We start from the raw sequence: 470,051 nt of genomic DNA, 5'->3' as shown, positions 1-470,051 counted from the left end.
TATGTATACTTTTCCCATTAATTATGAGACCTCTGAGGGAGGCACTATATATTCTGAGTATCTGTACCTAAAATGTCTACGTTGGTGCCCAGCAAATGGTACGATGCCCAATAAATGCTTAACCAAATTGAATGAAAATGTAGAACTTCCAAATTTGTATCTCAAACCCAGATCTTTATACAGAGCTCTGAACTGCCATCCTCCACATTTTCTCACACTCCACATTCAAAATCGGGTCACTTCCTGACCCCTCCATGCCTAACATTTGGTCCAAACCACCATGGTGTTTCACCTGAATTACTGCTGTAGTCTCTCAAACTCCTACTGGTCCTGTTTTCCTGGGGGATCCAAACTAATACAATATTTACTGGTAAAACTAGTAAGATTCTAGAAATAAAGCACACCTACTTTAAAGGATTTTTGAAACTAACACTGAATTCCCATCCACTAGGTTCTTTCGACAAATGTTGAAGAGCCTGCACCATGACGGATTTGTTCTATGAACGTAAGATACCTCAGGGAACAAAACTTACATGGCACGTTTACAAAGACCTTGCCCTCATGGGGCTTACATTCTATTTGGGAGAGGCAGTGAACAATAATAAACATAATAAATAGGTAAATCACTGAAGTGCTGCTCAGAGGAAACTATAGTAGGATAAGGGTTTCAGGAAAGCCAGGTAACAGGTGGAAGAATGCTGGGAATTCCTTCCTTGCCCAGGACTCAGGGCATATTGTAGAGTTGAGCATGTGATGCGGTGAACACCCTGGAAGAGCACCCTTGACGCTCCCCACCCCTGTCCCCAGCCCTCACCCTCAATTGCCTTGGTTGAGAGGATGGCAGGGGAATCATGAAGGGAAGAAAACAGCTGAGGAATGTATTCATCTTTTCTTTCCTCTATTGAAAGGCAACAGGGGAAAAACTATTTCATGATCTGGAAATTCTTAGCCAAGACTTATGAGGAGGTCCCAGAGCCAGAATTAAAGCTTAAAATCACCATTTATTTTATGAATTTCAGAAAAATTGGTATTTCGATTCAGAGCTCTTAAAAACTAAAAGGAATATGATTGCCTGGACTCTCTCTAGTGGACTCAGAACCACCCCCAGAAAAGCTCAGGACCTGGGCAATGCCATCCATGTGCAGCCAGTGGGTGGAAAGGAGCCAAACAAGATAGGTCTCAACAGAGACTCATGAATGAATGTTCCCCTTTAAATGACTTAAGTGTAAAAAATTAAAAAAAATTTTTTTTAATATTTTGAGATTATTTTCTCTATCCTCCCACCAAATGCAAAAGCTTGTTTGTAAAAAGCATCTGATAGATGGTCCTCCAGCTTCTGTCTGGATAATTATATTGATGAGTAAGCCATTAGCTCCCTCATTGGGAACCGAGTTCCATTTTGTGACTGCACCATTTGTTAAGAGTACTGTAGCCAGAATCTGCTATTCTATTATTTATACCTGATCCTATCTCTAGAGCACATAGGGAAAATTTAGAAATTTAAATTTGCTTTTTTTCATGAGGCACACTTTCCACGTGTCTCACCATAAGTTATCTCTCCTCCAGGCCAAACACATGCAGGTCTTCCCACTACTTCTCATGTGATGAGGTTTCCAGATCCTACACCATGCTGGACCTCCACCTTAGTATACACTCCAATTCATCAAAATCCTTCGTAAATTGCTGTTCCCAGTATCAAATTCAATCCCATTATGGTCACCACAAGATAGAGGAGGGCCATGAGCTTCCAACTAGGTGTTCTGGAGTAATGGAAATGGCAGAAGCCTTGAAGTCCAGTAGATGTGGTGGGAGCCCCCAGCTCTGATCCAACTTCCATCTGTTGTCAGTCAGCCTACACTCCAAGGAAGTGAATTTAGCAACCTTACCATGATCAGGGCATTTCCATCCCTTCTTTTCTTTCACATTCGATCCTTTCCTACTTTTTATCTTCACATATTACATGGTTCTTTCCTTCTATCCTCTTTATTTTTAAAAGAGGTGGGACTATAAAAGCAAAAAAAAGATGTGCATGAGAAAGGGATCTGAGCAGGTATGAAAAAGTTTTTCATAGCAATTTTTATAGAAATTAGGCACACAGAGTATTTCCAACTACTAAATAAACTATCAATCTAGTTTGCTAATCAGACTTCTCCAGGGAATAATGAAAACCCAAGAGGAAGAATACTGAATGCTTTGCATACGAAAGGAACTGACCTGCCTACCACCCATTGTCTACCCAGTGAAACCAGGAAAGGTCAGGTGAGGGGAGGAACTGCTAGAGAACTCCTTGAGGAGAGCGAGGGCTTGCAGTGTAACAGAACTTTACTCAAGGTCCCTGGCCCTCTGCAGCACCTGCTGAACCAGGTGAAGGCTGAGATGTGTTAACCAGAGGAACTCACAATATCTTGGATAAAAGAATTTGAGAGCTAAGTCAATAGGTCTCAACTGTTGTAGGCAAAAAATAATTCAGAATGTCTGTTTAAATTAAATTTGCTTCATAAATTTTTTTCTCCTACATTTTCCTAACACTATAGAGTATTCCGAGCACATTCACAGCAATTATGTCAATTTTTCTTCACAGCAGTCCCATGAAGAAGGTGTGATTATCCTCTATCAGTGAGGAAGCTGGTTAAAGAAGTAAAGCAACTGGACCAAATCATGCAATTAGATAGTTATAGGAGTTGGATGGGAACCCAGAGCCTTTCTGGGTCAAGTCCGTTCTTGGGACTCCTCCACAGCTTCTCCAGTTATCCATGCCAACTATTTTGTCTATCTTCTGTTTTTAAACCAGCAGACCACAGAAAACTTTAAAAATTTCCCCCAACCTCTCTCTATATAATATATATTGTTGATATGAATACTAATTTTTTAAATTATATGGAAAAATTACATTAAATTATTAACTGTGGTTTCCTCTAGGAGTGAAAAATTTTAGAAAGTAGGAGGGAGTAGGGGGAATGAAAGAACAAGGACTTTTACAGTTTTACACTCTAGTTTTTTTTTTTTTTAATTGAGGTATAGTTGATTTACAATATTATGTTTCGTGTGTACAACATAGTGATTCACAACTTTTAAAGATTATACTCCATTTGTAAATAGTTTTCTTTTAAATCAGGGAACATAAAACCTGAGTCTGCATAACAAAAACCTCATCTATATCAGAAGTTGAGTATTCATATGATGCTAACATTCTGTGCTTTATGAAATGCTTGAATGGCATTTCATAATGCCATTCTACTAGCTCCTCTAGTAGATTAAATGTATATTCGCTTTAAAATAATTTGATGCACAAGCAACATTCTAGAAACACGTCCATTGTACAATGTGAGATGAGGTACTACCTCTCATCAATTTATTATATAATTTTTATATATAATAATAGACAGTTTTTATTCTGTCAATATGCCTTATTATCTATTTTATTATTTATTTGCCTTATTTATATCTATCTGTTTAATATTTTCCTAGCCCTCATCTTCTAAAAGAGGATTTGAGGTGCCTTCTGGAGAAATATATAAGCCATAAAGATGAATAAATAAAACATGAAAAAATGGGAATGGAAGAAAAATAGGGTATAAAACTAAGATAACAGGCAAGGATAGTTAGCTCTTGAAGTAAATATTATAACATACTGTTCATTTGCTAGAAGTGGGCCACAGTTTTGGCTCTGAGCTTCTTTGTGACCATAAGAAATAAGAAAACATGATCCATTATAAGATGTATACCTTCCATAGGGTGAAAGCCAAGAATTGCTTAGAAGTGCATCTTCTTCTGAAACCAAAACATACAAGAAATTGTTCCTGAAGGTCATCATACAGGGACTCAACATAGTGGGCTGGATGATGTATTAGTGATGTTGTATAAGACGGGACTGAGGGACATTCTTTCCCTCTGAAAATTCATGTGCAGATACCAAAGTGGGAAAACGCTGCCAGAAATTAGAGGCAATCTCACACTCATCTTTAACTCTTTTTTAACTCAAAGCCATTGGTAAAATTTAATTGTAAGAACATAAAGTATTTATTTCATAGTGACCACAGAAAGTTTTGGTTCAAAGTTATTTTAATTTAGTAATATCTTAGATTTGACAATGCTGGTATTTAAAATTGTAATTGCACTCGTAGTTCATAAAAATCTTAATCTGTGGAACTATGTGTTCCAGGGTTTGAGCAAAATCCATCCAGATAAACAAAAAAACAAAATGAATAAGATATTTGAGATTTATTTACAATTCTCGGCTTTCATGGGATTATTTGAAGTAAAAGATTGACCTAACTACTGCATTATCTGGAGGTTTATTAGGTTTACTGTAAATACATCGACTGTTTCACTTATGTTTGTAACTCACGAAGAAGTTAATAAACATTTTAAACCACATTTGCATGCCTGATGCCTGATGGGTGTTGATTCCAAAATGAAAATCATCAAAACGTAGAGCCTGTTTTTTTCCCCTTTAGAGCACTCTCCAGAAATAAGTTTGCAGAAATAAACAGCATTAGTAACTTTCAGTTATTGAAAGTGGTCATAATAGGACTGGTGGAATCAGCAGCCCAATTTTTGTGGCATGAATCAAGGTCATCAAAGTTTCCTCTAATAAAATTCCCCACTGTTTTCTCACACTGCTGTACCCCAGATTTGTCTTTCTGGGCATGCAATTCCAATGTCAAAATCTCTTCTTTTGGTTAAGGCTTTGTTTGTAGAACGGTCTTGTCAAAATTCAAATATTTATTTAAGATGAGCCACAAATTAATTTATGAGAAACTATTTACACATTCACAGGGATGAATTAAGTGCTTATAATTTTTAAAACAAAGTAGTTGCTTAATTTATGGTTTTCCCCAAGAATTCCATACTTTGAAGGAGATTGTGTACCAAGTATAAGTTCACTTATATTCCCATTTTCATTAATCTCTTTATATAAATACAAAATTGAGCTGCAGATCACTGTGAGATAAAATTGGGTTAACATAGTTTCACTCAGTGGGCAGGAATTTGGTGTTTCATGTTTCCTATCTGGCTTTATTATGGGTAATGTATAGTTTGCATTAGAAGAAAGTGATTATACACAGATATAGATACATCATAATATAATATATGTTTACATATATTCTAGAATTTTAATTTTAAAACATAGCATATTCCCATGGTAAAAAAAATGAACACAAAAGAATATAGAATGAAAATTTATTTGCAACAGATAAGACAGAAGAAAGACTTAATTAACCTATAAAGGGCTCTTAAAAACTGATTTCTAAAAAATAGACAAGTTACCCAATAGAAAAATAGACATTTCAAAGATAATTAAGAAGAGACAATTCACAGAAAAATAGAAAAATTAAAATAATTATAAACATGAAAAGATGCTCAAATTTATTCACTGCTAAAAGTGTAAATCAAAACAATAAAAAACTTTTTTTTTAATCTATCATACTGGAAAAGATAAAACATGTTAATAATATGCACTATTAGTCAGCGTGTGGGGACAAAGACTTTCTTATTCAATGTCGATTGAGAATGTAAATAGGCAAAATCGATTTTCAGGATCATTTGGCATGTTGATAAAGTTTTAAATGCATGTATTCTTTCACCCAGAAATTCCACTTTTAGAGGTATATACTTATAAACTCACAAAATTTTGCTAAATTATATGAATGAAGGCAATTTAAAAATGATTCTATATTGTTTATCTTTTGACTTTGGTATATTGTTTTGGTAAAATGGTATATTGTTTCTATGAAAAGACATTTAATTTTTACATGGTCATATTCATCCATTTGCTCATCACAGCTATTATTTATTACCTTACATAGTTAACTCTGCCTTGAGATCAGCCCAAATACCACCACTTTTCATTTGAGGAAACCCAACCAAGAGAGCATTCATTCACTTACTCAGAATGAGAGTAGAGATTTGATCTCAGTTCTAACTGACTTCAAAGCCTATGATATTTCACCTCATTATACTCAATCTTGAAAAGATGGAAAGACTGAAACCTTGAAAGTAACTTGGGGATTGCCACCACTGTTTTAATTCTTATCAATTTGGGGACCACCAGATGGGAGGAAGGATTCTTAGCTGCTGATGCATAGTTCTCCTTAGTGTAGTCACTTATTCCACCTCTTAGTTTTTGGTATATAAAATATGCATCCAAATCTTTCTCAAACTTAGAATGTTGGAATAAATAAAATCGCATTTCCATATTTGGAAATTTGTCTCTGAAGGTGATAACGTTTTCAGTGATTTCCAAATGGGGAATTAGCACATCAAAAAGATTGATAAAATAGATAATCAATAAGGACCTACTGTATAGCACAGGGAAGTCTACCCAATATTCTATAATAACCTATATGGGAAAAGAATCTGAAAAAGAATGGATATATGTATATGTATAACGTAACCACTTTTCTGTACAACTGAAACTAACAAAACATTGTAAGTCAACTATACCCCAATATAAAATAAAAATTAAATTAAAAAAAGAGATAACATCTAGAATGGCAAGTATATGAGGAAAGGCACACTCCCATATAATGATGGTAATGTATGGTTAGTAACATTTTCAAAAGACAATTTGGCAACATATATAAAAATTTAAATTCTGCATACCCTTTGAACCATCGATTCTACTTCTGGGATTGTCCAACAGTAATGTCTACCTGAGTAAAAAGACATATGGACAACGATATTTATTCCATATTTAATAGCAATACAGACAACTTGATGACAAAATACTCCATAGTATAATCAATTAAATCAAAAGTTTATACAATGGAGTGGGATGCAAATATACAAAGAATGAGATAGACCAGTCTTCACTGATATGGGCTGCTGTTAGTGATCTATTATTAAATAAAAATAGTTGCAGAAAACTAAAGTATGAACCAACTTTTGTGAGAATGCATAGCAAAAGATCTGAGTTACCCCTAGAGAGGAGATATGGGAAAGGGCAAGTGGGGAAAGGTGAATATTCACTCTGTATTTCATATAGTATTGTGTACTGTTTGAATTTTCTAGTGAGTTTAAAACTTTCACAAATTCAGTCTTTATATAGTTTTGATTTTTTAGATTTTTTTTCAGTGAGCAAAGACAACTTCTGTAATTTTTTTAAAAGCAATGATTTTTTATAAAGGTGAAAGTAATACAACTGCTTTGGTTTAAGAAACAGGTAGTATAGCCAAACTAAGTCAACTACTTTGACTCAGACTAAGGTTGAAAACTGTCTTCCATTAACAACATAAAGCAATAGATTAGAGAGTTTTACTTTCAATAAGAATTCTTTACATTAAAATTTGGTGAGAGAGTAGCACTGACATACATACACCACCAAATGTAAAATAGCTAGCTAGTGGGAAGCAGCTGCATAGCACAGGGAGATCAGCTTGGAGCTTTGTGGCCACCTAGAGGGGTGGGATAGGGAGGGTGGGAGGGAGACGCAGGAGGGAGGGGATGTGGGAATATATGTATACATATAGCTGATTCGCTTTGTTATACAGCAGAAACTAACACAACATGGTAAAGCAATTACACTCCAATAAAGATGTTAAAAAAAAAAAGGAAAAAAAATTGGCATCGTTATTAACCCAACTTTCTTGAGAGGTTTTAAACCATTCAAGCAAAAATGACTCACAGAGAATGATGGTTATGATAAAAATCCCCGTAAGGCCTCCCTTCCCGTAGGCTTAATACAGACCCAACTTATTTGTATATTCTGAAGAAAGGAAGAGTTCACAGTGGGCTAAGGCTGGTCACTCATTCCAGCTCCCACTATAATCAGTTTCTTTTATTTCTTCTGAGTGTTGGCACTCCATCTCTGTGCCCAGCAGATTATGGTCTTAGCACAACTCAGGGAGGAGACGTGCATTCTTTCCTGGGGAGGAGTTGTTAGACTTCTTGGCACATCCTAGGTTAAGGTTGGATTATGCTATCATGAAAAGAGTTTAGCTCAGGAGGTAATCTGTACTTTGTTAATTTATCTGGTCGCAGAATTTACTAAGGAAAAACTCTGTAATTCTTGCTCCCTGGTGGATTTCAAAGAAGACATGATAGCTTTTCTGCTTGAATGCTCTGCATATGATGTGCTTTGTGATACATTTCTACCCAAATGAAGGGTTTTAGTTAGAAGCTGGAGATGATTCTTTTAAAAATAGAAATTCTAAATATGCCAGAAAAGAGGCTGGTCTGGTCAGGCCTGGGGATGGTGTTAGTGTAGTTTAGATTTAGAAGTTATGAAATTGGTGGAAACACTTCTGGGTCATTGCAGTGAGAGGTTTAACAGTGTTGTACAGAGCAAAGCCTAACAGGCTATGGTTTGTTTCTTCTCAGATTCAATCCTTACAGCTACTTGTCTTCCAAAAAGCCGGAGACATAAAACCTACCCCACTGTCTTGCTGCCCTATCTTCCCAGTGTAGAACAATAGAGGCAGCTCAGAAACAGTAGCGCTGTGAAGGATCTTTTTTTTAGAATTATATTTTATTTATTTTTTTATACAGCAGGTTCTTATTAGTTACCCATTTTATACATATTAGTGTATATATGTCAATCCCAATCTCCCAATTCATCACACCACCCCCTCCCCACCACTTTCCCCCCTTGGTGGCCATACATTCATTCTCTGCATCTGTGTCTCCATTTCTGCCCTGCAAACAGGTTCATCTGTACCGTTTTTCTAGGTTCCACATATATGCATTATACGTATTTGTTTTCCTCTTTGATTTACTTCAATCTGTATGACAGTCTCTAGATCCATCCACGTCTCTACAAATGACCCAATTTCATTCCTTTTTATGGCTGAGTAATATTCCATTGTACAAATGTATCACATCTTCTTAATCCATTCATCTGACGATGGGCATTTAGGTTGCTTCCATGTCCTGGCTATTGTAAATAGTGCTGCATTGAACATTGGGGTGCATGTGTCTTTTAGAATTATGGTTTTCTCTGGGTATATGCCCAGTAATCAGATTGCTGGGTCATATGGTAATTCTATTTTTAGTTTTTTGAGGAACCTCCATACTGTTCTCCATAGTGGCTGTATCAATTTACATTCCCACCAACAGTGCAAGAGGGTTCCTTTTTCTCCACACCCTCTCCAGCATTTGTTGTTTGTAGATTTTCTGATGATGCCCATTCTAACTGGTGTGAGGTGATACCTCATTGTAGTTTTGACTTGCATTTCCCTAATAATTAGTGATGTTGAGCAGCTTTTCATGTGCTTCTTGGCCATCTGCATGTCTTCTTTGGAGAAATGTCTATTTAGGTCTTCTGCCTATTTTTCGGTTGGGTTGTTTGTTTTTTTAATATTGAGCTGCATTAGCTGTTTATGTATTTTGGAGATTAATCCTTTGTCCGATGATTCATTTGCAAATATTTTCTCCCATTCTGAGGGTTGTCTTTTTGTTTTGTTTGTAGTTTACTTTGCTGTGCAAAAACTTTTAAGTTTCATTAGGTCCCATTTGTTTATTTTTATTTCCATTACTCTAGGAGGTGGATCAAAAAAGATCTTGCTGTGATTTATGTCAAAGAGTGTTCTTCCTATGTTTTCCTCGAAGAGTTTTATAGTGTTCAGTCTTACATTTAGGTCCCTAATCCATTTTGAGTTTATTTTTGTATATGATGTTAGGGAGTGTTCTAATTTCATTCTTTTACACGTAGCTGTCCAGTTCTCCCAGCACGACTTATTGAAGAGACTGTCTTTTGTCCATTATATATCCTTGCCTCCTTTGTCATAGATTAGTTGACCATAGGTGCATGGGTTTATCTCTGGGCTTTCTATCCTGTTCCATTGATCTATATTTGTTTTGTGCCAGTACCATATTGTCTTGATTACCATAGCTTTATAGTATAGTCTGAAGTCCAGGAGCCTGATTCCTCCAGCTCCGTTTTTTCCCCTCAAGACCGCTTTGGCTATTCGGAGTCTTTTGTCTCTCCATATAAATTTGAAGATTTTTTTCTTTCAGTTCGGTAAAAAATGCCATTGGTAATTTGATAGGGATTGCATTGAATCTGTAGATTGCTTTGGGTAGTATAGTCATTTTCACAATATTGATTCTTCCAGTCCAAGAACACGGTATATCTCTCCATCTATTGGTATCATCATTAATTTCTTTCATCAGTGTCTTATAGTTTTCTGCAAACAGGTCTTTTGTCTCCCTAGGTAGGTTTAATCTTAGGTATTTTATTCTTTTTGTTGCAGTGGTAAATGGGAGTGTTTCCTTAATTTCTCTTTCAGATTTTTCACCATTAGTGTATAGGAATGCAAGAGATTTCTCTGCATTAATTTAGTATCCTGCAACTTTACCAGATTCATTAATTAGCTCTAGTAGTTTTCTGGTAGCATCTTTAGTATTCACTATGTATAGTATCATGTCATTTGCAAACAGTGACAGTTCTACTTCTTCTTTTCCAATTTGTATTCCTTTTATTTGTTTTTCTTCTCTGATTGCCGTGGCTAGGACTTCCAAAACTATGTTGAATAAGAGTGGTGAGAGTGGGCATCCTTGTCTTCTTCCTGATCTTAGAGGAAATGCTTTCAGTTTTTCACCATTGAGAATGATGTTTGCTGTGGGTTTGTCGTATATGGCCTTTATTATGTTGAGGTAGGTTCCCTCTATGCCCACTTTCTGGAGAGTTTTTATCATAAATTGGTGTTGAATTTTGTCGAAAGCTTTTTCTGCATCTATTGAGTTGATCATATGGTTTTTATTCCTCAATTTGTTAATATGGTGTATCACATTGATTGATTTGCATATATTGAATGATCCTTTCATCCCTGGGAGAAATCCCACTTGATCATGGTGTATGATCCTTTTAATGTGCTGTTGGATTCTGTTTGCTGGTATTTTGTTGAGGATTTTTGCATCTATATTCATCAGTGATATTGGTCTGTAATTTTCTTTTTTGTAGTATCTTTGTCTGATTTTGGTATCAGGGTGATGGTGGCCTCATAGAATGAGTTTGGGCGTGTTCCTTCCTCTGAAATTTTTTGCAAGAGTTTGAGAAGGATAGGTGTTAGCTCTTCTCTAAATGTGAAGCCATCTGCTGCTAGACTTTTGTTTGTTGGAAGATTTTTAATCACAGTTTCAATTTCATTACTTGTGATTGGTCTGTTCATATTTTCTATTTCTTCCTGGTTCAGTCTTGAAATTTTATACCTTTCTAAGGATTTGTCCATTTCTTCCAGGTTGTCCATTTTATTGGCATAGAGTTGCTTGTAGTAGTCTCTTAGGATGCTTTGTATTTCTGTGGTGTCTGTTGTAACTTCTCGTTTTCCATTTCTAATTTTAATGATTTGAGTCCTCTCCCTCTTTTTCTTGATGAGTCTGGCTAATGGTTTATCAATTTTGTTTATCTACTCAAAGAACCACCTTTTAGTTTTATTGATCTCTGCTATTGTTTTCTTTGTTTCTATTTCATTTTTTTCTGCTCTGATCTTTAGGATTTCTTTCCTTCTACTAATTTTGGGTTTTGTTTGTTCCTCTTCCTCTAGTTCTTTTAGGTGTAAGGGTAGATTGTTTATTTGAGGTGTTTGTTGTTTCTTGAGATAGGATTGTATTGCTATAAACTTCCCTCTTAGAACTACTTTTGCTGCATCCATAGGTTTTGGATTGTCATGTTTTCATTGTCATTTGTCTCTAGGTATTTTTTGATTTCTTCTTTGATTTCTTCAGTGATCTCTTTGTTATTTAGTAACGTATTGTTTAGTCTCCATGTGTTTGTGTTTTTTACGTTTTTTTCCCTGTAATTGATTTCTAATCTCATAGTGTTGTCGTCAGAAAAGATGCTTGGTAGAATTTCAATTTTCTTAAATTTACTGAGGCTTGATTTGTGACCCAAGATGTGATCTATCCCGGAGAATGTGCATACTTGAGAAGAAAGTATAATCTGCCATTTTTGATGGAATGTCCTATAAATATCAATTAAATCTATCTGGTCTATTGTGTCATTTAAAGCTGTGTTTCCTTATTAATATTCTGTTTGGATGATCTGTCCATTGGTGTAAGTGAGGTGTTAAAGTCCCCCATTATTACTGTGTTACTGTCGATTTCCTCTTTTATAGCTGTTAGCAGTTGCCTTATGTATTGAGGTGCTCCTATGTTGGTTGCATGTATATTTATAATTGTTATATTTTCTTCTTGGATTGACCCCCTGATCATTACGTAGTGTCCTTCCTTGTCTCTTGTAACATTCTTTATTTTAAAGTCTATTTTATCTGATATGAGTATTGCTATTCCAGCTTTCCTTTGATTTCCATTTGCATGGAATATCTTTTTCCATCCCTTCACTTTCATTCTGTATGTGTCCCTTGGTCTGAAGTGGGTCTCTTGTAGACAGCATATATATGAGTCTTGTTTTTGTATCCATTCAGCCAGTCTATGTCTTTTGGTTGGAGCATTTAATCCATTCACGTTTAAGGTAATTATCAATATATATGTTCCTATTACCATTTTCTGAATTGTTTTGGGTTTGTTTTTGTAGGTCCTTTTCTTCTCTTGTGTTTCTCACTTAGAGAAGCTCCTTTAGCATTTGTTGTAGAGCTGGTATGGTGGTGCTGAATTCTCTCAGATTTTGCTTGTCTGTAAAGCTTTTGATTTCTCCAACAAATCTGAATGAGATCCTTGTCGGGTAGAGTAATCCAAATACAATTTGGTTGTAGGTTCTTCCCTTTCATCACTTTAAATATATCATGCCACTCCCTTCTGGCTTGTAGACTTTCTGCTGAGAAATCAGCTATTAACCTTATGGGAGTTCCTTTGTATGTTATTTGTTGTTTTTCCCTTGCTGCTTTCAATAATTTTTTTTTGTCTTTAATTTTTGTCAATTTGATTACTATGTTTCTTGGCATGTTTCTCCTTGGGTTTATCCTGTATGGGATTATCTGTGCTTCCTGGACTTGGATGGCTATTTCCTTTCCCATGTTAGGGAAGTTTTTGACTTTAATCGCTTCAAATATCTTCTCGGGTCCTTTCTCTCTCTCTTCCTCTGGGACCCCTATAATGTGAATGTTGTTGCGTTTAATATTGTTCCAGAGGTCTCTTAGGATTTCTTCATTTATTTTCATTCTTTTTTCTTTATTCTGTTCCGCAGCAGTGAATTCCCTCATTCTGTCTTCCAGTTCACTTATCCATTTTTCTGCCTCAGCTACTCTGCTATTGATTCCTTCTAGTGTATTTTTAATTTCAGTTATTGTATTGTTCATCTCTATTTGTTTGTTCTTTAATTTTTCTAGGTTCTTATTAAACGTTTCTTTCATCTTCTCAATGTTTGCCTCCATTCTTTTTCCGAGGTCCAGGATCATCTTCACTATCATTATTCTGAATTCTTTTTCTGGAAGGTTGCCTATCGTCACTTTGTTTAGTTGTTTTTCTGGGGTTTTATCTTTTTTTTTTTTTTTTTTTTTTTTTTTGCAGTACGCAGGCCTCTCACTGTTGTGGCCTCTCCTGTTGCGGAGCACAGGCTCCGGACACGCAGGCTCAGCAGCCATGGCTCACGGGCCCAGCCGCTCCGCAGCATGTGGGATCTGCCCGGACCGGGGCAGGAACCCGTGTTCCCTGCATCAGCAGGCGGACTCTCAACCACTGCGCCACCAGGGAAGCCCCTCTGGGGTTTTATCTTCTTCCTTCATCTGGTACATAGCCCTCTGCCTTTTCATCTTGTCTATGTTTCTGTGAATGTGGGTTTTGTTCCACAGGCTGCAGGATTGTAGTTCTTCTTGCTACTGCTGTCTGCCCTCTGTTGGATTAGGCTATATAAGAGGCTTGTGTAAGTTTCCTGATGGGAGGGACTGGTGGTGGGTAGACCTGAATGTTGCTCTGGTGGGCAGAGCTGAGTAAAACTTTAATCTGCTTGTCTGCTGATGGGTGGGGCTGGGCTCCCTCCCTGTTGGTTGTTTGGCCTGAGGCGACCCAAGACTGAAGCCTACCCAGGATCTTTGTTGGGGCTAATGGCAGACTCTGGGAGGGATCACGCCAAGTAGTACTTCCCAGAACTTCTGCTGCCAGTGTCCTTGTCCTCACGATGAGACACAGCCACCCTCCACCTCTGCAGGAGACCCTCCAATACTAGCAGGTAAGTCTGGTTCGGTCTCCTATGGGGTCACTGCTCCTTCCCCTGGGTCCCGATGCACACACTGCTTTGTGTGTGCCCTCCAAGAGTGGAGTCTCTGTTTCCCTCAGTTCTGTCAAAGTCCTGTAATCAAATCCTGCTAGCCTTCAAAGTCTGATTCTCTAGGAATTCCTCCTCCCATTGCCAGCCCCCCAGGTTGGGAAGCCTGACATGGGGCTCAGAACCTTCACTCCAGTAGATGGACTTCTGTGTATAAGTGTTCTCCAGTTTGTGAGTCACCCACCCAGCAATTATGGGATTTGATTTTATTGTAATTGCACCCCTCCTACCATCTCATTGTGGCTTCTCCTTTGTCTTTGGCTGTGGGGTATCCTTTTTGGTGAGTTCCAGTGTCTTCCTGTTGATGACTGTTCAGCAGTTAGCTGTGATTCCAGTGCTCTTGCAAGAGGGAGTGAGAGCACGTCCTTCTACTCCGCCATCTTGAACCAATCTCCTCTCACTGTGAAGGATCTTATATGTGAAATCATCATTCCCACATAACAATGACTGTCGAAGAAGAAGAACACTTTTTAGGTTTTTTGAAATAAAGAAGAGTCATTAAGCTATTGAAAGTGCACAAAGTCAGAATTAATGAAAGAACAGTTGAGACTGATAATTTTCTAGTATACTGGTAGTATGGTCAATTATTTGATGGAAAAGCCATTTCAACCTAGAATTGCATGAAACTCAGATAAAAGAAACCTGAGCCATAAAATAGCTAAGAAGGAAACCTGAACTTACCACAGAAGCAATTGCTTAAGCCATGCAAGGCCAAAGGTTTTGCCAATGCTTATGTACAGAAACTGGAAGTTAATGGAAGTTAATACCTGAACCACAGCTATTATCAATATTTCATCCTATATAATGTCATATATAGTAAAATGCATATAATTCTTTTTTCAATCATGCTTATCTAACCCTCCTGTCTTTTTAAGGAACCCATTTGGAGAACCCTTGTGGATATTATTTTAGGAAGGCATCTGTGGCATTCATGGAAATGCTCAGATCTCCTTTCCAGAGAACTTTGTGCAAGTACTGGGGTTGGCAGACAACCTCCAGAGGCCCAACCTTTGGATCCGCCATAATGTTCATGCCAAGGCCACACTTTCTTCAGGCTTCACCCAGCCAGTGACTGGCTACTAGGGCTGGGACATTTCTGCCCAACACCAGACTCTTCTAAAGGGCAGTCTCTGCTTTGTGGCTCCCCATCGACCTGATTGATGCAGTGTAGGAGCTGTAGTATAGTCTGAAGCTCTTCCTATTCAATACATCATCATCCTTCCTTCCTTCTCTCTTTACACAGGTGCTAGACCTTCATCACAGCCTGATGCTCTCCTAGCCTATTCTGCTCCCTCTCCCCTACATCTTTCACAGGTGTCTCCTCCAAAAAATACTTCAACTATCTAATTCCATCTTGCCTTCAGCTTCTTAGATAACTTGAGATGATACAGCATTTGAATTAAGTGGATCCCCAATTTGCAATAGAGATAAAAGTTCTTTTAACTTTTAAGTACATTTTTAAAGAACTTTTAGGCACTGCTTAAAATCTTGTTCCAACAAGAGTCATTGCTGTCTGAATGTGTTTTAGATTACTTACTTACAAGGAGGCCTTGAACAGGCCCCTTATCTGAACAGTGGAGCTATTACTGTTTACAATGCTGTGAGAGAATCTTCAGGGACTTGGCTTTCTCTCTGACCCAAGTACAATTTGCTCTTCAGCCAAAAAGAGTTACTTTGATGCCAGTTGGCCATCCCTGTTGATTGGCATCTCACTGGCTATACTTTGCAAAAATATGCTTGATGATCAGGTTCAGAGTTCTTACATGCAGATCAAACCACTGGATCCAACAGATTCTAAAGAATAAGTGTATCATATAGAATTTTTCTCACATTTGTCTCTGCTTAAAATGATAACTTATTCCTTAAGGATGTCAAAATCTGATTTTAATATGATCAGATTCAGATTCGATTAATGAAAAAGGATAAATCAAGAGGACGAGTTTACTTACATTTTTCAGCCATGTATGTATGTATCTGTAATATGTTCATTTTCCCTGCAGATGGGTATGTAATATCATCCACTTTCTCACTTACGCAGACCTCCTTCAAAGTGTCATGGTTTTACACAGGCACTTTGGGTGCATAAGTGCCCTGGGTTCATTAAAATACCCTGGGCAACTAGTGAGATTCATGAATATAATTTAAATAGTATGAAGAATTTCTTGATAAAACTCCAGTCAAATTTAATTTTTAAGCCATTTAGAGCAGATTATTTTCACTATGTATTACAATGCCATCAGGAATTTGAGCATAGTGGATTTATATATTTCCTGTGTTATTATTTTCTATGTGCAATGACTTATTAAATTGATTACCTCACATAATTCACAATCCAACCCTATATGTTATGTTATTTATTATCTCTAATTTAAGATACGGAAGCTGGGTTTTAGAAAGGATGAGTAATTTGCTCAAGGTTACATAGCTAGCTAACAGTTAAGCAGGGATTTTAGTGTGCATTAGTCTGAACCCATGTCTGTACTTTTATGTACACATGGTACATCTTTCCTAAATGTCCTACATAATAGAAGATGGGGGCCATGCTACACATTAATGTAACATTGGGCAAGTCTTTTAACTTCTCCAGGAGAATTTATAAAACAAGCAGGGTGAGTTGGCCTTGAGCCCTAGACCCTCTCTGGGGTTCCTTCCTGCTGTAACATTCTTTTACTCTATAGCTAATCTGGATAAACTCCTACCAAAACATGGTCTGAAAATATTTATATGCAGTGTAGGGTGCAAGCCTCTGCACATGCTGATCGGGTATGCCAAGTCTTCCTTCTGAAACGTTCTGAAATGGCTAGTACTCCCTCTACCTTAAAATAGAGTATGTGTGGCAACAAAAGAAAAATGTCGTTTATAGCTTTGATGAATGGGTGTCCTGTGCTCCTGTTGGGGAGTATATCTAAGTGTAAACCCATGATTAAATCTCAAAACAAAGACATCATAATTTCAAACAAATGGATAGCTGTAAACTATATATAAAAATGAAACTGAATTCACCCAAAGCTTTAAAAAAAAAGCTTATACCCGACAAAATTTAAATTAGTGGTCCTTATTATAAATTCTAATTCAAGTAATAGTATTTGGGTGATAGGTCTCTGATTTCCTCTGCTGCACTCATCCTAAAGTTTCTAGTCTGATAACGCTAGCAATCTATAATAATGATAATATCTGAGATAAAGGCATTTGGATCTAGAAATGGTCATTTCAAAAGTATTCAGAAATCAGTGAATCATCCAAATGGAAAGTCTCCTATGTGCAGTATGATATAAATTATTTGTTCTCTTTGAAGGATTGGCCTCTCATACCTATCCTGAGGTTGAAAATATACAATTTCCATGTAAAGTACACAATTTCATGTTTGCAATAGCAAATTGATGCCACGTGAGCAGAGTGTTGCTGTATAGGCCAGGTGGCACTATGATACAATCATACAATTTCCTCCTCAGAGGTCTCTTCAGTTTTATTCATTTATTCCTATAGCTGTATACCACAGGAAGCCTTGAATGGATTTTCTGGCATTTTGGACTATAATAGAATGTTGTTGAATAACTTGCTCATCCCCCACTTGTTATATCAGACAAAAAATAGGACATTGAAAAGTGCAGTTAATATTTAAATAGTCCAAAGCACTGAGAGTTCCCAAAAACACTGAGCCCAGGATTTAGTTTATAAAATTTCTCTTCTCATGTGTTCTCTTCCCATCTGTTATTCCTGTCTTATCATCCACTTCAAGTTCAAGCCAAAATTTTGCCCAATGGACCTGCCATTGCATGTTTATTATTTCTTTAAAAACCAAATTTAGCATCATATTGAAAACATGTTGAATGATCAAAACGAATTCTGTAAAGCTCAGTCTTTCCTTCTTATTTTTTCCACAGTGGCAGCTGGAATACAGGTGCTTCCATGTTCTTTAAGAACATTGCTCCTTCTCGTATGGATGCACTAAGCCAGACCTGAAAATATCATTTTCTTTTCTTTTACCCATGAGAGGAAATAACCCAGATTTTAATTTGGCAAATGTGCCTATGAAACAAAACTGAGATATCGCAGTTTATGTGGATGGTCTCCTTTTGATACACCATCACCAAAATGAAGCAGAGAAACCTAGGTTTTCATTTTTTTGTTTTTGTTTTCCTGGTTGAAACAAAGAATTAAAAGGAAACAGAAGAAACAAACTCCTATCTTGCCAGAAACGCACATATCCACCCCGTCCCTGGAGGTGCGGCATGACTGATACGGCTCTTGTTAAACAGTAACTAATAGCAAAATGGCAAGCGGCTAAAAGGAAATTGGCTTAACAATTCTCAACCCCAAAGTGAAGTGTTGTAATGAAAGAGAAGCACAGAGAACAGGTGTAACTCAGTGTCTTGATGTTAAGTCATAAAGGAGAACTGTCAGGGTTTGAGTTTTGGGAGCAATGACTTCAGGCATGCCCGTATTTTTCTGGGTGAATATGCTTAAGTTGTAGCTGTTTAATTTTCTGACTAATGCTACTATCCTACCTATCTGAGCCCATTCAGAATGACTTACCAATTATATACCAGGGCATACAATTTCAGATGATTATTTCATATCTCTCATCTCCTCTCAAACCTCCAACTCCTCTTCTCCAACCTCTCTTTTAGCTGTGACCTTGCTTCTTAATTCACCAAGAAAATTGAAGTAATCAGAGGAAAGCTACCACAGACTCACCCTCCACCACCGCTGCCACCACACCTACCCACCTTCCAGCAACTGTCCACGTACACCTGTCATGATCAATCAATTTTCCACTCCTACTAAGGCCAGACTCCCTTCTTGTGCACAAGATTCCATGTCACCTCACTCAGGACATTGCTGTCTCCCTTCTCTCCTGCTATTAATTTTTGCTCTCTCCTGATTTATTCCTGACATATAGTCACAATTATTATATTAAGGAGAAAAACTGTTCTTGAGTCCAATTCCCCTCCCAGTTGTCATCCATTATTTGTAACTGACTCAAACTGGAAACAACCCAAATCCATACCAGCATGTTAATAAATACACAAATTGTGGTATATCTGTACAATGGAATATTAACAAAGAAAGATTGAACTACTGACACATACAACAACATAGATAACTCTCAGAATGGTTACATAAGCAGTGAAAGAAGCCAGGCCAAAAAGTGCATACTTCATGAGTCCATGTTTAGAAAACTTTAGAAAATGAAAACTAACCTGTTGTGGCAGAAAGCGTGTCAGTGGTTTTCTGTGGATGGGGGGGAAGGATGACCAGGGAGGAGAAGGGATAACAAAAGGGCATGAGAAGACTTTAGATAGTATTGGATATTTTCATTCTCTTGATTCTGTTGACGGCTCCACAAGTGTACCCATATTTCAAAACGTATTAAACTGTATACTTTAAATATGTGTAGTTTATTATTTATCGATTATACCTCAACAAAGCTGTTAAAGAAACTGGAAACATCAGAGTGTATCACGTAGTTAAGTTTAAACTTTGTTTCCTGAAAAGTTTGTTTCATTGTGTGTGCGTGTATGCAGCACTTGTATTTTCATATCAATTATCTCTCACTTTAAAAAACGATTTTCTAATTAATTAATTTCTGCCCTTAGGTATGTTTTTTGCACTCCCCTTCTGCTTCTCCTCCTCCTCCTAAATTCTGGAATTAAGTGCATAATTCATTTTTTTCCTCTTGTTTTTAAGAATAAAATAATTTAAGGCTATAAATTTATTGGGGACTTCTCATATATTATTTTAATGTAGTGTTTTCAGAGTCATTAGCTTGTTCTGGGCTTCTTTTTGACCCAAACAAAGATTAATTAAGAGAGCTTTTAAAACTATCTTTTATTGAAGTTTAATTTCTAATTTTATTGCTTTGTGCTCAGAGAATATGCCCTGATCAGCTTCTTCTAATTAGAATGAAATATTCTGGGAAAGAGTATATTAAAGTGGTTAGGAGGAAGCTCTGAGTCACACATGCTGGAGTTAGAATTCTGTTTTTCCCACTACAATAGTGATTTTGGGGACACAGATTAGATAAATTCTTTAAGCTTCAGTTTCTGCCTCTTTAAATAGGTTTAATAATGTCTATCTCATTGTATTATTGTGGGGATTAAATGAGATGATAGATGCCAAAAAAACCTTGGCATGATGGCTGGCCTGAAACGGAACTAAACTCATATTAGCTAACTAGTATTAACATTGTCAATTCTTTTTTTGACTAGGAAATAATGTTTACTCTAACATGTATTCTCAAATTACAGCATTTAATCTAATTTATAGAACATCTTTAGTACTTATATTGTTTAAATCAGCTATGTCATTTTTTCTTTGTATTTCAAAGTGGTCTGCTTAAGTCTCCCACTAAAGTATTTTTTCAAGGACTTCTCTTTTCCAATCACTTCTTTGTATATTTCAATGACCTGATATTTGCTCCACAAAGTTTCATGATTATAATCTCTTCTTTGGGATACCTTGAATCAATATAAAGTGTTGACCTTTCTTCACTTAATCCAGTCCTTTTAGGCTTGAATTCTAGGTTGTTTCTTATAATAAAATGGTCACTGTTCTTTGCTTATTTTTTTACACTTACCTAAAGATATCTTTTTAATTTAAATCTTTATGTTACACTTTTAAGCCTTTCTTTTCAAAGACCATAAGATGGAATCTGACAAATTCATTAGTCTTTGCTTTTCAATAGAGAGTGTCAACCCAGCTTTGCTTAGGATTATGTATGTCTTTCTGCATTAATGCTTCTTAGAGGTTATTTTTTACTCTGGTATTTGATTATGGTTTGTTTTTTCTTTTTATTCAATTGATTTCTAAGATACACTCTTTGGAATTATTTTTATTAGAAAAATTAGATCTATTTTTCTGTGATTATGAATACTAAGAATGCAATGGTTTCCATTGACACATTTGTAAAATAATTTTCCTCTTTTCTTCCTCTCTCAATTTCGCAGTTTTATTGACATCATCTATTATTCAAATTGAGAATCTATTTGATAAGATTCTTATGTTTTACAAGTTTATTTTTCATATTTGCATTGGAATTTTTGAACATTTAAAAATGACTTATTGATACTTTTAAAGTCTCTGGTTTGTGAGTTTTAATGTTTATCCACAGTTCATTTATTTTCCTCATTCTTGAGTTCTTTATTTAGTTTCCTCTCTTGGATAGCTCTAGCATATTTTTAAGTAATGTTTTAAGGGATGGTATCTGGATAGCACATTTTTTAAAGCCCTTGCATTTCTGTTCTTTGATGAGTATTTTGATCCATAGACTCAAATCCTTCTTCAGTTCAGGAAATATTTTATTTTCCTGTTGTTTCTTTGATCACAGACTTTGCACAGTATGCTCTATACATTTCTTCTTGAATTCCCATTAAACTCACTTTGTTCTATTTTCAATCTATGTGCTGGGTAGTCTCCATTTGCCCTTCAGCTCCATTTGTCCCTCAGCCCTTCCCTGTCCTACTATGTGTCTCAGAAAGCCAACCTCTATAGACTGCATTGTCCAGTTTCTCTTGCCCCCTGGTCTGGCTGTCAAAAGGAACCAGTAAAAGATCAGAAGGAATGAGGAGTGGGGTGGTGGTGGTGGTGGTGTATTTACTCACCCTGTTCCCTTTCTACCAGGCCTCAGCTGGGACAGAGGCTGCATTCCTCTACCAAATGTCACAGCTTCTGTTGGGCAGCACCTCTCCATTGGTTAATGGAGGACAAAGATAACAATGTAATATAAAAATGTATAAATTAAATAATTACAATTTGGAATCTTTTCTATGAGTCAATAAATGGGGTGTTATGGTACAGAGTACCCTGAGGAGGCTACTTAGAGTCTGGGCAAGGAAACCTTCCCTCTGGAAATAACACTTAAGCTAAAAGATGAGCAGGTATGAAGAGCTGAAGAGAGAACGGTACACACAGAAGGAACTGTAAAGCAAAAAGCTTTTGGTGTTCTGGGAATAATAAAAAAGTCCAGTGTGACTGGACCATAGTGAGAAAGGACAGCCATGGAATTAGATGAAGATGAAGAAGACACGCCATTAAAGTGTAATGGAAAGCCATTTGAAAGTTTGTTAGCAGGGAGAAATGTACCTTTTTAAAGGATTGTTTTGAAGGCTGTATGAAGGGTGAATTGTTGCAAAAGCGAAAATGGACAGTACAGGTAGTTGGCAGTTGTAGGAGTCCATGTGAGCGATGCTAAGGACGAAGATGGCAGCAGCCGATTATTCCTTTCTCCTTTTAGCATTTTTGCAGCTCTAAGATTTTTCACTCTTGTGTCTTTCATTCCAATCGGGAATTCAAACAGCTGAAAATACATTAAAAAACACTCAAAGAGTGCCTCTCGTTCCAGTGCCACTTTTTCAGCTGTTTGATCTTAGGAAATTTTCGCTTGCCTCAACTTCAGTGCCAGATTTGCTTCTACTTGAAAGTAGAACGTAAGGGCTCTTTTGGTTCATGTGCTGTTTGGTTCATATACCTTCAAAAACTGTCAGCAGTTGAAGGGTCTGTCTGTATTTCTTTTCTTTCTTTGCTTCAGCCATCTTGACTGTCCTAAGCAGCACTGACTTACCTTAATTTCCATGTATATCCCACTTTAAAAATATGCAAAGATTCAGACTCTACTTATAGTTAACCCTGCTGGTCTTTCACAGAGGCTGTGCCTTCTAATCAAGGTTATTCCTTATCACCATATGGTGGCAGACCATGAAGAAAGTAGATGGTGAGTCTCCAAAGTCCTTTGATGGCAGGGTCTTCTCTTACATTTCTTTCATACCCTTCAAAGTGCAGGGCTGAACCCAGAGTTGGTCACGGGCCTGGTGTGAAATCAGTGAGTGAGTGGACCTCTCAGAGTTATGCTTACAAGGTCTCTATGCAGCAAACTGTAGCAATGACGCTTTTTATCTAATGGCAGACTTGATGTTCAATAGCTTCCCCTAAATCATTTAAACCTACTTCGGGTTTAATGGGCAAATAAACCTCCTCCCTCTTCTGTTCCACCCCAAGGCAAGGCATGATTCCTTGGTTTGCTCAGTTCACGGTGAGCCTATTGCCTTCTCTTAGGGGATTTGTTCTTCATTTCATTCAAGCAGGGTCCCAGTTCTACTTGGCAATAATCCCCAAATGCTTTGCATATGTTTTCCCATAAGGACTGGGAGAGACAAACAAATTTAGGGACAGCCACATCTATCCTAAAGTATAATGTGGAAAGTATGCATATTAAACTTCATCATGGTCCTAGCTTATATATTATGACTACAAAAAATTAGTTTTAGTTCATGTATCCAATACCTAAGTGAAGCAAATGGGGTCCAGGAAAAAAATGTAAGCTGCATAAAAATCAGACAGTTGTTCTTAGAACACCTGCCTTCTATTTTCTCTCGGTTTGACCTGAGGAGGAATTGGTATTAAAGGAAAGATAGATAGATAAACTAGCAGAGTTTATCTGCTACAGGAGGACACTTATGGCCTCCTGGGCTTTGTCTGCATGGAACTGCCTGAGTCAGTTTTAGCCGAGTCAAGGCAATTGTCTAGGGAAATGCCTCAGTTGTCAAAAGAGTTGAAATGACTGGATGTCCATGCTACAGTGCAGTCATTTTGATTTTCTATTATCAAGCTGAATAAATTTCTAAAAAAATGATTAACCAATGAAACACAAGCATGACCTAATAATAAAATCTGTGGAGCTATTAGTTCTAAGTGTTTGGATGGAAACTAGAGGAATCCACAAGAAACACTCTGTCCCTGGGCGCTTATTCCCTAGAGGTGGGGACTGTGACTTGCTTCTTTTTTTCTTTTTAATTGATTTATTTATTTGTTTTTATATTTGGCTGTGTTGGGTCTTTATCGCTGTGCGCGGGCTTTCTCTAGTTGAGGTGAGCGGGGGTTACTCTTCGCTGCGGTGCGTGGGCTTCTCATTGTCCTGGCTTCTCTTGTTGTGGAGCAGGGCTCTAGGCACGTGGGCTGCATTAGTTGTGGCTCGTGGGCTCAGTAGTTGTGGCTCACAAGCTCTAGAGCACAGGCTCAGTAGTTGTGGCACCCAGGCTTAGTTGCTCTGCGGCATGAGGAATCTTCCTGGACCAGGGCTTGAACCCATGTCCCCTGCACTGGCAGGCAGATTCCCAACCACTGCACCACCAGGGAAGCCCTGTAACTTGCTTCTAACCAACAAAATACAACAGATAAATCACAAAACCAAAAGAAAGAGATGGAAGGAAAGGAGCTGACCGAAATAATTTTGGGGAACAGTGTTTTGACTGAACACTGTAAGTCTAAAGATAAGTGTATACAAACATTTCACTACAGGTGGAAAATTTATTTCTCACAAGGATATGGATGGGAATTCTGAAACTACTTTTTTTTTATACTACAGTTGATAATTAAGTGTATATGTTATAGATAGTAAGAGCCAGGTTTCTCACTTTCAGAGAAAGAAGTTACAAATGAGGAGAGGAAGAAAGTAGAATAAACCCTATAGAGGTGGATTGGTGTCAGAGGCATCAAAATGGACTCATGTTTGTTTTTAAATATGTATACAGATAGCAAGTAAATAAATAAATGAGTTAATATATTATCTTTATCCACTGAGAGTGGCTAAAATAGTGATATCCCGGTAGCAATGAGCACAGCTAACACCCAGAACTTATTTTCTAAATGTCATTCTCCAGTAAAAGCAACCAGAACTCCTTGGAAAACTGGTTTAGTCCAGGACTGAGTCAGGGAAAACACAAGATTAGCTTGAGCATCTTGTGGTATCTGAAATAAACGAAGTGTGCACACACACACACACATGCAAAAGAATCGCGGCATATCAAAAGGGCAGTTTCAGAATTCTAACAAAGTTCCCAATGCGCAAATTTAGAACAGCTTGAGTAAAAAAAAATTATAACCCAAAGAACAAAATAAATAAAATAAAATATATATCCATGAGTTCATACTAATATATATATATAAATAAATAAATGACCTAGAAGTGACAACTCTTCCTTACATAAGAAGTACAATTAATACATGTAAAAGGAATGAAGGAAATTTTAAAAATCACCATTAGAATATCATACTAAGAATTGCTGTTGGCAAGTCCATTATGTTTGCTTAAGTCTATTGGCTAAAGTTTAATCAAAACAGGATTTTTGTCCAAAATGTCTAATTTACAAATCCCTTAGTCACCAAATGCATTCATCAATTAACACTTCTGATCAAGTATAACACTAATTAAAATAAAATTAAGACAACATACCAAAAAACATAATAGTTGATTAAATTTCTAATTTAATACTCCTATACAATTCCACTGTATTTTAAAAACCATCTGTTTTATTATAATTCCCTTTTTAAACACAAGAATGTTATAGTGATAAATGTTAAAACAAGGATTTTCTAATATGAAATGAATCTAAAATAATCAAACCCTACTTTTAACATTATTTGAGAAGAAAATAAATTCTACCTCTGCATTGTGCTTAGTTGTTATCTCTAATTTTTCTTTCTTAGCCCCATGGAGTTTCTTTCTGAGATCAGCAGTAATATCCAAGTGTGTTTCACTTTTAACCATTTGTTTTATATCAGATGAGGCATTCTTCAACCTATAAAATGGGATAAAAATAAAACTCTTATTAAGTAAAAAAAAAACCTCAGGTTTTTTGCATAATCTCAAAATATCTCTTTCAAAATATTTAGTAATTACAAAGGAAAATTACTATTTTGTAAGTTAACACCTTAGCCAGATGATCAAGGTTAACATCCCCAGTATTAATAGCTACCATGATTCCTGATAAGAAACCCTGAGAAGGGCACATCACCCCTATGGTAGCCTTCCCAATTATACATAGCCTTAAGGTAATTATAAGAAACATTAGACAAACCCAAGTTGAGGAATATTCTTCAAAAGAATTGACCAGTACTCTTCAAAGGTGTCAAGGTCATGCAACATAAGAGAAGACTAAGGAACTGTCATAGATTGGAGGAGACCAGGAGACATTACATCTAAATCAGGGGTGAGCAAATATTTTTGTAAAGAGACAGATAGTAAATATTTTAGGCTTTGTAGGCCATATAGTCTTTGTTACATCTATTCATCACCATCATTTTAGTGTAAAAGTAGACAGCGATAATAAGGAAATAAATGATCATAGCTGTATTCCAATAAAAACTTTATTTACAAAACCAGAAAGTGGGCCAGATTTGGCCTGTGGGACTGGAGTTTTGCTGATTTAAGTATAATTTAGGATCCCACGGTATAGACAAAGGAGAGTCAATGGAAAAAAAAAAACCTGGTAAAATCTGAATTAGCTCTGTTTATTAGTGAATCATACCAAGATTAATTCCTTAGTTTTCATAAATATTCTATGGTTATGTAAAATGTAAACATTAGAGAAAACTGGGGGAATGGTATAGAGAAATTCTGTAAAATTTTGCAATTCTTTTGTAAATCTAAAATTGTTTTTTAAAAAACTCCAAAAAGTCCATTAGACAGATACATACATACATACTTAGATACATATATATATCATTGGAATTGAAGGTGCCTAAGAGAGCAGAGGCATGCTTAGTTACTGCAGGAAGAGTCAGTGCAAACTTGGTCAGAAGCATATTGTAGGCCTGGTGAGCTTTGAAAACTACTACAAATTGAACTCTTATTTAAGTGTTTTTTCAAGTCACTAAAGTTTTCCCTCTAAGCATTTTTATTTTATCCTTGCGACAACAGACATGCTGGGAGCCATTTAGGAGATTCTTAAAATAACTTACATAAAAATTGTTCATTTGTAGAGAAAACTCTCACAACTTTAAAGAACTACTAAAAGTGCATTTATGAGCTGGTCAAAGCAAAGTTTCTTCTTATCATCTTCAAGTGATCCTTTAAATGATTCAGGTTAAACTGTCAATTCATTTAAAGAGTCTGAGGTCTTTTATGTGCTTAGAAACATAAAAAGACCTGCCCAAAGACAAAGGCAGATAAATCTACATATACATATTCACAGATTTCATTCTACATTTCCTTTAAATCCACTTAAAAATGCTTAATTATTTTCCTGAGAAATATAGAAATATGCGGTGGGAATGGGGGTAGGGGTTGTGGCATTTGGACTTAGGCTGGAATTGAAATACCACTTCTTCCCTTGGTAGGAATCATATATATATTTCTGGCTAACTTTTTTTTTTTTGTACTGTTAAACAATACTTATAGGATCTTAGAAGATCACTTACCTTGGAAGTACCTGAAGTCATCAGCCATGAGGCAATCAACAAACCTTTATTAAGTAACTACTGTGTGATAACTCTCTCAGTCCCCATCTTGTTTAACTCAAATCCTGTCAGAGCAAACTCTAAAATCTATCACAAATATAACCATTTCCACCATCTCCTAAGTCGCAAACTAATACAAATCACTATTGTTCCTCACCTGGGCTCCTGTGTCACCTCTTACCTAATCTCCTATGTCCACTCTTCAGTTTGCTCCTCACATAGTAACCAGAACTGGAATTCAGATCACATCACTTCTCTGATTTGTATCCTCCTATATTTTCCCATTTTATTAAAAATAAATCTGAACTTTAAAACTGGAATTCACATCACTTTTCTGATTAATACCCTCATATTTTCCCACTGAATTAAAAATAAATCCAAAATCCTTTTCAAGGACTACACAGTCCTACACAATCTCCCTCCTCCTTACCTCTCTGTTCTAATCTTGTTATTCCCTTTATCTGGAATGTTATTTCTCAGGATTTGTGTGTGTGTGTGTGTGTGTGTGTGTGTGTGTGTGTGTGTGTGTGTGGCTTGCTTGTTCCTACTTAGATCTCAGCTCAGATGTCAGAAAGCCTTCCTGAATTTCATGTATAAAGTTAGCCCCAGCAGTCTCTATCTCAATACATTCTCTATTCTCATTACATTCACAGTACTTGCTACTCTCTGCAATTAGTCTGTTTCCTTTATATGGCTGTTTTCTTGAACTAGTCTCTTGAGGGTAGGGACTGTATCTGTCTTACCCACCACTGTACTTCCAATGCCCAAAATGTGTCTAGCATGAATAGGTGATCAATGAATACTCCTTGTTAAAACTAAGTGAACCTGTGAATGAATTAATGCAAGGCACTGTACTAAGCAAATAACAAGTATTCAAGATTGATTTCCATCCTCAGAGAGTTTATAATCTAGTAATTTGCATGACATACTATGAGAGATCTTAAAAGACAAGGGTAATGCAGGGTCAGGATGGTTTATAGGAAGGACTGATGAATACTGACTGAGGAGATCAAAGTGGTATAATTCAAAGTATGCATTAAAGAGTCAGTAAACTTTTAAAATGCAAAGACCTGTGGCTGCAGAAGGGGTGTGTAGACTGCCCTCTCCATTTAACCCTCCAGGGCAATGGTAAAGCCCATCAGGGAATGTAGCAGTAGACAGCAGACAGTGGGAAACAGGAACAAGAATAAAGGGTTTATGAGGTCAGTTAAGAAGGCTTCTGCTCATTAACTGACAGTTGGAGCTACAGAAGTAGAAGAAATTTTGTGGGAGAAGTGGGGAACTGATGCAGATAGAGGCAGAATAAATAACTACATCTAAGAAATAGGTAAACACAAAGTTACTACCAGGGAGAGAGACAGACGGAAAGAGAGACAGAGAAAGAAACAAAGAGAATGACCAGAGTGGTAGAAAGAGAGCATGTAATAGAAACTCATATTATTTATCAGCCATTTCAAGTCAATTTTGAAACTAACAAACACAAACATTATCTGGTAAGATTTTAACCAGAAGGATTACAGAAACCGAGGGAAAAGAAGTCCAAGAATGAAGAGTTGGCCAACAGGGTCAAACAACAAGTCTAGAGAACTGGGAATTGGGTTTGGCAATCAGGAGGTTGCTTCAGACCTTCTGGGAACAGCTCTAGAGAAGTGCTAGAGGCAGGAGGCAAAGTGCAGTGGGATAAAGATGACTGGCAGGGGGTCAAATGGAGGGAAGGCAATGAGTTTAGTTTTGTTTTTCAAGAAGTTTGGTGGTGAATGGAGTTACAAAAATGTGTACTTTATTTTTGTTTTGTTTTCAGTGTTTTTTGTTGTTGTTGTTTTGTTTTGTTTTTGATGGGAGGACATGCAGCCATTGCAAATCATTTTCTGGAGGGAGCATTGACAGGGGTGCCCACATCACTGAGTGAGGCCTAGTCATGGAAATTACTATTGATGTGCAAATATGGTCGGTGTTGGAAAGATTCCCTCCTCATGAAGTGAAGGAAATTGGGGCCAGTCAATCTAACCTGTTAAATGTACTAAACTGAGTTAAATTTGGCTCATATACATATGTTTCTGTGAAATTCATCTGTTTCTACACTCTTTGTTTTGTTTTGTGTTCTCTTAGTTCTTTCCCATAACGTTTTCTTTTAAAAACTTTCACATTAGTTTGACTTAATTAGAAGAAATTAATTTTTTTCACACTTTAGTCAAGATAGATTAGTATATAGTTGGGCAATTGGGGAAAGTGTGTATGTATGTGTGTGCATTGGGTGATAGTACAAATTAAAATGATTTAAGGTGGATGGGTGAATAGGGATTGGGAACATATTAGGGGAAAAGGTAGGGACAACTGTAGTGGCTTCCTTCCTTCTCTGTTCACCCTCACAGTGTCTAGCATGACATTATGTACTTTGTATGCTCTCCTCTGCTGATGGCCATGACCAAGATTCAGCACAGCTCTAGAATTCCTGTTGCATTTCGGTGCATTCAGATGTGGCCTGAGGCATGTTTCAAGACATGAAAGGCTGAATCAAGCATGACACTAATTCTGTATCTAATATGAATCCTCCTAAATTAATAGCCAGGGTCTGGAAGTTGTTTCTCCTTCCCAAGACCCAAGGCAATAGCTAATTATTTCAGTGTGAAGGCTGCTAATGGAGGTGGAGAAGAAAGCCATTGAAAACTGATTTCTTTAAAGCTAAAGTAACCGAAGAAAACGTCATTCAATCAGTCAAGAAACATGTATATGGCATCTAGAACTTACTATGTTCTGGGCAGTTAGATGTTTGTCATGAAATTTTAAATAAGAAAATAGTTCCTGTTATTAATGGGCTCTACCCTAGTGATCTATGTAAGATGGTGGCTATGAGACAGGAAAAGCTTGTCTCTGAGAGATATAAGTAGAAGTCATGACTTAAGAGAACAGATAAGTTAACCTATAGGCAGATCCAACTCAGCCATGCGTGACCTCTAGAAACCACATAGGAGATATTGACAGTTGTTTGGACATTTACTGTAAAAGTCAAGAGGAGAACAAGGAAGACTTGAATTTAACAGGAGTCTTCTACCAGTTGTTCTGGCCACCAATGCCCTGAATGTGATTCTTTTGTTGCAGGATAATTGTACAAGAGGAACAGATAAGGTGGCATTATAAGATTTGAACAGTGGACAGAATGAAAGCAGAAGAACTTATGAAAAACGTCTCTTGAAGGTGTAGTGATGAAAGCAACAGAGAAGTTGTGAGGTCTCCTAGGAGAGAGGGTACTGGGATCTGCCTGCCATTTCTGTTCCTTCACTCCCCTTTCATGTTGTCTGTCACCTCACCTGTGGACTTGGGATCAGCAAGCTTGTGTGACTTGTTATTTGACTCTTTTTACTGCATTGAAAGCTGATGCTTCTGACTGACTCAACTGTAGATCCTTTCTGTATTGCTAACACTGGACTGTGTCTGAGCTCTGGTAATTAAGGCTATCTTTTTTTTTTTTTTCTGTCTGAAGTGGGTTTTGCAGGATTTTGCCTGGTGAGAGTATTTTATTACTCACCACAGTCTACTGAAAAAAATGAGCTATTAAGTACTAAAAAGACATGGAAAATCTTAAACGCGTATTATTAAGTAAAAGAAGCCAATCTGAAAAGGCTATATACTGTATGATTCCAACCATACGACATCCTAGAAAAGCGAAAACAATGGAGGCAGTAAAAAGATCAGTGGTTATCAGGGGTTGGAGGAGAGGAGGGTGAATAAGTGAAGCACGGAGGATTTTTAGGGCAGGAAAATACTCTGTATGGTACTATAATGATAGATATGTGTCATTATACATTTGTCCAAATCCATAGAATGTGCAACACCAAAAGACAACCCTAAGGTAAACTATGGACTTTGGGGAATTATGATGTGTTGATGTAGGTTCATCTGTTGCAACAAATGTGCTGCTCCAGTGGGGGATGTTGATGGTGGGGAGGCTCTGCAGGTGTGGGGCAAGGACATATGGGAAATCTCTGTACCTTCTCCTCAATTTTGTGTGAACTTAAAACTGTTCTAAGATAATAAAGTCTTTAAAAAATCAAGTCTATTAAAAATAATTTCTAGAACATTACCAAAGTTATCATCATAATCTCCTTTCCATCTTCTGCAAACTACCATCAGGGGTTCCATTTTTTGTCATTAAAATTTTTTCTTTTTATTAAATATGACCAGTTAAACTAAGAAAACTAGAATTTGAGGTAATAAATACATTCATAAAATTAATTTTCATTGCACATTATTAATGTTTAATCTTTTTGTCATACATATTCAAAATGTATGACATTCAGGGGTTAAGAAGCTGCAGTATTCTTTCTGTACAAAAAGAATTTTAGAATTTTTTGTTCTCTGAGAATAGACCTCTCCATCTCTCTTCTAGATTTTCTAAATTTAATCACACTCTCAGGAAAGCTATATGCATAAAACTTGCAAATTGCATCCAAGTGAAATATTTATCTCACAGCCTCACAAAGCTTGCATCCTTATACTCTGTCTGCAGTTCCCATTCTTAGAGTCACACCATTAGGTCAGGCTTTTATTACAATGTGGGCAACAGAAATGAAGACCATTATGTTTCAAAATCAAAATTAAAGGAGGGGGTATTGAACCACTGCATCCATTCTTGAGAAATCTTTCCTAAATTATTTCTCTTAAAGCCTTCCCTGGTGAACTCAGCCCATTTTCTCTCTATAGCAATAATTGACACTTTATTATATTTATTCTGAACTTCAAATTATTAGTATCACATACACATAATCTGATATATTATTATATACACTTTGGTTCATTAAATGGCTCTGTGTTCTGAGCTAGACCTTAAACCCTTGGGCTTTTGTCTCACAGCACCTTGCTCTGTAGTGGGTCTATGGTTTATATTCCATAAAAACTTGACTATCAGTTGACTATCGGAGACGTTACCAGAGAGCAACATACAGCTACTGGAGTTGTGATTACTTTGAATTCGAATTTGCTGCCTTCTGCACTTTGCTTAGCCTCTTTCTGCATTTTCTACCTTGCTACAGCACTGTGAGTTGCTGTCCTCCTACAGGCTGCAAAAATACCATTGTCCTGTGGATTATGAGTCTTTCTGCCTAGCTATTACTGAAAATTGTAAAGATCTCTTTAAGCTTGAGCTCCCTTCATCTGTGCAACGCTCAGGTCTGCTTTTAAAGCCAGTGTATTGTCCAGGTCCTCCTGGAGGAAGCCTCCCATCAGTCATCGTGTTCACTAATAATGTCAAACCTTTCCCACATTAGCCTTTTCATTTACTATTCTTTGGAACCATTTCAAACTTACTGTCAAGTAATAACCCACCATCATTTAACTCTGTACATTATGGCTTTCTTCCTTCCTCCACATTCAACTCTTCCTCCTCAAACACTCAACTCTCCTACCCCATACAACCTCTAAACTAGACATTACTGCAAAAGAGTCATGAGGTTTTCAAGCATTTCTCTGCCCTAACAATTTATTTCCAGAGTCGTAATGCATTTAATCTTTCTAAATTTCTCTGACCTTCTTAAGCTTTCATATAGGAACAGGATGCTCAGTTAAGTAGTGGAGCATGAAATATCCCTTTGCTGTTTGGTACAGGGAAATGGAGCCCTGAAAATCTATTTGAGGCATAATCATCTGATAACTGTTCAAACTCCGGGCGGAGCAAATCAGAATCAGATTTATTACTGCTCCAAAGCAAGCTTTTGATTTTGATAAGAGTTTCTGCACAAGAAAAACAGTCATTTCATGCTGATATTACTTCTTATATTTTTGTTCAAGTTTAACAACCTATGCAAGAGTAATAACATTTCCCTCCAACTTCTGCCTTTCACAAAGAACTGTTATTCAGAGACCATAAGCCCTACAAGTCATTAATGATCATACTGACTGAATTATTTAGGAGAGCTTTCTGTGGACTCCATGATTTTAGCCCACACTGGAGCTGAATTATAGAGGTCCTATTTTCAGCATGAGGCTGTGATTCCCTATGTTAACTTGAACATCTGTTGATTTAGATATCTGCCTGCCCGGAAGTCATGTGGTTATCTTTTGAAATACATTAAATGTTAATGGGATCCTTAGGGGAGTCTTCTTTATGTAAATAGTAGATAATTCATATTCCGTGCTTAATGTTTTTCTTCCTGTTGATTTTGGGGTAGAGCTGATGGAAAGTATAATGCTTCCTTTAACCACAGGGAAGAGGTGAGGCTGGAGGGGTAGAGGGCTTCAACTGTCTGTTCCTCACTGTACATTTATTTCCAAGGCAATGTTTCAGGGTAGTAGAACAACCTCTTTGAGCACAAATGTTGGTAATGCATTTCTCAAGGCAAAATAATAAGCGAGGTCCAAATCCATTTTCTAGAACATTTGGGAGTGTTCTGAAGTAGTCCCGATGTTCCCTGAGGTTATGGAATTCCATGCTCCATTAGGAAAAGGTGGCTACAAATGTGATGGAGAGAGAGGCAGGCGTTCTTGGCACATTTGTGTGTGTTTTCTAACGCGGTTGGTTTGTGTGGTATGAACAAGTAAATGGCAAGGAGGGTGCATAAAGCCCCAAGCCTTCTGGTCTTCTAACAAGTTGACCTGTGTGCCACAGAATGAGAAAGTATGGAAAACTCTTAAAAGGAAGACCAGTTGTTATGTTGGCACATTTGTCAACAAATTGATCCTTAATTGTTCACACTGACTTGTTCAACACAAATGGCAAATGCCTTCATAAGTCTAAATCTGCCATGGATTAAGGTTACAAAGAGTCCTGTTCACTCCAGGGCTTGGTAGTTCCTGTGCTGCTAATGCTCTTGTTTTAAAATTAGGGCTTAACGGTCCTCTTCTAGGTGTCTGAGGCCCTAAAAAGTTGCCCGACACCAAATGAAACAAACCTACGTCTGCTTCATGTGCATCATAAGCTAACCCTTTCCTTAGTGTTTTTGGGTTTCATGGGAGAATTACAACATAGTTTAAAAATGTGTGAGCTGTGAATTTATCTGTGTGATTACCAAACTGCAAACCACTTTATGGCAGTTATACAAGTCCAGTGTGGACAAAGACGGCGAACGCATGTTTATGTCCTCCCTCTTCCTGTTAATTAGATTCAAAATGACTCCCATAACGTCAGAATGACACCTCCCCCACCCCCAAATGAGAAAGTGGTGATTATTCTTGGGAGAGAGAGAGCACACGCACACACGCACTGTGAAATCCCTGATCGAGGTAGAGGAGTGTGCGTGGCTGGAGGTCAGGCCAGCTTAAATCCCTGATGGTCCATCTTTATCTCATCTATATAGTAGGCTCATGTACAAGCTTTTATTTGAATCTAGAGTCCAATGGCAACAAGATAAAAAAAACCTGCTTTTTATCACAAAACAGCTAGCAAAATTAATTTTTGATGCCATGTCTCACTTCCACCCTCTTTCTACATCCTTATCTTCTTGATCTCTATCCCAGTCAATCGGTCAATTAATAAAGTCTCTATGGCCTCTTCGAAAGCTTCATTTGTAGCAGGAGTAGAGGATGGCACGTCCATGCCTCAGAACTTTTTTGCAAGGCCCTTCTCACTACTCCATAATCTTTATCTCTACCGTTCTCACCTTGATGGCTTCTTTGTCTTCTGCTCAATTACCTGAGTCCTCTGCTTTCATCTAAAATTCTTTCTCTCTTTCTGTCTCTCTTCCTCTCCCTCATCTTACAATTCTCATTCCAAGAGGAATCACAAAAGATAGTGAGGCAGAGAGTAAGAGTCAGAGAGAGAAAAATGCATGACTATGGTACAGAGACAGCTATCCTCTCCTTTTCTGTATCCTAATTTATCCAACTTTTACTAGGATCTTTGTTCCTTTTATTAAAAATATGCATACAATTCTTTAGAGCAAAGCAAAGAGCAGCTTTAGCGACAGACAGCCGGTGCCTGGCAAGTGTGTCCTCTAAGGGTCCTCATGCTTCCCCAGCCTGCCCCCCACTCCCTTATGCGCGTCCACTGCCCCAGACATGCCCACCTTCTTGCTGCACATCACTGGACAAAAGCGAATTCTCAGTGGATATGGAACAAGGGTTGACAGAGTTTTCCCAAAAGGGGCCAAATAGTTAATATTTTAAGTTTTGCAGGCCACATGGTTTCTATTGCAACTACTCAACTCTGAAGCTGTTACACGAAAGCAGCCGAAAGCCATACATAAATGAATGGGCATGGGTGTGTTTCCAATAAAATTATATTCATGTACACTTAAATCTGAATCTCAAGTAAGTTTCGTGTGTCACAAAATATTTTTCTTCTTTTGTTTTTCCGCAACCATTTAAAAGTATTAAAAAAAATTCTTAACTGGTAGGCCGAATAACAACAAAAAAACGCACAAGGCCATGGGCCAGATCTGGCTGGAGGGCTGCAGCTTGCAGACCCCTAATATAAAAGATAAACTCTCAGAGGCTAGGAATTTGATGCCAGTGACATGAAGCGTAATCTACTTCTATTTTGGCATGAGTCATGCACACAGGAGAGGCTCTTTCAGTACAATACGTCTCTCAAGGCTCCCTTAAGGCATCTAATTATCCCAAATCATAAGTGAAAAGACAGAACATTCCATCTTGAAAGAACTGAAAGTGACTCAGGAAGTCAGATTTTCAGAGAGCATCATGATCTACACATGCCAGCTTTTAAATTCTCATGGTTACCGGTAGTCTCCTCCTGTGGTAGGTTTTCCATCTGCAATTACCTCCATCTGTAAGGAACCTGGAAAGCACTGCCACACAGATGATGTCACTCTCCTCAAGCACACCTGAAAGAGGGGAAGCAGGATTAGAAGAAAAAAATCATTTAAGGGGAAGAAAAGATATCCCCTCTGACAGAAGTTTCCCATAGCCAAGAAGCAATAACAGCATTGACCCAATTCTAAAATGGGTCTGGGAAGTTCAAAATTCAACTCCAGTGACCTCAAGGGTACAATACCCACCCCCCCCCCGCCCCCACCAACTCTCCGTTCAGTAAAACCTGTCTTACAAGGAGAATAAAATTTCCAGGGCTTGCCCTTTGCTTCACTCACCGCAGTGTTTGCTTTTCACCTGCACTCGCTTTTGATCATTTTGAAACTACAAAGGACCTTGACAAAAGACAAAGAAGAGCTTGGCTTCCTGTGAGATTTTCACCAACTTTGTTGCCTTCAGAGCTGGAGCCTACCATCTATATCCAAGCAACGAAATGACTGCATCATTTGAACAGCAGAAAATTGAGTAGGAACATTGAATTCTGAAGCTGAAGGACAGAGTACAGAATCAAAGGCCCTTGCTTATAAATGAGATCTGTTCAATCTTGCTCTTTCATGTATCTTCTTTTTGTTGTTGTCATATTGTTTTCCCAACTAGATAGTCATACTGGGAAACTCTGCTTGAAGGCCATTTGATATGTAGAGGAAAAAAAAAATCAACATATAACTTGAAGAAGTGGTGCGTTTTCCAGAAATTAAAAGAACGATTTGTTGTGATGACATACCCTGTGGCAAGGGGATATTGTATTAGGACAAACAGTTCCCAACTTATAAGTAGATTGTGAGCCAAAATTTGTAAGTCAGTTGTTTGCAACTTGGAAGGCATTCGCCTATAGGGACAGTGTTGTAGGTGGTGGCTGGACACCAGCATTTAGTTGTGATGGCTTGTGTAATCCAGTCATACTTTTGAAATGGTAAAATGACACTGTTTGAGCTTCTCAGACTGAAGTATGCAGGGATTAACAATGAACATTTCAAGTCAGGGAATAAACATGGTACAACTTCCTGGCATGTTAATTTTGTTATAAAATTTAAGTAAGAATTCTTTCTGAATTAAAAATAAATATGCAGAATTTTGAGTAAAATATAAAATCCCTGAAAACTTTAAAGATTAATCATGAGACTTCAAAACTACCTTGTGCTTATAGCTTGAAATGTTGGTCTAAGTCCCCAGACCTCCTTGATTTCAGAGCTCTCCTATTAGGCAAAGTGGACATGTGTGAGAAGCAAAGCAGTCCAGCATGACAGCTCCATGTTCACCTGCAGCATGGCAGCTTGTTGTATAGACTCCACTGGTCTGTGCCGCGCTAAGAGTTAATGAAAGTTAGCTTTGTAAATTACAATCTTGCTGGGGTCGAAGGAGAGAAAGCACCCAAAGGTATCTGGAGATTGGAGGAGGCCAAGGAGACATAACTACATCCAATGTGGATCCTGGATTGGATTCTGGAATAGGAAAATGACAGTAATGAGATAACTGGTGAAATTCTAATAAGGACTGTAGATTAACCATACTATTGTAACAGCAGTGGTAGGGGGAAGAAGAGTAGGGAGGTCAGAAACGCATGATAAAGATTGAACTTTAAAAAATCTGTAGTCATAGCAATCTCAGTCTTTGTTCTCAAATCTCTTTTTATCAATTAGTAAGATAGGGGGATCTCCTGGTATTGTTTCCACATATGCCATCCCCAGAGACAGCACTAGTGAACAAAGCTGAGAGCACTTGGGGATGAGTATATAGGGCTTTCTTTGGATGATTCACACATCTAGATTGGACAGTCCACAGAGGCAGATCAAATTGTCTCCCAGACTCCACCATGGCTGTGAGGGTTCAGGGTGGCACGGAGCTTTGTTGGGAGACTTCCTCATGAACTTTCTAAGTCAGAGGTCTCATTCCAAGGCAGTCGACCTGAAAGTCCTGCCCCTACCGCAAGATATTGGTGGGACCAGGAGCATTTCCTGCTCATGGGGGTCAGTGTAAGGCTTAGCATCATTTTTGGCCTGAAGTGTAATTTCCCAAGCCCTTAAAATATTCAGGCTGCCCATTAAAGGAAAGGAACATTATATTAGTGTGACAGATATTCTGTCAATATAATTAAGCTATTGGATCTCTTTCTTCTTTAGCAATGGATGTGAAAGCAAAGCAGGGAAGAGCTAGTTGTGTAAAATGGAAATGGCAGATGAGTGGTATGCCATTTAAAGAGAAAAGGGGCAGAAAGGGAGACACTAACAGCAGCAGGTACAAACTTACATGACTGCAGTTTTGCTGCTCCCCTGTGGACGGAGAAGTAGAAGTTTGGATATTGATGGCATTAGAACTGCCTAAACTACAGACACACATGCGTACACTCATGTGTGCGTGTTTTATGAGATTTTTTTCTGACTTGTGCTTGCTTTACTTTTACTTCAGAGGTTAGTGTCTAGGGAGTGAATTAAGAGTAGGATGGAGGGAAGAGCAAGGGATGATCAAGATGCTCAAGGTTAAGACATAACTAATAAGAAGCTGCTGTATAGCACAGAGAACTCTACTCAATACTCTGTAATGGCCTATACGGGGAAGGAATCTTAAAAAGAAGAAAAAGAGTGGACATATGTATATGTATAAATGATTCACTCTGCTGTATACCTGAAACTAACACAACATTGTAAATCAACTGTACTCCAATAAAAATGTTAAAAAAAGAAAAAAGAAAACAAAAGTCAGGGACCAGAAAGAGAAGTCTGCCTATGGCCTAGAAGGCTGCCTCTAGTCCACAGTCACGTCTAAGAATGGCTGCTTATGTCTCCAACTATTTGAGAAAAAACAAAAACTACTCCCAGAGGTGCTCTAAACCCTGTGTGGAGCATAAAAGAAATATTTCCCAACATTTACTATTCTGTTGCTTGTTCTGAGGGCCTCACAGCACTTAGTGAGTTAGAGATCTCCAAGAAAATGCCTTGCTCTGCAGAGCAAATTTCCTCTGTTCTACTCTATGACATAAATCACAGCAAGATATTTTTTGACCCACTTCCTAGAGAAATGGAAATAAAAACAAAAATAAACAAATGGGACCTAATGAAACTTAAAAGGTTTTGCACAGCAAAGGAAACCATAAAGAAGATGAAAAGACAACCCTCAGAATGGGACAAAATATTTGCAGATGAAGCAACTGACAAAGGATTAATCTCCAAAATACACAGCTCATGCAGTTCAATATCAAAAAAACAAACAACCCAATCCCAAAATGGGCAGAAGATCTAAATAGACATTTCTCCAAAGAAGATATACAGACTGCCAACAAACACATGAAAGGATGCTCAACATCACTAATCATTAGAGAAATGCAAATCAAAACTGCAATGAGGTATCACCTCACACCAGCCAGTATGGCCATCATCAAAAAATCTACAAACAATAAATGCTGGAGAGGATGTGGAGAAAAGGGAACCCTCTTGCACTCTTGGTGGGAATGTAAATTGATACAGCCACTATGGAGAACAGTATGGAGGTTCCTCAAAAAACTAAAAATAGAATTACCATATGACCCAGCAATCCCACTACTGGGCATATACCCTGAGAAAACCATAATTCAAAGAGTCATGTACCACAATGTTCATCGCAGCACTATTTACAATAGCCAGGACATGGAAGCAACCTAAGTGTCCATCAACAGATGAAGGGATAAAGAAGATGTGGTACATATATACAATGGAATATTACTCAGCCATAAAAAGAAATGAAATTGAGTTATTTGTAGTGAGGTGGATGGACCTAGAGTCTGTCGTACAGAGTGAGGTAAGAAAGAGCAAAAAAATACCATATGCTAACACATATGTATAGAATCTAAAAAAAAGGTTCTGATTAACCTAGGGGTGGTTCAGGAATAAAGATGCAGATGTAGAGAATGGACTTGAGGACACAGGGAGGGGGAAGGGTAAGCTGGGAAGAAGTGACAGAGTGGCACTGACACATATACACTACGAAATGTAAAATGGATAGCTAGTGGGAAGCAGCTGCATGGCACAGGGAGATCAGCTCGGTGCTCTGTGACCACCTAGAGGGCTGGGATAAGGAGGGTGGGAGGGAGACATAAGCGGGAGGCCATGTGCATATATATGTATACATATAGCTGATTCACTTTGTTATACAGCAGAAACTAACACAACATTGTAAAGCAATTATACTCCAATAAAGATGTTAATTAAAAAAAAAAAAATTTCCTCTGTTCTAATATGGCCCAGCCCAGCCAAGCCATCCAAAGGGTGAGATGTTTGTAAATGGATTCACCCAAGCCAGGATATATGTGTGTACTGTTGGAAGAGTTTTTTTTTTCCCCTTAATATTTAACTTTTTATTTTGAAACAATTTTAGATTTAAAGAAAAGTTGCAAAAATAGCACAAAAACTTCCCATTGAGTTTTTCCCAATGTTAATATCTTACATAACTATGATACAATTATCAAAACCAGAAAACTAATATTGGCACAATTGATGCATTTAATATACAGACCTTATTCGGATTTCCCAGTTTTCTCACTGCTCTCCTTTTGCTATTTCAGGATCCAATCCAGGATTTCATGTTGCATTTAGCTGTCATGTGCCCTTGGTCTCCTCCAATCTGTGATAGTTCCTCAGTATTTCCTTGTCTTTCATAACCTTGACAATTTTGAGATGTATTGGTCAGTATGTTGAAAACTATCTCTCTTTAAAGTTATGTATTTTGAATAAGAATACCGTAGAAATGTTGTTTGTCCTTTCTAGGAACATCATGTTGAGAGTTTATGATGCTAGTATATTTTATTATTGATGATGCTAACCTTGGTTAACCAGAATCCTGCCATGGTTCCCCACTGTAAAGTTACTCTTTTTCCCTTTGTAATTAAGTAATATACAGTGAGATACTTTGAGATTCTGCAAATATTCTATTTTTCATTATATGTCACTCAACAATTTTAACATCTATCAATGGTTTTCTTTGCAAAAAGTATTATTATGGTGATCACCTAAAGGTGATTTTCTATTTATATCATTCCTTTTATGTTTATTTATTGGGATTCTGCTGCAAGGAGGAGCTCTCCCTTCTACCTCATTTATTTACTTACTTGATTATTTATATCAATATGGATTCATGAATTTTTTATCTATAGGTTAAAATCCAATACTATCATTATTTACTGGAATAGGTTTTTTATTTGTTTTTTTAAAATTTTGCTTTCTAACCTCATGCATTCTGACTTCCTAAAAGGTGAAAATTATATAAAGAAAAACATCCTCTCACCTATCTTTAGATATTAAATTTTAGTGCTAGACCTGAACTGAATAAATCTTTCGGAAACACTAAAGAGAGACTGGAAGGCATGGGAAAATGTTTGGTATATTTTGGTAATAAATGATTACAGACAGCCTTGTCTCAAGCAAGCAACTTAAAGATACCCTCAATGGCTAGAGGTAAGATTTTAAACCAGGGGAAAGAGAATATTTTCAACTGGGAAGATGAATATGAAGATAAGCTCCATATTGGAATTATTAGAAATTGGCTTTGAATGCTCAGAATTTGTCTAAATTGTAAATGTACAACTTCCTTGCTGTTAACTCAATCCCTCTCTCTGTTATTTCCTGCTTACTAAGGGAAAGAATACAATATCCACAAGTATTCAATGTAGAAGAGGGACTGCCCCCTGTGTACTATTTCAGAACTACTTTTCCGAGAAAAGCTGAAAACAAACAGTTGTAAGATGTCCTAAACATAATCCTTTGCCCTGGGTAAGTTGTTCTTTAATGCTGGAAACTACCCTCCCCCCTACCCTGAACTCCCACAGCTCATTAGTTCTTTTCTTAAGACCATTACCACATTCAGTCCTAATCATTTCTACTCAGAAATAAGCTGCTGCTTTACTTGATAATATTAATGAGTTATTTTTACCTTTTAGGCTTGATAATGGTATTGTGGATTTATCTTTTTTAAGATTCCTTATTTTTTTGGAGATATATACTAAAATATTTATGGATTTCATGATAGGTCTCAGATTTATTTCAAAATCATCCAGGATGGGGTTGGGGATATTGGGTAGAGGGTGTAGGAAAATATCTCCATGACCTTAAATCAAAAAGAACTTCTTTATCCATTGATCTATCAGTGGACATTTAGGTTGTTTCCATATTTGGCTATTTTAAATAATGTTTCAGTGATCATACATTTAAAGTAATTATTTATAGGTGAGGACTTACTAATACCATCTTATTGTTTTCTGAGTTTTTTGTAGTTCCTTTGTTCTTCTTTTGCTATCTTCTTTTGTGATTTGATGACTTTCTGTAGTGGCATGATTTGACTACTTTCTCAGTATATTTTGTGTATCAAAAATAAACTCAAAATGGCTTAAAGACTTAAATATAAGACATGTTACCATAAAATTCCTAGAAGAGAGCATGGGCAAAACATTTTCTGACATAAATCGTACCAATGTTTTCTTAGGTCCGTCTCCCTAGACAGTAGAAATAAAAGCAAAAACAAACAAATAGGACCTAATCAAACTTACAAGTTTTTGTACAGCAAAAGAAACCAGAAACAAAATAAAAAGACAACCTATGGACTGGGAGAAAATATTTGCAAATGATGCAACCGACAAGGGCTTAATTTCTAAAATATGCAAACAGCTCATATAATTCAACAGAAAACATAACCCAATCAAAAATGGGCAGAAGACCTAAACAGATATTTCTCCAAAGAAGACATACAGATGGTCAACGAGCACATGAAAAGGTGCTCAACATCATTAATTATTAGAGAAATGGAAACCAAAACTACAATGAGGTACCACATCACACTGGTCAGAATGACCATCATTGAAAAGTAGACAAAAAACAAATGCTGGAGAGAGTACGAAGAACAGGGAATCCTCCTACACTGTTTGTGGGAATGTAAATTAGTGCAGCCACTGTGGAAAACAGTATGGAGGTTCCTCAAAAAACTAAAAATATAGTTGCCATACTATTTAGCAATTCCACTCCTGGGCATATATCTGTACAAAACTATAATTCAAAAAGAACATGTGCCCCTATGTTCATAGCAGCACTATTCACAACAGTCAAGACATGAAAAAAATCTAAGTGTCCATCAAGAGATGAATGGATAAAGAAGATGTCATACATATATACAATAGAATACTACTCAGACATAAAATAGAATGAAATAATGCCATTTGTAGCAACATGGATGGGGTTAGAGATTATCATACTAAGTGAAGTAAGTCAGAAGGAGAAAGACAAATACCATATGATATCACTTATATGTGGAATCTAAAGTATGACACAAATGAACTTATCTATGAAACAGACTCACAGACATAGAGAACAGACTTGTAGTTGCCACGGGGGAGAGGGAGGTGGGAGAGGGATGGATCAGGGGTTTGGGATTAGCAGCTGCAAACTATTATACAGAGAATAGATAAACAACAAGGTCCAACTGTATAGCACAGAGAACTATATTCAATATCCTGTCACAAACCATAATGGAAAAGCTCATGAAAAAGAATATATATATATATATATATATATATATATATATATATATATATATATATATATATCTGAATCATTTTCTGTAGAAATTAATATAACATTGTAATCAACTATACTTGAATAAAATAAAATTTAAAATAATAATGTGTCTCAATATAAACCTTTGAAGTTGAACCTGTTTAGGGATTTTTGAGTGTCATGTATCTTCATGTCCAATTCTCTCCCCAGATTTGGGAACTTCTCAGCCATTACTTCTTTAAATAATCTTTCTGCCACTTTTTCTCTCTTTTCTTTATGGGACCCCCATTATTCATACATCAGATCTCTTGATGGTATCCCATAAATTTCATAGTCTCTTTTTCATTACTTTTGATTCTTCTTTTTCTTCTCTGAATGGATTATTTCAAATGACTTGTCTTTAAGTTCAGAGATTCTTTCTTCTGCTTGATCAAGTCTGGTGTTGACACTCACAATTGCCTATATTTAATTTCTTTCACTGTATTCTTCAGGTCCAGAATTTCTGTTTGGTTCTTTTATATGATTTCTCTTTGTTGAAATTCTCATTTTATTCATTATTGTTTACCTGATTTCATTGGACGGTCAGTGTTTTCTTATAGCTGATTGAGCTTCCTTAAACCAGTTGTTTTGAATTCTTGATCAGAAAATTCATAGATCTCCAATTTATTTGTGGATGATTACTAGAAAATTATTCTATTCCTTTGATGGTACCATGTTTTCTTTATTTTTTTGTGTGTGTGTTCCTTGAAGTCTTGCATTGCTGTCTTCGAATTTGAAGAAAGAATCACCTCCTCCAGTTTTTACTCACTGGCTTCAGGAGAGAAATACCTTCACAAGTCAGCCCAACCAGGGATTCTGAGGCTTTTTCAGAACTTTTCTGTGGATGGGATGTACCCACTCCACACCTATTCCTCCCTCTTGCATTATTTTTTATTTATTTACTTATTTTTGTGGTACACGGGCCTGTCACTGCTGTGGCCTCTCCCGTTGCAGAGCACAGCCTCCGGACGCACAGGCCCAGCGGCCATGGCTCATGGGCCCAGCCGCTCCGCGGCATGTGGGATCCTCCTGGACCGGGGCACGAACCCGTGTCCCCTGCATCGGCAGGCGGACTCTCAACCACTGTGCCACCAGGGAAGCCCCCTTGCGTTATTCTTAAGATTGTATGCCTTCTCTTGATCCTGCAAAGCCAGGTTGAATGCTGAGAGCCTCTCTTTTGTTCTCCTCGGAGAAGTGCTGCCAAGTGCTCAAGTTTGCGTGCCTTCTCCCAATGCTGCAGAGCTGTGTTGGCTTTCTGTGTGTGCTTTCCAGCCATCTGCAAAGGCTCATACTCACAGTCCACGCAGGCATATGCAGAGAGCTGGCCATATGAGTGTGGGTGAGGTATGTGGAACACTGGGGATGCCTATGGGCCAGATGGAGGAGTCTGCAGGCAAGCCATCCAAACTGGTTTATGAATGGGCTTCCTGATGGAGTCTGCAATGCAGTGAGTAGAATCTGCAGCCCTATGATGAGTTCCAAGTCCTGCTTGCTGTGCTCCAAGCTTCTCCCAACCCCTCAGTCATGACAATCACTTCAGTGTTCTGGGTTGGGTGAAAAAGAAGTAGGCCTCTTTGGGGAGTGTCCCACAGGGCTGGGGAAGCCAGACAGTCACTCACTATGCTCTCACTTTCCCTGTGGAAGAATTTGACACTGGGCTGTGTTGCCTTGGAGGGGAGGGGTAACATGCATAAAATGAAACTGCTCTTCTTACCCTATTCAATGAAACTATTCTTGGATTTTTTGCTCCAACAGCGTGCTAGAATGTTTCTGCTAGACACCCAGTCTCTGACAAAAGTACACTGATCTGTGGGTCATTGTCAAAGTTGATCTTCTATGAGGGATGAGGATGGAAAACCATTAAACCATGTCATTGACATCACTCTCTCCCTTCTGAATTCATTAATTGGAATTTTGTTGTAAAGAAGAGCTATCCCTTGTCCCCTATTTATGTATGTATTAAAGAAGTGAGAAGGGTGAGAATTAGATGCCTTTATTTTATTTTATTTGTTAATTTATTTATTTTCATAGTGTCAATTCTTTTATTTTTTAAATTTTTTAAACATTTTATTGGAGTATAATTGCTTCACAATGTTGTGTTACTTTCTGCTGCACAACAAGTGAATCAGCCATATGCATACATATAACCCCATATCCCTTCCCTCTTTTGTCTCCCTCCCACCCTCCCTATCCCAACGCTCTAGGTGGTCACAAAGCACCAAGCTGATTTCTTGTGCTATGCAGCTTCTTCCCACTAGCTATCTATTTTATATTTGGTAGTGTGTATAAATTAATGCTATCCTCTCACTTTGTCCCAGCTTGCCCTTCCCCCTCCCCATGTCCTCAAGTCCATTCTCTACAACTGCATCTTTATTCCTGTCCTGCCCCTAGGTTAATCAGAACCTTTTTTTTTTTTTTAGATTCCATATATATGTGTTAGCATATGGTATTTTTTGCTCATTCTGACTTACTTCAATCTGTATGACAGACTCTAGGTCCATCCACCTCACTACAAATAACTCAACTTCATTTCTTTTTATGGCTGAGTAATATTCCATTGTATATATGGGCCACATCATCTTTATGAATTCATCTGTTGATGGACACTTAGGTTGCTTCCATGTCCTGGCTATTGTATATAGAGCTGCAATGAACATTGTGGTACATGACTCTTTTTGAATTATGGTTGTCTCAGGGTATATGCCCAGTAGTGGGGTTGCTGGGTCATATGCTAGTCCTATTTTTAGTTTTTTAAGGAACCTCCACACTGTTCTCCATAGTGGCTTTATCAATTTAATTTCCCACCAAGAGTGCAAGAGGTTTCCCTTTTCTCCACACCCTCTCCAGCATTTAATGTTTGTAGATATCTTGATGATGGCCATTCTGACTGGTTTGAAGTGATACTTCATTGTAGTTTTGATTTCCATTTCTCTAATGATTAGTGATGTTGAGCATTCTTTCATGTGTTTGTTGCCAATCAGTATATCTTCTTTGGAGAAATGTCTATTTAGGTTTCTGCCCAATTTTAGATTGGATTGTTTGTTTTTTTGAAGTTGAGCTGCATGAGCTGCTTGCATATTTTGGAGATTAATCCTTTGTCAGTTGTTTCATCTGCAAATATTTTGTCCCATTCTGAGGGTGTCTTTTCGTCTTGTTTAAGGTTTCCTTTATTGTGCAAAACTTTTAAGTTTCTTAGGTCACATTTGTTTATTTTTATTTCCATTTCTCTAAGAGGTGGGTCAAAAGGATCTTGCTGTGATTTATGTCCTAGACTGTTCTGCCTATGTTTTCCTCTATGAGTTTTACAGTGTCTGGTCTTACATTTAGGTCTTTAATCCATTTTGAGTTTATTTTTGTGTATGGTTTTAGGAAATGTTGTAATTTCATTCTTTTACATGTAGCTGTCCAGTTTTCCCAGCACCACTTATTGAAGAGACTGTCTTTTCTCCATTGTATATTATTGTCTCCTTTATCAAAGATAAGGTGACCATATGTGCATGGGTTTATCACTGGGTTTTCTATCCTGTTCCATTGATCTATATTTCTGTTTTTGTGCCAGTACCATATTGTCCTGATTGCTGTAGCTTTGTAGTACATTCTGAAGTCAGGGAGTCTGATTCCTTTAGCTCCATTTTCTTTCTCAAGATTATTTTGGCTATTCGGTAACTTTTGTGTTTCCATACAAATTGTGGAATTTTTTGTTCTAGTTCTGTGAAAAATGCCATTGGTAGGCCGATAGGGATTTCTCTGAATCTGTAGATTGCTTTGGATAGTATAGTCAGTTTCACAATGTTGATTCTTCCAATCCAAGAACATGGTATATCTCTCCATCTGTTTGTATCATCTTTAATTTCTTTCATCAGTGTCTTATAGTTTTCTGCATACACTTCTTTTGTCTCCTTAGTTAGATCTATTCCTAGGTATTTTATTCTTTTTGTTGCAATGGTAAATGGGAGTGTTTCCTTAAGTCTCTTTCAGATCTTTCATCATTAGTGTATAGCAATGCAAGAGATTTCTTTACATTAATTTTGTGTCTGCTACTTTACCAGATTCATAGATTAGCTCTAGTAGTTTTCTGTTGGCATCTTTAAGACTCTCTATGTATAGTATCATGTCATCTGCAAACAGTGCCAGTTTTACTTCTTCTTTTCCGATTTGGGTTCCTTTTCTTTCTTTTTCTTCTCTGCTTGCTGTGGCTAAAACTTCCAAAACTATGTTGAATAATAGTGGTGACAGTGGGCAACCTAGTCTAATTCCTGACCTTAGAGGAAATGGTTTCAGATTTTCACCACTGAGAACAATGTTGGCTGTGGGTTTGTCATATATGGCCTTTATTATGTTGAGGTAAATTCTCTCTATGCCTACTTTCTGGAGAGTTTTTGACATAAATGGGTGTGGAATTTTGTTGAAAGCTTTTTCTGCATATATTGAGATGATCATATGGTTTTTATCCTTCAGTTTGTTAATATGATGTATCACATTGATTGATTTACGTATATTGAAGGATCCTTGCTTTCCTGGGATAAACCCCAGCTGATCATGGTGTATGATGCTTTTAATGTGCTGTTGGATTCTGTTTCCTAGTATTGTGTTAAGGATTTTTGCATCTCTGTTCATCAGTGATATTGGCCTGTAGTTTTGTTTTTTTGTGACATCTTTGTCTGGTTTTGGTGTCAGGGTGATGGTGGTCTCATAGAATGAGTTGGGAAGTGTTCCTCCCTCTACTCTACTTTGGAAGAATTTGCGAAGTATAGATGTTAGTTCTTCTCTAAATGTTTGATAGGATTCGCCTGTGAAGCCATCTGGTCATGGGCTTTTGTCTGTTGGAAGATCTTTAACCACAGTTTCAATTTCAGTGCTTGGAATTGGTCTGTTTATATTTTCTATTTCTTCCTGGTTCAATCTTGGAAGGTTGTACTTTTCTAAGAATTTGTCCATTTCTTACAGGTTGTCATTTTTATTGACATATAGTTGCTTGTAATAATCTCTCATGATCCTTTGTATTTCTGCAGTGAGTTGTTATTTCCCCTTTTTCATTTCTAATTCTGTTGATTTGAGTCTTCTCCCTTTTTTTCTTGATGAGCCTGGTGAATGGTTTATCCATTTTTTTTATCTTCTCAAAGAAACAGCTTTTACTTTTACTGATCTTTGCAATCACTTCCTTCATTTGTTTTTCATTTATTTCTGATCTGATCTTTATGATTTCTTTCCTTCTGCTAACTTTGGGGTTTTTTTGTTCTTCTTTCTCTAATTGCTTTAGGTGCAAGGTCAGGTTGTTTATTTGAGATTTTTCTTGTTTCTTGATGTAGGATTGTATTGCTATAAACCTCCCTCTTAGAACTGCTTTTGCTGCAACCCATAGGTTTTGGGTCGCGGTGTTTTCATTGTCATTTGTTTCTAGGTATTTTTTGATTTCCTCTTTGACTTCTTCAGTTATCTCCTGGTTATTCAGTAGTGTATTGTTTATCCTCCATGTATTTGTAGTTTTTATAGTTCTTTTTCCTGTAATTGACATCTAGTCTCATAGCGTTGTGGTCGGAAAAGATACCTGATAAGACTTCAATTTTCTTAAATTTACCACGGCTACTTTTGTGACCCAAGATATGATCTATCCTGGAGAGTGTTCCATGAACACTTGAGAAGAAAGTGTATTCTGTTGTTTTTGGATGGAATGTCCTATAAATATCAATTAAGTCCATCATGTTTAATGTGTCACTTAAAGCTTGTGTTTCCTTATTTATTTTCATTTTGGATAATCAGTCCATCTGTGAAACTGGGGTGTTAAATCCCTTACTGTGATTGTGTTACTGTCAATTTCCCCTTTTATGGCTGTTAGCACTTGCCTTATGTATTGAGGTGCTCCTATGTTCAGTGCACAAGTATTTACCAATGTTATATCTTCCTGGGTTGATCCCTTGATCATTATGTAGTGTCCTTCTTTGTCTCTTGTAATGGTCTTTATTTTAAAGTCTATTTTGTCTGATATGAGAATTGCTACTCCAGCTTTCTTTTGATTTCCATTTGCATGGAATATCTTTTTCCATTCTCTCATGTTCAGTCTGTATGTGTCCCTAGACTGAAGCGGGACTCTTGTAGACACGATATATATGGGTCTTATTTTTGCATCCATTCAGCCAGTGTATGTCTTTTGGTTGGAGCATTTAATCCATTTACATTTATGGTAATTATCAATATGTATGTTCCTATTACCATTTTCTTAATTGTTTTGGGTTTATTATTGTAGATCTTTTCCTTCTCTTGTGTTTCCTGCCTAGAGAATTTCCTTTGGCATTTGTTGTAAAACTCGTTTGGTGGTGCTGAATTCTCTTAACTTGCTTGTCTGTAAAGGTTTTAATTTCTCTGTCGAATCTGAATGAGATCCTTGCTGGGTGGAGTAATCTTGGATGTAGATTTTTCCCCTTCCTCACTTTAAATATGTCCTTCCACTCCCTTCTGGCTTGAAGAGTTTCTGCTGAAAGATCAGCTGTTAACATTATGGGGATTCCCTTGTATATTACTTGTTGCTTTTCCCTTGCTGCTTTTAATATTTTTTCTGTGTATTTAATTTTTGATAGTTTGATTAATATGTTTCTCTTTGGGTTTATCCTGTATGGTACTCTCTGTGTTTCCTGGACTTGAGTGACCATTTCTTTTCCCATGTTAGGGAAGTGTTCAACTATAATCTCTTCAAATATTTTTTCAGACCCTTTCTTTTTCTCTTCTTCTGGGACCCCTATAATTAGAATGTTGGTGCATTTAATGTTGTCCCAGAGGTCTCTGAGACTGTCCTTAATTCTTTTCATTCTTTTTTCTTTATTCTGCTCCCTGGCAATTATTTCCACCATTTTATCTTCCAGCTCACTTATCTGTTCTTCTACATCAGTTATTCTGCTATTGCTTCTTTAGAGTATTTTTAATTTCAGTTACTGTGTTGTTCATCACTGTTTGTTTGCCCTTTATCTCTTCTGCATCCTTGTTAAATGTTTCTTGTATTTTCTCCATTCTGTTTCCAAGATTTTGGATCATCTTTACTATCATTAATCTGAATTTTTTCAGGTTGGTTGCCTATTTCATCTTCATTTATTTGATTTTGTAGGTTTTTACCTTGCTCCTTCTTCTGTAACACATTTTTTGGTCATTTCTCTCTTTTTCTTTTACTGGTGGGGCTGTTTTCCTGTCTTACTGGTTGTTTGGTCTGAGGCGTCCAGCACTGGAGTTTGCAGGCAGTTGGATAGAGTCGGGTCTTGGTGCTGAGAATAGGACCTCTGGGAGGCCTCACTCTGATTAATAGTCCCTGGGGTCTGAGGTTCTCTGTTAGTCCAGTGGTTTTGATTTGGAGCTCACACCACAGGAGCTTGGGCCCAACCTCTGGCCTGGGAACCAAGATCCCACAAGCTGGTTACTGGGGGTTCCTCCCATCCCGTTTGGTGTCCATGGTCCCCCACTGATGCCTGGTAGGTGCCCTAGTTGAGCGGAGACATGAATTCTGTGTCCTCCTAGTCCGTCATCTTGACTCCACCCTAGGTGGTTTTATTTTAAACTCACATTTTAAATATTAACATTTTAAATGAAACACAATACAAATAAATGTATAAAACATATATGGACTACCTTATAAATGTTTCTAAAGTGAACAGACACTTCCAGAAATAGATCACTAATGGTTTTCCATAAACCCTTAGTGCATCCTTTCCTAGTGACAATCTACTCCCCTCTTAGAGATAACTGCTGCCATGACTTTTAGGTTTTTGTTTTCTTTTGCGGCATGCGGGCCTCTCACTGTTGTGGCCTCTCCCGTTGCAGAGCACAGGCTCTGGACGCGCAGGCTCAGCGGCCATGGCTCACAGGCCCAGCCGCTCCGCGGCATGTGGGATCTTCCCGGACCGGGGCATGAACCCATGTCCCCCACATCGGCAGGCGGACTCAACCACTGCGCCACCAGGGAAGCCCCTGCCATGCCTCTTATAGTAAACTTTTCTTTCCATTTCTTTATGTATTCCTAAACTTTAGAGTTCACTTTTGCCCGTTTCTGGATTTTATATAAACAGAATTATGCTATATGTATTTTTATGATTTTCTCCAACATATTTTGAGACATCCGTATTTCTGTGGATCTCTGTACCTCATTTATTTTTAGTGTTGTAGTACTCCGTTGTATGAGTTTAGCATAATTTATTCATTCTGTTAATGGGTTTATAATTGTTTTTAGATTTTTGCCATTATGAAAAATGTTACTATGAACATTTTTGTGTACGGTTTTTTGTCTTTTGGGAGATTGATTTATAGCTCTCTATATTTTCCATATATATGTTAGTAGTTTTTTGGTTATATTGCTGCAAACATCTTTCTTTCCCCACTTTATGACTTATCTTTTCACTCTTTTTATGTCATTTGATGAACAGATGTCTTAATTTTAATGTCAAATTTATCATGTTTTCCTTTACAGTTGGTGCTTTTGTATCTTGTTTATGAAATCTGTCTACACCACAAGGTTATAAAGATATCCTCTTATATTCTTCTCTAAACCTTTATAGTTTTGGCTTATACATTTAGATTTTTAATCTATCTGTGATTGAATTTGTATTTGGGGTGAGGTAAAGATTGAATTAAAAAAATTTTTACCTATGTATAGTTAATTGTCCTGAAGCCATTTATTTGAAAGTATGTTTTTCATTAAAAAGACCTGTGGTTAAAATTACACAGTCATAAAAAAGGAAATAATGCCATTTGCAGCAACATGGATAGACCTAGAGATTATCATATGAAGTGCAGTAAGTCAGACTGAGAAAGGCAAATATCATATATTACTTATATATGGAATCTGAAAAAAATGATACAAATGAATTTATTTACAAAACAGAAATGGACTCACAGACATAGAGAACAAACTTACAGTTACTAAAGCGGATGGGGGGAGAAAAATTCGGAGTTTGGGATTAATATATATACACTACTGTATTTAAAATAGATAAGCAACAAGGATCTACTGTATAGCACAGGAAACTATACTCAATATCTTGTAATAACCTATTATGGAAAAGAATCTGAAAAAGAAAAGGATGTATATATATGTTTATATATATAACTGAGTGACTTTGCCATGCATTTGAAACTAACACAAAATTGTAAATTAACTACACTTCAATTAAGAAAAAAGACAAGTGGTTGCCAGGAGTTGGAGTTAGGAGAGAGGGAAGGATGAATAAGCAGAGTACAGGGGATTTTTAAGGCAGTGAAACTATTCTGTATGATACAGAATTGATGGACACATGTCATTATACATTTGTCAAAACACATAAAAAATGTGCAACACAAAGTGTGAGCCCTCGTGTAAAGTATGAAATTTAGTTAATAATATATTAGTATTGTCACATTAATTGCAATAAATGTTACAATTACAAGATGTAAATAACAGGGGAAATTGGAGGGTGAGGTGAGGATATTTGGGAACTCTGTTCTGTACAGTCTGCTCAATTTTCTATAAACCTAAAACTGCTAAAAAAAAAAGTCTATTAATTTTCTTAAAAAATTCTTTTTCTCAGTGCTCTGAGTGTCACATCTATTATAAATTACATTCCCATGGGACTGTTTCCAGTTATCTATTCTGTTCCATTAATCTTTTTATTTATATCTTATCAATAAACACTGTCTTGATTATCAGAGATTTATAAGGAAGCTTCCTGTCAAATTCTCCCACTTTTTAATTTATTTTGAAGAGTGTTTTGGTTAGTTTTGGTCTTTTGCATTTTTGTAAAATTTTGGAAACAACTTGTGAAATCACATACATATACACATGCATGCATGCACACAAGTAGTTAGTATTTGGATTGAGATCGCATTGAATTTATAAATTAATCTGGGAAGAATTTATACTTTTGTAATATTGTCTTCCTTTCTATGAACAAAGTATTTTCTCTATTTATTTAATTCTATTTTAGTACTTTCAGTAAGGTTTTATAATTTCCCCTGTAGAAATCTTGCATGTTTTTGTTAGATTTATTCTCAGTACTTTATATTTGTTGATATGCTTATAAATGGTATCTTTTTAAAGATTTCATTTTCTGTTTGATTCTGTTGTCTGAAAATATGGTTTATTTCATATATTGACTTTTAATTCTGGGACTTTGCTCAGCCCTATTATTAACATTAATAGCTTACCTCATAATTCTTGGAATTTTTATACACATCATTGTATCATTTGTGAATAGCGGTAGTTTTGTTTCTTCCTTTCCAACCTGCATAAGTTTTAAATTTTTTTATTGTTTTGCCTTTTAGTGATCACTAGACCTTCCAGTTCAGGGTCGAACAGAAGTGGTACTCTCATGCATTCTCTTCTCATTCCTTACCCCAAAGAGAAATATTCAAAATTTTTACCTTTAAGTATAATATTTATTGTAGGAATTTTTTTTTACAGATATCATCTGTTATATTAAGGAAGTTCCCTTTTATTTCTAATTTACTAAGTTCTTTATTTTCCCTCACATTACTGAATTTTATCAAAAGATTTCACTGCATTTCAACCCGTAGGTGGAAAAGAGGCTGAAAACTACAATCACTATGCAGTATAGCTATTTGCGCAACTAAAAATTGGGAATATAATACTCCAGAGCAAAGAGAGCCTGGGCTGAAGGGCCACTGACAATCTCTGCTGCAAGCTCCAATAATGTGGTGGGGCCCTTTTACTGTTTAGAGATTTTTTTTATCAGTAGCCCTTGGTATAGGACTACCATACTTTCCAAGGAGGGGAACATATTTCCTGCATATTGTGGGTCCCAGGTCCTAAAATCCCAAGAACAAGGCTTCCTGAAGACTTTATCTGAGATCCAGTGCCCTACATCAGAGCAGGGACTGGCCAGAGCTGCAGAATCCCTTTAATCCTGGGTGTTGGTGTCTTGGGCACAACAGGCAGCTATTCCACTGTTGACACGCCTCTTCCTCTTCTCTGATTTTCATTCATTCAGTCTTCTGTTGTATTTTAAACTGAATTTGAATTTCATTTCTGGAGCTTATTTTCACAGTTCCTGAGTTACTCAGAGAAAAGACATCATCTCAGTACATGACTAACAGAACTGAATTTGAGTAAAGGTGGTTACAGTTTAATTTTTAATAAAATGACTGCATTGGCTCTCTTAAAAGTTAAGTGATCATTCTCATTTGGCCCTTTCCCCTTAAAGTTAGGGAAACAAAATCACTAGGTTTTGAAAAGAACACTGAACATGGTACCAGGTAATGGTGTTGCCTGTGGCAATGACAGAAAAGAGCTCTCTGGCCTCAAAGGGCTCAGATTCCTTACAGTGGGCTCCTTATCCAGGTCTCAGATCAACTGTTGTTTAAATGGGCTAACATGATGATCTATATTTATAGGGAAAGATATTGAAACAGAAAATTTTAAGTATTTCATGGACTTAAAAATGTATGAATGCATCTAGAGTTCCAGAGCCTATGCAACCTAAATTTATTCTTGTTTTTTTCCTAGCTTTATTAAAATATAATTGACACGTAACATTGTATAAGTTTAAGCTGTACAATGTGATGATTTGATACATGTATATATTGCAAACCATCTATCTGATAAGGTGTTAATATCCAAAATATATAAGGAACTCATACAACTCAATAGCTAAAAACCAATCCGATTAAAAACATAGGCAGAGGGGGACTTTCAAGATGGTGGAGGAGTAAGATGTGGAGATCAACTTCCTCCTCACAAATACATCAAAAATACATGTACATGTGGAACAACTCCTACAGAACACCTAATGAATGCTGGCAGAAGACCTCAGACTTCCCAAAAGGCAAGAAACTCCCCACGTACCTGGGTAGGGCAAAAGAAAAAAGGAAAAATAGAGACAAAAGAATAAGGATGGGACCTGCACCAGTGGGAGGGAGCTGTGAAGGAGGAAAAGTTTCGACACACTAGGAAGACTCTTCACTGGTGGAAACGGGGTGTGTGTGTGTGTGTGGGAAGCTTCAGAGCCATGGAGGAGAGTGCAGCAACAGGGGTGCAGAGGGCAAAGCGGAGAGATTCCTGCCCAGAGGATCAGTGCCAACCAGCACTCACGAGCCTGAGAAGCTTGTCTGACTGGGGGTTGGGAGCTGAGGCTCAGGCTTCGCAGTTCAGATCCCAGGGAGAGGACTGCGGTTGGCTGCATGGACACAGCCTGAAGGGGGCTAATGTACCACAGTTAGCCGGGAGGGAGTCTGAAAATAAGTCTGGAACTGTATAAGAGGCAAGAGACCATTGTTTCAGGGTGCGTGAGGACAGGGGATTCAGAGCACCGTCTAAATGAACTCCAGAGACGGGCACGACCCATGGCTATCAGCGTGGACCCAAGAGGCATGAAACGCTATGGCTGCTGCTGCAGTCACCAAGAAGCCTGTGTGCAAGCACAGGTCACCATCCACACCTCCCATTCCGGGAGCCTGTGCAGCCCGCCACTCCCAGGGTCCTGTGATCCAGGGACAACTTCCCCGGGAGAACACAAGGTGAGCCTCAGGCTGTTGCAATGTCACGCTGGCCTCTGTCGCCGCAGGCTTGCCCCATATTCCATACCCCTCCCCCGCACTGCCTGAGTGACACAGAACCCCCTAATCAGCTGCTCCTTTAACCCCGTCCTGTCTGGGCGGGAACAGACACCCTCAGGCGACCTACATGCAGAGGCAGGGCCAAATCCAAAGCTGAACCCCAGGAGCTGTGCGAACAAAGGAGAGAAAGGGAAATCTCTCCCAGCAGCCTCAGGAGCAGCAGATTAAATCTCCACAATCAACCTGATGTACCCTGCATCTCTGGAATACCGGAATAGACAATGAATCATCCCAAAATTGAGGCAGTGGACTTTGGGAGCAACTGTAGACTTGGGGTTTACTTCCTGCATCTAATTTGTTCTGGTTTTATGTTTATCGTAGTTCAGTATTTACAGCTTATTATCATTGGTAGGTTTGTTTATTGATTTGGTTGCTCTCTTCCTTTTTATATATATTTTTTATTTTTCTTTTTTCTTTTTTTCTTTTTGTGAGTGTGTATGTGTATGCTTCTTTGTGTGATTTTGTCTGTACAGCTTTGCTTCTACAATTTGCCCTAGAGTTCTGTCTGTCCTTTATTTTTTCCTTCCTTTTTTTTAGTATACTTTTTAGTGCTACTTATCATTGGTGAATTTGATTTTTGGGTTGGTTGCTCTCTACTTTCCTTCTTTCTTTTATTTATTACTTTTAAAATTTTTAATAATTTTTTTATTTTAATAACTTATTTTCTTTTATTATTTTTCTTTCTTTATTTCATTTTTTTAATCTCTCTTTTCTTCTGAGCCTTGTGGCTGACAGGATCTTGGTGCACAGCTGCGTGTCAGGCCAGAGACTCTGAGGTGAGAGAGCCAAATTCAGGACATAGGTCCACCAGAGACCTCCTGGCCCCATGTAATATCAAACAGCGAAAGCACTCCCTGAGATCTGCATCCCAATGCTAAGACCCAGCTCCACTCAACGACCAGCAAGCTACAGTGCTGGACACCCTATGCCAAACAATGAGCAAGACAGGAACACAACATCACCAATTAGCAGAGAGGCTGTGTAAAATCATAATAAGTACACACACACCCCAAAACACACCACCAGATGCAGTCCTGCTCACCAGAAAGACAAGATCCAGCCTCATCCACCAGAACACAGGCACCAGCCCCCTCCACCAGGAAGCCTACACTACACACCGAAACAACCTTACCAACTGAGGGCAGACACCAAAAACAATGGGAACTATGAACCTGTAGCTTGCAAAAAGGGGACCACAAACACAATAGGTTAAACAAAATGAGAAGACAGAGAAATATGCAGCAGATGAAAAGCAACGTAAAGCTACCAGACCAAACAAATGAAGAAGAAATAGGCACTCAACCTGAAAAATAATTCAGGGTAATGATAGCAAAGATGATCTAAAATTTTGGAAATAGAAAAGAGAAAATACAAGAAACGTTTAACAAGGACCTAGAAGAACTAAAGAGCAAACAAACAATGATGAACAACACAATAAATGAAATTAAAAATTCTCTAGAAAGCATCAATAGCAGAATAACTGAGGCAGAAGAATGGATAAGTCGCCTGGAAGATAAAAGAGTGTAAATAACTACCACAGATCAGAATAAAGAAAAAAGAATAAAAAGAACTGAGGAAAGTCTCTGAGACTTCTGAGACAACATTAAATGCACCAATATTTGAATTATAGGGATCCCAGAAGAAGAAGAGAAAAAGAAAGGGTCTGAAAACATATTTGAAGAGATTGTAGTTAAAAACTTCCCTAATATGGGAAAGGAAATAGTCAATCAAGTCCAGGAAGTGCAGAGAGTCCCATACAGGATAAATCCAAAGAAAAACATGCCAAAACACATATTAAGCACACTATCAAAAATTAAATACAAAGAAAAAATATTAAAAGCAGCAAAGGAAAAACAACAAATAACATAAAAGGGAATCCCCATAAGGTTAACAGCTGATATTTCAGCAGAAACTCTGCAAGACAGAAGGGAGTGGAAGGACATATTTAAAGTGATGAAAGGGAAAACCTGCAACCAAGATTACTCTACCGAGCAAGGATCTCATTCAGATTCGACAGAGAAATTAAAACCTTTCCAGACAAGCAAAAGCTAAGAGAATTCAGCACCAACAAGCCAGCTTTACAACAAATGCTAAAGGAATTTCTCTAGGCATGAAACACAAGAGAAGGAAAAGACCTACAATAACAAACCCAAAAGAATTAAGAAAATGGTAATAAGAACATACATGTTGATAATTACCATAAATGTAAATGGATTAAATACTCCAACCAAAAGACATAGACTGGCTGAATGGATACAAAAAAAAGGCCCATATACCTGCTGTCTACAAGAGACCCACTTCAGACCTAGGGACACATACAGACTGAAAGTGATATTCCATGCAAATGGAAATCAAAAGAAAGCTGGAGTAGCAATTCCTATATCAGACAAGATAGACTTTAAAATAAAGACTATTACAAGAGACAAGGAAAGACACTCCATAATGATCAAGGGATCAATCCAAGAAGAGATTTAAAATTGTAAATATTTATGCACCCAACACAGGAGCACCTCAATACATAAGGCAAATGCTAACAGCCATAAAAGTGGATATTCACAGTAACAAAATAATAGTAGTGGACTTTAACACCCCACTTTCACCAATGGACAGATCATCCAAAATGAAAATAAATAAGGAAACACAAGCTATAAATGATACATTAAACAAGATGGACTTAATTGATATTTATAGGACATTCCATCCAAAAATAACAGAATACACTTTCTTCTCAAGTGCTCATGGAACATTATACAGGATAGATCATATCTTAGGTCACAAATCAAGCTTTGGTAAAATTAAGAAAATTAAAATCGTATCAAGTATCTTTTCTGGCCACAGTGATATGAGACTAGATATCAATTACAGGAAAAAAACTGTAAAAAGTACAAACACATGGAGGCTAAAGAATACACTACTAAATAACCAAGAGATCACTGAAGAAATCAAAGAGGAAATAAAACAATACCTAGAAACAAATAGCAATGAAAACACAATGACCCAAAACCTATGGAATGCAGCAAAAGCAGTTCTAAGAGGGAAGTTTATAGCAATACAACCCTACCTCAAGAAACAAGAAACATCTCAAATAAACAACCTAACCTTACACCTAAAGCAATCAGAGAAAGAAGAAGAAAAAAACCCCAGAGTTAGCAGAAGGAAAGAAATCATAAAAATCAGATCAGAAAGAAATGAAAAAGAAATGAAGGAAATGATTGCAAAGATCAAGAAAATTAAAAGCTGGTTCTTTGAGAAGATAAAAAAACGGATAAACCATTAGCCAGATGCATCAAGAAAAAAAGGGAAAAGACTCCAATCAATAGAATCAGAAATGAAAAAGGAGAAGTAACAACTGACACTGCAGAAATACAAAGGATCATGACAGATTACTACAAGCAACTATATGCCAATAAAATGGACAACCTGGAAGAAATGGACAAATTCTTAGAAAAGTACAACCTTCCGAGACTGAACCAGGAAGAAATAGAAAATATAAACAGACCTATCACAATCACTGAAATTCAAACTGTGATTAAAAATATTCCAACAAAGAAAAGTCCAGGACCAGATAGCTTCACAGGCTAATTCTATCAAACATTTAGAGAACAGAAAACACCTATCCTCCTCAAACTCTTCCAAAATATAGCAGAGGGAGGAACACTCCCAATCTCATTCTACAAGGCCACCATCATCCTGATACCAAAACCAGACAAAGATGTCACAAAAAAAGAAAACTACAGGCCAATATCACTGATGAACATACATGCAAAATTCCACAACATAATACTAGGAAACAGAATCCAACAGCACATTGAAAGGATCATACATCAAGATCAAGTGGGGTTTATTCCAGGAATGCAAGGATTTTTCAATATATGCAAATCAATCAGTGTGATAAACCATATTAACAAATTGAAGGAGAAAACCATATGATCATCTCAATATATGCTTAAAAAGCTTTCAACAAAATTCAACACACATTTATGATAAAAACCCTCCAGAAAGTAGGCATAGAGGAAACTTACCTCAGCATAATAAAGGCCATATAGGACAAACCGACAGCTAACATCGTTCTCAATGGTGAAAAACTGAAAGCATTTCCCCTAAGATCAGGAACAAGACAAGGCTGTGCACTCTCACCACTATTATTCAACACAGTTTTGGAAGTTTTAGCCACAACAAGCAGAGAAGAAAAAGAAATAAAAGGAATCCAACTCAGAAAAGAAGACATAAACCTGTCACTGTTAGCAGATGACATGATTCTATACATAGAGAATTCTAAAGATGCCAGCAGAAAACTACTAGAGCTAATCAATGAATTTGGTAAAGTAGCAGGATACAAAATTAATGCACAGAAATCTCTTGCATTCCTATACACTAATGATGAAAAACTGAAAGAGAAATTAATGAAACACTCCCATTTACCATTTCAACAAAAAGAATAAAATACCTAGGAATAAATCTACCTAAGGAGATGAAAGACTTGTATGCAGAAAACTATAAGACACTGATGAAAGAAATTAAAGATGATACAAACAGATGGAGAGACATACCATGTTCTTGGATTGGCAGAATCAACATTGTGAAAATGACTATACTACCCAAAGCAATCTACAGATTCCATGCAATCCCTATGAAACTACCACTGGTATTTTTCACAGAACTAGAACAATAAAATTCACAATTTGTATGGAAACACAAAAGATCCCGAATAGCCAAAGCAATCTTGAGAAAGAAAAACAGAGTTGGAGGAATCAGGCTCCCTGACTCCAGACTATACTACAAAGCTACAGTAATCAAGACAGTATGGTACTGGCACAAAAACAGAAATATTGATCAATGGAACAGGATAGAAAGCACAGAGATAAACCTATGCACATATGGTCAACTTATCTTTGATAAAAGAGGCAAGAATATACAATGGAGAAAAGACAGCCTCTTCAATAAGTAGTGCTGGGAAAACTGGACAGCTACGTGTAAAAGAATGAAATTAGAACACTCCCTAACACCATACACAAAAATTAACTCAAAATGAATTAAAGACCTAAATATAAGGCCAGACACTATAAAACTCCTAGAGGAAAACATAGGCAGAACACTCTATGACATAAATCACAGCAAGATTCTTTTTGATCCACCTCCTAAAGAAATGGAAATAAAAATAAACAAATGGGACCTAATGAAACTTAAAAGCTTTTGCACAGCAAAGGAAACCATAAAGGAGATGAAAAGACAACCCTCAGAATGGCAAAAAATATTTGCAAATGAAGTAACTGACAAAGGATTAATCTCCAAAATACACAAGAAGCTCATGCAGCTCAATATTGAATAAACAAACAACCCAATCCAAAAATGGGCAGAAGACCTAAATAGACATTTCTCCAAAGAAGACATACAGATTGCCAACAAACACATGAAAGGATGCTCAACATCACTAATCATTAGAGAAATGTAAATCAAAATTACAATGAGTATCACCTCACACCAGTCAGAATGGCCATCATCATAAAACCTATAAACAGTAAATGCTGGAGTGGGTGTGGAGAACAAGGAGCCCTCTTTCACTGTTGGTCGGAATGTAAATTTATAGAGCCACTATGGAGAACAGTATGGAGGTTCCTTAAAAAACAAATAATAGCACTACCATACGAAACAGCAACCCCACTACTGGGCATATACCTGGAGAAAACCATAATTCAAAAATAGTCATGTACCACAATGTGCATTACAGCACTATTTCGAACAGCCAGGCCATGGAGGCAACCTAAGCGTCCACCAACAAATGAATGGATAAAGAAGATGTGGTACATATATACAATGGAATATTACTCAACCATAAAAAGAAAAGAAACAAAATTGAGTTATTTGTAGTGAGATAGATGGACCTAGAGTCTGTCATACAGAGTTAAGTAAGTCAGAAAGAGAAAAACAAGTACCGTATGCTAACATATGGAATCTAAAAAAAACCCAAAAAACAAAAAGCGGTTCTGAAGAACCTAAGGGCAGAATTGGAATCAAGACACAGACGTAATGAATGGATTTGAGGACACGGGGAGGGGGAAGGGTAAGATGGGCCAAAATGAGAGAGTGGCAGTTGCATGGATATATATACACTACCAAATGTAAAATAGATAGCTAGTAGGAAGCAGCTGCATAGCACAGGGAGATCAACTCGGTGCTTAATGTCCACCTAGATTGGTGGATAGGGAGGGCTGGAGGGAGATGCAAGAGGCAGATAATGGGATATATTTATATGTATAGCTGATTCACTTTGTTATACAGCAGAAACTAACACACCATTATACTCCAATAAAGATGTTAAAAAAACAAACAAAAAAAAAAACATGAGCAGAGGACCTGAAGAGATATTTTTCCAAAGAAGAAAGACATACAGATGGCCAACAGACACATGAAAAGATGCTCAACATCACTAATAGGGAAATGCAAATCAAAATTCCAATGAAAAAAAAAAAAGAAAAAACCCACAATGATATATCACCTCACCTCGTTAGAATAGCTAGTATCAAAAAGACAAGAAATAACAAGTGTTGGCAAGGATATGGAGAAAAGGGAACCCTTGTGCACTGTTGGTGGGAATGTAAATTGGTGCCGCCACTATGGAAAAGAGTATGGAGGTTCCTCAAAAAAGTCAAGAATAGAACTACCATATGATCCAGCAATTCCAATCATGGGTATTTACTGGAAAAAAATGAAATCACTATCTGAAGGAGATATCTGCTCCATGTTCATTGCAGTGTTATTCAAAGCAAATTTTAATAAAACTTTGTTCTCTTTTCTGTTTACAGTACTAGCTTTAATGATTTAAAAAGAAAAAAAGAATATATATTTATGAATTCAAGAGGTCTTCATATTTTACCTTTAAACCAATTGCTTCCCTAGTCAAATTATCTTCTTTCTTCATGTTGACACTTGTAGTAACTTTTTTCTGTAGCTGTTTGTGAATGTATTGGCAGATATATTCAAGTGTCTTTTCCCTCTATGATTTTATTTTTATGAAAACTAGCAAGCAGGTACTACACCACTGTGCTGGTTTTCTGTTCATTCCTGAGGACAAGAAAAGAAATATTAATCATTATTTTCTTTGACTTGGAGATTTCACAGCCAGCAAGAACCTTCTTCTTTTAGATTTGTGTACTTTTCTGGGTGGATTCAGAGAGATCGGGCTGGGGAAAAACCCTCTTAAAATAGAGATAGGTAATGTAAGGTGAAGATTTTCATATTCGTTTGACAAAGAGACACACTCATATTCATGTAGTCAGTCAGCAAGGCAGTGCATGTACATACATGCACACAGCAGAGAAGGAGAAATTCTTTAGAGCAGGCAACTTAGCTATGGAGCTATGGAGATTTTACCTCCCTGTGCATTAGCCAGTGATCTCTGGATATAGATGCATATTGGAGTAGGAGTTGGTTTGCATATTGACTTCAAAACATCCTCAGAGTTCAGATTTTTTTTTTCAATATCCCCCTATTCACTTTTTGTCTTTTACATTCCTCTTTCCCCCCAAAAGTACAATTAAGTATATATTCCCATTCTTTGGTTAAGCAAAATTTTAGTATATATAATTTTTACCCTTTAGATTCTTCCATTAAAATAAAGAGCAAAAAACAATAAATAAAACAAAAGATCAAATCAATTCCTTTTCAGAACTATTATCCAAGTTCTTCTGGTTTAACATTTCTTTAGTGTTTTGGTCTGAATTAAGAATTATAGATGGTCAAATTATAGAATTTTGCACTCATTCATTCTTTTAGCCTAAATATGGATGGTCTTCTACGTGCCTGATATGGTGCAGACTCTGCATATATAATGGCCAGAGAAATAAATACATAAAAGGAACAACATGGTCCCTGCCCTCATTGAGCTTACAGAAATTTAGCTACATACATTAGTTATTTGTGCTTTTGAGATTCTTTGCAAAAACAAGAGTTGAATTTGCTACATTTATAGAGGAGGTCATTATATTTGAAATGTACAGTCTGTAGTTTTGAAGGATAAAGATGAATTTTATGCTGGAGTGTTATAAGATGAAAGCAGGTAACCTGTGGTTCCATGATGAAATTCTTATTTCTTTGAGGAGAGGAGAAGGCAGCTCAGGGCCCCTTCTTTAAGGTCTGGCCAAACTCTAGGATGATGTGATATTTGGGAGGAAAGCATTGTACTTTGGAGTATTTCCTTAAATAATAAAGATGTCAAGAAAACAGTGGAACAGAAAGAAGAAATAGAAACGAAGAGAAAAATGTACAAAGAATAAAAGAATGGAGGAAAGGAATGTAAAGAACAAGTTAGAAGAGGTAGGAGGGGAGGAGAAAGAGAAGGAAAGGGGAGGGGAGGTGGGGGAGAGGAAGAGGATGGGGAGAAGGGAAGGGGTTTGGGAAGTAGAGAACTTAGAAATGACTAGTGGTTTCCTGAGACACAAGGAAGGAAAATAACCACTAAAAGAGAATTTTTTCCTTAAAAAAAGAAATAAGCCCACAGAGCCATCCCCTCCTCCATGTTGCCCCCTCCCCTGTGCCCCACTCCTGCCTGCTCTTGTTTGAGGGATTTTCAAAGGAAGCTTAGATCCCCTTGGGCCACTCACCTATCTTTTCTCCAAAGCATCTTACTGGAGGCTGTTACCCTCTCCTTAATGAACTCTAGAAATTCTGGTTTTGTTAAGTCTTTGGAGAGGAATTATTTCTGACCTAATTCTGAAATATATCTAATTAGTTAAAATAAAAGCAGCCTTTTAAAAACATGGCTTCATTAAAATCATCTGATTCCTTATTTAAATAGATTTTCTCTGAATTCCTTCTATGAGGGGAGATGCAACAGAAAAAGATCGGATAGAAAGAATGAACACATTTTAATGAATATCTTTTATTTTGGTAATTAGAATTTATGGAATCACAACATTTAAGTATTGAACGCATGATATTTTTATCTCAAAACCCTGTCTATATATTTTGTTTCTAAATAATTTTTGATGAGAAGCCCATTTGGGAGGAAGAAAAATGCTGTAATGTATGGATGTAAACATTGACCTCTGTGATTTGTACTCAGCGAGGATCCCTACCCAGGTCTGGGTGTGTTGTAGAGTGTCAGGCATGTTACTCAAACTCTAAGGCCAGATGTCTTTCACATGTAAAATGGAAGAATAGCATTTACCTTTTAGGATTATCAGGATTACAGAAAAAATATATGAAGGCATATGGAATGCAAGAAATAAATGGCACCTCTTATTAGGGTGCCTGCCCTGGGTTCTTCCTTTTCTTGACCTTCTAATTCTAACTTTTCTGCTTCTGTTGTCGGTTCTGTGACCTAAGCATTATATCAGCAAGTGTGTTAGACGCAGGTAGAATTAGAGTTAACAGCAGTTGAGAGGCTGTTCTAATGGCAAATTTCATAAGTTTTACTCCTTAGAATCCTTGACCTCTATCTATGCAGCTCAAAACTTCTTTTGCCTTTTTCCTGGTACTCAGAGTACAGCAGTCTGTAAGTGGTCTATGCCTCAGTAAAGTATTGCTATAGTTCCAGTGATCCACTGGGAGGTTCTCAGGCTCAAGTGCAAATAGTTTTGCCTTAGAAACTTGGAATCACCCACACTGGGAAACCACCTATTTTTCCATCTGATTAAAGTAGTATTGCCGAGAGATAATGCAGCTCTCAAGAGTAAGTTACGGTTTTTGAATAAAAGTTTTAGCCTGAATAAAAATTTTAGACCCTCCTATGTCTTCCAAGAGGACATTGCCTCAAGATGTCGATTTTATTTTGTAGGGAGACAGGTGACTTTTAATTTGGGTTCCACCTACCTCTACCCTATTTATTTCAAGCAATGTGGGTAAAGGCAGACAGATATTATATACTCCAAACACTATTATATGTGTATTATTTTATTTAGAGTTTCTTTTTCATATTCTAGCAGAGAAGGTAGTGCAGGATACCAAACACATATATAAAACATGTAAAAGTGTATTTTCTGCTTCTTTCATCTTACTGCGGCTCCCACAAAGCCTCAACATCTTTTAACACCGATGTCCTTCCAGAATTAACCATGTGGTGCATCTCCCCGGCCTGCTCTTCACAATATGACTCTCATTCACTAATTCACAATTTTCCCTGCTCGTCTCTCACATCAAAATTCATTTGTGCTGGGTCCCTTTTATATATTCATATAGTCTTAGCAATGGAAAGACACAACTATCCACCAAAATTAGGAGTTCCTATTATAACAGGGGTGGTCCCTTTTTTTGGTTTCAGTATCCCTTTTATACTCTTAAAAATTATTGAGAACTCCAAAGAGCTTTGGTTTAAGTGGGTTATAGTTATGAAGATTTAACATATTAGAAATTTAAATCTAGACCTATTACATGTTAAGATAAATAACATTTTTATGAGGAATAACTGTGTTTTCTAGAAATTTACAAGAGTGGCACTGTTTAACATATGGATACTCATATCTGCTTCTGTATTCAATCTGTTGTATTATTTCATTCAAATAGCCCCTGGAGAACCCCAGTGTACATGCATGAGAGAATGAGAGTGAAAAAGCCATATGACATCTTATATTTGTATTAGTTTTCTACTACTGCTGTAACAAACTACTACAGAGTTAGTGGCTTAGAAAAATTAAAATGTATAATCTTATAGTTCTGGGGATCAGAAATACAAAATGGGTGTCACTGAGCTAAAATCAAGGTGTTGGCAGGGTTGTGTTGCTTCTGAAGGTTCTCGGGGAGAATCTGGATTCTTTGTCTTTTCCAGCTTTGAGAGGCCACCAACATTCCTTGGCTATGTCCTCTTTCCATCTTCAAGGTCAGCAATGTTGGGCTCAGTCCTTCTCATACTGTCATCTCTCTGGGCCCCTCTTCAGATTCCCTCTTCCACTTTTATGGACACTTGTGATTACATTGGACCCACCCAGATAATCCAGCATAGTCTCTTTATTTTGAGGTCCCATGATTAACACCTTTAATTCGTTACAGTCTTAATTCCTTTTGCCATTAATGTAACATATTCTCAGGTTCCTGAAATTAGAACATGGACTATTATCCAAGTTCTTCTGGTTTAAAATTTCTTTAATTTTAAAGAAATTGGTTTATTGGTGTATTGGTTTCCCAATGGACATCATTGGGAAAGCATTATTCTGCCTACCACAGTATTATTATTAAATTCATTTTGACCTCATAGATCCCCTGAAAATGTCTCAGGGAACTTCAGGGGTTCCCAGATCCTTCTTTGAGAACAATTATTCTGTGATATCCCTAATAGGTAGCATGTGCTTGATAAGGTACTTCATAAGGCAGCCTTTTTTTAAAGAAGTAGGTAAAATTTAAAACTTTTTAAAAATTTATCTTCTGTAACTCCCACCCAGTAATGCTCTTCTATTCCTTGGAGCTACAAAGAGTAAATCTACTCCTTCTACAATGTTAACAGACTTTCAAATATTTAAAAAGTATTATTGATTTGTCATTGAGTCATATGATTTTTCTCTTCATGTTAAACATGGACAGATCCTTCTTAGAAAAGTTGTGAAAACATCAACAATGATAATATTTGTCCAAACTCTACCTATCCTTCAAGGTTCAGTCTAGTGTCAAATTTTCCATAAACTTCCTCAGATGCCTCTGATAAATTATTTTTGGTTTCTCTGCTCTTCTATTGCTCGTTACAAGAAAATTTAATTATATTCGGGGCTTCTCAGTGTGCTAAGATTGTAGATTTCTTGAGGGCAAGGTCTTTCACTCATTTCTTCTTACATTACACACAGTTTAGTATCTACTGGGGAAGGAGCTCAATAAATGGTCTTGAATGAAAGGATAAAAGAATTGGAGCATGGGTCCCAGCTGGAGCTCGTGTTTACCCATGGTCTTAGGAATGCATGGCATGGTTGAGGGTTCCTTGCAAGAGGCCTGAGAGCAGAGGTTCCTGACGGTGGGGCATTCATCCCAAGGGAAAGGAACATAGGGACACACTCTGATGTGAGGAATTTGCCACAGGTCTGAGGGAGGAATGACTGAGCATAACACAGTATCTGCCACTGGGTGTATTGAGTTCTGGAGAGGAAGGACTCAGAATGAAAATGGAAGCACTGTTTCCTGAAAGTCTCTACAAGAATAGGTAATATAGTGCAGCACCATTCCAAGACCCACATTCTAGTATCACACGATCACACAGCACACAGCTTCTCTGAGGCACAGACTTGTATCATCACAGCAGGAACTGCTCAAGACTTCTGCCCAAGCTCTCTGAGCAATGGCATCTTTAGCAGAGACAGATTGTTAAAACTCTTTTCCTTGACCAACACTTCCCTATTTCCCTCACCACTCAGCCCCAGTGACCCCCATTCTGCTCTATGCTTCTGAGAGTTCAACATTTTTAGGTGCCACATGAGTGAGATGATGCAGTATTTATCCTTCTCTGTTTGGCTTATTTCACTTGGCATAATGCCCTTGAAGTCCATCTCTTTTGTTGCAAATGACAGGATTTCCTTCTTTTTTAAGGCTGAATAATATTTGTATATATTTTTATATATATCACATATTCGATGTCCCTTCACCTGTTGACAGACACTTAGGTTGTTTCCATATCTTGGATATTGTGAAAAATGCTGCAATGAACATGAGGGTGCAGATGTCTCTTTGAGATACTGATTTTATTTCATTTGGAGTTTCAGATCTATAGGATGACTAATTTCTAGAGATCTAATGTACAGTAGGGTGGCTACAGTTAACAATACTGTATCGTATACTTGAAATTTGCTAAGAGTAGATCTTGTTCTCCAAAAAAAAAAAAAAAAGTAACTATATGAGATGATAGATGTGTTAGCCAGCTTGATTGTGGTAAAAAAAAATTCATATTGAATACACACATATATCAAAATATCACACTGTATACCCTAAATATGTACAAATTTAACTTGTCAATTATACCTCAATAGAGCTGAGGGAAAAAGCTCTTCACGAATCAACAGAAATATTAATTTTGATAATATAAATGAGAGCAGAGGCAAAATAGAGCAGCAGTAGCTTCCTTACCTCCTGAGGGAAAGCATTTGCTCCTCTTCTGAACTCAGGCAGGGAGGCCGGTCCGGAGGTGGCCATTCACTGTTATCAGAAATAAAAAGCAACAAGACACCTTGGTGCGGGAGGAGGGTGAAGACACCATATGATAGTTCAGGAGCTAGTGCTTATCTTGAAAGACACAATCTCTACTGAAGGAATTGGGCTTCGAGTGGGGCATGGAGGCCCTGGAATTGTGGGTAGGGTAGAGCCAGGGGAAAAGTTCTGTTTCGCCTCATGTTTTTTACCCCCAGAATGGCGTGGCCCACGTTTCATGAACTGCAGCTCCCCATCCTGTCTTGACTTCCTCACAGTTTTACTTCTCAGAGGGAGAACCTTGGTCTCCCAATCTCCCACTCATTTCTGCTGTTATAGAAGTCCCTGAAGTGTTGAAATGATTCCCCAGTTGATGAAATCTAGCACTTTGCCATAGGGCTAACACTTAGCTTCTTCTGCAAACACTTGAGTCTGCTCTTATTAGAATCTTTTTTTTCTTGAAATCAGCTCTGCTTACTGTTAACAACTTACAAAGAATTCAGATATATTAGCTTCAAACTTATTAGAAAGATACATAGTGTGGAAAAGCAAATAAATATTGTAATTCATTCCTTGTTTGTTCATTAAAGAAATCAGATAAACATGCTGATCTTAGTATTCTGATGGTGTAAGTATATATGTGGCACCAATTTTCATAATGACCCCAAAATTAAGTAATCATGTTCTCATCCAACAATTGTATAACACTCATTTTGTTCCAAAGTTAGAGGTATCAATAAAAGCACATGCTGCTCTGCTCCAGATGAGAACATTGGTTTCGTTTTCCTACTCTCCACTTCCAGGCATCTGTATCTGGACTCCATCCTAAATTACTGGGGTCTTTACCACTCACTGAGTGCCTTCCATGGCAAGTACTAAGGTGTTCCTGTCCACACTGGCCTTTGCTGTGGTGTAGGTTGTCTTCCAGACTGAACATTGGGTGATGTTCTCTGATATCAGCTGACATGTGATTAGTCCCACCTGGTTTTCAAACACTGTGACTGAAATGCCACTGTTACTGGCATTGGTGAATAATATCCATGGTCACTGCCGTTGTCTTGGGTCACAATGTCATTTAGTGTCCTACTGACACCAGAATCCTGTGGGTTCCCTAACTCATTTCCAACCAGCTTTTTGGTTTCTCTACCTTACTACACTGAGTCAATCTGCCAAGATCTTTTTTTCTGTTATTGGTATTTGACCACCTGTATTGGTGCTGTATTGGACTTGAAGCTTGACTCCTAGGCTTGCCCTCTCTCAGGATAGAAGTGTGGGTGAAAAATGTTGCCTGCTATATCAGTAAATAAAGGATGTTTTGGCCATCAAGCTGTCATCCACTGCAGCCACCCCCCAACTGTGCATCCTGAGGGGATTCAGAATAGGAAAAAAACCCAGGATACTGGCTCTAGTTAAGGAGCATATCAAAAGAATGATTTCAATGAGCCCAGACTCTTGCATCTTCCCATACACAGAAAAGTGCTAAATTCATTAACTTGAGATACCTGGTTTTTCTTTAACAGTAATCTTCTGATGTTCTGACTACATGTTTTTTGTTGCAAAAACTCCTATTTGTCCTGGCTTCTCCCTTTTACCTCCTCAGAGTAATCCCTCAGAGCCATCTGACAGGCTGTCTCCCAGGCTTAAGTCCTCAGTTTGTCTACCAAATAAAACATAATGCTCAACTGTTAGGTTGTGCATTTATTTCAGTCAACAGAAGCTAGGCACAATTACTCTCTTCTGTAAGATTTACCGTAACACCATGAGGGTTTCTGTGGTGTTCAGGAAAATGTGCTGCTCAGATATTTGACGTTGGAGAGTATATATTCACCCACAACTCTACCTGTTATGCTCAGAAATGCATCACTGTGGTTGAGTGAAGCCACACTTCCCAGGGACTGTTCCCAGTCACTGAGGAGCATGGCCAGGATATGAAGGTCAGGAAACTACCTGGAAGGAACAGCATTCATCTGATGGATGACTTTGGCTCAAGGACTTCCTGTAGGCTTTTCCAAAACCTTCTAAGAAATGTACTGTAGTCTGCATCCTCTCTCCTTCCCTCCTTCATAGAACTCAGACCTTTATCACAGTCTGACATCTCTCCTGGCTTCCTCCCCACTTTCTCTCACAAGTGTTTTACCCAATAAATCTCTTTCATGTCTAATCCCATCTTGACATCTGTTTCTTCAAAGTCTAGAACTACAACAATTTAGAACAACTAAAAATTTCATCCTCCTGCCTTATTTCTCAGGGGTACTATATCTAAGATAGAAATCTTAGCCATATCTCTTCTAATTCCCCTCTTCCTACTTTCTAATTGACCTTTTCTTTTAGATGGGAGAATGGCTAACATTATCATTTTGTAAACACTTCAATTTTATTGCTTATTTTTGAAACTCTAAAATCTAGCTGTTAGCTTTCTTCTTACTTAGAGAAATCAAGTATTTGGAGTTTCAGAAAACAAAATCTCTAGCCAAACATATCAAACAAAAATCTCTTTTCTTCCCACAAAATGTGGCTCTTACTTTTGCTTGCATACCATGTGTTCAACAAAAGTTCATTCAGAAATTCAGTCTGTCCTTTGGTTTTAAGATGTGTTCGCTCTCCTTTTGTAACAGTGCAATGAAAAAAGCTATCATTGATAATTAAGTGGTAGGAAAAAGGAATTGTGGGAAAAGAACATAAAGGAATAGAAAATAACATATCATTTAGAATTAAAAATCACTAAAGTATGATTTAATATCATTTAGCATCAAAAGACTTTTTATTCTCAGCTAGGCTCCTCCCTTTCTCATGATTTAGGACCCATGAGGAGGGACTGAGAGTTCTGGGCTGGAAATAGTTTAGTTATAGGAAGAGATTACATCTATTTTTGCAATATCACATCTATTTATTTTGGGGCATCAGCCCAGAATTTCAAAAATTCTTGTGTACCATGAACTATTACAAACCCTACATGAGAACTGGAGCAAGTCAGCTGGAGGTCAGGACTTTGACACTGGGAGAGACGGTGAATGCTAGATGAGCCAGACTTTGACTTTATAAGAGTGGACTAAATAATATTTAGCTTGAAAATATACTGCAGAATGGTTTAAATCCCCAAGAAATAATCAACAGATATACAAAAAGTGGGGGAAGGGCTCAGTGTCATGAAAAATTAAGGCTTCTGCCTTGGACTGTGAAGTTGGAAAAGATTTGAAGCCTTTCTTTTAAAGGAATGACTGATTCCAATGATATTAAGAAGGTTTCATTTAATGGCTTATTAGTGGGCTGCAGAAAAACAGAGTCCTAGTCCTAAAACAAAATCTGCAGCTAGACCAGCAAGCAGCTTGAGCCCCAGACATACATAAGTGTCCCTGGCAGAAAATAATAAGTTGAAATTCATTTGGAAAAATATTAGCTAATGCAGTTGAAAAAAAAAAAACACACCACAGATATTCTGATGGGAAAATACACCTAGTGAGTAATATTTCCAAAAAAGCCCGTGAGTGTGCACACAGGATGAATTCTGCAGTCTGATGCCACAATAAGAAAGACTAAATAATTTTTAGATGTGGGAGGCCTAGAAAAAGCATTAGCTTCATATGCTCTGACCCTGAGACTCTGGGTAGTAAATACAGCCAGGTGAGGTCACTCCTCGAATTCATTTACTTTGGCTTATTCCAGGTCTGAATAGACGGAAATTAATTGGCAAGCGTTCAAGAGTGAGCCATGACAAAGGTGGGGGAGGAGGTGGATGAAGAAGATAGAATGTGGAGGAGACAGAATATTACCAGGAGCTTCTCCTAAGCACCAAGAGTGAATACTATGCTGCATAAACACTTCGTCAGAGATTGATTTATGGTGGAACCATTTAAAGTGACTCATACTCTAGAATGTGGTGGTCATTAACAATGTGTAACCCGCAGTCGACCCACTCAGAAAGTAGCCTTATCAAGACAGAGCTCTGTAGGAGATACACTTACCTGCTTTTATTCATTTGGGGCACCAGAATTAATCATAATAGGTAAGGTTCTAAACATCCCCAGGCACTGTCTAATTCATTACCAGGAGGAGGTTCTTTAGACTGAGACTTTAAAGACAACACAATGATACCACACTATATATATTTTACTGACCTCAACAAAACACTAAGGATCTATATATTGCACAATATCTGTACACTACATGTATCTATCATCTATCTATGTTTCTATTATCTATCTACCAACCATATATTTTGATATCTATTTACTAAGGAATTAGAAATAACTCATAACTAGCATGATCAAGAGAATAATTTGCATCCTTGCCTGATGTAGATCCTAGTCTCTGCGTCTCATGATGTGTCCCTCCTGAGAAGGATGTGCTGGGCTCTCTGTTTCTTAATGAAAGCCTTTTGGATTAATCCTAGGAAAAGCATACTGAATATAGGCTGTGTTCTTTGGAGGTGAGCTGATAAATTTCCTTATAGAAGAGATTTTAATATGTTTTGGAGATACTGTTTTTTTTTTTATGGGAATACACCTGTTAATTTTCTTTCATAAAATTAAATTAATTACACATAACTTTGTTTTTAAAATTATCCTTTTGGAAACATGTATATTCTATATATTAAAAAAGTCTCTGACATAAACTAAAATAATTAAATTCTACTAACTTTGTCATTTTTACATCCTCAAGAACCTCACAAAAAATTATGTGAATCACCTTGAAATGTCACCTCCATATCAAATAGTCAAATAGGAGTCTAGAAAGATTAAATTACTTCCTGCTTTAATACTTTGGTTTGTCTTGATAAATACCAACCTGTGCAGTTAACTGCGATGGCTCCCTTCTCAGCTGGTTGGGAAAAGAGAGGAGTCCAATAGACCCTCCTTAGAGCTACTCTCCTCTTCAGGTTCTGATTCCTGTCCTCACCCCTCTTCCTCTCCAACTTTCCCTTCAAACCCTCTTGCTCTGATCTGATTTCCCCAGCTTCCGTACTATCACTAATCTAAAAAAACTAACATTCATTTAATGGTTAATATGAATATAGCCTAATTTCTAATCAATCTACATAAAAATATCCTTGGCTCTTCAATAAAAAACTTGCTGTTGGTTCATTGTTTATTGTAACCTATGCCAAAGAGGCCTGAAAGTCAACTACTAAAAGGTACTTTGTTTAATCTGCCAAGTGTTTTAGAAATTGGTTAATTAGGGGACAAAACATATTTAAATGAGAAGGAATGGAGGGATCTACCTACCAGCCAGTGAGCTGAAGCTCGGTAGTCTTTCTGCTGGGCAAGGCTGCATGACTTGTTTAGTATTTGAAGATAGGCTGGCATGCTTAAGGTATCAAGGATACCTCTGATGACAGCACAGGGAAGGTGATCCAAAGAACTGTTAAGGAAGTCAAGAGATCACCCCAGAGGACGAGGGGAAGATGGCGGAAGAGTAAGACCTGGAGATCACCTTCCTCCCTACAGATACACCAGAAATACATCTACACGTGGAACAACTCCTACAGAACACCTACTGAACGCTGGCAGAAGACCTCAGACCTCCCAAAAGGCAAGAAAGTCCCCACGTACCTGGGTAGGGCAAAAGAAAAAGGAATAAACAGAGACAAAAGGATAGGGACGGGACCTGCACCAGTTGGAGGGAGCTGTGAAGGAGGAAAGGTTTCCACACACTAGAAGCCCCTTTGCGGACGGAGGCTGCGGGTGGTGGAGGGGTGAAGCTTCGGAGCCACGGAGGAGAGCGCAGCAACAGGGGTGTGGAGGGCAAAGTGGGGAGATTCCCGCACAGAGGATCGGTGCCGACTGGCACTCACCAGCCCGAGAGGCTTGTCTTCTCAACCGCCGGGGCGGGCGAGGCTGGGAGCTGAGGCTCGGGCTTTGGTCGGAGCGCAGGGAGAGGACTGGGGTTGGTGGCGTGAACACAGCCTGCAGGGGGTTAGTGCACCACGGCTAGCCAGGAGGGAGTCCGGGGAAAAGTCTGGACCTGCCAAACAGGCAAGAGACTTATTCTTCCCTCTTTGTTTCCTGGTTCGCGAGGAGAGGGGATTAAGAGCGCTACTTAAAGGAGCTCCAGAGACGGGCGCGAGCCGCGGCTAAAAGCGCACACCCCAGAGACGGGCATGAGACGCTAAGGCTGCTGCTGCCGCCACCAAGAAGCCTGTGTGCGAGCACAGGTCACTATCCACACCCCCCTTCCGGGGAGCCTGTGCAGCCCACCACTGCCAGGTTTCCGGGATCCAGGGACAACTTTCCTGGGAGAATGCACGGCACACCTCAGGCTGGTGCAACGTCATGCCAGCCTCTGCCACCGCAGGCTCGCCCCGCACTTCGTACCCTCCCTCCCCGCGGCCTGAGTGAGCCAGAGCCCCCGAAGCAGCTGCTACCTTTAACCCCGTCCTGTCTGAGCAAAGAACAGACGCCCTCCGGCGACCTACACGCAGAGGCGGTTCCAAATCCAAAGCTGAGCCCCACAGCGGTAGAAACAAAGAAGAGAAAGGGAAATCTCTCCCAGCAGCCTCAGAAGCAGCGGATTAAAGCTCCACAATCAACTTGATGTCCCCTGAATCTGTGGAATACATGAATAGACAACGAATCATCCCAAATTGAGGAGATGGACTTTGAGAGCAAGATTTATTATTTTTTCCCCTTTTCGTCTTTTTGTGAGTGTGTATGTGTATGCTTCTGTGTGAGATTTTGTCTGTAGAGCTTTGCTTCCACCATTTGTCCTAGGGTTCTTTCGTGCGTTTTTGTTTTTCTCATTAAAACAAATTTTATTCTTAATAATTATTTTTTATTTTAATAACTTTATTTTATTTTATCTTCCTTCTTTCCTTCCTTCCTTCCTCCCTCCCTCCTTTCTTTCTTCCTTCCTTTCTTCCTTTCTTTCTTTCTCTCTCTCTCTCTTTCTTTCTTTCTACTTTTTCTCCCTTTTATTTTGAGCCGTGTGGATGAAAGGCTCTTGGTGCTGCAGCCAGGAGTCAGTGCTGTGCCTCTGAGGTGGGACAGCCAACTTCAGGACATTGGTCCACAAGAGACCTCCCAGCTCCACATAATATCAAACGGCGAAAAACTCCCAGAGATCTCCATCTCAACACCAACACCTAGCTTCACTCAACGACCAGCAAGCTACAGTGCTGGACACCCTATGCCAAACCACTAACAAGAAAGGAACACAATACAACCCATTAACAGAGAGGCTGCCTAAAATCATAATAAGTCCACAGACACCCCAAAACACACCACCAGACGTGGACATTCCCACTAGAAAGACAAAATTCAGCCTCATCCACCAGAACACAGGCACTAGTCCCCTCCACCAGGAAGCCTACACAACCCACTGAACCAACTTTAGCCACTGGGGAAAGACACCAAAAAAAATGGGAACTATGAACCTGCAGCCTGCAAAAAGGAGACACCAAACACAGTAAGTTAAGCAAAATGAGAAGACAGAAAAGCACACAGCAGATGAAGGAGCAAGATAAAAACCCACCAGACCTAACAAATGAAGAGGAAATAGGCAGTCTACCTGAAAAAGAATTCAGAATAATGATAGTAAAGATGATCCAAAATCTTGGAAATAGAATAGACAAAATGCAAGAAACATTTAACAAGTACCTAGAAGAACTAAAGATGAAACAAGCAACGATGAACAACACAATAAATGAAATTAAGAATACTCTAGATGGGATCAAGAGCAGAATAACTGAGGCAGAAGAACGGATAAGTGACCTGGAAGGTAAAATAGTGGAAATAACTACTGCAGAGCAGAATAAAGAAAAAAGAATGAAAAGAACTGAGGACAGTCTCAGAGACCTCTGGGACAACATTAAATGCACCAACATCCGAATTATAGGGGTTCCAGAAGAAGAGAAAAAGAAAGGGACAGAGAAAATATTTGAAGAGATTATAGTTGAAAACTTCCCCAATATGGGAAAGGAAATAGTTAATCAAGTACAGGAAGCACAGAGAGTCCCATACAGGATAAATCCAAGGAGAAACACGCCAAGACACATATTAATCAAACTGTCAAAAATTAAATACAAAGAAAACATATTAAAAGCAGCAAGGGAAAAACAACAAATAACACACAAGGGAATCCCCATAACGTTAACAGCTGATCTTTCAGCAGAAACTCTGCAAGCCAGAAGGAAGTGGCAGGACATATTTAAAGTGATGAAGGAGAATAACCTGCAACCAAGATTACTCTACCCAGGAAGGATCTCATTCAGATTTGACGGAGAAATTAAAACCTTTACAGACAAGCAAAAGCTGACAGCACCACCAAACCAGCTCTACAACAAATGCTAAAGGAACTTCTCTAGGCAAGAAAAACAAGAGAAGGAAAAGACCTACAATAACGAACCCAAAACAATTAAGAAAATGGTAATAGGAACATACATATTCATAATTACCTTAAATGTAAATGGACTAAATGCTCCCACCAAAAGACACAGATTGGCTGAATGGATACAAAAACAAGAACCATACATATGCTGTCTGCAAGAGACCCACTTCAGACCTAGAGACACATACAGACTGAAAGTGAGGGAATGGAAAAAGATATTCCATGCAAATGGAAACCAAAAGAAAGCTGGAGTAGCAATTCTCATATCAGACAAAATACACTTTAAAATAAAGACTATTAGAAGAGACAAAGAAGGACACTACATAATGATCAAGGGATCAATCCAAGAAGAAGATATAAGAATTGTAAATATTTATGCACCCAACATAGAGCACCTCAATAAATAAGGCAAATACTAACAGCGATAAAAGGGGAAATCGACAGTAACACATTCATAGTAGGGGACTTTTAACACACCACTTTCACCAATGGACAGATCATCCAAAATGAAAATAAATAAGGAAACATAAGCTTTAAATGATACATTAAACAAGATGGACTTAATAGATATTTATAGGACATTCCATCCAAAAACAGCAGAATACACATTTTTCTCAAGTGCTCATGGAACATTCTCCATGATAGATCAAATCTTGGGTCACAAATCTAGCCTTCGTAAATTTAAGAAAACTGAAATTGTATCAAGTATCTTTTCTGACCACAACGCTGTGAGACTAGATATCAATTACAGGAAAAGATCTGTAAAAAATACAAACACGTGGAGGCTAAACAATACACTACTTAATAACGAAGTGATCACTGAAGAAATCAAAGAGGAAATCAAAAAATACCTAGAAACAAATGACAATGGAGACACGATGACCCAAAACCTATGGGATGCATCAAAAGCAGTTCTAAGAGGGAAGTTTATACGAATACAATCCTACCTTAAGAAACAGGAAACATCTCGAATAAACAACCTAACCTTGCACCTAAAGCAATTAGAGAAAGAAGAAGAAGAAAACCCCAAAGTTAGCAGAAGGAAAGAAATCATAAAAATCAGATCAGGAATAAATGAAAAAGAAATGAAGGAAACGATAGCAAAGATCAGTAAAACTAAAATCTGGTTCTTTGAGAAGATAAACAAAATGGATAAGCCATTAGCCAGACTCATCAAGAAAAAAAGGGAGAAGACTCAAATCAATAGAATTAGAAATGAAAACGGAGAAGTAACAACTGACACTGCAGAAATACAAAGGATCATGAGAGATTACTACAAGCAACTCTATGCCAATAAAATGGACAACCTGGAAGAAATGGACAAATTCTTAGAAATGCAAAACCCGCCAAGACAGAATCAGGAAGAAATAGAAAATATGAACAGACCAATCACAAGCACTGAAATTGAAACTGTGATTAAAAATCTACCAACAGGGCTTCCCTGGTGGTACAGTGGTTGAGAGTCCGCCTGCTGATGCAGGGGACGAGGGTTCGTGCCCCAGTCAGGAAGATCCCACATGACGTGGAGCGGCTGGGCCCGTGAGCCATGGCCACTGAGCCTGTGTGCCCGGAGCCTGTGCTCCGCAGCGGGAGAGGCCACAAAAGTGAGAGGCCTGTGTACCGCAAAAAAAAAAAAAAAAAAAAAAAAAAAATCTTCCAACGATCAAAAGCCCAGGACCCTAACACCTATCCTTCTCAAACTCTTCCAAAATATAGCAGAGGGAGGAACACTCCCAAACTCATTCTATGAGGCCAATATCACCCTGATACCAAAACCAGACAAGGATGTCACAAAGAAAGAAAACTACAGGCCAATATCACTGATGAACATAGATGCAAAAATCCTCAACAAAATACTAGCAAACAGAATCCAACAGCACATTAAAAGGATCATACACCATGATCAAGTGCGGTTTATTCTGGGAATGCCAGGAATCTTCAATATACGCAAATCAATCAATGTCATATAACATATTAACAAATTGAAGGAGAAAAAGCATATGATCGTCTCAATAGATGCAGAGAAAGCTTCTGACAAAATTCAACACGCATTTATGATAAAAACCCTGCAGAAAGTAGGCATAGAGGGAACTTTCCTCAACATAATAAAGGCCACATATGACAAACCCACAGCCAACATCGTCCTCAATGGTGAAAAACTGAAACCATTTCCACTAAGATCAGGAACGAGACAAGTTTGCCCACTCTCACCACTCTTATTCAACAGAGTTTTGGAAGTTTTAGCCAAAGCAATCAGAGAAGAAAAGGAAATAAAAGGAATCCAAATCATAAAAGAAGAAGTAAAGCTGTCACTGTCTGCAGATGACATGATACTATACATAGAGAATCCTAAAGATGCTACCAGAAAACTACTAAAGCTAATCAATGTATTTGGTATAGTAAAAGGATACAAAATTAATGCACAGAAATCTCTGGCATTCCTAAACACTAATGATGAAAAATCTGAGAGTGAAATCAAGAAAACACTCCCATTTACCACTGCAACAAAAAGAATAAAATATTCTTAATAAAATATTATCTAGGAATAAACCTACCAAAGGAGACAAAAGACCTGTATGCAGAAAATTATAAGACACTAATGAAAGAAATTAAAGATGATACAAATAGATGGAGAGATATAGCATATTCTTAGATTGGAAGAATCAACATTGTGAAAATGACTCTACTACCCAAAGTAATCTATAGATTCAATGCAATCCCTATCAAACTACCACTGGCATTTTTCACAGAAGTAGAACAAAAAATTTCGCAATTTGTATGGAAACACAAAAGACCCCGAATAGCCAAAGCAATCTTTAGAACGAAAAAAGGAGCTGGAGGAATCAGGCTCTCTGACTTCAGACTATACTACAAAGCTACAGTAATCAAGACAGTATGGTACTGGCACAAAAACAGAAATATACATCAATGGAACAGGATAGAAGCCCAGAGATAAACCCACGCACATATGGTCACCTTATCTTTGATAAAGGAGGCAGTAATGTACAGTGGAGAAAGGACAGCCTCTTCAATAAGTGCTGCTGGGAAAACGGGACAGGTACATGTAAAAATATGAGATTAGATCACTCCCTAACACCATACAGAAAAAATAAGCTGAAAATGGATTAAAGACCTAAATGTAAGGCCAGACACTATAAAACTCTTACAGGAAAACATAGGCAGAACACTCTAGGACATAAATCACAGCAAGATCCTTTTTGACCCACCTCCTAGAGAAATGGAAATAAAAACAAAAATAAACAAATGGGACCTAATGAAACTTCAAGGCTTTTGCACAGCAAAGGAAACCATAAACAAGACGAAAAGACAACCCTCAGAATGGGAGAAAATATTTGCAAATGAAGCAACTGACAAAGGATTAATCTCCAAAATGTATAAGCAGCTCATGCAGCTCAATATCAAAAAACAAACAACCCAATCCAAAAATGGGCAGAAGACCTAAATAGACATTTCTCCAAAGAAGATATACAGACTGCCAACAAACACATGAAAGAATGCTCAACATCATTAATCATTAGAGAAATGCAAATCAAAACTACAATGAGACATCATCTCACACCAGTCAGAATGGCCATCATCAAAAAATCCAGAAACAATAAATGCTGGAGAGGGTATGGAGAAAAGGGAACACTCTTGCACTGCTGGTGGGAATGTGAATTGGTACAGCCACTATGGAGAACAGTATGGAGGTTCCTTAAAAAACTACAAATAGAACTATCGACCCAGCAATCCCACTACTGGGCATATACCCTGAGAAAACCATAATTCAAAAAGAGTCATGTACCAAAATGTTCATTGCAGCTCTATTTACAATAGCCCGGAGATGGAAACAACCTAAGTGCCCATCATTGGATGAATGGATAAAGAAGATGTGGCACATATATACAATGGAATATTACTCAGCTATGAAAAGAAACGAAATTGAGCTATTTGTAATGAGGTGGATTAACCCAGCGTCTGTCATACAGAGTGAAGTAAGTCAGAAAGAGAAGGACAAATAACATATGCTAACACATATATATGGAATTTAAGAAAAAAAAATGTCATGAAGAACCTAGGGGTAAGACAGGAATAAAGACACAGACCTACTAGAGAATGGACTTGAGGATATGGGGAGGAAGAAGGGTAAGCTGTGACAAAGTGAGAGAGTGGCATGGACATATATACACTACCAAACGTAAAATAGATAGCTAGTGGGAAGCAGCTGCATAGCATAGGGAGATCAGCTTGGTGCTTTGTGACCACCTAGAGGGGTGGGATAGGGAGGGTGGGAGGGAGGGAGACGCAAGAGGGAAGAGATATGGGAACATATGTATATGTATAACTGATTTACTTTGTTATAAAGCAGAAACTAACACACCATTGTAAAGCAATTATACTCCAATAAAGATGTAAAACAAAACAAAAAAATATCACCCCAGAATGTGGCTGGTAGAAGGTTCTAAAAGAGGCTTCTTTGGTGGAATGGCAATATTGCTTTATCATCAGCTAATTTGCTGATGTTGGTCTTATAGTGCCTTGTTTCTCAAGTGAATTTTTGAAGTTATTTTTCTTACTTCAACCTGTTCCTAAAATGTTGTATTGTTTGGTCCACCAAGCCGTTTCATTCTGGTGTGCCCTCAAAGGTATGATGAGCCCAAGACCCAGAAAATACTGACATTCTACACCTTATGATTCTTTGTATTCAGAGACGGTCATCATACTGTGATTATAAAATGAAGCACGAGTCTGTATTGTTATTTGAAGATGAAAACGTGAGTTCTCCTGATCCTATAAGTGAAAGGAGTTTATCCATGTGATTGTGCACCAGGCCTACTGCCACAGCCCCGTGTTTGTAATGTTAATGAACACTTTGAGCTTCCATAATCCAACCTTAAACATCCAAGTTATGAGAGAACAGACATTTCCATGTAAGGGCTATGTGATTTAAATAATACACTTACTATTTTTATTAGTGATAGCATTTCCTTCTATCTGAAGGGTTAAGGATGAGAGGTTGCTAGCATTTGGTGGTATTGTTGTTCTTTCCCTTTGACACTTGTGAAAAGAGATGGAATACACAATATAAATGGTTGGTGATGAGATTTTTGAATCCTGTATCAATATTGTCATCTCTTCTCCAATAAGATTAAAATTGAAGTAGGTGGTACAGTGTGATGGATGTAGAGTAGTTTAATAAAGTGTAGAATTATCTCTTATTGGGGGTACTTAGGATAATTTCCTTTTCCATCTGAATGCCTGTTTAAATTGCCTTTTATACCTAAAATTTTCTTACTAATCTATAGTCATCTTAGCATTTTCAAACCAACAAACATACTCCTGAACTCTTTAATTCAGTGCTACATCTCAGGTTGGGTTTCTGAATCTGTAGCTATGGAAAGCTATGATACATTAATAAAACTACAGCAGTTTGAAAAGAAAAATACCTTTCCAACTTTTTCCAAGACAAAGCAGTACAATTTCATAACTGCAAGGGACCCTCGAAGTATTGAATCCAACATCTTCATTTTAATAGAAGGAATAAGACCCATGGGAATAGAAACATTTGTTTGTCACACAACTTGCTGGCCCTAAAACCTGTGTTTCTTTGTTCTGGGTGCAAAGTTGGTCTCCCCGTGACGTGGTTCTGGCCTGTGAAAGAATACTCTCATATCACATATCACTGCCAGGTGTACTGATAGCTAAGGAAGGAGCCTCTGCGGAGGCAGAACAGCTTAGTGGGTAAAGTTTGAGTACTAGACTGAGAGGATTCTGGCTTGCAAACCTGGCTCTACTGGCTGTTATTTTAGGCAAGTTACTTAACTTCTCTGACCTCAGTTTCCTTATAAAATGGAGTTTATAATCTTGCTAAATCTACAGGTCATTGTAAAGGTCAAACGAGGCTCTAACACATATTATGAACTCAATATGCTTCGGAATAAATATCCTAACTCTGGTTTTGACAACCATGAGTGGAATTCAGTAATTTTAACATTGAGAGCTTTATCTCTTTATCTTCAGACCACAGAGTTCAATAAGCAGAGGGTAAGAAAGATCCAAATCAATTATGACTAACAGACTGGTCTCAGTATTTTGATTTGCCAAACCCAGCTAGCCTGTATAAATTGGAAACCTGAGTCTTTTCCCAGAGATTCAGATCATTTTCACCACAACAATTCCAGGCAGCAGAGCATCTATCTCAACTTGTGACATATCCAGGGATAGAGACTTGAGAGCCTTCTAGTGAGTCCATTTTGGGGGATTTAACCCCCATCTTCTCAGTTTACCTCCCTAAGAGAACAGCAAGAAGAGAAGAAAGTCATATTTGAACTTACTGAATGTTCGTAGTAATATGTAAATGATATCTTAAGTGTGTGATTTGGGTTTCCCCACATTTGAGTGTGAGTAGTTTATTTAGGAAGTGATCTCAGAGGGCATCAGTAGGGGAGCAGAAAACAGGACAGAAAAGTGAAGAAGAAGCGTTATCACGCAGGCTATTGCTGTGAACAACTGGGGCTCAACCTCTGTGGAATTAGATGTAAAACACACCAAGATTTATTGTACCTGAAATGTGAAGAAGCTAGGATATTTACCCTTCAATTTCAGGCATCCCTGATTGAGAGCTGTTCCTGGGTGATTTAATTCCCTGACACTTCCAGCCTGTGCTATACATGGGCTGAGAGAAAGCCATGTGGCAGGATATTGCAGTAGAATGCTGCGGCATAAACTTGATGAATGAGTGAGTATGAACAGAATCTGGGTGATGTCGCTGTAGTATGTCTTATGATAAAACCAATAACCACTGGGAAGCATCTGGCCACAGAATGTGATTCTTGAAACTGAAGAATCCGATATATTTATCTAATGAAGTGTCTTTGAAGAAATAAAAATAGATCATATTACATCCTTAGAAAAAGCAGGGGAAGGTGGACAAGAGGTGTCCTTTTGCACCTGAGGATGCATATACCTAAGCCCACATCCTTTTGATCCCATCTTCATTCCTCATTTCACTAATACTTTTTGGAAATACGGCTTATTAGAAATCATTCTGCAGTCATGCTCATAGATTATGTATTTTGCACCTCTTTCCTTCCCATATATCATTATAACAAATTTTGTCATGCTATTACAAACCTTTTGTTAATTAGCATTTGGGTGATATTTTTTGGGGGACCCATGTACTATGAAATTGTTATATGGGGAGGGGAGCATGAATTTATAGATTAGGTATCACGCTTAATACTTTGGGATAATTTCCTAAGTAATAATAATAAAGAATAATAATGATTAAAAAAAAGAAAACATTCTAAAACACAACAATGGGCCATTATCTCTGCAGTTCCCATTTTCCACTCGGCACATAGTGACAAGATGTTTCTCAAGTTGGTGGAAACATCAACAGCCCAAGACTTGGCTCTTCATTAAGCATTGTATTCTGCAAAAATTCAGTTGATTACTAATTATAAATAGACAGAAGGATAATATAGATAATACTGAAAGAATAACAATATAAGGAAAGTTAGCATGAGTCTAACTCAAAATTCAGAACAAGTTCAAGCTGTTGCTCTGGCATATGTCTTCATTTGGGACCAGAGTGAAGGGTGGGAAATTTCAAAATTATCCAACATGTTTTCTTTTTGTACTTGGAAAGATGTCTAGGGTTTTTCTATTCTTTTTCAATTTATGAAATGAGCCCAATTACTTGTGTTCCCGGGATGCATTCACACAACTAAGAATCAAAGCACCATCTTGGGTCCTTCTTTTTCTCTACCCAGGCTCACTAACCTGCTATTTAGGAAAGACACTGATAGCATATATTAAATTTACTTGCATGTCATGACTTGCTCTAACAGCAATGCGATGTTATCTTTATCTTTTTCAGTGAAAGTTAAAAAAAAAACCCTGTTAATGAAGTCTTATCAATAATTTTGATGAGACAGAGTACCCATAACCTACTCTGCAGAGGCAGCCTTCGGATAAGAGCTGTACATTAGGACGGCAGCTAAATGATTGTTGTAGGATCCACAGCTATAGAGGTAAGTTAATTTATATTTTGGTATGCCCTGTGATGTAGTAAAAATGGTAAACCCAAACTATTTAAAATTATGTCTAAGAAGGCAGAACATTTGCTCCCATTGGGCATTAGGTGGAAAATCGGGCATCAGGTTGTGTTTGCTCAACACTATGCTTTGGTTGATTGTTTACAGATCAACCACCAGCAAAGCGGAATAGGGACATTGGATTTTGGGGGGTTGCTTTTAATGACTGCAATTAGTTAATGGATTGTTAGTGGACCGGCAATTAAATATCAGATTAATGACTAAACAATCAACTGGGAAATGGTTACATCATTTATTTTAATTTTTTAAAATGGAAGCATTATAAAACAACTTGGCAAACTATGGCCCATGGACCAAATCCAACCCACCATTGTTTTTCTAAGGTAAGTTTTATTGAAACTCTAGCCATTCTCCTTTACATATTGTTTAGGGCTGTTGTTGCACTACTGTAACAGAATTGAGCAGTTGTGACAGAGACCAATGCCCCCCAAAGCCTAAAATACTTACTATTTGAGAAAAAGTTTACTCACCTCTGCTACAGAGATGTGACAATTATTTTGTACAACATATGCTTGTAGACTGCTACCTAAAGAGACCAAGGATGTGGGTTTCATTGCTATGTGCACATGTTAATATTACCTTATCATGCTGACTCTAATTTGCCCTCTCTCTACTCAGCTCATGGCAGAGGGAGGACACTATTTCTCTGAAAACAAACAGACAAACAGTCAAATAGCAAAAGGTCTTCTGATGAATTCCAGTCCCTACTGATGTACGTCAGGGAATATTAACTTTGTTCTGTCATGAACAGTCTTCCATTCTATGTTGAGCAAATTGTTACTCTAATATACTGGTTCTCAAACTCCAGTGTACATCAGAATTATCCAGAGAGCTTTTTAGAATGAAGATTGCTGGGCTTAATCCCTCCTTTCCTCCTAGTTGCTGATGCGGTGGATCTAGGGTGGGTCTTAAGAATCTGCATTTCTAAAAAGTTTCCCAAGTGATGCTGCTGCTGCTGGTCTAGAGATCACTTTAAGATCCACTGCTGGAATACACTGAGGCTGATTAATTTCTGTCCCTCTCCTGTATAGGCACTTTTGCCTTAAAGCTGAAACAACCGTTACCCACTCATGGTTTAGTACAGAATGGTAATCAACAAAGAACAAGCAACAATCTCCTTAAAGGTGACTATTTCACACTACGGCAGTACACCAATTAAAGCAAAAAGAAAGAACAAGAACAGGTGAGACTAACCAGTCTTAGTTACCAAGGTACTATAAGGGAGCAGAGACAGATAATGTAGAAAGTTTCATTCTGTGGGAGTGTAGCAAGTGACAGCAGAAGGTAGGAGTGTTTGTGAGGATAGGAGGGAAGAGATGAGACATTATAAGGTGTTAAGATGTCAAAATGTTCTCAGCATTTTTAAGTACATGATTCATTAGGTAGTGAATCATAGAATTTACATTGTGAGAGATCATCAATACGATCTTTTCCCCCACATACGAATTTAAGATGTATGTGTGTGGATTTGCATAAATATTTATTCCATAAAACTTTAATGTTAAAACTGCTCACTTGGCCTCATATTCATAAATTCACAAGATCCTCTTATGGTCAAAGATTTCTTTTGCAACTGGAAAAACAAGAAACAAATTACATTAAGCACCTAATATTATATAACAAACCACTAATACGACAAAGAAAAATGCTAAGTCCCCTTGATTCTTGGTGAATAAGGCAGACATTAATGGAAATAAGTAAGCAATAGATGTTTATTTTTCTTGGATACTTTGTAATTTAAGTTGCTTTGCTTTGCTTGAGGAAAAAAAAGTAGGGGGAGAAATTTAATCTCAAAAGATTAAATTTGAACGGGGCAGTGGTGAACAAATATAATCCATACCCTACCCTCTCAAGAATCATCAGTAAACACGATTGAAGTGTTCTTCCTATAAGAAAAAGTTCTAAAAAGTTAGAACTGGGAAAATTTAAACCTGATGTTTCTCATTTCCTTCCAACTTCTCCTGTGTCTGTTGCAACACTTGACTTTTCCTCTGTATCTGTGCCGGTGGGTTTCTGGATGGCTGGCACCGTGGTCTCTCTGGCTATTGCTCCTGAGAAGAAGAGGCTCAAGCTGGGCATGTCTGAGCTCCCCCTGCCCTTTCCTCTAGCCCCTTCACGCTCTCTCTCTGCACTTCCTGCTGTCAAAGTTATCATTGTCTCCAGTCGCACAAGCTCAGAAGCTCAGAGAGAACCCTGCCGACTCCTGCTTCCCTCTCAAATCTAGCCTGTTCCCAGTCTTCTCCATTCCTCTTTTATAATGTCTTTCACACCTGTCCCCTTGTCCCCTTGTCTCTCTCCTTCTCTCCCTCACTTCCACTTCCACCTACCCACTCTAGACCCTCCTCAGGGCAGAGTGGTTAAGAGCATGGGTTTCAAGCTAGGGCACCTAGACTTTGCTGCCAGCCCCCATGCCTCGGAGCTGGCGACTTCTGATGTTAAAGTGTCTGAGCCTCAGTGCCATCATTTTATTTTAAAAGTGGGCATAATAATATTTGCTCATTCAGTTGTTATAAGGATAAAATAACATGCAATGCATAGCATGGTGTCTGGCACACAGTAAGTGTCCCCAAATAGAGTGACTATAAAAGTTATCATTCAGGAGGTGAACTTACTGTGTAGCTTCAATTTTCTTTGGCACCTTATATACAAGTACTTACTTTCTTATCTAATCTTGTATTCCAAATTTTCTTTTATTTTCTTATATAAAATTTTTATTGCCTTTTATGTAGGATTCATCTTCCACCCTGGAGGAGAGGACCCTGTAGAGAGAGAAAAACAAGAATTCACTGTGTAGGGATAGTGGTGAAAATGTCTGCCTTTGTGCAAATGTCAGAAAAATCAAAGAAGGCTCTCCCCTCCTTCTCCCAGCAGTATTCATATATTATGTTTAAGTTTTTAGGGTGCTTTCATATTTGCCATTTCTCTTGAACTCTACAGTTATGGATCACATTGTGTCACTCCCAAATTCTTATGTTGAAGTCCTAAACCCCAGTACCCCAGAATGTGATCTTATTTGGAAAAAGTCATTGCAGATATAATTAGATTTTGATGAGGTTATACTGGAGTAGCTCCTATTCCAGTATGACTGGTGTCATCATGAGTGGGGAAATTTTGGTCCCAGATGCACACACAGGGAGAACATCATGTGAAAATGAAGGCAGAAGTCAAGGAACACCAAAGATAGCCAGCAAATCACCAGATGTTAGGAGAGAGGCATGGAGGAGATTCTCCTTTGCACTGTCAGACAGAGCATGGCCCTGTTGACACCTTAATATCAGACTTCTAGCCTGCAGAATTATGAGATGATAAATTCCTATTGTTTAAGCCATGCAGTTTGTGGTAGTTTGTTATGGCAGCTAGCAAACTAATATGCTTACAAAGATGCTATGAGACAGAGAAGGTGGTGACTGTAAAACAGACTAGGGTTCGAAGGAACTACTTGAACAGTGGTAGCTGGGGATGGACCAGGAAGGCAGGGAGTTGCTGCCTGGTAGAAGTCAGGGGACCCAGGCTGGGTCCTCAGGCAATGCCTGTTTCCCTCCCTGCTCAGGCTTGGCAAGGAGAGGAACAGGAAGTTAGATCAGAAGATGAGGCCTGAGCTAGCCTCTGGGAAACCCCAAAGCACAGGTAGCCATTTCCCCATTGCTGAAGCTTCATCTTCCTGAGAGTGGAGTCCTGCAGGACCATTAAAGGGCAGAGGGCATTATGCTCCCAGCCCAACCAACCCTGAATGGTTTTTAGTTTGTAGAATTTTCCATCTAACACAGTTTCCTAGTGCATTGAATTCTCATAGTCAATCAACATCACCCCTGCTCTATCTAACCCACAGGTCAGAACAAATTATAATTACACTTTTAAAGGCAAGAAGGGTAAGCTAACTCACAACCTCATGCCAAGAGGCATAGAACATGTGCCTGTGCCAGCTGTTTTCTACATCTGAGTTTTCCCCCCTTTAATTGTGAATTTATGACTGTTTAATGAATAACTGAATCAGCTGGAAGTCTGATATCAAGATAAGTAGGATTTTATTTTAACCAGAAAATAAATCCCTTTCAAATTTATCAGCTGAAGAGCATCCAGATCTACCCCCTTGGGAGCTAATTTTGGTATTTTCATGGTGATGAGAATGGCAGCCCAGAGTGGCTCAGGAAACAGATCATCCCCTAGGCATCATGAAGCACGCTGGTGGATTCTATCTCAATACCCTTTGTCACATTGAACTACACTCACTGGAAGGGAGCACCTAGCAACATGTCTGCTATGAATAGTGCAGAATTATTTTTTCTTGTTTTCTGTGGGTTTTTTCCTTCTGTGTTTGAATTTTAAAAACTTTTGTAATAAAAAAGTGCTACCATTCCCCCTTTATAGGTTCAGTCAGGCCTAGACAAACATCAGTGCAATCTTAAAACCCATTGAATTGAAATCTAACTGGCCTCTCTGTAATAAACTTGACAGATAAAAAGAGCACATACCTATTTAAATTTGAATTTCAGTTAAACAATGAATAGGTTTTTACTATAAGTGTCTCCCAAATATTGCATGGGATAGACTTATAGTAAAAAATTATCCATTATTTATCTGAAATTCAAATTTAACTGGATGTCCTATATTTCTATTTGCTAAATCTGGCAACCCAACTCTCTGTCAGAGATGGAGGTTTATCTATCCCAGTTTTTATGTTCCCTTAATCAAATAAGAAGATGTTACTGGGTTCTTTTTTTCCTTAGCAAAGAAGAACTTTGAGTGTGCTCCAGAAGAGTTTAAAAAATGTTCTCCCTGATCACTCAATTAAAAGGTTAAAATGCCAACTCATGAGTCTCACTTAAGTTGTGTTTAATAATTGGATTCTCAAGCTCCACAGGAGAGCCTTAAACACGGTAAAGAAATGACCCCTAGGATGTGGAACTCAGTTAAAACCTGATGTGAGTGTCCTTTCTTACTGTAGAATGTATCACTCTGAGGAAGCATTGAGATTTGATAGCACTGGAGACTACTGAATTTTTATTATAGTCTCGGTTATTGAAAATAACACTATTTATTTCTAATGACTTTCTAGAAATTTCCAAAATATATACTTGTATTTAATTAAACTGGTTTAAGAAAACAAAGGTATAGTTTTTATTCATCAAAATAATTTTCCCACACACTTGTTACTGTGCTCATCTCCAGGTCTCCAGGCCCAGGCCTAGGGACGAATACAAACTATCATTCGCAATAGTTTTGTATTTCTAGGTCTTAAAAATATATCACAGGTGGGAACGCTGCTTGGAATAATCCAGAATCCAGAAAGCTTTGTTACAGATTAACAAAATTTATTATATTGACATTAAGTGATATACAATGTAATTTTAAATACCACTCTAGATAGCAAGTTATTTTCTTGTGCAAGATATTGAACTCACTGTTTACTTTCTAATCTAGAAGATAATAATAGTAATAGTGGTACTTCAGGGTTTTGGGGGAATTATCCTAAAGATATGTGTAAAGTAATTAGCACTGCTGCTTGGCATATGTACATAGCACAGTGCTCAATGACTACTAGTTGCTATTATTATTTTATTAATTAATTAATTTATTTATTGCGATATGCGGGCCTCTCACTGTTGTGGTCTCTCCTGTTGCGGAGCACAGGCTCCAGACACGCAGGCCCAGTGGCTATGGCTCACGGGCCCAGCCGCTCCGCAGCATGTGGGATCTTCCCAGACCGGCGCATGAACCCATGTTCCCAGCATCGGCAGGTGGACTCTTAACCACTGCGCCACCAGGGAAGCCCTATTATTATTATTATTAAAAGTATTAGTTCATTTATAAAATCATAAAACTTGCAAAAGACACATAGTTGGAGAAGGCTTTTCCATACCAGTTCTTTCCTAATTTTGCATTCTGGGGCTACGATGGAAGGACACCACTTTAAAACCCAAGCACAGTGCTGTGGATGTGATGAAAAGATGTAGCCTAAATCCTTCTTTCTTTCCCCCTACCATCTACTGTTGGGAATTTTGACTCTTTACTGAAAGTATTACATGATGGCTCCATTGTTTTTTCCATGTCACCAGAGGGGCCCCTTTGATACAAGAAACACAAGAAATGCAACCAGTTAGCAATTTAATTAAAAAAAAATCTATATTCAGACCAGTGTGCTGAAGAACAGTGAATAAGAGAGAGAATAGCAGGATTTGAGACTGACTAAAAAGCTGGAGATTGGTTTGAAATGCTCACATTTTAATTAATTAATTTTATTCTGAATGTGCTGGGGAGCCATTGGAGGGGTGTAAGTAAAGGAAAGACATCATTACCATTGCAACAAAAAGAATAAAATACTTAGGAATAAACCTACCTAAGGAGACAAAAGACCGGTATGCAGAAAACTATAAGACACTGATGAAAGAAATTAAAGATGATACAAATAGATGGAGAGACACACAATGTTCTTGGATTGGAAGAATCAACACTGTGAAAATGACTATACCACCCAAAGCAATCTACAGATTCCATGCAATCCCTATCAAACTACCACTGGCATTTTTCACAGAAGTAGAACAAAAAATTTCACAATTTGTATGGAAACACAAAAGACCCCGAATAGCCAAAGCAATCTTGAGAAAGAAAAAAGGAGCTGGAAGAATCAGGCTCCCTGACTTCAGACTATACTACAAAGCTACACTAATCAAGACAGTATGGTACTGGCACAAAAACAGAAATATTGATCGATGGAACAGGATAGAAAGCCCAGAGGTAAACCCATGCACATATGGCCACCTTATCTTTGATAAAGGAGGCAAGAATATACAGTGGAGAAAAGACAGCCTCTTCAATAAGTGTTGCTGGGAAAACTGGACAGCTACATGTAAAAGAATGAAATTAGAACACTCCGTAACACCATACACAAAAATAAACTCAAAATGAATTAAAGACCTAAATATAAGGCCAGACACTATAAAACTCTTTGAGGAAAACACAGGCAGGACACTCTATGACATAAATCACAGCAAGATCCTTTTTGATCCACCTCCTAGAAAAATGGAAAGAAAAACAAAAATAAACAAATGGGACTTAATGAAACTTAAAAGCTTTTGCACAGCAAAGGAAACCATAAACAAGACGAAAAGACAACCCTCAGAATGGGAGAACATATTTGCAAATGAAGCAACTGACAAAGGATTAATCTCCAAAATGTATAAGCAGTTCATGCAGCTCAATATCAAGAAAACAAACAACCCAATCCAAAAATGGGCAGAAGACCTAAATAGACATTTCTCTAGAGAAGATATACAGATTGCCAACATACACATGAAAGAATGCTCAACATCAGTAATCAGTAGAGAAATGCAAATCAAAACTACAATGAGATATCATCTCACACCAGTCAGAATGGCCATGATCAAAAAATCTAGAAACAATAAATGCTGGAGAGGGTGTGGAGAAAAGGGAACCCTTTTGCACTGTTGGTGGGAATGTAAATTGATAGAGCCACTATGGAGAACAGTATGGAGGTTCCTTAAAAAACTAAAAATAGAACTACCATACTACTCATCAATCCCACTACTGGGCATATACCCTGAGAAAACCATAATTCAAAAATAGTCATGTACCAGGCTTCCCTGGTGGCGCACTGGTTGAGAGTCTGCCTGCTGATGCAGGGGACACGGGTTCATGCCCCGGTCCAGGAAGATCCCACGTGCCGCGGAGCAGCTGGGCCCGTGGGCTATGGCCGCTGAGCCTGCACATCCGGAGCCTGTGTTCCGCAATGGGAGAGGCCACAACAGTGAGAGACCCGCCTAATGCAAAAAAAAAAAAAAAAAAGTCATGTACCAAAATGTTCATTGCAGCTCTATTTACTATAGCCAGGACATGGAAGCAACCTAAGTGTCCACTGACAGATGAATGGATAAAGAAGATGTGGCACATATATACAATGGAATATTACTCAGCCATAAAAAGAAATGAAATTGAGTTATTTGTAGTGAGGTGTATGGACCTAGAGTCTATCAGAGTGAAGTAAGTCAGAAAGAAAAAAAAAATACTGTATGCTAACACATATATATGGAATGTAAAAAAAAGTCATGAAGAACCTAGGGGCAAAGTGGGGATAAAGATACAGACCTACTAGAGAATGGACTTGAGGACAAGGGGAGGGGGAAGGGTAAGCTGGGAAGAAGTGGGAGAGTGGCATGGACATATATACACTACCAAATGTAAAATAGATAGTTAGTGGGAAGCAGCCACATAGCACAGGGAGACCAGCTCCGTGCTTTGTGACCAACTAGAGGGGTGGGATAGGGAGGGTGGGAGGGAGATGCAGAGGGAGGATATATGTATATGTATAGCTGATTTACTTTGTTATAAAGCAGAAACTAACACACCATTGTAAAGCAATTATACTCCAATAAAAATGTTAACCAAAAAAAAAAAAAAAAGGAAACACATGAGCAGATTTGCTTTTTGAAAAGATCATTCTGGCTCCCCTAATTCCCTCAGGCAATAAGTAATCTCTCCTTCTTCTACTTCTACTTTGTCTTTATTGTTTTTGGTTCTTTGTTTTGTTTTCTGTGTATATCTTCCTTGATTAAATGTAAACTTAATGAAGATAGAAATTACCTTATTTTATCTTTATAACCCTTATATTTCAGGGTGCTTTGCAAATAATAGTCAACATCAGTTTTTAAGTGTGAATTAGCGCACAGATAGGAACAAAGAAAGAAACATAGCCAGCCGAATTTTCAAGATAGGCTAAGTGACAAAAACCCAGGTGTTGACACTTCTCCTCCAAGGATGGCGGTTTTCACACCGTGTGTGGCTCACTCTGCACTGCATTAAACTAGAGCAGTTTCACCACAGGGCATTTAGATCAATCCAAAGTAAAAGCATTTATTATCTCAGTCACTGTTTTGTTTGGGGGTCATCAAAAAGAAATGACACAAATTGTGAAGGTGCTATTTCTCGGATACATGCTATATGAAAAGGAGATTCTTTTATCTGTACAGGATGCCCACGCTGTGCTGTTAACCATGGCCAACTGTCACAGGCTGGTGTCCTTACTGCTTTTCTGCATTTAGGTCAGAATCTTGGGAGCAAGATGCAAGAATAACAACACCTTGTATTCTCATACCACCACAATTTTTAAGTGTCCCCAAATGTTCCACAGATGTTCAAATGTATGAGGAATGTGTAGCACTGAGCAGTTAAGGGCTCGAGGTGTCCTGATTCTAAGCTAAGTTTTTATTAAAACAAGAATGCAAAGGATGTTTCCCACCTTTCTGCCTGTACATGTAATGCTTTGGACAAAAAATTTTCACCCAAAGTTCCAGTGGGGTATGGAAGACTGGTAAAGCCCACAGGACTTATAAGAAAGAAATGGAAGGCAAAGATTGGATGAGCTTTCCCAGTCGGCTGTGCATACATCAGGATGGTTGCCTGTCTGGGATTGGACTTCCAGAAGACCATGGAGCAGAAAGGATTTAGCCAAGAAAATGAAGGAGAGGATCAGAATGAGAATACCTCAGATTGGTATGAAGCTAAAAGGGGCCTGAGTGAAAAAAAAAATACTGACTGGGATGTTTATTGAATGCTTTCTCCATGGTGTTTAACATAAAACTACTTCCCCAAATATTTTCCCAAATCTTCAGTAAACTATACATTGCTTAATATTGCCTTTGAAGGGAGTCAATTCTTAGGAATGAATGTGGGGAAGTGCTGAATCCAGCTTCAAGTGTAGGTGTGGTCAAGAGCTGATGCTCTCCTGAAGCCAGGATCTATGGTTACACAGCTCCAAAATCAAATGCCATATTTCGCCTGATCTTGGAAAATTCTTGCCACAACTTTCGGAAATTCTTTCATGAACAACAGCAAAAAAAAAGATGAAGTTTTTATTCTCCAGAGTTTTATCTAAAAAATATATATAGCCTGCAGGATCTAAACTGGTGATAAATTCTTAGTCTGTACTTTCTAAAGATAATTTTTTGCTGAGAAATCATTCAGAGGACCCTGTTCATTAAACTGGCTGGACAGTATCCACATAAGCTCAGTCTTGCTGTCTTGCAAATTGTTATTGGAAACATGATTAGACTCCAAAAATACATCTATTTGACTTGCAACCTTTGGCCAGCTGACTGCTTTTTCCTGTCTCATCCTTTTACAACCAGCTCCATTGACAGCTGCTTCCTTAGGCTCTCATAAAGGAATGTATGCTCTGGGAAATAAGAGAAAAATAAAAAGAGAAAGGAAAGCAGAAAACCTGTTCTGCATCAGTTCCCATGATGAGGTGGGGATTGTAGGGCTTCATTTTATCCAAACCCCCTGAACACTTCTGTTATCCGCCAGACTTCCCTGATGAGTCTGATGTTTCCTGTTTATTTTTTAATAAACTTTAAATTGATGTATACTACGTAATGAACCACACATAAGTCTAAAATTCCATAAATTTTGTGCTCGCTTCGGCAGCACATATACCAAAATTCCATAAATTTTCACAACAGTAACACTCATGTATTCACCACTAAGGTCGAGAAATAGGACACCAGCAGTATGCCAGAAGTCCCCCTCATGCCTTCTCCTACTCATTGCAACCTTTATTCCTTGACAGGAGTAAACTTTACTTCCAGTTTCATGGATTAGGTGTTTCTTTCTTAATACTTTATCTGTAAATGGAATCATATTAGTCTCCTTGAACTGCCATAACAGAGTATCACAGATGGGGTGGCTTTAATAATAGAAATTTATTTTCTCACACTTCTGAGGCTGAAAGCCCAAGATGAAGGTGTCATCAGGGTTGGTTTCTGGTGAGAACACTTCCTGGCATGTATACGGCAACCTTCTCACTGTGTCTTCACATGGCCTTTCTTCTGTGTGGACACTTTCCTGTGTCTCTTCCTCCTCTTATAAAGACACAAGTCCAATAGATTAGGGCTCCACCCTTATGACCTCATTTAATTTTAATTATCTACCTAAAGGCCCTATCTCCACATACAGTCACATTTGGAGTTAGGGCTTCAACATATGAAATTTTAGGGGTGTGTGTGTGTGTGTGTGTGTGTGTGTGTGTGTGTGCACTTTAGTCCATAATATTCAGTATGTACCATTCTATGCCTAAATTTTTGCTTAATATTATGCCTGAGATGTTCATTCATTTGCTTTCATGCAGCTTTCATCCATTTGTTTTCAATGCTGTAGCATTCCTTTGTATGGGTAAAATATATTAGCCATTCTATTGTTGATGGACCTTTTAGTTGACTCCAGTTTGGGGTTATCACACATGAAGTTACTATGAACATTCTTGTGCATGTCTTTAGTAAATATATGCACACACTTCTGTTTGGTATTTCTCCCAGTAGTGGAGTAGTTGGGTCTTAGCATATGTGTATGTTCAGCTTTAGCATATATTGACAAAGAGTTTTCTAAAATATTTGAGCCAATTTACACTCCCATCAGCAGCATATGAGAATTCTGGTTGCTCCATATCCTCACCAACATAATTATTGTTGACCTTTTACATCTTAGCCATTTTGCTTGATGTTTAGTGGTATTACATTGTAGTTTCAATTTACACTGATGACTAATGATTTTGAGTACCTTTTTATATTTATTGACCTTTTGATATACTATTTTGTGATGCACCTATTTTGCCTGTTTCCTTTTGTATTACACGTTTCTTCTATAGACTTGTTAGGGTTCTCAATATACATGTTAATTTTTCTTCAATTCTGTAGTGTCAAAGAACAATTTCTAGATTTTTTTAGTCACCATTGACATAGAAATATTTTACTCACATATACAAGTGAGAGCTGTCATTAGACTGCTGTTAAGAAACAAAGGCAAAGTATAGACTTATAAGAAGAGAGAAAAGGAGAAATCTGTGGACAATCTGAGCAGTCTGAGAACAGTGAGTTTTGTTTTACTCTGTTTTTCGTGGAGGAGTCAATTGATGTTGGTGGGTGGATTCTCCAGAAGTAAACACTGAGATGGAATTTAGGTCACAAATGTCTGTGAAGGGAAGAGGAATAAAGCAGGTCTGGAGAGAGGGAACTGCAATTCAGGACAAACAGAGTCATTGCCAACATTTCAGGGAAGAGTACATTTTGCCTTTACATTTTTGGGGGTAAACTGATAAGCTAGAAAAATAGTCAGTCTAGGCACTTTGCCCTTGTGCAGGCTGGGTAGTTTATCAAAAACAAAAACAAAACAATTTATTATCTTTTAATTCTACAAAAATTTCTAAGAGTTTAGCTGTCCTGTAGCATATCTGGACATTTCTTTCTATTACCAGCCCCACTTTAGGCCAGTTCTTCAGATTCCCCTCATCAAAATTTCTCAGTGGCTTGTCTTCCCCCTCCCTTTCTAGTGTATGCTAACGAAGAGAATTTCTTTGATTTGTACTTAATTTTAGTTCTTTAAAACTTCTAAGATAATGTAGGAAAATATCTTCATGACCATAAAATAACAGAAGTTTTCTTAAACAGAATATGAGAAATACTATTTAAAAAACAATTTATAAATTAGACTGCATTGAAAATAAGAACTCTACTCAGATGTCATTATAAGAGTTAAAAGACTATGAGAGAAAATATTTTCCCATACATTGTATCCAATAAGATTAACTTTTTTTTTTTGGTGTTTGAATATCCAATTGACCCAATGATATTTCTTTGTTTGTAGTCATTTTACTATGATGTTCCTAGGTGGATTTTATTTATATTTTTCTTATTTACTGTTTGTAGCATTTCTTGGATCTGTGGCTTGACATCTTTCACTAATTTTAGAAAATCCTTGGTCATTATCTCTTCTAGTATTGCTTCCACCCATCCTCTCTCTCTTCTTTTACTGGAAATCCAATTACATATGTTAGATCTTCTCACTAGTGTCCATCTGTCTCTTAAATGATTTTCTATATTTTCATCATTTTTCTTTCTGTTCTTTAGCCCGGATATTCTCTTCCCAGTTTTAAAACAGTTAGAAAATGCTCTCTTAACTTTGTCTGATATTCTGTTAAAAACAATTTGTTGAGTTTTTGTGTTTTTCATTTCTAGTATTTCAATTCAAGTCTTTTTTTCTCTAACAGATTCTAGTTCTCTGATAAAATTATCCATCTATGGTAGTTTTTCCATTATCTGTTTCTCTTCTCTTGGTTTTAGATTATTTGTTTTTGTCTTGTTGTACGCCTGGTAATTGAAAGAATGCTAAACATGTATGAAATATTGAGAGCTAATTAGAGATTCTGGATAACATTATCTTTTTCCAAAGAGAATTTACTTTTGCTTCTTGAAGAAAGATTAGGGCAGATTATTTCATCTCTTCTCAAACTGAGCTAACAAGGAGCTGAGTTTCAGCCTTCCTGCAGGCTGGTCAATTTCCTTTATTATTTAGGTTTTGCTCCTCAGGAGTTTCATCTGAAAATATGAAGTATTTTCCAGAGCTTCTCCTCCTTGGCAGACCTTGCTCTTCATTTTTTAAAAAATCCCTTGAGACTGCCAAAAACTCTGACCAGCTTATCAGGTTCTTAGTTCTAGTTATGAATTGTCAAACACATGTCAGAGCATAAAAGGGAACTTATTTCAATGGTTCAGGAGTATCTCACAGAACACACAAGGTAACTTGATCCATGGAGATGGAAAAGATGCTGATGTTCCTTGAAAAGAAAAGCATAACTAGATGTTGCACTCACTTCTCAGAACTTCTTTCTGAAATCATGACCTTTCAAGTCCTTGGTGCTTTGATGTCCCTTTAATGCCTTCAAACAAATTTTCAGAAAACATTTTTTGAGATTTCTAGTTGTTTTCAGTGGGATATGAAATGAGACAGTCCATTGATAGCCAAAAGTGGAAGGTGTTTTCCTGTCCTTTTAATTAGTACCCTTCAGTTCTGCATAAGTCTTTCCTCTCCTTCCCTCCCCCTTCCCAGTTATTGTTTTATCATATCCACAGGAGATGCATACCTAGTTTTAAGGAACCACCTTTGACTTTGACTTTGCCTTACAATATTTAGGACTGCACACTTATGTATTTCAATTCAGATAACACTGACTCCTGAGACTCACCCCTGCCTGGGCCTGGAAAATTTATCCCTACAACTCAGTAATAATTCTGAAGGCATTTGACAGTGTCCTATGGCTAATACAGTAAAAAAAAATATTGAAGTTAACTAATGTTTGATGTTTGCCAGGTACAAATAGTGTGTGTGTGTGTGTGTGTGTGTGTGTGTGTGTGTGTGTGTGTGTGTATTTCTACTAAAGTTATTTAGTGACTTTTAATTCTTATTTCTAAGCCTTATTATGGATTCTATTTTCTCCAATGGTTTCATAAAGAGTGAATTGAGAATTATGAGAGATGGAGATACCTGAAAAACTAAACTAATTTGTTTCCTTAGCTCAGAGTTAGAAAGAAACTTATTATAGGAAAATAGCTAAGATGAGTGAACCTTTGCTCTTGCCATTTACTATAAGACCTGAGGAATGATAAATCCCTTCCTGCTGAAGAAGGTGAGTATCTGAGGCTACATTGGAATAAGATTAAGTGATGAAAAATTAAGGATAATGTCATTGTGATAACTGGTAATAAAAACACACTGAAACCTCATTAAGCATAAAAGGAACTTATTGATTCAGGAGCATCTCATGTTACACACAAGGATTCAGGAGCATCTCATGGAACACACAAGGTAATGGATCAATGGAGATGGAAAAGATGCAGCCACTGCTAGATATCTCATCTGAAGCATAAAGCAAAAGAGAAATAATGTGGTTATTCTCCCTCCTACAACCCTCTGATCTGCCACAGTTTCTGACTGGCCAAACTTAATTGGAAGGCAAGAGAACTTTGGAAATAGAGAATGTATTAGCCCCCATGGGAGCAAAGAGAGTACAGGGAATGGATTTGAAGATAAGATGCAAATGACATATACTGTTATCAAAAGACAAACTATGAGTTTATTGTAGGAGAAATATGTGATAATGGTCCAGGAAATCCTATTTGAGAATACTATTTAAATGACAGTCTTTCTAAGGAAAATTTTAAAGGGGACAGTGATTTTAAAGACAGCGACATACCTATCTGAAAACAGGTATACCAGGAGCAGATTCTGAAACCACAGACATACCTCATTTTATTGTGCTTTGCTTTATTGCACTTTGCAGATATTGTGTTTTTTACAAATTGAAGGTTTGTGAACCCTGCATCGAGCAAGTCTATCAGCAGCATTTTTCCAACAGCATTTGTTCACTTGGTGTCTCTCTGTCACATTTTGGTAATTCACACAATATTTCAAAATTTTCCATTATTATTATATTTGTTATGGTGATCTGTGATCAGTGATCTTTGATGTTACTATTGTAATTATTTTGGGGTGCCATGAACCTTGTCCATATAAGATGGCATTTTAAGTGATTAATGTGTGTTCTGACTGTTCTACCTACCCGCTGTACCCCATCTCTCTCCTTCTCCTTGGGCCTCCCTATCTCCTGACACACAACAATGTTGAAATTAGGCCAACTAATAACCCTACAATGGCCTCTAAGTGTTCAATTGAGAGGAAGAGTCTCATCACGCTTCTCACTTTAAATCAAAAGCTAGAAATGATTAAGCTTAGTGAAGAAGGCATGTCAAAAGCCAAGATAAGTAATAAAGCTAGGCCCCATGTGACAAACAGTCACATTATGAGTACAAAAGAAAAGGTCTTGAAGAAAATTAAAAGTGCTACTTTAGTGCACACAAGAATGATAAGAAAGAAAAACAGCCTTACTGCTGATATGGAGAAAGTTTTAGTGGTCTGGATAGAGGATTAAACAAGCCATAACATCCCTTAAGCCAAAGCTGAATCCAGAGCAAGGCCCTAACTCTCTTCAATTCTATGTAGGCTGAGAGAGGTGAGGAAGCTGCAAAAGAAAAGTCTGAAGCTAGCAGAGGTTGGTTCATGAGGTTGAAGGAAAGAAGCCATCTCCATAACATAAAAGTGCAGAGTGAAGCAGCAAGTGCTGATGTAGAAGCTGCAGCAAGTTATCCAGAAAACCCAACTAAAATAATGAATGAAGGTGGATACACGAAACAACAGAGAGTCAATGTAGATGAAACAGCCTTATACTGCAAGAAGGTGTCATCTAGGACTTTCACAGCTAGGGAGGAAAAGTTAATGCCTTCCTTCAAAGCTTCAAAGGACAGGGTTAGGGGCTGATGCAGTTGGTGACATTAAGTTGAAGCCAATGTTCAATTACCATTCTGAAAGTCCTAAGACCCTTAAGAATTATGCTACATCTACTCTGTCTGTGCTCTGTAAATGGAACAACAAAACCTGGTGACAACACATTTGTTTACAACATGGCTTATCGATATTTTAAGCCCACATTTGAGATCTGCTGCTCAGAAAAAGAAGATTCCTTTCAAAATTTTACTTCTCACTGACAATGCACCTGGTCACCCAAGAGCTCTAATGGAGATGTACAATGAGATTAATGTTGTTTTCTTGCCTGCTAATATGACATCCATTCTACAGCCCATAGATCAAGGAGTAATTTTGACTTTCAAGTCTTGTTATTTAAGAAATACATTTTGTAAGCCTATAGCTGCCATAGATAGTGATTCTTCTGATGGATGTGGGTAAAGTAAATTGAAAGCCTTCTGGAAAGGATTCACCATTCTAGATGTCATTTTAAAATATTTGTGGTTCATGGGAAGAGGTCAAAATATCAACATTAACAGAAGTTTGGGAGATACTGATTCCAATGTTCATGGCTGACTTTGAGGGGTTCAAGGCTTCAGTAGAGGAAGTAACTACAGATGTGGGGGAAATAGTAAGAGAACTAGAATTAGAAGTGGAATCTGAAGATGTGACTTAATTGCTGCAATCTTATGATAAAATTTTAACAGATGAGAAGTTGCTTCTTACAGAAGAACCAAGAAAGTGCTTTCTTAAGATGGAATCTATTCCTGGTGAAGATGCTGTAAAGATTGTTGAAATGACAATAAAGGATTTAGCATATTACATGAACTTGGTTGATAAAGTAAAGCAGGGTTAGAGAGGATTGATTCCAAGTTTGAAAGAAGTTCTGTTGTGATAAAATATTATCAAACAGCATTGCAGGCTATAGAGAAATTGTTTATGAAAGGAAGAGTAAATTGATGAAGCAAACTGTTGTCTTATTTTAAGAAATTTCCGCAGCCATTCTAACCTTCAGCAATCACCACCCTGACCAGTTAGCAGCCATCAACTCCCAGGCAAGACCCTCCATCAGCAAAAAGATTACGACTCACTGAAGGCTCGGATAATGGTTAGCATTTTTAAGGTATTTTTAAAATCACAGTACACACATTTTTAAAGACATGATGCTATTGCACGCTTAAAACATTTGTATACACTGGGAAACCAAAAAATCCATGTGACTTGCTTTATTGCAATATTAACTTTATTGCAGTGGTCCGGAACTGTACCTGCAATATCTCCAAGGTATGCCTGTAGTGGTCTTCTTCGGTAATCATATGTATGTTGGGCATACATTCATATGAATGCATATTAATGCTTATAATATGCATTTTCACACATTTTCATATAATTGTCTTACTTATTCAGATATTTCATGACTTAAAAAAAATATTTCCCCTTGCTTAGCACATCATGTTGAACTGAGTCTTTGCGCATGAATCTGAATGTCTGATTCCTCTTAAGACATTGAATCCACCTGGCTTATATTTACCGTGTGGAGAAAGTTCACCTCCTGTGGCTGAAAAATATTGAATTAGAGCTAGTTTCTATCTACTGAAATGCTTCTCAGCTACGTTTTAAACTGTGAATAAACTGAGGAGTACAAAAGAGGAACCTCTTTTATAGGAGTTAGTGGAAAACAATTCCAGAATGTATTATTCCAGTTTTTATTTTACTCAGAACGGAATTAGATAAAAGCCCAACATATCTCTCTTCAGTTTTAGGATATCAAGAAATGGAAGACATCACCAATGAACCCAATCTACTGTTCTGGTATAGAAACATCATCAGCCTAACAATAAACAAACAATCCAACTCTTATAAGCCATGGAGAAAACAAAATAAATACTTTGAACTTAGAGTTAGGATAGAGAGGTTCCTCATGGGATGTGTGAACTTCCACCCCACTTGAACATTCTCTATGATTCTTTCCATGCAGGGGATGCTACCAAAGAGCAGGACTTGTAGTGGGACTGTCTCTCCCGTCCCTTGTCTGTAGGCTGCCATTTGATTCCTGCAATAATTGTATCAAATGAATTTTTGAGCCAAGATCACATCTACTACTTTGGATAGTCTTCTGGGCCACTGCCATTGAAAAGGAGGTTTGGAATTAAAGGGAGTTTGTTTATTTTAGCTTTACTAAATCTATTCTGGTGGTAGGATATCTGGGGTAAGACAAAGAGACCTCTGTAACAGCACAATCCAATGCTGCTGGATGGAAGTTTCAGCAATGTTCTATAATCTGTGCTGTCCAATATGGTAGCCACTGTCACAGGTTGCTATTAAGGACTTGAAATATAGCTAGAATGAAACATTAAATTTAAATTTTTAAAAATTTAATTCACTTAAATTTAAATAAACACATGAGGCTAGTGGTTACCTGAATTAATTTCCTATTGTTGCTGTAACAAATTACTACAAACTTAGTGGTTTAAAACAGTGGTTCCCAACCTTTTTGGCACCAGGGACCAGTTTTGCAGAAGACAATTTTTCCATGGCCTGGGGAGGAGGGGTGGTTTCGGGATGATTCAAGCGCATTACATTCATTATGCACTTTATTTCTATTATTATTACACTGTAATATATAATGAAATAATTATACAACTCCCCATAATGCAGAATCAGTGGGAGCCCTGAGCTTGTTTTCCTGCAACTAGATGATCCCATCTGGGGGTGATGGGAGACAGTGACACCCGAAGTGTGTCCCGTATGTCCAGTCTACTTCGTAATCTCGTTTTGGTTGTGGTCACTGCAGAAAGGCCTGCTTCACAAAGATAGGATGCTGGAAATGCAAGCAGGCTTTTCAGTGCTTCTGTGGCAATCTCAGGATATTCCGTCTTGTCTTTAATCCAGAACATATGGAGATTTGAAGTTGTCTCAAGCATACTTTTAAGGCCACTGTCATTTGCGATCTCAAGCAGTTGATCCTCTTCTAGCAGGGACAAAGTCTATTCACCTGGCTTATTCACAAATGGGTCGCGGATCCATTCCTTCCCAGTTCGGGGGTCTTTTGTGGTTGGGAAGTAATACTCAAGCTCTTTTGAAAGCTGGGATAGGTGATCGTGCATCAGCTGGGAGAAAGAAGGCCCTGGATCAGTCTCTTTCAAAATCTCTGCTAATGTTTGAAACATGTCAAAAATCTCAATGTTCACTCGTCGCCCCCATAATTCCAGTTTGGCTTTGAATGCAGCCACTTTATCTGCTGACTTGAACACAGTTGTCATTCTCCCCTGAAGTGATAGATTGACTTCATTGAGCAGGTTGAATATGTCACACAAGTAGGCAAGTTTTGCAACCCATTCTGTGTCAGTGAAATATGCTGCCAGGGGTGACTGTTTTTCTAAAAGAAATCTCTGGAGTGGCTCTCATAACTCAAAAACTCTGGCCAGTGATCTACCTCTAGAAAGCCATCTCACTTCTGTGTGTAAGAGAAGACGTGTGTGCTCTGCGTCCTTCTCCTCACAGAGCTGCACGAACAGACGTGAGTTAAGGGCATATACTTTAATGTGGTTGATAATTTTAATCACATCCTGCAAAATGTTGTTAAGTTCAGGTGACATTTTCCAGCTAGCCAGCATTTCTCTATGGATGACACAGTGCATAGACTCACATTCAGAAGCGACCTCTTTGACCTGAGTAGTAAAACCAGAAAGCCGTCCAGTCATGGCAGCTGCTCCATCCATGCATATACTAACACATAATGACCCAGTCAGTTTTCCTGATATGTAATCATTCAAAGACTTGAACAGTTCTTCAGCTGTGGTGTTCGTTGGCAACAAAAGTGCACATAACATATCCTCATGCACATCCTTCTGAAAAATATATCACACAAAAACAAGCATTGTTGCCTTGTTGTCAACATCAGTAGACTTGTCAACCTGGGTTGTGTACCACAGTGACTCATTAATCCTCTCTAAAAATTGTGCCTCAGTATCCTCTGCTATTCCATCAATTTGTGTAGTTACGGTGCCAGCCGAAAGAGGAACACGTGCCACCTTTTGAACTGCAGCGTCTCCTGTAAGTTCATGACAAATGTCTTTAGCAGCAGGTAGGATAAACTCTTCACCAGTAGTAAAGGGCTTCTTAGCTTTGGCAATGTGGTTAGCCACTAAGAATATTGCTCTTGGTGCAGACATTTTGATGAAGTAGTGGCCTTCAATAATTGCTTCTGTTCTTCTTGTCCACATTTTTTTTTTCTTTTGAAAAACTCCAAAGTCCTGTCTTTTAATGCAGGGTGCTTGGTCTCCATGTGATGAAGCAGTTTTGAAGGTTTCATGGCTTTGTTGGATAGCTTGTTGCCACATATTATACAAAGTGGGCTTGGAGAATGTCAATCACCTGTTGCAAAGAACCCATAATTTAAGTAGGACTCTTGATATTTTCTTTTAAATGCAGCTTTCTTTTTGTTGGCGGTCTTAGGGTCTTCTACTGTCTCATTATTGGGTCTTTCTCCCTTTACAAACAAGCTCTCCAGCAACGTTTTTTTTTTAATAATTTTGGCTAGGGTTAGCTTATGGCTTACCAAAACTGTGACTGAGACAAGTGCGTGGTGCAGGAAAGAGATGCAGACGGAAGCGGTAAATAAAATAACAGGCGCGCCACACGCGGACTAAAATAAATGTCGGTTTCTGACTTAAAGCCTGCCACCAGATGCAATGTACAATCGAAGTACATCTATTCACTTTCCACTATAAAGCCTGCCACCACATGCAGCTTAATTGTCACGTGCCACTCACTGATAGGCTTTTGATATGGGTCTGCAAGCAATTGATTTATTATAGTCTCTGTGCAGTCAAACCTCTCTGCTAATGATAATCTGTATTTGCATCAGCTTCCCAGAGCTAGCATCACTGCCTCAGCTCCACCTCAGGTCATCAGGCGTTAGATTCTCATAAGGAGTTCACAACCTAGATCCCTCACATGGGCAGTTCACAGTAGGGTTGGCAGTCCTATGAGAATATAATGCTGTCACTGATCTGACAGGAGGCGGAGCTCAGGCGGTAATGCAAGCAATGGGGAGCGGCTATAAATACAGATGAAGCTTTGCTCGCTCACCTGCCATTCACCTCCTGCTATGTGGCCCAGTTCCCAACAGGCCACGGACTGCTACCCCTGCTCTAGGGGATAATCTATTCCTCTCCTTTCCCAGCTTCGGGAGGCTGCTCACATTCCTTGGCTCATGGCCACATCACTCCATCCTCTGCTTCCACTGTCACACTTCCTTCTCTGATTCTAAGTCTCCTGCCTTCCTCTTTCTCTTATAAGGATCTTCATGATTACAATGGGATCACCTGGATAATGCAGGATAATCTCCCCATCTCAAGGTCCTTAATCACATCTGCAAAGTTCCCTTTTGGTATCTTAGGTAATGTAGTCACCAGTTCTGGGAATGAGGGCTTGGACATATTTAGGGGGGGACATTATTCTGTCTACTATACTATTGTATTGAATACTATGGCTCTAAAGAGAAGTCAGGACAGGGCAGGTATGAAAAAATCTGGAAGAACTGAAGGTATAGAGAGATATGTCCAAGATTTCTAGTTACAGAGATAGAAATTAAGCTGTGAAAACCATCAAATTTTTATTAGAACCCACAGGAATCCTGATGGAGGAGAAGGGGTATTTGATTTGAGAAACAAGCATAGAGGTGCATTAATTTACCTCAGTAAACTCTATTATAATAGCTATTGGAAACAAGGGCCAATAATATTTGCTTAATACCGACTTATCTGAAAGTTCTATAATGGTAGATTTTAGATTACTCACCAAAATTTCTATGGTTGATGGTGCCCAGCTCAGTCAACTGTGCCAGTCAGAGCAGGCCATGATGGATTATACGGAGGCATTGTTTGCCTTTCAAGTAAGCTCGAGAAATAACATAATATTCACGATTTCATTCTAAAGTATCATTTTAAACTAAATTAGTATCATAGTTGGCTTATAATAACTTTAGTTGTTTTCTAAAAATAAGTTCATCCTCAAAGAATGTTTTCCAACATGAAGGACAGTCTTATAAAAAGATGCCACATCCTTAAAGTAACTCCAAAGAAAAGTTTCAAAATCATTTTGATCAATGACAACATAATTTAGTATTACCTTGAATATTTTTAATATCATTTGTTAAAGTTAAATAAAATGGAAACCAGGCTTGAAGCTCTCCCTAGCAAACAAAACTAGTGAAGCCACATAAGTAAAACTTCATCTAGTTTACTCCATGAATGTAAACAAAACTTAGGTTATTTCTTGCAAATGCCTCTGATAATCATAAGTGAAACTTTAAGCATCTTCTTAAAATGGTATAAGATAATCAGTTTTAACCAATCCCCTGCTGTCTGAAAACCCCCATTTTAATAACCAATCATTGTAAAGGTTCAGCAACTTCCTCATTTTCACTTTATAAGGCATCCTGTAATGGCATGCCTCCGAGCTTTGTATCAGTTTCAGGTTTGAAGTACCCCCGTTCACCATTTGTTTCTCACTCAATAACAAGTAAAACTCTCTGAATTTCTTTTGATATCTTGCATATCAAAAATACTTAAATATTCCAATGTGACTTTTTAGGGACAATATGAGCTGAGTCATAATTTTTTAGTGTGTAGGTTACAAATAATCAGTGCTAGTGTGATCAGATCTTTTGTCAACTTCAGTGGGACAATTTAATTTTATGAACATATACTGAATACTCTTTATGTGCTGATGATATAAAAATGCACAAGATACAGTTACTGTCTGATCTCAAGTTATATTTTAGTCCAGTAAGGAACATACTTAAGCAAACAAGCAAAAACTTGTAGGACGTTAGGTGTTTCCTCAAGTTATAAATCTCTACCAAGTACCATTCAAATGTTAGTTTTCACTTATTTAGCACTTTACAGTTTGCAGAAGTCTCCTGTGTTTCCAAGGTGCAACCACACTATAAATGAGGAAGCCACCATCTAGGAGAAGGAGGGGACCGCTGGTGGTCACTTGGGCAGTAAATGGAGGAAGAGATGATCACCTACTAACAGTTTATTACATCTACTTATAAAAAATCTATTCTGCCATACTGCCACCCAAGTTATAAAGTGATAAATGGAAGAAGTTAGGATGCAATATTATGGGAATCCAAGGGAAAGAGGCAAGACTTGATTGGGAGGAACCAGAGAAGGTGTCACAACTGGGTCTAGAATGGTGAGTAGGAGCTGAGGCTGACCAACGTGGAAATAGTAGCTTAAAGAAAGTTTCTAGAATGGGCTTCTCATTATCCTTTTATTACATTTTCCTTTTTTCCCACCATACCAAACTACTTGATGTTCCCCAAACACATCTTATTTTCTCATGCCTTCTCTAAAGTCATGCAGTAACTTCATCTATACATCTCCAGCCACCTCCCCCTCAGTCCTCTGTTTTGCTGAAAAATGCCTGTTTATCTTTTATCAGCTGAATCATTTCTTTCTTCTGTGAAGCTTCCCCTGACCAGCACATTCCCCTCCTCCTCCCTTCTCCATAGACAAGCAACAGGTGGAGGGACTATTTGTAGTTTGTCATATCACCAAGGGTAGAGAGAGAAGCCAGGTAGATCTGCGAGGGCATTTCTGTAAGAGAGCATGTTAAGAGTCTGCAGAGTGTTGAAATAGGTTAGGCTCAGTGAGAGCAGAGAGAGAGAGAGAGAGAGATATCTGTAGTAGTAACATTTAAAGGGCAGGGAGCAGATGAGGTGAGAGAAAGGGGGAAGTAAGAGTAACATGACTCAGATTTTGATCCTGGCTGACTTAGAGCAGGTGTCAGCAAATTTGTGCTGTAAAGGTTCAGATGATAATAATAACAATAACAAAACAACAATAATAATAATAATAACATTAAGGCTTTTGGGGCCATAGGGGCTCTGCCACAACTACTCAACTCTGCCACTGTGGCACAAAAGCAGACATAGACAATATATAGATGAATTCATTTGGCTGCGTTGCAATAAAACTTTATTTACAGGAACAGGCTGAATTTGGCCTGTGGGCTATAGTTTGCAAACCCAACTGAGAGGAAGGTGGGTTCTTTATCAGAAATAGAGGTTCCAGGAACTGAAGCCTATTTACAGATGAGGGAAACTGGCAGAGGGGGGGCTTAATTGAATTTGGATGTGTTGAATCTGAGATGCTGGCATGAATTCCATGTGAAAGTGTCCAGCAGGTAGTCTGGAATATACAGTTGGAAAAATCAGGAAGGAAATACAGATTTGGGAGTCATTGTCACAGGAATGACATAGTTTTACTTTAATAATTTCTTCTATAGGAGTGTAATCTATACAAAACATTTAAAAGATGTGGAGTTATGCTTGTTACAGTTCCCAGAATTCAAAGGCACAGCTAACTTCCAAGTGTAGGTCATTTAAAGGAAGCCTGCAGTTTGAAACTAGCAAATAAGGAATCAGAGGGCCCCCTAAATGTCACTGATTGGTCAGTGACCTAAAATAAGTGACCCTAAAATATTGTCTCCTGTGGCACCTTGAAAACAAACCAAATAAAGAATCAAACCTGCTCTTTATCCTGTGTCTCTGTCCTTCTTAGCAGTAAACTGAGCTGGAATCATGGGAGTTATCGGAGATTCCCCATCCTCCCTTTTGAGCCTCCTTGCATTCATCTGGTTCATTTCATATTTTTAATGTTTCAAATGCTGATCTCTCTTCTTCATTACTGGTGCCTTGTTTTAGGCCCTCCTCAGTTTTTGCTTGAATTGCTGCAATAATCATTTTACTTTTCTTCTAATCTTTGACCTTATCCTATACTACCAATAATACAATATTATTATATACTAATAGTCTCTATACTAACCCTCAGTCTTATGCATTCTCTATGCTACGTTTGCCATTGATTTCAGAGATCCAGTTGAAAAATGTGTGCTTCCCTTCCCTCCTAGGCTCTACTGGTCCAAAAGGTCAGGTTCCAAGAGGGAGAAGGCTTTCATGAGGTCACTTTTGCTTCCTTGAACCAAGACCATCTGTGAGGCAAGGAAGAAGAGCCATCCTTAGCAGGGGTAATTGACCCTAATGATTAGGAGACACAATAGGGCTGTTGTTACACAGTGGGGACAGGAAAGAATATATTTGATTCCCAGATGATTCACTAGGGTGTCTCTTGCTTCTTTCCTAATTTTGATAGTAAATGGACAAGTGCAGCAGCCAGGTTCTCTGTTGTCCGATTATGACAGTAAATAGACAAGTTCAGAAGCCATATTTTTAAGAAGGTCATGGGGCTCTAAAACTCAGGGATGAGAGTCAGGGTCACCACATCATGTGAGCCCCGTAGACTAGCAGGAGTGCTAGTTAAAGATGAGAGTAATCTAGAATTGGTAGTTGAGCAAGGAAATGATAAGCATTAGTTGCAGCCCTGAGACTATCTGTAACCAAGGAGGCTGCAGTTCATCTTGTTAGCCTTCCTTAGGTAAGTTTTCCCTGGAAAAGAGACCATCCAGAATGGTCTCCATCCATCCTGGACGAACTCTTCTCAGATGGGAGGAAGCAAGCAGATCTGAGTGATGCAAGGGGTAAACGCTAGTGGATGCTGAGCTGCACAGCCCAGATCCTGTCTCCAGGACCCAGGCACCCATGCCCCCACCTGTCAGGAACTGACTGCTCCAGGATGAGGCCCTCCTCAGGGTAGAGAGGCCTAGCCCCTTGCTTCAATTTGGGACATATCTAGAGAACCAAACCAGCCCCAGGGCTCCCTGTGGGAGTGGCTGAGGCCTCTGTTGCAGATGCATCACATTCGACTTCTCCCTCTGCCCAGTCCTGCCTCCCTCACTTCCTTACAGGTATTGCTCCTGAGGACACTCCACGAGAAGCCAACCACTTGCAAATCTCCATCCCCGTATCTGTTCCCCTGGGATCTCAACCTATAACATACACTATTACAACATGTTCCATGTTGATATCTATGGAGTTACCATTTCAAGTAAGCACGTTTTTTATTAATGAAAATTGTGCTCTTGATTCTTTTGAAGTTCAGAACACATAATGCTTATGATCCATTGCAGCCTCTCTGCTCACAGGCCTGGCTAGTTCGGCCACTGACTCATGGCCTCTCCTCAGGCACATCACTTAAGATCTGTGGTCTCATTTTAAACCAGCCAGGAAATTGGGCCCAAACTCCAGACTGGAGACCTTTGAAAATCATGTTAAAGCCATATTAATTCAATTTCTGTGACTTTGGTTATATTTCATGCTCTATTTTAAGCTGTCACTTTTTAATCTACCTGATTTTCATTGTTTATTCCAAGATGAATGATGCACTAGGACCTTGATTATATCAGCTGAACCAAATGTGTGACATGAAAGCCACGTAATGTTGAAAGGGCTGCCAACCAAATAAGATTTCCCAGAATACAAAACAAGTGGAATAATGAAGCCCAAGTTTTGTCTCATGGACACTTTACTGCAATAGTCAGTGATGAAGATAAATGTGGTCTGAAATTGTGTCCGTGTTATGTATTCGGTCAACACATCCGAATATGGAGGAAGCGCACTTACAAGGTAAATATCACCCTAGGCATTTGGATGTTTGGCATGGCAGCAGAACTCCCCCAGTACTGGCTATAAGACAGCTTAAAAACGCACTCAGGCCTCTAGCATCTACATCTAATGTTTAAGGAGATTGATTTGTATTACAAGCTTCCAGTCTATTAATTTTACATCATATCTCAACCTTAAAAGTTTCTGTGCTTCCTTGGTAAGATTTTTGTTTAGAATTAAAGGTCTAGAATTTTGGAGCTGTCTTACATTACACTTATTGACTGTCTGGCTTGCCTTGCCTTCTGGATTGTAGACTCTGTGGTCAGGAACTGTGGCTTATTCTTTTTTTTAAAATTCTGAAGTCTCCTGCATAGGAATTTGTGGGCAGTATGTTAACAATAAGTAATGCTGAGTTTAATTAGGACTGGCAGAGCATTCAGAACTCAATTAGCTGAAACTTCTCATTTTTTTTGAGATGAAGAAACTGAAGCTCTGAGCAGTAGGAAATAAATTATTTATGGAAGGGCTAACTGAGGCAAAGCACATAATATGCACTAATTAAAATGAGAAAATGTAAGAACTCAGATATGACTTATTTCCAGTCCGTTTTTGTGCAATTACTTACATCTGACTAGAAAGTAACTTGCCCATAATTAATTAAGGAACCTTGCTTGTTAAGAGGCACCTCATCTTACAGGATATCTTCTTGTAGTTATACATCTTGTCTGATAAACTTCTATTTTCTAAATCATTTTTCTATTTTCAGTAGAAAGTAAAATGTCTTAGATTCATTCACATTTAAGGGAAAATTTGATGATTTCTTCCTGCTTTAAAGTAAGTTCTGCAGACTGATTACCATCTAAACCTTAAAGTCCTAAATGAAATGGATTACTAATCTGACCTTTGGAATGTTTTGGTAATTAACAGTTGTAGATATTAGATGAAAACATTTTTAAAAATATTATAATGTAAGTTTCCATAGCAGTTTCTTAGGTGATACTGTGAAAAAATTTGTTTACTTGCTTTCTTGGTTACCACTATATTTTCTCCTCCATTGGGCATTTGCTTTGTCAAATAATAAATAAAACTCTAGAACAAATTAAGTGAATTGTAAGCTTAGAGACAGGCTGCCTTCATGGCATGAGACCTCTGTATTTGCATGATCCCAGGCTTAGAAACACTATGTGCTTGTTTCAATGTTCTGCTGTCACTTTCTTAAAAATTCTTAAGAATACTTTAACAAGGGCCTGCATTTTAATTTTGCACTGGATCCCACAAATTAAGGAGCTAGTCTTACTTAGAAGTAATTTGAAAACCATCAAATTCTTATCTTCACGATTCTAATGAATATTAAAAGTATTTCTTCTGTAAAACTTCAATCAAAGAATGCTTGAGAATTGGGATGTTAGTTGACGCTTGATCCCTAACACTTTTTTTTTAACTTTCTTTGAGCTAAATGCGTTCAACTACTTTTCTGTCTGTCTTAGTAGATATAAAAGGGAATTTTTTTGGTTGATGGAGGACTTTGTGTGTATTGGTTATAATCACAGGTTTGAAGATGTACAAACCAGGATGAGTATTCCTGGAATGGCCAGAGAACTTCATGTGCCTAGAAACCAGATCTATCACATTCACAACTTTTCCCTAAGGTTTTGCACAATGCATGGCATACATTAGGAAGAATTGCTTTTCTAATGAAATCCCTGGCTTGTATAGCCTTAATTATGAGTATCCTCTTCCTCCTATTATTAAATGTAGAAAATCAAAGTGAATTAATATTGCTGGTTATCTGGGACCTGGTTAAATGACCTGGTTAAAAATGGAATACTATGTCCATTGTTGGGATAGGTACCAAAAGCTATCAAATTTGCAAAATTTTGTACAGAATTCTTAGATGGAGGGTATGGGAATAGAGGAATGAGATTTAGAGAACATGGAGCATAGGTAAGTAAGCGAAAGAAATTGATAATGCCCAGATAAAAGGAAGCCCCTGATACCACCTTATAATTTAAGATTCAAATGAATCACATGTGCATTAAGAGACTCAACTTTCCTCCTATTCTCTCCAAGGATTCCTTGAATGAAAGGAGGGTTACGTTTCTTGGAGTCTCTTGGTTCTGAGTTCCTGCTTCTGCTAAATCAATTGAGCTTGAAAATTATCTTGCCTTGTCCTCAAATACTGTCCCTTTTCCATGCCATGGTTCACCCTATGGGGACCTACAGAAATGGTAACGGTTTTAATGAGGGTTTGGGATATGGGAAGGGTTATGCTTTTCACAAACACAGACACTTTGAATTTGATATTAATATGTTCTCATTCTTAAATGTCCTTCTGCCATCCTAACAAGGGGAACTTCTCATCAAATAACACTTCTCCTTGGGTTCTAGTCACCTGCCATGTTACTCTGTTCCCTCGCTCTCTGGTCCATGCTCATTCCCTCCTCTCTCCTCTCTCACTATTATCTCAATCGCTGTATTCCATCTTCTTCCAGACAATGACACATATTTATACTCTCACACTAGTTTTATTAATAAAAACTGTTCTCTGCAGGATAGGAACTCTGGTGAAAACTGAGGAAAAAAGACTATAAAATACACACTTACCCTAAATAAAACTGGAATGGTACACATAGTTCTTTGGCTTGCTCTGCTTCCTCAAACATCTTTTCACTCTTTTCTTATCCTTCACATTTCTGTTACATTTCTCTTAATCATAGAAGAAAACATTGCTGTGAACAAGGAAAAATTTAATGAAAAATTTTATTCTCACATTATAGCTTAAGAAAATCATGTTTTTCAAACCATACTGATGAGTTGTATAGTAGCAAACTCGTAACAGTCAATTAGTAAGGGTTTTCAGAGTTAAACACTGGTTTGTTTTATTTTGCCACTCATTTAATTTATTTCACTTGTTAAAGCATTTTATTGAGGCATAATTAACATGCGAAAAGGTGTACATATTTAATATATACAATGTGATGTGTTTGGAGATAAGTGTACACCCTTGAAACCATCACCACATCCATGCCATTAACATATCCATCACCTCCAAACGTTTCTTCCTGACTCTTTATTTATTATTACTTTTTATGTATGACAAGAACACTTAACATAAGATCTACCTTCTTAGCAAAATTTTAAGAATACAGTACAGTATTGTTAACTATAGGTTATGATGTACAGTACATATCTAGGATTTATTCAACTAGCATAACTGGAACTTAGTACCCTTTGACTAGTACATCCCCACATACCCCTCCACCCAGCCACTGTTAACCACCATTTTACTCTCTGCTACTATCAGTTTGACTATTTTAGATTTCTCACATAAGTGGTACTGTTTAGTATCTGTCTTCCTATGTCTGGCTTATTTCACTTATTTAGCATGATGTTCTCCAGGTTCATCCATGTTGTCACAAATGGTATGACATCCTTCTTTGTTGAGAGATTTTATCCAAACGAATGCTGAATTTTGTCAAATGCTTTTTCTGCATCTATGAAAATGATCATATAATTTTTATTCTTTATTCTGTTAATGTGATGTATTACATTTCTTGATTTGCCTATGTTGAACCTTGCTTTCCAGTGATATATCACACTTGGTCAGGTGTATGATCCTTTTAATGTGCTGTTGAATTCAGTTTGCTAGTATTTCGGTGAGGATTTTTGCATCTATGTTCATCAAGGATACTGGACTGTAGTTTTCTTTTCTTGTAGTGTCTTTGTCTGGCTTTGGTATTGGGTCATGCTGGCCTGATAAAATAAGTTTGGAAGTATACCCTCTTCCAGTTTTTGGAGGAGTTTTGAAAGGATTAATATTAATTCTTCTTTAAATGTTTGGTATAATTCACCTGTGAAGCCCTCTGGTCCTGAGCTTTTCTTTATTGGGAGGTTTTTGATTACTGATTGAATCTCCTTATTTATTATTGATTCAGGCTTTCTTTTTCTATTATATACAATTATTTAAAAAATTTTTAGATTCCACATATAAGTGGTAACATACAGTATTTTTCTTTCACTGTCTGATTTATTTCACTATGCATAATACCCTCTAGGTCTATCCACACCATTGCAAATGGCAGAGTTTCATTCTTTTTATGGCTGAGTAGTATTCCATTGTGCATACTACTACACACCACATCTTGTCCATTCATCTCTGGATGAATACTTAGGTTGCTTCCATATCTTTGTTATTGTAAATAATGCTGCTATGAACATTGGGACATCGGGGTGCACGTACCTTTCCAAATCAGTGTTTTTGTTTTCTTCAGATGTATGCCCAGGAGTAGAATTGCTGGATTATATTGTAGTTCTATGTTCAGTTTTTTGATGAATTTCCATACTGTTTTCCATAGTGGCTGCACCAATTTACATTCCCACCAACAGTGCAAGAGGGCTCCTTTTTCTCCACATCCTCACCAACATTTGTTATTTGTAGATTTTTTGATGATAGCCATTTTGACAGTGTGAACTGATATCTCATTGTGGTTTCGATTTGCATTTCTCTGATGATTAGTGATGCTAATTGTTGCTTGTTTGCCATATGTATATCTTCTTTGGAAAAATGTTTATTCAGGTCTTCTGCCCGTTTTTTAATTGGGTTGTTTGCTTTTGGATATTAAGTTATATGAGCTGTTTATATATTTTGGATATTAACCCTTTATCGGTCATATCATTTGCAGATATTTTCTCCCATTCAGAAAAGATTGTCTTTTCACTTTGTCAATGGTTTCTTTGCTGTGCAAAAGCATTTAAGTTTAATTAGGTCCCATTGGTTTATTTTTGCTTTTGTTTCTTTTGCTTAGGAGACAGATCCAAAAAAAAAATTGCTATGATTTATGTCAAAGAGGGTTCTGCCTATGTTCTCTTCTAGGAGTTTTATGGTTTCTGGGTTTATACCTAGGCCTTTAATCCATTTTGAGCTTATTTTTTTATATGATGTGAAAAAATGTTCTAACTCCATTCTTTTACTTGTAGCTTTCCAGTTTCCCCAGCACCACTTATTGAAGAGAGTGTCTTTTCTCCATTGTATATTCTTGTCGCCTTTGTCAATTCAGGCTTTTTATTTCTTCTTCAGTTTATCTAGGTAGGTGTGAGCTTCTAGGAATTCATCAATTTCTTCTACGTTGTCCAATTTGCTTGTGTATCATTGTTCATAATAGTTTCTTATGATTTTTGTTTCTATGGCATCAGTTATAATGTCTTCTCTTTCATTTCAGATTTTCTTTACTTGAGCCTTCATTTTTTTCTTGATCAGTCTAGCTAAGAGTTTGTTGATATTAATTATTTAAAAAAAACAACTCTTAGTTTCATAGATTTTTTTCCCATTGTTTTTTTGTTCTCTGATTCATTTATTGATACTCTAATCTTTATTACTTCCTTTCCTCTGCTGACTTTGGGCAGGTTTTGGAGCTTCTTGGAAGGGAGGGATACACAAAAATTTTATTTGGGGGTGATTTATACAGTAGCGTTTGGTGCTTGGGCAGAAGAAAAGGGATCCACAATGACACAGTAAATTAATACACTTTTAAGACATTCTTGTGAAATACTGAAGTATCCTTCCAAACCAGACAGGGCTACTTACACATTATTCATGTAAACAAGAGCATTTAAATGGAAAATTTTCTGAGGATCCAGATGGATAGTTCATGAATTATACCTCATGAAATGAGAAAGCTGAATTCAGTTCCAGTGATTTTTAACAAGGGATGCATTTTCAAACTTGGAAACAAGCTATAAAATACTGTAATGCTCATGCATTACATTAATCAGTGATGATCAATGATTAGAAGAAGGGAAAGGCAGAAACACATAAGTCTCACCTGAGGAATTTTTCAAATGAGTAGATTCCCCACCTTCTGCCAGAAATTGTGACCACTATGTCTACAGAAGTACAAATCCACATGCAACAAGTACAGCAGATGAATTTGATGCAAATGGTCCACAGTCTGAGTCACACCAGAAGAAACTCTACCTGGTGTAAACAGTATAAAGAGTGTCTGTTTTGCTTTTCCGTTCAATTTTTCAGGTCAGTTAGCATGGTTCCATCCTCTTCTTCAGAGATATTGAATCAGAACATTCATGGGTGTGATCCCAAAAGAGATCATTTTAAATGCTACCCAGGGGGTTATAATAATCCATTAGTTTCCTGTTGGATTTGGAATCCAGTGCTCCAGAGCAGTGTTTCTCAAAATTGGTTCAAAAATCACTTGTATCAGCACAACCTGGGAGCTAGATAAAATATAGATTTCTGGGCTCCTTCTCAGGCTCATTGAACTCAAAGTCTCTGGGATGAGGTCTATAAAAAGACAATTTTTAGCTAGCTCTATCTTTGTTGTTTGAGAATATCCTGGAAAACTAAGTTTGTTCCTGGTAAAACAACAAAAGATCAAAGCTAAAGTAAACACAGTTATAGGACTGGCTGTCCTATCAGGAGGTATGTGAAAGATTCTGATCAGACAGAGTATGAAGACCAGCAGGATGCCAGGTTCATACTAGATGAGTATAATAGGGACAGGCTTATTTGAGAGTCTGTAACACAAGAGCAAAGGGCAAATGGTGAGAATGGGTGAGAAGCATCACAAGAGGACACAGGGGTCTCTCTGGGGAGTTCTAAGGGCTGTGTTCTGAGTAGAAGGATGAATTCAAGAACTGCAGGGCTCACCCTCAGAGTCAGAGGTTAGTCACAGTATAATGAGAGGACTTTTGTGAGATATCTTCCTTGGCATTTTCTTAATCAGAGCTCTTTGGTTTGAAAGTAGAGAACCATTCAGGCTAGTTCGAACAAAGGGAAGGTTACTGTAAGGATGCTTATGGAGTGAAAAGTGGATGAAATCTACAAAAATGTAAGGGCTCAGTTTTAGAGACGGATGATGGTATTTCTGGATTAAAGGAGGCTTTAAATGCCTACAAACAGAAACTTAAAGACTGGTGCTTTGCCATTAACAACACTCAGCTGCTCTCGACCTGTCTGGAGCATTCTAGCTTTTCTGCTTAAAAAGAGTATTTCTTTCCTTGATTTCCATTCAGTTTTTCAAACTGGGAATCCAACTGGCTAAGGCAGTTGTGTTTGTTTCTCCAAGTTGGTCATTCTGTGGATCAGTTTGCCATCACTGGTTTAATTAATTTGGTGAGAAATGGTGGGGATATGGAGTAGGGGGGCAGCCACATGATTCAAAATTTCTTCTTGGGAAGCAAGGGGGAGACATATTTCTTTAAACCACAGAGGGTGAGCAAGAGACAGCCAGAGTAAACATGTTTGGGCCTTTCTCTTTTTAATTGAACCACTTACATACACATTAATTTTCACCTGGGAACATGATAACTTTGCTTGACATCTCACATTGGGGCACATGAGAGAAACAGAGAAAGTGACCTGGCTAGAAATTCAGAGAAAAAGCTAGAACCCCCTGATATCTGGACAGGATACTTTGGAGACTCAAGAAGACAGTCACAGCCCACTGTGGCCTATATGTCAACAAATTTGTATACCTTAGGATTAGGTCTGTGCAAACAACTTGATAGATTTTTTATTTAGTTATTTAATTATTTAATTAATATTTATTTATTTACTTATTCTGTGGAATTCAGGTAAGTATGTGTGATTTCAGACTATGCTTCTGTTCCCTTCTGCCAATTGCAACACTCTGATGGCTTTGGTTTCTCAAATCTTGCTAATATAAAAATGACTTTTTATGGGTACAGTTCAGTAGATCTATATAATTTTCTCTTCACAGCTTTTGTAGCTGGTTGGAAAAGGTCTATATGATGCCAGCATTTCCATATCTCAGTATGACAGATTTTTTTTCTGCACACATTCTACAGTGAATCCTTTTGAGACATAGCAAAGACTTGTGAAAATGTGAAGATGTTGTAGCCACTGGTCTTCTCTCTTTATGACAAATAATTTTCTACTTCTTCCATGGTGAGAAATTCTAATACTACATTGTCTGTATCCCTTTGAGAAAAATCAGTGGCTGGCTTTCTGAGGCCAGATTAGAATAATGATAATTATTAAATTATCTCAAATATGTTCAACAATGCAGTAAGGAAAAAGGTATCTAAAGGGGTAAAGGTGAAACATCCAGAAATAAAAACATTGCATTGGGGAAAAGCTGGGGGGAGGGGATGCATTCGGAGATCGGGATTGACATATATACACTAATATGTATAAATAGATAACTAATAATAACCTGCTGTATAAAAAATAAATAAATAAAATAAAATTCAAATGAAAAAATAAAATAAAATAAAAACATTGTATTTTGTATCCAGGGACCAGAGCCGAGTCCCATCTGTGACATTAATGCTGCTTTTTGGACACAGTCTCCTAAAACTTCTGAAAAATTGAGTTGAACTGGTTCTGTAAACTATAGAATGTTAGAACTTATTATATGAGTATATATACATATATGTATATATGTGTGTATATAAAAGTATGTGTGTATATATGTGTATATATAGTGGGTGTTATGTATATAATTTGCCATCAAAAAGCCCAAACTTTATATATGATTTCTTTGTAAGCTCAGGCTCTCTCTTTGGAAGACCCATGACTATGTGCTAAGGACTTTAAAACTCAGGCCTCAGTCAATGTCCATTAATCCATCCATCCATCTGTCTACCTATTCAGTCTCCCCTGAACTTTAAGATCTTAGATAGTGACATGGTGTGGTCTGATATCTGAGGTGAGAGGAAATAAGAAATCATTCCAGTTCTATTTTGTTGCTATTTGTTCCTCATTTTAAGTCCTGGTTTTCATTTTATGGAAGGGATGTTAGGTAATGTGTCCCTTAGAGGAAGTAGCATGTATCCTTATCTATCCCCAGGAACTAATGGGGTACTCAAAAGTATTTGACAGCATGAATGCATGAACATATTTATGAATGTACTTCAGAGACTAAAATTCTGAAAGCTTCTCTATGATCCACGCCCTTTGAAAAGCTCCTGTCCAAGGTTTATTATGAAAGATAAAACGAGGGACTTGAAGAGTGGAATATTTTATATTCCTCTTTTGTTTAAACTTCACTATGTTTGAGCAGTGAAGGACAATGAAAAGAGGAGAAAGGAGAAGAAAGGAAAAGATGGAGGAATTGGGTAAAACACTCTGGAACGCTGCATGCATGGTAAAAAGAGGAAAAAAGTTCAAGACTCCAGATGGTCATCAGAGTGGCATTACCACTAGCTCTCTCAAGGCTTCCACCCCCATCACTTCAAATCCAAATCTCTTCTCTTTTAAGGATAATGACAATGTTGTACTGATGACATGGATGAAGACTAATCCAGTTTAAATATCAATTTTGCAAAGAAATTTTAAATTAAAAACAATTCTATCCAAATTCCTCATTCCCATGGCTAGTTAAACATTTCCTAGTTCTAAATTATAGCACAGGAGAGAGCAATATTTATAGCTGACTTTGTCATTGTGGGAACACATGTAACCTCAGCCTCAGTGGATGCTGGGACTTGAAAGGCAAGCTGGCATAAGGGAACTGGAGGGAAATGTGAACCAGGCTACTTGTGGTTGTCTTTGCAAAGGCATTTAGCTTTTAGGTCGTTTTTATTGCAACTAGCATCCAGTTACAGTGATGTGACCATGGGGAGCTTAAGAACTGAGCATTGCCATTTGATTCCAGAAATAAAAACATTGCACTGGGGGGCTTCCCTGGTGGCGCAGTGGCTGAGAGTCCGCCTGCCGATGCAGGGGACACGGGTTCGTGCCCCGGTCCGGGAAGATCCCACATGCCGCAGAGCCGCTGGGCCCGTGAGCCACGGCCGCTGAGCCTGCGCGTCCGGAGCCTGTGCTCCGCAACGGGAGAGGTCACAACAGTGAGAGGCCCGCGTACCGCAAAACAAAAACAAAAACAAAAACAAATTGCACTGGGGAAAAGTGGGGGGGGGGGAGGGGATGAATTCGGAGATTGGGATTGACATATATACCCTAATATGAATAAATAGATAACTAATAGTAACCTGCTGTATAAAAAAATAAATAAAATAAAATTCAAATGAAAAAATAAAATAAAATAAAAACATTGTATTTTGTATCCAGGGACCAGAGCCGAGTCTTATTGTTGCCTATATGTTGTAAAATGGATGAGTTTGATGCCTAGACCTTTCAGTACATGATTTCTTTCGGAGGCATGATAGTCTCAGATCCTTTCATAAATGCCATCTAGTCATCCTCATTCAGCCATTTGGTGGAAGTCTATAAAATTATAAGAGATGGAGTTAAATGAAATACACATTGGATTTTAAAAGCTGCACCTAATTACCCATGAATATCTCCCCAGAGGTCTCTTTTTAGTAGCACAAGAAATATCTCTTTTAGGCCTCTGGACAATAGTAGGCATTACAGTCCCTTATAGGGTAAAATTAGAACTTAGGTAAAATTTGGCCATTTTATAGGATCCTAAGGAGACTATGATGTTTCTGGTTATCAAAGAAGATTCTGCAAATCATCTATGCTGTTGACACCATGACATTTTAGATCCTGAAATGTAGCTAGACTCACTGCTGCTATAAATCTAGCAAACTGAAATCTTTTCATAGGTAGAAAGTACAAGAAGAAGAAATAGTTTCCAAATCTAAAAGTAACACAATTTGACAATTTCTACCAAGAGAAAATTATGAAAATAAATGAGACTTTTTCTTTGATCTTGATCATAACATGAAGAATGCTGCCCCTGAGAAAAAGTGGCTTGAATTCCTCTCTTTAATTGCTCAGCAAATAGAAAATGTTTGTGAGCAGTCAAGGAATAATAGCAATTAAAAATTAATCCTAGCATTTAAATAAGACCTGATCAAAACCTGCTACTGGAAATCCAGGACTTCCCTTTTAAAATCCTTCTTTTCAAAGGTTAATTTCAACAGAGGGTTGGATTCTTAGCGTTCCTTTGCAGAAATATTTCGATTAAAGATAGGAATTTGTGCCTTTGGCTGAATTACCCCTGACATTTCTAAATCAAATCCATAGTAACAGGAATAGCTCTTTCTACGCTGGAACATATCGAACCTGGAGTCAAATCCTGGTTTAAATCTAACACCCTTTAGTAATCCCAAAACTTTCCCAAGCCATCTCTTTGAGAGACACATGGAGGCAAAAATAAGAATACATTTTAGACAATAATTTGCCAAAAGTTCAGCAAGTTGGAAAGATCTTGAAACCTAGATGAAAAATTTCTGAAATAGAGCCCTGTGCCACTAAAACGTCTAGATGCCCAGTTAGACACATTAGCTATTGCAGTTGAGTCAGCAGTAGTGGTTCCTAAAAATGCAATTGCAAAAGAGTTTTGTTAGGCCTCATGAATCTAAGATACTATTAAAGTCTGTCCAATTTGTTGTGCTCAAGGGGTACCAAAATACTACACTGTTAATTTGCCTTCACCTTTTTGTAATTTGAGGAGTAATTTGGTTTGTTTTCATTCATCAGAATCCCAGCAAACCCTAAATGACAAAATGTTACAGTGACCAGGTCAAATCTGGCAGGTTTAGGGCATGATGATAAATGAGAGATACCTTCTAGCTACCCAATGAATGTGTGTATCTGTGAAAACTGTATCATATGAACCTTTGAGGTCACTGAGCCCAATTCACGGCCAAATCCTGGGATTCCCTCGACAGCAACCCTTGACCTATTGTTTCGAAGTCTCTGCTTAGATACCTCAAGTGATTCATTGTACCTTGGCACAGCAGAGAATATTAATATTAATTAATAAAGGTAAATTTCATTTGCTCATTTATGTTGAGCTGAACTCTTCCTCCTGCTAACTTCCATCCTATAAATGGAAGAAAATAAATGGTGTATAGTTTTCAAAAATACAAGCAATGTTCTTTTGTGCTTGCTCCTTCTCCGACTTCTTACAGAATTGCTTAATTTGCATATTTACAGAATCCATTAAAAGCAATGCCAGGTGTTGATAGGAAGAGCAGCATGGCAATGCATCTCAAAGCTAGAGAGTGATAAATTTTGGCAATATGCATGGTGCTTGGAAGCATAGCATGTGGGGCAAGACCACCCCATTTTGAATCCCAGCACCGCCCCTAACTAGCTGTGTATGCTCTGATGAGTCACTTAACCTCACTCTGCTTCAATAAAATGGAGCTATTACTATCTACCTCATAGTGTTGGGAGGATCAAAAGAGCCATCTCTAAACTATTTAGAATCCACACCTTGCTTATAAAAGTAATACTTTGGCTCAATGTGAGGAAAAGTGGTAACAATCAAAAAAGAAAAGTAGATTTCCTGGCACAGACAGAAATATGAACAGAAGTGGGATACCTGCTTTTCAGGATTGAGTGTGTAGTCCTGCATCATGTACCTGTTTGAATTAAGATTGAATTAAGGCATCTCCCAAATTTAAGATCTCAATCTAACTATAATAATTCAAAGCAAATTCATGGAAGATCAGGCTTATAACACTTGTCCTGTAAAGATTTAAAATATGTAAGGATTGGCAACAATGATACCTTATATAGATAATGCTTCACCTCATGCTTTAGGCCTTCTTTATTTGGACTTTGTGACCATTCAGACATTGAAAAATCCCTGTTGATGGGAAAGAATGGCTTGCAGAGCCAATGAAGAGTCACAATGCACGTACTTCACGAGCTTCCCATTAGGAAGCTCATGGTGCCTTCATCTGGGAATGGTATACGGCCACATCTGTTCACACCAGCAAGCCTGGCAGCTATAAAATTAAATGTTCTGAAAGAAATAAAGCTTCGTTTCTTTTTTTTTTTTTTTTTTTTTTTTGCGGTACGCGGGCCTCTCACTGTTGTGGTCTCTCCCGTTGTGGAGCACAGGCTCCGGACGTGCAGGCTCAGCGGCCATGGCTCACGGGCCCAGCCGCTCCGCGGCATGTGGGATCCTCCTGGACCGGGGCACGAACCCGTGTCCCCTGCATCGGCAGGTGGTCTCTCAACCACTGCGCCACCAGGGAAGCCCTAAAGCTTCGTTTCTTTAAGCATATACTATAATTCATCAACTTTGCCACTAATTTTGGCTTTTTTTCCTTCCCAGCATACAAAAATTGTAATAATATTATTAATAAAGATATTCCAAACTGTCTTTTATTTTTCATGCCACGTTGGCAGAATCTGTGGACATCCTCTTTCAACAACTTGTCTAGAACTCTCAGCATTTTCAACTGATTTAACACTCCCACACTGGGCCTTTGTGGTGTTATCAGGCTGATTTCTTTTCCTTGCAGCTGCATTTCCAAATAATTCCATCCATTCACTGGGTTCCACATGTGGCTTCTGATTTCTCAGGTTTGGAAATAGGCCTCCCATGAATGAGATAATGAAGGCTCCCATGGCTGGCTGCAAGGTTCCCTTTTAACAGTGGATTCTTAAGACTCTAAAATACTCTTCAGCATTTGGCATAGCAGACAGTCTACAGCAGCTATGTGGCTTTCTAATAAGCAGAACAGGTTGTTTCAGTGCAAGAAGGAGCTGTGGTCTGAGGATGGGTGTGAAGTTTATTTTCCATCTGTTACCGAGAGATGTGTGAGTACCTGAATGGGAATGAAAAGTTATGTCCTGCAGCTCTTCTATTGAATTACCAGTCAGTAACCTTTTTCTAGTGAAAGGTATTAAAAATTAGGAATGTGTTCTTAATTTTCTATGGTTTATTTTCTTCTCTTATGCCTGTCAAGACAGAACTTTGGAGCTCATAAATTGTATAGTATCATTAGAGGAGATACAAATGATGAAGATTCCAGATTAATCCGTCTTCTTAGAAACCAGACAGAAGGAAGGCAACCTCAGTTTCTAGACAAAATGAAGTTCATCTGAATTCTTATTCTCCAAATGGCTGCAATTAGGAGTACAATAAGACATGCCTGTGGTACCCACAGCTACATCCCTTTAGAATCATGGCTGCAATTTATATTCACCAAAAGGCACTCAAGGATGCTATATGGGGTTCTGTTTTTAACAAGGCCAAGGTTAATACTACCAAGATTAAAGGTCATGAAAAAGAAACACTGGATGTTGAAAAGCCACACACAACCCAAGATCCCTGGTCTGAGGGAGTTTGATGTAAGTCTATTTGCAGTGCAGTTTTATGTTTTGGTTTGTCTTCAAATTTAGCATAATGCTCCATGTGAGTAGAATAATCTTTCACCAAATAATGCCCAGTAATTTTCTTGATTCTCATTAGTTCCTCTGTTGTCACTTGTTCATCTTTTTTGTCTTTATACTGCAGGTCTGTCCCTGGGCTCAGGTGAAGATTATGAAATAACAAAATTTCCCCTGTGAAAATTCCCCAAGCAAATCTGAGAAAATATTTAAAAGATAAATGAGTCATATTATGAAAATTGGTTAGTTATAACTGGGAAAATAATTCATTTAGAGAAAAAATGTTGTGATGGTTGGTTGGTCAGTAGCTAGCCCCATCCACAAAAGCCTACCTTTTATATTTCGAAACTATCAATACTTCAGTAATTCATTCAATCAACAACTACTTATTGAGTACTTGCGGTGGGCCAGGCACTGTGCTGAGCTCTGAGGACTCTATCATGAGTAAAACACTGCCACTGTCCTCAAAGAATTTACAGTTTACTGGGGAGACAACAAGCACCAGACAACTGGGGGATAATAAGGTAAACTGTGTCTCAGAGGCAGATTCAAAATCTGAATCTTCTCTTCTTATCTTTATGGAATGGTTAATCAAAATTGAGTCTTTACTTCCTGGCCCAAGCTCATTGCTTTTTAGAGAAAATGGAGAACAAACTTGTGAGACTGTTAGCCTTGCTGGTGACCCTCAAGGATCATTGAGAATGGGAATATTATTAGAAGACTCAGGACAGGGAAATATCTTCAGGTTTTCAAAAAGACTAAGATGTCATTTCTATAAAATATTAACTAGTAAGGTGATGTCAATCTCAATTAAGCTTTTAGGAAGCATTATTGAAGAAATAGTTGGTGAGCACCTAGAAGTAAAAGCAGAGATTACTAGGGATTCACCAAAAAGTGATGAATTCCTATTTTGATAGGGTTACTTGGTTAACAGAACAGAGAAAAGCAATTGATGGAAATCTAAATTTTAACAAGGCAGTTGACAAAATCTATCATTATAACATTGTGTAAAAACAAACAATGGGAGGGCTTCCCTGGTGGCGCAGTGATTGAGAGTACGCCTGCCGACGCGGGGGACGGCGGGTTCGTGCCCCGGTCTGGGAAGATCCCGCATGCCCGGAGCGGCTGGGCCCGTGGGCCATGGCCGCTGGGCCTGCGCGTCCGGAGCCTGTGCTCCCCGGCGGGGGATGCCACAACAGTGAGAGGCCCGAGTACCGCAAAAAAAAAAAGGAAAACAAACAAACAATGGGATAATATGGTACTGTTTAAAGTACAATTAATTCAATGGAATCAACTTTTTAAAAAAATCAAAGTCTCTAAGCTTATAACAGGGTTCTGTCCTAGCCAATGTTTACCATGACTTGGAGAAGATATAGAAGGTATGCTCATCCAATTTGAGGATGAAGAAAATCAAATATGGAGGGTTAGAGAGTATCAAATGACAGACTCAGGAGCTCCAAAGATTTTCACAGGCTGTAAAAAAACAGACAGATCAAAGCTATTAGAAAGAAGATGAACGATGTGGATAACAGATTAAAATTATCTAACATAAGGATAATGTTATTCTCAAAGTAGAAGCTGTAATAAGTGTAAAAAGAAATATGTGTAGAGCTAAATTTTATAGCTCATTTTTTGAAACAGGGAGCTAAACTTTTCTTTACATTGTGTGCCAGGAAAAACTGAAGCAGAAAGTTGGACACTGAAACACATTTTAATTACTGAATGTCAAGGTTAATTTCAAAAGAATTTTAGATATCAAAACATATTCTAGTTACTGAATTTCAAAAAAGTAAGTCATCTTCAAGTGGGAAGAATCAGGCTGGCTCAGTTTTCTCTCTGGTGATGCTCACATCTCAAAGACAAAGGATACTTGTCCCCAAATTTGAGAAAATGATAATGACCCAAGAATCTTAATGTCAGCCAAACTGCTGAGAAAGAATAAAGCAGAAGAGACATGATGTTAAGAAAACTCACACCTCTGAGTTCTCCTTGAAAATAAAATATTCAACTAAAGGATAATTTAAAATAAAGAACTCTGCTTGGGAATGTATGAAGAAAGGACTGAGTTTGAATTCATTTAAACATAAAACCTATGAATAATACATTGGTGGATGAAGAATAGAATATGAATGTTATAAACTCTTCAGACTTTAAAAAAATAGTTTATAAACATTTAGAATTAGGGAAAAGATACATAATTGTAAATTGAATAATCTATTTTATTTTTAAAATGTTTTAGATCTATTTTTGTTAGTTTTTGTTTTTAATTAATGGTCTTTTTAAAAAAACGTAGTTTTAAGTTTACAGAAACATTGAGCAGAAAGTACAGAGTGTTCTCATATACCCCTCCCCTTAAACACAGTTTCCTTTATTTTTAACATCTTGTATTAGTGTGGTTCATTTGTGACAACTGAGCCGACATTGATAGATTATTATTAAATAAAGTCTGTAATTTACATACGATTTCACTCTTGGTGTACATTCTATGGGTTTTGACAAATGTCTAATGACATGTATCCACCATTACAGGATCATATAGAATAGTTTTATTGCCCTTAAAATCTCCTGTGCTCCATCTATTCTTCCCTCCCCACTCCATCCCCTGGCTCACTTTACAAATACTGATCTTTTTAATGTTCCATTGTTTTGCCTTTTCACATAATTTAAAGCAGCAATTTAATTGATACTGTCTAAAATGGAAACATATAGTAAAAAATTCATATGACTCCATCCCTAAGAGTTTTCATTTCTTTTTCTTAACTTTAGAAAAAATTGTCTCCCAACTGAACCAAGATGGCGGAGTAAAAGGACGTGCTCTCACTCCTTTGGTGGGAACACCAGAATCACAACTAGCTGCTGGACAGTCATAGACAGGAAGACACTGGAACCCACCAAAAAAGATGACCCACGTTGAAAGACAAAGGAGAAGCCACAATGAGATGGTAGGAGGGCTGCAATCACAGTAAAATCAAATCCCATAACTGCTGGGTGGGTGACTCACAAACTGGACAACACTTATACCACAGAAGTCCACCCACTGGAGTGAAGGTTCTGAGCCCCACAACAGGCTTCCCAACCTGGGGGTCCGGCAAAGGGAGGAGGAATTCCTAGAGAATCAGACTTTGAAGGCTAGTGGGATTTGATTGCAGGACTTCAACAGGACTGAGGGAAACAGAGACTCCACTCTTGGAGGACACACACAAAGTAGTGTGAGCATAGGGACCCAGGGGAAGGAGCAGTGACCCCAGGGGAGACTGAACCAGACCTACATGCCAGTGTTGGAGGGTCTCCTGCAGAGGCAGGGGGTGGCTGTGGCTCACCGTGGGGACAAGGACACTGGCAGCAGAAGTTCTGCGAAGTGGAGTCAGTCATTAGCCCCACAAAGATCTGGGTAGGCTCCAGTGCCTCAGGCCAAACAACCAACAGGGAGAGAAACCAGCCTCATCCATCAGCAGACAAGGGGATTAAAGTTTTACTGACCTCTGCCCAGCAGAGAAACAGTCAGCTCTACCTACCACCAGTCCCTCCCATCAGGAAACTTGCACAAGCCTCTTAGATAGCCTCATCCACCAGAGGGCAGACAGCAGAAGCAAGAAGAACTACAATCCTGCAGCCTGTGGAACAAAAACCACATTCACAGAAACATAGACAAGATGAAAAGGCAGAGGGCTATGTATCAGATGAAGGAACAAGATAAAACCCCAGAAAAACAACTAAATGAAGTGGAGATAGGCAACTTTCTTGAAAAAGAATTCAGAATAAAAATAGTGAAGATGATCCAGGACCTCAGAAAATGAATGGAGGCAAAGATTGAGAAGATGCAAGAAATGTTTAAAAAAGACCTAGAAGAATTAAAGAACAAACAAACAGAGATGAAAAATATAATAACTGAAATGAAAACTACACTAGAAGGAATCAATAGCAGAATAACTGAGGCAGAATGGAAAAGTGACCTGGAAGACAGAATGGTGGAATTCACTGCTGCGGAACAGAATAAAGTAAAAAGAACGAAAAGAAATGAAGACAGCCTAAGAGACCTCTGGGACAACATTAAACACAACAACATTCGCATTATAGGGGTCTCAGAAGGAGAAGAGAGAGAGAAACGACCAGAGAAAATATTTTAAGAGATAATAGTCAAAAACTTCCCTAACATGGGAAAGGAAATAGCCACCCAAGTCCAGGAAGAACAGAGTCCTAAACAGGATAAACCCAAGGAGAAACATGCCGAGACACATAGTAATCAAATTGGCAAAAATTAAAGACAAAGAAAAATTACTGAAAGCAGCAAGGGAAAAACGAAAAATAACATACAAGGGAACTCCCAAAAAGCTGACTTCTCAATAGAAACTCTTTAAAGGCAGAAGAGAGTGGCATACACTTAAAGTGATGAAAGGGAAGAAGAACCTACAACCAAGATTACTCTACCCGGCAAGGATCTCATTCAGATTCGATGGAGAAATTAAAAGCTGAGAGAATTCAGCAAAACAAAAGCAAAACAAGCAAAAGCTGAGAGAATTCAGCACCATCAAACCAGCTCTACAACAAATGCTAAAGGAACTTCTCTAAGTGAGAAACACAAGAGAAGAAAAGGACCTACAGAAACAAACCCAAAACAATTAAGAAAATGGCCATAGGAACATACATATCGATAATTACCTTAAAGCTGAATGGATTAAACGCTCCAACCAAAAAACACAGGCTTGCTGAATGGATACAAGAAGAAGATTCATATATATGCTGTCTACAAGAGACCCACTTCAGACCTAGGGACACATACAGACTGAAAGTGAGGGGATGGAAAAAGATATTCCATGCAAATGGAAATCAAAAGAAAGCTGGAATAGCAATACTCATATCAGATAAAATAGACTTTAAAATAAAGGATGTTACAAGAGACAAGGAAGGACATTACACAATGATCAAGGGATCAATCCAAGAAGAAGATATAACAATTATAAATATATATGTACCCAACATAGGAGCACCTCAATACATAAGGCAACTGCTAACAGCTATAAAAGGGGAAATCGACAGTAACACAATAATAGTGGGGGACTTTAACACCTCACTTACACCAAAGGACAGATCATCCAAAATGATAAATAAGGAAACAGGAGCTTTAAATGACACAATAGACCAGATAGATTTAATTGATATTTATAGGACATTCCATCCAAAAACAGCAGATTACACTTTCTTCTCAAGTGCGCACAGAACATTCTCTAGGATACATCACATCTTGGGTCACAAATCAAGCCTCAGTAAATTTAAGAAAATTGAAATCATATCAAGCATCTTTTCTGACCACAACGTTATGAGATTAGAAATGAATTACAAGGGAAAAAACACAAACACACGGACGCTAAACAATACGTTACTAAATAACCAAGAGATCATTGAAGGAATCAAAGATGAAATCAAAAAATACTTAGAGGGCTTCCCTGGTGGCGCAGTGGTTGAGAGTCCACCTGCCGATGCAGGGGACACGAGTTCATGTCTCCAGGAAGATCCCACATGCCGCGGAGCAGCTAGGCCTGTGAGCAATGGCTGCTGAGCCTCCGCGTCCGGAGCCTGCACTCCTCAACAGAAGAGGCCACAACAATGAGAGGCCCGCCTACTGCAAAACAACAACAACAACAACAAAAAAAAAAACCTAGAGACAAATGAAAATGAAAATATGACATTCCAAAACCTATGGGATGTGGCAAAAGCAGTTCTAAGAGGGAAGTTCATAGCTATACAAGCCTACCTCAAGAAAAAAGGAAAATCTCAAATAAACAATCTAACCTTACACCTAAAGGAACTAGAGAAAGACGACAAACAAAACACAAAGTTAGCAGAAGGAAAGAAATCATAAAGATCAGAGCAGAAATCTGATACAAAGAAACATAGAAAACAATAACAAAGATCAGTAAAACTAAAAGCTGGTTCTTTAAGAAGATAAACAAAATTCATAAACCATTAGCCAGACTCATCAAGAAAAAGAGAGAGAGGACTCAAACCAATAAAATTAGAAGTGAAGACGGAGAAGTTACAACAGACACCACAGAAATACAAAGCATCCCAAGAGACTACTACAAGCAACTCTATGCCAATAAAATGGACAACCTGGAAGAAATGGACAAATCCTTAGAAAGGTATAAAATTCTAAGACTGAACCAGGAAGAAATAGAAAATATGAACAGACCAATCACAAGTAATGAAATTGAAACTGTGATTAAAAATCTTCCAACAAACAAAAGTCCAGGACCAGATGGCTTCACAGGTGAATTCTATCAAACATTTAGAGAAGAGCTAACACCCATCCTTCTCAAACTCTTCCAAAAAACTGCAGAGGAAGGAACACTCCCAAACTCATTCTGAGGCCACCATCACCCTGATACCTAAACCAGACAAACATACTACAAAAAAAGAAAATTACAGACCAATATCACTGATGAATATAGATGCAAAAATCCTCAACAAAATACTAGCAAACAGAATCCAACAACACATTAAAAGGATCATACACCATGATCAAGTGGGATTTCTCCCAGGGATGCAAGGATTCTTCAATATATGCAAAACAATCAATGTGATACACCATATTAACAAATTGAAGAATAAAAACCATATGATCATCTCAATAGATGCAGAGAAAGCTTTTGACAAAATTCAACACCCATTTATGATAAAAACTCTCCAGAAAGTGGGCATAGTGGGAACCTACCTCAACATAATAAAGGTATATATGACAAACCCACAGCAAACATCATTCTCAATGGAGAAAAACTGAAAGCATTTCCTCTAGGATCAGGAACAAGAGAGGGATGTCCACTCTCACCACTATTATTCAACATAGTTTTGGAAGTCTTAGCCATGGCAATCAGAGAAGAAAAAGAAGTAAAAGAAATACAAATTGGAAAAGAAGTAAAACTGTCACTGTTTGCAGATGACATGATACTATACATAGAGATTCCTAAAGATGCCACCAGAAAACTACTAGAGCTCGTCAATGAATTTGGTAAAGTTGCAGGATACCAAATGAATGCACAGAAATCACTTACATTCCTATACACTAATGATGAAAAATCTGAAAGAGAAATTAAGGAAACACTCCCATTTACCATTGCAACAAAAAGAATAAAATATCTAGGAATAAACCTACCTAGGGAGACAAAAGACCTTTTTGCAGAAAACTATAAGACACTGATGAAAGAAATTAGTGATGATACCAACAGATGGAGAGATATACCATGTTCTTGGATTGGAAGAATCAATATTGTGAAAATGACTGTACTACCCAAAGCAATCTACAGATTCAATGCAATCCCTATCAAATTACCAATGGCATTTTTTATGGAACTAGAATAAAAAATCTTCAAATTTGTATGGACACACAAAAGACCCCAAATAGCCAAAGCAGTCTTGAGGGGAAAAAAACGGAGCTGGAGGAATCAGACTCCCTAACTTCAGACTATACTACAAAGCTACAGCAATCAAGACGATATGGTACTGGCACAAAAACAGAAACATAGATCAATGGAACAAGGTAGAAAGCCCAGAGGTAAACCCGTCCACCTATGGTCAACTAATCTATGACAAAGGAGGCAAGGATATACAATGGAGAAAAGACAGTCTCTTCAGTAAGTGGTGCTGGGAAAACTGGACAGCTACGTGTAAAAGAATGAAATCAGAACACTTCCTAACACCATACACAAAAATAAACTCAAAATGGATTACAGATCTAAATGTAAGACCAGAAACTATAAAACTCTTAGAGGAAAACATAGGAAGAACACTCTCTGACATAAATCACAGCAAGATCTTTTTTGATCCACCTCCTAGAGTAATGGAAATAAAAACAAAAAAAAAACAAATGGGACCTAATGAACCTTCAAAGCTTTTGCACAGCAAAGGAAACCATAAACAAGATGAAAAGACAACCCTCAGAATGGGAGAAAATATTTGCAAATGAATCAACAAAGGATTAATCTCCAAAATATATAAACAGCTCATTTAGCTCAATATCGAAAAAACAAACAACCCAATCCAAAAATGGGCAGAAGACCTAAATAGACATTTCTCCAAAGAAGACATACAGATGGCCAAGAAGCACATGAAAGCTGCTCCACATCACTAATTATTAGAAAAATGCAAATCAAAACTACAATGAGGTATCACATCACACCAGTTAGAATGGGCATCATCAGAAAATCTACAAACAACAGATGCTGGAGAGGGTGTGGAGAAAAGGGAACCCTCTTGCACTGTTGGTGGGAATGTAAATTGATACAGCCACCATGGAGAACAGTATGGAGGTTCCTTCAAAAACTAAAAATAGAATTACCATATGATCCAGCAATCCCACTATTGGGCATATACCCAGTGAAAACCATAATTCAAAAAGACACATGCACCCCAATGTTCATTGCAGCACTATTTACAATAGCCAGCTCATGGAAGCAACCTAAATGCCCATCTACAGACGAATGGATAAAGAAGATATGGTACATATATACAATGGAATATTACTCAGCCACAAAAAGGAATGAATTGGGTCATGTGTTGAGACGTGGATGGATCTAGAGACTGTCATACAGGGTGAAGTAAGTCAGAAAGAGAAAAACAAATATCGTTTATTAATGCATATATGTGGAACCTAGAAAAATGGTACAGATGAACCAGTTTGCAGGGCAGAAATTGAGACACAGATATAGAGAACAAACGTATGGCCACCAAAGGGGGAAAGCGGTGGGGGTGGGGGGGGTGGGGGGTGTGATGAATTGGGAGATTGGTATTGACATGTATACACTGATGTGTATAAAATTGATGACTAATAAGAACCTGCTGTATAAAAAAAGAAAATGTGCCTTCTTGATAAAATGTTTAAAAAAAAAGAAAAAAGAAAAAATTGTCTTGCATAAAGAAATACTTATTTGAAGTTCACAATTAACTTGTTTTAATTATTTTCCTTTTTAAAGGTCAAAATATATTTTTATATTGTTAATTTTAAACTAGTATTATTATATTTCTACTAATTTTTTTCTGAATATATCTAGCTATTCATTTACCCAACTGCACATATACAGAGCTATATTTGGAATCATGTTTAACAAATATCATAATGTTGTTCTGGGGTATTAGATTTTGTAGCTGTTTTTTGGTGATTTATTTATATTCTTCATATATATGTCATGTGCATCTCTATTTTTAATAAGAATTATTATTTTTAAAAGCAAATAAAAGTAATGAGATTATGTAAAATTTTTAATTTGGGTCAAAAATGTATCTCATAGCTACAAGAAGTTTGGGGTTTTGTGGGGCTTGAGCCACTTGTTCTCCTTGAATGGCCCTGCAATAACCCTTTCTCTGCTCAAAAAAAAAAAAAAAAAAAAAGGAAGTGAAAGCTAAGAAGCTTAAAAAATACTTTTAGTATAGATAAAAGTGAGCTTAATGAGTGTACTTCAGAATTTAATAAAACAATAGACTGTATTAATAATGTCAAAATGAGGAAGTCCCTATGTGCTCTAAAGACCACACCTGGAATTTCTGGATGCAAATACAAATGTTTTCAGAGAAAGAACTAACAGGTAGTTATTAACATGGAGAAACCATGGAGAGAAATAATTTGATTTGGTGATACAAAATCCTCCTGAAAGGACTCTCCACCATCAATGTCTAGGTACAAGTTGGTCCACCTTTTGGCATGGATGTTGTGGTAAGAATTCCAACTTCAGGTGGGTTATAAGAGTGAAAGATCTACATGTCTCCAAAATGTTATCAGTTTTAAGACCTAGGTTTGGAAACAAGCAGTGACGATGTGATGAGCGCAGATTTTCCACAATCAGATAAAGCCATTGAAAGCCATATTGATGCTACCTTGGGAATCATCACCAAGTGTGAACCACCAGCATTTCAGCAAGCAGTTGTTCGCCTTCATCTCTCCAAATGTTTGGGAAGATTTTTCTTCCCAAGGGGCAGTGGTAGAAGAATGGGGAAAGACTATGTGCTAATTAAGATGTATATTTTTTGAAGGATGCTTTTATGATTGATGAAAAAAAAAACATTGCGTGCATCCCAATATTTCTTCTTAGAGTCTCAAAATTCAAGCTGAGGAACAATTTAAAATGTGTGTGTACATAACATATGCAAGTATATGATTAAAGGGCAATGTTTGTGAAGCTAATTTGGAAACGTCTGCTTCTATGTCTCTATCTTCTACACCCTGTACCTCTTTCTGTCTAGATTGTAGAGCTTTATAGCTCAAAGCGGTCTTAGCAATCATTTAATCCAACCACTACATTGAACCAATAAGGAAAATGAGGCTCAGAAAGGTTAAGCAACTTTCTCAAAGTCACATAATTTGTTCCTAACAGTGATGATCCTAAACATCAGTACTCTTGACTCCCAGCCCAGAGGTTTTTTTTAGCTCATATCAGAGACTGAACTCTCTGTGCCTTTATGGTCCCTCTTCATATTGGCTTTCTGATATAGTACAATGCTTTGGGCAAAAGCCTTTTTCAGTACATACCTGTCACAGACATTTTGGATAAGCTATAATCTTTGTCATTCTCCTGTTTTTGTGTCTATATACTAGAGTGAGGTCCTTGGGGTTCTTTGCAAAAACCATTCATCTTTCATCGTCCTCTGTTCAAGGAAACATGATTTAAAGAAATACATGGGGTTTTTTTGGGTTTGTTTATTTATTTGCTTGAGAATATTGAGTAGAAGAGAGGAGCCCTTCATAGGTCAAGGTTCTGATTTGCAAACAATAAGATCCATTCTGTCTGATTTAAGCAGGTTTAAGAAGTAAGGAATTTACTGCCGAATATTAATTAGCTCATATAATCTCCAGGAAGACTAGAGGCTTGTATGCTACACAACTAGGAACAATGAAGCCAGGAAAAATGCCTTTTAGACAAGAAACTATTCCAGTAAAAACCATGCTGCCACTGCACACCACTTAAACTCTCCATCAGCCAGGACTCTACTGCACAGGGAACAGAGATCCCATCCCTTTACAACCATTAGAACCACTTTCATTGTGGTGAAAGGGCTCCCTTCAGGGGTCCCTGGAGCTTCCAGAGCAGTTAACTCTCATTTTCAGGAGGTATCCACAACAACTTCAAGACCTCTGCACAGAGCATGACTATTCAAAGCACAAAATAATGGAGCCTAAGAGACTGGTTCTGGGCCATGAAACCTCATCATGAGTTTCTCTTGATTCTTTGAAACCCCCTATCTGAAGCCTGAGTCAAACCCCCAACCTGCAGCCCTCTCAAGTGTGTTCCTTTCTCAGACTCATCACATTCACAAAGGATGCCCTTTACGTTGCAATGGAAGGGCTTCTGTCTAGATGGCTTTCTGTTTCATTAATGGAGACATTCACTAGCAGTGGTGTTGCATATACATAAGAATTCAATAAAGTTTTTCTAATGACATTGTTTAAACAGGCACCTTTGTATTTTGTGGGGGTGGGGGGCTGTTTGTTGGTTAACCTGGAGCATATTTTCTAAATTAAAATAATAAGCATACTCTATAATTATCACTGTTGGTCGTCCCAACTTAGATGAATTTACATGAAGTTCCTATCATTCATGGTTAGAGATGGTTTAAAAAATAATAGCTGAAAAAGCTTTTCTAAGGTCAATGAAGACTTCCTGGTCACAAAGTTCTCTTGTGAGGGAAAGTTAGGAGATCCACCAGAGATGATAACATCACAGTCCTGTACATCAAGTGAGACTTGGAAATAATATAAAGGGATATGCTTATCCTGGGCTGGATTTTATTCAAACACCATGCAGATAACATATCTAAAATGTCTAAAATGATTCTCAGCAAAGAATGATGTAGATCTGAATGCATTCCAGATGGGAACAGGGTTTATTTACTGGACTCAGAAGCTGGAGGGAACTTAAATATATTTGCTCAAAAATAAAAAAGGAAGGAAAGGAAAAAGACAAGAAAAGATATATAGAGAGGAAAATTCTAGGGCTGAATTTGTAGATAATTTCTGCTGTGAACTAAGTATACATGTTTAAAAATCTGTCAACCACCTAATCACACAAACCTCTATTTTAAACCTGTTGTCTCTATTCAGTCACTTTTTGGCTGATTGATCCTTCAAAATTTGACCCAATCTCTAAAAGAATGTTTTGATTAGGAATACTAACCTCACTGGAAGATTAGTTGTTTTTTTTTTTTTTTAAATTGTCAGTTTCTTGAGCCTCTGGGAACACAAGATGAGCTGAACTTTAAAAAAAAAATCTTAACTATTCTGTTTGCTAATCCAATTTGTTGGAACTCATTCCATTCAACTGAGAATTTGGAAGCCTCATTATCAATGGTATTATCTCAGAACACAAGACAAAATTTCTGACATATAATTGGAATCCAGTATGCTCCACAAAGAGTGCCAGATATTTTTTGGTAGAAGAAAGAAATGAGTGGCAACAGTTGGTGAGGTAAATTCACTTCTGAATAAGTAATGTATTTACCATCCATACACAAGTTTTGACATCAATTCATTACAAAAATATATCATCTCATAGCCCACAGGATTGCAAATGGAAATAGATTAGTATAGATCCAGAAAGACATGAAAGGTCATTTGTACAGATATTGAATATGGCCGTTATTAAATAGTGTTTCTTTTTTTTTTTTTTTTAAGTATCTATTTATTTGGTTGTGCCGGGTCTTAGTTGCCGCAGGCGGGCTCCCCAGTTGTAACATGTGAACTCTTAGTTGTGGCATGCATGTGGGATCTAGCTCCTTGGCCAGGGATTGAACCTGGGCCCCCTGCAGTGGGAGCACAGAATCTTAACCACTGTACCACCAGGGAAGTCCCAATAGTGTGTTTCTATTATGTGATGTCATCAATGGGAGTTTGGAGGTGGATGGGCAATTGTTGGCTTGAATAATAGTAGAAAACTTATGGACAGTTTCCTCCTTTCCTGTTATTTGTGAGAGGCTTACAATGCTGTAAGATGCGTATTATTATTCTTATTTTACAGACAAGCAAGCTGAGGTAAGCAATTTAACCAAGATCCTGCAGCTAGCTAGTAAGTGGTAGAGCAGACAGGTAAATCTGGAATTGCCTAACTTCAAAATCCATGTTACAGGCTACATACCAGTGTAAGTAAAATAATTTTACAGGGTAGAAGAATAATCATCAGTTTATATTTACATCTCTGCTCTGCCACATATTAGCTAGGTAATATTTAGCATCAATTTCCTCACCTGTAAAGTGAAGACAATGATATGCATATTATACTTCTGGTTCTTGTGACAATTAATTTAAATAATGACATAATTCGAATGTTGGTGCGTTTAATGTTGTCCCAGAGGTCTCTGAGACTGTCCTCATTTCTTTTAATTCTTTTTTCTTTATTCTGCTCCTTGGCAGTTATTTCCACCTCACACTGGTCAGAATGGCCATCATCAAAAAATCTACAAACAATAAATGCTGGAGAGGGTATGGAGAAAAGGGAACCCTCCTACACTGTTGGTGGGAATGTAAACTGGTACAGCCACTATGGAGAACAGTATGGAGGTTCCTTAAAAAACTAAAAATATAGCTACCATATAATCCAGCAATCCCACTCCTGGGCATATATCAGAAGTAAACCATAATTCGAAAGGATGCATGCACCCCGATGTTCATTACAGCACTATTTAAGATAGCCAGGTCATGGAAGCAACCTAAATGTCCATCAACAGAGGAATGGATAAAGAAGATGTGGTACATATATGCAGTGGAATATTATTCAGCAATTAAAAGGAATGAAATAATGCCATTGGCAGTGACATGGATGGACCTAGAGATTGTCATACAGAGGTGCAGTAAGTCAGAAAGAGAAATGCAAATATAGTATAATATAACTTCTATGTAGAATCCAGAAAAATGGTACAGATGAACTCATTTGCAAAGCAGAAATAGAGTCACAGATGTAGAAACCAGACTTGTGCTTACCAAGGTGGGAAGGAAGGTGTGGGATGAATTGGGAGATTGGGATTGACATATATACACTACTATATATAAAATAGATAACTAAATTATATTATTTAGAAAAAAATATGCAAAGAGATCTGTAAGTTGTTCACTGTTACAGTAGTACAGACTCTCTGTCCAGGAAAAAGACTCAGTATCAATAGATGCAAATTATCCATCAATCAATAAAATATGATTAGCATTTTACTATTCATGAAATAATATGAACAATAAAAATCAAAGCCAAAAACTTCAATGCAAGATATAAAAGAGAATAAAAGAAAATATACCAAATATAGACGTTGATTGTCTTTGGTTGTAAACTTACGGTGATTTCCTTTTGCCCCTCTTCATGCTTCCCTTGTATTCTCCAAGATTTCTTATTATGAATATGCATTCTTGTAGTCATAAACAAAAACTTAATATGCTTCATTAAAAAATTATTGCAAAGCCTAAAAAAATAAACAAACAAATAAATAAAGACATAAAGTCTTGCTACAAACTAAGCTCTTTATAAGTGTTAGCTGTCTCTCTTCCTAACATTATTCTCCCCCGCTACTGTCCCCTACTACATATGTTAATTTACTCTCACAAGATTCCACCAAGCAGATGTGCTTGACATCTCTGCATATAATTTTAATTTACTTCTCTGGGTCCTTCTCCAAGGCATGAAATAGCAGTTTGGAGAGCCCTGATCTTTAGAAGGGCTGCATATTATTTTTTCCAATATTCAAAAACATATGTGAATACCACAGAAAAATTATTTTCAGTACTAACAATGTTACAACATAGGAAACCACACCTGTGTACCATTAGATTAGAATGAAACTTATAAGAATCAGAATTCCTGTGGATTCCTGTGACCCATTAAATAATGGGTATTTAGATGTTTTCCTAGTTGGTATTGTACTCTCTCTGACACAACCGTTAAGTTATGCCAAGTTGTGTAGACACAATTTATCTTAATGTTTATCTCAGATGAAAATATTTGACTTTTAGCAGTCTCAGTCTGAAATAAGGCAAAAGAAAACAAGTACATACACACACACACACACACACACACACACACACACACACACACACATAATTTATAGGTTTAAATAAAACCCTAAAATTACTCTGAGAGCTCATAAACAAGAGTGATGAATGATCCATGAGTCATTACAGAGGTCATTTTGGTTGAACCAGGACCATGTAATTAATTTTAAGAAGAAATGGCTCTTGCATAAAAAAATATGAGGAATAAATATTAACTGTGTGCAATCAGAGACATCTCTGAAGTTTTCAGTTTGATTTAGTGTCATCCCTTATTATCTATATATATAGGGCCTTAATCTCCTCAGTTAAGGATTATCACTCTTCATTCAAGAATTGTATTCAACAGAAGCACTGGGGAATCATTAGCTCCATAAAATAATAGTCATGTATATGGGGCTTAATGAATAAAAGGAGATATTCATTAATCTCTTTTTGAGTGTCAATTATGTGCAAGAACTGTGTTGAATCCTAGGCATACAAAAACAAACAAAGCATTATCTTCCCCCAAGAAATTTACAGTCTAGTGGGAAATTCAAATGCATAAATTATTACAACATATAAAGTGCTCACCTAATAGACTTAGGCACAATGAGCATGCAGACCATGTCACAGCCATCGCATGGTTGAAACATAAAACAGAACTTGTTGCTGACAAATTTACTAGCAGAGAAGTGTCAGAGCCACATGATCCTCTAGGTTCTAGTTGTGTCGTGGGGTGGTGTGCCTAGGCCAGCCCCAGTGTGATAGGGCAGACCATGGGAGTCTGCCCCTGAAACACTCTTCATATTTATAAGGGGAGGGGCTCTCTAGGTGGCTAGGTAACAGTGGGCTATTCTATAAGGGAATGGCCTTGTTATAAAGGAGCAGCATACAAAGATAGGGTACTACATCCATCTGTTCTTCAGGGGAGTTACTCATACTTGCTGAGCCAGCAACTTGCCAAACTACAAAGGAGAAGACTATTAACCTCAAGGGCCATCTGAACTTGCTTCTTGTTCTGGAAGTGCAGAGAAAAGCATGGAGATTCAGAGAAGGCTTCCTGAAGGAGATGTTGGTATTGAGTTCTGAAGGAGTTAGCAAAATGAGGAAGGGGAAGATCATTCTGGTAAAGAGAAGAGCAAGTAAGAAGGAATAGTATGAAGGACACAGCATAGCATATTCCTGGAACTGCAAATGGTCCAGTATGGTTGGATAAGAGTTAGTAGTGAAGCTACAAGGCAAGTGGATGCCAGACAAGTGCATCAGGCAGTTTCTAATAACTCAAAACAATGAGGAATTTACCTGCATTTATTCTTTCTATTTAGCCTTTACTTGCTGATGTTGGGGAAAAGGGATCACTGAATAACTAAGTAAGCAAAGATGACAAATCCTACCTCTTAAGTTTAAAAGCCACTGGTCTAGGTGTAAACATGAAATATTCAGATGCATATGTACAGACAGAATATTCCTGTTCCTTATCTAGATAAAAACTGTTTGCTAGGGGAAAGGGAGAGGAGGGAGACCAAGTAGAGAGAAGAAAGCTTCAACCCTCAAGAAGATACCAGGAGGGTCCAGAGACAAGGAACTAAGTGGATGTAAAACAGAACCTAGAGTCCAATCTAACTATTCAGGGCTGTGGTGACCTGAATCTTTTGTTTCCATCTAATGAGAGCTGCTAATCAACAGTAGCCCATCACCCATTGATTGTACAGTAGGAGTAAAGTCCTCTTGTACCCTAAGTCTATGCTTGACTCTTCAAATAGCTCACACCTTTAAGACAACTGCACTTTTAAGAGCTTGGGATATTATAATTTCTAGGTCTCAGTATTCCCAGAGAGATGGGGATGGTATGGAAAGGAGAGTGTTTCCAATGGTCAAAGTGGAACTAAATATGTGGTAGTGTAACAGAGAAGAACAAACCTGACTCCATATTGGATCTGTTTCTTTAGCTCTAATCCCTGTGCTCTGTTGGCTAAGCTTAGTCATGCTGGCTCTGCACTTTTGTAGAAGAATGTTGCCTAGAGCCTGAAATATATATGATATCTCATTTTCAGGGCTCTGGCCTTTAAAGGTATAATAATTTTCCATTCATATAGAAATAAAAAGTTTCAGAATAGAAAATAATTGTTTTGCTGGAGGTTTATAGCATGGATGGCTGCAAGAACAAAGGATTCCTGCACAAAGAAGTTTGCAACAACCAGCTTCACTGCCTCCCCTTATAGTATAAAAGAAGCCTGAATTCTAACTCTGATAAAGTGGTTCTTTGGGACACGAGTCCACCATCTTCTCAGTCTGTTGGTTTTCCAGCTAAAGTCACTATTCCTTGCCCCAACGCTTCATCTCTTGATTTATTGGCCTGTCGTGGGGTGACCAGTAGAGCTTGGACTCAGTAACAGTAGAATATCAGATACAGAGAGTCCATGAGAGGCTGTAGTAAGTTGGAAAGACTAAAATGTTTATTTTACAGAGTGAAATATCCAAAGTAAGGCAGGTATAGACAACTATAAGGAAGAACAACCATGGTATGAAATCATGACCAAAACAAATAAGACTCTAGAAAACCTGTAATACCTGTAAAAATCTGCATTGCAAAGTCCTCTTTTTATTTATTTGTTAAAAACACTGAAAAACAACAAGAAATTTTTCTTTAGAAGCCTGCATAAATGTATTTTTTTAAAAGAATTATTAATGTCAATTTCTTCTGTTATTATTTTACTATTACATAGTATAAATATCATTAAATGAGACTGCAAATTCTGAATTATAATATTTTAACCTGTGTTTACTGCACTGACATTAGCCTTTTGGGATCAGTTTTTTTTTTTCCTTCCTGATTATCAGAGTACTGAAAATACCTTAAAAGAAAGGAAATACAAATTTCAGGAAAAAATAGTAAAAAAAAAAAGTAGGAGAAAATCATATGTCATCCTACCACCACAAAGAAACTAGTTTTCACATTGTTAATCTCAGGGCTTTATTCCTTCCATTTTTTTACCAAGTAATATTTTTTCATATAGTTAACATTGTCCTATTGATAAAAATTTTCTTTTACTCTTAACTCTATGTTATACCAAAACATTTGTACATGTTCTTGAAACCAAGAAATAGTCTTTCTAAATTTGTTTTATTGGTGGGTTTTTTTTTTAAAAATAAATGTATTTATTTATTTATTTTTGGCTGTGTTGGGTCTTCGTTTCTGTTCGAGGGCTTTCTCCAGTTGCGGCAAGCGGGGGCCACTCTTCATCGTGGTGCACAGGCCTCTCACCGTCACGGCCTCTCCCGTTGCAGAGCACAGGCTCCAGATGCACAGGCTCAGTAGTTGTGGCTCATGGGCTTAGTTGCTCCGCGGCATGTGGGATCTTCCCAGACCAGGGCTCGAACCCGTGTCCCCTGCATTGGCAGGCAGATTCTTAACCACTGTGCCACCAGGGAAGCCCTTATTGGTGGTTTTAATCATATATTTGTCTACACATCCCCAGGCAGACAGCAGAAGCAGGGTGGAATTACTGGGAATGGGACCAACCCCTGGGGATGTAACAGTACCAGAAGGAAGGGACTATAGGAAAGTATGCCCTAGTTAAATGAAAGGTTCTTTAGTGGGAAGCAGGCTTTCAAGAATTGTGTCTTGGATAACAAATAGAGCAGACATTTTTATTTGGTCTGGAGCTAATCTTCAGGGGGAATTAAAAGGAACATAAAGACAAAATTCCCTGTGTATGTTACCAAGTCCAAGCTCATACTGCTTGCCACATGACAGGCCAATAAATCAAGAGATGAGTTGTTGGGGCAAGGAATAGTGATTTTATTTGGAGAGCTCGCAGATTGAGAAGATGGTAGATTAGTGTCCCAAAGAACCATCTTGTCTTGGTTTGGATGCTAACTTCTTTCATAGAACAAAGAGGGGGGAGGTGAGGAGGTAAAGTACAAAGGGGAAAAATTGTTGCAAATATCTCCTGGTTCCAGCCAGACTCCTAACCTCTGTTAATTTCTTCTTTCCTGCAGCCATTCACTCCTGGGCCTGGTCAGGATGTTTTTTTGTGAGCTAAACAAAAGTATTTTAGCTTAATGTTTAGGCATGGGAGGCAGGGTTCCCAGAGATGGGCCATTATGTATACTTTAAGCTATAGGTAACACCCCTTTAGTGATTAACTTGTAGCAAAAACACTAGAATACAAAGGTTACAGCAAAAGAAACAGATCCAATATGGAGTCAGATTCGTTCTTCCCAATACATGTGCAAGGAAAATTACCTACCTACAGCAGTGCTTTCCTAGATGTCAAAACCAATGCTGTAGTTCACACAACCGGTTCTGACTAGCTGAAGCTGATAAATGACTATGAATGTTGAGCTACCCCAGCAAACTAGATTCTCAATGACGCTAACAGAAGACGTTTTCCTGACAAGTAAAAAATGGGACTTATTTTAACAATTACAATTAGAGGTAGGGATTCATTTCAGTCTATCCAGAGTACTAGTTTTAATTAATTGGCATAAGTGCCATGAATGCCCCCTATATTTCTACTCTAAAATTACATTGACATTTTGCTTTTAGAGTACTACTGAGTGAATTTCTTCACAGTGTGTGTTCCCTGGCAAATAAATACATTCAGCTATTGTTTTGATTTTTTAGTTTTGTTTCGTTTGCTTTGTTGTGGCTGCCGTTGTTGTTATTCTTTTTTTTATATCTTTATTGAAGCATAATTGCTTTACAATGTTGTGTTAGTTTCTGCTGTACAAAAAAGTGAATCAGTTATGTATATACATATATTCCCATATCCTCCCTCTTGAGCCTCCCTCTCACCCTCCCTATCCCACCCCCCTAGGTCATCACAAAGCATCTAGCTGATCTTCCTGTGTTATGCAGCAGCTTCCCACTAGCTATTTATTTTACATGTGGTAGTGTATATATGTCAATGTTACTCTCTCACTTTGTCCCAGCTTCCTCTTCCCCACCCCCATGTCCTCAAGTTCATTCTCTACATCTGCATCTTTACTCCTGCCCTGCCACTAGGTACTGCCATCAGTACCATTTTTTTAGATTCCATATATATGCATTAGCATACGGTATTTGTTTTTCTCTTTCTGACTTACTTCCTGTTATTCTTTTTTAAAAATTTTACTTATTTTTTTAATTGAAGTATAACTGACTTCCAATATCATGTTAGTTTCAGGTGTACAACATAGTGACTCAACATTCTATACACTACAAAACAGTCACCATAACAAACCCAGCTACCATATGTCACAATACAAAGTTATAATGTTATTGACTGTATATTATATCCCTGTGACTTATTTATCTTATAACTCTAAGTTTGTACCTTTTAATCTCCAACACCTATTTCACTCATCTCCCCATCACCCTCCTCTCTGGTTTGTCTTCTGTATCTAGGAGTCTGTTTCTGTTTTGTTGTCTGTTCATTTGTTTTGCTTTTTAGATTCCACGTGTAAGTAAGATCATATGGTCTTGTTTTTCTCTGTCTGACTTTCACTAAGTATAATACACTCTAGGTTCATCGTGTTATCACAAATGGCAAGATTTCATCCTTTTTTATGGCTGAGTAATGTTCTGCTATATATATAATGTTCTGCTATATATATGTGTGTGCTTATATGTATGTGTGTATATATGTGTATATATATATATATATATATATATATATATATATATATATATATATATATATCTCACATCTTATTTAGCCATTCCTCTGTTGATGGACACTTAGGTTGCTTCCATATCTTGGATATTGTAAATAATGCTGCAATGAACATAGGGGTGCATACAATCTCTTCAAATTAGTGTTTTTGTTTCCTTCAGAAAAATACTCAGAAGTGGGATTGCTAGATCGTATGGTAGTTCTATTTTTAACTTTTTGAGGAACCTCCATACTATTTTCCATAGTGGCTGTATCGTTTTTATTCTTGTACCAACAAATCAATGAGTTGAGTGAAGTTGTGTAATGTGCACAACAGTAACTTTTCCTATTTGCTTTTTGTATTTTAAATCCATTAGATGTGTTTCAAAATGTCTCTTTTGAGTGAAATGAGAAGTCTTCTCATCTGCCCACAATATTAAGAATGACAGAAATGCTGAAGAGTTTGTCAGGTTTGTGTCGGTGATGCTTAGTAAACTGTTCTGATAGGGCATAGTGTGGGGAATACAAGGAGGCAGGAAGAATAATAGCAAAGAAAGGCTTTAAATAGACATGCAACCCACTCAGTCATTCCATTAAGCATCTCTGGAAAAGATGAAGTATTTGGTCTCTAGGGTCCCATGTATTTCCCAGCAGTGCACATTAAAAACCAGTGATGCTATAAACTTCTGCCTCCTTACGTTCATACAGAATTTATTATCTATGTACAGATTACACCATTATTAACATCAAGGCATTAAAAACTAATAACTCAAAATGGGAATAGACCTTGGCTAAATCACGAAGTATACAAAATTTGTCTTCATCTCCCCTTTGCCTCAGATACCCAAAGGATGTCCTCCCCTGGGCACCACATTTGATACTATTTCCAACAGTCAACTTCCCAAGCTCCAGACTCTTCTTACTCCTTCCTCTTACCAGAATGCAGTTACAGGTTTACCATTCTCCTGGACATGGCTCATTTTTGGCCTTTTTTCTAAAATGGTGGCTAATTTCTTGGTATACTGATCAAACTTTCAAGTCTAATTAAGAACAACAAAGAATGCATGCTATTAGTCACCCTTTCGACAGGAGTTTTCTAGTGCCATGGTCTTCAGAGAAACGGATGTTTGAAAGGGTATGCCCCACACAGCAATATGCTGTTGGACAAGGAGCTTAGGAGACAATTCACAGGAGGACCCCTTCTTGGGGCTCCCAGGTCATAGCCACCTGATGACTGTTTACACCTGTTGTGTAAAGCTCTTTCTTAAGGTATGATTTGAACATTTCTGCTTGTGAAACACTCTGCCAGTTTGGCTCCTAACATTGTTTTTTCATTACTTTGTAGAGTTATAACTTATATATCTTTTATTCAATGGTGGCCTGTTATTTTACTTTTTAAAATTATTATCAATTTCATCATCATCCTAGCAAAAATAATCACTACTTCTACTTTCACAACCATGATGACTATGTTCATGTTTTGAGTCTTCAGTATGTGTCATATGTTTGGGAAAACTGCCCTCCTGTTTCCATGAGGTGAGGAGGGAACCTTAATGAGATAACACAGTCTTCTTCTATGGGAGAAGTATGCATCTATCTGATGTTGAGATGGAAAGATTCTGGCATCTTTTGGATGATGTTTCTTCATTAGATGGACTGAAGTTGTCAGACCCCTAAATACATGTCCTCACTTGTTCTATTTCCACTTACAAAGCTCTAAGGACATTAAAGCTGCCTATGGAGACTCCATCTCCAAAAGGAATTATGAAACATCATTGTGGTTTAACCATGGTTATCAGATTTATCAGTCATTAAGTCCCTATTTTTATTCTTTTCTAATGTCAGTTGGTTCAAAACTGTGAGGGACAACAGTAAAATTACCTCTCAAAGGCTGAAACCCTTAACACCAGGCTCTATTCTCAGAGTTTTACATGCATTATCCTGATTAACTGTTACAACAACGTTGAGAGGTAGATATTATTACTCTCATTTTACAAATGGTAATGAGAATTTCAGTAGCATAAGTAGCGGGTAAGTAGGAGAGAAAGGATTCAGGTCTAGGTATATCATGTTGCTTCTTAGTCTTTATGCTTTTACCATCCAAATACTCATCCTTAAACACCTTACAGTGTGGCATCACTTGATTTTGAAATTTAGGTAAATGGAATCATGCTTTATGTATTCTGTTATGTCTGGTTTCTTTTGTATTGTTCATGAGATTTTTCCCATGCTGTTCCATATAGCTATAGTTCATTCATTTATATATTGAATAAAATTCAATTGGCAAAATTTATTTTTTATACTTCTAATGGACACTAGAATTGTTTACAGTTCTTTACCATTTGAATGATATTACTATGAAAATTCTTGCACATGTCCCTAGGTACACATGTGCATTTCTCTGTATTAAATCTTGCTTCACAACTAACACTTGATATTCAGTCTTCTAATTTTAGCCATTCTGGTGAATGAGTAACAGTCTGTTCTTGTGGTTTTATTTTGAATTTCCCTGATGTTTAATGAGGATGAGCACCTTTTCATGTGACATTCTTGGTTGTTTTGTTTTCCTAACTTATGAAATGCCTTCTAAATTCCCTTGCCATTTTTTTTTTCCTACTGGATTCTACTGGGTATCTGTCTTCTTATTGATTTGTAGGAATACAACATATGATGGAAGCCTTATGTCAAGTATATACGTTGCAAATATCTTCTACCACTGTCTGCTTTACCATTTCACTTTCTTTTGATGAAAGGAAGTTTTAAAATTTAACGTAATCAAATATATTGGTTTTTTCTTTTGTTGTTAGTCTTTCTTGTGCCCTTTTTAATAAAATCTTCTCCTACCTGGTATAATGAAACTATTCCCCTATATTAACTTCTAAAAACTTTATTTTGCTGGTTTTCACATTCAAGTCTCACTTGGAATTGTTTTTTTCTGGTGGTATGAGGCAGAGGTTGATTTATCTGATTCATTTTCTTTTTGCTATAGGGGAATTGTCCCAGTACAATTTATGGAAAATATCATGTTTTACTCTTTGCTCTGTAGTGTCTCTACTGTCAAGTGTTTATATGTGTGTGGGTTTCTGGGGGTCTTCTATTCTCTTCCATTGGCTGATATTGCTAATCTGGTGCTACTTCCACACTATAAATAAAGCTTTATTTGAACACAGCCATGGTCACCCATTAATGTATTTTTTATGGCTTACTCTGGCACTGCAAGTGCAAAGTTGAATAGTTGAGACAGAGACAATATAGCTCAACAAAACCTACATATTCACCACCTAGCCCTTTACAGAAAAAGGTTGTTGACACTTGTTCTAACCTATACAATAAGATTTTTCTTTAAATGAAACAATATATTAAAATTGGTAAGAAAAAAATGTAATATTATTGTCTACTCAGGAAGTCCAATTAAATCAGTGAAAAGAAAAGTACTAGCACTGATGACAAAGTTCAGTAAAATGCAAGATTATAGGCAACTACAAAAAAGAAACACTTTCTTGTAGCTCATTAATTAGCTAACTAGAAAATATTATGCAAAAAAGGTACCATTCTCAAGGGTAATAAAAGTTTTATTATCCACTAGCAATAATCTTAAAACTGTGAAGATTTTAAGTAAAATTACTACAATTTATACATTAGTGGGGATGTACCCTCATGTTTGTGATGTAGTCTTTCCATTAAGAAAAGTCACTCTGGGCTTCCCTGGTGGTGCAGTGGTTGAGAGTCTGCCTGCCGATGCAGGGGACACGGGTTTGTGCCCCGGCCCGGGAAGATCCCACATGCCGCAGAGCGGCTGGGCCCATGAGCCATGACCACTGAGCCTGCATGTCCGGAGCCTGTGCTCCACAACGGGAGAGGTCACAACAGTGAGAGGCCCGTGTACCACAAAAAAAAAAAAAAAAAGAAAGAAAGAAAAGTCACTCTATTTATACAAGTCTTATTTTATATTTTTCACAACAGCCAGGACTCCAGATGGTGTCTCTAGATGAAGTGTGCAGGAGCCCCTCTAGGTATCATCATCTGTAATATGGGGAGAAAAAAATCTTTCCTACTCACCTCATACAATAGCTAATGGGATAAAATGGAATATTAGATGAATTAAAAATTCGAAGTGCCAAATGAAAAAAATGATATTAGCATTTATGTTTAATTCTATGTGAAAAGGAGAATGAGAGCAATGAAATCAGAATAAATGTAGAGGGTGTAAAGTGAGAAACACAAAAGGAAACTAAGTATGCAAGGTTTTAAAGAAAGATGATAGGTTAAGCTATCCAAAGTCATCTCATGTTTACTGCAGTCTTTGGAAATTAGGTAATTTCTTGTGATGTGCATTTAAGTCATGCTGTGGTGTAATGCATGGGATTTGCTTGGAAATCATATTTAAGGTCCAGAAATGGATCAGTGATGAACAGCAAGTAATATTTGGGAAGCAGTGACACTTAAAGTAGGCAGTTAGAAAGTACTAAGTAGAAGTGGTCAGAAGAGAAAGGCTGAGAGAAAGTGATTATTGCTTCATGCTAAAAGCTGCAGTAGAAATATGCACCTGGGTGTTGGGCATAGAAGCTGGAAACTATACCTCAGACTGGTTCTGGGAAAGAGCACTGGTGCTTCTGTGAAGTACAATAATCTTACTGTGACAGGGAGTGAGAGGGTGATACTGCTCCTTCCCTTCTTCCCCGTGTTTTATTATGAATAGTGTGGTCTTTAGAGATAAATAATATTGGAGAGATAGGCTTTTAAACCAGAATGATGGTCAGATTACCTGGGAAGATTTTAAATCATACATATCCACAGATATTTTAAATCATACATATCCAAATCTGCTGAGGATGGAGTGGGGACAGGAATTCATATCTTGAAAAGTTCCACTTTTGATCTCCCCAGTTTGAAAGTTCCAGAAATATTAGGAAAAGGACCCTTGTTGTCTTCCTGTCTATTTAGGAGTGCTTAAATTTAACAACTCCTGTCTATTTCAGAGCTGTTAAAATCCTGTGAGCCCCAGTCTGTTCCTCTGAAGATTAGATCAGAGTATCTTTAAGACTCCCTTCAGATCTTTGCCTCTGTGAAGTTTTAGAAAATCAGTCACATAGAAGATTTGCTATAGAGCTCAGTTTGAACATTTTAAAAGAGATTTTCACCATTAAAGTCAGTTAACCAAAGGACTGTCTCATCTTGAACATCTCAAAGGAAGAGTAGATCTAATATATGTCAGTTAAGCCTTGACTGAATTCATTCATTTAACATTCAAGAATTCACCAAGAGGTCTTTTTATGACAAGCACTGTCACATGCACTGGGGATAGAGAACAGAACACCACACACACAATCTCTGTCCTTGTGGTACTTAATTCTGGAAGGTGGGGGGCAGCAGGTAGAACAATAACAGCCCAAACAAACAAACAATTACACGTTAGGATAAGTGCCATGAAGGACACAGACAGGATGAGATGATAGAAAGTAGTTTGGTGGGGATGGAATCAGGTGTCTACTTTGCATAGGATATTCATGGAGGGCCTCACTGTACTGGCCCCTGAAGGAGGAGAGGGAGCTTGGCATCCAAAGGGGAGGGAGAAGCGTTTTCTAGTTAGAGGCCCAGTGAGTTACAGAGATCCTGAGGGGTAAAGAACTTGGAATGTTCAAGGATTGAAGGGAAGAGAAATAGTGACTTGAATAGGGCCAATGGTGGTGGAGACCCAGAGAAATGGCCAGGTTTGAGAGCTGTTTTAGATGAAGAAAATAGATCTTCTTTAAAGGAGAATAACACTCACCTCCTTGGTATGACAGAGAAATACAGAAACTTCTGAACACTGAGCCATTCTGTGAAATACTCATTGCATGATCTTAGTCAAATTGTGTACCCTCTCTTTGCCTCAATTCCTTCATCTACAAAATGGAGATAATAATACCTACCTTATGGGTTGTTATAAGGATTAAAACTAGAAAGTAGGTATAAATATTTTGCACAGTGTTTGGAATATATTACATTGTTGATAAATGTTAAGTAATGTTATAATTATTATTATTAATTTTTTTATCATATGGTTTTATAGAAGAGATGAGAATATCAGTATCCTAAATAAAATAAGCCTCCATCCTAGGTATTTAGGTTTACTCCTCACTGGAAAAACAAAAGACTCCTAAATCAATATAGGAAATTTATTTTAAAATACTTTGTTATAGACAGTATAATATTATACAGGGACCAGTTAAAATTTTATATCTAGAGGTAGTCAGTTAGCATGACTACATGCTAACTAACTAAAATTTTATATCTAGAGGTAGTCAGTTAGCATGACTACATGTCAGTTAGCATAACCAGCGTGATAACCACGCTGGTTATCAATAAATTTATCGATATGTTTAACATACTGAATGTAAAAAAAATAGGTTTCATTGCTGAAACCAACGTCTTGCTAAATAACATAATGGATATTATATGTAGCTCTTGTTGGTGAAATGAGGCATTCCCAATCTTGCATTATCTAGACAGAAGGATTCACCAAGGTCTGTATCCTGTACCCATTAAGAACATCACCCATGGCTTGATCCCTAATAGATCCTATATCCAGCTGTCTGGGTATATCTGTTTGCCTCATACCCACTAGAGGACACAGACTTGGGAATCTGCCTCATATGAATCTCTAATACCAAGTATGCTTAAGTAACTTAAAGGACATAGAAATGGAACTTCATCAAGCTTACAGAATATATTTATTAACTGTGATACTTGCCTTCTTAATAAATATTTATCTAATAAATGTTATATGTGTGGAAAATTTTATTTGACACTGGCTTTCATAGTAAAACATGTAGCAAGACTGTGGGAGATTAGCCCTTTCCTCAAATTTTATTGGTGGATGCTTTCTTCTACGAAGAAGAATATAAGAAAACTGAATTGCTTGGGAAAGCTTGCAATAATGCCACGATTCCAGTGAATCACTTCCCCAATGCCCAATGTAGAGCCTTGCTTCCCAATAACAGCTTCTTTGGTATAGAAGCTGTGACTGCTACTTTAGTTTCCCTAAGATCTGTGGACCAGGAGCGGCCATGGGAAAACAACAGGTGCTCTGTTAACAAATTTTTGTTGTCACCAGTGATGGCTATGGTATCCCTGCTGCTACCACCATAAAGAAAGTCCTTGTCCCACCCAAACTGCTCAAATGACCTTTTCTTTACCGTTGCTATCCAAAAGGAATTATAAACGGGGGGTACACTAAGGGTCATTCCCTTGCCTCTCACCACCTCCCCAATTCCACACCCTCACACAAGAGAAATATCTGGACCTAGAGACTTATACATTCAATTCCTGGTCCCACTCAGGGGATTCAATGGTAACACTACTTTTCTTCCTTCTTTGCTAGTCTCTTACATAACAATCCAAATGATACAGATCTTCTTTTCCCCCATTGGTAAATACAATCTAGACTATTTTCCTTGGGCAGATGGATGAGATTTATATTCAGTACCTCTAATTTGTTCAAGCCTAGTATTTAAGTAGGGATAATATTCAGATGTCCTGAGAAGATTTTTCAAAAAAATATATATACATATGTATATATGTGTGTGTATGTATGTATGTGTGTATATATATATATATATATATATATATATATATGGCTGAGTCACTGTGCTGTACACCTGAAACTAATGCAACATTGTAAATCAACTGTACTTCAATAAAAATAATAATAAGCCAACATCACATCTCAAAGATAACTTTTAAATAAATATATATATATATATAGTTATGAGGCAAATTCGGCTATATTAATATTATTGAGTTCTGCAGATGAGCAAGGTGAACACGAGGTTGATTTGGTCATTGGAACATCCTGATAACTGATCAGTGAATTTTGAGATTGTCTTTCCCTCTTATTCCAGAATAACTTTTCATGATAATGACAAATTATGTATTGATATTTTTTGTTGTTGTTGTTTTGTTGTGTTTTGTTTTTTGCGGTACGCGGGACTCTCACTGTTGTGGCCTCTCCTGTTGCGGAGCACAGGCTCCGGACGCGCAACCTCAGCGGCCATGGCTCACGGGCCTATCCGCTCCGCGGCATGTGGGATCTTCCCTGACCGGGGCACGAACCCGTGTCCCCTGCATAGGCAGGCGGACTCTCAACCACTGCGCCACCAGGGAAGGCCTATGTATTGATATTTGATGTAGAATTATTTCTAAGAAATAAAATAAATTTAATAAAATATATATGTGCATATGTATATATATACATATATATATTTACACACACACACATACCTAGCCCCTATCTCCATAGAATCAGACTCCTTTCTCTGGGTGGACCCAAGCATGTATAATTGGAAAAACTCCAGGCTATTTACATATATCACCACATTTCAGAGCTACGGCTTAAGTTTCTAAACAAATTGAGTGTGGCCCAGGTTCACTAAATGGGTAACTAGGCTTGCCTTGATACATGTTTTCAAAACATTTCATTTCCTAAAACTGTGGAAGTGTAGCTCTTAGAAGTTCCCAGCTGTTTCTCTTGCATTTTTGTCTGTCATATTCACATGGTTCTTAAGGACTGGGGTCATATCTCCTCCCCTCCTCTCTTGTTAGGTGGTCCAGCATAGACCAATCAAGACACTTTTAATCACATTTTTATAGGTCTTGGATTATACTGGCAATTTGGAGTACTGGGTTGGAGTACTAAATCTTCTGGTTCCACAAGCCCATTCTCCAGGTCTGAGCTGCATGCAGAAGTTCAGCACCTCATGCTGGGGGTCAGGGAGCACACAGCTAAAGAGGCAGTGTTACTCAATCTGATGGGGGCAAAATGGAATGGGTGAAGAATCAGGCAGGTCAAGAATCAGAGTTGCTGAGGGGCTCATACAGGAGGATGTTTCCAGTTGACAAATATTAAGCATTCATGGTGTGCCTGCCCTGTGCTCTTCTGGGGCAGGTGGGAAAGACTTGACCTGTGTTTTCTTGTAAATCAGGAGATTCTAAACTTTCCTCAAAATAAGTGAAAGTTTTAAATTATGCCACAGGGTTTTATCTCCCAAGGGTACTCATTAATTATTTGATCCAAATTCCTTGCATCGTAGCACGATTTCAAAATTGAAAACTATGAATTTTTCAAGAGAACACTGGAAACCAGTTGTAAACACTTGAAAAACACGTAGTTAAATTCACAACTCAAAAGCAAGTGTTTTGTTTTTCATATTCACATTATTTTTGTAGGAGTGGGCAAACTGTGTCACCTTGCATACCTTCCCTCTTTTTGTACTTCATTAGTTCATTTCCACCTTCATTCATCATTCATTCAATAAATATTTATTGTATGTTTGCTATGTGCCATGTACTGTGTTCTGACCTGGAGATAAAAGGGTGAACACAAGTGCTCACCATGCCTACTTCTTGGAATTCTTAGTCTGGTGAAAGACAGGCATTAATGAAAATATCATACATCCTTATAAAGTTGCATTTTAAGTGTTAAGTGTTACAAAGGAAAATGATAGCATACTATGAGTGGGTATAATATAACCTAGTTAGATGAATCAGAAAAGACTTCCTTAAGGATAGGAAGTGGGCTGAGATCTGCAAAATAGGTAGGATTTAGTCAGGCAAAAACATGCAGCAAAAGGAACAGCATGGGAAAAGTCCATGTGGCCAGAGGACCATCTGAGTTTAAGGAACTCAAAAAAGCCTGGAGTAGCTGGAATGAGAGAGCAAAAGGGCAACAGGAGATAAGGCTGAGAAGGTAGGAGAAGGCAAGGTGAGGAGGGCTCCCCTCATACACATCGTCTTACCCTCTCTGATTTTCCCTTTACCCAGTTCTCTCAACTGAAAGACTTCATTTAACATTCCCAACATTTTCCCTACATCCACTACTTTCACCTAGAATTTTCTCCCCTAATTCCATTTTTTCCATGAATCTTTCAGTGATGCCTCAGACAGAATTTATCTGATACTTTCTGTTTCCATGAACTTTGCATTTTTATTAAAATTGATCATATTTCAGGTTACCTCATACTTTTTTTAAACATATATGTCTCTCTTTCCAGATTTTATGACCTACATAGCAGGAATCTTGTTCATTTCCTATGGGTCCTAGCCAAGTATCTTGTGTCTACCAAGAGTCTCATAAGTTCTTATTGAATCATGTTAACCCAGGCTTCTGTAGAAAACAAAAAGTCAAATACATTCCTTTGTTTCCTTTCTTTTAAAGATTTTTTTTTTTTGCTCAAAAAAAAAAGGCATCAGAGAACAGAAAAGGTATTATGTAACATTGCAGACAGAATCCAAAAGTCCCCTAATATTTTTAAAGATTAACTTTATTTTAAAGAAGAAATATGCCACATGAAGTCCAGATAAGAACCTCCTGCTATTTGGGGAGATATTATTATATTATTCTGGAAAACTCCAAATAGTCTGAATGAAGATCTCAATCTTTTACCAAAAAAGTGGTATCTTATAATTAAAGCAACTTCCTGTAAAAATTAATGCTGTTTATAAAACATTTGGAAAATAGAGAAAAGTGGAAAAGAGCCATATCTGATGAACTTTGTTTCATCCTGAAGTCTTGATCTTCCTTCATATGTATGTAAAGTTCTCTGATTTTACTTTTTCCCCACTATTTTTGAGAACCTTGTGGAAGCTTTAGACTCTATAATATGTCCTCTTAACTGAAAAGGATTGGCACAATGCACAGCCATTAACTTTTACACGTGTACTTTCTGTAATCTTTTCTAATGCAAATGCTTATGCCTCCTGCACTACTGACTTTCTTAGTAAATGTTATTTCTTAATTTACAGTTATGACTTAGGCTGAACACGGACTTACTGTTTGCCAGCTTTAAACCTGATGGAGTGGACTTAGGTATTGAGGTGAAATGGCAGGCAATTGAGAAAAATGAAACTTAGGGATTAGTGTTAAGTGTTGACAACAAGCATTGTAACAATTTGAGGCAGTGTGAAATTGCCCTTTTCAGTGATTATGACAGTAAAGAAAGGCACCACAGGGTCATTGCTAAGTAAGGAGGACTGAAGCAAAGTTGGGAGAACGCAAAAGGAGCCTGCATCTCCCTGCTTGAAGTTGATTCAACAAAAAAAGAAATTGCAAAAGTTGAGTATGTTTTCAACAGCACTTATGAAACACTGAGATTTTAACTTTTAGAGGCAGGGTGGTCTAAGCTAAAATGAAATTGAGAGAGACAAAAATTATGAAGAGTAATGCCTAGCACTTATGGACAGGTTTTTAACCTGGGATCCACAGATCATTTCCAGGAGCCTGTATGCAAATTTTAGATCTGTGTGTATTTTCAGGGGTTCACTAAAGTTAAGAAGCTCTGTGTATGGTATAATTTTCTACCCATTTAATCGAATTTATAATCTATTATTTACTTTTGAATACTTCAGTTTAAATGGTGTGATATAACTGTGTCTATTCCCTAGTTTTAATTGATATTCTGATGTAGCATTTCAGAGAGTATTGTCGCATACCCCTATGGGAACTCCACCCAAGACCCATTTAGATCAAACCTATTTTCATGATGATATTAAAATGTTATTTACCTTTGTTACTGTGTTTACACTTGCACTGATAGTGCAAAAACAGTGGTCAGTAAAACTGCTGGCACCTCAGCATGAATCAGGCAGAAGTACTTAAACTAATAATTATATTCCTCATTGCCATGTATTCACAGGAAAAAAAAAGTTTTATTTAAGAATATTCTTGATGAAGTAGTAAAAAACAAAAACAAAATAATTTATTAAATCTTAACCTATGATCACACAATTTTTTACTATTCTATGTGAAAAAAATGGACATTACACATAAAGCACCTCTACCACATACCAAAACTGATGACTATTCAAGGAAAGTACAATTTTTGAACTTTGAGATAAACAAGCAATTTTTTTCATGCAATTACTTTTACTTGAAAAAAGACTAAAACAAATTATGGTAATTCAGATTATCACTTCACAGAAAACAATTGACAATATTTATTGCCAGCGATAAAATTCTAGGTTACAAGAGAAAATTAGAATTTTGCAAAATATCTGTCTGCCACTATCAGCATAATAGCCTACCAATATTTAAAGAATTTTTGATGAAATCAGTGCTGATAATAATAAATGCAGCAATTTTTTGTATTGTATAAAATATGTCAACATTTGGAAGATCTGCACGACACAATGAGTATTTTCCAAATGACCAGTGCTTGATTGACAGAATCATGCATGGATAAAAGATATACTCAGAGTGAGAGATAGACTGGAGGACTTTAATGTAATGGAATAGGAAAAATTTATCAAGCTTTACAATAGTATCAAAAAAAATATCAAAGAGGAAGCTTGCACAAACCTCTTAGATAGCCTCATCCAGCAGAGGGCAGACAGCAGAAGCAAGAAGAACTACAATCCTGCAGCCTGTGGAATGAAAAACACATTCACAGAAAGATAGACAAAATGAAAATGCAGAGGACTATGTACCATATGAAGGAACAAGATAAAACCCCAGAAACACAACTAAATGAAGTGGAGATAGGCAACATTCCAGAAAAAGAATTCAAAATAATGATAGTGAAGATGATCCAGGACCTCGGAAAAACAACGGAGGCAAAGATCGAGAAGATGCAAGAAACGTTTACCAAGACCTGGAAGAATTAAAGAACAAACACCTAGAAGAATTACAGAACAAACAAGCAGAGATGAACAATACAATAACTGAAATGGAAAATACACTAGAAGGAATCAATAGCAGAATAACTGAGGCAGAAGAATGGAAAAGTGACCTGGAAGACAGAACGGTGGAATTCATTGCCGCAGAACAGAATAAAGAAAAAAGAATGGAAAGAAATGAAGACAGCCTAAGAGACCTCTGGGACAACATTAAATGCACCAACATTTGCATTATAGGGGTCTCAGAAGGAGAAGAGAGAGAGAAAGGACCCAAGAAAATATCTGAAGAGATTATAGTGGAAAACTTCCCTAACATGGGTAAGGAAATAGCCACCCAACTCCAAGAAGAACAGAGAGTCCCAGGACAAATAAACCCAAGAAGAAACACACCAAGACACATAGTAATCAAACTGACAAATATTAAAGACAAAGAAAAATTATTAAAAGCAACAAGGGAAAAATGACAAATAACATACAAGGGAACTACCATAAGGTTAACAGCTGATTTCTCAGCAGAAACTCTACAAGCCATAAGGGAGTGGCATGATATATTTAAAGTGATGAAAGGGAAGAACTTACAATCAAGATTACTCTACCCAGAAAGGATCTCATTCAGCTTTGATGGAGAAATCAAAAGATTTACAGACAAGTGAAAGCTAAGAGAGGCACATATATACAATGGAATATTACTCAGCCATAGAAGGAAATGAAATTGAGTTATTTGTAGTCAGGTGGATGGACCTAGAGTCTTTCATACAGAGTGAAGTAAGTCAGAAAGAGAAAAACAAATACCATATGCTCACACATATATATATGGAAACTAAAAAAAAAAAAAAAGGTGCTGAAGAACCTAGGAGCAGGACAGGAATAAAGACGCAGATGTAGAGAATGGGTTTGAGGACACAGGGAGGGGGAAGAGTAAGCTGGGGTGAAGTGATAGAGTAGCACTGACATATGTACGCTACCAAATGTAAAATAGATAGCTAGTGGGAAGCAGCCACATAGCACAGGGAGACCAGCTCCGTGCTTTGTGACCACCTAGAGGGGTGGGATAGGGAGGGTGGGAGGGAGATGCAAGAGGGAGGGTATTGGGGGATATATGTATACATATAGCTGATTCACTTTGTTATACAGCAGCAACTAACACACTAATGTAAAGCAATTATACTCCAACAAAGATGTTTAAAAACAAAAAAGCTAAGAAAATTCAGCACCACCAAACCAGCTCTATAACAAATGCTAACGGAACTTCTCTAATTGGGAAACATAAGAGAAGAAAAGGATCTACAAAAACAAACCCAAAACAATTTAAAAAATGGTCATAGGAACATACATATCAATAATCACCTTAAATATGAATGGATTAAATGCTCCAACCAAAAGACACAGGCTCGCTGAATGGATACAAAAGCAAGACCCATACATATTCTGTCTACAATAGACCCACTTCATATCTAGGGACATATATAGATTAAAAGTGAGGGGATGGAAAAAGATATTCCATGCAAATGGAAATCAAAAGAAAGCTGAAGTAGCAATTCTCATATCAGATAAAATAGACTTTTAAATAAAGAATGTTACAAGACACAAGAAGGACACTACATAATGATCAAGGGATCAATTCAAGAAGAAGATATAACAATTATAAATGTATATGTACCCAACATAGGAGCACCTCAATACATAAGGCAACTGCTAACAGCTATAAAAGGGGAAATCGACAGTAACACAGTAATAGTGGGGGACTTTAACACCTCACTTACACCAAAGGACAGATAATCCAAAATGAAAATAAGTAAGGAAACAGAAGCTTTAAATGACACAATAGACCAGATAGATTTAATTGATATTTATAGGACATTCCATCCAAAAACAGCAGATTACACTTTTTTCTCAAGTGCACACAGAACATTGTCCAGGATAGATCACAACTTAGGTTAGAAATGAAGCCTCAGTAAATTTAAGACAATTGAAATCATATCAAGCATCTTTTCCAATCACAACACTATGAGATTAGAAATTAATTACAGGGAAAAAATGTAAAAAACACAAAGACATGGAGGCTAAATAATACTTTACTAAATAAACAAGAGATCACAGAAGAAATCAATGAGGAAATCAAAAAATACCTAGAGACAAATGACAAAGAAAACACAAATCCAAAATCTATGGGATGTGGCAAAAGCAGTTCTATGAGGGAAGTTTATAGAAATACAATCCTTCCTCAAGAAACAAGAAAATTGTCAAATAAACAATCTAACCTTACACCTAAAGGAACTAGAGAAAGAAGAATTAACAAAACCCAAAGTTGGTAGAAGGAAAGAAATCATAAAGATTAGAGCATAAATAAATGCAATAGAAACAAAGAAAACAATAGCAAAGATCAATAAAACTAAAAGCTGGTTCTTTGACAAGATAAATAAAATTGATAAACCTTTAGCCAGACTCATCAAGAAAAAGAGGGAGAGGACTCAAATCAATAAAATTAGAAATGAAAAAGGAGAAGTTACAACTGACACTGCAGAAATACAAAGCAACTGAAGAGACTACTAGAAGCAACTCTATGCCAATAAAATGGACAACCTGGAAGAAAAGGACAAATTCTTAGAAAGGTATAACCTTCCAAGACTGAACCAGGAAGAAATAGAAAATATAAACAGACCAATCACAAGCACTGAAATTGAAACTGTGATTAAAAATCTTCCAACAAACACAAACCCTGGATGAGATGGCTTCACAGGTGAATCCTATCAAACATTTAGAGAAGAGCTAGTACCGAGATAGTACAAAAGAAAGAAAATTACAGACCAATATCACTGATGAATATAGATGCAAAAATCCTCAACAAAATACTAGCAAATAGAATCCAACAACACAATAAAAGGATCATACACCATGATCAAGTGGAGTTTATCCCAGGGATGAAAGGATTCTTCTATATATGCAAATGAATCTATGTGATACACTATATTAACAAATTGAACAATAAAAACATATGATCATCTCAATAGATGCAGAAAAAGTTTTCAACAAAATTCAACACCCATTTCTAATGAAAACTTTACAGAAAATGGGCATAGAGGGAACATACCTCAACATAATAGAGGCCATATACAACAAACCCATAGCAAACATCATTTGCAATGGTGAAAAACTGAAAGCATTTCCTCTAAGATCAGGAAGAAGACAAGATGTCCACTCTCACAACTATTATTCAACGTAGTTTTGGAAGTTCTAGCCATGGCAATCAGAGAAGAAAAAGAAATAAAAGGAATTCAAGTTGGAAAAGAAGAAGTAAAACAGTCACTGTTTGCAGATGACATGATATTATACATAGATAATCCTAAAGATGCTACCAGAAAATTATTAGAGCTAGTCAATGAATTTGGTAAAATTGCAGGATACAAAATTAATGCACAGAAATCTTTTGCATTCCTATACACTAACAACGAAAGATCAGAAAAAGAAACTATGAAACAATCCCATTCACCATTGCAACAAAAAGAATAAAATACCTAGGAATAAACCTACCTAAGGAGGTAAAAGACCTGTACTCAGAAAACTATAAAATACTGATGAAAGAAATCAAGGATGACACAGATAGATGGAGAGACATACCATGTTCTTGGATTGGAAGAATCAATATTGTGAAAATGACTATACTACTCAAAGCAATCTACAACTTCAATGCAATCCCTATCAAATTGCCAATGGCATTTTTTTACAGAACTAGAACAAAAAATCTTCAAATTTGTATGGAGACACAAAAGACCCCAAATAGCCAAAGAAATCTTGAGGGAAGACAACAGAGCTGGAGGAATCAGACTCCCTGACTTCAGACTATACTAGAAAAGTACAGTAATCACGACAATATGGTACTGGCACAAAAAGAGAAATATAGATCAATGGAACAGGATAGAAACCCCAGAGGTAAACCCATGCACTTATGGTCAACTACTCTATGACAAAGGAGGCAAGGATATACAATGGAGAAAAGACAGTCTCTTCAATAAGTTGTGCTGGGAAAACTGGACAGCAACATGTAAAAGAATGAAATTAGAACAATCCTTAACACCATACACAAAAATAAACTCAAAATGGGTTAAATACCTAACTGTAAGACCGACACTATAAAACTCTTAGAGGAAAACATAGGAAGAACACTCTTTGACTTAAATCACAGCAAGATCTTTTTTGATCCACCTCCTAGAGTAATGGAAATAAAAACAAAAGTAAACAAATGGGACCTAATGAAACTTAAAAGCTTTTGCACACCAAAGGAAACTATAAACAAGATGAAAAGACAACCCTCAGAATGGGAGAAAATATTTGCAAACGAAACAATGGACAAGGGATTAATCTCCAAAATATATAAACAGCTCATGCAGCTCAATATCAAAAAAAGAAACAACCCAATCAAAAAATGGGTGGGAGGCCTAAATAGACATTTCTCCAAAGAAGACATACAGATGGACAAGAGGCACATGAAAAGCTGCTCAACATCACTAATTATTAGAGAAATGCAAATCAAAACTATAATGAGGTATCACCTCACACCAGTTAGAATGGGCATCATCAGAAAATCTACAAACAACAAATGCTGGAGAGGGTGGGGAGAAAAGGGAACCCTCTTGCACTGTTGGTGGGAATGTAAATTGATACAGCCACTATGGAGAACAGTATGGAATTTCCTTAAAAAACTAAAAATAGAATTACCATATGACCCAGCTATCCCACTACTGGGCATATACCCAGAGAAAACCATAATTCAAAAAGACACATGCACCCTAATGTTCACTGCATCACTACTTAAAATAAACAGGTTATGGAAGCAACCTAAATGCCCATCAACAGATGAGTGGATAAAGAAGATATGGTATATATGTGTGTGTATATATATATATATATATATATATATATATATACACAATGGAATATTACTCAGCTATAAAGAGGAATGAAATTGGGTCATTTGTATAGACATGGATGGACTTAGAGACTGTCAGAAAGAAGTAAGAAAGAGAAAAACAAATATATTAACACATATATGTGGAATCTAGAAAAATGTTATAGATGAATTGGTTTGCAAGGTAGAAGTAGAGACACAGTTGTAGAGAAAAAACGTATGGACAGCAAGGGGGGAAGTGGGGGTGGGGTCGGGTGGTGGTGGTGGTGGGATGAATTGGGAGTTGGGATTGACATATATACACTAATATATATAAAATAGATAACATATAAAAACCTCCTGTATAAAAAATAAGTAAATAAAATTAAATTTAAAAAAAAGAATATAATAACTATCTGAAATGGTTATTAAAATATTCTGCCCTATTTCAAACTACATATCTCTATGGGACAACGTTTTCTTCCAACATTTGAAACAAAATATTATATTGCAACAAATTTAATACAAAAGTAGATATTTGAACCAACTTGTCTTCTATTAAGACAGATATTAATATAATTTACAAAAATGTAAAATAATGACACTTCTCACTAATTTATTTCTTGTTTTGGAAAAATAATTATTTTTCATAAAATATGTATGTTAACGTGTTGTGTTTTATATTGTTATTTTTAAATGAAATAATATATAGATTTTTAAAATTTGCAATTCTAATTTCTAAAATGGCAAATATTATTTGATATAATACACAAAAATGAGAGCACTTCAAGGGTTCTGGAACCAGTAAATGCTATCATGTATATAAGTGTTTGAAACAATTACTTTCTAAAATTGAACCATAATGTCCACATCTTTCTGTACTTGGCTTTATCACTTGGTAACTTAGAGATCTTTCTATATCACCACACATAGATTTACCTCATTCTTTTAAATAGCTGCATGATATTCCATTCAAAATGGGTACTGGAATTTATGTTATCAGTTCCAAATTGATGGATCTTTAGTTTATTGTACAGTATTTTGCTTTATAAATATTACTGTAGTGAATATCATTCTACTTGATGTACTCTTGACTAATATCTGTCATTTACCTCCAGCCAAAGACCACCAGGAACATATATACAGGTCAAAAAATTGGGTTTATTATTCATTGCAGTCAGGGAGAAAACACACCATGGGTGATTTTGTAGAAGGTCCAAAGAAGGGGGATTAGCTCTAGATTGGGTGCTGTCAAAAATCATGAATAATTCTGTGGCTAGGTATCTCAACAAATCTTATCTACAGAAGGGGCTTACTGGAAAGAAGTTAAAGCTATAGGTGGGTAAGAAGCAGCAGTCACTTACATTAGCTGGGAGAGGGGGATATTTGGTATTTTGTGTTTTGCACAGTGATAGCTTTTGTCTACACTTACACAAAATTATAAAGTAGCTTTATTTTGCCTCATTTTATCAAGTTCTCAGAATGACCTTGTCCAACTTTGGTATTTTGTGAGAATGTGTATGTCCCACAGGAGAACATGATCTAGCTGTGAGCATCAGGCCAACTCCTAACAACCCAGAGTTCTAGCTACATGTCAGTTGGGATGTCAGGAGCTGCTTTTCTCTTTCTCATATTTAGAGTGTACGTTCCTGGTATTGTAAATGCTAGGTCAAAGGGGATGCCGAGGCAGCCACAGAAAACTCCGTTTTGTCCTGTCTCCTTCCCTTTCATTCCAAGCTGGCAGCATTTCTGCTGAGATGGCTCATTGGTTGGTTCCAGAAATCACACCCATAATCTCTTTAGAGCAAATGATTATCCAGCCATACCCTTGATTTTTCCTCTAGTACACACTTTATCCATTTTTGCAATAAGGAAACACAGAATTTTCTAAATTTTCAAGTTTTGGTTCCATTTTCATAACAATTTCTTTTTCAATTTACCTCATTCCTCTCACATTTTACTATGAGCAGCAATGAAAAACCAGGCAGTGCCTTCAACACTTTGCTTAAAAGTCTTATCAGCTAAATATCAAATTTAATCGCTTACAGGTTCTACCTTCCACAAAACACTGGAATACAAATCAGCCAAGTACTTTCCCATTCTATAACAAGGATCCTCTTTCCTCCAGTTTCCACTAACATGTTCCTGAATTCTATCAGAGACTTCACCAGAAGAGCTCATCATTCATATTTCTATCAACAGCCCTTTAAAGGGAATGTAGGTTGTATTCTAACATGCACCTCAAAGTTTTCCAGTCTCTAACCATTACCCAGTTCCAAAGCCACTTTCACAATTTTAGGTATTTGTTACAGCAGCACCCCACTTCCAGATACCAAAATCTGTATTACTCAGGGTTCTTCAGGGAAACAGAACCAACAGGAATATAAAATTAGAATTTCTACTTTTATTTTAGATTTTTTCTGAATTCTGTTCTATTAATCTACCTGTTTGATCTCCAGTATCAAACTGCTACCATTTTTCTAACTCCATCAAAATATTTAAAATATGGCAGGATTAGATAAACTACATCCCAAGTTTGTTACTGCCTCCTTTAAAATTTTTTCACATCAATTCTCAGATGTTTAATCTTCCAGATAATTCCCAGTATTATTTTGTAAAGTTTCCTTTGATTCTCCCACCATAAAAAATTCTTAGTACTATATTAATTGGTTAATATTTAATACAAAATTAAACTTGGAAAGAATTCACATCATTAAAATATTGTCTTAAGGGTTCTCATTATGATCTTGCTGGATTAGCTTATAAAAGACTAACGCTCCTGAAGAGAACAACTAGAAAAACTGGGTAAAAAAGTTTTGTTTAGGGCTTCCCTGGTGGTGCAGTGGTTGAGAGTCCACCTGCTGATGCAGGGGACACGGGTTCGTGCCCCAGTCCAGGAAGATCCCACATGCCGCGGAGCGGCTGGGCCCGTGAGCCATGGCCACTGAGCCTGCGCGTCCACAACAGGAGAGGCCACAACAGTGAGAGGCCCATGTACCACCAAAAAAAAAAAAAAAAAAAAAAAAATTTTTGTTTAATGTTTGAAGGCATTAGAGAACTACTACTACTACTATCAAGACTTAAGAAGCCAAGAGATGATATAGAAGGTAAGTAAAAAGAAGTTAACCAAACCATGTGACCTTTCTTTTCTCCTAAAACTGGGAAGTTGAAAAGCTGAGTAGAGTTTTTGGCAGTCTTAGAGTTTTAGTGACACAATTTTAGAGTTCAAATTTTGCCAAGATAGGATAGTCTTGGCAAATATGCCAGTATATTGCATTTGAGACCCCAGAAGACTGGATCCTAAGAGTAGGAGAATCAGAGATAGATCAGCCCTCAAAAAAGCTGAAATAGAGCCTTGAAGCACAGTAGTCTCTGATGGGATTACGGTAACTTGCCCTAGATAAGCTGCAACCCAGAAATAAGAGCAAATTCTCTCTGGAGAAAGATAGGATCTCTGACTTTGAAATGAATTTTTATAAGCAAAGTCCTGCGTTCAATCTAAACCATCTTTGTTGTTCAGCAGTTTGATTATGATGTGCCTAAAGTGTGATTTTATTTTTATTTCTTAGTGTCTCTTTAATCTCTGGTTTGATGTCTTTCATCACTTTGGACATACCAGACGACAAGACCAAATGACTGAAAACTAGGAGAAAGATCTATAGGAGATCCAGATATTGAAGTTATTACACAGGGATATTGAATATTATTAATATATTCAAGAAAACACAGGAAAAGATGAAAAATTTCAGCCAGGAAGTAGAATCTATTTTTAAAATGTCCACACAAACACTGGAATTTAAAGATACAATAAATGAAATTAAGAACTCAACAGATGGATGCAAGGACATGGCCAAACAAAAGATTAGAGAACTGGAAAAAAATGTTAAACCAGAAACTAATGAAATTGGTTATCTACATGGAGTGTGTGGAGATGAGAAGAAAGGAAAAGGGAATGTAACCTCTTCAAGTATTCCTTTTAATATAGTTTGGTATTTTGAATCTTATTATTATTCTAAATATTTGAAAAAGTTAAAATTTAGCCATAAAAAGGAATGAAATTGAGTTATTTGTAATGAGGTGGATAGACCTACAGTCCATCACTTACAGAGTGAAGTAAATCAGAAACAGAAAAACAAATAGCATATGCTAACACACATATATGGAATCTAGAAAAACAGTACTGATGAACCTAGTGGTAGGGCAGGAATAAAGACGCTGATGTAGAGAATGGACTTGAAGACACAGGCAGGGAAGGGGAAGCTGGAACAAAGTGAGAGAGTATATTGGCATATATACACTACCACATGTAAAACGGATGGCTAGTGGGAAGCTGCTGCATAACACAGGGAGATCAACTCAATGCTTTGTGACGACCTAGAGGGATGGTATGGGGAGTGTGGGATGGAGGCTCAAGAGGGAGGGGATATGGGGATATATGTATACATATAGATGATCCACTTTGTTGTACAGAAGAAACAGACACAACATTGTAAAGCAATTATACTCCAATAAAGATATAAAAAAATATATAAAAAACAAAAATGTTAAAATCAAATATAAGGGGAAAATAAGGTAAAAACAAATGAATAGGCTTTCAAGATGGCACAGGAGAAAGACTTGGAGATCACCTTCCTCCCTACAAATACATCAAAACTACATCTACATGTGGAACAACTCCTACAGAACACCTACTGAATGCTGACAGAACACCTACTGAATGCTGGCAGAAGACCTCAGACTTTCCAAAAGGCAAGAAATTGCCCACGTACATGGGTAGGGTAAAAGAAAAAAATAAAACAAAGACAAAAGAATAGGGACAGGACCTGCACCTCGGGGAGGGAGCTGTGAAGGAGGAAAAGTTTCCACACACTAGGAAACCCCTTCACTGGCTGAGATGGGGGGGTAGGTGGGGGGGGGAGCTTCAGAGCCACAGAGGACAGCGCAGCAACAGGGGTTCAGAGGGAAAAGTGGAGAGATTCCCGCAAAGAGAATTGGTGCCGACCAGCGCTCATCAGCCTGAGAGGCTGGTCTGCTCACCTGCTGGGGCAGGTGGGGGCTGGGAGCGGAGGCTCGGGCTTCAGAGGTCAGATTCCAGGGATAGGACTGGGGTTGGCTGCGTGAACACGGCATGAAGGGGGCTACTGCACCACAGTTAGCTAGGAGGGAGTCTGGGGAAAAGTCTGGAACTGCCTAAGAGGCTAGAGACCATTGTTTTGGGGTACTGGAGGAGAGGGGATTCAGAGCACCGGCTAAATGAGCTCTAGAGATGGGAGCTAGCCGCAGCTATCAGTGTGGACACCAGAGACGGGCATGAGATGCTAAGGCTGCTGCTGCAGCCACAAGAAGCCTGTGTTCAAGCACAGGTCACCATCCACACCTCCCCTCTTGGAAGTCTGTGCAACCCGCCACTGCCAGGGTTCTGTGACCCAGGGACAACTTTCCTGGGAGAACACATGTCGTGCCTCAGGCTGTTACAACGTCACACTGCAGGCTCACCCTGCATTCCGTACCACTCCCTTCCCCCACAGCCTGAGTGAGCCAGAGCCCCCTAATCAGCCACTCCTTTAACCGCATCCTGTCTGGGCAGGGAATAGTTGCCCTCAGGCGACCTGCATGCAGAAGCAGGGGCAAATCCAAAGCTGAACCCCAGGAGCTGTGGGAACAAAGAACAGAAAGGGAATTTTCTCCCAGGGGCCTCAGGAACAGCAGATTAAATCTCCACAGTCAACTTGATGTACCCTGCATCTGTGGAATACCTGAATAGACAACGAATCATCCCAAAATTGAGGCAGTGTACTTTGGGAGCAAATGTAGACTTGGGGTTTCCTTTCTGCATCTAATTTGTTTCTGGTTTTATGTTTATCTTAGTTTAGTATTTCAAGCTTATCATCATTAGTAGATTTGTTTATTGATTTGGTTGCTCTCTTCTTTTTTTATACTTTTTTTTTCCTTTTTCTCTTTTTGTGAGTGTGTATGCTTATGCTTCTTTGTGTGATTTTGTCTGTATAGCTTTGCTTTTGCCATTTGTCCTAGGATGCTGACTGTCCTTATTTTTTTTTTAAGTATACTTTTTAGTGCTTTTTGTCATTGGTGGATGTGTTTTTTGGTTCAGTGGCTCTCTTCTTGCCCTCTCTCTTTCTTTTTTTTTAATACTTTTAATTTTTTTATTTTTCATTTTAATAACTTTATTTTATTCTTTTTCCCTTCTTTCCTTCCTTTCTTTCTTTCTTTCTCTCTCTCTCTCTCTCTTCCTTTCTTTTCTTTTTCTCTCTTTTCCTCTGAGCCATGTGGCTGACAGGGTCTTGGTGCTGTGGCCGGGTGTCAGGCCTGAGCCTCTGAGGTGGGAGAGCTAAATTCAGGACATTGGTCCACCAGAGACCTCCCAGTCTCTTGCAATATCAAATGGCAAAAGCTTTCCCAGAGATTTCCTTATCAATGCTAAGACCCAGCTCCACTCAAAGACAAGGAAGCTACAGCGCTGGACACCCTATGCCAAACAACTAGCAAGACAGACACACAACCCCACCCATTAGCAGAAAGGCTGCCTAAAATCATACTAAGTTCAAACACACCCCCAAAAATACCACCAGATGCGGTCCTGCCCACCAGAAAGACAAGATCCAGCCTCATCCACCAGAACACAGGCATGACTCCCCTCCACCAAGAAGCCTACACAACCCACTGAACCAACCTTACCCACTGGGAGCAGACACCAAAAAAAACGGAAACTATGAACCTGTAGCCTGCAAAAAGGAGACCCCAAACACAGTAAGTTAAACAAAATGAGAAGACAGAGAAATACACAGCAGATGAAGGACAAAGTAAAAAGCCACCAGACCAAACAAATGATTAGGAAACAGGCAGTCTACCTGAAAAATAATTCAGAGTAATGAGAGTGAAGATGATACAATATCTTGGAAATAGCATGGAGAAAATACAAAAAACGTTTAACAAGGACCTAGAAGAATTAAAGAGCAAACAAATAATGACAAACAACACAATAAATGAAATTAAAAATTCTCTAGAAGGAATCAGTAGCAGAATAACTGTGGCTAAAGAACGGAAAAGTGACCTCGAAGATAAAATAGTGGAAATAACTACTGCAGAGCAGAATAAAGAAAAAAGAATGAAAAGAATTGAGGACAATCTCAGGGACCTCTGGGACAACATTAAATGCACCAACATCCGAATTATAGGGGTCCCAGAAAAAGAAGAGAAAAGAAGGGACTGAGAAAGTATTTGAGGAGATTATAGTTTAAAACTTCCCTAATGTGGGAAAGGAAAGAGTCAATCAAGTTCAGGAAGCATAGAGAGTCCCATACAGGATAAATCCAAGGAGACACACACCAAAACACATATTAATCAAACTACCAAAAATTAAATACAAAGAAAAAATATTAAAAGCAGCAAGGGAAAAGAAACAATTAACATACAAGGGAATCCCCATAAAGTTAACAATTGATCTTTTAGCAGATACTCTGGAAGCTAGAAGGGAGTGGAAGGACATATTTAAAGTGATGAAAGGGAAAAACCTACAGCTAAGATTACTCTACCCAGAAAGGATCTCATTCAGATTCGCTGGAGAAATTAAAACCTTTAGAGAGGGCTTCCCTGGTGGCACAGTGGTTGAGAGTCTGCCTGCCGATGCAGGGGACACGGGTTCGTGCCCCGGTCTGGGAAGACCCCACATGCCACGAAGTGGCTAGGCTCGTGAGCCATGGCCACTGAGCCTGCGCGTCTGGAGCCTGTGCTCCACAATGGGAGAGGTCACAACAGTGAGAAGCCCATGTACCGGAAAAACAAAAAAACAAACACATGGAGGCTAAACAATACACTACTAAATAACCAAGAGATCACTGAAGATATCAAAGAGGAAATAAAAAAATACCTAGAAACAAATAACAATGAAAACCTGACAACTCAAAACCTATGGGATGCAGCAAAAGTAGTTCTAAGAGGGGAAGTTTATAGCAATACAATCGTACCTCAAGTTATAAGAAACATCTCAAACAACCTAACATTACACCTAAAGTAATTAGAGAAAGAACAGAAAAAACCCAAAGTTAGCAGAAGGAAAGAATTCATAAATATCAGATCAGAAGTAAATGAAAGAGAAATGAAGGAAATGATAGCAAAGATCAATAAAACTAAAAGCTGTTTCTTTGAGAAGATAAACAAAATTGATAAAAAATTAGCCAGACTCAGCAAGAAAAAAAAGGGAGAAGGCACAAGTCAATAGAATTAGAAAGGAAAAAGGAGAAGTAACAACTGGCAGTGCAGAAATACAAAGGATCATGAGAGATTACTACAAGCAACTATATGCCAATCAAATGGACAACCTGGAAGAAAAGGACAAATTCTTACAAAAGCACAAAGTTCTAAGACTGAACCAGGAAGATATAGAAAATATAAACAGACCAATCACAAGCACTGAAATTGAAACTGTGAGTAAAAATTTTCCAACAAACAAAAGCCCAGGATCAGATGGCTTCAAAGGTGAATTCTATCAAACATTTAGAGAAGAGCTAACACCTATCTTTCTCAAACTCTTCCAAAATATAGCAGAGAGAGGAACACTCCCAAACTCATTCTACGAGGCCACCATCACCCTGATACCAACACCAGACAAAGATGTCACAAAGGAAGAAAATTACAGGCCAATATCACTGGTGAACATAGATGCAAAAATCCTCAACAAAATACTAGCAAACAGAATCCAACAGCACATTAAAAGGATTATACACCATGATCAAGTGGGGGTTATCCCAGGAATGCAAGGATTCTTCAATATATGCAAATCAATCAATGTGATATACCACATTAACAAACTGAAGGAGAAAAACCATATGATCATCTAAATAGATGCAGAAAAAGCTTTTGATATAATTAAATACCCATTTATGATAAAAACCCTCCAGAAAATAGGCATAGAGGGAACTTACCTCAACATGATAAAGGTCATATATGACAAACCCACAGCCAACATTGTTTTCAATGGTAAAAAACTGAAACCATTTCCTCTAAGATCAGGAACAAGACAAGGCTGCCCACTCTCACCAGTATTATTCAACATAGTCTTGGAAGTTTTAGCCACAGCAATCAGAGAAGAAAAAGAAATAAAAGGAATCCAAATCATATAAGAAGAACTAAAACTGTCACTGTTTGCAGTTGACATACTATACATAGAGAATTCTAAAGTTGCTACCAAAAAATACTAGAGGTAATCAGTGAATCTGGTAAAGTAGCAGGACACAAAATGAATGCACAGAAATCTCTTGCATTCCTATACACTAATGATGAAAAATCTGAAAGAGAAATTAAGGACACACTCCCATTTACCACTGCAACAAAAAGAAAATACCTAGGAATAAACCGACCTAAGGAGAAAAAAAACCTGTACGCAGAAAACTATAACACACTGATGAAAGAAATTAAAGATGATGAAAACAGATGGAGAGATGTACAATGTTCTTGGATTGGAAGAATCAACATTCTGAAAATGACTAACTACCCAAAGCAATCTACAGATTCATGCAATCTCTATCAAACTACCAATGGCATTTTTCACAGAACCAGAACAAAAAATTTCACAATTTGTATGGAAACACAAAAGACCTGGGAAGAGCCAAAGCAATCTTGAGAAAGAAAAATGGAGCTGGAGGAATCAGGCTCTCTGACTTCACACTACACTACAAAGCTACAGTAATCAAGACAATATGGTACTGGCACAAAAACAGAAATAGAGATCAATGGAACAGGATAGAAAGCCCAGACATAAACCCATGCACATATGGTCACCTTATCTTTGATAATGGAGGCAAGAATATACAATGAAGAAAAGACAGCCTCTTCGATAAGTGGTGCTGGGAAAACTGGACAGCTACATGTAAAAGAATAAAATTAGAACACTCCCTAACACCACACACAAAAATAAACTCAAAATGAATTAAAGACCTCAATGTAAGGCCAGACACTATCAAAGTCTTAGAGGAAAACATAGGCAGAACATTCCATGACATAAATCACAGCAAGATCCTTTATGACCCACCTCCTAGAGAAATGGAAATAAAAAGAAAAATAAACAAATGGGACTTAATTAAACTTCAAAGCTTTTGCACATCAAAGGAAACCATAAACAAGACGAAAAGACAACCCTCAGAATGGGAGAAAATATTTGCAAACGAAGCAACTGACTAAGGATTAATCTCCAAAATATACAAGCAGCTCATGCAGCTCAATATCAAAAAAAAACAAACAACCCAATCCAAAAATGGGCAGAAGACCTAAACAGACATTTCTCCAAAGAAGATATACAGATTGTCAACAAACACATGAAAGGATGCTCGACATCAGTAATCATTAGAGAAATGCAAATCAAAACTACAATGAGGTATCACCTCACACCAGTCAGAATGGCCATCATCAAAAAATCTAGAAACAATAAATGCTGGAGAGGGTGTGGAGAAGAGGGAACCCTCTTGCACTGTCGGTAGGAATGTAAATTGATACAGCCACTATGGAGAACAGTACGGAGGTTCCTCAAAAAGTAAAAACAGAACTACTATATGACCCAGCAATCCCACTACTGGGCATATACCCTGAGAAAACCATAATTCAAAAAGAGTCATGTACCACAATGTTCACTGCAGCTCTATTTACAATAGCCAGGACATGGAAGCAACCTAAGTGTCCATCAACAGATGAATGGATAAAGAATATGTGGCACACATATACAATGAATATTACTCAGCCACAAAAAGGAATGAAATTGAGTTATTTATAGTGAGGTGGATGGACCTAGAGACTGTCATACAGAGTGAAGTAAGTTAGAAAGAGAAAAACAAATGCCAAATGCTAACACATATATAGGGAATCTTAAAAAAAAATGGTTCTGAAGAACGTAGGGGCAGGCAGGAGTAAAGACGCAGACATAGAGAATGGACTTGAGGACATGGGGAGGGGGAAGGGTAAGCTGGGACGAAGTGAGAGAGTGGCATGGACATATATACGCTACCAAATGTAAACTAGATAGCTAGTGGGGAGCAGCCGCATAGCACAGGGAGATCAGCTCATTGCTTTGTGTCCACCTAGAGGGGTGGGATAGGGAGGGTGGAGGGGAGACGCAAGAGGGAGGGGATATGGGAATATATGTATATGTATAGCTGATTCACTTTGTTATACAGCAGAAACTAACACACCCTTGTAAAGCAATTCTACTCTTATAAGGATGTTAAAAAACAAAGAAACAAAAAAGTGAGTATAACCATATATAACTGAGATTTTAAAAAATCTAGTATCACAACCACTGATTTGATTAAGAATTGATAATATATTTTAAGTTTGAATAAAACAGCTTATACAAAACCACCAAAGAAGATAGGGTCTCTTATGTTATCCATTCTCTTATGTCAGGTTCGTTAAAAGCAGAGTGTGAGATGGGAATTTGCGTGCAAGTGATTTATTGAGAGAATACTCTCAGGAAAATACTATGTGGGAGTGAGGAAAGCAGGATAGTGAAGAAAAGCAAATTAGCAAAGAGGTGATTTCAGATAAATCTTAGTCTCAGCCTGATCCCAATGGGAGATTTAGAGGGTCATTGTACAACAGAGTTTGTTCTGCCTAGAGACAAAGAGGCTGGGATTTTATACCCCTTTATCTGTCAGTCATTGGATACAGCCATTCCTAGGGGGAGGCATGAGACTCTCAGGTAACCTAGGAATGATGGGTCCAGTTGCCCATGATCAGCCCTCCAGAAAAAATTGCTAGCAGCAACATCTACAACAGCTATATATCGGGACTATCAAAGCAGCAAAAAAGATTCCTGAGATCTGAGCTTGGCTACAACAGCCTCTGCAGCACCCATGTATAAGTACCATGGGTTAAGTTTCTCCTATAATTTAGCTCTAGGGGAAACATACTGTGCAGTCTATCATGGCCTGAATAATTATCATTATAGGCTATAATGATGGTGATGATGATAATGTGGTGCACACTATGTGGCATTCATCTCCCATAAGGGTTTTTGCACGTATTAACTAACTTAATCCTTATAACAACCTCATGATAGAGATACTATTATTACTCTTACTTTTTCAGACTTTTTCAGAAGAAACTGAGACACAGAGAAGGTAAGGTTACATGGTTAATGGCAGACTGGGATTTGAACCCACTCAGTAAAGCTCTAGAGTTTCTTACCTAGTTAAAAAAGAAAAACACAGATTCTCTTTAAGTTGTGTTAGGCTACAACTTTGTTCATAACTGACTCCACTGAGAATTAATGCTGGACTCAAAGGCAGCTCTCTCTAGTCCAGACATGAGGAAGGCCAGTAGGCTATCACAGGCATTAGATGAAAAATCTATCCAGTGATGCTCTATTCTGAATACTGGCCAATCAATCGAATCACAATGTTTGAATGTGACAAAAGAGACAGAGCCAGAGTAGAAGTCAGAGAGTCTCAGACAGAAGCCTGTAAGCAGAAGCCTTCAAAGGATAGGAACGGGAGCAACAGATGGAAGTGGAAAGAGAAAGGAGGTGATGAGAGGGTGAATCGTGCCCGTATATGACTGGGCATAGAGTCGGGGCAGGAATTCTGTAGAGACTGAGAAGGGAGCTGAGTCACTAGCCTGGGGCTGCTTCTTGTTGTTATTGGGACTCTTGTCTTGCTGTGCCACATCAAATCACATTTTAGCTCTTGCTAAATGTATTAAAAAATTAATGTTTTTAATGATAATAAATCTTTACCAATAAATTATTTGTTTTGGCCAAATGAACTGAAGGAAAAGGTAAATCCCACGTGGTGACCTGAGATGCCTCGTTTTATCAGGCAAAGAGGCCAAAATATCCATCATGCTTCCTTTTGTGACTTAAGTTTCAATGGCATAAAGCTAAATTTAGTTTCAAGAGTGGGAACAATTTTATTCCTCGATTCTGATAAAATATTATCTGTATAAGGATTGCACATGGTACTTCATCTTTCAATATTTAATTGGTCTGCTTTAATACAGATTTGATATTTGAAGCGTTCTCTTTGAAAGCAGGCACAGTATAAATTTCAAACAACAATGTGGGGAAGATGGAAATAATACTTCATATCATGTCGTGGTATAGGAATATATGACAAAGTAGGTCAACAGACATGAAATAAAACATTATTGAGTAAGAGAATGTGACAAAACACAGCAGATTGATTTATAAATTTAGAAAAGCACACAGCCCATTAAAAGGAGGCCAAGAGTGGCCAAGAATGCCAAGGAAACCATTTCCTTACATAGCAAAAGCAAAATGCTTGGTGTTGGGAAATAGGAAGGTGAAAGTTCATACTGGCTATGACTGTTCTTATTTATGTAACTTTTTGTAAAATAAGGTATTATAAAAAGTTTACAAAATGCAAAAACTAAAGTGTGAGAGTAAATAAAAAGTAACTGAATAAATACATCAGATGGTACTTAACTAGATTAGAACTTTGTCACTTAATGCAGGAATTATCAACTCTAAATTTTTCTCCTTGGAAATCTGTGAAACATCAATAATACGTAGCCTCAGCTAAAACTACTTAATAGCCTGGAAGTTTCCATATGATCTATATAGACCATTGCAGAAGTAAAACTAAAACCTCCCAAATCTCAACTGATCTGAATTCTTAGGGAATAATTGCATTCAATGTTTTAAATGTTTTCTATTAACTAAGAATTCACCAATTAGTACATTTTGTTTCAACTCTTTGCAGCTAAAAGTATCTATAATATAATACGCCAAGTATCAATTTGCAGTGTAGTAAGGGGAAAATATTTGACAAAACGTAAATGTTATGACTGTAAGTGCTTTTAAGGAAAGAAATTTACAGGCAGTTCTGTAAAACACTCAGTATAGTGTCTGACCCACAGTGAAAATGCTCTGTGTATGTACAGTCAGCGGTAGTACAGATGTCATGAGTGTAGAATGCAGAAAGGTAGAATGCAGAAAGACTACTAAGGTAGAATGCAGAAAGACTACTAAGTGATTGAAGATTTCCTTTATTTCAACCCAGTTTATTTTTTCTATTATAAAGTTTTTAATATTATTGTACATTTTTCTTTATAAAAAGAAGAGAAAATAATATAAATAAATAAATAGCTGGGTAACATTTAGCTGTGTTTCAGGAAATTGAGGTTTTAAATTTCTCCTTTTCTTTAAGAAGTGCAAAACATTTCCACACATATTCATCATCTATCTGCACAACAGTTCTGTGTAATAAAGGGCAGTTACTGTTCCCAGGGCATAGAAAGAAAAACATACAAAGGTTAAGTGACTTGCCTGCTTAGCAGGAACAGAATTAGAATCTCTGTCACTTGCCACTGGATCCTCCCACCATGTAGCTTAAGACCATTTTGCTACCAAACAATATTAATTACTAATCATTAAGATATTCACAAACATTGATCACCACATGGATTGGTTTAGGTCCTTAAAATGTGGTGAGGAAGAATTTCTCACCTTTTTCTCCTAATGACTAAAAGCCCTGATTAGCGAAGATGGGCTTTTTCTTAGTAGTTTTAAACTTTAAATTTTCACCTGTGATAGTCTTTGAAAATATCATTTAACTCTGAAACAAATGAGACTGAAATAAATAGATGGATACAGTCTTGCAAAGAAAATTAGAAAAACATAACATCCTACTGTCAGACAGCTCTCCCTAGAATATACTGTTTACAAATGAACACAAAGCTGGTTACTAGTAGTAGTCATGGAGATGGTGAGAGGGATTGGATTTGGGATATACTTTGGAAGTAGAGCTGGCTGGTTTTGCTGATAAATTATGTAGGTAATTTATCAGCGAAAGAGGCTAAATCCCAACTTTTGGGTCTGAACAGCAGGGTGAATGTGGAATCATTTCCCAAGATGAGAAATATAGGAAGAACAGGTTTATGGGAATGAAATACAGAGAATTTGATCTTGAAAATGTTAAGCCTAAGGTCCCTAATATTCATTAGGTGGAGATATCATATAAACAATTACATATCTTAGACTAAGACTCATGAAAGTGATCAGAGCCAAAGATAGAAATGTGAGTGGCAGGGAACTAAACGGGATCACTGGATAGAAGGTGCAATTGCGAAGATTTCTGAGGACTAAGAATTGGAAGCACTAAGTCAATAGGATCCCATAGGAAAAAAATGGTTCAGTCAGGGAAGTAGGAAAACAGTGTAGTGCCCCAGAAGCCAAGGGTAGAAAGCATTTCAAGACGTTCTCAAAATAATGATCAAATCTATCAACTGCTACCAAGAATTCTTATAAGATGACTAAGACTAGATCATCGGGTTTTGCAACATGCTGTTCGTTAATGACTGTGAAAAGTGAGATTTCTATTGGACATAAAGTTCTAATTGAAATGAGTTGAGAAGAGATGTGAAATGAGAAATTGAAGAAAGAGGGTAAACAATGAGTTCTAGCACTTTTGTCAAACAGTGAAGTAAACAAATAAAAGTAGCTGGAAGGGCATATGGGATCAAGCTCTTTGGTTTTGTTTGGTTTTACTTGTTTAGATAAACTTGGTTTGTTTGCTTTGTTAAACATGAGATATAGTACAGCATGTCTGTATGCTATTGAGAATAATATAATAGAGGGAGAAATACTGATGGTACAGAAACAAGAAGGAATAACTACAGGAGCAAAGTCCTTGAGTTAAAGAATGGTATCATATACACACTACTATATATGAAATATATAACTAATAAGGACCTACTGTATAGCACAGGGAACTCTACTAAATACTCTGTAATGACCTATATGGGAAAAGAATCTAAAAAATAGTGGATATATGTATATGTATAACTGAGTCACTTTGCCTTACAGCAGAAACTAACACAACATTGTAAATCAACTATACTGCAATAAAAAAAATTTTTTAAATGGCATTAAGTGTACAAGCTATATATTGACCACAGTTGGAAGCATGGAAAATTCATGCACTGTAATAGGAGAGAAGTAGGGAGCACCAGCATAGAGGCAGATAATTTTGTAAACTTTAGTGGTAAAATGGCGAGGAAAGTCTATTCCGCTTACCCCTATTTTGTTAGTGAAATGAGAAGAAACTGCATCAGAGTGATTTGACAGATTGGGAAGTTGGAGACTGGAGAAGAGAAAGGTGTGAAAAGTGGTCTTGGAAAGGGGAAGAATGAACTGACTAGGGAAAATTGTAGTGTTGCCATATGGTGTTTGGGAACTATAGCTTGGTTCTGGGTTTTCTTTTCGCCATCTCCAACCATTCAGCCAGAGGCAGAGAATGCAGACAGTTGGATTTAACCAAGATTGGGGTTTGCCAGTGAGTATGACGACAGGAGAGAAAAGCAGCAGAATTAGGAGTCTATGAAGAGGAGTGATTAAAGTAATGATTATGGGATCTAAACTGGATAAGGAGGGAATTAAATATATATACAGATTAGTGTAAAAAGCAATAGTAAATACCTTAGAAATATCAGCTGGTAAAGAATGGAAACTCTATACTTTTTATCCCCCCCTCTTTCTCCATTGTTACTATTTTCAAAACATAAGGTTTCTTAGGAATGTTAACTATCATATAATATAGTGTAACAGTCTGCATTAAAATGATACTAATTTGATGGAAATTCAAAGTTATATGGTTTTTAGACAAACTTTCATTCATGTATTTCAAAACCTAAATTAGAGGAGAGTCCACTGAAACCAGCATTGTCTGTTGCATTTGCTTAGTACCTAAATCTTTTTTGACTCATCCCCTCAAACTGTATCCAAATGAAACTCCAAGAACTTTGGGTTCTTTTACCTATAATGTTTCCCTTATTTGTATTACTTCTCTTTGACATTCACCTCACACCCATAAAGATATAATCTCCACCTAAAGACTCTCCAGCCTACATTGTCCTGCAAGATTAACCTTTGGAATCCCTTACTTCTGCTCCATTTTCAACCTAAATATGTCTCAAATATAACTAACATAGTTTTATTTTATGCCCCAAACTGTTTACATCTATGCAGTACTTTCTAGTTAGTCTGGAATTTCCTGCGCTTTTACATTATTTTTTGTCTTCCTCTTTCCTTCCTGTTTCTATTCCATACCCCATCCTGTGTATGCCAAAACCTGCCCCTGGAATATTCAGGGGTTTTATTGTGCAATTAGTCAGCTGTGAGGGAGAGACCTTGAGAATCCTGGACACCAGGGGACCACAACTAGCTGGCAAAAGTTCTCCCTGGTAGTCTTGGTTTGGAAACACTTCACAGGCTGTTTCCTGTGAGCTGGGCAAAGATTGCTCATTTGAAAATCTCCCTCCTAATCAGCTGCTTTTTGTCTGGCCTCTGTGGAAATTGGAGCATGATCCTTCAGAGGAAGGCAATTGCAGTTTGCTTGTGAAACTTGGGAGACATTTGTTACAGGAGAGAATGGCTGTGATTTTGTGAATTCAGAGCCCAAGACCAACCAACTTCCTTTTTTTCTTTCAAACATATGGGATGAATAAAGAGACAAATAGTTTAGTGATTTAGCTCCCCTTATTTGTCATCATTTTTCCCCCCTAGAAAACCATTTTTAAAAGGAAAGGAAAAAAGCCTTTGTTTATATAAGCCATCGTGGTTTGACAGCATAGTTGGAACAGCTGGTGACCTAGCTAAATCCTTCAGAAGGCTTAGCCAAAGGGAGAAGCAAATACATAGGATAACAAGATACTGATATGTTATAGAGCATACTGGAGGTGGTTATCAGATCTATAGAATAAAGAATTTGGTCAAATGCCAGGCTATAAACTCTTCTCCTTAACTGGAGAACACACACTCTGAAGGGCTAAGGAAATATCAGGGAACCGCTGAAACCAACAAACATTTCCTTGTACAACACTTCTCTCCAGAGTAAGATAAAAATGATGGCCTAAGGAAGAGAGAACACAAAGATGTTGGTGGGTGACCTCTTGTGTAGATTATGCTTCAGGGAGGCTGCAAACTAGGCCCTGTGAAGTATGTCACCTCTTCCACCCCACATGTTCATAGCAGGAGTCCAAACAGCCGAGCTGGACCCCTCCTTGTTTCAGGGCAAACAGAGGTCAATGTGACTCAGGACAGAAAGTTGCCAAAGGGAAAGTGAAAACAGATCCAACTGAAAGAATTGCAAGAGCTGAAGGAAATCACATCAGGGCTCATGAGTTTGACAGAGTGACCCACAGAATGTATAAAGTTCACTACTTTCTCATTGGTAGTTTAGGTGCAATTCAGAGCAAAGTGAGTCCAGGGAAAATGGCATGACTTGGACCTCCAATCATTTGCCTTCCACAAAAATAGAATGTTCTGCAAAGTCTGCATTTTCTTCCCTATTATATTTAGTGTCTTTGGGAAGGAATGTCAATGAACACATTGTTAGGGAATGTTGTTGGTAGAAAACAATCAGAAATCTGGGGCAAGTGTTCATTTATTTCTCTTATTGTTCTTTTTAAATGCTCTACCATAGGTTAAGCTCAACAAAACTGGTAGTGTCTAGGAAACACATTAAAGACAGGTTATGCTTACAGTCCAACTGAGAAACCAAAATTCAATTGATCAAATATATATATATACATTCCTTATGCCAATGCCAATACCACAGTCTTGATTACTGTAGATTTATAGTAAATTTATTTTTCCTTTATTCAGAATTATTTTGGCTCTTTTAGATCTTTTGCAGTTCCATATAAAGTTTAGAGTCTGCTTGTCAATTTTTACGAAAAAAGACTTTTGGAATTTTGATTGGAATAGCATTGAAACTGTAGAACAATCTGTGAAGAAATGACAGTTTAACAATTTGGGGTTATCTGATACAAGAACATTGTATATCTCTACATTTATGTCTAATTTCTCTCAGCAATGTTTCACAGCTTATAGTGCACATTTTAAAAAAATTTTTTCTCCAAGTATGTCAGTTTTTTGATGCTACTGTGAATGGTATTGCTTTGGATTTTTGTTTTCCAAGTGTTTATTTGTAGTATATAGTTGTTTTTGTATATCAACCTTGTAGCCTACAATCTTTCTAAATTAACTCATTAGTTACAGGAGCTTTATCTTGTAGATTCATCAAGATTTTCTCTATACATGATCATATTATCAGAAAACAAAGACAGTTTCATTCCCTTTGTTCCAAATCTTATGTCTTTTTAAAAGTTCTTATCTTACTACAATGACTACCTTCAGTATAATGTTGAATAGATGTAGTAAACATGAATATATTTGCCTTATTACTGATTCTAGGGGATGAGGGGTGTTCATTTCATCTTTCCCTAATAATTATAATGTTAACTGTGTAATTTTGTTGTAGACACACTTTATCATCTTGAAAAAAATATTTGTTTTTAAGTTTTTAAACACTGGGCAAAAGGTTGAACTGGTTTGATCTCTGAAAGAAGGAAGTTAAATGAAGAACATCCTTTCACTTTAGTTTTTGCCTGGAGGGACTCTCTGGACTGTAGCTCAGAGAAGGGAAACTGAAGCAGACTTACGTAGTCTTGTTGAGTTAAAGAGACCAAGTTTAGATTTCAGAGAACCTGAGGCAGCTGGAATTGGTGGGTTAGAGCAAATGAGAGAGGAGAATTATACAAACCCCCCCCAAAAACCTCTAGAAATCTTCATAGGACTCTTTAATCTATTGGTGAATATTAAGGTGTGTATATATATGGTGAAATTCCATGCGACAAGGCAAAGAACTACCAGGGATCTATACACTGAACAATTTCCAGAACTTATACCTGGTTGGAAGACATTTGATTTCTGAATAGCTGGAGTAAGAAGATCTTACTGAAGACTTGTGACACTCAGTAGTGAACCCAGTAGACACACACCTTAGTAGTAATACTAAATTAGACCTAACCTTAAAAGGCTTAAGACTAGCTTTAAAAGATCAAATTGCTTCACAACTATTTTTAATGCATGCCCTGAAAAAGTTAATACTCTTCAAATGAGGATAATAAAATCCAGTTCCTCCACAATATAGCACATGACAGTGTACCCCATCCAATATAAAATTATTAAGTATGTAAAGAAGCAGGGAAAACTGACCCACAAAAAGGAGGAAAATCATACAATAGCAGTAAGCCCAGAAATGACAGAAATAATATCATCACCAAACAAGAATTTTAAAACATTGATGAGAAATATGCTCAAAGATTTAAAGAAAAATGTGAATATATATGGATAGTAAAAGAAAAATATGAAAAAGAAACAAAATGGAACTAGAATTATTATCTAATTATTGTAAAAAATACAATATTTGAAATAAAAATTAAAGGAAGGGTTTAACGATAGCTTTTACTCCATTGAAGAAAATATCAATAAATTTGAAGACATAACAGTAAAAACTCTCTAAACTGAAGCAGAGACCCAAAAAGATGGAAAAAAATTAACAAACCCTCAGTGACCTACAGCACAATATCAAGGCTACCGTATATGTATTTTAAGTCCCCCCACAAAAGGTGTGGCATAAAGATATTTAAAGAAATACTTTTCGAAATATTTCCAAATTTGATGAAACTATGAACCAAGATCCAAAAATAACAATTTAAAAAAACAGAATAAACATAAAGGAAGTCACATCAAGGTACACAATAGTCAAATTGGGGAAAACCAGTGATAAAAAGAAACATTTTTAAAGCAGTCAAAGAAAAAAAGAGATATTAAATACTGGGGAAAAAAAATAAGAGTAATCATAGACTTCTTGTTAGAAACTACACAAGACAATGAAACATCTTTAATGAGGTCAGTTTCAAATCAAATAGAAAAATAGGAATTTTAGGAAAGACCACTAGCTGTCTCATAATGACTATTAGTCTTTGAATAAGTTCCATGGAGTTATGGGAGAATAAACACACACCAATCCCCCACCTACCTCACTCAATGAGCTCTACTTAACCTCTCTACTTTTGCCAATGGTAACAACCTCATCATGGTTCCCTAAGCTTTATATCTTGGGTTGTCTGGGCTCTTTTCTGTTTGGGCTTCTTTATCTTGCACGTTCAATCAAACCTTGATGATTCTCCCTTCGTGATAGTTCTTACACTTGTTCCTTACATTTAATTTCTATAGGTACCATTCAAGCCAAGGGCTTCCATATGATTTCACCAAGTCTTTGTGACTGGCCTCTTGGCTTCTAGTTTCTCCAAACTATACCAGCTTATCTTTTAAAAATACTCCCATATATAAAAATGTAGACTATAAAAGTTAAACGTAAATGTAATGTAAACTTTTCTATTCACCTGTTTTATTCTGAGTGCAAAGAGATTCAGAAGTTTCAGGATCTTGGTCAGCTCTTGAAAAGCCTATTTCCTCATTTGTAAAAATGTGGTTAATTATATTATGGACCATCTTTTGGTTGCAGTAAAGAATAATAAAGTCATGTGTTTAAAGAACTTAGCACAGCATTTAGCACAAAATAAGTGCCCAATAAATGTTAACTTTTATTATTATTATTTGATTCTTGTGGTTTCTAGGTCAGTTTGCCAGGTCATGGGAGCAAAGAACCTGGGAATTATCACAGTCCAAGTTACAGAGGCAGACCTCCTCCAATCACTCCTTCCTCTAAGCAGAAAAGTTATCAAATCCTGCCAAGTTTGTCTTCTCAGCTACCTGGATGTATGACACACACATTCATGATCAATATCCTTATTTAACCTTCCTTTGCCATCCATTGTCTCCGTCTAGGCCCTGAAGTATATTTTGAGTTCTTTATCTAAATTTGTACCTCAGAACATTGTTTTCTTTTCTAAATATTCAGTCTGTTTATGCCCTGCACCACTTCTCTTCCCATGTTTTTATAGATCTATACATCCATTAACAGATATTTATTGAATGTTGTGTTAGTCAAGGTTCTCAATAGCATATCTATATCTATCTATCTATTTAGATAGACAGATAGATAGATTATTATGAGAGATTGGCTCATGCTATTCTGGAGCCGAAGAAGTCCCTTGATCTGCTATCTGCAAACTAGAGAACCGGGAAGGTTGGCAGTATAGTTTCAGTCTAGATCCTTAGGCCTGAGAACCAGGAGAGCCAATAGTGTAAATCCCAGTCTCAGTCTGAAGGCCCCAAAACCAGAAGCATCGATGTCTGAGGGCAGGAGATGTATTTTCCAGCTCAAGCAATAAGAGAGCAAATTGGTCCTTCCTCCACTTTTAGTTCCTATTCAGGTCCTCCACAGATTGGATGATGCCCACCTGCACTGGTGAGGGTGATCTTCTTTACTTAGTTTCCTGATTCAAATGCTAATCTCTTCTGGAGATACTATCACAGACACATCCAGAAATAATGTTTTACCACCTATCTGGGCATCTCTTAGCCCAGTCAAACTGACACATAAAATGAGCCATCACATGGGAGACTTGTTGGAGACGTTTGCACAGACCCTCATGGGCCTAGTACCTTAGGGCAGAGAATTCCAGGCTCCCAGGTACTCAGTGAATGGCCTAGATTAAGGGAGGTACAGGTGGGTGTATCCCCTTGACCTTGAAGACTCTCAGTCGATGGACAGGGCAATAGCTGGGAGAAGACTAGCAAGGCCTTCTAAAGTTCAAGGCCCATGGGCAATATTGTCTTCTAACACTGACTGGCTCCTAAATTTCAAGAACTGTGTTCTTCAGCATTATATCCTTAAGAACTGGTTAATCTCTTCATCAGAGCTTCTAATTTAAGGAATATTTGGAAACTACTTCTCTTGGAAATAAACTCACGGTGAAAAAGCAGAGAGGATAAACCATAATGGAGGGAGATCTTCAAGATGGCAGAGGAGTAAGATGTGGAGATCACCTTCCTCCCCACAAATACATCAAAACTACATCTACATGTGGAAGAACTCCTACAGAGCACCTACTGAACACTAGCAGAAGACCACAGACTTCCAAAAAAGGCAAGAAAATCCCCACGTACCTGGGTAGGGCAAAAGAAAAAAGAAAAAAAAAAGAAGAATAGGGACGGGACCTGCACTTCTGGGAGGGAGCTGTGAAGGAAGAAAAGTTTCCACACATTAGGAAGCCCCTTCATTGGCAGGGATGGTTAGGGTGGAGCTCGGAGCCACAGAGGAGAGTGAAGCAAACAGGGGTGCAGAGGGCAAAGTGGAGAGATTCCCGCACAGAGGATCGGTGCCGACTGGCACTCACCAGCCTGAGAGGCTTGTCTGCTCACCCACTGAGGCGGGCGGGGCTGGGAGCTGAGGCCCGGGCTTTGGAGGTCAGATCCCGGAGAGAGGACTGGGGTTGGCTGCGTGAACACAGCCTGAAGGGGGTTAGTGCGCCACAGCTAGCCGGGAGGATGTACGGGAAAAAGTCTGTACCTGCCGGAGAGGCAAGAGACCATTGTCTCAGGGTGTGCAAGGAGAGGGGCTTCCTGCTCCGTGTGCCCACAGACGACAGAACACCCACTAAGCGAGCTCCAGAGACAGGCGTGAGCCACGGCTATCATCTCGGACCCCTGAGGTGGGTGCAGAACACTATCACTGCCACTGCTGCCACTAAGGATCCTGTGTGCAAGTGCAGGCCACTACTGCCACCTTCCCGGCAGCCTGTGCAGCACACAACTGCCAGCATTCCATGATCCAGGGCCAACTTCCCCAGGAGAACACACAGCATGCCTCAGGCTGTTGCAACGTCACTGGCCTCTGCCGCCGCAGGCATGCCCCGCATTCCAATTGAGACTACTGTACCTCTCCCTCTCCCCAGCTTGAGTGAGCAAGAGAGCCCTAATTAGCCACTGCTTTAACCCCCTCCTCTCTGGGTGAGGAACAGACACCTGAGGGCAGCCTATACGCAGAGGTGGGGCCAAACCAAAGCCAAACCCCAGGAGCCGTGCGAACAAAGAAGAGAAAGGGAAATTTCTCCGTGCAGCCTCAGGAACAGTGGACTAAATCCCCACAATCAGCTTGGTAAACCCGGCAGGTGTGGAATACTGGAACAGACAACAAGTGTTCCCAAAATTGAGGTGGTGGATTTTGGGGGCAATTTTGGGGTGGATTTTGGGGTTTGCTTACTGTGTTTGATTTGTTCTTGGTTTTATGCTTATCTTAGTTTAGTTTTTAGTGATTGTTTTCATTTGTGGGTTTGTTTATTGGTTTGGTTGCTACCTTCCTTTTTTTTTCCCTCTTTTGTGACTGTCTGTGTGTATCTTTCTTTGTGTGACTTTGTCTGTTTAGTTTTGCTTTTACCATTTGTCTTGGGTTTCTCTCTCTCTTTTTTTTTTTTTTCCTTCCTTTTCATCCAAGCCATATGGCTGGAAGGCTCTTGGGGCTCTGGCTGGGTGTCAGATCTGAGCCACCAAGGTGAGAGAGCTGAATCCACGATGTTGGACCACCAGAGACCTCCAGGCCCCATGTAATATTAATTGGTGAGAGCTCTCCCAGAGAGCTCCGTCTCAACACTAAGATCCAACTCACCCAACGGCCAGTAAGCTCCAGTGCTGGACGTCCCATGACAAACAACTAGTAAGACAGGAACACAACACCACCCATTAGTGGAGAGGCTGCCTAAAGTTATACTAAGTTCACAGACACCCCAGAACAGACCACAGGACATGGCCCTTCCCAGAGGGACAAGATCTAGCCCCACCAACCAGAACACAGACACCAGTCCCCCCCACCAGGAAGCCTACAAAACACACCAAAAAAATCTTAGCCACTGGGGGCAGACACCAAAAACAATGGGAACTACAAACCTGCAGCATGCAAAAAGGAGACCCCAAACACAGTAAGTTAAACAAAATGAGAAGACAGAGAAACACACAGCAGATGAAGGAGAAAAGTAAAAAGCCACCAGACTGAATAGGCAGTCTACCTGAAAAAGAATTCAGAGTAGTGATAGTAAAAACGACCCAAAATCTTGGAAATAGAATGGAGAAAATACAAGAAACGTTTAACAAGGAACTAGAAGAACTAAAGAGCAAACAAACAATCATGAACAAAACAATAAATGAAATTTAAAATTCTCTAGAAGGAATCAATAGCAGAATAACTGAGGCAGAAGAACGGAAAAGTGACCTGGAAGATAAAATAGTGGAAATAACTAATGCAGAGCAGAATAAACAAAAAAGAATGAAAAGAATTGAGAACAGTCTCAGAGACCTCTGGGACAACATTAAATGCACCAACATTTGAATTATAGGGGTCCCAGAAGAAGAAGAGAAAAAGAAAGTGACTGAGAAAATATTTGAAGAGATTATAGTTGACAACTTCCCTAATATGGGAAAGGAAATCGTCAGTCAAGTCCAGGAAGTGCAGAGAGTCCCATACAGCATAAATCCAAGCAGAAACACACCAAGATACATATTAATCAAACTATCAAAAGTTAAATACACAGAAAAAATATTAAAAGCGGCAAGGGAAAAGCAACAAATAACATACAAGGGAATCCCCATAAGGTTAACAGTTGATCTTTCAGCAGAAACTCAGCAAGCCAGAGGGAGTGGGAGGACATATTTAAAGTGATGAAAGGGAAAAACCTACAATCAAGATTACTCTACCCAGCAAGGATCTCATTCAGATTTGACAGAGAAATTAAAAGCTTTATAGACAAGCAAAAGCTAAGAGAATTCAGCACCACCAAACAAGCTTTACAACAAATGCTAAAGGAAGTTCTCTAGCTGGGAAACATGAGAGAAGGAAAAGACCTACAAAAAATAAACCAAAACAATTAAGAAAATAGTAATAAGAACATACATATCAATAATTACCTTAGGGCTTCGCTGGTGGTGCAGTGGTTAAGAATCTGCCAGCCAATGCAGGGAACATGGGTTCAAGCCCTGGTCCAGGAAGATCCCACATGCTGAGGAGCAACTAAGCCTGTGTGCCACAACTACTGAGCCCCATGTGCCACAACCACTGAAGCCCATGCACTTAGAGCCTGTGCTCTGCAACAAGAGAAGGTAGCACAGTAAGAAGCTCATGAAACACAAGCAAGAGAAGCCCCTGCTCGCTACAGCTAGTGAAAGCCCGTGCACAGCAATGAAGACCCAATAGAGCCAAAAAAAAAAAAAAATTACCTTAAATGTAAATGGATTAAATGCACCAACCAAAAGACACAGACTAGCTGAATGGATACAAACACAAGACTCTTATATATGCTGTCTACAAGAGACCCACTTCAGACCTAGCGTGGGGATGGAAAAAGATATTCCATGCAAATGGAAATCAAAAGAAAGCTGGAGTAGCAATTCTCATAATAGAAAAAAATAGACTTTAAAATAAAGACTATAACAAGAGACAAAGAAGGACACTACATAATGATCAATGGATCAATCCAAGAAGATATAACAATTGTAAATATTTATGCACCCAACATAGGAGCACATTAATACATAAAGCAAATGCTAACAGCCATAAAAGGGGAAATCGACAGTAACACAATAATAATTGGGGACTTTAACACCCCACTTTCACCAATGGACAGATCATCCAAACAGAAAATAAATAAGGAAACACAAGCTTTAAATGACACAATAGACCAGATAGATTTAATTGATATTTATGGGACACTCCACCTGCAAGTGGCAGAATACACTTTCTCCTCAAGTGCACATGGAACATTCTCCAGGATAGATCATATCTTGGGTCAAAATTCAAGGCTTAGTAAATGTAAGAAAATTGAAATCGTATCAAGTATCTTTCCTGACCACAATGCTATGAGACTAGATATTAATTACAGGAAAAAGAAACAGTTAAAAAAAAAAACTACACATGGAGGTTAAAAAATATGCTATGAAATAACCAAGAAATCAATGAAGAAATCAAAGAGAAAATTTAAAAAAATAGAAAAAATTGACAATGAAAACAGGATGACCCAAAATCAATGGGATGCAGCAAAAGCAGCTCTAAGAGGGAAGTTTAAGCAGTACAATCCTACCTCAAGAAGCAAGAAAAATCTCAAAAAAAAACCCTAACTTTACACCTAAAGCACTTAGAGAAAGAAGAACCCCAAAGTTAGCAGAAAGTAAGAAATCATAAAGATCAGATCAGAAATAAATGAAAAAGAAAAGTAGGAAGCAATAGCAAAGATCAGTAAAACTAAAAGCTGGTTCTTTGAGAAGATAAACAAAATTGATAAACCATTAGCCAGACACAAGAAGAAAAAAAGGGAGAAGACACAAATCAACAGAATTAGAAATGAAAAAGGAGAAATAACAACTGACACTTCAGATATACAAAGGATCATGAGATATTACTACAAGTAACTATATGCCAATAAAATGGACAACCTGGAAGAAATGGACAAATTCTTAGAAAAGTACAACCTTCCAAGACTGAACCAGGAAGAAATACAAAATATGAACAGACCAATCACAAGCACTGAAATTGAAACTGTGATTAAAAATCTTCCAACAAACAAAACCCCTGGACCAGATGGCTTCACAGGTGAATTCTACCAAATATTCAGAGAAGAGCTAACACCTATCCTTCTCAAACTCTTCCAAAATATAGCAGAGGGAGGAACACTCGCAAACTCCTTCTATGAGGCCACCATCACCCTGATAGCAAAACCAGACAAAGATGTCACAAAGAAAGAAAACTACAGGCCAATATCACTGATGAACATAGGTGCAAAAATCCTCAACAAAATACTAGCAAACAGAATCCAACAGAACATTAAAGGGATCATATACCATGATAAACTGGGGTTTATTCCAGGAATGCAAGGATTCTTCAATATACGCAAATCAATCAGTGCTATACACCAGATTAATAAACTGGTCAGTAAAAAAATATGGTAATCTCAATAGATAGAGAAAAGTTTTTAGACAAAATTCAACACCCATTTATGATAAAAAGTCTCCAGAAAGTGGGCATAGAGGGAAACTACCTCAACATAATAAAGGCCATATATGACAAACCCAGAGCAAATATCATTCTCAATGGCGTCAAACTGAAAGCATTTCCTCTAAGATCAGGAACAAGACAAGGGTACCCACTCTCACCACTATTATTCAACATATTTTTGGAAGTTTTAGCCACAGCAATCAGAGTAAAAAATGAAATAAAAAGGATTCCAAATCAGAAAAGAAGAAGTAAAATTGTCACTGTTTGCAGATGACATGATACTATACATAGAGAATCCTAAAGATGCTACCAGAAAACTACTAGAGCTAATCAATGAATCTGGTACAGTTGCAGGATACAAATTTAATGCACAGAAATATCTTGCATTCCTATATATTAAGGGTGAAAAATCTGAAAGAGAAATTAAGGAAACACTCCCATTTACCACTGCAAACAAAAGAATAAAATAACTAGGAATAAACCTACCTAAGGAGACAAAAGATCTGCATGCAGAAAACTATAAGACACTGATGAAAGATATTAAAAATGATGCAGACAAATGGAGAGATATACCATGTTCTTGGATTGGAAGAATCAATATTATGAAAATGACAGTACTACACAAAGCAATCTAAAGCCTCAATGCAATCTCTATCAAACTACCAAGAGCATTTTTCACAGAACTAGAACAAAAGATTTCACAATTTGTATGGAAACACAAAAGACTCCGAATAGCCAAAACAATCTTGAGAAAGAAAAATGGACCTAGAGGAATCAGGGTCCCTGACTTCAGACTATATTAAAAAGCTAAAGTAATCAAGACAGTATGGTACTGGCACAAAACCAGAAATATATAACAATGGAACAGGATAGAAAGCCCAGAGATAAACCCATGCACATATGGTCACCTTATCTGTGACAAAGGAAGCAAGAATATACAATGGAGAAAAGACAGCCTCTTCAATAAGTGGTTCTGGGAAAACTGGACAGCTACATGTAAAATAATGAAATTAGAAGACTCCATAACACCATAAACAAAAATAAACTCAAAATGGCTTAAAGACCTAAATGCAAGGCCAGACCCTATCAAACTCTCAGAGGAAAACATAGGCAGAACAGTCTATGACATAAATCACAGCAAGATCTTTTTTGACCCACCTCCTAGAGAAATGGAAATAAAAACAAAAGTAAACAAATGGGATCTAATGAAACTTAAAAGATTTTGCACAGCAAAGGAACCCATAAACAAGACCAAAAGACAACCCTCAGAATGGGAGAAAATATTTGCTGATGAAGAAACTGACAAAGGATTAATCTCCAAATATACAAGCAGCTCGTGCAGCTCAATATCAAGAAAACAAACAACCCAACCCACAAATGAGCAGAAGACCTAAACAGACATTTCTCCAAAGAAGATATACAGATTGCCAACAAATACACGAAAGGATGCTCAACATCACTAATCATTAGAGAAATGCAAATAAAAACCATGAGGTATCACCTCAGACCGGTCAGAATGGCCATCATCAAAAAATCTACAAACAATAAATGCTGGAGAGGGTGTGGGGAAAATGGAACCCTCTTGCACTGTTGGTGGGAATGTAAGTTGGTGCAGTCACTATGGAGAACAGTATGGAGGTTCCTTAAAAAACTAAAATTGAAACTACCATATGACTCATCAATCCCACTACTGTGCATATACTCTGAGAAACCATAATTCAAAAAGAGACATGTACCACAATGTTCATTGCAGCTCTATTTACAATACCCAAGACATAGAAGCAACCTTAGTGTCCACTGACAGATGAATGGATAAAGAAGATGTGACACATACATACAATGGAATATTACTTAGCCATAGAAAGAAATGAAATTGAGTTATTTGTAGTGAGGTGGATGGACCTAGAGTCTGTCATACAGAGTGAAGTCAAAAAGAGAAAAACAAATACCATATGCTAACACATATATATGGAATTAAAAAAAATGGTTCTGATGAACCTAGCGGCAGGACAGGAATAAAGACGCAGACGTAGAGAATGGACTTACGGACACAGGGTGGGGTGGAAGGGAAGCTGGGACGAAGTGAGAGAGTAGCATTGACATATATACACTACCAAATATAAAATAGATAGCTAGTGGTAAGAAGCTGCATAGCACAGGGAGATCAGCTCGGTGCTTTGTGACCACCTAGAGGAGTAGGACAGGGAGGGTGCACAGGAGGCTCAAGAGAGAGGGGATATGTGCACATATGTATACGTATAGCTGATTCACTTTGTTATACAGCAGAAACTAACACAACATTATAAAGCAATTATACTCCAATAAAGATGTAAAAAAAGAAACTATAATGGAAAAGAATATGAGAAAGAATATGTATATATATAAAACTGAATCACTTTGCTGTACAGTAGAAATTAACACATTGTAAATCAACTATACTTCAATAAAATAAATTTTAAAAATAAAATAAAACAAACATACATTAACTCACACACACACACAAACAGAGAGGGGAATAAAAAAGGATAAAAATTCACACCACCTTCAGACAAAGTGGTCAAAATATTTGAATGTTCTCTGATTGACAATTTCTGAGTTTATTGCTAGGCTAGTGTAATTAACTGATTTGTAAACTCTTAAGATTATCCTGGTCACTACTAAAAATTTGTAATATTTTTCCCTTCTTTAGATCTTCCTCTTCTTTTCAAGATCTTTTGCTTCATATGGGCCCAAATTCCTATTTTCATATATTTATGTATATCTTTAAATGCTTAAATTTCTCCAAATCGAGGGTGTTTCTGCTACCATTGAAAACACTAAATTTGGGCTTCCCTGGTGGCGCAATGGTTAAGAATCCACTTGCCAATGCGGGGGACACGGGTTCGAGCCCTGGTCTAGCAAGATCCCACATGCCATGGAGCAACAGAGCCTTTGTGTCACAACTACTGAGCCTGCGCTCTAGAGCCCGCAAACCACAACTACTGAGCCTGCGTGCCCCAACTGGTGAAGCCCACGTGCCTAGAGCCCACACTCTGGAACAAGAGAAGCCACCGCAATGAGAATCCTACAGACTTCAACGAAGTAGCTCCCACTCGCTGCAACTAGAGAAAGCCCACATGCAGCAACGAAGACCCAATGCAGCCAAAAATTTAAAAAATAAAATAAATGAATTTTTTAAAAAAGAAAACACTAAATTTTAATAATAATTTTCTGTTTAGTTTCATTATCTGCTTTATTTAGAAATGACATCAGTACTTAGGAGAGCGCTCAGTTGATCCGTACTAACAAAATTGAGTTTACATACACACACGCACACACACACACCATAGCTAAAACCAATGATTATTTGAAAGAAAATGTGAAAGTATTTTTCTTTCTCTCCTTTTGTTAAATAGGACTATGCTATTCACACAGAGACCTGCTTTTCATTTTAAAGCTATAGTGACAATTTTGGCATAATCATATATTAAGTAGTCACATCAGGATAGATTGTGTATATAATATTGAAAAGTTCTGTTCTCTCCTCAAAGAGCTAATGTTCTAAAAGTTAATAGAGGGATAAAGAGGATAAACAAACATGGACAGGCATGGATTCACACTCAGCAGAAACTATCCTTATTATAGTTTCCTTTTCTGTTCTCTTCCTGATTGCGTACAAATAGATTTTGGGCATGTAAAATCATGTCATTGTTTAAATTGGCAGTTTGGGGAATTGGCTCATCCCAGCTCCACCTCTTTCAGGCCTAGTGACAAACAGTCCCATCTTGGGTGGCCTTCCCATGTGGAAAGTGTCTCAAACAGACAGGAGACCAGAGGCTGCCCTGTGATCTACAGCACGGGAACTTTCCAGAGGCAGCGTTGCTATAAACCCATCTCTGACAGCTGGTATATTAGTTAATTCAGACTGACATGAATTAACTAGAGTCCAGTGGATTTAAGCCTCCACAGTGGAGAGAAAAAGAAAGAAAACGTATCCAATGCTTCATAAAGCATGGTTATTTAACATTCTTGCTAACAGTCTTTTAAGAGTTATAGTTGGAATGAAATTTTCAAAGAACACTGAAGGTGAATTTAGCCCTGGTGAGAGAAACATAATGGGGAGAAAATCATCCAAGGTAGAATGATGTGGCATGTAGCCCTCACTCTTTTCTCCCTATGCACGAGGAAGTGGATTGCCTTCTAATGCCTTGTGAGAAGTTCTGGTAAGAGTGAAAAAAAATTCTAAGATGTAATATCCCTCCCAGGCATAATTTGATTGTGAAATTATTTACATTGATCTCCTCAAATATAATGTGCCTAGAAATAGTGAGAACACTGTTCTCCATGCTCACATCTCCTTGAATTGGTCTGAATTAAACCTTTAACTGGACTAAGGGCTGCTATGTATTTTCCAGCTCATGCCTCTAATAAAACCTTGATATATTTTTATTGGCAGAACCCTAGAGGGAAACACAAGCCTTGTGCCAGAGGGCCTGAATGTGGGACTCTAGAAGAAGGAGGATGACTAAAAGAAAAGTTAGAGGTTTGAAGGAATATAAGAGCTAGAAGAGAGACCTATCTCTTCTGGCTAACCAACAGCTAATTACATCTCTGAGGGCTTACAAGAAGAAACTGAAAAGCATTCCCATTAAAAGCTTTGTGGGGTTGATTCGCAAGTAGCATTGCTTTGGTGTCCAGGAAAACTGTGTAACACAACCCGGGAGGAGGTGCTCTATACTGCAGGATAGCATACTGTCTGGTTCCAGTGCTTTGAGTCTCCAGAATACATAGCACCACTCTGGCACTTTTAGACTGCAAAGAATTCATGGCAGCAATGGCCATGGAAATTATCATGGAGAATGAGGCAGAAACACTAACTACATCCCACATAGTCGTGTGCTCCCCACATAATCCAGTCTCACTGCAATTAAGTGAGACTAGGTAACTACTTCTGGTCAATACTCTGTAAGCAGAAGTGGCCTGTTTACTTTTGGATAGAGCATTTAAGAGCCACTGCAAGATCTTTCAGTATTTCTTTTCCTATGTTTATGACTTTTCAGGCCACTTGTTGAGCTGGAAACATGATAAATGGTGGAATCTTTATTAGATTGGATTTCCAAGTCACAACTTGAAGGGGAACTGCCGAGGAAAGCTGTCATACCCCCAGTGAACTTGGCGTGATTTTTGAGTAAGAGTGAACTTTTATGTGCAGTCACTAAGATTTCAGAGTTTGTTTGTTACTGTAGCATAACTTTCCTTAGCCTGACTAAAATAAGGAGATTATACCAATAGAAGGGAAGAAAAGGTTAGATGCCACATGGTAGTCAACGAAGTGTGTCCATGAGACATTTGTAGAGATACTTAGAATACCCGTTAGAGACTTTATAGCTACATAAATAACAAGTAGGTTAAGATTTACAAAATAAAGTCTATTACTGTTCATATAATCCTCCCGTTTAAACCTTACTATGTTATGTATTAGAATAGAGAGAGACCTCAGAGATGGCTTTTCCAATTCCCTTATTTTATATATGTGCACCTTAAACCCTAAGGTTGCAAATTTGCTTGCCCAAGGCCTCTCAGCAAATTAATTACAGGGAGAAAGTGGGATGAATGGTAGCCTGAGGGTCTATTAGGTATAGGCAGGCACAGTGAGGCCCTTTACAGATTGCCTTATTTCCCAACTCTCCCAGATTGTTAGTGCTCCCCTTTCAAAGCTCTTACAGTACTTGCTTTGTTTGTACAGTTGTACTTATACTTCACTGCAGTTATGTGTGAATTTCACAGAAATACAAAGGATCCTAAGAGACTACTACAGGCAACTATATGCCAGTACAATGGACAACCTAGAAGAAATGGACAAATTCTTAGAAAGGTACAACTTTCCAAGACTGAACCAGGAAGAAATAGAAACTACGAACAGACCATTCACAAGTACTGAAATTGAAACTGTAACTTAAAAACTTCCAATAAACAAAAGTCCAGGACCAGATGGCTTCACAGGCAAATTCTATCAAACATTTAGAGAAGAGTTAACACCTATCCTTCTCAAACTATTCCAAAAAATTGCAGAGGAAGGAACACTCCCAAGCTCATTCTATGAGACCACCATCACCCTGATACCAAAACCAGACAAAGATATCACAATAAAGAGAAAATTACAGATCAATATCACTGATGAACATAGATGCAAAAATCCCCAACAAAATACTAGCAAACCAAATCCCAACAGCACATTAAAAAGATCATACACCATGATCAAGTGGGATTTGTTCCAGGGACACAAGGATTCTTCAACATATGTAAATCAATCAATGTGATACACCACGTTAAGAAACTGAAGAATAAAACCATATGATCATCTCAATAGATTCAGAAAAAGCTTTTGACAAAATTCAACACCCATTTATGATAAAAACTCCAGAAACTGAGCATAGAGGGAATCTACCTCAACATAATAAAGACCATATATGACAAACCCACAGCAAATGTCATTCTCAATGGTGAAAAACTGAAAGAATTTCCTCTAATATCAGGAACAACTCAATGATGCCCATTCTTGCCACTTTTATTCAACATAGTTTTGGAAGTCCTAGATATTGCAATCAGAGAAGAAAAAGAAATAAAAGGAATCCAAATTGGAAAAGAAGAAGTAAAACTGTCACTGTTTGCAGATGACATGATACTATATGTAGAAAATCCTAAAGATGTTACTAGAAAACTACTAGAGCTCATCAATGAATTTGGTACAGCTACAGGATACAAAATTAATATACAGAGATCATATCTTAATGTCTTCAGTGTCTAACTCAGGGTTTGTAGCAAAAATGAACTAAATAAAATTTTATTGCATAAATGAAAATTTAGGTGGTGTCAACACTGAGGAAAGTTTTGAGTAGGATAGTGCTTTGGATATATGGAATATATATATTAAAATTATGTAAAAGATCCACTAAAATTTTTGGCTATTAGAGCAAAGAATACCATCTCCAAATCCTGGTAAAAGTGTTTCTCTTACCATCCAGCCTCAGAGGCTGAAATTTCCAAAATTAGTGTATCCTTTGGTTTGCATATTGAAGGTATTTATCAAAATAGAAATGTGACCTGGGAAAAATGGAATGACATATAATTATTTATCCATTAACACCTTTGTGCAAATTAACTGGCCATATGGTCTTAGCAGACATCAGGTTCCTTATGGAATGGAATTTAGAATATTAATTTTTAAGGGGTGGGAATAGAAGTATAGACCCACCTGGACAAGTAAAATATCACAATGGAGAATCTGGGCCATCATTTAATGGCTTTATTAAAGTCATGAAGACATGAGAAAAGGTGAAAATTTAGTCATCATTTTGTCAAAATTACAAATAAGGTCCCATATATAAGCATCCCATAGGTAATTTGTTAGCTGCCTTTATTTTCTCTGCACTTTCTAATACTTATCTTTATCCTTTAGAGAGAAAGGAGGGAGGAAAAGAGGGATTAAATTATAATGTTCCTTTTCACATTATATAATATGAGATCATTGAGATTAAATATATCTTTATTGCAATATGTTTTGTTGGTCAATACCAAAAATCTTGATAAGATAAATTTGCTTTGAGTTATCCCTACCTAATCAAACAGAACTTAACATTCTCTTATCTTCCAAATGAAATCATCAGATTGAAATTAGGAAAATATAGACTTCAAAATTAGTGTCTGTCCCCTGTAAGGAAAGACAGAGTCTAATAGACATATCTATGCTAATATTGATTATTGGATTACTTCTTTCTGTTTCATTTACTCAGACCAAATTAATTTGATATACCCTTAGGTGAGCCAGTACAGTGTTCCCAGAAAAATAAACAATATTATCTAGGAGTGGACATAACCCACAGATACCACACAGACTAAATCAAAAGTGTTCATGGAAGATTACTTCTTACTCCTACATGACCTTTGGAATAGTAGCTTCCTTGCCTTTAAAAAAAAATAGTTTTATAACCTACATATGCATTCCTTAAACAATACAATTTAGTTTTTCCTGGTTTTAAAATTTCTACAAAAGAACAAAGCTATAAATATTCTTTTGTGTCTTGTTCTTTTTATTGAATATTGCTGTGAGATTCACCCATGTTGTTGTGTGTAGCTGTAGTTAGCATTCTTTGGAATGAATATATCAAAATTTTATTCATCTCGCTGATGATACATGTTTAATGTATTATGAGAATTTGACAAAATGTGGCAAGAATTTAAATATATAAAAATTAAAACAGAAAAATTTTTGAACAATATTTTATTGTAGTTTCCTTATAGACTCATTACTGAATCTGGACTGAGAATATTACCAAATCATCATGAAGGGATGGAATAAGGCAATAAAGAGACAACTTTGAAGGGAGACTAAGTGTGGACATGGAGCATGATTGGCGTGTCTATGAAGACTTTACCTTTTGGGGGGGTGCCCTTCTCTGAGTGCCATATTGCTTGCCCTGTCACCTTAGGACTCACCTTCTCCTAATCCTCACCAGGTATTCAAAGTCCCACTGCCAGCAGCTAGTGAGTTCTGACCAGAGATTGTACATATGTCCAGAACTTTCCCTTACCCAACCAAAACCTATCCACTGCCTGCTGTCCAATTTTTTTCAGGGCTCCACTTTCAACTTCCCAAGGTGAGCTACTTGCATGGTATCAGATAGGGTATCGGTTGATGGTAGATGGTCAGTCACTGGGGCACGAGTTCCCTACCCACACTGTGTAGGTAGAGAAAATGCTCCATTTTGGTTGCTTTATTTAAAGAAGTCAAACTAGTGGTGATATTTAAGGGTAAACCAGTGAGATTGTGAAAAAGAGAACAAAGGAGAGAATAAGTCTGGCCTTTAATTAAAGATACCCATATAATTTATAGTCCCAAGCAGAACAATTTTGAGAGTGAAAGGTGGCTCTGTTAATATTTACTCCAGAACAATAGACATAAACCATGGTATTCGATGATCCTACTCTTAGAAGGTGGTGAATATGCAAGTTATGGTGTGTCATGTGAGATTTTTCTGGAGAAGATGGTTCATAATTATCATCATGCCTAAAGAGGTCTGTGACACATAAAGGTTTACAGCCAGGAGTGTGTACACATTTAGAGGCAGATGTCATAGTGGGGTCTGAACTGAGATGAAATCTTCATTCCAGAATTTAAGACTGTAACCTTAAACCAGTTCTTTGCCTCTTAAGGCTGCTGTTTTCCTCATTTAAGAAAATGAGGATAATACCTTCTTGACCAGTATATACATAAGAAGGTCCCTGTCACCAATTGATTAAGTGTATAGATAATTACATATAAATATCGTGTTCTCCTTTATCCCCATAATACTTTTTCCCTCTGATTTTTTTGCATCGTCAAAGACAATGTTATATCAAGATTAAATTAAATTACAAAAAAAATTGGATGGATCCTAGGAATCATGAAGTCAAATCCTTTACTTAACAGGTGAGGAAACAGAGATCCAGAGAAGACTTGACTTAGTCATTACAACATAATTACAGACACAGTCAAGGATGAAAGCCAGCTCTCCAACTTCAGCAATACAGAATTCTCTTAACTTTTCATGTTGCCAAATTTCTCCACTAGCCACCCAGTACCCTGTGAGTGGTAAAGTGGTAAAGACCACCTGGAAACTTCATGATAGTCTACCCAAAGGGATTAGTCCACAGTTAAAAGTGGATAAAAAACATTGGTGCTATATTTTGAAAAAAAAAATGTTAATGTTTTGGGTATCCATTTACGATACAAAAGATGTGGCATTAAAAATACTTCAGGAAATCCTTATGGGATTTTAGATGTAGAAGATTTATTATAAAATTATAGGATAGTGTTATTTTGCTTTTACAAGTTTTTTTTTGTAATTTGTTTCTCATTATATCTTTCCAAGTCATTTGCTATTTAAGAAACAAAACAAATAAAACCAAAATGGTTTGCTCAATGTCATCGAAAAAGTTGGCCATAAATTGGGAACCGAAATCAAGCTTTGCTTTGTTTCAAAGAATGAGAATTCAGATGAAGAAAACCATTCCAGGAGAAACGTTCTGGGTGGCGTATTGGAAAAGAATATCTGCAAAAGGGCCTCCCTGGTGGTGCAGTGGTTGAGAGTCCGCCTGCCGATGCAGGGGACACGGGTTCGTGCCCCGGTCGGGGAGGATCCTGCATGCTGCGGAGCAGCTGGGCCCGTGAGCCATGGTCGCTGAGCCTGCGTGTCTGGAGCCTGTGCTCCGCAACAGGAGAGGCCACAACAGTGAGAGGCCCGCGTATCGCAAAAAAAAAAAAAAAAGAATATCTGCAAAGTTCTGTTCAATTTAAAAAAAGATAACTTCCTTCCTGATTGTTTGAAATTTCAACACTTTTAGAAAGAGAAATTTAAAATATTTTGCCATTTACACTAAAGTTCTGATACAAGAAAGAACATTTCCAATGTAAATGTCATGGATTAGGATAAATAAGATATGCATCAGATTATCTCTGTACTCTCTGCATAAGAAAATATAACTTGATAGTCAGCATTGACAATGAGGTTCATTTCATCCTTTTTAGTATGACATAGACAGAAAGATGATGTATGTGTAAGTTGGCAGCTAAAGGGAGAGACAGAGTGAAACAAACACATGCCAGTGGCAAATCTATAGGTGCCAGTGGCAAGTTGCTGGCAAAAGCCATTGATGATATAAGGAGCTTGGCCAGTGGATTTTTTTTCTTAAAAATGTTTTCACTATGTGCATCTAGGCAGTGTTGAAATTTTTCTATTCCACTATATGTGTGCTTTTTATAATTTGATTTTGGTTTGGCTTACTTCTAAATAAAATTTCATTTCCTTTCAGTTCTTACCTTGAAGTTAGACTTTCAAAATAAAAATACCCTCCTCTCTTTTACTTTCTAAAATATCCTGAGATATAGGGAAGAATAGAGGCTTTATCTTTCTAGAAACTTGCCTTATTAACTTGCAATGCAAATTTCTTAATTGTTTATAGTTAATCAATTTCCATATCATCACTAGCAAACTACATGGCTAGAATCTATTGGACACTCGTTTGTGTTATATGATTAATACATTAAAATGGCTGTATTAAAAGGGCTGTTTTAGCAATGATTTGGAATTTATTTAGATGGCTGAGATAATCATAATGCTTTCAGCTGTCCCTGAAATAGCTGTGTCACTGAAATATTGGCCCTTTTTAATAAACAAAAGAAATATCTCACTAATGAACTTGAACCCACCAAAACATTGATGTCAGTCTAATATCCCACAAGCCAGCTGAACTTGAGCCTCACAGAAATATGAAGAACAGAAAGAAAGAAGAATGTAATTTGTAATTCCACGTAACCTACCATATTTTAAAGGAATATATTATTTATGAATATGAAAAAAGAAACATGCATGTTTTCTAATGCATGTTTTTATGTTCTTCAAATGAATATCTAGTGCTGAAATCCTAAAAATGTTTTAATAATGTTGCCATACTCATAAAATAAGGCTGGTGTTAGAACAACCAGGGAGAAAAGCTGTTGCAAAAAACATGACATTAATTCTGCTGTCACTAAAGATATTTTCCATAGAGACTAAGTGATATACCAAAAAGTGTATGGCACCAATCAAGTAAACTGTAAATGTGTGCTATTGTTACAAAGGAAATAAAATAGAGTATGTGAATTTGGCCCAGTGGGAGACCCAAGTCAAAAGAGTTTTCAGTGTAGAATGGCCCATAGCTGCGTTAATGCTCTGCTATCTGAAAAACAAAACCAACCAAACACTGGAGAATTCAGTAGTATAAAAAAGACCTGAATAGAACCATTTTTATTGGAAAGGCTATTTCCTAGTGTAAAGGCATTTCATTACATGCCTATTCTTTGAGTCAGCACTGTTATGTAAAATTGCTTGACAGTATGGTAGGTGTTTGTGGAAAATGAAGAGAAAAACTACTATATTGCTATGACTAGAGAAGGAACAAAACAGTGGTTTAAGTTTCAGCTTTGAAGAATATGTCAAATCTTCCACAGAGATATATGTATATACATATGTGTGTGTGTGTGTGTGTTTACCTCAAAACAATGAAATATAGCTTGAGTAAAATATAAACTGTTCATCTATTTAAAATGTTAATGACTTTTAGACACATTAATAGCTATAAGAAGAGCTGAAAATGTAAGACCTAGGAATGTCTATAAGCATTTTTTGACACTGTGACAAATTGAAGGTGGGTTTTAATCCTAAATTTGTAACTTCCTCCCTACAAACCCATCAGGAATTCATAGCTCTAACTGATCTAAGATGGGAGGGCCAATGATCTATTCCTCTGGTTTGCTGTTATAAGAATTAGCTTCCTTGCATAGTTCCACCTGGATCCTAACCCCTTCAAAAACAAATAAACCCAATCTTTATGGTCCTCCCTCTTCCTACCATGCCTCATTTTGAAGAGGTTTGGAGTTCAAAGACACACCGTGCCATTGTCTTCTGGTTGCAGAGACCCAACAGACTCTAAACCCTTTTAACTAATTAATTGCTTATTTCCTATCTGCACCCTCAGAGCAATATTTTATTGCTTCTACAGAGTTGCCACCTACATGAGTCATCTGGATAAACTTTTTAAAAGGAAGTACTGGGTAATTTAAATTTGCTGAGAGTAGAACTTAAATTTTCTCACCAAAAGAATAAAAAAGATTGAAAGAAAAGGAAAGGAAAGAAAGATAAATATAGGAAGTGATGGATGTGTTAATTAACTAGATGGTGGGAATCCTTTCACACGATGTATACAAATATCAAATCACCACAATGCACACTTTATTTTACAATTTTATTTGTCAATTATACCTCAGTAAAGCTGAAATCAATCAATCAATCAAATGGCCTAGAGCCCTCTCATGTCCTGAGGACCTTCTTCAGGACTCCTGTGGAACTCCTTAGAGGACAATTTGAAAACCACTGCTATAAAGAGACAGAAGTCACTTATTTTTCATACATTTTTTTCAGGTCAACACATTTTAAATTTGTTAGTCAGGGACTACCTGTGCTGAAATGGAAAAAATATGTGAAAAATAAATGACTATGTATAGATTTTGAAAAGTTAAAGTGAGAACAAAGAAATTATAAGAAGAAAGAGTTGATATATGGCAGACCTTTTACTTTATTTTCTTTTAAGTCTTTCTCCTCGCTTTATTTCCTCCCTCCATGGAGTATTCCTCTAAGGAGAGTAGCCTTCCCCCACCCCGCATGTCTACTGGATATCTGTTGTATTTTGGCAGCCCAGGAGCTGACCTCCCTCTGGTGTTTGGAGCCCTTCACTCTGTACCGTGGTGAGAGGCATAGGTGGGCACTCGCCTAACAGCCAAACAAGTCAGATACTCCCTTCCCAAGCTTCTGGTGGGTAGAGTACAGTCTTGGCAGCAGCCAGATATGGTATCTCCAACTCAGAATAAGATGTAGGATGCTCATGACCCAGAGAAGCAGATGTAGTGGAGAAGCTACTATAGTGGGTACAAGAGCAATTCAGAAATGTCCCGTTTCTCCAAGGTCACTATTTCTTCCATCACTTCAACCACTAATTCCTTCTCTGTGGTAAAAAAGAGTCCCTGATGATTTCCTCAGCTACAAGGGTCCTGAGACTGTCAGCAGTCTAGTGAACATTTAATATGCTGGGCTGAATGAAACTTCTAGTACATATCTGGGAGTCGAAGACCTTGATGGCTAATATAATTTACCTGCTGTACATACAGAGGCAAATTACTTAGCATCATATGTAAACCATATAGTATCTAGCTCACTGGTTTGTCTTATTAAAAGAGATAATACATGTATAGTGCCTGGCATAGAGTTAGTCTGTTCAAAATAGTAGCTATTATTATTGTCATTACAATTTCTATTACTTATTCTGTGACTATTTCCATTACTATTATATCTTGCCTCTACTAGCTTGTGAACTGTCAACCCTTATATCCAGCCCTCATATCAATTAGGCACCAGCTAGTCACCTAGCTGGTTGTTGTTTTTTTCTTTTTTTTCTTTTTTGCAAGACCATATATTACTTTAATAAACAGAAAAAGTAATAAAGCTATATTGAGTTGTATCTTCTTGACATATAATGCTATTCTATCTTCATTTCTAACTGATCTGACTCTTTTGAACAAGGTAGACCTTCCTTGTTATATTCCCATTTTTATTTTTTTATTTTTATTTATTTATTTTTTATTTTTTTTTGTGGTACGTGGGCCTCTCACTGTTGTGGCCTCTCCCGTTGCGGAGCACAGGCTCTGGACACACAGGCTCAGCGGCCATGGCTCACGGGCCCAGCCGCTCCGCAGCATGTGGGATCTTCCCGGACCGGGGCACGAACCCGCGTCCCCTGCATTGGCAGGCGGACTCTGAACAACTGCACCACCAGGGAAGCCCACCATTTTTATTTTATCCAAACAATTCTACATAATACATCATAATATGTAGTGATAGTTATGAGATACTATTTACTACACTGTTACAATTCATATTCCCACTTATTACACTTACTTCTCCTATCCTATAGTATAACACATATTTCTTAGGCTCTGTGGCTTCCAAATACATTAATACTTTGACATATTCATCTTTTCATACTACCTCCCATACCTTATGCTTCTTTTTCATGTTTTAGAAGGTGTTGGTTATAATAACTGATTCCTAACTTATAAGTGCTAGTCAAAATCTGGCCATGTCTCCTAGGTTGCTGCCTGATTGAGAAGTGATCACATAAAGTTAATGCTTTCTCAATAACATACAAGAGAATGGCACACAATTCCATGGGAATTATTTTGTATCCATGTATAGGGAGTATTTACTGAGATAAGTACTAAGGGAGTGATTATAGATTCTTAAACTTTACATATAAAAACCAAAATTAACTCATTACTTGAGTTTCCTGAGCTCTAATTCAGTATTCAATTATAGAGCCAGCTCTCATGCAAAGCTTGGCAATGAAGACAATAACAAGATTAGCTATCAGGGCAGCATCATTATTGGATCTTGAGCTGGTCATGATTGCTAGTTGTTGTTCTTGCTTGCTAATTATAAGTCTCCCTTATAAATTCCCTCATTCCATTCTCTGGTATATTTAGAAAAAATTGTGGGTTTGTTTCATATCCACCCTGAGTCACTCATCCTATCATATATTCCTCTACTTGGTCCCAGGTCTCCAATGGGCTGTCCCTCCTTTTGCTGCTAGTCCTGCCCTGAAACCCTTGGACCAAAATCTCCCATCCATAAGGAGATGCAGTTCTCATACCATTCTCTGTGGTGAAATAAATGATGCAGTTCTCTTTGCAGTTTTCAGTGGCAAAATAAATACAGGATGGCGTATACTTCCCATGATTGCCATAGAAGTCTATATGGTGTATCAGCTTTTATTGAAAGATTGCACATCAACACAATGGGGATCAGGTGCATTTGAAACTGTCTACCAAATAGGGCTTTTTCCATTACCGAAAAAAAAAGACAAAACAATAAAACACTGGAGTATTAAACTCTTTACAGGAACCTCCCAAAGGAGATCTCTACCTCCCTTGGGGGGCAACCCCATTCCCTATTTACACAGGTTGGTATGAATCTGGAAACCACCCACTCCCTACCCTCAGGAAGTCTGTGGATCCCATAAACCACCAGTAGTGTAAATCCCAAATTCTGAGTTATTCAGCTTAAAGCAACACCAGAAGGATTGAAGAGTTGGGGGTTGAGAATGGGATATGGCTCTCCAAAATCTGTTAGTTGTAAGCATGTCTCCTCATTCTTCCTGATAATCCAAATGGATCAAAAACACACATCCACAAACATCTTCCTCGGATAAACATTAATTCTTAGAAAGACTATAATATAAATCCTTACTAAAACAGAGAAACATTTTACTAATTATAAAATAATTGGTATAGTTGTCCCTGGAGTTGACAACACAATGTACAGGGGTAAGAGTTTTCCTTTGTTTATCCTCCTGTTTTTGTATTGTACCCATGAGCCTTTCACTACATACAAAACAGACAATTCCAGTGACTTCTAACTTTGATGACTGTAGCCCAGCCCAAAAAGTGCTTTATGTAAATACCAGTGATTCTCTGCAGGAGGCTTATTTTGTCCTGACTGACAAAGATTTGGTGAATAAATACCTCAGCTTGGATGGATTACTTTAAGGAGGGTTCTTTGCTGTCTTTCAGAATCCCTTAATGGACCTAAGTTCTGGTGGCCTCAGTGGTAGCTGATGTGGTAATCTACCCTTTATTAACCACCTTTCCTACCATCCTACGTCCCTATTCCCCTAGGAGGGCTTACTGGGATTCCCAGCCAAATGATTTACTTGCACTTGAATCCTTGTCTTAGGATCTGCTTCCGGGCATTCCAAGTTAAGAGAGTAGTCATCCCTCTCTTTTCAGACAGAACAGAAGTTTTCAGATTAAACTCATTTTATATTTGGGGCCAAGTCAGATTCTTGGGCAGGGTGAATTCCTCTCGTTTCTGAACAGGAAAAAAGCCAATGTGATGACCCATTATTCTTCTGAGTGGGAAGATAGGGCTGTTGTTTGTGTAGTTAAGGAAAGATTAATCTTCTAGCAATTAAAATCTTAAAATAAAATTTACCATTAGTTTCATGGTTGTCCAGTTTAGTATTTTGTGGGTTGTTTCAATACTCTCAGACCGTGGAGAAACAAAGTTAGCCACAATATTTTAGTCAATACTTGGTCCATGAATTAGATTTTAAGTCATGTATGTGTCATTCAAATATAAATCAACTACACTCCTTTCACTAAAATAGGCATATTCATAATTTCCATAAATTCTAATGAACTTATCCTCTGGCTGCTTTTTTTTTTCTTCATAAATCCTCCCACTTCTTGGGAGCAGTACTAGAGCACAGCTGTGGGACTAGGGTGGCTGGAGTTTACATCCTGGGTTTTCTGCATTCTCACTTTAACTCCATATAACTTGCTTAAACACTGTGCTTCAGGTTCCTCATGTAGAAAGGGAATAGGGTTCCTATTACATAAATGGAGTTATTGTGGTAATTAATGAGGTAATGTATTTATTTAAAGTAATTGGTCTGGTTCCTGGCACATAGCCCAATCCTCAATCACTGTTGAGGATTATGAGTACTGAAGTAGGCTCATTCTTCAACTGAAAGAAAGAGTGAAACGCAGCACTTAAGCACCTAAGAGTCCCTCACTTTTCTGCCCAAGATTTCCCAGTGCTGAAGGGAGCTTCCTCCCTTTCTTCTCTCCTATTATTAATCCTCATATGAATCAGTGAAAGTGAGTAGAAATGGTCAGATGGGTAAATCTCATCTGGCCTTTTGGAGTGAATATTCATTTCAGAAGGACAACACACCTCCTGAAAGGATAAGTGAGATTTGCATGACACTACTTTTGCGCTTTTCCATTTCCCATGATTTTTTCCTTCCTCCCAGGGACATATGTGTCCTTGCTTTAAACTGGACTCATCTTTTTTGCCATAGTATGCTGTGTTCAGTCACAGCCAGCACTAGACCTTCACCTAAATTATGGAGCTAGGCTAAAGAGATGATACGGAAGTAAAAATAATTCACTAATGGGAGGCAAAAAGGAAAATATGGTCCCTCACACTTTTGTGGAAAATATGGAAATATAGTGTGGTCATGCCCTGCTTCTCTATGAAGTATTGGTGTTTAATAAAAACTTGAATTAAAAACCAAATATTTTCTGTTTCCCACTTTACTCTTCATATCATGTCAATGGTGAATGTTAACCAATGTCAGCTTGTAGAATTGTAAGATATATGATATATATATGGTATATACATCTACCTCCAAATTCCTGAAATAGATTTGAACAAAAGGAAGAAAAAGTGATGAATGTACCAAAGTTCTGATAGGAAACAGATGGCCACTCAAACAGGTTAATTGAGGATAATTTAATAAAAAGCTTATTTACATAGGTGTCAGGAGAATTAAGGGAAACCAACAAAAGACAGCGTATTCATCTAGGGAAAGGAAAAGGAGAAGCAAAGGAAATCACTGGGGTTTTTTGTTTTTATTTTTTAACTAATAAGAGATCATAAATGTTAAAAGACTCATTCCTCCATGAAACACTATAGTTAAAATAGCGGTCTACTCTTAGAGGTTCATGGCTATTTCCTCCTTCATGTTGCCACTAAACTTCCTACTCAGCTCTAACACTCAGGACATTATTTACTTGTCCCACTAGCTAGTGAGCTCCTCCAAAATAATTGTCAGGCATTAATCCTAATGGTGCCCCTTTCATCATTCCTTTACTTCTCAGGTACAAAAGAGAATAAAAGTTTGTGTTTGTTTTTTTGTTTGTTTGCTTTAAAGCTTGAAAGTAAGTACTCCCACTTTGAAAACTTGACAGAGGATAAGGAGAAGTAGGGAAAGGAGCTGATACATATCAAGTATTTTGCTTAAGCAACTATGTTAGATGTGTGACAAATCTTTTTTCTACTGTTTGTTGTAATCATGGTCTTCACTCTGGAACTATGCGATGGTCCCTCTAACTTCTGAGCAGTGTCGCGGCAAGCTACCGCGTTGCTGCAGTCTAGAGCATGACCTTACTAAGATCACATCCCCATTAAAAAGTGGACAATGAAATCAGTTGGAGTCACACTTTCCTCTAGGGCAACGGACTTCCCTTCTTTAAGATAAGGATTGGCACTGGGCACGCCCTTCCCAGACCTCAGAACTCAGCTCTGTTTTGTAGTGAGTCTGGAAGGAAATTTATTATTAGTTGGCATGGGAGTTGAGAGGCTCAGTCCCCTTCTATTTATCATTAAAACTCTATTGACTTCATCTCCCTTGTTCAAAGAATTTTTCCATTGGCACAGCTCTGTCAGAATTTTCTGTACACACAGCTGTCGGGTTGTTCTAATGATGCATTTACATTACAGGAAACTGGTAACATTAAATATTTACAGGGTGGGGGGATCAGAAAGAGAGATTGTCAAAATATCCTGAATTGAACCAAAAGCCCAAGGGATAGTATAGTAGATGTTTTCTACTCTCTTTCTGTCTGAGGAAGATCAGACGTGGCTATTAAACTTTTTCAAAGTAATATTCTTAATCACATTGCTTGGAAAAGGACCTTATTTCTGCTATAAGTTACAGGAAGAAATAAATCCCTTGTTGGCTCCTTTAACAAAAATATTGTGACTGGGTGTGCTACAATGTGTTTCTATATTCAGAGAGCTCTAACAGTGAAATGCCTTGCCTGTATTTAGGAAAACCTACTTTAACGGTTAAGGATTTATGTTCCAAGAGTTTTCAAAGGAAATGCATTCATTTCAGTGCATTTGTTTGACATGACTAATTTTCTGTTGCTTTTCCTAATTTCATTCTCATTTGATTTATCTGAGAGTTTGGGAGAAACGAGCATTTCCACATCAATTAATTTTCCAGGTAATTTTAGCAAAACTGTTTATTTTGGTCATATTGGGAAAAAATTAAAATTTTATTAAAAAATGTTCCACTTGGATCAAGTTCATCATTTTATCCTGAACACCTCTCAGCTCTGCTGGCCTATGGGATAATGATGTCTTGTTCCTCTGTATTTTTGGCATTTAGTGGCATACATGGTACATCCAGTACTCAGTTAGTCACCACTTACTGTCTGCTTTATCACTGGGGTAGCAGTGACTAAACATGGTCTCTCCCTTCATTGTGTCTATTGATTAAGAAGGTACTCAACACATATGTAATAAATAAATAAATGTTAATTAATAACACAAAGTCCTCTGGCTTATTGCCTCTACTTATAGATACATGACCAGTTATTTGGGGGTATCTGTAGGGAAGTCTTCCATGTACCTGGAAATAAGTCTATGTTCTTCTCTTCTATAATTTTAGAAAACACACACTTACTTCATGTCAGAGCTGTTTTAAGCACTTAATGTACATTAATTCATCTATGCTGTCCTCAGAATCACTATAGTAGAAGAGCTGCATACCAAATGTGGAAGAAGAGATTTTTCTTCACCTTGATTTCTACTTTGTTAGCTGACCCTAGAAACACCAAAGTTCCATGAAATTGCTTATGAAAACAGTTGATTTGGGTTCTGCTTTTTTTTTTTTTTTTTTTTTGCTGTATTTGGGCCTCTCACTGTTGTGGCCTCTCCCGCCGCGGAGCACAGGCTCCGGACGCGCAGGCTCAGCGGCCATGGCTCACGGGCCCAGCCACTCCGCGGCATGCGGGATTCTCCCTGACCAGGGCACAAACCCGCATCCCCTGCATTGGCAGGCGGACTCCCAACCACTGCGCCATCAGGGAAGCACTGGGTTCTGCTTTTAAACCCCTCCCTCCGGAAGCACTGATGAACAGTCCAGTAGGCCAGGAGTCAGGGAGAATTACCATGTCAGTCCCTTCCATCGTCCACCTCTCTCTTACTTTTCCCCACAAACATTTGCTCTGATTATTCTAATTTTTCTGTCAGCCAAAATCAAACGTTCTCATTCATACCAACTTGCAAATAGATTCTTAGGGAGTCCCAACAGCCAAGAAGGGAATTCTCATTTTACTGAACTGGGACAACTGTTAAACCATTTAGAGCATTAAAGGCTGTTTCAAAATATACCTTCTTACCCCTTCTCATTAGCTGCTTTAGTCAACCATGACATGGGAAAGCAGGTAACTAAGCAACTGTATTCATCTCCTAGGCCTGATATAACAAATTAACACAAAGTAGGAGGCTTAAAACAACAGAAACTTATTCTCTGACAGTGCATGAGGCCAGAAGTTCAAAACCAAATTATCTTCAGGGTTGGTTCCTTATTGGAAACCCAGAGAAAGAATCTATTGCCTCTCTCCTAGATTCTGATGATTGCTGGCAATTCTTAGCATTCTTTGGCTCATGGAAACGTCACTCCAATCTCTGCCTCCATCAACACATACTCTCTGTGTGTCTATATCCCTGTATCCAAATTTCCCTCCTCTTATAAGGGTACCAGTCATATTGGATTTAGAGCCTATTCTAATCCAGTATGTCCTCATCTTAATTACATCTGCAAAGATCCTGTTTCCAAAAAGGTCACATTCATAGGTTTTGGGTGAACATGAATTTTGTGGAGACACTATTTAACCTAGTATAGCAACTGCATTTTTTTAAACAGGAATAATATGATATCACCTTGATAACTGCTGTAAGCAACATTTCCCTAGTCTAAGAGGATGTTTTCGTTTACTTCTGGGTGGAGGCTCTGTTGAGGCTGGAAGAAGACGAAACTTAGAAAAGTTAAGTGTTATTATAGATTGGGTGTCTATCATCTATCTATCTATTTATCTATCATCAGTCTGTCTATCAATCCACCTATCTATTGAGCAAGTTTTGTCCAGTCATAGGACATAAGGTTCACTGATTTTTGTACCTGACATTTGCTTGGCCATAGATTATAAAGACATCAATTCCCACTGCCTTCTTTCTGTTGTGTTCAATATTGTGTCATGTAATCTTTCATCTGAAGGTTGGGGTTTTTTTTTCCTTTTTATTTACAGACTTTGAAAATCCCTTCTTTTTTTAAAATTAAAGTTAAGAAAACTGTTAAGCAAAATATGCCTATTAAAGTTCTTAATTTTGTTATACAAAGTATATACTTCTGCAAAAGTATATTTGCAGAATATACTACTTTTAAGAAGAGTACTTCCATTAGATATTTTAAGCACACAAATGGAATTTAATTTTATCCTTCAATTAAATACAATGGGCACAGTAGAACCAGCACTGATATGGAAGCTAGGTTGATAATATTGCATTTCTACTTCCACAGCAAACTTACATATCATCCTGATTGAGCACATAACTTGTTTCATGTATATTCTTTATATATATCTTTTGATTCTATTATTTTTAATTCTTTTAGGTATTATTTGGTACCTAAATGTATCCAAAATTTAGTATCCAAAATTTACAATTTAGTGTTAAATTAGCATCTGTCATAGACTACCTAAGACTAGTATATGAAACAAGGAATTATCCTAAAAGTTGTATAAGGGAGTATTTTGCTTAATCAAATTTAATAAACAGAAATGTCACTTGAATGTTTCATTTTTAAGGAAACAGAATACAATAAAATACAGAATACCACACAGTCCAAATGTGGGACAAGTAAGAGCTTCTTCCAGCTTAACCATCACTTTATGTTTCTTTACTCTTTCAGAGAGCTAACTGGCTATTTTAGTGTCTTATGGTTAGCATTATGAACTTATAACTATTCTATAAAAATATTAATAATCACTATATATAGTTCTTACTATGTGGTAGTCAGTAACCTAAGCATTTTATGTATATTAACTCATTTAATCCTTTCAATGACTTTAGTAATGTAGGTACAATAATTACCTCCATTTTAGAAATGAGAAAACTAAAGCACAGAGGTGCTAGGCAAGGTGTGACTTGCCTAAAGTCACAAGCTGGCAAATGGCAATGTCAGGATTTGAACCCAGGTAGGCTCGTTCTGGGGAACATGCTCCCACCTGCATACTACATCACCTTTTTAAGGGGGGTAGGGGGAGTGTGTCTCTGCATATTTGAAATCATACTCTACAGAATACAAACCTTATGCTTGATCTATCCTTGAAGACTAGTTAGCAGCCTCTATCATATAGGCAAAGACTGTGGTAAAACATGGAAATTATCTAGGGAGTATTAAAATAGCATAGCTGGAATTCATATTTTAATTCATTTAGTCAACCAGCCTTTATAAAGCAGCTTCTAGGTTCTAAGTATGTACTAGGGATACAGTGATAAATGAAACACAGCCCCTGCTCGTGGTGGAGGGACACAGACATGCAAATAGCTACACCACATACCATCTGTTAGGGCTCAATAGCAGAGGCATGAGTACACTGTTAAATGAAAACATTTTGCCATGATGCCTCTGAATTGGTCACTGTATGTTAATGTAGTTCCTAGACTTCATTGTAGGACATTTTGAATGTCAACTCATTTATTTAAATACCTGATTTGAAAAACATGCCACCCCATCTGGGATCTGCAGATGTTCAGGGCATGGCTCTCAATCTGAGAAGTGTTCATACTCATAGACCTCGCCTCAGTGTATCTGTAGCAAGCAACCCAGTGCTTTGCTGATCAATGATAAGAGCTTAGCCTTTCATCAGAATCCATGCCTTTAAAATCAGGGGCAGGAATTAATGCAGGATCACCCAACTAGGGCCTTCTCTAGCCTCAACGATTTGATTATTATTAATTAGGGTTTACTGGGAGTGGGCCAGTGCCCTAAGCACTTTGTATGCATCAGCTCATTTTATCTTCACGGCTTCCCTGTAAGGTACATACTCCTAATTATCCTCATTTTAGAAATGAGGAGCGGAGGCTTAAAGTTTGCTCAAGTTGTTGCCAACACGAAGTGACAAAACCAGGACTCAATTCCAGCCTTATCCAAGTGCAAGGCTTGTGCATGCCCTTAACTGCCATGCTATACTACCTCTGGTTCATTCAAAAGACACCACAACTTGCATCTACAGAGTGGAACCCTCATAGTGCAGTGTGGAGACAGGTGGCACCGCAGCTCTGTATAATAAACAGCAACGCTCTCCATATCCGATGGTTATTCTCCCTTCCACCCATGACATTCAAACCTTTGAAGAGTGTTTAGTGCTACAGATGAGTATGCTTACAGATGAGTTGTCCCATCAGCCTAACAAATGTCTTAAATAAAGGGCAAGACCTCAGCATGGAATATGTCTGTGCCCTCTAGGCTGCCAAGAAGACAGCAGGCTTCAGTGACTTTATTGCTAGCTATTGTTTCATTGGAAGGTCATCACTGTCAACTCAGAAGAGAAAGCAAGAAAGGGGAGAACATAAATGACACAGTTGGTGGATGTTTACTTAGAAGTAGAACTGTTGAAGTAGGTCAGAAGAACTTGCCATTGTTAGTGAAATCATAACTTTTAAGTTTATCATCTAAAATTTGTTCTGTTTCCTGAGAAATACAAATTTAATAAGGCATAATTTATAGATTGTCAAGTTTTCAGTAAATGTATAACATTATAATTTGAAATAAAACAATATTTTATGTAGACATTATATTTATAAGGACATTAAATTGAGAGAAAGCCATTATTAAAAATATCAGGATAAGATACTTCTATGAGGTACATGGAAATTCTTTACTTGAATATTCAACAATTCTTTCATTTTCAGTCAGTCATACTTTCCAGACATTGAATATTAGACACTGCATTAATGGAGAAGCAATACAAAATAGTAAATAATATTGAGAATTGTTTAAAAGTTTTATATAGTTTCTGGGTTTTAAGATAAACTTTCAGATATTCTTTATACTTAAAGTTAAAAAGAATTGAGGGGTTGCATTGAAAGGCAGTTACCACGATAAAAATTAGTATGCAAATTTGAACCAATCAGGTAACTTCTCTAAGCCTCGTTTTTCTCATCTGTAAAGTGAAATATTGGACAAGAAAACTTTTAAAGTCGTTTCAACTGTAAAGTTCTACGAATCGGGGAGGAGCTTCAAGATAGCAGAAGAGTAAGACATGGAGATCACCTTCCTTCACAGAAATACATCAGAAATACATCTACATGTGGAACAACTCCTAAAGAACACCTACTGAATGCTGGCAGAAGAACACAGGCCTACCAAAAGGCAAGAAACTCCCCAAGTACCTGGGTAGGGCAAAAGAAAAAAGAAAAAACAGAGACTAAAGAATAGGGACGGGACCTGCACCAGAGGGAGGGAGCTGTGAAGGAGGAAAGGCTTCCACACACTAGGAAGCCCCTTCACGGGTGGAGACTGCGGGTGGTGGAGGGGGGAAGCTTCGGAGCCACGGAGGAGAGCGCAGCAACAGGGGTGCAGAGGGCAAAGCGGAGAGATTCCCACACAGAGGATCGGTGCCGAGCAGCACTCACCAGCCCGAGAGGCTGGTCTGCTCACCCGCTGGGGCAGGCAGGGGCTTAGAGCTGAGGCTCTGGCTTTGGTCAGATCCCAGGGAGAGGACTTGGGTTTGCAGCGTGAACACAGCCTGAAGGGACTAGTGTGCCACAGCTAGCCGGGAGGGAGTCCAGGAAATGGTCTGGAACTACCGCAGAGGCAAGAGACTATTCCTTGCCTCTTTGTTTCCTGGTGCGCGAGGAGAAGGGATTAAGAGTGCTGTTTAAAGGAGCTCCAGAGACGGGCGCGAGCCGTGGCTAACAGCGCAGACACCAGAGACGGGCATGAGACGCTAAGGCTACTACTGCCGCCACCAAGAAGCCTGTGTGCGAGCACAGGTCACTATCCACACCTCCCCCCCCGGGAGCCTGTGCAGCCCGCCACTGCCAGGGCCCCATGATCCAGGGACAAGTTCCCCAGGAGAACACATGGCGCACCTCAGGCTGGTGCAACATCATGTCGGCCTCTGCCGCCGCAGGTTCGCCCTGCACTCCGTACCCCTCCCTCCCCCCAGCCTGAGTGAGCCAGAGCCCCCGAATCTTTAATCCCGTCCTGTCTGAGCAAAGAACAGACGCCCTCCGGGGACCTACACGCAGAGGCAGGGCCAAATCCAAAGCTGAATCCCAGGAGCTGTGCGAACAAAGAAGAGAAAGGGAAATCTCTCCCAGCAGCCTCAGGAGCAGCAGATTAAATCTCCACAGTCAACTTGATGTACCCTGCATCTGTGGAATGCCTGAACAGACAACGAATCATCCCAAATTGGGGAGGTGGACTTTGGGAGCAACGATATATATATATATACATATTTTTCCCCCCTTTTTCTCTTTTTGTGAGTGTTTATGCGTATGTTTCTGTGTGTGAATTTGTCTGTATAGCTTTGCTTTTACCATTTGTCCTAGGGTTCTGTCAGTCCTTTTTTTTTTTTAGTATAGTTTTAGCGCTTATTATCATTGGTGGATTTCATTTTGCTTTGGTTTTTCACTTCTTTCCTTCTTTTTTAAAAATTACTTAAAAAAATTTTTTTAGTAATTATTTTTTGTTTTTTATTTTAATAACTTTTATTTTCTTTCTTTCTCTTCCTTCCTTCCTTCCTTCCTTTCTCTCTCTCTCTCCCTCCCTCCCTCCCTCCCTCCCTCCCTCTCTCTCTCTCTCTCTCTCTCTCTCTCTCTTTCTTTCTTTCTTTCTTTCCCCCTTTTCTTCTGAGCCGTGTGGATGACAGGCTCTTGGTGCTCCAGCCAGGCATCAGGGCTGTGCCTCTGAGGTGGGAGAGCCAAGTTCAGGATATTGGTACACAACAGAGCTCCCAGCTACATGTAATATCAAACAGTGAAAACCTCCCAGAGATCTCCATCTCAACGCCAAGACCCAGCTCCACTCAACAACCAGCAAGCTACAGTGCTGGACACCCTATGCCAAACAACTAGCAAGACAAGAACACAACCCCAACCATTAGCAGAGAGGCTGCCTAAAATAATAAGGTCACAGACACCCCAAAACACACCACCGGACGTGGACCTGCCCACCAGAAAGATAAGTTCCAGCCTCATCCACCAGAACACAGGCACTAGTCACCTCCACCAGGAAGCCTACACAACCCGCTGAACCAACCTTAGACACTGGGGGCAGACACTAAAAAACAATAGGAACTATGAACTGGCAGCCTGTGAAACGAGACCCCAAAAACAGGAAGATAAGCAAAATACGAAGACAAAGAAACACACAGCAGATGAAGGAGCAAGATAAAAACCCACCAGACCTAACAACTGAAGAGGAAATAGGCTGTCTACCTGAAAAAGAATTCAGAATAATGTTAGTAAAGATGATCCAAAATCTTGGAAATAGAAAGGAGAAAATACAAGAAAGGTTTAACAAAGACCTAAAAGAACTAAACAGCAAACAAACAATCATGAATAACACAATAAATGGAATTAAAAATTCTCTAGAAGGGATCAATAGCAGAATAACTGAGGCAGAATAATGGATAAGTGACCTGGAAGATAAAATAGTGGAAAGAACTACTGCAGAGCAGAATAAAGAACAAAGAATTAAAACAAATGAGGACAGTCTCAGAGAGCTCAGGGACAATAGTAAATGCACCAACATTCGAATTATATGGGTCCCAGAGGAAGAAGAGAAAAAGAAAGGGAGTGAGAAAATTTTTGAAGAGATTATAGTTGAAAATTTCTCTAATATGGGAAAGGAAGTAGTTAATTAGGTCCAGGAAGCACAGAGAGTCCCATACAGGATAAATCCAAGGAGAAACATGCCAAGACACATATTAATCAAACTATCAATAATTAAGTACAAAGAAAAAATATTAAAAGTAGCAAGGGAAAAACAATAAATAACATACAAGGGAATCCCCATAAGGTTAACAGCTAATCTTTAAGCAGAAACTCTGCAAGCCAGAAGGGAGTGGAAGGACATATTTAAAGTGATGAAACGGAAAAACCTACAACCAAGATTCCTCTATCAACCAAGGATCTGATTCAGATTTGACAGAGAACTTAAAACATTTACAGACAAGCAAAAGCTAAGAGAATTCAGCACAACCAAATCAGCTTTACAACAAATGCAAAAGGAACCTCTCTAGGAAGGAAACACAAGAGAAGGAAAAGACCTATAATAACAAACCCAAAACAATTAAGAAAATGGTAATAGGAAAATACATATCGATAATTACCTTAAATGTAAATGGATTAAATGCTCCAACCAAAAGATATGGACTGGCTGAATGGATACAAAAACAAGACCTGTATATATGCTGTCTACAAGAGACCCACTTCAGACCTAGGGACACATACAGACTGAAAGTGAGGGGAAGGAAAATGATATTCCATGCAAATGGGAATCAAAAGAAAGCTAGAGTAGCAATTCTCATATCAGACAAAATAGACTTTAAAACAAAGACTATACAAGAGAAAAAGAAGGACACTACATAATGATAAAAGGATCAATCCAAGAAGAAAATACAACAATTGTGAATATTTATGCACCCAACATAGGAGGACCTCAATACATAAGGCAAATACTAACAGCCATAAAAGGGGAAATCGACAGTAACACAATCATAGTAGGGGACGTTAACACTCCACTTTCACCAATAGACAGATTATCCAAAAATGAAATAAATATGGAAACACAAGCTTTAAATGATACATTAAACAAGATCGACTTAATTGATATTTATAGGACATTCCATCCAAAAACAACAGAATACACCTTCTTCTCAAGTGCTCATGGAACATTCTCCAGGATAGATCATATCTTGGGTCACAAATCAATATTTTGTATATTTAACAAAATTGAAGTTGTATCAAATATCTTTTCTGACCACATTGATATCAGACTAGATATCAATTACAGAAAAAATCTGTAAAACATACAAACACATGGAGGCTAAACAATACACTACTTAATAAACAACAGATAACTGAAGAAACCAAAGAGGAAATCAAACAATACCTAGAAACAAATGACAATGAAAACACGACAACTCAAACGTATGGGATGCAGCAAAAGCAGTTCTAAGAGGGAAGTTTATAGCAATACAATCCTACCTTAGAAACAAGAAAAACTGCAAATAAACAACGTAAACTTACACAAAAGCAATTAGAGAAAAAAGAACAACAAAGTGGCAAAGTTAGCAGAAGGAAAGAAATCATAAAGCTCAGATCAAAAATAAATGAAAAAGAAATGAAGGAAACGATAGCAAAGACCAAGTAACAATTGACACTGAAGAAATACAAAAGATTATGAGAGATTACTACAAGCAACTATATGCTAATAAAATGGACAATCTGGAAGAAATGGGCAAATTCTTAGAAATGCACAACCTTCCAAGACTGAACCAGGAAGAAATAGAAAATATGAACAGACCAATCACAAGCACTGAAATGGAAACTGTGATTAAAAATTTTCCAACATGGGCTTCCCTGGTGGTGCAGTGGTTGGGAGTCTGCCTGCCGATGCAGGGGTAACGGGTTCGTGACTCGGTCTGGGAGGATCCCACATGCCGCAGAGCCGCTGGGCCTGTGGGCCATGGATGCTGGGCCTGCGCGACCAGAGCCTGTGCTCCACAATGGGAGAGGCCATAACAGTGAGAGGGCCATGTACCGCCAAAAAAAAAAAAAAAAAAAAATTTTCCAAAAAACAAAAGCCAGGACCAGATGGCTTCACAGGCGAATTCTATCAAAGATTTAGAGAAGAGCTAACACCTATCCTTCTCAAACTCTTTCAAAATATAGCAGAGGGAGGAACACTCACAAACTCATTCTATAAGGCCACCATCACCCTGATACCAAAACCAGACAAAGATGTCACAAAAAAAGAAAACTTCAGACTAATATCACTGATGAAAATAGATGCAAAAATCCTCAACAAAATACTAGCAAACAGAATCCAACAGCACATTAAAAGGATCATACGCCATGATCAAGTGGGGTTTATCACAGGAATGCAAGGATTCTTCAATATACGCAAATCAATCAATGTGATACACCATATTAAGAAACTGAAGGAAAAAACCACATAATCTCTCAATAGATGCAGAGAAGCTTTCAACAAAATTCAACACCCATTTATGATAAAAACGCTACAGAAAGAAGGCATAGAGGGAACTTACCTCAACATAATAAAGGCCACATATGACATACCCACAGCCAACGTCCTCCTCAACGGTGAAAAACTGAAACCATTTCCACTAAGATCAGGAACAAGACAAGGTTGCCCACTCTCACCACTATTATTCAACATAATTTTGGAAGTTTTGGCCACAGCAATCAGAGAAGAAAAGGAAATAAAAGGAATCCAAATCAGAAAAGAAGTAAAGCTTTCACTGTTTGTTGATGACATGACACTACACACAGAGAATCCTAAAGATGCTACCAGAAAACAGTAGTAGTAGTAGCTAGTAAGAGCTAGTCAGTGAATTTGGTAAAGTAGCAGGATACAAAATTAATGCACAGAAATCTCTTGTATTCCTATACAGTAATGAGGAAAAATTTGAAAGTGAAATTAAGAAAACACTCCCATTTACCATTGCAACAAAAAGAATAAAATATCTAGGAATAAACCTACCTAAGGAGACAAAAGACCTTTATGCAGAAAATTATAAGACACTGATGAAAGAAATTAAAGATGATAGAGACAGATGGAGAAATATACCATGTTCTTGGATTGGAAGAATCAACATTGTGAAAATGACTCTACTACCCAAAGCAATCTACAGATTCAATGCAATCCCTATCAAACTACCACTGGCATTTTTCACAGAACTAGAACAAAAAATTTCACAATTTGTATGGAAACAGAAAAGACCCTGAATAGCCAAAGCAATCTTGAGAAAGAAAAATGAAGCTGGAGGAATCAGGATCCCTGACTTCAGACTATACTAAAAAGCTATAGTAATCAAGACAGTATGGTACTGGCACAAAAACAGAAATATAGATCAATGGAACAGGATAGAAAGCCCAAAGATAAACCCACGCACATATGGTCACCTTATGTTTGATAAAGGAGGGAAGAATATACAGTGGAGAAAAGACAGCCTCTTCAATAAGTGGTTCTGGGAAAACTGAACAGCTACATGTAAAAGAATGCAATTACAACACTCCCTAACACCATACACAAAAATAAACTCAAAATGGATTAAGACCTAAATGTAAGGCCAGACACTATCAAACTCTTAGAGGAAAACATAGGCAGAACACTCTAGGACATAAATCACAGCAAGCTCCTTTTTGACCCACCTCTGAGAAAAGTGGAAATAAAAACAAAAATAAACGAATGGGACCTAATGAAACTTCAAAGCTTTTGCACAGCAAAGGAACCCATAAACAAGACCAAAAGACAACCCTCAGAATGGGAGAAAATATTTGCAAATGAAGCAACTGACAAAGGGTTAATCTCCAAAATTTACAAGCAGCTCATGCAGCTCAATATCAAAAAAACAAACAACCCAATCCAAAAATGGGCAGAAGATCTAAATAGACATTTCTCCAAAGAAGACATACAGATTGCCAACAAACACATGAAAGAATGCTCAACATCATTAATCATTAGAGAAATGCAAATCAAAACTTCAATGCGATATCATCTCACACCAGTCAGAATGGTCATCATCAAAAACTCTACAAACAATAAATGCTGGTGAGGGTGTGGAGAAAAGGGAACCCTCTTGCACTGCTGGTGGGAATGTGAACTGGTACAGCCACTATGGAGAACAGTATGGAGGTTCCTTAGAAAACTAAAAATAGAACTACCATATGACCCAGAAATCCCACTACTGGGCATATACCCTGAGAAAACCATAATTCAGAAAGAGTTATGTACCAAAATGTTCACTGCAGCTCTATTTACAATAGCCAGGCCATGGAAGCAACCTAAGTGTCCATCAACAAATGAATGGATAAAGAAGATATTGCACATATATACAAAGGGATATTACTCAGCTATACAAAGAAAAGAAATTGAGTTATTTGTAGTGAGGTGGATGGACCTTTTGTCTGTCATACAGAGTGAAGTAAGTCAGAAAGAGTAAAACAAATACCGTATGCTAACACATATATATGGAGTGTAAAAAAAAAAGAAAAAAAAGGTCATGAAGTACCTAGGGGCAAGACGGGAATAGAGATGCAGACCTACTAGAGAATGGACTTGAGGACACTTGAGGACTTGAGGACACATCCTCCTCCTTGAGGAGGGGGATGGGTAAGCTGGGACAAAGTGAGAGTGTGGTAGTGTATATTTGGACATATATACACCACCAAATGTAAAATAGATAGCTAGTGGGAAGCAGTCGCATAGCACAGGGAGATCGGCTCAGTGCTTTTTGACCTGCTAGAAGGGTGGGATAGGGAGGGTGGGAGGGAGGGAGATGCAAGAGGGAAGAGATATGGGGATATATGTACATGTATAACTGATTCACTTTGTTATATAGCAGAAACTAACACAGCATTGTAAAGCAATTACACCCCAATAAAAATGTTTTAAAAAATTCTATGAATCACTCATGGACCTTCCATTTATTTGCTTAAAGATAAAATTAGTGTCTTGAGAATTAATCTCAAGTAGCCAAGTAGTCAGAGAAACTTTATAGGCAATAAATAGGCATAGATGTATGAAACATAAATGCACTATGACTATAATGAGAGCACAGGAAAGAGGAAGGAGGAGATTCTAGGGTGGAGAAAGAACATAGGCTAGAGGATGTCGTCTCTAGATTGGAGACTCACCCATGTGGACAATGGAAGTCATCAGAGATTTGTGAGCAGGTGACTAATAGTGGCCACTACGTGGATTTCATGCAAAGAAATAAAGACTGTTGAGGAGATGACCAATTTAAAGTGCTTGGAGAGCTGTTTAGTAATTGTGTAACTTTTTGAACACTAGAGCTATCACAAAGAGAAAAAGAAAGAGGGAATGAGAATAATATCCAGATAGAAAAAGTAACCCTTCTACATATCTATACAAGCTATCTGCACAGCCTATTCCCACGTATAATCATGCATGGAGACCAGTAACACTGTGGTTAGGAATACATAATTTAATGGTTAGATACCTCAATTACAGCTGCAACACTCTAGCAGATGTCTGAACTCTCTTCTGTAAACTGAGGATAATAATAGTACATCCCTTTTAGGGTTATCATGAGGTTTAATTAAAATAATACTTGTAAAGTATACAGCCAGTACTTAACATGTGCCCAATAAATACTATCAATTACAACAATAATAATAGCTCTTATTATTACTACTATTAATATAATCACTGCTTGAGTAAATATGAAACAAATGTGAGAATAACTAGAGTATCCAAATCTAGATATGGACAAGAGGATGGCTGCTGTTTTAACAAGTTTTCCTTAAAATGAGTAGCTGGAATTGAAAAAGTTTTCCTTGAAATAAGTGACATTTGGTGGATGATAAATTTGGATTTAGATGGGTGATTTTAGGGATAGGACAAACCAAAGCTCAACGGTTGTATTGATCAACACATCACCTGAGATCAATGTCTCCCTAATCTCTTTCGTACATTTAAAATTTTGAACTACTCACCTTTCAACATGTTGAGAAGCACTACTAAAATGAGAAGAAAAGTATATTAAAGTCAGGAATACTGTGAAATTTGTTTCTCTGAGCTTGAGTTTTTAAAAACATTATTTCTGTTGTCCTTTCAAGCTCTGGTGGGCTATGGTCTTCTGACCTAAATCATTGATGTGTCTTTCTAAAACTAAAATTGACTTGAAAAATTCACCCATGTTATATCAGAGCAAACCAAGGTCTTAACATAGCTACTTACTTTAAACATTAATGGTTTAAAAAAACAGTGTGACCCTATGCAAAACTACTATAGCAAAAGAACCAGGCAAAAATTTTAAAAAAATTAAAAAAGAAAGAAGAAACAAAGAATGAAAAAGACAGAAAGAAAATTTATTCTGCAAAAACAAGGAAAGCAAAGGAAAACAAAATTAATCCCTAAAGAAAAATACACCCTGGTCTTTTTTCTATAGAAGACCTAAAATAAAATATAAATTTAATACAGTAAATATCAAAAATGAAATGACAAAACAACAGAATGAGAGTTTTGTTGTTGTTGTTGTACACGGGCCTCTCACTGTTGTGGCCTCTCCCGTTGTGGAGCACAGGCTCTGGACGTGCAGGCTCAGCGGCCATGGCTCACGGGCCCAGCCGCTCCGCGGCATGTGGGATCTTCGCGGAAAGGGGCACGAACCCGTGTCCCCTGCATCAGCAGGCTGACTCTCAACCACTGCGCCACCAGGGAAGCCCAGAATGAGAGTTTTTAAAGATGGAGGATAGAGAGAGAGTCAAGATGGCAGAAGAGTAGGAGGACGTGGAGTTCACCTCTCCCCACAAATGTAGCAGTAATATATCTACAAACAGAACAATTTTCACAGCGCACCTGCTGAACACTAGCAGAGGACCTTAGACATCGAAAAGGAGAAGAAAGATCCCCGCATAACCAGGTAGGATGAAAGAAAGGAGGGAAAAGGAAGAGGAGAGGAAGTGGGATGGGACCTGTGCCTTTCAGGGGGGACCTGAAGGAGAGGAAAGGTTCCTGCATCCAGGGAAACCACCTCACTGGCAGGGAGATCATCTGGGACAGAAGGGGAGGTTTGGGGGCTCAGAAGAGAGGGCAGCAACTGGTCTGTGGCAGGCAGGGCAAAGTGAGATCTACACAAATGGTCTGTGCCACAGCCCTGTGCGTCCCAGCATGAGACGTGTGTCTGTGGTTTGGAGAGCAGGTTGGGGAGACGACTGCTGTAGGCTGCAAGGAGACAACCTGAGGGGACAGGAGCTCTGCAACCAGGAATGCTCATGGAGGAAACCCATACTGCCATAGGAGTGAAGCGCCATTGTTGAGTGACACACAAAGGGCAGGGCTGCCACTGCAGCCTCGCTCCCCACGTGTTGGCCCCTGCCTCTCTGGGCACTAGAAAGGGTGCCTGACAGGGCAGGCTCTTGCATCCCAGGCTGTTGCCTCCTCCACACCCCACTGTGATGGGCTGCTGTGCTCTGCGGAAGCTCAACTCTGTTTCTGTTTAGGTATATTTGCTCATTTGTTTTGTTCTTTAGATTGTACATATAAGTGAAACCATACAGTATTGTCTTTTTCTGTCTGACTTATTTCACTTAGCATAATACCCTCTAGGTCCATCTGTGTTGTCACAAATGACGAGATTTCATTCTTTTTAAGCCTGAGTAATATTTCAGTGTGTGTGTGTGTGTGTGTGTGTGTGTGTGTGTGTGTGCACGCGTGTGTGTGTGTGTGTATACACACATCTTATTTATCCATTTACTGATGGGCATTTTGGTTGCTTCCATATATTGTGTATTGTAAATAATGCTGCAATGAATATAGGGTGTATATATTTTTTCGAATTCGTGTGTTCATTTTCTTTGTATAAATACCCAGAGTAGAATTACTGGATCATATGGTAGTTCTATTTTTAATTTTTTGAGGATCCTACATTCTATTTTCCATAGTGACTGCATCAATTTACATTTCCACCAACAGTGCACAAGTGTTCATTTTCTCTACATTGTCACCAATACTTATTATTTGTTATCTTTTTGATACTAGGCATTCTGACAGGTGTGAAGGATAACTCATTGTGGTTTTGATTTGCATTTTCCTGATGATTAGTGATGTTGAGCATCTTTTTTGTGCCTGTTGGCCATCTGTATGTCTTCTTTGAAAAAATGTCTATTCAGGTCCTCTGTCCCATTTTTTAGTTGGGTTGTTTGTTTTTTTGATGTTCAGTTTTATGAGTTCTTTGTATATTTTTGGGTATTAACCTCCTGTCAGATATATAATTTGCAAATAACTTCTCCCATTCAGTAGGCGGGCTTTTCATTTTGTTGATAGTTTCCTTTGCTGTGCAAAAGCCTTTTAGTTTGATGTCATTCTACTTGCTTATTTTTGCTTTTGTTTCCCTTGCCTGAGGAGACATATCCAAAAAAAGTATTATGAGGACTGATGTCAGAGTGAATACTTCTTATGATTTCTTCTAGAATTTTTATGGTTTCGGGTCTTAAATTTAAGTCTTTAATCCATTTTGAGTTGTGTACCAGGAACTAACATAATGTTGTAGGTCAAATATATTTCAAAAAACAAACTGATAGAAAAAGAGATCGGATTTGTGGCTACCAGAGGTGGAGTGTGGGGGAGGGGAGATTGGATGAAGGTGGTCAAAAGGTACAAACTTCCAGTTATAGGCTAAAGAAGTACTAAGGAGGTAAGGTACAACATGATAAAGATAATGAATGCTGCTCTATGTTATATATGCAAGTTGTTAAGAGAGTAAATCTTGAGTTCTCATCAGAAGGAAAAAATTTTTTTCTATTTCTTTAATGTTGTGTCTATATGAGATGATGGATGTTCACTAAACTGACTGTGGTCATCATTTTGTGATGTGTGTAAGTCAAATCATTATGTTTTACACTTTAACCTTATACAGTACTGTATGTCAATTATATATCAATAAAACTGGAAGAAGAAAAAAAGAAAATGGTTTTCCTTTTCCAAAATGTCATAGTTGGAAACATGCAGTATGGGGCCTTTCCAGACTGGCTTCTTTCACTTAGTAATAAGCATTTAAGGCTCTTCCATGTTTTTTCATAGCTTGATAGCTCATTTCTTTTTAGCACTGAATAATATTCTATTGTCTGGGTATTTATTCAGTTTGCTTATCTGGTTACCTATTCAAGAACATCTTGTTGCTTTCAAGTTTTAGCAATTATGAATAAAGCTGCTATAAATATTCTTGTACAGGTTTTTACATGAACACAATTTTTAAACTCATTTAGGTAAATACCCAGTAGTGGAATTTCTGGGTCATGTGGTAAGAGTATATTTAGTTTTGTAAGAAACTTTCAAATTGTCTTCCAAAGTGGCTATACCATTTTACATTTCCACCAACAATGAATGAAAGTTCCTGTTGCTTACATCCTCACCAGCATTTGGTGTTGTCAGTGTTTTGGATTTTAGCCATTCTATAGGTGTGTGTAGTGGTATCTTATTGTTGTTTTAATTTGCATTTCCCTATAAGATATGATATTGAACATCTTTTCATGTTTCTTTTTGTTTGTGTTTGTGTCCAGGAAAATTCATCACCTTCCACATTGACCTTTGCTTTCAAAGGTGTCCCCTCTCTCTTTTAATTGTCATCAAAGCCACTTAGAATAACACTTAGGAAAACAACTTCCAGAAAAGAATTTATCTGTGAAGAGAGGAATGGGGGTTTGGGTAAGGCAGCAGGAAGATTTTTCGTTTTTCAACTTACTCTACTAATTGAATTTTTCCCATATGCATATAATTACTTTTATTTTTCAAATAATTAGATAGGTTAAGAAGCAAAACAGCCATAATGACAAGAGGAGAAACATTCATAATAAGAAACCAGTGGCAGAAAACCTCCCTCTAATGTGATTTATCATTTATTGCTCACTTTGGCTGTCGGCTATTGTCAAAATGAGAACATCACTAAAGACAAAGTAAAGAACTAAAAAAAAAATCTCATTAGCAAGATTTTGAAGGGGACATGATAATTAAAAGATACAGGGAAGAAGATTTATGTAATACACAGTGAGCCTCATACTCAGCTTCTCACCTGAACCCTCAAACAGCTGAGCTGATTTCTAACAGCTGGCCATGCAGAAGTCTTTCAATATCCCACTAAGGCTGGAAAAACATGGGAGAGGATCTCAAAGAAAAGGATGCTTTATTAGTTTCTGGTTTTAGTCCTAACAGATTACTGGCTAAGAGAACAATAAAACAGTTTCATTCATACCAAACTAAACACCTAAATACTTCACAGAATATAATTAAAGAGAAATTTTTACCCATCCATGAGCTCTCATGGCATCCCTGATTGTAAGATGGTCTCACTTTTCCTTGAATCAAGATTCAGTGTAGAAATGAAAATGCCTCTCAGCTTGGGGCCTGCAGCAGCCGCTGCCTGAACTGAGTTAGGATGCACATCTCCCTGGCTAGCTGCTTTGGCTCTTCCAGAATGATGAGACAAAGGATAGGCAGAAGGCACAATTCCAAATCACTGCTGAGAAAAATACCAAATTTCTCTCTCCTTGCCCCTTTAGCTCTCATTTTAAGAAACAAACATGCAAACAAAAACAACCACAGCAAATCCCCAAACCTCACCGTGACTTGTATGTATCTGTCAAAAATTTTATTTTGGAAGAAAAAGAGAGGAAGGCTTAGAACTCCACCATTTTGGAGGGGTAAAGGAAGAAAACACCATTTTCTTGGAAAGCTCCTTTCCAAACATCTTGAGAGTGAGTCCAAATAAAACGCATGTTGCTTGCTTTTCAGCAGAAAATCTCTATCAAAATACTACGTGTAATGGTAGAATTGCTTCTCCTCCATTTTTAATTAAACAAATAACTAAAAATAATGTGCTGGGTTAGTGATGTCAGGACCTTACTATTTCCCAGATTGTGGAGAAAGTTCCAATGAAGAAGTACTTTCAGTGATATAGCTTGGTTACTGGCCTCATCTCCTTAAGATTCAACTTAGTCTTTCTCTGAAAATATCACCCTGCCCTGTATTCCTTAGCTCTGAAACTCAAATCCAGTTGGATTTTGGTTCTTCTTTCTTACAGCACTTCCTAAAGTTCATGCATGGATTTGACACAGAGCTTTTAAGTCAGAGTTGTGGTTTAGGGAAGCAAAGTGAAATCATATTCAATTCAATTTAACCAATAGTTTTTAAGTAAGGAAAAATGCTGTGAAAAGCCTAAGATGTCTTTTGGCATATAATCTTCTATACTGGAGAGTAGAACCACAGCCATTTCTGTTTCTAAATAATGTGACCTCTGTTCTGCCCACTTCTCTATTTTCATCTTATTGACATTAACCATCATCACAGTGAACTGTTGAACTATTGGTATTATATGTCCTCCATCAAAGCTGCCCTGCTCAGTGTAAGGTAGGATCCTTCAAGAAAAATCAAATTAGAACAGGCCATTAGAGGCTTAGAAATGTTTGGGCCTTTGACACAGGAATGCCATTTCTGTTGATTTTTCCTCAAGTCATCTTATGTGGATAAAAAAAAGAAATTTACAAAACTGACACATACAGCAATACTAACCTTAGCATTATTCATAATGATGAAAACTGAAAATAAACGTAAGGTCTAAGAATTAGGGAAAGGTTAAGGAAAATCCCCACATGAAAATTTTGTAACCATTAGACTGTTGGTTTATCAAACATTTGAATTATTGTGGAATAATAATTAATTAATGGTTAATTATTCAAACTATATTAAAACATATATGCATGAAAAAACTCTGGAAATAAATATGCCAAAGTGTTATTAGTGATTGTAATGGAACTATGGATAAATTTAGTCTGATATTTTCTTTCCATTTTTTTTCCAAGTGATCTCTCATGCACTTGTATTACTTTTGTAATTTAAAAAAAGCATGTTTTTAAAAGTTGGAACAAAAAAACTATATTTTTGTCATAAACCTCATATGTTATAAAGACCTGTTTCTCTTGAAGTGGTTACTGTTTCACACATTGACATAGGACCCAGAAAAAAAGCAGGAAACCAGCACCTCTGGAACTCTTGGAGGAGAAAGTAAAGTTGGCGGAGGTAAGTGGCTCTTTTCCTCCCTGAGAAACTAAATGACAACCAGGAACCAAGATATTATGCATAGCTACAGGGAACAGACATAGGAGTTAACAGAAAAAAAGTGATCCTGAAAAATGAGGTGTTCCTTCTAAAACAATAATATTACTCAATATTTGAAGGACATTTCCCAGTTGACGAAGGACTTTGTAGACATAATCTCAGGCTATTCTTTCAACCACTCTGTTAGAGAAGTATAATTTCTTCGATTTTACATATCTTGAAGCTGAAGCTTAGAGAAGTTAAGTAATTTGCCCAAAGTCACAAAGCTTTTAAGTGAAGGCTTAGGTTCTCAACTCAGGCTTCCTGATTCTCAACTCAAGCTATTTCTGCTCCCACATTGTTACGTAATGGACTATATGTTGTGCAAAACAGTGTCCATGTGCAAGGCACTCTGCTGGATTTATAAGGGGAACAAATATGTTGGAAGCATGGTTTCTGTCTCCATGAGATGATGACCTAATAGAAGAAAGAGGACACAGAAAAACTGTCTAAGAGCACAGGTCATATTTAAGTGCCAAGTCAGTAGAGTAGGCAGAAAATGCTGTAAAAGTTGAGAGGAAGGAATATTAGCTGTAAGCAAAGCTTATTGTGAAATGATGATCTGGTTATCAGGGAAAGGATTAGGGAAGGGAGGATGGTGGTGTGGCTGCAGTGGGGACAAGAGGAGAGTGAATCAAGGAGCAGAAGTGACATCAAACCAGCTTCAATTGTCTTCTACAATCTGCCTGGACAGTCACTCATCCTATTTCATCCTATAAACTATTCAGTCATTAGTAAGCAATCATGTCATTTTGGAGGGTTTTTAAAAGGGTTTTTAGTGGCTTATCACAACAAAATACAATTATTGTGCATTTTCTCCTTCATTATCTGAGATGATGAATTTCCTCCACTGATTAATTTATCCAACTAGCTACATCTCCTGTGGGCTGACAATGACCTGAACATCAGCACTGGTATGGCACTGAGTAAGCAAAGTGCAACCAGACACTGTTCACTGCCCTGAAAGTGCCTACTTTCCAGAGGGAGAAACTTACGTTTAAAATGCTTACAATTATGTGTGTAATGATAGAGATAGAAACTTGGCAATTTATGAGGTAAAGGAGGTGCGCTTACCCAAGCTTGGATGGGGATGTGGCATTATTCAAGGATAAATTGAAATTACCTGGCAAAGAAGGGAGAAGGGGTAATTTCAGGCAGAGGAGGCCACATGGCCAAAGTCAAGGAAGCAAGGAAAGGCCGGTGTGCCAGGAATTGCTAGTAATTTGGTGCTTTCAGAGATCATAGTGAAAGGCAAAGGGGAGATGAGATTAGGGAGATAGGATACCACGATTATAGTGGGTCTTGTAAGCCATTTTGGGTGGCTGAACTTTAATCTGTACAGACAATGGAGATGCAACAAAGAGTTTAAAGCAGGGCATGGGTAATGTGTAGTGTAATTAGTAACATCATTGCTGTGCTGTACTCTACTATACATTATTAAGTACATATAAAAATTCTGTCAGGTTTATGGAAAATATTTTCATTTTTAAAAAATAAATAATAGGAACCTTATGAAATTTATGTAAATCCCTTCGTCAAAGCCTCAACTTTTACCTCATTGATGAAAGATTTATGAAAATTCAGAAGGGCATGATTAAATGTCCTTAATATGACAGATGATTCCTGTTTACCCTCTACGAAGATTTGGGTTTGGTTTACTTATGTCATAGCAGCAAGCAAGTGGTTGTAAAAGCCTATGGGATATTGTTCAACTGCTTGTCTAGAAAATGAAAGATGAATATATCTCCTTTGGGGATACAGTGTCAACAGGGACAAAGTGTTTTTCAATTTCTGTGAAGCATGTCTTTATATTTAAAGAAACAAATCAAACAAGACAAAAACAAAAAGAAATCTCTGCATTTTTTCATTGCTTTGTTGTTAGCTTTCAAAAATTTTATTTAAAAATCAAGAAGTATTATTTTCCTAAAAAGTATGAGTGTTCCAGTTTCCTGGCCTCAGACTAGGAATTATGACCTGAGCCCTGTTCCTGCAGCTGATTGTCCTCTTGGTGTTATGGAAGTAGCAGCCTTTATATGACTCTGCTTCTGTTAGAATTAGATTCTGGAGTTGTCCTGGTTTCCTGAGGAAAAAAAATGGAGATTTCCATACTTCTTAAATTAAACCTGCCTTAGAGGTATGAGAGCCCTGCAGTCAAAGAATTTAGTATTTGAGGATGGGACTTCACAGGTTATCTGAGTCCATATTCTCTTCTGACCATTGTATCCGAGGCCTAGAGCACTGATGCTTCGTATATCGTTACACTAGGGGTTTGCAGAAGACCTAGAATGGACTGGTTGATCTAGACCTAGAATGGACTGGGGGGCAAGGATCACACAGATGAAAGGCAGGGCCAAGCAGGGTGAGAAAAGGGGACATTCTGAAGGCCAAGGACCTTGAATGAAGCCGGTTCTTTATGGGATAGGGAAAAACGACACCTCTTTGGGTTTGTTGCTAATGTTACCACTGGACTCTGCCTATTGGTTAATATTTCCCTCAAGCTGGCCCTCTTGTCACCCTCATCCACAATCCAACTCAGAAATCTCTTTTAGCATTAGAATCTTTTTTCTGTTTTTCTTTTTTCAATTTAACTGGTAACGACAACAACGTGGCATGAATATTTTAATTCCCTACTCTCTGCCCATCAGACATTACTACCTGGTCATGGCTCATTTCCTCACCAAGCCCAGACTTAGCCTTAGAATTTGTCACAGTCTAGCGCTCTGGGCACCACTGCCAAAAGATCAAACTTAGCCCATTGGACACAATTTCTTTGCTATCTCTGGATTAGAATTAAAGGTGAATTAAAGAATTAATTCTCTGGATTAGAATTAGAATACTGCTTCCAAAAGTTCTCTGTTGCACTGGAAAGATGGTGTGATATTTTTGTTTAATACATGCATTTTAGTTGAATACTCAATTTTCACTTGAGCCTACTCAGACAATTGTTTCCCCACTTGGCCAAGAGATGGTGTCAAATGCTTTACTCTGTGCCCCATCTCTGGAAGCTCTTATCCCAGTAAGCTGATTGTCTTTGGTTTTACTTTTCCCTGTGCTAGCTACTTTCACTATTCTACCCACAGGCAGGAAGATATTAATACCAGTGTATAAAGTTTTAAAAACTTCAATTTATAAAATAAGCAATAAAGGCCCTGCCCTTTCCTCTGGGTTTGTACAAAGTGCCTATCTAAATGCGGCCTGTGTGAATTCTGGTTTCCTTAGTAGGTTGCAAAGAATAGAGACCTTGCTTTTCACAAGTCACCTTGTCTATTTTTGACCCCTGCCATGGGGTGCTTTAGAGGATCTTCTGCATAGTTTTGAATAAGATGAATTTTCCCTTGCTTCTGCCTCGTTGCTATAGCTGTCTCCATGTGTCTGCCATAGTCCCCTGTGTGGGGTACGAGTGAAAGAAAGTGATTCATTCATTCAGTGAACAAACGTACACTGAATGCCTGCTATGAGCCAGGCTCTAGGCTAGGTACTGTACTTGCTGTGGTTAGTCAAATAGAAATGATTCCTGGCCTCATGAAACATAGAGTTCAGTGGAAGAGACAAGCAATAAACAAATAGACATAAATGACATATTTGCAGAGTGTGATAAATGTTTTGAAGGACAAGAACATGGAGTTATAAGAGAATGCATCCATTTATATTGGGTGATTGAAGAAGACACCTATGAGGAGGTAACCTTTAAATGGAGACCTGAGGATGAGAAGTTAGTCATGAGGAGCCAGGAGAAGCATTCCACCCAGAGGGAAAAGTGTGAGTGCAGCTCTGAGGTAGTATTTGATGTGAACAATGACCCCAGCTCCCCCATGAGGGCCTAATCGGCTTTCATATAGGCACAGTAGCTTTGGCAGACAAACACAAATTCCAGTCAGGAAAGAGGGAGGCCACCTCCTGAGTAGGATCTCTTCGTGTAAGAAAGATTTTTCCTTTCTCTTGGGGTGAGATATGCTCATTAACTTTGTAAAGTTCTCACAGCAATACGCATGGGTCAAGAATGAGGCTTTACACTCACATTAAAAACTGGACATTTAGGACTGCCTTTTGGACAGGTCTGTGCTACAAAGGCCAAAGTCAAGACAGAAATGTTGACTGCCCCATGCCCTTACAGTTTGGTGTCACTGCTGTTGTAGGTAAAATGATTTTCCAGCCTTTGGGAACTAAGGGGCCAGATTCTCTGAAGAGAGCATTGTCCTGATAAAGGAAAAACATGAATGCACTGGGTGTTTAAAGTGTGGAACATAAGAGAGGATGGAGGTAATGTTTTGTTTGTTTTGTTTATTTTTCCCACAGTTTTCTTTATTTTTTTAAAACAGATAGTTTGGCCACTGAAAGTCATGTTTTTAAACTTCTTTTGTGGCATTTTGGCTGCTTTTCCAGAGACAAAAAAAACTGAAATATAAATAAATCCAGGAAGGCTCTTATAAGCAATTATATTAACCATATATTTAAAATTATTTTTTGTTTTAAGTAATTATTTCTTGAGCTGAAACTTAGCTTACCAGATCTACCTAGTTGGGAAGTTTTTTGAAACAAAAATTTTGACAGAGTTACCTCCTGTATCAAAATCACTCACGTAATATGAGGAATGGCAAGACTTTTCCCAAGTCTCTACAGAGTAAGGTAAAGCAAAAAAGGTAGTTAATTGCCTCACAATTCATCAAAAATGTTGCTCATAATTGTTCTACATTTCTCCAGAACAGAACTAAAGATGCTACTGGAAAACTACTAGAGCTCTTCAATGAATTCAGTAAAGTTGCAGGATACAAAATCAATACACAGAAATCTGTTGCATTTCTATACACTGACAATGAAAGAACAGATCAGAAAAAGGAATTAAAGAAACAATCCCATTTACCATTGTATCAAAAAGGATAAAATACTTACAAATAAACCTACTTAATCCTAAGTAAGCAAAAGACCTGTATTCCGAAAACTATGAGATGCTGATGAAAGAAATCGAATACGACACAGATGGAAAGATATACCATGTTCTTGGATTGGAAGAATCAATATTGTGAAAATGACTATACTACCCAAGACAATCTACAGATTCATTGCAAGCCCTATCAAATTACCAATGGCATTTTTCACAGAATTAGAACAAAAAATCTTAAAATTTGTATGGAAATACAAAAGACCCCAAATAGCCAAAGCAATCTTGAGAAAGAAAACTGGAGCTGGAGGAATCAGGCTCCCTGTCTTCAGACTATACTACAAAGCTACAGTCATCAAAACAGTATGGTACTAGCACAAAAACAGAAATATAGATCAATGGAACAGGATGAAAGCCCAGAAATAAACACACACACCTATGGTCACCTAATCTATGACAAAGGAGGAAAGAATATACAATGGAGAAAAGACAGCCTCTTCAATAAGTGGGGCTGGAAAAACTGGACAGCTACATGTAAAAGAATGAAATTAGAACATTCTCTAACAGCATACACAAAAATAAACTCAAAATGGATTACAGACCTAAATGTAACACTGGATACTCTAAAACTCTTAGAGGAAAACATGGGCAGAATACTCTTTGACATAAATTACAGCAATATCTTTTTTGATCCACCTCCTAGAGTAATGGAAATAAAAACAAAAATAAACAAATGGGACCTAGTTAAATTTAAAAGCTTTTTCACAGCAAAGGAAACCATAAACAAAACAAAAAGACAACCCACAGAATAGGAGAAAATATTTGCAAAGGAAGCAACCAACAAGTGATTAATCTCCAAATATACAAACAGCTCATGCAGCTCATTATCAAAAACACAAACCAAACAAAAAATGGGCAGAAGACCTAAATAGACATTTCTCCAAAGAAGACATGAAGATGGCCAAAAAGCACATGAAAAGATGCAAACATCACTAATTATTAGAGAAATGCAAATCAAAGCTACAATAAGGTATCACCTCACACCAGTCAGAATGGCCACCATCAAAAAGTCTACAAACACGGGGAGAGGGAAGGGTAAACTGGGACGAAGTGAGAGAGTGGCATGGACATATATACACTACCAAATGTAAAATAGATAGCTAGTGGGAAGCAGCCACATAGCACAGGGAGATCAGCTCGGTGTTTTGTGTCCACCTAGGGGGTCGCATAGGGACAGTGGGAGGGAGATGGAAGAGGGAGGAGATTTGGGGATATATGTATACGTATAGCTGATTCACTTTGTTATACAGCAGAAACTAACACACCATTGTAAAGCAATTATACTTCAATAAAGATGTTAAAAAAAAACAAAACAATAAATGCTGGAGAGGGTGTGGAGAAAAGGGACCCCTCCTACATTGTTGGTGGGAATGTAAATTGGTACAGCCACTATGGAGAACAGTATTGAGGTTCCTTAAAAAACTAAAAATAGAGCTATCATATGATCTAGCAATCCCACTGCTGGTCATATATCCAGAGAAAACCATAATTCAAAAAGATACATGCACCCCAATATTCATTGCAGCAGTATTTACAATAGCCAAGACATGGAAACAGTCTAAATGTCCATCAACAGATGAATGGATAAAGAAAATTGGCACATATATACAATGAAATATTACTCAGCCATAAAAAAAGAATGAAATAATGCCATTTGCAGCAACATGGATGGACCTAGAGATTATCATGGTAAATGAAGTAAGTCAGAGACAGACAAATATATATCACTTATACGTGGAATCTAAAAAAAAATGATACAGATGAACTTATTTACAAAGCAGAATCAGACTCACAGACTTAGAAAACAAACTTATGATTACCAAAGGGGAAAGGTGAGGGGGGAGGGATAAATTAGGAGTTTGAGATTAACATATACATAGTACTATATATAAAAAAGGTAATCAACAAGAACCTACTCTATAGCACAGGGAACTCTACTTAATATTCTGTAATAACCTAAATGGGAAAAGAATCTGAAAAAGAATAGATATATGTATAAAGAATCACTTTTCTGTATACCTGAAAGTAACACAACATTGTAAATAAACTGTACTCCAATATAAAATTTAAAAAATTTTTCCATAAAGCAAAAATCATCAGATCTAGAGAGAGAAATTGACAACATAAATATAGAAAGTTTGCAGGGTACAAAGTCATTATACAAAATTATTCTGTTTCTCTATTAGCGGCAAACATTTCGAAAATGCAATAAAATACCAGTTACAATTGCACACAGTACATAAAGCACTTCAGAATAAATTTAATAAAACTTCTACTTTGAAAGCTATAAAATATTACTGAGAGAATTAATAAACATCTAAGTAATTGGAGAGGAACTTCCCTGGTGGCACAGTGGTTAAGAATCTGCCTGCCAGTGCAGGAGACACGGGTTCGATCCCTGGTGCAGGAAGAGCCACACGCCGCAGTGCAACTAAGCCCATGCGCAACAACTACTTAGCCTGAGTGCTACAACTACTGAAGCCCTCGCACCTAGAGCCCATGCTCCACAACAAGAGAAGCCACTGCAATGAGAAGACTATGCACCTCAATGAAAAGTAGCCCCCACTCACTGCAACTAGAGAAAGCCCATGCGCAGCAACGAAGACCCAATGCAGCCAAAAATAAAATAAATAAATTTATATAAATAAATAAATAAATGGAGAGATATACCTAGCTCATGGCTTGGAGCACATAATTTTGTTAAAATACACATTTTCCCCAAATTGATTTATAGATACAAGACACTCCCAAACAAAATTTCAGGGACTTTTAAAATAGAAATTAAGGGAATTCCCTGGCGGTCCAGTGATTAGGACTCTGTGCTTTTGCTGCCGAGGGCCCAGCTTCAATCCCTGGTCAGGGAACTAAGATCCCACAAGGCACACGGCCAAAAAAAAAGAAATTGAAATGCTGATCTCAATGTGTATATGAAAATGCAAGGGGCCTCGAATGGCTTAAACAATTTTGAAAAAGAAGGAAAAAATTGAATTACTTACATAACTTGCTTTCAATACTTAAGTATAAGGCTAACAAAATCAAGTAGTATAGTATTGGGGATAAAAGTAGAAATATAGATCAAGGGAGCACAACAGAGAGTACAGTCTGAACTGTAATTGATGAATTGTGGAGGCTCAGTGTGAACAACTCTGAGAATTAAAAAATCTAGGGGAGCTTGATCATAGGTGGTCACCCACAATTTTATAGATTTATCTCCAGGAGCTTGACTAGATTCTCATAGTAAATGTCAGAAAAAAATCTCCTCATGCTTCTGGCAGAGGAAGAGGAAATTGAACCACTTTGAAATATACCAGACCACTCTGTTCTTAACAAGGCCTGCCCTCAGGAGAAATTAGTTAACCAGAGCCTAACCTACTGGGGTATTATCAGAGCCTACTCTAGCTATCCTGTCCCACCTAAGCAGGGAGGAAAAAATACTGAGGAACCCTTGTGAAGCTCATAGTTCAGAGCAATCTCACTTCTAGAAATTTATCCTGAGAATAGAAGAGGGAAATACGTATAAAAGGGAAATGGACATTATTCAATGTTACATTGTTAGTAATAGTAAAATGAGAAACAACTAAAATGCCTATCTGTGGGAAAAAGTGGAATAAACTGTGGTATATCCACACAATGGATTTCTATAAAGCCATAAAAAAGAATGAGGAACATGTCTATGAACTGACATGAAGTGATTTCCAGGGTATATTTTTAAGCAAAAAAATTCAAAGTGCAAATTGTATATAGTATTCTACCTTTTGTACAAGAAAGAAGGGGGAATAGATATAGATATCACATATTTGCTTATTTTTGCAAAAACCAAAAAACCAACAGCATAGGAAGGATAGACAGAAACTACTGAAAATGGTTACCTATTGGATGCAAATGGGAATCGGTAGAAGGACAAAGAATTTTTAAATATAATTTGTAATCTGAGCTATGCAAATGTTCTGTATATTCAAAAATTAAGCTAATTTTTAAAAAGTAAAAAGAAAACCCTAAAATTTAATACAAAGAGAAACAAATTAATCTAACTGTATATAAAATTGATAATACAGCCGCACAGGAAGAGGAATTAATTCAAGTACCTTTGGAAACAGTGTTTTAACTAAAAAATCCTAGTGGGATCAATTCTAAGAAGAAAGAGAACTGCAAAGAAATGTTAAACTTTACCTAATTGGTTTATTGTTAGTTGTAATACTATTTTAATTCTTAAACTGCTGAATTTACAATATAAGAATAAGTGAATATATTATTATAAGGGATCAAGATTTTCACTATGAGAGAAAAAGAAAATATAGCATTTAAAGAGCTAAGAAAAAAATTATGTAATATTAAATTTGAATTGGAAATATCAACATGAATTCATTTTAAAAGTATATTTCTTAGCTCCATCCGTTAGAGTAGCCCAGAAAAAATGGCACCCTACTAAAAAGAAGTACTCAAACACTAATGGGGTCATATCAAAAGGACAGAGGAACATACTTAAAGGTTTCCTCTTGACTAAATTTGATATAGTTTGAGCACTAAGAAGTATAAAGATAGTGATACATTATAATAAATTAAATTTTAAAATAATAAGTTCATTGTGATACTCAAAAGGAGCAAGAATTGGAGGGAGGGGTAGTTCTTCTTTTGAGAAAAATTCCAGTTAACAGATAGGATTAGCTGTTTTGCCATCTCCAGTGTAATAACTTATTTAGGTAAATATCATCAATGAAGGTTAAAATTGGGATGTGGGATTGTAGGGAAAAAGAATATTCACACAGTTGCAAAATATCACTCATAGATTACTTATTAAATATAAAGGGGAATTATAAATAAAGAATGCAAATGGTCATCACCTTAACCAAGTAATTAACTTAGCATTAATAGTGGTAGTTCAACCTGGAATTATATGTCCTCTGCTGTGATGCATTAAGTACACAATATCTCCTATATATTAATCTTGCCAGAAATGTTTAACCTGAATCTAAGCACGAGAACACAAGTAGACAAATTCATAATGCTGGACATTCTGCAAGACAACTGGCCTGGATTCTTTTTTTTTAAATCAATATCATAAAAAGCAAAATCAAAAAGCTGGAGGACTATTCTAAATTAAAAGAAATTTAAAAGGCAAAAACAGCTAAATGTAATTTTTGCACCTGGGTTGAATCTTTGAGGGGAAAAAAACCAAAAACCTAGATGTAAAAATGGAACTATGGCTCTTTTTAAAATGCCCTTAATCTTTTTTATTTTTATTTTTTGGCTGCCCTGTGATGCGCGGGGATCTTAGTCTCCCCGACCAGGGATCAAACCCAAGCCCTGGCAGTGAAAGCTAGGAGTACTGACAACTGGACTGCCATGGAATTCCCTAAATGCCCTTAATCTTAATGAGGTCATGTTAAAATTTTAGGGATGATGGGTTATGCTGCGTGCAACTTACTTTCAAGTAGTTTGGAGAGAGAATGAATAAGAGGAGAGGAAAGAAAGAGAGTGCAAATGTGGCAAACTTGTGTATCTAAACAAGTGTATTTGAATGTTCATTGCACTATTCTTCCAACATTTTGGTGAGTTTGAACATTTTCCAAATAAAGAGGTGGAGAGGGCTTCCCTGGTGGCTCAGTGGTTGAGAGTCTGCCTGCCAATGCAGGGGACACGGGTTCGAGCCCTGGTCTGGGAGGATCCCACATGCCGCGGAGCAACTAAGCCCGGTGAGCCATAATTACTGAGCTTGTGCGTCTGGAGCCTGTGCTCTGCAACAAGAGAGCCCGCGATAGTGAGAGGCACACGCACTGCGATGAAGAGTGGCCCCCGCTTGCCACAACTAGAGAAAGCCCTCTCACAGAAACGAAGACCCAACACAGCCATAAATAAATAAATAAATAAATAAATAAATAAATAAATAATTTTTTTTAAAAAAAAGAGGTGGAGAAAAGTAAAACAAGTACTTGCTTTAACCAGTACTTGTAAACTGGTTAAAGGTTACAGAAACTGTAACCATAGTTTGACTAAATTGTTATTATCTAGGAAACAATAAATATGCAATGAAATTTAAAAGTGGTGGTTTTTATAAATTTAATTTTGTTTTATTCAGTTTGAGATGTGTACAGCATCCTCTCTGTCTTACTGACACTGTCCTAAGACCCAACCAAGACACATTTCAGAGCCATTTTGTGCTATGTACAGCATTCCAGCGGCCATGCTACCTTGTCTTGCTGGAATATGTGAATTTTTCTTTCGCTAGGCTTTCCCTTTTATCATCAGTAGAAAGGGGGTGGAGCCCAGCAATGTTTTCTGTTCTAGTGCTGATTTTGCTTTCTCTTCCAAAAAAATCAAAACCAGTCTTAATTTTTCATCATGGAGTGTGGTGGGGAAAGCAGATGGAGTGATGAGCTTCCTGTCAACACCAGAATTCCAGAGCCAAATGCCTTAGAGTGTTGAGAAGTCTGAGGCACTTTAGGAAATGGCCCTAATACTTATTCTATTTTTTAATATTTTTATTTATTTATTTATTTGGCTGCATCGGGTCTTAGTTGTGGCACGTGGGATCTTCACTGTGGTGCACGGGCTTTTTGTTGCAGCGTGTGGGCTTCTCTAGTTTTGGGGCGAGGGCTTCTCTCTACCTGGGGTGTGAGGGCTTCTCTCTAGTTGTGGCACGAAGGCTCCAGAGCGCACGGACTCAGTAGTTGCAGCATGTGGGCTTAGTTGCCCCGTGGCATGTGGGATCTTAGTTCCCTGACCAGGGATTGAACCCATGTCCCCTGCATTGGAAGGTGGATTCTTAACCACTGGACCACCAGGGAAGTCCCCCTAATAGTTTTAGAACATCATTAATCTACTAAAGAAGGAAAAACCAGTCCATAATTCTCCAGGACTGTTTTCAAATGTTGGTGAATTCTCAACTACACTCTTTCCAAGTGCTTTAAAAGGCTATTAAATGTTTCCCTTTCACTTCAAACAGACTAAATCAAAAATATAGGTTCTCATGTTATGTTAGGGAGGGGTCAAGAGCTCCCTGTTAATGGCAAATATCTCTAAATAGTGAGGCTAAGGTTAATGTTGTGACAGAGAAGGGCCTGGAACTGATGCCAGGAAGGCAGAGAAAATCTCCTCCTTGTTGGTGATGCCTGCCGTCTTCCTCATGAAGACACTTCATTAGGTTCTCTCTCTGTACAGAGAGTCCTCGTTATCCAAGGATTGGTTCTTTTAAAATAAGAACACTTTAAGTGAATTCACTTTCAAAAGGGAACCAAAATTATTTGTTAAATTATTTTTTAAAAGGGCTTTATAAAATTTTAGCTTGAAATATGACAAAAAATTATGAACATAAGTTTAACAAAATTTAAGAATAAGTTGTTGATTTGGAGGCTTTTTGCTAAAATTCGCACAATAGAATACCCTTCCACTATATGTTTGGTTTCCTAGATACAACACTCAAAGCATAATCCAAAAAAAAAGGTCAGAAATTGTACTTCAATGAAATTAAAAACTTTTGCTCTTTAAAAGACAATACTAAGAAAATGAAAATGAATCAACTGGGAGGAAATATTTTCAAAACATGTATTTGATAGAAGACTTGAGTCAGGATATATAAAGAACTCATTAATAAGAAAACAACTCAATTTTTAAAATGGGCAAATATAGCACATGCTTATTGTCAAATATTTTGAAATCTTAGACACATGAAATGGAAAGCAGAATTTACCCTAATCCTACTACTTAGAGATAATTACTATTAAATAAAATTTTAAATGGCATGTCCTTCCAGGTTGTTATGAGTAAATATATCATTTATTTTCTATTTTTATACTATTTTATAATCTGCTTTTTTTTTCATTCTACAGTATGTATAATATTGAGCATGTTTCTGTATCCTTTGATATTTGCAAATGTGACTTTCAATAGCTATAATTGGAGGGGTCATAATTTATTTACCCAATTTTGTACAGTTGGACATGTATATCATGATCAAGTTTACAATATTATAAATCACACTATTGTGATGAGCATTGCTGCACATAAGTCTTTAATCATTCAATTTCTCTAGGTTGTTATGACTTCACAGATATGATATTAAATTCCATCAAAAATGAGTACACTGGGCTTCCCTGGTGGCGCAGTGGTTGAGAGTCCGCCTGCCGATGCAGGGGACACGGGTTCGTGCCCCGGTCCGGGAGGATCCCACATGCCGCGGAGCGGCTGGGCCCGTGAGCCATGGCCACTGAGCCTGTGCGTCCAGAGCCTGTACTCCGCAACAGGAGAGGCCACAACAGTGAGAGGCCCGCGTACCGCAAAAAAAAAAAAGAGTACACTTTAATGGGTTCTGTCTTTATACACAGGAAACTTATATTTAACTCACTAAATTCATATTTCTAAGCAAAAACCCAACAATGGAATTGTTGGTGCATATTTTCAAGGATGAAGTTGAGTGTAGCCAATGCCTCCAATCAAGGGACAAGGTGGAATGTGAATTTGAATTGACAGCTTTACTTAGATTTGTGTGCTAAGCTTATGGAAAGAGTTCTGGAAAAGCAAGAAGAAAGTTCATGTTCAAATTCTCATGGCTATCATGGACACAGAGGGAATGGAGGCATCTGAGCATTTCCATCTCTATTCTGTTATTACCTCACAGAACATCTACACTTAATTGTTTTTTTTTTTTCCTCAGAAACATATTCATGAGAAGCCAGCCATGAGTTCAAGTTTTCCAATGCCAAGCCGAGAGTGTTGTAGCCTCTCACATACCACTTCCACTGGAAGCTCATATTACCCAAGTTTTTCAAAACCCCCACTGTCTTTTTTGTTCTTTGAAGCACCATGGCCTACCACAGTGCAACTCTCATTAGGTGTTTAATAAAATATGTGTTCGTTGTTTTCTAATCAAGAATGTTCTGTTCTTTGCATCTCAAGGATCACTTAGGAGACAAACAGCAACATACAATAATTAGATCTGATTGAATCTAATTGATTTGAATGTTAATGAAACAGTGCCTCCTCTATGCTTTGTTTCACTTAGACTTTGATGATACTTAAGCAGGTGTCCTGCTTCCCCAACCTGCTACCCCTACTTCTCCCTACCATTGCATTAAACAGAGTTGTGCCATCAACACTGTTGTCTGAAAACCTTTTAATCAGCTGTGGGCGAAGTTGGATAGGAGTGCTCAGCTCTTCCAGCTCTATCACCTCCCATGTTAGTTGCCAAGGGAACCATCTCACTGAGTCAACAATAAAAGACTCATCAGATTTGTTTTTTTCTTTTGCCTTCAGAAGAGCCACTGAAATGTCCTCTTGCATCAGAGCACAAGTGCCAATCTTTTCTCTCATTACTTCTCACACGATCTGAAAGCAATCTTTATTTACAGTGAGGGATGAAAGAGGGGAGTTTGACAAGCCTGGGTTGTGAAAGTTACCTGAGGTCAATGCCATAGAAACAGCATGCATTTGTTCTCTGAAAGGAAAAATTTAAATTTGATATTTAGCTATTTTGATAGAATTTTCAGCTATGTGTCCTGGTTGATCAGAGTGGGGTGGATGGATTTGTATTGTATTCTGACCGCTGTTTTGATACATCAGTGAGGCAAATGATGAGCCTGCCCTCCAAGGCAGGACAGGATCTAAACTTCTTTTGTTTCCTTCTATAGCACTCTTATCCACTGGCGCAAGCGTAACTCTCAACAAATGTTGAAAATTGCTCACCAGTGGCTGCTGCCAGACTACAGGTCTTCTGCACTGTTTCAAAATATCCAGCCAAGTCACTGTCTGGAAACATTTAGGGGCTGGTGAGGAAGAGTCTCTACAGCCTTTCTATTCAACACGCCTGTATCTCCTTTGAGTTGTAAGCAGTACAGCTCCATGAACACAGAGACAAGGAAGTTCCTTTTAAGAGAAAGAATGTGTCCAGGGCTTCCCTGGTGGCGCAGTGGTTGAGAGTCTGCCTGCTGATGCAGGGGACGCGGGTTCGTGCCCCGGTCCGGGAGGATCCCACATGCCGCAGAGCGGCTGGGCCCGTGAGCCATGGCCGCTGGGCCTGTGCATCCGGAGCCTGTGCTCCGCGACGGGAGAGGCCACAACAGTGAGAGGCCCACATACCGCAGAAAAAAATAATAATAATAAAATAAAATAAATAAATACAAATGAGCCATTAAAAAAAAAAAAAAAGAATGTGTCCAAAGGCCCCTCTTGTAAGAGTTTGGGGTGAGAGAAAAATCTTTATGCCTACCCATCCCCATTCTCAATATTTTATACAGAAAATATGAAGTTAAAATGGGCATTATGTTCAATTTTCACTGGAAAAAATGACTACAATGTCCTAGGATAGCCAAGCTGAACAGAAGGGCAGATAGAGAGTAGGGTCTGGTATGGGAAAAGCCAGCCCCACTCTTTTCACCTAGGTTTCTCTCTGTTAGAGGGAAGTAATCTGATTGCTTTTTCTATATTTTTGTACTAGTTGAGCCACCTCTTTCTGAGTCACTGCCCAGTTTCTCAATTGTGACAATTTCTCAAATTGTGATCATTTGTTACCTGCATCAGTATCATCTGAGGCTTGAAAAATAACTTCAGTGTCTTGGGCTGGACCCCAGACCTGATGAATCAATATCTGAGGGTGGAGGCCAGACATCTACACACCAAACAGTTACCCCCAGGTGATCCTTATTTATAGAACTAATAAGGACTAATGCAAGAATGTCTGTGGTAGGAGCAAAAAGATTCCCCTAAAGGAAGGGTCATGGGGCAATCTTCTCAGAATACAAGTTCTAATTCTAGATGAGCTTTGGGAGAGGGGGACCCATGACATACTTACAATTGTTTGAAAATTTTTGTAAGTGTGTCTACATACATGTTCCTGTTGAGGAGCTTTATATCTTTAATCAGATCCCCAAGAGAGTTCATGACTCCCCCCCAAATGTCAAGAACCGCTTGTTCATGGAATGAACAATTGAGTTGATGTCAGCGATATTGGCAGGTGTCCCCAAAATAAAATGTCTTGAATAACCCCCACACCCACTCTCACTCCTTCCCTTTCTTCCCCTGCAACACCTCTTCCCAGCTTGGACATTGGGATTTTGAACAATGACACTCATCATAAATCTCAATTACTAAAAATATAAGTACAAACACAAATAGGGTTTGTACACAAACAAAATGATAAAATGAATATTTTAATGGCTTTCCTTTTTGGACAAAATTATTGCCCTAAACCAGAAAACAAAAGGTTAATTTTGTTCTCTGCCCACATTACAAAAACAAAATCAGTGTTGATGGAGTTACTTCTCTTCTCCAAAAACCAAAGTGGTTTCTGAGAAATATCTCGCCACTTTGAAGAGTGAACGATTAGAACACTCATGATTAGAGAAATCAGATTAATTGGCCCAGAGTGTGGTGTGAGAGTGTGTTCTTCAATGAAGGTGGCTGTGCAAAGTGGATGCACACAGCACCCATCCAGAATGGTTCAAGGGACTAGAGCCGTGTTTCTCAAAGTGTGCCGAGAAAACTGCATGACCAGAGTTATCTCAGGAAACCTGTTAAAAATGCCAATTCCCTGTACCCTTCTAGACCTTAAGAATCAGAATCACTGGTGATGGAGCCAGAGAATCGGCAGTTAGAACAAGTATTGAGGAGATTAGTGACTGTGAAACATTCTAAAGTTTTAAAGTTCTCCGGGCATCATTTCTCCTGAGTCATCTTTGCATAAAGATAAAGATTATAGAACAGAGAAGGAAGTGCTATTGAGCCGGGAACCTAAAGCACATTATTGGTAAATAGCAAGTAAGGACCCACTCTCTACCCAGAGAGTATTATAATCCTGTCCAGATGTTTACTTCAGAGGCTGAGAATTGGAAAACAATTGCATAATCATAAAAATTCTGTCCTGGACACAATTAGGAAACATATTACACCATTGTCTTTGGTGGAAATCTTAAAACTTCATTATTCTACATTTGAAACATCCCAATGAATATCTCCTTTCAACAAAAAGGACTCAACCTAAGTATGAAAGGATAAATTTCAAAATTATAGGGCAATTCAAATTCCACCTCTAAAGTTCTCTGCTTGATAAACGATGTTCAGAAGTGGGCCTGTCAAGTCCCTGGTCTAGGCAACCTTAGGGAGGGTGGCGACTTCACATATTGTGGATTACTGTTCTCAGAAGGGTGTGTCTGTGAGACAAGGGAATCCATTCCCAATTCAGTCAGTCCCAAAAGAAACAAAACATTTCTGTTTTTTATCCTTTTCTTTTCATTAGTCTCTGAAATTGTCACTGCCTAGAGCTCAGGCTCAGATATTTCTCGGCTGGTGACTGTTTTCACACGAAAGCATTTGTAAGGAAGTTGGGAATAGATCTGTAGCCATAAATAAAATATTTCATTTGTCATCAGATAATTAGTAAGAATATTTTCTATGTCTTCTTGTCTAGTTTTGCTCCCTCCCAATGTCTATGCAAAGGAGAGACCTGCCTCCTGAAAATAAAGTTTGTTTTGTTTTACATGTCCTTCATTTTTAAAAAAGAAAAAAAAGTGCTAAAGCAAGACGTTAAATTCACTAGGAGGTATAAGCAGATCAGTAGGTAAAAGCTGATGTCAAAAAGCAATGTCCACCCCAGCCTGCTGCCACAAACTTCTGTGGAAATGATTTCAAAGTAGGGTTTGCCAAATGACCTTTTTACTAGTTACCTCAATCAAGTTAATGAGATCAGTTATACTGCTCCCATGAAGTTCTGAGGTATTAGAGAATAATGTGAAGAGCTGAGGTGTTAGAGCATAACTCATCTCTACTGATATGGGCAGCAACTCCTGACTGGTTATTTACTGTGGTTAAGCAGAATAGTGCCTCTCCAACCTCCCAAAAGGTGCTCACATTCTAACCCACAGATCTAGTGAATATATTACTTTACATGGCAGGGAAATTAAGGGTGCAGATGGAATTAAGGTTGCTATCAGCTGACATTAAGAAAGGGAGAGTAGTGGGACTTCTTTGGTGGTCCAGTGGTTAAGACTCTATGCTTCCAATGCAGGGGGTGTGGGTTTGATCCCTGGTCAGAGAACTAAGATCCTACATGCCACGTGGCCAAAAATAAATTAATTAATTAAATAAAATAAAATGGGGGGGAGTTAAAAAAAAAGGGAGTGTAGCCTAGATTACTCAAGTGGGCCCAATGTAATCAGAAGATTCCTTAATAGTGGAAGAGGGAGGCAGAGAGTAAGTGTCAGAGTACTTCACTGTGAAGACTTGACTTGGCATTGCTGGCTTTGAAGATGGAAGGGGGCTATGAGCCAAGAGATGTCAGCAGCCTTTAAAAGATGAAAAGGGCAAGGAAACTTCTTCCCCAGAGCCTTCAGAATGTAACACAGCCCTACAAACACCTTGATTTTAGCCAGTGAGACCCATTTCAGACTTCTGACCTGCAGAACTGTCAGATAAGAAATTCGTGTTGTGGTAAGCTGCTGAATTTGCGGTAATGTGTTGCAGCGGCAGTAGGAAACTAATATATTCATCTAGATATCTTCTGTCTCTTTTCCCTTTTCCCTTTCAGAATAAAGGAACTTATTGGTATTTAAAAAAAATTAACCTGGATTTTTCCTCCAATAGAGGGGAAATTTCAGACTGTTTCCTGTTTCTCTTTCATTATCCCTAACATCTGAGCAGTAGTTGACCTATTCTAGTTATATTAGACTATGATGATGATGATGATATAATCAGAGAGAACCTTGAGAACTGAGAGGGCTTCAGTTCCTGGGGAGATAGTCGTGTTCAAGTCTGGGCTTGTGCTTCTAGGACCTCAAGATACTTAGAGGAAACCTGAGCGTGGGGTGGAAAAGATGCTCAGTCTGGAGAAAGTTCATCTTCCAGCCTCTGCTCTGAAGAGAACCTCTTTTGACTGTGTTCACAGCATACAAAACTACTTAGTCATATTTGAATTTTGATGATGTGCAGGTCTTCTCAGGCATCATACAAAGGACGATAGCATTATAGATTTAACTTCTTATTCTGTTGCTTATTTCTAGGTGAAGAACCCTGCTGGGATTCTATTCTCTCCTTCACCTACCAGCTTTCCTGCTCAGTTAATTACTGCTTATGTTCAGATGAGCTGGTTTAAGAAGTGCCTCTTTATCACACTTTCTCCTGCTGGCTGTAATAATCACCATATTCTCCACCCTGAGAGAGTCGAATTTTGTTTCTTTGAGAATGAAGAGTCTTTCCATTTCCTTCATTCAATAAAAATGTACCATTTAAAATGCATTAAGTACTATTAATTCCCAACTCTGAAAATCAGCACACCAACTTTTTGAAGGATTTAAGATTTTAGGACAGATCGTAAAACAATGTCTTTAAAATCTATGGAAGATAACTAACATTTTGGAGTACCTGATGTACGCCAGGTTCTCTCCTAGGTAATTTTGCACATACCTCATTTAATATCCACAATAACCGTATAAATTATATATGATGTCTATTTTTCACATAAGGAAAAGCATCTCAGAGAAGTGTTACAATTTTCTAAATATCACCTAGATGGTAAATGGTATAACTGGGAATTGAAGGCCAGGCCTGTCTGATTCTCTTTCCTGCTCCTTCCACAACAGCACATTGTTTTACAGCTAAATAGTGATGAATATGAATGTGAAGTTGAGGCCTTTATTGCAGGGACTGATGCAAAATATATAATGTGTGTTTAGAGATATTTTTACTAGATTTTATTTTTTAGAGCTGTTTTAAGTTCAGAGAAAAACTGTTCAGAATTTACAGAGAGTCCCCATTTAACTCATTTTCCACCTCCCCACAACATAGCTTCTCCCATTATTAGTACGTGTACAAGTGTGTTGCATTTGTTACGATTTAAGCTAATATTGATATGTTACTAATAACCAAAGTCCATAGTTTACTTTAGTGTTCCCTCTTTGTGTTGTTTTGACAAGTGCAAAACGTCATGCATCCATCATTACAGTATCATGTAGAATAGTTTCACTGCCCTAAAAATGCCTTGTGCTCCACCTATTCAGCCCTCCCTTCCTCCCTCCCCTTGAATCCCTGGTAACCACTGATCTTCTCACTTTCACTATAGTTTTCAGAATGTCATAGAGTTGGAATCATACAGTTTATATTTTTTTCAGACTTACTTCTCTCACTTAATAATGTGCATTTAAGGTTCCTCCATGTCTTTTGGTACCTTAAGAGCTCATTTCTTTTTATCACTGAATAACACTCCATGGAATGGTTATACTATAGTTTGTTTATTCATTCACTTATTGAAGCATTTCTTGGTCGCTTGTAGTTTTTGGAAATTATGAATAAAGCTGCTACAAACATTCATGTGCAGGTTTCTGTGTCAGCTTGTTTTCAACTCATTTGGGTAAATGCCAAGGAGTCTGATTGCTGAGTCATAAGTTTATGTTTAGCTTTGTTAAAACCTGCCAAACTGTCTTCCAAATTTCTGTACCATTTTTGCATTCCCACCAACAATGAATGGGTATTCTCGTTGTTCCATATCCTCACCAGCGTTTGGTGGTGTCAGTGTTTTGGATTTTTGCCACTCTAATAAATATGTCTATCTCATTGGCCTCATTGTTTTAATTTGCAATTACCTAATGACACATGATTTTTAAAATTTTTATTGATGTTTAGTTGATTTACAATGTTGTGTTACTTTCTGCTGTACAGCAAAGTGAATCAGTTATACATATACATATATCTACTCTTTTTTAGATTCTTTTCACATATAGGTCATTACAGAGTACTGAGTAGAGTTCCCTGTGCTATACAGTAGGTCCTTGTTATCTATTTTGTACATAGTACTGTGTATATGCCAATCCCAATCTCCCAATTTATCCCTCCCCCCTTTTCCCCCCAGTAACCATAAGACTGTTTTCTACATCTGTGACTCTATTTCTGTTTTGTTAATAAGTTCATTTGTACCATTTTTGTAGATATATGATTTTGATCATCTCTTCGAATTCCTATTTGCCATCTATCTGTACATCTTTTTGATGAGGGATCTATTCATACCTTTTGCCCATTTTGTAATCAGATTGTTTTCTTAATTTTATTTATTTATTTTATTATTATTATTATTTTTGGCTACGTCGGGTCTTCGTTGCACCGGCTTCGTTGCATGCGGGCTTTCTCTAGTTGCAGTGAGCGGGGGCTACTCTTTGTTGTGGTGCACGGGTTTCTCACTGCGGAGGCTTCCCTTGTTGCAGAGCACAGGCTCTAGGTGCACGGGCTTCAGTAGTTGTGGCGTGTGGGCTCCGTAGTTGTGGCATCCGGGCTCAGTTTCTCCGCGGCATGTAGGATCTTCCCGGACCAGGGCTCGAACCCTTGTCCCCTGCATTGGTAGGTGGATTCTTAACCACTGCACCACCAGGGAAGTCTCCAGATTGTTTGTTTTCTTGTTGTTGATTTTGAGTTCTTTGTATATTTTGGATGCCAGTCCTTTAATAAATATGTGGTTTGCGCATACTTTCTCCCAGACTGTGGCTTGTCTTTACATTCTCTTGACAGTGTGTTTCACAGAGCAGTTTTTAACTTTAATGATGTCCAAGTTGTCAATCTTTCATGTCATGAATCGTGCTCTTGGTGTTGTATCTAAAAAGCCATTGCCAGGGGCTTCCCTGGTGGCGCAGTGGTTGAGAGTCTGCCTGCCGATGCAGGGGACACGAGTTCGTGCCCCGGTCTGGGAGGATCCCACATGCCGCAGAGCGGCTGGGCCCGTGAGCCATGGCCACTGAGCCTGTGCGTCCGGAGCCTGTGCTCCGTAACGGGAGATGCCACAACAGTGAGAGGCCCACCTACCGCAAAAAAAAAAATAAAAATAAAAAGCCATTGCCAAGCCCAAGATCACCTAGATTTCTCCCCATTTTATCTTCTAAGAGTTTTACTGCTTTGCATTTTAAATTTAGGTCTATGATATATTTTGAGTTAATTTTTGTGAAAGGTAGAGTCTGTGTGTAGATTCACTTTTTGCATGTGGATGTCCAGTTTTTCTGGCACCACTTATTGAAAAATCTATCTTTGCTCCATTGTGTTGCCTATGCTCCTTTGTCAAAGATCGGTTAACGGTATTTGTGTGAATCTATTTCTTTGCTCTCTCCTTTGATCTATTTTTCTATTCTTTCACCAATAACACACTCTTTTAACTGGAATTTTAGAATAATACGACAAGAATGCAGTTATAATGTCCTTCGCAGCAGGGCATAGGAATACCTTTGTTATATTGAATTATATTGAACAGATACTTTATTTCTTTGCAAGTTGATTATTCTTCCAATATAGCGTTTGAAGCATTGCAGAAGGCAACTGGTTCAGCTTAGTGTTGGTCTCTAAGAGGACTTCTGGGTATCTCTTCCATCTTTTTCCTTTTATATCCAGAGGGAATGGGCTGTGATTGGTTTGGATTGAAGACAAACCAATTAATTTGGATTAACTGGTCATTGAGTGGGTAGAGTTACAGGCCAAGTTAAAAACAGAATTCAGAAGTGTGGGATCTCAGTTGAACTCCCTTTTCCACTAATACTGAGATACTTTCTCTTCTCACACTCAGCTAAGGCAGACAGCATGGAGGTCATTCTCACTTTGGGTGTGCACCTCCACACCACCCACACACTTGGACAAATTCCCTTAGTCTCTTATACTCTTTTCTACTTTTTCAAGACCTTCCAAGGGTGGAAACATCAGACTTTGCATAGAGGCTGAATAGGATAAGCAGGTTTCTCTGCCACTTCATTCAAATCAATTGAGGCAAGCCAAGATTAGATAATACATTTTCCATCAAAATTAATGTAGCTCTCCAGGGTTTTCCATTGGCAGTTGGGACCAAGGCCTCTGCTAGCAGTAAAGTGTAACATTTTTCTTGCTTCATTTGCTAGGTGGTGACCCTGAAGTGAGGCAATGGTAGCTGAAAGAATAATGCAACAATTTCTGGGATTCTTGAACAAATTTCATAATATCTTCTAAGTCACACACCAACAAGTCTAACTGCTAATGTGATCGTAGCTTTCTATTTTGATACACCTTAAGCATGAAATTAAAACTTTGTCTGTTTGGTCAATATTAGATTCTCTGTAAACTAAAATGAAGTTCAGATTACTTTTGCTGGTTTGAATAAATATTCAAATTGGTAGATTATATTCACAGTGGCTTTCTGTCATTTAAAAGGATAAGATATAATTTTGGCTTTAAAACACATAGCAATCAAGGCTCTGCATGTGGGTTTGCTGTTTCAGAACACCCCTATTATATCAGCTACTGTGATTATAATTTCTTAAATGGCCACCTATTAAATGTTTGGCTCCCCCTTTTTTTTTTCTGTAAAAAAGCAAACACTTCAGGTTACACATTGATTCTCCTTTGCTTTACTCATTCAATCATCAAACACTTCCTGAACATTTCTTACACACCAGGAAATAGAATAAGTGATAGGAGAACACAGATGAGTGAGAGGTAGTCCTTTTCACAAAAGAACGTACAATGTCTAGAGAAGATTACCTTCTAGCCCTATGCCAAAAAGATCTGTTTCTGGGTCTTCAATACATAAAACATGTGAACCTTAATTACCAGGTATGGTCCATTTTATCTGCAACTGAGAAGATAAAATGGACCATACTCGGTAATTAATATACTAATGTGACTTACAGTTTCCTCTGGTTTCAAAACTAAACCTTCAAAATAAATCTTTCAAAAACAGAAACTAGTTGTTCCTTATTTACGTAACTATTTCATGTCCAGCTATGTAGTCTTAGGTCTTTTCTGAGATTGATACTGTTACTGAAGGCCCAACTGGAATTTGGATTTGGTAGAAATAGTTTAGTGAAAGTTGTAAGTTCCCTGGGTGTAGAAAGAGTCTTAGGTTCTGATGAAAGTAGGAAGAGATCATGAAAATGGATGGTATTAAGGCCAGTAAGTGAATGCCTCACTTGATTAATTTCTAAACCTTTGAATGATTAACTTAATAATGACTTTGCTCCCAATTAACACCAGCCTGAGGGGGCTATCCCTAATCGACAACTTAAATAGCTCAAAGGAGAAAGGTCTCTATGTCCTTAATGTATTCATAATTCACAAAATGCAAGACAGTACTGAAACAAAAGAAAAAAGTATTCCCTGAAGATATAAATTTTTCTAATGAAAGAAGGGAGAGGAAAAATATTAAAACAAATCCTTCCAAGAATGCTGTGTTGTTGCTATAAGAAGAACACAAATTAAAAAGAAAATTTGGAATACAACATCCCAGAGTTTAATATATGGAATATTTTACATTGTTTGCAACCATAAGAGTACAATCAGGATCTACATCTGCTGTATGCTTTAAAAAAATCTTTACTCACCTTTGACTAAAAATGTGCAAATCAGTTCAACTAATGCTAAATCCAAGAGAAAAAGGATATGAAACCATTTGTGTAGAAAAGCCAGGAAAGTGCAAACAATGAGAAGAGCCAAGGAAAAAATACTGACAATGATTTAAAAATAGGAACAAGTAGCAGTAAATGGAAGAAACATCACTCAAGGGGTGAACTATGTGGACACCCAACACTCCTGTGCAGCTGCTCTGGTCTCTTTTCAAAACCTGAGCCAAGAAAATAACTCAGGGAGCTATTCTTGACTTTTAATGGAGAATAAAACCCTGGCAGTTTACAGGGGTGCTCAGTGTTGGTTAACACTGCTGAGGAATTTCAAATAGGCTAGAGCCTGCCTGAAAATTCCAGGTGCTAAAATTGGCACATATGTTTTCATATCAGAAGTATGCTGTACATAAAATGCAAACTTACATGATTTGTTTTTATGTTCATATTTGTATAATTCATAATATTTAATTTTAAGACCTTTGCACAGCTACTGAATTATAGAAGTACATGGGCCATTATTATCCCCATTTTTTATTTTTTATTTAAAATATGAGTCTAGTTTGTAAGTAGAAAGAGACTCCATTTATTGAGTGCTTACTATTGGCAGACCCTGTAATATATATAGAAGATGAGGCAGAATGTAGGACTTCTGGGCCCTTAAGGCGTCTTGGGAAAGAGACAGTACTGCAGTATAATGGGCTCAGAGCTGAAGCTTTGCTCTTTTTCCATTTTCTCACTGTGAATATTGCGTGTGTGTGTGTGTGTGTGTGTGTGTGTGTGATGGAATACTACTCAGCCATTAAAAAGAATGAAATTTTGTCATTTGCAACAACATGGATGGACCTGGAGGGTATTATGCTTAGTGAAATAAGTCAGACAGAGAAAGACAAATACTGTATGTTATCACATATGTGGAATCTAAAAAATAAATTAATATAACAAAACAGAAACAGACTCACAGATATAGAGAACCAGTGAGGAGAAAGAAGGGGATAGGGGCAAGGTAGGGGTAGGGGATTAAGAGGTACAAACTGCTATGTATAAAACAAGCTACAAGGATATATTGTACAGCACAGGGGATATAGCCACTATTTTACAAAAACTTTAAATGGAGTATGATCTATAAAAATTATAAATTGCTTTGTTTTACACCTGAAACTAATATAATACTGTAAATCAACTATACCTCAATAAATAATAAAGTTTAAAAATAAATAAAAATACTTTATTGCTGAAAAAATGCTAATCATCAAGAAAAGAATATTTATCTTCTCCCTTCTGAAGAGAAATAACAAGAAATAACCAAAGAGCCCCTGTGGGTGGAATGAGTAAAAGGGTGAATGCATTTTTTTTTTGCTTCGCGAAGATTACCAAGCAGAAATAAACAGCATGGCTATCACATAGATTCTATTGCCCAAACAAAATGTGCACTTTGCAAAGGGTTTCAGAAGCCAGCAGCACAACACTGAAGCTCCTAGATTATAAATTCACTCAGGAAATTGTTTCCCCGCAAATAGCCTAGTTATTATCTAACAGGTATATCTTTCTTTCCTTCTTCCTTGCTTTCTAAAAAGAACAGTGGCTTTGGTGAACTTTTCCTGAGTTCAAATTCTGGTTCCTCCATTTACTGGCTGTGTAAGTTGCTTAACTGCTACCTATTTTCTCATTTATCAGATAAAGATAAAAACCCTGCCTGGCTATGTTGTGAATCTTAAGATATTAAGTGTTTAGCACAATGTTTAGCACATGGCTGGCACTCAATAAATACTAGTTATTCTCTCCTATTATGTTGTAACTATTGGGCTTATCAACAGCTTACCATTTACCACCCCTATACAAATCTTTTCAAAGAATTTTTCTTTAATTTCAACCATCATCCTTTTTGTAAAATCAAAGAATATTTGAGCTAAAGAATATCTTAAGAGAGTATCTCCTCCAACCTTCAATGGTTTTATATTCTTCAGTGAGCGGGATCTAAGTACAGATAAGGAAACAGGCCCAGAGGTGCGATGTGACCTGAACAAGGTCACATTGGTGGTGAGAGGTAGAATTTTAGGGCCAGATCATAGGTCTCTAGTCAATGTTTATTCCCATATTCCCTGGTGCCTCCCTACAGATGGTTTTCTAATTCATAAAAGATTAGAAACGAGCCTTTTACAATACTCTTTCTCATTGAAATCTTTCTCTTTTCCTTAAAGCAATGACAAATTGGACCTTGAGAATGTGGGCTTGAGCTTTTTGCATTATATTATTATTTGTGTTAAAGAGTGTGTGATGCTGGTTCAGGAACCACTTCCAGACTCCAGAGATAGCATTGCTGACTTGGAATCAGGGTGTTTCTTTTTCACAGTGGTAGAATTCTGGAATGCCAAATATTTTCTCTTCCCTTTGATACCTGTCTGTTTGGTTTGGTTTTGATCTCAAAGAAAGAAATCATTTCATGAGGAGAATTCTGTCTCAAAAACTAATAAAGAAACCAAACTTCCTAAATTGTAACAGGGTGGGAAGACACCTCCAAATCAATTGCTTATCCAAATCCATTAAATTGCCAATTCTTTTAACCAACGTAGGTTGGTAAGGTAACCCCTTAGTAACCAGAAATTGTGTATTCAGACCACCACTGCATTCACCTAACAGAAATAATGGGATATATTCTCAAACGCTGTAGACAACAGCAGAAAATTCCATTTTGGCTTGAAGTCGAGAGAGTTTATTTGTTGACATGCCTGAACTATCTTATCAGTAGCTAGCTTTAGCTATTAGGCTTTTTCACAATGTGAATCACCCAAGGAAAACAAGAATGAGAAAACAAGGGCATGATGAAGTTCCAGAGTAAAGCCTTCAATGAAAGTAAGAAAATGAAATCATTTAGGGTTTCTCTGTCCCTAAAATTTACCATTGCCAAGTATTCTGTCTAGACTGGTGAACAATAAAGAATAACCTGGGTTTCAGAAGGGTATTTCAGACTTCACATTATCAGTCACACATTAAATAAAACTTCATTGAGGATATACTATGCTTCAGAAGCTAATTAAAAAGTCTGGGGATCAAATGCTCAAACATAGTCATACACATGCCCCCCTCTCTGCAACACACACACACACACACACACACACACACACACACAAAGGATCTTTGTTTTCATCTTCTTCACATTTAACAAACTTGTCCACACAGACTAAACACTCTTCTTCTCCTCTTGGTCAGCCTTCCTTCTAACCAGAATCAAGGTTTCAAGCTGTCCTCTCTGAAGGGGTGTTACCAAGTATTGGGCTAATGTGCTTCTGACCAAATTGGTTCATTTTATCACAGCAATATTTGCACATAGTGTCCTTTCTTTTCCTTATCTCCCATTTGGCTTTTAACATCTCAGACAGTGTTACTTAATTATGTGAAGCAACTAAAATACTATCATAAACCAAATCAGCCTGCGATATTTGCTGTTTTAAAGCATTATTTGGCTACAGAGATGTTAGGAAAACTGGGAAAAAAGGTGAACACTTAGCAAATGAAGATGGGCCAAAAACATAAGCGCAGGTAATCCTGTTGAGCACATGAAATAGTGCTATTATCCATTTCATATTTGGGGCCCCAGCCTAAGAACACTCAATGACTTCTTCCAGATAGTGTTTAAATTTAGTTGAAGTTTAAGTGACTTTTCTAAGGATGGAGGCTGTGAGGTATATCCTTGTAATCCCAGCACATAGTAGGTGAAAGGCCCTGCTGTATATATTCTAAGGTGCTACTGATTTATAAAATGCACCATTATTTTTTTAACATCTTTATTGGAGTATAACTGCTTTACAATGGTGTATTAGTTTCTGCTTTATAACAAAGTGAATCAGTTATACATATATATGTCCCCATATCTCTTCCCTCTTGCGTCTCCCTCCCTCCCACCCTCCCTATCCCACCACTCTAGGTGGTCACAAAGCACTGAGCTGATCTCCCTGTGCTATGCGGCTGCTTCACACTAGCTATCTATTTTACGTTTGGTAGTGTATATATGTCCATGTCACTCTCTCACTTTGTCACAGCTTACCCTTCCTCCTCCCCATATCCTCAAGTCCATTCTCTAGTAGGTCTGTGTCTTTATTCCCGTCTTACCACAAGGTTCTTCATGACCTTTTTTTTTTTCCTTAGATTCCATATATATGTGTTAGCATACAGCATTTGTCTTTCTCTTTTTGACTTACTTCACTCTGTATGACAGATTCTAGATCCATCCACCTCAATACAAATAACTCAATTTCGTTTCTTTTTATGGCTGAGAAATATTCCATTGTATATATGTGCCACATCTTCTTTATCCATTCATATGTTGATGGACGCTTAGGTTGCTTCCATGTCCCGGCTATTGTAAATAGTATTGCAATGAACATTTTGGTACATGACTCTTTTTGAATTATGGTTTTCTCAGGGTATATGCCCAGTAGTGGGATTGCTGGGTCGTATGGTAGTTCTATCTGTAGTTTTTTAAGGAAACTCCATACTGTTCTCCATAGTGGCTGTATCAGTTTACATGCCCACCAACAGTGCAAGAGTGTTCCCTTTTCTCCATACCCTCTCCAGCATTTATTGTTTCTAGATTTTTTGATGATGGCCATTCTGACCGGTGTGAGATGATATCTCATTGTAGTTCTGATTTGCATTTCTCTAATGATTAATGATGTTGAGCATTCTTTCATGTGTTTGTTGGCAATCTGTATATCTTCTTTGGAGAAATGTCTATTTAGCTCTTCTGCCCATTTTTGGATTGGGTTGTTTGTTTTTTTGTTATTGAGCTGCATGAACTGCTTGTAAATTTTGGAGATTAATCCTTTGTCAGTTGCTTCATGTGCAAATATTTTCTCCCATTCTGAGGGTTGTCTTTTGGTCTTGTTTATGATTTCCTTTGCTGTGCAAAAGCTTTGAAGTTTAATTAGGTCCCATTTGTTTATTTTTGTTTTTATTTCCATTTCTCTAGGAGGTGGGTCAAAAAGGATCTTGCTGTGATTTATGTCCTAGAGTGTTCTGCCTATGTTTTCCTCTAAGAGTTTGATAGTTTCTGGCCTTACAAAATGGTCTTTAATCCATTTTGAGCTTATTTTTGTGTATGGTGTTAGAGAGTGTTCTAATCTCATACTTTTACATGTAGCTGTCCAGTTTTCCCAGCACCACTTATTGAAGAGGCTGTCCTTTCTCCACTGCATATTCTTGCCTCCTTTATCAAAGATAAGGTGACCATATGTGCGAGGGTTTACCTCTGGGCTTTCTATCCTGTTCCACTGATGTATATTTCTGTTTTTGTGCCAGTATCATACTGTCTTGATTACTGTAGCTTTGTAGTATAGTCTGCAGTCAGGGAGCCTGATTCCTCCAGCTCCATTTTTCGTTCTCAAGATTGCTTTGGCTATTTGGGGTCTTTTGTGTTTCCATACAAATTGTGAAATTTTTTTTTGTAGTTCTGTGAAAAATGCCAGTGGTAGTTTGATAGGGATTGCATTGAATATGTAGATTGCTTTGGGTAGTATTGTCATTTTCACAATGTTGATTCTTCCAATCCAAGAACATGGTATACCTCTCCATTTATCTGTATCATCTTTAATTTCTTTCATCAGTGTCTTATAATTTTCTGCATACAGGTCTTTTGTCTCCTTAGGTAGGTTTATTCCTAGATATTTTATTCTTTTTGTTGCAATGGTAAATGGGAGTGTTTTCTTAATTTCACTTTCACGTTTTTCATCATTAGTGTATAGGAATGCCAGAGATTTCTGTGCATTAATTTTGTATCCTGCTACTTTACCAAATTCATTGATTAGCTCTAGTAGTTTTCTGGTAGCATCTTTAGGATTCTCTATGTATAGTATCATGTCATCTGCAAACAGTGACAGCTTTACTTCTTCTTTTCCCATTTGGATTCCTTTTATTTCCTTTTCTTCTCTGATTGCTGTGGCTAAAACTTCCAAAACTATGTTGAATAAGAGTGGTGAGAGTGGGCAACCTTGTCTTGGTCCTGATCTTAGTGGAAATGGTTTCAGTTTTTCACCATTGAGGACAATGTTGGCTGTGGGTTTGTCATATATGGCCTTTATTATGTTGAGGAAAGTTCCCTCTATGCCTACTTTCTGCAGTGTTTTTATCATAAATGTGTGTTGAATTTTCTCGAAAGCTTTCTCTGCATCTATTGAGATGATCATATGGTTTTTCTCCTTCAATTTGTTAATATGGTGTATCACGTTGATTGATTTGCAGCCTGAGGAATTTTTAAATGAGTTTTTAGTAGGTGGCTTTCTTCCCTTAGTCAACTTGAGACGTATATTCTTTGGAATGCCAGGAAGTTAGCTCCAATAAAGTGACGTCTAAAATTTAACACTAAAAATCTTTAAAAAATGCAGATATTTTACTGAGATAGAAGGACTCACAACCCAGCTAAATGTATTAAATAATGTGCGAAGCGGCAGGCTGAGTTCATGCCAATGACCTATCACCCGCTCTCGTTGCAGGTGAAAGCGTAGATGAAAAGTAAATAGAAAGACAATTTTCCCATGTGATAGTGAAACCGGTGGGGGGAAGATGGGAGCTTGTGGTCTCTTGGGCACAGAAGCCTTTTTTTGGTCCCCTGTTTCTTGTAGGCAAGACTCCAGCCTCCATGACCTTCCCTGAGCTCCAAAGGCAGATTCAAACAGTTGCTAATCAAGGGAGGAGGAGCCAATAAACCACCTGAGGCAAGATTAAAGGGACCAGAGAAGCTCATCAAGATTAGGAGACCAACCACCTGAGACCTTGCACACACACTAATCTTATCAGCAACCCTACTCTTGAAGTATTGTTATAAAACTCCTCATCAAATCCTTCCAGGTTGGAACACATAGTTTTTCGAGGCAGAAGCCTGCTGCCCTTTGCCTGGCAAAGCAATAAAGCTATCCTTTTCTGCTTCACACAAAACTGTCTCCGAGATTCGATTTGGCACCACAGCACAGAGGCTGAGCTTTTGGCATCAATAGTACCTAAAAAAGACTTGAGTCATATGTATGAATGCATATATATGTATTAGTGTATTGGATGTTGGCTTAAAAACACAATATAAAGCAAAATGTGAGAATTAGAGGACTTTTTGGTTCATCTTTTTCAGCTGAAAGCAGACAGAGCTAATAGCACACACAATACTTACTGTAAGAGTGGCAGAACATCAAAGAAAGCTGAACTTTCAGCCTGGATAAGTCTGGGCTCCGATAAGGAAGAAGTATAACCCTTAGTCTTGAGATGGGGATATCTGGGTAGATGCACTTAAAAATCTTGAACCTCCATATTTCCCTGAAATCTCTGGGCCTTTAGAAGTGATCCATTCTCCTTTCCTAGAAAATAAAGGATCTCACCTTATCTGAAAATATTACCTAGGTATATGCCTAGTAAAACAATGCTTGCCCTCCTCTGCATCTGCCCCCACCTTCCCTCCTGGCCACAAAATCCATAAGTACCAACATGATATGACTGGGCAGAGATTTAAAAGAGAGCTAAGGCCATTTATCTGAATACAGCATACCTTGGAGATATCCCCCCATTCAGTTCCAGACCACTGCAATAAATTGAATGTCACAATAAAGCAAGTCACATGAATTTTTTTGGTTTCCCAGTGCACATAAAATTATGTTTACGCTGTACTGTAGTCTGTTAAGTGTGCAATAGTATTAATGTCTAAAAAAACAATGTATGTACCTTAATTTTAAAATGTTTTATTTGTAAAAATTTTTAAATACTTTATTGCTAATAAATGCTAGCCATCATCTGAGCCTTCAGCAAGTCATAATATTTTTGCAACAATAACATCAAAGATCACTGATCACAGATCACCATAATATAGTAATAATGAAAAAGTTTCTAATATGGTGAGAAGTACCAAAATGTGACTCAGACACATGAGCAAATGCTGTTGGAAAAATGGTGCCAATAGACTTGCTTGACTCAGGGTTGCCACAAACCTTCAATTTGTAAAAAGTGCAATATCCAAGAAGCACAATAAAGTGGAGAACAATAAAATGAGTGATGCCTGTAATTGTATCCTGCAAAGAGAGGAAGATCCAGATCTTTAGAAATCTGTTAAATGCAGCATTTGTTTTGACACTGATACCTAACGACCCAAGGAACTATCATAGCCCCATTGCAGTAAGGGCATATGGTACTCAGGTAATAAATAAAGCCCTTCCCAGGTCCATCCCACAGTAGAACCACTAGGTCAATGGTCCCGCCTGGTGTTATTTTCCTGGTTTCTACCATACCATCAGAATGGACATTCTTAGCAATTGGCAGAATCTCCACATTGATGCCCTAAACTGTGGTGTTAAGAGCATTTGTAGTGGGAAAGGTCAAAATGCAGGGGTGATGATCCCCATCATTTCCCATTTAATTCACTAGTGTGACCCTTGCAAAAACTACATAGACCAAGATATATGACGGAGGACTACCAGAGCTTAACCAAGAATAGCCCCATATGCAGTTTTTGTGTCAGACAAATATACCAGATATGGTACAATTGCTAGAACAAATTAACACAAATTAAAGCACGTAGTATGTGCCTGGTATCTGCAAAAGCATTATTTTCCAACCCATAGAAAGGGGGATCAGAGGCAGAGTCTATTTACCCCTGGTGGTGAAGAAAAAAGCCTGAGCTTCCTTCACAGGTGGATTGGCTCAGTATGTGGCTGCAAGCTAAAAATGAACTGCCAATCAGGAATACACAATGGAGAAAAGACAGTCTCCTCAATAAGTGGTGCTGGGAAAACTGGACAGCTACACATGAAAGAATGAAATTAGAACATTCTCTAACATCATACAAAAAAAATAAACTCAAAATGGATTAAAGACCTAAATGTAAGACCAGATACTATAAAACTCTTGAAGGAAAACATAGGCAGAACACTCTCTATAAATCGCAGCAATACTTCTTTTGATCCACCTGTTAGAGCAATGAAAATAAAAACAAAAATAAATAAATGGGACCTAGTTAAACTTAAAAGCTTTTGCACAGCAAGAGAAACAATAAACAAAGTGAAAAGACAACCCCACAGAATGGGAGAAAATATTTGCAAATGAAGCAACTGACAAGGGATTTACTTCCAGAATATACAAACAGCTCATGCAGCTCAATATCAAAATAACAAAAAACCCAATCCAGAAAAGGGCAGGAGACCTAAATAGACATTTCTCCAAAGAAGACATACAGATGGCCAAGAGGTACGTGAAAAGATGCTCAATGTCACTAATTATTAGAGAAATTCAAATCAAAACTATAATGCGGTATCACCTCACATGTGTCAGAATGGCCATCATCAAAAAATCTAAAAACAATAAATGCTGGAGAGGGTGTGAAGAAAAGGGAACCCTCCTACATTGTTGGTGGGATTGTGAATTGGTGCAGCCACTATAGAGAACAGTATGGAGGCTCCTTAAAAAACTACAAATAGAGCTACCATATGATCCTGCAATCCTACTCCTGGGCATATATCTGGAGATAACCATGGTTCAAAAGTATACATGCACCCCCATGTTCATTGCAGCACTATTTACAATAGCCAGGACATGGAAGCAACCTAAATGTCCATCAACAGAGGAATGGATAAAGAAAGGAGATATGGTACATATATACAATGGAATATTACTCAGCCATAAAAAAGAATGAAATAATGCCATTTGCAACAATATGGATGGACCTAGAGATTGTCATACTGAGTGAAGTAAGTCAGACAGAGAAAGAGAAATATCATATGATATCGTGTGGAATCTAAAAAATGGTACAAATGAACTTATTTACAAAAAAAAATAGAGTCACAGATGTAGAAAACAAACTTATGGTTACCAAGAGGGAAAGGTGGGGGATAAATTGGGAGACTGGGATTGACATATACACACTACTATATATAAAATAGATTAATAAGAACCTACTGTATAGCACAGGGAACTCTACTCAATACTCTGTAATGACCTATATGTGAAAATAATCTAAGAAAGAGTAGATATATGTATAACTGATTCACTTTGCTGTACAGCAGAAACTAACACAACATGGTAAATCAACTACAATCCAATAAAAATTAATATAAAAAAATTAACTGCCACTGAACTACAGTCCACTCTGGGATGGCCCTGAAAGACAGTGATGAGTGGAAATCCTCCACTGGAGGGAACTCAGAGACGTGCATCTGTTATCAACAAAGAAGTAGTATATAGTAAGGGTAAAAATTGACTCGGTGGTAAATGGTTTCTCTGGTTAGTTAGAAGCCTGCAAGGAGCAAGATTAGATTTAGGGACAAGGAAGTTTGGGGAAGAAGCATTTGGATGGAGTTTCAGGAATGAGTACAACATATAATGATCTTTGCATCATCAGTCAGTGCTCAAAGAGAACATCCGCCCTAGAAGAAGAACCAAATAACAAAGCTGACAAGGCGACTTGACCAGTTGATGGCAACAAGTATCTTGTTGTTGGCCAACTCGCTATTCGTGCAATGAGCTCTAGAATTGAGAAGTAATGGTGGCAGAGATGAAGGCTGTGTAATGGCCCAAACAGCGTGTGTTCCCTCTCACAAAGGCTGATCAACCGCCGCCACCACTGAATGTCCAATATGCCATCAACAGGTAATGTTGAGAATACAGTATCATCCTTCAGAGAGACCAATCAGTTATTTGGTGGCAAGCTGACTACATTGAACCTATTCCACATTACAGGGGGCAATATTCACCCAGACTGTCAATCAACTCTCAGTCCCTGCTCACACTGTCCAGCTAGCACTGCTCCAAGGGTTCAGCTTGTCTAATCTAAGACTTTAAATCCCACATAGCATTGCTTGGGACAAAGAGGCAAACTTTATGGCATGGTGGCATGTAGTCATGGGACCTATTTATTGATCCCACAATATACTGGATCATCTAGAAGCTGCTGACTTGATAGATTGGTAGAAAGTCCTCTTCAGGGCACAGTTGGAGCTCTACCCTCTACTCTTCAGGGCAAGGATGAAGAGCTCTTCTTCAGCATGTAGTATATACCCTAAACTAATGGACTTTAGTAGTGTTGTGTCCCCAGTAAGTAGAATGCAAGGTAGGAAACAAAGGGGTAGAAGTAGGAGTGTGCCCACGCATCATTCCCAGTCACTCAGAGAATTTGTGTTTCCTCACTCCTGCAATTTTAGGCTCTGTGAGTCCTGATTCTTAGAGGGTGGATGCTCCCTCCAGGAGATACAAGGAGAGTCCCCATAAACTTAAAGATATGACTAACTCCTGGTCACTTTGGGCTCCTCAAGCCAGTAGACTATCAGACAAAGAGCAGTTACCATACTGGCAGGGGTAATTGACCCTGTTGATCATGAGGAAATAAAGTACTGCTAGCTAATGCAAGCAGGGTGACTCATTGGGATGTCTCTTTGTATTTCCATGACCAATTTTACTATAATGAGCAAGTCTAATAACCATGGGCTAATAAAAGCATGGTAACTAGAGTCTTGGGTGCCACAGGTCAACCCAACTAGCCCAGCAAAGGTGCTAGCCAAGGGAGAGGGAAGTCTAGAATAGGCGGTAGAGGAGGCAGATAATGGTATCTTGGGACCAATTGCAACAGTGGGAGCTGTAGTTTGTCTAAATAATCTTCTTCTTGTAAGTGTTCCCAGAAAATTCAGAACCCTGGAAAAGCCGTGCCTGGATGCAGTTAGTTTAATTTGAGAGGCAAGTGTGTCTGAGTATTGCAAGGCAGATACTATAGTGGACCCCATGTTTGCCCTGCCTAGATCCACTTAACTGGGTTGGAACACCCATACCCCAGCAGTCACAATTTAGCAACTGTTAGGAGCGCACAGCTATTTCCCTTCTCCTAATGGAAGCCATTATAATAACCCCAGGGGTAGCAACCCATGCTGGCACTGGACAAACTGAGGTGAAATTCATGCTCCATAGCTTCCAGGGGAACCAAACTCGTTCCAGCTGGTCTCCAGCTGAGACCACATCCTTGCTTAGCTCCTCCCCCTGCCTATCCTTCTCTCACTCCTCCTCTTCTCCTGAAATCACTTCCTCAATAAATCACTGCACAAGAATCCCAGGCCCTGGCTCTGCTTGTAGGAAACCCCATCTAAGAGAGATAATAAATGGATCATTTGGCAGACAATCCTCTCAGCCACAGATGCCCTTAAGACGAAAACATTTCTTCCAGACTCTTGTTGCTGACGAAAGCACTTTTATTTTACTGTTAATTAAATATGCTTAGATGTAAAGGTACTTATAGATTCCTTATGTGATTGGATCTAATAAAACTATAAAAGCAAAACAAACTTGCCAATTAGATTAATAACCAAAGCAAACGAAAATAAAGACTTTTGCATTAATAGAGGTGCTTCTATTTTAACGATTATAATAAGTGACATATTTCCAAAGTGTTTCTTGAAAAATCTAGTATCTTAATCTAAAAGATTTATATATTATTATAAAATAGAGAAATGCAAAAAAAAAACCAAAGCAAAAATAAAATTTTAATTTACAACATTAATGTAATGTGATAGATTTATATTTTTCTGAAGCTAAATTGCTGATGTTGGATTTAAAAACACAAAGATGTAGCCCCAGATTTCGTTCTATATTTAGTCTGTTCCTGTATTTTAACCTCAACAATACAAATTCAGAGCATGCTGTTGCTGTTGTTAGTGTTTAAGTATGTTCTACAAAATAGAACATTAATAACTTCCAGGCTTTATAATAGTTCAGGACAATCAGTTCTTATTCTTAATTAAACCTCAGCTAGCAAAAAAATTCTCTAGTAGCAATGGTAACAAGTTCTTAATTGTAACTTTTTAAAGCTTTCTCCCTTATTAGGTAATGGTTCAGAATAAAACGATGCAGGCTCTATTGGGTTTGGTTCATCTGTTCTGCGTGCCTCAAGAAGATCCAATGCTCTTACTCTTATCGATTTGATGTGCTATGCCACATTCATTCATGGGGTACACCATGACATCATTTGAAATTTCTTTTGTGGGAGTACTATTGGAAACATAGAGTCAAACATGATCACTGAAATTAAGCAGCTATATAGAAGGCCCTATCATGATCCCAAATACGCTTATGTCACATGCTAAAATAGCAACAAAATGAAAATAAACAGTTAAAATTTTCTCCTAGAGAATTCATATACCCTATACACTACCCCCTCAGTTTGTATACTTTATTTTAGGAAGCAATGCACTAAAAAGATTATGAAATATTTTCTACTCTAAAATTATATGAATTTTGCCAACGTCAAAAACTGCCATAAATGGTGGTGGTTCATCTCAAAAACAAAAATTGCCTTAGCCAATAGAATATCCTGCCTTTGCAGTCCCCCTGCAACACACCGATTGTGCTTCAACAGAGGTGAAACAATTACTGGTTTTCTCTTATAGTAGAGTACCCACCCAGCCTTTTGGAGACTTATTCTCAATTGAATTTTAAGGTTTTCTTTTTCTTTCCAAGTAGTAAAGGTTTATAGATGAAACTGAATCTTGGTTTAAAATGGTAACACAACATTTCTTTCTAAGAAAAAAATGCATCCTTTACCTAAATAAACCTCATTACCTTATAGTACCAACTCATATCAATTAGCAAGAAAAAATAAAGAATAAAAATATCTTCTCCATCTCAAGTGGTTCTGTGAATAGAAGACTTGAATACAATTAAAATGGTTGTTCTAACTTGACATTTGTAAAGAATGAATGTTAATCAAAGTGTTTTTTTTTAACAATTAATTAGCTCAAAGAGCAGGAGAGCTGCCATCTAATAGGCAATTTCTGTGATCTCTGCATTAATTGCCAACTCTGGTACATGAAGATGAATTCAGATAAATAAGAGAATTGTAGAAATGAATTATTTTGGTGTTTTTATGTCTTCTCATAGTAAACTTGTGCATAGCCATAAGCCACTAAATTTATAGTGCCTATAAAAAGTTTTCTTCATTAAATGATTTCTGCCTCAAATTTTTGTGTTTAATGCATTAGATGTATCTAAACTTTCATTTGTGATCTCAGGGACAGAACATTTATTTTAAAATAAAACTGTTTTTAGAAGTCTTATTAAAAGTTTATGACAGGGCTTCCCTGGTGGCACAGTGGTTAAGAGTCTGCCTGCCAATGCAGGGGACACGGGTTCGCGCCCTGGTCCGGGAAGATCCCACATGCCGCGGAGCGGCTGGGCCCGTGAGCCATGGCCGCTGAGCCTGCGCGTCCGGAGCCTGTGCTCCGCAACGGGAGAGGCCGCAACAGTGAGAGGCCCGCGTACCACAAAAAAAAGTTTATGACACTTTGAAACTACATTAGGCATTTAGAGTCAATTTTCTTCTCAGACCTAACTCAAAAATAGCATTACAAGAAGTGATTGAAGAAAAGGATTGGTCACAAAGTCACAAATATAAAGGTGCCACACTTTAGATCTAGCTAAACTGGATTATTGTGATGAGACCCAAGAGACCCCTATATAATTATCTCAGTTGTCCAGTATCTTGGGGGAATAAGAAGTTCTGAATTAGAGACTTTTCTAATACAGAGAAACTCAGCTTTTCTGTTGTGGTTAAAAACAGAGCAGATTTGTAGTCCTGCAAACCTAGGTTCATATCCTATCTTCTCTACCTTGTGCTATTTGTGTAATTTTGTCACCATAATCTACAAAGCCAAGAATAAAACACTGAGCTTTCTGAGGATGACAAAGTGTGTAAACAACCTGGAATTGCTGCTTGGCACATGAAGAGTCAAAAAGTTTACATGCACTTTCCACATTATTTCACTTCCTCATTTCTCTTTTACATTCACTGCATCTGGTTTTCCTCAAGCCCCTTTTTGAGTACTCCCCTCACCCTTTCCTTATTCTTGCCCTGACTCTTCCCTGGAAGTGTTTTCAGAAGGGGGTACTAAATTACTTCATACTTTTCTAGCCTTTCATTACTTGATTTCTTTGCAGCATTGATGCCCATGACCATTTCCAAGAAAATTCTCTCTTAGTTTTCACCACACAATTATCTCCCCAGTTTCTTCTAACTCCTTTGGCTTCTCCAGAGCCCTCTCTGCTCATCAGGTATCTAGGGTGTTTTCTAACACCAACAACCAGTTCTCCAGTTCTCTGGACACTGACTGGGCATCCAGTGATCAATTCAGTTCGGACACTAACTACCTGGAGTTAGCGTCAGACTCCCCAAGTTTGAGAGCTCAGTCCAGCAAGACTGCCCCACTTCAGGCACCAATTGTAAGTCCGTGGTCACCCATACTTCCGACATTTTTCCCCCTCGGAAAAAGAGGTAAGCAGAAATTGAGTAGTTAGATAGCAAGGGAGCTGAAGTTAAAGTGTATAATAAATAGTAATATACTCCTCTGAGGAGAGCACCTGCAGCAGAAAAATGAAATGACACTGAAGGCCCAAAGAAATAGCTATAGGCACAAAAGATTTTGACACAAATAAGCAAAAGAAGGACTTGAGCTTATCTATTTAGAGCCAAATTAAGAAAAGAATTTATATTCACAGTGCTAAGAATAGTGAGGAAAGGTAACAATCATACCTTTGTATTTCTTTAAATATTTCTCTATATGATACATTCAATTTAAATGTATTATCTAATTAGTATGTATGATTAGGTCTTTAAAAATATTTTGGAGTGCGTACTATAGGGGAAAAATTGTGAAACACACAAAAATGATTACTGGCTTTCCTGTCTGGAACATACTCCTGTCTGTTCCTGTCTGGAACATATCTCAGCCTATTGCTATCTTTGAACTATTTTACAACGAAGTTGTAGAAAATTGACAGTAATACAAATGATTCTTATTCATAGAAATGCAGTTGTGTCTGGTGGAATACAATCAATTATTTCCCTGTAGATATTGACCAGCGTCCTCAGTTTTGCATTTACTTGTAAATTCCTTTCAGGTCTTGATGCATATAAATTTGTCTGCTCTTCAGATTCTCCTTTGAACCAGTTGTACCATCTATTGATTCCCTCATTATTTAAAAGTAAGTCATTGTTTATCACTACCATGTGTCAGGGAATATTTTAAGTTTGGGGATAAAGCCCTAAATAAGATAGAGTTCCTTCCCTCATGGAGCTTACGCTTTTATCACATTTGTTGTTTCAATAAAGATTTCTATGATTTTGGAAAATCTGAGCCAAAAAAAAAATTGCCCCTCTCTAATCAGGTGGTTTGATTTATGTCAGCATGTAGTGTGCTAGACACCTAGTAAGTAAATGTCAACCCACCTTCCAGCTCATTTAAACTGTATGGATCTTTCATAACTAGGCCAAAAAAATTAATTCCAAGATACTTCTCAGGAAGTATAATTTCTAATCTGTTCTGGGCAATAAATTCTCAAAAAGTTGGTTTTAATAAATAATATTTACGGAAGATTTGCTGAGTTGAGTTCACTTATATCTCTAGGTACCTTAAATTTGGAGCCAAGATTGGATTAAGCCAGGCCATCAGAGAATTATGCATATGTCAAATGTTCCCCTCCCCTCACTCATGAAATTGTTTTACTGAATTATTCTTTGGTTTTAGGCCTTTGCCTACATCAATGTATAAGAAATGCAGAATTAATTTTTTTATTTATTGGGAAGATGTTGAAGACATTGTTTACAATGTCACAATGTCTACCAAATGAAGAAAGCCACTGAATTGTTCAGCCTCAAAAAACCTAGTCTTCTCCTGAAATATTGTTTTATTTTTGTTTGGGGGGCATAGCAAAATCTAACTAACTTTGTTTTCCTCTGTATTAATTGCTAGGAAGCTTGAAACAATATTTCTGGCTTACACAGAGCAATGCACAGGGCATACTGTCACAAATATTATGTACTAATCTTATTGTCAACATCATGTTATTCATTATCCTCATTTCCCATTCCCTCAGTTTCTTCTTATTAAGCTGTATGAGTAAGCCACTATTTAATGACTATCTACAGCTGCCTCAAATCTATTTTTGAAACCATATATCATATATGTTATCATTGATAACATTTACTGAGACTACTCTGTGCTAGAAAATATGCTAAGCACTTTATAAATATTATCTCATTTACTTCTCACTTCAATCTTAAAAGTATTATATTTATTCCTATTTTGTAGATAGAGAAACTGAGACTCAGAGATTGACCAAGTTCACACAGCTGGTTAGGTCCAACATCTAGTAAACAGCGAGCTGGGATTTACATTGGTTCTACCTGACTCAGAACCTTTGTTCACAACCACTTCATTAGGCTGCCTTTATATGTATACATATTGTGTGTGTGTGTGTGTGTGTGTGCCAAACATCAGTCCTCATCTGGAATCCAAGGCTCCCTTCCCATGGGCAAGTATTGGTTAACCCACCCTCCCTCTTTGCCACTACCAATGACGTTAGCCCTCATCAACTCTAAGGCAAGTCATTTAACTTATCAGCCTTAGGATTCCACACGTAAAATGAGGAAAATATAAGTACTGTACCGGGCTTTCATGAGGATCAAACAGAGCAATTATGTGAAAGAGTTTTATAAAGCAAAAAAATTAAGTTTTATCATCAATATTCATTAACATTACTTTGCTCCGTATAGAAATTATATGATTATCTTTAAGCAAAATGGCTTCATGTATACATGGTGAATACATAGACGATTTCCTGATTGGAGGGGGCTATGACGTTTGCTCCAGAAATATAACAAGAGTGTCACTCTCAGAGAGTGTTTGAAGTATCATCCAACCCCAAAGCAGAAGTTACATGAGGACTTCTCAGTGCCCCATGGAACTTACAATTTGGTGATCTGGATATTTTCCCCATTTTCTAACTCACTCTCTTAATCTACTTTTAAAGAGGTTAAACGTGCAATTCAATAGAACCCTGCTTTCCAGGTATACATGTGCCAAAATATCATTTATCATTAATGAATAAGGACATTTTGATGATTGCCTTCATGGATAGGGAGATATTTCCCCACCAAAATAAAAGTACGGTGCTAGTAACTAACACTGATTTATTTTCAATCAATTATATATGTTTATCATGCTTTATATTATTTGTTTACATATCTGACACCCTCAGAATACCAAGGTTTTTGAGAACTTGACCAAGTTACTTCACTATTATTTAATATGTGTCCTTATTTGTAAAATCAACAAGTTGAATGAAAAGATACTGAAATTTCCTTCTAGCTTTGATACTCTATTACTCTATGAACTTAATTGGAACATGTATTAGTTTTTCTGAAAAAAAAAATACTGTTTCTGTTCTTCTCTAGTATAGCAGAGTATGGTTTCATCTTTGTACCAGGCTCCATTAGGGGAAATTCTGTTATGTAATGTAGGATGCTGTCTTCCAACACAACCTGACAAAAAGCCAGAGAAGAAAAAGCAAGAAAACCTGCTCTGCCATGTGTTTTATATTTAGACAAAATTCAAGTTTCGAGTTCCTGAAAACACTAGACATAACAGTGGAACAGATCATTTATTTTCTCTGTTTTGAAGGCTCTTTTTCACACCCTTGCCTCTCTGATTATTTAGAACATCTTTTCCAGATTGTGAAAGAGATGTCTTTTGTTGCAAATGTCCCAGGGGCAACATTTTGAGCTACCTCTACTTGAAGAGCATGGCACTCTTTCCACTGCACCATGCTTCTCACCTCTAAAATCTATCATCATGTTCAGAATCTGGAAAAACTGATGAATTTTTATATGGCTGTCCTAGTCACACTCCATAAGCTTCTGACATCTCTTTCTCTTAGAAATGGTTCCATGTCGATGACAAGAGAAAATGAATTTTAAGCTAATGTATTCAACCCCTACATTCATAAATCTTTTTCATATTTCAGAGTTACATTTCTAGTGAAGTGTGAAATTTGGAGAGTGCTTTCTTCTTACAAGTGGAATTATTCTTAAGAAGGTAGATTGGCTGTACATTGATTCAACAAATATTTATTGGATGTCTAATTTGTGCTGGGCCTAATACTAGGTGCTGGGGATGCAGAGATCAAAGAGACCCTCCTGGACTTTCTAGGAGGTCACACTCTAATGAAGGACACAGAAAAAGCAGAGATATTACAATAAATTGTCATAAATATTATGATACAGAGAAGTACAGGACAGTTGGGAAGCACACAAAAATGATAGAGAGAAGCATAGGAGTTTCTTAAAGAAGGTGATCTATGAGCTGGGTTTTGAGAGGCGAGTAGGTGTTAGCCAGATAAAAAAAACAGGAGAATGGAGTAAAGCAGTCAGAAAGATGCAAGCACAGAGACAATGAAAGGGAGAGCAAGAAGAACTTGCAAAATTACAGATAGCTTCATGCTCTCTGAACATCATGCTCCAAATTTCAAGTTGGGAGAAATGAGGTGGGAAAGGGAGTGTTCCCTCATCAGAGCAGAGAAAAGTTAACCTGAACACAATATTACACATCAAGAATAATCAGTTAAAAGTTGACCATATCACTTTTCTAGAGCTTGAATTTTTTCAAATCCATTGAGTTTGGATGGCATTTGGGGCTTTTAAGTGGTAAGAGTATAAATTGAAACCTATTATCAGAAATAGGGTACAAATTTAATCAAGTTCTTCATAATTTAAATGTAAATTATGGACTCTTCCCTTAATGGTGCTGAATATTCCATTTGCTTTGGCACCATCTGAGATGGGGCAGTGTTAACTGCCAATGATTTGCCAGGATGTCCTTCCAATGGCTCCTGCCTTGTGTGACCCTATGCTTCTCCACCTTTGCCAATCCCAGAACCAAATCTCTCTCTCTCTGGGCCATGTCTTGACCACCCACCCAGTCCCAGGACCCATAATAATCTGCATCTGGATAGGCCAGGCGAAGTCTAATAACTTGTCTAGTTCAAAAATCATTTAAATCAGTGATATCAAATAAAATATCAATGTTATTGTTTTTTACACCCAACGTTCACTAAATTATAACTAGTGTCATATATCAAAAGGAAGTTTTGAATTTGTAAAGTGATATAAAGTTTCTATGTAAGAAAATATAGATGAGAAGAAGCAAAAACAAAATTTTAAAGTAATAAGTACTGATTGATACAGCCATTATGGAGAACAGTATGGAGGTTCCTTGAAAAACTAGAATTACCATATGACCCAGCAATCTCATTACTGGGCATATACCCAGAGAAAACCATAATTCAAAAGGACACATGCACCCCCCAATGCTCCTTGCAGCACTATTTACAATAGCCAGGTCATGGAAGCAACCTAAATGTCCATCGACAGATGAATGGATAAAGAAGATGTGGTACATATGCACAATGGAATATTATTCAGCCATAAAAAGGAATGAAATTGGGTCATCTGCAGAGACGTGGATGGACCTGGAGATTGTCATACCGAGTGAAGTAAGTCAGAAAGAGAAAAACAAATATTGTATATTAGCGCATATATGTGGAATCTAGAAAAATGGTACAGATGAACCGGTTTGCAAGGCAGAAATAGAGACACAGATGTAGAGAACAAATGTATGGACACCAAGGGGGAAAGCGGGGGTGGGGGGGGAGGGTGGAATGAATTGGGAGATTGGGATTGACATATATACACTAATATGTATAAAATAGATAACTAATAAGAGCCTGCTGTATAGCACAGGGAACTCTACTTCACTTCGCTGTACAGTAGAAACCAACACAACATTGTAAAACAACTATGCACCAATTTAAACAATATAAAAATAAAAGTATCTCATCCAAAAAACAAAAAAAAGTAACAAGTACTGACCTGTTTTCACAGGTATAAAGACTTATTGTAGAGCTATTACAATTAAAATAATATCTTATTAATATAAAAATAAGATTAATGAAACTGGAAAGAAAGCTAAAACATAGATTTGAGTACTATCATCAGGTCTTGCCCTGCGTCTTTTACTCTTCTCTAGATTTGACTCTCAGATGATCTCATCCAGTCTATGGCTTTAAGTATTATTTATATGCCAATAATTTCCAAAGATTTATCCAGTTTAGGTATGGTATCTCAGGTCTAGACTTGAATATCCACTTGCCTATTGTATTAGAGTTCTCCAGAGAAATAGAACCAAAAGGCAATATATAGATACATAGAAAGAGATTTATTATTAGGGATTGACTTACACAATTTTGGAGGTTAAGGAGTCCCACCATATGCTGTTTGCAAGCTGGAGACCCAGGAAAGCCAGTGGTGTAGTTCAAGTCTAAATCTGAAGACCTGAGAACCAGGGGAACCAATGGTGTAAGTCCCAGTCCAAGTCCAAAGGCCCAAGAACCAGGAGAGCCAATGTCCAAGGATAGGAGAGGATGGATGTCCCACCTCAAGCAGATCATAAATTTGCCCTTCCTCCACACTTTTGTTCTATTGAGTCCCTCAATGGATTGGATGATGCCCATCTGCACTGGTGAGGGTGATCTTTACTCAGTCTACTGATTCAAATGCTTAGTCTCTTCTGAAAACACCCTTACAAACACACCCAGAAATAAAGTTTTACCTCCTATCTGGACACCTCTTAGCCCAGTCAGGTTGACATAAAATTAACCATCACACCACCTATATAACTGACTTGATTCTTTGAAACTACTTCTCCCCCAAGCTAATCTTCTAATCCTTCCCCTCTTAATAAACACCACATAATTCACAGTTCCTAGAGCTAGAAACCTGAGAACTATCCTTGTCTCCTTTCTTTCCCTCACTCCTCACATCCAATTCTAGAACAAGTCTTCTTGGTTCTACCTCCATAATACAACTCCATCTCACTGCTACTGTCATAGTCTAAACTATAGCACTGGCGTTGACCATGCAGACTCCCCCAGCTGATTTCACGCTTCTAGTCCTGCCTTCCTCCAATCTGTTCTAGCAATTTTGTTACAAAATAAATCAGACCATGTCACTTCCAACTTAAAACTCTTCAATGGTGTTTCATTTCAAGTTGACAAAATCTAGTCTTCACCATGCCTTACAAAGCATTGCATGATTTGGCTCCACCTAAACAGCAGAAGAGCTATTAAAATATCACTGAAATCAATTGGAAATTTTAGTCCACTTATCTCATTTCCATTTATTACATTTCTTGCAGAGTAGAAACTGGGCTCATGATCTTAATCAAGGACACAAGAACAGAGAAACAAACACATCTCTCTTCTTGCTAGGGCAGGTCCATCTCTGTTGAGTAGTTTGATACAAGTAAGTGACATTTTACCAAGCAGTGCAAGCTATGTCAGTCAGCCCTGAGAACAAAAAGACATCTGAAGCCATTTCACAAACTATGTAACTTTCCCAATTTTTATAAAATACAGGATATTTTTGTTGAAAGAAACAAAAACTCTCAAAATACCTTTATTGAAAACATACTAGGAAAACTTATGGAACCCACATGTAAGAAGCAATGCCATGTCCAGTGGACAAGGGAAGGTCATCTGGTATTTCTGTTTATCTTCTCTCAGTCTCTCTCTGTGTAATGTCTCGCTGGTGCTTCTCTCTGTGCTTTTGCTCAACTCACTTCTTTGCAGATTGATGTCCTCTGAAAGGCTGTCAATTTCTGATCCACCATACTTTTGCCTCTTATTGATATTTCATTTGCTTGGTACTAATTCCACATGGTTTTAAGGTTGACTCCTTCATGCTGATTGACATATTTATTTCTAAATTATTAATAAAGCTATTCCTAACATTTTAGCCATAATCCTAATCTTTGTTAGTCTAATATTTGTCAAATAGTTAATGATCTGTCTCATTTGAGGATATCAAGCAAAGCCCTTGATAAACAACCATCTATTTGGTTGGGTAATTCTTTCATTAAACAAGTATTTAGTGAATACCAACATGCATCAGGCATTTTCATAAGTCCTAAAGATACTAACATGAATGAGTCAAAGTCCTGTACTTTGAGGATTCTGAGTAGAACAGAGTGACAAAAAATGGTCATGTTAATAAATTAATTAACAATTTAATAAATCTCTATTTTGTTTTTATACTTATTAAATTTAATAAGTAAATTAATAAGCACATCAATATATAAGTAATTTACTTTCAACAAGTGATAGAAAATGAAGTGTATAGGATGAAGCGGGTTGGCTTCTTTTGCTAGGGTGGTTTAGGAAGCCTTGCCAAGGAGGTAAATTTTGATCTATGACCTAAATAATGAGAGAGAACTACACAGGAACTGGGAGGGGGAGGGGAAAAATAAATTAGATTTTCTGAAAAAACCTCCCGATGAAAAACACCTAGAAGTGCTGGATAAAATATCAGCAAATATTTTAATTGCATAATTGAGTTTTAAAAATGAAAAGGAACTCCTCAGATGCTGAAAACAAGAGGGATACATAACAGCTGAATCTATCCCTTGAGGATATTATCTGATAAAAGGAACCTAGAGCCCTGGGTTTTGTTGGCTCTGTGATATCAAGAGAAAAAGCTCCATACAGGTTGTATAGTTCTCAATATAAGCTGAAAACATTGAAAGACCACGCCTCAGTGAAAGGTGAAAAAAATAATCCTGCTGGAAGAAGGAGTTAAAAAGGTAGCTTGTCTCTTTTGGTAATTGTTTGGATGGAGGAAAATATCTGTGGTCATATATAAAACACTGCTCCCAACAATGAAGGGATAAACTATTGCTCTCATGCAGCCATGAGACATTCATGAATATTGACTACACACTTAGACACATCGCAAACTGTTGAAAGCCAAAGATTAAGGGGAAAAATTATTTTTTAAAGCCAAAGGGAAATGTGCTGGGGTGGGGAATATTAGGATTCTATATCTACTGAAGCTTTCATTCAAAAATAAAAGTGAAGTAAAGACATTTTCAGATAAACAAAAGCTGAGAGAATTTGTTGCCAGCAGAACTGCACTACAAAGAATGCTAAAGCAAGTTCTGACACTAAAGGAAAATGTTATCAAGAATAGGAAACTTACTAAAAACAAATAAAAATGGTGAAAAGAGAAAAGAAACCCTCTGTTTTCTTCTCAGCAACGTGTTCTATTCCCTGCCTGCTTCCCTACCCCAAAAATGAGCCCTTGAAAATGGTTTATCTCCCCCAGTACTCCTCACCTCCCACCCTCACTGACACCCATCTTAAAACACAGGATATGCTAACAGTTTAGCATGTTGTGATCCAGTTAGTGGCAATACAGTGTTGCTTCTACTCCAAGAATACTTGTTTGGCGTTTATGTTGCAAACTCTCAGTCACTCTAACACTGTCTTTTTAAGTTTAACTTATGCATAGGCATTGCTCTCCATTAGAGATCTCTGTTGTGCTTAATCTGTTGTTCAGTCAGAGCCCTGTTGTGACTATCTTCTTTATCTGTAAAGGTAAACGAGTAATATTCCTCCTGATCCTAACAGGGGATTGAAATTTGGGGTGACTCAGGACTGCACATCCTAGTCACTTCCTCTCTGTTGTGTATAGGTGTTATTTAACTGTCCACTAGCTTTCAGCCATTTTGACTTTTCACTTTTATAACTTTTTTCTGAATAAAAGCTTGTGAAATTTTCTTTTTAAATTTAGAAATACAATAATTTTACTAGAAATAGGTCTAGCTGTGTGTCCCTTTTCATTATCCTATCTGGGATTAACAGAGCTTCATCAATATGCTAAATAAAGTCTACATCTTAAAGAAATTTTTTTTTCTATTATTTGGAACTTTAGAAACTCATAATAAATTTAAAAATTTCCCAAGAGTATGTTCTACTTTAAATATTCCTCCATTCACTTTATGTAAAAGACTAAACAGACTCAGTAAATATGCTAACAAACATAAAAATTCAAAAGAGACTAGGCCTTATTACTTACTGATTTCATAAAAAGCACATCAAATAAAATTTCCCTAATACAGACATGTTACAAAATATTATAAGCTACATGATGAGTCTAAAATTAATAATTTGACCCCCATAGCAATGGTAATAAGGAATAATGAATATGCTAAATCCTATGCGAAAGCTTTCATAAGCCATAAGAAAACTTTGCTTGAATTATAAATAATTGTGTTCTATAAGGAAAGTAAATGATAAAGAAAAAAGGCCCAGTATAATTCAGTTGGAAAGAAAAATTGATTAACATAATAATATTTGTGTGTTTGTGTATAACAACTAGATATATGCTTTATCAGAAATTGACCTCCTTAAGAACCACATGACTTAAATAAGAGAAGTTCACTAGACTCTATGGTTTCATTCCTCAGTTATCCTCTGCCTTCCACCTCCATCTCCAGGCCCTACTTTAAAAGTTCCTGGCATTTGTCATTGTGGAAGTTTCGCTCAAATGCTGCCAAGGACAAAAGGGGAGAATTTTGTCTACCCCAATCACTGGCAGAATCTACTAATAAGCAAAATCTACTTTGATTTCTCCAAGAAACTCATTTCTGAATTAGTTACCCTTTCCTACAGGTATCTAGGCCTCTTATGCTCTCTCTTTCAAAGAAAAGAATATCTGCTCCCAGGATATAATATGATATCATGGACTTACAGCCAACTCTGATTTTTGGATCAAGGACATTTCAGATATCAACAAGTAAAAAAGAAAGTACATATTTTAAGTACTGAGAAAAATTTTACCTGCGTAACACACAGAAATAACACAAAAGCAGGCCACTTGTGATTGCATGAATCTGTGTTCCATTCCTCTGCACATAAGATGAATAGGCTTATTATTAGATAGAGATTCTGCTTTCATTCATTTACTCCTCAACATTTTTTGAATGATTAGTATGAGTTAGGCTCTGTGCTAAGCAGTTAGGCTATAACTGAACTGATATTCATGATATACATAATTCATCCATGGAATGGACACATTTCATTTATTTGGATATTTTTGCCCTGCCTCATCCCCAAAAGAACTAAAAGCTCTTATAATGGATATAAGCCTCAGGAATGAAGAAGAAGAAAAAAAAAGCAGACACAAAGGACAAAAACCCAAGGAGAGAATTGTTAGGTTACTAGGGCACGAAGTGCAGTGGCATGGGGGTGGCAGCAAGACCCTCAGATTATCCAAAAGGGAAGGTGGTCCACGCCAGAGCAGAAGGTAAAGGCTAATCAAGTGGTGTGAGAGAGAAGCTAAGGAAGTAGTGCTGGGTCTGAAACTGTGGTTGGTGATGGGGAGTCACAGGGTTGTTGACCTCACATAGCAGAGCCTGAGGTGTAGAGCTAGGAGTATAAAATTGCACAGATTTAACTGGACAGTGGCCCTGCCTGACGCAGAGAAACAGAACTGACACTGAACCTGCTTAGAGTAATTCTCCAATACGCTGATGCTGGAGGAAATGACCAACACCTTCTGGATAGATAGAATTTGTTAGCTCTGTAGTAGTTCATGGGAAATGCAAGTCCTCATATTTAATTCCAGGTAGCAAGTTTACTGCAGAAAGTGCTACTGTAGGTACATTGTCATAACACTTATAATCTAAAGACCAGAGCATATTCTAAGGTAGTGATTAGAGTGAGAAACTGTGGTTTCAATGATATTATAAGGAATAGCCACTCACAGCAGTTAAAGGGCTTTATATCCTAGTCCAGTTGTACTGCAATTAATTCTTAGTCATTTGGAAACTTCTTGAACCAGGCGTCATGCTAGATGCTGACTGGGGATTCATATATGAACAAGATGAAATTTTCATCCCTGTTATCTTCTTTTGAAGCAGTATGGCATTAAGAACATGGACTTGAGATGAGCCAAATTCCAAATCTGAGTTTTATCCCTTCTGGGTAGCCATGGGCAAGTTACTTAACTAATTAATTATTAGTTTCCTCATATGTCAAATGAAGATAACAATATCGATATCACAGGGCTGTTAACAAAGGTCAAACATGGCAAAGGATGTAGTGCCCTAATACTAGGCAAGTGCTCAATAATCATTAGCTGCTACTATTAGCCTTTAATATTTTGTGGACAGGAACACAATTGTTGAGAACCCTCTTGCGTGGGATACTTGTTTCACATTAATTTATACCTGATGGCAATCTGGATTTCCTCCTGATACTTTTCTAAGAAATATTACTACTAGAGTATTCATGAGCTATACTTATATTCAGGAACCTGTCAGAGCATACCTAATTCGTGAAGTTGGCATCTTAGTTGGAGATGATACATGTAAAGATCAATGAAACTTGCAAAGGATAGGATTATTACCATGCTAGATGCCTTCTAAAAATTCAGAGGTAAGGCTCAAAACCCAGAAGTGTGAAGCTTCAGGGTATAAAGGTACTGAAGGGAGTCAGGAAGAAGTAGAAAGAAGTCCAGGGAGAAGATATATCAGGTGAGCTTCTCTGTCACTTGACAGACATTCAGACGTGAGGGACAAGGTGCTCTGTCATTTGACAGAGGTTCAGCGTGAGGGACAAGGTGCACCACTAGGTTCAAATTAGACTGAAACATAAATGGCAGTGTGGTAATGAACCTGGGCTAGAAGTACAGAGTCTGATATCAGCCATGGTGAGCAAAACTGGTGATTTTCATGCACTGTCAGAGTGCCTCATCAGCCAGGACTGACAATTACAATGGCAGAAAAAAGATATAAAGTCTAAATTAGAACAAAATAGGGCCTGGCCATAGTTCTGGTCAGACTGAGGTAAACTGCTGTAGTTGTTAAAGGTGCACCCTCTTTCTGAAGATCTGAGGCTTCAAGGAGGATCTCCCCAGAAGGAGAATATCGCATCCAAGACAGAGCTATTTAAGAGTTTTCCTGAGCTCAATCTAGAAGACACTTGTACTTAGAGGAAAAAAATAGTTGTATTCGATCAGTTTAGCCTCAGCTAAAAACAGTGAGGACCTAAGGTGATACCTAGTTCTAGACTTAGGTTAATGCAGAAAAAAATCAAATGCCTCTTCCTTATACATTGTTAAAAACCCAAAAGATTGGTCCAAAAAAGTTACCCTTTGAAGTCTGGGCTTAATTTGTGTAGCAACGCAAGTGAACAGAATTTAGTAATGAAAATCTAGGACAAATGCATAGCATAGCATAGCATGGAAATGAAAGATTTAAACAATATGTGCACAGTACAAATAAGCAAAAGCTTATGTATATAGCTGATTACTACTCAAAATAGAAACAGATTCATACAAGTCCACAGCATTCTAATAACGTAGCAAAGCAATTAGAATAGGAAAGGATCCCAGTGCAGTCGATCCTACTGTGTTAAGAGAAACCATTCTCAGATAAATCACTCAACAAATGCGATTTGGGTCTTTGGGGGACTACTGGAGACAGGAGAAACAGAATAAACAACTGACATGAGAAGAGGGTCAGGTAACCATGTAGGTATTTGGACCATGTAGGTATTTCTAAATTTTACTTCTTTATGAACTTTGTAAAAGCTCCATTAGTCAACCCAAAGAACTAAAGAGATTAACAATGCTTTAGAACCCTGCCTATGGGTCAATGTTTGCCCATCAAAACAAGAAATGCTTTAAAACTAAAGCTCAGATACAGTAAAAGCAAATTTTTTTACTGAAATTTCCACCATGTTCTAATCAATTTGCTTTGAATCAGATAAAACAATCCATAATTTCTAAGTAGAAATGTTTCACACTGTTGGCTCAGTTGGCTTGAACAAGTTTAATTCATTATAATTTATCAACAGTGTGTGGGTCTGGAAAAAGGGGAAAGGACCTGGACACTTTTTATGCTATTGCTGTTGATGGGGTCACAAAGAGGGTTTGCTTCCCATCCTTTCTTTCATTTGATAATAACCAGAACTGATGTGCAAATAGCTTGAGAGCCCAGGATAATGGAGATCTACCCTGTGAAAGGCAAAATGCAGGGGACAATTAAGGAAATGTTTATTCAGTCTATTGCAATAGGGAGAATGTTCATTAATGAGAAACATCAAAAAAAAAAAAGCAAAGTGGGGGAGGGCCTGCAGCTTTATAGAGGCAGGTAAACAAGAGAGTCATCAGCAAGTTCTAAGATTCAGGAAGGTTAGAGCTAAGTCCTATCTGAGTCACTGAGGAAGGAAGGAGATGAGTCTTATCTTCTGTGAGGGCAGAATGGTTCTTTGAAGTTAGCCATTTCTCAGAACACAAAAGGGTGGGAGCACAGGGCTCAGATAAAGTTCAACATCGTCACACCATTTTATGCTTTTTAAAAAAAAAATTCAATTGTTAGTTTAAGTAGAAGAGCTATTTTATTTTCCATACTGCCAAGCTATTCTTATTTACAAACTGAAGTAAATTGAAATATTAGTACAAATAGTAAATTTAGAAATACTATGATGGAAATGCTTTTAAATTTATAGTTAAAAACAATTCAAATAACAAGAAGCAAGGTCTTTCAAAACATATATTTGAATTCCGCGATATTTGTTTTTTGCAGATGTCTAAAACCAAAGTACTGGAATAACAAAACTAACATATATTTTTTTTGTGAGCTAAGACTTCATAATCCTCAGATCTGTTTATTGTACAATGAATGGTACTATCACTATTTTTTATCATGGAAGTTTTCAATTTCAAATATACTCAAAACCAATACAATAGCATAATGAACACTCATGTACCACAACCCAATTTCAGTGATTGTCACTATTTTACCATTCTTTTTTCATCTATCCCCCTGCAGGTTTTTTATTCAAGTATTTTAAAGCAAAACTCAAATATCATATTACTTAACCAAAAATACTTTGGTATGGATATTTAACTGACTCTTTTTAAACAAAGCCACAATATCGGTATCAAAACCTTTAAAAAATCAACAATAATTCCTTAATATTTTATAGTGTTCAGTCTGTGCAATTTTCCTCTATCTCAAATAGAGGTTTAATGACTTACTCAAATCAGAATCCATGCAAGGTCCATACATTTATTTGGTTACAATTGTCTCTTTAAGTCTCTTTTAATCTCTAACATCTAACCTTCCCCTTTTCATGTCATATTATTTGCTGAATAATCTGAATCTTCATTGTCACAGAATTTCCACATTCTAAATTTGACTAATAGTATCCTTAGGGTTTCTTTCATGATTTAGAAGTTTGATTAAACTCAGATTCAAGTCTTTTGGCAGGAATACCTATCAACTTTTTGCTCAAAATAAATCCTATTAGGGTTGTCAATATAATAAATTCACTATTTTATTGGATCAAAGTTCCTGAAGCACAGGTGGACCTCTTAACTCCACCTATTTGGTCTCTCAATTTCTCAGCAACCAAAATGATCCCTAAGGAACAACCTTGAAATACTAGGTCTCTGTCCACAGAGGAACGTATGAAAACCCATAGGACTAGATGATCTCTAAAGTACACTCGTTAATTAGACATAAAAAGGACTAAACTGAGAGAAATGCTCAAAGCCCAACTTCACAGAAATGGTGTCCACACTCCCTCCTAGAGAGCTGTCTTGGGGTAAAAGCAGATCTTCTTCCTCCAAGATCAACCCTCTTCCCCATTTCAATTATTGATGGGTAAATCATTAAATGTTCACTACATGCCACGGACAAATTTACTCTTTTCGAATGCAGGATCTCTTAGGTTTAGTCTTTCACTTTGGATCCAAAAATCACTTCCAATTTCTAGAGATTATCAAGTTCTGAAAGAATAAATGTACATCTTAATGAAGGTAAAGCAATACTTCTGGTGGCAGTGACAGCATATCAGAGGGTCTTCAGGCTGGTCCGTCTCCTTGAGGCAAGGAGAAGGTCACAACAGAAGGCAACAATAAGAAGGAGGGAGGAAGGCAAACACAAATTATAAGTCCTTCATAGTTTTGCCAAGGATTGGTCCTGTCTGGGTATTGACTTAGTTTGTCCAGAAACTCACAGAAGACCTCTCTGTTTCTCTAGCAGAGATATTTTATGATCTGTGAGGCAAGAACATCAAATAAGCACACTGTTCTTTTTCTGGGACTCACAAATTATATCTGAGAAAAAATGGGAACATATATCCCTTTTAATTCAACGTCTATTCACATCTTTTCCCTCAGCATCAGCACATTATTTTCTGAATAAAATTTATTCCTTTTCTGTGTATCAATTTAGATGATACTGGCATGACTTTACATACTAGCAGGGTCATTACTAGTTCCTGGTCATTTTTGTTTGTTTTTTGTATTTTATCCATTTCCTACAGAAAGACTATGACATCTAAATCATTCATTAGTTTTGATAGCAAACTAAATCTTTGCTTTCTATGTAATTTTTCTGAGTTGTTTAGATTCTGACTGACTTTATTCTTTAAGATGAATAGAGCATGGTAGGGGAAGCTTCTTGCTGATAGCTAATAGCTAATAGCTAATAGAGCTAAATTTTATATGTGAAAAATGATCTCAGGAGCAGGGCAGATATAACGGTTAAAATCATTATTATTTGTTTTGGGTTTTAAACAGGGAACATTGCTGGTTAACTTACCAGGAAACAGAACAAATAGCTGGTCAACATCACCCTGATTTTGGACATTTAATGGTTTGTACATCTTGTTTGTTGAACTGAACTGGTTCACTTAACCCTAATGGCTGCTTCCAAGGTTAAATTCATTTTAAGCCTTCAGCTATTAAAATGCAGGAAGTAAATGTTCACAGAATGGTGGGTCTGTAATATGAACATGCTAAACAACGAGGTGCCCATTTGACTTAGTACACAAGGGAATCATAATGCTGAACCCAGTCTGAATGTTACCTGATTTACTGATTGGGCAACAAGCATGGAGAGTTTTTGTCACTATTAGACCAAAACTACACAAGCAATAGGTTGCAGTATGGATAGACTCCAATAATCTTCCTCTATTGGACTAGGTTGTTTAACAATCAATTCAATGATAATCAGCATTCTAATTATGATGTTAAAATACCCTCTCTTTCAGAATTCTTTCTATGCATTGGAAGAGTGGAAATGTCAGCATTCAAACATAAGAAATAAATTTATTTGTGTTGGAGAGGGCATTTTAGTATAATATTTGAAATAAAACTAAGGTATTCTTATCTTAAAGTAGAGGGCAAATGTATAAGTAAGTTTTATAAAGGGAGTTGAAGTCTTGATATATACCCTAATATTGAAACATTTTGTGTGTTATTTTGTAATCCACATTATTAATAATAGTGTTATTGAAATATAATTCAATTGGTAATTGGCAAACATTGTTTGCAGGAACCAGGAGTTCAGGTGATCCCCCTTTGCTTGCTCCTGAGAAGGAGTTGCACACAGTTTTTCAGGTTGCCAGGAGTTTAATTTTGAGCCTGGCTTCTTGGGAACTGTCCCTGCATCCAAGGAGCTTATTGTTAAGTCAGTGTTTGGTCAGAGGTTGTGTTTAAGCTCCTTCTGCCAGAAAAGCTTCCCCCTTTGTCAATAAATAGGTCTGTGTGCGGCTCTGGGAATGCTAGCTTGTTTGCCCCTCACTGTGCTCGGCTTCTCCTGAGTGGGTGAAGCCTAGGGCATGCACACGGCCTCCCAAACCCCAAGGCTGGCAGTTGTTATGGGCTGAGCATTTGGAGAGCTATGTCACTCCAAATTCATATGTGGAAGCCTTCGCCAGTACCTCAGAATGTGACTGTATTTGGAGATAAGGCCTTTAAAAAGATACTTAAAGTTAAATGAGGTTGTTAGTGTGGGTCCTAATCTAATATGACTGGTGTGCTAATAGGAAGAGGAAATTTACACAAACAGAGGGACAACCATGAGGACACAGCAAGAAAGTGGCCCTCTACAAGCCACAGAGAGAAACCTCAGAAGAAAGCAAACCTACCAACAACTGGATCTAGGACTTCTAGTCCCCAGAACTGTAAGAAAACACATTTCTGTTGTTTAAGCCCCCCAGTCTGTGGTATTTTGCTATGGCCACTCTAGCAAACTAATAGAGCAGTGATCCCAAAAGGCTGTCTCTTTCTCTGGTTCTGTTAAGCTTCTGGCTTGCTGTGCCATTTTCCTCACATCACGGAGCTCTCACCCTCCTTTTAATTGTTATTCACCAACATCTCCATTGTTTTTGACAACTCTTTTAGGCATGGAGTTCTCCAAGCTTTGTTCCAAATGAATTCATTCCTTTCAGGCAGTTTTGGAGCTCTTCATCCATATATACGGAGTTCTGTCTTTCCCCCAGGCAGAACTCCAGTGCCACTGCACCAGAGCTAGGGGAGGGGACCTGCTTTTCCCAGAGGGAGAGCCCTGCTCAGCAAGAAGATATTAGCAGGTGGCATCCCCTGGTCTTCTTGGCTTGCCCTCTGGCATGGGGCCTCTACCTTTGAGTGAATTGGGGTAATTGAGGTCCCAGTTTTCTCAGCCTGCCATGCCTGGAGTAGAGCTTCCAACCCTACAACTGGGAGCTGGGTTAGGGCAGAGACCAGATCCTCTCAGTCAAGCCTGCCTGCGACAGGGCTGCAACACAAGGCTGGGGGGATGATAAACACCGGTAGCCTCCCCTTCCCCAGTTGAAACCAGAGCCCCAGATGCAAGCTGGGAGCAGGGAACCCCTGGTTTTTAGCCATACCTGGAGTATAGTGTCCAGGGTAAAAAAAGCTATTATAACATGGAGCTGGGGGAGGAGGTGGGATAAGGGAGTAGGTCATGGCTCAAATTCCATAGAACCTTGTTCTTACCAAAAATTAATATATTTTCTTGAATGAATGTTTCTCCATTTGCTGTATGTCTCTAGGACAACTTTCAGAGACCTTAAATAATTTTATCTTATAATTTTCACCAGTTAAATTGTTTTGCTGATTAGACTTTCTGCCAAGCTCCTTACTCTACCATTCTGGAAGCTCTAACCCCTAGCAATTCACTCTTGGGCCTTAATTCCAAGGGTAAACGTTTTGATGCTGATGCTCCCTATAAGTCCTGAGGCCCAATTTATATGTCTTCGTGAAACGTAAAAGTGACTGATTTGAGATACATCATGATTATATAGCCATGTGGAAGGTATTTGCCACATTCTGGTAAAAAATAATGGCTAACACTTATAGGGTCTTTAATATGTGCCAGGTATTATTCTAAGTGCCTTGAATGTATTCATTATATTTAATTATCACAACCCAGGAGGTAGGCATTATTTTTACATTTTTATATATTGGAAAACTGAGGTACAGAGAAGTTACCCAATGTTACATAACTAGTAATGGGCACAGCTGGGATTTGAACCCTACTGCTTCAAGTTCAGCCTATCCTAAACTGCCTATGTCTTTTAAGATTGCAAGCTATAATATCTCCAAAGTAAATACAATTTATGTTTCTTTATGAAGGAATGATTTGTTGAAAACTTGGTAATTCTAAGTTGGATAGATTTTACTATACTTTGTACCTTTTCTAGAAAAACTGGTATCAAATTAGTTTCAGATAAAAATAGTAGTGTAATGCAAAAGAGGTTTTGCTTTGTACAAGAGTATCTATGAGAGTTATAGGCAATCATCAATTCTAGTGAAATTCAAAGAGAACTGGCTGTGGCTTATTAGTTCAGAAAGTTCGTTTAGAAAGGTCCTAATTATATGGGTCAATGCTCTGTAGTCGGTAGTCTTCTTACATAGCCATTGTCCTGTCAGTCATCTTTGATTGAGTTTGATTACAGTGAAGGTGGCATGCACTCAAAGCAAACAGAAGTTGCCACTTTCCACTCTTAAATTAAGTCATCCAGTTTTTCTTTGAAGGATTCTTTTTAAAACCCTCATCCATAACTTACCCTTTCTACTTCATAGAGAAAATGGAACACATTAGAAAGGAACTCAGTCAACCTTCTGACATCAGACCTTCAAAGTCGCCAGAATAATCATCTATTCTTTCTGCCTTCCACCCTTCCTTGCCTTCCCTCTTCCTTTTTGTGCCCCATCTCCCCACCTGATTGTGTATTTCAGCCGATTCCCAGGGATAGCCCTCAATTAATTACCCTCCCAATTATCTACAAACACTCCCTCTATTCTTACTCTTTCTCATCAGTATTTATACAGGCTCAGATCAGTGATTCTTAACTTTGGTGTACACCAAAATCACCAAAATATTCAGGCCATACCCATGAACAATTTAATGACAATCTCTGGGATGTTTTTTAAACAGCTTCCTAAGTTATTTTAATGTACATCTAAAGTTGAGAACAATTGCATAAAAATTACCATCTTAACACATACACATGCACACACACCTACTATCAACAAAAATGACAACAATTACAATAACAAACAAAAATGATAAACCAAAAATATTTTTAGCCAGATCTCCCTTGAGATACTGAGCCATCCTCTTTCCCTTCACAAATGAGGTGGCTGCTATTGGATCCCCTTTACTGGGCTAGGACACTCTTCCCGTAGCTTGTGTGAGTTTTGTCTTATACTAATTCACAGCTATCTCCTTCAGAGAAGAATATCCACCAGACAAAGAGGAGCCACACCATTTCTTACTTCTTGAGCATTTCTCATTCCACTGGAATCTTGATTCTACCCACTGACCCCCCCCCCACAACCATTTCTCTAAAACTGCTGGTTCCAAACTCACCAATCACTTCCTTGTTTTAATTTCCCTTATTTATCTCTTCTTACTGGTGTGTAGCATTTGACTCTGCCATCCTCTCCTCTCTTCTTTCCTTGTATTTCCTGAAATTACACTCTTCTGGTTTTCCTCCATCTTTCATGTTTCTTGCCCAGGATTAACTCTTGGTGTTCCTCAGAGTTTTATGCTAGGTGCTCCTCTCTCAGTCTACACATTCTCCCTGGGCAAGGTCGTCCATATCCAGGCTTCAGTTACCAACTAAATGCTGATGACTCCCAAATTTATACCTCTAATGCAGACTCCTTTTGTAAATTCCAGACTCATCTACTTAACTTCATCCTCAACATCACTATACGGATGTCCCAGAGTTAACTCAAAAGCAACATGTTCACAAGTAGTGTAATGTCCTGCCCCGAAGGCTAATTCTCTTCTTGTGTTGTTTCTAACTCTTTCTTCTTATGCCTCATCCAAATGAACAGTTGTTGACCCAATCTCTTTAATGACTCTCCATCCCATCCACTTCTCTCTATCTTTATTTTTACTACCTTAGTTCAGGCTACCAATATCTCTAATAGGAATGACTGATATAATTTTTCAGCAGGTTTTTCTGGTCTCTGATCTTGAAGTCTTCTTCTATCCCCAATTTATTTTCTCCACTGCAGCCAGAGGAATCTTTCTAAAGTGCAAACCTAATATATCATGATTAAAAAAAAACTCCTATGGCTCCCCAGTGCTCTCAGAATAAAATCCACACAAAGTATTTAATACCCTTTACGATATTGCCTCAGATGACCCATACAAGATCATTGTTTATTATACAATTTCCAAAATCCACCTCACCTTTCTTCCCATCACAGTCCATTCATACTAAACTTATTATAATTCCCCAAACATGAAATATTTATTTTCACTGCTATAATTTTCAATCACCAAAATCATGTTTTTTGGGGGGGGGGCTCACCGAACTTTCATAAATGCACTAATTCCTATTCATATTTTAGGTTATAAGTTAGCTGTCACTTTCTTTAGGAAGCTTACCCTGACATATTCCTCAACCCCACCCCTACCTACAACTAGTTTAGAGATTCTCATTGCCTTGGATTTTCTCTATCGAAGTCCTTATTTTGCTGTTTTGTAATTTCCAGGTTACTTGTTTGCCTTCCGAACACATTCATAGAGAATGTGACCCGTTCACATACTGTATTGCCTTGTAGAACAATGACTTATACAAAGTTTTTGCTCAATTCATATTTGAAGATAAATGAATGATTCTACCATCCTAGCACATAGTAAATGCTCAATAGATAGTTACTGCACTTCAAACAAATTATAACCAGTATGCACATTTCTAGATGTATTGCTTAGACCATGGGTCAATAGGTAAGATTTAAAATCGAGAATTAAAAAAAACCCAGAAGTGTATGTCCTCTACCCTCTTCCCACTGTTGAGATTTATAATGGAAACCTCAATACTGTTCTTTTCCCTGAATCCAAGATATTAGCATGGTGACCTTTGTTGTCATCCCATGGCACCAGTAAATACTTTATTTTTTAGCAAAACAAAACAAAATAAGAGACAATAGACTCCTAAACTCAATCTGACCTAAGATAAATTTTTAAAATCTGAATTAAGTCATAAACCCAAATTATTTTTATCTTTAAGATATTAAATGATTTACTTAGTTGCTTTACACTGTGTTTAACTGGTTATTCAAACACTACAATGTCATAGTGTTTCATGAACGACCTCCTGGGGATTTCTACCATTTGTTAGAGGTGTACTCCACTTCAAGCCAAACCAGGATTTACACAAACTCAGAATAACTGAACTAGAGATTGTCTATTTGTTTTAGAAAGAACTGATCAGCATTTATATTTGAACAGTATTCTTCCTTTCTTATTCAGAATATTACTAAATTAATATTAAGTTTGATATACATGCAACTTTTCAGGTATACATCCATAACATAAAACAAGACACAACTATTAAAAGGCTTTCAAAATTTTTCTTAGCAAACATCAAACAGGCTGTACATTTTCAAATTCCTGTGGACACTGACCCCTAAGTTATAGCAATAAAGCTGGTAATGCGATTTCCCTTAAATATCTACTTGGTAAACAAGATCTGATTCTGACTGGTTAGAGTTCTCTCAATATCTCAAGCAAGGGGAATTTTGTGACTAATTTGAGATGGAATTACTTATCATGGCTAGGTATCCTGCTTTCATGATCTAATATTGCCAAGGAAATTCAATGACTAAAGTGTTACAACTAAAATGGGGGAAAAGTTTGAAGGAGGAGAGTTTGTTTAATAGTGCTTTTCAAAAAAAGTGCCTTTAAAAATGCCCAGCTTGAAAAATAGCTTCTTTATGAAGCTCTGAAGCTTTTCAGTTCTGCTTACGGATTGATTTACATCCTTTAACTCATTGCCAAGGTCTTGTATACACTCTGGGGCTGTGTGGTTTGCAATGTGAAAATGCATGCTGAATCAAAGAAGAGAAACGGAATACTAAAGAAATGGTGGTTTACCAAAAGTTAGGAAATATAGGAAGACTAGCACTACCATTTTCAAAGTTCTTTAGATTCAGGAGTTCACATCCTATCTTTTAATCAGAAAATAATTAGCTAGAATCTTCAGTAAACAAAGTTCCTTCCCATATTTGACTTAAAGAGAAAAAGATTAATCAGAAGAAATTGAGTCAATAACCAGGATGTAGTTAAAATGATGTTGTACTTTTTGTCCTGAAGCAATGTTATTTATCCCAGTATCATGTATCTCTACCCCTACATGATTATACAATGAGAATAACCCTGAAGCTCTGTAAACATTCAGCTCAACAAAGGAAAACTATTTTTTTCTGAGACTGTAAAGTGAAACAATATATTTTAGAAGAATTTATAACAAATGTTATAGACTTTTACTGAGACTGTAAAGTGAAGCAATATATTTTAGAATTTATAACAAATGTTAAGCACCAAGTCTTATCACACTTACCTTTAAAAGGCATAGATCCTATTTATAACATTCATCAACAAACCTATTTATAGTTTCTATCTTCAAAATAAATCATGAGTCTAACCGCTCCTCACCATCTCCATAACCTTCACCCAAGACCAGGGCTGAGATAGCCAGCATGCACATGTACAACTGTACCGGTTGCTAAAATACTGAACAACTTCTGACCAGCTGGTACATTAACCATTACATTGAGCCTGCCAGGTGCCCCTGCCAGCCACTCTGAGCCCTTTTCTGCGACGTCCTATGACTGCCCTTGATATAGAAACTAAACAGTTAACATCTGGCACAGCAGGGCTCCTACCAGATCCTTGAGAGTCAATACCTGTAACATATGGAACATAGATCTTCCCTAGACCAATGCAACATTATATCTTGCAGCAGCCTCCTTGCCACCACTCTTTTTTTTTTTAATTTTTACTAGAGTATAGTTGATTTACAATATTGTGTTAGTTTCAGGTGTACAGCAAAGTGAATCAGTTATACATATATCCACTCTTTTTTAGATTTTTTTCCCATATAGGTCATTACAGAGTATTGAGTAGAGTTCCCTGTGCTATACAGTAGGTCCTTGTTAGTAATCTATTTTATACATGGTAGTGTGTATGACAATCCCAACCTCTCAATTTATCCCTCCCCCCACTTACCCCCTGGTAACCATAAGTTTGTTTTCTACATCCTTAACTCTATTTCTGTTTTGTAGCTAAGTTCATTTGTACCCTTTTTTTAGATTCCACATATAAGCAATATCATATGATATTCGTCTTTCTCTGTCTGACTTACTTCTCTCATTATAACAATCTCTAGGTCCATCCATGTTGCTGCAAATGGCATTATTTCGTTCTTATTTATGGCTGAGTAATATTCCATTGTATATATGTACAACATCTTCTTTATCCATTCCTCTGTTGATGGACATTTAGATTGCTTCCATGTCCTGGCTATTGTAAATAGTGCTGCAATGAACATGGGGGGGCATGTATCCTTTTGAATCATGGTTTCTCCAGATATATGCCCAGGAGTGGGATTGCAGGATCATATGGTAGCTCTATTTTTAGATTTTTAAGGAACCTCAATACTGTTCACCATAGTGGCTGCACCAATTTACATTCCCACCAACAGTGTAGGAGGGCTCCCTTTTCTCCACACGCTTTCCAGCATTTATTATTTATAGATTGTTTGATGATGGCGATTCTGACTGGTGTGAGGTGATACCTCATTGTAGTTTTGATTTGCATTTCTCTAATAATTAGTGATGTTGAGCATCTTTTCATGTGCTTTTTAGCCATCTGTATGTCTTCTTTGGAGAAATGTCTATTTAAATCTTCCACCCATTTTTTGACTGGTTTGTTTGTTTTTTTGATATTGAGCTTCATGAGCTGTTTGTATATTTTGGAGATTAATCACTTGTTGGTTGCTTCGTTTGCAAATATTTTCTCTCATTCTAAGGGTTGTCTTTTCATTTGCCACCATTCTTACCCTCTGCTGTCTGTTATATAGGAAAACAAGGTGATTTTTATTATTATTACTAACATAAATCAGATCATATTGCTTGCCTCTTCAAATTCTTCAGCAGTTTCCCATTACACTTAGAAGAAAATCCAAACTCTGACCTTGGTTCACTTGGCCCTGGGTAATCTGGATCCAGCCTCCCTCTTTAAACTCATCTTCTGCCATGCTTCACTGTGTTCCAGCACCGCAGGTATTCCTGCTCTTCTCATTCCAAAGCGTTTATACTTGCTCTTCCCTTTAACTGGGAAGTCTAGATCTCCAGTTTTCAATTCTTTCAGGTCGTTTCTCATATGTCACCTTCTCAGAAAGGCTGATGTGATGGCAACTCTATATAAAACAGCAACTTCCACCTCTGCACCAGCTTGGACCCGTACCCAGTCACCAACTTTTCCATCACTCTATTCGCTTCACAACCCTCATTCGGTTTTTGTGTTAAGTTGTCATCTTACTTATTTTCTGTCTTTCCTATTGAAAGGTAAACTCCCTGAGAGGACTATTCATAGCTTGCTCATGATCCTAATCTGTTCCCAATGTCTCATGAAATATCTGTACTATAATTTCCTTCCCCTATGCCTGCTCTTTCTTTCCCTCTGATGTAAATACACTTCCTCCCAATGCTACCTGTCCAAAACCAGCTTATCCATTAATGACAAGCTCAAATAGAGCTTGTCTATTTGAACTTTAGAACATTCTTCGATCATCCCAAAGCATGTAATCTCTCCTTCTCAAAACATGGCTACCTATATTGCTCTATTTTCTCTCAAGGCTTTAACTGCTATATTTTTTGGGTTTTGTGAATTACCTTCTCCTTTCAGTGAACTATAAGCACGTTGAAAGACAAATTTTTAACCCAGATATGAGCTTTCATTTCAGTCATTAGTAAGTTCTCATCCAGAATGAACTTGCCTTTCTATTTATTAGCTGACTTCTTTCTTTAGGATAAACCTTACTTTTAAGTAATAGGACAAAGAGAGTCTTCATAAATTTGCAGTTCATGGTGAGTTAACTTTGGCTGATGGGGAAGGGAGCCATGACAATTCCCCTCAGGACACATTGCTGCTTGCTTAGGAAAACTTAAATATAGTTTACAAACTTGAAGGAAAATAAGGTAGAATGACTCCCTTAAAGAGATTCTTTCCAGATGTTTTTAAAGTAAAGCCTTATAATCATTCAATGTTCACTAGTCTCCTTGTTCAAGAGTTCATCCAACTACACAAGTCATATTTCTTTTCTAATAAAAAGTCTTTTAGCCAATGAAAATATTTACTGGCATTAGTTCTCCTCTATGAGAAGCGAGCATTTTAATATTTTTTAAGCACATGATCTAACTGCAAAGCTAAATCATTTGTAATTCTTGTAAATCCTATCTTTTATCATCAAATAATCATTTACGGAATTACAATATTCTAGTGCCAAAGAGTTCCTTACAGTGCAGATAACAGTAATTGTTGGAGGGGAAGATGGCGGAAGAGTAAGACACGGAGATCACCTTCCACCCCACAGATACACCAGAAATATATCTACACGTGGAACAACTCCTACAGAACACCTACTGAATGCTGGCAGAAGACCTCAGACCTTCCAAAAGGCAAGAAAGTCCCCACGTACCTGGGTAGTGCAAAAGAAAAAAAGAACAGAGACAAAAGCATAGGGACGGGACCTGCACCAGTGGGAGGGAGCTGTGAAGGAGGAAAGGTTTCCACACACTAGAAGTCTCTTCGCGGGCGGAGACTGCGGGTGGCGGAGGGGGAAGCTTCGGAGCCGCGGAGGAGAGCACAGCAACCGGGGTGCAGGGGGCAAAGCGGAGAGATTCCCGCACAGAGGATCGGTGCCGACCAGCACTCACCAACCCGAGACGCTTGTCGGCTCACCCGCCGGGGTGGGCGGGGTTGGGAGCTGAGGCTCAGGCTTCGGTCGGAGCGCAGGGAGAGGACTGGGGTTGGCGGCGTGAACACAGTCTGCAGGGGGTTAGTGCACCACGGCTAGCCGGGAGGGAGTCCGGGAAAAGTCTGGACCTGCCGAAGAGGCAAGAAATTTTTTCTTCCCTCTTTGTTTCCTGGTACGCGAGGAGAGGGGATTAAGAGCGCTGCTTAAAGGAGCTCCAGAGACAGGCGCGAGCCGTGGCTAAAAGCGCGGACCACAGAGACGGGCATGAGACACTAAGGCTGCTGCTGCTGCCGACACCAAGAAGCCTGTGTGCCATCACAGGTCACTATCCACACCCCGCTTCCGGGGAGCCTGTGCAGCCCGCCACTGCCAGGGTCCCGGGATCCAGGGACGACTTCCCCGGGAGAATGCAGCACCGTCGCGCCTCAGGCTAGTGCAACGTCATGCTGGCCTCTGCTGCCGCAGGCTCGCCCCGCACTCCGTACCCCACCCTCCCCGCGGCCTGAGTGTGCCAGAGTCCCCGAAGCAGCTGCTCCTTTAACCCAGTCCTGTCTGAGCAAAGAACAGACGCCCTCCGGCAATCTACATGCAGAGGTGGGGCCAAATCCAAAGCTCAGCCCCGGTAGCTGTTCGAACAAAGAAGAGAAAGGGAAATCTCTCCCAGCAGCCTCAGAAACAGCGGATTAAAGCTCCACAGTCAACTTGATGTACCCTGCATCTGTGCAATACATGAATAGACAACGAATCATCCCAAATTGAGGAGGTGGACTTTGAGAGCAAGATTTATTATTTTTTTCCCCTTTTCCTCTTTCTGTGAGTGTGTATGTGTCTGCTTCTGTGTGAGATTTTGTTTGTATAGCTTTGCTATCACCATTTGTCTAAGGGTTCTATCCGTCCGGTTTTCTTTGTTCTATTAAAAAATTTTTTTTTCCTATTATTTTTTATTTTAATAAGTTTATTTTATCTTACTTTATTTTCTTTCTTTCTTCCTTCCTTCCTCTCTCTCTCTCTCTCTTTCTTTCTTTCTTTCACTTTTTCTCCCTTTTATTCTGAGCCGTGTGGATGAAAGGCTCTTGGTGCTGCAGCCAGGAGTCAGTGCTGTGCCTCTGAGGTGGGAGAGCCAAATTCAGGACACGGGTCCACAAGAGACCTCCCAGCTCCACCTAATATCAAACGGCGAAAATATTCCACAGATCTCCATCTCAACATCAGCACCCAGCTTCACTCAACGACCAGCAAGCTACAGTGCTGGACACCCTATGCTAAACAACTAGCAAGACAGGAACACAACCCCACTCATTAGCAGAGAGGCTGCCTAAAATCATAATAAGTCCACAGACACCCCAAAACACACCACCAGACGTGGACCTGCCCACCTACAAGACAAGATCCAGCCTCATCCACTAGACCACAGGCACTAGTCCTCTCCACCAGGAAGCCTACACAACCCACTGAACCAACTTTAGCCACTGGGGAAAGACACCAAAAACAACGGGAACTACGAACCTGCAGTCTGCAAAAAGGAGACACCAAACACAGTAAGATAAGCAAAATGAGAAGACAGAAAAACACACAGCAGATGAAGGAGCAACATAAAAACCCACCAGACCTAAAAAATGAAGAGGAATAGGCAGTCTACCTGAAAAAGAATTCAGAATAATGATAGTAAAGATGATCCAAAATCTTGGAAATAAAATAGACAAAATACAAGAAACATTTAACAAGTACCTAGAAGAACTAAAGATGAAACAAGCAACGATGAACAACACAATAAATGAAATTAAAAATACTCTAGATGGGATCAATAGCAGAATAACTGAGGCAAAAGAACGGATAAGTGACCTGGAAGATAAAATAGTGGAAATAACTACTGCAGAGCAGAACAAAGAAAAAAGAATGAAAAGAACTGAGGACAGTCTCAGAGACCTCTGGGACAACATTAAACGCACCAACATTCGAATTAAAGGGGTTCCAGAACAAGAAGAGAAAAAGAAAGGGACTGAGAAAATATTTGAAGAGATTATAGTTGAAAACTTCCCCAATATGGGAAAGGAAATAGTTAATCAAGTACAGGAAGCACAGAGAGTCCCATACAGGATAAATCCAAGGAGAAACACGCCAAGACACATATTAATCAAACTGTCAAAACTTAAATACAAAGAAAACATATTAAAAGCAGCAAAGGAAAAACAACAAATAACACACAAGGGAATCTCCATAAGGTTAACCACTGATCTTTAGCAGAAATTCTGCAAGCCAGAAGGGAGTGGCGGGACATATTTAGAGTGATGAAGGAGAAAAACCTGCAACCAAGGTTACTCTACCAGCAAGAATCTCATTCAGATTTGATGGAGAAATTAAAACCTTTACAGACAAGCAAAAGCTGAGAGAGTTCAGCACCACCAAACCAGCCTTACAACCAATGCTAAAGGAACTTCTCTAGGCAAGAAACGCAAGAGAAGGAAAAGACCTACAATAATGAACTCAAAACAATTAAGAAAATGGGAATAGGAACATACATATCGATAATTACCTTAAATGTGAATGGACTAAATGCTCCCACCAAAAGACACAGATTGGCTGAATGGATACAAAAACAAGACCCATATATATGCTGTCTACAAGAGACCCACTTCAGACCTAGAGACACATACAGACTGAAAGTAAGGGGATGGAAAAAGATATTCCATGCAAAGGGAAACCAAAAGAAAACTGGAATAGCAATTCTCATATCAAACAAAATAGACTTTAAAATAAAGACTATTAGAAGAGACAAAGAAGGACACTACATAATGATCAAGGGATTGATCCAAGAAGAAGATATAACAATTGTAAATATTTATGCACCCAACATAGGAGCACCTCAATACATAAGGCAAATACTAACAGCCTTAAAAGGGGAAATCGACAGTAACACATTCATAGTAGGGGACTTTAACACCTCACTTTCAACAATGGACAGATCATACAAAATGAAACTAAATAAGGAAACACAAGCTTTAAATGATACATTAAACAACATGTACTTAATTGATATTTATAGGACATTCCATCCAAAAACAACAGAATACACATTTTTCTCAAGTGCTCATGGAACATTCTCCAGGATAGATCATATCTTGGGTCACAAATCAAGCCTTGGTAAATTCAAGATAATTGAAATTGTATCAACTGTCTTTTCTGACCACAACGCTGTGAGACTAGATATCAATTACAGGAAAAGATCTGTAAAAAATACAAACACAAGGAGGCTAAACAATACACTACTTAATAATGAAGTGATCACTGAATAAATCAAAGAGGAAATAAATAAAATACCTAGAAACAAATGACAATGGAGACATGACGACCCAAAATCTATGGGATGCAGCAAAAGCAGTTCTAAGAGGGAAGTTTATAGCAATACAATCCTACCTTAAGAAACAGGAAACATCTCGAATAAACAACCTAACCTTACACATAAAGCAATGAGAGAAAGAAGAACAAATAAACCCCAAAGTTAGCAGGAGGAAAGAAATCGTAAAGATCAGATCAGAAATAAAAGAAAAAGAAATGAAGGAAATGATAGCAAAGATCAATAAAACTAAAAGGTGGTTCTTTGAGAAGATAAACAAAATGGATAAGCCATTAGCCAGACTCATCAAGAAAAAAAGGGAGAAGACTGAAATCAATAGAATTAGAAATGAAAAAGGAGAAGTAACAACTGACACTTCAGAAATATAAAAGATCATGAGAGATTACTACAAGCAACTCTATGTCAATAAAATGGACAACCTGGAAGAAATGGACAAATTCTTAGAAATGCACAACCTGCCAAGACTGAATCAGGAAGAAATAGAAAATATGAACAGACCAATCACAAGCACTGAAATTAGAACTGTGATTAAAAATCTTCCAACAAACAAAAGCCCAGGACCAGATGGCTTCACAGGCGAATTCTATCAAACATTTAGAGAAGAGCTAACACCTATCCTTCTCAAACTCTTCCAAAATATAGCAGAGGGAGGAACACTCCCAAACTCATTCTATGAGGTCACCATCACCCTGATACCAAAAGCAGACAAGGATGTCACAAAGAAAGAAAACTACAGGCCAATATCACGGATGAACATAGATGCAAAAATCCTCAACAAAATACTAGCAAACAGAATCCAACGGCAGTTTAAAAGGATCATACACCATGATCAAGTGGGGTTTATTCCAGGAATGCAAGGATTCTTCAATATACACAAATCAATCAATGTGATACACTGTATTAACAAATTGAAGGAGAAAAAACATATGATCGTCTCAATAGATGCAGAGAAAGCGTTCGACAAGATTCAATACCCATTTATGATAAAAACCCTGCCGAAAGCACGCATAGAGGGAACGTTCCTCAACATAATAAAGGCCATATATGAGAAAGCCACAGCCAACATCGTCCTCAATGGCGAAAAACTGAAAGCATTTCCACTAAGATCAGGAACAAGACAAGGTTGCTCACTCTCACCACTCTTATTCAACATAGTTTTGGAAGTTTTAGCCAAAGCAATCAGAGAAGAAAAGGAAATAAAAGGAATCCAAATCGGAAAAGAAGAAGTAAAGCTGTCACTGTTTGCAGATGACATGATACTATACATAGAGAATCCTAAAGATGCTACCAGAAAACTACTACAGCTAATCAATGAATTTGGTAAAGTAGCAGGATACAAAATTAATGCACAGAAATCTCTGGCATTCCTATACACTAATGATGTAAAATCTGAAAGTGAAATTAAGAAAACACTCCCATTTACCACTGCAACAAAAAGAATAAAATATCTAGGAATAAACCTACCTAAGGAGACAAAAGACCTGTATGCAGAAAATTATAAGACATTGATGAAAGAAATTAAAGATGATACAGATAGATGGAGAGATATACCATGTTCTTGGATTGGAAGAATCAACATTGTGAAAATGACTCTACTACCCAAAGCAATCTACAGATTGAATGTAATCCCTATCAAACTACCACTGGCATTTTTCACAGAAGTAAAACAAAAAAATTTCACAAATTGTATGGAAGCACAAAAGACCCTGAATAGCCAAAGCAATCTTGAGAACGAAAAACGGAGCTGGAGGAATCAGGCTCCCTGACTTCAGACTATACTACAAAGCTACAGTAATCAAGACAGTATGGTACTGGCACAAAAAACAGAAAGAGAGATCAATGGAACAGGATAGAAAGCCCAGAGATAAACCCTCACACATATGGTCACCTTATCTTTGATAAAGGAGGCAGGACTGTACAGTGGAGAAAAGACAGCCTCTTCAATAAGTGCTGCTGGGAAAACTGGACAGGTACATGTAAAAATATGAGATTAGATCACTTCCTAACACCATACAGAAAAATAAGCTCAAAATGGATTAAAGACCTAAATGTAAGGCCAGACACTATGAAACTCTTAGAGGAAAACATAGGCAGAACACTCTAAGATATAAATCACAGCAAGATCCTTTCTGACTCACCTCCTAGAGAAATGGAAATAAAAACAAAAATAAACAAATGGGACCTAATTAAACTTCAAAGCTTTTGAACAGCAAAGGAAACCATAAACAAGGCCAAAAGACAACCCTCAGAATGGAAGAAAGTATTTGCAAACGAAGCAACTGACAAAGGACTAATCTCCAAAATTTATAAGCAGCTCATGCAGCTCAATATAAAAAGAAACAAACAACCCAATCCAAAAATGGGCAGAAGACGTAAATAGACATTTCTCCAAAGAAGATATACAGACTGGTAACAAACACATGAAAGAATGCTCAACATCATTAATCATTAGAGAAATGCAAATCGAAACTACAATGAGATATCATCTCACACCAGTCAGAATGGCCATCATGAAAAAATCTAGAAACAATAAATGCTGGAGAGGGTGTGGAGAAAAGGGAACAGTCTTGCATTGCTGGTGGGAATGTGAATTGGTACAGCCACTATGGAGAACAATATGGAGGTTCCTTAAAAAACTACAAATAGAACTACCATATGACCCAGCAATCCCACTACTGGGCATATACCCTGAGAAAACCATAATTCAAAAAGAGTCATGTACCAAAATGTTCATTGCAGCTCTATTTACAATAGCCCAGAGATGGAAACAACCTAAGTGTCCATCATCAGATGAATGGATAAAGAAGATATGGCACATATATACAATGGAATATTACTCAGCCATAAAAAGAAACGAAATTGAGCTATTTGTAATGAGGTGGATGGACCTAGAGTCTGTCATACAGAGTGAAGTAAGTCAGAAAGAGAGAGACAAATACCGTATGCTAACACATATATATGGAATTTAAGGGGAAAAAAGTGTCATGAAGAACCTAGGGATAAGACAGGAATAAAGACACAGACCTACTAGAGAATGGACTTGAGGATATGGGGAGGGGAAAGGGTAAGCTGTGACAAAGCGAGAGAATGGCATGGACATATATACACTACCAAATGTAAAGTAGATAGCTAGTGGGAAGCAGCCGCATAGCACAGGGAGATCAGCTCGGTGCTTTGTGACCACCTAGAGTGTTTGGATAGGGAGGGTGGGAGGGAGGGAGATACAAGAGGGAAGAGATATGGGAACATATGTCTATGTATAACTGATTCACTTTGTTATAAAGCAGAAACTAACACACCATTGTAAAGCAATTATACTCCAACAAAGATGTAAAAAGTAAAACAACAAAAAACAATAATTGTTAACTCCTAACAATAACTATTAACTCCTGTTAGGAGTTAATAATTTTAAGTGCTGGTTATGCAATAATTCATTTAATCTTGATGACCATCCTCTGAAGTACACACTATTAATATCATCTTCCTTATCTTAAAGATGGAGAAACTGAGACACAGAGAGGTTAAGTAACTTGTCCAGAGTTACAGAGTTAGTAAATGTCAGAGCTGGAATTTGATCTATCCATGTCGTGTTTGGATTTGTGCAGCAGACATGTACTTGTTCTAATTCGCTTCTCCCTCACCTTCCATTAGAGTGGAGGTTTGACTTCTCAACTTCTCTTACATGTAGAGGTGGACATTTGACACTTCTTAGGCCAATAAGAGTAGACATGAGTTCTTGGGAAAGATTTGCCTTCCCCTAAAAAGGGGGAAAACTTCATAAACAAAAAACATTTGCCTCTTTGCTCTATTTACAATGTCACTTTCATATCTTAGTTAATTTCTGATTATTACTTGGTTTTGAATGGGAGCTATTCTTTCCTGGTTAGTCAATACTGAAAAATAGTGTTAGGAAGACAGGGAGTGAGACAGGATAGAAGGCAAGTTAAATTCAGGTATATTATCTTGGAACACTTGCCTCAACTTGGTTGTATGCTCTGCCCTGGGACATCTCACCACTCTGTCCACACCAATGAAGACACTGTCCTCAGCAATCAACGTAGTATAAACATATACACGCTCTCCACCTCAAGGTGAACAGGAAGTTTTCTTGGCTTACTGTGGAGAACTACATGTCATAGAATTTTGTTTTTATTTCTTTGGAAGAGAAGGGTAGTTGTAGTGATTTAACTTATTTATTTCTCTTCAACTGACTTTTGTCGGGTTGACTGCTACCACTATCTCTCCTCTTTGTTAACCCATTGGCAGCCTGCTTCTTCAAATTCTAGTTGTTTGCATAGTTTCTCCATCCTGTCATTTGTGTTACTCTGCAATAGAGAAACTGGCCCAAGGTCTCTCATACAGCCCATGCACAGCCTCAGACTTTGCCATTTCAAGCAGGGGATTTGTGGTTAGGTTCTTCAGAGCCAAATAACAACCATTTTCCCCATGTATATGCTCAAAGATCTGAAAAATAAATGATCTGCAATCAGTGTCCTCTTTCCCTTGGTTTTGGCACACATTCTTCAACCATTTGGACTAAGGAGTTATTTTACATGCTAGTTTCACTGAACAATAAAGAGTCTTTTCTCCCATTTGTCCTTCTTTATGTTATATTGCTACATTTAAGAGAGAAACAGTGTTTAAAACGGTTTCTCCTTGCTAATCTTTAGCAGAATTTTTTCCTTTAAGGTTTCAAAGGCATACAAGTAATGTACTCAGGGCCTTGATGTATAGCATTACTCTTTGATTTATTCTTTTTCTGGTTTATTTTGATTAGCACCTAGGAAGTACTAATAAGGACTGCAATAGTAAACCTCTTCCTTACCAGACAGATATGCTTAGAACACTGGATGCTAGTGGTATCATAAACACAAATACCAACCAGGACACTGGAATTGCTTCACAGTTCTCAGATATAAGTTGGCTTATATCTGATTATAAGATTCTGAGACTCTGAGAATTGAGGGCAAAAGGTTTATCAAAAAAGGCTAATAGGAACAAAACCTGTGGATTTCAGCCAGGATTTCTCAACTTCAGCATTATTCATATTTGGACAAAATAATCCTTTACGTGGGGGAATGTCCTGTGGATTATAGGGAGTTTAGCAGTATTCCTGGCCTTTACCTACTAGATGCCAGTAGCAAAACTTTCCCCCAACTGTAACAATCAGAAATGTCTCCAAACTTTGCCAAATGCCCACTGGTCAAGGGGTGGGGCATAATCACCCTCAGTTGAGAAGCACTAGTTTAAGAAAGAAGTAGAACTGTGTTGCAATTAAAATAGATGTAGTCACTGGATTCACTGGGGAGTTCTGGAGCTGTGAAGGCTCTTCAGAATTGCCCCACATCTGATTCAATGAATATTAGAGAAGTGCCTCAGTCCTAAAAGGGAAACTTGGTGGTACACTATAGCATCCTCTACATTGGTCAGCCAGGACTCCTAAGCCTTGTTAAATACTTTTGAACATAAAAATACCTAGTAAGATGTCAATGTGGGATTTGACCATCATAAGTAAAGTGAGAGTTAAATAAAATAATGTACGTAAATGTTCTGGCATATGTGATGTGCTAATTAATTTGTAACCATAATTATTTTGTTCACATATGTAATTTCCTAGCATAATTAAAATAAAACAAAATCAGGCAGATTTACACCATACTCTTAAGGTTACCTGACCCCTTTCTCTGGTTGCTTAGCAATGAAAGACAAAGGGACAAAGCTACCAGTGTGACCAAATACTAATTTATATGATTGGAATTTTAGCCCCAAGAAGTCTTTCAATAGTAGACATTGTCCTAACGTGAAAATGACAATAAACACTCCATAGCTGACCTTGCACTTATATTGAAACATGTTCCCAGTTATAAATGCTACACTTCTCTCTTGTAGTGATAATTTATAATTAAAAGACATTTTCATTGAGTACAAGTTTTGCTTAGGATTTAATAATTTTAGACTTTGATTGCTGTGATGAATCAACAAATTTAGCAGAATAATGTGTTATATTAATTATGTCAGGTTAGTGGGTAAAAAGCAGAGGTGACCTTGATGTGTTAAGGGGTATTTTATAAATGAAATGACAAATGTGAAAACAATGTTTTCAGAATATTTCAAACAGCGATGAGTAGAATTCAGCAAAGGAGAATTGAGTGATGAGAGGACACAGAGGAACATAAGCAAGCTCTATTCAAAAAGACTGATTTTATGGTACTGAATCCGTATACATATTAAGACTAGATACACTATACTGATTCTATCTGTATAGATACCAACTTGCAAACCACTCATTAGCATTAAGTGTAGTAATAAGAATATGGAGAATATTTTGTTAATAGATTGTTAAACCCTTTTCAGTATTATAATTTGGAACACAGCCATTAGAATGATTGGGTTGCTAAAATAATGTAAAAGTAATTTTGAAACAGTTTACTGTTTAAAAGAAAAAGGTATCAGCAGTGTTAATGACAATGACTTACAAAGTGGTTCACCATAAACAAAACTTAAGAAATCAAGTTAACCACAAGTGACGTAGAAAATATCCAAGCACATTTTTGTACCATTGAACTGAACTTTAGCAATTAAAGTGTTTGTTATATCATATCAATTTGAATGTTATTAGTTTGGGAGTTTCCTTTGATTAATTTGGGTATTTTGGTAAACATTTTTAGTGAAAACAACTTTAAACTTAACCAGACTATGTAATATGATTATTTCTCGCAACTTAATGAACTCACATAGAACCCCCAAATTTGTCTCGAATTTTTAAAACTTTTTATTAAAGGATGACAAGCTTTTAATTTGCTTTGATTTTGAAGCAGTAAAAGGACTATAAGTAGTTTATTCTAAATTTTAAATATATGTTAGCATTATTACAATAAAAGTAATTCAAGACAAAACTAGAGGTTCTTAAGAATGTCTTCCTTGAGAAATATTTAGTCTATATCTTACTCAATTTTGATAATTTGAAAATTTTGAGATATTGAGTTGTGCTATATTGCCAATATTGAGGCTTGTGTCAAATTTAATGCTTATTTATGCTTGTTTTCCTGACAAAACTGTTCATAACTTTGAGATTTAGTTAAAAAAAACCACCAACTCTGTGATGTTTATCCTGACCTCCACACTACCACAGTTAACAACAATATAATTAATCACTTCCTCTGCAAATGGCCTTTATTGTCCTTATCACATTCCGCTGTCTTTTTATTACCTTCTGACCTTACTTCCTAGAAAGTGAGATCCTTTAGAACACAGTCTGTAATTTATTCATGGGTGAATCCACAATCCCTGGCTCAGTCCCTGGCACAGGGCATTCAGTAAATGTCCGTGAACAAATTATTTAATTAATTCATGGAAAGGCAGGAGCAATTATCCTCATCAGTAATAAGACTCAGAAATCTATAACATGCAATCACTTGGAAAATACCAGTGTTACACAGTTAGAGAGTAATATGTGGAGACCAGCCTGGCTATGGCATCCTGGAGAAAAGTGAGGACAGTTCATTGAGGGAACTTAGAGAATGTGAATCAGTCCACCAGCAAACTGTCATCTCAACCTCTCCTCTTGGGGGATTATTTTTTTAGGGCAAGTCAGAGGAGAGTATCAGAGAGCGGTGCTGATAAAAGAAACCAGCCCAAGAATGTCACTGAGCTTTGAATAAAGTGGTTGCTAAACAGCTGTCTGTTAAGGAACTGTACACAAAGCAACGGAAGAGACATGGACCCCTTCAGGGGTTGTTCGTAAGTCCCAATACCATGTCTGAAACTTTTATCAGCCAGGAATATAAGCTGAGGTCTTACCCAACTTTTCCTTCTCACCTTTGGAATCTGTCAGCATAGAACGTTATGCTTTGGTAACAAAGAACCACCAAACTCCAGCAGCCTAAACCAACAAACGTTTCTTTCTTTCTCACATGAATGTCCACCAGCTGGTGGTTTTGCTTTGCACCATCCTCATTAAAGACCCAGGCTAATGAAGCATCCCCTGTCTGGAACATGTCCGTTACCCTGGCAGACAGAGAGAGAAGCTCTGGAGAGTCAGGCAGCAGCAACTAAATGTTCCCCCTCAAAAGTGACACGTGTCATTTCTGTACATGACGCACATTTTCCAAAACTAGTCAGTGGCCCTGCGTAACCACAAGGGGGCAGGCAGCGCCATCCTGCCCTGTGCCCAGAAGCTGGGGAGCCAGCACAATCTGCCACACCCTAAGACGAACTCCTCCAGAGGCAGGCCTTGACAGATCTCCAGAATCTTGTCTGGGGGATTACCTTCTTTCCAATTAGGAAAAAAAAAAAACATCTTTTTAATCTTCTCTCATTTACTAGCCTCATGTTTGCCTTTAAAGAGATGAACTATACTCTGTACAGCCATTATGTGGGGTGAAAGAAAACAGACACAAAGATGACATACTGCATGATAACATTTATATAGTTCAAGAACAAGTAAACCTAATCAATGGTGACAGACGCAGACTATTAAGATTGAGCCATCAAATGTGTGTTACACCTAAAAAAAAATTCTTAAATGTACAACTTGGACATTAATGAAAGCTGAGAAGAAATGTAAGATTCATTGAAATCCATCTCTGACCTGACACATTGTTTAATAAAAAAAAAAAAAAGAACTGCATCTGTAACTCAAATAAGAAGACATTTCACTCAGAATTCATGAGAAAGTGAAAATTGGAACACGGGATGTTTCCATAAATTCCATAAGCAGGCTTTTTCTTAAGTGATTTCAAATCTCCTCATCTTCATTATAAAGCTATATACAGTTAATACACCGAGTCAACTCTAAAGATATGATAATGTAGTAGAAAAGGAGATGCTTCCTGGAAGAGGCTAATGCAAAAAACTAGCTTGTCAGGAACACCTGTCAATGGACATGAAGTTTTAAACAAAACTATTGATTCACAGGCAGAACTAAAACAGCACATGCTGGGGGGACATAAAGTAATATAGTTCTGGTTTTTTACTAGTGAGAGGAAATTATGTTTAATAATTCTTCATTATTACAGGAAACTTTATTCTATACAACACTACTTAATGAGGTCCTTGAAAATCCAGAATTTCATCTTGAGTTGTCTTTATAATTATTTAAGAAAATAAGAATCATGTTTGGAGATTAAGTCCTCCTGGAGAAATTCCATGTGTATAATAATTTTATAAAGAAATGTGTATTGTTCTAAACTAAATGTATTGTGCATATGGACAAAACTTTAGTCATTTTGACACCCTAAATAAAACTAGCTGGTTTCTTTAGATTGTTTAATAATTCACAAACAATGATCCATCTTAATGGTTCTCAGATTTGTTCAGATGGTAGAGAATTCATGGAGATCGTTTCAGAACACCATGATCTTTGTACCACACTTTGAAATCTTGACATTTAATTCACTTAAACAAATTAAAAACTACTTTCTGGGCTTCTCTGGTGGCGCAGTGGTTGGAAGTTCGCCTGCCGATGCAGGGGACGCGGGTTCATGCCCCGGTCTGGGAAGATCCCACATGCCGCGGAGCGGCTGGGCCCGTGAGCCATGGCCGCTGAGCCTGCGCATCCGGAGCCTGTGCTCCGCAACGAGAGAGGCCACAAAAGTGAGAGGCCCGCGTACCACAAAAAAAAAAAAAAAAAAAAAACAAAACTACTTTCTTAGCCAAAAAAATTATACACACACACAATATAAAGTAAAAATTGGTATAAAATCTTTGAAAAGAAAAATGAATTAATAAGTAAAATATGATGAACTGTTTCCAAGTTTTCCTATAAATATTTATTTTCTACTTATAATAATAATAAATATATAAATAATAAATTATATACATATATATTATATACTATAAGAAATAAATAATAAAATTATATATTATTATATAGTATAATAAATAATACTAAGTTAGGTAATTCAATAGCTAAACGTCACTAATAGACTAAAACCAGCTGTCACCAAAGGTTTTTTTTTTTTTTTTTTTTTTTTTTTGCGGTACGCGGGCCTCTCACTGTTGTGGCCTCTCCCGCTGAGGAGCACAGGCTCCGGACGCGCAGGCTCCGGACTCGCAGGCCCAGCGGCCATGGCTCACGGGCCCAGCCGCTCCGCGGCACGTGGGATCCTCCCGGACGGGGGCACGAACTCGTGTCCCCTGCATCGGCAGGCGGACTCTCAACCACTGCGCCACCAGGGAGGCCCTCACCAAAGGTTTTAATAAAATTTTAAGAGGGAAAAAAAATAGAAAAAGTCTACTGATTAAGATATTTTTTTCTAAAAAGTGAGAAAATTGATATTATTCAGCTTTAGCCTCAGAACATTTTGTTTCAGCTTAGAGAATGCCAGGATTTCAAGAGCACATAGCTTGCTTGACTTCATTGTCAATGATAGGAAATGGAAATCCTTTTTAGTTTTATTATAACTGCTGGAGTTTCCTTAGGATTCGATTTTATTTCAGCTCCTTTACTGAAAGGGAGACAGGAGAGAATTGGAAAGTGTTTACATATAAGGGCTATATCAAGAAATATCACAGGACAATGACCTCCAACTTTCTTTTTTTCCTTTGTACTACTAGAAAGAATTTTGGCAAACTGTGTAACTCTTTGCACATTTTTAACTTAAAAACTATAATATTTTATCATAAGCTTAAATACTTGCAAACAATATAATTTCTGGTATATTTAAATATTGACATGTAAATAAAATTGTTATAGTCTTTCTTCTAAATATGTCCAAAAGGATAAACATCATTGTCCATTTTAATTAAATATTTGACTTAGCTCTTCTTTACAAGCAGAAATTTTACACTGCTTCTTTTTCTGCTTGAAACTCTGTTTCTATTCCACTTTTCCCCATAGAATTTTACCCTAATCCAATCTATTATATTTGAAATTCTTTTGTTAATCAGTCTATCTTGCTTTGGGGGCATAAAAATATGTATATAAATTAAAATGCTGTTTTAAAATTTATTAAGACCATAAAGCTGTGTTAAAATATTTCTTCTTAATTCATTTATTATTACAATTATCAGTAAACAATCAGTATGACTTACACATTGGTAATTATTAGATATAGAAAAGTAAAACTTTATTGAAAATATAAGCTAATGGGTATAGTTGTTTTTTGCAACTGGTTCACTATGGATAAATATTGCTTATTTCTAGGACGAGACAGGGTGTAACAGACACTCCATGCCTATTACACATTTTTGATAGACATAATTGCTTTGAAATTATATGAATAGAAATGGAAGGAGTTTTGTGTTCCAGTATCACTCAATTCTTTGAACTCCTTCCAAGTTATATGGTAAAAATCACATTCTGATTATATTAGTAAACTGTCACACTCATCCATCATCAAAAGTTATTTTTGATGATCTCTTGTCTGACACTCAATGTGTGCTCCTCAGTATCACTGAGAGAGAAGAATTGACCTGAATTGCAAAGGAATTTGTTACACAGTCGAGAGAGCAATGTATTTGTCAACTTCTGTAAAGTATGCCTGGATGGACTTATCAAGACCAAAATGACTATTACTTGTATCTTTTACTCTTTTACCCAGAAGCAACTTATTCAAACTGATAAACTCAAAAAGAGTTGGAAAAAATTCAAAGTATTGCTATCTTCAATATATCTTAGCCAATATAATTTTTTAGTCACTTATTTTTATTTTATCATGAGTTTTATATATATTTTTGTCAAAATGTTAGCACTATAAATTTAACTTCTTCAAATTGTGGAAAATGTCTGTCATATAACCTAATTAGCACAGTCATCCTACTGCCTCTTTCCTGACTGTCCAAAGTTCTTATAATTTGGGTTTTCTATCAATACACGAAAACAGGTATAGAGTATGGAAGGAAAACAAAAATTTATTGAATTACATTGTATGCAAAGCATTGTATTAAGAGATATGAACTATTCCTTAAATCTCATCTCATTTACCACCTCCTAGTTCACTATGTTCCAGCCTGAAAGACCACCTCACCGTTCCTCAAATATGCAAAGCAGACATGTTCTAGAATGTTTTCTTACCATTAAGATACTAACTCAAATATGCCTTATCTAATATGGTACCTCACCACTCACTGTGTTCTTACTCTGCTTCACTTTTCTCTTTGAACTTATGGCCATTCGATATATTATATATTTATTTGCTTGTAGCTTGACTCCACCCTCAGCAGCATTTAAGATCCATGAGAGTAAACACTTTTGTTATTCTCTGCTGTGTTCCCAGGACCGAGACCAGTGCTTGACACATAGTAGGACCTCAAAAGATATCAGGTGCTTAAGTAAAAAAATGAGTGGGAGTCTCTCTGACCTCAATTAACAGTAAAATATTAAAAGAAATAAAGGTAAACTAGCAGAGTTACTAATAGAAATAGTCTATTTTGCCAAGTATGGACACTTTAAAAATTGCTACCCAATAGTGATTCATTGCCTAAAACAAAGGAATCTTTAACACTGAAACCCAGTGGAATCCAGCAATCCCACTCCTGGGTATATATCTGGAGAAAACCATGGTTCAAAAGGATACATGCACCCCAATATTCATTGCAGCACTGTTTACAATAGCCAAGACATGGAAGCAACCTAAATGTCCATCAACAGTTGAATGGATAAAGATGTGGTACATATATGCAATGGAATATTACTCAGCCATTAAAAAGAATGAAATAATGCCATTTGTAGTGACATGAATGGACCTAGAGATTATCATACAAAATGAAGTAAGTCAGACAGAGAAAGACAAATATCACATGATACCGCTTATATGCAGAATCTAAAAATAATGACACAAATGAACTTATTTACAAAACAGAAATAGACTTACAGACTTAGAGAACAAACTTATGGTTACCAGGGGGAAGCGTGGGGATAGATTGGGAGGCTGGAATTGACATATACACACTGCTATATTTAAAATACATAACCAACAAGGACCTACTTATAGCACAGGGAACTCTGCTCTGTATTCTGTAATAACCTAAATGGGAGAAGAATTTGAAAAAGAATAGATACATGTGTATGTATAACTGAATCACTTTGTCGTACACCTGAAACTAACCCAACATTGTTAATCAACTATACTCCAATATAAAATAAAAAGTTAAGATAAATTTTAAAAAATAAAAATAATCCATTACATCAGAAACAAATAAGTATATTTAACTGTTCTAGAAATTCACTATATTTTCTTATTTTCTTATTTCATACTAGTGGAAACTTCAGCAAGGAAATCATTACTCCAAATATATTGGCTGTCAACACTTATCTGAGCCATGCCAGAATGTTACCTTATTCGCACTTAATCTTGAGAAACTTTACGATAAACTGCTTCAGCTAAGGCACTGGTAGTTGATAAATGGATAAAAACACTAAAATATATTTGAAAGCAAAAAAATAATAATTTGGGTGATTGATTTATGATGAAATTGGAAAATGTCTAATGGCTTTCTAGAAAGAACTTCTAACCTAAAGGAAAGAGGGAGTATATTCTGTTGGTAGACTTTTGGGCCTCAGAAACTGAATCATGAGAAGGAAATCATTTTTCAGAGCATCCTTCAAATTACCTTCATAAAATAGTGAGTGTCCACAGATGAACCTAAAGGAAATTATACATTTCACCTGACACAGTATCTGGGATTTGGGGAAAGTCTGATACAGGACTTGCTAATTACTGCCTCTTCCCCATCCTATCTCATTGCGTGTTCCCATTTACATGTAATATCCTAAGTGTCATGTTATGCTTTGCCTCCTTGCCTTTCTTGTTTGTTTTTAGTCTTGTGCTATATAGTCCACATATTCTTTGATATCTTTTAGCTCCAGTAACTTGGAAGGTAAACATGCTGTTTTACTTGTAAGTCTTACAATCAAATCACTAGTCTCTAATCATTAATGTCAAGAATGAAAAACAGCCTTTATTTGCTCTTTCAATGATAGACAAAATAATTAGCATATCTGTACCTTCCTTAACACCCATATCCTCTCTTTAGTGTTGTTTTGTTTTTTGTTTATAATCTGGAATGTTTTTATTATTATCTGGGATTATTATTATTTTTTTACATCTTTATTGGAGTATAATTGCTTTACAATGGTATGTTAGTTTCTGCTTTATAACAAAGTGAATCAGTTATACATATATATATGTTCCCCATATCTCTTCCCTCTTGCGTCTCCCTCCCTCCCACCCTCCCTATCCCACCCCTCCAGGCGGTCACAAAGCACCGAGAATGCTCAACATCATTAATCATTAGAGAAATGCAAATCAAAACTACAATGAGATATCATCTCACACCAGTCAGAATGGCCATCATCAAAAAATCTAGAAACAATAAATGCTGGAGAGGGTTTGGAGAAAAGGGAACACTCTTGCACTGCTGGTGAGAATGTGAATTGGTACAGCCACTATGGAGAACAGTATGGGATTAATTTTAAGCGTTATCATCAATTTCAAAAAGTATGTTTCATTTTGTAAACACACAACAGTTGTTTATACTTTGTTTATTTAAATAGTTTCAGGGCTAAACATCAGTTCCTTTCCTATCATGATATAGATGATGAGTTTTTATTTAGCTGTATCTCTTGTTTGACTGAGTTTGTCTTCAAGTGATTCTTATGGTTAGGGGAACCTAAAGGAATGGTCCCTGTCTTGACCCTTCTCATCACTGGCACCAACAAACTCTAACCCCTCCAAAGTAGGAAGTCTTAAAGGAGAAGGCCAGCATTTCCTCATTTCCTGCAAAGGCTGTAACACCTCACTACTTTCTTAGGAAGTTTAAGAGTCTTTGGTGGCTTCTTTAATCTGGTCTCATCCATCCTCTATCTACTAGAAATCCACTGACATTACATTCATGGCATACCATTGTTACTACTCCCTACTCTTGTTATTTATTTATTATTTCAATAAGTTTTGGAGAAGGAGCAGGATTTGGGAAAGCAAGATTTGATCACATCACTACTTTGTTTCAAACATCCTAGCTAACTCCTCATCTATAGAGTAACATTCAGATTCCATAGGAGAAGGATCCTTCATTCTCTGGCCCAGCCAACCTGAATCTTGTACCTGAGCAAGTACCCCATTCACCTCACCCTACTCTTGGCCCTGTTCCTATGTATAGATAAAAACAAAGCAAGACTTTTTGTTCTTAAACTGGTTTAGTCAGAGTCCAAAATTAAAAGCATCCCTTATTTTACTTATTTTGTTTTGGTATTTTATTTAGTGCTAAAAATCTGAATGAAAAATCAACTCAGAGCCAGTAAACACATCAATAGCAACCAAACATAGAAACATGTCATGTAAATAAACACAGGACAATTATCTATGAAATAGCTGTCTTTGTATTTCAACAAATATCAGAGAACAAGCCTCCTAAGCAAAGCCATCTACAGTTTGAGCCAACAAACACCTTGGAAAAGATTTACCAGTGCTTTTGGCTGTGGGTATTACTCCTCAAATGTTAATGAACATGCAGAACCAAGAATTGACCAAGAATATCATTCACTAGCAATCATCAGGGATCTCTCAGCAACTCCTCAGTCACTCACAACTGTTTGACTATGTTGACTGCCAGGTCAAATATTTTTCTTGCTCGAAAATCTAATGAAGAACATCTTTTTATAGTTTATTCTTAATTCTCCTCTGGTTATTGCTTATTACAAACAGTCTTATGAGTTCCTATGACATTTATACATAGAATAACTGTTAAACCTAAATTAAATTTCTCAAAACATATTACTGTGTCTAATGAGGTCAGCTTCTCTGATCTTTGCTAGGCTTTCTTCCAAACTAACTTCAAACTACACTCAACCTGCTAGACACATTTGATCATGAGTTGCTTCACAGCAAAGAGTAGATATGTTTATTTGGTCTAATTAACTAGGATAAAAGGATAATCCTATAGTACCTTGGGATATTTGCTGTAGATTTCTAAAAATATGTATAGAAATTACCCTGCATACACACAAAAAACTGTTTAACTGAAGCAATCTGTGAGCTTTTTAAAATTTGGGCAAATAAATCAAGAAAACTTGAGATAATATTTTCTCTTTTGAGCAATGGTAAATCAAGATAATTTCCATTATCTAGTTTATGCTAATCATTTGAAATAGCTCTTATTAGCAGTGAGCTGAAAGCTTCTGTCTGTAATTAATCTAAGCTTTTGATACTTGGTACAATAAAATGACTGGTTTTGCATTTATACACACCTTGGCCTTTTCCATTTAAAAGACATGTAAATACAAATTATTAGCCACCTTTACCAATAGATGAAATTGAGTTACTACTAATTTTATGTGCACGTTTCTATCAAGCATAAAAGAAGTGGTCAGCCTTCATTTCTAGCTAATTTAACAGAGTCCTTAGATGACAAATGCCTTTTTTCATTAGAATCTGAGAAATAAAAAAAAATACATTAGCTGCCAGAGCTGTGCTATTACTAAAAGTATTAGAAATTAGATTACTGCTTTAAAAATAAGTAAAATGCGTTTTTCAGGTAAAGAGCTCTGATGATAGTATCCCTAGGATAATAATCAAAAGATGTTTCTAAATTTCTAGGCACATTTAAAACATGTCTTTTCTTTGGTACACTTCTTGAGAGCAAGATTTTTTTTTTTTCTTTTTTTTTGGCCGGAGTCCATGGTTTCTATTGCCTATCACAGGGGAGGAGATGACTTTTGTTAGGTAGAGTAAGTACTGTCTGAAACTCACCAACATGAGCCAGTTTTGACAAATGGGGAGAAGAAAGTAACCGCGCTCCTCCTCCTTCCCTTAGTGAACCTCTCCTCTGTCTCCTTGGCTTGTTTTCCAGAGTCTCCCAAACCTGTTAATTTTAAAGCATTTTGGGACAGCCTCAGACTTCTTTAGCTACAGTCACTCTCGGTGATTTCATTCAGGCTTGCGGTTTGATATACCCTCTCTTTGCTAATGCTCCCAAATTCTTATCTCAAGTCCAGACCTTGCTCTCCAAACTCCAGACTCATATATCCACCTGCTGCTTTGCCATCTCTATTTGGATGTCCAATAGCATGCCAAACTTGGCATGTTCAAAACTGAACTCCTCCTCTTCCTCCACAGAGGCCTTTGCTCTAGCTGTTCCCTTTGCTGGAAAACCCCTCCCCAGCCCCAGAGAGCTACTTGGATAACCTCCTCACCTCCTACAGTCTTCGTTTAAATATTGCCATCCTAAGGCGCCCTGCCCTGCCCTGACTGCCTTATTTAATACTCTGCAACCTGATCCTTTCTCTGATCCTAGTCATCCTGATCCTCCTTACCCTCCTCTACCTTTTTTGCCCACAGCACTTTAACCTACTATTTGGCTTCCCTATTCATTTTATATTCCCCCACTCAGATATAAGACCCTTGAGGGCACCATCTTTTCCTCTTTGGTCCATGGTGGAAATACACACGTAATAGCGCCTAGCACATAGTAGTTACTCAGTAATTATTTATTGAATGAATGTATGGCAATAAACAGATATATTCCTGTATCCCAGTGCATAGGGTTAGTCACGTATGAATTTATAACATTAAAAAATCTGTTTCATTGCACCTCCGCAGTGCACCATCTTTTCCTGTCTGCATACCTCATTCTTTCATTTATCGACTTCTCTTCCCTTCTCCTTTCTTCCCTTCCCTTGGCAACTATCCAGTGCTCTTTTGCTGCCCCTTGGTTTCTAATCAGGAAACTCTACTATGAAAAGCAGAATAACAGAGGTGAAGAGCCCTGTTTGAATCTCTGTTTCTCTAATTACTCTTTCTGTGCATTTGTTCTCATTACTATTGTGCAGGAAATTCAGAAGACATCATCTGGATGTTAACTGAGATCAGCAAAACTATATCTTCAACTTGTCCAGACCTAATTGTATTGTTGAGCACATAAAGAAGCTTGAAAATAAGGGTCACTCTGTGTGTATGTGTGTGTGTGTGCATATTATAAAACACAATGTTATCATACAGAAATAAGAGATTATTCACTGTGATGTATATCCTAACAAGTTCTAAGAGTTACAAAAAATGTAGTCATTTGGATTTTATAATATAGGATACTATGATTGTACAATGTTGGATCTCCCAAGTCAATCAGAGTTTGACAGGTATAAATCCTATGAGTTAAGGTATAGCAGAATTAACCAATTTTGTCAGATTAAAAACATTATCACGCAGCATCCTGGATCCAAGGCACCTCTTAAAATAAATGAAACCTCAGCTTGTGCCACATTTCTTGCTGCTAGCATGTGAATGAGTTCCTTTTTTGTTGTTTTTTATTTTATTTTTTAACATCTTTATTGGAGTATAATTGCTTTACAATGGTGTGTTAGTTTCTGCTTTATAACGAAGTGAATCAGTTATACATATACATATATCCCCATATCTCTTCCCTCTTGCGTCTCCCTCCCACCCTCCCTATCCCACCCCTCTACGTGATCACAAAGCACTGAGCTGACCTCCCTGTGCTATGCGGCTGCTTCCCACTAGCTATCTATTTTACATTTGACAGTGTATATATGTCCATGCCACTCTCTCACTTTGTCACAGCTTACCCTTCCCCCTCCCTGTATCCTCAAGTCCATTCTCTAGTAGGTCTGTGTCTTTTTTCCCATCTTGCCCATAGGTTCTTCATGACCTGTTTTTTTTTTTAGATTCCATATATATGTGTTAGCATACGGTATTTGTTTTTCTCTTTCTGACTTACTTTACTCTGTAGGACAGACTCTAAGTCCATCCACCTCACTACAAATAACTCAATTTCGTTTCTTTTTATGGCTGAGTAATATTCCATTGTATATATGTGCCACATCTTTATCCATTCATCTGTCGATGGACACTTAGGTTGCTTCCATGTCCTGGCTATTGTAAATAGTGCTGCAGTAAACATTGTGGTACATGACTCTTTCTGAATTATGGTTTTCTCAGGGTATATGCCCAGTAGTGGGATTGCTGGGTCATATGGTAGTTCTATTTGTAGTTTTTTAAGGAACCTCCATACTGTTCTCCATAGTGGCTGTATCAATTTACATTCCCACCAACAGTGCAAGAGGGCTCCCAAATGAGAGTTTCTTAATTGCTGTCTCATCTCTCTCCTCAGTCAGGACTAGGAGGATCACAAGTTCAAATGTCATTCTAGATTCATGTTGGATTCAGCTGTTTATTGGCTGAAATTATTTGAGTGGTCAAAGCTTTCCCATTATTTCATAAAATCTAAGGGAGGACTGATCAGTCCAGTCAATACTAAACAATATTAGACTTCTTTTGTTTGTTTTTCCTTCCATATCAGCTTTGATGGTGTGATATTGGTGGGGTGGCAGTAGAGTGCAAGTCTGTAAAGGTTCCAGTTAGGCATGTCCTCTCAGCCTCCTAGTGTCTTTAATTGTATTGAGGAATTCAGACATAGGAGGGCCAAAGTGGGTCTTCTAAAGCATAAGTCCCCAGGTTGCCCCAGGCTGAGGACAATACAGCCTGTATGACCCTAAAATTAGCACAACCCTGGATTGCTTTGTCATCTTGAACAAGATCAATCATCCAGCCATGAAACTGAATAGCAGGCCCCAAAATATTCACTCACTAATTGCTTTATTATGTTTACCACCTGTTGCCAATATGCATTCATCTGATAGGCCCACTGATAGAAAAACCTGAAGTCAGGGCAAGAGTTCCTCAGCATAGATCATAACTGTACCTAACACGGTACCTATTCCTACTCTTTCCTCATCTCCCACCATCTTAGATCCACACATCATGTATCTTAGGTAAATACCTTTGATTAGTTACTGATATCTTCACACACCAATTCTCATGATATTTTCCAGATATGCCTCTTAGAATATCTAAAGGAAAACCAGTCCTTAACTTCTTCATGCATTAAACTTGCTAAAAGCATAAGCAATTAATTGCACATTTGTGTATGAAATTATTTAACCGTTCATTCTGGGAAAAGCATTAAAAAATTGAAACTGTAGAGTTTATTCACTCTGATTCTTTATTCTTTAAAAATTAGTTATTCTGTGCATAGGTAGTAATTAACCTGATCTCATTCATTAACCTGTGCATGGGTAGTAATTAACCTGATCTCACTTGTAATTAACCTCAATCTCATTCTTATGTCCTGTTCTTTGGGAAATGAGATTATTTGTGAACCTCCATCTTTGAGAAATTGACTGCCATATTTTTCTCCTTTGCTGAGAGATAAGTTCCTCTTAAGATAGAAGTTGAAGAGATAAAAGTTTTTGCTTTGGGAATCTTGGAAATACGGGAGTCAGCTGAATGAAAGCAAGAATAAAGAAGTCAGAAGAACATTCATTGAACAAACACATATTTTTATTATGTTCCAGTTTCTCTTCTAAATACTGGTGACAGAGCAGTAAACAAATGAGACCAAAATACCAGCACTTACACTTAAGTGGGAGAAATTGATGATGAAAACACATGCACAGCAAGTTATTTAGAATTCAAAACAGATATAAGTAATGGAAGAAAACAAAGCAGGAACAGGGGACAGAGTGTGTAGTCAGGGAGGTATATTAGTGTTCTACTGCTGCATAACAAATTATCAAAAACTTTGAAACTACATCCATCATCCAGGCACAGCTTAGGAAAGTCCTCTGCTCCTGCAATCAAGGAGCTGGCCAGGGCTGATGTCTCATCTGACACTTGGGGTCCTCTTCAAGCTCAGAATTCTCCCAGGTTGGCAGAATTCAGTTCCTTGCAGCTGGAGAACTCAGGGTAGGTTGCTTCTTCACAGTCAGCAGAATCAAATGACGACAGAGGAGTAAGATTAGCTTTTCTTTATTACCCTCTCCCTCCCAAATATTCCCCAGACCCAAGACGTATCAGACCACCACCCTGGAAAGATGACATTTTTTACTCAAGGATCAGGTATATCTCAAAAAGAATTACAATATGGAAAGAAAAAAAAGCGCTTGTAACTTTATCTAGCCGTGATAGAAGTAGCTTACTGGCCTGTATTTTAGTTTCTTGCTTGTACCTCCATCTCCTCTTTATCTCTTCCAATCCCTTTTTCCTGTTCTCCAGTCTAGTTTCTCACTTCTATCCTGTGCAAACTCCAACTTTCCCCACCCAAGAAGGTGGTCCTGACCCCTCCTTGAGCTTTTTTTTTTTTTTTTTTTTTTTTGCGGTACGCGGGCCTCTCAGTGTTGTGGCCTCTCCCGTTGTGGAGCACAAGCTCCAGACGCGCAGGCTCAGCGGCCACGGCTCACGGGCCCAGCCGCTCCACGGCATGTGGGATCTTCCCGGACCGGGGCACGAACCTGTGTCCCCTGCATCGGCAGGCGGACTCTCAACCACTGCACCACCAGGGAAGCCCCTTGAGCCATTTTATATGTTATAACTTGAGTGCTTCATGTCAGGGTGAGATGCAAACGGAGGCTACTCAAAGGCTGTTGGTAGATGTATAAATTTCTATTCAATTTTCCCACAATAAATTGTTGTGGCTGATTTTCTCCGTTTCAGTTGAGAAGTAAGCACACTTATCTAAGCCAGGAGTCAGCAAACCACTGTTCTTTAAAGGGCCAGACAGTAAACATTTTTGTCTGTACAGGCCATATGGTTTCTTCACTGTGTTCCAATAAATTTTATTTATTAAAATAGGTGACAGACGAGTATAGTTTACTGGCGCCTCATCAAAGCATTATTTTCTTCTCAGTAACATAGACTAATCTCATATTCTAATGTCCTCTTTCTCCTGTAGACATAACTTTGCTCTTATCCTTTGCCCCTACATACCCACCAAAAGACAAGCAAGAAACACATGAAATAGCATCATTACACCAAGGAGGACTTGATTATTTCATAGCTCTGGCTCTCACCCCAAAGCCTCTGCTTAGATTTGTTATATGGCACTGTTCCAGTTTATTCTGCCAAGCAGACAACAAATATTTGCCAAGTTCTTATGATGTGCCTATCACTATGGGAACTTTGAGAAAGAAAAATGTGATCTATGTCTCCTCAATGAGTTTATGAATTAACTGGTGAAGCACACACACAAATTAAATAACAGTACAAACTGTAATTCAAGAAGTATGATAAGGCAATATTGGATTAAATGTCCATATAGTGGCACAAAAAATAAATGCAAAGAGTTCAGAGGAAGGCTGTGTAGGTTGTCAATGAAGACTGAGGGAGAAAGGACTTTACCCTAGATATAAAGAATTAATAGAATTTAGGGACTTCCCTCGTGGTCCAGTGGTAAAGAATCCGCCTTCCAATGCAGGAGACACCAGTTCAATCCCTGGTCGGGGAATTAAGATCCCACATGCTGTGGGACAACTAAGCCCATGCGCCACAACTGCTGAGCCCGTGCCTCAACTAGACAGAAGCCCACAAGCTGCAACAAAGAGCCCGTGCACTGCAACTAAGACACGACACAGCCAAAAATATAAATAAATAAATAAATATTAAAAAAAGAATTAATAGAATCTAGATAAATAGCCTGTGGGGTTTTCCAATAAATTTGAGGAACCAGTAAGGTCACCACATAAGCAAAGAATGCATGTACATATTCAGACAACAGTAAGCAAACCCAACTGAAGAAAAGGGTTTGTGTGTGTAGCACAGCAGCATTTGTCACAATTCTTTTTTTTTTTTTTTTTTTGTGGTACGCGGGCCTCTCACTGTTACGGCCTCTCCCGTTGCGGAGCACAGGCTCCAGACGCGCAGGCTCAGAGGCCATGGCTCACGGGCCCAGCCGCTCCGTGGCCTGTGGGATCTTCCCGGACCGGGGCACGAACCCTTGTCCCCTGCATCGGCAGGCGGACTCTCAACCACTGCGCCCCCAGGGAAGCCCTGTCACAATTCTTTTGACTGCAAGGGACACATAACCCAACTCCAATGGGGGACTGATGAATTCTGTTAACTATAAACTCAGTGGTAGAAGTCGCTTCTTCAGACACGATTAGGACTACAGGCTGGTGTTATTATTTCAGGGCTCTCTGTCATTCTCCATCTCTCCACTTTGCTCCTCTCTGTGGTCTGACTTCAATCTGTAAATTTGCTATCTATGCCTGATGGCAAAAATGGCCACTGACATTACCATATTCATATACACTTAGCTTAGAAAGTCCATGGAAAGAAAGTACTTCTTTCTCACAGCACCTGAATGTCAATTCAGGGAAGAAGAATAATTGGCTTAATATAGATCATGTACCCAAATGAACTAACTACTGTACCCAGAGGGATAAGGCTGTTATAATATCTTCTGCCCTCAGCACGTGCCCACATCCTGTGATGTTTGTGGAGAAGAGGTACACAGGAATTGGAGGGGGCTAATCCTCAAAAGTAACAGAAATGCTATAAAATAGCAGATTACCTTATAAAAATTGATCTCAACCTTTTCCATGGGTTTATTAGAGCAAAATATTTGAGGTGTATACTACATCTAATACTATACATACCATCTATGAACTATAAAATTCAATCCTAGTATGACAATTTCTAGGAAGATGTCTGAAACTCTGAAAAGTCCCTTAAGATATTCAGCTATGTGGTCCTACAAGGTGGGTTCACGCTCTCCTCCTCTCTCCACAGCCCCAAATCACTATTATAGGGGAATAAAGCTGGGAAGACATTCAAATTCAGACAATGGATCTGAAAGTACAGTAAGTCCCCTACATACAAACGAGTTCCATTCCAAGAGCACGTTCGTAAGTCCAGTTTGTTTGTAAGTCCAACAAAGTTAGCCTAGGTACCCAACTAACACAATCGGCCATATAGTACTGTTAGTTATAGTACCCAATTAACACAATTGGCTATATACTATCAGCTATAGTAATAGGTTTATAATACTTTTCACAAAAATAATACATAAAAAACAAACAAAAACAAAAAATAAAGAAAACATTGTTAATCTTACAGTATAGTACCTTGAAAAGTACAGTAGTACAGTACAACAGCTGGCATAAGGGACTGGCATCGAGTGAACAGGCAAGAAGAGTTACTGGCTGGAGGAGGGAGAGGAGGTGGGAGATGGTAGAGCTGAAGGATCATTAGCAATAGGAGACGGAGGGCAAGCTGCCATTTCACTCACGCCTGACGTTGATGGCACAGATTCTGGCTCCTTGCTGGATTCAATTCTATCTACCTTCTTGAAAAACACAATCCAGTGATGTCTGGGTAACAGTTCTTTTTTTCTCGCCATAGATGACACGGAAGAACCGGATTGTATTCTGAACGGCTGCTGCAAACTTCGTGTACCGTTCTACATTCGGGTCCTCTTCCTCAAAACCTAACAGTGCCTCCTCAAATGAAGAAAATTCCCTTGCCATTTCCTGCATCGTGAATCTCTTTGTTTCTTCAGTTACTTCTTCTTCCTCTTGTCTCTCTTCATCCTTTCTCTGGGCCACAGCTTTTTTCTCATCACCGCTGCTTTTACACTTGCTTCTGGACATCCTGGGCTTGAAATAAAGATACTGCACTACTATACTGTATACAGTATTGTACTGTAAAGTACACAAAAGCACAACCACTTGTAGATGATGCACACATGTGACAATATGTGCCAGACACGTGAACGAACTTACATAATTGGACATGGGAATGCACATTTGCATCTTTCGAAGTTCGGAACTTGAAGGTTTATATGTAGGGGACTTACTGTATAGATAAGAAGATCGGAGTTTGTTATATTTATACTTGATATTGCCAGTTACTTGGATACCATTATGGAAACTGACATGTATATTTCATTTTTTAAATCCTGTATTTGCTTTTAATTATCTACTTGCAAAATAATCTGAGTCTTGTTTGCTTATGTTCTTCTCATGGAGAAACTAAAAGTAGAATATCCAAATAACCTGAGCTTCTCTCCTCTCCCTCATCCACACACTCCCATACCGTTCACAGTTTATCTATCCCACCCCAATGACCCAAAACATTCTGGGGGGTGTCAGAAGACTGTGTGATTTTATTCCCCAGCTACCCCCATGGTTTTCTCTGTGGGTAAACAGAACAATCTAAGCTCACTGAGGAATACTGAAGGATGTGACTAATCATATGTGTAAGATTTGCTGTCAGGGACAACCGTAGGAGGTACTGATGAAGAATTATGAAAAACAGGATGTCAGAAAAAAATCTGATAAAGAATTATAAAAAAAACAATGTCAGAGTAAACATGATAAAGAATTATGAACTACAGGACGTCAGAGTAAACTCAATGTAACTGCTGACACAAATTGAATACTAGCTGATTATTACTAAAAGTAGGATTATGTGTAAAAGCTATAGCTTTAATTCCTTATAAAAAGAGCTAAAAATCCTCTACAGCTTTGTAACTGCTTTCTGGCTACCTGCAAGCATTTTGGTATTTGCTGTGCTGAATAATAAAATCAGCTAATTCCACATTTATAATTGAGGTATTCCCTCAGATATCAATTTTCTTTCTTCCCAAAAGACTACAACCATTTACTTAGAAGTTCCAGAGGGTTTGGGGGAGTCACTCTAAGAAGGTAAAGGAAGGGCATTTAAGGAGAGTGTACTGAGACAGTCTGAAGCACACAGTGGACCCAAGCCTCCACAGAATTCATTTAAACCTTTTGTGTCACTGAGATCACTTAAAAGCTAAACAAAAATTTCTTGTTCAGAAAGATGTAGCCGAAGTGTTTCCAAAATTAACCCAGACTGTGAAAGAAACCAAATTGCTAATTGTAGGGTACTGAATACTAAAATATCTATGAGTTTTCTTTAGCTTTTGTTAAAACCAAATAATCTAGTTTGTCCTTCTGAAATAAGTGGCTCCCACCACCAGCATGACGATTTACATCAACATAGGTAAAGGGTGAAATTAATACACCAAAGCATATATTTTTATCTGATTTCTGTGTCCCATTTTATTCTTTTTCAATTGCTGTTCTTTCACATTCTGTTTCTCTTAAAAATATATGTATGAAACTAAAATACACACAAAAAATTACACAGTACCAAATAAAAAGTTAAAGTGTCCCACCCAATCCCACAAATGCCAATCTCTTTCCAAGGAGAAAATAATTTTTACAAATTCTGCTTTTAATTTTCTGGAAGTTATCACCACAATTCTAAATGATAAGCTTAATCGGTGGCTTGGAGAACTGTCTTTATGTTGAATACTCCAAATTTTTTAACTCTAATCATGACTTCTTGACTGAGGTATGGTCTCATAAAGCCAGCTTCCAGCTTGCATGTGTAACAAACTGAACACTTAAAAAATAGAATTCTAGATTCCACTCTATTTCCTACCCTAAACTAAGTCATAAAAAATTCAACACCCATTTATGACCCTCCAGAAAGTAGGCATACAGGGAAATTACCTCAACATAATAAGGCCATATATGACAAACCCACAGCCAACATCGTTCTCAATGGTGAAAAACTGAAACCATTTCCACTAAGATCAGGAACAAGACAAGGTTGCCGACTCTCACCACTATTATTCAACATAGATTTGGAAATTTTAGCCACAGCAATCAGAGAAGAAAAAGAAATAAAAGGAATCCAAATTGGGAAAGAAGAGGTAAAGCCGTCACTGTTTGCAGATGACATGATATTATACATAGAGAATCCTAAAGATGCTACCAGAAAACTACTAGAACTAATCAAAGAATTTGGTAGGGTAGCAGGGTACTGAATTACTGCACAGAAATCTCTTGCATTCCTATACACTAATGGTGAAAAATCTAAAAGAGAAATTAAGGAAATACTCCCATTTACTACTGCAAAAAAAAGAATAAAATATTAGGAATAAACCTACATAAGGAGACAAAAGACCTGTAGGCAGAAAACTATAAGACACTGATGAAAGAGATTAAAAACAATACAAACAGATGGAGAGATATACCATGTTTTTGGATTGGAAGAATCAACATTGTGAAAATGACTATACTACCCAAAGCAACCTACAGATTCATTGCAATCCCTATCAAACAACCAATGGCATTTTTTACAGAACTAGAACAAAAAATTCAAAATTTGTATGGAAACACAAAAGACACCAAATAGCCAAAGCAACCTTGAGAAAGTAAAACAGAGCTGGAGGAATCACACTCCTGGACTTCTGACTATACAACAAAGCTACAGTAATCAAGACAGTATGGTACTGGCACAAAAACAGAAATATACATAAATGGAACAGGATAGAAAATCCAGAGATAAACCCACACACATATGGTCACCTTATTTTTGATAAAGGAGGCAAAAATACACAATGGAGAAAAGACAGCCTCTTCAATAAGTGGTGCTGGGAAAACTGGACAGCTACATGTAATGGAAATTGGAACACTCCCTAACACCATACACAAAAATAAAATCAAAATGGATTAAAGACCTAAATGTAAGGCCAGACACTATCAAACTCTTAGAGGAAAACAAAGGCAGAACACTCTATGACATAAATCACAGCATGATCCTTTTTTGACCCACCTCCTAGAGAAATGGAAATAAAACCAAAAGTAAACAAATGGGACCTAATGAAACTTCAAAGCTTTTGCACAGCAAAGGAAACCATAAACAAGACAAAAAGACAACCCCTAAAATGAGAGAAAATATTTGCAAATGAAGCAACAGACAAAGGATTAATCTCCAAAATTTACAAGCAGCTCATGCAGCTCAATAACAAAAAAACAAACAACCCAATCCAAAACTGAGCAGAAGACCTAAACAGACATTTCTCCAAAGAAAATATACAGATTTCCAACAAACACATGAAAGAATGCTCAACATCACTAATCATTAGAGAAATGCAAATCAAAACTACAATGAGGTATCACCTCACACCAGTCAGAATGGCCATCATCAAAAAATCTACAAACAATAAATGCTGGAGAGGGTGTGGAGAAAAGGGAACCCTCTTGCACTCTTGGTGGGAATGTAAATTGATACAGCCACTATGGAGAACAGTATGGAAGTTCTTAAAAAACTAAAAATAGAACTACCATACGACCCAGCAATCCCACTACTGGGCATATACCCAGAGAAAACCATAATTCAAAAAGAGTCATGTACCACAATGTTCACTGCAGCTCTATTTACAATAGTCAGGACATGGAAGCAACCTAAGTGTCCATCAATAGATAAATGGATAAAGAAGATGTGGCACATATATACAATGGAATATTACTCAGCCATAAAAAGAAATGAAATTGAGTTTTTTGTACTGAGGTGTATGGACCTAGATTCTGTCCTACAAAGTGAAGTAAGTCAGAAAGAGAAAAACAAATAGCACATGGTAACACATATCCATGGAAACTAAAGAAAAAAATGGTTCTGAAGAACCTATGGGCAGGACAGGAATAAAGACACAGATGTAGAGAATGGACTTGAGGACACAGGGAGGGAGAAGGGTAAGCTGGGACGAAGTGAGAGAGCACCATGGACTTATATATACTACCAAATGTAAAATAGATAGCTAGTGGGAAGCAGCCACATCGCACAGGGAGATCAGCTCAATGCTTTGTGACCACCTAGGGGGATGGGATAGGGAGGGTGGGAAGGAGACGCAAGAGGGAGGGATGGGGATATATGTATATGTATAGCTGATTCACTTTGTCATAAAGCAGAAGCTAATACCATTGTAAAGCAATTATACTCCAATAAATATGTTAAAATAAATAAATAAATAAAAATAAACTGAGTCATACCACTTAGTCTCCCCAACTTCTGTAAATGGCACTGTGATCTACTTGGGTGTTCATATTAAAAACCATCCCTAATTCTTCCTTTTTCTTCTTCCTCTTTATTCTGCCCACTGGTGTAGGTGAGGTGTTAATGTTTCCCACTATTATTGTGTTACTGTTGATTTCCTTTTTTTCCTTCTTTTATACCTGTTAGCAGTTGCATTATGTATTGAGGTGCTCATATGCTGGGTGCATAAATATTTACAAATGTTATATCTTCTTCTTGGATTGATCCCTTGATCATTATGTAGTGTCCTTCCTTGTCTCTTGTAACATTCTTTATTTTAAAGTCTATTTTATATAATATGAGTATTGCTACTCCAGTTTTCTTTTGATTTCCATTTGCATGGAATATCTTTTTCCATCCCCTCACTTTCAGTCTGTATGTGTCACTAGGTCTGAAGTGGGTCTCTTGTAGACAGCATATATATGGGTCTTGTTTCTGTATCCATTCAGCCAGTGTATGTCTTTTGGTTGGAGCATTTAATCCATTTACATTTAAGGTAATTATCGATATGTATGCTCCTATTACCATTTTCTTAATTGTTTTGGGTTTGTTTTTGTAGATCTTTTCCTTCTCTTGCACTTCCTGCCAAGAGAAGTTGCTTTAGCATTTGTTGTAAAGCTGGTTTGGTGGTGCTGAATTCTCTTAATCTTTGCTTGTCTGTAAAGGTTTTAATTTCTCCGTCAAATCTGAATGAGAGCCTTGCTGGGTAGAGTAATCTTGGTTGTAGTTTTTTCCGTTTCATCACTTTAAATATATCATGCCACCTCCTTCAGGCTTGTAGAGTTTGTGCTGAGAAATTAGCTGTTAACCTTATGCAGGTTCTCTTGTTTATTATTTGCCATTTTTCCCTTGTTGCTTTCAATAATTTTTCTTTGTCTTTAATTTTTGTCAATTTGATTACTATGTGTCTTGGCCTTTTTCTCCTTGGGTTTATCCTGCCTGGGACTCTCTGTGCTTCCTGGACTTGGGTTGCTATTTCCTTTCCAATGTTATGGAATTTTTGACTATAATCTCTTCAAATATTTTCTCAGGTCCTTTCTCTCTCTCTTCTCCTTCTGGGACCCATATAATGCGAATGTTGTTGTGTTTAATGTTATCCCAGAAGTCTCTTAGGCTATCTTCATTTCTTTTCATTTTTTTTGTTGTTGTTGTTGTTTATTCTGTTCTGTGGCAGTGAATTCCACCATTCTGTCTTCCAGGTCACTTATCCATTCCTCTGCCTCAGTTATTCTGCTATTGATTCCTTCTAGTGTATTTTTCATTTCAGTTATTGTATTGTTCATCTCTGTTTGTTTGTTCTTTAATTCTTCTAGGACTTTGTTAAACATTTCTTGCTTCTTCTTGATCTTTGTCTCCATTCTTTTTCTGAGGTCCTGGATCATCTTCACATCATTATTTTGAATTCTTTTTCTGGAAGGTTGCCTATCTCCACTTCATTTATTTGTTTTTCTGGGATTTTATCTTGTTCCTTCATCTGGTACATAGTCCTCTGTCTTTTCATTTTGTTTATCTTTCTGTGAATGTGGTTTTCCTTCCACAGGCTGCAGAATTCTAGTCCTTCTTGCTTCTGCTGTCTGCCCTCTGGTGGATGAGGCTATCTAAGACACTTGTGCAAGCTTCCTGATGGGAGGGACTGGTGGTGGGGGTAGAGCTGGGTGTTGCTCTGGTGGGAAGAGCTCAGTAAAACTTTAATCCCCTCGTCTGATGATGGGTGGGGCTGGGTTCTCTCCCTGTTGGTTCTTTGGTCTGAGGCACTGGAGCCTACCGGCTCTTTGGTGGGGCTAATGGCTGACTCCGGCAGGGCTCACACCAAGTAGTACTTCCGAGAACTTCTGCTGCCAGTGCCCTTGTCCCCACAGTGAGCCACATCCACCCCCCACCTCTGCAGGAGACCCTCCAGCACTAGCAGGTAGGTCTGGTTCAGTCTTCCATGGGGTCACTGCTCCTTCCCCTGGGTCCTGATGTGCAAACTACTTTGTGTGTGCCCTCCAAGAGTGGAGTGTCTGTTTCCCCCAGTCCTGTCGAAGTCCTGCAGTCAAATCCCGTTAGCCTTCAAAGTCTGATTCTCTAGGAATTCCTCCTCCCATTGCCAGACCCCCAGGTTGGGAAGCCTGATCTGGGGCTCAGAACCTTCACTCCAGTGGGCGGACTTCTGTGGTATGAGTGTTCTCCAGTTTGTGAGTCACCCACCCAGCAGTTATGGGATATGATTTTATTGTGATTGCATCCCTCCTACTGTCTCATTGCAGCTTCTCCTTTGTCTTTGGATGTGGGATATCTTTTTTGGTGAGTTCCAGTGTCTTCCTCTCAATGCTTGCTCAGCGGTTAGTTGTGATTCCAGTGCTCTTGCAAGAAGGAATGAACGCACATCCTTCTACTCCACCATCTTGAACCAATCTCCTCTATATACTTAATAATTTTTTAACTATAATACATGCTTTTTGAAAATGCAAAGAACATAGAAATCAATAGAAAATAGTGACAATGTGCATATTCTTTTTATAGAGTTTTAATTATTTACTAGAAATAACATTTCATTATATATATTGTTCCATGACATTTTTCTTCTTGAGGTATTATGGCCATCCTTCCATCTCTCTGTATATATATGTATTTTATTTTCTGTAATTGATGATTAGCATTCCATTTGTGTTAAACAACATTTATTTAACCCGATTGAAAGACCATTGAGATCATTTCCTATAATTTGCCATAACATTAGTAAAATAAATACCGAGTATGTTATATTTGTAAAGGTACGTAAGTTTTTCTGTAGGATAACAATTCTCTAGTCAAAATATAAATGCATTATACATGTTAAAAGATATAATAGAAACTCTCCCAGCTAAAATTCTGTTTCGTGCTATGCAAAAAAATATAATGAAATCTAAATATATAATTTTAAAATTTCTAGTAGCCACATCAAAAAATTAAAAGAAACAGATAAAAGGGACTTCCCTGGTGGTCCAGTGGTTAAGAATCCACCTTCCAATGCAGAGGACGTGGGTTCAATCCCTGGTCAGGGAGCTAAGATCCCACATGCCACGGGGCAACTAAGTCCACATGCCACAACTAGAGAGAAGGTTGCATGCAACAGCTAGAGAGCCCATATGCCACAGCTACTGAGCTCTCATGCTCTAGAGCCTGCATGCCACAACTAGAGAGAAGCCCACGCACTGCAATGAAGAGCCCACACACTGCAACGAAAGATACCACATGTCCCAATGAAGATCCCACATGCCACAACTAAGACCCAATGTAGCCAAATAAATTAATAAAAAAAGAAACACATAAAATTAATTTTCAGCATGTTTTATTGAACCCATTGTGCCCCAAATATTATCATTTCAGCATGTAACCAACATAAAAATTATTAATGAGGTATTTTTATATTTATCCTTTTATCATACTAAATCTTCAAAGTTTAGTATGTATTTTACACTTACTGTATTTTACACTTATATGTATTTTACACTTATATGTATTTTACATACACTTATATGTATTTAACACTTATTTTACATCTTAGTTCAGATGCTAATTTTTTTATACAATTTTTTTTTTTTTTTGTATGCGGGCCTCTCATTGTTGTGGCCTCTCCCGTTGCGGAGCACAGGCTCCGGACACGCAGGCTCAGCGGCCATGGCTCACGGGCCTAGCTGCTCTGCGGCATGTGGGATCCTCCCGGACCGGGGCACAAACCCGTGTCCACTGCATCGGCAGGCGGACTCCCAACCACTGCGCCACCAGGGAAGCCCCATTTTTATACAATTTTTAAAGGTCACACTCCATTTACAATTATTACAAAATACTGGCTATACCATGTTGTACAATACATCCCTGTAGCCTATCTTACATCCAATAGTTTGTACCTCTCACTCCTCCACCTCTATATTGCCCCTCCTTCCCCTCTCCTTACTGGTAACCACTAGTTTGTTCTCTGTAACTGTGAATCTACTTCTTTTTTGTTATATTCACTAGTTTGTTGTACTTTTTAGATTCCACACATAAGTGATCTCTGTCTGACTTATTTCACTTAGCATAATACCCTCCAAGTCCATCCATCTTGCTGCAAATGGCAAATTTCCATTCTTTTTTATGGCTAAGTAGTATTCCATTGTCTATATATATAACATATCTTCTTTATCCATTCATCTGTTGTTGGACACTTAGGTTGCTTCCATATCTTGGCAATTGTAAACAATGCTGCTATGAACATTGGGCTGTGTGTATCTTTTTGAATTAGTGTTTTGGGTTTTTTTTGGATATATACCCAGGAGTAGAATTGCTGGGTCAAATGGTAGTTCTATTTTTATTTTTTTGAGAAGCCTCCATACTGTTTTCCACAGTGGCTGCACCAATTTATATTCACATCAACAGTGTATGAGGGCTCTCTTTGCTCCACATCCTTGCCGCCATTTGTTATTTGTGTTCTTTTTGATGATAGCCATTCTGACAGTTGTGAGGTGATATCTCATTGTGTTTTTGACTTGCATTTTCCTGATGATTAGCAAGGTTTAGCATCATTCTTTTGCCTGTTGGCCATCTGCATTTCCTCTTTGTAAAAATGTCTATTCAGTTCTTCTGCCCATTTTTTAATTGGGTTGTTTGTTTTTTTGATGTTGAGTTGTATGAGCTGTTTATATATGTTGGATATTAATCCCTTATTGGTCATATCATTTGCAAATGACAATCCAAAACCTACAGGATGCAGCAAAAGCATTTCTAAGAGGGAAGTTTATAGCAATACAAGCTTACCTCAGGAAATGAAAATCTCAAATAAACAATCTAACAATATACCTAAAGGAACTAGAGAAAGAAGAACGAACAAAACTCAGTAGAAGGAAAGAAATAATAAAGATCAGAGTAGAAATAAATAAAATAGAGACTAAAAAAAAAATAGAAAAGATCAATGAAACTAAAAGCTGGTTCTTTGAGAAGATAAGCAAGATTAATACACCTTTAGCCAGACTCATCAAAAAATGGGAGAGGGCCCAAATCAATAAAATCAGAAATGAAAAAGGAGAAGTTACAACTGATACCACAGAAATACAAAGGATTATAAGATACTACTACAAACAAGTATAAGCCAATAAAATGGACAACCTAGAAGAAATGGACAAATTCTTGGAAAGATACAATCTCCGAAGACTGAACCAGGAAGAAATAGAAAATGTGAACAGACCAATTACCAGGAATGAATTTGAATCAGTACTTTAAAAACTCCCAACAAACAAAAGTATGGGACCAGATCACTTCAAAGGTTAATTCTACCAAACATTTAGAGAAGAGTTAACACCTATTCTTCTGAAACTATTCCAGAAAACTGCAGAGAAAGGAACACTTCTGAACTTATTTGTAAGGCCAACATCAACCAGATATCAAAACCAGACAAGGATACCACACACACAAAACAAAAATTACAGGCAATATCACTGATGAACATAGATGCAAAAATCCTCAACAAAACATTAGCAAATCCAACAATACATTAAAAGGATCATATATCATGATCAAGTGGAGATCACAGGATGCAAGGATTTTTCAATAACCACAGATCAATCAAAGTGATAAACCACATTAACAAATTGAAGAATAATATCTCAATAGATGCAGAAAAAGCTTTTGATAAAATTCAACATCCATTTACAGTTAAAAAAAACTCTCCAGAAAGTGAGAATAGAGGGAACATTCTTCAACATAATAAAGGCCATATATGATAAACCCACAGCTAACATCATACTCAATGGTGACAAGCTGAATGCATTTTCCCTAAGATCAGGAAGAAGACAAGGATGCCCACTCTTCCCACTTTTATTCAATGTAGTTTTGGAAGTCCTAGCCACAGCAATCAGAGAAGAAAAACAAATAAAAGGAATTCAAATTGAAAAGGAAGAAGTAAAACTGTCACTGTTGGCAGATGACATGATACTACAGATAGAAAATCCTAGATGCTACTAGAAAACTACTAGAGCTCATCAGTGAATTTGGTAAATTGCAGGATACAAAATCAACATACAGAAATCTGTTGCATTTCTATACACTAACAACAAAGTATCAGAAAGAGAAATTAAGAAATCAATCCCATTTGCCACCATATCAAAAAGAATAAAATACCTAGGAATAAACTTACCTAAGGAGGCAAAAGACCTGTACACCAAAAACTATAAGACACAGATGAAAGAAACTGAAGATGACACAAACAGATAGAAAGATAAACCATATTCCTAGATTGGAAGAATCAATACTGTCAAAATGACTGTTCTACCCAAGGCAATCTACAGAGTCAATGCAATCCCTATCAAAATACCAATGGCATTTTTTACAGAACTAGAACAAGTCATTTTAAAATTTGTATGGAAACTCAAAAGACCCTGAATAGACATTAAATTTTTGTTGAAAATATTTGATCTATATTTAAAGTTCATATATTTGTAGTTGTAAAAGTAGATTCAAATACCCAACTTGTTCCAAATATACTTAAAAGTTTTTCAGTGATTGAATCATGTATTACTTTTTGAATATAACTTTATATTTATTTATATTAAATTACATAAGAAATTCAGTTCCTTTCTTACACTAACCTCATTTCAAATGCTCTAAAGCCACATGTGGCTAATGGCTAAGGCTTTGGACGGTATAGATATAAATTAATGAGATTAACCAAAGCTTTCTATTTTCTCTATTCACCATACTGACTGACAAGAAGTTGAATATAGCTAAAAAGCTACCTTTTGTTAGCAGTAGCAGCATTTTTTTCCACCAGTTGAGTCTTATATTTACAAAGATGAAGTTGTACTGTTACAAAATCTGTTTGATCTCTTTGTTTTTATTATTGTAATTGTTCAATTCAATCAACATTACAAAATAACAATGAAAAATAAACATGAAAATGTTCACTGTTTTGGAAAATTTTATAAAGAAAAATCACTTTAAAAAAACCTATTGATTTACAGGTGGGCAAGATGACTGTAAATGTTTGGAAAAATACTATAAAATTATGGAAGAATTCTGTACTCCTTTGCCTGGTAAATTTCTTTAAATTCTTGCTACACTTTAAAACAACAGAAAGTGGAAGTAATAGACATCTATTTTTGTCATCTATTAAGATAATCATACAATTTTCCCCTGTTTAACTGTTAACCTAGTTAATTGCATTGAGAATTTTACTAACATTTTACTTTTATTCCTTTATGTTATTCGTTAATGGACTTCTGAGTTTAATTCGCTAATATTTTACCAGTATTTTTGCATTTATTTATATTTTTATTTTTTTGTGTCACACATGCTTGGTTTTTAGCATCTGATGCCTGTCCTGACACCATTTGCAGACTTTTAAGAATTGCATGGCCTAAGGCCCCATGCCAGGTGGAAGTATGGTGACAAACTGTGTTCTAGGGTGGTTGCTTCCATTTCCCTCAGGCATATATGGCACAGCTATTTTCAGTCTCTAGTGGACATAAATAAATTAGAATAAACTACTTCTCTTTTTTTTTGGTGAATAGGAAGATCCTAAATTGCTTTCTTCATGTCTCCCAGTATGAACTAGAGATAAAAGACACATTTCCAGGGACTTCCCTGGTGGCGCAATGGTTAAGAATCTGCCTGCCAATGCAGGGGACATGGGTTTGATCCCTGGTCCGGGAAGATCCCACATGCCGTGGAGCAACCAAGCCCATGTGCCACAACTACTGAGGCTGTGTGCCACAACTACTGAAGCCCACATGCCTAGAGACCATGCTCTGCAACAAGAGAAGCCACTGTAATAAGAAGCCCATGCACTGCAACAATTAGTAGCCCCCACTTGCCGCAACTAGAGAGAGCCTGCGAGCAAAAATGAAGACCCAATAAGCCAAAAATAAACTAATTAATTAATTTTAACAAAAAAGACAACTTTCCTCCTGGCCTTTCTATTGCTTGGAGTGTAGAGCAAAAGAATAGTATCATTTCAAACACTGTCTAAACATTGCTGCTTAATAAATTTCCTGCTTTGATTTCTTATTGGTCTTTTTAGCAGTTAGAATACTTTTGGCTGCAAGTAACAGATTATCTGACTAACATTCCTGAAATATAAAGACCTTTATTTCAGTGAAGAAGGTTGAATAAAAAAGAAAAGGTTTGAGTGTCACTATTTAGTAACCAGAGCCAACTGTAAAGTTCTTCCATTGTTATCCTTTTCAAATATAACAGCCATTACAACAAAATATTAAAATAATATGACTTTACAACCTGACCATTAAATTTTTGTATCATAAAATGTTTAAAAAAGAATTTCAAAAAAAGTTGCATGTTCAAATTTTCTTAAAATGTGTTGTGTTAATAACATTTTAACATATTAGTGAAAGTTTCTGTATCACTAACAAACAAAATAAAAATATTGTTTATATAAAAATATAAAAAGAAGTCCCTAGGTAGGTGATTACAAAGTTGGTTTGTGGCTTGATTATGCCAAGAAGGATCCAGAACTTTTTAGTTTTCTACTCTGCTACCCTTGATGCTTCAACTATGTCTCTTCTTACGGATGCAAGATGGCTATTGATGTTCTAAGCATCATGCAAACCTATAACAGCATACCAGTGAGAAAAGATAAAGATGGGGGGAAACAGAGCTTTCCTCCTAGATCTCTCTCCTTTCAGCAGTGAGGATTATCTTTTGCAGAACCCCCAACATATTTCTATTTGTATCTCATTACTCAGAACTGGGTTATATGCCACCTCTGGCTGCAAGAAAGGTGAAGAAAGTATCTCTTTTTCAGCCTCTATAGCTGGAGGTGGGCAATGGAAAAGGGGATTGGGAATGGCTAATAGATTGTAAACTAACACTTCCCTGGCTCACTGCTCTATTTTTATTTTAGTTGATTAATGTATTTGCTTTTTTCCATCTTTCCTTTGTGCTCCCCAAGATGATATCAGTTCTTCCTTAAAGGGACTTAATATTTCTATCCAAACACACTTTTAATGTTTTCCCTGATTCATTGAGTGCATCCTAGCCATTCCCTTTCCCTTTTAACTTCCTTGGCTTTGTTTTGTGCCATCCCTTTGAGGACAAGTCAGTCTCTGTTTCTAATATAAATACTAGGTGGTCACCACATTCCAAATGGTTTATCACACTTGAGATGTTTTCAGTCACTTGTTTCAAAACAGACTCTCATGAGATCAGACTCTCCATTCTCCTATTATTTCCAAAAACACACTTTAGTCCTATGTTTCCATGGCATACTTTTCCCTCTGGCAATATCAGTTTAGTCATATTCCTTCCGAACATTAGCCTGCCAGAGTAGAAAGAGTCAAGAACTGAATCTTCTTCCCAGCCTCTGCCTGTAGTAGAATTGACATTTGGAGAGTGTCATATTAGCACACTTGTGCTTAGATAAGAGATTCAGATAAATATGACTGTATCTAATAAATTGGGAGCATCATCAACCTGAAGGTATGGGTTGATTTGAGTATGAAGAAGGCAAAGGCTACTTCATTACAAAATCACTCTCAAAATGAACAATCGTAACATCACCTGTATGTCTCAAGGACCAGCTCTTCTCTGAATTAAGTTCAATGTAGAATACAATTTTTTTAAGGAAAAGTAATAAAACATGCCAGTTTGAAGTCTGTACACACAAAATTAATCTCAACAGTATTTTCAACAATTGTTTAGAACTCAGACCAACAAAAGATTTTTTTCAGAGAGGAATATTTATTGATGATAGTATCACATTGTTTAGTGTTGCTATGTATAGTGATGATAATAAAAATAAGACCACTTTTAGTTGGTTTTATTCCCATTTCTAAATCCTCTACAGATAATACTCCCCCCCCCCCTTATTTTCTGTACCTGGAGCACATCATGGCTACTGCCCCATCCTTGGTATGTCACTGGGGAAAACTAAGATTTTTGTATGTTCACATTGTGCCAAGAATTATCTCAGTGCTTTTTATATGACATATCAGAGGAGATATTTTTATTCCTGATTTATTGATGAAGGAACTAAATCTGAGAAAAGTTAAAGTTAGTAAGGTGATCAGAAAAATACAGAATTAAACTCAGATCCTTCAGGTTCCCAACCCATGCTCTCTGATGAATACCAACTAGCTTGTAGGGAGTTATAAGGTGGATTCTAGTCCCAAACCTCATTTTCTTCATCTGAAAAAGGGCAGGCTTAGGTGAACTGATAACTAAGATCCATTTTAGCTAAAACATTGAACTTTCTTTTTTGGGTGCTCTTTATGTGCCAGGAATTGAGCTAAAGCATTTTACATATGTTATTTATTTAACAACAGCAAAACCTAATGAAGTAGGGGAGAAAACAGATGCAGAGAGGTTAAATAACATGCTGAAGGAACTCTAGAGTTCCAGCAAAATTGTGGAGCTGGGATTTTAATTCAGACCTATTTGAACCTAAAATGCCTATGTGATTTAAAGAAATTGTTTTCAGTTAGAGATATATGTCAGAATATGCAGAATGAAAGGATGGGAATTTTTAAAAGCATATTCAACAATATAAAATTATTTTATATTCACATTTCACAAATATACTTTTTTTATAGGACAAGTTACTGAAAATGATTCTCAAATATTATACCCACAGATAAGGAGAATGTCAGTATATGTAGGGTCAGAAGCTGCAGGAGTAATGTTTAGTTCTCTCCAGAATATTAAAAATCACAATGAACAAATCGAAAGTCCTAGAACCAAGCATGGAGAAGTGAGGGTACAGAAGCAGGGTGAGGGTGACGTGGGGAAGTCTCCTCATTAAGTCTCCTTAACAAAGAAACCACACTTGCCTCAGCCAAGTAAGTCAAATCTCTGTCTTTCTGAAGACACTGGCAGTCTTGATATTTTTGTCTTCCTTGTAATTCCATCTAGTTATCCTATAATATGATTAGGCTACAGTGGTTAAAAAAAAAAAAGCTATATAGTCTTTCTTCATGGAGCATATGGTCTTGGAGGGAAGTTTACAGACAAATCTTAGATTCTTGCCTTATTTCTGCAGTTGAGTAGGAAGTCATTAGCTAGCATTGAATTCATGGAGAATTCCCTTGCTGATGTGCGGTACTGGCCAGAAGCCACGTCAGCTTTCTTCACCTCTGGGGAAAGGCTGGCAAAGAGTGAGGTGCCAAAGCCAAACCTCACCTACTTCACATTTTGCCAGGGTACAGCCCTGTTTGCTCCCAACTCAGCACAAGCTTATAAAACCTATTTCTGTCCTGTGGCACTTGAGCATATGCAGCTTATTGGGAATTTTTCTGGACTAGCTGGACAAATAAAGGTGAGAATGGAGAGGAAAGGACAGATTCAAGGATCATTATGAAGGAAAAATTGAGAGTATATGGGGACTGACTGGGTGGATGCCAAGGAAGAAAAAGGACTTAATGCAAGATCCAAATTTTTTAGCCTGAGTAGTTTGGGAACGGTTATTATTACTTGAAGGAAACATCAGCCAACAAGACAATTTGAGGAGAAGTACTTTAGAAGAACTGATAAGGACAGCTACGAGGAAATATGAAAATATATGTTCAACTTCACCAAATTAGGGTAAAAAGTGGCTTCGTCCTCCTTTTAATATTTGAAGCAAATAACTACAGTCTTCTCTCCCCTCACAATCTTGAATCCATAATAAACCATTCAGTCTCAGGTGTGACTCTAGATACTTATGGAGAAAAAGTGGAAAATTTAGTCAATTCCCTATAGGGTTTCTGTTCTTTGCTTCTCCTACCTAACATTACTGAGCACTGCTTTATTACAGGCACCATTGTGAGCCTTTCACATGCATTTATGTATCTAATCTTCACAACAAACCTATGAGGAGTTATCATCATACCAATTTTGCTTATGAAGACACCAAAGTCCAGAGTCATAAATTACACACAACTCACCTAGATTTAGAGACCTTTTCCTTCTTTGTCTCTGGCACCCTGATGCCTATGTCCTTATGGACAGCTCTGGCATCTGGTGATGCTCCTGGGAACAAGCAGTGAAGCAACCCACTGCAACCCTTTTTCTCTGCTGGAAGTCCAGTGGTGACATAAGGCATGCCTGACCCCCGACACAACATTACAGAAACCCAACACAGTCCTGGTTTGCTTTCCAAACTCATAATGACTGGGGCATTCATTGCCACTAAAGTCTAGGGGCTCAGATCATAGAGGAGTCCCAACTCACTGAACCCAGTGCCTAATAAAAGATTCCCCTCTCCACTCTCACTGGAAAAACACAAATTTCTCAGAGTATCTCTCTGCATCAAGCCTGGGCATCCAATGTTACAGCTCTTCAGTAACATGGATCTTTCAGACACACAGACACATGTACACACACACACACACACACACACACACACACACACACAAACACACATATGCACACACTCTCAGACATTTTACTCAAGAAGCATCTGTAGAGCCAGGGTTTCCAGCTTTCTCCCAGGACAGACTAGTCCCTGGAGTTATGCCCAGACCACCTGTTAAAGACAGAGCCATGAATTCCTTTTGAAGACCCTGGTGTCTAATTTTTGACAGTTTCTCTATGTTAGAGTTCCTGAACCCATCGGAGTTTCTAATTATGTTGAACTTCAAGGAAAAAGCAATCCAATGTCTCTACACCTTTCCTCCTGAGGCCTATTTGACTCCTATGTAAATTTACTAACTTTTCTGAATTTCTCCCCAACTTATTTTGAGCTTAGCATATTAAGTCATTTGAGAAAAATGATATTTGTTGCTTCCTGAAAGTGCTTAATTGTTTCACATCCACATATGTAAAAGAAAGAATTTAAGTGATCCTTCCCAAAACAAAGAAGGTATACCCATAGGTGAAAGAAGCCATTGGCAAATTTGACATGGTCATATCTTTAATTAACAAATCTTAAAATTTTCCCTTATTGTACACATCCTACCTAGGAATGGAACTTAAATTAGAGGTGAGAATATGTCAGAAAGTTTATTAGGACATCCTTCCTTAGAGTTAACCCAGGACATCCTTCCTTAGAGTTAACCCAAATCCATGAATAATATAGTTTCTTATTATAATGAATATCAGCTATAATCTTCTAATAATAATTTGATAAATAATTATTTAATACCTATATGAGTCAGGCACATGAGCCAAATGGTGGGAGTATGAAGATGAAGACATTATTCCAGCCATCAAAAATCATTTTATCACACCCCTTAAAATGGCTATTATTTTAAAAAGAAGAAGAAAACAAGTGCTGCAAGAATGTGAGAAAATTGAATCCTTGTACATTGCTGGTAGAAATGTGTAATGGTGTAACCACTGGTGGAAAATGGTATGGTAGAGTTCCTCAAAAAATTAAAAATGACTTACCAGCAATTTCACTCCTGGGTATATACCCAAACAAACTGAAACAGGGACTTAAACAGATATTTACATACCTATGTTCATAGCAGCATTATTTACAATAGCCAAAGGTGGAAGGAACCCAAGTGTTCATCAACAGATGAATGGATAAACAAAGTGTGGTTTATACATACAATGGAATATTATTCCACCTTAGAAAAAGCAAGGTAATTGACATGTGACAACATGGATGAAACTTAAAGACATTATGCTAAGTGAAATAAGTCAGTCACAAAAGGACAAATATTATATGATCCCACCTATAAAAACTGCCTAAGACTAGTCAAATTTATAGAGATAAAAAGCAGAATGATGGTAGTCAGGGACTGCTGCGAGGGAAGAATGAGGAGTTACGGCTCAGTTGGTATGGAGTTTCAGTTTAGGAAGATGAAAGAGTTCTGGAGAGAGATGGTAGTGATGGTAGCACAATAATGTGAACCTACTTAATGCCACTGAAATGCAATTTAAAAATGGTCAAAATGGTGAATTTTCTGTTATGTATATTTTACCACAACTTTAAAAATTTTAGTTTTAAAGAAAGAAACATTTAGTCTGTTGTGGGAGGAAGAATGATAAGCAAGCAATTAAATATAGTAGTCTCTTTATTTAAAGTCAGAAAATAAAGAAGGTGTTACCATTTTGAAATGTTAACTGTTGAGCACCATTCAGCCTGCTACGATGCAGTCACTTGTACCCCTAGCCCTGGCAGTTCGGAATCAGAGAAGAAAGGTAACAAATTCTTGGCTTTCAATTTCCACAGTCAAAGTACCAAAGAGGGGCAGAAAATATTTAAAAGGTTCAAGTTTCCTCTCCAACACACACAGATTCTCAAACTAGGTAAAGATTCCACGGGGTGGAGGATAGAGAGACGGGAAGGGATGGGAGTACAGGAGTTGAAGTGTAGACACTGAACGATTGGCCTGGGCAATGCTTTGCAGGGAATAGATTGTCACATGGACTGGGAGAACAGGAAGCAGCTAGAAGCAGAGTCAGTGGCCACATCAGGCATTAAGTGCTTGAAAACAATATAGTCGGCATGTTCTCAGAACGGCACAACACCTGCCCTGAAGCACTGCTTTAGTTGCTCTTCTGATTGATAGTAGAGAGCAGGCTACCCACTGGAAATCCAGCAAGAATGATACCTAGATGCTTTCAAAACTTGCTCAATCCCCATCCAACCCATAATCTATACTCTATAATAGATTATTCTGTATAGACTATTCTAAATAGAATAATCTCCCTTTCAGCAGCTCAGGATCTTTGTACCTCCCTAGAATAAAGGGCAGAGCTCTGCACAACTGATAGTAATATGGGAAGGAAAGAAAGCCCCTGTCTGACGTAGGACATTATAGGTGGAGCTAGCTCAGGATCTCCCATCAATCTGAGACAGTGTAGGAACAGAGATCAGCTTAGTTCTATAGTTACTACTACATGTTTAGAAACTTGGAGTGCTAAAAGCAAAAATGCTGAGTATCACACATCAGAAATTCGAGCAGAAATTCTGTGGCAACTTTTTTTAGAAAAAGTATAACAATACTAATGTTGAATAATAAAATCCACGCTAGGAATCCAAGGCTCTTTTGGACAGTAGGACAAAAAGAGACACTCCCCCACCCCGGCAACAAAGCAATATCACCAGGACCATGCTCATGGCTCCTATGAGACGCTCACTTAGTTAGATACATCTATAGACACAAAGTCCCAGGGCACAGAGTATTAGGGGTCACAGTCAGTATCATGAAGGGGATGGAAGAAATCAGGACAAATAACTGGGGCCCAGAGGTCTGGAAAGGGATCCAGTCCTGAACACACTGCATTATCAAAACAAATTCTCTGAAAAGATTTTCAATCAGTCTGCCCAAATTTACTTCTAGTAGCTCTAGTTACAGACTTGCCTATTCTGGGATGAGGAGAGAAAACAAAAAGAAATCAAGCTGGTATGTCTAGTCCCAAAAACTCTAAAAAAAGATCAGTCATGCATCCTTGATTAGGCCTATGTCAATACTTAGCTCTTCACTAAAAGAGGTCAGCTGAATGTAAAATAATGGAATGTCCATGACCTATTGACTTTGTTGCATCATTAACTGAAATTATCCCTGAGCCAATATGTGACCAATTTCTTTCTTATTATTCACACATTACCCAGTCGACTCCAGCTTCTTGGAATTCTAAATCTCTTAGCAATAATTTAGCAGTAACACCACAATGTCTCATTGTTTTCTAGTTAAAGTCATCTTCATGTGATTCTTCTCAAGTCCATTATTCACTCTTTTCCTTTCCTTCTGGCTGTTCTTCCCCTTCTCAATGGCTACTCCAAACTGTTAAGTTTCTTACAGTACCAAATACAGGCAAATGACTAGAAACAGGAAACTGGCTTGAGTGGATCTTGTTTCATGTGTGAATACTAACCAGAGAGCAGCCCTTATCACCACCCAATTCTAGAAATATTTGAGATTAGTTTATTTTGATTTTAATTTAATTTAATTTTTTTTAATTTTTAAATTTTTTGTACAGTTTTTAAAGGTTACACTCCATTTACAGTTATTACAAAATATTGGCTCTATTCCCCATGTTGTACAATACATCCTTGAGACTATCTTACACCCAATAATTTAATTTGTATCTCCCACTCTTCCACCCCTATATTGTCCCTCCCCGCCACCACCACTGGTAACCGCTAGTTTGTTCTCTATATCTGAGTCTGCTTCTTTTTTGTTTTATTCACTAGTTTGTTGTATTTTTTAGAGTTCACATATAAGTGATAACATACAGTATTTGTCTTTCTCTGTCTGACTTATTTCACTTAGCATAATGCCCTCCAAGTCCATCCACCTTGCTGCAAATGGCAAATTTCACTCTTTTTTATGGCTGAGTAGTATTCCATTGCATATATATATATACCACATCTTCTTTATTCAGTCATCTATTGATGGACACTTAGCTTGCTTCCATATCTTGGCAACTGTAAATAATGCTGCTATGAACATTGGGGTGCATGTGTCTTTTTAAATTAGTGTTTTTGGTTTTTTTTGATATATACCCTGGAGTAGAATTGCTGGGTAATAATGTAGCTCTATTTTTAGTCTCTTGTGAAACCTCCATACTGTTTTCCATAGTGGCTGCATCAATTTAAATTCCCATCAGCGGTGTATGAGGGCTCTCTTTTCTCCACATCCTTGCCAACATTTGTTATTTGTATTCTTTTGATGACAGCCATTCTCACAGGTATGAGATGATATCTCATTGTGGTTTTGACTTGCATTTCCCTGATGATTAACGATGTTGAGCATCTTTTCTTGTGCCTGCTGGCCACCTGCATTTCCTCTTTGGAAAAAATGTCTATTCAGTTCTTCTGCCCATTTTTTTAATTGGGTTGTTTGGTTTTTTGATGTTGAGTTGTATGAGCTGTTTATATATGTTGGATATTAATCCCCTATCGGTCATATCATTTGCAAATATTTTCTCCCATTCAGTATGTTGTTTTTTCATTTTGTCAATGGTTTCCTTTTCTGTGCAAAAGCTTTTAAGTTTAATTAGGTCCCATTTGTTTATTTTTGCTTTTATTTCCTTTACTTTAAAAAATGGATCCAAAAAAGTACTGCTGTGATTTATGTCAAAGAGTGTTCTGCCTATGTTTTCCACTAGGATTTTTATAGTATCTATTCTTACATTTAGGTCTTTAATCCATTTTGAGTTTATTTTTGTATATAGTATTAGAGAGTGTTCTAATTTCAACAAATCCAAAACAATTGACAAAATGGCAATAAGAACATACATACTGATAATTACCTTAAATATAAATGGATTAAATGCTCCAACCAAAAACACAGAGTGGCTGAATGAATACAGAAATGAGACTCGTATATATGCTGCCTATAAGAGACTCACTTCAGATCAGGAGTTATATACAGACTGAAAGTGAGGGGATGGAAAAAGATATTCCATGCAAATGTAAATCAAAAGAAAGCTGGAGGGGCTTCCCTGGTGGCACAGTGGTTAAGAATCCACCTGCCAATGCAGGGAACACGGGTTCGAGCCCTGGTCTGGGAAGATCCCACATGCCGCAGAGCAACTAAGCCTGTGCACCGCAGCTACTGAGCCTGTGCTCTAGCCCAGGAGCCACAACTATTGAGCCCACATGCCACAACTACTGAAGCCCGCGTGCCTAGAGCCCATGCTCTGCAACAAGAGTAGCCACGACAATGAGAAGTCTGCGCGCCATAATGAAGAGTAGCCCCCACTCACTGCAACTAGAGAAAGCCCACACACAGCAACAAAGACCCAACAAAGCCAAAAATAAAAATAAATAAATTTTTTAAAAAAGAAAAGAAAGCTGGAGTAGCAATACTTACATCAGACAAAGTAGACTTTAAAATAAAGACTATTACAAGAGACAAAAAAGGACACTACATAATGATCAAGGGATCAATCCAAGAAGATACAACAATTGTAAATATATATGCACCTAACTAAATATATAAGGCAGATATTAACAGCCATAAAAGGCCAAATCAACAGTGACACAATAATAGTAGGGGAGTTTAACACCACCACTCACATCAATGCGCAGATCATCCAGAAACAAAATCAAAAAGGAAACACAGGCCTTAAGTAACACATTAGATCAAATGGACTTAATTGATATATAGAGAGCATTCTAGCCAAAAGAAGCAGAATACACATTCTTTTTAAGTGCACATGGAACATTCTCCAGGATAGATCACATGCTAGGTTACATAACATGCCTCAGTAAATTCAAGAAAATTGGAATCATATTGAGCATCTTTTCTGAGCACAGAGCTATGAGACTAGAAATCAACTACAAGAAAAAAACTGCAAAAAACAAAAACATGTGAAGGCTAAACAATATGCTACTAAACAACCAAAGGATCACTGAAGAAATTAAAGAGGAAATTAAAAGGTACATACAGACAAATGAAAATAAAAACATGATGATCCAAAACCTACCAGACACAGCAAAAGCAGTTCTAAGAGAGCAGTTTATAACAATACACACTTACATCAGGAAATAAGAAAAAATCTTAAATAAACAACCTAACCTTGCACCTAAAGGAACTGGAGAAAGAAGAACATAGAAAACCCAAAATAAGTAGAAGGAAAGAAATCATAAAGATCAAAGCAGAAATAAATGAAATAGAGACTAAAAAAAAAAACAATAGAAAAGATCAATGAAACTAAAAGCTGGTTCTTTGAAAAGACAAACAAAATTGATAAACCTTTAGCCAGACCCATCAAGAAGAAAAGAAAGAGGGCTCAAATCAGTAAAGTCAGAAAAGAAAAAGAAGTTACAACCAACACCACAGAAACACGAAGGGTCATAAGAGACTACTATGAACAAGTATATGCCAATAAATGGACCACATAGAAGAAAGTCTACTATGTATTGATTCCTCTCACCCAGTGGGATGGATTTGCTATTTAAGTTTGAAAAGATACAATATTATATAATTTCATGATAACATTTAAATATTGGGCTGGCCAAAACGTTCGTTCAGGTTTTTCTGTAAGATGTTATGGAAAAACCCGGACAAACTTTTTGGCCAATCCAATATATTATAAGTAAGACTATTAATGCCTAATGAGTTAGACTACCTAAGAACCATGTTCATTAGCTCTAGGTATAAATGAATGTTGCATTAAAACTATTTGTATTGCCCACCTGTGAAAGCTAACTAGATAAAGAAGGTGATTGGGGATTCAATGTAGGCATATTTACAATATAAAAATTTCCTCTCAGATGTAACATTTATCCATGGATTATATTCAGTTAGTAAATAGTTATTGAATGTTTCATATGATGAATAGAAAGAATAATATATATTTCCCCTCCTGAGGAGTTTGCAAATTTATAATCTTAGGGAGTGGATAATAGTTTTAAAATAATTTTAATGTAAGTCAGTTGCAGCTCTTTACAACTCACATGATGCTTAGAATTTAAAGTCAATTCCTAGATTGTGAAAATAAAAATGTAGTCAAAATATATCTTGAAAGGCTCTTAAATTACGCAAAAGGTACAGCATACATAGTTTAATTGCAGTGTTTTCAAATGCACAATATAACATTAATATATGAAATATAATAAAGAGCAAACAAGCAAAAGATCCTTTTACAGTGATCTGTTGAAGTCTTACTGTGAAACTGTTGCTAAACTATGCCCATTAATTTGTGTAAAGTAAATGACTTGTGTAAAGTGTAATACAACACTACTCTAGGAAATTCGTATCATAAAATAGGTACAAGCTATAAAAATTCGGAGGAAGAAGGACTTACCCATCAAACCATCTCTCTAATAAACATTTTCCTGATAGAATACCTGCTTTTTTTTTTTTTTAGTGACTAAATGTATTAGTAAAGGTTCTCCAGAGAAACAAAACCAATAGGATGTGTGTGTGTGTGTGTGTGTGTGTGTGTGTGTATACATATATGTATATATATATATCAAGAGAAAGAAAGATTTATGTTAAGGAATTGGCTCACATGACTGTGTAGGTTGGCAAGTCCAAAATCTTCAGGGTAGGCTAGCAGGCTGGTCTGAAGGCAGCCTGCTGACAGAATTTCTCTTCTTAGGGAGGGGTGGGTGAGGCTCAGTATTTTTTTTGTTTCAGGCCTTCAACTGATTGGATGAGGCCCAATCACAGTATGGAGAACAATCTGCTTCACTAAAAGTCTACTGATTTAAAAGCTAATCTCATCTAAAAAATATCTTCACAGAAACAGCTAGAATAATGTTTGACCAAGTATCAGGGTACCAAGGCCTAGCCAAGTTGACACATAAAATTTACCACCAAACTTCACAGATGGTTTTTATAGGAAACATAGTCAAACTATAGCCCACAGGCAAAATTCAGCCTGCCATCTGTTTTTGTATAACTCACAAGTTAAAAATTATTTTTATATTTCTAAATGAATAGGGGAAAAATCATAAGAATGCATGAAAATTATAAGAAATTCAACTTTCAGAGTCCATAAACAAAGTTTTATTGGAACACAGGCAGGCTCATTGATTTATATATTATCTGTGGCTGCTTTCATGCTACAGTGGCAGAACTGAGTAGTTGCAATGGAGACCTTATGGCCACAGAGCCTAAAATATTATTATCTTACCTTTTAGGGAAAAAGGTTACCAATCTCTATTCCAGAAAATATTTGTATTTTCTATTCATTCATATTTACATCCTCAAAACTCGAAATGACATTTTTAACAAAAGGATGTGCAGAAAAAAAATCTCAAGTTACATTCAAATACAATAACTAGGGCCTCAGAATCACATCTACATATAGGGCCTGAGAGACACAACAGTGTCATATTTGATATGACAAGATGATAAGAAGTTTTTTGTTTTAAACTAGATTTCAGTCTCTTAGAGCACTGTATTGGTTTGCTAGGGCTGCTGTAAAAATGTAACACAAACTAGGTGGCTTAAGCAGCAGAAGCTTACTGTCTTACATTTATGGAGGCTAGAAGTCCAAAATTAAGATTATTGGCAGGGTTTTTTCCTTCTAAGGACTGTGAGGAAGGGGCCTCTCTCCTTGGTTTGTAGATGCCCATCTTTCTCCTGTGTCTCACCACAACCATTTTGCCTTTATGCATATCTCTTTACTCATGTCCAAATTCCTCCTTTTTATAAGGACACCAGTTGAATTGGATTAGGACCCACCCAAATGACCTCACTTTAACTTGATTACCTCTGTAAAGACCTATCTCCAAATAATGTCACATTCTGAGGTACTGAGGGTTTAGATTTCAACATATGAATTGCAAGGGAAACAATTCAACCCATAACAAGTTACAAACAAAACAAACAAACAAATAGAAAAAAAACTTTATCAACGTGAACTTTAGGAGTGTAAGCAAAGCTCCATTTTGCAAATGTTTAACCTTAAAGCCTTGACCAACCTCTTATGAAGATTTACCAAAGCATTGCTTTGTGTTTCTTCAGCAAAACCAATATAAGTGGGATTCAGTTAATTTCTCTGACATTGATGGCTTATCTGAAATTTCTCCATCACTACCCAATTTGTCAGCACTATCACTTTGTACAACTGGTGCTGAACAATGGCTATTACAATCCTTCTTCTTTGCTTCCTTCTCAACTTTCTTTAAATGCTATATTTATACATCACTTAGTAAATATCAACTCACACAGGAAGTTGACTGGTTTTCTGTGTAACTTTTGTCTGTACTTTTATAACAAATATATTTATTGCTGTGTGTTATTTGCCCCTCCATATTGTAAAGGTGTTTGGATCGCAGTATATTACACATGTTATTTCATATAAAGTAACTACTATTCGGTTTAAGTGTTTTAAATATTAATATAGTTTCTTGCTTATACATAGGCATTTATATTATAGCAACATTTTAGAAAATTGATTGGGCGATTTGGGTGTGATATAAAACACATTACAATTTTTCTCCTTTAATGTAATGGAAAATAAACTCTGGATTAGCATTTTCATGCAGAGCTTCTGACTTAGAAATTGTTTATGACATTAAGTACAGATGCCAGTACTTCTCAGTGGAGAGATGATAGAAAAGTACCAGTTGAACTGTGATTTCATGACTCAATTTCATGAAAACTCAGGGAAGTGCTTCAGGCCAAGGTAAAAGACACTGAAGTGCAGAAATACAAAAAGTGCCAAATATTTGGAACACTCGTTACAGGACAGCACTTGATAAGCATGGAAAAGTAGAGAAGCAGGGCTTCACCAGGAAATGTTAGATCACAGAGGGTCCTCAGTTCCAAGCTAAGGGGTTGAGAATTTACTGATAGGAAACAGAGGGTCATATATATATATATATACACATATATATATATATATATATATATATATATAATATGTTGACTTTTTTTGAATGAGGAATCCAAAGGGGTTAAAACTAGATACAAGTTGGCCAATGACTTTTTGGAACAGAAGCGGATTAAAAGGTTTGGTTCAAATCCTCAGGTGTCCCCTATTGGTGAGGAAGAGATGACAGCACAGAAAGAATATTTGATCAATTTCTCTGCAGCTGGAATGACTGTGGAGGAAATACTCTTCCTTAAGATGCAATAATAAAAATATCCTAAAGCAAAATTCTCCAACAGTTGAGAGAACTATTCTCTGAAAAGTAGCCAATACTCAATAAAAAGTTCAGATGGAGGGCTGCGAACAAGAGGAGAGATTTCTTCTCCAGTGGTTAGAGAACATTAGCTCAGTGATTCAGTAACTTGTGGAGAAAAGAAAAGTGTAAATCTTCATTTCAAACAGCTTCAAAAATCTGAAGATGTTCTGGAAATATATTTATAGTTTTTCACTCCAATAGGCTTCCAAGATAAGCCAAGACAAGGAAGCATTATATGAGAATACAGCTCAAAGTATCTCCTAAGAGCTATTTATACAGCACCATCAGAAAGTATACTTATGAGGCAAATAAAGCTTACAGTTTGAATCTTGACCAAGGGGCACAGGTAAGACTATTCTAATTCCTTGGAAAGAGCTTCATTGTTTTATCACATCAGGGGATGAGCCCTTTCCAGCAGGCCTCACATTCTTGTGCTGTGTCTTTTCTCCTTAGGTTGCCCTCCACTTCCTTTTTACATGATCCCTTTTCTCTACAAGACATAAATGGTTGAACGTTTGGGGAAGAAGAGGTGAGAGAGCAGCATTTTATTCTTCCCCCTTGTATCAAGTCTTCGTCAATTGTTTTTGGCAATTTGCTGGCCAGTTTTAAAAATAACCAGCTACATACTCACTTAGATAAGTCAGTTAATGCCTCTGTGCCTCAATTTCCACATTTGTAAGATGAAGAGGATAAAATACATGGTCTTTAACATCCTTTCCAACTGTAAATTCAAAAGCACTACTTAGAATTGCAGAGTTCAAGGAGAGCCGACTCTACCCAACCCCATCCATTCAAAGCCCAGAAAACTTCTGTGGTTTTGCCAAGAGGGAGGAATTGAACTGGAATCAAGATTTTTGGCTGCTTATGGTTATTTCTGCGCTATTCTAATTTCTTCTTATTTGAAGTAGTAAAAAGCCAGCCTACATTTCAGAGATTCAGATGGAGCTTTGAATCTATATGTGACCAATTTTCCAAAACTAAATAATTTTTTCCAGTCCTAATGATTTTTTAAAAATTTTAGTGAAGTATAGTTGATTTACAACGTTGTGTTAATTTCTGCTGTACAGCAAAGTGATTCAGTTATATGTTCTTTTTCATATTCTTTTCCATTATGTTTTATCACAGGATATTGAATATAATTCCCTGTGCTATACGGTAGGACCTCGTTGTTTATCCATCCTATATATAATAGATTGCATCTGTTAATCCCAAACTTCCAATCTTTCCCTCCACCATGCCCCCTTCCATGTGGCAACCACAAGTCTGCTCTCTATGTCTATGAGTCTCTTTCTGTTTTGTAGATATGTTCATTTGTGTCATATTTTAGAGTCCACATATAAGTAATATCATACGGTTGTCTTTCTCTGTCTGACTTTACTTAGTATAATCTAGGTCCATCCATGTTGCTGTAAATGGCATTATTTCTTTTTTTTAATATTTATTTATTTATTTATATAAGCTGTGCTGGGTCTTAGTTGCAGCATGCAGGATCTTCGCTGGCACATGAGGGCTTTTTAGTTGTGGCATGCAGGCTCTTTAGTTGCAGCATGTGAACTGTTAATTGTGGCATGCATATGGGATATAGTTCCCTGACCAGGGATCAAATCCTGGTCCCATGCATTGGGAGCATGCAGCCTTAGCCACTGGGCCACCAGGGAAGTGCTGGCATTATTTCTTTTTAATGGCTGAGTAATATTCCATTGTGTACATATACCACATCTTTATCCATGCATCTGTCAATGGACATTTAGGTTGTTTCCATGTCTTGGCTATTGTAATAGTGCTGCTAAGAACATATGGATGCATGTATCTTTTCAAATTACAGTTTAGTCTGGGCATATGCCCAAAAGTGGGATTACTGGATCATATAGCAACTCTATTTTTATGTTTTTGAGGAACCTCCATACTGTCTTCCACAGCAGCTGCACCATCTTACATTCCCACCAACAGTGTAAGAGGGTTCTCTTTTCTCCACACCCTCTCCAGCATTTATTATTTATTAAAAAGTCTATCTTTTTAAAAAAATTTATTTATTTATTTATTTATTTATTTATGACTTCATTGGGTTTTCATTGCTGTGCACGGGCTTTCTCTAGTTGTGGTGAGCAGGGGCTATTCACTGCAGTGCATGAGCTTCTCATTGCGGTGGCTTCTCTTGTTGCAGAGCACTGGCTCTAGGCACACAGGCTTCAGTAGTTGTGTTTCATGGCCTCTAGAGCGCAGGCTCAGTAGTTGTGGAGCATGGGCTTAGTTGCTCCGTGGCATGTGGGACCTTCCTGGACCAGGGCTCAAACCCATGTCCCCTGCATTGGCAGGTGGATTCTTTTTTTTTTTTTTCTTTTTCCGGTACGCGGGCCTCTCACTGTTGTGGCCTCTCCCATTGCAGAGCACAGGCTCCAGACGCGCAGGCTCAGCGGCCATGGCTCACGGGCCCAGCCGCTCCGCAGCGTGTAGGATCTTCCCAGACCGGGGAACGAACCCATGTCCCCTGCATCAGCAGGTGGACTCTCAACCACTGTGCCACCAGGGAAGCCCTGGCAGGTGGATTCTTAACCACTAAGCCATCAGCGAAGTCCAAAAAGTCTACCTTTTTAATAATGGCCATTCTGACTGGTGTGAAGTGATACCTCACTGTAGTTTTGATTTGCATTTCTCTAATAATTAGCGATGATGAACATCTTTTTATGTGCCTATTGGCCATCTGTATGTCTTCTTTGGAGAAATGTCTATTTAGGTCTTCTGCCCATTTTTTTTTTTTTTTTTTTTTTGCCCATTTTTTGATTGGGTTGTTTTTTTGTTACTGAATTGTATGAACTGTTTGTATATTTTGGAAATTAAGCCCTTGTCAGTTGCATCACTTGCAAATATTTTCTCCCAGTCCATAGGTTGTCTTCATTTTGTTTACGGTTTCCTTTGTTGTGCAAAAGCTTATAAGTTTGATTAGGTCCCACTTGTTTATTTTTGCTTTTATTTCTATTGTCTTGGGAAACTGACCTAAGAAAACATTGGTACAATTTATGTCAGAGAATATTTTGCCTATGCTCTCTTCTAGGAGTTTTATGGTATCTTGCCTTATATTTAAGTCCTTAAGCCATTTTGAGTTTATTTCTGTGCATGGTGTGAGGGAGTGTTCTAACTTCATTGATTTACATGCAGCTGTCCAGCTTCCCCAACACCACTTGCTGAAGAGACTGTCTTTTCCCCATCGTGTATTCTTGTCTCCTTTGTCAAAGATTGTGTGTGGGTTTATTTCTGGGCTCTCTATTCTGTTCCATTGATCAGTATGTCTGTTTCTGTGCCAATACCACGCTGTTTGGATTACTGTAGCTTTTAATATTGTCTGAAATCTGGCAGGGTTTTGCTTCCTGCTTTGTTCTTTTTCCTCAGGATTGCTTTGGCAATTCTGGGTCTTTTATGGTTCCATATAAATTTTAGGATTATTTGTTCCAGCACTGTGAAAAATGTCATGGGGGAAGAGATATGGGAACATATGTTTATGTATAACTGATTCACTTTGTTGTAAAGCAGAAACTAACACACCATTGTAAACGAATTATACTCCAATAAAGATGTTTAAAAAAATGTCATGGATAATTTGATGGGGATCACATTAAATTTGTAGATTGCTTTGGGTAATATGGCCATTTTAACAATATTAATTCTTCCAATCCCAGAGCATGGGATACCTTTCTATTTCTTTGAATCATCTTCAATTTCCTTTATTAATGTTTTGTAGTTCTCAGGATATGTCTTTCACCTCCTTGGTGAGGTTTATTCCTAAGTTTTTTTTTTTGTTTTTTTTTTGACGTGGTTTTAAAAGGGATTGTTTGTTTACATTTCCTTTCTGATATTTGTTAGTGTAAAGAAATGCAACCAATTTCTGTATGTTAATCTTCTATCCTGCTATCTTGCTGAATTCATTTATCAGTTCTACTAAGTTTTTGTGTGGAGTCTTTAGGGTTTTCTCTATATAGTGTCATATCATCTGCATATAATGACAATTTTACCTCTTCCCTACCAATTTGAATACATTTTATTTCTTTTTTCTTGTCTGATTGCTGTGGCTATCACTTCCAATACTGTGTTGAAGAGAAATGGTGAGAGTGGGCATCCTTTTCTTGTACCAGATTTTAGTGGGAAGACTTTTGGCTTTTCACCGTTGACTATTATATTGGCTGTGGGTTTGTCATAAATAGCTTTTATTATGTTGAGATATATTCCCTCTATAGCCACTTTCATAAGGGTTTTTATCATGAATGTATGTTGAATTTTATTGAATGCTTTTTCTGCATCTATTGAGATGATCATGTGGTTTTTGTCTTTCCTTCTGTGGATGTGGTGTATCACATTGATAGATTTGTATATGTTGAACCATCCTTGTGACCCTAGGATGAATCCAACTTGGTTGTGGTGTATGATTTTTTTTATGTGTTGTTATTTGCTAATATTTTGTTAAGAATTTTTGCATCTATAGTCATCAAAGATATTGGCCTATAATTTTCTTTTCTGGTAGTGTCTATCTGGTTTTGTTATAAGGGTGATGGTGGCTTCATAAATGTCTTTGGGAGTTTCCTTCTTCTTCAGTCTTTTGGAAGAGTTTGAGAAGGATCAGTATAAGTTCTTTGTATGTTTGGTAGAATTCATCTGTGAAGCCATCTGGTCATGGACTTTTGTTTATAGGGATTTTTTTAAAATTACAGGTTCTGTTTCACTTCTAGTGATCAGTCTGTTAAAGTTATGTATTTCTTCTTGATTCAGTTTTGGTAGGCTGTATTTTCTAGAAAGTTGTCCATTTCTTCTAGGTTGTCGAATTTGTTGGCATATAAATGTTCATAGCATTTTTTATGGTTTTTTGCATTTCTGCAGTATCAGTTGTGATTTCTCCTCTTTCATTTCTTATTTTGTTTGGGTCTTCTCTCTTTTCTTCTAGGTGAGCCTGGCCAAAGGTTTGCCAGTTTTGTTTACCATTTCAAAGAACCAGCTCTTGGTTTTGTTGATTTTTTTCTATGATTTTTAATCTCTATTTTATTTATTTCCTCTCTAATCTTTATTATCTCATTTTTTCTGCTGACTTTGGGTTTTGTTTTTCTTTTTCTAATTCTTTTAGGTGGTGGGTTAGGTTGTTTATTTGAGATTTTTCTTGTTTCTTAAAGAAGGCCTGTATCGCTATGAACTTCCCTCTAAGAACTGCTTTTGCTGCATCCCGTAGATTTTATATGGCTGTGTTTTCATTGGCATTTGCCTCAAGGTATTTTTAAATTTCATTGTTGACCCACTGGTTTTTTTAGTAGCATATTGTTTAGTCTCCATGTAATTACTTTTTTCTCATTTCTTTTTCTGTGGTTGATTTCTAGTTTCATGCTGTTGTGGTCAGAAAAGATGCTTGAGATAATTTCTATACTCTTAAATTTGTTGAGGTTTGTTTTGTGCTGTAGTATGTGGTCAATTCTAGAGAATGCTCCATGTACACTTGAAAAGAATGTGTATTCTGTTTTTTTTAGATGTGATGTCCTGAAAATATCAATTAAGTGTAACTGTTCTATTGTATCATTTAGGATGTCTGTTTCACTATTGATTCTCTGTCTAGAAGATCTGTCCACTGATGTTAGTGGGGTGATAAAGTCTCCTACTATTATTGTATTCCTGTAAATTTCTCCCTTTATGTCTGTTAGTATTTGTTTTATGTATTTGGGTGCTCCTATATTAGAGGCATATATGTTGATGAGTGTAAAATCCTCTTCTTGTATTGATACTTTTATCATTATATTGTGTCCTTCTTTATCTTTCTTTATGGCCTTTGTTTTAAAGTCTATTTTGTCTGATATGAGTGTTGCTACCCCTGCTTTCTTGTCATTTCCATTGCATGAAATATCTCTTTCCATCCCCTCACTTTCAATCTATGTGTGTCCTTTGCCCTAAAGTGGGTCTCCTGTAGGCAGCATATTGTAGGCTCTTGTTTTTTTATCCAATGCTACTCTGTGTCTTTTGATGGGAGCATTTGGTCCATTGACATTTAAGGTAATTATTGATAGATATGTATTTATTGCCATTTTAAACCTTGTTTTCCTCTGGATTTTATATTTCTTCTTTGTCTCTTTCTTTTTTGTTGTTTTTCCTTTTGTGGTTTGATGATTTTCTTTTGTATTATGCTTATATTCTCATCTTGTTGGTTTTTGTGAATCTAATGTATGTTTTTGATTTGTGGTTGCCCTGTTTTTCAAGTATGTTAAACCCTTTCTATAAATACTTGCTTTAGACTGGTAGTCATATAGGCTCAAACACATTCTAGAAAAAAAAAATTTACATTTTCTTACTCTTCTCCCCCACATTTTATGATTTTGATGCCCTCGTTTATATCTTCATGTTCAACCTTTTGCTGTTCATTGTGGTTATCAATGCTGTTACACACACAAAAAAAATTGTTTTTAATCTGCATACTGGCTTATTTAAGTGATCTACTTTTCATTTGTGATTTTCTCTGTCCTATAGATTTTTACTTCTTTTCTATTTAGAGAAAACTTTTCAATATTTCCTTTTTTATAGGTTTAGTATTGCTGTATTCTTTTTATTTTTGCTTGTCTGAAAATTCTTTATCTCTCCTTCTTTTCTAAATGTTAATCTTGCTGAGTAGAGTATCCTAGGTTGCAGATTTTTCCCTTTCAGCACTTTGTATCAATATATACCTTGTCACTCCCTTCTGGCCTGCAACGTTTTGTAGAGAAATCAGCTGATATCCTTATGGGGGTTCCCTTGTAACTAACGCTTTATTTTTCTCTTGCTGCCTTTAGAATCCTCTATTTATCTTTAACGTTTGCCATTTACATTATAATATGTCTTGGTGTAGGTCTGTTTTTATTTATCTTACTTGGGACCCTCTATGCTTCCTGTAAACGGATATCTGCTTCCTTCTTTAGGTTTGGGAAGTTTTCAGTCATAATTTCTTAGAATATATTTTCAATCTCCTTTTCCTTCTGGGAACACTATTATGCATAGATTGGCATGCTTTATATTACCTCATTGATCTCTTATATTGTTTCCTTTTTCTTTTTTTTTTCATTTGGGTTTCTGTCTGCTGTTCTAATTGGGTGATTTCCATTATTCCATCTTCCTGATCACTTATTCGTTCTTCTGAATTATTCATTCTGCTATTCATTGCTTTTAGTTCAGCTTTCATCTCTGCAAATGAATTTTCTGCTTTTTCTTTGTTCTTCCTTATAGTTTCTAGTTCCTTTTTACAGTAATCTGCACTTGTGTCGATAGCCTTTCATAATTCCTTCTGTATTTTCATTGTCTCCTTTTTGAACTCTGTCTATTATACTGAAGAAGTCTGTTTCATTGTTTGTTTTTTCAGGGGAATTCTCTTGATCTTTTCATTGGAAGTGGTTCCTCTGCTTCTTCATTTTACCTTTATTTCTCTTTCTCTATGAGTTTAGGAGAAACAATTATCTACTGTGGTCTTGGAGGGCTATTTTTATGTGGGAGTGTCTGTCCCTGTGTAGCCTGCATGGGTTTAGTATTTTTGGTGCAAGGGCTGTTTTTAGTATGGATGCCTGCCATCTCTTTCCTTAGTATATGCTCGCCATTATCCCCTTGATAGGGGGTGTGACTGGTGTTGTGGTGACCAGAGCCTGCACTGGATATCGAGCAGGGCCTCCTCTTTGCTCTGTGGTTGTCCCTGCCCTATTAGGGGCAGAGTCTGCTCCCTAGTTGTTGGAGTAGAAGCCCCCAGATCCATTTCTGAGCTGCAATGTGAGGTAGGTGGAAATGGAACAGTCCCACTGGGAGAAGAGCCACTAAATTTTCCTCTGCCAGAGCCGTTCACTGGTGAGTGTGCTCTATTGTATCACCTTTCACCCTTTGTGCTGGCTCACAAAGTACACTGCTGTTGGCACTGCCCTCAGCCCCACCTCAATTGTGGGAATGCCAACAATTAGCCCTGGTGTCCCTCAGGCATTGTTTTCACAGTGCAGATCCACTGAAGTCAGGTCCCAGGACCACAGCGGTCATGCACCTGGACCTGCTGCGAGAGCTATGGAGGTAGTTCAGATCCTGGCCTGGCCTGGTCTCCACATGCACACACCCACAAAGCCCCCAGATGCTAAGGCCAACCTGTCTCAGCTGCAGGAGCATCCGTTGGCTGTTCAAATGCCCTGCAGGTGCTGTATTTACAAAGTCGGCAGTGGAGGTATAAATCTGTGGCTCATGCAGGTGTGGGGAGAGATTTCAGCCCTGCTTCCTAAGTCACTCGACCCCTGGGGCTCAGCTGTGGTTTCATCTCTGCCTCTGCAACTGGGCAACTTGAGGGCATCTGCTCCTGGGGCCCGCGAGGCAGTGGTTGGCACGGGAGCATGCAGAGGCAGCAGCTGGGGTGCAAGAGCCAGTCAAGCTGGTGGTTGTGGCGCACAAGCCCACCCAGGTGGGAGCCCGCCCAGGCAGCCAGCCCTAATGATTTTTAAACATATATGTGAGTTTTATGATCTTATGTAGTGAAGTATTTCTGCTATTTTTGTTGCTCATTCAATCCAGTATAACATGTACTATTTGAGAATTTTTAGCTCTCTTAAACAGACTTGGAATTCTCTTTATGTCTCAAAGATCCCAGCCATTGTACTTCTACTCTATTCACCATTTAAAAAAATTACCCACTTGTTCTCACACGTTATTTTGTTTGTTTATTAATTGAAAAACAACAAATTTACTGGTTGCAAAATTTAAATTTGCTGAAGATATTAAAATAATTTTTTTAAGTTAAAAAAGTCTTCATATTTTAGATTCCACATAAAATTGATATCATATGGTATTTGTCTTTCTCTTTCTGGCTTATTTCACTTAGTATAATAATCTCTAGTTCCATCAATGACCATGTTGCTGCAAATGGCATTATTTCATCCTTAAAACATTGTAAATCAACTATACTTCAATTTTTTTAAGAAAAGGTTTCAGCAAGCATGACTGCTCCAAATCTATGAGAATGTTTTGTATAGTCAGGATATGGTCCATCAGGGACATTAGAGGAAAGGAATGGGTGATAAAACAACTTGGAACTGACCTTTTCACTAACAAGTGTTTATAGAAATATAGAAAGCTAAATAACAGGCAACTGTGGTAAAAAGCTGGATAGATGTCACAACATTCAGCTATTGTTTTTGCCAACCCAGCCTCCCATCCCTCTTCTGAAAACAGAACCACACTTTCATCTGAAGAATTCTCCCTCCTTCTCTCTTAGTCTATGTAGTTCAAAAGTTCCACAGAGAGCCTAAGTGCCAGGTCTGGACAATTAAAACACAATCTCCTTTAGGCCATGGAGGTTGGTACCAGAATGGGTATGTAACCCAAATCAAAGTGAAGCATTAAGTCTCCATTCTTGTCTTAACTCCACAACTTGTCTAATTCTTTCATTAAGTTCCTTAAAGTTGTGCAGTAATTTTTTTCTCCTTTGAAAAGAAAGTCTGTGTTACCTGTCCAATCTATCTCATAAAATTGTTCTGAGGATGAAATGAGTTAATACACAACTTGTGGAAATGTTTCTAAGCAAGATGCATTACAAAAGCATATTCAATTATACTATGTATAATTGGAATCACAAAATACGTAGTTATGTGTATTATGCTATTGTCAAAATAAGATATAAACGTGCTTTGGAAAGAAAAATGCAATATATAAACACAAGGTGATGGTGATAACATCACAGCCAGTTTGCTGTGAAGCACCAGGGCATGAACTCAGTGAAACTGAAGATAATTTCACATTATCTGAGCCCATTCATCCACTTAGTTTGTCAAGGACTTATTGAACCCCACTGTGTGCCAGGCACATTCATTTGGGTACACACAAAGTCTACACTGGAGATTTTATACATATAATATGTATTATGTATCAAAAAGGAAAATATGGTTATTTAACACATACAAACATTCTCCCATCACACATACACAAAAGTAAACAACTAAAGGACTATAGCTGTTTCTTCCTTCTATACAAAACATTGGATCAGAGAAAGATATACTTGAATAAAAATCTGAGTAAACATAAAAGAAAATCTGAGCAAACATAAGAGGAAACATGAAAGGAAAAGGAAATCAGAGCAAACATAAAAGGAAATGTTTTCATTTCAAATTGTCTATCCATGTTTTCTACTACTAAATGATGGAGCTCTCAAGGGAGAGCTCTTTATTTACCAGAACACCTTAATGAGTTTGAGGATACGACAAGTAGGGCCACAGTTTAGATTAAGATCATCATAGTAAGAGCTGATCTTAAATGATACCGATTATTTGGCAAGCAGTGCTCTAAGGACTGTACTATATTAACTCATTTAATGCACACCACATCCCTATGGAAGAGTTACTCCTATTATCCTCACTACAGAGAGAGTAACCAGAACATCATCAATACACAGCTTTAAGTGACAAAGCTAGGGTTTGAACCCAGGCTCCAACACCCTTGCTTTTAACCAGTACATTGGATTGTCTTCTTAGGGGCTAAAGGAAGCAGAATCCTTTTGTTTTATCAAGTCGGAGGGTCTGATTTTTTGAAAGACAGCAAAAGGGAAGGTTAAGAATGGAAACACATTATTATGACCATACAGTTGAGCTCCACATGAAAAGATGTCCAGCTAAAATTCTTCAGTGGCAGGTGTACTGATGGGCTTTTTTTTAAAAAAAACAGCTTTATTGAGAATTAATTAATATACCACTCAGTTCTCCATTTAAAGGGTACAACTGAGTGATTTTTATTATATTCACAGAGCTGTACAATGATCACCACAATCAATTTTAAAACATTTATTAAAAACTGCATTTCAAGGTAGAGTGACATATATTTGCAAACCAAGGATCCAATCTCCATCATACTTAGGTCATGCAAAATTACAGTAAATCAGCTTACATAAGAAGGACAGTAATATCTTATAATTTGTATCATACTCTAAAGTATGCATTCACATCAATGAGTTCATTAGGTAATCCCAATAAAACCCTATGTTGTAATAAGGAGAAAACTGTCCATATTTTATAAATGAGAAAACTAAATCTCAGAAATATTAAATGATGGCATTAATTCACTGCAGAGAGGAACCTAAAATTTAGGTCTCACGATTTTAAATCCTATAAATCCTGTGCCATTTTTATCATACAATGTTTTATCGATTGTAGATAAGTCAAATATATCTGCAATCCAGTGATTCAAAAAATCTCCCATGGCTCAAAAAGTAGTCAAAAGTGCATATTTATTTTATTTTATTTTATTTTTGTGGTATGCGGGCCTCTCACTGTTGTGGCCTCTCCCGTTGCGGAGCACAGGCTCCGGATGCGCAAGCTCAGCGGCCATGGCTCACGGGCCCAGCCGCTCCGCGGCATGTGGGATCTTCCCGGACCGGGGCACGAACCCGTGTCCCCTGCATCGGCAGGCAGACTCTCAACCACTGTGCCACCAGGGAAGCCCAAAATTGCATATTTTTATCTGAATATCTACATTATTTCCTTTTCTATCACTGCTAATGATACTATACAAATGAAAAGCTTTTTCAGCCCTTTTGTCAGTTATTGTCATTTTAAAAGACTGGTGTTTGTGAGATTATGATTGTTACCATGGTAATGAACTGTACTATCAAACTCTATTCATAAATCATTCCTAAGTAAAGAAACAAAAGAATGAGACTAAACACTGAGAGTTTCTTTCATTTAAAGCAGAACCAATATTTAATAATAAGAATGCAGGTTAAAAACTAAATTCAACACTTACTGAATGCCTACAGTATACCAGGCCTTGTGCCAGTTTCTAATGATACAGAAACAAATACTATCAGTTTAAAGCCATTGACACAAATTACTTTTTTAGCAGTTTGCTCTTTCAACTAAGGCTATGGTTGGGTTTGCTACTATCTTGTGGAGATGTGTAACTAAAACTACAGGATATATATGGGATATACAGGATATAAACAGTCCTTCATCTGATAGGAAGTCAAGAAAGAAAGAGTGCTTGCTTTAATTAAGAAAGAAATAGAAAAATAATTTTAAGTGATAACAACCAGTGGTAAGAGTTTGGGAAGACCTAGCTCCTCTAGACAGAAATTGGCAATTAATAATTGCCATCAATTAATAATTTCATTTTGAAGAACTTAGCTTGATAACACAATCATGACCTGCATAAAGCTGTAATAAAAGGATGTTCAATTAAACATGATTTATAATTTATAACAAAAAAGAAGAATCTAATAGACCAAAAAAGTGATGATTGATTAAGACAGTTATAATACATCTGTATAAAGAAATACCATGTAAGCTTCACGAAGATGAGAAGTTTTATTCTCCCCTTCACTGCCTTATCCTCATCACCTGACACAGAGTAGATGTTCAAAAAATATTTTTGAATAAATTTATGAAGCGAAAGTATTAATGTGGCCATTAAAAATAATGCTACTAAATAAAACTAAAATCCATTAAAAAGTTTTCACAATGTGTATTTACATTTGAAAAAGCAAGTTAGGGAGACCTTCAAGATGGTGGAGGAGTAAGACGTGGAGATCACCTTCCTACCCACAAATACATCAAAAATACATCTACACGTGGAACAATTCCTACAGAACACCTTCTGAATGCTGGCAGAAGAACTCAGACTTCCCAAATGGCAAGAAATTCCCCACGTACCTGGGTAGGGCAAAAGAAAAAAGAAAAAAAAAGAAAAAAGAATAGGGATGGGTCCTGGACCTCTGGGAGGGAGCTATCAAGGAGGAAATGTTTCCACACACTAGGAAGCCCCTTCACTGGCGGAGATGGGGGCTGGGCGGGGTGGAAGCTTTAGAGCCACAGAGGAGAGCGCAGCAACAGGGGTGCAGAGGGCAAAGTGGAGAGAATTCCACACAGATGATCAGTGCTGACCAGCACTCACCAGCCTGAGAGGCTTGTCTGCTCCCCTGCCATGGCGGGTGGGGGCTGGGAGCTGAGGCTCGGGATTCAGAAATCAGATCCCAGGGAGAGGACTGGGGTTGGCTGCGTGAACACAGCCTAAAGGGGGCTTGTGCACCACAGTTAGCCAGGAGGGAGTCTGGGAAAAACTCTGGACCAGCCTAAGAGGCAAGAGGCCATTGTTTCGGGGTGCACGAGGAGAGGAGATTCAGAACACTGCCTAAACGAACTTCAGAGACAAGTGCAAGCTGCCGCTACCAGCGGAGACAGCAGAGACAGAAATGAAACATTAAGGCTGCTACTTCAGCCACCAAGAAGCCTGTGTGCAAGCACAGGTCACTGTCCACACCTCCCCTCCTGGGAGACTGTGCAGCCCGCCACAGCCAGGGTCCCGAGATCCAGGGACAACTTCTGCGGGAGAACACACGACACGCCTCAGGCTGTTGCAGCGTCATGCCGGCCTCTGCCACTGCAGGCTTGCCCTGCATTCTGTACCCCACCCTCTCCTTGGGCTGAGAGAGGCAGAGCTCCCTAATCAGCTGCTCCTTTAACCCCCTCCTGTCTGGGCACAGAACAGATGCCCTCAGGCGACCTACACGCAGAGGTGGGGCCAAATCCAAACCTGAACCCCGGGAGCTGTGCGAACAAAGAAGAGAAAGGGAAATTTCTCTGTGCAGCCTCAGGAGCAGTGGATTAAATTTCCACAATCAACTTGATGTACGCTGCATCTGCGGAATACCTGAATGGACAACGTATCACCACAAAATTGAGGTGGTGGACTTTGAGAGGAACTGTAGACATGGGGTTTGCTGTATGTGACTGACTAGTTACTGACTTTCATGTTTATTTTAGTAGAGTTTTTGATGCTTGTTATCAATGGTGGATTTGTTTATTGGTTGGGTTGCTCTCTTCTTTTATTTAATTACTTTTTTATTTTTTGTATTAATGTTTCTTTTTATTTTAATTACTTTATTTTATTTTATTTTTTCTTTCTTTCTTTTTATTCTCCCTTTTCTCTGAACCAAGTGGCTGACAGGATCATGATGCTCCAGCTGGATGGGAGGCCTGAGCTTCTGAGGTGAGAGGGCCGAGTTCAGGACATTGGACTACTAGAGACCTCCCAGGCCCAAATAACACCAATCAGCGAGAGCTCTGCTGGAGATCTCCATCTCAACGGTAAGGCCCTGCTCCACTCAACGACCAGCAAGGTCCAGTGCTGGACATTCCAGGCCAAACAATGAGCAAGACAGGAACACAACCCCATCCATTAGCACAGAGGCTACCTAAAATCATAACAAGCTCACAGACACCGCAAAACACACCACCAGACGCAGTCCTGCACACAAGAAACACAAGATCCAGCCTTATCCACCAGAACAGAGGCACCAGTCCCCTCCACCAGGAAATCTACACAACTCACTAAACCAAACTTACCCACTGGGGGCAGACACCAAAAACAACAGGAAATATGAACCTGCAGCCTGCGAAAAGGACACCCCAAACACAGTAAGTGAAACAACATGAGAAGACAGAGAAATACACAGAAGACGAAGGAGCAAAGTAAAAACCCAACACACGAAACAAATGAAGAGGAAATAGGCAGTCTACCTGAAAAAGAATTCAGAGTAATGAAAGTAAAGATGATCCAAAATCTTGGATACAGAATGGAGAAAATACAAGAAACGTTTAACAAGGACCTAGAAAAACTAAAGAGCAAACAAACAATGATGAACAACATAATAAATGAAATTAAAAATTCTCTAGAACGAGTCAATAGCAGAATAATGAAGGAAGAAGAACAGATAAGTGACCTGGAAGACAAAATAGTGTAAATAAATACCACAGAGCAGAAAAAAGAATGAAGAGAATTGAGGACAGTTTCACAGACCTCTGGGACAACATTAAACACACCAACATTCGAATTATAGGGGTCTCAGAAGAATAAGAGAAAAAGAAAGGGACTGAGAAAACATTTGAAAAGATTATAGTTGGAAACTTAGCTAATATGGGAAAGGAAATAGTCAATGAAGTCCAGGAAGCACAGAGAGTCCCATACAGGATAAATCCAAGGAGAAACACGGCAAGACACATATTTATCAAACTATCAAAAGCTAAATACAAAGAACAAATATTAAAAGCAACAAGGGAAAAGTAACAAATAACATACAAGGGAATCTCAATAAGCTTACAGCTGATTTTTGAGCAGAAACAATGCAAGCCAGAAGGGAGTGGAAGGACATATTTAAAGTGATGCAAGGGAAAAACCTACAACCAAGATTACGCTATCCAGCAATGATCTCATTCAGATTGAATGCAGAAATTAAAACATTTACAGACAAACAAGAGCTAAGAGAATTCAACACCACCAAAGCAGCTTTATAACAAATGTTAAAGGAACTTCTCTAGGCAGGAAACACAAGAGAAGGAAAAGACCTAAAATAAGAAACCAAAAACAATTAAGAAAATGGTGATAGGAACATACATATCGAGAATTACCTTAAATGTAAGTGGATTAAACGCTCCAACCAAAAGACATAGACTGGCGGAATGGATACAAAAACAAGACCTGTATATATGCTGTCTACAAGAGACCCACAGACCTAGGGGCACATACCGACCGCAAGTGAGAGACTGGAAAAAGATATTCCATGCAAATGGAAATCAAAAGAAACCTGGAGTAGCAATTCTCATATCAGAAAAAAGAGAGTTTAAAATAAAGACTATTACAAAAGACAAAGAAGGAAACTACATAATGATCAAGGGATCAATCCAAGAACATATAACAATTATAATATTTATGCACCCAACATAGGAGCACCTCAATACATAAGGCAAATGCTAACACCCATAAAAGGGGAAATCAACAGTAACATAATCATAGTAGGGGACTTTAACACCACACTTTCACGAACAGACACATCAACAAAAATGAAAACAAATAAGAAAACACAAGCTTTAAATGACACATTAAACAAGATGGACTTAATTGATATTTATAGGACACTGCATCCAAAAACAACAGAATACACTTTCTTCTCCAGTGCTCATGGAACATTCTCCAGAATAGATCACATCTTCGGTCACAAATCAAGCCTTGGTAAATTTACAAAAATTTAAATCGTATCAAGTATCTTTTCTGACCACAACGCTATGAGACTCCATATCAATTACAGGAAAAAAACTAAAAAATAGAAACACATGGAGGCTAAACAACACACTACTAAATAACCAAGAGATCACTGAAGAAATCAAAGAGGAAATAAAAAAATACCTAGAAATAAATGACAATGAAAACACAACAACCCAAAACCTATGGGATGGAGCAAAAGCAGTTCTAAGAGTGAAGTATATAGCAGTACAAATCTACCTCAAGAAACAAGAAACATCGCAAATAAACAACCTAACCTTACACCTAAAGCAATTAAAGAAGGACAAAAAACCCCCAAAGTTAGCAGAAGGAAAGAAATCATAAAGATTAGATCAGAAATAAATGAAAAAGAAATGAAAGAAACGATCACAAAGATCAATAAAACTAAAAGCTGGTACTTTGAGAAAATAAACAAAATTGATAAACCATTAGACAGACTCATCAAGAAAAAAAGGGAGAAGACTCAAATCAACAGAATTATAAATAAAAAAGGAGAAGTAACAACTGACACTGCAGAAATACAAAGGACCATGAGAGATTATTACAAGCAACTATATGTCAATAAAAATGACAACCTGGAAGAAATGGACAAATTCTTAGAAAGTACAACCTTTCAAGATTGAACCAGGAAGAAATAGAAAATATAAACAGACCTATCACAAGCACTGAAATTGAAACTGTGACTGAAAACTTCCAACAGAGAAGCTTCAAGATGGCGGAAGAGTACGACGCAGAGATCAACTTCCTCCCCACAAATACATCAGAAATATACCTACATGTGGAACAACTCCTACAGAACACCTACTGAATGCTGGGGGAAGACCTCAGGCCTCCCAAAAAGCAAGAAACTCCCCACGTACCTGGGTAGGGCAAAAAAAAAGAAAAGAAAAGAAAAGAAAAAACAGAGACAAAAGAATAGGGATGGGACATGCACCAGTCAGAGGGAGCTGTGAAGGAGGAAAGGCTTCTACACACAAGGAAGCCCCTTTGGGGGCGGAGACTGTGGATGGCAGAGCCGGGAAGCTTCAGAGCCACAGAGGAGAGCACAGCAACAGGGGTGCGGAGGGCAAAGCAGAGAGATTCCTGCACAGATGTCCGGTGCCGACCAGCACTCACCGGCCCGAGAGGCTTGTCTGCTCACCCACCGGAATGGGTGGGGGCTGGGAGCTGAGGCTCAGGCTTTGGTCGCATCCCAGGGAGAGGACTGGAGTTGGCTGCGTGAACACAGCCTGAAGGAGGCTAGTGCACCACAGCTAGCTGGGAGGGAGTCCAGGAAAAAGTCTGGAGCTGCTGAAGAGACAAGAGACTTTTTCTTGCCTCTTTGTTTCCTGGTGCACGAATAGAGGGGATTAAGAGCGCCGCTTACACAAGCTCCAGAGACGGGCGTGAGACACGGCTAACAGCGTGGACCCCAGAGACAGACATGAGATGCTAAGGCTGCTGCTGCAGCCACCAAGAAGCCTGTGTGCAAGCACAGGTCACTCTCCACAACTCCCCTCCCGGGAGCCTGTGCAGCCCGCCACTGCCAGGGTCCCCTGATCCGGGGACAACTTCCCTGGGAGAACGCATGGCGCTCCTCGGGCTGGTGTAAGGTCACGCCAGCCTCTGCCACTGCAGGCTCACCCCACATCCATACCCCTCCCTTCCCTGGCCTGAGTGAGCCAGAGCTCCTGAATCAGCTGCTCCTTTAATCCCGTCCTGTCTGAGCAAAGAACAGACGCCCTCAAGCGACCTACACGCAGAGGCGGGGCCAAATCCAAAGCTGAACCCCGGGATATGTACGAATAAAGAAGACAAAGGGAAATGTCTCCCAGCAGCCTCAGGAGCAGCGGATTAAATCTCCAGAATCAACTTAATGTATGCTGCATCTGTGGAATACCTGAATAGACAACAAATCATCCCAAATTGAGGAGGTGGATTTTGGTAGCAACGATATATACATTTTTTTCACTTTTTCTCTTTTTGTGAGTGAGTATGTGTATGCTTCTGTATGTGATTTTGCCTGTATAGGTTTGCTTTTACCATTTGTCCTAGGGTTCTGTCTGTCCATTTCTTCGGGTTCTCTTATTACTTAAAATATTTTTTTTCTTAACAATTATTTTTTATTTTAGTAACTTTATTTTACTTTATCTTCTCCTTTATTTCTTTTTCCTGTTCCTTTTATTCTGAGCCATGTGGAGGACAGGATCTTGGTGCCCTAGCCAGGCATCACGGCTGTGCCACTGCGCTGGGAGAGCCAAGTTCAGGACACTGGTCAATAAGAGACCTCCAGCTCCACATAATATCAAACGGCAAAAGTTCTCACAGAGACCTCCATCTCAAAGCCAAGACCCAGCTCCACTCAACGACCAGCAAGCTACAGTGCTGGACACCCTATGCCAAACAACTAGCAAGACAGGAACACAACCCCATCCATTAGCACAGAGGCTGCCTAAAATCAAAATAAGGCCTCAGACACCCCAAAACACACCACCAGACATGCACCTGCCCAACAGAAAGACAATATCCAGCCTCATCCACCAGAACACAGGCACTAGTCCCCTCCAGCAGGAAGCCTACAAAACCCACTAAACCAACCTTAGCCACTGGGGACAGACACCCAACAAAACGGAAACTACGAACCTGCAGCTTGCAGAAAGGAGACCCCAAACACAGTAAGTTAAGCAAAATGAGAAGACAGAGAAACACACAGCAGATGAAGGGGCAAGGCAAAAACCCACCAGACCTAACAAATGAAGAGGAAAAAGGCAGGCTACCTGAAAATGAATTCAGAATATTGTTAGTAAACATAATCCAAAATCTTGGAAATAGATAGGACAAAATAGAAGAAACGTTTAACAAGGACCTAGAAGAACTAAAGAGCGAACAAGCAGTGATGAACAACACAATAAATGAAATTAAAAATTCTCTACAAGGGGATCAATAGCAGAATAACTTAGGCAGAAAAACGGATAAGTGACCTGGAAGATAAAATAGTGGAAATAACTACTGCAGAGCAGAACAAAGAATGAAAAGAAATGAGGACAGTCTCAGAGACCTCTGGGACAACATTAAACGCATCAACATTCGAATTATAGAGATCCCAGAAGAAGAAGAGAAAAAGAAAGGGACTGAGAAAATACTTGAAGAGATTATAGTTGAAAACTTCCCTAATATGGGAAAATAAATAGTTAATCAAGTCCAGGAAGGACAGAGAGTCCCATACAGGATAAATCCAAGGAGAAACACACGAAGACACATATTAATCAAACTATCAAAAATTAAATACAAAAAACAAATATTAAAAGCAGCAAGGGAAAAACAACAAATAACACATAGGGAATCCCCATAAGGAAAAGAGCTGATCTTTCAACAGAAACTCTGCAGACCAGAAAGGAGTGGCAGGACATATTTAAAGTGATGAAGGAAGAAACCTACAGCCAAGATTACTCTACCCAGCAAGGATATCATTCAGATTTGATGGAGAAATTAAAAGCTTTATAGACAAGCAAAAGCTAAGAGAATTCAGCACCACCAAACCAGCTTTACAACAAATGCTAAAGGAACTTCTCTAGGCAGGAAACACAAGCGGAGGAAAAGACCTACAATAATAAACACAAAACAATTAAGAAAATGGTAATAGGAGCATACATATCGATAATTACCTTAAATAAAAATGGATTAAATGCTTCAACCAAGGACATAGACTGGCGGAATGGATACAAAAACAAGACCTGTATATATGCTGTATACAAGAGACCCACTTCAGACCTAGAGACACATACAGACTGAAAGGGAGGGGATGGAGAAAGATATTCCATGCAAATGGAAATCAAAAGAAAGCTGGAGTAACAATTTTCATATCAGACAAAATAGACTTTAAAACAAAGACTATTACAAGAGAAAAAGAAGGACACTACATAATGATCAGGGATCAATCCAAGAAGATATAACAGTTGTAAATATTTATGCACCCAACATAGGAGCACCTTAGTACATAAGGCAAATAGTAACAGCCATAAAAGGAGAAATCGACAGTAACACAATCATAGTAGGGGACTTTAACACCCCACTTTCACCAATGGACAAATCATCCAAAAGGAAAATCAATAAGGAAACACAAGCTTTAAATGATACATTAAACAAGATGGACTTAATTGATATTTATAAGACATTCCATCCAAAAGCAACAGAATACACTTTCTTCTCAAGTGCTCACGGAACATTCTCCAGGATAGATCATGTCTTGGGTCACAAATAAAGCTGTGGTAAATTTAAGAGAACTGAAATCATATCAAGTATCTTTTGTGACCACAACACTATGACAGTAAATATCAATTACAGGAAAAAAATCTGTAAGAAATACAAATACATGCAGGTAAACAACACACTACTTAATAACCAAGAAATCACTGAAGAAATCAAAGAGGAAATCAAAAAATATCTAGAAACAAATGACAATGAATACACAATGACCCGAAAACTATGGCATGCAACAAATGCAGTTCTAAGAGGGAAGTTTATAGCAATACAATCCTACCTTAAGAAACAAGAAAAATCGCAAATAAACAACCTAAACTTACACCTAAAGCAATTAGAGAAAGAAGAACGAAAAAACCCCAAAGTTAGCAAAAGGAAATAAAAAGATCAGATCAGAAATAAATGAAAAACAAATGAAGGAAATGATAGCAAAGATCAATAAAACTGAAAGCTGGTTCTTTGAGAAGATAAACAAAATTGATAAACCAATAGCCAGACTCATCAAGAAAAAAAGGGAGAAGACTCAAATCAATAGAATTAGAAATGAAAAAGGAGAACAACTGACACTGCAGAAATACAAAAGATCATGAGATTACTACAAGCAACTATATGCCAATAAAATGGACAACCTGGAAGAAATGGACAAATTCTTAGAAATGCACAACCTTACAACACTGAACCAGGAAGAAATAGAAAATATAAACAGACCAATCACAAGCACTGAAACTGAAACTGTGAGTAAAAATCTTCCAACAAACAAAAGCTCAGGACCAGATGGCTTCACAGGCGAATTCTACCAAACATTTAGAGAAGAGCTAACACCTATCCTTCCCAAACTTTCCAAAATATAGCAGAGGGAGGAACACTCCCAAACTCATTCTACGAGGCCACCATCACTCTGATACCAAAACCAGACAAAGATGTCACAATGAAAGAAAACTACAGGCCAATGAAACTGATGAACATAGATGCAAAAATCCTCAACAAAATACTAGCAAACAGAATCCAACAGCACATTAAAAGGTTCATACACTATGATCAAGTGGGGTTTGTCCCAGTAATGCAAGGATTCTTCAATATACGCAAATCAATCAAAGTGATACACCATATTAACAAATTGAAGGAGGAAAACCATATGATCATCTCAATAGATGCAGAGACAGCTTTTGACAAAATTCAACACCACTTATGATAAAAAACCTACAGAAAGTAGGCATAGAGGTAACTTTCCTCAGCATAATAAAGGCCATATATGACAAACCCACAGCCAACATCCTCCTCAATGTTGAAAAACTGAAACCATTTCCACTAAGATCAGGAACGAGACAAGGTGGCCCACTCTCACGACTCTTATTCAACATAGTTTTGGAAGTTTTAGCCACAGCAATCAGAGAAGAAAAGGAAATAAAAGGAATCCAAATCAGAAAAGAAGTAAAGCTGTATACATAGCTTTATATACATAAAAATGTATATTTTCTATGTATACTTTCTCTAGTATACATAGAGAATCCTAAAGATGCTACCAGAAAACTACTTGAGCTAATCAATGAATCTGGTAAAGTAGCAGGATACAAAATTAATGCACAGAAATCTCTTGCATTCCTATACATTAATGATGAAAAATCTGACAGTGAAATTAAGAAAACACTCCCATTTACCATTGCAACAAAAAGAATAAAATATCTAGGAATAAACCTACCTAAGGAGAAAAAAGACCTTTATGCAGAAAATTATAAGACACTGATGAAAGAAATTAAAGATGATACAAATAGATGGAGAGATACATCATGTTCTTGGATTGGAAAAATCACCTTGTGAAAATGACTATACTACCCAAAGCAATCTACAGATTCAATCCAATTCCTATCAAACTACCACAGGTATTTTTCACAGAACTAGAACAAGAAATTTCACAACGTGTATGGAAACACAAATGACCCCAAATAGCCAAAGCAATACTGGGAAAGAAAAACGGAGCTGGAGGAATCAGGCTCCTGGACTTCTGACTATACTACAAAGCTACAGTAATCAAGACAGTATAGTACTGGCACAAAAAATAGAAATATAGATCAATGGAATAGGATAGAAAGCCCGGAGATAAACCCAAGCACATATGGTCACCTTATCTTTGAGAAAGGATGCAAGAATACACAATGGAGAAAAGACAGCCTCTTCAATAAGTTGTTCTGGGAAAACTGAACAGCTACATGTAAAAGAATAAAATTAGAACACTCCCTAACACCATACACAAAAATAAGCTCAAAATGGACTAAAGACCTAAATGTAAGGCCAGAAACTATCAAACTCTTAGAGGAAAACATAGGCAGAACACTCTATGACATAAATCACAGCAAGATCCTTTTTGATCCACCTCTTAGAGAAATGGAAATAAAACCAAAAATAAACAAATGGGACCTAATGAAACTTCAAAGCTTTTGCACAGCAATGGAAACCATAATGAAGACAGAAAGACAACACTTAGAATGGGAGAAAATATTTGCCACTGAAGCAACTGACAAAGGATTAATCTCCAAAATATACAAGCAGCTCATGCAGCTCAATATCAATAAAACAAACAATGCAATCCAAAAATGGGCAGACAACCTGAATAGACATTTCTCCAAAGAACATATGCAGATTGCCAACAAACACATGAAAGGATGCTCAACATCACTAATCATTAGAGAAATGCAAATCAAAACTACAATGAGGTATCACCTCACACCAGTCAGAATGCCCATCATCAAAAAATCTACAAACAATAAATGCTGGAGGTGCTGTGGAGAAAAGGGAATCCTCCTGTATTGTTGGTGGGAATATAAATTGATGCAGCCACTATGGAGAACAGTATGGAGATTCCTTAAAAACTACAAATAGAACTACCATATGACCCAGCAATCCCACTACTGGGCATATACCCTGAGAAAACCATAATTCAAAAAGAGTCATGTACTGTAATGTTCTTTGCAGCACTATTTACAATAGCCAAGACATGGAAGCAACCTAAGTGCCCATCAGTAGATAAATGGATAAAGAAGATGTGGCACATATATACAATGGAATATTACTCGGCCATAAAAAGAAACGAAATTGAGTTATTTGTAGTGAGGTGTATGGACTTAGAGACTGTCATACAGAGTGAAGTTAAGTCAGAAAGAGAAAAACAAATACGGTATGCTAACGCATATATTTTGAATCTAAAAAATATATATATAGTTCTGAAGAACCCAGGGGCAGGACAGGAATAATGATGCAGACAAAGAGAATGCACTTGAGGACACGGGGACAGATAATGGTAAGCTGGGATGAAGTAAGAGAGTGGCACTGGCATATATACACTACCAAATGTAAAACAGAAAGCTAGTGGGATGCAGCCCCGTAGCACAGGGAGATCAGCACAGAGCTTTGTGTCTACCTAGAAGGGTGGGATAGGGAGGGTGGGAGGGAGATATAAGATGGAGGGGATATGGGGATATATGTATATTAGCTGATTTACTTTGTTATACAGCAGAAACTAACACAAATTGTAAAGCAATTATACTCCAATAAAGTTGTTAAAAATAAAAAAATTAAAAATCAAGTTACGAAGTAGTGTTTATAGTGTGACACAATTTTCTTCTCTCAATTTTCTTGTGTTCTTCACTTATAAGGACACAGTTCACAGCTGAAGAATGCATTTGTTTTTTAAAAATAAACATAATAAAAATTTAGTAGCTGGTAGAAGTATATAACTGGAAGTCTTCAAATCTTGCAGTAGAAAGAGTGGGGCACCCTACTTCTTGAAAATACTTCACCTTGAGCAGTTTTCCATTCTAGAAACCACTTATTTTATGAAGGCTCTTCAAAAGTTCCAGTAAATTGAAAACAAACAGAAAAGAAAGAAGAAGCAACTCCAGAACACTTTCAGTTCAAATCTGAAAACATTCCCCCAATTAATCAACCTGCCATTGTAATGAATTTCTTCATGTAAACTTTTGATTGGTTATCCTATCAAGAGTTTTCACAGAGACCGAGGCTGGCTCCTAACAGCTTCACCAATCCCTCCTTTTCATAATAATAGAGCTGAGAAATGTTTGCTCCAGGATCACAGTATTGAGTAGGAGACCCCACTCTGCCTCTTCTGCCCTCCTCAAGTTTCCTGTTCAATGGTGGAAGGTAAGGGCAAAAGATAGTATAGTTTCATCAAGAGTCCAAAAGAGCCACAGCAGAACATTGACTTCAGCTCCTAAGTTCTCAGACCCACTAAAAGTTTGTAAATCATCATTATTCCTGTGCCCCAAATAAACAAAGAGTATACTTTCATTTCACAGGTAGGGATTGAATTGACTACTAAACCTAATATTAGTTCAAATAAAACAACTCTGTACTAAGTTCCAACAACACATAAAGAGCTAGAGAAAAATCTAAATAGAACAGTGTGTGTATTTATTATATAAGAGGAGGGAGGGTCTTCCCTGGTGGCGCAGTGGTTGAGAGTCCGCCTGCCGATGCTGGGACACGGGTTCGTGCCCCGGTCCAGGAAGATCCCACATGCCGCAGAGCGGCTGGGCCCGTGAGCTATGGCCGCTGAGCCTGCGCGTCCGGAGCCTGTGCTCTGCTACGGGAGAGGCCACAATAGTGAGAGGCCCGCGTACCGCAAAAAAACAAAAGAGGAGGGAGGGACTTTCCTGGTGGCACAGTGGTTGGCAGTCTGCCTGCCAATGCAGGGACACGGGTTTGATCCCTGATCCAGGAGGATCCCACATGCCACGGAGCAACTAAGCCTGTACGCCACAACTACTGAGCCTGCGCTCTGGAGCCCGGGAGCCACAACTACTGAAGCCCGCGTGCCTAGAGCCCGTGCTCCGCAGCAAGAGAAGCCACCACAGTGAGAAGCCCGTGCACCACAACAAAGAGCAGCCCCTGCGCACCACAGTGAAGAGTGACCTCCACTCACCACAACTAGAGAAAGCCCGCACGCAGCGACAGAGACCCAATGCAGCCAAAAATAAATAAATAAATAATAAATAAATTTATTTATATAAAAGAGGAGGGATATTTTTTTAAAAGGAAATGGAAAATTAAGGTATGTAGAATATTTTTTTAATTGAGAAAGATAAAACAATGTATATTCTTAAATACACTATGAATTAGGAGACAGTTACCTGCTGAGAGTGAGAAGGCAGGGCTGAAGTTGAGGTTAAGGATTTTAGGAGAGAGCAAAAAGGTTAAGAATAACTAGAGGTCTAGAATAACTAGAAATACACCAGAGTCCAAAGGGAATTAATACAGGAACTGTCAAGTAGCAATGAAGATCCATTTGAGTTTGAATAGCAGAAATCTGAAGAGACCAATCAGCATGGTTTACTACTTTCTCAACCAGTGTTCAGGAACCCAGAAGAGCAATTATATATTTGGGGTAAGTTAATAAGGTCTAAGCTTTTGCAAGGAGCTCTCAAAATACTGTCAAGCAGGGAAAAGACTAGGAATTTCTGGGGGGATAACATCAACCTAATCCTAGGCTAGGAATAGACTAAAGTAATTAGTAATTAGGAGAACATAAAGGGATAGTAACTAAACTGCCACTTCTATAGGAGTAAGGGAGTTGGTGGACACTAAGTAGGTTGTGGTCAAAGTTACAAAGTTTATAGTTTAAGACATTGCAAGAGAGTTTCAGTGATGTTAAGCTCCAGGGTGTCATCTTGGGAGGCTTATGTAGAACCAAAGGTCAGGGGTTTAACATGGGCTGAGGAACTCTAAAGGTCAGATATCAGAAGGGACATTAGCATGAATGTTGACTCATCCAGGATGGTGATGAGGCAGAGAGCTACACTCTGAGAAACCTATTTAATTCATCTAAAATTGGGGTTCTGTGCTGGAGATGTGGTAGGATAGAGTTCATGACAATGGAAATGAGAAAAGACAATATAAATGTAGACTTGAAAAGGGAAGAGTATTCAGTGGGGGCAGAAAATATGTGCTCCTTGGTGGCTGATCCCTACTCCTTCCATAAAAGGTTAAAGAAATTTGCCTGGCCTGATATTAAAACTAATGGGTCCAAAAGCCAGGAGAATGAAGAGTACCCACTCATACATTTTCTCTATTTTCCCCCTGTGCTTCTCTTTCCATGGTTCAATAAAAATACTATTAAAATAATGTTATTTCTCAACTAAGAATAATCATAGAAAGAGAAAACATTGTAAAATGCATGTTCAAAATAATGATAACTAAAATTGCAACCATCAGAGTATTAAGTAATTGGTACTATTCCTGGAGAATTAGTCAGATATTGAGGGGGTTCCCTGGTTAGCGCCTACTTTTCAGATCTAGCTCAAACATTATTTTCTCAGAGTAGGCTTTTCTGAACCTCCCACCAAGACTTCTTCAAAGTAGTCATCATATTGCTCTTTCACATTTGTTTGAACTTTGATGCATGTCCCCACCCCTGCACTGCACTGTAAGTGCCATAAAGCAGTGAATTTGAAATCTCTATTCTATATATTCCCAATGTCTGTCAGCTTGCCTATCACACTGTAAACTTCATTGGTGAATTAATGAATGGCATGTGTCAAAATTCCCTTAGGACAGTATTCCAGGTTTTAACATTCCAAACCAGGTGTTAACCTTCAAAACCAGACAACATGCCAAAGGGATAGATTTGGTACCTCGGACATACAGAATCTGAGAAATGCAATCACAGAAGGAGTGGGAAGGTCAAGGGAGGATCACTGAAATTAGCCACTTAACTGTGTAATATTTAAAATTATTTAGTAATATCTTAAAAATTTAAGTACACTTTTATGATGATGGTACTGCTGCACCAAGTAAAGGAAGGAATCACAATGCTAGCCCAGATCTAAATCCCACTTCAGACATAACTACTGTAACCTAGTAGGTCCCTTTGGAGCAGCTGTGCACCTGCCAGGCAAACACATTCTGTCCCTGCCATATTTCCTCTCCCCTAGTCTTGAAGAAATTGATGCTAAAGCCTAGATTGCCAAGACCGAGGAGTCACGAAGCTAATAAATAAGCTTCCTGGGTATGTGCATTTTTATAGTAATCTTTAGTCTGAATCAAAGGTGGAATGTTTAAGCTAGGATGAATGAAGAGCAAGTGCTGACAAAGGAGGTAATGGGAAGATATTTTGGAGAGATGCTTCTAGAATTAGTAAATCATCACTGAGTAGACATCTCTGACTTGAGCAATTCAAGAAATACAATAAAGAAATAACACAGGGCAACAAAGCACCTGACTCCTGCTGTTGTTTTAACTGGTTGTGATGTTCAAATTGTTTAATTGGGTCAGGTTACAATACGCCCCCAAGGTAAATATAGTTTTATGTATGCAAAGAGCGCTTTAAAGAAAATTATCTAAATTACAGTAATCACCTAGCAACCTAATGTCCTCCCATTTGTCTCTACAGCAGCTTACTAAGGTCTTAAGGGAATTTAGAATGCTGGGTTCTGAGCTAAATTTTGAATAGTTATTTTGGCTTTAAAATATCACTCCAAATTTAATTACACTAATCATATCTAATGTGTTTATTTACACAAAAATCAGTCAGCCTCTTAAGCTATTTCTTCACTGCTGACATTTGAATCTGTTTTTTCATAAGCACTTTTTTTTTTTTTTTTTTTTTTTTTTTGCGGTACGCGGGCCTCTCACTGTTGTGGCCTCTCTCGTTGCGGAGCACAGGCACCGGACGCTCAGGCTCAGCGGCCATGGCTCACGGGCCCAGCCGCTCCGCGGCATGTGGGATCTTCCCGGACCGGGGCATGAACCCGTGTCCCCTGCATTGGCAGGCGGACTCTCAACCACTGCGCCACCAGGGAAGCCCTCATAAGCACTTCTTATTAAGGATAGCCAATGATAATATCTATCTAAGTCACAAGCCCTGATAATGCAAACTGAAAGTTCTTTGGCATGAAGGCGATTCAACAGGTTCACTAGTATTGTGCTCAATGCTGGCATCCTAGTGGCTTCATTGTTTACTTTCTTAAATCATTTAACTTAATCCCACTGTGGTCAGGGAATACAATGAAAGATTTCAATGCTTTCAAATGTGTTCAACTTACTTTATGATGCATCACATGGTCTATTTTGTTAAACATTCATGTGCATTAGATGGAAGATAAATTCTGTCATTTTTGGTTCAGTGTTCTACACTCTGTTTAGTAGTTAAGATCTGTTCAGATGTCCTATATCTTTTTTTTTTTTGGTCTGTTGGAAAAATATGTTTTAAAACTAGAACCAATTGATTTCTAAGAAATCAGTAGTGGGGGTGAGGTAAAGAGAGTACTCAAGGTTGTTTCCAAGATTTTTGGCCTGAGCAATAGGACAAGTGGTAATTAAATGAGGAGGAGAAAGAAAGGAAAAAAAGTTAGCGCACATGACTTACATCCTCCTGCACATCAGTCGTCACTGTCTCTTCCTCAATCCCCACCCCTCCTCCCCACACCCTGAAGGACTTGATGCCAAATGAACATGCAAAGACAGTAATATAGCTATGTTATATGATAAACTAACACACAAGAAGTTCCCTAATTTCCCTTTTGCCCCTCTCACAGTGCTGTCCCATGATGTGGCCTATCAAAGAAGCTAATTTTCTATCAGACCCAGGAGAAGTAAGAGGGAGTTGCACGATTGACTCATGAAAATCTTCTGACAGAAACATGGTTCATTTTTTTATATGGAGATGGTAAAGTTGCACATAAGCAAATATTTCATTAGTTTATCTGAATGTTTCATATGCCATAATTTTCAATCCACGGATGCTGCAAAAGACATTATAATGAAATGTCAGTCAGGTTTGTATAAATGTCCAAAAGGTTTAAGGTCATTTCTCTACAAAAATAGTCCTTACAAGGAACTTACTCACACACATGTGTAGTTTTTCATTTCTATAGTATTTCAGTGCCTAAACTGGACTCAGAAATATAAGGACGCTCCAACAACAACAAGAAAAATGAATATACGTAAGCATACATAGACAGATATTTGGTAAAATCCTTTGAAAAAGTTACTCGACACCCCAGGTCAGGAGAGGTCAGGCTATCATTGGTAATTCAAGGAATCTGTGATGTGCCGCAAACAAAGTGAGGTTGGGAGAAGTAATGGTTGCTTTGTTTTGAGATGGAGCTGATATTTATGATTTCCATTTTATTTTTAAAAAAGCTTTCTAAACTAACATGATGTACTAATCCCTAATAAAAAACAGCCTAATTGCTTCCCTTTTAGATTGCAGTCATAAAGGTCTGGTTTTTCTATAAAAACACTGCTCATTCTTAGACTACACTGTATTCATAAACAGACTCCTGTGTGTTGTTTCATTTATTTTTAGAGAGAATATAGCATTTACTTGCATGAAACTAAACTCAGGAATTAAAGCTAAATGGATTTAAACTGGGAGACTTTTTTCCCTATAAACAGCAAGAAGACTGTAGCATCTCCATATTAAGGCAAAGAGCAATGAAAAAATAAATCAAAACAATTTACATAAATATTAGAATTTTATTATTTGGTCCACCCAAAAGCTATATTATTTTCTTGCTTGAGAAAATCAATAACAGAAGTACTTAAGAATTCAAAAACCTCCACCTTGTATTTAGAACATTTGCATTTTTGTGGTGTTATGCCTTCTGAGAGTTAATAATAACATCGGGTCTGGGTACTATCTTGCCTAGGGTTACTTGAGTAAAAGAGTAGAGTTCAAAAAGTTCACACGAACACCCCAAACAAACACAGTTCCGAGAAAGGGATCATTCCATTGTAGAACCCTATGAATTTAATACATCATTACAAGTGGCAGCATCACATTTTGTTCCCTGGACCTAAGCTCATCAAAGTTCAATTTTATTACAGAAAGATGAAAGAAAATGAATAGTAGGCTACATTTGTCCTTAAAATAACTCAAGTAAACGCCCTGAAAATGACTCTCCTTCCTTTTTTTTATATCTTCCTTTCTCTCCCCCACTCCACATACACATCCCCCTAAATGAAAGCAATCTTACAGCCAATAGCTTTTTTTTTTTTAAACATCTTTATTGCAGTATAATTGCTTTACAATGGCATGTTAGTTTCTGCCAATAGCTTTTTTATGCTCTTAGTCAAAAAGAGTAAACCTTGCTCTGGGTGGTTATGCTAAGCAATGGAGCCAAGAGGTAAAAGAAATTGACGCTAGGACAAGAAAATTATTTCAAGTTAAATTAGGGCTTTTATATCACAGCTTAACCTGAACATGTGCTAAAATTTTCTCAGGATTGGGGACTGCTCTCGTACAACCTTGTGCAATGCTTTCTAAATTTAACCCAAAAAAGTTATAATTTCAAGGATTATTACTACCATAACTGAATGCTGAGTTTGAAATATATGTTATGAATCAAATGTGTAGCCTTTTACTCTTAAAGAAAGAGTCAGAAATTTTAAATAGAACATTTGAAATAAGTGAGTAGGGGATGGAGGAAACGAAAAGTTCCACTAAGAATCAGGTGGCAACATATTTATTTTTCCTATTCGTTTTTTTAATAGTTGGAGCTTTCCTGTAAACTACAGAGCAGCCGATGGTTTATGTCATCTAACTCTCTTATACCTAGTTAGCAAAAGGCTCTATTTTCTCTTTTTAGATAAATATGGTTAATAATAATAATAACAATGATAGCTAAGTTTCATTAAAAGCTTACTTTGCCGAGCCCTTTACTTAAATCAACTAAGTTCTCTCAACAAGTTTATAAGGAATACACTACTATTATCCATTTGGCCAAAGAAACCAACTTACAAAAAAGTCAGGTAATTCTCCCAAGTTAGTAAGTAGAAAAGCCAAAATTATAATCCAGGCTGACTTTCTCAAGAGCACTCTTAACCTCTCTCCTGTATAGCTCATAACATTAAGCCTATTTCCTTCCTTTGCAATACCCATTAAGCCTAGAATTTTTCTCTTGTCATTCTTTAAACTTTACTTTAAATATGTATCATCCTTTAGTATTGTAGAAACTCCAGTAAATAAACTGAAGGATAGCTTTTGATGTTGCTGCTTTTTTATTACTAGCTTTGCTTGCCTTTGCCTCCCAGGACCATTTCTTTCAATGTTGCACCCATCGTCATCATTGGCAACATCCGCAAAGATTTATTCCTACTATATGAAAACTTTCATGTATCAAATATAATCTTGTAAGCTCTGCTGAATAAATTAATAAATAAATACAGAGATGTGTTAGTACTAGATTGTGAAGGAAATTACATGTCTTGCCAAACTATCTTTTTGCAGGCAATGGGAGGCATTTAGAATATTTAGTAGGGTAATGACATACTCTGATTTGATGATAAAAAAAATCACAAAGGTGGAAGTCTGGGAAAGAGTTTAGGAAAGAGTGAGACTGGATGCATGGAAATCAGTCAGGAGAATTTTGCTGTTCAATCCAGGCAGGAAATTATGAAGACTGGTCTATAATCATGGTAAGAGGAATTGAGAAGAAGGGTAGATAGAGAATCTATTGAAGAGAACACAACTTGGAGAAAATTAGACTGAAGTCACACATTGATAGTGAAAAGGAAAGATGCAAAATACCTCTTTAGGACAGAAGTTTTTCCAGAAGTTTTTACAGCTTAGGAACATTTCCCACTTGGGGTTTTCATGCCCAGAAGAAAGCTGGACAAGAAAGAGGAAGTGAATGCAATCATCCAGAGCTAATTTTTCCTACCATGAACCAAAGTTTAGCAGATTAGAAGATAAAAGATAAAATGTTTGGATTTTGAAATTATAGAAAAGGGAACTATATTGATGGAATACTTGAAACATCATTGCATTATGAAGCTTTACATTATGAAGCATCCAATATGATTCAGCAAATGGAAATTATAGAGTCAAAATATTTGATAGGATAGGAAAAGGCTCTCATATATTCTTGGTGGAAATGTTAGTATTTGAAACTGTATATATAGTATAATTCCAATTTTTTAAAATATGTGCATAAAAATATGTAGATGAAATTCTGTGAATATTGACAGGTTCTCTCTGAGTGTTGGGTTTATGGTTGATTTTTCTGTTTTATTTATAAGTATTATCTACATTTTCCAATTTTTTAAATAATGAGTTTGTATTCCTTTTATCTTAGAAAAAAACACATGATTTAAAAAGAAACAACAACAAAAAAAACATGGATGTAGCTATAGTGTAACAAAATGGTTCTCATGTATTTAAAATGTTATTATTAGGATAAATCTAAGTAAATATTCTTTAATTCATAGAAAAAGAAATGCATACACTTGGGGAAAAATCTGAATTTCTCGGCTATAAAGGTGATTAACAGCAATTGCAGTTCACTAAGTAATGTTTTGGAATCACTATCCCAAAGGAAATTTAAATGATTTACAACTCCTGCCTATATGCTTTTATTTATCATAAAGATGTGTTTTATATTCCAATTTCCTCCTTTAGAAGAATGTTGATATATTGGTGATGGTGTGTTATGCAGAAATTAAAGAAAAGGGAGTTAAGAAATGAGAAATTAGATTCAAGCTTCTTTCAACCCTTTTTTACTATTTTCATCCTGGAATGTGGAGAAATGATAACACAAGAAAGTATTAACCTATGTGTTTGTGCAGTAAAATTCAGAATTATTCAAAATGTTTTCCTGAGTATATACTGTAGTCTCTTTATGACACTTCCCAGTCTCCTAGCATTGAGTTTCAGTCAAAAGTGTTGAGCTTCTGTAATTTCTCTATTCAACACATACCCACCTCCTCCCCCAAAATCTTTATTTTAACATTATCATGAGTGGCTCAGATTCTGCCTTCTATAAAGACATTGGGATTGAAATACTCTTAAGACTGTCTCATAGCAGACCCTCCCAGGAGGTTCGAAATGTTCAACATTTGTTTCATTTCCCCAATTCTATTGTAAGTAAGATCTCATCTTGTTAGGCCACAGTCACCACTTGACTTCCACTGGGAGAGTCAGTAGCTGGTTATGAGTGAGAACCAAGGCAGCTATTTTTAGGTCTTCAAAACACGGACCTTCGGGCTAACCTATATCAATCCAATGATTCACAATCTTTTGGTAAGAAAACATGCAAACCTGCTCTCTAACCCTCCCAGATCCTTTCCCCAAATTAAGTCTGCTATAAGCCCCAACACTAGGGCAGCCAACTCCTGAGTAGCTGGCACAAACAGAATGGCCTGATGCATCTCCTTGTTTTGTCTTGTCTTTAGATTGATTTCAGACATAGTTAATACAAATAGGTATATGGGAGCCACTGGTGAGTAATTTTGAAGGTAGAAAGAAATTCTATGAAGGGGATATGATCATATTTAATGAACCTGAACTCTTTAGTAATACGAGAAGATAAACTTACAAGAGGATGAAATGTAGTTACAGACTCCTTGGATACTGGAATTTAAATTTGTAGGTCTGAGAATTTAAAGTTTTAGGCCCTAGAAATATAAATAGTAACCAAGAACCAAGGACATGTCTTAGCAACACCAGGGAACCTTATGGGCTCAGAAGTGTGTATTGGAGCCAGCTTGCACTGGCTCAGTGCAAAAATTGTCTCATTTCTTCCTAATTCCATATTCAGTGATGTCACAATAATAGCTAGAAATAGGCCATGGTTGGAGAGGTTAAGTCACAGAAATTATCAAACACTACAGATTAGGACTTTTTTCTTCCTGATAGGCAGCTGTTGAGCATTTGCTAGACATAAACAAAGGAGTATAGATTTCAGAATTTTTAATAATGTAATTAGTTGTAAGCATGATCACACACTCAAAGTCAGTGCTCTATAATGAAAAAAACAAAATCTACACATGAACAAGAATATTATATAAGGCAGACTGATTAACTGAAGATATACATCATAAACCCTAGGGCAACTATTAAAAAAATTTTTAAGAAGTATTAATAATAAGTTAATAGTGAAGATAAAATGGAATCATAAGAAAAATGTTCAGTTAACCAAAAAGAAAGCAGAAAAAGAGGATGAAAGAAATGAAGAACAGATGGAACAATAGAAAGCAAGATTGTAGAATTTAATTCAACCACATCAACATTGACAAAATGCGAATGATCTAAATGTGCCAATTAAAAACAGAAATTGCCAGACTGGAGTTTTAAAAAGTACATGCTATTTATAAGAAATCTCCTTAATATAAAAGCATAGATAGGTTTAGAAGTAAAATGATGAAAAAAGATATACCATGCAAACACCAACAAAAGAAAGCTTGGGTGGCTTTAATAATATCACACAAAGTTACTTCAGAACAAGGAATATTATCAATGTTTAAAAGAAAAATTAGATAAGAATAAATGGGTCAATTCTCCAAGAAGACCTAAGAATTCTAAATGTGTACATCCCTAATAACAAAACCTCAAAATACACAAAACAAAAACTGCTAGTGCTGAAAAGAGAAATAGATAAATCCACAATTACAGTTTAACACTTCAACATTCCTCTCTCAGTAATTGCTAGACAAAAGACAGGAAATCAGTAAAGATACAGGAGACATAAGCAACATTATCAATGAATATGTCACTATAATATCATATTATTTACATTTATGGAACACTCCATACAACAGCTGAGTAAGCATTTCTTTCAAGTGCATGTGGAACATTCAACAAGATAGACAGTATTCTTGGCCATAAAACAAACTTTGCCCAATTTTAAAGAATAGAAATTATTAAAAGTATGTCTTTAGATCATAATAGAATTAAACTAGAAATCAATTTTTTAAAATATATCTGGAAAATTCCCAAATATTTGGAAGCTAAAGCTGCAATGAATATTCTCATATATTCATCATTGCAACTGAGTTCTATTATTTTCTTAAATACATAATCTTAAAAATATGATGACCCCTTATGATGCAAATGAATTACTATTGTCATATGCAGAGTTTTTTTGTTATTTTATAGGACTATTTTACACCACTTCTCAAAATGACTCTTGGCGGAATTACAAACCTCAATCTGAAACTGAAATTCAAGAACTTTTCCAACACTATCCCCCATATACCTATGTCCACATGACAACCTCCTAGTCATCCTTTTAGACATAGCTCAAACATCCCCGAGAAGCCTTCTTTGACAGTTGTCTATGCATGCCCACTCCTCATCACCCCCCAAATTACACTTTCCTTCTTGCATGTTCCCGTAACTCTCTTCACATACCCCTGGTGACATATCTGGTGTCCTCTGCCTGGTTACCTCTACTTGTCCTTCAAACTTCAGCGGCAGGCTCCATAAAAGCATTCCATGTCCTTCTCCCCTACTTACCTTCACTGGGTTAGACAATTCTCTTACATAAGCCAAAAACACTCAATGATTAGTGTAGGGTTTCTCAAGAGCAGCACTATTGACATTTTTGACCTAATAACTCTGTTGTGCAGGGCTGTCCTGTGCATTGTAGGATGATTAGTAGTATCCTTGGCCTCTACCTACCAGGTTCCAGTAGCACACACACCCCAGAAGTGACAATCAAAGATGTCTTCAGACATTGCCAAGTGCCCTCTGCGGGGCAAAATACTCCCTTATTTGAGAACCACTGATTAAGTGCTACTAATCATACTGATTGTGATCAGTCTGTTTATCTGTTTATTAGTCTATCTTAGACTATTGGCAATTCGAAGGAAGAAACTGTATATTTTATTTCTGAAGCCCAATTTCTAGTACAGAACCTGAAACCTAATAAATACTTATATTTTGCTGAAGAAAATAAATGAAATTCTAAAATTATTTTGTTTATAGATCCATATAGCACTTTTTTTCTTCTTTTCCCTTCTGGATTGGGATCTCCTTGAGGGCAAAAAACCTTATTTATTCACTTTTATGAATAAAAAGTGAATAATGCACTAAAATTGTCTGATAATTGTTTTATGATTATATCAATCAACAAAAGCCTAATCCAGGCTTTCAAGAGTCAGTGGGAGAAAGAAGAGGTGCATTTATAAGAAATCTCCTTAATATAAAAGCATAGATAGGTTTAGAAGTAAAATGATGAAAAAAGATATACCATGCAAACACCAACAAAAGAAAGCTTGGGTGGCTTTAATAATATCACACAAAGTTACTTCAGAACAAGGAATATTATCAATGTTTAAAAGAAAACATATACGTTTTTAAAACGTATATATGTAAAATGAAGTAAATGGGAGCATAAAACTGTTCATAATTATAGACAGCTATCTGCAAACTCTTCATAAGTTATTTTAATCAATTTATTTCTGCTTTAATAAACTAAATATAACAGGGATGAAAATGACGGAACCAAAACTATAAATTGCTAGAAGGATAGAGAAAGACATGTTCTACCTATTTTAAAATCATTAAAATGCACATAATCAAGAGGGAAGACACTAGATGACTTATGAGCCTATAGAGTGGTCTTTTTAATAATAATCAAGGTAATCATTATTTCCAAGAAGATTATCTAGCATGTAAGATGCTAGTCATGCACAGAATTATTATTAGACAGAAAATACTTATCTTTTATGTCTTAATTTTTACCAGGAAATACACTCCATTAAAATTAATCGGTTAAAAAATACTGATCTATTACACTGAGTAACTTTTTATTATCTAGCTTGTGTTTTTCAAAAATTATTATTACATGTGTAGTGATGGATGGTAACTGGATTTATTGGGGTGATTATTTCATAATGTTTAAAAATATTGAATCACTATACTGTACACCTGAAACTAATATAACATTGTATGTTAAGTATAACTTAGTTAAAAATTATTATTAGAAAAGCAGCACATGTGCATTGTAGAAAATTAGAAAAGCATAATTAAATCAGTCCTTCACCACCAGAGACCATCATTACTAATTAACGCCTATATTTCCAGGTCTTTACACACACACACACACACACACACACACACACATATACACACCTTTGTAGTTACATATCAATATAAAATCGTATTGTACACTCTTCCTCAACCTACTTTTTTCAGTAAGTAATCTCTTTCTCTTTCAGTACCTTTTATCTCTTCTAATACTATATTCAAAATTCCCCATTTGATCCAAAAATATCACACACAGATGGTTTGTCCATTCAAATATCAAACATAGGATCAAACTTTCATCTGGTTTTTATGTCCCTTAAGTTTCTTGTAATAGATTATAATCTCTTTTTCACAATCATGACTTTTTAAAGAACCAGGTCAGTTACCTATTGTAGAATATCCCTGGATTTTTCTGGTTTCTTTGCTATGCTACCATTTAACTTGTCAGGCTCTATCCTGCATTTCTTATAAATTGTACATTATATTAGAGGCTTAATAAACCCAATTTAAATATTTTTGCCTAGAATAATTCATAGGTCTTGGTGTGTACTTCATGTGGCTGTGTATCTGGCACACAATATCTGATTAACAAACATTAATGACACTATGATTGATTGATTCCTATACTAAGTTATTTTGTTTTCCCCTCCACTGTACAGATAAAATTTTCCCCTTGTGATTAAAAAATAATGTGTGAGGTTTTCTTTTAACAATTAACCAATGGCCAGTTTTCCATAAACCATTTACTTAATGATCTTGACACCGATTAATAATCCTTCCCTCAATCTATTAATGTAATTTCTGTGAAATTATTGTTCTCTAATTCTACAGTCCCTTCTATGTCTTATAATGCATTTTTCTGTAAAACAGCATGCTTCCTCAAAAATTGGGATATTTGGTTACCCTGTTGGTGAGGATGTAAGCAACAGAAGTACCATAGACACCTGGTGGGAATATTCACACTTCACTTTTGGAAAACAATTTGGCATTATCTAGCCAAGTTGAAGATATACACAATCTTTTACCCAGCATTGCCATTTTAGGTACAGCATTTCCCACTTTAGGTATTCTTCACTTAAGATCAGAAATTTATCTTTGTAAATTAGACATTTTAAAAATAAATGCTAATTGAGAGTCTATTTCTTAATATTTTAAATAAGGAAAATTATAGTGTTTTTATATCAACCTGAAACATCCACCAATTTCCTAAAACATAACTAATTCAGAGTAAAATGCATATAAAGTATTCATTAAATGATTAATATAGTTACTTCAAATAGTTTCTTTGTATGCAGAACATGCTGTATTAGTCTAGGTTCTCCAGAGAAGTAAAACTTGGATATGTAATATCCAATTGATGTAATATATCATACATGATTTATTATAAGGAATTGGCTCACGTGATTATGGAGACTGAGAAGTTCCAAGATCTTCAGTTGAACCCAGAAATCTGGTGAAGACGCAGTAAAGCCAATGGTGTAGTTCCTGTCCAAGTCCAAGTGTGAAGGCAGGAGAAGACCAATGTTCCAGCTAGAAGATAGGCAGAGAGAGCAAATTCTCCTTTATTCAGCCTTTTGTTCTATTCAGGCCTTCAATGAAATGGATGAGGCTCACCCACATTGGAAAGGGCCACCGGTTTAACTTAGTCTCTGCCTATTCAAATGTTAATCTCATCCAGAAACTCCCTCACAGATACATCCAGAATAATGTTTAACCAAATATCTGGACAACGCCTCCAGTCAAGTTGACACATAAAATTAACCATCACATATGTGCTTCAGTGATTCTAGCTACACCTTTCAAAACATTAATATTTAACAATTCTACCTGGAATATAACCCAGACTTCCCCTCCCACACACACATTGTTTTGTTTAAAATGTAGTATTGAGTTTGCGAGACATAAATACAATTTTTTCATATAAATCAGCTAACAAGTATATTGCAAGGACACTTACATTCTAAAATTTGGATATCAAAGTCCAAGAGGTGTTTCATGAGGGAAATGTTAAAGTATGCCAGTACTACCCTAAAAATATGTAAACATATGCACTAGCATACATGTGTAAGAATATTTGTAGCAGTGTTATTTATGGTAACCAAAAACTGCAAACACCTGAATGTCCACTTACAATAGTATGAATGAGTTGTGAAATATGCATACAATGGAAGAGTATATCACTAGGAAAATGGTATGCAAAATGCTATAGTATAGATGACCTTGCAAACACAATATTGAACAAAAGAAGAAAGATAAAAATAATTCCAACAGTATGGAGTCTACTCATATTAAGTTCAAAGCAGGCTAAACCAGGCCATTGTTTAGAGGTGCACATATAGGTTGTAAAAGCATAAAGGAAAAGAAAGGTATGATTATCACAAAGCCAGAAATAGTGGATACTTCCAGAGTGGAGGGATAGAATTATAATTAGGAAGGAAGCCACAAACAAGGTGGGTGTTCTTGGATGTTGCAAAATTTCTATTTTTTGACTTGGGTTATACCAGAGTTTGTTTTATAAGTATTCATTAGACAGTACAGATATATTTTATAAATTCTTCTGTAAGTACATATATTTCATAATAAGAAAAGAATAAGAGATGAATGGAAAAAGTTAGATTAGGCATTATATAGGAGGTACAATTGCAAGATGCTGCTGGCAGGCACCAACCTCTGCTTGCTGTATCTGACCAAATGTCAACACATGTATAATTGAACTGCAGAAGATAAAAGTAAGGACAACTAAAATAAGCCAGACACAGAAGCATTTGCAAAGGAGCTTGCACTTAGAAAATGCTCAAAAACAACACATTTGTTGGATTGGAATTTGATGAATGGAAAAAGAAAACTTCCATATATGTAAAAGGCTTAAAGAAACAGTCTAGGGTCTTCCCTGGTGGCTCACCAGTTGACAATCCGCCTGCCAATGCAGAGGACATGGGTTCGAGCCCTGGTCCGGGAAGATCCCACATGCCACGGAGCAACTAAGCCCATGTGCCACAACTACTGAGCCTGTGCCCTAGAGCCTGAGAACCACAACTACTGAGCCTGCGTGCTGCAACTACTGAAGAGCGCGCGCCTAGAACCCATGCTCCACAACAAGAGAAGCCACCGCAACTAAAGCCCGCACACTGCAATGAAGAGCAGCCCCTGCTCACCGCAACTAGAGAAAGCCTGCACACGGCAACAAAGACCCAATGCAGCCAAAAAAAAAAAAAAACCAACAGTCTACAAGATTTAAAAATAAAACAAGAACTAAACACCTTCATGGGGACATAATAGGCATTCATAAAATCATAAAATGTAAGAATACAGTGAACATGGCTTTGTGCAATAAATCCTGCAATTTTCAAGACATGAGGATGCCAACGAAATTCAAAAGAAATCATTTTCAATAATTAAAAGAAATTGTTTCTTACACAGAAAGCAGTAAATATACAATAAGTCATAATTATTATATGTGCTTAAACTTTGGTATTGACAGAAAAAAATACCAAATAAGCACCTAGCCAGAATATTCAGCCTCAGAAGAAAGTGTTCAATCATTTTATGACTGTTTAAAATTCAGTTAAAATAAATGTTTCTCAATGCTTTGACCAGGCTCTGGTACATGAGGCAAAAGTTCAGAAGCATTCTCATTTGACTTCCGATTTTCCATAGAGTGCTGCCCTCTTCAGGGAGAGCTGTGTCACATCTGATTCCACTTTTCCATGGTAATTTTTGTAAAAATTTCCACTTTCGTTTTCATGAATGGAATGTCTATCTTCCTCCTGAAACACTTCATTTGAAATTACAGTCAGTTGTAAACAAGGTAAAGATGGCTATGATATGTTTTCAGTTAAACTAAGTAAAAAATCTATTTTTGTATTTACAAAGAAAATCATAAAATGGAGAAAATATGTATTATCAATTGTATTGCATTATTCAGTATAAGGAGAAATAAAATCTGAAATATTTTAAAGTAATTTAAAAACAGGTATTCAAGGCTAGATATATGAGCAATGAAAATGGATTTTTTTTTTATATTGGGGTATAATTGATTAACAATGCTGTGTTAGTTTCAGGTGTACAGCAGAGTGATTCAGTTATACATATACATGCATCTATTCTTTTCCCATTTAGGTTATTATAGAGTATAGAGTAAATTTCACTGTGCTATAGATTAGGTCCTTGTTGGTTATCTATTTTAATTTTTTTTTTTTTTTTTGCGGTACGTGGGCCTCTCACTGGTGTGGCCTCTCCCGTTGCGGAGCACAGGCTCTGGACACGCAGGCTCAGCAGCCATGGCTCACGGGCCCAGCCGCTCCGCGGCATGTGGGATCTTCCCGGACCGGGGCAAGAACCCGCGTCCCCTGCACCTGCAGGCGGACCCTCAACCACTGCGCCACCAGGGAAGCCCGGTTATCTATTTTAAATATAGCAGTGTGTATATGTCAATCCCAAACTCCCAATCTATCCCTCCTTCCCACCCTTCGCCCTGGTAACCATAAATTCAATCTCTAAGTCTGTGTGTCTGTTTCTGTTTTGTAAATAAGTTCATTTGTATCATTTTTTTTAGATTCTGCATATACGTGATATCATATGATATTTGTCTTTGTCTGACTTACTTCACTTACTATGATAATCTCCAGGTACATCCATGTTGCTGCAAATGGCATTATTTCATTCTTCTTAATGGCTGAGTAATATTCCATTGTATATATGTACCACATCTTCTTTATCCATTCATCTGTTGATGGACATTTAGGTTGCTTCCATGTCTTGGCTATTGTAAACAGTGCTGCAATGAACACTGGGGGTGCATGTATCCTTTTGAACCACGTTTTTCTCTGGATATATATATGCCCAGGAGTGGGATTGCTGGATCATATGGTAACTCTATTTTTAGTTTCTTAAGGAACCTCCATACTGTTCTCCATAGTGGCTATACCAGTTTACATTCCCACCAACAGTGGGAAAACACCCTTTTCTCCATACCCTCTCCAGCATTTATTGTTTGTAGACTTTTTGATAATGGCCATTCTGACTGGTGTGAGGTGATATCTCATGAGCAATGAAAATGGATTTTAAGATTACATCTTCTTAAATATTTAGCTTAGGGACTTCCCTGGTGGTCCAGTGGGTAAGACTCCACACTCCCAGTGCAGGGGGCCCGGGTTCAATCCCTGGTTGGGGAACTAGATCCCATATGCATGCCAAAACTAAGAGTCCACATGCCGCAACTAAGAAGTCTGCATGCTGCAGCCAAGACATCCACATACCGCAAGTAAGATCCCACGTGCTGCAACTAAGACCTGGAGCAACCAAAATAAATAATTAAATAAACAAATATTTTAAAAAAATTTGGCTTAAATTGCTATTCTATAATTAAACAGCCATCATAAGAAAGAGGTTTCTTATTTCAATGATGCTGCCATCACTCAAAACCAGTTTTGAACTGTTTACATAAAATTGCCTTCAAAATTGTTTAAAAGAGGGCTTTCCTGGTGGCTCAGTGGTTGAGAGTTCGCCTGCGGATGCAGGGGACGCGGGTTCGTGCCCTGGTCCGGGAAGATCCCACATGCCGCGGAGCGGCTGGGCCTGTGAGCCATGGCCGCTGAGCCTGTGCATCCGGAGCCTGTGCTCCGCAACAGGAGAGGCCACAACAGTGAGAGGCCCGCATACCGCAAAAAAAAAAAAAAAATTGTTTAAAAGAAACAAGAAAATCAGACTAACTATTTTATAAATTTCTTTTGGCTAATAACATTACCAGATTTCATCATCAGCATTACTTAGAAACTCAATTTTGAATGTCATTCTTATTTTAGAGCAGATACGATTTTTGGAACTAAAGATTTTCCACCACCAAAGGTATTTGAAAGAATATGATGAATGATTCTAAGAAATTTTGAAAAAGGAATTCCAAGATATATATATATTGAAAGGGAAAACAATCATTTATATGTAAACCATCGGGTGTCAGCTTCTGCCTAGAATGTAGAAAGTTGCAAAAGAATGTCATTCCTACCCTAGCAATAATAACAATCCAGATAACCCATAAAATCATAATTTATTAAAAAGTCATCAGAGAGCTAAGGATGGAGAAAAAATATGTAATGAATTAAAATTCAGAAAGTTACATACCTCTCTTGGGAGCAAAGCAACCCAAGAGTTTCTTTCATCCTTGGTGAAGCAGTAGAAAAGGAGAAAGCTGTCAGAGCAAGAAGAAAGGTAAGAAGAAAACTGGGATAACTCAAGAATTAAACTTCTGAAATTTTAACAAATTTCTGTAGACTAAGTGTGAGCTGGCATGATGGTTTAAAATCCTTAGAACACAGAGTACAGCCGCCTACAACACTTCATAGCCTTCACAGAGTAGTCATGAGAAATACTGGGGCGAGAGTAGGAATGCTTAAAAAAACTTTCAAGCACTCAGGCTTTACATTGATACAAGGCAGCAGGCACCTATCTTTGGTGAAGAGGGGCAAGAATACTGAGAGAGGCAAGCTCTACCAAGGTACAGTGTGCAGGACTTCATGAACTCTGAGGGCAGGAAAGGACTGAGACAAGCTCTTTAAGTTCTCCAGGCTGTACACTGAGTAAGAGCAATAATAATTTATGACTGAGAGAGGGACAGGGAAGCTGAAAGAGATTCTTTCCTGAGGTGTAAGCATAGGGGCTTTCTTGAAGTCTGAAGGCAGCATAGGAAAAACTGAACTCTTTAGGTACATGAGGTCTTCAATGGGTACAGAGCAATAACTGATTTTGGCTGGCGCAGAGGCAAGAGAGCCGAGAGATATCTCTCTGAGATGTAAACAAGCAGGGCCTGGGGAAGGCTGTGGGAAAAGCAGCAGAATGGAAACAGATCCTCCAGGTACTCAGGTCCCACATCTGGCTAAAAAGAAAATTCTGATCCCTTGCACAAACTATTTGAAGTCTGTGGTGAAATAAATCTAACTAAAATAAAGAACTAAGCCTAGATCCAACTCAGTCATGGACTAGATTAACTCATCTCCTCACATTACTGGACTGACAAAAGGAATGTACAATGGGTGTAAATATTATTTGCTTCAGTTTCTATTGTTCTATTATCAATATCCAACTATCAATCAAAAACATGTGACATGAAAAAAGGGGAAAAAAAACGTGACTCATTCTTAAGAGAGAAAACAGCCATTAAAATCTGATCCAGGGCTTCCCTGGTGGCGCAGTGGTTGAGAGTCCACCTGCCGATGCAGGGGACACACGTTCGTGCCCCAGTCCGGGAAGATCCCACATGCCATGGAGTGGCTAGGCCCGTGAGCCATGACCACTGAGCCTGTGTGTCCGGAGCCTGTGCTCTGCAACGGGAGAGGCCACAACAGTGAGAGGCCTGCATACCACAAAAAAAAAAAAATCTGATCCAAACATGGTCCAAGTGTTAGAACCATCAGAGGGAATTTAAAATAACAATGATAAATATATTAAGCAATCTCATGGAAAAGGTGGATACCATGTATAAACAGATGGGGAATTTGTTCCTGATACAAATGAAAACTATAAAAAGGAGCCAGATGGTAATCCTAAAAATGAAAAATAAAATATAAGATGAAGAATTATTTTGATGGGCTCATTAGCATTCTGAACACATCAGATAAAAGAATCAGTGAATTTGAGTACAACAGAAATTATCTAAATTAAAACACAAAGAGAAAAATTTAAAGAGGAGGGGGATCAAAACATCCAATCACTGTGAAACAAAATCAAATAGGCTATCATTTGTGTAGCTGGAGACCCAAAACAAGAAAAAAGAATAGAGCAGAAGAAATACTGGAAGAGATGACTGACAATTTTCCAAAACTGAGGAAAGACCAACCCACAGACCTAAGAAGTTCAGCAAAACCCAAGAACAGTAAATACAAAGAAAATTACACCTAGGCATATTATGGTTGTATGGCTGAAATCTAAAGCATAAAGATAAAATCTTAAAATGAGAGAAGATATATTACATACAATGAACAATGATGAGAATGATGGCTGACTTATCAGAAAAAACAGTAAAGGGGATAAACAATTAAACAACATCTTTAAAGTACTTAAAGAAAAACTGTTAATCTATAATTTTATATCCAGTAGAAATATCCTTTTAACATGAAGTCAAAATAAAGCCATTTGGAAGCAGGCAACACCTGAAAGGATTCATCTCATCTCTGGCAGACCTGCCCTGTAAGAAATATTAAATACTCACTAATGCTCTGTGGGTTTTTTTTCAGTCATTTTAATGTGCTTCGCTTGTATGGTTTCAATTACTGTCTTCAAGTTCAATAATCATTTCTTCTCCAATGTCTACTCCATCATTAATCCCACCCGGTATGTTTTTCATTTCACACATTGCAGTTTTAATACATGGAAGGCCAATTTGAGTCTTTTTAACATTTTCTGTCTTTACTTAACCTGTGCAGTATTTACTCCAGCTTCTTAAACTTAGGGAATATAGTTATAATAACTGTTTACTGTTCTTGTTTACTATCTTCTGTGTCCCATCTGGATTGGTTTTGATTATTTTTCCCCTTCTTATGGATCATAGTATCTTTCTTCTTTGCATGCTGATAATTTTTTATTGGACATTACTAATTTTATCTTGTTGAATGCTGTATATTTTTGAATTCCTATAAATATTATTGAGCTTTATTCTGTGATATTGTTGTTATTTAGGAACAGTTTGAGCCATTCAGCTCTTCCTTATAAGCACTGTTAGGAGGAACCAGAGCAGCATTTAGTAGTTTAGGAATGATTTTGCTGCTACTGAGGCAAAACACTTCTGAGTACTCTACCCAACATTCCACAAATTATGAAGTTTTCCATTTTGGCTGGTACCCTCTGTAAACACTGGGTATTATTCCCTCTATTCCTTTCTGCATTGAGCAGTTTCCTCACCCTCATGCAGTGATCAGTACTCAGCTGAAGACTCATGGAGGAGGACTCTGTAGATCTCCAGAGATCTCTCTCCCTGTCTCTGAACAGCTCTTTCCTCTGTTACGCTCTTTACTCCGAGCTCTTGGTTCCTTGGTCTCCCCAGACTTCCAGCTTCTTCTTTGCAACTTAGGGAGACCTCCATGCTTTGGGATCTCTCTCCCTTTGGCCTGGGAAATCTGCAGGCAATAAGCTGGGACAATTATAGGTCTCATCTCATCTGTTCATATAGCGAAGGGAATCACTACCCTTTACTGCCCAATGTCCAATGTCTTAAAAACTGTTCTTTCATGTATTTTATCCAGTTTTTTTGTTGTTTAGGCAGGAAAATAAATTATGTTCCTATGAATTTACTCTCCATCTTGATTAGAAAAAGAAATCTTTGTATCATGCTTTTAAAAAGTATTTTGAATCTATGTAGTCTGCACATATGACTGAAATGCCGGTTTTTCCTTTCAGACTCACTCAAGTAGGAATACTCTAGGTCCTGTATGATACCAAATTTAGAATATAACATAAATCGTAAGTATGGACTTTGAAGTGGGCAAAGCAATCCATAAGCAGGAACACACACACACACACAAAAGAAAAGGCATACAAAAGGGCACTGACCCTATGATATTTACCCCTATTTACCGACTTGCTCCTCCTTTTTAAAATTCTTCTCTGACACTACTCACCTTTAGGACCAGATGGTCCTGTATTCCCTATGATTACTTTCTGCTCTGGAGAGGAAGTAACATAGGATGTCTAAAAACTCTTTTAGTTGCCAAAAAATTTCGCAAATTTGCGCACTCTGTTTTGTCTAGGTAATGTAGCCTTGCCCATTTTCTCTAGAATTTCTCTAGAAGTGAAGAAACATAAACATATGCAACTCACATATGTGAGTTTATCAATTTTATACTAAGTTAGTTTCTGTGTTTCAGCTTTCATCCAGAAATGGAATTTAAGAATTTAAGTAATTGAGATTAATCTCTGATGTCTCTCTTTTGGATATCCCTCAGATTTCAGACAAACATATTTGTCACAATCAAAGATATGAAGTGATTAAAATAAAAAGTAATATCCTGTCTTCCGAAGTACACTGAAGAAAGGTAACTTTGGGACTTCCCTGGCAGTTCAGTGGTTAAGACTCTGCGCTTCCACTGCAGGGGGCACAGGTTTGACCCCTGGTTGGGGAACTAAGATCCCGCATGCCGTGTGGCGTGGCCAAAAAAAAAAGGCAACATGAGTGGTTTATAAATGCTTCTATTATTTGCAGTATTGAGAACAGGCCAACAGCTGGTGTTCAAATAACTAAAGCCTCTTACTGAAAATTCAGAATAGAGGGATTGGCTAGATGTGGATGATGCATCATGATTATATGATTCAGTGCTTTGCTCAGGGATTGATGCTTTAAGGAGAGTGGTTATACAGCCCCAATTACTAAGCATCTTAATATGAAATTCATATATGAGAGAGAAAAGAGAGAGAGAGAGAGAGAGAGGTGGATAGAGCAGAAGGAAGGAGAAGAAGAGGGGAGAAGAAGGGAGAAGAAGAGGGGAGAAGGAAAGGAGAGTGAGGGAGAGAGGGATAGAAAGAGAACTTATGAACATGTGTAACACAGGATTTAGGTAGCATAGTACCTTTATCCTGCTTGAACCCTATCCTAGGTATGTTCACCTACCTCATTTTTTTCCCCTTGCTTCTTGCTGTATACTTTCAATTGATTCAACTAACTGCATGATTAAGTTATCTTGATTTGGTCTGTGAGCCCTTCTGTTCTATTTCGTCTGGGAGAGCCTGCCTAGTAGAGTACTTGGAGACTACCATACATCAAGTTATTTCTTACCATGATGATTTACTTTGAAACAAATTTGATAAGATTCAAGTTTAATCCCACAATAAAGTCACTTTATTTCACTTGCCTCCCAATATTTCCAAAGAGAAAGAGAAGTAGAATTACAGAGGGCAAGTCTAAATAACGCAAATGCCTTGTGTTATGCAGAGGAACATCATGCTTCATGTGTCAAAGCTGAACAAAAGTTGAACACCTCTGAACTAGAAAACTAGCACTCCAAGTGCAAAGCTCCCATATCCTCTAGACTTAAATTGATATTTCTTTCTGTATCCAAATCTTCAGGTTTATTTCTTTGCTCTTTAATAAAGATACTAGATCACATCGGAAGTTGAGGTAGGGAAGTCACATAGGGAAAACGCATCATTTAGCTTCATTCAGTTCCATTTTCGGTTTCAACAACAGCCACTCCCAAAGCTGGTAAGAAAATCCTACATTCACTTTACCTTCTCAACTGCCACTGCCCCACCCAATTTCCCCACATTCTCCTATCATCTTCCTATTTGGACACTCTAAGTATACTGTGCTCTGTGTTGAAAATTTTTAGCAACCTAGGATGTGCTAGCATCATTACATAAAAAGCATAGCTGCCAGTGCTACATAAATTGAGAACAAGCAAAGCAGTGCTCTTTTACTTCATTAGCATTCAGTTTGCAGCACTAGACTCCTAATTAAGAGATTCATAAGTATTCATATTCACTCAGGCTATTCTACTTTTTATTTGCTAATTTGGTTAGAAACATTTAGACACATTAACTGTTCTTCCAGTCAAAATAAATACTTGCTGTGTTTGTGGATAAGCCAACTGATGACTGTCCTTTCTTGAAAGCAAAATATAAAACATGTTTTTTTCCCATTTTCAATTTTCCTTTATTGCTTTATGTAAATCATTACATTTGGATGAAGGAAAGTAATTCTTCTAAGAGTGAACTTTTAAATTGCTATTGTTAGCTTCTTCCAATAGTAATAATGTCCTCAAGTTATGCTGGTAAATACAGTATAGGAAACAATGAACCTGAGAAGTTAGTTTCTTTGATAAAGAGAGTTATCAGATGCAGGGAGGGGTGACTTGAAGTTTTACCACCTGAGTAGTGGTTGAAGGATCAATGGATGATTATTCCACAGAAAAGGTTTTATGGGCTGTGAAACAGTTTGTGTTTGAACATAAGAGAGAAATTTGATTTATTCTATGTTGCCTCAGAAGACACAAATAGAATTGATATATGAAAATTATAAGGAGGAAATTGCAGCTCAAAAAAAGACCTGCTTAACGATTACATTTTAAACTGATCTGATTTTAGAATCCCACAGGATAATGGGGTCACTAAATTAGAATCTCCATACACCTTCTGAATATCATACAAATCAGAGAGAATAAATAAAACCACAATGACCCACGTTTACAGCATGACTAAAACAGAATAATACTTCAATTTACAAGTAACTAGGGAAATAAACATTCAGAAGCAAGCAGAGCAACCTCTGGAGCCCACTGCAGAGCAGCAAGTGGGCACTTGAGGTGTGGAATACAGATATAATTATCTTCCAAAAGACAGAGTCCCACCCTTAGAGCATAAATGCTGAGAATAAGTCTGACACCTGGATATTCAGAGTACTGGCTGTGTGGAATTGAGAGGGAGAGCCTTGAAATGTTTGCAATCAGAGGTGGGAGTTGTACCCCTTCTTGAAAAGAGTGGTAAAGACTTGAAAAGGGAATAGCGTTAAGGGGAAGGATTCATGTGGATTTGAGGGTGAAAGAGAAGAAGGAAATAAGCGGTAAAAATTTAAAGTTCTACATTAACATAAAATAGAAACATCAGAAGACTTCATGATCCTCTCTCCTTGCCACCCAAAGAATGTAGACATTCATGAAACAAGCTGCACTTCATCATGCCAACAAAAGAGGGCTCTCTTGAGCTAAGAAATCTAATTTGCCACCAAACTCGTCCTTTTCTACACACAACTGTTAATGCTGGCCTAGAAAAATGTAAGATATTCCTAAAATTAACCGAATATAGAAGACAACATCTATATTAAAAGTACTGTAATAGAAAACAAATTATGAAAATCAAAACATTTCAGATGATGAAAATTATTCCCAAAAAACAACCACAAAGCACAGAAAAACTATAACAAAATATGCCAGACAAAATTAATTATCTTTAAACAAGCATTTGCAGGTGTGAAAAAAACTTCAAAGAATATATTTAAAAATTCAAAATAGAAATGAACATAAAGTTAGGAAGATATAAAATGAGAGTTAACAACACAGGGGAAAAAAATGAAGATAAAGAAAAAAATCATCCTTCCTTGCATGATAACCAAGGAATGAACAGCTTAGACTGAGAATATAATGAGGGACATAAGCAAAAATTAAAACAGATAAAATAGTGAAAATGAAATAAAGAGAGAGGTAAAAATGGTCAGTAAAAAAGTGACAGAGAAGGTAGGGGGAAGAAATCTAAGTAAAGAAATCGGGGGCTTCCCTGGTGGCGCAGTGGTTGGGAGTCCGCCTGCCGATGCAGGGGACGCGGGTTCGTGCCCCGGTCCGGGAGGGTCCCGTGTGCCGCAGAGCGGCTGGGCCTGTGAGCCATGGCCGCTGAGCCTGCGCGTCCGGAGCCTGTGCTCCGCAACGGGAGAGGCCACAGCAGTGAGAGGCCCGCGTACCGCAAAAAAAAAAAAAAAAAAGAAATGGGCATTAACAAAGGTATTAGTACACGGGCTTCCCTGGTGGCATAGTGGTTGAGAGTCTGCCTGCCGAGGCAGGGGACACGGGTTCACGCCCCAGTCCAGAAAGATCCCGCATGCCGCGGAGCGGCTGGGCCTGTGAGCCATGGCCACTGAGCCTGCACGTCCGGAGCCTGTGCTCCACAACGGGAGAGGCCACAGCAGTGAGAGGCCCGCGTACCACAAAAAAAAAAAAAAAAAAGGTATTAGTACAAAGCTAACCATTAGAACAAAAATTAAAATACAGAACATATAAAGTACATAACATTTTATATATATGACATGTAATATTAAAAATATCTAGAGAACATATCAAAATAGAAGAAAAAGAAGTACACAAAGAGATTACAAAAAAGGAAATTACAGTTTCAAATTTTCAATATCTGCAAATCAATCAATGTGATACACCATATTACCAAATTGAAGAATAAAAATCATACGATCATCTCAACAGATGCAGAAAAAGCATTGACAAAATTCAACATTCATTTATGATAAAAACTCTCCAGAAGATGGGAATAGAGGAAACATACCTCAACATAATAAATGCCATAGATGACAAATCCACAGCTAACATCATACTCAATGGGGAAAGCTGAAAGTATTCCCTCTAAGATCAGGCACAAGAGAAGAATGCCCAGTCTCGGAATTTTTATTCAACACAGTATTGGAAGTCCTAGACACAGCAATCAGACAATAAAAAGAAATAAAAGGAATCCAAATTGGAAAGGAAGAAGTAAAACTGTCATTGTTTGCAGATGACATGATACAACAGATAGAAAATCCTAAAGACGCTACCAAAAAACTACTAGAGCTCATCAATGAATTCAGTAAATTGCAGGATGCAAAATTAACACACAGAAATCTGTTATATATCTATACACTAACAACAAACTATCAGAAAGAGAAATTAAGGAAACAATCCCATTCATCATCACATCAAAAAGAATAAAACACTTAGGAATAAACCTACCTAAGGAGGTAAAAGACCTATACTCAAAAACCTATAAGATGCTGATAAAAGAAATCAAAGATGACATAAACAGATGCAAAGATATACTGTGTTCTTGGATTGGAAGAATTAATATTGTTAAAATGACCATACTACCAAAGGCAATATACAGATTCAATGCAATTCCTATCAAAATACCAATGGCATTTTTCACAGAACTAAAACAAATAATTTTTAAATTTGTATGGAAACACAAAAGACCCCAAATAGCCAAAACAATCTTGAGAAAGAAGAATGGAGCTGGAGAAATCATGCTCCCTGAGTATATTATGAAGCTTCAGACTATATTATGAAGCTACAGTAATCGAAACAGCATGGTATGGACACAAAAACAGACACATAGGTCAATGGAACAGAATAGCCAGCCCAGAAATAAACCCACATACCTATGGTCAATTAATCTATGACAAAGGAGGCAAGTATATACAATGGAGAAACGACAGTCTCTTCAATAAGTGGTGCTGGGAAAACTGGACAGCTACATGTAAAAGAATGAAATTAGAACGTTCTCTAATATATACAAAAATAATATATACAAAAATAAACCAGGACTTCCCTGGTGGCGCAGTGGTTAAGAATCCACCTGCCAATGCAGGGGACACGGGGTCAATTCCTGGTCCAGGAAGATCCCACATGCCGCGGAGCAACTAAGCCCGTGCGCCACAACTACTGAGCCTGCGCTCTAGAGCCTGCGAGCCACAACAACTGAGCCTGCGTGCCACAATTACTGAAGTCTGTGCACCTAGAGACCATGTTCCACAACAAGAGAAGCCACCACAATGAGAAGCCCGCACACTGCAATCAAGAGTGGTTCCCACTCGCCACAACTAGAGAAAGCCTGCACGAAGCAACAAAGACCCAACACAGCCAAAAATAAATTAAAAAGTAATAATAATAAAATAAAATAAACTCAACATGGATCAAAGACCTAAATGTAAGACCAGAAACCATAAAAGTTCTAGAGGAAAGCACAGGCAAACACTCTTTGATATACATTGTAGCAATATTTTTGGATCTATCTCCTAAAGCAAAGGATAAAAGCAAAAATAAACACATGGGGCTAAATTAAACTTAAAAGCTTTTGCACAGAAAAGGAAACCATAAACAAAATGAAAAGACAAGCTACTAAATGGGAGAAAATATTTGCAAATTATATGACTGATAAGGCATTGATATGCAACATATATAAACAGCTCATATAACTCAACATCCAAAAAAACAAACAACCCAATTAAAAAATGGGCAGAAAAACTGAATAGACATTTTTCCGAAGAGGAAATGCAGACGGCCAACAGGCACATGGAAAGAAGCTCAATGTTGCTAATCCTTAGGGAAATGCATGTCAAAACCACAATGAGATATCATCTCTCACCTGTGAAAATGGCTATCATCAAAAAGAACACAAATAACAAATGTTGGCAAGGATGTGGAGAAAAGTGAAGCCGCATACAATGTTGGTAGGAACGTAAATTGGTGAAGCCACTGTGGAAAACAGTATGGAGGTTTCTCAAAAGACTAAAAATAGAACTACCATATGACCCAGCAATTCCACTCCTGAGTATATATCAAAAAAATCCCTCAAAAACACTTATTTGAAAAGATACATACACCTCAATATTCATGGCAGCATTATTTACAATTGCCAAGATATGGAAGCAACCTAAGCATCCATCAACAGATGAATGGATAAAGAAGATGTGGTATATATATACAATGGAATACTACTCAGTCATAAAAAAAGAATGAGGGCTTCCCTGGTGGAGAAGTGGTTGAGAATCTGCCTGCTAATGCAGGGGACACAGGTTCGAGCCCTGGTCTGGGAGGATCCCACATGCCGCAGAGCAACTAGGCCCGTGAGTCACAACTACTGAGCCTGCACATCTGGAGCTTGTGCTCTGCAACAAGAGAGGTCACAATAGTGAGAGGCCCGTGCACCACGATGAAGAGTGGCCCCCGCTTGCCACAACTAGAGATAGCCCTCGTTCAGAAACGAAGACCCAACACAGCAAAAATTAATTAATTAATAAACTCCTACCCCCAACATCTTCTTTAAAAGAAAAAAAAAAGAATGAAATTTTGCCATTTGCAGCAATGTGGATGGGTATTATGCAGCAATGTGGAGGGTATTATGCTAAGTGAAATAAGACAGAGAAAGACAAATACTGTATGTTATCACTTATATGTGGAATCTAAAAAGACAACAAACTAGTGAATATAACAAAAAAGAAGCAGACTGGCAGATAAAGAGGACAAACTACTGGTTACCACTGGGGAGAGGGAAGGGAGAGGGGCAAAATAGGGGTAGGGAGATTAAGAGGTACAAGCTACTATGTATAAAATAAGCCACAAGGACATGTTGAACACCACAGGTAATACAGTAAATATTTTATAATAACTATAAATGGAGTATGACCTTTAAAAATTGTGAAGCACTATATTGTACACCTATAACATATAATATTGTACATCAACTATACTACAATAAATAAATCAATTTTTTAAAAGAAATATAATATATAATACATAGTAAATATTACTTAAAATAACATGCAATAATCATATCAATCAATAAAAATGGACTTAACTGACCTATTAAATAAAAAAAATTTTCTAATTGGCTCATGTAGCAAAATCCAACTGCTAAACAAACCCAACTGTTAAATAAACAGACTCACTTAAAACAAAGTGACTCAGAAAAGCTGGACCAGGTAAATACAAGTAAATAAAAAATCCTGATATTCCATAAGGGAGACTTTAGGGTTAAAAGTATTAATTAAGACAAAGAGTTTACTAGATAATACTGAAGGATCCAATCCACAGTAAAGAAAAAATGGCTATGAATATATTTTCACCAAATAACACAGTAACTTCCTTAATAAAGCAAGCAGAAATAGACAGAATACAGTAATAACAGGTGACTTCAATATTTCACTCTCTCTCAAAAAAGATCAAAAGAACAAAAAAATTAAGTAAAGATATATACAACCCAAATAACGTAATCAATAAAGTAGCTCTTACTGACACCTATCAAAAAGAACATACCTTCTCAAATGTACATGACACATTCAGTAAATCTGACCATCTATGAGGTCATCACAAAACCTCTGTAAGTTTCACAAAGTAAAATTAATACCACATTCTCTGATTATAAAACAACAATTAGAAATTAATTAAAACAGAAAACAAAAAGACTCTTCAATGAAAATTTTAAAACTTTCTATTAAACAGTTCTTTGGAAAAGAAAATAAAAATTTCAGAATTTCTAAAGAATCATGATATAAAAACACCACATTAAAGAATCTATGGAATACAATAAAAGCAGTGATAAAATAATCAAATTCCTAAGAAAGAAAGTAGAAGAGAGAAGGGGAAAATAACAGCAGAATTAATGAGGTATAAAAGGGAAGAGCAAAGCACAAAATAAATCAAAACTCTAGTTCTTGAAAAATAAGTAATAATACAGACAAAGGAGACAGCACACATATACAAAATAAGAAATGATCAAGAGGAATTAATCACTGAAACAGGATCTATTTAAAAATCATAAGTATAATATCTATGCAAATAAACTGGAAAACCTAGATGCAATAAATAATTTCTTAGGAAAAATTGGTCCCTACAGAGATAGATTAAGCAATTTCCATAGAATAGAGAAAGTCATCAAAGAACTATCCAGTAATAAAGGAATCAGAAGCAGATGTTTTCAGAGAATAAATTCTACCAAAATTTTAAAAACCACGTGTTCCCAATATTACCTAAACTGTTTCAGAGAATGGAAAAAAGAAAAACTTTATAATCATTTTTATGAAGCAAGTGTAACACTAATACCTCAACCTGATAAAGATATCACACTTTCTGGGCTTCCCTGGTGGCGCAGTGGTTGAGAGTCCGCCTGACGACGCAGGGGACACAGGTTCGTGCCCCGGTCCGGGAAGATTCCACATGCCGCGGAGCGGCTGGGCCCGTGAGCCATGGCCGCTGAGCCTGCGCGTCCGGAGCCTGTGCTCCACAACCAGAGAGGCCGCAACAGTGAGAGGCCCACATACAACGCAAAAAAAAAAAAAAGAAAAAAGATATCACACTTTCAAAAATTCTTATGAATTCACATACATTCATAGTAAAATGTTTTAAGCAAATATTAGCAAAAGATTTTAACACTACACGAAAATAATACAATATGAGGCAAGAGAGATTTATCCCAGAAGTGTCAGAATGGTTCACTATTAATCTAACATATTTCACCCTATTAAAAATTTAAGGAGAAATACCATGATTATCACCATAGGTGTTAAAAAGACCTCTGATGAAATTTGTCACCCATCCCTCATTTTAAAAAAGCACTTAGTAAGATAGTATTTAATTCATACTTCCTTAACATGATTACTAAACCATCACTCCTAAAGCCAATATGTTACATAGTGGGAAACCTCTGACTAGAGGCATTTCCACCAGGATGAGGAACAAGGCAAGAAAGGAGGTTCACTGTCTCAGTACTCTTTAACATACTACAAGTATTAGCAAAGCAAAATCACACAGAAGATTAAACACTGTAAAATAAGAAGTAAAACCTCCCTATTTGCAGATGATGCCTTTATATCTAGAAAATCAAAGGAATCAAAAAAACTAAATCAAACTATAAAGTAGGATATAAATTTAATAAACAGAAATCAATAACTTTCACATATACAAATAATAACTATAATATAGAACATTAAGGGAAAACTCCATTTATAATAGGAACAATAAAGATAAAATTCTTAAAAATAAACTTAACAAAAAATGTGCAAAATATATGTATATAAGGAAAACTTGAAAACACTTCTGTTTTGAATAAATGGAAGCACATCCATTGTCTTGGGTGGGACAACTCAACATCCTAACTACGTAATTTCTCTCCAAGTTATTATATATATGTGTAATATATTTATGCATGGGTATACATAGTATTTCCAATAAAAAATACAAATTTTTAAATAAGTTGATATTATAGGTCATATTGAAAAATAAATATTTAAGAATATATTAGAAAACCTTTCAAAAGAGGAATGATGGAGGACAAGCTCTATCAGATATTCAAAAATGTTAAAACCCCTCTTTAAGTGTAACAAGTGTGGCATTAGAACAGGAACACAGAAACAGAAAAGCAAGGCTAAATTAGATTACATGAACAAATTTAGTGTCTAATAAGATGGTATCTCAAAACACTGGGGGGAATATGGTCACTTTTAATAAATTACAGTTGACCCTTGAACAACACAGGTTGGAACTGTATGGATCCACTTATATGCAGATTTTTTTTTCAAAAGTATTTACTACTACCACATGGAAGTGGAATCGTGGATACTGGAGGAATAGTGTATACAGAGAGCTGACTATAAGTAATACACGGATTTTTGACTGCATGGATGGTCAGCACCGCATCCCCCATGTTGTTCAAGGGTCAACTGTATGATGAAACAATCAAATATTCATTTGGAGAAAGCCAAAATTGAATTCACACTTCACAATATACCTGAATACACTCCAAATGGATCCAAGATTTATGTGTAATATATGAAACCACACAAGTATATACAAGTAGAAATATGGGTAAATTCCCTTATAACCTGGGTGTTGGTAAAGAATTTCTAACTATTACCAAAATATATATATAACAAAAGAAAATGTTAATAAATTAGACTACATTTTTTAAAGCTTTGCACATCCAAAATACAATAAGTAAAGTCAGAAGACAAATGATAAACAGGGGAAAAAATACTTCCAACATACATCATAGACATAGATTTGTCTCCCTGATACACCCAGCCCTTTAAATTTTGAGGGGAAAAAAGAACAATTTGATATAAAAGTGGGCAAAAGGCATGAACAGAAAGCTCAAAGGAGAAAAAATTCAAATGGTTCTAATAATGTTCATAAAAATAACCTCAAAAAATCAGGTTGAAATAATACTAGTCCATACAATGTAGCAAATGATTTATTACCAGTTACTACTTTCTATTTCATTTAGTAAATTATTAGTCTCGATTTCTAATTTAATAGTATATTATTTTAAAAAGAAGCAGACTCACAGATATAGAGAACAAACTAGGGTTACCAATGGGGAGAGGAAAGGGGGGAGGAGCATAATAGGGGTAGCAGCTTAAGAGGGGCTTAAGAGATACAAACTATTAGGTTTAAAATAGAAATTTTAGTTAAAATAGAAATTTGGCAAAGGAATATTTAATTTATTTAAAACTCTTAAGAACCCTATGAGGTAGGTACTACTATTATTTATCTTCATTTTAAATTAGGGAAACTCAGGTACATAGAAGATAAGAATCTTGCCCAAGATCATAAAATAATAAAGTTAAGATTTGAACCCAAACCAATCTGGTTTTAGGGTCTTTGCACATAATAACTTAGTCATGCTACTTCTAACAACTTCTTATACAGATGTGTAGAAAGAATAAGCAGCTAGAGATTTTTAAATACAGGAAATTTAATTTGATGAGACTGGTAGCAAGAATCAGATCTCGTATGTTGTGCAAATTTGCTTAGTACTTATTCCAAGGATCAAAGAATATGAACGTAAACACAACCCCATCAAAAAAGAAAAAAAAACAGTAAAAAGTCATCATACTATATAGTAAAAATGAAATAATGATGAAAATCATGAGGAAAATGAGACTGTGAGAACTTTTCACAACATATAATAATTCAGATAATGGGTGTAGACATAATCTTAAAAATGTTTTAACAAATGAACATTGTAATATATGAGACCATAGATGATAAGGTGTTTAAAACACAGTGTAAAAACCACTAAAAGTTTTGTTTTCAGACAGAATGTAGGTCACGAAAGATTGTTATTGCAGCAAGAAAACACAGGATAAAATGAAAATTATACTTGAAGCCAGAAAAGAGTAGAAGATACAAAGAAATCTAAATAAACTAAATTCCAAAGAGAATCAGGCTATTTTAGTGATCAAAGAGCTACACTGCTTTTATGGGACCAATTGCCTATTCTGGGTATCTGTGGATGGAATACCAGCTCTGTCATAGGAAGAGAGATTATGCTGGATGAGAAAAATATTACTGACGCTTTTAATTACAAAATGACTGGCACAACATATTGTAAATGAAAGAACTCCAAATGTGAAAACAAGTTGTTGAGCCCACCAATTCTCCCCCACAGGAATTTTGGCAAGAGACAAAGAGGGCAGAAAAATGTCTTACATTTTTGTTCAGTGCTTAGGTTTCAGGACCCTGCTGGAATTACATCTAGAGATGAACTGAAACTGACTATATAGGCAACCCAACCCCTTTCCAGGTGATAATATAATAAGATCAGCTCCTTGGTGGTAGCATAACATATTGGGGATTGGCACAAAAGGAAACAAGAGATATGATCTGATTTGTAAAAGAAGTAAGTTAAATAAAGATATGGTCCAGCTCCAAGACAACCTAGCTGAATGATGAAAAAGAAAGGATGGCTGAACTTGCCTGAAAAACAAAAGACAAAATAAAAAGTATTATCTACTTCACAATCTACTATTCTCTTAAGGAAAAACTCCCTGTGTATAATTTTTCAAAACAGGAGACATATAGAGATTTCCCTGGTGGTCCAGTGGGTAAGACTCTGTGCTCCCAATGCAGGAGATCCAGGTTCAATCCCTGGTTGGGGAACTAGATCCCACATGCATGTCGCAGCTAAAAGTTCGCACACCACAACTAAGAAGTTTGCATGCCGCAACTAAAGATCTCGCGTGCCGCAACTAAGACCCGGTGCAGCCAAAATAAATTAAAAAATAATTATAATAAATATTTTTTAAAAATAGGATACATATAAAGAAATAGGAAAAATAGGGCCCCAAATCAAGAGAAAATATACTTAATAGAGGTATGGTATGCTCACAAATGACCTAAGTTGAAATTAGTTTAAAATGATTATTAAAAAGTATTTAAATATGTTAAAGAATGTAGTGGAAAAGATAGAATGAATGAAGAGATAGAGTTTTAGCAGAAAAAGGGAAGCTCTAAAACAGTGAAAATTTTAGAACTAAAAAGTATGATTAAATTTTTTAAAAATGAAAGGATATAAGAAACTAGACAGATTAGAAAAAAATCACAAGCTGCATGGTGTGGCCAAAAAATAAATAATATTTTGTTGAGGATTTTTGAATCTATGTTCATCAGTGACATTGGCCTGTAGTTTTCTTTCTTTGTGGCATCCTTGTCTGGTTTTGGTATCAAGGTGATGGTGGCATCATAGAATGAGTTTGGGAGTGTTCCTCCCTCTGCTATATTTTGGAAGAGTTTCAGAAGGAGAGCAAACAGAATCCAACAGCACATTAAAAGGATCATACACCATGATCAAGTGCAGTTTATTCCAGGAATGCAAGGATTCTTCAATATACGCAAATCAATCAATGTGATAAACCATATTAACAAATTGAAGGAAAAAAACCATATGATCATCTCAATAGATGCAGAGAAAGCTTTCGACAAAATTCAACACCCATTTATGATAAAAACCCTGCAGAAAGTAGGCACAACAGGAACTTTCCTCAACATAATAAGGGCCATATATGAGAAAGCCACAGCCAACATCGTCCTCAATGGTGAAAAACTGAAAGCATTTCCACTAAGATCAGGAACAAGACAAGGTTGCCCACTCTCACCACTCTTATTCAACATAGTTTTGGAAGTTTTAGCCACAGCAATCAGAGAAGAAAAGGAATCCAAATCGGAAAAGAAGGAAAGCTGACACTGTTTGCAGATGACATGATACTATACATAGAGAATCCTAAAGATGCTACCAGAAAACTACTAGAGCTAATCAAGGAATTTGGCAAATTAGCAGGATACAAAATTAATGCACAGAAATCTCTGGCATTCCTATACACTAATGACAAAAAATCTGAAAATGAAATCAAGAAAACACTCCCAGTTACCACTGCAACAAAAAGAATAAAATATCTAGGAATAAACCTACCTAAGGAGACAAAAGACCTGTATGCAGAAAATTATAAGACACTGATGAAAGAAATTAAAGATGATACAAATAGATGGAGAGATATACCATGTTCTTGGATTGGAAGAATCAACATTGTGAAAATGACTATACCACCCAAAGCAATCTACAGATTCAATGCAATCCCTATCAAACTACCACGGGCATTTTTCACAGAACTAGAACAAAAAAATTTCACAATTTGTATGGAAACACAAAAGACCCCGAATAGCCAAAGCAATCTTGAGAACGAAAAACAGAGCTGGAGGAATCAGGCTCCCTGACTTCAGACTATACTACAAAGCTACAGTAATCAAGACAGTATGGTACTGGCACAAAAACAGAAAGATAGATCAATGGAACAGGATAGAAAGCCCAGAGATAAACCCACACACATATGGACACCTTACCTTTGACAAAGGAGGCAGAAATGTACAGTGGAGAAAGGACAGCCTATTCAATAAGTGGTGCTGGGAAAACTGGACAGCTACATGTAAAAGTATGAGATTAGATCACTCCCTAACACCATACAAAAAAATAAGCTCAAAATGGATTAAAGACCTAAATGTAAGGCCAGAAACTATCAAACTCTTAGAGGAAAACATAGGCAGAACACTCTATGACATAAATCACAGCAAGGTCCTTTTTGACCCACCTCCTAGAGAAATGGAAATAAAAACAAAAGTAAACAAATGGGACCTAATGAAACTTAAAAGCTTTTGCGCAGCAAAGGAAACCATAAAGAAGACCAAAAGACAACCCTCAGAATGGGAGAAAATATTTGCAAATGAAGCAACTGACAAAGGATTAATCTCCAAAATTTATAAGCAGCTCATGCAGCTTAATAACAAAAAAACAAAGAACCCAATCCAAAAATGGGCAGAAGACCTAAATAGACATTTCTCCAAAGAAGATATACAGAGTGCCAACAAACATATGAAAGAATGCTCAACATCACTAATCATTAGAGAAATGCAAATCAAAACTACAATGAGATATCATCTCACACCAGTCAGAATGGCCATCATCAAAAATTTAGAAACAATAAATGCTGGAGAGGGTGTGGAGAAAAGGGAACCCTCTTACACTGTTGGTGGGAATGTAAATTGATACAGCCACTGTGGAGAACAGTATGGAGGTTCCTTAAAAAGCTACAAATAGAACTACCATATGATCCAGCAATCCCACTACTGGGCATATACCCTAAGAAAACCATAATTCAAAAAGAGTCATGTACCAAAATGTTCATTGCAGCTCTATTTACAATAGCCCAGAGATGGAAACAACCTAAGTGTCCATCATCGGATGAATGGATAAAGAAGATGTGGCACATATATACAATGGAATATTACTCAGCCATAAAAAGAGATGAAATTGAGTTATTTGTAATGAGGTGGATAGACCTAGAGTCTGTCATACAGAGTGAAGTAAGTCAGAAAGAGAGAGACAAATACCGTATGCTAACACATATATATGGAATTTAAGAAAAAAAAATGTCATGAAAAACCTAGGGGGTGAAACAGGAATAAAGACACAGACTTACTAGAGAATGGACTTGAGGCTATGGGGAGGGGGAAGGGTAAACGGTGACAAAGCGATAAAGAGGCATGGACATATATACACTACCAAACGTAAGGTAGATAGCTAGTGGGAAGCAGCCGCATAGCACAGGGAGATCAGCTCGGTGCTTTGTGACAGCCTGGAGGGGTGGGATAGGGAGGGTGGGAGGGAGGGAGACGCAAGCGGGAAGAGATATGGGAATATATGTATATATGTAACTGATTCATTTTGTTGTGAAGCTGAAACTAACATACCATTGTAAAGCAATTATACTCCAATAAAGATGTTAAAAAAAAAAAAAAAGAGTCATGTACCAAAATGTTCATTGCACCTCTATTTACAATAGCCCGGAGATGGAAACAACCTAAGTGCCCATCAACGGATGAATGGATAAAGAAGATGTGGCACATATATACAATGGAATATTACTCAGCCATAAAAAGAAATGAAATTGAGCTATTTGTAATGAGGTGGATAGACCTAGAGTCTGTCATACAGAGTGAAGTAAGTCAGAAAGAAAAAGACAAATACCTTATGCTAACACATATATATGGAATTTAAGAAAAAAAAATGTCATGAAGAACCTAGGGGTAAGGCAGGAATAAAGACGCAGACCTCCTAGAGAACGGACTTGAGGTTATGGGGAGGGGGAAGGGTGAGCTGTGACAGGGCGAGAGAGAGTCATGGACATATACACACTAACAAACGTAGTAAGGTAAATAACTAGTGGGAAGCAGCTGTATGGCACAGGGATATTGGCTCGGTGCTTTGTGACAGCCTGGAGGGGTGGGATAGGGAGGGTGGGAGGGAGGGAGACGCAAGAGGGAAGACATATGGGAACATATGTTTATGTATGATTGATTCACTTTGTTATAAAGCAGAAACTAACGCACCATTGTAAAGCAATTATACTCCAATAAAGATGTTAAAAAAAAAAAAAAGAAATAGAATCAGTGACCTAAGTCTGTACCTTAATAATCTAAAAAAGGGAAGATGAAATTAAAAAATTTTTTTTACATTTAAAAAGCAGAAAAATAGAGATTAGAGCATAAATCAATGAAACAGAATATAGAATAAATCAATAAATCCTAAAGCTGGTTCTTGAGAATAATAAAATCAATAAAACTCTAGCCAGACTGATCATGAAGAAAAAAGACATAAACTACCAACATCAGGAATGAATGAGGTAACATAACTACATATAATTAAAAAAAGGGGAGAGTAGATCTACTTTTGGCATAACAGAATGAAGAGTTCCATGTAATGGCTCCCTAGAGAAACTGGAGAAAATTAATTTTTTTAAAATCATTAAAAAATAAAATAAAATAAAGACAAAAATGGACTACCAAAAAAATCATTAAAATCTCTGTAAATGGTCCTAAGAGCATACAGCAAATGAAGAAACATTTATTCAAATATATATATATACTAAAACTCAGTAAGAGTCTGTGGGATTTGAACCAAGACCCACTCCCCTCCTTCCCTCCTCCAGCTCAGAAAGAAGAAACTCCATTCTAGACTGGGGCAGCCGAGGAAACAGCACTCTCTCTCCGAGTCAGAGGGCAACCTTCCTAGGAGGAGCAGAATGTCGGCATTTCTCACTCTGCCCCCAACTATACAAGTGCTGAAGCTAAGTTCTGGATAAGTGCACCCAAGATGTGACAGCTACTTTCTTTGAAACGGCACCTGCTCACAGGATGGAGGCTGTATCTTGGGTGCAGCACCACTAAGAATATTATGCTTTTTAAATTATAATTTAAAAATTCTTCAATTCCAATGAGATAGGAGGACTGTAATGTTTCCTCTGCAAAGTGCAAGCAATTAGTGAATAGGAGGTCATATGATCATGAGCGTCTCTGGAATATTTCCTCTATGAGTAAGGAATAAAATTTGGCTTTAGCACCTCATGAGCTTTCAAAGTTATTTGAAAAGAGCAAGAATTTCCAGTTATTTTCACTGAATTAGTATTGAATATGATACAAAGTTAATTCCTACTGTTTCAGAAAAGAAACAGAAGTTGTATGGCCATAATAGTAAATGAAATTCCAGTGAATATTCAGTTTTAAATAGTACATTTATTAAAAATAGAAACTTATTTTTTGATAACCAGTTAAGGACCTTTGAAAATAACCTATTGAAAGCTTAGTAAATTTGCTATTCCCCACTATAGCAATCTTTGAAACGAAAAGAAGAGAAACCACAAAGAATGAGAGAGGCATAAACTTGTTTTTCCAGAATTTAATATTAAAATATATATATATATATGTATATATAAGTTATTTTAAAATATTAAAAGGTTCATTTTGGGGCCAAATGCTAGCACTGAAACTTTTTTCTTGTAATTAAGGTAAAAAGTAAAAATTATATTAAAAAATAGAGTAGCTACAGCTGTCCAATATAAACCCTACCTGCAAAAAGGCAGGGCAGAATGAGCTGACTTGAGCAAATATCCACATCACGACCTTAGTAACAAGTTCCAAATGCTTTCTTTCAGTTCCCAAGGTCTAAAAGGAGGATCATCTTGCATGCTTAGATTCTACTTCTTCAAGAATCCACTGAATGCCATTCAAAAAACCAGTTAAAGTTTCAGCCTCTGTATCCTGGACCTATGAGCAAATAAAAGAGATTACTGTCAATAAGAAACTGAGTGAAAAATCTTATAATTAAGTGGGACATTTTCCTGGACACTCAAAAAAGAACAGGACTAAAAAGATCCCAATAGACTTTGGGTGAGTCACTCAAGTTTGGTCTTCTAGAGAGCTTAGATTATAAAATATCATCTTCTCTTCTGTCTTATAATTACTACCAATATGAGGTTTATTACTTATCTCAGAGGTCAGCTTTGATACCAAATATCTCCCACAAATTAAGCTACTAAAACTGACTTTTAGAATGTTATTTTATTAAAGAGAATGAGTAGAAAAGAATTTTAAAAATAAAAATCAATTAGAAAGAGTGAAAAATAAAATGAGATTTTTCTCACCAGAGAAAATTGTACCTTACCATCCATGGGTGGCTTAGATGATTCAGACGCAGCTCATGGGCCAAATAAAAACAGGGCATTCTTTTTACATTAGCTTGAGAAATACAAGATAAAACCAGCATTGGTCTTCTTGCAGATCCAAAAGCTGGATCTGTCATTGCCATAATACGAGAAAATTCATCTTGCCATTCATGTCCTAAGGAATGTAGTCAAAACCCTTAATTTGCATTACTTGTAATGACTTAAAAAATAATAAAATTAAAAACTAACAAAACAAGGGAAGCAAAAAATTACCAGGATCCAAACATAACAAACTGCCTCTATTGCTGTGTTCATTTACTGATCTTTCGTAAAACTACATTAATCAGCCTTGCAAGGACAAGAATTTAGGTGAAATCAGAGAGCACAAAAACAGTACCACTCAGATGTTTCTATGGTTTAAAAGCAAAAATACTTTGATATAGATATTTTCCTCTCACAAATTCTGTAGCTGTCACTATCCTTTCTTTCAAAGGCCATAGTTTCCAAAATTTAAACATATAATTGAGTCTAGCTTTTTTATCCAAACTGAAAATCTCTGCCTTTCATTGGAGTGTAAATCACTGACATTTTGTGGTAGGCAGAATTCTAAAATGACCCCAATGACTCATACCCCAGTATAATCCCTTCTCCTCTGAGTGTGGGAGGAATCTGTTAATACAGTGGGATTATCACTGACATGATCAGGCTATACTATAAGACACAGCTGACTTCAAGAAAGGGAGATTAAACTCAGTGAGCCTAACCTAATCAGGTGATCCCTTAAAACAGATGAGATTCTACCTAGTGAGAGAGACTCTCCATTGCTGGATTTGAAGACAGAGGGAGTCACATGACAAGGAATGACGATGGCCTGTGAAGCTGAGAGCTGCCCCAAGCTGACAGCCAGCAAGGAAACAGGGATCTCAGCCATACAACAGTAAGGAGCTGAATTCAGCCAATAACTGAGTGAGCTAGAAAGCAGATTTTTCCCTAGAGCCTCCAGAAAGGGATGTAACCCATCTGACACCCTAATTTCAGCCTCTGAGACCTAGGCTGAGAACCCAGCCATGCTGTGCTCAAGACTTCAGACATAGAGAACTCTGAGCTAATAAACAGATGTTGTTTTAAGCCACTAGGTTGGCAGTAATTTGTTACATATTAATAGAAAACAAATAAACATTTAATGTAATTATCAACACAGTACATTTAAATCTATCATATACCTACTGAATTTTGACTTGTTCCATCTATTCTTTGTTCCTTTTCCTGCCTTCTTTTGAACTGACTTTTTTAATGATTCCATTTTATCTTCACTACTGGCTTATTTAACTATACCTCTGTTACACTTCTTTTTAGTGGTTGCTCAAGGATTTACAATGTATATTTTAAACTTACAACAGTCTACTTCTTTGTTTAGTTTTTATTTTATTTATTTATTTGACTGCATTTGGGTCTTCGTTGCTGCGTGCAGGCTTTCCCTAGTTGTGGCGAGCGGGGGCTACTCTTCGTTGCGGTGTGCAGGCTTCTCATTGTGGTGGCTTCTCTTGTTGCAGAGCATGGGCTCTAGGCACGTGGACTTCAGTAGTTGTGGCACATGGGCTCAGTAGTTGTGGCTCGTGGGCTCTAGAGCGCAGCCTCAGTAGTTGTGGCACACGGGCTCAGTTGCTCCATGGCATGTGGGATCTTCCCAGCCCATGGCTCGAACCCATGTCCCCTGCATTGACAGGTGGATTCTTAACCACTGTGCCACCAGGAAAGTCCCTAACGGTCTACTTTTAAAAAGTATTATATAACTTCACATATAGAACCTCATAATACTATATTTCCATTTCTGCCTTTCCATGCTGTGTAATATTGTTACAATATATTTTATTTAAAAAATATCATAAGCCCATAATACATTGTTACTGTTTATCCTTTACATAATGATAAATAAATTAAAATTAGAAAAAAATATTTTATGTATAGCTATATTGTTTATATCCCAAGGTTCTTCATTTCTTTTTGTAGATGCAGTTTTCTACCTGGTATCATATTCTTCTGCCTGAAGAGTTTCCTTTAATATTTCTTATTATACAAATCTGCTGACTGAACGTTCTCAGATTTTGTTTGTCTGAAAAAAGTGTTGATTTTGCCTTCATTTCTGAAAGATGTGTTTGCTGGGTATTAGATTTCCTCCCCCTTGAATACTATAAAGATTTCCCTTCATTACCTTCTGGCTTACAGCAAAATTCTGTCAGAAAGTCTCTGTCCTTATCTTTGGCCCTCTATATGTATGTTTTGTTTTGCTCTGGTTGCCTTCAAGATATTCTCTTTACCTTTGGTTTTCATCAGTTTGGCTATGATGTATCTGTATTTTTTATTTATCAGGTTTGGAGTTCTTTGTGAATCTTGGATCTGTGGTTTATTCTCTTTCAGTAATTTTGAAATAGTTTTGGTCATTATCTGTTCAGAAATTTCTTTTTCCCTGTTCTTACTCCTTTCATGTTTTGGGACTCCAATCACATATAAATTGAATCAGGGGTCAGCATACCACACTCTGAAGATCTGTTTTTATAAATAAATTCCTTTGTGAAACAGCCATGTCCATTCATTTGCAAACTGTCTATGGCTACTTTTGCACTATAATAGCAGAGGTGAGTAACTGTGACAGACTGTGTGGCTCACATGTCTAAAATATTTACTATATGGACCTTTAAGAAAATGCCAACCCCTGAGTTAGATCACTTAATAGGTTCCCCCAGCTCTTGAATGTTTTGTCCTCCACCCCTACTCTTTTTTCTCTTTGTGTTTTAATTTGGGTAATTTCAATTGATCTATCTTCACATTCACAAAAGGTTTCCTTTGTTAATATGTCCACTGAAGGAACTGTTCACCTGTTATCATATTTTTCATATTTAGCATTCCCATTTTACTTTTTCATAGCTTCCTTCTCTCTGCTGAAAATCCCTATTTGTTCACATATATTGTCCATCTTTTCCACTAGATTCTTTAACATATTAATCATAGTTCTTTTAATGTCTCTTTCTGAGAGGGCTAACATCCAGGCCATCTCTGTGTCTAATTCCATCGAATGCTTTATCACTTGACAATGGGTCATTTCATTTTGATATTTTTTTGTATCTTATAATTTTTAATTTAACACCAGATGTTTTATGTGGAAGAACAGAAGAGACTGAGGTAAAGGATTTACTTCTAGAAATGGACACGATTCTTCTGTTAGGCCATTAATGCAGTGGGATGAGTCCAGCTAGTCAGTAATTGAGCTGCATTTGCCTTTTGTTGCTATAGTTAATTTCAGTGCACCATAAACTGTAAATTCTTTCAGCAGTGGGATGCTGCTATCTTGTTCCGAGTGAGAATAATATATTGTATATTTATACCCTATCTTATTCACAGAGGATTTGGGAAAGAAATTACAATACTGGCTTGTGGCCCAATAATATTCTATTTTCATGCTATTTATCACACTGTGAATGGCAATTATTCAGAATATATGGATAGTGTTCTTAACTAATCTACTTAAAGTAAACACTCCACCCCACACATCTCTCTACTATCTGGATAATTAAAATAAAGGTAAAATTTTTCATTTACCTGCATAAATTATTTGAATAGGGCCAAAAGCAGACAAAACACCAATAACAAAAAGTGTAGAAGCATACAACAACAAAAAAACACTATGTAGTTATAGTTTCAAACTTCGGTGTGCATCAGAATTCTGTAAAGCTTGTTAAAAAAACAGATGCCCAAAACACAACCCAAATCTATGAGTCATAATCCACCAGGGTAGGAATCAGGCAGCTGCGTTTTTAACAAGATCCCTCAGTGATCCTAATGCACATCAAGTTTTGGGAATCCAATATTAACAGTAATAACAGAATCACATTGATAAAATTAGCCATGATATTCTTAACAAGCCACAGTAAAGCCTAAAAACATACTTTCTTATTTGCTTTGCAAAGAAGGCACTTTTAAAAAGAAAATAAGATAATACTTACTTTTATGAGCTTCAGCATTTGCAACATAGATGAACCCATCAACAACTTCACACACCTTCTGAATTTGTGGAATTACACTGTACCGGCTTCCCTGTTGATCATCCCCTTCATTCTGTATACTGAACATCTTGTTAACTGCACTTGTATGTTCTTCTCTTGCTCTATCTCTTTCCTTTCTATAAGAAAAATGTAAATACAGAACATAAACAGACACTAAACAGACTTCACCCCCCTAAAATATTCCATTACTGATGTCTCAGATAGGTTGCCAAGTAGGTAGCCTTACCTTGTAGTTGAATATAATATTAGGATGTTGAATTTATGTTGGTTGCTCAACTGAAAACTGACTCCTGATCCAATACCTAAAGGAGAAAATTACAGTTATCAAAACAAGTCATTAATAAAGACAGCAAAAGATGAGAATGAAAAAAATTACCTGGTATAAGTAAAAAGAGTAAATGAAAAACTATGACAAGTGATACATATAGCTTTGGAATAAAATGAAATGTTTGTGTTGAAGAAAAGATGCCATAAGCAATTTTCATTCACATAGTAATAAACTATGGATATAGAAGAAAAAACTGCTAGACTTTAACATTCCTTTTTTTTTTTTTTTTTTTTTTTTTTTTTGCGGTACGCAGGTCTCCCACTGCTGCGGCCTCTCCCGTTGCGGAGCACAGGCTCCGGATGCGCAGGCTCCGGATGCGCAGGCTCCAGATGCGCAGGCTCAGCGGCCATGGCTCACGGGCCCAGCCGCTCCGCGGCATGTGGGATCCTCCCGGACCGGAGCACGAACCCGTGTCCCCTGCGTCGGCAGGCGGACTCTCAACCGCTGCGCCACCAGGGAAGCCCTAACATTCCTTTTCATACCATCATCACTATCATCATTAACTTTATCATCATCCTCTCAGTAGCAGCTGCATCGCAACAGCTACTACTATTTATCCTCAATACTAAGGCTTAGTTTCACTTCTTTTATGTTTCTCATTAGTCTTATACTCCACGTACACATGCAACCAAATGGCTTTTTTTCCCCACTCTGAAAAGCTGTTTTTAAATTCATGGCACCTTAGAAAACTGAGGAAATATGGCAGACACTGAAATTTTGAATTGGACTTGGGCTAGAATCCTGAATTTGCCACATATGCCCATGTTTCTGTGAGCCTGCTTTGACATCAAAATATAGAAATAATACACACTTTTTAGGGTTATTGTAAGCATTAAATGAGATCACATATGTAAAACACCTACGGAGTGACTGGTAAGTAACAGGTGCTAAACACTAGCTTCTTACTTTTTTTTTTTTTTTTTTTTTTTTTTTTTTTTTTTTTTTGCGGTACGCGTCCCTCTCACCGCCGTGGCCTCTCCCGTTGCGGAGCACAGGCTCCGGACACACAGGCTTAGCAGCCATGGCTCACGGGCCCAGCCACTACGCGGCATGCGGGATCCTCCCGGACCGGGGCACGAACCCGCGTCCCCTGCATCGGCAGGCGGACCCCCAACCACTGCGCCACCAGGGAAGCCCGCTTCTTACTATTTTATACCTAAATTATTCAACATTGTCATTTGTCCTTCTTTCTTAACTCCTTTCCTCCTTTGGCTGTGTTAACACTACGGGGCTGATTCTCCTCTTGCCTCCTGGAAAGATCCTTTTCCTCTTCCTTGGCTTTACCTCTTTTTACTATATAAATGTCCTCTTAGATCTGTCTACTTCTCTCCATCCTCACCCCCACCTTTTAGTTTAAATTATTATCTCTCACCTGTACTTCTGTAATCATTTCTAACTAGTCTCCTAAATCCACTTCTGCCCCCTACTATCCATTCTTATGACAGCAGCTGAAGAGATTGCTTTAAAATGCTTTTAATTACATCTCTTCCCTTCAAAGCCCCTGCTCTTCAGATAAACAAAATTTTAATATAATCTGGCCTCTACTTACCTCATTAGGACAACTCCATCTTTCATATCCTTAATCCCTGCATAACCACTCTAGGTATTTAAAGCAGCTACGCCGTGCCATCTTATGTCACCATTCTGGGCAACACATATATAGAGATCTTGGTGGCTGGGACTGCAAGCATCCCAGGCAAAGTGGCCCTAGTCCTCCCGCCACCAGGGGCCTCCCCAGAGAGATCACAGAAACAAATTCTACCATGTCTCTAATCTTTGTTTACATCAGTTTAACTTCCAGAAATTACCCTCTCAACACATCTAACCTCAGCCCAGTATGATTCTCATGTTGTTTTGCCCCACCTTGCCAATGACTCATCCCTCCACTCTTCCCTGACCTTGCAGGGTCTGAGGCACAATTAGATGGGCAATTTCAAACAATCACTCCAGCTGCTGTCTGGAGAATGAAATTGCCATTTCACTATCAGCAAATTTCCCCATATCCCCAACCTCTTCTTGAAGGGTTCCTTCCACCTCATGGCCCTACCTGAAACTAGCCTGTCCCTAGGTGCCACTTCTCTTAACAGTGGGGTCTCAAGTAACAAAGTTACCTATTCTCTCACATCTCAGGGTAAAGAGATGAGGTGAATGGTCTCTTTACTCCTCAATGCCATGTCTTAACCATTACTCACCAACCCTCTTGAAAAAACTCCATCTCTCTGAGACACACACACCATTTAGCTGTAATACCATCTCCTGTCCTTAACCTTGTCATTTATGAATCTCCTTTTGATAACCCCTTCCTCCAAACGTTCACTGATGATTTCAGCACCTAGCTTACAATATTCCTCTCTATCGTCAGAAACTTCCAAGTCCATGTGGACTTCATATGATTCCCAAATCTTCATTTCTAGCCCAGATCTTTCTCTTGAGATATGGATGCATAAAGTAATCCATAAAGTCATTCGTTCATTCACTCATCAAATGTATATTGAATGCCTACTATGTGCCTGGCACCACAGCTAAGAATAAAGCTGACAAGATTTCTGCCCTAATGGAGCTTCCATTCAAGTGGCTAGCTTATAGCAGGCATCTCTACTTGTATCAAAAGTTTCTCTTCCTCCTGTGTTTCCTTAACCTAGTGAATGGCACCATCATCCAATATGAAAATCAGACCAAAAACCAGGAATTATCCGTATTACTGCTAACACACATTGAGTCAATTCTATATCCTTCATATTTTTATCACAATATTGTAGTGGTTTCTTAACTTCTAATCAGTTCTCCACTCAGGAGCCAGAGTGATCTATCCAAAATGCCATCTTGATCATCTTACTTCTCTGCTTAAAATCCTTCAACAAATGCTTGACATACAAGCGTCTTCTCACCTGGCCCCACTCTGGACACACAAAGCTACTTCAAGTGTGTCATGCACACTCAGAACTCTGGGATTTTAGAAATGTAGTTCTCACTGCTTAGAATATTTTACCCTTTTTTTTGATGGCCTACCCCTACTTATCCTATTGACTCATGTAAGGCATCAGGTTCAATGCAGAGCCTTCTCTGACCCTTACCTTTCTACACAGGAGCTAATTACACCACATTCTAATCACCTGTATACATGTCTCTGCCCTCCTTTAGACCAAGTACCTTTCAGGGCAAACAGGAGATTTCTGATGTTGTTTGTTTTAAATCTCTGCATCTTTAGTATCTAATAGGTACTCTCAATAAATGAATTAAGTAAAGCACAAGCTAGTCTACACTGTTATGCATGTTTATTATACATCCTGCTTACGAAACTAACTACATGGCTGTTGTTGCTATTGTTTATCATAGAAATAAAGGTAAGGTGATAATTTAGCTCTTTTTTGAAATTCCAATATATATCAAAGTACTCTGCATATAGTAGGTGCTGAATGGATTTTGCTGTTAACATTCTTTTAAAATATGGTAAATGTACAAATATAACTTTTTTATAACATCTTTATTGGAGTATAATTGCTTTACAGTGGTGTGTTAGTTTCTGCTTTATAGCAAACAAATATAACATTTTGACAACATACAATTTGCTTTCACATAATCTCATATTCTGGACTGAGAAAGTAAGAGAAAGCTTACCTCTTATAAAAAGTAAATTAATTCTTTCAGTCCATAGAGACCTGAGGGCTCCCATGCACCAAATTAGTATATTTCATTACAACAAAGAGTTAATTAATTTAAAAACTAATTTCTTTCTATTTAACATTAGAGTCAAGCTCAAAGTGTTTGAATTATTATGTACTGTAGATTAACATGAAAATTACCATCAATCTGCCTCTGAGGCAAACCAGCTGTTGGGCAAAGCTCCTCGGAAGACATCAAGCTCAACACCAAAGATGTATTTAGTTCTTCCAAACCTGGTCCAAACATGGCAAATCGTGGTTCATTCTGAATGATCAATGAGTGTAAAAATGAGGTGACAGCTCCATACATAGGACGGCTAGATTTTGAGGCTCTTCTTGTATATGGACAGCACATTTTATAGCTGTATAAAATTGTCACAATTAGAAAATTAACACAAACACTTAGCCAGTTATTCATTAAACAATATATAATGTATTGAGAACTTGCTAGACAAAAGGGATATAATGATTATACAGTCCCAATCCTCATGAAGGGCAGTGGAAGACAGGCACCATTATAACACGTATGCCGAGTTCCATGACAGAAAAAAGCACAAGATGCTATGGGAGTAGTAGTGGTCTAGTAGCTGAGGAGGTCTTCCTTGGGAATCAGTTACTTACTTTCTAATTTTTCATTTAGATTCTCTCATGAAACACTTGGTCTAACACGTGTTTCAATGCTTAAAATTCACTACATAAAGCAGTGATTCTCAACCTGGGGAGATTTTGCACCCCCAGGGAACATTTCCTAAGGTCTAGAGTCCAGGGATGCTGTTAAACATCGTACAATGCACACAAAAGACAGTTCCCATAACATCTGGTCCAAAATGTCAATAGTGCCAAGACTGAGAAACCCTGTACTAAACATAAACTACATAGTTAGTATAAATGTCCCTAGAGATAAAAAAGAAAAAAAAATTACTGAAGCTACCAATATAACCAAATTTCTTAGGGTACTTCTATTAACAGTAACAGTTCAATAAGTATTAATCACAGGGCAGCTCAAATGTTCCTTATAGGTAACCTGGCAAACTAAGAATCATGTGAAAGAAACGACTCAACTTTTTCAATAGCTATAAATTTCTAAACTAGCAATTCAACATGTTATCAAAAATTAAAACAAAGTTACTCAAATCAAAATAAAACCTAAAGCCCTTTAAATCGAGCTGGTTAAGACAACAACTAACGTTACAAGACAATCATCTTTACTTGGGAACCTTGTAATTCAAGAAGGAAAAAAAAATGAACTTTGCAGCTATGTAGATCTGGCCAAGCCTCACCACTTTAATTAGTCATATAAGCCACTTATAGTCTAAACTTCAGTTTTTTCATCTGCATTATTTGAACAATAACAATCAATCCAGGGTCGTAAGGATCAGAAATAATTTATATGATCACAAATGGTCGTTATTACGATTATTACTATCCCTAGGAAAATGTGGTTCCACAGCACACAGAAACACTTGATGTTATGGTTGGCTGTGGGACAATGAAGAGGTAACACTAGCAAGTGAGAGTACAGTAGCACTTGTTAAAATCACATACATGTATATTTTAATCAAGTAGTCTCACAAGACTTGATGTAATGGCATCTGTATTGGAATAAGGAAAGATTCTGAATAACTTAAAATATGAAAAAAAGTCCCACATGTAGCTATTAAATCTACCACAGGAAAACAATTCTTACCTAACGCACAAATATTCTTTAAATTTTACTTACAATGCCTTAAATTTGGGGCTCTTAATAAAACAGGTTATATCCAGAACTAACGACATTACAGTCCCTTACAAATTATGCGACCTTAGACAAATCCATAACCATGCAGAATCTTCATTCCACATCCATAACACAAGGAAAATACCTTCTTATTGCGTGAGAATTAAATAAGTAAACATACATAAAACATCCATCATAGAATCCAATACACTATAGTTGCTCAACAAAATTAATTCTAATACATGATATTCGAAAATGTCAATGCATTTGGGTGATAACAAAATCTTATTTCCCATAAACTTAAGAATGGTTTTCTTCCATGCAAAAGAACTCCTGTCTGAACTCTGGCCTTTCCTTCTCTGGACATGGAAAAGTATTTATTTTAACAAAATGACAAGTGTTCTAAAGATAATGAAAATTTTAAGAAGTGTTTTACTTCTTGCCATATAAACTATCTATAATTATTCAAATACTCTACTTAGGTACTACAGGGAAATAACAAAATGTGAATGCTAAAAGGGTTCTATGAAGGAAGTTATTTTACCTAACCCCCAATTTTTACAAAACGACACTCAGACTCAAAATTCATGCAACAAATTAGTAGGAGGGCCAAGACTAACTTAGACTACTGACTTGTAATATAGTCAAATTTAATATCTTCTTTTTAATTCATAAAACTAGATACTTACACTGCCATGTAGTCAAAAAATGCACCATCAGTGACCTCAGATATAGGCTTTTTTAAGATTTCTAGATCTGGAAGTGACTTCCAGTCAACAGAAGACCAAGAAGGAAGATCCCGCAACAGAAAATATCTCCAAAGAATTGCATCTCGTACGGTTTCATTCCAATAATGACTTGTACTTCCCAAATGACATAGATCATGAGGTGAAAGAAATGACAAAATATATAGCTGTACATCAATCTGAAACAGAGGGAAGCAGCAAGTAGGTTAAAGGAATGAATAATTTATCTTGGTAAAAAGGTTTTTTAAATAATACATTACAGGGACTTTTAAAAATAATAAATTACAGGGACTTCCCTGTCGGCGCAGTGGTTAAGAATCCGCCTGCCAATGCTGGGAACACGGGTTCGAGCCCTGGTCCTGGAAGATGCCACATGCCGCGGAGCAACTAAGCCCGTGCGCTACAACTACTGAGCCTGCACTCTAGAGCCTGCAAGCCACAACTACTGAAGCCGTCACTCCTAAAGCCCGTGCTCCGCAACAGGAGAAGCCACCGCAATGAGAAGCGCGCGCACCTCAATGAAGAGTAGCCCCCGCTCACCGCAACTAGAGAAAGCCCACGCACAGCAATGAAGACCCAATGCAGCCAAAAATAAATAAATTTATATTAATAAATAATTACAAATAAATAATTATATTATACTAGGAAACCAAAGGTCAACTGAACAGTGTATCATTTGAATAATTAAATCTATCATGATAAATTACAAAATCAACAGTTTTTATACTAAATAACAAAAAATCAACTTAACAGTCTTTTTTTTTTTTTTGCAGCGGCATGTGGAACTTCCCTGACCACGGATGGAACCTGTGCCCCTTGCAGTGGAAGCACAGTCTTAACCACTGGACCACCAGGGAATTCAACAGTCATTATTTTTAATGATGAAATCTATCATGCTGAAGTTATTTCCTGTCTCAGGACAGAATCATAATGAACATTTCATTTTTGACACATCGAAACATTCCTGAAATACCTCCCATTGTTCTGGTATTTTTCAAGTAAAATAAGCACTTCATTTAATTTTTCCTTATGGATATTCTGCCCCACCATTTATTTGAATGAACTGCTTAATGAAATAATTTATTCTTCAAAATAAAATCTTTATCAAGCGGACAAACTTCTGATTTTATCATTACATCAAATCAAGAGTAAATCTGTCACCTGAGCTCTTCTGTAAAATCTGTTATTTCAGAGAACCTCTGCAAGGAGAACTATGGAGGCAACCTAAGCCTGCAGTTTTTTAATTTCTGATGGACCTCAGAGAGTCAACAGTCCAGCTGAGATACAGCATTTTAATAATTTCTAAGAAATTCTCCTCTCTCCGTTTTCCTATCTACCTGAAAAGTTTAACAATGAAAAATGTGTGTAATTCTCGTGGCCTGCTGTAACTTGAGGCCCTTGTAACTTAGTCATTTACTTTCCCGCATTTTAAGATTTTTTTTTGATGTGTACCATATTTAAAGTCTTTATTGAATTTGTTACCATACTGCTTCTGTTTATGTTTTGGTTTTTTGGCCAGAGGCATGTGGGATCTTAGCTCCCCACCAGGGATCCACCTGCACCCCCTGCAGTGGAAAGTGAAGTCTTAACCACTGGACCGCCAGGGAAATCCCTAGTCATTTACTTTCAATTGTCAGTTTTGTCACTTGAAATACAGGTAAGATAACAGTCGCAAAATCCTAGGAGAGTGTGTGTTTTGCGGGACCGCCAGGTGTTTCGGTACATGGAAGCTGGGATGATAGATGCTGAGAACACAAGACACTGGACGCTTTCCATGATTTCCAGAACGTCTGGCATGGTCTCCGCGTTTCCTTAACCTGATGTTCAGGGTGCCCCAGTCCCTAGACCTGTTTTGGGGGTAGAAGACCGGAGGGTGACCTGGCTGCTTGCCAGGGCACAACCTGCAGGTGAGTTTCGGGGCGACCTTCGGCCCAGCTGCGGGGCACCACGGGTCAACGCCAAGGCGTTTCTGCTCAACTGCTGCCCCCAGGTGATGACACTGCCCGGAATGGCTGCAAGGACGAGGCCAGACACAGGCCGAGCCCAGGGAGGCTCCCCCCCCCCGCCCCGCCGCCGCGGCCCCCAGAGGCCGCCCCGGCGAGCGACCCTCCCGGCCCTGCCCGCGGTCCTCCGCGGGTGGCGGCCGACGCTCACCGGCAGCCGCGTTAGCGAGCTGGCCTCCTCGTCCGCCTCCTCCGGGGAGGACCTCGGAGCCGCCCTCTCCTTGCCCACCGCCTGCCAGAAGTTCCTCCAGCCGCTGAGGAAGGCAGCCTCCAGGCGGCCCCAGTCGCTGTGGTGAGGCTGACGGGTGACGCCTCCGCTGCGCGGCTCGCTTCCCGCCATGGCTGCCGACGCCGCACGTGACGCGCCGCAGGGTGACGCCGGCGTGTCCGACCCCAGCTCCCCGCCCCGCCCCGCCCCGCCTCCGCTCCCTCCCTTCCCCCACCCCCCGTTGCCGCCTCCATCCCCCCCCCAGCCCCCGCACCCCCGGTGGAGAGGCCTCCAGAGACGGGGACAGAACTGAGAGATGGCCCGATTGAGCGTGGTTCCCAGTTGAGCTTGAGGTTCCAGCCGACAATCACTGCTCCCCTTACTCCACGCCTCAACCTTAGGCGCGCCGACCTCACCCGTTGGTATAAAACCTCTCGCCCTTTGACCCTTTATAACTTCGTTACTTCACCCAAGGTGGGTCCCTCTGTCTGGGACCCATTTCCACTTTGCCTGGGTCTGGGAGACTCTTACTTATGCAAAAGATGGTAGCCCTCTTCCACTATCTGGGGCTTAGTATCTCTACGTAATCTGGTTTAAACTGTCAACCAGCACTTGAGTGCAATTTCCAGGCCATGCAGCTATCCCTTCTCTTCGTGAGAATATTCAAATATGGAAATTTCTAAATTTCGGAATCAGCCTCCGTCCACCGTTGTCTTATGTCAATTGTCAAAATCTTCTCTCACATATTACCCAAATCACCCATTTAAAAAAATTAATCTTTTTGTTGTTGCAACTTTTTTATTTAAGCATAGTTGATTTAGTGTTGTGTTAATTTCTACTAGACAGCAAAGTGATTCAGTTATACGTATATACATTCTTTTTTATATTCTTTTCTATTATGGTTTAGCACAGGCTATTGAATATAGTTCCTGTGCGGTTCAGTAGGACCTTGTTGTTTATCCATTCTATATATAATAGTTTGCATCTGCTAACCCAGAACTCCCACCCCATCCCTCCCCCACGCCTTGGCAACCACAAGTCTGTTCTCTATGCCTGAGTCTGTTTCTGTTTTGTAGATATGTTCATTTGTGTCATATTTTAGATTCCACGTATAAGTGGTATCTTTATGGTATTTGTCTTTCCCTGTCTGACTTACTTCACTTAGTAGGGTAATCTATAGGTCCATCCATGTTGCTGCACATGGCATTATTCTTTTTTATGGCTGAGTAATATTCCATTGTATATATATGTACCACATCTTATTTATCCATTCATCTGCCAATGGACATTTAGTTTGTTTCCATGTCTTGGCTATTGTGAATAGTGCTACTATGAACATAGGAGTGCAGTATTTTTTGAATTTTAGTTTTGTCCAGATATATGTCTAAGAGTGGGAAATTAATCCCATTTTTTAATAGTCTTCAAAATAGAAGACAGGATCAGCAACTTCATAAAACCATTCAGGTCTTTAAGGATCATGATAGGCTACAGGGAACATACACATACCTTGTGTGTATGTACAAATATTTAAAGACATACATATATTTAACATAATATATATTCACCTCTCTCCCCCTATCTGTATCTATATCCATATTTGATCTATATTCCACATAGCAGAGCGCCATACTGCTTAACGGACACAGGGCTTATCGGTTTGTATTTGCACTTCAAAAGTAAGTATCTGGGGATCTAAATGTCAAATAACAGAAACTCAATAAAGCCCAATAACTGAGGTTCTGTGAGATCTGAATTTAGTTTCATTATTTATCTTGCATGCCACTGCCAGGGGCCAATAACCAACCCACTTGAAGGCTTAGTTCTGTGAGGCTGTCCAGACCAGAAAAAGAGCCATGAATTAATTGGCATTTCTCCTACCTCTCTAGGAACAAGAAAGAACTAACACAAGAAAAAAAAAAATCAGTTTAAGTATGGAGTACTGAAATGGTTCTAAGCTTTCTTAGAAAGAAAGTGACATTTGTAAAATAATGTGTTCAAATAATTTTTTATTATGGAAAAATTTGAATACATATATAGGAATATGAGTGAATAATAAAATGAAATAAACTGTATTTACTAGCTCAGATTCTAGTTACCAATGATTGTTTTTTATTTACAAGGTGCAAAATGTTGCTTTTCAAATTTTGTAATTCCTTTTATTAGATGAATTAAAGAAAAATTGTCCCTCATCAACCATTTGACTGCCCTGCCCAAGAACTGAATCGGCCTTATCTCTAAGGAGCCCTAGTTCGTTTTAATGGGAAATGGTATTTAGACATTATTTAATGGTCTTCATACTGTTATTTCCCATTCAAATTTAAAATTACAGAATTTTTACTTACCTTATTCAGTTTCATGTCTCTTTTCTCTTACACTGAAAATCCTCAATACATTTCTGATTTTCATAGTTATTAACAATGTAAGTACCGAGGAGTTTGATTTCTTTCTAGCTCCTTTTGCCCTTGGGGATATCCCACTAGGGGTGTGAAAATTTTGTGCTTTAAAGATAACTGATACATTCCTGTGTGTTGAAGCCACCAACTTGCTACATAATTACAGCTCATTTGTTTCATTTTGCTTTGGATTTTTAGGGGTTTTCTTTCATTCTGATGTAAAAAATACAAAATTCAGCATATATTCAGAGAAGTCTAGTTTCCATCCTGATCCCCTCCAACTGGTTCCTCTGCCCCCATCTCCCACTTCCACCATAGGTAACCGTTTTTTAAAGTTTTTTTTTTAAATATAAGCAAACAAGATTATTACACACATTTATACTCTTTCTTAAATAAATAGTACTATACACCTTCTCCACCTTGTTTTTCACTTAATATGGCCACTCCATAGCATTTTACAGAAATATTCCTCTTTGGTTTTTAAAGCTACATGCTACTCAATCATGTGGATTTACCAGTTTAATCTATTTTTAAATAGGGTATCCATAATATTTAGATGACTAATATTAATTAAATGCATCTGACTTGTGAGATAAGAGACCAAAAGGTAAGAGTGAGACCAGAAGCCAAGTCAGTCAAGCTGATTGGTAAATGTGGAAGTTAGTATACAGCAGGTATATATACTTTTGGAGTCTGAGGCTGAAAACTTATGAAAATTAATTGTAGGTTTTCTCCCAGCCACACTTATTACAAACATTTAAGATGCCTATACAGCCAGTGATTTCTTCTCTGAAAACTTCTTCCCATTTAGAATGGCCACCACCACTTGTACTGAGCAAAGGGCAGTGAGTGCTCACCGGTCAGAACAAGAGTTTGTCACTCAATTATTCTGGTTCCTGAGTATTATGGTACTTTTTAGCATGATGAGTGAGGTGTGCCAATACATAGAACTGGCCATTAAGGAAAATAACTTTTGAGCTCTTACCATGTGCTAGGCATTGAACTAAGCACTCTGAATATTAACTCATTTATTCTTCAATAACCCGTGAAGTAGATATTATTATTATTCCTGTGTTAATAAAATGCTAAGGCACAGAAAGGTTAAATAATTTATATGGAATCACACAGCTAGGAAACAACAGAGCTGGGATTTAATCAGGCCTCTACCCATATTCCTAACCAATAAACCACCCTGTCTGAAAGTTATCAGGACCAGAAGAAATAATATCGTCAGTATGTTACCAAACCAAACTTGGGTCCATTTGCCCTTATGCAGTAAAGCCAATCTATTGACACTAGGTTGTGGTGAAGGAAAGCGCAGCATCTACCTCAGGCGCCAAACAAGGAGCATGCACAGCTAATGCTCAAAAGACCCAAATTCTCTGATGGCTTGCAGAGAAAGGTTTTTAAAGACAGGGCGAGGGAGAGGGTTGCGGGGTGCATGGTCAGCTCGTGGACACTCCTGATTGGTTGGTGATGAGGTAATCGGGAGTCAGCAACATCAACCTTCTGGTTCCAACCAGTCTGGGGTCTATGTGCTTGTGGGTAGCATATAGTTAACTTCTTCCACCTGGTGGGATTTTCAGTATTTGCAAAACAGCTCTAAGGGTATGGCTCAGAATATTATCTATAACCCTTGAGGAGGAACGAAAGGTCCTTGACTTTGTTTAATGGTTAAACCATTATTATTTTGTCCTGTTTGACTGTTTTCCTTTGTTTCTGCATTTTCTCACTTCTCTGATTAAATTTATTTTTGGAACTTGGGGAAAGCCTAGGAGGCTAAAGTTTTTCTATAAACAAGAGGCAGGTAGAGGACATGGGGGGAGGGGAGGAATCTGTCCCAGAAAGGCCCCATAGGGTCCTGCTTGATTATAAATCATAAACTAACATGATAAAAGTTTTCATTCTGACACAACACTCAGATATAAAAGAAAATAAAGATACAAATATGGGACTATAGTTTTATTTTTTTTTAAATTTTATATGCTCCAAAACATTTTACTTGGAAATTTTCACTAGAAGTAGGAAAATAAAAAACAGTAAGGAACAGCAGCACGAATACATAATGCATATTTTAACTGTGGATACATTAAATGTATGTTAATGTAATACTTCCATGATAGCTCATATTGTGTTAAAAAAAATAATACAAGGAGGTGATACTAGAGAACTATGGAATCCTGTATTCTGTGGTAGAAGGGGTATCCTTATGGGAGTCAGAAAAGGAGCCCTGGAAGGTGGAGAGAGAAAAGTGACAAGCAATCTAAAACTAGCATATAAGCCAGCTGTGGGTTTTTAAAAAATGGCATTAAAATGAATCTCCCACTTTAATGAACATCAGAGAATTCCCAGTGGGACTGACTGTAAAGGCAGGAATGTAAATTTCATTGTGGGGTTTTAGCCAATGACTCTCACCTCACTCTACTGTATGCAAACAAGTAAGGGAAAGTCTTCACTCATGATCTGCACCTTAATCAGCATCAAACAATTTACAGTAGCCAGAAACCCTATAAATGCAGCAAAGCAGACAAGCCTTTAACTAAGTCTCAAAGCCTAGATAACATGAGAAAATTCATAATGGAAAAGAACCATACAAATTTAAGGATTATGAAAAATCCTTTAACAGAGTTTTAGTAACCATCAGAGTTCAAAATGGAGAGAAACTGCAAGTGTAATAAATGCTACAAGGTCTTTAGGTTATCACTTACCCATTAGTAAGGGCCACACTGGAGAGAAACCCTTTAAATGGGATCAAAATGAGAAGTTCTTAGGTAGTGATTCATTGTTTATTTCAGCATCAAAACTTCCATAAGAAAGAGAAACTTCATGAATATACTGAATGTGCAATGGCACACTGAACAGTATTCAACCAGAGGGGTAGAGCCAAATGCTGAAGTGGACAGGTGCTTACAGGTGCCTTCCCAACCACCCTAAATAAAACAGCACCCCTCTTGAGTCACACTAGCCCCATGCCCTGCTTTATTCTTCATAGCACTCATCACTCACCAAGCTACACATTTATTTCTTAAAATGCGTTAACTTCCTCCACTAGAAACAAACTCTGGTGTTTTACAAAGCTATATACTCAGTGCCTAGGATAAAACCTAGCATGTAATAGGCACATAATAGTTGTTGATGAGTGAATTACAGTAATTATAGTACTTTTCTTATGTGGAGTATTTGGTATTTTGAAGTTAATCCATTCTAAATGAAACAGAATTTACATAGCAGGCTTTAACACATACAAAAATGTACTGTCCACTGTTTTGTAATACATCACAGTAAAAAGCATTATAACTGTTATGGTCTACAAATTATTCTCCAATTGTGTGGGGGATGAAAAAGTTGTACAAAAAGCACCCAACAGTAGCCCCATTAGTGTACCAACCAGTGAGAGACCCAAGTGGTTCACAGGGTCATGAAGACAAAATGGAGTTCCCAGCTTCTGAAGAGAAAGCTCTCTACTTTTCTCTGGTTCTAGATCTAAATGATACTTTACTCCTCTGAGGAGTAATTCCCTCTTGGCCTTGTCAACCACTGGTACAGAGGTCAGGGCAGTTTGGAATCCAAGAGCAGTAACCCTTTTGTGGCAGACTTCAGCACTTAAGAATCATACCTCTTATTAATTCAAAAACATTACTAAGGGCCTACTATTCATTAAGCACTATACATAAAGATACATTTTTAAAATATGGAGTTTGCCAACTCATAAGAAAAATGACTATAAAGCAATGTGATCAGTGTGATAACATGGGTTGGGGAAGTTTCAGGGAGCAGAAGCAGAATGACATGTAACTTTGACTGAAAAGGGCTGGAAAAAGCCTTATGGATCCAATATCACTGGAGCTGAGTCCTAAAGGATAAATAGGTATTCACTTGACTACAAAGAAGGGCAAAGTGTTCCAGCCAGAAGTAACGAGGATATTGAGGAAAAAATACACACAGCACATTGGGGAAGGAACTAGTATACTTGTGATTGATCATGATTCTCCAAAAAGGGTGGGGTGAGGGTGGGCAGTCTATGATTTAAACATTTATACTTAGAAAGCACAAAGGTTATTTTCATAGCAAAACTTGTAAAAGCTAAGTTAAATAAAAATCTTCTTAGCTGTGTAAGGATAAACAAGGAGACAAAGGCAGAGATAGGGAGAGACTCTCCTTGTCCCAAGCAGCTCCATCAGAATGTTGATCAAAAATGAGCCTAAGGAACACTGGACTAGAAAATGATCACACAGGAAGAGCTGCAGAGATGTGGCTGGCAAGGTAGGCAGAAGTAGGTTACAGCATTCTGTGTTGCCCTGCTTCGTGGAAGATCAAAAAAAGAGAAAACATGAACTGGAAAAGATTTTAGATGAAAAGTAAGGATTAGTTGTTTGAACATATCGAATTTAAAATTACTATGGGATGTCTAAGTGAAGATATTTAATAGGCAGTTAGAAAGAAGGTTTAGAAAGCAGAAGCTGGGTTTCAAGCTACAGGTTTGGGAGTCAGCCTAACATTACAGGTGATAGAAGCTGTGGCTATCAATAACATCACATAAATGCACAGTTGACCCTTGAACAATGATGGAGTTAGGGGTGCAATCCTCCTAGCAGTCAAAAATCTGCATATAGGGCTTCCCTGGTGGCGCAGTGGTTGAGAGTCCGCCTGCCGATGCAGAGGATGTGGGTTCGTGCCCCAGTCCGGGAGGATCCCACATGCCGCGAAGCTGCTGGGCCCGTGAGCCATGACTGCTGAGCCTGTGCGTCCGGAGCCTGTGCTCCGCAACGGGAGAGGCCACAACAGTGAGAGGCCCGTGTACCGGAAAAAAAAAAAAAAAAAAATCTGCATATAACTTTTAGTCAGCCCTCCATATCTGCAATTCCTCTGTATCCGGAGATGCAACCAACCACTGATTGTGTAGTACTGTAGTATTTACTACTGAAAAAAAACCCACGTATAAGTAGACCCACGTAGTTCAAAACTGTGTTGTTCAAGGGTCAACTGTATTTAGAGTAAGTAAAAAAGAAAAAAGGGAGAAAGGAAGGAAGGAAGGAAAAATGGGAGAAGAGGGAGGAAAAAGAAAAAACAGTATTCTGGAAAAGAGCAATACGTACAGGATATTGGCAGAAAAAAGAGAAGCGTCGGGGGAATGAGGGAGCCGGCAGAGAGGAAACGTGGAGACTAGTCTTCAACACGAAGCAGGATACCTCTTTTCCTCCTCAAAGCGGGGACATGAGCAGGGCAAAATGGGTGAACAAACACTGACCTCCTCATAGTCTCTATTTTCTGTAAGACAGGACCAACAGCCATGTGCTAGGGGAGGGGACAAAGGGCCAGAGGAGAGTGATGAGGCAAGTTAGAGGTTTGGATTAGCCACAGTGGGAAAGGGACAGGGGCCACACTAGTAACAGACAAAAGGCTTACACTGAGGGCTCTTCTAAAGCTGAAGGCAAGACACTTAGAGTGATTCCACTTTGAAGGAGCTGCAGGAACTTCACATGGAACTCAGCATCCCCAAAAAAGAAGGTAGAACGATAGGATTAATTCAATGTTGAGGGACTGCAGAATGATTAGGCTGAAAGACCAGGGGAAGATGGATTTGAAGGGACTGTGGAGAGCACGTCATATGGTGCCCCATAAGGCCAAGGCTGGACAGGGAAGGAAGAAAATCTGAAAGAGGCTATGGTGAGGAGAAAAGGGGGCAGCAAGAGGAGGAGGCTATGAGGAAGCTAAAGAGATACAAAAGAAATAAGAGGGAGAAGAATCAATCAAAATGAGGAAGTAAAAAACTGGAAAGATAAGAATGTCATTAGCTATTGAAATTTAAGATTTCAGAAAGAGAAACTCAGGATGGTGATATTCATGTTGAGGCCGTGGGAGTTAAGTTCCTGGAATGTGATGAAGTCAACGGCCCAGAGGTGAAGGATATTGGCAAGGTATCAGACAGATCATCCCAAGACGACAACAGGAACTGAGGTAGACAGAAAGACTGTCAGCAAGATACCAGGTGGGGCTCTCGGCCTTTAACACTCACCCCTACAATTAAAGACAAAAACTATTAAAATTTCAAAACATGAAAAGATGTGCTCTAAAGACATAAGACTAATGGCGGACTAACCTAACATGGTTTTATCTTCATTACTCATTTAATAAACCGTGCATATTCTTTGAAACAAAATAGGAAAATTTTGAAATTTTTATAAAATGCCTAATAGACTAAAAAGTTTAAATGCCATTAGTAGTACGTGGTGAAACAAACAAAAATTCTTTTGTGGAGTCTTTCATTATTTATCTTAGTCTGGAAATGGTACATGGATGTTGGTCAAAATTTTTCATTTTGCCAATTTTTATATCTATAGCATATATACAAAGCAAAGAGGGGACTTGATTTTAATCTCTGAAGTGCAGCAACCTTCAAGACAGGGAGATTAAAAAATAATCTAAAAACAGTTAAAATGTTCAATTTTATGTTATGTATATTGTACCACAATAAAAAAAAATCTGAAGTAATAGAAAAAAACTCTTTATAGAGATAAATTGGATTTCTCCTTAGTATTAGTTACAGGATATCTGTAGTTCAGAGTGAGTTAGAATAACATAAATGCCATTTTAGATATTAAAGAATCATTCCTTCACAGGTTTAAGAATATATAGTGAGGGACTTCCCTGGTGGTCCAGCGGTTAAGACTCTGCCTTCCAATGAAGGGGGTGCAGGTTCAATCCCTGGTCGGGGAGCCAAGATCCCACATGGCTCACGGCCAAAAAACCAAAACATAAAACAGAAGCAATAATGTAATAAATTCAGTAAAGACTTTAAAAATGGTCCACATCAAAAAAAATCTTTTTTTTTTTTAAATAAAAAGAATATATAGTGAAAGATGGTGATGGCATTTAAAAAAGGGTAACCATGCTGGCTATCTTTATGTAGTGTAATGTTCCTAAATTCAGTATCAATATGTCTTCTCTTCTGGAACTTCCATTTCCTGAGCCTTTTTGTTTTCCTGTTTGAAAAGGAGTAGATGAACTTACTAGTTAGTGTGATGCTGAAAGAAGTTTAAAATTTGTTTTGCATTTGTTGTATTCCATTCTTGTTCTTTCAGGGGTCCTTCGCACACAGATACATACTTTTTCAAAATTTTTTCTCCTACTTCTCGGAAATCCAAAGGTTCTTTGTGTGTAGTGTAGCTTGCTCCAGAAACACCAGTATCCACTTCATGATTTTCTGGCTGTTGATCTGCACAATGCTTCAATCCCCAATAACACATTTCTCCACTGTACATCATAGCCAGCAAATGAATGTCACTAAATATTCCTGGGAAAGTCATTTAAGTTGAGAGATTAGAAGTTAAAAATTTAAAAAGAAACCCTGGTGATTAAGACTCTAATAAAATCTTTTTACATCATTAAGCATTTTCCCTTCTCATTTAACAGCTGTACTTAGAAAAGCCAAATATCACTAACACAATCCTCATTCCATAGGCACTTCTATCTCTATTTTATCTATAAAAGAGACCCAATCCCACCCTCCCCAAAAAAAGAATTATTTTTAAAGAATCATATAGGTCAGTGTGTTCATCTTTCTGGTGTTCGCTTTAGGATCTCTTTGAGAATCTAATCTAAATCGATGGAACCTCTCCCAGAACGTACATCCCATATTCCACATACAATTTCAGAGTACTCAGAGATTCCCTCAATCCCATCCATGAACACAGCTTTTATTTAGGGGTATACTCAGGATCAATAATACAGTTCCTATATTTCTACAGCATTGTACAGAGATGATCCTGCATAATCATGTCCCTTAGAGGCCATATGATTCTAAGTTACCAAAGATGTTAAATTGTATCCAAGATGCTTTATGTTCCCAGGAAAAAGGAATACATTGCAGGATTCCCATCAAAAGTTGAAAGCGTGCTTATTATGGAAGGTGATTATATAATTAAACATTTATGACACACAAAGTATATTAATTTGATATAAAAACAAAAAGACCTAGAATTGTAAAGATCTGGGGATAAATTATCGACTTTGTATAACTCACTAAAGCTCTTTAAACCTCAGTTTGCAAAAATCAGGATTCCACATGCCCTACTTATTTCATGGAATTTTCTTAAGAAACACATAAAATAAAAATGCATGAAGTGCTATTAAATTATATGACTATTTAACTTCTTCAAGTCATAAAATACAAATAAATGATCTATTCTACTAGACAGGTACTTGTGTGACTAGAAAAGTTTACCTCAAATAAATGAGCATCATAATCTCAGTTGCTCACCTAATATGGCTCATCAGAAATGACTATGATAGTACTAGAGGTATAAAAATACAAGAAAAATTCAGCTTCCAAAACTGTTACAGTTTGTATTATCTTAAATCTATTGCAAGTTTTTGGTAGTCTCAGAGTTTGTCCCTATAGGTAACCCTTCACCTCACCTCCAATTCAGCTTATAAATAGTAGCAAGAGAAGGAATAAGCTTAGCAGACAAACTGATTCATTACACTGCTATATCAACAAAAGAAATAAGAGCAGAATCTGAGGCTTGCATTCATGAACATACGATGGGCTACACTCTATAAATTATGCTTTCTATGTATAAAACAACTCAGTAAGTACAATGCATATTACCCATAATCACTTCTTTTCACTTCATTTCTTCATAGCTAAAAGGTCATAAACCTCATAGAAAAAGCTGGAATAGCATTAGATGTTATTTAGAATATAAAAAGAAACAGACCTAGAATCAAGAGGATCTGGGTGTAAATTATTGACTTTGTACAACTCACCAAAGCTCTTTAAGCCCCAGTTCACAAAAATCAAGATTCCACATGCCCTCCTTAATTTCATGGAGTTTTCTTAAGGAATAGTTTGCTGTTTTTTCCAAATTAACGATTTTCACTGCAGAATTATATTTCATATTAGATAGGACATTTCACTGAATTTATATCCTTTTTCATTTTTGTGATCCTACACCCTAATTATTCCTCAAAAGACTGGTAGAGGGGAGTAAGGAGACAGAAGCAAAAATGAAAAGAAGGTTAACTTTTAAGCAGGAGGAAGAGCTGAAGTAAGTCCCACAAAGTGAAGCCACTTGGGAAAGATGAGAAGTGTTTGCTTAAGGGAGAGCTGGCATTCAATTTGTGCCCAACTCTAAGTTAGCCTCATCCTTTATATTAACAAGGAGTGATGGTTAAACAAGGTACACAGATATCCTTTGGAAAGGTGTTTCTGAGGAGAGAATGAATAGCTATATGCTAAAGAGTGGTTCTCAAACTTTAGCCTGCATTAGAATTACCTGGAGGACATGCTGAAATGCTGATTGCTGGGCTCCCACCTCCAAAACTTTCAGATTCAGGTATGGGATTGGGTCTATGAATCTGCATTTTTAACAAAGTCCTAGGACCTAGGGTGAGGCTGCTGGTCCACAGACTATGCTAAACTACTGTACTGCATTAAAATACCAAAGGAAGAAATGAACAACGTAAAAATTACACATTCTCCCTCTCTACTCCGCCAAGGAATCCATTACTCTGTAGCTATAGTCTTTTTGCTGCTACAAATTTTCCTTGGTATTTTTTCTGCTAATGATCAGCATTGTTTTCAATAAAATACTTCACTTTGCACTGCTTATATCCTTGGCAAACACATCAAGAGAGTGCGGGGTGCAGGGAGGAAGAGAGTGAATAACCCATGAAGTAAAAGTGATGGCAGAAAGATGACCTTCATAGGAAAAAAAAGGTGGCCAGACTGGCATTCTCTAGAAGCACTGATGTCTAAATCTGACTGCATCATAATTACGGTAGATTATAAAAATAGATTCCTGAACTCCACATATTAAATCAGAACCTGAATGTGATACACAGAAATCTGTATTTTGGGGGACTTCCCTGGTGGCGAAGTGGTTAAGAATCTGCCTGCCAATGCAGGGGACAAGGGTTTGAGCCCTGGTCCAGGAAGATACCACATACCGCAGAGCAACTAAGCCTGTGCACCACAACTACTGAGCCTGCACTCTAGAGCCCACAAGCCACAACTACTGAGCCCACATGCCACTACTACTGAGCCTGCGCACCTAGAGCCTGTGCTCCACAACAAGAGAAGCCAGAGCAATGAGAAGCTTGAGCACTGCAACGAAGAGTAGCCCCTGCTCGCTGCAACTAGAGAAAGCCCGCGTAAAGCAACGAAGACCCAACGCAGCCAAAAATAAATAAATAAATTTAATTTTTAAAAAAAAGATAACATAAAAAAAAGAAGAAAAGAAAAGAAATCTGTATTTTTAAACAAGCTACCCAAGCAATTAGTGATGTCAATTCAGAGCTGCTCCTTTAAGCCATCTGAAATTCAGGTTCTGGGCTAAGCTATGAGCCAAAGGCTGCTGGGAAGGGGGCTCTTCAGTGGCATAAAAAGGGCATAACCCAAGGATGTGCACAGCTGAACAATCTTTTAACCTAGTTAACTCCAGAGTTATCCTGACAAGGCTATTTTTATAAGGGCCCACAGAAGAATGAACCATAGAAATGAGATAAAAAGATTTACTGAATACATTACCTGGTAATTTTTAAAAGCTGAAAATTTAATGGCATACAGGTAATGACCAAAGGACAAAATGATTATCTCACCTTGGAAAACGAAATAAAAATCATACTAAGTATACACTGTTTTGAGTTTTATGTAAAATCAGGCAAATTATCATTAAGATCTGGCCACAAAAATATTTTGATGATTCACATAGAACTTTTCTCTCTAATTAGTACTAAGAATTATTCCGAATTATGTTTTTTATATTGACTAACAAAAAATTAAAAAAAAAATTAGAACCACTCCACCAGGGCCTTAAGAGTAATTTAGCCTATGAAAAGTAGGCTTCCTGGCTTCTAATCTACATCTTGAGGAATGAAGTAGGGAGGAACAAACTGCTTTAGATGAGAGCAAGAAGTCAGCACCAAAAGAGAACTGATGCCTGTGGCAAAACTGCTAGGGAGTTGATGCTGTTTTGTTGTTTCCTGGAAAAAAGAGACCCTTTCTGTGCCTTTGATTCCCCTGTTGAAGAAGCAATGGAAGATAGAGGCGAGTGTAATCAATTATAATCCAAGAGAAGACACCAGTATCACAAGCATCGTGATAAAAAAATTCTAGGCCATGAGAATATATGACTTTATGACTAGAAATGGGAGAATAAGGGAAATTGGTGACTTGTGCTCTTTTCTTTGGTTCTAAATAAGCTTTAATGCCCATCTCTGCTTTTTCTTTTAAATCAATCCATGTGGGTGAGGAAATTTTAGAAAGATCATTTTTAATGCAGGTAATCGGTTCACTAGTTACCTGGAATAAATACTTCCCACAAATAAATCAAAACACCCCATGTTTGTCAAAACATCATGCCCACTGAAGGAGCACCTTATAGTCACAAGTTTTTTTAGGACAAGCTACTTGCCAGAATAAACTGAAGGTAACAACTTTTGGACAACAGTAGCCAGTCATATGTTAATGGCTCTTAAATCATGGTGTTTTTTTTCCTGTGTGATGTTTTCTAATGGAAAGGAAAAGCCTATAGAAGCTAACAAAGAAAGAATTAAAATACACTTATAGAATTAAAACACAGAATTTTCCCTAAGAAGTTTTCTTCTTATTCCCCATGTTTGAATTTTCCCCATCAAAATTTCCCCAAAATTTCAGATGAAGCATAAAGAAAGTTTACACAAAGAACCTAACATCACTTGCCAGCTATGTGACCTTATCAGGCATATCAGGACCTCAGTTCTTCCATTTGTAAAAAGAGACGCTAAAAGTAAGTGGTTCTTCCCTCTCAAACCTCAGTCTAAAACCCAAATGATGCTCTATATCCAGTTCCTAACATTTTTAAGTGCATATAAGTTTATGACAGAAACTAGCAGTTACCACCCAATATTCATTCTTCCTTTCTTTCTTAGTAAAGAGACATTATTTGGGATGGCAATGTATCATGTAAAGGGCTATACATCCCAGATTCCCTTGTAGCTATATGAAGCCATGTGATTAAATTCTGGCCAGTGAAATGTAGGTAGAAGTGTTCTAAGTGTTGTAACAAACTTGAGAAGGATGAAAGAAAGACCTGGCTGAAAGAAACATCATTTTGCCATTCCTATGGACTGGAACACAGGTGAGATGGAAGGAGCTCCAGCAGCATCTTGAGACACTGAGAATGGAAGCAATGTCCTCAACAGGGATGCATGTTGCACAACTCTGGCAAGTACTGTTTACATGCATTCTATATAACTCGCCTCCTTCTGAAGCTGTAGCGCTCCACTTTGAAAGACGATGGAGGAAAAAGATAGGAACCTGATGATGCCATGAAGCCACCATAACGAGCTCTAGACCTTTTTGCAGTGAAAAAGCAGTAAATTTCTCCTTGTTTAAAAGTTACTTCCAGTCTCAGGACTTCCCTGGTGGTGCAGTGGTTTAGACTCCGCGCTCACAATACAGAGGGCCTGGGTTCAACCCTGGTCAGGTAACTAGATCCCACATGCATGCTGCAAATAAGAGTTCTCATGCCACAACAAAGGAGCCCGCCAGCCACAACTAAGGAGCCCGCCTGCCGCAACTAAGACCTGGTGCAACCAAATAAATAAATAAAATAAATTTTAAAAAATAAAAATAAAATAAAAGTTACCTCCAGTCTCTGTTACAATTAGCTGAACCTAGAGCAGGATCAGGGCTTTGTGGGGATGCAAAGTAAGTAAAAGCAACATGATATATTACTGTCCCTAAATTACTAAGCAGAGATTAGCAGTATTTCTCTATATTACGTGAGAAGACTTTTTTAATTGTTTAAAAAGCCCTTTTATTATTTTTCTGTCTATAATGTAACCTGAAATTTATTTCAATCAAAGTTAAATCTAGTAAACTTCTTAAAATTTAAAAATGCTTTAAAACACTTAGAAAACTACAAAAAGGATCACATTACCTTCACTCAGTAATTTAGCTGTGTCTAGGTCTTGGAAAGAAACTCCTTCATTTAACTGGATGGGACACCGAAAATTCAGCATCTGTAGCAAATAACTGATTCCATCAACAAGGTACTAAATGAAAGTCAAAGACAAAGAATCCAAGTATTAGATGCAGAACTGCAGAAACTTCAAATGTTAATATTTTTACTCAAGAGAATATTGGCTAATATACAGATATATCATATGATTATTACATTACAATATAAGGACCTACTACCCCAAAACTTTTATAAGTATAACCCTGCAATTAGTAAAAGAGTATGGGAAAAAAAGAGAAATCATTAACCAAGAACACATGATTCAGTAATATACTTGTCAAAAATGTCATCAGAGCAAGAAGAGGTTAAAGATAATAAAGATGTGTTCAAAAACTTGTTAAAAATATGGATGTACTTTATTACAATTTAGAAATATTATGATCAAACTTTTACATCTGAAAGTGTGACCTCTCATTTGCAGGCCCACATAAACCATGTGTACAATCAACCTAAGTTAGGAAGGATCCTTAGTGATACAAATATTAAGACAGGATCTTTGGATTTACTAATTTGGTCAGAAGAGTCAAGAAAAATCAGAGGGCCACAATTTCCTAGGAGCAGGGTCATGTGGGATCTTTAGGAGTGATTTGCTGATAGAGAGAGGCTCACAACCAAGTTTGTTTTCTTCAGGCCAAAAATATGCTTAGAAATTAATATAGATTATCTATCTTGTACAATAAAAAATAAAAATCCAGAACTTAAAAAAAAACATATAAAACTTCCCAGTTTACAAAGGGTTTTTACATGTTATCTTATTTAATCTTCACAGTAATTCCAATTTGTTTAAGATTACATAGCTGGTAAGTACAGGCCTGGAATGCCAACCCAGGCCCTTTGATTCCTCTACTCTTAATCCTGTACTAAACAGCTTTTGGAAACCTATAAATGTCAACAATAAAACATGTATGAGGAATGCTTTTTCACCTTTTTAAGCAAGCTAGATTTTCTTGTGAGCCATTCTCTCCTTTTGGTCAGAGAATGACAATACATGTAGAGTAGGGCTCCTCGTCTCCAAGAGAGACATTCCAGGAGTTCATCCCCAAGCAAATCGCAGTGCTGAAATACAACAAAGACACAGCTAAAAAGAGAAACTTCGTGTCTGTAAAAATCAAAATTAAATTTCAAAATATTGAGCAATTAAAAAATACTCATTTCACAAAATTTGCTCTTTACTTAGCAACCTACACAGGAATGCCTTACTCTGAATCAATTAGAAATATAGAAATCTATTGCTACGTGAAAATTAAAATAACTACTCCAATTTACAAATATTTCTAGAAAATTGATGTTCAAGTATTTTAGTAGCCAATTCTCTAATATATTTGAAATATAAGTATTCCATAATCTGACTGAAAAAATAAGTTTTCAGAAATATGTTACTTGAAACAATTTCTACTACTGCTAAAATAAAACAATGAAAAGATATACACAAAAACAATTTTAATAAATCAAACTTTTACTATGTGGTAGCATTTAAAACTTGGGATTATTTGTTTCCACAGTTAGCATTCCCTGATAAACACAAAGAGCAACAAAGATATCTACGTAGAGAAAGCCAGCGGACAGTTCAAGATGAGAAATTATTTGCTTGAAAGAGTAGCCAGGGCTAGAGACAAAAATCTTGGAATCATCTAAACAGAGACAGCAGTAAAAACAAGTTGTCAAGCAAAGACAAACTACAGACTATCAGAGGATTAAGGAGATATCTTTGGGGAGTGCCTATGTTTCCAGATTGGAAGAGAGGGGAGATGCTTGAAAAAGAGCAAGAGCAAGGCTTCTTAGAGACGAAGAGGAGCATGCAGGGCCTCCAAGGGATGGGGCGATCATTGGTAAGAAAGGCAACAAATGTCCAGGCAGAAGACTGAAAGGACGAGAGATGTGGTATTAGGTTACTAGGGATCTTCAAGAAAACACAGCATCTTGTAAAAGTAAAGGGAGCAGAAACAGCAAATGTGTATGTTTAGAAAATTACTAGGCACTGTAGTTACAATATAATTCCATCAAACAAACATTCTGAAACATATTTACAAAAATATGATACTTGAGTTGTGACATCAGTCTGAAATGTTCAACTCTTATGTCCCTCCTTCAATCTTAATTTAAAACAAAGATACATTTAAGAAAAAAAAAATACAGATTCTAAAGGATAATATAACAGTAATCAGCAGCATTCCACCATAATTCATAGTTGTGCAAAACTTACTTTTGGATGCATGTTATTTTCTTTAACCAAAATTTCTGGTTCTGAAAGAAAACTGATCAACTCTTTTACTTTTTGTGAAGAATCTTCAGGAAAATCTTCATCTACTAGCTTGTTCTCCTCAAAATATGTCATGTCCAAAATAGCCTGAAGTAAAAGAGAAAAAAAAGTATAAATGATTTCAACTTGAATAAATAATTCTTATAGTTTAATCTTACATATATATACTTTATTAGACATTTAAATCTTCTAGCACAGTATTTAAGTAGTCAAAATATCTAGCTATAAATATAATCTAAGATGAACTTTATAGTAAACTTCACAGGATTTTACTAAAATACTGAATTAAGATAATCTAGTTTCCCTCAAAAAGTAAAATGGGTATTTATGTTTTAATTCAGATAAGCTAACTATATACAATATAATTATGAAAAGTATAATTATTATAGTCTTTGCTATTTATACATATATACTTCCTGAACATTTTCTAAATGCCTGCCATATCAAGACAAGGTCACTACCTCTAGTTTTGTATACCGAATCTTCAAAGGATTACCTGTTTCTCAAATGAAGCACCAGCACTTTAAAACTACCCAATCCTTTTTCTTTGTTTAATCTACTGGACTAAGACTAAGGAAACTGAGTTCTAACAAAGGACAAGTCATATTTTATCTTTGTTTTGGAGCCAGTTTCTTCATTGACAAAATGAAGAAACTGATCCAAATGCCTTTCAAAGTCCCTTGCTTTGAGGGTAAAATGAATTAACATATGCAAACACTTCGAACATTACCTAGCAAACAGCACTACTTAAGTGTTAAGTGCTCTCGTGTAGAAGGTCTAAGCCAGGAAGGGAGAGATTATCATACTAAGGAAAATGACCTGGTGATTGAGAACGATAAGTAAGATCCAAAGGGGTTTGGGGAATTTTAATCTATATTTCTAATTCTTTTGCCTTATTCTTAGAAATAAGTTAAAATGTTTAGAACTCTCCCATGTGAAAGAAACAAGACAAGCAAGGAACCTTCTGAAAGAAAAGAGAGGTAAATTTCTCCCAAATTGTAACAGCTCTCGGGGGGTTGTGGGTAGTTGTTACAGGCTCATTCAACCGCATCGGAAGGCAGAAAGCATCTCCATGTATCTCCTAACAGAAAGCAGAGTGTCAGGCACCTAAGTGCTATGAACGTGCATTTTGGAAACTTCACTAAGTTTACTCTATTTCCTATAAACCACTTCATCTTTATTATCCCTTGGCAATCAAGGGCGGGCATACAAAGCACTCTGTCAACTATAAAGTGGTATACAAGTGTTACTTACTATAATAAAATTATGTGTTTTGGTTTTTTTTTGCTGCACTGCACAGCCTGCGGGATCTTAGTTCCCTGACCAGGGATCGAACCCATGCCCCTTGCAGTGGAAGCACGGAGCCTTAACCGCCGGACCGCCAGGGAAGTCCCTCAAAATTATGTTTCTTAGTGTCCACTTGCCTCAGCAGTGTTTGAGAAAACTGAGAAAACAGATCTTATCTGTAGAAAGGTCTGAATTTGAAAGGAAAGTAAAAAAAGGGGGGAACAGAAAAATCTTATGGACTTGCATAACAAAAGCACAGGTAGTCAAGTTGAGAATCCAAAGGAAAGGTGAATTTCAGGGAAAAAAAAAAATAATCAGAGCCCTTATAGAAACCTCCATTCCCTCTGACTAAGCTTTCACACCTTGGAAATTGCACGAGTGTTTTTTTGTTTTGTTTTGTTTTAATTTATTTATTTATTTTTGGCTGTGTTTGGTCTTTGTTTCTGTGCGAGGGCTTTCTCTAGTTGTGGCAAGCGGTGGCCACTCTTCATCGTGGTGCGCGGGCCTCTCACTGTCGCGGCCTCTCTTGTTACAGAGCACAGGCTCCAGACGCACAGGCTCAGTAGTTGTGGCTCACGGGCCTAGTTGCTCCGCGGCATGTGGGATCTTCCCAGACCAGGGCTTGAACCCGTGTCCCCAGCATTAGCAGGCAGATTCTCAACCACTGTGCCACCAGGGAAGCCCCATTTGAGAGTTTTGCTTAATTATCTATAAAAGGAAGCAATACTGTTATCTGCAAGATTTTTTTTCCTTTTTTATCAACACATCCAATAAACTTTTCTTCTTTGTAAGGATACTTACTGCCTTACAGCTTCAAGTCTATATGCTTTATACATACAGTTTTTTTAACACAAACACTTTAAATAGAGAATAAACTGCTTTCATCACACCTAAATTTTGGAGTAACCCTCTTAAATAAGCAAACTGCCTCAACAACGTTAGAAACCACATCTGTTTCAGTACCTGTGTGTAAAGTTCAAGAAGATTTGATGGATTTGAACATTCTTTGTCTTCTCCACACAGAAGTTTCAATTTTTCTAGAGCTGCAGAGGCCCGAATTAAAAAGTGATCTATAAGAGATAAAAACATGATTACTGGAGCAGCGTGGGGTCATCATGGCACAGCTGCAGCAGCTCCGGGTGCAGGAGGCGGTGGACTCTATGGTGAAGAGTCTGGAGAGACAGAACATCCGGAAGATGCAGGGCCTCATTTTCCAGTGCAGCGCCAGCTGTTGTGAGGACAGCCAGGCGTCCATGCAGCAAGTGCACCAGTGCATTGAGCGCTGCCATGCACCCCTGGCTCAAGCCCAGGCCCTGGTGACCAGCGAGCTAGAGAAGTTCCAGGACCGCCTGGCCCAGTGCACTATGCATTGCAACGACAAAGCCAAAGATTCAATAGATGCGGGGAGTAAAGAGCTTCAGGTGAAGCGGCAGCTGGAGAGTTGCGTGACCAAGTGTGTAGATGACCACATAAACCTCATCCCAACCGTGACCAAGATGAAGGAGCTCTCTCTCATCCATTGGGAAATAGATGTCTGCTATTGGCCATCAGGGCTGAAGGCAGGAATCTATTTAAAAAGAGGAATGCGGATTTGGGTTTTCTAAAGTTTATGAATGAGGAAATTAAGGATGGCAGCAAGTTTAAGGCCTATGTCACTTGCCTCTGGACACTGGTTCCGTTGTGTTTGAATCCTAGAAAGTGAAAAAACCTGGTGCTAAAATTTGGGTCAGAGATAGCACAGGAGAGTTTTTGTGAGCCTGAATTTCATGTGGCAAGTGCTTATCCTGGCAGCAGGGAGTCTCCCTTGTACCAAACCAGAGCCCTCCAAGGTACCAGCTTCTCTTAGTACACAGATATCAACAGGCTGGCAGGTTCATCTGACCTGCTTATGAGCTGGTGGAGTGTGAGGAGAGGTGTTTCTGTTCATTGCCAACCTCCTGTTTACCAGAAGGATCACTACATTTTCCACAAACTGGAAATAAAACAAAATCCATGAGGTCACTAATTCAGAAGGGGAAAGGGGGGCTTCTGGGGATTTGTTTTGCTTGGTTTTGTTTTATATACAAGGGCATGAAGTTACTTTAAGATGCAGAGTTGGGAGAGGTAGTTTGGATAAAAACTTTGAAAGGGTCCTTGCGGCTATTCATTTCTGGCCATCAAGATGTGGATACACATTTCTTAAAATTCTCACACATGACATCTTTCAGCCTGGAGACCCTGCAAAAATATAAGAAGCGCTATCACACCGGTAGGGGAAGCAAACCTTCCCTCTAACTGGCAGCCATAATGGGCCCTGAGAGTGTCTGCAGCAGAGTCAGCTGAGTGACAAGACAATCTTGCAGTGATACCCTTGAAGGGAAAGGGGATTTTGATTGTGCTATATGTTAGTATTCAGGAATGAACAGCAAAAGAGGAATTGTTAGCTGCATAATTAAGAGAGCTATGAAGTACTGGCCTTGGAAAACTCTTGTTTTCATAAAACATAACAGAATGAAAGCCTAAACCCAGTATTGCTTACTTTGCCCCCTGTAATAACAGAGCTCTGTTGAGACAATCCCCTGGCAACACGAAGGTCAAAGAAGAAAAAGTAAGCAACTCAGGGACGAGCTGTGACTCCTTTAGGGCAAAAAAAGGGACAGCCCTCCGTTACCAGATACCACTTTTGCGACCTGCATTGTTCTTGCCCCAGTTCTGGCACCTTATCATTTTATTAAGGACCTTGCTGTGTTTTAACCAACTTATTACTTGAAATGATAATACAGCATGTCTGTTTGCTGTTTCAAGCCTGTGATATATTTTCCTAGTGGTTTGGTTTTAAAAATAAATAAGACTTAATTTTTCTTCAAAAAAAAAAACCATGATTACTTCACATAGTTTCAGAGTGTCATTTAAATGAAAAAAGTTACATATCTAAAATGATGAAATGAAATTATTACAGCATGGTAATAATATCTTTCGTAAAACATGAAGTACATCATAATGCCTAATCCTACTTAAATGTATCATGGAAATTTATTCTTGAAAGCTGGACTGAAAACTTTCTAGGTTCAGCTGCCATTTCTTAAGTGCAATCTGTATTTTCATAATGCTTCTTTTATGATGTTGACATACTCAAAATGTTTAAGCAATAAATTTAAAACCTGTATTGGAATAGTACAAATAATATATATAAATCTACAGAAAGGACTTCCACTAACTTATAACTTCATAAATATATTCTCCAAAAAATAACATGATTGATTAAATCAAATGCCTCATAAAATGTAAGCACTCTGAGCAATTATAACTTTATAATTGTGTTTATGTATTTATGTATGCAAACAGCTGTTACAATTAAAATTACACAAACTACCTGAATATTTTACTCCTTTAAAAACCTAGGAATGGGACAAATTACTTATGCCTTCAAAACCTAGACAAAATTAAACTAAATACCTCTGATATACCCTCTAAAAACAACTCCCCCTCACTTCCCCTCTACATGGTCTAATTTCTTCCTTTTCTCTTATGTCATATTCTCTTTGCTTCGATGTTTTCACTTTTTCTTATGGATTTTTCCTCCCTAACCTACAAAGTGTCCATACCAAGGTGCCATCCACACTTCTGCATCATCTCACGTAGTCAAATTTAAATATGCCCACCATCAAGACGCTTAAGTTCCTAAGTATGCCCCTCTGTGGCTTCCTCCTGAAATATATATCCTTTTCCTCCCACTGGCAAATGGACAGAAAATGTAGCACTTGGTGAGGGTCCATCTGATCCAGCCTCAGCACCTACACAGGTACGTAAGCTGCTCAGCGTTGGAACAAAAGCACCACCAGCTTAAGTTGCATCTGTTGGCAATAATATGATGACTTTAAGTTTTCCCTGGTAAAGCCTAACCTGTATCTAAACCAGATTCTGAACGCTTTAAGGTCCACTATTCACCTAAATTGAAAACTACTTCTTTAGCACTGCCCTCCTATCTCTCCCCAGCCCAGAAGTATCCTCCACACAGCTCAGAAAAAAAATTCTATTGTGAACTAAATTGTATGAAACATGGTACTCCTTAGGTACTTCTTAAAACACTGAGTTGATATTTTCTTCTTAATTTGCAGGATTATTTTAAATGTAAAGACTTGCACTTAGTTCACTGAACCGCTGCTGAAGGAGTATCTCATATGAATTCATGACATAATTACAGAGGTGGAGGGATAATGGCTCACAATTTTAGAAAATTTTTATGAAATGTAGTATTTTTCCTAACCATTCAAGGTAGTGACTGACAAGGCAAAGAAAAGTGATTCTTACATAGTCCCTGGAAAAGGTCCCTCTCATGGTATATTTCCATAAAGTAAACATACTATGCTTGTACAATGAGAAATAAATGAACAAAAATTGACCAGAGGTAAAAAGGAGAGTATTCTTAGATGGACTAGTGTCTGGTTGTATCTGATCTAATTTAAAGACAACAGGAACTATCAATCCGTATAACCTAATATAAATATCATTAAAGAACAAATTTTAGGTGCATATTATTTTTGTGCTATGGGAAAATACAAGTTCAATTCAAATACATGCAACCATGTTTTAATTAAACTTCATAAATATAAGAAAATCTTGCTAGTAATACTGATGAATAGCTCATTACGTGGACCACTATTATTTTAATTCCAGTACACTGCAGAACTTTAAAGCCTCCAAACAAGAATATATACCACTTTAATTTTCAGTCCTCATTCTAGACTGGATTAAAGAACTCGTCCATTGGAAAATGACAATGGCTTTTGGTTTCAATGGTAAGTGAATAGCATACATTCTTTGATCTCTTTAGACTGATTCTAATGGAGTTGGAATGGGGTGGAGATCACTGAATAGCTTACTTAGAAGTAACGTAGATACACTTCCAGGTACAGCTACTACTGTCCATGAACTAACTAGTCATGTGATTCACTTACCACAAACCAAAAAAGAAAACAGCTCAGGGTAGTCTGTGGGTTTTTAAGAACATACCCCTAAGAAAAGAAAATCCAGCAAATAATCTTCACTGGAACTAGAGCCATTTTATCATGGACCCTATTCAATAAATTCACCAACTACTCAATCGCTTGGGAAAACGTTCCACTACTATTTTCCTATGAGTTCGATGACAATGAGACAGTCCACAAGAATTTTTAAAACTGTCTATCTGTAGTAAAGGTGCAAAACTCAAAAGGAAATAATGTAGAAACGTAGAGGCAGCTGGTAAGTATTGAAAGAGAACAAAAGTCCAAGTAATTCTCCGTCAGTTTTTCAAAGGAAACCGCTCAGACATTTCCAAGAAAGTATTCTAGTACTGACAGGGCCCTTGTGAGACCTGAGGTGATGAATGTGAGAGAATCGTCGAAATTATACCAATGTAAATCTCTTCTGTATTGTTTACAGCTGAGTTTAGAATCCAAAACATAACACAGAAATTCACAACGAGGCAATGAAAAAGTCGAACTGTTATACACGCCTATCTCTACTACACGCAAAACTATTACTTATTTGCGTACCATCATCCAACTTTAACAACTCATTTAAACTTCCACGTGTACTTCCATCCAGATCTTCCCCTTTTCCCAGTTGCTACCGAGACAGTTAAGGACAAGCAGCACTAATATGACTGGGATTTCAGCGCTTTTCACGGGTTATGAAAAATGGGGTCTGGAAGCAAACGCCTTGCCTTTAGGCGTTGTGAGTTCTTGGAGATGGACTAGTGACCCCACAGCGCGGGCCAGAAGGGCAACACCTTCGGCAGTCCTGGCCTGGGATCCACACGGACAACAGGCCGCAGCCTCAGCCCCTACGGCCGTCGACCGCCAGCTCTGAACAACCATCCGCCCGCCCACCTCCCTCCCTCTCCTCGGCTCCCTCACCATCTTCGCCGGCGGCTTCGCTAAGTTGTTGTATGTGGGCCTGAGCCAGGTCCCCGAGCTCCTCCACTCGCCTCACCACACCGGAGCCTGAGGCCGCCATGGCCACAACGGGCGGGCGCGCCTAGTCACGTGACTGCGCCGGCCTGAGGTCACCTGATACCCCGGCGCTGGCGGGGAGTGGGGGGGGTGGAGCTCTCCTGATAGGTGGGAGGGGACCCCAGCTCCAAAAGAGGGCAGGCTCAGGCCCTCACAGGTTGTTCCGGGTTATTTTCTTCTCGGAATTCTCTCTCCAGAACCCTGAGCAGCAGGCCGACTTTTTCGGGCGGGCGTGACGTCAGGACGCACCTCCCCTCCTCTAAACCAATCGGAAGCCGCCCATGTCCCCACGCTGATCCAATGAGAAGCCAGATCTCTGGGTGCGGGTGGGAGGGGGCTTGGCGGGGGCTCTGACTAGAGAGTGCCGAAGTGGCTGGCTGGTGTCTGCCCTGTGACCAGGGCTGCAGCCGCAGTCAACAGAGCAGACAGGAAAGTCTGAAAATAGGACTGTCTGGTTTTGGTTGCCTAAAATATGCAAAGCCTGGGAGACACTGCTTTGGGAAAGATCCCTGGTATTCTCCCTCCTTGCTGCAACTAATCATTCCTTCTCTGGTTAAAGAAAAAAAAAAAAAAAGGACTGGCTCTCCTGGAGAACATCCAAGTCTCTAAGAGGTTACTGTGCGTCTAGGTGGGGACCTCCAAACACTGGTGGAAATTCCCAGTCCAAGCGGTTGAGGGTCGCTTTTTTAAAGTTTAATTTTAGCAGCTGGGTTTATTTCTGGTCTGCTTTGTCCAGCTCACATTTAACATATTCATCATCATCTCACGTCCAATAGTACAAAAATTTTGCATTTACAAAAATTTCTATTGCCATACATCTGAAGACCATGTCTTAAAGCCCTTCGTGTGAAAAGTTCATCCTCTCAACTGTGAGTTTCAAAGCACTCAGGAGTCTAACTTCCACTTTGCAGTCCCTATTTTCTTGCCTCTGGTCAAACAAATCTTTAACTCATTTTTTTCATTTTTCAATTCGACACAGTATATCTTGAATAATCTCCATCCTATCTTCTTTCTTATGAAAGATAGTTTTTTATTGAATAGAAAATACTAAAAATAGGTGCCAACTAAAAGTTGTCGCTTGTCATCTGTTGCCATTCTACAGGAATGAAGTCACTAGCCACTGTAGTCGCTGACCTTCAACACACTCTGAAAGGAGTTCAGGGTAGAGATCAGAAACGAGGCACACTGTACTCTGGGAAAAACTGCAGAACAGACCTTCAGATAGTTAGATATTTTCAGGAGAAGGTTTTGTGAGCCCAATTTCTTGTGTCTTCTCATTTCTAGAAAACCAGTAAAATCATTAATGGAGACATCTGCTCCTCGTGACTAGCAGCAACCTTCTGCCAAAACGTGTACTTGACTGCACATATCCCCCTTCACTAAAATCATATATACACTGACAGTTCCTCAGAGCTATCTGTAGTCCAGGCTATAGTCCTCATGAGGCCCCAAATAAAACTTAACTCACAACTCTCACGTTGTGCACTTTTTTGCACTTGACATAAGGAAATAGTGTAATTGACCACAATGGCTTTCTAGCTGACCTTTGTAACACCAGTTTCTTCTTCCTTCAATTCTCCCTAAACATAGGAAGCAGGAATCAGGTATTAATTTTGTATCCTCAGGGATTCCTACAGTGCCTGATACGTAATAAATACTCAGGAAAAGTTTATTAATTAAACAAAAATTTCATGTTATCTTGTCAATATATTACTCTCTAATCAGGAAGCTGAAGACCAGGAAGGCTACATTATGTGATCAATGTGGGCTAAAGAATCAAAATTCTTATAAGCATTTGACATCTCAAAATGCCAAACCTCACTAAGTATAGTATTAAATAAAATTTACAATTCCAGAGATTCATTGAACAACCATGGACTTTCAGCGGGAAACATACCTGACACTGGGAATTATTGCTCAACTTACAGTAAGTGTGTGCATGTCTTCAGAGAGAATTGGAAGGGATCTGAGAACATATAGTACAGCCCCTCATCTCCGGGTGAAGAAACTGGACAGAATTTAACTATTAACTGCTCCAAATCCTAGAATATGTGATACTGTGATTTGTCCAAAATCATACCAAAGTAAGCATGTGTAGAAGACCCTCACCATAGATATAAACAGCTAACAGCCGACCCTCACCAATGCACACTGAAGAAAGGGCTTAAAGCCAGAAACCCAGTCCTAGAAAAGAGGAAATGTGAGTAATTTCTCCAATTTTATAGTTAATTATTTCTACTTTAGGAAAACTACAATGCATAGAACAAATACAAATATAATGCTAGATTTTAAAAACTCATTGAAATTAATTATGAACCTACCAAAAAGTACCTTCTAAAATAAATAATTGATCTCATTTGGACCATTTCCCTCCCAATTGATATATAACAGATAAAATCCAATTAGCTAAGAAGAAATTAATTTCTAGGGATTTTATAAAAATACAAGTCTTTTTTTTTAAATTAATTAATTTGTTTGTTTTTTGGCTGTGTTGGGTCTCCGTTGCCGTGCATGAGCTTCTCACTGTCGTGTCTTCTCCCGTTGGAGAGCACGGGCTCTAGGCACACGTGCTTCAGTAGTTGTGGCATGCAGGCTCAGCAGCTGTGGCTCGTGGACTCCAGAGCCCAGGCTCATCTGTTGTGGCGCACGGGCCCAGCCACTCTGCGGCATGTGGGATCCTCCCAGGCCAGAGATTGAGTCCGTGTCCCCTGCATTGGCAGGCGGATTCTCAACCACTGTGCCACCAGGGAAGCCCCCACAAAATACAAAGTCTTTCTAAGAATAAGTTCTTGATTGCCTCTGAATTACTCGTACTTACAACTTGTACCATTCTTTTGAAACCTTCCCTTTACTGCTTTACATTTTTTGTGTGGGTCTTATTCTTTCATATAAATTTGTCAACCCCCTGTGAACAGGGTTTGAGTTCTATTTTTTTTTTTTAGTTGCCACCAGTGACTTGAATGTAACAGGACCTCAATAAATGAGGTCTTTTTCATTTAATGACCCATTATTGGGTTAGGCACTGTAATAGGCACTGGATTTATGGCAGTAGACAAAATAAACATGATCACTACCCTCCTGGAGCCTGTTACCTAGTGGGAGAAGACAGAGACATAATAATTACACAAATGAATGCATAATTTTAAAACTGTGGAAGATGTTATGAAGGAAAAGAAAAGGGATAATTTGGTTTGAGATATCAGAGAAGTCTTCTCAGAGGAAATGATATTATCACCTAAAGGATAAATAAAATTAGACAGGTGAAGAGAAGGGGTGCATACCAGTCTGTGTCCAATCAAGAGAAAGAAGCTACATGGTCATTTGAACACGGAAAGTTTAATATAAAGAATTATTAACAGGGACTTCCCTGGTGGTCCAGTGGTTAAGAATCCGCGCTTCCACTGCAGGAGGTGTGGGTTCGATCTTGGTTGAGGAACTAAGATCCTGCACGCCGCGAGGCACCGCCAAAACAAAAGAATTATTAACGGGATTGAAGTCACAATGGATTGGCTAGTAAGAAGTAAGAATAGAGGAATAGCAGAGATAATGGGCAGTCATTACTCCTGGGATAGAGACCTAGACCTTGTTGGAGAATTTCTGTCTGTGGGTAGCTGGCTAGTAGAGTAGTTCACACCAGTGGAACTTGCTGGAACTCTACCCTCTGGGACTTGCTAGAAATCTGCCCTCCAAGGTGCTGGGAAAGCTGCTTATGGTGAGGTATCTCACAGGAGGCACTGTGCTACAAAACTGCCCAAGATGGGCACCAGGAGAAGCTGCAGGCCTTGCTGCAGAAGCCTGCCAAGCACAGAACCAAGAAGGAAAACCTTTTGTCTCCTGCAATGTCTCTCTAGCTCCCTCTACTGACAAAGTTTAATATATCAGCTGACAAAAATTATTTAAAGGGCTCATATATTTTTTCACAAAAAAGGACAAATTTGGAGCTGAGAGGCAATAAATATATAACCAGCACAGTGGAGAAGAACACATATGGCACCGGGAATAGCATATGCAAAGACTCTGAGTTTGGAAAGAGCTTGGCAGTTTCGAGGGATGAAAGAAGGCCAAAGGCTCCTGGTGCGAGGGGAAGGTAGAACAAGGTGAGGCTGAGGAGCACATGTGGAGGTTATCTCCTGAGGTGGATGCCTCACCCTCAACCATGGAAACGGACTCCACACCCCAGTGTGCGCCCCCATCAGCTGTGTCTGTATCAATTGTCTCTATCTTCTGACCATGGCCAACTCCTTTATTCAATTAGGTGGACATAAACTAGTTCAATATTTAATGAGCCCCTACTCTATGCCAGGCACATGTAATATGGTAATAAACAAGAGAGACCTGCTTTTGTGGAGATAGATTCAGGGATAGATAGATCCAGGGGTGAAAGTCTGACAGAAGCCAAGCCAATCAGATTCTTTCTCCTGGTCATTTGGCACATTTAAGAGAGAAAACTAATCACATCAATGTCAGCACTCGAGTGAGGCAAATCCACCTGCTGCTGCAGAGGTTCCTGGGGGAGGACTTGGTTTCTTTACCTCCCTGAGTCTTGTTTGCTCAGCTTTTCCTTGATAGTCTCCTGTATCTGTATCTAGAAACTAATTAGATTCAGTTTCTGTTGCATGCAATAAAAAAAAGAAAACAAAAACATAAGAGAGCTTATGTATAGAACAGTAGAGGCAGATCAGGCAGGGCTTCTGATGCCATGTTAAAGATTGTAGACTTTATCATAAACAGGAAAAAAGCTATTGAAGTATCTTAGGCAAGGGATTGATATGATCAGACTGTATTTTAATGACTCACTCTGGCTGCTGAGGAGAATGGAATAACAGAAGTGTGAGAGAGAATTGGGTAGTTGAGTTGGGAGACTAGTTCTTTGGAAGAAAATTAAGTAATCCCTGTCAGAATGAGCACAGCGAAAATAGCAAGGATTACGTTTGACACACTATGGAAGTAGAATTGACAGGACTTGGTGACGGGATTGGATGTGAGAGGGAAGGAGAAACAGGTGTCAAAGATGTCTTCCAGGTTTCTGCAGAGAGCTACTTGGCCAAAGGCAGTGACATTTGCTGGTTCAGATGAATCTGGAGTATGAGAAGATTGGTGAGGGAAAGCAAGAATCAATTCAGTCTTATTGATTTCTAGAGTTCTTTATGCAAATCCAAGCTGAATAAAACTTTCATCTAATATAAGTTTTTACATGCATCTAAAAAACCAATCAACAATTAATTTTTGAAGTTTACCTTGGGGAGGGAGAGAGAGAAAGAGAGCAACATCCCCTGTAGGCATACTGGTAATTAAGAGCTGCTGTGTAAAAGGACTTGAAATATAGATGTATTTTTTGGCTGCGTTGGGTCCTCGTTGCGGCGAGCGGGGTCTACTCTTCATTGCTGCGTGCAGGTTTCTCATGGCGGTGGCTTCTCTTGTTGCGGAGCATGGGCTCTAGACGCTCAAGCTTCAGTCTTTGAGGGGCATGGGCTCAGTAGTTGTGGCGCACGGGCTTAGTTGCTCCCAGGCATGTGGGATCTTCCCAGACCAGGGATCGAACCCGTGTCCCCTGCATTGGCAGGTGGATTCTTAACCACTGCGCCACCAGGGAAGTCCATGACTGGGAATGTTAAAGGCATGATAATTAAAGGGATCTTGAAAAATAAGAACTTAAACATATAATTTAAGCTCTAGATTAAATTCATTCTGGAACAGAGCAGAAAGACTGCTGTGCCATTTAGGTTTTCTAGGTCTCATTTTATGTTATAGGAAACCGTTTCTTCTCCTCCACTCTCCAAGGTAATTAATCGTTTTCCCTATTCTGGGGGCAGCCCTATTTTGCTGTTTCCTTTAGAATTTTTAATGATGTCCATATTACCTACAAGATATATCTGCCAGATAAACTAATTCTAATAAGTGTGCATTATTGCTACAGTATCAAATAATTTCCAAGTTCTGTGCTTTGTCGGTGACATGACATTTAAAGATTGGGTACATTATTATAAGTCCACTGGGATCTTAAGAATCTTTTTTTTTTTAATATTTATTTATTTATTAGGCTGCACTGGGTCTTCATTGTGGCATGCAGGATCTTTAGTTGCAGCATGCGGGCTCTTAGTTGTGGCATGTGGGATCTAATTCCCTGGCTAGGGATCGAACCCAGGCCCCCTGCATTGGGAGCGCTGAGTCTTAACCACTGGACCACCAGGGAAGTCCTTAAGAATCTTAATACTTCTAAAACAAATTAACAGAACACATTGAAACCTTACAAATAACTGTTATTTAACTTGCAAAGTTTCCATTAAAAGCTACACTTTAATTTATATTACCAGTTTTTTAATCCCTAATAAGCAAATATTGTAAAAACATCCACACAGGACGTGAATCTCAACTGACAGACCAGACACACTAGCTTCTTAATATCCTAAAGAACTTACCTTAAGGAAAAGCGTTGTATTAAGTAGAAAAATTTTGGCTGCAGATCTCAGAAAACCGAACTACAACATAAACAGTGAGGAAACACATGCTTTGGAAAATGAATCCTTGAGGCAAGACAGGCTTCAGGGCTGATTTAAGCCAGCAGCCCCAGCTCCATGTCTCTGCGAGTGTCCTGGCTCTGCCTTCTTTGTCTGTTGGCTTCATGCTCAACCTGACAGTGAAAGGGCTGCTGCCATTCGAAGCCTCATACTGTCAGAGGAAGAAAGAAGCAGGTACTACTGGAAACTTTCACAGAATTATAACAAAGAACTTCTCCAGAATTCCAGATCAAACATTTCCTCACACTTCATTCGTTCAATCTGGGTCACATGACGGTAAATTACTGACACAAGGTTAAAATGATAGGGAAGATAGATAGACAGATAGACATTACAAAGATAATCAGAAGAAGTGATTATATATCTAGAGAGAAATATAGATATAGGTATATACACATATATCACAAAGATAATCCCCTTAAGGTCAAGTTATTGTGCTAACCTCAGCTACAAAATACTACACAGCAACACCTAGATTAGTACTTGGTTAGATAACTGAATATTATACTATAGCCTACCAAAGTTGGCACATAAAACTAACCACCACAGGTTCCATTTCCAAACCTGTGAGGAGTGTGTTGAAGAGGGTGAAAATGGAAATCTGTACAAAATCAGGATTCTGATCAAGAATTGGTCATTAACTTGGCACAAAGTTAAAGCCCAAGAGCATTAATTTGGGCCTGTTAATAAGAAAACTCCATTATTTAGTTTCTATTTAATCTACTGAAGTAAAAGTTCTCCCTATCCCACTGTATAATATTGTTTATATTAACTTCAGAGATTAAAAAAATGATTTTAATGCACTTTGGTCAGGCACAAAGTTTTTTAGGTTTTCTTTTCAATTTATCAACAAAAATTAACAGACAATAAAATATAATATAAAAGAGAACTTAATATTTTTAATTTAAAAAATTCAACTTCGTCCATCGCCAAAATTTAATACACTTTCGTTTCTTGTACTTGATCCAGAAACCTCCCTTTGACTTTACCGGCTATAATAATTAATTGCCTCTGGCAAATGCAGTTTACTTTTCCTGGCTCAAGACAACTTGTCCCAAGTTAACTCATTGGAGGTCAGTCACTTTCAACCATATTTCTAAGCTCTATGGCCCTCAGGAAAGGGAAGTTCCACAAGCTCCAACCTGCCTTTATGCCCTCATCTCCCTACTATCCTGAACATCTGCTCCCAAGATTCTTCCGAACAATCACCTTCCTCCCATCTTTTTCACTGTGCACCCTGGAACTCTTGCTCCAATGTTAATAGAGGCCCCCATCTCCTCCAAATTTTCATGTATTTATTTCGGTGGACATAACTATTAATACTTCATCTGCTTGAGGTCAAGCTCCCTGATCATTCCCCTCTTCCCCTCTACTGACCTCTGGATCCCTCTCTCACACTCAGTAAAGACACCGAGTCTTCGTTTACATCATTTATCTTCACCTTAAACCGGGCCATAATCCTAAAATAGCCCAACATCCTGGTAGACCAATGAACCAGGCTATAGACCTCAGAAGCCTTAAACTCCAAAACTCAGTCTCTGACTACATCTCATATATCATTTACAATTCTCTCATGATCTCACAACAATGCAGATTTTTGATCTAGAAAAACCCTTCGGTGAAATTTTCTCTCAAGCCTTTTAGCTCCTTTCTGGCCTTTTCCCCCTGGATAACAAGACTGGTCAACTGAACCTTTCACTCTACAAAACCCAACCAATCTTTAATGAATGTTCCTCTGCCCTGCCTCTCAGATGTTAAGCTCTGAAGCACAGCAGACTTATTGCCATGCAGATTGATTCCACTATAAAATGAGCTGGAGCCTTCATGCTGCCTGGCAGTCCTTAATCACTTGTCCTTAGTCAGCTTCCTCTGGTAACATTCGCTCAGACAGCAAGCTCCTTGACGGCAGATTGTATACCTCATGGGTGGTTGCATCCCTTGCATATACCCCTGACTTACAGAGAGTAGACAAATATTTATTAACTTATTAAACGTTAATTAATTTATTAGATATTTATTTTTTAAAAACGAATGAATATACCTTAAAAATGCTTGAGCTTCCCCCATCTCTTGTCCCTGTGTTCCTCTCTGGCTCCTTTCCATTCTGAATCCAGCCCCAACGTCCGAACTTTGCAGAAGTGTAGTCTACAGTCACTGACTCCTGTCTCCTCTTTCTTATCCTTCATTGAGTCATCCACACACTTCAGTTTGGCTTCTTCCCACATCATTTTCCAGTCATTATCTCACTGAACATCTCTGAAGCATGTGACACTGTTTATTACAATTTCCTCTGGGAACTCTCTATAGTTCCTTGGTTCATAGACTCTATACTCTCTTGATTCTCTTTGTTCTTCTGTTGTAAATCATTACTTTACTGTCCCTTCCACAGAATTAACTTTTTCTACCCTCCCACAGAATTAACTTTTTCTACCCTCCCACTGAATGTGAGTGTATTAGCATTAGAATCCCCTGGAAATGGACACTAAAATGGAGATGTGCACAGGTGGATATTTTTGGAGTGCTCTCAGGAAGATTATCTGTGGGAGAGGTGGGACTGGGCAGGGGAGAAGTTGAACTGGGATGCAATTGCAACAGAGGCCTCAGCTGATCCTACAGAGAGTTCTTGAATTAAGGTAGCCCTTAATCGATGTCACAAACTGAGGCAAAGAGGCCAAGGCTTTGTATTCCTACACTGATCATTCGTTGGATGAAGGATTTCCCCAGAGAATGGACTCAAAGTAGGGCAAAGCATCTCCCTTGGGTGGAGGGCAATTCTAGAGAAGTGATATGGATGTCATATAGCTGTGAGCCATCAGTAGGCAGTGCTCCCAGCAGCTGGGGAAGTGAGTGCCCTGGTTGTGAAGGGAACTGTGATGGTGCAGTATAGCTTCCTCTACAGTGGGAAGTTCCCTCCCATTCCATCTTCAGCTCATGCTCTTTCTGCTTCTTACTCTCCTTCTGCTCTGCTCAACATACCTCCCTTGCATGGTTTCAGCTACCACCTATACTAATGACTCCCAAATCCATCTCCAACCCAAACCTCTTAACTGAGCATCACCCTTCCATACTCACAGAAAACTGCCTACTGAGCATTATCAGCTGCAAATGCCATAGGCATTTCAAATTTAAAATGTCCAAACGCAGAATCATCATCCCCAATCTCTTGCTCGTCTGTGCATCCACAGTTCCTATTGTGGAGTCATCCTTGAATCTTATCACTCACTCAGCCCCATTCCAGTCCAATCCAACCAGACAGAGACCTGAATATTTTACTTTCTTTCCATTTCTGGATAGAGGTGTGGAACTATCCAAGCCAGAGTGCTGATTAACATATTCCATTTTATTAAGAGAATGATTAACCCATTGTGAGCAGAGCAATGGCCTCACAAAGATGTCCACGTCTTAATTTCTGGAGCTGTGAATATTTTACCTTACACGGCAAAGGACAATTAAGGTTGCAGATGGAATTGAGGTTGCTAATCAGCTGACCTTAATACAACGATATTATCCTGCATTATCTGGGTGAGCCCAATGTAATCACAAGTGTTCTTAAAAATGGAAGATGGGGGGAGAGGAGATCAGAGTGATGCCTTATGAGAAGGACTTGACTTGTCATGGCTAACTTTGAAGAGACAGAAAGGGGATTATGAGCTAAGGAATGTAGGTAGCCTCTAGAAGCTGGAAAGGCAAGAAACTGATTCTCCACTACAACCTCCATGTATCAGTTTTCTACTACTTTCTGTCACAGATTGTCACAAAATTAGTGGCTTAAAACAACACACATTTATTCTCTTATGGTTCTGGAGGTCAGTATTCCAAAATCAGTTTCACTGGACTAAAGTCAAGGTGTCAGCAGGCCCACATTCGCTCCAGAAGCTCTAGGGAAGAATCCATTTCCTGAATTTTCCAGCTTCTAGAGCTGCATTTCTTGCATTCCTTGGCTCACGGTCCCTTCCTCTGTCGTCAAAGCTAGCAGTGTAGCATCATCAAATCTCTTTATGCTTTTATCACATCACCTTCTCTCTAAAGTCAAATCTCTCTACATCCCAAATTCTTACCTAAGAATTTAACTTGTAGTAGTTTCTTCCAACTCTTACAAGACTTCTTAGAAACTACTCATACATAAAGGATAACAAGCCTTTCTATTACTATTCGACAGACCAGCACTGTCCAATAGAACCTTCTGTGATAATGGATACAGTTTATATTTGTTTTGCATTTCATATAAATAGAGTCATATACTATATGGTCATCATGTGCAAAACTGACATTCATTTCATAGGATATCTTTGTAAGCAATTTCCCACAGCTTGAATTACACTATTTTCATAGGACATGTTCATTTTTGACTACAAATGCTTCCATAGTTTTTGCCATACACACAAAAAAGTTATCAGAACACATGGATAAAATAATTATTTTATATTTTGCTGTGTTTCGATTAGGTGTCACAGGGGTTTTTTAAGAACACTCCATGTACAAAGTCATTAGCTAATTTCTGAGGTAGTTGATTTTTATTGTCATTGAACCAATATTCATTCATACAAATGACCTGAGCTATTAGACTATCACCTTGTCATAACAGCTCCAAAAGCGCTTCTTGTCAAGTAAATTCTCCTGACTTACCATGGAAGATGGCTCACATCACTCTCAGGGAAGCCTAAGTACTATATTAGAAATTGGATAAGTTTAGAAAAACACAGTCCCTACCCTTTTTTGAGGTATTTAGGTAAACATTCTTAGAAAATAGACTTATTGCCCTTGTAAATTGAGTTGTGCTTAGAAAAAGATAATTCAGAAATGTACAAAGAGGAAAGCAAATTTCATTCAGTTTCCTGCCACCAAGAGATAGTCACTGTTAACATTTTGGTTTGTGTATATTTAATATACACACATATATATACATATACATGTACACATTTAAACATATATTCAAACATACCTTTATGAATATCTCTATGTATACATACACATATACATTTTAGTAATTCTACATAAATGGACTCATACCATACATGTTCTTCTATAACCCTTTTTTCACTCAATATTGAATAATGGACTATTTTCTGTGTCAATAAATATAGATCACCGCTTTAATCATGTTAATGAAGAAAATCCCCCAAATTGATAACAACTTTATAAATTCTTCACACCCCAACTGCAGTGATATTTTACAAAGTTCAAAACTGATCATTTGGGACTTCCCTGGTGGTGCAGTGGTTAAGACTCCACGCTCCCTATGCAGGGAGCGGGGGTTCGATCCGTGGTCAGGGAACTAGATCCCGCATGCATGCCACAACTAAGGAGCCCACATGTCTTAACTGAGGAGTGGGCGAGCAGCAACTAAAAGAGCCCGCCTGCCGCAACTAAGACCTGGTGCAACCAAATAAATAAATAAATAAGTAAATAAATAAATATTAAAGGAAAAAACCTGATCATTTTACCCCTCTGATTCAAATCTTCAGTGGCTTCCTTTTGCCCTTACAAAATGGACCGTGATTCTTGGCACACTTTTCAAGGCCCTACATGACATGTCTCTTGTCCACCTTTATTCATGCTGGATTATTTCTTATATCCACTAGGGCTTTGCATCATCGCCCTTCAACTAGCTAACTTCTGCTGATCCTTAAGGTTCTGATTTAAAGACAATTCTTACAAAAAGTGTTCACTGACACCCCTCTTCCTCTTATGTCAGTCTGTTATACAGTCTGTTAGCACTCTGCACTTCTCACTGAGAAGACCCAGAACAAAAATGCATTGCTCGGTCTTAATCTTCCGTTAAGAGGTAAATTCCATGAGGCCTGGGACCATGTCCGTCTGCCTTATTCACAACCGAATCCCTAGCCCTTAGCACAGTGCCACATGGAAGGAAGAACTTAATGATTAGTCCGTAGATGAATTAGTCTGTAGACTAATGTACTTTTACAGACCTATCCCCTTATTGACACATTTAACTATAGTGTTTTTTTGCTGTTATAAAAATTGCTTTTTATAATTTACAAAGAAATAAACACATACACATACACATGTATGTTTATGCCCCTCGTTATCTGCAGGAAATTGGTTCCAGGACTCACCACAGATAAAAAAAATCCGTGGATGCTCAAATCCCTTACGTAAAATTGCGTAGTATTTGCATATAACCTACGCACATTTTCCCATGTACTTCAGATCATCTCTAGATTATTTACAATATCTAATCAATGTAAATGCAATATAAGTAGTTGCTGGTGTGTGGTGAATTCAAGTTTTGGTGTTTTGGAACCTTCTGGAATATTTTTTTCTGAATATTTTCCATCTGTTGAGGTTGGTTGAATCTATGGATGCAGAACCCGCAGATTCAGAGGGCCAGCTGTATGTATATATAGGGTACAACTTCAAAATTTATATATACAGATCACACAAAGTTTGTAGACCACTACTCTAGAATATGCAGAGAATAAAGATAGTGAAAATAATAACTATCAGAAGATACTGATATCAAACGAATTTTTCTTCTAAGGTTCTTATCCAAAATGGGACATGAAGCTTGCCTGTTAAAATCTACGCTGCCTTTCCTCCACATGTGGTCACTGAAAGCAAGCTATACATTCTGTGACCCTGATTTTCCCCCAGTACTTTTCCTACTACATTCCAGGGAATTGCACTTCCGTGCTTTTAGACTTATTTTATTCCAGGACTAGGCAGTAGATTAGTCAGTTCTATTCTTTTAAAATTCAGGGGTGTTTCATTAGAAATCAACAAACAGAGCTGCAGGACAAGCCTGAGGTAGGTAGAAAACTCACAAATGTAGACATGGAGATAGCAATGTTTCAAGTCACAACTCAAGACTACTAGCAACTGGCTGATGTCCAATAGTGATTTACATTATTATGAGGAGATATTTATCTTGTTCATTCTCTTGTTTCCCAACTAAATGGCTTTATTTCGTTGAAGGTTGCCACACTCGTTCATCTATAGAGAAGTACATACTGGAAGATTATTACTGTTACTCCATTCTGGGCAGTCAAAGGAAAAATTAGTTTGTGATGTGCATGGAACATAGTATCTAGTCCCCTGAAACACTCCCCTGGGTTTCCAGGTTGAGACTGGAGAAGGAAAAAGTTGGTAATCAAATTGGATATATATAATATATATAAACATAATATTTATGTATATATATATATATATATATATTGTGGTAGGAACACAACATGAGCTCTACCTCCTAATACATTTTTAACTGTACAATACAGAATCATTAACTATAGGCACAGTGTTGTACAGCAGGTTTCTACAACTTATTCACTTGTTCATCGTGTATAATTGAAACTTTATGCCTGTTAAATAGCAACTCTTCCCTTTGCCCCTTCCACCGAGCCCCCGGCAGGCACTATTGTATTCTCTGCTTCTATGAGTTTGACTCTTTTAGATACCACATATAAGTGAGAATCATACAGTATTTGTATCCTTTTGTATCATACAGTATTTGTATCCTTTTGGTTCATTTGTTTTGTCACATATGGCAGGATTTCCTTCTTTTGTAAGGTATGACTTTACCCCATTTCCCCTTTTAGTTAATGGCTGCACAATACCCCATTTTATGAATGTTCTGTAATTTCTCTAACTAGTACCACATCTTTGGGTATTTAAGTTGATTCTAATTATTTTGCCATTAAAAACAATACTATGATAAATATCTTAATGCATGTATCATTTCCCATGTGTGTGAATATATCTCTGGGATAAATTTCTAGGGATGAAATTGTCAGTGTATTTTAAATTTTCATAAGTATTGCCAAATTTACTTTCATAGAGGAAGTATACATTAGTGACATATACTAGGGAGACTTTCCTACATCTTTGCCAAATCAGCATGTGACAATCTTTGCCTGTATTTTGGTGAAAAATATGCCATTATAGATTTAATTGCAATTTAAAATTTATCAGTGAGGTAGAGAGCCTTGTACACTTGTTTTCAACCTTTTGTATTTCTTTTTCTATTGGTCAGTTTTAGTGATTTGCAGAGGCTCTTTATATGTCATTTGTTTCATGACCTTGTTTATGGCTTTTTTTACTGGTGCGAATTTTTTAAAAATGTATTTATTACTTTTTGTTTTATGGCTTTTGGGTTTCTGATACATTTATAATGATCTTCCTCATTCTAATATTTAAAAAGCTACTGTATTTTCTTCTTATAGCTAAGTGAAATTTTAAGAATGTGGCATGTCAAATAAATGATGCAATTTAATCATGAAGTCTTTTAAATAAAAATTATTGTACATGTAAATAACCATGGTCACTGCCAAAAATTGAAAACCTATAGTTTTTAAGAATTCAAAATGCATCCTAAAAAATTGATTGGCATTTTATGCAAAAGTAATAAACTCTTTATATATTTTCTATATTTTAAAGTAACTAGGACAATTAAATAATTTCTTGTTGATTATATATATATGTGTATATATGCATATAATATAAATTTACATAATTCCTGAGACATTTCTGCATTAACTCTTACAGGGTATAACCATAAAAGAAATAATTTGCTGGTGTATTCTGTCGGCCTGATAGACACAAGATAGACACAAGTCACTTTTAGATTTCAATCACATAATATTTTCTTTCTATATAGCAGGTCTATGTTTCGTGATGGTGAGTTGGCATAAAGTTTATTGTTCTTTGAAATGATG

The 470,051-nt window shown here is 37.6% G+C and overlaps 2 protein-coding genes and 1 pseudogene across 21 annotated transcripts; 1 reads left to right on the top strand and 2 right to left on the bottom strand.

Annotated features, from left to right (window-relative positions):
- Positions 1-14,361: 14,361 nt before the first annotated feature.
- Positions 14,362-430,071, bottom strand: FBXO4 (F-box protein 4; the record flags this gene model as incomplete). Of its 18 annotated transcripts, none has more annotated exons than XR_013827587.1 (18): positions 14,362-14,608; positions 25,602-25,737; positions 36,068-36,171; positions 37,292-37,599; positions 40,643-40,788; positions 63,167-63,354; positions 69,328-69,396; positions 87,345-87,880; positions 88,442-88,588; positions 107,778-107,876; positions 115,096-115,220; positions 140,878-141,001; positions 390,555-390,684; positions 421,216-421,391; positions 421,502-421,577; positions 425,407-425,627; positions 427,672-427,907; positions 429,883-430,071. XR_013827587.1 is itself a non-coding variant. In XM_079916767.1 (7 exons), the coding sequence occupies 7 exons, from the start codon at positions 430,069-430,071 to the stop codon at positions 416,727-416,729; spliced, it is 1,164 nt and encodes a 387-aa protein (XP_079772893.1). In that variant the 3' UTR covers positions 416,515-416,726. The 18 variants fall into 18 exon arrangements, 3 of the variants coding, with proteins under 3 accessions (XP_079772891.1, XP_079772893.1, XP_079772892.1); XR_013827588.1 differs by having other exon boundaries at positions 87,345-87,402; positions 88,487-88,588; XR_013827585.1 differs by having other exon boundaries at positions 87,345-88,588.
- A 4,010-nt stretch (positions 430,072-434,081) lies between these two features.
- On the bottom strand, positions 434,082-455,125 carry RIMOC1 (RAB7A interacting MON1-CCZ1 complex subunit 1). 2 transcript variants are annotated; one of them, XM_079915267.1, is made up of 6 exons: positions 454,766-455,119; positions 449,850-449,956; positions 447,543-447,686; positions 446,264-446,395; positions 445,259-445,373; positions 434,082-439,626 (listed from the first exon to the last, which is right to left on the bottom strand). In XM_079915267.1, exons 1-6 carry the CDS (start codon positions 454,863-454,865, stop codon positions 439,343-439,345), a joined length of 882 nt encoding a protein of 293 aa, XP_079771393.1. In that variant the 5' UTR covers positions 454,866-455,119; the 3' UTR covers positions 434,082-439,342. The 2 variants fall into 2 exon arrangements, with proteins under 2 accessions (XP_079771393.1, XP_079771394.1); XM_079915268.1 differs by lacking the exon at positions 434,082-439,626 and adding an exon at positions 439,882-441,213 and having other exon boundaries at positions 454,766-455,125.
- On the top strand, positions 449,965-450,416 carry LOC307183159 (protein FAM136A-like; annotated as a pseudogene). Its single transcript has one exon. The product of its transcript is annotated as a protein FAM136A-like (transcript).
- Positions 455,126-470,051: the final 14,926 nt, after the last annotated feature.

This window comes from Stenella coeruleoalba (assembly GCF_951394435.1).
Source record: "Stenella coeruleoalba genome assembly, chromosome: 3".
Taxonomy (NCBI): Eukaryota; Metazoa; Chordata; class Mammalia; order Artiodactyla; family Delphinidae; genus Stenella; species Stenella coeruleoalba.
Note: the sequence above shows the minus strand (reverse complement) of the source record. Positions and strands in the feature narration are given on the sequence as shown.

What these genes read in the sequence shown, in the direction of transcription:
- RIMOC1 (XM_079915267.1), bottom strand. Translation starts at nt 454,865, where the DNA reads ATGGCGGCCTCAGGCTCCGGTGTGGTGAGGCGAGTGGAGGAGCTCGGG. An exon ending in CGAAGCCGCCGGCGAAGATG is followed by an intron (nt 449,957 to 454,765) that starts GTGAGGGAGCCG and finishes TATCTCTTATAG; the next exon opens with ATCACTTTTTAATTCGGGCC. An exon ending in AATCTAGCTTGCTTAAAAAG is followed by an intron (nt 445,374 to 446,263) that starts GTGAAAAAGCAT and finishes ACTTTCATTTAG; the next exon opens with TACCTTGTTGATGGAATCAG.